Source organism: Harmonia axyridis, chromosome 5 (genome assembly GCF_914767665.1).
Source record: "Harmonia axyridis chromosome 5, icHarAxyr1.1, whole genome shotgun sequence".
NCBI lineage: Eukaryota > Metazoa > Arthropoda > Insecta > Coleoptera > Coccinellidae > Harmonia > Harmonia axyridis.
Genome location: NC_059505.1, coordinates 4,263,758 through 4,840,473, shown reverse-complemented (window position 1 = coordinate 4,840,473; position 576,716 = coordinate 4,263,758). Strand labels below are relative to the sequence as shown.

The following is a 576,716-nucleotide window of genomic DNA, read 5'->3' as shown; positions in this document are numbered from 1 at the left end:
TTTGTAATTGAAAATTGTATCGGTTTATGGATTTCTCAACAATCCCAAAGAAAATTTAAATATAATCCATGAAATATAAAATTTAGTTATCCAAACCTGGAATATCAGTTTCTCTTTGTTTTTTCCTGAAGTCACAGACTACTCCACACAGTTATAAATTGCGGTTTTTCCTCATTTAAAGTTCTTCCCCGATAACTCTTGAAGTATTCATTTTAGGTATAAGGTTTGCTTAAGTAACCCCCACTATTTTTGTACGTTGAATTGACTGAAATAATAAAAAATATAGGTTCTAATTTGAAAATCTTGAGTTTTGATGATTTTGAGTTATCCAACTTGATGATCTTCTTATGAGCACCCTGTAGATTTTTGGTCCAAACGACAAAGAGTCTTATAATACTTGCAGAATCGAAAAAAAAATTTTCTTTCAAAAAAAGCGTTTTCTGCAGAAATATTCGAAAAAATGTGAGTCCTCATCGCCAGCATTTTTTTCATAAGAATCCCATTAACTCATGAACCGTTGAGTTTTTACCCAAGAAATGGGACATTGCCGAAACTGTCATCAAAAAAGCTATATAATGATGCAATAATATATTGGGTGTGCTATTCGAAATAAGGAAGTAGTAGATCTGAAAATATTTTAGGGAGAAAGATCATTGTCTCACGTCCCAATATGCAAATTTTCAGCACAAAATTATGATTAGTTTTCCATAAACGTCTAATTGGCCATCGCGGTGGATCACCCGGTATACAACAATAATATTTCAATATTATTATGAATTTGTATGTTTGTGTGTACCTACCTGGCAATATTTATCGTAATTCCTTTCTTAACAGATTTGATTTAATACTAAAGCGATACAATATAAAGTTTTTAGTAATAAGCCAATATTAACATAGCAATAATGATATTAAGTTATAGGTACCAAAACTATTTTTAAAATTCATCTGAAAGTATTTGAGCTAAGCAGTCTTTCCAAGAAGAGTTCAGTAACCGGAGCGCTGTAAACCGATATAATGAAGCCAGGGGTTATTCTAACACCACGAAATAATATTCTCTATTTTTTCCGACCAAACAATCTTTTTTTTCGTATCCAGTACTATCACCAAGGCCACCACAAAGAAATAAATAATACACCAGTCTATGAGTCATTAAGGGGGTGTCATTCAAAACCTCTTCGGCTTTGCATACAGCCATATCGAATGACAGGACCATGGTGACGAAAACCATATTTAAAACTTGTCGGTATCCTTTTCATATTTAAAATATTATGTATTTGCGGTTCATCCCAGACAAGAATGATAAACACTCTTTCGATTTGAATATTCATGGATTTGAATACTTCAGATGCCTGTTTCCTGAAACTGATTCAGAGGGGAACAGCTGTTTTGGTATCGAGGTTTTTTGAGCTGATCCTATATCAATTTGATATCCTGAAACCAAATAACGTATTCATTTTTACCTGAGAGTTCAAATTTTTAAGATATACAATTTTAAAGAAATATTAGTTACATTATTTTAACTCAAATCCGTAGTGTAGTAAACAAAAGTAGATACGAAATTTTTATTTTAGTTTTACAAATTATAATATGATGTCGTACTCACAAAAAAAAAAAATTAAATACTCACTCAACTCTTCGAAAGCTTCTTTTTCGCGACATTCTTGAATGTTTTTTAACAGTCCCTTTTTAAACTGCAGCAGTAATCTACCATCATGTGAATGTCCCACTTCCTTGGTAGCGGTCCTCCATAACTTTAATATCATTGTGAAATCTTTCACCTTGTTCCTCACTCATGTCTCCTAAATTTTCTGGAAAACGGTTTAAGTAGCTTTGTAAATAGTGTATTTTAATACTCATATTGCACCATAAGGATTTGAAACTATTATGCATCTTGTTACCCATTTCAACATAGTTTTGTGCTTTATGTTTGCCTAGAAAATTTTCTACAACTGCAACAAATGATGTCCAAGCTTCTAGTTCAACTTGATTCATTGAATTGATGAAGGCAGGATCCTTAATTAGTTGTCTCATTTGTGAGCCGTCAAATATCCCTGCTTTGAGTTTTTCTGTGCTCAACTGATGCATTTCTACCCCTATATATGCAAAACAAAACCCATTCTTATCAAGAGCCTTTAGGAGGAAGTATGATTTTTTTCTCTTACTTACTCGAGTTAGGGGATTAAAAGGGTCAGTTCAGGTACCTGATAGGCAATGGTTCCACTATTCACCTGGAATTAACTTTAATTAATGAATATAATATAATAGTTTTTGAACTCTCATAAATGAATTTACTAAATGAAGCCCACATTGGTAGATAAGTGGATGTATCTTATAAAAGAGAGCTGATAAAGAAAAATGGATTGAAATATCAGCTCTAAAATCCCATGCTCCAAAAAAAAAAATTTTTTTTGCCCTGTGATATCTAATAATTTCGTGCCCAGGCATTGACAAAGTTAAAATTGTGGGTGTTGCTTGAAGTAACAATTTTAAACTCCGTGCAAAGTGATAACATCATCAGAACCATAGAGAATAAGAGAGTGAATGAATGAGCGCTCAAAAGCACTTTTGACTTCTTCTTTCACCTCGTTGGTTTCTTCATTTTTTCGTGATTTATTCCCGTAACAAAAGATCTCTCTTATAGTATAATCAATCTCAAAATAACGATTGAAAAAGTGTTCTTCATAATTCATAACGTTTTTTCCGAGCATCCAGAGTGTATTATTATGTTAATATACATTAACTTCCACCAGTATAAATCCATTAATTTACTACCATCGGATCATTATCAATTCGCAATTTTTATTTGTCACCATGAAACAATTGCTTTTCAATCCTTCGAAAAGCTGAACTGAAGCTGGATGGATAACAGATGTTCCATCTTGTGCCGTTACTTCTGAGAATATTGAAAATTATTAATGGCAGAAGACATACGTCAACCTATTGAGATCAAGAGAACCACTATTCAAACATAATATTCCAATTTATCTAGATTAATTCCGAATGAAATCATTAACACATTCTTCACTTCATGTAATAACGAGATGGAATCATCAGCATTTTGATCACGTAATTGATTTAATTTGATGTTCCAAATTCTCTAGTATTTTTGCCAATTATTCTTCTCATGTCACGAGTACTGGTATGTTGTTTTTGATCTTGAAGTAATTTCCAATGAGTTAAGTACGTAAGAAGTATACCGACATAATTTCTTCTTGTAGGAAAGAAGTGTGTGGATGCGATTGCTTCAATTTTTGAGCGATCGTTGTCTGAACAGATCGCTTTATCATTTCACCGTAATGACATTTATTTAGTAGCTATTCTGTGTTTCGGGTACGTCTGTGAATTCGATAATTATCGAATGAAACAACCTAGAACCTTAAAATTTTCAGGGTATATTTGGATGTTACACACATCAGGTAATATCGATCAGTGGTTGCGAAAATATGGACAATCGAAATTTTATTTTCCTGATATAATTGCAAAAATGCAGAGGCGCTCAAAATCGAATATACATATAGATGTTAACTAACAGTTTCAAACTTCATTCAAAATGTATTGAAGATCGTATCACCACAACAACAAAAAATATTGAAGAATTTCGAAAAAAAATTATCCACTATTTATATTTATTTATATTGGGCTAATTGAAAAGTCCTCGGTCTGATGCACAGATGACGGTGCTAGTATTAAATCTATATGATTTTCAGTTAGTACCAACCTACAAAAAAAATACGTGTCAAAATTTGACTGCAGTCCTACCATTAGTTTGTGAGATATTGCGTTGTCAGTGTAGCTACATTTGTTCTTTGAAAAAGATGGAAAAAAATATTTCGTGTGCTGATGAAATATCACTTTTTGAAGGAAAAAAAAATACAGTTGAAGCAAAATCTTGGCTTGATGAAGAGTTTTCGGGGTCTGCACCAGGAAAATCAACCATCATTGATTGGTATGCTAAGTTTAAACGTGGTGAAATGAGCATCGAAGACGGCGAACGCAGTGGACGCCCAAAAGAGGCTGTCATCGACGAAAAAATCAAAAAATTTCACAAAATAATTTTGAATGACCGTAAAGTGAAGTTGATCGAGATAGCAGACATTGTGAAGATATCATCTGAACGTGTATCTACGTCATATCATTCACGAAAATTTGTACATGAGAAAACTATGTGTGAAATGGGTCCGCGAGCTCACAATCGATTAAAAGCAACAACGTGTTAATGATTCTGAGCAGTGTTTGAAGCTGTTCAAGTGCAATAGACCTGAATTTTTGCGTCGATAAGTGACAATGGACAATGGACATGGCTCCATCATTTCACTCCGAAGTCCAATCGACCATCAGCTGAGTGAACTAGCACGATGAACCGAATCCAAAGCGAGGAAAAACACAACAGTCAGCTGGGAGGGTTTTGTTGTGACATCAGTATTCTGGGATGCGCAAGGTATAATATTCATTGATTACCTCCAAAAGGGCCAGACCATCAACAGCGATTATTATATAGCGTTATTGTATTGTTTAAAGGATGAAATCGTTAGAAAACGGCCTCATTTGAAGAAAGAAAGGTGCTGTTTCATCAAGACAATGCGCCGTGTCACAAATCAATGAAAACAATGGCAAAATGCATGATGAATTGGACTTCGAATTGCTTCTGCACCCCCGGATTCACCAGATCTGGTCCCCAGCGATTTTTTCCTGTTTTCAGACCTCAAAAGAATGCTCGCTGGAAAGAAATTTAGCGCCAATGAAGAAGTAATCGCTGAAACTTAGGCCTATTTTGAAGGGAAAGACAAATCGTACTTACTACAAAAATGGTATCGAAAAATTGGAAGATCGCCTTAATCGCCCCCGAAGGTAACTATGTTGAATAATAAAATCGAATTTTGCCTAAAAAATGTGTTTTCCTATAGTAGACCGAGGACTTTTCAATTGGCCTGTTGTAACAGTTGAGTGTTTGGGTGTGGATATAAAATTAAATTTTGAATCTGATGCAAAATGTCAAGGTGGTCAAAATGATGACAGATGACAGCTTACTTAGGTAATATTGTCGGGACAGTTCTGACCTACATAGGGTGTGTCATAATAAGAATAAAAGCACCTAAGGATTCACACCTCTAAGGACCTATTTCTGAAAAATCCTGTATATGCTTGGAATGGCAAAAATGTAGTCAGAAATTTTGACACGTTTTTCAGTAGATATTTGGATATTACAGGAGACAAAATGCCGTCATTTGGCTGATATCATTTTTCATGGTTAATGGCATACCATCCTCTTCAAGTTATGTATTGTGTGCACCATAATACTGTGTCCCTACGCCACTTACAACTGAGCTTTGTTTTAATGAAATATAAATTGTCGCGTTATTCAAAAAATCTGATGTATATCTACCAGCCTATTATATACAAATATGATTTCGAATTCAATAACCTTGCTCCCATTGCTTCAACCATGTATTTATTGGAGCGATACAGATAATCTTGACAATGAACTTGTTACATAAGAATCTCACCTTACTTTCGATGAATGAGTTCCTGCTACGCTTACACGAGGGAATTTCTCAGACTTATTTCGTAACAATGCTTGTATTCTAATTGTTTTGGATACTGTTTTTGCCGGTATTTGTTCTTTCATAATATTTATTAATTATCCGACGATTAGGTATACCGTGGGATGAAAACGGAAATGGAAGAAATTAGATCCAGCATATGAAATGTATCTTTGCCAATTTTTGATTTCAATATAAGGTCTTCCAATTTCTTTCAATAATCTAATTGATTATCACAGGGAACAGCAGTTTCAGTGCCGAAGTTTTTGAGCTGATCCTGTATCAATTTGATGTCCTGAATTCAAATAACGAATTCACTTTTAAGCTCAAATTTTTAAGATATACAATTTTAGAGAAATATGGGTTACATTATTTTAACTCAAATCCGTAAGTGTAGTAAACCAAAGTAGATATGAAAATGAAACTTTCATTTCAGTTATACAAAATTCAATATTATGTGGTACTAACAAACAAAAAAACATTGAAGAAATCAAATGGTCACGCAACACTTCGAAAGCTTCTTTTCCGAGACATTCTTGAATGATTTTTTAAACAGTCCCTTTTCAAACTGCAGCAGTGCTTGTCGCATCTTCATTGGTAGCGGTCCTGCATATCTTTTATATCTTGGTGAAATCTTTCACCTTGTTCCTCACTCATGTCTCCTAAATTTTGTGGAAAACGGTTGACGTAGCTGTGTGAATAGTCTATTTTAATACTCATATTGCACCCTAAGGATTTGAAACTATTAAGCATCTTGTTAACCATTTCAACATAGTTTTGAGCTTTATATTCGCCTAGAAAATTTTCTAGAACTGCAACGAATGATGTCCAAGCTTTTCGTTCAACTTGATCCATTGAAATTATGAAGACAAGATCCTTAATTAATTGTCTTATTTGTTGGCCTTCAAATATCCCTCCTTTGAGTTTTTCTGTGATCAATTGATGCATTTTTACCCCTATATGCGAAACATTACCCATTCTTATCAAAAGCCTTTAGAAATTGCTTTATTAAGCCCAACTTCATATGTAACGAAGGAAATATGATTCTTCCTCTTACTTATCCCAGTAAGGGGATTATAAGGGCCAGTTCAGGTACCTGATAGGTTCCACTATTTATAGATTAACCTGGAATTTACTCAATTACAGACTGACAATAAAACCATTGTACCTACATTAATGAATATACAGGGTGTTTCCTAAACATGCGGCAAAAATTCAGGGGGTTGTTCCTTGGACTATTTTAAGCATGTTTTGTCCTTGGATGATTTTTGAAAAACCTCTTTGTTTCGAAGATACAGGGCGAACAACATTTTTCATATTTTTAAAATTAATAATAGTTTAAATAAAAATGCGTACCGCACTGTGTTTACTAAGTAGGTACAATTTATTTTTAAATTTGTTTAACAACATTCCAATTACTAAAAACAGCCAGTTTTTTGACTAAAAATTGATAAGTGCAGATGGTAAAGGAATACAGATTAAACACGGTTTTCATTTGAATTCATTGCTGGGTGTAACTTAATAAGAAATGATCCTGGTGTTTTTGAAAGGGTTCGGCAGTCAATGAGGAGAAGATTGGATGCTTGTATGCTGGCTAGAGGTGGTCATTTTCAACAGTTTTTGTAGGTTGAGTTGAATTTTCATGTAATTTTTCATAATAAAATGTTATTATCTGAAATTTTGTTTCCCCTATATCTTCGAAACAAATAGGTTTTTCAAAAATCATCAAAGGACAAAATATTCTTAGAATAGTCCAAGGAACAACCCCCTGAATTTTTGCCGCATGTTTAGGAAACACCCTGTATAATCATTTTTGAACTCTCATAAATTAATATACTGAATGAAACCCACATTGGTAGATAAGTTGATGTATCTAAGAGAAAAACGGCTTACTCATAAGATGGTTTTTTGCGGTTGCTAAAAGCACAACTTTAATTTCTCAGTTGATTATAAAACTTGAAGGGTAATTAAAGATTGGTGCATTGCTTCGGAAATAATTTCTGTCGTCTGAACTGAAGTTTTAAACGATTCTTTCAAGGACCATCTCTTGTATTTTTTGAGACAATGGCGTAGCAACTCTTCAAAAAATGTCAATGAGGTTACACAGACAACTGACAATCTTCATATGATTTGTAATGAATTTAGTTTTCGTGTTCTTGCAAATATTCTGAGTTATTCAGAGCTCCCAGCAATTTTATATAACAGGCATCAGAAAATTTTCATAGTAGTGATTTTCTTGATGAAAAACCACTATCATGGCATTATATATATGTATAAGGAGTTTTCCAATAAGAGTATTCATTTTAAAAAGCCCGATCTGGGCAGCTATCACTTTTGGAGTTGTTATCTTTTGACATTTGACAAGTCAAACCTACCCCATTGGAACGATATACGCTTCAACAACGCATTTGAATTGTTAAAATTAACTACAAAAATATTGAAAATTTTAGTCACGGTTCTTAAAACTAAAGCACTCTTGGGACATCGTGAAGCACCCTCTCGACTGGCAAAAGTGAAACTGATGGCAAAATATGTGCTGTTGAGACAGCTGTAGTGTTGACAAAAACCAAGTCGATTAATGATTTCTCGTCGATCTTGGGACTTAGTTATGATTAATGATTTAGCCAGAATTGGAAGATATTGATGTGAACGATCTTTATTATCAACAAGACTGCGATACGTGTCACGTGCAATTAATGAAATAATCTCAATTTTGCAAGAAAAGTTTTCTGGTCATGTTTTTTCTCGAAACGATAATCACAATTGGCCACTGCGATCTTGTGTTTCAATACCTTCAGACTTTTTTTTATAGGCAGATTATTTATAGAAAGATTAAGTTGATGTAAATGCTCCACAATGGTTTCAAGGCCTCAATTTTCATTACGGAATTCTGAACATAATATAACATTTGATCCTTTTGAACTTGATATAAACAATCAATGAACATACATCCGAAAAGACTATAGGCTACCAGGATTCATAGCATCATCATCTCGTATTGAAAGTTTCAGTATTTATTTCGAACAAATTGAAAAAAAATTGGGACAGTTCAACAGGTAGATATCGTCTTTTCTTCGATTCCCTTATGGTTGCATTCTACGCCACTGGTCTCGAGATATAAAGAAGATTGCTTTTTATCCAGGGTTCATATATCTCTGAAGCTAATATGCGCCTATAATTATCATTATTCTGAAGAAAAAGAATTTCGCGGATTATACTTTTATGCAGTTTTCATAGTAAAAACCATATAAGCATTTCGAAAGCGCAAGTGCGTTCTGTATAATTATGAAAGTCAATCGACCTGGGACAACGTTGCTGCGATAATTCTGAACATTTACGACTTCATTCGAAAAATTACTACAGATTTCATCTGGTTTTAAAGCAGAAGCCAGAGCCGCATCAAGACGCATCAAGACACATCTTCGATTTTTTGGGTTTTGAGCGTAACATCTATATAACACAATAATTTATTTGGAAATCTCTGTTATAACTTCTTCTTCTTCTTCCTTTAGCTGGGGATTTCTCCCTGTTTGCTAGGCCTTGGCTTCTATTCAGTAGATGAGGAATACCATATTTGCATCTATTCGGTGGGCGTTCAGGTTTTCTTTTTCCAATGGGTTTTTCATGTTTGCAGATATATGCAATTCTATCTGACGCCATCCAATCAACGTGGTCTCTCCATTCCCTCTTTCTTTTCCTACTCCATTTGACAACATCCTGTATACCTAATATTCTCTTATTGACTTGCTGTTCTGTCTATCACTCAATGTTACTCTCGAAATTCTCCTCAAGATCGTTATTTCTGATGTTCTGAGCTTCTGAGTAAGTCAAAATTGGGCTTACCATTGCTTTATAAATTCTCACCTTATTTTCTTTGAGCATGTATTTGTTTTGCCTAATCATTGTGTTCAGATATGCAGTTACTTGATGTTGATGATTATCTTATCTTCTTTAGAGTATATCCCATTCATGTTCTATGCAATTCAAATCTGGTAAGTGCGGAGGTATTGGTAAATGTGGAATACCAAGCTCATCGCGCGCATTCTCAACTATGGCTGCACGGTGCGGTCTAGCGTTATCGTCTATAAATTGAAAAGTTTCACCAATAGCAGCGTGAAAATTTGGCACAACATTGTCAATGTCATGCTCCGTATAGTGTAGGGCGGTCATATTCCCAGGACAAATGTGTAGATCTGTGCGCCCGTTGAAACATATCCCGGCCCATACCATAACACTACCCCCTCGGAATGGATGGACTTCTTGGACATAGCGACAATTACGGGATATGCGTGGAATGGTCCATACCCTTATTCTTCGAGAATCTGAAAATTGTCCTAATCTGGATTCATCAGTGAAAAGGACACTACGCCAACGATCGTTCCAATTGATATGTTGCCTTGCCCATTCCAGTCTTTGACGCTTATGGTCATGTGTTATTGGAACTCCTCATCTAGACGTCTGGACGTCTAGAACCTAGATTCACTTCTCTCAAACGTCATCTTATGGTTTCGATGGAAACTTGGGCCCCATCTGCATTTTGAAGAGTATTCCATAGTATTCTACACGTAGATGTAGGGTTTCTTCTCGCCGAAACGGTGATGAAACGATCCTGAGCAGGTGTTGTTTTTCGTCGCCCACCAAGCCTTGGTCTTTCCAACACGGAACCTGTCTCCCTGAACCTATTCCAAAGTCGAGATATCACACTTTGGCTGACTTGGAGCCTTTCCGCTACAACAACCTGAGTAAGGCCACCCTGTAGCATTCCGATAGCCCTATTAGCCTCAGCGTTTGTTAATTTACGTCTTGGCATTTTCAGAAAACACGTTTCAAATCGGAGCCGTTGATAAACTGACTCCATTTCCAAATAAGAACATTCATGAAGCATATACAAAGAACCAAACTTCAGAAAAAAGGCGACCAGATTGACGAAATGTCTCATACTGATTTTTATTGGATCGATTCAAGTTGTCATTGAGTTTTAAATGATTTTAGAGTGATTTTCTCGAAGATAACATACTTTTCAAAACTATTGAATACGATATCCCCAACTCTTGTGGAGCAGTATATTTATCCTCCTCTAAATCCACCCCTGACCACAACAGCAGAAACTAAGTGTTATCTCAATGTTGGAAACTACGAAAGCACAAAGATACGCATTATTGATATCATTGATATAGTGGATATGGATAAATAATAATAATAATAATAATAATAATAATAAATCGCCTTTATTGTTACAAAAATTATAAATAAAATATCATAATTGGAGAAAAAAACTACTATGAAGTGGCGAAGTCTAGCTAAGCTATTCAAACTCAACCACATCAGAGCAGGAAAAAGGAAGAAAAAAAAAACATATATGTTGCACGAGATACCAAAAAAAAGTTAATATAAACAAAATCATGAATAATGAGCCCTCGAATATAGAGCAGGTATGTTGACTCTTTCAAACTACTACATTCGGTTCTGATCATTTAAAAGATACTGTTTGTATTTGACCCTGAATCTGTTAACGCTCAAATTACTGAGATCCTCTGGAAGGGAGTTAAGAAGTGATACAGCACAGTAAATAAAGGACCTACAAAACATGGCAGTCCGATGACGGGGAACAAGGAACCTGCCTCCGAATCTGGTACCCCTACCATGTCTCGACTCCACCGAGACAAAACCAGACAGAAGATGCTTTGGTGAATCCGGAGACCTCAACAACTTCAACGTGAAATCTGCAAGATGAAGTTTTCTCCTACCATCCATATTGAGCCAACCCGTTGAAATTAATGCACCGCTTATGTGATCGAATTTTCGTAATCCATATATCAAACGGCAACAGTTGTTTTGAACCCTCTGGATGCGATCCTTCTCCAATCTCCGCAAACAAGGACCATACAAGAAATCACAGTAGGTAAAGTGAGAAAGCACGAGTGATTCACAAAGCACCCTTTTCAAACTATGACTCAAAACATGTCTATTGGAATAAAGGAGCTTCAAATTTGTATAAGCTCTCCTCAACAAACTCCTGACATGCCCAAAGAATCTCAAATCGACATCAAGATGCAACCCCAGATTTCTGGCTGACTCACTCAAAGGTAACCTTGTATCGCCTACTGAAACATTCAAAGCATTCCTGAGCACTTGCCGAGTATTCATAGAGGAGAAGCATAAAAGCACCGTTTTCTTTGCGTTAAGGTTCAGTGCATGTTGTCTGGAGATTGAAGCGATATTAGCCATTTCCTCATTCAAACGATCATTAACTACTCCGACATCAGAAGGATCAAAATGCATATATAACTGCACATCATCAGCATATGCCTGCACCTTACAATGAGACACCGACCCAAGAATATCCGCAGTATAAATAATAAAAAGGAGTGGACCCAAAATCGATCCCTGTGGTACGCCAGTATGAACATCTCTAGGAGACGAATATATCCCGTTGCTGAATATTTTTTGGGAACGTCTCTGCAGGTACGAATGAAGCAAAGAAACAGCCGGGTCATCAAATCCATAATATATGAGCTTGGAAATGAGAAGACTATGATCGATGATATCAAAAGCCTTAGAATAATCTAATAAAATGAGTGCACTTGCCATACCCCTATCATGCGCCTCCATCAGATCATTCAACACAGTTGTCAGTGCCGTGGCAGTACTAAAGCCTTTTCTAAAACCACATTGACTCTCAGGTAAAATTTTTTTTTTCACAAATTTGTATATTTGGTTGTATAAAACTTTCTCAAAAATTTTAGAAATGGTTGGCAAAATACTTATAACTCTCAGGTCATCATAACTGTCAACATCATTCTTCTTAGGAATTGGTCGACCAATAGAAACCTTCCATGCATCAGGGTAGTAGCTCTCCTCAATAGAACTATTAATAATATTTACTATGACGTCATCAATGAATGGGCTGCAGTATTTCAACATAGTTGCATTAATATTATCTATACCCAAAGCATCAGACTTCAGATCATTCAAAATTGAATTCACCTCAGCCGCAGACGTCATAGAAATTGAAAAACTATCACCCGGATCGAATCTACCATTTGAATAAAAGTCGATAGTTTGGGGATCTACATCTGAACTATTTCTCGAAAAAGATGCGAAATGTTCACTTATATCTTCCGGGTGAGAGATGCTTGTTGGAATAACATTCACTCTCCCCGACCGAATGTTCATATTTCTTAAGGCTCGCCAGGTTTTACTCGAATTCTTTTCTACACAAATTGACCTTAGATAAGCAGACTTCTCGCCCCTAGTCGATTCCACAGCGAAGTTACGCAATTTTTTATAAGAAATCCAATCCTCCTCTGAACGCGAGCGCTTGAATTTTTGAAGAGCCCTGTCACGTAGTTTCATGATCATCTTTAGATTATCCGTTAACCAAGGAGCCCTCGGCTTGGAAACTCTCCTTTCAATTAGGGGGGCATGTTTATTGAATAGTTCTAAAATAAATCGGTTAAACGTTGAAATTTTTTCGTCAATATTTTTTTCTACGATCACATTCATCCATGGTAAATTATATAAGTCTTCAAGAAATTTATCATATTCAAAATAATTAAAACATCGAAACGTGATCAACCGTGGCCCGGGCCTCACAGCCCTCAACTTCAGCTCCGTGTACACCATCCTATGATCGGAGATACCATCACAAGGAATGGTCCCCACTGTGCTCATTAGTTCATCATTTGAAATAAATATTGGATCAATCAATGTTTGAGTATTGCATGTTATTCTAGTAGGTTCATTTAAAATCTGTGAAAGACCGTAAGACTCAAAGCAATCAGCGACAGGGTTCCTCATCTTAAAGAAATCAACATTCAAGTCACCCAAACAAATGATCTCACCCTGTGACAAACAGACATTTGACAAAATATTATCTAAATCCGCGACACAATTATTCAAGTTGCAATTTGGAGGTCGGTAAAAAACACCAATATTGATAGTGACACCTCCAAACCTAAATTTCATAAATAAATATTCTAAGTTGCTACCTAGATTTAAGTTCAAAGAAAGAGACTCACCGGAATATGTATCTCTATAATAAATACCAACTCCTCCACCTCTTGAAGTTCTAGGCCAATGAAAAAATTTGTAACCTTGAATTGCCACCGCACCAAGCTCCACGCCCCCAGACAGCCACGTCTCAGTCACCGCCACGATATCAAAATCCTCTTTCAAGACAATCTCAGAAAATTCATTAAAACCCGTAAATATTGAGCGTATATTAATATGTGCTATCTTCATTCTACTCTAATCTAAATCTGAGCAAATCACACATACCAAAAATTAATCACAACATGATTATGATAAATCTAAATACAAAATATTCATGAAATATGGAATATTAACCAATTAACCAATGTAATAAGCAAAAATACAACTAAAACTAAAAACACACAACTCTATATAATTTCAGAGGATAATATCAAATGAGAACAAAAATAACAAATTTAAATCTTAATTCTAGTGCAACAAATTATAACCCTATACTACAGTAGGTAAATATAGATCACGAATCAAGATTCGAAACCCACCCAACGTGAAAATCCCACATCCCCAAGATATACCACACAGATTTGCCCACAAATCATCAAAAATTCAAGTATATTTATTAATTGAATTATAATTGAATAATTATAATTGAATAAAAATAATATTATAATACACGGCCTAAACGGAAGACGTGATGAAATAACGGCTGAGGGCGTATCCAAGAATATCAGCACTCTGATAGGTGTGAATTTGAGCCCGGTGGATATTGGTGATGTTTATCCTCTTGGGAGAACAGAAAATTGCCCCATAAAAGTGGAATTCGTATCAAACTCAAAAAAAAGAACTGTGCTCCAAAATTGTAATAAATTGAAAGGAAAAAATATCTCGATCTCACAGGACCTTACCCCACTTCAGCGACGACAGCAAAAAATTTTGAGAAAACATCTTATTCTTGCTAGACAGGAGGGAAAGTACACAGATTGCTTTATAAGGGGGAATAAACTGATTGTGGATGGAACAACGTTTGAGGTGGAAGATTTAGAGGAGAAGGAAAATCTGGAGAATAAACTCTCTGGGAAGCCTGCGAGTGCACCGGATACTCCCGTTGCAGCTTCTGTTGCAGAGGTGTTTTCCGTTGCGGGGGTGCTTCCTGTGGGCACTCCGAAGCTCCCGGTAATAAAGAAGGCTAATCACTCGAATCACATTAGTAAACAAGTCCAGGATAGATCCGGGAACAGGCCGAAAACACGATCTCTTAGACAGTAACTGCTGGTTTGGTGACGGATGATATGGTGGATGGGCTTTCTCTTTGTGTCTTAGTCTTTTTCATTTGTTATTGCCCAGTTTCACCATGGACCAGTACATCCGAGATTTTACAGTTGATACTGTGGAGACCTTCACATTACACGATCATGAGGAATTGAGTGAGATCTTGAGGGTGAATAATGGACTCAATAATTTTAAAATACTCCATAATAACATACGGAGTATTAAGAAGAACTTTGATGAATTTAGGATGTTTTTAGGCAGTGTTGATGTTGATGTTGATTGCGTGGTCTTGACAGAAGCATGGATTGTGGATAGCCCTGAACTCTTTAACATTGCTGGCTATAACTCATTTTATAATGAAGGTACCATAAATCAAAACGATGGTGTTTTTGTTTACATTAAGTCTGAGTACAATTATACCTGCCAAATAATACCCATAGAAAATTTAAGGACTATCCAACTCACAATAGAACTGAATGTGGGTGTTACCATGCAGCTAACTGCGGTGTATAGACCTCCTTCAATGGATGTGTATGAGTTCAATAAGGGCCTACATGTGTTTCTTCAGAGTAATTATAGCGGTGATGACTACTCGATTCTCGTTGGAGACCTCAACGTAGATATATTGGGCGCCTCTGATTCCAGCAGTGAATATTTAAACATCCTAAATGAGTTTGGTTATATATCCATGATAAACGGGGTTACCAGGATACAGGGAAATGGAGGAACATGTCTAGATCATATTTTCGTCAAATCAAAGTGTGACATCATGGACCGTATAATGCCACTGATAGTTGAGACTAATATTACTGATCACTATACTACTGCGCTTCAGATCATTTTGGATAACAATCAGATTGGGCCACTCAGAAGTCGAGCAAGGATCCACCTCGACCATGACAAGTTAATAAATACAGTAAAAAATGTTTCATGGGAAGCTGTTACTTCACTGTCCGATCCCGATGATGCAACTAATGAGTTCGTGAATATTCTTACCTGCGCCTTAGAGAACTGTTCCTGTACTCTCCAGGTTAGGAGGAAGGAAACCAAGATAGCACCGTGGATGACTCGAGGTCTGGTGAAGTCCATACATATCAAGAACTGCCTATTCAGGAAATTGAAAGCTCAACCCGATAATACTGAGTTAAAATTACAGTATAAAGGCTATAGAAATAAACTGACAAACTTGATAAAAAAAAACTAAATATGAGTACTATCAAAATCAAATTAAAGAAAATTCATCAGACACAAAGAAATTATGGAAAATAGTGCAAGAAGTCACCAAGACAAAGAAAAGAAGCCGTGAAATAACTGTGGTGACCAGTGAGGATGGTGGGGTCCTGACCGATAAGAAGCAGATAGCTGATGAGTTTAACTCGGTGTACTCGCGGATGGGAAAGAAGATGGCCGACAATATAAAGAGGGACCCAAATTATGCACCGCAAAGACCAAGTACATGTGGATCGTTTGTTTTGCTACCAACCGATGAGAACGAGGTATGTGATCTAATCAGAGCACTGAAATCTGGAAAAACCGCAGGTGTGGACGAGATTCAGGTGGACACCCTAAAGGTCCTGTCACCATTTATTCAGAAACCCTTGACTTGTATTATAAATTTGTGCTTGGAGAAAGGTGTATGGCCGAGAGCCTTCAAGGAGGCTATAGTTGTGCCTATATACAAGGGGGGTAATGATAGAGAGGTGGCAAACTATAGACCAATCACTATAATAACACATCTTGCAAAAATAATGGAAAAGGTTCTCCAAAAAAGATTAGCAGCTTTTGTGAACAAATACAATATTTTGTCCGACAAACAGTTTGGTTTCAGAGAGGGGGTGTCCACGGAGGATGCTCTGATGGCTCTGACTTCGATGGTTTCCACGGCTTTGGATGAGGGCAGGCCCAGTCTGTGTATGTTTATTGATCTGTCCAAAGCGTTCGATACCGTTAGCCATGAATTACTGCTGCGGACGTTGAAGGATATCGGTGTGAGAGGCGGTCCCTTGGAATTGTTCAGGAGCTACCTAGCTGGTAGAACCCAGTCTGTGAGGGTCGGCGGCGAGATGAGCGATGGGAGGTCAGTCGAGTTCGGGATCCCCCAGGGCACAGTCCTGGGCCCAATACTATTCAGTATCTACGTCAATGGAATGTTTGCAGTGCGTTGTGGAGGGGAGATTCTGGGATTTGCTGATGATACTGCAGTTTTTTATGAGGCAAATACTTGGGAAGAGCTCAAGACCGTTGTGGAGTCGGGTATGCCACTGTTGAAGAATTGGCTTGAACATCACCTATTAACCGTTAACCTGAGGAAGACATCCTACCTGCCATTCAGTTGTAATAAATCTAGGACTCCTACATTCGACTCCATTGAGGTTCATACGATGGGGGAGCAGCATACTATACTACCAGAGAAAAAAGTTAAATATTTGGGTGTTATGATGGATTCTAACCTGAAATGGAGTGAACATATAAAATTTGTTTGTAAAAAATTGAGGACGATTCTTTATGTGTTCAAATATCTGAAGAGCATACTTTCATTCCGTCAGGCGAAGGTCCTATATCATACCCTGGTCGAGAGCCATTTGAGATATGCTGTTTCTGTTTGGGGTGGCGCATTGAAGACACACATTCGTCCACTTGAGGTTTTGCAGAGAAGATTTCTGAGGATTATGCTTTCCCGGGATTTGCTGTACCCGTCTGATGGCTTGTACTTGGAGGCGAGTGTTTTCGATGTCCGCCAACTTTACTATTTCAATGTCACCATAAAGTACCACTGTGGCGAAAAATTCTCATTCTTGCCTTCTCACTCTTATGGAACTCGGAGAAGACTATTCGCCCTGCCGAGAGTGCAGAAGAGTGTTGGACAGCGCTCATTCATGTACATTGCCCCGAGGCTGTACAATTCTATCCCTCGGGAGATTCAGCTTGTCACTGGGTTGCCACGGTTCCGAAAGCAGTTGAGGTCTTTTATTATGGGTCTGAATCGTGAAGCGGTTGCTGATCTGGTTCAAATGCGGAGCTGAGGTGTGACCAGGTGTGTGCGTGTGTGTAATCGGAAAAATCGGTTATTCTCGACGATGCTGCAGTTTTGGTGGACTGTGAACTGCTTTTGATGGTTGTGGGTCTTGTTGTTCCGGATTGTCATTGTTGTTATTAATTTTGGACTGATTACTTGCCATGCTTAATACATGTATCTATATTTTATATACTATATTTTATTTCCTTTTTCATTATCTCGAAACAAGTGTTTCTACACTTATCGAGACACTAATGTTTGTTCTTTGATATTGTTTGTGTATTGTTCATACTGTGGATTTCTGAATAAACATGATTATTATATAATAACCAAGAAAGTTGAATTCAGGTTTTTAATAGTCGATTGATTTGATCAACATTATTAATTGTTATGATTTTATTGTTTACTTTCAATTTTATACTACCTTTTATAGTCCAACAATTATTTTTAAATCTATCTCTTGCTAATTTAAAGAGCTTCAATTTACTTTTCACGAGCATTTCCACCAACATAACATCACTGCCCTTAAGCTTAGATTTTCTAGAGAAGACCTCATCACGCATCCACTGAGTTACGAACTCCACAACAATCGGACGGTGTTTCGGTATGTTTATGTTTACATTCGTGCTGTCATACTTTTTACCCATCCGATAAAGATTATTCAGCTGATCCTTATGTACACCAATATTCAAGCGATCTTTAAACAAATTTTGGACTGTATTGAAAAGTTCCTCTTCGTTATTTTCCTCAACACCATAAATTAGAATATTTTTCGAGAAATTTTTCTGCCCTATTTCGTCCTTAAGAATTTCCAACGAGTTAGTCACCTCCAATTTGAAATTTTCAAATTGTATTTTCAAGGATTCTATGGATTTGGCATCACTCATTTGTTGTCCAGAAGTCTCATGTTCTCTTATTTTATTCAATTTTTCTTCAAATCCTTTCATTTGAGTAAGAAAATGTTTTTCAAGGTCAGCCATTGTTTTACCCCTAGTGCCCATGATTATCCAAACACAAGTAGGCAACTCACTCAGACTATTTCGCTCACTTACTGATATATTTCAATAAGATTTCACACTTTTTAACAATTTGTTAGCCAATATAACTCGGAAATAACACAAAACTTGAGGAGCGAGGAAATACACGTCAATCACCAACGCATGTTCATACCTTAGATATCTTTCGCGATTATCAAGATCAAAATCCACCGATCAATATTCTAATGATCTTATCGCTGGACTAACCTTTGAAATGGTAAATATATCACTCGGTTCCATCTGCGTCAAAAGTGCTCATAAATTGTGTTAGTGGACTAGCTATGTGCGGTCTAATCACAGAAGACAGCTTTAATAGTATTCTTGATGTCTTTATATTCTTGTATAAGTACGAGTTTGTAGCCGATTATCTTAGAGTTGGTTAGTTATAGCTTCCGAGTCTACCTTAGAGGAATCATTATGATCACTTTTGGAATTAAAAAATGTGTGCTCTCCAATTTCAAATTTTCAATCGCAAAATGCATTTCTGATCATTCTGTGGTGGAATCCTTCTAATTTTTCATTAATTTATTATATTCTGCACGATAGATGTATCTTTGCTCACGCATCTCCCATTCATTTGTTCTTGTTTTCTTCTGGAAACGTAAAAATTCACCACCATAAATGAAAAAGAAACCAGAAAAAAGCAGAATAAGAATAAAATTTTCATGATGAAAAAATTAAGGAAATTTTTCTGTGATACCTTCCATAAATGGTACTAAATTTCCTATTACCTTAAGTAATTGAACATTATCAATAAAAACGAGTTTTCAAAAGAATAACAAGATTAGTCTTGTGTCACCACACATGGTTCACTTAAGAAATAATGAAAATAAATCAGCATGGCAGACCATGATTGTTTTAATTGTCTGATTATCAATCAAATACTAAAGACAGAGTGAGGCATCTAGGAAAATGGTACAGCAGATAATCAAAATGAACCCAGAGAAGAGCCTGTGTAGATAAATCTCAGTATTAGCAGGGGAATTGTGAATGGGACATCAAACATTTCAACGTATGATACAAGAGCACAGATAAAAATCCAAGCACAAATTCTGTTTGATTTGTCTATTTGTTAAGCTGACATAAGTCTCAAAATGAACCTCAAGGGGGCGCATATCTACATCCCCACGGACAGCCAAACCACGCTGAGATCCCTGGAATCGTGTTGCCAGGGGTCTCTGCTGACTTGGGAGTGACATAACACCATAAAGCAACTGGCCAGAGGCAATAAGGTGACTCTACTATGGGTACCAGGGCACTGTGGGGTTGAAGGAAATGAAAAAGCTGATGAACTTGCAAAAAGTTAACACCTGCTGGACCTGGGCCTTTCTGTGGGCTAGGAAAAGACCAATATAAAGCGTTCCACTATGGGAGTTGAACAACAGGATAATCCACTGGACTAACACTCCTAGACTTGTTCAGGCAAAGAAATTCGTGACGATTTCACCCACCTACGCCAAAAAGCTTTTGAAGCTGTCACGAGCCGAGCTTCGGGTAATGGTGGGACTGCTGACGGGGCACTGTAGGTACAAACATCATTTGTACCGTATGTGAAAGTCAGCAGACGAAATTTGGAGGCTCTGTGGATTAGAAGCAGAAACAGCCGAACACATGGTATGCAAGTGTCCGGAGCTGGCTGGCTTAAGAACCATTCACATGGGTAAGCCGGTCTTGGATACCAGAGAGGTAACGGCCAAGGCCCCTAAGGAGGTTGTCAGTTATATTACCGTCATTGACGACCCCCTTGGGTTTCTATGAATGAATAGGGTAGAGAACAAAAGATCTACATGGTCGCAGTTCCCGGAAGGCTCACCGAACCAAAACGACCCCAGTCCAAAATAATAATAATAATAAGCTGACATACTTATATCGAATGGCTTTTCCTTTCATCTAAACAAAATCTTTTCTATCTTTCCTTTCACGAAAAGTTGACGACGCATATATTATAATGAAACCTGAAAAAAAAGCTAGAAAGGAGTAATAATAATGAATGTTATAGTTTCCATCATATTGATTTAAAGTTAGCCACCCATTCTAAACAAGAATCTAAAACTGAATGGGTAGCTTGGAAACCACCATGAAATTTATAAATTGAACAACTATTCACCACGTGGTCTATGCTTTCTTCTACGCCACACCAACATAGTGGGCTTTCAATGGAATTGGAATGCCATTTGAAAAGCATGTTCTTGTAACGACCATGACCAGTCCTCAGGCGATTAAAAATAGACCAAATTCTCCTAGGAAATTGAAACCTGGAACTTTCTCTGAAGGATCAACGATTAGACTTTTGTTGAAGACATTACAAGAACTTCATTCCGAACGCCAAATTTCCTTGCCACTTTCATTAGATTGAAGGAAAGTATTGATCCATAAAGGTTTACGTGAATTCTATCTAGCAGTTCTAGTATCTGGAAGGTAAGATTCAATCGGAAATAAGTTCGGGTAGAAATTAAATACATCCTAAGATTTCTCTGCAATGGTCTGGATCGATTGTTGAGATCAGAACCTCATGAAAAATTTTCTAATTTTTTATCAATGTTATTCTCTGACTTTAAGTCGACACACAAATTTTCCAAGTGAACATTAAAAGAAGAATAACGTTTAACTCCAAGATATTAGGGAGTATAATTATGATTTAAGACAGAATTGTTGAAAGATAATGAAGATCACGAAATCTATAATCAGCAATACAGGAGTAAAAAAAATCACTATTTGCTCAAAGTACCAACCTATAATATATTCACCATATACGTAGCGCCACCTGCTCATCTTCGTTAATGAATACATGCTTCTTGTTAGTTGGCCAGACGTTTAAAATTTATCGTGTCCAGTTTTTTCATCATAAAGTAAGATCTTTATTGAGTACCATTATAAATAAGCTGTAGGTCCGGACTACGTCTAGAGGTGCGTAGTAATGCGTGTTCCCCTCTCAAGGATGATATACTGCAAATTGTATGGAAAATGTAACAATTGTGGTCATAATTAAGTTAAAATGCATACAGCTTGCTCACATGAACTATCTATTCAGAAAGAAGTGTTTTATTACCCTCCACATGGGCAGGTTGAGCTAGCTATTCTTGGAAAACGGGAAAAGAAGATTGGAACATCTTGGATTTTATATGTTTCGAGAGAGCTTGTTGTACAGAAGGTGGAAGATCTCTGACAATATAAAACCGCCCATAAATTCAACAATAATTGGTTATTCAAAAGTAAAATAACCCATTTCCAATCGTCGAGATTTGGCAAATCATATCTGTCACTGTTGTCAATTTCTGTATGACAATGTCAATGTCAATTCCTAGAACTATTTCTCTGAGTAATAAACATAGATAGAAGGAGCATATGTCATTTCCACTAAGCAAATTTTATCCACAACATGAACTATCAAATTTGACATGAAGCGCGCGAAAATGAAAACAGAATTCCACAAGTTTGTCTTGAATGTGGAACCATATGGCTTTATCATAGAAGAGAAAACAATTGACTAAACTGACCCTTTGTTAAAATCAAAATTGATCTCAGTGTAATGAACATAGCTAGAGGGAGCATATGTCATTTTTAGTGAGCAAAATTTGTCTCCAACATAAACTATCAAATTTGTCAAGAAGCACGCGAAAATGAAAACATATCAGTGATACAATATTTCACTCAATTCGTGCGTTTCTTCACAAGGTACGTACTTCCTATGTCCCATAGTGAATCAGCATTTCATATTAACTCAAATAAATAGCTAAGTATATCAGAAATTCAGAAAACCAACTTCAAGCGCGCTAAACGACGTGAAACAACCGATGACACTAGGAGAGCTAAAGTTGCCAAACCTTGGAAATCAGCAGGTAGATACTGAATATAATAAATATTCTACTTATTATAAATTTGACAATTCGAAAAATATCGGATTCCAAATATTCAAATTTGTATAATATTATATCGGGAATCACTCAAATAAATATATTTCATTCAATATAATATACATTGATAACGATATAGTAAAATAGTGGATTTGAAAATATATCACAATCCGACAACGTAATCTAACCATGTCGGAGACATGTAAAAATTGCGTATACTTCCTCTATCTTTGTTTATTACTCTATGGTTTTTTACCTTAAGTGATTAGACTATACTTTCTCGAATTCCTTGTCCTTCGGTCGTTTATTATTCTCTGAAATTGTAATTTCAATTGTGAATGATTTGCATATCCATTTCACAGAAGGGTAAGAGAGGATATCTATAACTAGCTGTTGATTATAGCACTACATGTTCTTGAATGCAAGATAATAGATTATGTCGTCTTTCTGAAATATATTTTTTTCTCAAATTTGATTTTCTTTCTTTCGTCTATACCTTTAAGTTCAAGAATTATCGTTTTTCCTTTAGAAGCATTTTAAAAAATCAAATTTTTATCCTTGAACGATTTCATTTCGATGTTGGGGACATGAAAAAATTGCGTATACTTGCTCTATCTATGTTTATCACTCTATGAAAAATTCTATAGGACGTATTTAATGTGTCATATTCTCGAAATATCGCAGTGTATTCCTCTCCCCAATCCATCAGAACTAGCATAAAATACTCTAACGCCTCTGTATAATTCTCTTCCTGGATGCCAACTTCATGTTCTGTCAAAATTCCACGGTTTTCTTCATGAAGTCGTTGACAACGAATTAATCGCGGCGAGATCCCTTTCAAAGCATACTCGGATTGATCCTATCTGGTCTGGTGTCATTCTTTAATTACCTGCAGATATAAATAAACCAGTTCCATTGCTACTTGTATCTAACTGTAGTCGATCGAGGAAGTATTTAAATCACGAAACAGTCCGATCGGTGGGAGATCTAGGAGATCCACTCCCAATTCGGTTAACTGTTCTTCATTTTCATGAATGAAATCTAACTCGATTAGAATCCGCATGGTTTGGTTTGGGAGTTTGTCATATTTTTATGTGCGCTAAGTGGGATCATATTAGGTGATTTGGATGTCGATATGCAGTGGTGTGTGGTGTCTTGGTTGTCATCGATCAGAACAGATTTGTGTCTTGATTCAGAAAAGATTCCCAAGCTTAAGTTTTATATTTTCAACGTTATTAATGAGCTTGTCCATGAAAATTTTATGAATTATATCCAAATGAAAAGTGATCTGAAAAGAATGAGTTGACAATTTGATAGGAAACAAAAACGTTGATTCATTCACAGATTTTTTCATTGATTTATTCAATTATTATACCAAAAAACAAAAATCAAATTGATCTATAGAAAAATTAGAAGGAGATACTTTTGTCGTCGTTTACTGCCATTGTAACAACACAACTATTATTTCTTGAAATATACTAACTGACAAAGAAACTGCAACACCCAGAAGGAGCTATTCAAATTTTGATTTTTTTTTGGTAAAACATAGATAGTATAGCAAGGAGTAAATGATTGAAATTTGGAGAAAAAAAGGGTTAACAATTTTTTTTAATGAATTCGTTAATGTGTTTGTCCACCACTATTATCTATACACTCCCCAACACGTCTCGGCATTGATGCAAAAAAATGGTCTACTTTTTCTTGAAGGGTACTATACCAAGCTACCTGTACTTTATGTCTCAGAGCCGCCAAAGTTCGTGAGGACTGGGATGCATTTCCAAACTTTCTACCCATGATGTCCCAAACATGCTCTATGGGCGAAAGATTGGGGGATCAGGGCGCCAATGGTTAAAGATTCACATGGGTCGCTTCAAAAAAGTTCAAACCAACTCTAGCAACACGATGTCGGGCATTTTCTTGCTTGAATGTTGTATTCTCGGGCCGGTCAAGGTAAGGGAGAACATATGGCTCTACTAATTGTTGAAGGTAACGCATCGCTGTCATGATTCCTCGAATAAAGACTAGAGGTGACCTAATTTCATGTGCAATAGCACCCTATACCATAACGCCTACTGTCCGGTGTATATGACGCTCAACATTAAACTGAGGTTCACGTCTTTCACCCCGACGTCTTCTTACCCTTCTTCGGCCATCATGTGCATCCAAGGAGAATCGAGATTCATCAGAAAAGACGACCTGATGCCATTCCACATTCCAATGTTGACGTTCTCTGCACCACTGTAATCGTTGCCGGCGATGCTCAACCGTCAGAGGTGACACAAGATGGGGTCGACAATGCTGCAGTCCAAAAGACCTTATCCGGCGGTAAACTGTTCGGACAGTTACAGGATGCCCACTTATCACCAAGATAACCAAAGATCGAGTTGTTGCTAATCGGTCTTTGATGGCGTCGATCTTGAACTTCCTCTGTGCCCCTTCGACGTCCGGTGCCTTCTCTTCTTCGATTTTGGGCATTATCAAACCATGCTTGACAACATCTCATAACAGTAGTAGGATTTCTGTCCGTACGGTTAGCGATTTCTCGAAATGACAACCCCGCCTCCCGTAGACCAATAATTCGAGCTCTTTCAAATTCACTTAGCTGACGATAAGTTTCGCGTACACGTGCTCTAGGCATTTTAACAACAACTACACATGGACTCCCCGAACAGCTGGTTTGTTGTAAAATTTAAAAAACTTGCAAGAAACGACTACAATATTTAAGTAACAGAAATTGTTTACGTGAAGAAAACCTTTACGATTTTTTTCTTCAAACTCCTCTATACTATCTATGTTTCACAAAAAAAAAAAATTAATTTAAACAGCTCTTTCTGGATGTTGCAGTTTTTTTGTCAGTTAATATATTCACCTCAAATCCAAAACATATTTTGTATAGATGGAAAAATGAAAGGAATTGAGGAATATTAAGCAATTTCATCCAAGGATCAGTTGAACCACTATTCATTTTCCATTTCATCGGAACGCCAGTCATAAAAATTGTATGATAAGTGGGTAGCATAGACCGGTCTCATAAATTCACGAGAGATTAACTAATAATGAAATATTATAATGTGGAAAATATATATAATATGCAATTAATATAATTATTCAATAATAAACACATGAGAACGGAAGTTCTGACCACTGTTATTATTTATAAACAGCCTCCACATACCGGTAGGGGGTTGAAATGAATATTTTTCGATAAAAATTCATGTAACATGTAAAGTTGTCTGTATATAGAGGTTGGTGACTGATATAAGTAACCATTTTTCAATAATATCGTGTCATTTAGAATATACAGGGATAGGGAAAATACATGTCACTCTGACAAAATGTTATTAGCCAATAAAAGCTAATTAAAAGCTACCAAAATACTTTTTTGAACATAGTAGATCTTCGCAGGAATCATTTTTTTTTCAAGATTCGAAAGCAAGGGTTTACATTTTTTTTTTGGGAGCAATGGTTTTTGTAACGTATAGAGCTTTTGACCAGTTGACTATTTAGAATTAAATTAGGAGAACCTTGTTCCTTCGAAAATCAACAACCGTTTGAAAGAAATCATTTGGATTATGTTAACAATTTTATTGCTTATTAGCTTTTACCCACAGCTTCACTACACCTCTGAAAAAAATGTTCAATTTTCAGTTCCAATGTCAAAATTCGAAAAGTAAAACCGTGGTGATGAAATAAAACGACAAAAAACTTCTTGGTTTCCTGATACCGATGTATGTCATGAACACTAAAGAGAAATGATCTTCAAAATGCAAATACTAAATCATTTTTCATCAAATTGGTTCATTGTCCCCCTGAATATACCCGAGAACTGATAATCCTAATTCCGAGAGTAATTCGGAAAATTTTAATTGCATTTTAGTAGCTTAGTTTGCTCGATAAATATCAAATGTAGATTAAGATAAATTATTCCAGGAGGATGAACTGTCTCACAGAGTGCAGTATAAATTTCAAATTAATTCCTCCACAAGGCTTTATGCAAAGTGCTTTAGCACCCCATTTAATTGACAGTGAAGTTTTACCCTGTGAGGTTTTAGAATCTAATCAATAGAGTTGAAAAGGAATTTCAGTTGAGTAGAATGAAAACCATCTGACACTGAGGTAATACTCGTTTTGAATTTTTTCAAAAGAATCTTGAAACCACGAATAAAACAAATTTTTATAACAGTTTACCGATGGACACTTTTATTTTAGAAATTTTCATCCTTAAATTCTTGATATTAAACAATATGTGAAGCAATTTCCACTTTCTAAGAAACAAACAATAATAAAATGAATAAATTCATTATTTATATTTTCCATTATGACAGGACACAAGCAAAATTAAAAACTTTTCAAATAGCAATAATCCCCGGGTAATATTGAAAATATATTGCAACGAATTTGCACGCTTCAATTCATGTTTCAAAGACGCGGTAATTTGTCAATTCATCGTATGCCATTGGTCGGGATGCGGATGCGCGTGTCTAGAGAAGGAAACAGGGAGAATTTTTTGAAAAATTTTCGATTATTATCGAGACTTCAGGAAAGATAGATTTAGAATTTAAGAGAGAATTGTGTCGGAATTCTCATTGGAATCGCATAAGAATTATACAAGTATAGGCTTTTACAATGATATGCGGACATACAGACGAAAACAAAAACAGAACTAAAGTGTGACTAGGATGATCTGAAATTCATTTTATCTATTGTAAATTTCTTTCATTCAAAGAGCGATCACTTCCACTCGGAAGCAATTAATGTGTAAATCTTTCTTACACTACATCAACATCTCATATTTAATCCTCAGCTTACAACTAATATGATAAATTCGTTTATATCTCAACAAAGTGAATTAAACACCAGGGTCGTAGTATATCAAAGCATCCACACCCTCATCTCCTATTTCAACCCTCTAAATAATCAAATATTACGTAGCACACGTTCCACGTACGAAAAGTGTCACTGAAGATCTATTTTCTGCCTTCTCCAGATTTATGTCTGCCTTATTTATAGAACATTAGATGCCCCCTTCGTCCTCCTTAGATAACAGGGACCTGGGGACCCTATGAAAGTAAATATCGATGAATCTTTCTAGGGGCATCTGAAAGTGAGTGGAGTTATTTCAACGGCTGGTTGTCTGCAGTTGATGTAACGATTTTCGTTCGTCCATTTCTGGATATGTCGTTGAAGGGATGACATACTGCACGTGGACCCTCAAGGCTTTCTTGGGGAGTGGTAAATCGACTAATTGACAGGTGCAGCTATCAATCTATCAATATTGTCTTAGTTGGGAGTTTATTGGCGGTAGGTCTTTCCTGGTTTTTCTTTGATTGAGTGAATTGTAGGGTATTAATGATGTTGACCTGATAACTTGGAAGGTTTTTTTTAAATTGAATTTATTTGATTTATTTTATATTTCTATTTCCTGAAATGTTGCTTTGATTTGTTACGGCCTTCTGTGACTCTTTGGACCTTCCTATCACAAATGTTTCATTGAATCTAGTTGATGACTAGTTTTCGCCATATAGACCTAACTATTCCAAATGAATTACATAAGCGTACAACTTTGCTTCCGCCGTTTTTTCCGAAATTCAGGCTTTATTGAAGAAACTGTTTATACATCTATGATTCAAAATATTGTTCATCGTTTGCCACTACTTTCTCCCATATTTCGGGCAGTCTATCAATCCCGCATTGGAAAAACTGGGCATCTTTTGAAGCGATTCAAGAATCGATCCAATTGTGCTGGTCAGCCAGGCCGTGCGCCATTGATCAAAACAAGTGGTAGTCCGAGGGAGCAACGTCTGGAGAATACGGTGGGTGGGTAGGTCTTCCCATTTCAACGTTTCCAAGTATGTCTTGACAACTTTAGCATCATGGGGTCGAGCATTGTCATGCTTTATCATGTTTCTCGTTGTATTGCGGCCGTTTGTCTTTGAATGCTCGGCTCGAACGCATTAATTGCGTTCGATAACGATCGCCTGTGATTGTTTCAGTTGGTTTTAAAAACTCATAATACACTACACCGAGCTGATGCCACCAAATACTGAGTATGACCTTAGAACCGTGAATATTCGGTTTGTCCGTCGACGTGGAAGCATAGCCGGGATAACTCCATGATTTTTTGAATTAATGAACCTGTTTTTCGGGTCCAGTCACAATGCGATGCAGAAATTCCTTTCGTCTTTGCCTTGCAAGCAGCTGTTCACAAGTAAACAAACGTCGTTCAACATCTTTCGGCTTCAACTCGTACGGCACCCAATTTCCTTATGTCTGAATCATTTTCATGACTTTCAGGTATTTTGAAATGGCTTGTAGAGTCACTCCCCCAATTCATGTTGCGTTTGACACGAGTCTTGTTCAATTAATGCCTTCAATTCTGCTTCTTCGAAAACCTTCACTCTTCCACCTCCATGCTGGTCTTCGATGTCAAAATCACCGTTCTCGAAGCGTTGAAATCACTCTTGGCACGTTCTTTCACTAATAACGGTCTCACCATAGGTATTTGAGTGCATTCGATGAGCCTCAGCCGCAGATTCTTTTATATTTAAGAAGAAAATTAAGACCTCCCGCAAATGACGAGAATTTGGCTCGTAAGCTGGCAGGTTTAATCGAGAAAAACTTATTGTATGACATCTACGTTATATTTATTTCGTCTACCACTTACCGCTACAGCCATCTATTGTAAAACGGCGGAAGCAAAGTTGTACACCTATAATTCAGCAAATCTATATTTCCGCTTCTCCTTTCTAAGCCAACACGAGGATTACAAAGAGAATCGCTCTATGTAGAATATATGGTACTCGTTAATTTATGCCAATTAGGCTCTTCCATAGAAACGTTTCATTCTAGCCGTAAATAAAGTACTTATCTATTAACACTGTCACCTCTATACCATCGACCCCATCGTTTACCATGCTTAAAGAATTAATTTCATTACCCTCGGCTAATTGTTAATCGCCAATTCCTTATGTTGTCGATATGCAGATCTTGATTTATAGATCTCTCTCGGGCTAATTTATTTTTCTGGTTAAGATCACATCTGGTATCAACACAATTGGCGGAAAATATTGTCTATGAAATTATCAGAAAATTAGGAATGATCATATTTTCATATGATATTGCATAGGTACTCAACGTTTTGTGCGCTCGTCGTATTATTTAGTTAAAATGTCTGTATCATGTTGTTTATCTCCAGATGAACACCAGTTCTCTGTTCTGGTGAAAATTACTTAAGATCTAGGTACGTACCAATGATTTTGCATATTTTATATAGGCGATTTCGCGTGAAATGGTTTATGTTGATGAAATAATGATATCGGTGAAAAAAATACTCATCTTTGGCAATAATCTGTATAAAAAGCTATTGGAATCGTGATAATACTACAAATTGAAAATTACATTCATTTGCTCAGTAAGCTAAGTTAAGCAAAGCATGAAGATCGATAAAAAATTTTTGAAATACAGTTTTAGATAACAGTTATTCAAATATTATAAAATATCTGAAGGATCTAGCGAAACAATTGTTATATTAAATAATTAAAAGTGGAAATAGAATAACTATCATTTCTATAATATTTGCAATAAAAAGTTATATTCAAGTTCTGATTTTATTCTTGTATCTCACTCGATCTAATTCTATTATCTGACATATTATATCAACTGAAATGAGAAAATTATTGAAGTCTCAATACCTCATATATTTCTGCTGAAATTTTCGTTCATTACCTGGTTGAAGGAGGGTGACAGAATTTCCATATTCCATTTTATGCTTTATGAATGGTGGACAAAAATATTCATTGCTTGGGGTGGGACATAAGCTGACCTTATAAGGAAACAATGGCATTTCAACATCGAAGAATATATACGTCAGAAATATTTCGCTTTAGACTCTTTAGCAGCTTGGTACTCGAAGTGGAAGGCAATTTTAACAGTGTTGGCTTTGTCTTTTTGTCTCCAAAATCAGTGAATTAATTTTTATTCAATTTATATTTGCCACAATGTGGTGTAACAATCAATCAAAGACCAATATCCGTGGATATTGTACGTCACTTCCCTAGAAACGAGAAATGGTTATTATTATTTCTAAGATTTATATGTGGTATTCATCATATAATTCTATAAAAAGTTTTCTAATAAGATGTTTCATTTTCAATAGCCCGCTATCTGCGTTTCTGTCATCTTATTATATTTAACAAGAAAAACAAAAAAGTAGTGGATTGTTGATAAAAACATAATAAGTATTGAGTATCTTCAAATAGTGATCGAACACCGAACATAATAATTATTTACTTACTACATTCACCACAACAAATATGCTATACGAGAGGTGATCAGTATTTTTCTAGAAGCATATATTGGATCAATTAATTCCAACTAAGGAAATTAATTATTTTTGAACAAAATATTTCGATACTCCATTTTTTTGTGGTCCTGATTTATGCGTTTCCTTAGACGGAAAAAAAATTATTCATGAAAAAGTTATAAAACGAAAGTGGAACTTTCCTGATTAGTTCTATCAACAAACATCCTCAATCCGTTCCTGCTGGCGTTGCAGCTCAGAAAAGAGAACGCTTGGGGTTTCCTCGATGATTGATTCACCCCGAATGACATTTTCCACAAGCGCACCAAAATCAACAGGGGAAGGAGTGGTGGTAAGATTGGAAAAAGGAACCATGCAAACAGAACCGCTGGTCCGTAATAAGTTGGGGAAAACGATTAGTTGTTTAGGGTGCTTTTCCGGGAAGAAATACAGAGAAAATCAATAAAGGTTCCATTGCATTTCGGGCATTATATGTAACTTCATCCACCTTAAAGACTCACCTCATCACCCTGAAATTCGTACTGGTTTTTCACCCCAAAAATCACACCTCTACAGTATTTCACCTCCTACAATCAAAGGAGCTGAAATTCATTATTCATTAACTCCAGCAGAAATGAATATAGTTCGAACAATTTCCAAGAGTTCATAATTTAACACTTCTACCATGAGCATCAAAAATTGTTGAAACTAAAGAATGAACAGAATGTTGAAGTAGAGAAGGAAAAATACTTTACTCAGAGCCAACATTGATACAAGAAAGATAAAACACTACTGCAGTCATGGAGGTAATGAATAAGATCATAGAAGCCATATGTAGGAAGGCTTTCGATACTTTAACTTAGTAAATTGCACACTTATGGTTTTTGGAGGTAAGATACTCACATTCCTGCAACCACATTTGAGCGGAAGAACTCTGAGAGCACATTCTTCCGCTGAGCAGGAAGTAAATCTAGGAGTACCTCAGGGAAATGTACAGGGACCTATACTTTCTGAATTCCCAGTTCGTAATGAAATTCCTCAATTTCTTTCAGATCTTTGTTGCTCCAGATATGATCCTCCAGAGTGTGATACATCGATTAGGCTGAAATCTCCCAAGCAAAATTTTTTATTATATTCGATTCATTTCAGTTCCATCTGTTCATATTTTCTGATCCATTTTTCTTGCTTTGATATCAAGTTTGCAAATCTCGAAATTTTGAACTCTCTCATGAAATGGATTGAACCATTCTCACAACAAATCTGCAGGAATTATCTGTATAACAACCATAGAATTATTCAATGGATGAATTTATAATTCCCTAGTTCTAGTAATCAACTGTATTTTGTGATTGTTTATAGCTATGTATAGAAATCTGTATTTGTTTCAACTGTTGTAAGTTTCAACACATAATTTTCACCCTTATATTATTCAGGGAATAATATCTAATTTTGTAAAGTATGTATGTAGATTTTTTATACTTATTTGACATTTCCTTTGAAATTTTCATGTTGATTAATGAATGTAAATTTGAATTCAAATAAAAAAATTCACATAATTTTGTGTCATTAAAATCTAGGTATAAGACAATCGAGCTGGTGAAAACTATAATAACTTCCAAAATGGTCAGAAAAGCCTTTCCCAGAATCATTTCTAAGGTTTATAATGGACTAAAATATCTAAACAGGTAACTATCTCACGCTATGTACCTTCATAAAGAGTTCGATATCGAATCTTCCTTGCAAACGAGTAGTTTATTAATAGAACTTGACGAATATATTTTTTTTTGATTGAAGGTCGTTTATAATAATTTCTATAATCGGTCGGAACGCGATAGAAACATTAGCGAAGGAACAAGTTGAAGAGCTCCTAGTGAAAAAAAAAACGAACTGTTATACTGACAGAATTATTCAATATTCCGCTATTTGATCTTCTTTGCAATAATCGCCAAATACTGGTTTTTCCATTCGTTCCTCTAATTCCAATCTAAATCTGAATGATTGAAATTTAATAGAAACGAATTATTTATAGTTTGGCGAAATTAGAAATTAATTTTTTTCGATACTTTAATCTACCGAATTGTGAGCAGATGTTGATGTTTTGAATTTCATATTATGGCTTTGCCTAAGAGATAACAGTTACAGTTAGTCACTATCAAAAATTTAAATTGGAAAAACAGTCTAGTTTGGACATGCAATCAAAAAGAAATTATGTACTATGGTTTGACCTATTCTCTGAACTCAAAATCACAATTGTAATTCAAGATCTATTTCTGGTAGAAACTAATTAACACTCGGATAAGTGGAGTTTGATTTAAAAGCTCAAAAAATGTTTACTTTGTTATTTTTTTTTCAATCTGAATTCGTTTTTACCCAAAAAATTGTAATACACTGTGAGCTCTAAGCTACAATAATTACAAATTTTTGATTCAACCTGAAATATTACTGTTAGTTCTTTACTGTTCGCCGAGATATTCTCTGTCTCTATTCATTCGACGATGAGAATTTAAAACTCATTGAAATTAAAAATTTTTAAATGAATATGAATGAAGAAATGAAAATATTCATTCAACTTTGTGAACAAATGTTTTTTATTGAAATAATATATTGAAGAAAGACTCACCATAAAAAAATAAACAGTTTGCAATTATTTTTCAGTGGGATCTTAAAGTTGAACAAATTATTTCTCTATGAAAAATTCATCAAACCATTTTTCCTCATAAATAGTTTATTGCGTAAAGAGCATTTCTTCATCTCTTCACTTTATAAGATTACGGGATTTAAAGAGAGTTCCATTAGTTTAACAGGATTACACCTAAAATAGACAAGTGGTGGTCAAATGGAATTATCAATAATTTAGTATAGGAGGGGAAATCTGGACCCCTCTTATCGATTGAATTTGTTCACTAGTCTGAAGGATAATATATGTTGATTGCAGGGGGAATATCCGATTTGTAGTGAAAAAATTTGTTGATGAAGTAAAAGCTAATGATGCAGTTGAAGTCTCAACTCACTAACATCTAGATGTTTTCTTTCGCCTACAATGAAAAAATCGCTTTTACTTAATTTTTTTTGTGCAAGAGGTTTTGGACGAATTTTGTATCTTCGTCTTAGGCCCTTTCTCAATGAACACATTTCAATGACGAATCCAATCAAAAATACTTTTTTCCAATCGACTCGAGTACTCGCCACGGTTTCTCTATTATACCTTCTTCCAATCGAAATGAGATGCCTCAAAGTGGTAATTTTGAAAGAGAGAACATCTGTAAATTTATTTTTCGAACTTGCATTTGAAAACACCGTAGGCCTACTGAAAGAAAAATGTTCGTTCAATGATCTTTGAACTCAAAAGTATAAACGAAAGAAAGAAAATCAAATTTGAAAAAAAAAAATTGTCAGAAAGACGACATAATCTATAATCCTGCATTCAAGAGCATGTAGTGTTTCTTTGTTTCTGGTAAGATTTATAGCGATAGCAAACACAACAGCTAGTTATAGATATTCTCTCATACTCTTCTGTGAACTGGATATGCAAATCATTCACAATTGAAATTATAATTTTAGAGAATAATAATAGACCAAAGGACAAGAAATTCGAGAAAGTAGTTTAATCACTTTAGGCATAAAAAGAAGAAACACCTACTGAGATTTTAGTACCAAATAAAAACATCTTGTTGCTGCTTGAAGTGTGCACAAATCTGGGGGTACCTGCTTGCCCTATTCTCGCTTTCCTTTCACAAAGTTGCCGATGTGTCATTCTGTTTGTAATTCAAATTAGACGTTTTCATTTAATTCTGTCAATAGGAATCATAGAGTAATAAACATAGATAGAGGAAGTATACGCAATTTTTACATTTCCCCAAAATGGTCATATTACGTTGTCGGATTGTGATATATTTTCAAATCCACAATTTTACTATATCGTTATGAATGTATATTATAATGAATGAAATATATTTATTTGAGTGCTTCCCGATTTAATATGCAAATTTGAATATTTGGAATCCGATATTTTTCCCAATTGTCGAATTTATAATAAGCAGAATATTTATTATTTTCCGTATCTACCTGCTGAAATCCAAGGTTTGGCAACTTTTGCTCTACTAGTGTCATCGGTTGTTTCACTTTTTTTAGCGCGCTTGAAGTTTGTTTTCTGAATTTCTGATTTATTCAGGTATTTATTTCAATATATTTTGAGTTGATATGAAACGTCGATTCACTATGAGACATGAGAAGTGCGTTCTTTGTGGAGAAACTCGCGAATTGAGTGGAATATCGTATTACTGATATGTTTTCATTTCGGCGCGCTTCTTGTCAAATTTGACTGTTCATGTTGGGGTCAAAATTTGCTTACTGAAAATTACATATGCTCCCTCTATCTATGTTTATTACTCTGAGATAGAAATCCATCAGTGTCCACTCAGTGTCAGCAGTCAGTTCGCACTGAGAATGAAATGCAATAAAACGAACCTCTAAATACATCAAATACAAGAGTGTGGGATGTAACGAACTTAAAAACTAAAGAAACAACTTCATCTCGAATATCATTCAAGAAAATATGAAAACAGAATATCAACTCTAATAAGCATTATCTGGAATGGTGTATAGAACGGCAGGTCACTAGTTCCTGCTGTTTTCTGACGAACAAACTTTCGTATTCAATGACAACGCTAGTACGTAGTCCACCTTTTTATAACGATAAACATATCTACTCCATAAATTACAAGTTATTTATCCCTTCAAGTAATAACAGTTTATTCCGCCATCCCAACCTAAGTCCATACGACCTTTAAAACAGTTGACATCACCAGCTCGACCTCCAGGTCCGGGACATTATCCAGAAAACAAAAAATCTGATCTGGCGATTCACCCGTGACATCATCGTCAGAACAGAAGTTAAAAAGGCATAATCATCATCATCATCGCGAAAATATTTCTTCGGCAACTCCGACATCTTCTGCGGATCCTCACGCAGCCGACTACGACGTCGTCAAAATGTTGTTTGTTGTTCTAAGCAGGAATTGATAAGGACAGGTACCGATGACCTAATGATCCTGGGGTATTAGTCATCATCGCAGCATCTAGCAGGTTCCATTTTGGAATCCCTCATGTGAGGATTGATTGAGCACGATCGTCTGCTTGCGGATGTATCCTGTTTCTGGGTAAATTAGGTTACATCAAATTTATTTATAAATATCTGTGGTTGAAAAACGATTTATAATTATAGTTGGTGATAATCATTTGGAGAAATTTTATTCACGATCTTCTGCGACTCTTCCAGTTCATGAGTATAGGCAAGGATGGGATATGCGAAATGGTGACTCGGTGACTCTCCACCTATCCAGCTGAAACAGGATGATTTTAAAGTTGAGGTAAATGCGAAAGTTCGTTGTTCTTCCATTTTTGAAATAACTGATCGATAAATGTCAGGAAAAATTCAATTCAAACTGTAAGACGCTTCGCCCAAAGTGAATGAAATATTCAAGAAAATCAATAACTTGCCTTTAAGACCTACCGAGTGTCATTCCTTTATGCGCCTATTGCGCCCTTAGAGGGCAAAAGTCTGATATCCTAAAAAAGTATATGATCTAATTTAGCATAACATCATTTTTCCTGTTAGTTTATCAAGATGAGGGGTTTTGTTGATATGATCCTAGTATTCGAGTGTATGTGTTGGTGTGAACCTTAAAAAGAGGAATGGAGAACGCCTTGTAACTGATGCATTTGTTTTGATGCCAACATTCGTAACTCCTTGTCTGACGGGACACTATAGCAGTAGCATAACATATTTTGATTAATTTCGAAATAATCAATTGATGCTCATAAATAGTTTACAATGTGATTTATTCATAAACATTTTTTCGTGTTTCGAAAGGGTCAATGTTTTTCTCAGTTTAATGATTTAGCTGTTGTGAAGTTATGAAAAAGGGATTTCTGATAGAGCATTCAACAATCAAAAGGATTCTTCACGCCTATGTCTCGCACACACAATCGGCAAGCTCGATTGTGATTGGCGACACTAAAATAAACCATCTCTCTTGCATTCGGGATCGAGCACAAATGTTTACTTTCCTTTCCTTCTATTTAAATTTCAAGGTGTGAACAGATCAGCATGATCATGTAATTGAGAAGACGTTAGTTATCACACAGGATTCAGGTTTTTACAAAACTCAAGTGATGATTTTGCATCATTCCTAAAAATTTAGTTCAAATTTTCAATATTATTGTGTGATACATTGTTGAATTCATAATGGAAAACCAATATGGAGTTCATAAGGAAAAAAAATTGACTATCGCGTCTCTGAAATAATGGAAAACAGAGAAAATCTGAAGACTCCATTAGAATATCTATATTGGGTAATGGCTTCAAACTTGATTTTTAGTTTTTTCGAGATATCTCGGGAACCATGAGAGATCTTTTCGATCTAACACAATCTTCCCTAAATAACGCAACTTTTTTGTGATTTATTTCGTGAATTTATCTCCAGAAACAAATGAGTTATACAAAAAAAAAGAAAATCTCGATTTTCAGTTTTTTCGAGATATCTCGAGAACCATTGGAGGTAATTTGGATCTGTGAACAATCGCTAAATAACGCTACTTTTTTGTGATGTAAGCCACCCTGTATCTCTAACGGTTTTCGATATCCCTGTAGTGGCCCTCTAAATAGTTCTAACCCTGTATAATTTTGTTCGCATATGCAACTCAGGATTTTATATTCATCATTGTTGCGCATACATGTGATGATCTTTTATTTTTGACAGAAGAAATGGTACGCCACTGAGATTTGTCAAACTGAAAATCATGGGAATAGCTCTTATAGTTTGATAATTTTTTTCTTTATTCATTTCTATCTATTCGAACCACGAATTATAAAATATTTTTAGAAGCATCAGAACTGAGAATAATAAACCAAAAAGGACTTTACTATACTAAAGCGGCAAGAAAATTGCTATCTTCTCCAAAATTTCTAAATACCTATCAAATATGAAATTATCCCAATCTGTTGCATCGACGTTTCATTAATTAAATGTTTCAGTAAATGAACTATCACGACACTGATCGATTTGCAATAGATCCCTCAAGTCTCGAAAATTATTCAATGGAGAAGTATCTTCATAATAGAGAATTTTCCTCACTTTCCATTTGAGAGGTAATTGCTTATTAATGATAATGAAATTTGAACAATGCATTGATAAAAAACATAAAGCAAAAATAACTCATTTCCAATGACGTATGAAAAACCTACACCATACATTTTTCTTGATATTTTTGAAGGATTTAATAATGTATTCAAAATTGGCAATAATCTAGCTGCTCCAAATTTCTAGTCACCCGCTGAAAAGGATATCTTCTGATTATTCACTATAAACATAAAAAAAATTACAGAGGTATTTATTTCGCGAAATAACATCTAACATGAATTCAATTTGATTAAGAATCAATTTTGAATTTTCATTCATTTTCTGGAGAATATGAAAAAAACAACCAATTATATTGTTCAATGTCCATCATAAACTTGAAAGTAGCGGGGTTGGAATAAATTTGATATAAGATATACCTTCAAAATTTAGGCATTTCCAATCAATGATTTTGAAACACTCATTGATATTCCCTGGAATTTATATGAGTTTACTTTTGAAGATGTGAGAAATCTGAAAGTAGGCTGAAATAAAATACTACACAAACTCTATATTTATTACATTAATATTTATTTTTGAAAATTCTGTACAATATTTTATAGTACATAAAAACATTACAAACATATATTGATGTAAATGAATAATTATATCTCAATATAAATTTCTTTCCCCAATGCTCCAATCTGCGGCAATGAGGTGAAAACCAGAAACCAACACATGTTAGAAAAATATCTCTTTCCTCCCACGATAGAGAAAGCTCATTATCGAAAACTGAAAAGCTTACTTCCCCTCAACAATGCGGAAACAACCCGAAAGACATTCAAATTTATGATGCTACACTAAAAAAGTGATGTCCGTTTCGTATATTTTACACAGTGCTTCATTCCGATGCTTTATTATTATGATAGACATTTCCGCCCATCAAAATGCAATGTGCGGCAAATTTCGGCCACACAAACGAATCCTCTGGTTTTAATTTGGTCCTCTGGTATATATTTAACCCATCGATAACTTCGGAAAGCAGGAACGGCACTTCTGTAGGATATTGAATGCGCATATTGTTGAAGAAGCTCCTTTTGGATGATATTCAAGATATTCGATATGTAAACGGAAATGTGATGAATTAATCTTCAGGAATCTGATTCTTGATAATTCTTTTGCATAATACAGTTTTTTGAATTACCTACGATAACAGGCCAATTGAAAAGTCCCCGGTCTACTAAAGAAAATAGTTATTTATGCAACAAGTGCAAAAAGTGAATGTTTATTCCAACTCGGCCTAACGGCCTCGTCGGACAATTTCACGTCGAGTGCAATAAACAATTTTGCACGAGTTGCATACAACATTTTTTCTACGTTCATGCAAAAAGCAAAAAATGATTTATTGAGGTGTGACACTAGGTGTAGGAAAATGAAAAGCGGAACTTCATACTTTATTATTAATATCGGATCAGTTTTTATTAAGAAGTTATTCTCGGGAAGGCATTTTTGCATGAATGTAGAAAAACACATTTTTTGGTGAAATTTCATTTTATTATTCAACATTGTTGCCTTCGAGGGCGATACAGCGATTATAGCGATCTTCCAACTTTTCGATACGTTTTCTGTAGTACGATTTGTCTTTCGCTTCAAAATAGGCCACAGTTTCGGCGATCACTTCTTCATTGGTGCTAAATTTCTTTCAGGGAGCATTCTTTTGAGGACTGAGAACGGAAAGAAGTCGCTGAAGCCAGATTTGGCGAATACGGTGGATGCAGAAGCAATTCGAAGCCCAGTTCATTCAATTCTGCCATTATTTTCATTGATTCGTGACACGGCGCATTGTCTTGATGAAACAGCACCTTTTTTTTCAAATGGGGCCGTTTTATAACGATTTCATCCTTTAAACAATCCAATAACTCATCGATCGCTGTTGATGGTCTGGCGCTTTTGGAGGAAATCAATGAATATTATACCATATTATGCCATAACCTTTTCAGCTGACTGTTGTGTTTTTCCTCGCTTTGGATTCGGTTCATCGTGTGCAGTCCACTCAGCTGACTGTCGATTGGACTTCGGAGTGAAATGATAGAGCCACGTTTCATCCTTTGTCACATATCGATGCAAAAATTCGGGTTTATTTCACTTAAACAGCTTCAGACACTGCTCAGAATCATTAAAACGTTGTTGCTTTTGATTGATTGTGAGCTCGCGTGGCACCCATTTTGCACACAGCTTTCTAAAGTTCAAATATTCGTGAATGATATGATGTACACGTTCAGATGATATCTTCACAATGTCTGCTATCTCGATCAACTTCACTTTATGGTCATTCAAAATTATTTTGTGAACTTTTTTTATTTTTTCGTCTGTGACAGCCTCTTTTGAGCGTCCACTGCGGTCGCCGTCTTCGGTGCTCATTTCACCACGTTTAAACTTAGCATACCAATCAATGATGGTTGATTTTCCTGGTGCAGACCCCGGAAACGCTTCATCAAGCCAAGATTTTGCTTCAACTTCATTTTCTCCTCAAAGAGCAATATTTTATCAGCACACTAAATTCTTTTGTTCCATCTTTTATCAAATAACAAAAGTAGCTACACTCACAACCCACATCTCACAAACTAATGGTCGGATTGCTGTCAAATTTTGACTCGTATCGTACGAAGGTTGGTACTAACTAAGAATCATATGGATTTAATACTAGCACCGGAGACTTTTCAATTGGCTTAATAGCTGCCCTGATAACAGACTATTCAAAATGCAACCTTTTATGAGAAAACTCTTTCCTAATATCGATGAGTTCTGATCTTGATAATTTGTAGATACCAGATTTGAATCAGTCAAATTTTTGTTTTGTATCATTGTTGTATCACGGTTTGGTCTTTATTTCCAGTATTATTTGATTCATGGTTATTATGATATTATTATACCCATTCTCTAATAAATTATCAAATTGATGAGGATTAAACTCTAGATATTGAACTCATCTGAAAAATTTGTCGTCAATCCATATTTATACTGATGTGGTATATCCAGTCACATAACAAACCTCAAAAAAACCTTCTTTTCATTGACCTTCTTCCTTTACGTCATAACACACCCTGAAAACTCTTCGAATGAAAGTGCCTCTACTCATAAAAACAAGTGAAATTCATTTGGTCCGTCACTGCAGGATCATCAGCACATGTTCCTTCTGACATAAAGACTAAAATAACACGATCAAAGAAAGAGATAACGGTTGGTTGCACAAAGATGTACCCCATACTCCTAGATGCTGATGAGTTCTTCTCTGAACATGTGTTACACTGTTTTTTTTAGCTCTTTTGTTGTTATCTGCATAGGAAGTAATGATCGCATTTGATTCGGTTATTAAAGATGAGCATCCATTAGGGCAGGAGGGGTTTTATCTTTGAGAGATTCCATTTGTTTTACGGTTGTGAAATATTTTTTCGCGTGGGATATCCATTTTGTCGAAGTGGCTCCGGAGGGGGACCCCCTAGAAAAGAAAATATAGTTGGAATTGATGAACCTGAAACGCATACGCGACATGAATAACTATTATTTTAGATCATCATTTTGTTCTGAAGCTTGTGGTTTCAATTGAATATCTTGAAAAAGAACACATTCAATTTCAGGACAAAAAACGCAGTTAAAAAAGAAAATATCTTATTCAAAAATGTTTTGAATGAAAACTTTTGGGTTTGGGGAGGGAAGTCCACTTAAGCTTCAACCTGTTTAATTTCCTTCACACTTGTTGGGGGCAAGGGTCGACTTTCGAATTTTAAATGGTTTTTCTACCAGATCTGTATTTTATTAGGTGTAAAACTTTGCTTCTGCCGTTTTGCAATAGATGGCTGCAGCGGTAAGTGGTATTCGAAATGAATAGATCGTAGATATCATACAAAAAGCTTAGATATTTGTAAATATAACGCCATCGAGAGTAGTCTCAACGCTTCAAGAACGATGATTTTGACGTCAAAGGCCAGCATGGCGATGAAAGAGAGAAGGTTTTCGAAGATGCAGAATTGGAGTCATTATTGATCAAGATTCGTTTCAAACGAAAAAAGAATCGGCAGGATCATTTAAAATAACGCAACAAGCCATTTCAGGAAAATGCCTGAAAGTCATGGGGATGATTCAGAAACAAGGAAATTGGGTGACATACAAGTTGAAGCCGAGAGATGTTGAAAGGCGTTTGTTTGGTCATGAACAGCCAAGGCAAAGACGGAAGGGATTTCTGCATCGCATTGTCACCGGAGACGAAAAATGGGTTCATTACGATAATCCCAAGAGCAGAAAATCATGGGGATATCCTGTCCATGCTTCCACATCGACGCTCAAACTGAATATTAATGGTTCCATGGTTATGCTCAGTATTTTGTGGGACCAGCTCGGCGTTGTCTATCATGAGTTGTTGAAACTGACTGAAAGAATCGCAGGCGATCGTTATCGAACGCAATTAAAGCAATTAAAGCGTTCGAACCGAGCACTGAAAGACAAACGGCTGCAATACAACGAGAGACATGATAAAGTAATATTACAGCATGGCAATGCTCGACCTCATGTTGCGAAAATGGCCAAGACAAACTTGGAAACGTTGAAACGGGAAGCCGTTTGAAAAGAATCGTGAAAAATTTTGCATACAAATGTATTTGTTGCTATAGAATACGAATCTGCAATAAAAACAAGATTTCTTTCCGAGATTTCAAAGTTGACTCATACATATATTATACAATTAAACCCTACATTATAAGAGGTGTTTTTTTTTGAGCTATAGAACTTTAAATTGCAATAAAACAACGATGAATTATTCGATTGACAACACGTCCAATTTTCGATGACTTTTTCCAAAATTTGTGGCCGTTTATCGGCAATAACATGGCGAATGTTTTCTTCCAAATGGTCAAGGGTTTCTGGCTTATCCGCATAGACCAATGACTTTACATAGCCCCACAGAAAGTAGTCTAGCGGTGTTAAATCACAAGATCTTGGAGGCCAATTCAGAGGTCCAAAACGTTAAATTAGGCGGTCACCAAACGTGTCTTTCAATAAATCGATTGTGGCACGAGCTGTGTGACATGTTGCGCCGTCTTGTTGGAACCACAGTTCCTGGACATCATGTTTGTTCAATTCAGGAATGAAAAAGTTAGTAATCATGGCTCTATACCGATCACCATTGACTGTAACGTTCTGGCTATCATCGTTTTTGAAGAAGTACGGACCAATGATTCCACCAGCCCATAAAGCGCACCAAACAGTCAGTTTTTCTGGATGTAACGGTGTTTCGACATACACTTGAGGATTAGCTTCACTCCAAATGCGGCAGTTTTGTTTGTTGACGTAGTCATTCAACCAGAAGTGGGCTTCAAATAAAATGGACGTAGTGCACGAACCATTATTTTCGAAATGAAATTGCACTATTTGCAAGCGTTGTTCAGGCGTGAGTCTATTCACGATGAATTGCCAAACCAAACTGAGAATAAATCACTTGACAGCTGTTGAATCGGTTGCCATCTTGAACAGTAATGCCATCTTGAAGTTATATACCTCGAAAAAAAAACACCAGTTGTCATTCAAAGTAAGAATTATTTCCACTTCAAACACCGATTTCACTTTTTAGGATCTTTTAAAATCCCAAAGGAATATTGGCCCATCCTGTATTTCCGTTGGACACCTCTATAAATTTCATCCTGGACTGACAATATCGAGTCGAATACACTCGTGGGACAATCTGATCGTAATGTACGTCTTCAAATTATTCCTGCAGCTTATGGCATGATTACATAAAGGGGAAATAAGAAAAATTATGAGCACATTCTCTATTGATCTCCACTTTCGATCAAAGCGTATCCGACGATAGTGGGCGACAATTTGAATAACAAAGCAGGGATTGGAATGAGAAGCAGACATTCTGAGCGTAGATAAGAGCCGGCAGGAGCATCACTTTCCTACACATTCACACTCGGATCTTTTAATCGATTCCATTCATTTGCATTCTAATTGTTCCCAATTACCCGATCAGCACGTGAGTTAACCACGTTGCGATGTACTTGCGTTACGAATGAGGAAAAAAGCACTTTCATTATAAATTCTTAGAATGTCAGGCAATTTCAGCGATGACAGTTTTATACAAATTTTTTGAATATTCTCGGATTCTTAGAAAACAAGTAATGAGAACTTTTTTTGCATATCAAGTGAAAAAGATGTTTTTTATTATAATGAAAATAAAGGGTTTTCCAATTAAGAGGTCTCATTTTATATTGAAAAAAACGTTATTTTATGTTAAGTAACTATTCTTTGGGTACCGGGGGGTCATATCTAGCCGTTTTGTGCAATAAGTTTCGTAAATCGTTTGGATAGAAAGTCATCCATATGGTTCACCGATGGATCGTCGGGGTATATGGATCTAAACTGAGGATCTCTAGAGCTCTGGGAAATAAGCCCTCTATTTTACAGGACGAGATACTGGCTCTTTACGTATGCGCTCAGAAGTGTCCTAAAATGAACCTCAAGGGGGCACCTCTCTACATCACCACGGACACACAGACCACGCTGAGATCACTGAGTACTGCCAGAGGTCTCTGTTGACCTGAGAGTGCCGTAACACCATAATTAAACTGGCCAGAGGCAATAAAGTGACTCTACTAAGAGTACCACGGCACTGTGGTGTGGAAGGAAATGAAAAAGCTGATGAACTTGCGAGAAGTGCATCAAGGTTAACACCTGCTGGACGCGAGTCTTTCTGTTGGCTAGGAAAAGACCAATATAAGGCAGCGGTCCAGTAATGGGAGTTGAATAACAGGATAACCCACTGGACAAACACTCCTGGACTTACTCAGGCCAAGAAATTCGTAATAATTTCACCTACCTACGCCAGAAAGCTCTTGAAAATGTTACGAGCCGAGCTTCGAGTGATGGTAGGACTGCTGACGGGACACTGTCGGTACAAACATCATTTGTACCGTATGGAAAAATCAGAAAATGAGATTTGCAGGCTCTGTGGATCAGAAGACGAAACAGCTGATCACAGTTCGAAATTTGGTGAGAAATTTTATGTTGATCGGATCACCAAAATTCAATTCAATTCAATTCAAATTTATTCATCATAACATAACATACAACATTCTAAAATACATAAGTATCCGATCAGAAATGTATGACCTAAGCAAAGCTTGTATTTCATACACTCCGATTAACAAAGATGAATACAAAGATATTCGCTACATTAAAAATCAACCGAATCCAAAATAACTGAACTATAATTTATAAATAAGAAAATAAGCCCTCTAGAGGCTGCCAATATAAACTTACACATATTCTCGAATACAGAGTAAAATATACCAGAGTTTTCCACAATGTAAGTTTTAAGCTTTCTTTTATCTTTTTTGTTCTTTACATTATTATTCAATTTCATCCCAACTGGAAGAAGGCAATATTGTTTTGGTCCATTATAAGATAAACTGTGCTGTAAATGTGTTCTATGAAATGTATATTGAATCCTAGAACTACTAGCTTTACTGGATCTTCTCTATTTGATTCCTCAGCTCGAAAAGTCTGTAGAATTATGCAAAGGTCAAAAATTAAAGTCTATTCAAACCACTTCATTGAGAATATTTGTCTTTGTTTTATTCGAAGAGAAAGACGAGAATAGGATTCGATAAATATTAAAAATAAGTATGTTCTAATTTCAGATGAGTTTTGCGATTATGAATAGGATGCTGAGTTTCAGGAATTCAGCAGAACGATTCTGTTTATTTGCTCAGCTGTGGCTTACTTTAGGCATCTTATCGAAATATTTCACTAGAACCCTAACACCAAAAAAAATTACGGTTTTTCCACTTCCTACACGAAAACACATTTGCATGAATCACGATCCTAAGAAAAAACACGGTCTTATCTCAATTCACTCCTCCCGTCAAATCGACTCACGAATCGAATGAATTACTCATTTTCCAGACTTATGATTCATTTATTCAAAGGGAATCTTATTCCCGAACAATACTGATTAGGTACCAGCTAGATTATCACGAAAATAAGTGAGGTTCACATCCGTCTCGATCGGGAATCTACGTAAGCACCATTGTGATCTCTCTGCAGATTCAACCGGATTCAATTAAACCGAATACGAGATACCGCAAATTAATATCCGACCAAAAATGAATACCTTCAGTCTCGGGCGGATTCACGAACTTGTGGCTTTCCGTTCATTACTAGGATTCACTAACGGAGAATAGAACGGTGGAGATAGACGTCCAATTATACATCTAATTCATCCAGACACTTTGGCAGGTTCATTGAAATTTCGGAACCACTGGAATTACTGGGATATATTCCGCTTGTCATTTCCGAATATTCGAGTAACGTTTGTAGTCACTGAGGGTGCAATTGGCTCATGAAATCAACGCAGGTGAGATTTTATGCGTAATTTCAAAAATACAAGAAGATTATTTGATATTTTTGTGATTATCACATGACATAACATACCATAACATAATATACCATAACATAACATGTCATAACATAATGAACCATAACATAACATACCATAATATATTGATTAATAACTTTGATCGGAATTTGCTTTGAGGCATCTTCAAATCCTAAAATGGTGCCTTGTCCTCTGGACGCCAGCAAGCTGATATTCTTTAGATGTATATGTTATATTGTTACAGTAATGTACCTGTGATATTCACAGATCCAACACAAATATATGAAAACTTAAAAAATATATATAACATAACATAGCATAACATAACATAACATAACATGATATAACATAACATGAAATCACTGAACGATATTAATAAAAATGATTCATTGATTTCAATGAATAATCACAGGGCAACAACAAAATTTATTTTGGTGCCTGGGACGCTTAATCTGTACATGCAATCCGTTTTCTCTATCAGCTCTACTTCCTTAGATCAATATCTACCAATGTGTCTTTCATTCCGTATTTTCATTTATCAGAGTTCTAAAATTTTTATATGTTCATTAATGTAGGTACAATGGTTTTATTGTCAGTCTGTAATTGAGTAAATTTCAGGTAAATCTATGAATAGTGGAACCATTGCCTATTAGGTACTGACCCTTTAAATCCCCTAACTCGGTCTAGTAAGAGAAAAAAATCATATTTCCTCCATTACATATGAAGTTAAACTTAATGAAGCAATTTTTAAACGCTCTTGATAAGAATGGGTCCTTTTTGCATATATAGGGAAAAAATGCATCAGTTGAGCACAGAAAAACTCGAAGCAGGGATATTTGAGGTCCCACAAATAAGACAAGGATTCTGATTCTGCCTTAGTGCCTTCGTAAATTCAATGAATCAAATCAAAAGAGATTCTGCAAATTCACATTCTACCAAAAATAAACATATTTCCACAGGACCTACGTGAGTTCAACTGGAATAAGTCGGTGAAAAAAGTGCTATCGAAATTCTTTTCATGTGGGCACTAGAGTTTTGAATGATTATACAGGGTGTTCTGATTTGTATCCGACAAACTGAAACGGGTGATAGATCACATCATTTCAAGCAAAAAAGTTCCTATGAACATGGGTCCGGAAATGCTTCGTTTCCGAGATACAGGGTGTTAAAGTTGAAAAAATAATTCGCGTTTTCTTAAATATCTCTCGACTGATTCCAACTAATTGCATGAAAGTTGGTACATAGGGTTTTTTTTGAGGTGAGAAATTCAAATTTGTGGTCGATTTGGTTGTATTTTCTAGAGGGCGCCATTGGCAATCATTTCGTCCCCTTTAAACCGTTGCTACTTTTCTGTGCTTCCCTGTACGTCATTCTGGACTTAAAAAATCAATTCCCCTGACTTTTCTAGTTAAAAAAGGTAAAACTCATTTAAGTTGCTAGGGGCAACCGTTTCAGAGAAAAACGCATTTAATGCCAAATCCATATTTTTGTAATCTCTAAAACATGTAGAAACAAATTTGTAATAATTTTAAATTAAATATTTTTTAGAAGTAACAATTTAGAACAAAACAAAATAACATAATAATTTTTAAAGAAGGTGTTCGGAATGTCCACCGTTCTGTTGAATGCACAAATGACATCTTCGAATGATTGATTGTTTTACATTCAAAAATTGTTGCGGCAATAGATATAAAATGGCTATACACAATGACAGATTTAAAGTGTGTTAGGTTCAGATGTCATTAATTATAATTATAGTTAACTAAGTTAATAGCTTATCAACAAATACAGGAATATGGTATTGGTTACCAAAGGCCCGAACGAAGCATACAAAGAAGAATTCATCTACAGAGAAATAGGATTTTACAGACCTTCGAAGAAAATAAAAACTCAGTATTCGTAAAGCATCCCAACAATGCAATATTTCAGGAAATAGAATATTCAGAACACTTAAAAACAACAATTACATAGCATACCACTACTTATTAGTGGGCAATAGAAAATCCGCATGCATTTCGCCTTAGAAATTTTCAAAATGAATTTAAATTTAATATTTGAATAGGAATAATTTCATGAAAGGATTTCGAAGCAGTCAAAACATATTAAAAAGAAAACGCGAATTATTTTTTCAACTTTAACACCCTGTATCTCGGAAACGAAGCATTTCCGGACCCATGTTCATAGGTACTTTTTTGCTTAAAATGATGTGATTTATCACCCATTTCAGTTTGTCGGAAACAAATCAGAACACCCTGTATGTAACTACAATGTTCTACAGCAATGATTGTTTGGAGTAGATCTAACAAAAAGTCCGCCATACCATATATCTACCTTTCATGATTAAGTCACAATTTGGCCTTTTATATGGAAATAATATACAATATTATAAGTTAATGTTCGTGCATCATTATGAGGTAAGCGTTTGAATCCTTACTAATAAAATTCACATCATCGTAAAGTTAATTTCATGAAGATGAAGTTTGTCCTTTGGAGTTTATCATTTCAACGCGTACTTTGGAAGATAATGTGAAATGAAGACATTACTATTACTTTTTTTTCTATTATTACGAATGAAATGGGTGTGGCGTGACCGCTGCTGAGTGTATAAATATCGAGCAAAGCTCCCCGATTCTCATTGTAGTCTAAGAGTCATTCGACGGTAGACTACACATAATTTAGGACAGCCGAAAATTTCCACAGTGAGTCTTTTGTACCTACAACCATGCCTCAGCTTCTGAAGTGGTCGCAGAAATTTTTCAAATAAAATGAAATTCAGATTGGCCAGGTTTTAGTTCATTAACTTTAGCGTCGGATGAAACAACTCTTTTCATTAAAAAAAAGTTAATATAAACACGTACATATCCTGACAAGATTTGTTTTAAAGATGCAGGTTTTGGAAAAAAATCAGTTTTTCACTTATAACTCTAGTAATATTACATTTATTGTTTTAAAGTCTAGATAATGTAATTTTCGAAGTAGGTGTCTCCGAACAACATGATCCAGTAGTGTAGTAGGATATGTTCAATTGAATGCCATTTGAAAGTGTCATAATACTCACGTGAATTTTTATACTTTAATTTATAACTAATGAGAAAATTCGAAAAATTAATTTTTGTAGATTTCAGTTGATAGTGTTTGTTTTGTACTCGATTTTCTCGAAATTGGTACATTCTTTGAAAGAATTTAAGGGGCCTTTTTTTAGAGAGGCACTGTTGATCTCAGAAATGAAATTATTTTCTCTAAAAAAGGAAGATGTAGATTTTCAATAGAAAAAGGATCATCGCACTCCTATATTTACGCCACTGGATAATTTTGGCAGAAAACATTCGCCTAATTCGAAGCATTACATTATATAGATTCAATACCCAAGAATTGAAATGATGAATGTAATATAAGTAGAATTATTAGTGAAAAAAATGATTTTTTTCTTCAAGCTTGAACACCCTATATCTCGAAAACGAAGCTTGTTAGGATATATGTTGATATGAATTTTTTTCATGAAAAGAGTTGTTCTCTCCGATGCCAAAGTTATTGAATTAAAGTCTGGACCACCCTGTATATAAATTTTTTCTATTTTCCTAACTTTCGGAGAGCAGCTTATACAGTTATACCTCTTCAACTTATCCAGATCCGGATGGAATATCTAAACTTGATCCAACTGAAGAAACCGATGTGAAAATATTTCATCCAATGAGTCGATTATAAAATATTTCGGAAGATAGCATCATCTCTGGTCAAAAAATGATGAGAACTCATTTACGTTACCTTCAAGTTCGTGAAATGATTAACTGAAATCAAGTTCTTTCTTTTCGGCATGAGATTCGCCGTTCGTAGTAATACGCAAATAATGACCAATTAAAGATGTTGAGGAATAGCTTTTTGGTGAGTAATTATAATTGCGATCTCTATAATGGATTCACTCCAAGGTCACGACCTTGTGGTGTAGGAAGATAAATATAAACATTGCGAGATGAAATCATGAAATTATAAGATGGTATGAAGATAAATATATTTTTTTGATATTCTTTCGGAATTCTATGGAATACTGTTATTCGATGAAGGAAACGATAAGGACAGTAATCTATGGAGAATTTACTTGAAGAGAAAAATTAATCAATAGAAAAAACTCAAATGAATATTACTTCGAGTTTCGAACTGATAAAGGTAAATCAGATACAATTAAATATTATCAGGAGGCAGGAGGAGCTCAAAGTCCTTCTCATGATCCCTTCAAAATTAATATCTCTAACTAAGCTGTTAATAGTCACAAAGATGTTTACGGTTAGGCCCCCTCAAAAATTAAATCAACACTTATTAGTGTTTAAGGAGTATAAAAATGAAATATCTCGACTTCACAGTGCCAGTATGAAAGTAAATTAAATATTATTATCCAAGGAATCTTTATTTGCTTGTCAGTTGTCAGTATTAGTTCCTTAAGATGATGTCGTTATCGTAAGGGCAGGGCATTACACACAAAATAGTATAGTTAATTCAAACTTAATAATGCATTATAAGTTAATTCAATCTATTTTGATACTCGTTAATACTGAACCTATTGCGATCTTCGACACCATAGAACAGTAGTAGATATACACTGTGTCCTTGAAGTATGGAACAAATTCGTTTTTAGCTAAACAGACCATTTCAAGAAATAATCCTGAAACACGTCGATTTTTTATTTCAATTTACCGTATTTTGAGATAATAATCTAATATACAGAGTGAATTACTTTCAAGTAATGACGTCACCGTGATTTTTTTGAATGAAACACCCCCATTTTGTCTCAATTTTCTGAATACTCTAGCTGAGCTGATTCCAAAAATGGATCACATGTTAATTCCAATCGTTACTGGCTGGACCAAAATACATACAATATGATAATACAATTAATTACAAGCATTAATAAAAACATTCACGAATACCAAAAATATTGTAATACTAAACTGTCATTGAACACCAATAAATTACTGAACAAATAATGATATTTCACAAAAAACTAAATGACTATGTTTTTTTTTAAATTGATAAGAAATAATTTCTTTCATATTCTGTCTGCTAGACCACAAGTACCAAATATGTTTGATAACAGCTCATTTTTATTAATCTAAAAATGTAACAAACTACAGGGTGTTACATTCAAACCAAGACGCTAGACAATAAGTAAAGGGGTTTTTTTTTTCGAGGTATATAACTTTAAGTTGGCATTACTGTTCAAGATGGCGACCGATTTAACAGCTGTCAAGTGATTTATTGCCAGTTTGGTTTGTCAATTCATCATGAATAGACTCACGCCTGAACAACGCTTGCGAATAGTGCAATTTTATTTCGAAAATAATGGTTCTGTGCGGAATACGTATCGCGCACTACGTCCATTTTATTTTGTTTAGCGATGAAGCGCACTTCTGGTTGAATGGCTACGTCAACAAACAAAACTGCCGCATTTGTAGTGAAGCTAATCCTCAAGTGTATGTCGAAACACCGTTACAACCAAAAAAACTGACTGTTTGGTGCGTTTTATGGGCTGGTGGAATCATTGGTCCGTACTTCTTCAAAAACGATGATGGCTAGAACGTTACAGTCAATGGTGATCGGTATAGAGCCATGATTATTAACTTTTTCATTCCTAAATTGAACAACCATGATGTCCAGGAGCTGTGGTTCCAACAAGACGGCGCAACATGTCACACAGCTCGTGCCACAATCGATTTATTGAAAGACACGTTTGGTGACCGCCTAATTTCACGTTTTGGGCCTGTGAATTGGCCTCCAAGATCTGGTGATTTAACACCGCTAGACTACTTTCTGTGGGGCTATGTAAAGTCATTGGTCTATGCGGATAAGCCACTAACCCTTGACCATTTGGAAGACAACATTCGCCGTGTTATTGCCGATATACGGCCACAATTGTTGGAAAAAGTAATCGAAAATTGGACGTCCAGATTGGACTACATCCGAGCCAGCCGTGGCGGTCATATGCCAGATATCATATTTAAAATGTAATGCCACAAGATTATCTTGCGGATAAATAAAATTCATGTCAATCGAATAATCCATCGTTGTTTTATTGCAATTTAAAGTTCTATAGCTCTAAAAAAAAAACCCTTTATAAACGTAGCTTAACAAGTCCGTTACCACCTTGGTATAGATATTCAAAAAGGATCGGTGATTAAACCATTCTATCACCGAATGTCATAATAAGATATTCGCATTCCAGAAGGATCACACATTCTAATCGTGTGAAAAATGACGATTCTCATTTAGAGCCACTCATATTCAAAAAGGTTTCCGTTGCGTTGTGAATAACGGCCATCGGAATTTCGAATTTGATCGCGCCCAATACATAAATATTCGCTAGATTTGTCGAATCCGCGGATGAGAAACAGAAAAGAACAAGCTCTTTGATATCTTCTTTCCCGAAATTCGCCATAATTCTGGCTGGATAATTTGCATTCAAATGGCAGTCCTTGGCCAGTTCATGTTTACGGTACTAACCGGTGGTTTTATCATTTTTATTATTTATTAGGGTCACATCTGTACTATCGCTATTAGTCAATTAGTTTCCTTGTCTTCGAGTGCTTTATGGAATGGTTGGCCATTCGAATGATTTGAATTGTGGGTACTTATAGGTATTTGAGGTGACTTGGTCGGCAATTATTGCACCTTCTAATTGAGTAGTTTTGTTCATAATTACTTCAATAGAGAATGTTGAGTATTTGAATGAACAGTAGCTGAGTTTTTATCCTTAGTAAATCATAATTTTTCAGCACCTTTGAAATTATTCCATTTCAATTTTTGAAATTTGATTTGATTCGATTCATTAAAAGTTTGAAAAAAATTAAGGAGATTCTAAAGAGCAGAAGCTTTTGAATGCAAATTCTATTCAAATTTAATTCATTAAATCGATCAAATGTTTATTATAACAATATAAATTTATTTTTCGAGTTGTACTTTGTATTAATATTGTATTACTTTTTATTGAGTTTTTTCGAAGTAGTTTATGTACGACTTCATACTTGTGAAGGGTGTTTTTTTTGAGCTATAGAACTTTAAATTGCAATAAAACAACAATGGATTCTTCGATTGACATGAATTTTATTTATCCGCAAGATAACTTTTTCCAACATTTGTGGCCGTATATCGGCAATATCAGGACGAATGTTATCTTCCAAATGGTCAAGGGTTTGCGGCTTATCCGCATAGACCAATGACATTACATAGCCCCACAGAAAGTAGTCTAGCGGTGTTGAATCACAAGATCTTGGAGGCCAATTCACAGCTCCAAAACGTGAAATTAGGCGGTCACCAAACGTGTCTTTCGATAAATCGATTGTGTCACGAGCTAAGTGATATGTTGCGCCGTCTTGTGGGAACCACAGCTCCTGGACATCATGGTTGTTCAATTCAGGAATGAAAAAGTTAGTAATCATGGCTCTATACCGATCACCATTGACTGTAACGTTCTGGCCATCATCGTTTTTGGAGAAGTACGGACCAATGATTCCACCAGCCCATAAAGCGCACCAAACAGTCAGTTTTTCTGGATGTAACGGTGTTTCGACATACACTTGAGGATTAGCTTCACTCCAAATGCGGCAGTTTTGTTTGTTGGCGTAACCATTCAACCAGAAGTGCGCTTCATCGCTATACAAAAAAAATGGACGTAGTGCGCGATACGTATTCCGCACAGAACCATTATTTTCGAAATAAAATTACACTATTTGCAAACGTTTTTCCGGCATGAGTCTATTTATGATGAATTGCCAAACCAAACAGAGAATAAATCACTTAACAGCTGTTAAATCGGTTGCTATCTTGAACAGTAATGCCACCTTTAAGTTCTATACCTCGAGAAAAAAAACCCGTTATATACATATAAAACATCATCGAACCAATCAATGTTGTTCTGTGCAACGAATTTGGGGATAATTCCATTTATAAGGATGATAGCGCCCCACCACACCACATACGAAGGGTTCAAAACATTCATCACGAGAATAATATCCAGAGAATAAACTGGCCAGAAAACTCACCAGACATGTATCCAATTTAGAACGTATTGGATAACTCAGATAGCGCTATATCCAATCGCCAAAACCAACCTTCATTTTTTCAGGAATTGAGTTTTGCCCTTCAGAAAGAATGGATACAAGCCCTAGGCTTAAATTAAGACGAAGAAGAAGAAGAGAAGAAAGAATGGAACGATATGCCTGAAAATTTCATCAATTACTTGATTCGTGGGATGCCTAGGTATATTAGGCAGTTGATTGAAAGAAGAGATGGTAATACAGGCTATTGAATTTGAATTCAGTTTTGGAATAACTATAATTGATAAAAAATAAATAATCGATAAATTTGGAGTTTTTCCCATTTTTTCTTTTGTGTCTCTTCCTGCATAAAGTTAAGAGTAACAAACAAAAATTTCCCTTCAAATATAATACAGTTGAAATAGAGGAAAATATTCTTCTCATTTCCAGAATATTGATTGTTTATTTCTTGAGAAAGCTGAAAGGGGGCAAGACTTTTGATGATGTGTGCAAGTTCAAAACTGCACGGTTACAAAATGTGATCCTCATATTATTGATAACATAGCAAGCATCTTCCGAATAGAAATGACTCAAACAGTACTATATGAAGAAAATAGCTTTATCCATTAAAAATTACAAATTTCTACTGTACAAATTCTCATGCGTTTCTATGAAGTAACAGATTCCTCACCTATGTACTGTTACATGATTCGTTTCACGAAATATTCATCAAAAATAGCTGAAACCTGCATGCAATCAACATTTTTCATTTACCTAATTCATCTTCATAATCTCCTCTTGAGATAATTACCTACCGGTATGTGACCCAAATATCTTCCTGTATTGGCTGAGTGCATCAATCCGTTGTCTTGGAGATATGAAAAATCAAGTAGGCACATGTATTAACGTAATTGATGGATTCGTATTCTGAAGTGACCAAGAGCTGAAAAATAGCAGCATTTTCTGCAATACAGAAACCAGTTAAAGCTACCTGTAAATGAGTAGGTATAGGTAATCATCTGGTCGGCTATAAAGAGTAACCAAAAATTCACTGTGTAATAATATATGCACCTGGGACCGACAGAAAAGCAGTTATCAAATGTTAATTGCTTGAGTATGAAGTATACGGTCTTTCCTACAACTCTTCTCTACGATTGATTATCTTATGGTCACATTTACAAGGTAGATGATTCATTAGGCATCAAGTTTAGGTTAAGTCTCAACTTCAAGTCGATAAAGTTTCTGAACCAATTTCAGACTTTGAACTTTGAGGTTCTGATGCGAAGAAATTGTCAGGAAATGTAGGGTGTTTTTTTTCGAGGTGTATAACTTTAAGTTGACATTACTGTTCAAGATCGCGACCGATTTACCAGCTGTCAAGTGATTTATTCTCAGTTTGGTTTGGCAATTCTTCGTGAATAGACTCACGCCTAAACAACGCTTGCAAATAGTGCAATTTTATTTCGAAAATAATGGTTCTGTGCGGAATACGTATCGCGCACTACGTCCATTAGCGATGAAGCGCACTTCTGATTGAATGGCTACGTCAACAAACAAAACTGCCGCATTTGGAGTGAAGCTAATCCTCAAGTGTATGTCAAAACACCGTTACATCCAGAAAAACTGACTGTTTGGTGTGCTTTATGGGCTGGTGGAATCATTGGTCCGTACTTTTTCAAAAACGATGATGGCCAGAACGTTACAGTCAATGGTGATCGGTATAGAGCCATGATTACTAATTTTTCCATTCCTGAATTGAACGACTATGATGTCCAGGAGCTGTGGTTCCAACAAGACGGTGTAACATGTCACACAGCTCGTGCCACAATCGATTTATTGAAAGACACGTTTGGTGTCCGCCTAATTTCACGTTTTAGACCTGTGAATTGGCCTCCAAGATCTAGTGATTTAACACCGCTAGACTACTTTCTGTGGAGCTATGTAAAGTCATTGGTCTATGCGGATAAGCCACAAACCCTTGACCATTTGGAAGACAACATTCGCCGTGTTTTTGCCGATATACGGCCACAAATGTTGAAAAAAGTCATCGAAAATTGGACGTTCAGATTGGACTACATCTGAGCCAGTCGTGGCGGTCATATGCCAAAAATCATATTTAAAATGTAATCATTCATCACTGAATATTGAAAATGTAATGCCACAAGATTATCTTGCGGATAAATGAAATTTATGTCAATCGAATAATCCATCGTTGTTTTATTGCAATTTAAAGTTTTATAGCTCTAAAAAAACACCCTTTACAAAAATTGAATTCGTAATGTTATGGTGTTCCATTCACTTCTCAGCTTTTCTCATGAATTGTAATTTTGGAAAATTATTTTTTTTTTGGTCGATACAATTATTTTTGTCATCAAAGAAACATGGAATGAAAACCGAAATAATCTGTGACTTTCATAGTGTGATGATACGTCTATGATCAAAGTGAGTGCTGCATCATGAGCTATAATATAAAGTTTAGGTTAGGTATGTCTCAACTTCTAAAGGGTTTTCCAATGAGGTTTAATTTTATATTGAAATAAAGAGAAGGAAAAATCAGTGAATGTCTACTTCATTGTAATGGGCAAAGTTTGTCATGATGGAAAATAATATCTGCTTTGGCCGCCAAAGCTAGGGTTGTGGAAACATATCCTTTTCATGAAATTTTCCATGACCAATTCGCACATTTGCAGCTGTATGTCCTCGATAACTTCACGAATTCCATGTTCAAGAAAAAAATAAGAAGTTCCTTCATGGGACTACTTTACCATTTTATTGATTGATTCGACTATGTAGATCACGCAAATGCTTGCACTGCAATGAATCGAATTAACCTCTGCATACAGGATTATTACGTATATTGAATATCTACCTCTGAGATACTCATTATAATATTATTCAAGATGGAATGCATGAATGAAGGGAGTTTATTTATGTCAACATCCAATAGTTACTAACGCAATAAAAGGCCCATGAATTATGTTTCCTATGAATATTTTAGAGGACCGAATGCATATCTACTCGACACTTCATTAGTTCGCTGAAAATAAAATTGGAGAAGTCATGTTATTTTTAATTTGGTTTGATCATCAATATGCATTTTTTTTTCATTCCTTTTGGTATTCTGTTAGACGAACATAATTCATCTCATTTCATTAATCGCATAGTCCGTGCATAAACCAAGCCCTATTGTCATCTTGATGCTATAGTGTTCCTTAAGATTTTGTTATTCTCTCGACCAAAGATAATAACTCTTCACTTACTTCTTTTCTAGAGGACATTGAGGCAGGTTCTTTTTTAATTTCAATACTTCTCACGTTGAATAGTTCCCCATAAATTGAAATTTTCTCGATTCAATTTGAATTAACTTTATTTGAGTATAATTTTCTGTTTAACAATTCAGTAGAAACTGATTGTTGCTCATAATGATTAGTTAAGCATCCCCATAAAAATGAGTCTTTGCAATTATTCGATGGAATTTTAACATTTTGCATTTTACGATGTACAGAATACAATAATCTAATAAGAAAAATATTTTATGAATTTTACAAATTTGCTGCGGTATTTAAACTCTTTCGAAAAATTCGAACGAAGTTTAAAATTTAAATTTGCTTTACCTACAACAGCTATGAAAAATAGCGTATTCTTCATAGCTTACTCAATTTCAAAACTATGTATTTCTCATACTGTGGGAAATATTATTTCTCACGGCACTTTGCCCACACCTCGCTTGGTAGACTAATGAAATTAGGCTTTTGAGTCGTTTCTATGGAAACGCAATAAATTAGCACATACTGTCAACGAAGGCCATTTTTATTTGAATCAAGTTCATTACTTGAATTATTGAAATTTGTGCAGTTGTAGGAAAAGTATAGTGTGCAACATGTGGAGAAAGTCCTTTTCTCGCTCGTGTGATTGAGGCACTCGCCTTTCAGGCTCGTGCCACAAACTTCCACACTCGCGAGAAAAGTTGGACTTTCCCCACTTGTTGCACAATATACTATTTTTCAATCAGTGGTGTGTTTGGTAAAATGATCATTCAAAAATAGGTCAGATAAAATCCAAGTTTAATGTCAGAAAATTGACATTAGTCTCTTGGCTTTCCTCAACTGTGATGACTCATGGATCTCACATTGATGAAAAGATTCCCAAATTGTGGTAGATAAGCATGTTTTTCGTTTAAAGTCAAAATTTGTGGGGAAAAGAGTGATTTTATTGATTGTTGATTTGAGAGGGTACTCCCCAAAGATGTTCTCGTCATTAGTCTTCTACAGTCTAGTCTACAGCTCGTCCTCCAGTTTCAGTATTCTAATGAACTCCAGAATCTGGGATAACTTCAAAGAGGTAACTTTCTCGCTTCTGCAAGTCTCCTGTCCAAAGTATTTTTAGAATTGTCTAGCGATGGTGAGGTATACTCCATCACCAGGAGATCCGAAGTTTCTTCCCCATCCAAATAGAATCTGTACTCGTCGTTTTCCGCTAGACTCATTCTTGAGTCTTGAGTTATTTGAGCACTTGAGGTGCTTTCTGAGGTGGCAATGCCCTGAAAGGAATATGGGAGGTCTTGCTTAGATCTAGATACTTCTTAGATCTCGCAGTATCAGAGTGTCGAAAAAACTGGAATGATCCAACCCAGGAAGATTCCGCCAGAGGTTTTCTCTTCTCCTGAAACTCTTCCTTGGAGATTCATTCACTTATACCACAGAATCGTTCTGGTCCTTTCCTAGGATTTATGTTGACCTCATCATTTTCATAAATTCCTTAACAGACCTTGGTATTATTTTCACTATAGATTGGTGGTGTAGGATCAGAGAAACAGGAAAATGATACTCTGTTAGTTCGCCGACGTTTCGGAAAAATTTATTTCCATCCTCAGGGCTCTACAAAATTTACGGAAAACATCATTTGCAACATTGATGAAGGTGTTTACAAAATAAAGGAAAGATGAGCATTACTAAAAGTTATTGACTAGAAAATATCATAGAAAGGATGGTCTGGTATAATTTATATATACAAAGAAGCATTATAAAATTCAAAACATTTTTAGTTTAAAATAAGAGTAAAAATAAAAAGTAATATAACACATATAGGTACAAACAAAGTACTTACAAGCTAGACAAATGTATCTTCCCAAAATCATCTTTTTAAAATTTAAATCAATTCTCCAATATTTTACGTGTAAAGAAATCATAATATGTATATTAAAAACCGGGGACAAACAATGCGACCGATGCATAGGTAGTATGCCGACAGACGGAGGTGAAATCAAAGGAACAGCGGACTCGAAACAATTAGGGTAAAAAACTTAGACGTATGTATGTGATGCGCTGAAGTAATGAAGTCGATAGGGACTAGAAATCTTTATTTTGTTTTATTATTATTCCGTAATTGGGTATTTGTTTTTAATAAGGAAAAATAGAATCGGCTAAGTTGTTGTATGTCAGCTCTAGAATTTACTGAGTCATGGATACTTATTTGTAACATCTCAAAAATTAGCCGATTGCTCAAGTATGGCTCCCTATTTAATATTTTGACGTCTTCAAAATTAAAGTTGTGACTTTCATTCAGGCAATGTTCGGCCAAGGCTGTTTTAGGGTTGGAGATCGAACTTTAATTTTGAAGACGTCAAAATATTAAATAGGGAGCCATACTTGAGCAATCGGCTAATTTTTGAGATGTTACAAATAAGTATCCATGACTCAGTAAATTCTAGAGCTGACATACAACAACTTAGCCGATTCTATTTTTCCTTATTAAAAACAAATACCCAATTACGGAATAATAATAAAACAAAATAAAGATTTCTAGTCCCTATCGACTTCATTACTTCAGCGCATCACATACATACGTCTAAGTTTTTTACCCTAATTGTTTCGAGTCCGCTGTTCCTTTGATTCCACCTCCGTCTGTCGGCATACTACCTATGCATCGGTCGCATTGTTTGTCCCGGTTTTTAATATACATATTATGATTTCTTTACACGTAAAATATTGGAGAATTGATTTAAATTTTAAAAAGATGATTTTGGGAAGGTACATTTGTCTAGCTTGTAAGTACTTTGTTTGTACCTATATGTGTTATATTACTTTTTATTTTTACTCTTATTTTAAACTAAAAATGTTTTGAATTTTATAATGCTTCTTTGTATATATAAATTATACCAGACCATCCTTTCTGTGATATTTTCTAGTCAATAACTTTTAGTAATGCTCATCTTTCCTTTATTTTGTAAACACCTTCATCAATGTTGCAAATGATGTTTTCCGTAAATTTTGTAGAGCCCTGAGGATGGAAATAAATTTTTCCGAAACGTCGGCGAACTAACAGAGTATCATTTTCCTGTTTCTCTGATCCTACACCACCAATCTATAGTGAAATTAAATTTTGGATCACCACTTCAGATCTTGGTATTATTGCCTATTCCGTTGAGTTTTCTTCGGCAGTCCAATACCATCTTAAAACAATGATATATGAGCTGAATGCTTTGATTGTAGCCTGAATGTATTGTTATATTGTATTTCTAATGGTTTCGCCAAAGGAGCATTTCTACACGTCTTTTGATTACAAGAATCTCTGCCTGAAATATACTTGGACTATAGCATAGCTATAACTCCATATTCTTTTGGAGAGCGGGGATTGTTGACTCCCTTTCTCAATCTTCTTTTTTTCTTAGAATCGTAGTGAAGGTTTTTTCAATGCTAGTTTTCAATATCATCTCATCACTGGGAAGGTCCGCTGATGGTATGTAATTAGTCATAAAGGACTAGGATTCTGAATCAAATGTATCGAACTCCTATTCATAATTTCACTGACGATTTCAATTTGCCGAAGGTTCGAACTTATGAAACAAAATTAGGTCTTTTGAAAGTAGCCAAAGTAGTCTAAGATAACTCCTTCTTATTGATAAAGTAAATTCTGAAGACGATCATGAAAAGTGTAATTTTTCTCCTTGAACTGTCCCTTCCTAATAAGTATCGGAGAAAGATGACGATCACTTCTTCAACTATGCCAACTCAAAGATTTTAAATTTGTCATTGAAGACGACTGTCTTCTCTTCCCTGACACAGTGTTATCGTTTGAGCATTCTTTATAGAATACTGAAGGCGATCAATAGTGGTTTGTAAAAATTCTTACGCATTTTTTATTTCAAGATATAATCAAATTTCCAGAGGAATCATTTTTGATCCGAGATGGAGTACCTTAATAACACTGTTCTAAAAGAGATGCAAACTCGATTATAATCATCCTCAAATACTTCTCTTTTTGCGTCTGCTCTCAATATCACTGTAGTAGTGATATTATAGGGCTTTGTCAACTGAAACCAGGTCGTATACTCGGAATCTTCGCAATTAGCTTCGAAGATCTTACATAGATATCCTGACCAACTAGCAATGGCTGTATAACAGCTAATATTATAGAACTTCTTCCGCTATCAGCACATAGAGAGATTAATAAGTCGATATACTTAAATGGAAGTAAATTATTGTAAATTGGACATATCGACCGCGTACATGAATAAATTTCGAAGAATGTACCAGACCGTTACGCCCAAAGGTAGCCAAAGGATTTGTGCTCGTTGTTGAAAATATCTACAGTGGCGCGTACATCATCAAATATATTATGGTTCAATCTCTGTATTTTTGAAAAAAAGGAGTTTTAACTCTATTCGTAGAGTTATAACCAAGGCTTTTAGGGAAATGATTAGGTAATTTAATTTGGTTGGGAAGAAATGCAAATACTTCATTATTACAGGCGCTTGATCCAGTGTGTAAGACCATGTATGTACTCCTAAGATGAATGCTAAGAGTTCGAGCCAGTTACAGAAAAGAAATTTTCTGGTTTCGGAAGACCTTCCAGCCATTGGCTGTTAGGTGAAAAACTAATAGTGCAGTGCCTCAAGTTGCGATGGGATATAGTAACAAATTCCGTACACAAATTCATAGAAAATAAATATAAATTCTTGGTAATTCTGATATGATGAATATTCATGTGAAGAATAGAGATTAAATCCTATTAGTTGAATAAAGGGTGTACACGTTGACCTGTTTCGAATTGAGTCAATCTGGTCATGGAAATTCTGAGTTAGCCTTTCATAGGAATAGGAAATGTAAACAAAATTCTACAATTTATGCACATTTCAGTATGAATAGACATTTCCAAATATTTGTAAAACTGGTATCAAATAATACTTTCCTTAAGAAGTCATGGCATTATCAAACCATCATCGTATAGAAATAAAAGAGTCACAGAGTGGAAGTGAAATATTTTTGTCATTCATAATTTTAAACATGCGATTAGATGAGAGATCTACAGTAGAATAATGGGTAGAATTATTAACGAATACCTGGAACGAGTGGAAATTAGCATTCAACAAGATAGTATTAACTTTCTCGAATGGGAAATATTCTGTGCTGAAGGGAACACTGTAAAGATAATGTGAAAAAATTGATTTTTTTTTTAAGAGAAAATTAATGTTTGAGAATAATGAATCAATAGTTGTCGTAATTATAATTTCTCTAACAAAATACAGCTTATAGCCTTATTGAAATAAATTCAATTCAATTTATTCATCAATAGGTATAAATACACATCAGACAAAAACTTCACTTGCAGAAATATACAGCCTAAGCAAGCTTGAATGCTGTCATTATCTGCTTCTACAACTGTTCAAACTCCTCCTCCATTCTGTCCTTAATCTTGAGCATTATTTTCTCAGTATTGATATCTAAATAGCAATCCAGTACTGCCACTACTGTTTCTTCAACGGTTCCTTTCAATTCTTCTATATTTCCTCTAGTTAAACCCATTTTTGAAGATTTCTATCGATTATTATTCGAATGCGGAAAACTAGTGAAACCAAAAGACGACAAAAGCCCTGATGTAAAGTCATGAGCTTTTTAGCGCTCGTCATTTATGCGCCAATTGAACCCTTGAATTGGCTCATGGATAACAAACGCTCAAAAGCTCCTCAGTTCTCGTCAGTGCATTAATCATTTTTGTTTTTCGAATTTAGCTCAAATTTTCTATGGTTCTTGTTCTTATAATGTTATCAGCTTGAAATTTTTCAGTAGGCTTGAATTGTTTTCTCACATCTTATCGCAACATTTTATTCCTATCGAATCTATAGTTTTGGAATCATCAGAAACATAAAATTTCGGAAAGTCATATTTACGGAACCCCTATTCGGATTTGGCTGACTAAAGAAATTATCCGCGACATTCGAGATATGAACCTACCTTGAAAGTCTCAAGTTCCTATGTATTTCCATTGGAGAGTTATCACTTAGGTACCAACAGACAGAATCAAATTTAAAGATGGATTCGTCATCAGTGACTCAAACCGGTTGATATCATTTCCCGCCAAAAATTCTAAAAATTCCAGACATTCGTATAGAGACATAGATATAGACTAAAAAATGAAGTCATAAATACCCATTGATGAATTTTGCAAATAGACCTCAAAGTAATGGGGAACCATTTGCTGAACGTGATATAAAGCATCCATTCCAGGAGAAAAATGAATGGATATATCGACTTTACACGCCACTGATGTGCGCAATTCCCAAAGACGCTGTGCAAACACATCTCGCTGCCAGTTGTTGATGTTATGTTAGTTTTCTGATGTTATTTCCATGTTAGACTCCTCGTTTATAATTCTACGGAAGAGATCCCCATGGGAACCGTTGGTTCACTGTTCACCTCGAGAAATGGAGGAGAGATTACGTAACAATTTATGAAGCCTCATTGAAACTTATCCCAGCAAATTGACTCTCTGGTCTGCCAACCTGTTCTCGAGATATATACACCCGCAGTACCACGCTTGGTGTCTTCCTAAATATTGTGATCTTTTTCAGTCAGGGTTAGCTTTGATAACCTCGGCGAGATTCATGATTCAGGAAATGGACCACCCGAGAGGTTGATGGCTGTCATAATATTTTTCACCATTTTACGCACACAATTAAGTGTTTATGAAGCAGTAACAAAATACCAACCCGAGTCGGTGAAAGTGCTTCTGAGATCTCATTCAGTAGTAAATACAAGATATCAAGTGATTTTATCGACGGAATTGTGTCAGATTATCTCCCTTATTGACTGAATATTTCTATCCGAAGTGTACATCATGAATACGAGTGTTGCCTTTTATAGGTCCTCTTCATCAGACTTGACGAATAACATAGTCATCACTGTAATCATCACAATTATAAATTTCCTCTAGTGTATTCCACTCGATTCAGTTTTATGTTGTTATCTTATGACATTCATGTCAATGTTAGGGTATTTGTACAATATTTAGCACTATTGTGCCTTGAAACAATCTCACCAGAAATTATTATATTAAGTGCCCATAGGGGGTCCGGCAGTAAGTGCTGGTTACAGTGACTCAATAAACCACAGTGGCGACACACGTGGTCTCGTTTTTGACTGGCTGAGCCTAAATATGCCGGCTTATTGTTTATATTATACGTTTACCTGATTTTTTGGATTTATTCAAAATGTAAGGCCCATTTTATTAAGTCACAGTTGAATAATTTTGTTCTATATACAATCAAATATTATCATGCCCATAGAGTAATAAACATAGATAGAAGGAGTATACACAATTTTTACATGTCCCCAACATGATTAGATTACGTTGTCGGCTTGTGATATATTTTCAAATCCACAATTGTACTATATCGTTTTGAAGGTATATTATATTGAATGAAATATATTTATTTCAGTAATTCATTATTAAATATGCAAATTTGAATGTTTGGAATCCCATATCTTTCCTAACTGTCGAATTTATAATAAGCAGAATATTTATTATTTTCTGTATCTACTTGCTGAAATCCAAGGTTTGGCAACTTTTGCTCTCCTAGTGTCATCGGTTGTTTCACGTCGTTTGGCGCGCTTGAAGTTTGTTTTCTGATATATTTAGGTATTTATTTCGATATATTTTGAGTTAATATGAAACCTTGATTTACTATGGGACATAAGAAGTGCGTTCTTTGTGGAGAAACTCGCGAATCAAGTGAAATATCGTATTACTGATGTTTTCATTTTCGCTCGCTTCTGACAAATTTGATAGTTTATGTTGGAGACAAATTTTTCTCACTAAAATGACACATGCTCCCTCTAGCTACGTTCATTACTCTGAGATCAGGCCCAATAATTTTGATTTTGACAAAGTGTCAGTTCAGTTCAGTCAATTGTATTCTCTTCTATGATAAAGCCATATGGTTCGCCATTTTTAGGCTCAATTTGAACGAATTGTCACCACTGTGTTTTATTAAGTCACTGTAGTGCTGGTCGATTTTGACCATTTTAGAAAATTATTGATTTCTTACATTTAGGAGCGTTATGATTGAATTATTGTTAAGGTATTACTGTTAAAGTAAATCTCAGACTCCTCCGTATGGTATACCGATGGAACGAAATGAGAAAGAGGCACAGGTATTGGGGTATATGGGCCTAAAACGAGGATCTCTAGGTCCCTTGGAAGGGAGCTCTCTATCCTGCAAACCGAGAAACTATCTGCCTATACGAGCTTGTACCCAAGAAAACATCAAAAGGGGCACATATTTACATCACTATGGATAGCCTGGCCACGCTTAGATTCCTGTAATCATATAGCCAGAGCTCTCTACTGACATGGGAGTGCCATAATACCATAAACAAACTGGCCAGAGAGAATAAAGTAAGTAACTCTACTATGGGTACCAGGGCATTGTGGTATTGAAGGAAATGAAAAGGCCGATGAACTTAACACCTGTTGGTCCTGTGGACTTGGAAAAAACTACTATAAGGCAGCGGTCCAACAATGGGAGTGTTACTGATGGAATACTTCAAGAAATGGAGATTCAAAGTGAACACATCGAAAACAGTTGCAATCTACTTCGGAGGAACAACAGTAAAGAAAGAGAAAGCAGGAAACGTCAAAATAGAAAACCAGACGATAGAATGGAAAAAAGAAGCAAAATATCTGGGAGTAATACTGGATGAAAGAATGAATTTTAACAAACAGATAGAAGAAAACAGAAAAAAGACAAGGCAATTGCACGGCAGACTGTACCCATTGCTCAACCCTAGAAGTAAACTTCCTTTAGAAAACAAGCTGAAGATAATAAAAATAGTGCCAATACCATTACGTATGCAGGAGTTACCTGGTACAATACGAAGTACAATAATAATGATCAGTTACAAAGTACGCTAAATTCAGTAATAAGAACAGCGGTTGGCGCCCCATGGTATATAACTAACCAACAAATCAGAGAAGAACTGAAAATTGAAACTATTGAAGAAATAGTCAATAAACAAAGAAAGAGAACAATAGAGACGCTGAAAGAGCACGAGAAAAAGGAATTAAGAAAGATAATACAAATCAAAATATGAAAGAACGATAAGAGGAAATACCTCTTTAAAAGAACTAAATAGAAGAAAAAAGTGACATGAAGTAGGGAGGAAAGCCTTCGGATCAGACAACAGCAGAAAATAGGAGAAATGAAATTAGAGGCGAAGGGAATGTAAATTCCGGACCTTAAACAAAGAGAAGATCTGAGTCAATGGGAGTGGGACAATAGATAAACCCTCTGGAGAAACACTCCGGGTCTTGCTCAGGCAAAGAAATATGTGGTACTCTCACCGACCTATACCAGGTAGCTTCTGAAGCTACTACGAACTGAGCATCGGGTAATGCTGGGACTGCTGACAGGACATTGTTGGTGCAAATACCTTTTGTATGTACAGTATGGGTTAGTTATCAGATGAGATATGTAGGCTCTGTGAAAAGGAAGTGGAAACAGCCGAACACATAATGTGCAAATGTCCAGGGCTGACTGACCTAAGAACCATTCACATGGAAATGTCAGTTCTGGATACTCACGAAGTAATCGCCAAGGCTCCTAAGGATGTCGTCGGTTTGTCAACGTTACGACGGCCTCCCTAGATTCAGTGAATAATAATAATAATAATCTACCTTACTAATTATAAACACTTTTTCTAAGCTCCAATTTTTATAAGCCATCACGATGCAATCGATATAGTTAATTGAACTGAACTGAAATGACAAATCATTGAATCTTTTCAAAGACAACTCAGTATTTTGAATTTTTTTTCAAATTTTTTAATACAGTTGAAATTTGTGCCGAATTTTTTTGAGACAAACGTAATTTGATGAATTTAACTTTATGATTTATGTCGAAGATAACCAACCACAAGAAGAGAATTCAACCTCATCCGAAATCAGTGCCGGTTCCATCTCTGACGTCATTCAGCTATTTTTCAATTACTTTCGGAATGTGTCCATTGAATGTGTCCATTAAATGTGTATTTCGAATCGAATAAATCCCACCTCGCCGCTTTGCAAATCTGGCACAGAATGCATAAATGCAATCTGCAAACGGGGACTCCGCAGCCGGTCACATGGATGGTACTTGGCTATAGTAACCTGATGGTGTGCTGCCCAGCGTATATTGAAAATTAAGTATATTTCTTTAATTCATCGGTTGTTCGGGTTTTTACTCGATTGGAAGTCGACTTGAAGAATGTTAAATTCTGGTTTTTGTTAATTTCCACTTATTGCAATTATTTGTACGATGATTGCTTTGTTGTGGTCATAACTTACCTACTTCTTCAGCTCATTGTTGAATTGGAGAAGTTGAATTTCTGAAATGATAAACACTTGAAACTTTGAGATGAAAAATAACGAAGATGAAATCAACTGAAATATTAAACCCAGAAATTGGACCTATGGTAATTGATATTTAGGACATTTATCCATATGAGGAATCACAAGATTCAGAAGAAGAAGAATATATGAATACGACCACAAGAACTCGCGTGCTTCTAAAATGTTCCTCCAAAATTCAGGGTTAGATATCTCCACAGACCGGATTCTATGCGTTTGAATATGCAAATGCATATTCAGCCAATTCTCACCGGTTATTGCATATTTTACCGTATATTCATGCTGCGTTTTTATGCTGTATTCACAATGGGGATATTACGGAGCTTCAATTCAGATATGTCGGAACTTCCGATTGAAATTACACTTCTAATTCCGATTTCGGTTACGACACTTTTGAATTGGAGGTTAAGAATGTTAAGATACTGAATTACTAATAAAGGCAGATTAATTCAGATCGAGTGGCAAAGCAGAAAAGCAGTGGAGTTCTTGCCCTATACTACATTATTTTGAAAAGATTACCCGAAATATGAGCGATAACAATACCTGTATTTAACACATAATTCAAAATTCAGAGAACTTTACTTCAAAAATGTTATTTGCATTAGTCATATATCAGGATCCTTGGTATAGAACAAAATTTTTCATCGGAGAGAACCGAGAAGAGGTTAAATCCAAATTGATCAGTTTAGTTGGTGATGTGAAAATGGGGCTGAAATTATTGACGCACCTGCAGCAAAACGAACAAGGTAATCTAAATGACTTCATAACAAGTTCTGGTATACAGTTGTACAATAAGCTATCGATTTCTACTTACTTAAAAGTGACTCTCATTGTTATGGTTTTGCCATTGTTAGGTTCAGATTAATTGTAAGTTCAGATTCAGATAACTAATAAGTTTTTTGGTTTTTATAGTCTTTCGTAATATAAAGGGTGTTTTTTTCGAGGTATATAACTTTAAGTTGGCATTACTGTTCGGGGTGGAGACCGATTTAACAGCTGTCAAGTGGTTTATTCTCAGTTTGGTTTGGCAATTCGACATTAATAGACTCACGCCTGAACAACGCTTGCAAATAGTGAAATTTCATTTCGAAAATAATGGTTCTGTGCGGAATACGTATCGCGCACTACGTCCATTTCATCTTTTATCACTTCTGGTTGAATGGCTACGTCAAGAAACAAAACTGCCGCATTTGGAGTGAAGCTAATCCTCAAGTGTATGTCGAAACACTGTTACATCCAGAAAAACTGACTGTTTGGTGAGCTTTATGAGCTGGTGGAATCATTGGTCCGTACTTCTTCAAAAACGATGATGACTAGAACGTTACAGTCTATGGTGATCGGTATAGAGCCATGATTACTAACTTTTTCATTCCTGAATTGAACAACCATGATGTCCAGGAGCTGTGCTTCCAACAAGACGATGCAACATGTCACACAGCTCGGGCCACAATCGATTTATTGGAAGACACGTTTGGTGACCGCCTAATTTCACGTTTTGGACCCGTGAAATGGCCTCCAAGATCTTGTGATTTAACACCGCTAGACTACTTTCTGTGGGGCTATGTGAAATCATTGGCCTATGCGGATAAGCCACAAACCCTTGACCATTTGGAAGACAACATTCGCCGTGTTATTGCCGATATACGGCCACAAATGTTGGAAAAAGTCATCGAAAATTGGACGTCCAGATTGGACTACATCCGAGCCAGACGTGGCGGTCATATGCCAGAAATCATATTTAAAATGTAATGCCACAAGATTATCTTGCGGATAAATAAAATTCATCTCAATCGAATAATCTATCGTTTTTTTATTGCAATTCAAAGTTCTATAGCTCTAAAAAAAACACCCTTTAAAATTGTTTCCAGTGCCCTGAAGATGGCCATGTGAATGGTCGAAAGCTAGGCCAAATTTAATAAAGAGCTTAATATGATCTTTAAGTGACTATAAACCATATATATTATTCCTCTGATCTATAAGAGAAATCCAAAATCTCAAGGTATTTAAAAAATTTCTCAAAGATCTCCTGTTTATATATACATATTTATGTATCTTTTTTTCTCTGCTGACTTTTTAAATATCATGTAAATGGTCTTAATGGAATAAAAATTTATTATTATTATTAATAAAATACTCAGTAATGTGTGACTGAGAATCTACAAGAAATTCATTATCGAAAATTTGGAAGAATTCATTGTAGTAAGTAATACGATTCAATCCAACAGATTGGTGTGGGAGTATTCTGCAAATAACGCTTTCAAAATACGCATCAGTGACCAGTTATGAGTGTTTCATTCTGCCCCTGACCTTTCGAACTCATTCGGTCACGATGCTAACGACCTCTCGGCTCTTCTGCTTACCATCCACTTGTGCATACTATCGCGAAGTCAATTTGTCCCACCGTTCCACAGATCTACCTTCTTCTTCTTCTTCCGGTAGGTCGAACGATGGCCCAGCCAGCGAGAATCTTCTCCTATATAAGGACAATTGGGTTGCAGTAAAATTACCCGATACAATGTCTAATGAGGCTGCTTCGTTTCGATATGCCGTGCATATTTTCCCATCAGATTAACGCTCCACTTGTTATGATAAGAAGTATCTGAGTTCGATAGGAATTAATTCCAAATTAGCTACGTATATGGATTTTAAGGACTGGAGTTTGTTGTTACCGTTTCTAATTATTTAGAAAAAGTTGGTTTTAATATCTTGAGAACTGTAGGTAAGACTCAATATGCGTCTTGAGGATAACTGCAAACCAAATTCATACCTAGTTTTAGTGTTCCTGAATTGAAGCTACAAAGGAATATGGAAGATTCCTTTGATAAAACATTTATAAACATGGGCCTGCAAACGCTGAGTTTTGGAAATACCTAGAAGGTGTTCCTTATCCTACTTTTTTGTGATGATTACACCAGTTTATCGAATCTTTATTAATCTTCGCTACAGATTGAGTAATTAAGTATTAAAACTCATATTTATTCATCATAGCTTATTAACTGGACCTTTATAATAACTTGGATTTTCCTGAGAATTACTAGAGAATCGGTAGCCGATACGATAGAACTTTTAGGTGTACAACTTTGCTTCCACCGTTTTCCAATACACGGTTGTAGCGGTAAGTGGTAGTCGAAATAAATAGATCGTAGATGTCATACAATATGTTCACATAACGCCATCGAAATATTAGTCGATTTGTGTCAGCATCATAAAATTTTTCTCGATAAAAATCTCAGCTCACGAGCCAAATTCTCGTCATTTGCGGGAAGTTTCAATTTTCTGCTTCAATGTGAAGAAATCTGCGACTGAGGCTCATCGAATGCTTTCAAATACCTATGATGAGGCCGCTATTAGTGAAAAACGTGGAGAGAGTGGTTTCAACGCTTCAAGAATAGTGATTTTTGAGGTCGAAGACTAGCATGGCGGTGGAAGAGAAAAGATTTCCGATGATGCAAAATTAGAGGCATTACTTGATTAAGACTTGTGTCAAATGCAACAAGAATTGGCAGTATCACTGAGAGTGACGCAACAAGCCATTTCGAAACGCCTGAAAAACAAGCAAATTGAGTGCTGTACGAGTTGAAGCCAAGAGATGTAGAACGACGTTTGTTTGCTCGCGAACAGCTGCTGGCAAGGCAATGACGAAAGGGATTTTACACCCTGTATCTCGAAAACAAAGCGTTTGCGAGTTCATGTTTATAGGACTTTTTTTCTTGATATGGTCTGAAAAATCTGTCAGTTACATTAATAACTTCAATTTAGGAACACTCTGTATAATAGTAATAAGAAGAAATAATGATCGATGAATTCAAATTATGAGTACTCACTGCACGCTGAAGACAACATCGCAAACTCTAGAAAACCTTGGACAATACGAGGGTTGATGTATTATTTTTCAAAATATCCTCCATGAAGATTAATATGATTTTAAAAGTGTTTTTACCACTTTTCCAAGAACTTTTCAGAACAAACGTCACAAGTGGCCAAATAATGATGTCAGAATTGAAAATTATGCATTGTCCTTCAAGCACCGTGCCGATATTTCCATGTTTTCTCAAGAAAGGCACTGACTGAGGAGCTTTCGAGTGCTCATTCATTCATGGGGACCACAGAACTGTTGGTTAGTTTGTGTAGATGATGTCATCCACATCAATATCTTCCAATTCTAACCATAAAAATTAGAGTAGAGCAATCCATTCACTGTCAGAGTCGCACCAGCTTCCTTTTCGAATAAGTTAGGTCTAATCACACCACCAACCCTAAAATCATGCACACAAAACAGTGGCACGTTGAGGACGGAGAAGTTTTCCAACAATCATTCTTGGTTTTTCCGAGACCTGAATGTGACAATTTTGCTTATCAATTCAGCCTTCGAGATGAAAACGGACCTCATCACCAAGATAATATTTCGATGAAAATTTAAATTATTTCAATGAATTTCAAGTAACAATCAGCAAAGAGATAACGTTGCTGAGTTCTTATGTTGACTAAACCTAAGTATTTATTGTCGTTTGGGGAATTCCCAAAGGAATCAGCAAATCTAGGTTTTTGTCAACACTCTGGCTACAGCAGCAATATTCTACTTGTTCTTGAGCGACGCGCATGGTTTCGATTAATCACATCACTAACTCGTCCCAACTGCACACATTTTTCCATCAGTTTCACCATTGCTGGCCGAGAAGGTGTCTCAAGACGACCCAAAATTTCTCAAGTTCTTCGAACTGTGATTGCAAAATTTTCACCATTTTTGTTGTGGATTTCATCATTTCATTTTCAGTATTGGCGTAATTTTAACTTGTCAAATGTCGAAAGATGACAGCTTCAAAAGTGTCAGTTGTCCCGATTCAACGTACCAGTTGGTACTCCTTTTACCTATACATTATGTTACTTATTTTATATGCAATAAGAGCATTGAAACTTTTCTACCAATGTGTTATTTCACCAGTTATACGAGGAGCAGAGAGAATAACTTCAATTCCATTTATTAGCCTGACATTTTCTCATCTGAGTGAATAACTCTGAATTCAAAAGGAGAATGCATTGCGATTCAAAAGCTCTTGTTAACTTGTTAGCAATATTGTTCATGCACCTTCAAATCAAATTCATTTTTCTTATTACCAATTGTTGAGTTCGACAGGTGTCATATACGATTTTCATTTTCGAAGTCATGAACAGATGATGGACTGTGATTGAACCCGCCGTATGGTAATTGATCTTAGTCTGCGCCACGACACAACTTAAACATTATTATTAAGGTGGGACTTAATATTTACTTTGTGTTCTGACGTCCATTTAATGACCGTCTTATACGAAAAAGGTGGCCGATTCATCTCGAACAACTGTAAATCCTCTTTCTTGGGCCTCACGGACCAATATTATGGGCACACATTACGTAACATACTAACTTAGTTTCCGAATTCAATTCTGTCAGGCAGTTACATTATTATTAATGTTTGGAAGGTGCATGGGAATACCCATCGAGGCAGGATATTTCCCAATTTACATGACACCCAAGCATTGATTCGGCTTGTGATATTGAGACGTGAGGTCAGTTGTAATGAGTTTTATTTGATTTTTTTTGCGTCTTCGTTTGGAAAACGACCTTATGTCGTTCAAAAACAATTTCTGAAAGGACCCCGCACGTTTTATATGGGAAATGGCTTTCCGTGAATTTGGCTGAATATTTGATAAGTTGTAGTTCTTGATAAACTGATCAGAAGTGTCTATAGCCACAAAGCTCAAAAATGGACAAATTCTATCCCAACCAGAAATGAGAGCAAAAAAAATGATTAGCAAAAACGCCGAAAATTGCAAAAAATCCATTTTCAAAGCTCCATACCTCGAAAACTGTCCATTTTTGAGCTTTGTGGCTATAGACACTTCGGATCAGTTTATCAAGAACTACAACATATCAAAAATTCAGCCAAATTCACGGAAAGCCATTTCCCATATAAAACGTGCGGAGTCCTTTGAACGTGAAGCATTCTTATCTTATTTCTCCACTGTTTCAGGGGGATTAACTGATAAACAGAGGTCACAATCAATTATGTCCAACGCCGTATACACGATAACTCTCGAACGGTATATGCAGAAGATTCGGAATATTCATTAACCATGAAAATACAGTATTTGGGAATTCATTTCTTAAAAATAATGTCATCCAAACTTCCACCTATTTCATTCATATGACATTACACAAAATTACAAAATTTGATTGGTAGTTAGAACTGTCAAAAAATTCTCAGTTATAATATCACAAGAGCATAGATAATATTAGATTATACACTGATTCACGAGGCGTAGTTCGCGAAACATCACGAGAGCGCAGCTCGAGTGGTGTTTCACGAACTACGTCGAGTGAAGTGGTTCGTATAATCGAAATATATTGCCTATGCTCGAGTGGTATTCGTCGTTACAATTATACACTGTGTCCGTAAAGTATGAAACAAATTCATTTCTAGCTAAACCGACCATTTTAAGAAATAATCATGAAACACGTCGATTTCTGATTTCAATTTACCGTATTTTAAAATAATAATCTAATATACAGGGTGAATTACTTTCGAGATATATTGTCTATGCTCGAGTGGTATTCGTTACAATTATACACTGTGTCCGTAAAGTATGAAACAAATTCATTTCTAGCTAAACCGACCATTTTAAGAAATAATCATGAAACACGTCGATTTCTGATTTCAATTTACCGTATTTTAAAATAATAATCTAATATACAGGGTGAATTACTTTCGAGATATATTGTCTATGCTCGAGTGGTATTCGTTACAATTATACACTGTGTCCGTAAAGTATGGAACAAATTCATTTTTAGCTAAACAGACCATTTCAAGAAATAATCCTGAAACACGTCGATTTCTGATTTCCATTTACCGTATTTTAAAATAATAATCTAATATACAGGGTGAATTACTTTCGAGTAATGACGTCACCGTCATTTTTTTTTAAATGGAACACCCCCATTTTGTCTCGATTTTACTCTAGCTGAGCTGATTCTTAAAATGTATCACATGTTGATTCCAATTGGTACAGGGTGGACAAAAATAATGAATGCAATTTAAGCAATAATCAAAACATTCACGAATACCAAAAATATTGTAGTACGAAACTGTCATTGAACACCAATAAATTACTAAACAAATAATGACATTTCACAAAAATCTAGACAACTATGTTTTTTCTAAATTGATAAGAAATAATTTCTTTCATATTCTGTCAGCTAGACCACAAGTACCAAACATGTTTGGAAACAGCTCATTTTTATTAATCAAAAAATGAAACAAACTACAGGGTGTTACATTCAAACCAATTGCCGCTAGACAATAAGTATTTTGGATAATATTGTTAATTTAACTAATGAAGAATGTTACGCGTTACTTTATGAGCACACACAAAACTATTGTATTTTTGTCGACTCTGTACCAATTATAATTAACATGTGATACATTTTTGGAATCAGCTCAGCTAGAGTAATCGGAAAATTGAGACAAAACGAGGGTGTTCCATTTAGAAAAATTACGGTGACGTCATTACTCGAAAGTAGTTCACGCTGTATATTAGATTTTAAATACGGTAAATTAAAATAAAAAATCGACGTGTTTCAGGATTATTTCTTAAAATGGTCTGTTTAGCTAAAAATGAATTTGTACCATACTTTACAGACACAGTATATAACGAATAATTTCAATAACTATCACCAAAGTACTGCATTTTGATAATTCAATGAATTTTACTGAGCTTGACTTTTATTGTTTTGGAGAACGTCCAAGAATGTTACTATGGAAATGACCACAATATGGCAGGAGGCGAAACACCAAAACGATTATACCACGTCGTCAAGTAGTATATTCACTTATTGTAACTATTATGAAATTCACGGATTCAAGTTAAGTCGTCAAGTAGTATATTTTGTGCAGAGTCAAGTCGTCAAGTAGTATATTCACTTACTGTAACTATTATGAAATTCACTATATGAAATTCACGGATTCGATTGGTTTGGTTCATCAGAACAAGAGTTGTATAATCAGTGTACCTAATGTTGACATGATTGGGTGAAATTGTCTCATATGACACAAAATGACAGAATTTTATTGGTTGTTAGAACTCCTTCAGGAAACAAAACTTGAAACGGTCATATTCATGAAACCAATAGTTGGCTTCTGCCCATTAACAACCGTAGCATTTGAGATCCGAAACGAAATGAAAATTTCAAGTTCTTAGGTTTTTCTTTCGAAAGTTATGGGCAGAACGAACGGAATTAGAGCACAAACTCACCATCACTCAATCGAAACTTATCGTTTAAGACCACACCCAGCTTTTGGTCACGCCAAAGAATAAATAATATAATGAGCCAGTGAAATTTGCAGTACTTTAATGAGTGTCTAATCTCTACTCAAATGTAATAATTCACTGCACTATAAGCATTAGTGTCGTTGAGACTATACAGTCAAGAGCCCTATAAAATTAGATCTGCAACAACGATGGCGGTAATTTAATTGGAGAGAAGGAGTTGTGTTTATGGAATTGGACATCAGGCTTGAAATTGTCATAACACGTCCTAATAAAGGGTGTTTTTTTTCGAGGTGTCTAACTTTGAGTTGGCATTTCTGTTCAAGATGGCGACCGATTTAACAGCTGTCAAATGATTTATTCTCAGTTTGGTTTGGCAATTCATCATGAATAGACTCAAGCCTGAACAACGCTTGCAAATAGAGCAATTTCATTTAAAAAATAATGGTTCTGTGCGGAATACGTATCGCGCACTACGTCCATTTTATATTGTTTAGCGATGAAGCGCACTTCTGGTTGAATGGCTACGTCAACAAACAAAACTGCCGCATTTGGAGTGAAGCTAATCCTCAAGTGTATGTCGAAACACCGTTATATCCAAAAAACTGACTGTTTGGTGCGCTTTATGGGCTGGTGGAATCATTGGTCCGTACTTCTTCGAAAACGATGATGCCCAGAACGTTACAGTCAATGGTGATCGGTATAAAGCCATGATTACTAACTTTCTCATTCCTGAATTGAACAAACATGATGTTCAGGAGCTGTGGTTCCAACAAGACGGCGCAACATGTCACACATCTCGTGCCACAATCGATTTATTGAAAGATACGTTTGGTGACCGCCTAATTTCACGTTTTGGACCTGTGAATTGGCCTCCAAGATCTTGTGATTTAACATCGCTAGACTACTTTCTGTGGGGCTATGTAAAGTCATTGGTCTATGCGGATAAGCCTCAAAACCTTGACCATTTGGAAGACAACATTCGCGGTGTTATTGCCGATATACGGCCACAAATGTTGGAAAAAGGCATCGAAAATTGGACGTCCAGATTGGACTACATCCGAGCCAGCCGTGGCGGTCATATGCTAGAATTCATATTTGAAATGTAATGCCACAAGATTATCTTGCGGATGAATAAAATTCATGTCAATCGAATAATCCATCGTTGTTTCATTGCAATTTAAAATTCTAAAGCTCTAAAAAAAACACTCTTTAGTTTAAGACGATTTCTGTTTCCTAGAAGAAGCGCTCGATTAGCCAAAATCAGTCGAGACCTACCCTGTACAAATGAATTCATCAGGTAACATTTCACTCGTGTCGTATATCGTTTGGACCACCTGTATCCAGACCACGTTGTTGAATTACGACAATAATCAGGAATAATCCATATATGCGTTCTTATAGTTGTAAGGCATTATGCGAGAGCTATATCTTATGACTAGATAATGCAAGGACGCTTTGTTTCTGTGTGGCAATATGGCGGGTATTGGTTTTGAAGTTGGCTGTGGTGATTTGGTGGCTTATTCTTCCTCTGACGAATCTCAAAAGAATGCAGCTTCAGCTGTTCCCACAATTCGATGCTGATTCAGGTGTTGAGGATTCACGGACTTTTGCAAGAATTCAGAAATGTCTAGTGGGCACTTGATTGCAGATGCTTAACAGAAATAAATTTATGGATTTATTGTTTGTGGGTAAATTTAGAATTCCCGTAGCGTGGATCTACTGCTGCATCTGTCTACTCTTTGTGTTTCGACGCGTATTCTATTTTTAGATCTTTGGCAACGCACTTTATGAATGAAAATCATGAATGCAAATTCAGCAGATGTTCGACCTTTTCAGAATTAATCTCTATAGAATAATCGCCCAGAGAGCTATAGTGTTGGGGTTTTTTGTTTTCTCGAGGATCGAAATTTCTGTGTTCTCATTTATGTTCATAATTACCGATAATAAACTGTTGGAATCAGTCAAAAAATACATTTCTCTAATTCTGTGGTTATTCCTTTCATACTTCCACATCTTGGGAGAATATATAGGAAACGCACAGTTTTCATGGTTATATTTTATTATTATATGTTGGTACTCCGAACATTCCGCGACGGCTTTATCTGTCAATTTATCAATTTGCCTTAAAGAAATCAGTTCTGCCAACCAACATTTTTCAATGCAAAAATCAATCCATGATATTTATGGATATATTTCATTAATTTCAATAAAAATGCAATGAATAAGAGAATAGTTATTTATAATACAAGTGCAGAAGGCATTGATATTCTTCCACGAGTTCAAAATTCAAAAACGAGCCACGAAGTTGCGAGTTTTGGAATGAACGAGTGGTAGAATGAGCCTTCTGTACGAGTATTATACATTATTTTCTCTAATTCATTGCATTTTCATTGAAATTAATGAAATATTTCCATAAATATAATTTAGTGATTTTTGCATTGAAAAATGTTGGTTGGCAGAATTGATTTCTTTAAGGCAAATTGATGAATTGACAGATAAAGCCAGGGCGGAAAGTTCGGAGTACCAACATAGAATAATAAAATATAACCATGAAAACTGTGCGTTTCTGATATATTCTCGCACGATTTTGTTCTACAAGATGTGGAAGAATGAACGGAATAACCACAGAATTAGAGAAAAGAATGTATAATACTCATACAGAAGGCTCATTCTACCACTCGTTCATTCAAAAACTCGCCACTTCGTGGCTCGTTCTTGAATTTTGAACTCGTGGAAGAATATCAATGCCTTCTGCACTTGTATTATAAATAACTATTTCAATCGCCCTTGAAATTTTCACAGTTCACGTTCAGGAATGTGTGATCTTAAATTCAATTGAGAAAGTCCGTCCATCGGCCATCCACAGTAATGAAAATTAATCCTGATATTAATTAATTAATCATGATATCCAAAACTGATGATACTGAAATAGTTATTTGTTTACTAGGCAGCAAAGTAGTAGATTGACTGCCGCGGCTGATAGTTCATTGCCTAGAGTAGGGAGGCTATAGGAATTTAACCAAGGCAGTTAAACTACTTTGCTGCCGAGTTGAACATAAAATTTTTTCTTCGATTTCTTGATAAGACAGTGGAAAAATTCGAAGAGATTGAATCTACTGATGTCTACGTGATCTACATCTCAAAATTTGACAGCAGTCCAACCATCAGTTTGTGAGATATTGCGTTGTGAGTGTAGCTACTTTTGTTATTGGAGAAAAGATGGAAAAAAAAATTGTTTACTGATAAAATATTGCTTTTTGAAGGAAAAATACAGTTGAATTTTGGCTTGATGTAGAGATTCTGGGGTCTGCACCATGAAAATCAATCATCATTGATTGGTATGCTGAGTTTAAACGTGGTAAAATGAGCACCGAAGACGGCGAACGCAGTGGATGCCCAAGGAAGGCTGCATCCGACGAAAAAATCAAAAAAGTTCACAAAATAATTTTGAATGACCGTTAAGTGAAGTTGATCGAGATAGCAGACATTGTGAAGATATCATCTGAACGTGTACATCATATCATTCACGAATATTTGTACATGAGAAAGCTGTGTGCAAAATGGGTACCGCTGTAGCTCACAATCGATCAAAAGCAACAACGTGTTAATGATTCTGAGCAGTGTTTGAAGCTGGTTAAGTGCAATAAACCTGAATTTTTGAGTCGATATGTGACAATGGATGAAACATGGCCCCATCATTTCACTTCGGAATCCAATCGACAGTCTGCTGAGTGGACTGCATATAATGAACCGAATCCAAAGCGAGGAAAAACACAACAGTCAGCTCGCAAGGTTATGGCTTCAGTATTTTAAGATGCGCGAGGTATAATATTCATTGATTACCTCCAAAAGGGCCAGACCATCAACAGCGATTATTATATAGCGTTATTGGATCGTTTGAAGGATGAAAACTTTAAAAAACGGCTCAATTTGAAGAAAAAAGTACTGTTTCATGAAGACAATGCGCCGTGTCACAAATCAATGAAAACAATGACAAAATTGCATGAATTGGGCTTCGAAATGCTTCTTCATCCACCGCGTTCACCAGATCTGGCCCCTAGCGTCTTTTTCTGTTCTCAGACCTTAAAAGAATGCTTGCTAGAAAAAAAATTAGCGCCATAAAGAAGTATTCGTCGAAACCGAGGCCTATTTTGAAGCGAAAGACAAATCGTACTACAAAAATGGTATCGAAAAGTTGTAAGATCGCTATAATCGCTTATCGCCGTCGAAGGCAACTATGTTGTATAACAAAATGGAATTTTGCCAAAAAAATCTATGGTAGACCGGAGCCTTTTCAATTGGCCTGTTAGAAGAATTCAGCAAACGAAATAAAACATTTCTCACACTTCAATGTGAATATGAAGCTTAATAAAAATCCAAATTTATAAATTTCAATGCTTTTCCTTTAAATTTCCTAATTTAGCTAGAACATATGGTTTTCCATCACTTTTACCATGCTTTTCTGGACCACAGGTGTATTTTGCATTAAACACTGATCGTTCTAGTCACTTCGAAGATATATGATCAAATTGATAGACGTTAACACATCTTAAATAGTACCAACATCGATAAATTTATCACCCTCTTGAGCCCACTCGATTCCAAAAGTAGAAATGTAGAATAACTGAAATCAACACCTTTGTCCATCTACCATCGTATTTCAATTTATTGGGTGCATCATCACCTCATAAACTCTTCATGAAATATGATCTATTAAATTTATTGTAAATCACACGTGCTTCTTTGGGAACAACGGTAAGAGAAGATCAATGGTATCATAGAAGAATAGAAGAGGTACAGTAAGGGCTATAATTGATCAGACGTTCTCAAAGATAATAACGGATATTTAATACCATTTACGAACTAAGTGGGACACTGATATAAGTCAGTGTGGCCTTTCTAAATTATAGCTGGTTTTTTTCCGTTTATTCGATTTGTGCAATAATTAGTTTCCTCTTGGGCATCTTGCATCTTCGGGCACGACGTACGAATTTCACATGAGCTGAAACAGGAAGGTTTACAGAGTGAGCAAAATGTAATGCTATAGGAGAATTATTTTCACAGATATGGAAAAAGATACCAACTCCATTTTTGGATTAGATTCAGATATCCTTTTTAGAGATTTAGTCTTGTTCTTCACATTCCAACCTTTTTTTTCAAATGTAAATTTTTATTTTGTCAAATCTCAAAATAATGTGGTAAATTAAATTAATCAATTTAACTAGAAGCAGTTAGAATAATACCTCAAAAATGAAAAAAAGATTAACGTGAAGTTGGAGTTTTTGCTCAGGAATAGTGACCCGACAAAAGCTCCATCAAGAACTTAGTTGAGTGATTCTTATGCATCCACTTTTTAGTCCGGACCTAGCACCAAGTGATTACTATGTGTTCCTTCATGGCGAACAATTTTGTTGGTGAAAAATCGCTTCAGGCTTGTGCACATGGACTGTCTAACTGTCACGATTAACCAACAGTAACCAGGGCTTTTATGAGAGAGGCATAACTATATTACCTCTAAAATAGAAATAAGTTATCGAACAAAACGACGTATATTTCACTTTAATCGGACCAATCTAACTATGGTGCTTTATGCACCACTTTGTTTTTCATGCAAAAATAACGGATTTCTTTTGAGTACACCTTAAACGATATTTCTATTAAAATTGACTTGAGCCATACCATTGTCCTAAGAGATCAATTAATATATAATTATCAATTAGGTGTACAACTGTGCTTCCGTCGTTTTTCGATAGATGGCTTCAGCGGTGAGTGGTAACCGAAACAATAATCTTAGGTATTTCTTAACATAACTCCATCGAAATATTCGTCGATTTGATATGCATCATAAAGTTATTCTAGATTAAACATGTCAGCTTACGAGCCAAATTCTCATCATTTGCGGGAGATTTTAATGTTCTGCTTCAATATCAAGAAATCTGTGGCTGAGGCTCATCGAATGCTCTCTAATTCCCATGGTTAGGCTGCTATTAGTGAAAGCACGTGCCGAGAGTGGTTTCAACGCATCAAGAATTGTGATTTTGACGTCGAGGACAAGCATGACGGTGAAACAGAGAAGGTTTTCGAAGATAAAGAACTGGAGGTATTACATGATCAAGACTCGTGTCAAACGCAACAAGGATTGGCAGGATCATTGGGAGTGGTGCAACAAGTCATTTCAGAACGCCTGAAAGTCATGCGAATGATTCAGAAACAAAGAAATTGGGTACGGACGAGATGAAGCCGAAAGATGTTGAACGGCGTTTGTTTGCTTGTGAACAGATGCTTGCAAGGCAAAGACGGAAGGGATTTCTGCATCGCATTGTGACTGGAGACGAAAAATATGTTCATAATGATAAACGTAGAAAATCATGAGGATATTCTGGCCATGTTTCACTTCGACGGCCAAACCGAATATTCATGGTAGGTACCAAAGTATGCTCAACAATATTTGGTAGGATCAGTTCGACGTAGTGTATCATGAGTTGTTGAAACCGACTGAAACAATCACAGGCGATTGTTATCGAACGCAATTAATGCGTTTGAGTTGAGCATTGAAAGACAAACTGCCGAAATACAACGAGAGACATAAAGTGATTTTACAGCATGACAATGCTCGACTCCATGTTGCGAAAATGGTCAAGACATACTTGGAAACGTTGAAATGGGAAGTCCTACCCCACTCGCCATATTTTCCAGACGTTGCTCCCTCGGACTATCACTTGTTTCGATCAATTGCAAACGACCTGGCTTACCATCACTTCCGGTCTTATGAAGTAGTAAAAAATTGGATCGATTCGTGGATCGCTTCAAAAGATGACCAGTTTTTTCTACGCAGGATTCATTAGCTGCCCGAAAGATGGGAGAAAGTAGTGGCCAGCGATGGACAATACTTTGAATCAAAAATATATAATTAGTTTTTTGCAATAAAGTCTCGAATTTCTGAAAAAACATCAAAAGCAAAGTTGTACGCCTATAATATGTAACTATGGTTATTAAAACTTTGTTTTTCATAAAAAAATAAGGGATTTCTTATACTTTTGATATTTCTGTTAACATTGATTTGAGCCAAAGACTTGTTGCAAGAGATCCATTATTAAATTATTATTATATTATTCTGAAAAATTACGTCAAAGGTGAATTCGTCAATATCACTCCAGAGTAAATCTTCTGAATAAGACATCAACAATAACCGAATCCGCTGAGCCGTGTCGAAGTCCTCCGATCCAGAATTCGTTTACCTTTGCCCCATCCATTTGTCACTAAGAAATCCACATTTCCCATTAACGAACAGTCGAGCCGCAAGCCATTTCCGTCAGACGGCATTTGTTCCCATTGCCATGACATACGACGATAATCTAACATTAATATATCTTCTTGAAAGACAGAGAGGGCTTGTTTACAAGCCGATAATATTATCGCTGTCCACCTTATTAGGATTCAATTACACACACACTCATATACATCGATTTATATCGGATTCATTACAGTTAAACACCGACATTTTTCTCTTTAATTGTTCTCGCGCATAAGAACAATGTACGCGCGAAATGAATTGCTCGATGCCGCCGGCGTTGTTGCATATCTAATTTTTTTTAGAGGTCTCGATCAGAGCCGTCGCTAGTCTGAATGCCGCTCTAGGCAGTGAAACAATTTGCCGCCCTTGGTAGAGACCCAATTTGCCCCCCTTACAGAAGTCAACTCAGCTGAATCACGGTCTTTTACCAAGAGATGAAAAAATTGAAGGCACCTCTTTGAATAATTTTGACAATAACATAAAGAAAATATCCACAAAGAACGCACTTCTTATGTCCCATAGTGAATCAATGTTTCATATTAAATCAAAATATATTGCAATAAATACCTGAATATATCAGAAATTCAGAAAACTAGCTTCAAGCGCGCCAAACGACATGAAACAACCGATGACATAAGGAGAGCAAAAGTTGCCAAACCTTGTATTTCAACAGGTAGATACAGAAAATAATAAATATTCTGCTTATTATAAATTCGACAATTGGGAAAAATATCGGATTCGAAATATTCAAATTTGCATATTCAATCGGGAATCACTCAAATAAATATATTTCATTCAATATAATATACATTGATAACGATATAGTAAAATTGTGGATTCGAAAATATATCACAATCCGACAACGTAATCTAACCATGTTGGGGACACGTAAAAATTGCGTATACTTCCTCTATCTATGTTCCTCTATGGAAAATATTCATTAACAAAAAACAGACAATTTCAAACCTGCATAAAATCATTTCAGGATTTCTTCTTCATCCACATAGGCTTCAAGCCTGTTCTCCATCAATGATGTCTCTATTCAGGGCGTAAATTATCATTTCATCTCTTCCTTGGACGGCCGATGCTCCTCCTCCCTAGAGGTGATATCTGGTTCCTTCACGATTCTACCCTGTCCCATTCTCTCTATGCGAGAGTGCCATTCTCAATTTTGTTGGTTATCCACTTCTGGATATTTTGCACTTCACACATTCTTCTAATGTCATCCCTCCTTTCTCTATCGTAGAAGTTTCTCTGGCAATTCTACTAAGAATTTTCATTTTCGTTGATTCCAACATACGCCTTGCCTCAGATGTGTCAGGTTTGGTCTCGGTCAAGTAGGTGCCCTTGTGAATTCTTGTCTTTGTCTTCATGTTCTCATGCTCATTCCTCCATATCCTAACGTTGAGGCAGCCTGCGATTCTTTTAGATGTTGATTTAGATTAAATTGAAGAGGACCGTTTCACTGTAACCTAACCTTCCATTGTTCCCCCATCAGAGCTATTCTCGCCATAACCTGCTTGCCTTCCAATTCCAGAGTTCTGCTGAACTCCAGCATCTGATATGGTTCAAGGAGGTTAATTCCTCACTTCTACAAGTTTCGTTGGCTAGTGATGGCGAGGCATTTCCCATTTCGTCACCAGGTGATACGGAGTTTCTTCCTCCTCTCCACATAATTTACACTCGTCATTTTCTGCTAGACCCATTCTCATGAGGTGTTTCCTAAGGCGACAATGCCCAATGTATATTCTTGCTAAGATACAGATACTTCCTGGATCTCGCAGTGTTAAAGTTTCGAATAAACTTTTTGTATTACAGTGGAACCTAACACTCATAAATATAGGTACTGCGACTTTCACTTGTTTATTACTATTCGTCTGGCGTTACTAAATGCCTCTAATTTCAGATTTTCAAGCTGAACTCAAACGGAAAGGTGCTAGTCGGTGATGACAAATTCATGGTTGAATACAATTATGTCCATGCGGCCGTAAACAATGCAACGAATGAAAAACCTTAGAAACTCAGAAAATGTCAGGTTAAGTTCGGAACTCGAATGTCGCAGTTGAATTTAATGGGCAGACTTCTTGGCATTGGCCGTTCGAAGTTTAGTTTTTTGATAATTATAAAACTACGAATATGATGCTTAGTCATACAGTTTTGCTCCCACCGTTTTTCCTCAAATTTGAGTCTTCATTGTAAAAAACTTGTTATACATTTATGATTCAAAGTATTGTCCATCGCTGGTCACTACTTTCCCCATCTTTCGGGCAGCGTACGAATCCCGAGTTGAGTCATATTTTGAATCGATCCACGAATCGATTCAATTTTTTACTTCTCCGTAAGACCGGAAGTGCTGGTCAGCCAGGCCGTGTGCCATTGATCGAAACAAGTTATAGTCCGAGGGATCAACGTCTGGAGATTACGAAGGGTGGAATTGGTTTCAACAACTCATAATACACTACGCCCAGCTGGTTCTACCATATACTAAGCATCAAATCAAATCCAATCAAATTTTATTCCTTAGAAATATAAATACAATTTCAATCATACAATCTGAAATTATATACCTCTCATGTGAGGATGGACGCACCTAAGTAGCAACTTGTGTTGTGCTCTCCATCTTCCATTCAGGGTGTTGAAGGATATTAGAAGAACTAAATATTGCAGGACCGAGATTAAACACACTTTTCTTACATCCAAGGCAAACATTTAGTCTGATGATCCTTTGAGCAAAATATAGTAACAAAAATAATGAAAACAAAATAATGACAGAAAGAGAGAGACAGAGAGAGAGAGAGAACCCAAGATGAAAAAAACACAAGCTGCCACTATCATAGCCACTCCCAATCAACCAAACAAGTTGAAAAGTTCTTTATTGAGCATGATGAAAGCTTTGATTGAGCTTTTGTACACATTGAAATTTGAAATATTTCTTATGGTAACTGGTAAGAGATTAAAGAGTTTTGGGTCGTGAAAGAAAACACACCTCTGTGTGTGACACTTTTTGAAGGATGGTAGAGTTAAGCATGAATTTGTCACGAATCGTGTAAGCTTCTCCTTCTCCTCCTGAAGAACAGATTTGTTCTTGAGCTTGGCCTTATAACCGTGAATATTCGGTTTGCCCGTCGACTTTCTGCGCTTGGGATTATCGTAATGAACCCATTATTCGTTTCCAGTCACAATGCGATGCAGAAATCCCTTCCGTTTTTGCCTTGCAAGCAGCTGTTCACAAGCAAACAAACGCCGTTTAACATCTCTCGGCATGAAATTGTACTGCTCCCAATTTCCTTGTTTCTGAATCATTCCAATGACTTTCAGGCATTTTGTAATGGCTCGTTGCGTCACTCCCAATGATCCTGCCATTTTTTCTTGCGTTTGACACCAGTCTTGATCAAGTAATGCCTCCAATTCTGCTTCTTCGAAAATCTCTCTTCCACTCATCTCTTCGAAGTCAAAATCACCGTTCTTGAAGCGTTGAAACCAATCTCGACCCATAGGTATTCGAGAGCATTCGATGAGCCTCAGCCGCGGATTTCTTCATATCAAAGCAGAATTAAAACCTCCCGCAAATGTATAGAATTTTGCTCGTAAGCTGACATGTTTAATCGAGAATAACTTTATGATGCAGACACAAATCGACTAATATTTCGATGACGTTATGTTTACAAATATCTAAGCTCATTGTATGATATCTACGAATTATTTATTTCAACTACCACTTACTGCTACACATTAGGTGGACTCATCGATGTAGAATTTGTGGTTAAATTCAGTTCTGCAACCCGTAACTTCGACCGTAACCACGATAAAACCGAAAAACTTAAAATTTCAGTGAGGTTTGAATAGTCGAATTCTTTTCGTTCTGTGTCTTCAGAGATAGACCTCCCCCTCCAATTTAGTTATCGAAACATCCTTTTCCTTAGTTCAAGTTTTTTCTCAATAAATCTCGTCACCGTCATTTATTTTTAAATGGGACACCCCCATTTTGTCTCAATTTTCCGAATCAAGCTGAGCTGATTCCAAAAATGTATCACATGTGGATTCCAATTGGTACAGGGTGAACAAAAATACAATGGTTTTGTGTGTGCTCATAAAGTAACGCGTAACATTCTTTATCAGTTAAATTAACAATATTATCAAAAATACTTATTGTCTTGCGGCAATTGCTTTGAATGTAACACCCTGTAGTTTGTTAAGTTTTTAGATTAATAAAAATGAGCTGTTTCCAAACATGTTTGGTACTTGTGATCTAGCAGACAGAATATGAATGAAATTATTTCTTATCAATTCAAAAAAACATAGTCGTCTAGTTTCTTGTGAAATGTCATTATTTGTTTAGTAATTTATTGGTGTTCAATGACAGTTTAGTACTACAATATTTTTTGTATTCGTGAATGTTTTAATTATTGCTTAGATTCAATTTATTATTTTTGTCCACCCTGTACCAATTGGAATCAACATCTGATACATTTTCGGAATCAGCTCAGCTAGAGTAATCGTAAAATTGAGACAAAATGGGGGGTTCCATCTAAAAAAACTTACGGTGACGTCATTACTCGAAAGTAATTCACCCTGTATATCAGATTATTATTTTAGAATACGGTAAATTAAAATAAAAAATCGACGTGTTTCAGGATTATTTCTTAAAATGGTCTGTTCAGCTAAAAATGAATTTGATCCATATTTTACGGACATAGTGTATACAGGGTGATTCACCGCACCGGGATGGCCTATTAGACGTTTATGGAAAACTAATCATAATTTTGAGCTGAAAATTTGCATATTGGGGTTTGAGACAATGATCTTTTTCTCTGAAATATTTTCAGATCTCTACAACTTCCGGTTATACCAGAAAAAGACTACTACTTCCTTATTTCAAATCGCACACCCAGTATATTATTGCATCATTAGATAGCTTTTTTGATGGCAATTTCGGCAATATGCCATACCTTGGGTAAAAATTCAACGGTTCATGAGTTATTGGGATTCTTATGAAAAAAAAGGTGGTGATGAGGACTCACATTTTTTTGAATATTTCAGCAGAAAAAGCTCTTTTCAAAAAATTTTTTTTTTGATTTCCCAAATACGTAGTATTATAAGACTGTTCGCGGTTTGGGCCAAAAATGTACAGGGTGTTTATGAGAGGATAAGGAAGTAGTAGTCTGTTTCTGGTATAACCGGAAGTTGTAGAGATCTGAAAATATTTTAGGGAGTAAGATCATTGTCTCAAACCCCAATATGCAAATTTTCAGCTGAAAATTATGATTAGTTTTCCATAAACGTCTAATAGGCCATCCCGGTGAATCACCCTATATATATACCTAATCTTCAAAAAATTGGGAAAACATAAATTAATTCAATATCCTTTGGACGAGCAGTTTGATTCTGAGTTACCCCACGTCCTCGTCCTGTTTGTCTAAATTAGGAAACAAACTATCGCAAAAAGTTCCTCGTGAAGCCATATTTTACTTTCTTTGAGCAGGATCAAAAACACCTTTATCCGCTAAGGCAAATATATACGGTAAGCCATATAAGTTGAAGCAGTCCAACTAATTAACTGATAAAGCCTTCAGCGACTACTTCTTTCGCTCGATTCATTGCAGAAAACCGATGTGCAGCTAGCAAACTTCAATACCATCGAAGTGAAACGATTGAAAATTCCCATAGCATACAGATTCATAATGATCGTAATATTGAACAAATTGAATACAAACATAGGTACAGTTAAAATCAGTGAGTTCAGTTTAATCGAGTATTGGGAAAATGTTAGAGCGATCAATTTATTCGCAGGGCAGTATTTGCTGGAATTGGTGTTTTAATTGGTATTGAATGAATTTTGGTTGCTAACATGTAACTAGCATCGAACAGAGAACTTGTGTCAATCTTCAGGTAATTCAAAAAAATGGTCTTCAAAACATTTTGCATTCGATTCTACCCTAGGTAGAGAAAGCTTTGTGGTCATTTTCCACTTGCAAAATGCATTTCATACAGTAATGAACAACTTGGATCCATCTGTCGGCCATTCGATCTATGTGTCCACAAGTCCACATATCGTTATCACAGCCTTAACTTACTACAATTTTTATCTGATTTCAATGAATAGTATTTTTTCTTGAAGAATTATTTATGCTGACTTAAAAAATGTATCATATATCATATGAAATTGGTATCCAGCTTTTAGGTTTAAAGTTGATCTCGTATTAAAATAGCAGCTGTCATCTATGCTTTATTGGTCTTGGAGTCAACATTATAAGACCATGAACACCAACTGTCGAATGATATAAGTACATCATACATCATAATGTGCATAATATTCTTTACTGCACTATTAACCAACCATATATCTTTCAATTCCATATAATTCATTTCAGGTCGAATAAAATCTGTAATCATTTGGCTATAGGTATGAAAATTGAGAGTTTGAGTGAGAAGTAATCTCCGAATCTGAGGCCTATTTTGAAGCGAAAGACAAATCGTACTACAAAAATTGTATCGATAAGTTGGAAGATCGCTATAATCGATGTATCGCCCTCGAAGACAACTATGTTGAATAATAAAATCGAATTTTGCCAAAAAAATGTGTTTTAATATGGTAGACCGAGGACTTTCGAATTGGCCTATTGTTTTTTATTTCTTGAGAAACCTAGGGGGGCCAAGACTTTTGACGATGTGTATGTACCGTAGAACTTTTTTCTCTTTTGCAGTCAGGCTATGAGCCTTCTACTGCTCCATCTCAATATAATTCACCTCTGGTGAGCTATTTTGATCTGCTCTAGCAGGTGGCAGTATGCCACTCCGAAGGTTTGTGTAATCATTACACAATCTATGTGCCAGTAAGGGTTTGGCTTCCTGCCTTGGACACGAAACTTATAGAAGTGAGGAATTAGCCTCCTTGAAGCCATCCCAGATATTTGGGTTCATCAGAACTCTGGAACTGGAAGGTGAGCTGTAGATCACGTTATGGAGAGAATAGCTCTGATGGGGGCCACAATAGACCATTAGCTCGCAGTGAAACGTAACCTTCTTGATTAAATCTAAATCTAATCTGAATCTAAGGGTTTGGCTTCAACACACACTTTCTGAGGAAGTGCCATCTTCAGTCGTTTGTGTTTCCTAGGAGCTTTTTTATCATAGTCGCAAGCCTTCCTTTTACTATTAAAAGGACGGCAAACCCTATGGTTTGCGTGATTTTCCATTTTGATGAAGGTCTTCAGGCTCAGATCTTTCAGAAGGTCGTCTAGGAATGGTAACGGGTGTTTTTTTTCGAGGTATATAACTTTAAGTTGGTATTACTGTTGAAGATGGCGACCGATTCAACAGCTGCCAAGTGATTTATTCTCAGTTTGGTTTGGCAATTCATCGTGAATAGATTCACGCCTGAACAACGCTTGCAAATAGTGCAATTTTATTTCGAAAATAATGGTTCTGTGCGGAATACGTATCGCGCACTACGTCCATTTTATTTTGTTTAGCGATGAAGCGCACTTCTGGTTGAATGGCTACGTCAACAAACAAAACTGCCGCATTTGGAGTGAAGCTAATCCTCAAATGTATGTCGAAACACCGTTACATCCAGAAAAACTGACTGTTTGGTGCGCTTTATGGGCTGGTGGAATCATTGGTACGTACTTCTTCAAAAACGATGATGGCCAGAACGTTACAGTCAATGGTGATCGGTATAGAGCCATGATTACTAACTTTTTCATTCCTGAATTGAACAACCATGATGTCCAGGAGCAGTGGTTCCAACAAGACGGCGCAACATGTCACACACCTCGTGCCACAATCGATTTATTGAAAGACACGTTTGGTGACCGCCTAATTTCACGTTTTGGACCTGTGAATTGGCCTCCAAGAGCTTGTGATTAAACACCGCTATACTACTTTCTGTGGGGCTATGTGAAGTCATTGGTCTATGCGGATAAGCCACAAACCCTTGACCATTTGGAAGACAACATTCGCCGTGTTATTGCCAATATACGGCCACAAATGTTGGAAAAAGTCATCGAAAATTGGACGTCCAGATTGGACTGCTTCTGAGCCAACCGTGGCGGTCATATGCCAGAAATCATATTTAAAATGTAATGCCACAAGATTATCTTACGGATGAATTAAATTCATGTCAATCGAATAATCCATCGTAGTTTTATTGCAATTTAAAATTCGTTAGCTCTAAAAAAAACACCCTTCATAACTCTATTTATTCAACGAAATATCTATATTGACATAATTTCAGAAAACGCCAAACGTTTCCTATTGGATCCGATCCTGAACAGATGTTCACCATCAATTCCTCACAATATCATATAGGTACGTCAGTAAATTTCATTATCAAAACATCAATTATGTCGTCGGGTCGCTGTTGTCATTACAGTCAACGGTGTTCGATAGATTTTTGCGCGGATTGACGTGCAATACTGCCATTATGATGACGCTATCCGCCTAGAAGTAGGAATGCCGCCGCGTCAGTAACCTGCGAAATATAGTAGAAGCCGAAAGAAACGCCTTCAGCCGGTTAACGTTGTGCTAGTCGTTGACGTTTAACCTCTTAATGAGAATGGTTATTGCTTCTGTTTGCATGTCATACGAATAATGCGAATGTCTGTCAACGCTTTGAGCTTGGATAGTATTCCGAAACGATGGTTTTGACGATAAACACTGTGCAACGGTGCTCTGGACGTATTTGCCGGGATCATGATAACAGGTGATGGAAGAATTCGTTACGTCCAATCCTTTGTCTATTCTCCAGTATGTACATTTGAATGTCGAAAAGATGACGGCTTTATTAACGTCATAAGTTTGATTTCGCAGATGTCATCCTTTCGTCCAGTCGTGAGCAATTCTGGCACAGGCCTATTACTTAAACAAAAAAATAAAAAGGAAGATCAAATTTGCGTAGCTAGACTCGACATTTTTGTAGAGTGTGATACATTATTCAATTCGTAATTTTTTCACCTCATAAGGAGAACCAATAGTGAATGGTGTTTTTTTTAGAGCTATATAAATTTAAATTGCAATAAAACAACGATGGATTATTCGATTGACATGAGTTTTATTTATCCGCAAGACAATCTTGTGGCATTACATTTTAAATATGATTTCTAACATATGACAGCCACGGCTGGCTCGGATGTAGTCCAATCTGGACGTCCAATTTTCGATGACTTTTTCCAACATTTGTGGCCGTATATCGGCAATAACACGGCGAATGTTGTCTTCCAAATGATCAAGGGTTTGTGGCTTATCCGCATAGACCAATGACTTTACATAGCCCCACAGAAAGTAGTCTAGTGGTGTTAAATCACAAGATCTTGGAGGCCAATTCACAGGTCCAAAACGTGAAATTAGGTGGTCACCAAACGTGTCTTTCAATAAATCGATTGTGGCACGAGCTGTGTGACATGTCGCGCCGTCTGGACATCATGGTTGTTCAATTCAGGAATGAAAAAGTTAGTAATCATGGCTCTTTACCGATCACCATTGACTGTAACGTTCTGGTCATCATCGTTTTTGAAGAAGTACGGACCAATGTTTCTATCAGCCCATAAAGCGCACCAAACAGTCAGTTTTTCTGGATGTAACGGTGTTTCGACATACACTTGAGGATTAGCTTCACTTCAAATGCGGCAGTTTTGTTTGTTGACGTAGCCGTTCAACAAGAAGTGCGCTTCATCGCTAAACGCGATACGTATTCCGCACAGAACCATTATTTTCGAAATAAAAATTGCACTATTTGCAAGCATTGTTCAGGCGTGAGTCTATTCATGATGAATTGCCAAACCAAACTGAAAATAAATCACTTGACAGCTGTTAACTCGGTCGCCTTCTAGAACAGTAATGCCAACTTAAAGTTTTATACCTCGAAAAAAAACACCCTATACATGAGGATGAAATAAAAATTCGAAATGAAATTGCATGTTATTTGATGATGAACAATTAGAATATTTAATTCGTCGACACTGGTTATCAGCCTTCAACAGTTGCAAATTCTGATTTCATTTTTAATGATTGAAAGAAAGGTACTTGTGTGTAAAACTCTGTATTTCCAAAAGCAAATCAAAACAATTTTTGGTATAATGATGACATTTTTCTGGAAGCAAATAAATTACCTATTGACGAATCGCCGTCTTGTAATTTTTCAACGTCAACACATGTACCCCAAAATATCCCACAAATATATGTTAACAAATGTTTATCTCATAGGTTCATTAACACCGCTCTTGAGATCCCACGATAAGGGCTGTTCCAAGGGGTTTGCTCTCGTGAGTAGACCACACTATATCCCCTTTATGTATACTCTTCGAGAACACAGCATCTCAATTCTCAGAAGGTCGAATTCTCAATGGCCTAATGAACATATGCATAATCTGGTGTCACTAATAAGTCCCCCTCTGGGTGGGTCGTAAATGAGTCCTTGATGGCCCAACAAAACTTCATTCGGGTAATATCAAGCGTGCTTCCGGTCCAGAGTGAGTCCTACCGAATTTGACGTGGGTAGAGTGTAAGACGCGGTTAACCTCAGAGTTTCGGTTTCGTTGAATTCGGTTTTTTATTTTCCAAAAAGCTTGGCGTTCTGACAGGTGATTTGAGGAGAGGGCGTTAAAATTCTGACGGATGTTATTTTAGTCTTGACAACTCGTTGTTGGTTAAGTCTGGCTTCTGGTCGCTTCGTCTGGATACAGATCATTGCTGCTTCTATAACTTTCCCATTATTTTTTATTTTTGAATGTCAAGTATTTATGGTTTCTTTTCTTTGATTCAAAGTTTTCTTATGTGAGATTCTATATTTCAGTATTACTTTGATATAATTTTATCTTATAATATGAAGGCTATCGCCTTTCACAAAAAAAAACAATAAAATATATTGAAATACACCAGTTTTGTAGTTGATAGTTCAGCAAGATGTCTAGGAACATTTTGTTGGCAAAATTGGCAAGCATTGTTTAGGCGTGAGTCTATTCATGATAAATTGCCAAACCAAACTGAGAATAAATTACTTGACAGCTGTCAAATTGGTAGCCATCTCGAACAGTAATGCCAACTTAAAGTTATATACCTCGAAAAAAACACCCGTTATAAACAAACAAATATCAACTCCTTAGGATCTGTAATCACAGAAACGGACATATTGAGTATTTCTTTTTACAATATTCTTCTTGAATTATTTATAATTGTTATGACGCACTCAACATGAAATAATATTAAATAAAGAATGAAATTGGTAGTTTATATTAACAAGCCTAAACTGTATCGGATCTGTTGTTGCTGAATTGTCACAACATTTCTTTCACCATTCTGTTTTAATTTTCTGTGGTTCTATTGAACCAATACAAAATTTTGCAGGAATTTTTTATGATTTTGATGATGTGATCAGTTTGAATTTCAACATGGAGCTTGAAATTACTATTTATCATCAACACCCAAAATATATCTTCCCCATCAGTATTGTAGATATGAAGATGAAGATATTTTGAATTTTTTTTCGATATGCTTCTTTAATTTTGTATAGTTCTGATTAAGCGATCACCTTAAAATTTCGCATGTTGTCATTCTACATCCAAATGCAAAGTTTCTCCTCGAACAAAGCTACAGTTTTCAAATTAACAGGAACACAAAAAATATGTCCAACTGTCATATTAACCCTTGGCTCTAAAAAGAGAATAACACATTGTGATGGAAGGATAAAAGGAAATTAGTTATTTCTTGTTAGGTTTTTTTTATAGATAAAAGGAAAGTTTCGAATAATGAACGCTGAAAAAATGAAAATCCATAAAATAGAATATTTCTGTGCCTAATGCCACTTTCTTACTTTGTGAATAGTTATTTTTGAATGAACGAGTGGTAGAATGAGCCTTCTGTACGGGTATTATACATTATTTTTTCTTATTCATTGCATTTTTATTGAAATTAATGAAACATTTCCATAAATATCATTTAGTGATTTTTGCATTGAAAAATGTTGGTTGGCCGAACTGATTTCTTCAAGGCAAATTGATGAATTGACAGATAAAGCCGTGGCGGAAAGTTCGGAGTACCAACATATAATAATAAAATATAACCATGAAAACTGTGCTTTTCTGATATATTCTCGCACGTTTTCGTTCTACAAGATGTGGAAGAAGGAACGGAATAACCACAGAATTAGAGAAAAGATATTTTCATAGCGATGGAAAGACATAAACTCCTAAAATCACTACGTATTTCGAAAATATTCTCACATTTCTCTTAGACCAAAAAAATCAGTTTTGTAATTATGAGATAAGAATGTGTTCATTGCCTTAATTATAAACATGATCAGAAAAATGGAGTAGGTGTCAATGAATATATTAATATTCAGAATATATATGAGGCATTGTATAGGTCTCTTTCTTCTGATATAATGAAAGTTATTCATATTGTATGTATACCTGACCAAAACGAGAGTACTTTCCATTGTCGGTGAATTTTGACTCACGCTTATTATGTCACTAGTTTTCACTTTCAATACAGATCGATATTTCCGTATAGTACATTTTTTCAGCGGAATTCTGTATGAAAATGTAATCAAAGACTTGTGTAAAAAAATGAGGAAAGCACTGACGTAAAATCAGCAACTTTTGAGTGCACATTCATTCATCCTACAAGTACGCCTTTGGAGAGAATACCTAGGACCTAGGCTCTTTTTTTATACGGGATAATCCAACGAGAACTTAACAGCTCGATTTTCCGTCTCTGAAATGAAAATGTGGAAAATCGCTTGGATTCTTCAATTTCTGACTCGAAAGGGAACGACTTTTCTTATTTTTTCATCCCTGTAACTTCAACCCCCAAACCAGGGTGGGTGAAACCCCTTGATTTTGTACAGGAATGAGGGGTGTTGCGAAACTAGTTTTGAAGACCGTATCGGGTACCATCTGACCCTAATTTTTCGCATCAAAGTATCCACGATAATGAAATAATAGCGAAAATAGTGAAAGAGGCAATGTGGAATTTATCTTGAGAATATTATTGGAATCCTACACATTTCAAAGGTATTTAGAAGTCAAGTACTTTGCCACTATTTAACCTGCCATTTCGTTATCGATGGAAATTTTGAAACGAAATCTGATAGTACTCGATAAGATCTTCAAAATGAGGTATCGCAACACCCCTCACCCCTATCCAAAATCGAGGGGTTGTACAGTGCATCCCATTTTGGGTGAGACAGCCAGGTTTCTCGCTTGTTATTTAAGATAGAGCCTTGCGGTTTTCACGTTCCTGTCCTACTTTTTCGTGAAACTCAAGTTGGTCTAATCAGATTTTACATAACTGTTTCCGTTCAAGAGATACAGGGCGATTTTGGAAATTGATACTTTTCGGACCCCTCCTTTATCTCCGAAGTTATTAGAAATGATGCTGAGGTAAAAACTACGTCTGAATCATAATTCAGCGTAGAATCCAGTGGCGTACTCAATATTTTTTTTCGGGGTATGGTTTTGAAGATTCAACACAAACCCATATTTTTTTCAATGGAACACCATGTATATCATTACTTCGTTGAATTCATTATTTTTTCCCTTCAAAATGATGTATGATAGTATGTAGGTAGGATGTTCAGAAATGATAAAAAAACACTAAAACATCAAATAATGATGATTTTTTGTAAATGGTCCATGAATTTCCTATGTTTCAATAAGAGGATTATTACTTTTGATTTTTAAAAGTAGTAGGTCATTGATGATACAAACATCCTTGTTGTTATTATGGGCACTATGCATTTGGGAGCATTGTTTTATCAAGTAGGCATTGGAGGGAGAATAACCAATCTGATCCAGCTGTCATGGCTATGAATTATTGTTATTATTATTGATTCTTTTTTTACATGGGAAATCCATTGCCCATTAACAAAAAATCATCACTATTTAATGTTTTAGTGTTTTTTTAACATTTTTGAACATCCCACCTACATAGTATCATACATCATTTTGAAGGAAAAAAAATAACGAATTCAACGAAGTTATGATGTACATGGTGTTCCATTGAAAAAATTTAGGTTTGTGTTGAATATTCAAAACCATACCCCGCAAAAAAATATTGAGTAAGCCACTGGATTCTACGCAGAATTCCGATTCAGACGTAGTTTTCAGCTCAGCATTATTTCTTATAACTTCGGAGATAAAGGAGGGGTTCGAAAAGTATCAATTTCCAAAATCACCGTGTATCTCTTGAACGGAAACAGTTATGCAAAATCTGATTAGACCAGCTTGAGTTTCACGAAAAAGTAGGACAGGAACGTGAAAACCGCAAGGCTCTATCTTAAATAACAAGCGAGAAACCTGGCTGTCTCACCCAAAATGGGATGCACTGTACTCACCCCCTTTAGGGGGTTGCAGTTACGGAAATGTGAAAAGCGGAAAAATTGTTCCCCCTTGAATCAGAAATTGACTGATCCGTGCGATTTTCCACATTTTCATTTCAAAGCCGGAAAATCGACGTGTGAATTTTCGTTGAACCACACTGTATATAATTTGTTATACTACGAGAATTTGTAAATATCCGTTCGAATATTCAAAATATTTCATTCAATTAAATTCATGTTTCCAATTATCATTTTCCATTTGAGAACATTAAAATTTCAATTCATCGGTTATTTTCAAACACATGTGTTCAACACCAGTAGATTAGTAAATAAGACACGCTCTTATCTGTTGTTCTTTTACCGTTTCCACCGAACAAAACAAAAAAGAGACGCATATATTCATCAACATTATTTGTTAATCAGGAAATCGTTCAATCACATTTAGAAAATACCGTGAATTTCCATGGTTACTCCCCTCTCTCTGAGAGTTCAAAAAGAGACTAGCTATCTGAATTATGCGTTGATTGATCAATGTCATATATTGAAGGTAATTACTAGATTCTGAGCACTATTTTAAGAAATTGTGTGAGTGATTTTCAAGTTTTTCGATTTTCTGCCCTCCTGTTATAATTCAGAAAATATCGAAACCGTTGTTTTATACTGTGACAAATACGTTTTAGTTAGTTTTCCAGTATAGTTAAAAGCATTTTTGACGTTTTTTAATTATATTTTATTACTCTCAAAGGTGGTATAGCTGACCGTGGTTTTCGACTCGAGAAGTGAATGACAGAAAGTGAGGCAAGATACTACAAGTTTGAGCAGAGAAATGCTAGGAGATTACAAAGTCGGTAAGGCACCTATTTATTTCTACGTTTCTGTTTTTTTCCATTACTATCGGCAAAGTATTTATGAGTAATATTGTTTGAGCTCGGATTTAGGATTTATTTATGGTAGGAATTGGAATATTTCTATATGGATGATATTTTTGTCGAACAATACGGCGTTACGTGCCACAGAAGCAAGGAAACAATCGCAATTTTGCCAAAAATGATTCCTGGTCGTAGTATTTTTCGAAGGGTTGATCCGAATTGGTCACCGGGATCTTGTGATTTAATACCTTTTTACTTCTTTCTATTGGACTACGTGAAAGCTGAGGTCTATGCCAATGGTACAAAATAGTGATGTGAAGAATCAAAACCGAGACAGAACGACATTCTCCTTCAATCGCTGATAGGGATTCACGGCTAGGCTATTTGATTTTTAGCAATTTTATTGTGTAGTGTCACATCAATAAAAAAATGATGAAATGAGGAGGAACCTTGCGAAACCACTTTTATTTATTGAACTTATTGTATAAAAGAACCGAAAATATCAACTTTTTCGAAATAGAAACATAAATTACATCACTATAAATCATAACAAAATTAAAAAAAAGTATCTCAATATTGAGAAACCTCCAGGCTTTATTTGATTTCATAATTTTCCATCGAGGATCTAAGACACATAAGGCATCTTATAGATTTATCGCCTAACTCAAAGCGGGTTTTTATTACTGTAAGAGCTCTGAAAAATTGTCTATCAACAGTAGCTGAAGATGCTGGCATTGATAAAGAATCCTTAGCTATTTTGGCCAAGTTTAGAAAGATATTTTCGAAACTACCACAATCTATCAATAGATTTCATAGAAATGTGAGGAAACTACTAATAAAGTCACACTGAAGAATGCTTCAGTCTCTCAGCGCTCGAGGAATCCCCTTATTTAGTTTAAGCGCACACGAGATTGCAGAAATTTATGCCGTGCGACACGTGGAAATCAAACACAAGTAATATCAAGTAGCTTGATATGAAGTCAAGCAATAAATAACCAAAATCAAGTCGAGTCAAGCTCAAGTATGTAATATTTCACGAGCTTGATTTTCAGGTCAAGTGAAAGGTGTTTTTTTTAGAGCTATAGAACTTTAAATTGCAATAAAACAACGATGGATTATTCGATTGACATGAATTTTATTTATCCGCAAGATAATCTTGTGGCATTACATTTTAATTATGATTTTCGGCATATGACCGCCACGGCTGGCTCGGATGCAGTCCAATCTGGACGTCCAATTTTCGATGACTTTTTCCAACATTTGTGGCCGTATATCGGCAATAACACGGCGAATGTTGTCTTCCCAATGGTCAAGGGTTTGTGGCTTATCCGCATAGACCAATGACTTTACATAGCCCCACAGAAAGTAGTTTAGCGGTGTTAAATCACAAGATCTTGGAGGCCAATTCACAGGTCCAAAACGTGAAATTAGGCGGTCACCAAACGTGTCTTTCAATAAATCGATTGTGGCACGAACTGTGTGACATGTTGCGCCGTCTTGTTGGAACCACAGCTCCTGAACATCATGGTTGTTCAATTCAGGAATGAAAAAGTTAGTAATCATGGCTCAATACCGATCGCCATTGACTGTTACGTTCTGGCCATCATCGTTTTTGAAGAAGTACGGACCAATGATTCCACCAGGGACCGTATTCTCGACAAGTGATCTTTCAAAACGTATACGATCTTTCAGTGTTAATTACACTGAATGAACGTATACGTTTTGAAAGATCACTTGTCAAGAATACGGTCCCAGCCTATAAAGCGCACCAAACCGTCAGTTTTTCTGGATGTAACGGTGTTTCGACATACACTTGAGGATTAGCTTCACTCCAAATGCGGCAGTTTTGTTTGTTGACGTAGCCATTCAACCAGAAGTGCGCTTCATCGCTAAACAAAATAAAATGGACGTAGTGCGCGATACGTATTCCTCACAGAACCATTATTTTCGAAATGAAATTACACTATTTGCAAACGTTGTTCAAGCGAGAGTCTATTCATGATGAATTGTCAAACCAAACTGAGAATAAATCACTTGACAGCTGTTGAATCGGTCGCCATTTTGAACAGTAATGCTTAGCTTAAGGTTATATACCTCGAAAAAAAACACCCGTTAGTTGGTTAAAATGTCAAGTTACTTGTCTCAATGAATCTCTAATCGCTGACTTCGTGCCATTGGTAAAATAAATAAACTGCATGAAATCAATTTCAATCAAATCAATCAATTATTCAAATGATACAACTTCAGGCAGAAACCTCCATCAATTGAGCCTTCAAATCTTATCAAGCCAACTAAACTCTGCTCTTAGATCAGTTGGCTACACCCAAGTTATCTTTCGATTAGAGGCGATCGCCAATCCTCTCTATCGTGCTACAAGCTTCGTGAATTTCCAGCCTGTCACATACACACGCGATATAAATAAGATTACTAGATTACACGATCTGAGCTAATTAAACCGCCTGCCAGATGAGGAGGCTGTGGAGAAATCCGCAGCCGTGGGCACAAAAGTGCGTCCTTGACACTGCTATGTAACGACCTTACACCATAAAATCCGCCGTTTACATAAAGAAAGAGAAATTGCCATAAAGAAGGCAGATCCACGGCACCAGTTCTAATTGCTAGTTTGCACTGCGAATCGGGAGCACGGCAATTGGGCAAGTCGTTCAAAAACGATCGTTATTTCGAGGTGTAATTACAAAAATGTTATTGATAATATCAATAAAAGATAATAATTCATAGCAGACGAGTTTAAACTCTTCTTATAACAGGCCAATTGAAATCAAGGACCATCATTTACTTTCGCTTCATACACAAAATTTCAAATGATTTTAATTTCGATCCAATAAAATTTAAATTTCTATGAAATATTACCAAATGCAGACAATAAACCACGAATTCTCATAGTAGTCAACCCTAGGAAATTTAACACAATTTAATCTTATTATAGAGGGCGAGTCAATAGTGTTCGATCGGTCGATAGCTCTTATAAATTTTGAGCTAGGACAATAAATTAACTTTTGACGGAATCGACAGTACTCAGCGCATAAGATCAAATTAATTTTGGCTCTATAGGAACCACGATACCACCTTGCTATTTTAAATGAGAATTTCAAATTTTCATAAATAATTATATATCTCCATGAAATTCTGATTTCGAAATATCGCACTTGACATCATTTTTCCGGATTCATGGAGACCACGTGAAATAACAGAAATCTGAATTCTCTTGAGGAGTTAGAAATGACTCCATATTTTCATCTGAAGAAGTCTCATCAATAGTTATCGCTCAGATGTCTGCAAAATTCTTTAATAGGTATACTTCAAATTGAAAAACAGTTCACAGACATCTGAGCAGATCGTATGAGCAATAAATATTGATGAAACTTTCTCAGCTAAGATATAGATAATGAATTTCATAATCAATATCTCAAACCATTCAGAATATATCAAATGACAAACGTCAAGAACACCTCGTAATAAATTTCAAGTATCTAGGACGTTTCGTTTCAAAGTTGGGTAACCTAAAAATTAGCAAAATCGTATCTAATTTGAGGACTAAACTAAAAATCAATCATGAATGCATTTTTACTACATTGGAGTACAAATAGGTATTTATGAGACTTGTCATTTTGTAGAGGTTGGTTGCATATTGGCGGAGGCGTCGGTATGTCTTTATTACGTAGATACTGTCATACAGGTGTTCCTGACTTGCAGGTACAAACGAATATGACAGATTCTGATGAACGCTGTTCATGTTTAATTTGTTTTTTTTTTCAGTTTTTTTCATCATAGCATCTTTCCTTCAAAAGATATTCAATTTGAATTTGGCATAGATATTTCAATTTGAATTGAATTTAAAATGAAAAATTCAACACCTGTTAGGGGGATGAAAAAAGCGGAAAAGTTGTTCCCCCCCTCAATCAGAAATTGACGGGTCCGAGTGAATTTGCATATTTTCATTTTAATGTTGGAGAATCGAGGTGTTAAGTTTTCGTTGTACCACCTAGTATTCTAAATTTGAAGGAAAATCTACAAGGTTTTTTTTGTGGGTCACTGGTAGTTTAGAAAAATGTAAAAAAAAAACTTTGGTTCAGTAATACATTTTTTGATTTTTTGTAGTTTCGTCATATCTGTTACCGATTTCAAATAATTGTTTAGTATGTCTCAAGAAAATCGAAAAAATTATTATAAAGAATTCAGTTAGTCAGCTGTAATGAATATATCAATCATAAGTTCTGGTAATTTTTTTTCCCAATCTGTAGCAGAGATCAATGAATATTCGAATATCTGGTATAATCACCACAGGAAAGTTGGACTATAATCATCAACTTGTATTTCAAACAAAGCGTTTGCTCTGTTTATAGACCTTTTTTAATTATCCAAGGAATCTCTCCTTTTTCCTTTTACCTCCAATTTAGGAACACCCTGTATACAATACAAAAAGTATCGAAGTGGATTCTGGCTTATGTTACTCGAATTAACCTCAGACTGAAAATAACAATAACGCATAATTCAAGTAATAACTCAAATTTATATTCCAAATACGTATTCTAATCAATTCTATACAACAACCACCATCTAAAATAAAATTAAGTGAGCTGAGTTCACTGCAGTTGCTCAAGAAACCTCAACTCTAATTAGTTTAGAGCTGTCATTTAAAAAAAATCTGAAATGCTTTTGAAAATGGTGACTATGTACATCAAAATTAAATGACCTCTGGAACATGGCTGCTCTGAATATATGTAAAATGAATATATCCATGTTTTATTGGAACTTCATGCACATTACCCAGTAATATTTATTTTTACCACAAATATGAAGGCTTAGATGAGGCAAGCATCCCATAAAAATTACTGAAATTTTCGATGAAATTTTGACGTAGGTGATGTAAGTAAATTGAAAAACTATTAAGTACCTCAGATTTCACGCATATTTTCATTATAACATATTCAATAAAATAACAATTGAGAATATCTAAACCTATTAAAAAAGAATCAGAACTGAGTTAAGGTTAACACAGAATATTTCATCAATGTGGCACATTCTGTATAGGGGAAGGTATACAAACAACCTGATTTTACATTTTCTCAATTATCCGCTCAAGATTTGCTCAATGATAGCTTCACAGAGTTTAAATATTTCAATGATCTGAAAAAATTGAAAATGTATAAGAATTCTTTAAAAAAATAGTTACCGTAAATGATCTCGTTTGACTATTGTGTCTACCCAACTTTTCATTTTGTCGAGTTGGTCTGCACCGAATGTTTCCACTTTACTTTGCGTTAATTAAAATTCTAGGCAACGCATAATTTAAGTTTTTCTCTGTATGGGGTATTAGGTTTCATCCCTGAAGCTCTTCCGTAGTGAATTCGTTCCCATGTTTCGAAGAAAACAGTAAATGATACCAGCATTTCTTCGGGAATTTTATGGTACAAAACATCTCTTTCACGCCCCTTCAGTGATCTCCAATCGGATATGGGTAATTTATCACTAATTTCACTGCAAATGTATGCCCAAAGCAATGATATTACAATGGTCATTACCTTGAACTTTACTCATATGCAGCGTAAATATTCAGCTCAATGATTATTAATGATTAGTCTACGTACAAGAAACTCAAATATTTAAGAATTAAATTGTGGATCTGTTGTTCTGATTCATTTAAAATTACTGATTCCATTCGAATTATCTTGAGGCTTGCTTTGTATGTAACTCGATCGAATAATCCAGAAGGATTTAAGTCGTCTGATACATTAATCGAATGAGAAACAAGAAACAATGAAATAAGTAGAGTTTTTTGACGAAGAAAATATTCAAGGAAATGAAAAGTGTTTCCAAATTGTTTCATTCACCCCGAAAAAAATTTGAGCTTTTTATTGTTTTCTTTCTATCAAATATCTTGGGATCTCTAAATCTTGAGAGCATTAATTAAAAATGAAATATCGTAAGTGATACCATCTATTTTTTTCGAAAAAGAATGACGGGGATTTTTGCATCTTGCACGAACGCTTTTTGTAAAAAAAAAATTACTTTGCATCGTGTTTTTTTCAAATTTTCTCACAGGAAAAATTAAATGCTCGAATGGTATTCGTCAAGACTATTTCATGAGACCATAATTACTTGTTCTCAAAGATATTTCAATCTTCCATGACAATAGCTGTGATGTTTTTCCGCGAATAAACTCGAAAAAACTGCTGACAGGTGCTATCATACAGTTTTTCCATCTAGAATCCATTTTTAATTCAAAATGAGCGTTTTTAATTGGTGGAAATTATAACCGAAGAAGTAGTCAATGTTATTTCCTTCATTTCATTATATTTGATTTGATGCGAATAAAAATATATGATATTTTTATTCAAAATTTATAGAAAGATTTTTGAGTATTCGTTCCCTGAACAAAGCACTATATCATTTCGTCACGATGTATATATGTTTTGAAATAATAATGATCAATTCACTGATAATGGATCTACAGCTGTTTATTCTAAATCTCCATATCTTTTGGAAATAAATGGTCAGTCTCTTTTATATGCTCTAACAATTATGTTTTTAAATTTGTCAATATGAAAGAGACTGACCATACATTTGATAAGGAAATGGAAAGGTGAATATTTCAATTGATACAGAAAGCGGTTCTGCCAACCAAAATTTTTTGATACAAAAATCACTAATCGATATTTATAAACCATATCAATATCTTCTGCATTTGTATTATTATTAACTATGTGAATACATTCAGCAAAATGGTGTACAACTTTGCTTCCGCCGTTTTGCAATAGATGGCTGTAGCAGAAAGTGGTATTCAAAATAAATAGATTTGCAAACATAACGCCATCGAAATATTATTCAATTTCTCTGCATCATAAAGTAAATCAAAATTCTCGTCATTTGCGAGAGGTTTTAATTATCTGCTTCAATATGTAGAAATCTGCAGCTGAGGCTCATCGAATGCTCTCAGATACCTATAGTCAGGCCGCTATTAGTGAAAGAACGTGCCGAAAGTGGTTTCAACGCTTCAAGAACAATGTTTTTGACGTTGAAGACCAGCATGGCGGTGGAAGAGAGAAGGTTTTCAAAGAATTGGAGGCATTAATTGATCAGGACGCAACAATAATTGGTAGGATCATTGGGAGTGACGTAACAAGCCATTTCAAAACTCCAGAAATTGGGTGCCGTACGAGTTGAAACCGAGAGATATTGAACGGCGTTTGTTTGCTTGTGAACAGCAGCTTTCAAGGCGAGGACGGAAGGGATTTCTGCATCGCATTGTGACTGGAGATAACAAATGAGTTCATTACGATAATCCCAAGCGCAGAAAATCCTGGGATATCCTGGCCATGCTTCCACGTCGACGGCCAAACCGAATATTCAAGCTTCCAAGGCCATGCTCACTATTTGGTGGGACCAGCTCGGCGTAGTGTATTATGAGTTGTTAAAACCGACTGAAACAATCACAGGCGATCGTTATCGAACGCAATTATTGCTTTTGAGCCGAGAGTTGAAATACAAACGGCCGCAATATAGCTAGAGACAAGTGATTTTACAGCATGACAATGCTCGACCCCATGTTGCGAAAGTGATCAAGACCTACTCGGAAACGCCTTATTCTCCAGATTTTTGTCGCTTCAAAAAATGACAAGTTTTTTCAACGCGGGATTCGTACGCTGCTCGAAAGATGGGAGAAAGTAGTGGCAAGCGATAGAAAATACTTTGAATCATAAATGTTCAACCAGTTTTTACAAAAAAACGGCGAAAGCTAAGTTGTACGTCTATGTACAAAACTCTCTCCTTCAGATCAAAATAAAAATAAAAAGTTTTCAATTCGCACAAGCATGTCATCAGCCACCTTTTTCAATTTTGAGCAATTGTAATTTAATGAAACGCAAATCGTGAAGTGTATGATACCCTTTGGGGACTCCACTACATAGTTGCATTCACATTTCTAAACGATAAATGGAAAATGATTTCACGCCAATTTGCGTCAACAATGTTGCTCACACCGGTGCAGACATATATAATTAAAATGTGCGATGAATAGTTCAACATGAATGTTAAACATCGAAGCTCCTCTTTGTCAGCTTGTTGACATCTTCGATGGGTTCTCCCACGATCGGATTTACGGCCTTGCACATGTTCGCAGTTATTTCAATTCGATTTGAAGACTCTTCTTCTTCTTCTTCGCACACCATAATGAGAAGAAATATTTCTCCTACACAAGTGATTATTCTCGTTTTGTTGTTATAACGTTCCTCAAGTGCTAGTGTTCACTGAACCCAGTGATTAATTATGTATAATTCTAGCGAATTTTAGGATTGCGGATGACTTTATTCATGAATAAAGAGATTTTACGATTGTGGCAAAGCAAATTCCACTTAGATAAAGGTTTTCAAATGGAAGATTTCATTTTGAATTTCCCACTATCTGGGAAACTATCAGTTTTGAAGATGACTGATTAATTGACATTTGACAAGTAATGGGTGTTATTTTTCGAGGTATATAACTTTAAGTTGGCATTACTGTTCAAGATGGCGACCGATTTAACATCTGTCAAGTGATTTATTCTCAGTTTGGTTTGGAAATTCATCATAAATAGACTCACGCCTGAACAACGCTTGCAAATAGTGCAATTTCATTTCGAAAATAATGGTTCTGTGCGGAATACGTATAGCGCACTACGTCCATTTTATTTGGTTTAACGATGAAGCGCACTTATGGTTGAATGGCTACGTCAACAAACAGAACTGCCGCATTTGGAGTGAAGCTAATCCTCAAGTGTATGTCGAAACACCGTTACATCCAGAAAAACTGACTGTTTGGTGCGCTTTATGGGCTGGTGGAATCATTGGTTCGTACTTCTTCGAAAACGATGATGGCCAGAACGTTATAGTCAATGGTGATCGGTATAGAGCCATGATTACTAACTTTTTCATTCCTGAATTGAACAACCATGATGTCCAGGAGCTGTGGTTCCAACAAGACGGCGCAACATGTCACACACCTCGTGCCACAATCGATTTATTGAAAGACACGTTTGTTGACCGCCTAATTTCACGTTTTGGACCTGTGAATTGGCCTCCAAGATCTTGTGATTTAACACCGCTAAACTACTTTTTGTGAGGCTATGTAAAGTCATTGGTCTGTTCGGATAAGCCACAAACCCTTCACCATTTGGAAGACAACATTCGTCTTGTTATTGCCGATATACGGCCACAAATGTTGGAAAAAGTCATCGAAAATTGGACGTCCAGATTGGACTACATCCGAGCCAGCCGTGGCGGTCATATGTCAGAAATCATATTTAAAATGTAATGCCACAAGATTATCTTGCGGATGAATAAAATTCATGTCAATCGAATAATCAATCGTTGTTTTATTGCAATTTAAAGTTCTATAGCTCTAAAAAACACCCTCTATAAACTACGCGATTACTAAACATGAAACGACAACTGGTAGAAAAATAAGAGCTGTTGGGACAAGTTAGTAATGTGAAGAAATGAAAACGTGTGCGTCGCTCAAGAACAACTGCGACTATTGCTGCTGTATAGCTCGTAGTGTTGACAAAACCCAGGTTTGCCTATTCCCCATCGATCTTGGGAATTAGGCATTAAGACAAACATTACTCCTAATTTTGGATGGAGACTTAGGTCTTAAGGATTTCAAAGTTCAGTCTACACCAGAACTAAAGTCGGTTGATCACCAGCAACGTCATATCCTAGCTGATTGGGTCCTTGAAATGCATCAAAATGATCCGAATTTTCATCGAAATATCATCTTCAGTGATAAGGCCCATTTTCACCTCGAAAGCTACGTTCATAAGCAAAATTCTATCATTTGTGGCTGGTAAAATACAAGAATGAGGTTTGAAAAGCATCTCTGTCCTCAAAGTTTCACTGTTTATGGCGGTTTTTAGGCTGGTGATGTGATTATACCTCCCTTATTTGAAAATGAGGCTGATGCAACTTTTACGGTGAATGGATTGCTCTAACAAGATATGGTGCTGCAATCGTAGCCGTGGTAGTCAATTGATTGATTTCTCTTGAGATATACTCTTTTCTTTAATAGGCAGTTTTGAACTCCTAGTCAGATTATGTCCATAACGAACTTTACTCTACATTCAAGATCCGAGCCTACATCGAAGTTTTTAGCTCTTTTAGTTCAAGATTTATCGTTTATGCAGACGGACGTAATCGAATTTGACCATTAGTTTGTAAGATATTGCGTTGTGAGTGTAGCTACTTTTGTTATTTGAAAAAAGAAGGTAAAAGAAGAATTTCGTGTGCTGATAAAATATTGCTTTTTGAAGGGAAAAACTACAGTAGATGGAAAATCTTGGCTTGATAAAGAGTTTCCAAGGTCTGCACCAGAAAAATCAACCATCATTGATTGGTATGCTAAGTTTAAACGTGGTGCAATGAGCACCGAAGACGGCGAACTCAGTAGACGCCCAGAAGAGGCTGTCACCGACGAAAAAATCAAAAAAGTTCACAAAATAATTCTGAATGACCGTAAAGTGAAGTTGATCGAGATAGCAGACATTGTGAAGATATCATCTGAACTTGTACATCATATCATTCACGAATATTTGCACATGAGAAAGCTGCGTGAAAATGGGAAACGCGCGAGCTCACAATCGATCGAAAGCAACGTGTTAATGACTCTAATCAGTGTTTGAGTACGATAAACCTGAATTTTTGCGTCGATATGTGACAATGGATGGAACAAGGCTCCATCATTTCACTCCGGAGTCCAATCGACAGTCAGCTGAGTGCCCTGCGTACAATGAACCGCATCCAAAGCGAGAAAAAACACAAGAGTCAGCTGGCAAGGTTATGGCATCAGTAAGAATACTGATGCGCATCCCAGAAGGGATGCGCAAGGTATAATATTCATTGATGGCCTCCAAAACCTCCAGACCATCCACAGTGATTATTATATACCGTTATCAGATCGTTTGAAGGATTGAATGGTTAAAAAAAAGCCCCATTTGAAAAAAAAGGTGCTGTTTCATCAAAACAATACGCCGTGTCACAAATCAATGAAAACAATAGTAAAATTGCATGAATTGGGCTTCGAATTGCTTCTGCATCCACTTCATTCGCCAGATCTGGTCCCCTAGAGACTTTTTCATGTTCTCAGATCTCAAAAGAATGCTCGCTGGAAAGAAATTTAGCGCCAATAAAAAAGTAATCGTCAAAACTGAGGCCTATTTCGAAGCGAAAGACAAACCGTACTACAAAAATGGTATCGAAAAGTTGGAAGATATCTTTAATCGCTGTATCGCCCTCGAAGGCAACTATGTTGAATAATTGAATCGAATTTTGCCAAAAAATATGTATTACTATGATACACCGGGGACTTTTCAATTGGCCGATTACTTAGATCCCAAAGTGACTTTCTACTCGATATATAATTCATTCAGATTTGATATAATATTTCCAGAATAATCTCTGTATCGAGAAAAAAATTCCTTTGATCACCCGCTACTTCCGTCTTCCACCAAAACCGAAAAACGTGATATGAAAGACCTTGAGTTAATCATCATCTTCCACAACACCCGCACATCGTCTTCGAGACACAAGATAGCCTTCGATTTGTCGTGGACCATGAGTACTATTGATTTTTCGTCATGATCGTCATTACTTCCATTGTATTATGGCTCATCATTCCGATTCGAGATAGTCTGGCCAGCAGAATCTCCCCCCTCCTGCGGAAATGGAAACTAATTTGTTTATAAAACTATGCAGAATCCGAGGCCAGTGCGATTGCTTCGCTCGAAGTTGAAATCGATGTTTTAGGGTTTTCGGAGTGAGCTCAGATGATTGGAAATTTCCAAACTGATACATAACATCATAAAGGGTGTTTTTTTTTAGAGCTATAGAACTTTAAATTGCAATAAAACAACGATGGATTATTCGATTGGCATGAATTTTATTTATCCGCAAGATAATCTTGTGGCATTACATTTTGAATATGATTTCTGGCATATGACCGCCACGGCTGGCTCGGATGTAGTCGAATCTGGACGTCCAATTTTCGATAACTTTTTCCAACATTTGTGGTCGTATATCGGCAATAACACGGCGAATGTTGTCTTCCAAATGGTCAAGGGTTTGTGGCTTATCCGCATAGACCAATGACTTCACATTGCCCCACAGAAAGTAGTCTAGCGGTGTTAAATCACAAGATCTTGGAGGCCAATTCACAGGTACAAAACGTGAAATTAGGGGGTCACCAAACGTGTCTTTCAATAAATCGATTGTGGCACGAGCTGTGTGACATGTTGCGTGGTCTTGTTGGAACCACAGCTCCTGGACATCATGGTTGTTCAATTCAGGAATGAAAAAGTTAGTAATCATGGCTCTATACCGATCACCATTGACTGTAACGTTCTGGCCATCATCGTTTTTGAAGAAGTACGGACCAATGATTCCACCAGCCCATAAAGCTCACCAAACAGTCAGTTTTTCTGGATGTAACGGTGTTTCGACATACACTCGAGGATTAGCTTCACTCCAAATGCGGCAGTTTTGTTTGTTGACGTAGCCATTCAACCAGAAGTTTGCTCAACAAAATAAAATGGACGTAGTGCGCGATACGTATTCCGCACAGAACCATTATATTCGAAATGAAATTGCACTATTTGCAAGCATTGTTCAGGCGTGAGTCTATTCATGATAAATTGCCAAACCAAATTGAGGATAAATCACTTGACAGCTGTTAAATCGGTCGCCATCTTGAACAGTAATGCCAATTTAAAGTTATATACTTCGAAAAAAAACACCCTATACATTCTCGAAAAGTAACAGTCCCGACGGATATTTCCGGAAGTCAGAGGTGTTCCCTCTGGGGAGCCATTGGAGCAGTCGCTCCAGGGTGAAACACTCAGGGGGTTGCCCGAGACAAACTTCAATAATAGAGAAAATAAATCGACGTTAAATATTATACGTCGATTCCTTTGAAATGAAGTGATAATGTTTATTGCCAATTAGGATATTTACGGCCGTTTCTCAAAGGCCAATCAACGTAAAAATCAACTTAACAGATGTCAATTCTATGGTTAAGTGTCATTTGGGTTGCTGAAAGTAAGGTTAACTCCATTTATTTGAGCATTTTTCTAGTTAACACAGAGTTTAAATATTACACGTGAATTGTACTTCAAGCGTCGTTTTGGGGTTCTGAAACAAATTTTAAGGCATACTGCATTGGTCGATTTGTTCTCTATCACGTTCACTATTTGAAGAAAAAATTATTGAGCATATACTCTATCAAATTTAATACGTAATATTTGTAATATTGAGCATATACCTTATCAAATGTTATATGTAAATATTATCGCCAACACTACTTATTCAGAAATTGTTAACGATATTACAAATACTTACTTTTCAACTAGATCCTCAGAGTGATAAAAATAGAAAGAGGGAGTATATTTCATTTGCAGTGAGCAAATTTTGTTCCCAACATGAACTCTAAAATTTGACATGAAGCGCGCGAAAATGATAACATATCAGTGATACGATATTTCACTCTATTCGCGAGTTTTTCCACAAAGAAAAAATAAAATCACATAGTGTATCAACGTTTCATATTAACTCAAAATGTATTGAAATGAATAACTAAATATATCAGAAATTCAGAAAACAAACTTCAAGCGCGCCAATCGAAGTGAAATAACGGATGACACTAGGAGAGCAATAGTTGACAAACCTTGGATTTCAGCAGGTAGATACAGAAAATAATAAATATTCTGCTTATTATAAATTCGACAATCAGGAAAAATATCGGGTATGGTAGATAGATAGATTAGTTAATTCTACAGTGAACAACATTTCAGAAGCTGAAAAGGATTTGACAACGGTTTCAAGTTGAATGCTGTTTTAGTTGAACAAAGATTTATTCAGTCTTTCAGAAACCGGGGATTAGTATATTACCCTGTATCTCGAAAATAAAGCGTTTGCGGGCCCATGTTTATGGGACTTCTTTCTTAGAATGATTCCAGTAACCTGTCATTTTCGTTTATACCTCCAATTTAGTAACACTTGTATAATGAAATATTAACAGAAATGCTCTGTGAAACCTATTAGACTTTCTACTAGAAGTACAGGAATATCTGAACCAATTGAAATCGTCATAACATAAGTTGAATAAAAGAATGTTTCAAACTTCCCATTTTGTTCGTCGTTCATCCTTCTCTTACCTACTCAAGATAAAATTGGCTATTCGACCCCACATCATACAATCTTGCTACCAAATACTCTCCGATGACTTCGACGCCAATTTCCACAACTGAAAACTGTTAAGAGTTACAATAAAAATTAACGGTGACAAATGTACAGTCTCGAAACTTGATACCACCTTGAAATACTAACACATATTAGCAACTAGTGTACGAAGTAGAACTAGGTAAGTCATCTAGAGTGATACAATCAAAACTAGCTGGTCAATTGAGTCAATCTGAACAACACCTGTAGCTTGTAACAAAGAAGTCTTAAAATCCTGTAGAACAATACCATGATAACAATTAATATTAATAGAAAAAAACACTAAAACAGGTATGTTCTAACAGTTACAAGTAATTAAGATATCTAGGAAGACTAGTGTGACCAATGTGATTAAATTTTATTCCAGATGTTAGAGCGAATTCAAAATTCTTGTTGTTTTCAGAGAATTAACATTTACATACTTACAGTTGAATATGTATGTTTACAATTGTTTCTGATTTAAAATCAGAACGATATTGCAGAAAATCGCCATGAAGTATCGAAAGAAACTATGTCAGAAGCAGCTGATCCTCAATCTTTCGCATTCGAAACAGATGAACTCTGGAAAGCTGAACTTTTCAAGGAAGCAGTACAGATTATTATTTATCATTTATATTCAAATATACTCATCAATAGTGGATTCTTAAAAATAACTCTCGATAACGATATTATACAAAAGTAAAACAACATTGTTGATTTAAGCCTCGTTTGCCTATCTTGGTCGTCTAGTTCCTCATCTACGACGTTCTTGACCTTCTCTGAACCAAGATTCATGATACTTTACTACAGAGAATTGTTTGAGGGAAGAAAATTGGCAATCTCACTGATTGAAAAACCACCTTCATGTAAGCTAATGCAACCAAAAGCAAAATCGACTAAATCTTTCCAGAAATATACCTGATAATTTCGATTGTAACAACAACTGAAACATGAAATTTTTCTACTAGATAATTTTGAATAATTTGTAAATAAATTAAAACCTTTAATTAGTTAAATATTTGAGCCAAGTTTGTTGAAAAAATTCCACAACCGTCTAAGTGTTGCATTTGTTATGCCAAAGTCGAGTAAATCATCATTATACTAGTGAAAACAATATGAATGCTAATACCGTCCTCAAGACTGCAAGTTCGATTTTATGAACTCCACATAAACTAGATCATATTAATCTAGTTAACTACTCACCATAGGAGGGCTTGAACTATTTCTCAATTTTATTACTCCTGAAAATAGAAAATTCCAAATAGGCATTCCTATTTTTACGACGTCCTAAATCACCCTAGCTCAAAAGTTATTGACCTGGCGCTGAGAGTTGTCTGAGCTGTAATATTATGCATTAAAAAAAATTGGTATTGCAAGTTGTGGATCATACAGTTATCGAAAATCAATGTCGTTACAAGTGATAGTATCTGTCAAGTGATAGTATCTTGAATAACTAAGCTATATTCTTCGAAGATATGTATAGATAAAGAATCAATTTATATATTTCAATTTATAATAGGAGGAATAATATTTGGAAAGTTTTTTCGGTACCTTGCAGCTAAAAGAACTATATTTTTCATTGAACGCTAAGGTTTTTTAATATTTCAAGGGTATTTATCAGGCCAAGTCATGAAATAGATGGAGACGAAATCGAAGATAGAGTTGAAGTGTGTTACTGGACATGTGAAAATAAAGAACAAATAATGAAAATAAAACATTGTATGTGCAAGCCAGCAGAACAGTTAAGATTTCAGACTAGTCATGTCACTCGTAAGTAAAGAAGATACATAGGCGTACCACTTTGCTTCCGCCTTTTTTTTCCGAAATTCGAGGCTTTATTGTAAAAAACTGGTTATACATTTATGTTTCAAAGTATTGTCCATCGCTGGCCACTACTTTCTCACATCTTTCGGGCAGGGTATGAACCACGCATTGAAAAAACTGGTCAACTTTTGAAGCGATCCACGAATCGATCCAATTTTTTACTTCTTCATAAGACCGGAAGTGATGATCACGACCAGGTCGTGTGCAATTGATCGAAACAAGTGATAGTCCGAGGGAGCAACTCCCGAAGGTTACGGCAAGTGGGGTAGGACTTCCCATTTCAACGGTTCCAAGTATGTCTTGACCACTTTCGCAACATGAGGTCGAGCATTGTCATGCTGTAAAACCACTTCATTAAGTCTCTCGTTGTATTGCGGCACTTTGTGTTTCAATGCCTCGGTCAAACGCATTAATTGTTCGATAACGATCGCCTGTGATTGTTTCAGTCGGTTTTAACAACACATAATACACTAGGCCGAGCTGGTCCCACCAAATAATTAGAATGACCTTGGGACCGTGAATATTCGGTTTGGCTGTCGCCGTGGAAGCATGGCTGGGATCTCCACATGATTTTCTGCGCTTAGAATTACCGTAATGAACCCATATTTCGTCTCCAGTTACAATGCGCTGCTGAAATCCCATTCGTCTTTGCCTTTCAAGCAGCTGTTCACAACTAAACAAACGCCGTTCAACATCTCCTGGCTTCAACTTGTACAGCACCCAATTTCTTTGTTTTTGTACCATTCCCATGACTTTCAAGCGTTTTGAAACGGCTTGTTGCGTCACTCCCAATGATCCTGCTAATTCTTGTTGCGTTTGACACGTGTCTTGATCAATTAATGCCTCCAATTTTGAATCTTCGAAAACCCTTTATTTTCCACCGCCATGTTGCTCTTCGACGTCAAAATCACCGTTCTTGAAGCGTTGAAAAAACTCTCGTCACGGCCACGAAAAGACGGCCACACTTTAGGTATTTGAGAGCATTCGATGAGCCTCAGTCGAAGCAGATTTTTTCATATTAAAGCCTTCCGCAAATGACGAGAATTTGGCTCATAAGCTGACATGTTTAATCGAGAATAACTTTATGGTGCAGACACAAATCGAATAATATTTCGATGGCGATATGTTTACAAACATCTAAGCTTATTGTATGACATCTACGATCTATTTATTTCGACTACCACTTACCGCTACAGCCATTTATTACAAAACGTCGGAAGCAAAGTTGTACACCTTATAAATTTATTTTGATTCCAAATACCTCTAAAAATTAAAAAACCTTAGCAATCCCTAAAGAATAGAATGGTCAATATGTAGAAGCAAATGAATGGAGCTATTGCGAATTTTAATATACCATTTTTTTATGACATTATTCAATGTTCCAAACTGAAGATAGACTAATAAGTCGAAATCAAAAGTTTCAGTTACCATTGCTCGTTTTGATACTTGAGTGGATTAAACTGGTTCCTAAATAACTATCTCAACTTGCAATTTTTGATTGGGTAATTTTCAATGCAACCTCCTCAATTTATTATTTCCATTTCGGCCAATAAATTCCTTATCTCATAACCCAGCACTATATGCGAACATCTCTAAAGAATCACGGAGCTGATTTGCAAGGTTTCCGTTCCGGCACATCCAAAAAAATTGAATTACCTGTTAATTGGCAGTAAAAAACAAAACTGCTCCTCGAAACCCGTGAATAAAAAATATATCACCATCAGAGATGGTCGGCCCGTTACGGAATACTGATTTGTGGAATTCGAAAACTAACGGAACATAATGATCCACCTTCTGGTGTCCGAATGTCTAATTGTCACTCTACGATATTTCGTACTTCCACAAAAACTTCATCATTACACTCCAGTGTACAAGAACAAAAGCGCTATCTGCCAGCAAGATCTTTTTTCACTACACCATAAACGTAATTATATATGCTGACATCTTCTCTCTCCAATTAGGTAGATCGTGGAATTATGGAATATTGTTTTGCATAACTGTATTATTCATCACAAAATTATTATTTTACCATGGGATTTTTACACCTGCAGAACACCTATTTCTTGCATTTCTTTCGATTGTGTACATATTCATCTTATTGATTCACAGGTTGTAGCAATCAAGGTGTGGTTTGTACTGGTGGCATGTAATGAGGATGTGTTGGTAACTCGTTGTTTGAAACTGTTCATCGCAGAGGAAATAATAGATGATTAGGCTCATGGAGGAAAGAATATCCTCACTTATATAAATAAATGGTGTATCAATAACAATGCAAGATTCAAACCTTCAATAAAATACGGTTACTTGTACCAAAGCATTGTAATGTTTATCGAATTATAACACTTCACTCGATAAATTCCGGGCCTAACCAGTAAAAACACATTATTTTTAAAACACTTTAGTCACCTTCAAGAGTGATATATTCACTCCAATTTCCTCTAACTTTTCAATATCTTTTCTGTAGAAAGATTTGCCTTTGTTTTCGAAATAGGCTTCAACCTCAGCAATCACTTCTTCATTAGCGCCTAATACCATTCCCTGGAACATTTTAGGAAGTATGCAAAACGCCATTAATATCTGGGGGCCAGATCTGAGCAGGCTGTTCAAGCAGAGTTGGAAGCGCAATTTTTTCTGCACTCAATCGCTCCAATAACATTATGTATTCACAGTTGATGGTTTCACCTTTGCCAATATAGCCAATGAAAAATATATCATGCACGTAAAGAAATACGGATGCCATAACCTTGCCAGATAAGTTTGGTCAGTTTGGACGACTTTCACCGATTGATTTCAACTCAGCTAACGCTTTCTTAGACTCAGGAGCATATAATAGTAATGAATCCATGTACATAGGCGTACAACATTGCTTCCTTTCAGAAAATCGAGGCCTTATTGTAGAAAACTGATCCTAGATTTATGATTCAAAGTATTGTCTATCGCTGGCCACTACTTCCTCCTATCTTTCGTATAGTGAACGAATCCCGCGTTGAAAAAAAGGGTCATCTTTTGAAGCGATACTCGAATCGATCCAATTTTTACTTCTTTATTAGACTGAACGTGATGGTCAGCCAGCCCTTGTGCCATTGATCGAAACGAGCGATAGTCCGAGGTAGCAACGTCTGGAGAATACGGCGGGTGGGGTAGAACTTCCCATTTCAACGTTTCCAAGTATGTCTTGACCAATTTAGCATCATGTAGTCGAGCATTGTCGCATGCGGTAAAATCACTTAATCATGTCACTCGTTGTATTGCGGCCGTTTGTCTTCAATGTTCGGCTCAAACGCATTAATCGCAAACAATAATGATCACCTTTGATTGTTTCAGTCAATTTTAACAACTCATAATTCACTACGCCGAGCTGATCCCACCAAATACTGAACAAGACCTTGGAACCGTCAATATTCGGTTTCGCCGTCGACTTTGAGCATGACCGATTCAACAGCTGTTAAGTGATTTATTCTCATTTTGTTTTGGCAATTCATCATGAATAGACTCACGTCTGAACAACTTAAAAATAGTGCAATTTTATTTCGAAAATAATGGTTCTGTGCGGAATACGTATCGCGCACTACGTCCATTAGCGAAGAAGCGCACTTCTGGTTGAATGGCTACGTCAACAAACAAAACTGCCGCATTTGGAGTGAAGCTAATTCTCAGGTGTATGTCGAAACACCGTTACATCCAGATAAACTGACTGTTTGGTGCGCTTTATGGGCTGGTGGAAACATTGGTCCGTACTTCTTCAAAAACGATGATGGCCAGAACGTTACAGTCAATGGTGATCGGTATAGAGCCATGATTACTAACTTTTTCATTCCTGAATTGAAAGACCATGACTTCCAGGAGCTGTGGTTCCAACAAGACGGTGCAACATGTCACACAGCTCGTGCCACAATCGATTTATTGAAAGACACGTTTGGTGACTGCCTAATTTCACGTTTTGGACCTGTGAATTGGCCCCCAAGATCTTGTGATTTGACACCGTTAGACTACGTTCTGTGGGGCTATGTAAAATCATTGGTCTATGCGGATAAGCCACAAACCCTTGACCATTTGGAAGACAACATTCGCAGTGTTATTGCCGATATACGGCCACAAATGTTGGAAAAAATCATCGAAAATTGCACGTCCAGATTGGACTACATCCGAGCCAGCCGTAGCGGTCATATGCCAGAAATCATATTTAAAATGTAATGCCACAAGATCATCTTGCGGATAAATAAAATTCATGTCAATCGAATAATCCATCGTTGTTTTATTGCAATTTAAAGTTCTATAGCTCTAAAAAAACACCCCTTATATAGGTGTGTCGTCAAGAAGTATTCTCAAGTTATGAAATTTTTTCGTCCCATTTCACAACAAAGATATCCAAATCGTAAAAATTCCCATTGTTCGAGCTCAGTCAAAAATGTTCCCATTTGTATTTTTCCTCCATGCCGAACAGGGTGGAGATTATCTTCTGTATTTGTAACATATAGCGATTTTGATAAGATCTCCATCGTTTACACGATCGTAAACCACTGGTCGGGCGAGAATAAATATGTCGTCGGACGTTTAACCACAACGAAGACTTGTAGGAGCTATCGACAAGATTCAACTGTTACAATTGCACATGGGAGTAGGTTCTTTACACCTAGAACCATCCTTATCTCGGAACATAGATAACCACGCGGGGGTGATTGAAAAAACTTATTTTATCGGTGTCAACTTGGGTGATCATGCTGGCGGACCTTGAAAAAGCGAAGATCACGTACTATTTTTCTGGTAACCCCGCATGGTGGAGGGATTGAATTTTATATCTGTTTTTATCGAGCTGTCTGAATCGAACGCTTCTTTATGAGTTTTATGGAATATACGTAGGTTATACCCAACAAGATCTATGGATTTGACCGACTCAGCGATCAAAAAATGTAGAGGATGATTTTGTTTGAAAAATATACTGACTGGCAAAGAAACTGCAACACTCAGAAGGAGCTGTTTGAATTCAATTTTTTTTTTTGGTATAACAAAGATATACTTTTTTCTAATTTGAATTTAAACAGCTCCTTCTGGGTGTTGCAGTTTCTTTATCAGTCAGTATATGTTCCAAACAAAATCATCTCCAACATATTTTGATAGTTGAAACTGTTAAATTCAAAGATCTTGCGGGGTATAACCTAAGTATATTGCATAAACCTTAGCCTTGAGTGAATTATAGAAATTTGGAGAAAAAACGAAGGGTTTACAATTTTTTTCAATTAATTTGTTAATAGTGTGTTTGTCCACTGTGATTATCTATACACTCCCCCACATTTCTCGGCATTGATGCAATAAGATGGTTTATTTTTTCTTGAGGAATACTATCCCAAGCTACCTGGACTGTCCGTGGGGTTGGGGTAAATTTCCAAGTCTTCTACCCATGATGTCACAAGCATGCTCTATAGGCAAAAGATCGGGTGATCTGGACAGCCATGGCAAAAGATTCACATAGGTTGCTTCGAAAAAATTGAAACTGACTCTGGCAACTTGAAGTCGGGTATTATCTTACTGAACTTTTGGATTCTCGAGCCTGTTGAGGTAAGGGAGAACATATGGCTCCAATATTTCTTGAAGGTAACGCAGCGCTGTCATGTTACCTCGAATAAAGACTAAAGGTGGCCAACTTGCATATGCAATAGCACCCCATACCATAACGCCTACTGTCCAGTGTACATGACGCTCAACATCAAACTGAGGTTCACGTCTTTCTCCCCGACGTTGTCTAACCCTTCTTCGGCCCTCATGTGCACCCAAGGAGAATTGAGATTCATCAGCAAAGAAGACCTAATGCCATTCCATATTCCAATGTTGACGTTCTCTACACCACTGTAATCGATGCTCAACCGTCAGAGGTAACACAAGGTGAAGTCGAAGAGTAGGTACCGGACATCGAAGAGGCACAAATGAAGTTCAAGATCACGTCTAAGAATAATGGCCATTAGAGACCGATTTGCAACAACTCGATCTTTAGCTGATGAGTGGATAGGAAAACAAGGCCATTCTGTAACTGTCCGAACGGTTTACTGTCGGATAAAGGCCTTTTGGACTGCAGCATTATCGACCCCATCTTGTGTTACCTCTGACGGTTGAGCATCGCCGGCAACGATTACAGTGGTGCAGAGAACGTCAATATTGGAATGTGGAATGGCATCAGGTCTTTTTTTCTGATGAATCTCGATACTCCATGGGTGCACATGATGGTCGAAGAAGGGTTAGACGACGTCGGGGAGAAAGACGTGTACCTCAGTTTGATGTTGAGCGTCATGTACACCAGGCAGTAGGCGTTATGGTATGAGGTGCTACTGCACATGCAAGTAGGTCACCTTTTGTCTTTATTCGATATTACATGACAGAGCTGCGTTACCTTCAAGAAATAGTGGAGACATATGTTCTCCCTTACCTTAACCGGTTTGAGAATCCAATATTTCAGCAGATAACGCCCGACTTAATGTTGCCAGAGTTAGTATAAACTTTTTCGAAGCAACCCCCCTGATCTTTCGCCCATAGAGCATGTTTGGGACTTCATAGGTAGAAGGCTTGGAAATTTATCCCAGCCCCCACGGATTTCGGCGGCTCTGAGACATGAAGTACAGGAAGCTCGGAAAAGTATCCCCCAAGAAGAAATAGACCATCTTATTGCATCAATGCCGAGAAGTGTTGGGGAGTGTATAGATAATCGCGGTGGCCAAACACGTTATTAACAAATTTAAAAAAAAAATTGTAAACCTTTCGTTTTTTCTTAAAAATTTCAATCATTTACTCCTTGCCATATTATCTATGTTTCAACAGAAAAAATTCAAAATTTAAACAGCTACTTTGGGTGTTGAAATGTCTTTGTCAGTTAGTATATTAGCGGTAAGTCATTAAATTCCATATCGATGTGGATGATATCCTGATGAAGTGTAGATTAGGCTAACAACGGGTTTCATGAAACTTCGATTGGCCGATCTACTGGTTGATTCTGCTTTTAAATACATAGAAGTATCAAAAATGAAACAAAATTGAACACATAAACGATTTGATCGAACAAATTACCACGATAAAAGTACATATCATGAAACCCACCATAGGTGTTCCTTATCTCTGTATGAAATATGTACAGTTTATCAAGATTCTCCTAGTAAATGGTGTTTTTTTTTTTCGAGGTATATAACTTTAAGTTGCATTACTGTTCGAGATGGCAACCGATTTAACAGCTGTTAAGTGATTTATTCTCAGTTTGGTTTGGCAATTCATCATGAATAGACTCACGCCTGAACAACGCTTGCAAATAGTGCAATTTCATTTTGAAAATAATGGTTCTGTGCGGAATACGTATCGCGCACTACATCCATTTTATTTTGATTAGCGATGAAGCGCACTTCTGGTTGAATAGCTACGTCAACAAACAAAACTGCCTCATTTGAAGTGAAGCTAATCCTCAAGTGTATGTCGAAACACCGTTACATCCAGAAAAACTGACTGTTTGGTGCGTTTTATGGGATGGTGGAATAATTGGTCCGTACTTCTGCAAAAACGATGATGGCCAGAACGTTACAGTCAATGGTGATCGGTATAGAGCCATGATTACTAATTTTTTCATTCCTGAATTAAACAACCATGATGTCTAGGAGCTGTGGTTCCAACAAGACGGCGCAACATCTCACACAGCTCGTGCCACAATCGATTTATTGAAAGACACGTTTGGTGGCCGCCTAATTTCAGGTTTTGGACCTGTGAATTGGCCTCCAAGATCTTGTTATTTAACACCGCTAAACTACTTTCTGTGGGGCTACCCCTTGACCATTTGGAAGACAACATTCGCCGTGTTATTGCCGATATACGGCCTCAAATGTTGAAAAAAGTCATCGAGAATTGGACGTCCAGAATGGACTACATCCGAGCCAGCCGTGGCGGTCATATGCCAGAAATCATATTTAAAATGTAATACCACAAGATTATCTTGCGGATAAATAAAATTCATGTCAATCGAATAATCCATCGTTGTTTTATTGCAGTTTAGAGTTCTATAGCTCTAAAGAAAAACACCCCTTATAACCCTTCATCTGAAATAATTTTCCAGTGAATCGCTCTGAGGAGCATAGAATGTTCTACAGGCAGGCTGATTCAGTAAATACCACTTAATATAATGATTAGATCTCTGAAGAATTAAAGAAAATAACCTACATTCATTCTAATACTGAGCAAGTTCTCAAACTGACCCATCCGTAATCAAATGTATATCACCAGGGTTTGAACTAAGTCACCTTACAGTATAATAATAAGGTCAAGACATAAAATAGGTTTTTTGTTGCTCTTAATTGTTCATGAAGGCGTTTAACTCGTATGAAAAACAGTTTACTAGACCATTCAAATTCATGTTCGACCGGTGAACTTCCCATAAAAAGAGCAAATACGACAAATAAATATAATTTTTATTCTCTTCTCGGTGCAGTTATAACGAAATTATACCTTCAATAGCAATAATAGTATATCACATTCTTATGGTAATTTTTTTCGACGAATTCGAGACCGTTAAAAGTGTGTGGAAAAGTCATGAGAAACAGGAAATCGATAAATAATTGGTGGGATTCTAATTGCTGCGTCTCTTTTTCTGGCAGTTAGGACCAACTTCGAAATTTTTTGGCTATACGATTGGTAATGCGATGCCTGTTTGGAAGTGCTACCTAACGTCCAAGAATTTACACAAAATACCGTTGCTTATCTCCTTCATTTCATCGAATCTGTCCCAGTGGCGTACCCGAGGGAAAGGATAAGGGAGATGTATAACCCCCCTCCAAAAAAAGGAATATCCATTATAAGTCAAAATGCTCAATAATTTAATCGTGCAAAAATTGAATCAACAAATTCATCAACCAACAGTTATATCAAAGGGTTCTATCTGATTCTACTTTCGTCGGCACAATCATTATTTACATACACTGTGTCCGTAAAGTATGGAACAAATTCATTTTTAGCTAAACAGACCATTAATATATCTGAAACACGTCGATTTTTCATTTTGATCTTCCGTATTTTAAAATAATAATCTAATATACAGGGTGAATTACTTTCGAGTAATGACGTCACCCTCATTTTTTTTAAATGGAACACCCCCCATTTTGTCTCAATTTTCCGATTGCTCTAGCTGAGCTGATTCCAAAAATGTATCACATGTTGATTCCAATTGGTACGGGGTGGACAAAAATACAATAGTTTTGTGTGTGCTCATAAAGTAACATGTAACATTCTTCATTAGTTAAATCAACAATATTATCAAAAATACTTAGTGTCTAGCAGCAATTGGTTTGAATGTAACACCCTGTAGTTTGTTACATTTTCAGATTGATAAAATGAGCTGTTTCTAAATATGTTTGGTACATGTGGTCTAGCAGACAGAATATGAAAGAAATTATTTCTTATCAATTTGAAAAAAAAATATAGTCTTCTAGTTTTTTGTGAAATGTCGTTATTTGTTTAGTAATTTACTGGTGTTCAATGACAGTTCAGTACTACAATACTTATAGTATTCGTGAATGTTTCAATTATTGCTTAGATTTAGTTTATAATTTTTGTCCAGCCTGTAGCAATTGGAATCAACATGTGATACATTTTGGGAATCAGCTCAGCTAGAGTAATCGGAAAATTGAGACAAAATGGGGGTGTTCCATTAAAAAAAAATGACGGTGACGTCATTATTTGAAAGTAATTCACCCTTTATATTAGATTATCATTTTGAAATACTGTAAATTAAAATAAAAACGTGTTTCAGGTTTATTTCTCAAAATGGTCGCAAAGAATCTCTCTGTCGGCTCTCTAGATTCCATTATTCACTGCGTTAACATTTTCACTCACAAAGATAGATCAGTAGTTTTAGTATATTTTGTTGATTAGTTTGAGGTGGATGACGTTAAATTTTTCTATTATATTCCCAAATAAAATAAAACAAAATAATTGCCACTAAATTATTTAGTTAGCAACAATTTTTTCGCCACACTGTGGCTTCATCAGGCTACATTTTTGACTGATAAGAGAACAGAGTTTTTCGGAAACTTATATAGGAATAAAAATTCAACATTGGCAGAAAATTATTCATTTTTTTCGTTAACTTATGTAAATCATATTTCCCAAAACATTGCTAAATACCTGAAGACCAAATTCAATTTTATAATATCAACAAGAAATAATTTAGAGACGTTATTGAAAAACAATAAAGATAAAACAGAGAAAGAAAAAAATCCGGTGTCTACAAGTTAACCTGTAATGATTGCCCTATGGTTTATATTGGACAGACAGAAAGATCTTTCAAGAAAAAGATAAACGATCACCAGAAGAGTTATACAGCTGATAGTTCGTTCTCAACTTATGCGAATCATTTAAGAAAATTAAATCACAACATTGAAATCCTGCATTCAGCAAATAAGAGCATAATAATAATAATAATAATAATAGGGTAGCGGTAGGTGAATCTCTAGCGATTCACCTATCAGGAGAGTTGAATCGACTCCTGCCCACCGCAGATTCCAGGAGCTCTCTGACCCGGGAAGCTGAAACCTGTCGAAGGGTCCCTGTCCAGGGTAACGGACGAAGCCGTGTGGAAAGCAGCTCAAGAATTCTCCCACCGTAGCTCTGCGGATCGTAAAAAGCGATCAAAGGCCGTCTCCCCCACGACACGGAGGAACCCATGAATGATGGTGAATTTAAGGAATAGGAATATAGAGCCGCTGCCTGAGGTTCGTCAGGGCGTGTCTGGAGCCGGCGCTGGACATGACAGTATGCGGGACGTCGGTGACAGAGTGCTAAGGAGACGGGCGTCTGTCGAACAAAATGCTACGCCTCCACAATCTCAACATTCTAGGAGAAGAATAACACGAGTTTCTCCGACCGCTGAAGGTGCTGCGCAGGATCCCCAACCAGCACTCACCCAAGCAGGTCTACCAAGAAGACGCATGAAATGGACAAGTTCGATAAATGAAACGATCATGCGCATATATTATGAAGTGACTAATATGGAAGAGGATAAAATAGGCTACCGTCAAAAATTATTTGCAGAATTCCACAGAAACTATCCCGAACTTCAAGTTTCTGAGCAAAGAGTAGCCGACCAATACCGGGTCATATTGAGAAATAAACTTGTACCCGATGAGAGACTTAACACCATAAAAAATGAAGTCCAACTGAGGCTACAGAATAGGAACCTCACTAACAACGAAACGACAATTGAAGAAAACTACGATTGTGCTGAAAACCAACACAACATCAATGCACAAATGAACTCTGAGGAACAAAACAACGCAGATGTGTTAGCAATAAGTGATGCTCAACGACGGAATATATATGCTGCACCCGTCGTAAATCCAGAAGAAGACCAAAGAGAACTACTGGAGCGATTATTTGCCACAATGAATAGATGCGTTATAGATTTTGAGGGCACAGATCCATTGAGACGACCGATTCTGCCAAGATTGAGGACATCTAAGAAACTATCTCATCTTCTGGTCATGACCAACAAGGAGATTATACCCAAGTATCTTTCTGACTACCATGATCTCGAATCATTACACCTCATCATATACTGTGCAGCATTTTCAATAGCAACAGTGCTAGGTGTGAAGCCAAAACCTAAAAGTCAGCAACCAGCCAGAGAAAAACAACAAAATAAACCACATTGGCAAAAAAGGCTAGAAGACAAAGTTCATAGCATCCGCCAAGAAATTGGGAGGCTCACCCAATTTGCAAAAGGTTCGCCGTCTAGTAGATTACAAAAAATGGTGAATATAATAATGGATCGTCACCGGCAACATACAACGTATGATCCAAACAATGAAAATGCTCAACAAATTTTAGACACACTGAAACAAAAACTTAGTGTGTACTCCGAAAGACTCAGAAGATACAATGAGAGCTATAGAAGAAAACAGGATAATATGATTTTTGAAAATTCCGAAAGAAAATTCTATAGAATGTTAAACAATAATATGTCAGCAACACCAGGAAGTTATCCAACTGTCGAGGATATTGAGAATTTTTGGACAGATCAACTAGCTACACCAACCCCCTACAACTCCCAGGCTGATTGGATAAGAAATGAAGAGAAATCCTGTGAGACAATGGAACAAATGCCGCATAACGCAGTTTCTATAGAAGAATTCCATGAAATATTGAAAAACACACACAATTGGAAATCACCCGGCCCAGATGGAATCCACAACTTTTGGTTGAAAAAATTTTGGTGTATACACGGCAGGCTAGTTGAAACCATAAATGATGTTATAAGTAATCCAACGGAAATGCCCAAATTTTTAACAACAGGGACCACTTACCTCTTACCGAAGGATATGCAACACACAGCGGATCCATCAAAATACAGACCAATTACATGTCTACCAACAATATATAAAATCGTCACATCATGCATAGCATCTCGTATCTACAAACATTGCGAGACAAATAATATAATGACAGCACAGCAGAAAGGATGTTCCAAGAATGCACTAGGATCGAAGGAACTGCTGATAATAGATTCCATCATATGCAACCAAGCCTTCAAAAAACACAGAAATCTTTTTATGACATATTTTGACTATAAGAAGGCCTTCGACTCTATTCCACATGGGTGGCTGACAAAAATTTTGGAAATATACAAGATCGATCCAATTACAATAAACTTTCTGAAGTATGCAATGTGCAACTGGAGAACGAATATCGAACTCTCTACAGCGAACATAACTACTAAAGATATTCCAATAAAAAGGGGAATTTTCCAAGGAGATTCGTTGAGTCCCTTATGGTTCTGCTTGGCGCTGAACCCCCTTTCTAAACAACTGAATGCTACTGAAAAAGGTTTCAATGTGAAAGGAAACAGAAATAATATTGCACTCAATCATTTGCTATACATGGATGACCTCAAACTTATAACAGGCAACAAAAACCACTTGCAAATTATGGTCAAACTGGTGGAAAATTTTTCGGAAGACGTGGGGATGAAATTCGGATTGGACAAGTGTCGTACTATTAGCGTAGTGCGTGGAAAAATCCAAGATGAACCGATAGCTCTCTCCAATGGACAGGAGATAGAAGCAATGAAATCGGACGATCTTTATAAATACCTAGGAATGAAAAAAAACCGACGAATAAACCATCAAAGAATGAAGGAAGACTTAACAACTGAGTTCATTAGGAGAATCAACAAAATTTTGAAAACAAACCTCAACAGCAAGAACATGACGAGAGCTATCAATACATATGCATGTTCAATTCTTACATACTCTTTCGGTATCATTCCATGGACCAAAACAGATATGGAAAACCTGCAACGCAAAATGAGAACCTTGATGACGAAAGCACACAAGCACCATCCGAAAAGTAGCATTGAGAGGACGACACTGCCGAGGAATAAAGGAGGCAGAGGTCTGCTAGACATCATGGAACTTGCCCATGGTCAAATTGAATGCCTACGAACATACTTCAAAGACAAATCAGGCACGTCAGAGATCTACAAAGTACTGTGTGAAGCAGACGAATCAACACCTTTGCAACTGCACAAGGAGCAATTGTCATACAACCACCAGACAATCCAAGAAAAACTGCAAAGATGGAGAGAAAAGCCCCTACATGGACGACATTTCAACGAGGTGAACCAGGATCATGTCGACATTGAAGCGTCGAACTATTGGCTCACATCAGGTGCGATGTATCCAGAAACGGAAGGATTTCTTTTAGCCATCCAAGATCAAGTGATCTCAACAAAAAATTACTGCAAACATATCATAAAGGATCGAACTATTACTGACGATCGATGCCGTTATGGTTGTCCAACGAACGAGACAATCCAACATATCACGGGAGGATGTCAAATGTTTGCAGGAAATGAATATAAAGAGAGACACGATGCAGTAGGAAAGATACTACACCAAGAAATGGCAACTAAATTAACACTTATTAATTCTGAAAAAGTGCCATACTACAAGTACCGACCGGAAACCATCCTGGAAAACGAACGCTATAAACTGTACTGGGATCGTACAGTTTTGACTGATAAAACAGTCCCTCACAACAGGCCAGATATATTGCTAGTTGATAAACAACAAAAGGCAGCAATACTCATCGACGTAGCAATACCTAATAACAACAACATGCGTCAAAAAGAGGTCGAAAAATTTTCAAAATATAGGGACCTCGAATTTCAGATAAAGCGCCAGTGGGGAATGATATCAACGAGAACTATTCCAATTATCATCTCAACAACAGGAATAGTACCCAAAAATCTCAAGAGAAATATCAAGCAACTAGGTCTTAGTGAGTATGTATGTAATATAATGCAAAAAGCTGTTCTTTTAGGTACTGCAAGGACGGTGAGAAAATTCCTAGGAAGCGAAGGACAGGTCCAAGGATCACGTGTGAGAGGACCAGAAGTTCGACGAGAACCAGGGGGACCACAACGACCGGACACGACCGAGCTCTGCCCTTCTGATATTTTAAATATCTGGGATTGAGTGAATGTTCCTCTTAGCGAGGAGTGAGAAGCCGACGGCGAGGAGAAATCCTACGCGTATAGGCAAAAGTCCGAATAATAATAATAATAATATATATATATATAATAATGTCCAAAATGTATCCTGATAAAGCCACAGTGTGGCGAAACAATTGTTGCTAACAATTATATAATCCAGTGAAAATGATTTTGTTTCATTTTATTTTTAATGAATTTCTGCCATGTAAGGACCGCATCCATTTTCTATTATATTCTGTGTTGAAATTTTAATGTGTGTTGTCTCAAGACAAAATCTTGTGAGCAGCAAGCACATTTCGTTGGAAACTTTCTTCAAAAGAAGGAATATTGAAGCAGTCAAATCTTCGTTTGAATAAAACAGCTGACACTTCTACAGGTGAAAATCAACCTCAAGAAGTATGAAAGGACATTGGAAACGAAGAACCAATTTTTTTCCATTTACAACTCTTTATCCCCCCAAGGCTTATGTCTGGGTACGCCACTGATCTGTCCCAGATTCGTCAAAGATGTTTAGTTCGGCAGTTAGTTATCCACAAGAATGACCATATTGCATAATGCCTTGACAGCGTCTTTCTTCCTGATTTGGATGTTTGGATTCGAATAGGCAAATCTCTAGGAATTAATCGAATTCCTCTCAGGTGCCTTTGACATCACGATTCTGTTCATTCGTGAGATAGCGCGGAAAAATGTCGAAACGGATGAAATTATACGATCGTCGTATTAATTACGTTTTTATGGGAATCGAAGTGGTGTCCTTTGAGACCGACACACGCGTTTTACGTGGTTTAACGTTCCTAAAACAGGTGGTTTTCGGGAAAAGTGTTATTCTTTGGAAATTCTTTGGTTGTATGGCGGAAATATAGATGTTTGGTCTGAGTACCATATGGCACAGCGTCGTTATTTAATGATTTTAAATTTAGACATAATTGACTGATGTATAAATTTTGCCTCCGTGTCTGCCGAAAGTAGAGGAAGCATTGACATCACTTTAGGCATGAAAAAGATTTTGGACTCCTATTTCAAAATTGGCTCTAGCAAAATGCATTTCGAACCATCCAAGAACATCTGTTATTTATTTATTAATTTATTTATTCATTTATCTTACGGGTGTATTTTTTCGAGTTATATAACTTTAAGTTGGCATAACTGTTCAAGATGGCGACCGATTTAACAGCTGTCAAGTGATTTATTCTCAGTTTGGTTCGGCAATTCATCATGAATATACTCACGCCTGAACAAGGCTTGCAAATAGTGCAATTTTATTTCGAAAATAATATTTCTGTGTGGAATACGTATCGCGCACTACGTCTATTTTATTTTGTTTAGAGATAAAGCGCACTTCTGGTTGAATGTCTACGTCAACAAACAAAACTGCCGCATTTGGAGTGAAGCTAATCCTCAAGTGTATGTCGAAACACCGTTACATACAGAAAAACTGACTGTTTGGTGCGCTTTATGGGCTGGTGGAATCATTGGTCCGTACTTCTTCAAAAACGATGATGGCCAGAACGTTACAGTCAATGGTGATCGGTATAGAGCCATGATTACTAACTTTTTCATTCCTGAATTGAACAACCATGATGTCCAGGAGCTGTGGTTCCAACAAGACGGCGCAACATGTCACACAGCTCGTGCCACAATCGATTTATTGAAAGACACGTTTGGTGACCCCCTAATTTCACGTTTTAGACCTGTGAATTGGCCTCCAAGATCTTGTGATTTAACACCGCTAGACTACTTTCTGTGGGGCTATAATATATAATAATAATAATAATAAGTTTATTCACCAAAAAAATGTTTTACATAGATAACAAAAGAACAGTTGAGATGTAAATAAACATTGAAATCCCACTAAAACTAAAGTTGCGCGTGGGTTTTGCACAGTTAAATTTACAATATTTCTTATATATTATGTATATGATATCTACAATACTTGACATTTAACCTATTTTAGATACAACTACGAGAAAAAAAATCTAACAACAAACAAAATTTTTAAATAATTTGTGGATTTACATAATCGAGTTGACATTTTATATATTGATCCATACGATAGAACAACAACATAAACATCGAAAAAAGTCTGTTAGTCGATCAGAGATCGAACTAGATCTCTATTCAAGTTAAGCACGTAGTTTTTTAATTTTTTTTTCAACATGTAACAAGAGTTTATATTTATTATATTTATTTTTTGTTCAGAGGGCAGAAAATTGAAAATTTTTGGAATGAGGTAAGATATATTTCGTTGTCCGATTTTTGTACTACTCAGAGATGTTTTTACGTGATGTTCTTTTTTTTGCCTAGTGAAATGTTCATGATCAATATTATTCAATAAATATTTGTTTTTGTGTATATGTGTAAGTATGTTATAAAGAAATGTTTGTCTTACATCGCTATGTAAAGTCATTGGTCTATTCGGATAAGCCACAAACCCTTGACCATTTGGAAGACAACATTCGCCGTGTTATTGCCGATATACGGCCACAAATGTTGGAAAAGGTCATCGACAATTGGACGTCCAGATTGGACTACATCCGAGTCAGCCGTGGCGGTCATATGCCAGAAATCATATTCAAAATGTAATGCCACAAGATTATCTTGCGGATAAATAAAATTCATGTCAATCGAATAATTCATCGTTGTTTTATTGCAATTTAAAGTTCTATAGCTCTAAAAAAAACACCCTTTATAATCAATCAAAATTAATCATGTTCATGTGCCACTGATTTACCCAATTATAGCGAATAAATTCGATGTGAATATATTTTTTAAGTTCACTTTTATGATTCACAAATTTTGCGTCCAAATATTGGAAACCTCCAATATTCCCATAGCTTCAGAATCGTCTAGGCCTTTAAGAATTACTTGGAATAGACAACTAATTATAATCGAACGGATATCCACCGAGCCTCGAAGAAACAGAATAGTAGCCTATTTGGAATCGATTCTCCCATTGACATCTTCTTATATGGCATAAATTAATTTCGAATAGTATGCTACCTAACTGTTTCTGCATGTTCATTTGAATCTGCAACTCCTCTCGGTATTTGTTTACAAATCGCATTTTGGTTTACAGTTAAGCGGATTGTGCGAGAGGAAATTGAGAGTTCGATGTTCTCTTCAGAATCTCGTTTTTCTCATGCTACTCTTCGAGTTTCGCGAACTGCGCCTGTTAATATGGTCAACACCCTAACTGCGTTATGATTATTGAGATGTATCTTGACGATGGCACTTTTTCGAATCAACAGGTCCATGTAATGAAAAGATACGAGGCCATAATTGGGAATCTGATTATTTTGATATCGTCAATTTAAAACATGTAGAAATGTGAAACGGCTTATGAAGTAGTTGAAAAAAATGTTGATTTCGTTAAAATTGGTCCTCAAGAGACTTTTATCGATGGCTGGAGCCTTACAGCCATTTTCACGCTGGGTATTTTATGAACATATAATATTAAGATAAAACTGATTATATGGATCCTTCGGTGGAAATTGACTAAAATGTTTTTTTTGTAACTAATAGCAAGTTCGTCATGATTGAAACATAAATATGGATAATATCAACAAATATACAATGCTGGCAAGTTGGTATCTAGAGATTTAATATCAAGGTATTAGACATACATAAAGAGATTCATCACGATGATGGCACTTTTTCGAATCAACAGGTCCATGTAATGAAAAGATACGAGGCCAAAATTGGGAAACTGATTATTTTGATATCGTGAAAGTAAAATATGTAAAAATGTGAAACGGCTTATGAAGTAGTTGAAAAAATGTTGATTTCGTTAAAATTGGTGCTCAAGAGACTTTTATCGATGGTTGGAGCTAAACTGTCATTTTCACGCTGGGTATTTTATGAACATATAAAATAAAGATAAAACTGATTATATGGATCCTTCGGTTGATATTAAGTAAATTGTTTTCGCCGTTACTAATAGCAAGTTCTTTATGATTGAAACATAAATATGGAGAAAGTTAATAAATATACAGTGCTGACAAGTCGGCATCTGAGGATTTAATATCAAGGTATTAGAAAAAAATAAAGAGAATGCGAAAAGTCAGCAAACAATGAAAGCCCAATTGGAAAAAAAAGAAGAATCATCGTAGGGATTCATCAAGCCAAGTAGCTTGATATTTCAACCAACTATTTGACTTGAAAATCAAGCTCGTGAAAAATTACATACTTGAGCACGACTTGATTTGATTTTAGATATTTAATGCTTGACTTGATATCAAGCTTCTTGATATAACTTGAGCTTGATATGCACGCACACGTATTTCTGCTATCTCGTGTGCGCTAAGACAAAATAAAGGGATTCCTCGAGCGCCGAGAGACTGAAGCATGCGCCAATGTGACTTCATCAATTGTTTTCTCACATTTCTATGGAATCTATTGGTAGATTTTGATAATTTCAGAAATATCTTCCCAAACTTGGCCAAAATGGCCCAAGGATTTTTGATTAACGCCAGCATCTTCAGCTCCTATTGAAAGAAAATTTTCCAGATCTGCTCTTACAGTTACAAAAACCCGCGATAAGGCGACAAATCTATAAGATGCCTCATGAGTCTTAGATCCTGGATGAAAAATTATGAAATCAAACAAAGCCTAGAGGTTTCTCAATATCAAGAAACATTTTTTCATTATTTTTCATTTGGTTATGATTCAATTTATGTTTTTATTTCAAAAAAGTTGATATTTTCGGTTCTTTTATACAATAAGTTTGAAAAGTGTTTTTCGCAAGATTCCATCTCATTTCATCATTTTTTTATTGAAGTGACACTACACAATAAAACTGCTAAGAATCAAGTACTTGACTTGATTAGGATTGAAAAACTACTTCTTGATTTGAAATCAAGTCAAGCTCAAGCATGTAGCTTGAAAATCAATCGTACTTTGCATAAAGACTTAGGTCTTGAGGCATTTAAAATTTGATTAACACAAGAACTCAAGCTGGTGTATCATTTCAGATTGGTTCCTTGAAAAGCATTAAAATAATCCGCATTCTCATTGAAAAATCATCTTCAGTGATGGAGCCCATGTTCACCTCGGAGGTACAATGCGTAAGTAATATATCTGATTCTCACATTCACAATCGATCACATACGATCGATGAAAGATTATACGCCAGTTCGTTGCTTGGTGCCGGTCGAATAGAGTGATAGTGAATGTTAATAAAACAGTTTGTATTCACTTCGGTATCAAAAATAATCCTGTTGACACTTTGGAAATTTATCATTCTAACTTCTTGATAAAATCTGCTGTGAGCTGTAAATTCTTGGGTGTATATATCGATAGGACCCTTAGCTGGTCCACGCATATTGATATGCTCTGTAAAAAACTCAATAGCTCATTTTTTGCCATCAGTAGAGTAAGGGATATGCTACCACTCAGCTCATTGATTCAGGTCTATTATAGCACTGTTTATAGTTTACTTTCCTACAACATCATACTCTGGGGTAACTGTGCCGACATCAATAGAGCTTTCATCGCTCAGAAACGCATCATTCGTCGAATTTTCAACTTATCTTCTCGTACATCCTGTAGGCCAACTTTGATCGCAAATAATATTTTATCTCTGCCATGTATTTACATATTTAAATGTTTGCTGTATGCAAGAGAAAATGAAAAAAGGTGGACCAGATTGTCAAATAACCATGAATATGGAACTAGGAACCAAGATATTTTACTTGTGCCTAAACACAGAACTCAAAAGTTTGAAAAGTCCCCAATGTATCAGTGCATAAAAATGTATAATTCTCTTCCTAAATTTCTGAAATCTCTCAACTTCTTAGCGTTTAAGAGCAAGGTGAGAATTACATTGTTATCTAAGTGTTATTACTCTGTACAGGAATTTCACCAGGATTGTCCCCATATAGTTGATGTAAATTGAAATGTATATATATATATATATATTTGTATTTGACTTGTCCCATACACTTAGGTGTCTTGAGGGACCAATAAAGATTATTATTATTATTATTATTATTATCACACCACAAGATACAAAGAGCGGTAAAGCATGCAGAGCTTCGAAAACTAAATGGGATTAAAAACATAGGTTCCGCTGAAAACATTTGGCATTTATCAGTAACTAGTTTCAGAATCGTAAGAATTTTCCATATGATGAATGTGTAAACAACTTCCACGTAATTCGAAGTATTGTTTTTCGTCTTTGTGAAATACATTCCATCCCTCATTCAATTAGGGTAATAGGCAATGCTGCTTATATTGGTTTGGCTGCCATGTGTTATTGCTTGAACAGGCGGCTTGGAGATTTTTATTTCAGGCAATGTTGATGAACGCAGCAGAGCGAACCAACCTCATGTTGTTTTTAAGATTCAAGACTATATTTTCAGAAATATGAAAGGGTGGTCACAAACTGGGCTAAATTGCCGCCCATCGAAAAGAGGCGCCTGAAACAGTCGTTTCACTGTTTCACCCCTAACGCCGGCCCTGAGCCTTATAGTTCTCGAGATGGTGTCAGTGAGCTTCGAATTTTGGACACCCTGTACAAGTCATTTTTGTGACACTTTTCGGCTCCAAAATTCGAAGATTACAGATATTCTGGCGAAATATGGTGCTCGTTCACGAAACGAGCACTCAAAAACAATATTTCAATAAAAATATTCAAAATTCTTCTCAATTTAGCGGCTGCATCCAGCGAACTCATCAATCTTAATGTTAGCAAATTTTCTTTTTTAATTTCCAATTATTCGTAATTTCTGATCGTAAAATATCAGCATATACGGAATAATGAAATTATATAAATTATGATTGTATGAGGAGGAAAACGATAAAAACGAATATATAATTGGTGAGTGTACCGCCAGAAAATTATATTGTTCGATGTGCCTTCCAGATCGAAATGTCGATTATACAAAATTGAAAACAAATCGATGATTTAATCACTGGGAGTTGTAATAGATCGAAACGCATAATGAGAAACGTTCCATCGTTTCCAAGAGAGCATGTCTTCTTGATGACCAGTTCAGAGTCACATCCCACGCTTATAAAAACTAAATGATATGCACGTGCATATCTGAACGCAGACCGATCCATTCTAGGCAGAAATAGCCATGGAAATCATGATTTTCAGCCCATTGCCATTTGTTGGAATAACACTGATTCGTTCGAATAGAGTACTGAATAATTTTATTGTTTATTTTATTCAAAATGAATTTCCATCGCAGCGGACTGAATCCATTAAATATTGATGGAAATAGATATTGAATAATTGAATATTTATGCGATATTCTCGTTTTATTGCAAGAATTGTCTTCAGGATAATTGTTCGGTATCCCTCGAAGAAGCCAGAGAACTCATTTAGAAATTCATTTATGTCCAAAAAAGGGAAATACATGTTTATTTCTATTGCAATTCTTTTGAGTAGATGAAGTGTCACTTCAACCAAAAGATAATGAAAATAATAATAATATTAATATGTTCAATTTGAAATGTTCAACCTAAAAATTCTTCGATATTATAACGTTCAAGTTCTAAGACATTTTTCTTGAATTATCTCAAATTTTGACTTAGTTTAGAAGACCTGAGTAATATATTGTAGAATTTTTACTACTGTATATAAAATGCTCCCTTTTCTGTCAGCGTTAATCTGTGCTTTGAGAAATTATAGTCCAGCGTTCTGGTCTTTCGAACTATTTGTGGAAGGTATGCTTCAAATGAATGTTCATTTTTGAAAACAAAGAATATATCGGGTGTCCCAAGGTGAGTGGCCTATTAGATTATTATGGAAACTATTGATGGTAAAGATTTCAAATTTTGTGGATAGATATTTGGCCATGTAAGGTACATTTTTAAAATAATCTCACATTTCCAGTGTTGCCGGATGTACGACAATTTGGCAACAACTTTGTTACTTTGAATAGGACATCCGGTATTTCTATTTTTTTTATGATACTCCATAAAATATTGAATCTATTCACTTTTACTTGTCCATCCCTATCTTCAACGGTTTTTGAGTTATTAATTATTTTTCGAAATTTTTGATCAAATTGGCGTATTACGAAAATGACTCTAGTTCGTTCAATATTTGAGATTTAAGTCAGAAATTTTGCAAGTCGTTAGATATTGATCTGATCTGTGTCACTGCTCTTGAATTATGGTTTTCAATAATACAGGACGGACCAAAAAAAATCATCATTTGCCAAGTTACAAAATTGTAAAAAAGTCTATTTTTTCAAATTAGACACCTAGTATATTTTTCAATTTTTGGAATCAGTACAACACATTCTACAATTTTTCTATTCACGTCCTTATACCTATCTCAACTGGATTTCCCCCCCCAGGAAAAGAAGGTGTTTCCTGGGTTTTTGTCAGGTGATTCACGGCTTGACTTGATCTTCAAGCTACTTGACTTGAGCTCGACTTGAAATCAACTCAAGTAGTAGTTTTTCAATGTCAATTCAAGTATTTATTTATCAAGTATTTAACTTGATATTGAAAAACTATTACTTGACTTGAACTTGAGTTGATTTCAAGTCAAGCCCAAGTCAAGTAGCTTGAATATCAAGTCAAGCCTTGAATCACTAGTCTTGTCCTGAACGCAGTATAATATAAGCAGAGGCGAACAGAATTTTTTTAACATTTCAAGGAGCAACAGGAAACAACATGACCAGTTAGTGCATCAGTCACCACACTCATTTGTTTCCTGTTGAAGACCTTCATTTGATGTTGAAATTTCAAACTGACGATCTAGTTCGAGGAAAATTATATGCTGAAAATTTCATTAACGTGAACCACAGAAGGCGAGTTCAACTCGCCAATTATCTTTACTCTTAGCATAATCCTAATTCAAACGCTCATCGTAAATTTTGTGCAAATTACATATCTCTTCCGCCTACCGCTTGAGGTGGATGACTGAAAGTGAAGTGATGCTATTTCTCACTACTTTTCTGCCGAGCTAATCGACGAATGTTACGAAGTTCACACCATTCATAATAATGAATGAAAATGAGTCGAATGCCATGACATTGAACCTGCAAAAGTCTGTGGAAGTCTCTCGACTGGAACTGAACTTTGTTTTCTTCTCTAAATGTACACATGAACGATTCGACGAGTTATTTTCAGTGCAGAATTCGCCCAAGTGTAATTACTACTTGCATTTCCTCTCGTAATATGGAAATTCCTGGAGATGAACGACTTCCAGTAGGTGTTACTCACGGTAATTGATGTCATGGACAACAATGCCACTTGGGAGGAAGAGGTGGAATACAAGTTCTTTGCTTCCGGATTTTGAATTCACACAAAGGTTCATTCTTTCCACATCGATTCGTTTTCGTTTTCTTATTAATATTTCATCAAGAATGGGTTCAAAAAACTTTATCCAAAAAAAAAGTTTTGACAACACTGGTATCAGATCAAAAGATTTGTATGATCGATCAGCAATTGTTGAATAGATTTTTATGAATATTTTGAAATAATATCACTGCTTTTATAATTCATGTTTGGATGAACCTATAGAATCCATAAATTTCCCATAGTAATGTCGTATTGATAAGTGGATATACTCTTGAAGTTGGGTATAATCAAAATGCAGTGCTTTGGTTATAACATTGAAATCAAACAATGCCTGGAGGTTTCTCAATATTTAAAAACTTCATTTTTGTATTATTTTTCATTTTGTTAAGTTTTATAGTGATTTAATTTATGTTTCTATTTCAAAGAAGTTGATATTTTCGGTTCTTTTTTACACTAAGTTCAATAAATAAAAGTGTATTCTGCAAGGTTTCTCCTCATTTTGTCCTTTTTCCATTTTCATTTTCATTACATATTGTGAAATGGCTACCCTTCAACTGAACTTATGATGCTTCGGATGACAGTTCTGTTTGACATATGTCATTGAAACAGGGCTATGCATAGAGTAATAAACATATGTTTTTTTACTATGAGGACTACAACATGGATAACCTAGTATTATTAACTCCTTTGGTCTGACTAATCTGATTTCGGATGAACTGAAATCCTCGCACCTTCACCTTATTTGTAAAGAAGTAAAAACTGTATTAACGGTTATGGTCCTAGGGATACAAGCAATGGCATCACACGAGTCGAAAAAGTAGACCATTCGTCCGTCTTTCAAAACTATTTTAATGAGACAATACATTTCATCATTTAAAAGAAACGACCTTTCCTCAGGTGATTTTTTTTTACCCATCCCGTTCCCAATTCCGCTCATTTTTATTAATGTACTCGTGAGTTGGGCTAACAGTCCAATTTTAATTATATTTGCTGTGTTATTCTTTGGATATACCGGAAGATTGAAGTACAGGATGCTCGACCTTCTAGGTATGATGAAACTCGTGCATAGGCGTAGACATGAACCGGAATAGGATCAAGGTGTAATAACAATGAAAATCAGACAGAATATTTCAAAGATACCATTTGTTTCTTGTGAAGTAATGAATTAATTTTATGTTCTCAAATTCAAGAAATAAATTGTTATACTATTAGATATGTGAAAAGAGCATCGATAATAATTAGACAATGATGCACAATATATGTTCCATTCTTCCAAATTTAGAGTTTGTATGACCTTCAAAATAGCCCATTTCGAAAATAATACTTCATTTCGTTACAACGTCTCGAATTTTTAAAATTTAAGCCAAACTATAATATTTGCCTGACTTATAATGAATAAGTGTTCAGATTCAATCCTATCTATCCGTTTGCTAAAAATGACATAATAATTCGACAGAAATCACTGTACAGCATAGTTGATCGATAAATCAATCGACCAAAATTATCAGGAATAATAATTGAAATGATTTTCAAAGAGTTTTCGAAAGACGGAGTTGTAATTGCTCGAAGAAATCTGGTGATTCAACAAATTTAGGCTTTTGCTTCGGAACCACATGAAAGATAAGGTCTATGCCAATGCTCCACAATCGTTTCAAGTCTTCAAGATGGACTTCGTGAAGTTATCGGCCACATAACAGGCCAATTGAAAACTCCCCGGTCTACAATAGTAAAACACATTTTTTTTGGCAAAATTAGATTTTATTATTCAACATAGTTGCCTTCGAGGGCGATAATAGCGATATTCCTACTTTTCGATACTATTTTTGTAGTACGATTTGTCTTTCGCATAAAAATAGGCCTCAGTTTCGGCGATTACTTCTTCATTGGCGCTAAATTTCTTTCCAGCGAGCATTCTTTAGAGGTCTGAGAACAGGAAGAAGTCGCTGGGGGCCAGATCAGGCGAATACGGTGGATGCAGAAGCAATTAGAAGTCCAATTCATGCAATTTTGCCATTGTTATCATTGATTTGTGACACGGCGCATTGTCTTGATGAAACAGCACCTTTTTTTTCTTGAAATGGGGCCGTTTTTTAACGATTTCTTCTTTAAAACGATCCAATAACGCTATATAATAATCGCTGTTGATGGTCTGGCCCTTTTGGAGGTCATCAATGAATATTATACTTTGCGCATCCCAGAATACTGATGCCATAACCTTGCCAGCTGACTGTTGTGTTTTCCTTGATTTGGATTCGGTCCATCGTGTGCATTCCACTCAGCTGACTGTCGATTGGACTTTGGAGTGAAATGATAGAGCCATGTTTCATCCATTGTCACATATCGACGCAAAAATTCAGGTTTATTGCACTTAAACAGCTTCAAACACTGCTCAGAATCATTCACACGTTGTTGCTTTTGATCGATTGTGAGCTCGCGCAGCACCCATTTTGCTCAAATCATTCTCGTGTACAAATATCCGTGAATGATGACATCTCCACAATGTCTGTTATCTCGATCAACTTCACTTTACGGTCATTCAAATTATTTAGTGAACTTTTTTTATTTTTTTGTCGGTGACAGCCTCTTTTGAGCGTCCCCACTGCGTTCGCCGTCTTTGGTGCTCATTGCAACCCCTTTAAACTCAGCATATCAATCAATAATGGTTGATTTTCCTGGTGCTGACCCCAGAAACTCTTCATCAAACCAAAATTTTGCTTCTACTAATATTTTATCAGCATACGAAATTCTTTTTTTTTCATCTTTTTTCAAATAACAAAACTAATGGTCGGTCTGCTGTCAAATTTTGACACGTATCATTTCAAGGTTGGTACTAACTACGAATCATATGGATTTAATACTAGCACCGCCATCTATGCATCAGACCGGGGACTGTTCAATTGGCCTAATATGTGCGAATCGGACATGGAATATTTCATGAAAAGGATATGATAGTGCAACTGAAGCAGTAGCTTCCATTTGGCTGATAGCGTCAATGCTATATCTTCCTCCCTACAATGAAATAAACATCCATTGATTTCTCTTGAAATTTACTTGATTTTTTTTAATTTCAAAATGGATCCTACTATGAGAAAACCCAATCCTAGGTTCAACCTAAAATTCACTCAGCCCTAAACGTAATCATTGGTATAAGTGGAATTACCCAAAATCAGCATGGAATGATGAAAGAAAATATTCATAATGAATGTCAAAATCTTCATTTATTTGAACGAAAATATCTTCATACTGTTGCGGTATTCTAGGTAAATATTTCCAACATAAAATAAAGCTAATATACTTGTCTTTGAATAAACATAATAAACTGCCCGGCTAGGCTTCAACTACGCCTATGGAATTTGAATTTCGGCTGTAGATGATAGTACCTAAGAGAATCTAGAATCCAATGGGTCAAACACCTAAGAGTACGGTACTTTCGGAATTACAAAGTTAAGGGAACCAGGGCTTACAAAAATCAGCGTGAAATATACCAATCTGCAAAATGCCTGGTTCGTTATGGAATCCACTGGTTAAGGCGATGATACGCTTTTTATCTAATCAAAGTTGAGAGTGTTAGCGGTTGCTTTGATTGAAATTACTCAACCAGCGATGGGCATATGTGACGATTTCAGGGTTTTACCGTTTTTTCAATCAGGAAATTCTCGTTTCCAACGACACAGTAGAAAACAGTAATTCTTCAAATGGCTGGTGCAGCTCTCACAGATAAATAATTTCAGTGTATCATTGGTTGGATGTTAGAGGCTTTCCTTGTTATATGAGCAGTCAATAGAAGTAGAAAGAGCGCTTGGATTGGTCATTGCAATTCTATTGAACTTTTTTCGCACAAGTAATCACTGAACGAAGAATCTGCTTTCCATAAAACTGAAAATGATACATAATTAGACAAAAAACTAGATTGAAGGAAATGAAACTCAAGTTTAATTTCACAAGAACCCCTGTGAAGGGTGTTTTTTTCAGAGCTACAGAACTTTAAATTGCAATAAAACAACGATGGATTATTCGATTGACATGAATTTCATTCGTCTGCAAAATAATCTTGTGGCATAACATTTTAAATATGATTTCAGACATATGATCGCCACGGCTGGCTCGGATGTAGTCCAATTTGGACGTCCAATTTTCGATGACTTTTTCCAACATTTGTGGCCGTATATCGGCAATAACAAGGCGAATGTTGTCTTCCAAATGGTCAAGGGTTTGTGGCTTATCCGCATAGACCAATGACTTTACATAGCCCTACAGGAAGTAGTCTAGCGGTGTTAAATCACAAGATCTTGGAGGCCAGTTCACAGGTCCAAAACGTGAAATTAGGCGGTCACCAAACGTGTCTTTCAATAACGACTGACCAAACGGTCAGTTTTTCTGGATGTAACGGTGTTTCGACATACACTTGGGGATAAGCTTCACTACAAATGCGGAAGTTTTGTTTGTTGACGTAGCCATGCGCTTCATCGCTAAACAAAATAAAATGGACGTAGTGCGCGATACGTATTCCGCACAGAACCATTATTTTCGAAATGAAATTGCACCATTTGCAAGCGTTGTTCAGGCGTGAGTCTATTCATGATGAATTGCCAAACCAAACTGAGAATAAATCACTTGACAGCTGTTAAATCGGTCGCCATCTTGAACAGAAATGCCAACTTAAAGTTATATACCTCGAAAAAAACACCCGTTAGTAGAAGTCTGAAAATATTTTAGGATGAAGATCATTGTTTCAAACTCCAACATGCAAGTGTTAGGCACAAAATAATGATTAGTTTTCTATAAATGTCTAATAGGTCATTGTGGTAAATCAGTAAATCACCCTGTATAACTATTATATGGTCTCCAATTAGCGCATAAATGATTGAGCGCTCCAGATGCTCCTGACTAGGGATTTACGGCTTGCCTTGATTTTTAAACTACTTGGCTTGAGCTTGACATGGTTTCAAGTCAAGCTCAAGTCAAGTAGTAGTTTTTCAATCTGAACTCAATTACTTGAATCATATCAAGCTACTTTATTTTTAGCGTTTTATTGTCTTGATATTGAGAAACCTCCAGGCTTTGCTTGATTTCATAATTTTCCATCCAGGATCTAAGACACATGAGGCATCTTATAGATTTGTCACCTAACCTATTGCTGGTTTTTGTAACTGTAAGAGCAACTTTGGAAATTTGTCTTTTAACAGGAGCTGAAGATGCTGGCGTTGATAAAAAATTTTTTGGCTAAGTTTGGAAATATATTTCTGAAACTACAAAAATCTACCAATAGATTCTACAGAAATGCGAAAAAACTACAAATAAAGTCACACTGGCGAATGCTTCAGTCTCTCGGCGCTCGAGGAATGCTCTTATTTAGTCTAAGCGCGCACGAGATTGCAGAAATAGCTCAAGTAATATCAAGTAGCTTGTGAAATCAAGTCAAGCAATAAATATCTAGAATCAAGTCAAGCTCAAGTATGTAATTTTTCACGAGTCAAGTAGTTGGTTGAAATGTCAAGCTACTTGGCTTGATGAATCCCTACTCCTGACACTTGAGTAACGGTTTCCCATTCCTCTGATCAATATTTATAATTTTTTTTTTACTTTTTGAAAATAAAGCTTATTCATATTCAATATAAGTTTACCATTTAGTAACTATCAAAAATAAAACAATATTAGAAATAACAAATTAGTTCCTTTCCATCAAACTTGAATGAACAAACAAATCAAGAATCAAGCTATTCTTGAAGTTGAAATAAATAAGAACCATTGATAGAAATTCTCCAGTTTCTTCTGCAATTACACATATTGAAAGAATGTTAAGCCATCCACGAAATGAAAAACCTTCCACTTGTGGTCTAAATCTACGTCCACTTCTTTCTCACTAAACGGATTATTTGGAAATCACCAGACAAGTTAATCGATTTTTTTTGGGAATTCTGTAAAAACATGAAATAGCAGTAGCAATAGCAGTATTTCTGCGATCATCTGTTCCAATGAGACTCAATGTCCTTGACCCTCACCGTCGATAATATTGAACTTGAAGTAACAGTTATTGCATATCATTCATATAATGCTCGTCTTTCGTACGATTGTTCTGTCTGTTACCGTTTGTTGAAAATTCCCATAAAAGATTAAACGAACTGTAACCAGAAGCAAGTTTGTCAAATGACTACAATTAAATACAGATATCTTGATTGTGAATGGGGAAAAGATATCTAACCATAAGGCGATAGTCGATCTTACCAGAGCATTTTAGGTTCCCAGGAAGTAAATTATATCCTCCAATAACGAATATAGAGGTAAAGCTCAAAGGAGAATCATGTTGAATCATAAAAACCAAAAGTTACATACATACAATGCCTATGTCTTCGATGTATCAGTAATTTATCATCAATGAAAACACTATTTCATTGCTCCATTATTACGCTATTATGTTGCCATTTTGATTCACTGGTGAAAACATAGGAATGAATATATCAGTTTTGCAACAAGAGCTGATTTTAATACAAATTTCTTTTGCTAATACCAAAAAATGGAACGAATAATTAGAGAAAAGCACCGAGAAAAGCACTGGCTTGACATCAGGAGCTTTTAAGCGCTCGTTCATGCCTACGTCGTTGGAGATCACATAACTCTATATAGATGTAACAGGACAATTGAAAAGTTCCCAGTCTTCCATAGTAAAACATATTTTTTGGCAAAATTATATTTTCTTATTCAACATAGTTACCTTCGAGGGCGATACAGCGATTATAGCGATCCTTCAACTTTTCGATACCATTTTTGTAGTACGATTTTTATTTCGCTTCAGAATAGGTCTCAGTTTCGGCGATTACTTCTTCATTGGAGCTGAATTTCTTTCTATCGAGCATTCTTTTAAGGTCTGAGAACAGGAAAAGTCGCTGGGGACCAGATCTGGCGAATGCGGTGGATGTAGAAGCAATTCGAAGCCCAATTCATGCAATTTTGCCATTGTTTCCATTGATTTTTGACAAGGCGCATTGTTTTGATGAAAGAACACCATTTTTTCTTCAAATGGGACCGTTTTTTAACGATTTCATCCTTTAAACGATTCAATAACGCTATATGATAATCGCTGTTGATGGTCTGGCCCTTTTGCAGGTAATCAATGAATATTATAACTTGCGCATCCCAGAAAACTGATGCCATAACCTTGCCAGCTGAATGTTGCATCTTTCCATGCATTGGAGTTGGTTCATCGTGTGCAGTCCACTTCATCCATTGTCACATATCGACCAGAAAATTAAGGTTTATTGCACTTAAACAGCTTCAAACACTGTTCAGAATCATTAACACGTTGTTGCTTTTGATCGATTGTGAGCTCGCGCGGAACCCATTTTGCACACAGCTTCCTCATGTACAAATATTCGTGAATGATATGATGTACTTCAGATGATATGTTCACAATGTCTGCTATCTCGATTAACTTCACTTTACGGTCATTCAAAATTATTTTGTGAATTTTTATATTATTTCGTCGGTGACAGCCTCTTTTGGGCGGCCAATGCGTTCGCCATCTTCGGTGCTCATTTCACCACGTTTAAATACTGTACAGTTATACAAATATTAATAATACCAATGACATATGTTGATTTTACATTTTAATCATATTTGATGCATCTACCGGGTTTTCACCATAATTTGCCCCCCCCTTTAACTTTGTTACTAAAAGAGGTACAAAAAAATGTTTCCTACAAAAGTTTCACGAAATCGACTATTTTTTTTTAAAATGATTTCACAAAACGAAATATATACAGACTGGGCCACATATTGATAGCAACTTCATTTTTTCAAATGGAACACCCTGCATATTTTTCTATATTTGAATAGCTCTTCTTCCCCTGATTTCAAATATATAACACATGTTTGGCTTATCTCTCTTATTCTGAGTACCACAGAGTTTCAAATTTTAAGAACCACCTGGCATGCAAGCTGGCAGTTTTCAAGTGGTAGGCTGCGATAACTCAAAATGATCTTTTTTGAGTTATCTCGTTGGCAATTTGACTATATGTCATATCGTTGCCAACGAGATAACTCAAAAAAGATCATTTTGAGTTATCGCAGCCTACCACTTGAAAACTGATTACTGAGCATGCTAGGTGATTCTTAAAATTTGAAACTCTGTGGTACTCAGAATAAGAGAGATAGGCCAAACATATGTTATATATTTGAAATCAGGGAAAAAAGAGCTATTCAAATATAGAAAAATATCCAGGGTGTTCCATTTGAAAAAATGAAGTTGCTATCAATTTGTGGCCCACTCTGTATATATTTCGTTTTGTGAAATCATTTTAAAAAACACTAGTCGATTTCGTGAAACTTTTGTAGAAAACATTTTTTTGTACCTCTTTTAGTAACAAAGTTAAAGGGGGGTCAAATTATGGTGAAAAACCCAGTACAATAGGTACATCATATCAAAAAATTAAAAGATCTTTCAAAATCAGTTTTCTTCAGTGTAAGCTCAACTCGCTTGAGCTTGAGGACAATATTCTCAGGATTCATGAAATTGGGATATTCAGATTTAAAAAAAAACTCCGTGTTCAAACACTACGCTTGATATTTATTGTTAGATTTTTTCATTGATGGAAGAAAAGATTAACCAAAAGGAATAATATATAATCCCAAATGATAAACAGTTATGTATGAAATTTATTGTCTTTTTTCATTAACATATCGTGTACAACTGTATGGAAGAAAACGCTGACTTTATCAAAAATATATTGTTGAATGCTGTCAGTCCTGAGAAAAGTTTTCCGCTAATATAAACTTAATTCTAGAATTACCTAACTATACTCCTACCCAAGTGGAAACAACAAGGGGAAATAATTTAAGTGGCCATTGTTTTTCGCACACTAATGGAGGCTTATGGGAGTCACATTAGGTATAATATATTTCTCTAAGAGACCACCAGATAAACGATCATTCTCAACAGTATTTATTACAACATTTTTGTGGTGTTCTCCTGGGTTATGTCTAGGGAAACGTTTATTTGATTACTTATAGTATTAATTATTATACAGGATGTAACTTCTTCTTCTTCTTTTTATTGGAGTGCTTTGTAAAGGGTGTTTTTTTAGAGCTATAGAACTTCAAATTGGAATGAAACAACGATGGATTATTCGATTGACATGAATTTTATTTATCCGCAATACAAGATAATCTTGTGGCATTACATTTTAAATATGATTTCTGGCATATGACAGCCACGGCTGGCTCGGATGTAGTCCAATCGGGACGTCCAATTTTCGATGACTTTTTCCAACATTTGTGGCCGTACATCAGCAATAACACGACGAATGTTGTCTTCCAAATGGTCAAGGGTTTGTCGCTTATCCGCATAGTTAAATCACTAGATCTTGGAGGCCAATTCACAGGTCCAAAACGTGAAATTAGGCGGTCACCAAACATGTCTTTCAATAAATCGATTGTGGCACGAGCTGTGTGACATGTTGCGCCGTCTTGTTGGAACCACAGCTTCTGGACATCATGGTTGTTCAATTCAGAAATGAAAAAGTTAGTAATCATGTTTCTATACCGATCACCATTGACTGTAACGTTCTGGCCATCATCGTTTTTGAAGAAGTACGGACCAATGATTCCAACAGCCCATAAAGCGCACCAAACAGTCAGTTTTTCTGGATGTAACGGTGTTTCGACATACACTTGGGGATTAGCTTCACTGCAAATGCGGCAGTTTTGTTTGTTGACGTAGCCATTCAACCAGAAGTGCGCTTCATCGCTAAACAAAATAAAATGGACGTAGTGCGCGATAGCCAAGATTGTGCTTCAACTGTATTTTTTCCGTTCAAATAGTAATATGTTATCAGCACATGAAATTCTTTTATTTCCATCTTTTTTCAAATAACAAAAGTAGCTACACTCACAACGCAATATCTCACAAACTAATGGTCAGACTGCTCTCAAATTTTGACACGTATCGTTTGTTGATAACTAACTAAAAATCATATGGATTTAGTATTAGCACCGCCATCTCTGCATCAGACCAGGGACTTTCAATTGGCCTAATAGAAAAGAAACCAAAATGTTCAGGATGGTCTGAAATTCATTTTATCGGTATAAATTTCGATATCGGAGACCAAAAGTTTTTTGTTCCCCAAAAGTGATCACAAGCTTCTTTTAGGTACGTTTGGTAGAAACAATTATCAGTTGAGGAAGAAATAGACAACCTGAATATAAATTCACACATATCGAAGAAATAGGACTCTTTAACACCAATCGAAAAAATAATATATGAAATATCAGAAAGATAATATGTATTATTATTTCATAGTAACCCTAAACATTCGATGCCGCTGTAAATATGAGACCACCATGGTAATCTCCGAGTTGAAAGATATTAATTTGTCTTCATTCGTTCAAACATCGGAGTTATCTTAACATTAAGCTAGGTATATTAAGAACATGTCATTATCTCTTTCACCTATTAGTCAGCCACCGATGCTGCTAAGTTATACTGATCCAAGTTTTCATTTTCCTCTAACTGTATCGCATTCATATCTTATATTCCAGATAATTATACAAACTTCCTCCTGTATGATATTAACATAGCTTACAAAATATGAGGCTATAAATGAATTCAGAAGAAATTGTTGTAAGTACTCAACTTGTGTTTTTGCTGTACGCTGAGAGTGACGATCATTATCAATCATGGGTTTATGATCATTGTGGCAATCTTGTAATTTGGATTTTGAGATGCTGCTCGAATGATGAAGGATCTAGCTCATGAGCGCACCAAAGATTATACGTCTCTAGCTAGAACCAACTATAATCCATGATTACGGTTCAAACTGTTTACTTTTTGTGAACGTCAACACATTACACAAAGTATGTGCCCAAATTTTTAGTACTTATGTACGGCATACAGAGTGAGTTTTAAGTTTTAAGTACTTATCTCAAATAACAATAACAGGCCAATTGAAAAGTCCCCGGTCTACCATAGTTAAAACACATTTGTTTGCCAAAATTCGATTTCATTATTCAACATAGTCGCCTTCAAGGGCGATACAGCGATTATAGCGATCTTCCAACTTTTCGATACCATTTTTGAGGTACGATTTGTCTTTCGCTTCAAAGTAGGCCTCAGTTTCGGCGATTACTTCTTCATTGATGCTAAATTTCTTTCCATCGTGCATTCTTTTGAGGTCTGAGAACAGGAAAAAGTCGCAGGGGGCCAGATATGGCGAATACGGTGGATGCAGAAGCAATTCGAAGCCCAATTCATGCAATTTTGTCATTGTTTTCATTGATTTGTGACACGACGCATTGTCTCGATGAAACAGCACCTTTTTTCTTCAAATGGGGCCGTTTTTTAACGAATTCATCCTTCAAACGATCCAATAACGCTATATAATAATCGCTGTTGATAGTCTGGTCGTTTTGGAGGTAATCAATGAATATTATACCTCACGCATCCCAGAATACTGAGGCCATAACCTTGCCAGCTGACTGTTGTGTTTTTCCTCGTTTTGGATTCGGTTCATCGTGAGCAGTCCACTCAGCTGACAGTCGATTGGACTCCGGAGTGAAATGATGGAGCCATGTTTCATCCATTGTCACATATCGACGCGAAAATTTAGGTTTACTGCGCTTAAACAGCTTCAAACACTGCTCAGAATCATTAACACGTTGATGCTTTTGATCGATCGTGGGCTCGCACAGCACCCATTTTGCACATAGCGTTCTCATGTACAAATATTCATTTTCATCGTTAATGTCACTCCTATCTCTTTCAATGAAATCAACATGCACGGATTCCTCTCAAAATATACTCTTTTTGTAAATATCAAAATGATACCTCCGATTAGAAAACCCTCTAGTTGAAGTCTGAAGTTTACGATAACTCATATATCATTTATATGTCTGCATACAAAACATCTGCGAACAAAAACTGTCAATATACCCACTCACATATAAAAACATATGGTAATGAATATAATTATGTCCGTTTTGTCATCGATATAAGTGCAATTAATTATCAAAAAAAACTTTCGGTCTAACCATTCACAGAGATTTAATTACCTGAAATGAGTTTCGCTTGGGGTTACATCAAGATCATCAGATTTCCAATTTGCCAGTGGTCATTAATTTACTGACTGTCTTTATTACTTCATTACGCTAATTGATTGGAGTTGATCGTTTGTTTTTCATAAATCATTGAAGGTAGATAGGTATCTAGGTACAGAACAACCGCAAAATATCCTTTTGAAAGAATCAATTGATGAAATTTTTGTAGATAATTTGTTTTTACTAATGTATTGAAGTACAGAAGCGGAGTTATAAGTCTTGTGACCAAAACCGTCGCTAGCCAAACTGCCGCCCTCAAACAAGACAACTCTGCAGAATGCGAAAAATTAATATTGGCCAATCAAGGTCTTCTACAGATAAATGAAAAAATTGAAGAAAACTACTGTTCTTCAATGTGTGTAATATATTTCAAACGAACAATGTGGTATTATATGTACCTAGGAATGTATGTACCTTGAATTTATAAATGTTTTGATGACGTTAAAGAAACAATACAATACAATAGGTACAATACTTGAAATTTTGATAGTAACACAATATTCATTAACAAAAAACCAACAATTTCAAACTTGTACGCAAAATTTTATTCATTTTAGGATTTGTATGAAAAAACTTCTGTTCTTTTCCTTCATATCATTCCTATTATCTTTTCTTTGTACTCCCATATTTTTGAGTGTCAAAGAAATTTTTTCTAGTTCGATGGCTATACCTTCTTCAGAATTACCTTCAGTGCGACATCTTTGATGGTTTTTATGTTAAATTTGTCTCTTTTTCTTCGTGTTGTTTCTGACTAAATTACATACATTTACATTCCGTACTTTGATTCTCCACAAATGGGATTTTTGTCGTTCAAGATTGAATTTTGGTGCCCTAACTTACCCTGCCCAACCTTTAAGGGTGTTCACTACCTTTCCACTAGGTTCTTCAGTGCAAATTCATTTTGATTGTATTCGAAAATTGCTTGATCGATCTTTCAATTTTCGAAAAAACCTACTTATGGCAGTTTAAAATGAACTCACTACTTTTTTTCCCAAAGAAATTCATAGTTTTTTCATATCACTTAGAAAATTGAAATTGTCCCTAATCCTATATCAATTAAATCAATGATGAATTTCAAAATTCTTAGAATTTTATATTCTGATGAAGAAATAATAAATCTATAAAGTTTAATAGTTTCTCCAAAAAAAATTTTTACGTTCTCGTGTATTTCAATTTGAAAATTTAGAATATCAATAAATGGAAATATTACCAAATGTGAAACCGACAAAATGACAATTGGCTTGAAAGAGTGTTTTAGAAAAAATTATAATTTATTGAATGAAAAAAAATTTAAATTCACCATTGAAATAATTGAGATACGATTGAACAAACTTTCAATTTTCAAAGTGATATAAAAAAAACTATATATACATTTTTGTTGTGAAAAAAAGCAGTGAGGTTATTCTAAACTGTCTGATGGGAGGCACAATAGACCATTAGGTCGCAGTGAAACAGAACCTCCTCAATTAAATCTAATCTATTCTCAACTATCATACAAAGGTGTCTTCCAAAAATTGAAAGAATCGATCAAGTGATTTACGCACAGAATCGAAATGAATCTGCACTTAAGAGACCTAGCCTAGAGAAACCTTTCTCTACAGTATACACCCAGTCAGACATCAAACATATACTATAGTTTCCATTCTCTTGATCTTTTCTCTCGAAAGATATAGTGTTTCTGGGAGGAAGGCAATTTTCAGAACCAACATGCAAATATGTAATCAATCTGTACATTCAAATCAATATTATGGGATAGCTAACTCATGGGAATTAGTTTATAGTTTCATGATTGAAAAAAAAAAGTTTAGTAGTATACCTACATTGATTCTCCGTCCTCTCATTATTCAAATCATTTCTCGAAAGCCAATAATTATTTCACAGCGCTGATAATCAGTGCATATCGATTAAATCCGAACATCAAAGAGAGCAGACGTAATAAATTTGCAGAGTTCTGTGGATCCACGCATAATCGAACAGTCCATAAATAAATGCCATATTAAATTCGTTTTTACTTCCATAATAATCAATGTCTGTGTCTGTGTGGTGTTCGGTAGCATTATAGCAGAGAGAGTTAGCTTAAAATGGCCGTTAATTTAATGGAAATGAGCAGAAATGTCATCTGGGATGACAGGTGAGACGTCAATTCGAAAAATAACTTTCGACATAAAAGCTGCAGGGGGTTGATTCAGATGGACGTGGAAACTGCCGACGTTGAGTGAGGCAAGTAAAATCATTTGGACACTGGATGTCTCAGATGTGAAGAGATTTCTATCAGAATTTATAGAAGTCACATGAGCATTTTTTGATGTAGTAATCGAGGTCTCAATAAATTTATTCTTTCAGCACTCCAATGTTGGGGTTTTCCCAATAAAATGTTTCGTTTTGATATAAAAAAAGGTATATTTCAAGAGAAATCATTGGATATGGATGTTTATTTCATTGTGAAGAAGAAGGAATGCCATTAATGATAACATTTATGGCTGTATGTCTCTATAATTTCACGAATTCCATCTTCAAGATTTTGAATAAATTGTGATGCATTAGTATAGACTTTATTATTCACGTGTTAAAGATGTTAAATCACAAGATTTCGCAGACCGATTGTGATCACCTCAGTCAGCTGGCAAGGTTATGGCATCAGTATTCTAGGATGCGCAAGGTATAATATTCATTGATTACTTCCAAAAGAGCCAGACCATCAACAACGATTATTATGTAGCGTTATTGTATCGTTTAAAGGATGACATCGTTAAAAAACGGCCCCATTTGAAGAAAAAAAGGTGCTTTCATCAAGACAATGCTCCGTGTCACAAATCAATGAAAACAATGGCAAAATTGCATGAATTGGGCTTCGAATTGCTTCTGCATCCACCGTATTCGCCAGATCTGGCCCCCAGCGACTTTTCCCTGTTCTCAGACCTCAAAATAATGCTCGCTGGAAAGAAATTAAGCGCCAATGAAGAAGTAATCGCCGAAACTGAGGCCTATTTTGAAGCGAAAGACAAATCTTTCTACAAAAATGGTAGTTCGAAGATCGCTATGATCGCTATATCGCCCTCGATGGTAACTATGTTGAATAATAAAATCGAATTTTGCCAAAAAAAAATTGTTTTACTATGATAGAACGGGGATTTTTCTATTGTCCTGTTATTGAAGACGAAGAGTCCTTATACACTTTTAGCTTTCGTTCATGAATTTCCTTTGCTTATAAACCTTCCAAAAATAAAAGTTAAATTACAGCACAATACTTGATTTTTCCATTGTAAAAAAGTAATATGATACGTCGATACCTAATGGTTGATAAAAAAAGAATAAAATGGCAAATTGAAATTAAACTCCATACACGAACATATAAAGAGTGTACCAACATAACAAAAACAGATTTAGGCTAGCAAAATTTGTTGAACAACACTAGTACGTAGTTAAGTTATTTTACAGGGGAAGGAAAAAATCAAGAATATGTAGCAATGTGTATTACATTGGTGTGTTTCAACTCAAATTTCATGGAACTTGGAGCACTGTTGAATGCATCTCATGTTGGTCTGATGGTCAGATGGTCTGATATTGATATTCCATAAAATTCTTTGTCTGCAACATATCCTCTTCTAATAAAAATAAAGGCCAAATTCTAGACGGAGTATTCAGCTAATTATAAATCATCAGTTGTGTCCAAAGGAAGAAGTCAAGAACAAAAGACAAATAATTGCGGTTGCGGCTTTGGGGTGAAAAAATTCGATTAGTATAATTCCAATGGACAAACGGACCGGTAGATGACCACAAACTTTCGGTTCGTCATCCTTCCAGAATTGTTAATTAATCGAACAACCTTCACAAGGACAAGAACATTCGAGTCGAAAAGCAAAACAAAACATAAAAACACTTCCTTCGTAAGAGATTTTCGATAAAACAAACTTAATTACAAAAAATATCTCAAGATGTTCCAATTAATTGACCGATGAGATCGAGTAAGTCTGGACTTTTTGCGATTTCCGTTGGTAATAAAATATGATGGTTAAGATCACCAAATGACGAAAAATCTTGTTATGAGGTTCATCGAAAGTGAGACATGAGATTCATAAAGGTATTGCGATTCAGTTCTTATGAGTCACACGTAGGATAGACAACTTGTTCTTTCAAATGAATTCCATCGTCCAAGGAAGTCATAAATTAGGATCAGGTATCCTCAAAATATGTAGGAAAAATACTGAAAATTCAACACAGTGATTGAATACTTCCTCTCAACTCATAGAATATTGGATTTTTTAGAAGTAATTTTTGAGTTTCTTGACTGCGAACTGAATTGAAAGGATCCTTGAACTAGGAAGATAAATCCGTAATAGAAAAAGGAAGTCCTTTATTTGATGGGCGAATCTTGTAGCTAAGAAAAAATGGATGATAAGGAATGGAGTGATTATTTACATCCATTATTCAAAGAAAATCAAACCGGAAATGTGTGTGAGAAATTCAAGAAAATGAATCACTTGGTGTCAGGTGATTTTGAGCACTCATTCGTTCATACGTCGTATCAGGCACTATAATTGTATATAAAAGGCCAATTGAAATGTGCCCGGTCTACAATAGTAAAATACATTTTTTTGGCAAAATTTGATTTTATTATTCGACATAGTTGCCTTCGAGGGCGATACAGCGATTATAGCGATCTTCCAACTTTTCGATACCATTTTTGTAGTACGATTCGCCTTTGGCTTCAAAATAGGCCTCAATTTCGGCGATTTTACTTCTTCATTGGCGCTAAATTTCTTTCCACCGAGCATTCTTTTGAGGTCTGAGAACAGGCGCTGGGGGTCAGATCTGGAAAATAAGATGGATGCAGAAGCAATTCGAAGCCCAATTCATGTAATTTTGCCATTGTTTTCATTGATTTGTGACATTGTCTTGATGGAACAGCATCTTTTTTTTATTCAAATGAGGTCTGGCCCTTTTGGAGGTAATAAATGAATATTTTGCCTTACGCATCCCAGAATACTGATCCCATAACCTTGCCAGCTGACTATTGTTTTTCCTTCGCTTTGGATTCGGCTCATCGTGTGCATTCCACCCAGCTGACTGTCGATTGGACTCCGGAGTGAGATGATGGAGCCATATTTCATCCATTGTTACATATCGACTCAAAAATTCGAGTTTATTGCACTTAAACAGCTTCAAAAACTTCTCAGAATCATTAACACGTTGTTACTTTTGATCGATTGTGAGCTCACGCGGCACCCATTTTGCACACAGCTTTCTCATGTACAAATATTAGTGAATGATATGATGTACACGTTCAGATGATATCTTCACAATGTCTGCTATCTTGATCGACTTCACTTAACGGTCATTCAAAATTATTTTGTGATCTTTTTTGATTTTTTCGTCGGTGACAGCCTCTGTTGGTTGTCCACTGCGTTCGCTGTCTTCGGTGCTCATTTCACCATGTTTGAACTTAGTATACCAATCAATTATGGTTGTTTTTCCTGGTACTGACCCCGGAAACTCTTCATCAAGCCAAGATTCTGCTTCAACTGTATTTTTTCCCTTCAAAAAATAATATTTTATCAGCTCACGAAATTCTTTTTCCCATCTTTTTTCAAATAACAAAAGTAGCTATCTGTTCAGTTAACGACAGCTCGAAAATAAAAGAATTTCTGTCAGGAGCTCTAACACTCTATTCAATTTAATAGTCGTTTGAAACCATTGTGAAAAAATACAAAGAATCAATCAACTTGTAACACCAAATGTTAGAACAAGAACATTCAAATTTATCTATTTCGGATGTGACTAAATGAGCAATATTGCGTTCTTGCTTTTTTCGCTATAATAAAATTACAATTTCAAGAATGAATTATCTGTTATCGTTTACAACTTCTTTTCAACGTCAAGCAAGATCATTTATCGATTGTTGAAAGATATCCGGTTCCATTAAAAAAATTCATCCTTGATAAAAACCAAAAAGGGAAGGTGTCGGAAATGGTCGTTTTTCTCAAATTGACATTACATTCCAATGGCTATGATTAACATAAATTAAGTGAAAAAAACAAATCATATATTTCGGTAGAGTAAGAACATCCTTTTCCTAAGGATTAAAAACAATATGCCAAAAATATTTAATGATAAAACAGAAAAAAATGGCGAAAACTTAATTGCTGGGCCATTATAATAATTATGAAACATAAATTGATCAAAACACTGTAAGAACCGAAGAAACAGGAATAATTCATTTTGCAAAAACTGCTTTTTTATTTTACCTATTGGTTTATTATTTCCTTCCATCAGATAGAACATGAAAATGTTGAAATGAAAATTAACTACTTAATTATTTGATTCGCTGATTGAAGATTGACTTATGAATGAATATTTTATTATTTATTCATTATTATCAATATTTTCAACAAACTTAAGGCCAGTTTCATGATAGAGAGTAAAATTTCCTTTAGAAATGTAGCGTGATCCAAAAACCAACTTCAAGGTTGAAGGTTAAAGAAGGCGTTAAAGAATAGAGTCTATTCTTTATGATGAAGAACACTCCAAAGCTTACTTTAAGCTTGAAATTGGTTTTTGGAACATGTTTCATATCTAAAGGAAACTTTACTGTCGATCATGAAACTGGCCCCTAATGCAATGGGAATAATAGTGCTAACTATGAAAATATGGTGTTTTATTTGTAATTTCAAATATTCATTTATTTTTGCCCACATGTTTCTTTGTCTGAAGGTTTTTTCTGCTCGTTTGTTGAGATATAATTATTTTTTCTTCATTTATTGATCATCACCTTTTTATTTACTGTTGTCTACTGTGCTAGAAGTTCATTTCACTGTTTCAAATGGTGCTAGAATATTTTTACGCCTGAAAATAAGAAATTTTGGCAGATATGAGAGTTTTTTTATTCGATTCCTTCTCATACTTTTCTCAATCGTGTCGATATTACGTTCACAAGGTGGAACAGCCGCAAATTTCTTGAACAATTCCATGTATTAGATCTCAGACGATTCTCATGGCAATTATTACATTGGGTGTAAATGTTTGCCTTCGTTATTTACTCAGTGGTCAAGTTGGCCAGTGTGCGTGTGATATGAAACAAAAGAGTGACAAGTTTCAGTGCAACAACCGGTCGATGTTCTGGAGTGAGGGAAATACACACTCGTAGGCAAATGTGCTAAACTATGTGAGATTCGATATTGTTGAAAATTCACACGATGTCTTCTATATGATTTGAAACTGCGGGAAGTTAGAATCATCTCAGTGTTGGTGACTATTTTGGTTTTTTTCATGTTATTCGATAATTATTTCTAGAATATGTGACGGAAAGAATTTATTCACTAGTTAATTGAATTTGAATCCACTCTCAGGAAATTACTAATTGAATACAATTTTTTCAATGGCATGTATGTTGAAAGGAACGTTGATTTCAAGTAGGAGTTTATGTATCCAATAACAATAACAATTCTGAATATTGACAGACATTTTTTATGAAAATTGAACTTGTATACCGTAATATATTTCACACTTTTCTCTACAGGGTATTCCTAAATTGGAGGTACGAAGAAAAATGAGAGATTCCTTGGATAATTTCAAGAAGAAAAGACTATAAACATGGGCCTGCAAACGATTTGATTTCAAGGTAGAGAGTTTTCCTTATAGTTCTTTTTTGTTTTTTCTTATTTGTACATAAGAAAGCTGTATGCAAAATGGGTGCCGCGCGAGCCCACAATCGATCAAAAGAAACAACTTGTTAATGATTCTGAGCATTGTTTGAAGCAGTTTAAGTGCAATAAACCTGCATTTTTGCGTCGATATGTGACGATGGGTGAAACATGGCTCCATCATTTTACTCCGGAGTCCAATCGACAGTCAGCTGAGTGGACTGCAAACAATGGCAAAATTGCATTAATTGGACTTCGAATTGCTTCTGCATCCACCGTAATCGCCAGAATACCTGGTACCTTATATTTTAGAGTCGAGGTACAATATGTAAAATCCATTCCAGCAATAAAAATGTTGGCGGTAAGAAAGATCATCAAAATCAGAATGGATAAGCTCCCATTTTCGAATACACAATATTCATCATAATGATAAACATTTACATTTTCTTGTACCAAAACAGTACAAAGATTGATGGTTGAACGACCTCACATATCCTGTTCCAGGTTGTTGTCCTTTCTTGAAGAAAAACAGCTATTGACAAAAACTGAAAGGAAGTAGAATTGGGATTTTTAAAGTTCTTTGAAAAAAACAGATGATACATGCCTGTTTAATGTGGTATGAAATGGTGAATAAAATAAAGAATTCAAGGAATAACAAGTCGTAAACATTTATCATTCATTTTCTCCCGATATCAAAATGTTTTTGTAGTAGCCGAATCGAGTATGGTTGTATTTTTTGTGGTTTCATTTTTCCAAGTATCTTCCCGCGCTGATTTATTTTGATGATTTTTAACTACTGGGAATTAATTCGGCTTTTATGAGCGCCTCTTTTGACTCTGAACCTCAATTAGCGAAAAATATGGTTGTGATTTTAATAACAGCATTTTGGCTGACGCCTCCTACCGTTAACTATAGTTTAGGAGGGCATCATTCGAATATTTCTTTATAGACGTCATAAATTCAAACCAGTTTCACAATTTCTCGACACAATTTATGACACATTTTTATAAACGTGAGAATTTTGTCGATTTTGGTTTGTTTTCTGATCGATATCTACAAATTTGAGAAAGAAAACTATTCAATTGATTTTGGTAAAAAGTTCACGGTACTACAGAATAAAGAGAAACATGTTTTTGTGAGTTTTGGAGAATTGCTAAAAAAAATAGACAAACAGATTATCTGATTCATCTTCCTACATAGGTCACTGTTTTCGGCGCGCAATCACATCTTTGCCGCTACAGTTGCTGATATTACCTTTATGAAACATGGTGAGAAATGGTGACTGGAAATCTAGCACTGTTGCAAAGAGTTATGTTGAAAATCCATTGACAATTTTGAAGATGTTTACTGAGAAGATTATTGAAGGGAAAACATTCGCAAAAATAAGAACAAGAGTAATCTTTGTTCTTGTATTAGCGGTGGTTACAATATTAATGTCATCATTAACTGAATAAAAAAAGGGGTTTTCCAATAAAAGGTTTATTTGGAGATTAAAAAAAACGAATATATTCTAAGAGTAATCAATGGGTGTTCACTTCATTGTGAAAAGAGAGGAAAACGATAAACTCCAATGAAATCTTTTTCAAGAAGTTTTCCATGACCATTTATGCCTTTGTGGCTGTATTTCCTCGATTTCCATCTTCAAGGATTTGAATCTTGAATTGACCTTATCTTTCAAGTGGCCCCAAAGAGAAAGGTCTAAAGGTGTTAAATCATAAGATCTCGGTGGCTAATTGTCACCTTTTCGAAAAATAATACGGCCAGGAATTATGCTTTGCAAAATTGTGATTGTTTCGTTGTTTGTGTGGGATGTAGGGCCATCTTGTTGAAAATAACGTCGTCCACAACAATCTTTTCAAATTCCGGCCATATAAAATTATTAATCATAGCTTGTTATAGCGTAGTCATTCGTGGTGCTAGCTTCATTTTCGAAAAAATATGGTCCAATTATACCAGCAGCCCAAAAACTGCACCAAATAATGAAACTTTGAAGATAGAGAGGTTTTTCAACAATCATTCTTGGATTTTTCGGCCTCCAGTGCTTCTGCTAATTAACGATGAATTCGAGGTGAAAATGCACCTCATCACTGAAGATGATTTTTCGATGAAAATCAGGATCATTTTAATACACTTCAAGGACCTAATCTGCGAGGATACGATGTTGCTGGTGATCTACCGGCTTGAGTTATTGTGTTAACTGAAGTTCAAAAGCCTTAAGACCTAAGTTCTTGAGCGACTCACAAGGTTTCCATCCTCCACACCACTAATTTGTTCAATAACAACTCTTATTTTTCCAACCAGTTTCACTATGGCCAGATAACCTGAAAACGCTTTAATTTTGCGTGTAGTGTAGTGAATCTCAAAAATTTCAATGCCTTGTTGAAGGGTGAATCGTTCCATTTTTAGTAATGGCGTAGTTTTTACTTGTTAAAGTCGAAAGTTGCAGCTGTCTAGATAGCGGTGTGTTCAAAATGAAACTTTTCATCTAAAAACCCTTCGTGATAAATTAATCTGAATTGAATAAGCTCTGCTTATTTACCTAAGGAAGCGAAGGACTCAGATTACTTCCACTTCTGAAGGAGTAAAATAGCTTATTATACCTTTATGAGTCATGCAAAAAAATCACTCTCAAGATGAATTATTCAAAGTGCCAATTTCGATTCATTGAAATGAGCTTGAATAGCACAAGAAAGAGAAGATGAATACAACATAGAGTACCAATAGGCAACAGGAGCTTAGATGCTGAATACCTTTTGAAATCAAGAAAAGCGTTATTCGTTTCGCAACTTCTGGCCAGCATGCTCTTTCTTAATCGGATTAAACTAGAAAATGGTGGACCTCAGTCCAGTTTTTAATCTGCCCAAAATCAAAACGTCGGTTTTCGCAACTCATCGACATCAGCGCTCTTTGTGGCCGATGTGACTGTCTGCAAGGCGAAAAAAGTTAATCACGATCAACCGTTGTACTTCAAAATGTACAATATGCTAGACATTTAATTAGAAATCTGCCTCGTAATTCAACCTACAGCGTAGCACGGTCTTCGTCGAGGGTTATTGTCCTCACTAAAAAGCCTGGAATTTTTTGGTTGTCCATACGAACAAAGAGATCGCATTTCACAGTTGGTATAACTGAAATTCCTCCAGTTTGATCTATGGTGTAATATCTTGTGAATGCGTCCTATCGGAATTTTTTGGTCGATATATTGGTGATTTCGGTATTGAAATTAATTTGGCAGTTCGAAACCCATTATACCTTTTATTGTTTTGTGGAAGAGAATTGTGATATTTGATTTTTCAATGATTACCTACACCATACACATCCAATATGGATGAAACATTGTTATCATAGTTTACGACTATTAATTTTTCATCAAAGATTTCGATGCTTGCGATAGAAATTCTATTGTGTTAACTGTCTGATTTAGATTAGGAAATTCCATCAGAGTAATAAACATAGATAGAGGGAGCATATGTCATTTTCAGTATGCAAATTTTGTCCCTGACATGAACTAGCAAATTTGACATGAAACGCGCGGAAATGACAACATATTAGTGCAGATACGATATTTCACTTAATTCGCGAGTTTCTCCACATAGAACGCACCATATTGAATCAACGTTTCATATTAACTCAAAATATATTGTTGAAATAAATACTTTAATATATCAGACATTCAGAAAAGAAACTTCAAGCGCGCCAAACGACTTGAAATAACCGATGACACTAGGAGAGCAAAAAATGCCAAACCTTGGATTTCAGCAAGTAGATACAGAAAATAATAAATATTCTGCTTATTATAAACTCGACAATTAGGAAAAATATTGGATTCCAAATATTTAAATTTGCATATTAAATCGGGAAGCACTCAAATAAATATATTTTATTCAATATAATATAACGGGTGTTTTTTTTCGAAGTATATAACTTTAAGTTGGCATTACTGTTCAAGATGGCGACCGATTCAACAGCTGTCAAGTGATTTATTCTCAGTTTGGTTTAGCAATTCATCATGAATAGACTCACGCCTGAACAACGCTTGCAAATAGTGCAATTTCATTTCGAAAATAATGGTTCTGTGCGGAATACGTATCGCGCACTACGTCTATTTTATTTTGTTTAGCAATGAAGCGCACTTCTGGTTGAATGGCTACGTTAACAAACAAAACTGCCGCATTTGGAGTGAAGCTAATCCTCAGTATGTAGAAACACCGTTACATCCAGAAAAACTGACTGTTTGGTGCGCTTTATGGACTGGTGGAATCATTGGTCCGTACTTCTTCAAAAACGATGATGGCCAGAACGTTACAGTCAATGGTGATCGGTATAGAGCCATGATTACTAACTTTTTCATTCCTGAATTGAACAACCATGATGTCCAGGAGCTGTGGTTCCAACAAGACGGCGCAACATGTCACACAGCTCGTTCCACAATCGATTTATTGAAAGACACGTTTGGTGACCGCCTTATTTCACGTTTTGGACCTGTGAATTGGCCTCCAAGATCTTGTGATTTAACAGCGCTAGACTACTTTCTGTGGGGCTATGTAAAGTCATTGGTCTATGCGGATAAGCCACAAACCCTTGACCATTTGGAAGACAACATTCGCCGTGTTATTGCCGATATACGGCCACAAATGTTGGAAAAAGTCATCGAAAATTGGATGTCCAGATTGGACTACATCCGAGCCAACCGTGGCTCTAAAAAAATCACCCTTCACAATATCAGTCTACAATTTTCACGTTATCGTACTTTAGGCATAATTGCATCCTTAAAACGCAGAGAAAACATAAAAAAAAAATAAATACAACTAAAACCAATATCAAAATCAATTTTAAAGAAATTTTGTTATCAGATAATTTTGATTGAAGCAATAAATTTTGCAAGGATAGATTATATTGAATGAAATTTTATAATCTTCAACTAGTTAAACATTTCTACCTGCTTGGTCGAAACATTTCAACGCTTTCTTGTGTGGTATGGCATTCTTTATGTCATAGAGTATAGTAATCTAATACTATTGCATCACAGCACCCACTATAGAATGGGATACGATCAAAATATAATCATTTTAAAATCTTGGTCCAAAATTTAGATTATTTTAAGTTATATAAAGTAACCTAATAGTATTCCTTCAAAGCACCCACCATAGAAGAACACGCAAACAAAATATAGCTATAAAATTATTCTCTACTTATTCCAAACATGCCCTAGGGTCATGTTAATACTGGCAATCCGCACAATGAGCATGAATAGATGATTAGTCCCGATAAGTCGCTTTAATTCCTTGTAATTGCTAGGTTTATGCGTGTGCACATCAGCCAGGTTCCCTCTGACTATCCTCTGGATGCATAAAGTGCTCAGTGTTAAATTATAAATTTAACGAGATAGTCGGCTTCATCGGAGTATGTGACAGGATCATTTATAATACACACTCGCTGACTCGCATGCGTACCTATTGCGATGCCCAATCGGGCGCCACTAAATAGATATAAATGTTTTAATGTTTATATATATGGTAGAAGGCGTGGGTCTTCGTTCTTGTATCGCAGAGATTGTGACAAGCAGAGACGTGGTTCGACTGAGTTCCTGGTTTCTCACGCGCCAATTGCCATTTTATTGAATTCGAGGAAGATTCCTTCGATAGGAGTCGACTGATCTTCGATGATGTTCACGTTCTATTTACTATTTATAAGTGCCTTTCCTAAGAGTGACTGCTTCTTTCCCTCGAGAATTGATTCGTTGAAGACTGGCAGATGTTCGATATTTCAAGAAATTCTCTTTAAAAAATGTTTTTGAGACACTTGATTCAGATGACTTATGTAACCAGGTGTTATAAGGAGTTTTCGAATAAGTCAGCTATCTTGGCAGCTGTCATCTTTTGACAATTGACAAGTGAAAACAGTTCGCAAAACTGAAGCACTTTTGGATCCTCGTGAAATACCTTCTGATTGAAAAATTCGAACTGTTTGAGTTTGTGTCGTCGAATTAGACATTCTACAAATGACATTACAGCGTCATTTGTATGAAGGCTTAGGTCTTGAGTATTAACTTTCAGTTAATACAAGAACTCAAGCCGGTCGACCAGCAGCAACGTCTCATCTTCGTCGATAGATTGATGAAATGCATCAAAATGGTTTTCTTCGAAAAATCATCTTCATTTTCCCCTCGGTGGCTACGTCTAAGAGCAGAATTGTGTTTGGAGCTCATCAAATCCTAGAATAATTGTTGAAAAGCCTCTCCAGCCTCCAGTTTTTGATTTTGTGTAGCGACTGGACTTTACCCCATTTGAAGAAAAAAGAGGAGCTGTTTCATCAAGACAATGCGCCGTGTCACAAATCAATGAAAACAATGGCAAAATTGCATGAATTAGGCTTCGAATTGCTTCTGCATCTACGTTATTCGCTAGATCTGGCCACCAGCAACTTTTTCCTGGTCTCAGACCTCAAAAGAATGCTCGCTGGAAAGAAATTTAGCGTCAATGATAAAATCATTAAAAAACGGACCCATTTGAAGAAAAAAAGGTGCTGTTTCATCAAAACAATGCGCCGTGTCACAAATCAATGAAAACAATGGCAAAATTGCATGAATTGCTCTTCGAATCGCTTCTGCATCCACCGTATTTGCCAGATCTGGCCCCCAGGGACTTTTTCCTGTTCTCAGACCTCAAAAGAATACTTGCTGAAAAGGACTTTAGCGCCAGTGAAGAAGTAATCGCCGAAACTGAGGGCTATTTTGAAGCGAAAGACAAATCGTACTACAAAAATGTTATCGAAAAGTTGGAAGTTCGCTATATCGCCCTCGAAGGCAACTATGTCGAATAAACAATCGAATTTTGCCAAACAAAAAGTGTTTAACTATTTCAGACCGGAGACTTTTCAATTGGCCTGTTACAATGAACAACTACTGATTCATCTTAAAATATACTTGTTTTTATTTTTAATATGGGAATTAAACCTCTTATTGGGAAACCCTTCATTTCCCTTGTCATCGGAATACATACGCAGGTCACTTCATTTACTCTTTTTATTGAATATAAAATATCTTCCAATATCCTCCCCTCAAGGAAAACCATTAGTCAAATTTTTTGGCCATTAGTTTCAATTATTGTTTTTTTTTATCACTAAACTTTCAATAACTGAGCTGTGTGGTTAAGTAACTCGTCAGATAAAATATTGTTCAACGAAATAATTGTATTAAAATTTTGAAGGAGTGAAAAATTTATAGAAGTTTTTATTGGTTTTTAACTACTTTTCCAAAGCACATATAGTAAGTGAAGTAATGAAGAATTTCATATTATTTGGAGAGCAGCTACTGGAGCATACGAAACCTCAAACCAATATGAAGTTCAAATCATTACTGCTGAGATATTTTGTAGTCAGCTTCGCTAAAGAGAGTATACTGAGAGTTCAAATAGCACTCACGCAGAAATGGCCTTCTGCAATGAATCAAAGGAAAGTTGTATTCTTACTGGACATAAAACTGAAACCTCTCATAATGTTATGACATGATCTTTATAGACACATTTTTTTTATCTTGTTGATTATGTATCTCTCAAATACGTACCTTTTTTTCTTTTTCACTCATTTGATTCATTCCATCGGGAAATACTTCAGAACCTGGTTATCATCATGAATTTTTAATAGCATGACATATAAAAGGGAATCTTCAGGAAACACAAGATTTTTTCAGATCATAGGATAACTCTAAATAGGATGGAAATTTCTTTCAGGAGAAAATAATAAATCGATATTTGCAAGTTAATTTTTATTAACATACAGTCAATTCCTGAGCAAAAACGAATGGCGACAATGTAATAGATAATCAATGTTTCAATCAACTCCTGGATACCAAACCAGGAGGCGAAATTCTAGGTTTTTTTAATTGAACAGTTGCCTCCAAAAATATCGATTAACTAACAAAAAAACAGTGGAGAATACAAAAAATAAACAATGAATGAACAGAGAAAAAAATCCAATTACTTAATTACTAAGTCAGTAAATCGCTAAGTACAAAATGATTGCATTTATACTAAGAAAAATTATATATTTATTGAGAAAAATAAATGTGTATAAAATAAAGCTATACAAATAAAAACTGGCGCAAATGCCCTTTGATTTTTGTAAAAGTTGTGCAAAGATGTCTCTTCCTAAGTCCGTTTCTAATCCTCGCTCAGGTGGCAACGGAAGATAACGTGAACTTGCTGTCAGTTTTTTTTTGATTGATTAAAAATATAAAATTACTTGAAAAGAGATTGAGAAGAGTATATCTCATTTTTACTTGGAACTTTTTTGAAAGATTAGAACTGATATCTGAAAAGAAAAAGTTAAATAAATAAAGGGAAATATAAAAAAATAAAATAACCCTGCAACATCAAAAGGCCAATATCACTCACCATTATCAGTTGACCTAAACTCTCCGGCAAATATCATGTTGATAAAATTCCCCCACAACTAAGGTTCATCCTAGTCCAGCCCACTTCATGAAATCCGACAATTCCCTAACTGGAACGTCGGTAGAATGAGCTTTCACCCTCAAATTTCTATCGTCTGTTAAAAGAACTACTTCTCTATATATTTGCCTTGGTTCACCTGTACAGAAAATACAACAATAGTTATTAGAAACTTCAGAAGATATATGGAATGGGTGCAAATATACTAAGGGAATGAACCTCGGAGTAATAAACATAGATAGAGGAAGCAAATGTCATTTTCAGTAAGCGAATTTTGTCCCCAACATGAACTATCAAATTTGACATGATATTTCACTCAATTCGCGAGTTTCTCAACAAAGAACGCACTTCTTATGTCACATAGTAAATCAACGTAACATATTAATTCAAAATGTATTCAAATAAATACCTAAATATATCAGAAATTCATAAAACAAACTTCAAGCGCGCCAAACGACGTGAAACAACCGATGACACTAGGAGAGCAAAAGTTGCCAAACCTTGGATTTCAGCAGGTAGATACAGAAAATAATGAATATTCTCCATATTATAAATTCGGCAATTGGAAAAATATCGGATTCCAAATATTCAAATTTGCATATTCATCGGGAATCACTCAAATAAATGTTTTTCATTCAATATAATATAATTTCATAACGATATAGTGAAATTGTGGATTTGAAAGTATATCACAATCCGACAACGTAATCTAGCCATGTTGGGGACATGAAAAAATTGCGTGTCCCTCTATCTATGTTTATTACTCTATGAAATGGACAAACGCAAATTCTAGAAAATATTTTACGTGCTGATTCAGTAATATTCGAATACAATTCAAATACTACAATTATTATAATATTTTCAGAAAACGAGGTATCAATTATGATGTTTTTCAATGTATGGTAGATGTCTAACTGGCAAAAATATGTTTCCTCTAATATTCGGAAAAAAAGGAAAATGAAGAATCGCCACTTGATTTTGATGTTTTTGTTAAGATTTGACCCGTGAAGATTGGAAATGACAAATTTTAATTTCAAAAAATTTGGAAAGCACTGTCGTGAAGTCAGGAACACTCGAGTGCTCGCCAATTGCACCCTTGAAGATCACAACGCTCTAAAGATATTCACATCACGACAGTGCTTTTTTATTTTTCTTCTATAATCTTCTTGAATTTTTTATGATTCTAATAATGCTATCAGTAAAAAATTGCGTCACTTGGCAATGTAAACAAATGCTAATACATATGTTCGTTTGGTGTTAAGCCGCATGTGTCTTAAAATACCGGTAGAAATGAAAAGATGAATAAAATAATAATGATCAAGCTCAATTTCAAATTGATCTATACAAAATCATAACCTACCTTCTTTACTCTCCATCTCTTTCATATGAGACTTGGATAAATTCAAACAGGTGGTCAAGATCTTATCGTCGTTTTTGGCCGAATTTGTCGACGCATCCTCTTCCGTTGTAAACGTGGTAGTGTTCAAAAATGCCCCCTTGGTGGTGACGCACTTGATGTTATGATGGCGCTTCTTGAGCAGCACCAGGGCCTTCCTGGCCGCCTCGCCTACCTTACGTATATGCTCTGGATCGTTCTTAGACAGCGTTCCGGAAGCTGGCGAGATCCCGCCACGTCCGAGACCTTCCAGTTCTGCGAGGACTGAAAAAAAAAATGGGACGTCAGGAACTGGAGTAAGTGGCAAACGCAACACTATCGTCTTACCTACTATCGGCACCATTATGGTGTAGGGGGCGTTGGGAACTTTGATGATGGTTTCTATTTCGTCCAGATAGTCTATGAAACAGTTCGTATCGGGTACCAAATATTTGGGAAGCACTTCGATGTGGACGCTAATGATCGACTGGGCCAAAATCTTCTGCAAAATTAGTAACAATGAAACTATATACTAAAGAGGAATCATAATCGAATTCAAGTATGAAACAATATGATAGAAGTAATAAGCATTTACATATAAATAAGTGAGAGAAATTTAAATTAGCAGAAAACAAGACTACATTTGTGCTAAGGGTCAATTTAAAGTGTTTTGCGATTTTTATATTCTCAGTTATAATAATTGTTTAAATTATTCATTATTCTCATCCTGAAACTCTGTAAATATTATGTATAAAAAAACAAGAAATTACTCAGATTTTGTATCAATTGGAAGAAAAACTGAACAAACAATCATTTTCATTTTCCCTTGACTAGCTCTGCAGACATTTTGCTTTTTCCAAAATTACTACTTCAAGGTCATCGTTAGACGTTGAAACTTTTTCATATGTGCATTATTGGCGTATTATGAATATGACAATATGTCATATTGCCGGTTTTTTTCAGATTGATTAATAAATCAATCTAGGAAAAGGTCATGGTAATCGCGAGAATCCAATGAGTGAAAAAAATCAAATACTTGGGATGCTGGATAACTGATAGTTCAGACAGGAATGAGGTCAAGAATAAAGTATGGGTTATCGGCATTTGAGCGAAATAAAAGACACATCCTTGGACATGAAACTACATCATCGAATGGATAAATGCTATATACATTCTGTTCTGTATAAGGTATGGAAGCCTGAACAGTCAAGTTAACAACTGTGATCCCTAGAGTTTTGATGATGACGGAGAGGCTTTTCAATAATCATTCTTGCAATTTATAGCCCCAAATGAGACAACTCTGCTTATTAACTTAGCCTCCAAAGTGAAAATGGGCGTCATCAATGACGATGATTTTTTCGATGGAAGTTCAGATCCTTTTGATTTTCAAGGACTCAATCAGCTGAAGACCGACTGGCTTGAGTTCTTTTGTAAACTGAACATCAAGAGCCTAAAGACTCGAATCGACAAAGCTGGGTTTTCTTCAATAACTCCGTGTACTGCAGCAGTATTCTCAGTTATGCTTGAACGATTTCGATTCTTCACATCATTTACTTGTCTCAGTTAGTTTTGCAAATTGAGACAATTTCAATGTTGAAAAACGCATCATTCCATTTTTGGTAATGGCGTAGTTTTTACTTGTCAAATGTCAAAAGATAACAGCTTTAAAAGTGACAGCTGTCCAAAAAGCGGGCTATTCAATTTGGAAAACTGTTTAAGGACATAAATCAATAAAATTTCCACCAATGAGTTTCTCTTGAAAATTGGCCTTCGGGCACCGATATCAGTTCTCGCCTATAAACACTGAGCAAAAAAATTAACGCACATTATGGAAATCCCAAATTTATCCTACAACTGAAGGTGTTCTCAATTATGATTATTTTTATCAGAATAATGCATGCATATGTTATCCACTTTCAACATTTTTCTTCAATACAGATGTTTTTTCCCAGCAGGAATAAAAAAAGATGAGATTATCAGATTTTGAATGTATTGGCTCCATTCTGAAATCAGTTGTTCTCGATCAATTCTAGTGATCAATAGTTTTTCTACACTCGATCGCTATGCAACGCGAAACGCGCAATTTGACCCAAGAGGAATGTGCCCAAGCGGTAGTTTTGCGGTGGACATACAGAAGAATTGCAGAAAGGTTTGGAATTTCCCATACGAGTGTGTCCAGAATGTTGCAGCGATTCAGGGAGACAGGTATGAATGTCCGAAGACCAGGACAGGGTAGACCACGGGTAACAACTGCCATTCAAGAACGTTACTTGAGAGTTTCTTCATTTTTATGGACGATAATGCCAGACCCCATCGTGCGCGCATCGTTCAGGAGTACCTTGAAGAGGTTGAAGTCTCTCGAATGGAATGGCCAGCAAGAAGTCCAGAACTCAATCCGATTGAGTAGGTTTGGTACAACCTCAATAGAAGGCTGAGAAGTTCAGAAAATCATCCAGCTACTCTTAATGACTTAGGAATCCAACTCAGAGAAATCTGGGAAGGATTAGATCAGAACATTTTAAGATCACTCATTTTGAGTATGAACCGTCGTTGCCGAGCTCTAATTAACGCAAGGGGTGGAAATACCAAGTATTAAATCACTTATCAGCATTCCAGTATTTAGAAAATTGTTTATTTCTCTTCTTTCACATAAGATTCGGTGAAATCCTGAATTTTTCTTCCATTTAATGTGTCTTGTTTCGTTCAAAACCTTCCCGAGAGAACATAAAAAATAAGTTATTAAGTCAATGTAGAGTTAACTCATTAAAATTGAGATTTTCAGAATGTGCGTTAATTTTTTTTGCGCAGCGTAGTATAGAAATAGGACTTCAAAAGTGTCCAATTTGGCCCACCCTGTACAAAATCAGAATAATCAAAGACAGCACATTACATGCAACAAGAACGAAGGTATCAACATTCTTATATTTCTTCAATGCCTGGATTATGATATAGTATTAATGGTAATCCTCGCGGGGTCTCGCCTAGCAATCTAAGTAGCACGCGAATATCGCGATTAAATCATTCTGCCATCGCTATTACCCCTTCAATTACAACATCTGAAATTAACTAACGGTCACATGGCCGTCGAACTGGTGCATGCGATGACATTCACCGCGTCAATGTCCCCGAAAAATCTGTATGGTGTCCTTGACCATATTATATTCGGAGCTCATGCACCTGATCTAGAACTGTCGCTGACCTCGTCCGGTTCGACGAATTGTGCAATCGAAATTGAGAACTTCCCGACGCATTTCGCACCGCGGTGGCGACGGCGCCACCGGTGTTATAAGTGGCGTGGATGTACCGTTGCCGAGTTGAGCGGTTTCCGTACGCGCTAGTGATTGATCGCGGTCGCCTTCGACGAAAACTAGAGGTTTCCGTTTCTTCCTGGATGTGTTGGTTCGTTAGAAGGACCAGTGGAGACTGTTGGATTGTGAATATTGAAATAAACTTTCTATCCTTGTATATACTTTTAATAAACTTTACTTACGGAACAAAACTCTTGCATTCAATATTAACCATTAGGAACAACTTTTTATTTATATCTATAACTAATTGTCAACTTGAGAAATCATAGTTTAACAGGTTATGGGCCCAGGGTTCGGTAAAAATTCACCAGCAAGTAACCGATTCAAAAACGATATGGATTCCGAAGAAGTAAAGTTTGCGAGGCTTGTTAAGAATCTAACAGAGATTTCGAACTGAGGTTTAGTGTATCCACCCCATGTCGCAGGATATTGCAACTGCTTTAAAAATAGTGCAGCACGATATCAGGGCCGCCGACAAAAAATTCTTTTTTTGTTGTGTTCATTACTGTTTTGGAATGGTTAATACAACCAAATATTTTCGAAAAAATCCTACAGAAAAGAAAAAAGTCTCTCCTTTTTCCTCCGACCGAGCGAACAATCATAGAGTATAATTTGACATTTCGAAGGATATATTGTAGATTGCCTGATAGAACGTGCAAAGCCGGGGCATGCAGCTAGTTATTAATAAAATAACTTCTCTGTCGATGCGGTACTAAACTCGAAAACCGAAGTAACCGCAACATGTAACTACGTTACTGTACAGCAACCTGTAGTTTACGACGATGACAACATATTTGGCGAAACGTGCGTCAAACGCCAATTAAAAAAAATATCCGTGGTCACTTCAGCTTCCTAGTGAGATTTTATGACTGGTCGTATGATCCAACAAAAAAAAATCATAACTGTGTGACACCATGGAAAGCGTTGCCGGTGTAGCTACCGTATGGCCCTTTCGTGTACCCGATTGGCGCACCGTGAGCATTATCGCCGTATCGGATGGGTTACTTCTTCGGGAATGCCATAGGCGTTAACATCGTCGCACCTAACGACTATCGATCACGTCTGTCGTCCATTTATCGGTGTGCTGAACCATGTCTAACGGTGCACGTCGCTGTGTCGCGAATGATGGCTAGCCGAAAGCGATAGGGGATTGTGGAAGACTCCTCTAGTTCGATAGTTTGGAACGGGGGCGAGACTTGGGAACGTATCTGATGAGGTGTTGAGTTCTACTTTTGTTGTTGGATTTTCAGTTGGCCGGATCACGTTTTGCATAGATATGCAGGAAATGATGAGAATTGTGTGAAATCAAAAATAATTTATGACCCAAAATCAAATGGAAAATTTAATGATTTATTAGAAGGTTTAGCGAGGCTTTCTAGGCCCAAACAACTTTTTTAGGAATTGTGTATAGCCCTTTAGGAAGAATGGAACGATATGCCTTAAAATTTCATTAATGACTTGATTCGTGAGATGCCTAGACGTATAGGGTAGTTCATGAAAAGAAGAGGTGGTAATACGGACTATTGAATTTGGATTCAGTTGTGGAATAACTATAATTAATCAAAAATAAATAATAGACAAACTTGGATTTTTTCTCATTTTTCCTATTTTATCCCATCCTCCAAAAAGCAAAGAGTAACAAAGATTTTCTATCAAATAAATTGCAGTTAAAATAGAGGAAAATAGTTATCTCATTTCCAGAACATAAATTGTTTTATACACTGCGCAAAAGAATTAACGCACATTATGAAAATCTCAAATTTATTCTACAACTGAAGGTGTTCTCAATGATAATTATTTTTATCAGAATTATGCATGCAGATGTTATCCACTTTCAACGTTTTTCTTCAATACAGATGTTTTTCCCAGCAGGAATAAAAAAAGATGAGATTATCAGATGTTGAATGTATTGGCTCCATTCTGAAATCACTTGTTCTCGATCAATTCTAGTGATCAATAGTTTTTCTTTCGTTTGATATTCTACACTCGATCGCTATGCAACGCTAAACACGCAATTTGACCCAAGAGGAATGTGCCCAAGCGGTAGTTTTACGAGAAGGAGGGTGGACATACACAAGAATTGCAGAAAGGTCCCATACAAGTGTGTCCAGAATGTTGCAGCGATTCAGGGAGACAGGTATGAATGTCCGAAGACCAGGACAGGGTAGACCACGGGTAACAACTGCCATTCAATAACGTTAGAGATGTAGTTTCAGCAATATGATGCAACAAGTCACATAACAGGATCGTTTTGACTTAATTGCAATAAAAATTCCAAGGGGGCATAATTTCTCATTTCGGCAATGTGAATTGGCCACCAAGATCACCAAGATGTTTTATCGCTTCTGAATTTTTTTTGTGGGGCTATGCAAAGGATCTTGTTTATGCCTATAATCCACATAAACGACCTGGAAACCAATACCCATCAAATTATTGGTCAGATATTGCTGAATATGTGGATTTGTGCGTTCCTAAAAAATATTCAGGTCACTGTCATACTGGTTACATCTCCTTCCAGAAGAGTTGCTGATCGATGTCATAGTATTAAAGAGTGCGTCTGTTAGTTGAGGATAACATAGGACACTATCTCCAAAAATGAATTCTCGAGAAAACTTGCAGGCATAACTTCTGAGTCTGGTTTTTCTTCACAGAAAATTGATAAGCAGTCAATGCAACATAAAGCTATGTTTCCATGTGGATAGTATCCACAACTTGTTGATAAAACTCATTAAATAGATATAAAAATTTTATTTAGATAATGCCAAAGCTCATAAATGTACTCTATAATGACATTGGCAACCAAGCAATAAAAGCAAAACAACAAACTGGTATGACATAAAAATAAAAAGAGAACACGATCGATGCAGCCACACGAAATACCACAACTGGGCACGAATCCACCTGTCACAAAGAGAGGTCGATAGTACCTACAAGTGTAAATCAATAATGAATAGCTTTCGCTCTCAAATATTTAAGCAGTTCCGGGTTTTCAGCCATAACGGCAATTTCAGTTTAATTATTTTCTTTGCTCAAACGCCGCGCAGTGCGGGTCTACACCTTATATTTCAGTCGATTTATGTCGCCGCACTCGTCTATTTGGATAATGAGATTTGTAGAGACCGTAAAATATTTCGTTCTACGGAGGATGTAACACGAGGAATACTCTTGCCATTGGTCGAAGGGTCATTCTGATGCGAGCCGTGATCTCGACAGATCTGAATATTATACGAGCTAACGTTTGTCGATTTTTTTTTCTTCAAACGATTCCATTTCGTTGATGGTCGGCTATAAATCAAAATAAATGGTCTTCATCTCGACATTAAATGGCAAACATCAAGTTCACTGATTTTCAGAAACTTTCCATTGTTGAATGGACCAACAACACAAATCACTCCGCTGTTAAAGCAATACGTTTTTCTCACCATGAATTTCGCAAAGAACTAAGACTACTAAACGTTTTTAAAATCACAAAGATATCTTTGTCTCTTTCTAGAAGATTAAAAACGAATTCAAATTGTTATAATGGATCTCACACTTGGCAACTGAGCATGCTCCGTTTAAAATACCATAAAAGCAACTGATTTTCATTCAATATTAATTAAATTATTAAGCGCAGAAAATCATGGGGATATTCCGGCCATGCTTCCACTTCGACGGCCAAACCGAATATTCACGGTGCCAAGGTCATGCTCAGTATTTGGTGGGACCAGCACGGCATTCTCCAGACGTTGCTCCCTCTAACTATCACTTGTTTGAACAATGGCACACGCCCTGGCTGACCAGCACTTCCGGTCTTATGAAGACGTAAAAAATTTGGATCAATTCGTGGATCGATTCAAAAAATGATTTATTAACTGCCCGAAATATGGAAGAAAGTAATGGCCAGTGAAGGACAACACTTTGAATCATGAATGTATAATCATTTTTTTACAATAAAGCCTCGAATTTCGGAAAAAACGGCGGAAGCAAAGTTGTAGGCCTATGTAATTTAATCAAGCAAAAAATGATTAAAACATTAAATTATCCAAAATAATTATAATACCCATGTCAATTTCAATAATAACATAACCTCTCCAAATCCACGTATCATATGAAACTATCGCTATTATTGGCTGCACGAATAAATCTTGCATTCTCATTGGCGCACCCGAAGATCATTCAAGGTCACAAACATCTGCAGCAATTGAAATATCGCTCAAGAGAGTTTGTGATAGCAAATATGAAAGACTATGTTTTAAGGCCAGTTTTCTATAGAGACAGCGTTGTCCTTTTCTTTGCCTTTTTCAATATTTATCAAAAAACAACACATCTCACCAACAACAAAACTCGAAAATGAAAATTATATAATAATATATTATGTGGACAAACATGAATGTCGCGCATGCTTGCTTTAGTTGCCAGATGAAGTTTGTCTAATTGTTAAATAATAAAGAAATAAAATCAAACCACTTACTTCAACTCTTTCCATATGTAACTGATGTCTCTTGTGCCATTTTTCAAGTTCTACTTTCCTAGTAAGAAGATCCCGAACTTCAGAAGAGGTGTCCTCACCTATACTCGAGATTTTGGACTCATTATCGCTGTAACTTTCCACCAAAACTTCCTGATCGTTCTAGTTAAAAAAAAAATGGAATATTATAATAACATAAAAATAAATTTGAATGAAATCAATTCAAGAACTTACCATCTCTTCCACAGATTGCGGAGAATCCCTACTGTTGGCATTGCTGACCACGCTAATATACTCTGTGAAATCATTGTCGATTTCCAACTTCAAGACAGGAGGTTCTAAGCCGCACAAGAACTCCGTACCGAAGAAGAGCAGTTTGTTGAGCCTCAACACGAACTGGCCCGATTCTAGGTCGTAGTTTTTGGGTACGTAAGTTGGTTCGTCAACTTTGAGCATGAGAGGAGTAAAACCGCTCAAAACATTGTCTTCTGGTAGTCTCAGGAGCTCGTAGCCTGCAACAAAGTAAGGTAAAATTAGATATTATATGTAGTCTTGTTAAACTAGCTACTAGCTGGCCAATGGAACAAGTGAATAGTCAGTCAGTTATCAGTTCCGAACCAGATCATAAAATTTAGCAACTCTCTTACTAGGAGTAGAGAAATCAAGTTCTATTTAGTTTTGCACTTGGTGCGCCATTTATGTGTGCTTCTATTTTTCAGATCAAAATCAGACAACCCAGAGAGACGACAAGAACCGATTTTATCCTAGCTCAATCCTGATATTTCGAATTATGAAGATATATGATAGTAAGATGGGGAAAAAGAGAAGAAGATATTGGAACGGACTTTCAGAGAAAAGAATAGAATAACATATGTAGTGAAGCATGGTAAACCATCAGATAGACGTCCCATATGAAGACCACCAAAAGGATGGAGAGACAGTTGGCTGTTTACTTCCCAGGAGAACCAGATTCAAACAAACCATTAGGTCTCTAGAAAGAAGAAGAATTATACATGCTCAAATAAGTGGAGTGTGGGAATATTCCGGAAACGAAAGCTGTAGGCTAATAATATTAATACCCTCCATTTTTCGAAAATTTAAAGAAAATCGATTGAGTTCCATTATATAAATAGGTAATCCTTGAAGTCCTCACAGTTTCCAAAAAATTCATCCAGGTAATCCAAAAATGAATTTGTCTTTTAATTAATTGATGCCGCAAAATCCAATGTTTTAGTTCTTCTTAATTATGTTATCTCAAAAGTCATTCTCCTCTGTCTGTTGAACGCGCTCAATGCCAGTGTTATGATCGGTTTTTTTCACCACAGACTATTCATCTGTCATAGCTATCAACTCTGTCATATCCCCGAAAACTAACCAGACACTTCAAGATTTTGGTTATCGAAGATGATACCTAGAGATTTGACTTCAATTTATGGAGGAAATACTCTATCTCTTGGAAATGGGATAAATACTCGAAATGTTGAATATACGGTAGATTTAACTGGAAACTTCCACTTTTAATACACTAATTGATAACAAGATTTTGGTTGATCTCCCATGGGCAACTCGTGCTGCTCCAATCATATTCGATAAAGCACCAGAGAAGACAAGGCCAACAAATATTCAAACATCGCTCCAAATGACAGCGACATAGAGTCCTGTCAAAATGATACTTTTCACGTTCGCAATACTGCTACCACCCTACACATCCTCGCAATTCGACCTACCCGGCAGAATGGCGGATTTGGTCCCTAGTGTATTTCGAATCGTCAAAGGTCAACCCTGTTCGGTGAGAGACCACCCCTACATGATATCCCTCCAGCTCGCGCCCGCCATGCGCCACTTCTGCGGAGGTACCCTCCTGTCCCCAGGTGCCGTGCTGACGGCTGCGCACTGCATCATCGACTTCGAGAACAACCCCGGCGACATCTGGGCCGTGGCCGGCTTGACTGAAGACGAGCCCTCCGATATCCAGATGAGGCGGGTGAGGAGCGTCCACATCCCCCGCAGCTACTCCACTGTCACGATGGTGGGGGACATCGGCATCCTGGTCGTCGACAGCGCCTTCGTCATGGACGATTTCGTCCACCCGGTGGCGATATACCCTTATAGAAGCACGGACGTGGTGAAGTTCTGCCCCCGAGGACAGATTATGGGGTGGGGATCCACGTCGAGCGAGACCAGAGGCGTCGAAGAACCTGTCTTGCGCTGCGCCGTGGTGCCGGTCTTGTCCCATTCGAAGTGTCAGCAGCACCTGCATCTGTTCATGGATAGGAGCAAGATATGCGCCTTGGGTCAAGGTGAAGATGCTTGTATTGGAGATTCGGGAGGGCCGATGATGTGCGGGGGAGTGCAGATTGGGATTATATCTAGCGGGCACGGTTGTGGAGCTAAGAACCACCCGGGTGTGTACACTAGGGTTGATTACTACTTCAAGTACATAACGAGGATTGTGAACGGTCAGAGCAAATGTTTTGATGGCAAGGTGGTTGTTTTTTCAGTTACGGCGTGTTTAGCATCTTTTATAATTGATTTTTGACCCGGTAGAAGTACCTTTTTGTTCTTAGATTACACAAAAATGTAAGATAGCAAAAATACAGAATAAGTAAGTAGATGACAGAGAAATATTCATTTATCTTGTGTATTGCTTCTACTCCAAGCCAGACAAAAGTGTTGGATTAAAAACTGACCTTTTTGTGGTTATTTGATCACCAATATGAGAACTGACGTTCTTCATTCAATCACTTCTTTTCAAAACATATATATTTCAATGAACGAAGTGAAGTATAGTTTCTTGTGAAAAGCATAATATAGCATACTGAAATTGTAGAGCGCACTATAACCCAAAGAACATTTACAAGTTTCATCACACGTTTCGGCAACGATATTGTCATCTTCAGATCTTTATCGTGTCTCTCGTTGTATTGCGGCCGTTTGTCTTTCAATGATCGGTACAAACGCATTAACAGCGTTCGATAACAACCGCCTGTAATTGTTTCAGTCGGTTTTAACAACTCATAATACACTAAGCTGAGCTGGTCTCACCAAATACTGAGCATGGCCAGAGCATCCCCAAGATCCCCTGCGCTTGGGATTATTGTCATGAACCCATTTTTCTTCTCCATTCACAATGCGATGCAGAAATCCCTTCCGCTGTTCACAAGCAAACAAACGCCGTTCAACATCTCTCGGCTTCAACTCGTAAAGTACCCAATTTCCTTGTTTCTGAATCATTCCAATGACTTTCAGGGGTTTTGAAATAGCTTGTTGTGTCACTCCCAATGAATTCATCCAACTTTCTCGATTTTCTCGAGCTCAGCAAATCTTTTCTAGGGTCTACTCTGACTCACAGACACTGACGATGCTGAGGCTAGTCATGCATTTCATTAGCTACAAACTCTGATGCGCAAAAACAACAGAACTATCATTTCTGGTATACATCCTTATTTTTGTAACAAGAAAAGAGAAGATAGCACATTTACATTTGAATTCAAAAACGAAAACTACCGCTGGATTGATGTTGAGGAAGACCAAATTGGTACCAGATGGTTTTTTTCCTACAACTGCTAGGGAATGTATCATATTCTTATAGCTTACTCCATTTCAAAACTATGTATTGCTCATACTGTGAGAATAGTTATTTATAATACAAGTGCAGAAGGCATTGATATTCTTCCACGAGTTCAAAATTCAAAAACGAGCCACGAAGTGGCGAGTTTTGGAATGAACGAGTGGTAGAATGAGCCTTCTGTACGAGCATTATACATTATTTTCTCTAATTCATTGCATTTTCATTGAAATTAATGAAATATTTCCATAAATATAATTTAGTGATTTTTGCATTGAAAAATGTTGGTTAGCAGAACTGATTTCTTTAAGGCAATTTGATGAATTGGCAGATGAAGCCGTAGCGGAAAGTTCGGAGTGCCAACATAGAATAATAAAATATAACCATGAAAACTGTGCGTTTCTGATATATTCTCGCACGATTTTGTTCTACAAGATGTGGAAGAATGAACGGAATAACCACAGAATTAGAGAAAAATAATTTCACACGGCACTTTGCCAAACACCTCGTTTGGTAGACCAATGAAATTGGGTTTTGAGAAGTAGTTTCCTTGAAAACGCAAGAAACGAACAGATACTGACAACGAAGGCCATTTTGAATTGAATTAGGTACTTATATTACTTGAATTATTCAAATTTGGGCAGTTATAGGAAATTAGTGTATTTTGCAACAAATGGGGAAAGTCCAACTTTTCTCACGAGTGTGGAGGCTTGTGTCTGAAAGGCCAGTGCGCGAGTGAGAAAAGGACTTTCCCACACTATACTTTTCCTACAACGGCACAAATTTAAACAATTCGAGTAAGGTACCTAATTCAATTCAAAATGGCCTCCGTTGACAGTATCAGTTCATTTCTTGCCTTACCATAAAAAAGACTTCCCAAAAGACCAATTTCATTGGCCTACCAAGCGAGGTGTGGGCAGAGTGCCGTGTGAGATAATATTTCTCACAGTATGAGCAATACATAGTTCTGAAATTGAGTAAGCAATGAAGAATACGCTACTTTACATAGCTATTGTAGGAAAAGTATAGTGTGCAACATGTGGAGAAAGCCCTTTTCTCACTCGTGAGAAGAGTTGGACTTTCCCCACTTGTTGCACAATATAATCTTGTGGCATACGGCTCAGTCCACACGGAAAAATACAACCACCTGCAGTGGTACAACGCGAAAAATTGCAAATAATCGATAGCAATATCGAATAGAATAGCACCAGTCGGTGACACTCCACGCACTTGACGACGTCTTCGTGCACACGTATGTCGGGTAGCTCTTCTTCGCGCCGTCCAGATAAAACGCCGACAGACAATCCTCCACTTTTTTTTTCTCCCCGATCATCGGAGTTACGTTAGCCGATCCTGTTTGATATGTGCGGACACATACGAGGCGCCGAACCTCACATCGGAGAACAGGTAAAGTCGGAACGGGCACGTAGCGCAAGAGAACATGTATGTAGTATAAATAGAAACGTGGATATTTTTAGCATAGTTGGTCAGTTATGTTTACGACAGATTACGGCGGAACGATTCACCTACGAGAAGCTCGGAGATCTATTTATAAAACGAATATATATTTTCATTCTCCGCGACCGCCCGCCCGTACGCGCCAAGATAATCGGCCTTATTAGCATAAATTAAATCAACAATAATAAATATTCCGCAAGAACGTGGCCTGGTCCTAAACGAGATGAAGAAGAAGAGGGCAGAAATATCATACGCCATTTCCTGAGGTGGAAGAACTGCCTTTAAGGTCGTTGATCGCCTGTCTTAATGATAGTAAAGGCAGAAACAGGAAAAGTGTTCATTGCGGAGCAGAGCGTGGTCATACAGAAGGAGAGTTCAATTAAACTCTTCTTCTGCGCTTTCGAAATGTTGAACTACAAACCATCATCGCAGATAACTAACCAAAATCGAAGATTGACATCAAATGGTTACATTTTAAATCAAACTTATAGATGAACCACAAATTTACTTTGTTTTCTTTTCGAAATTATATTCAATATTACCCAAAAGCAAAATCCTGCTTTAAGAATCTCGTACCTCTTACTCCTCATAATACTGGATATTTTAGATTTCAGATTCAATCTAAACAAAAAGAAGAAATGGAAAAAATGAGAGAACATCTAAAAACTAAAACGATGACACACAATATTGTAGATTTAAGATTGCACCAAGGCATAATGGTCTATTGTGTCCCCGGTAGAGATGTTTTCGCCATTGGTCGTGGTGGTCTACAGCTCGCCCTCCAGTTCCAGAAATCTAATGAACCCCAATATTTGGGATGACTCCAAGGAAGCTACTTCCTCACTTCTACAAAGTCTCTTGTCCAAAGTATTTTTTGCGTTGGCTAGCGATGGCGATACATTTCGTCACCAGGTGATAAGGAGTTTCTTCCTCCTTCAAACGCAATCTGCACTAGTCGTTTTCTGCTATACTCATTCTCATGAGGTGCTTCCCAAGGAGGCAATGCCCCCTCCCCCAAGGAATCCAGTAAGAAGGTGTAGCATATTCTTGCTAAGATATTTCTTAGATTTCGAAGTATCAAAGTTTGGAAGAAACTTTCTGGAATGATCCAAACCAGGTAAATTTCGTCAGAGTGTTTCTATTTCGCTTTTTTTATTTTCCTGAAACTCTTTCTTTTAGGTATATTGATGAACAACAAGGATCAAATCGATTACAAATAGTTATGAGACCACCAATTGAATAACCACCATTTTCTATTTCCCTGATAAAGTGGAGGTCTAGAAGATATACGCACCTCCTTGCAAGTTTCGAACAGAAAAAGCTGATCACCAACAATAAAAACTACTACATGTAGATAAAGAAGTTCCATGATAGATTCCAAGAGTTATATGATGTTCTCTTCTTGAGAGCCTCACTCACCAAGGGGGACTACATCAACTTGGAGAAGCTCGCAAGGTTAACGGTAGACACCCAAAAAAGGAGATGTCACTCAGAATGCACTGATCGAATGATGTAGTGTAGATAATAGGTGCAGCAATTCAATTTGACAAAAGGCTGGAGATGCAAAGTACTCCAATACCTAGAAAGATTGTATAACGATACTCCTAAGAAAAGTTACAAGGCAGATGGAGAAAAAATATATTCGATATTCATTTTTGTGGCAAAAATTCTGTAAATGAAAAAATAAAAGCTGTACCACTTATCAAAATGATTCTTTATGTTCACTTGAAGGCTTTTCAGCACTACATCTCTATCACCTGCCGAAGAGAAATAATACGTCGCTGAACTGATCAATCGAGCAATAGTAATTGTTTTGTCAGCAGGATGAAGATTCCTTCAGAATGAAGAAAAAAGAATTCTGATTATTCGAAAAGCATTTTATAGCAATAACATATTTTTTAAGGTGATCTATATTCACTCTGAGATGAAATCTAACAAATGAAATGTTAGACTTTAAACGAACCAATGAGGAAATGAGTTCCTCGCCTATTTGGGAAGTCAGAAACAGGTTTTCCAGTTGCTATTATTTTTATTGACATAAAACCTACAAGTTTCAACGAATTAAGATATCTCTGAAGATATCAAAACAAGCACCACAAAACTCAGCACATAATGTGCAATAGTCTTCCAATGGAAACACCAAATGGAAAACTCATGAGACCAATATTCTTTTCTAAAGCGAGGTAAAGTTTTGTTTTGATAGTCCCTGTACTACTTACTGGCTACGTTTACCACCGAGATACATAATTATCTAGAGCGAACGCCAAAACAACCTGATAACATCGCTCGATTACAAAATCGACCTTGCGCTCGCTAAAAATAACCAAGAGGAAGGAACAACCCCATCAAAAACACCGGTTCTGACGATGGTTATTCCCTCCTCGATAAACACCAGTCCGCTCTCGCTAATTACCTCTCCGAAATTCCACCATGAAGAGGCCATCCTACCGACCACGCGATAATGGCACCTCTAGGTACAGTCCGAAAACCTACCCTCGTCGGAGTCGCGCGACCAGAATTCAAATCGGCCCCAAATCTCACTCCGCCTCGATTGATATCCACATTCCAGCGCAGAATTTCGGCCGTCGAACCCCGGAGACCGCATATTTTTTGTTTTTTTTTAATTAATCGATCGAACGCGCGAAACGATGACCCCACCTGGCGCGTTTACCGCACCCTGCGGCACCCCAATCACGAGGGAGGAGGAGAGGGACGTATTAATTTAGGCGGAGGCGTTTATTTCTGCCGATAGAGGGCGCTCGTGTACCACGCACGTTTTTTCCAATCCGAAATCGTAGTAAGATGGGCATCAGAGGCTGAGCTTTTTTCGAACTTATAATTATTGACCAATTGGGACAATGGCTGCATACAGGGCTCATCGACCGATAACTTTATGCAGGAATTGCGCCTTGCGAGGATTCAGACGCGTGCAATGTTCTTCCATTCGGCTTGGTCCTTTTTTTTGAGCTGGAGGTGTTCACTTATGCTAATTTTGAAACAGAGATGAGTTCGGTCGGTCTCACGAACACTATTGGATTGAAACGTCTGTATACGGGCGAAATATTGAATAAGAAACGACGAATGATGGAATTTATTCTTAACTTTATCCTCTTTTCGCTTCTCTCCTTATTCCTTTTTCAACTGCTCTATTACACTCTCTCTTCTCACTCCATCTCTTTATTCACTCACACATTTCTTTATCTCATTTCTCACACCCTATTCTCTCACTGTCTCTTCTATCATTCCCTCTTCTCTCACACTCTCTTCTCTAACCCCCCCTTTTTCTCACTCTCTCTTCTCTAACTCCCTCTTTTGTCACACTCCCTTCTCTCACTCTCTTTTATCTCACTCCCTCTTTTTTAACTCCCTAACTCTCTTTTCTCTCACTCTCTTCCCTCACTTTCTCTTCTAAGATTCTCTCTTCTCTCACTCTTTTATATCTCAATCCCTCATCCCTAACTCCCTCTTCTCTCCCACCCTCTTCTCTCACTCCCTCTTCTCTCACTCTCTCTACTCACACTAATTCTTCTCACAACCTTTCTTCTCACTCTATATCTTTATTTCCTCACACACCCATTCTTTTCTCTCACTCTCTCATTTCTCACACTGTCTTCCCTCACTTCCTCTTCTAATATTCCCTCTTCTCACACTCATTCCTCTATCATTCCCTCATCCTGTCTCCTCTCACCTCTCACTTCCTCTTATCTCATCCTCTTCTCTCACTTTCTCTGAGCTCACTCTCTCTTATTCCTCTCTCTAATTCAGTCTCTCACAGTAACTTTGGTACCGATCGATGGTACCTTTATTCAGAAAACAAACTGATTCTACAGTCGATATTTTTAACATTTCCTACGAAAAAATACAAACCAAAGATCAGAATAAAACAAACAGAATAAAGCTCTGTAAACAAATTAAACGACAATTGACGCTTTATAGTGAGTTAGAAATGCAGAAGACTTTGAAAGGTTCATCAAATCATGTTAGATTTTTATAGCAGAATTCGTTCTATTCGAAAAAAATTCAAAAGTTTAATCAGGAAATGATGGAAAATGAGAAACACATCCGATGAAATCTTACCTTCAAGCTGCTCATTCGAGAATACGGACGACGCTGTCTGATCCAATTGTCTCAGCAGATTTATCAACATCGCCAATCTGGTCCAAGGGTCCACGGGAGCCCTGCAAAAAAAAAGAGAAAAAACACATTATCGATGTTAATCACGATAGTAATGATCTATTAGCCGAAAGATCCATAAACACAGCGAAAGATGATGATTAATGGAACTCCTCGTACGTTCTCGAATAATGCATATTTAGAACGTTATAACTTCATGATGTATGTTCGGGAGATGCTGCGAAGGATAAAAAAGAAATAATAATGAACGTAATTTATGAGGAGAATGATTGAAAAAGCAGTCTGTCGAGATAATGGCCGAGCTAGAAGAAACTGAATGATCCGAGTCTAATTTTGTGGTTAGATCGAAATCAGTCTACTTCTTCTTCGATTTCGTCCATCATTTCTGGCATTTTCAATTAAATTTCTAGGTAGCTTGTGATGTTATGATCGCTGAGAAACGGTTTTTGATCAATTTAGACGAAGAACGTATGGTTGCAGGTGTTGAAAAACGATGATTCCCTTCTAAAGAAGGGCTAGGTGGCAGACATAAAAAACATTGTTTTCCAAGGCGCCTAATTATTGCCTAAAAAAATTCATAACAGGCTATTGTTCGAACTTTTGAAGCATTATTAATATTCAAAGTGATGTCGAAAAGAAACATAAATTTCTTAGCAAAGAATGCCATGAAAACATGCCTTGATACTTCAACTAAGATGCATAGAAACCCTGGTGTGTCTACTTATTTATAACTGTAAAACTTTAAGACAAAACGGGAATTTTTTCAGATTTATGCCTACTTGATTTCAAGAGATCACTAGAGTTTCAGATGGGGCATACATCGTTTATATTTGACATTTCTCGAGACCTTTGCCTTCAGAATAATAGTTTATATTCTAATCTAGTGACAATCTTGTAGATGCAACCTCCACCAACGCCTTCAAGAATGGATATGACGGATGGATTACCCAACCTCGAGAATAATACGTCCTAATTTTTTTCTCATTGTAAACCATAATTTTTGTTTTGAGTTATATTTAGTTTCCGAATGTTATTTTTTTAAGTTTGAGTTTATAGATATTTGTACCTCTACTCTTATTGAAACAATAAAAATAATAATAATAATCTTCTATTCCCTGAATAGACTTATAGCTGTCATTATGTTTCAATAATTTCATTTATTTAATTCGATATGAACTGAATTGTAATTTTTGCGAAAGTTTGTCGAATCATTATTTCATTTTTGAGAGCCGATAGACAGATAGCAGGAGGCTTTGCGCAGAGGCAATATCGTAATCAATGAGGGTTTCCCGAGATGCGATTATTGCTAGTTGAAGATAGCAGGAATTCGAGCAATTCTTGATGGCGCCACCTTCCAGAACTTTGCTAAGTTCTAGCCAAAGCAACAGGTGGACTATCTCAAAAAGTCTGAAACAAAATCCAATCAGTGCACACACCAGAGTTTCTTTGCATCATAACTTCAATACAATACTATTCGTGAATTGTTTGGAACAATTTTCTTAGAGAAAGGTAAATTCATATGAAAATAAAAAAAACAGTTAGAAAAATTTGATTTTTTTCCAGATATATGCCAAATATATCTGCTCCAAACCATTGAAGGACACTGCAAATTTGTCTATTTCGAATGAAATCGTTTTTTCTACAATGTCTTCACGCAACTGCTACTCAAGCTCATAAATTACTTTTCTGAAAATAATAATCAGCTCCAAATTTTGGCACACCATGAAACATTTCAAAACCAGCCAAAATGATCCCATAGCATAGGTACAGAGCAGACGCGTGTCAGTTGAGCTGATATGATGCAGCATGCGTTGTTTGATATCAGAATACGTGCTAGTAGATATGAATCAACCTCGAATGTGCAAGAGATGATCTGAGTCTCCAGCATCATTCATCTTCGTGAGCAAAGAAGCACGTGAAAATCGCTATGAATTGTATACAATACTACAATAAGAAGTTTCATTTCGAATAGCCCGCTATCTGGGGAGCTGTGACTTTTGAAACTTTTGACTTTTGACAAGTAACTACTTTTTTTTAATATCAAAATGTACCTCTTATCAGGAAACCCTTCATATCATCAATTATATTAACTGACAAAGAAATTGCAACTCCCAGAAGGAGCTGTTTAAATTTTCAATTGTTTTAGGTAAAACATAGAGAGTATAGCAAGGAGTAAATGATTGGATTTAGAGAAAAAATCGTGAAGGTTATTTCATTTCAACAATTTTTGTTACTTTGAATTTTACAACAAACCAGCTGTTCGAGTAGATCCAAAGTCGATGTTTAGTTGTTGTTGAAATGCCTAGAGCACGTGTACGCGGAAATTATCGCCAGCTTAGTGAATTTGAAAGATGTCGAATTATTGATCTACGGGAGGCAGGGTTGTCATTTCGAGAAATCGCTAACCGTACGAACGGAAATCCAACTACTGTTATGAGATGTTGTCGAGCGTAATTTGATAATGCCCAAAATCGAAGAAAAGTAGGCACCGGGCATCGAAGGGGACAAATGAAGTTCAAGATCGACGTCTAAGACTTATGGCCATTAGAGACCGATTTGCGACAACTCGATCTTTGGCTAATGAGTGGTTAGGAGAACAAGGCCATCCTGTAGCTCAGCTCAGCATCTTGTCTTACCTCTGACGGTTGAGCATCGCCGGCAACGATTACAGTGGTGCAGAGAACGCCAACATTGGAATGTGGAATGGCATCAGGTCGTCTTTTCTGATGATTCTCGATTTTCCTTGGGTGCACATGATGGCCGAAGAAGGGTTAGTCGACGTCGGGGAGAAAGACGTGAACCTCTGTTTGATGTAAAGCGTCATGTACAACGGACATTAGGCGTTATGGTATGGGGTGCTATTGTACATGCGAGTAGGTCACCTTAAGTCTTCATTCGAGGTAACATGACAGCGCTGCGTTACCTTCAAGAAATAGTGGAGGCATATGTTCTCCCTTACCTTAACCTGCTCGAGAATCCAATATTTCAACAAGATAATTCCCGATCTCATGTTGCCGGAGTTAGTTTAACCTTTTTCGAAGCGACTCATGTGAATATTTTGCCATGGCCCAGATCCCTTGATATTTCGCCCATAGAGCATGTTTGGGACATCATGGGTAGAAGGCTTGGAAATTTACCTCAGTCCCCACGGACTTTAGCTGCTCTGAGGCATGAAGTACGAGTAGCTTGGGATAGTATCCCTCAAGAATGAATAGACCATCTTATTACATCAATGCCGAGACGTGTTGGGGAGTGTTAGATAATCGCGGTGGACAAATACATTATTAACAAAATTATTAAAAAAAAATAGTAAACCCATCGTTTTTTCTCCAAATTTCAATCATTTACTCCTTGCTACCCTATGTATGTTTTAACAAAAAAAAAAATTTAATTTAAACAGCTCATTCTGGGTGTTGCAGTTTCTTTGTCACTTAGTATACATAAAGCACAGAAAGGTTTCCCAAAAATAGACTGATCCAGTAGACACAACTGTGGACGGAAAAAAATCCACTTACCCTACTCTATAGTCTTGCGTTGACGGAGGAGGGTTCCATACGCTGCTATGGCACAGCATCCAGTCGCACCAAATCTTGATGGGAGGCAACAATACGTGGGTGTCCATCGAAACTTCGTTGAGTTTTTCAGGTTTCGAAGCCAGGTGTTCGTCTAGAAGGGATACGCACCTTTCCAGAATGAGATTGAACATTTGCAACGAAACAACAAGTGCGCATTCTTGAAATTCTGATCTGTAGCCGCTGAGTCTTTGTTCGGGATCTGAAAACAAAAAGAAAAAATGTTAAATACGGAACGATACAATCTTATACCATCATTGATTGGTATGCTAAGTTTAAACGTGAAGAAATGAGCACCGAAGACGGCGAACTCAGTTGACGCTCAAGATAGGCTGTCACCGACGAAAAACAAAAGTTTTCAAAATAATTTTGAATGACCGTAAAGTGAAGTCGCTCAAGATAGCAGACATTGTGAAGTTATCATCTGAACGTGTACATCATTTCATTCACGAATATTTGTACATGAGAAAGTTGCGTGCAAAATGGGTGCCGCGCGAGCTCACAATCGATCAAAAGCAACAACGTGTTAATGATTCTGAGCAGTGGTTGAAGCTGTTCAAGTGCAATAAACCTGAATTTTTGCGTCGATATATGACAATGGATGAAATATAGCTCCATCATTTCACTCCGGAGTCCAATTGACAGTCAGCTGAGTGGACTGCACACGATGAACAGAATCCAAAGTGAGGAAAAACACAACAGTCAGCTGTCAAGGTTATGGCATAAATATTCTGGGATGGACAAGGTATAATATTCATTGATTACCTCCAAAGCATCTACAGCGATTATTGTATAGCGTTTATTGGATCGTTTAAAGGATGAAATCGTTAAAAAACGGCCCCATTTGATGAAAAAAAGGTGTTGTTTCATCAAGACAATGCGCCGTGTCACAAATCAATGAAAACAATGACAAAATTGCATGAATTGTGTTTCGAATTGCTTCTGCATTCACCGTATTCGTCAGAACTGGCTCCTAGCGACTTTGTCCTGTTGTCAGACCTCAAAAGAAGGCTCACTGGAAAGAAATTTAGCGCCAATGAAGAAGTAATCGCCGAAACTGGGGCCTATTTGGAAGCGAAAGACAAATCGTACTACAAAAATGGTATCGAAAAGTTTTTAAGATCGCTATAGTCGCTGTATCGCCCTCGAAGGCAACTATGTTGAATAAGAATTTTACCAAAAAAAAATGTGTTTTACTATGGTAGACCGGGGACTTTTCAATTGGCCTGTTATGTGTGTTATGTGCAGGTTTCTTCAGTATTGAAATAGTTTATAAATTCCATTTTATTTTTGTAATTTTGAGTTTAGGGGCGGAAACCCCTACTTTTTCCTTTTGTGAATAATAAAAATAAAATATTAGGGAGGTCATTATCGTTGAACATGTTCTGTTGCACTGCGCTAAATACTAGAATATAAGAAATTAGCTGAATTTGCCCACAAATCTCCGAAAGTTCTCTACAGAAAATATCAAGGAACTGATGAAATATCTGAGAGTATCCAATTTACTTCATCAAATTTAGATTTTCTGCTTGTTTTTATTCGGGTTTTATTTTGTAATTATTTTACTTTTATAAAACTTTTATTTTCACAATTATTTTAACTTTTACATGTGATGTATACGTATTTCCATTTTGTTAACTGTATATGTATATGCTATAAACTAAACGACTAATGACCAAGCAGTCGATGCCGATATTTCAATTTCAATTTTATAAGATAAAATGAAAACTCTTTATTTTCCACAAAAATACAGTTACACTAAGTCGGCAACGCCTCGTACAAAATCGCGGAATACCATCGCGTTGTATACAATCATACGCGATCCGGCAAGGCATTCTTGATCTGCCGCGTCTGGCGCCAACCTGCCCGTCCGGACGCCGCGAGCCTCATTACCGCGCTCAATTTGCCATCGGGAGTACGCAGCCGAGGGCCCCGCGGGCCGTCTTCTCTCTCTCTGCCGCTCGGGCCTTTTTTTGCCGCGGCCCGCGAACACGCGAGTGTCGATTATCGTTAGAAAATTGAAATCCGGGGGCTCCTCCTAGACGTTTACGCGCAACCGGTCGCTCTCTCTGTCTCTCTCTCATCTGTTGCGTGACGACGACGACGATGTCGTGGGCAAAAATCGAGAGTGATGTCTTTCTCGGCTAAAAGTGGTAAAATTGATACTTCTTGGACGGCGACGGCGCTATCTCTGTCAAGAGAAGCGTCTCTGGCTTTGTGGATTTTATCTGTTTCGGGCCGCGCGAGATGTGCGTACTTCGCCGTAAACTTCGTTTGATGGGATCGTCTGCCGCATGGAGAACTTCATGGCTGCAAAAAAACGCGTTACTTATTTCTGCCAAATTTTTTATTTTTTTTTATACGATATCCATGGATATACACTGTAGAAGAATTGATATTTTCTATTTCTATCGACGGAAAATCCTTGGCATCTGTCAATGCTTGCTGTCCGAAAGTAGTGCTCGATTATGCTCCACTTTTCCTATTTTAACGATTTTTTCCAAAATACAAAGGCGTACAACTTTGCTTCCGGAGTAACATGAAGAGGATTTATTTTTGATTGATTATACCAGAAATATGATAATATATGTAGTAACGGGTGTTTTTTTTCGAGGTATATAACTTTAAGTTGGCATAACTGTTCAAGATGGCGACCGATTTAACAGCTGTCAAGTGATTTATTTTCAGTTTGGTTTAGCAATTAATCATGAATAGACTCACGCCTGAACAACGCTTGCAAATAGTGCAATTTTATTTCGAAAATAATGGTTCTGTGCGGAATACGTATGGCGCACTACGTCCATTTTATTTTGTTTAGCGATGAAGCGCACTTCTGGTTGAATGGCTACGTCAACAAACAAAACTGCCGCATTTGGAGTGAAGCTAATCCTCAAGTGTATGTCGAAACACCGTTACATCCAGAAAAACTTACTGTTTGGTGCACTTTATGGGCTGGTGGAATCATTGGTCCGTACTTCTTCAAAAACGAGGATGGCCAGAACGTTACAGTCAATGGTGATCGGTATAGAGCCATGATTACTAACTTTTTCATTCCTGAATTGAACAACCATAATGTCCAGGAGCTATTCTTCCAACAAGACGGCGCAATATGTCTCACAGCTCGTGCCACAATCGATTTATTGAAAGACACGTTTAGTGACCGCCTAATTTCACGTTTTGGACCTGTGAATTGGCCTCCAAGATCTTGTGATTTAACACCGCTAGACTACTTTCTGTGGGGCTATGTAAAGTCATTGGTCTATGCGGATAAGCCACAAACCCTTGACCATTTGGAAGACAACATTCGCCGTGTTATTGCCGATATACGGCCACAAATGTTGGAAAAAGTCATCGAAAATTGGACGTCCAGATTGGACTACATCCGAGCCAGCCGTGGCGGTCATATGCCAGAAATCATATTTAAAATGTAATGCCACAAGATTATCATGCGGATAGATGAAATTCATGTCAATCGAATAATCCATCGTTGTTTTATTGCAATTTAAAGTTCTATAGCTCTAAAAAAAACACCCTTTAAATAACCCGAAAAAAGTCCAAAAATGTTGGGGTTCTTCGGCCCTCGTCAAGTTTAATCAAGTTCGGAATTTTTTCCAGCAGACCCACCTTTTTTGTATTTGTCTACTGGACAATTTTTTGTCAAATTCATAATTTTATGACAAATTTCTCAACCTAGTATCTTGGTAAGATTAGCTTTCGAGCATTCGATTGTCATGAAATTATCTCGTATATTATCAATAATACTACTGATAATTCACTTGATGTTTCGTCAATACATCGATCGAATGCACAAGCCTCGCGACAAAAAGACGAATAAACGACTTAACCAACCAAGATAACCGAGCGGAAAGCCCCATAGCAACAGAAATTCGGTAATTAATTAATTAGTTGCAACCAGCAGCATCAGAAAAACTGGAACGACCAACTCGAACTTCCTGGAAAGCCCCCAATTACTCTCGCGCGCAACGACATCATTTGGGGGGACTTAGCCCGTTTCCCAGAACTTCAAACGACTTTTTGCTGGAAACTCTCGAGAAGCCCGTCTGTACGAATCGGCCGATAGAGGGGGCTTTTTCGGCAGTTTTAATATGCAGGTACACCTCGCCCCGCCGAGGTGCATCTTCGATATCCGAGCTAGCCCCCCCCCCCTCCCCACGTCCCTGCGTTTTCGGTACTGGCAGGTTGAACGAACGCAATCATTGGCGTTTTTCCCATCGTTACCGTTAATAACTCCGTAATGTTCATGGAAAAAGTTAATATCTCGCCAGGAGAACATTCTTTCGTGAACATTTCCATTGGACACGGTGGTGATTACGCCCTACGGTTTCAGGAATTGCGTTCATCGCAAGATTTGAAAGTAACGCGACTACTAGTACGAACTTTGAGAATTGCTCAACTTATACAACATACAAATCATACTTTTGAGGGTGTGAAACGTATAATCTGCAATTATTTTGGATGAAACTTAATATAGAGAAGTTCGCGAATTGCCAAACAACAATAACAGTTTTCATTATAAAAGTTTATTGAGTCTACTTGATGAAGGTAATTCAATATAAATATAAAAAAAATGACAACTTTGAGTCCATTCCCTTCAGAATAATAAAATCCAAATACATAAAAGTCCCCCGTCTGATGCACAGATGTCTGAGCTAGTATTAAATCCATATGACTTTTAGTTAGTACCAACCTTTATACTCTTGGTAAGGAGTCTTGACACCTTCAGATGATACTTGTCAAAATTTGACAGCAGTCTGACCATTAGTATGTGAGATATTGCGTTGTGAGTGTAGCTACTTTTGTTATTTGTGTTATTGAAAAAAAATAATTTCGTCTGCTGATAAAATATTGCTTTTTGAAGGGGAAAAATACATTACAAACAAAATCTTGATCTGATAAAGAGTTTGCGGGGATATGCACCAAGAAAATCAACAATCATTGATTGGTATGCTAAGTTTAAACGTGGTGAAATGAGTACCGAAGACGACGAACGCAGTGGACGCCCTAAAAAGACTTTCACCGACGAAAAAATCAAAAAGTTCACTAAATAATTTTGAATGACCGTGAAGTGAAGTTGATTGAGTTAGTAAACATTGTGAAGATATTATCTGAACCTGTACATCATATCATTCACGAATATTTGTACATGAAAAAGCTGTGTGCAAAGCGGGTACCGCACGAGCTCACAATCGATCAAAAGCAACAACGTGTTAACGATTCTGAGCAGTGTTTGAAGCTGTTTAAGTGCAATAAACCTGAATTTTTGCGTCGATATGTGACAATGGATGAAACATGACTCCATCATCTCATTCCAGAGTCCAATCGACAGTCGGCTGACTGGACTGCACACGATGAACCGAATCCAATACGAGGAAAAAACTCAGTCAGCTGACAAGGTAATGGCATCAGTATTCTTGGATGCGCAAAGTATAATATTCATTGATGACCTCCAAAAGGGCCAGACCATCAACAGCGATTATTATATTGCGTTATCGGATCGTTTAAAGGATGAAATCGGCAAAAAACGGCCCCATTTGAAGAAAAAGAGATGCCTTTTCAACAAGACAATTCCCCGTGTCACAAATCAATGAAAACAATGGCAAATTCGGCTTCGAATTGCTTCTGCATTCACCGTATTCGCCAGATCTGGCCCTCAGCGACTTTTTCCTATTCTCAGACCTCAAAAAAAAGCTAGTTGGGAAGAAATTCAGCGCCAATGAAGAAGTCATCGCCGAAACTGAGGCCTATTTTGAAGCGAAAGACAAATCGTACTATAAAAATGGTATCTACAAAAATGATATCGAAAAGTTGGAAGATCGCTATAATCGATGTATCGCCTTCGAAGGCAATGTTGAATAATAAAATCGAATTTTGCCAATAAAATGTGTTTGCTATGGTAGACCGGGGACTTCTCAATCGGCCTGTTAAACAGGTTAGTCAATCAATCGTCTAATTTACAATCTGCCGTCAAAGACGCACGTCAAAACATCCCAACACACATCACCACCACACGGATTTATATTTCATCCTCGTCGAAATACAAGAAAGTGAACAAGACAGCGATTTCCGTCACGGACCTCAAATAAGCCGATAAAAAGTATCCTGTGGGAATGTGTCTCTTCAAAGAGGCGATCCGCGACGTTTTCTTGTCGAACAGGAATTCTATTTGCTCGGCAAGCATCCTAACAAGCAATAATTCCGCTAATTGTGCAAATAGGATGTGCATTAGTTCGTATTTATGAGACAACGACGGATATGGCGAGGATAACATCGCAAAATCTGACACATCCACACTGCTCGATGCTACGAGTCGCCCTGAAAGTGAATTTCCATAAAGAAAATCTGCTCTTCGAAGCGAAGTATAATTTTGCAGAAGCCGGCACTGGTTTATGTCATAGCTGCATTCGTAGAACAGGATTTTCAAAAAATTCATTATGCAATATGAATCTAAGCGTATAATTGGTAACAAAATTACAAGCGATTGGATCTGCCTGATATCAGAAGACATCAAAAAAATGACACTCAACCGAAAATATTGGTTATGTAAGTGAAAGTGTTGGAAAAAATTCCTCAGAGTAATGAATATAGATAGAGGGAGCATATGTCATTTTCAGTAGGCAAATTTTGTCCCAAACATGAACTATTAAATTTGACATGAAGCGCGCGGAAATGAAAACATATCAGTGATACGATATTTCACTCAATTCGCGAGTGAATGAACGCACATCTTATGTCCCATAGTGAATCAAAGTTTCACATTAACTCAAAATATACTGAAATAAATACCTAAATATATCAGAAATTCAGAAAACAAACTTCAAACGCGCCAAACGTGAAACAACCAATGACACTAGGAGAGCGAAAGTTACCAAACCTTGGATTTCTGCAGGTAGATACAGAAAATAATAAATATTCGGCTTATTATGAATTCGACAATCAGGGAAAATAACGAATTCCAAATATTCAAATTTCCATATTTAATCGGGAATCACTCAAATAAATACATTTAATTCAATAAAATATACATTCATAACGATATAGTAAAATTGTGGATTTGAAAATATGTCACAATCCGACAACGTCATATAAACATGTTGGGGAACATGTCAAATTGCGTATACTCCCTCTATCTATGTTTATTACTCTATGGAAAAGATCCAAATGTATCCATTCCTTGGCGCGCACAACATTTGGGCCTCTCTTACAGCCCATCATGACGTTTTTGCATATGTTGCATCTGAAATCGCATCTTCATCTTAATAAGGTTCAGTTGACAGAAGAACTAAAGCCAGATAACAATGGAAAGGGTAGAACATATGCCGATTGTGTATTTGAACAACAAAGTTTGGATGACGCTTTTTGGCATCGAATTTTCTTCAGCAACGAAGCCCATTTTCACACTAAGTAAACAAGCCAAATTGTGGAATATGGAACTGTGAAAATCCTCATGTAACTGCTGAGAGAGCATTATATTCACTGTACTGTTCAAAGTCACTGTACTGTATGGTAAGCAATTCGATATGGTGCAGTGATTGGTCTGTACCTCTTAGAAGAAGAAGGTGTCACTCAAGTCGTCTATTCTTATCGCTATAGCCATTTTTTTTTTGCAGGATATTAATGATATACAATTGGAAGTGGTTCCAGCAATATGTTGCAACAATCCCCAGAACAAGGCTCGTTTTGGTTTCATGTCAAGAAAAATTACCAGGACGCGTAATTTCTCGCTTGGCCACCAAGATTTCGTGATTTATAACCTTCGGAGTTTTTTTATGGAATTATACGAATGATCGAGTACATGTCGATAATCCTCAGATTATTGACGATCTCAAAACTAACATCTGTCAAGTTATTGGTGAGAGATTACACGGAAGACATTTCAATGATGTTGTATTTCACACATAACGTCAAGGCCCAAGCAATTTTATATTGAAATAAAAATTTGATCGATATTCTGAATGAATGTGTGATTTATTTATGTTTACTTTCGGAATGCTTATACCCAAGAAACCTTCAAGACTAGAAATAGGAAAAGGCGACAAAATGTCCAACATTTTTGTCCATTCCAATATCAATTGGTGACATGGTGTCTTCAGCGGAATAAGACAGACTTGTCCAGGGACGTCGCGCCTACAATTACCCGTGGGATTCCTACGATACCTCATTGTATCACTCTCTAACGTACTGTCGTAGAGAACCAGCTCATGCAGAAGACACCGTGCACAATAATTACGCACATGCATTCACATAGCGTGTGGATTTATTTATTCAAACTCGTGACGTGCCTTCAATCGCCCTCTGATCTATGAGAAACGCAAACCGCTGGCGAAAAGATGGATTTTCAGCAAGGAAAAAACGGGAATTGAATTTCTGGTACATCGAGAGTGTACCATGAGAATAAAAATGACCCAAGAACGCTGCCTTGTGGGACGCCTCATCATGCAGAGTGGATTGAAGGGCTCTTCTTCCCAAATGAAGCTTTAGTCTCGTACGAGGGCTACCATTTATGTATTGAGAATTGGCAGTACTGATATTGCCAGGGGAAAACTGCTATTGACATCGAAAAATTTGACATTTTTTGTGTTATAAGTACTCATAGCGATTTGAAGTACTAGCACAATTTTTATTTTTACAGTAAATTGAAAATGTTATCTCTGCCAAAATATGGATTTAACTCATGGAACTATGAAAATTATGACTTTCGACGTGGTCTAACTTAAAAAAATGCATGTATCACCATTCAAAGCCATTGCTGGTACATTGAATTCAAACGTGGACGTAGTTCGCTCACGGACGAAATCGAAAAAGGTCATCCAAAATACGTCATTCTTCCGGAAAATATTGATGCTGTGCAAAAACTACTTGATGAAGATCGTCATGTGAGATATCAAGAAATCGAGAGATGTTTTAGCATCAGTATGACTAGCATACCTGATGATATGAAACCATTTGTCTGACTGAAGTTTCCAGTAAATTGAGAGAAACAAACCCATAATACGAATCATCTTGCATCATGACAATGCAACAAATGAGTATTTGGACAAACAAACAAAAAATTAATGGGTCATCCACCTTTTCAATCTTTAGTACTGTTTGATGAGATGGTGCAATACGAATATCATCTTTCCTGTATATAGGGTGCGCAATGAGCAAGAGTAAAGTGATATTCCTGTGAATTCTAAATCTCGCTTGAGACTAGTTCCAAAAAAAACTTAATATGTTTGTTGAAGCAATGGACATGAAAACACGCTTTAATGATGAACCTTCGAGTACCTTTGGGTACTCAAAATTAGATGTTTGTTTAACAACATGAGATCTACGTAGAGAGCCTCGGTTGATATGATTGTTTCGGCTATCTAACTGAAATCCATAAAAGTTTGATTTGAAAGCAAACATATTTTATTATCATTACTTTGAAGTCTCAAAGTTGAACCACCCATGATAAGAATTTCAATCTCACAACCGGAGAATTCGAACCTCACTAATATGGCCTATCAGAATACACATCACCGTTTAATTATATCTATAGATTAAGATCGAAGTGCATAAAACTATGTCCAGGAATGCAATATCGAGTGAATTATCTATCGGACGAACATAGTGGAATGCTGCAACAAGATCCCGACGTAGATATTTCACCGAAATCGTGATCGAATCGTACGAAACCCAAATATCTAATCGGGACAACAGTTCTCATCGTTCTGAGAGTCGTAAATTGCCATTATTATTACGAAAGATGCGATTAATACGCCAAGAGGACGTGACGCATCTCGGATGGTACCTTGCCGGTGTTTTGACACCGATCTAGTTGGCTAGAGAGTTGGTTCACCTCTCCGTCCGCCGGCAACCTTCACAAGGTTACCCCGGCTGTGTAGATTGGCCGAACGGATCGTTACCTATGATGGCAATTCACACAAACGCTATCAGGACCGAAGAGACTATCTCTTCTCACACGGGATGCTATAGAGAATCTTCACACGAATTTACGGGTACGTTTCAAGTGCAAGTTTCACGCGATCAGGTTGTTAACTCCCCGCTTTTGTCGCATGGTAGTGCACAATGGTATAGTGCTCTTCGAAGCAGTCGAAACTGTTGCGTGAATTCGCTAGAATCAAAAGAAGCTGCTTGAAGTAGTTTATGTATATCATCAGGGAAACCACTTTAGTGCACTGAACTGCAAACTAATATTTCATCAAATATTCATGCCATTGATGGTATCCGCTCACAGGCTGTCGATCTGAACTGTCGATTAGCAAATCTTAAGATTTCCACAGACTGCTCATCCTGTGGCTGAATGGATCAGATCTAATCGATAATCCTGCTCTCAAAACTTTTTGATTTTTAACTGTTGGACATGAGCCTAGGGATTCATCAAGTCAGGTAGCTTGATGTTTGACTTGATATTCAAGCTACTTGACTTGAGATTCAAGCTACTTGACTTGAGCTTGACTTGAAATCAACTAAAGTTCAAGTCAAGTAGTAGTTTTTCAATGTTAAGTCAAGTATTTATTTATATTATTAATTTAAGTACTTGACTTAACATAACATGGCTAAAATCACCAAATATCTTTTATCAACGCCAACATCTTCAGCTCCTGTTGAAAGACAACGTTTCAGAACTTTTATAGCTGTTACAAAAACCAGCAATAGATAAGGGGAAAAAATCCATAAGAGGCCTCATGTGTCTAGATTCTGGATGGAAAATTATATAATCAAATAGTGCTTGGAGGTTTCTCAATATGAAGAAAATAGTTTTTTATATTTATGTTTAATAGCGTTTTTTTGTGTTTCCGTTTTAAAATAGATGATATTTCTGGTTCTTCTGTATACAGTACTTGATAAATAAATACCGACTTGACATTGAAAAACTACTACTTGACTTGAAGTTGACTTGATTTCAAGTCAAGCCAAGTCAAGAAGCTTGAATATCAAGTCAAGCCGGGAATTTTTAAATGAGCCATACGTCGATTAAAAACATGAATGACAAAGTATCTTGTAAACCGATATTAGCGAAGAAAACAAGAGATTAAAAGCGAACAATGCAGAAGATTGAAGAAAAGTAAAGGAAATGAATTTATAAAACTAGCAAACTCGGAAGACAAAAGATCAACAAAATAGAAAAAGAAGTTTCAAAATAGACATTCGTGAATGTATGGATCAAAAACATACTCCGAATGGGCTTCGGATTATTTTTTAACATTCAGACTCCTTTGGTGCATCGGCCAAAGCCGATGCGGTTTTGGCTGATTCATTTTTCATCGTTAATGGCATACCTTCCTTCATCTCTACAATGAAATAAACATGCATTGATTTCTCGGATATACCATAAGAATAGAAATGACCCAAGAACACTGACTTGTGGAACGCCTTATCATGCAGAGTGGTTTTAAAGGCTCTTCCTCTCAAATGAAGCATTCACCAGAATCTGATTTCAACATTTCTGATCGCAAAATCCATTCGAGACCATTCTGAACAACTTTGATCAGATGGTACCATACGAATAACAGTTTGTCTGTATATACGTATATAGGGTTCGCAATGATGAAGAGTAAAATGATATTCCCAGGAAATCTAAATCTCCCTTCAGATTAGTCCGTAAGTGATTCCAAAGGAAATAAAATATGTTTGATGAAGCAATGGACCTTGAAATGGATGTTTCCTGTATCGAATTCAATCACGATTATAAAATACAGAAGAAGTCGTAGACCTATCCGATATATTTCGAGTTCATTCTCTTCCCCTGTAATGAGACAATAATGATACTATGTACAACGAAGCAGATTATGCGCTTATAAGAAGACAGAGCTGCAGCATCAACGGAAACACGAAGGAATCTATGATACATCATATCGTCCGACCGAGAACGCAGATGAAAACAAAATGACGTGTTACGACCTCGTACTGACGTCCGACGATTCGGACAACGTACGACCTTGTAGCAGCCTTGCGATGATGATGGCTGAACTGCGCAGGGGGCAGGAGGAGGGTGAGGCTCGCATCTTCATTCTTCTCCTTTCATTTCGCGCTACCGTTCTCGGCAAAAAGTTTATTAGACGTTGATTGTTGATCGGAGGGGGCGATGCCCAACAGGCGTCATCACATTCTGCTATCTACAAGTCTCGACTGTCTGAACTAGCGTCGGCTGTTTCGCAGTTTTCAACGTGATGGAAATGTCAGCATACATGATATCATTCGATTTGATCCTTGGTATCACCTTAACAAGAAATACTCTTTATCCACCTGCAGATTTCATAAAGGACGTTTAGATAAAAGCGATATCACAATATAGGAAACGCTTTCGAAAGATTTCGAGGTAGGTCACACAAACTGATTGATAATTATTTGTTGGAAAGAACATATATTGTGAAAATAATATAATATCAGTAAAAGAGTGCCTGTGGATTTGGGGTACCTCAAGGACCCGTATTAGGTTCAATTTTATTCATAATACATGTGAACAGCCTATTGTTCCTAGAAAAGAAATGAAATCATCAGTGTTGCAGATGATACTACCATACTTTATGAAGGTGATAATTGGAAAGAACTAAAATTGAAAGCAGAGGAGAATCTATTCAGACTGGCTTCAAATTGATGATCTATGGTTTTCTAGAACTGCTAGGTTGATCAGTTGGTCTTCTTCGTGTTCCTGTGTATCACGTGTTGACAGTTCTAAAGATATCTCAGAAGGGTATAAGAGGCACTATAATGGTTTCCAAACTTATTTTGATATTGATTCGTATTTTTTATCAACGCCAGCATCTTCAGCTCCTGTTGAAAGACAAATTTCCAGAGCTGCTCTGGCAGCTAAAAAACCCGCAATAGACTAAGCAACAAATTCATAATATGTCTTAGCTCCTGGATTCGGAATCCACTGCTCGACTTGATATTCAAGCTACTTGACATGAAATCAACTCAAGTTCAAGTCCAGTAATAGTTTTTCAACATCAAGTCCAGTATTTATTCATTAAGTACTTGACTCAACATTGAGAAACTACTACTCGACTTAATTTGAGTTGATTTCAAGTCAATCTCAAGTTAAGCTCATTAATAATGAGTGACTATAATATTTATAAATTTCAATTTTGGAATCTTAAGCGTGTGCAATTTTTGTTTTTTGGTTTTTGGCACTGGTGTCATCAGGGATGGACTAATGTAGTAGTATGTTTTTTTTGTGAGAGGGGTTTGAACTCGAATTTTTCTTCAATTGCCTTCAACCTCCTTTCTGCCTGGGTATTGTCAGAATGTAGATTAGATTAGATTTAATTAAGAAGGTTTCGTTTCACTGCGACCTAATGGACTATTGTGCCCCCCATCAGAGCTATTCTCTTCATAACGAGATCTACAGCTCGCCTTCCAGTTCCAGAGTTCTGATGAACTCCAATATCTGGGATGGCTTCAAGGAGACTGTTTCCTCACTTCTATAAGTTTCGTGTCCAAGGCAGGTTTTACGTTGGCTAGAGATGGCGAGGCATTCCGTCACCAGGTGATCCAGAGTTTCTTCTTCTTCCCCACAGAATCTGCACTCGTCGTTTTCCGCTAGACTCATTCTCATGAGGTGTTTCCTAAGGCGGCAATGCCCTGTGAGGAATCCAGTGAAGAGGTGTAGCATATTCTTACTAAGATCCAGATACTTCTTGAATCTTATAGAGTCAAAGTTTCGAAGAAACTTTTTGGGGTGATCCAAACCAGTAAGATTTCGCCAGAGTTTTTCTCTTGAGGTTACTTCCCTTTCTTGGAATTCTACAAGAAAGAGTTTCGGGAAAAGGAGATAACCGAAAGAGAAAAACTCTGGCGTAAATTGAATTGTTCTTATTTATGGCAAATAAATGTATTATCATTACTATTGAGTAGCTTGAATATCAAGTCAGGCCGCGGTCCACATCATCCTGAATGGAAAAAGTTGTCCACAAACGGTGCCTGTAGGTATCTCAATATTAACAAACTATTTTGTTTAATTTCTATTTTGTTGATATTTGTTGGTTTCTTTCATGAATGAGGTTAATAAATAAAAGTGTTCTTGCAAGGTTCTTTCTAATTTTTTTATTGATGTGCACACTGCATACAAAAACTGATAAAAATCAAGTAGCTTGATGGAATATACTTGATTTTTCAAGTACTTGATAAATAAATACTAGACTTGACATTGAAAAACTACTACTAGACTTGAACGTGAATATCTAACTCCCACAAAAAAAAAAGAATATCACATCCTCGAGTGGGTCCGTTAAAATGCTCTTTTTTTCCAATTTACGCGTGCTGTATCCTAGAATACGTCTGGAAAAGAACACAATTCGTTTTTTCTCCATCGGTAATATAATTAGGCATAGGACCATCTATCAGCATCAAGACTCCGAGCCAGTTGCTCTGCCGGAGTGTTTGTGGTTTTTCGGACGCCATAATTGGACGTACGTTCTACGAATTGGGAAATTAGTTTGACTCCATTCGGCAGATTGCACGCTTCTACCGTTTTTGCCACGGCGGGGCATTAACCAGCATGGCGTCCTTTTTGTTTTGATGTCATTTGGATTTATCATCCGGTTCTTCTGGGAAGCATTACTCTTCGGGCCGTGGGGAACTTTACGGCCGTTTTTGTCTAATCCACACATCGACTCTGTGCAGTTTCAAACATCGTGTGAGATATCGTAAATATAGTGTAACATTTTTTGTCCTTTTTACTCTCTTCCAGGATGAAATTACATTTCTCTTACAAACCACAACTGTATTCCAGTTCTCTGAACACCTTTTATAGGAGGAGGTCGATATTCTCAACAAATACAATTATAAGGGCCAATTGCACCAATCAAAAAATAAACGCTGTTTACGTAAACAATAGTACTAACCGATGATTATAATTCTACCGATTGCACCGTTTGATAATAAATTGGAAGAAACACAAAACATTCAGATATGAAGTAATTTAATTGATGCTTGAAACTTCCAAATGAATAATAATAAAAACAAATCAATACAAGATTTCGGAACATAAACGGTTTTACTTTCTGTCATAAAATTTTGTTATGCAACATTATGGCTTAGGAACGGTTTTGAAGAAATACGTATTCTTAGCCACTTCAAAGCCCTGACTTCTGAACAGACAATTCGAAACCACGTTGTTCGTTAGAACTGTAGCTACAGGAACATGTCCGCTTTCAGCTATATACTTCGCTATAACTCTCAGAATTAATTTCCCATAACCTCTGCCCTTGTATTCAACTTCCGTTTGTAACATATTGATATGTCCTAGGGTTCCCTGGAGCACCCAAGAAACCAACACATCTCCATCTTTCAAGAACACTCCGTTGCACCGTTTGATAATAATCGACATTTAGCTAAACAGGAGATATGTTTGGCAACATTGCAAAATATCCACAGTGATCATAGAGAAATCAGGAATTTCATTTTTCTAGTATAATGTACTCTGTTCTTGTGGTGACAAAGTCAACATGAATTATAAATTATTATTATAAATTGTCATTGAATGATAATTCACGATCTGACTCTGAATCCATATTTCAATTTCGATATCCCTCACAAAACCAAACACAAAAAACACACAATGTGACACAATCAGATTATGTCCATAAAGAAATAATGTTTATGGTTATGTAATAAGTCATATGTAGGAAAAGTGATTTTACAGCATTACAATGCTCGATCCCCTGTTGCGGAAAAGGTCAAGACCCACTTGTTTCGATCAATGGCACACGACCTGGCTAATTAGCACTTACGGTCTTATGAAGAAGTAGGAAATTGGATCGATTCGTGGATCGCTTCGAAAGATGACCAGTTTTTTCAACGCAGGATTCATACGCTGCCCGAAAGATGGGAGAAAGTAGTGGCCAGCGATTGGCAATAGTTTGAATCATAAATGTATAACCAGTTTCTTATAATAAAGCCACGAAATTCGGAAAAAAAAAGCCGGAAGAAAATTGTACTCCTATGTAATATAAAGGTGTTCTATTAGAAATATCGAAATTGTAGGTACTTTTGAATATGGGTCTGGACTGAAAATATTTCAGATCGACAGAGCAGTGGTTCCTATCCAAAAAATTAAATTTTCCATGAAATCGTATCTTCCGTTCTCCGTGAAAGTCCAGGGTACCATCGACCGTGGCTCACCTTGTATACGCAAAATCTCAAATCAATCAGATCAATATCTATTGCCTTTTTTTTCGATTTTCTGCTTGAATTTTCTACATTTCTGATTATATCAAAACAAAATTTTGCACGAAACTTGAAATCGTTGTTTTATAGGGTTTTCTAATAGAAATTATACCTACAATTCAAAATGTATTATTGTGTATTATTTTTTCACATTTCTTATATTTGTTTTCAGTAAGTTATAGGTAGCATTCAATAATGGAAAAATACATGCTTCAAGTTTAATTACAATTCATGGACGACATCATTCAGTTATCGACTCAATCGAAAAATTTGAAAGTGGTTTCATTTACACGATATAAGAGTCTAAGAACCAAGCGCTGGGCTGTACTTGCTATCATCTTCAAATTTGTCTACAATAAGAAGAATTCACTGTAATTTGTGTATTGTACAGATTTTATTTGTATTCATTTCATCATATTGGTATCATCACCTGTATTATTATTTTTGTGCAACTATTTGTTTAACGTAGTATTTATTACAAATGCATTTGTTACATTTGATACTGCACAACAAGAGTGAATACAATTGGTTTTTATAGATAGTGAAATATCAAAAGAGTCAATAGTCTCAAAAAAGTAAATAATAAAGTGTAATATTTCATAACACACACTGACTGACCAATATGAAGTAAGATTTAGTATTAGTCTCGAATCCTTGTTTTTTGAAGAGGTTGTTCGACGCAGAATTTCTCGTTAACACCGTAGCAACTGGAGTTTGTCCTTGTTCGGCCAAATATTTAGTGATCGTCATTAGCATAACGTTAGCGTATCCCCTCCTCGTGTATTTCTCTTCAGTTTGTAGCAAATTCATGTGTCCCCAAACGCCCTGCATCACCCAAGACACCAGCTGGTCGTTTTCTTTCAAAAACAGTCCGAAACCGACGTTTTTGGCCAACCATCCTCTCACAAAATTTATGGAACCCTCAAAGCGGTGAGGCCAAACTCTATCGATCTGTTCTGCGTGCTCTTCCTTCAATCTTCCCACGTGAACTTCTGGCGGACATTCGACCTTCAAGGACTTCGCTTTGTCTATGTTCATGGTGTAGAGAAAATTTTCATTATTCATCTCGATTTTCCTACCCATTTTCTGTATGACTTTCAGGATCACATCTATACTTCTATCCAATACGTTGAGAAAGTAGAACGACTTTCCGGGATCGATTCTTGTAGTTTTCAGAAGTCCATCACAGATTCTTTCGATCGTATCATCCAAGGAAAAGAGAAATATAGCGGCAACGCCGATGTCCATAAACACAACGATTGATCCGTCTTTCTTCCAAGCGTCACCAGGTGAGGTTATGATCAATTCGCTTCCTCCAAACCATGTTTCGGCAACGTCCAAGAATGGAAGCACAACACGGGCGTGTTCAACACCTCTGTATATTTCCTTGAGTTTGGCAATATCTTCTCTATTTAAATTAACGAAAATGTCATTTTCCGAAGTCATTTCATCTAGCTTGCACTGAACTGAACGACTGACAATTAGTATAGATTATATCAAATGATTGTATTGTATTGAATCAGTCAGAACTCGAAAGTTGTGAAGGACTTACTCATAGAGTATATCTCACTCTCTTTACAGCGTTGTCACGATGAAATAATCTTCCAAGCAAATCCTACAATAGGAATATTTGATATTTGAGCACTAGTTGCAGATCGGTTTATGATTTCTTCACAATGTCTTTATTTTTCACGTACCCAAATGACGATCAAATTTAATTGTCCGTCCTTAAATACGATAACTGGGGAAAGAAATAAGTAAGAAACTTGAAATAGTCATTGTGCGAATTATTGTTTTTCTTATAACGATAATTTGCCTTTGGGTGTAAAATGACAAAAACGAAAAGCATAAATAGATCGAGCTTTCATCGCCGAAATCAAGAAGAATACCGATAAAATTACTCAATAATTCCGTGAATATAAAACCGACAGAGATGTGAACACAGGGCAACAAAAAAAAAATTTTTTTTTGTGCCTGGGATTTCAAGCTTATTTCAAATATATTTGGGGCGCTTAATCTGTACAGGGTGGGCAAATTTCGATGTTTTAGCACTACAACTTTCAAACCAGATGAGATAGACAAAATCTGATACCCCATTCTCGGTCTCTTTTTCTGAGAAACTAAAAAGGGTAGTATTCATTTTTGGCCACCTTCTTTTGTTTTCGAGTTATAAGCGAAAATTGGAAAGATGGTGATATCGAAAAACATTTATATCTCCGCTAATACTGATGATAGAGCTCTGAAATTAAAACATTATACAGGCACTTTTTTACGTAGAATCCAGGCAATCTGATTATTTCTATGCTTTTCACTTATTTCTACAAAATTCGAATCTATATTTATTTTATACAAATAGTTTCGTATCTACTTTTGTTTACTACTACGTTATTTGAATTCAGGACATCAAATTGATATGGAATTAGCTCAAAAAACCTCGACGCCAAAACAGCTGTTCCCCTGTGCAATATTGGAAAAGAAATAGTCTATATTTCAGTGATTACAAATCCCATAAGGTTGAGATTTTGCATGTATATAAAGAATAGCCATTTCAAGCCTCGTGCCAAATGTTGTGTAGTTGTGTAGCTTTAGCAGAACCATTGAACAATTTCATAATTCCATTTTTAAAATTAATCGTTTGAGCTAAAACTTTCTTCAGCGAACGGCTGTTCATTATTTTCTAGTTCTATGAAAAAAATTTAGTCGATATTCAACATTCTGAAATGTGTAGAACATCCCCATCTTTCCAGAAAATTCCTACGTTATTTTCTATCCAGTTCGCCAGCTTTTTCTCTCAATTTCGAGCAATTCGTCTCTGGTTAATTCCACTAAAATATCTTAATCCGCAGAAATTATGAGATCCTTTGGGCGCATAAACAAACAAAACACTGGTTGTGAATACGATTACGCCAACTCAACAAAAATTCTCACAACTCCTAATCAGGAGCTAAATCCAAATGAATGAATAGAGCGTTGCTTATTTTAAAATCCAGTATCGATAGTAATGAAATGTATGGAATGTAGCGAATCATCATTTAAGTCGAATTTAGGCTAAAATTCAACAAGAGTACTTTCAGTGGGAAGCATTGTTTTCTTTAATCGCAACTGTTTCATGCATTCATGATATTCCGAAAAGGTTAAGGAAAATAATAAAACATAGTACTTATTGTCTTTTTTATGTTCTTTTAATCGATTTTCCATTAAATTTTAACAGTTCAGGGTAATTTTGCGATAATAATCGAAATGATAAGCGTACAAAAAATAGAATTTGATTCTGCTATTATGAAACCCATACCTAGCAGATGCAACCACATATTGGATAATGAATTGGAAGGAACAGAAAACATTCAAATATAAAGTAATTAAATTATTACTTGAATAATATGAATAAAAAAAAAGAATAATAATAATAAAAAAATCAATACGAAATTTCGGAATATAAACAGTTTTTCCTTTCTGTGATCAAATTGTGTTACGCAACATCTGCTTAGGAACGGTTTTGAAGAAATACGTATTCTTAGCCACTTCAAAGCCCTGACTTCTGAACAGACAATTCGAAACCACGTTGTTCGTTAGAACTGTAGCTACAGGAACATGTCCGCTTTCAGCTATATACTTCGCTATAACTCTCAGAATTAATTTCCCATAACCTCTGCCCTTGTATTCAACTTCCGTTTGTAACATATTGATATGTCCTAGGGTTCCCTGGAGCACCCAAGAAACCAACACATCTCCATCTTTCAAGAACACTCCGTATCCTACGTTGTTCTCTATCCAGTTGCCCACCTTTTTCTCTGAATTTTCGAAGCTATGGGGCCACACTTTGTTCATTTGTTGGGCGTATTCCCTGTCCAACTTCCTGATATACACTTCTTCCGGTAGTTCGATGTTCAATGTTTTGGCTTTTTCGATGCTCATCTTGTAGAAATTGTTCTCATCGTTACTGGTGACTTCCCGCCCTAGACTTTCAAATAAAGTCAAGAAGGCATTCATGTGTTCTTCAGCGATATTATGAAATTTCCAGGGTATGGCTGGGTCGATCCTGCTGGTTTTCGATAAGGCCTCGCAGATTTTTTCGCAGGACTTATCGAGGGAATATGCGAATACGGCAGGAAAATCTCTTTCGAAGAATACAACGACAGAACCATCTCTCCTCCATGAGTCACCTGGCGAAGTGATCGTCAATTCTTTATTCCCCCACCACCTCAACGCCGAGTCTATTAATGTATAAACGTAATATGCATCATCGAAACTACAATATTTCACTTTCAATTCGAGCAACTCATCTCTGGTTAATTCAACTAAAATATCTTGATCCGCAGACATTATCAGATGAGATTCTTTGGGCACATACACAAACAAAAAACTGGTCGTCGTTGTCAATAGGATTATGCCAACTCAATGAGGACAAAGTTCCCACCATGAGACACTCCTTATCAGGAGGTAAATTCAAATGAATGAATGCTGCGTTGCCTATGTTGAAACATTATCGTTAAAATCCAATATACATTTAGTCACGTACAGAAAATTATATATGTAATTATCTATGTGACTTGTTTTTGTTTATTTCAATGAGAATAAAAAAACATGGTAATCGAATGTAGCGAGTCATTAGTTCAGTTGAATTCATGTTATACTTCGTATTCACAGCTAAATATCGGATTGAAAATGTCAAATCTCATCAAAAATTAAATATTTTACGTTGAAATTCTGATAAGAAACGAATCCGTGTAAATTATTTCATTTCTTATTTGAAAGGTTAGGCACAGTTTCGGAAATACTGACAGGAAAAGGGGGATATTTGCGTTAATAAAATTCCATTTCAACTTTGAGAGGCGAAGAAGAGTATAGGAAATACGAACAAGAGAAGAAACAAATTCGCATAAAAAAAACATTTCAGGTTTGAGAGGTGAGGAAGTTTTAGAAATACTGAGAAGGAATGAATTTAGTAAAAAAAGTAGTAGAGGAGTTCAAGAAATACTGAGAAGAAAAGAAACGAATCAAAAAAGGAATTAATAAATATTAATAAAAAATCAATATCAGGTCGGAGGAGAGTTCGCGAAATACTGGCAACAAAAGAAACAAAATCGTGTAAAAAAAATTCAATTTCAGATTGGAGGTGTGGAGAAGATATTGAGAAATACGGACAAAAAAAATCCATTTCAAGTTTGAGAGTAAGGAAGAGTATGACAAATTTTATGTCAATGTGAATTTAATAAATAAAAATTAAACTTTGTAGCTTTTAGACTGACAAAAAAGAAGTTATTTTTGATATCATTACTGTCAGAAAAATATCAGTTGGAAAATGGACTGATTCCTTTCGAATTATTTACAATTATTTTTTCCATTTTTTCATGTTCAGTCCTGTAAGTTTTAAAAAGAATTAGAATACTGAATTGATCAAATCTCGCGTCAGTGTTTTTCACATTTGACATTCGCAATTAGCTTTGGAACTGACAATATGGATTTTTCTGTTGTTGCCGACGTCATCATACAGTAAAACGGGTTCTCAGATTTTAAACATTATGTTGAAGTATCGGTGTTCAAGACGCTTGACAGGGATGCGTACAAACAGGCTAGTGACTCATCGTTCGACTATTTTCTCACTTCCCTTTTTCTGCATATACAATTTTCATGAGAATTCTGTATGGCCCGAAGCGAAATCGCTAAACGGATGTGAGATTTTTCTGTAAAAATCACAAGCAACGACTCCTTGTGATTCACCTGACGACCGGTTTGATGTGAGAGTATGGGCCACAAGCTAGGACCATTTGAATGATGCTCCTCGAGTACCCTTAGGGTCAATATGCAATACAATTTGCTGTACGAAAGAAAACAGGCAATCATAACTACGAATGGAAAATACCTACTGTTTTTTAATGAATTTTCTTCTACCTCAAATCGGAAAATTGCAATTCATTTGAAGCCAATAAGAAAAATATAATAAGAGGCGTACAACTTTGCTTCCGCCGTTTTTTTTTTCGAAATTCGCGGCTTTATTGTAAAAAACTGGTTATACATTGCTGGCAGAATTACCCAGAATTGTTAACATTGAAAATATCATAAATTCATGAAACAGCTGCGATTAAATAAAACAATACTTCCCACTGAAAGTACTTTTGTTGAAGTATAGCATGAATTTGACTGAACTGATGATTCGCTACACAGGGCCGGCGCTAGTAATTTTGGCGTCTGAAGCAAAGAATTTTTCGGTTGAAAAAGCTGAAAACGTTTGACATTTAACAGTCACTAGTTTCAGATGCAAATTCGTAGGAATTTTCCATGAGTTGAATCATCAGCTTCCAGAGAATTCAAAAGGGAAGGTAGTATTGTTTTTCGTCTTTGTGAAATACATAATGATTTCATCCCTCTTTCAATGAGGGTTATAAGGAATTCTGTTTATAATATTTGGGCTGACATATGATATTTATTATATTATATTAGTACAGGTGGTTTGGAGATTTTTATCACAAGGAATGTTGAAAAAAACAGCGGAACGGGATAACCTGATGTTGTTTTTAAGAATCGAATCTTTTCCAATATTCTCACATCTGTGGGTTTTAGATTCACGGAAATATTGGGTAATTTTTTTCGATATTTTTCTTGATTTATCTATGCTTTTGTTTATGCGATAAACATGTAATTTTGCAAGAAGATTCAACTTGTCATTTTACATCCAAAGGCAAATTTTCATCATAAAAAATTCAATATTTCGAACAATGAAAATTTCAGGTAACTAACTTTTTTCGACAGTTTTCCTATTTACGAACGGACAATTGAATCTGATCGCGGATTCGTCATCTGTGAACGTGAAAAATTCAGACATTGTGAAGAAATGATAAACCGATCTGTAACTAGAGCTCAAAAATCAAATAGTCCTATTGCAGGATACGGTTGGAAGATTATTTAATCGTGACAACGCTGTAAAGCAAGTGAGAAGTTATGAAATGTCAGTCGTTCAGTTGAGTGCAAGCTGGTTGAAATGGCTTCGGAAAATGACATTTTCGTTGATTTAAATAGAGAAGATATTGCCAAACTGAAGGAAATATACAGAGGTGTTGAACACGCCCGTGTTGTGCTTCCATTCTTAGATGTTGCCGAAACATGGTTCGGAGGAAGCGAATTGACCATAACCTCACCTGGTGACGCTTGGAAGAAAGACGGATCAATCGTTGCGTTTATGGACTTCGGCGTTGCCGCTATGTTCCTCTTTTCCTTGGATGATACGTTCGAAAGAATCTGTGATGGACTTCTGAAAACCAAAAGAATAGATCCCGGAAAGCCATTTTACTTTCTCAACGTATTGGATAGAAGTATAGACGTTATCCTGGCAGTCATACAGAAAATGGGTAGGAAAATCGAGATCAATAATGAAAATTTTCTCTACACCATGAACATAGACAAAACGAAGTCCTTGAAGGTCGAATGTCCGCCAGAAGTTCACGTGGGAAGGCTGAAGGAAGAGCACGCAGAACAGATCGATAGAGTTTGGCCTCACCGCTTTGAGGGTTCCGTAAATTTGGTGAGAGCATGGTTGTCCAAAAACGTCGGTTTCGGACTGTTTTTGAAAGAAAACGACCAGCTGGTGTCTTGGGTGATGCAGGGCGTTTGGGGACACATGAATTTGCTACAAACTGAAGAGAAATACATGAGGAGGGGATACGCTAACGTTATGCTGATGACGATCACTAAATATTTGGCGGAACAAGGACAAACTCCAATTGCCACGGTGTTAACGAGAAATTCTGTTTCGAACAACCTCTTCAGAAAACAAGGATTTGAGACTAAGGCTAAATCTTACTTCATATTTGTCAGTCAGCGTGTGTTATGAAATATTACACTTTATTATTTACTTTTTTAGAGACTTTTGACTAATTCGGCATCTTTTGATATTTCACTATCTATAAAAACCAATTGTATTGACTCTTGTTATGCAGTATCAAATGTAACAAATGTATTTGTAATAAATACTTCGTTAAACAGATCTATTAGCGCAGTGCTATTTCGCTTCCTACAATGCAATTATCGCTGTAATTTTCGATAATTGCATTCCATTTACATAGAATTTTTGACAGGAGGGAAATATTCGTAAGTAATTGCACAAGTTCATCAAAATTACCGATAATTTTGCATGACAGCGTGTTGTCATAAAAACTGCATGAGTTCATTTTCATTTTTGGAGAAAGAGCCCGACACCGAAGGTGAAGGGCTCTTTCTCCAAAAATGAAAATGACCGAATGCAGTTTTTCAAAGAAAACACGCTGGAATGCGAAATTATCCGGTCATTTTGATGCACGAGTGTAATTCGGGGGAATATTTCCCGACTAAACTGTTACATTACTTGTCAAACTGATTTAGAATGGAATTGCCATAGATTCGAACTGTGTAAGATGCATAGAAACTATGCATCTATGAACAGAACAATTATCGCAGTGCAGTTTCGCTTCCTACAATGCAATTATCGCTGTAATTTTCGATAATTGTTCTCCATATACATAGAATTTTTTACAGGAGGGAAATATTCGCTGTAATTTTCGATGATTGCATTCCATTTACATAGAATTTTTGACAGGAGGGAAATATTCAGTTATATTTTTTCGTTTTGGGGTTGTCTGCACAGACTTCCGATAAATTAGTTTTGCCAAGTTTTAAAAATCGCATCGTAATGTGTCAATTTTCGTTACAGTCACACCAACTGCCAAGATACAATACAAAAGCCACTAGGATGTATAAGCTGAATTTTTTATTGAATTTCGACAATATTTCACAAAACTTGACTGAAATAGAGAAAATATCGTCTAATACTCGTTGCAGAAGGCAATTCCAACACTCATGCATTCGAAAACTAGCTTCTTCGTCGCTCGTTTTCGAATTTCGCATTCGTGTTGGAACAGGAGCCTATTCTGCAACTTCTTCAAGAATATACTATTACGATAATACGATAATACACAAAAAAAAACAATTTCACCGAACTGTAAATGCCTTTATACGTAAAAGGATCCAATGTCAATCGAATCGAACTCTATTCGATATTCTCAACATTACGAGGCCCATAAAGCTTCTTCCTCGACCAAAACACATTTACACTTGACATTACGGTCACTGGCAATCCATCTTTTCACGCAAATGGTATTTTTCACGCTCAATTAAATATACCGCGCGGTTCGTGTGTGGTCCCCAATGGAGTGGACCCGAAAAAAAAACACATTTCCACCGCAGCAAAGAACCGAGTGGCGTAATACATATTTGTGAATGAAAAACAATACGAGGTTTATTACGCAATAGTAGTAGTAGCGTTAGCTTTCTCGGCTTTACACAATAACAGTTATTTTCAATCTTCCTCGTGTCCGTCATAGAACAACGGTTGAATCGGCATTAGCCAGGCTGTGGAAAGGTTCGACACAAAAACATAAACTTATAACGATACCAGCAAAATATTGACGCTCCTATTCAACTACTGGATCCTAGATTTTTCTTATGTTATTTTCATATCCGTCCAAAAACCACAATCGGTTTTTTGGCTACCAATGAAATTGTTATATTTTAAAGAGTTTCTAGTCTAAAATCGTTTTAATGGCAACACTGTGTATTATGGTTTGACTTTGCTCATGTCATCGGTACTCTTGTATCGTGTAGAATAAATTAACTTAAAAATTTCTCTGCAATACGACGGCATCATTTCAGCAACAAGAATTTTGTTCCAGCTGAAAGGTTCGATATGATTACAATGAAAATCTAGAAAAGCACTGACAAGTTTGCTAAATTCTACAGCTGAAGAATACGATAATCAGTTATAATAAAGGGTGTTTTTTTTAGAGCTATAAAACTTTAAATTGCAATAAAACAACGATGGATTATTCGATTGACATGAAGTTCATTTATCCGCAAGATAATCTTGTGGCATTACATTTTAAATATGATTTCTGGCATATGACCGCCACGGCTGGCTCGGATGTAGTCCAATCTGGACGTCCAATTTTCGATGACTTTTTCCAACATTTGTGGCCGTATATCAGCAATTACACGGCGAATGTTGTCTTCCAAATGGTCAAGGGTTTGTGGCTTATCCGCATAGACCAATGACTTAACATAGCCCCACAGAAAGTATCATAGTCTAGCGGTTTTAAATCTCAAGATCTTGAAAGCCAATTCACAGGTCCAAAACGTGAAATTAGGCGGTCACCAAACGTGTCTTTCAATAAATCGATTGTGGCACGAGCTGTGTGACATGTTGCGCCGTCTTGTTGGAACCACAGCTCCTGGACATCATGGTTGTTTAATTCAGGCATGAAAAAATTAGTAATCATGGCTCTATACCGATCACCATTGACTGTAACGTTCTGGACATCATCGTTTTTGAAGAAGTACGGACCAATGATTCCACCAGCCCATAAAGCGCACCAAACAGTCAGTTTTTCTGGATGTAACGGTGTTTCGACATACACTTGAGGATTAGCTTCTCTCCAAATGCGGCAGTTTTGCTTGTTGACGTAGCCATTCAACCAGAAGTGCGCTTCATCGCTAAACAAAATAAAATGGACGTAGTGCGCGATAGGTATTCCGCACAGAACCGTTATTTTCGAAATAAAATTGCACTATTTGCAAGCGTTGTTCAGGCGTGAGTCTGTTCATGATGAATTGCCATACCAAAGTGAGAATAAATCACTTGACAGCTGTTAAATTGGTCGCCATCTCGAACAGTAATGCCAACTTAAAGTTATATACCTCGAAAAAAAACACCCTATATCACAAGAGCATAGACAATATTCGATTATACACCGATTCACGAGCCGTAGTTCGCGAAACTTCACGAGAGCCCAGCTCGAGTGGTGTCGAATTACGTCGAGGGAGGAGATTCAAATAATCGAGATATATTGTCTATGCTCGAGTTGGTATTCGTTACGATTATTTAACGAATAATTTCAATAACTATAACCAAAGCAGTGCACTTTGATAATTCAATGACATTTCACTGAGCTTGACTTCTATTATTTTGGTGAACGTTAAAAATTTTACTGTGGAAATGATCCCAATATTGCAGAAGGCAAAACTCCAAAACGATTATACCACGTAGTCAAGGGTATATCCACTTATCATTACGCCGTAACTATGGAAAATTTTCGGATTCTATTGGTTCATCAAAACAAGTTAAATAAAATTCCGATTAGAATAAATAACAGTATCAAATAATCCAAGAACTAATCATCAAAATTCTTGAATAACAGAAACTTTTTTTGAAAAAAAAGCTAACAAGAATGATATCACCAAAAAAAGAGCATAATGTAGAGCTGTAAAACAAACTGAAATGACATTTCACACGTTTAGAATAAGCAGTAAAGTTATTATATCCATTCTATAATCTAATTATTATGCACAGAGTGAGTTTTGAGTAAGGATTGAGAAAAATATTAAAACACTTTTACTTTAATATACTTTATCAATCAAAATGTTGTTAAACTAGTAAAATAAACAGAAAAAATAAACGAAAATAAACTTGAATTGGGTATTTATTTGCGTTCTCATGATTACTTCAAGAGATAACTATTTATTTGATTCATTGTTAGATAAAAGTAAATGAAGTGGCTATTTAATCTTATTGGATACGTAAAAACAAATATACAATCGTGATATAACGGTCGAAATTCACTCATATCGACTAATACGTGATCAGACAAATTTAATTGTGAAAGATGATGTAGCAACACTCTAGCACTTCTCTATCATTCTCGTAATTCATTCCGACATGTTCTCTCCAATACAGATAGTGAGCACAGCGACCCCTTGGTCCAAACAATGAAGTTCAATGCTAATCGACCTCTGATTGGATCGGATGCCGCGTGAGAAAAATAGCATCGAAAGATATAGGAGAGGTCGCCCATAAAAAAATAAGAAACGATCTTCGTGACACGAGCAATCGGAGATGGGTTTGTTGTTCTTTCGATTTTTCATACACGACATACATAACCGATGTTTGTATGCAGCCTTCGAAGAATTGAATGTAAACGCTAATTTACGTTGAAAATTCTTCGAACAAAGTCAAAATGTGTTTTAAGTGGTTGGGCCCGGAACCTATTGCCTGTCCCTTTACACTCGTATAAAAACAAACAAAAAATCAACACTTTACGTTAATTTAGCACAAAATCATACATATTCACACAACAAAAAACAGTTTGTCTAAGCTTGGTTCACAACGTTTCGGATATGTTAAAATCGATCAGCACCATAGAGTAATAAACATAGATAGAGGAAGCATACGCAATTTTTATATGTCGCCAACATGGTTAGATTGTGATATATTTTCAAATGAACAATTTAATAAATCATTATGAATGTTTATTATATTGAATGAAATATATTTATTTGAGTGATTCCCGATTAAATATGCAAATTTGAATATTTGGAATCCGATATTTTTCCTAATTACCGAATTCATAATAAGCAGAATATTTATTATTTTCTGTATCTACCTGCTGAAATCCAAGGTTTGGCAACTTTTGCTCTCTTAGTGTCATCGGTTGTTTCACGACGTTTAGCGCGCTTGAAGCTTGTTTTCTGATATATTCAGGTATTTATTGCAATATATTTCGAGCTATCAAACGTTGATTCACTATGAGACATAAAAAGTGCGTTTTTTGTGGAGGAACTCGCGAATTGAATGAAATATCCTATCAATGATATGTTTTAATTTTCGCGCGCTTCATGTCAAATTTGATAGTTCATGTTGGAAGCAAAATTTGCTTACTGAAAATGACATATGCTACCTCTAACTATGTTTATTACTCAGAGATCAGCTGGATCCATCTATCAACAAATTAATTATTATGGGTTTCATTCATCATTTTTACAAATTTCCTATTCAAATTCATTCTTCAAAAAGGGTTAAATCACTTCGTTACAGCTACACAAAGTGACAAGAATACCTCGTAGGATAGCTGTAAAGGGTTTCTTTTTTATATCAGCCAAATGATCGCCTCGGCTACGGTTACAGCACTGTAATTTGATTACCTGTGATTCTCAGAAGAACAAAAGTAAATAGCATATCCTTCAGTTATAACACCAACAAATCGATAGATGGTTGTTCATTTATGAGTAAAATAAACGAATTCCCAGATTTGTGTCGAGTAACGTCTAAACAATTTTTTTTTGTCATTCAAATAAACCCCTGCGACGCCTCTGGCGCCCGGCTAATTCATCACCACGTCTCCTTCTTCCGATAAAACACTAAATACTGTAATCGCATCATGCATAGAATCCGATCAATCGAATTGCATTCTTGAATATTGATGAGAATGATACGGCGAGATAAATCATCCGGTGTCACAATATTCCCGAAATCGGTGCCCGCTGCATAAATTGCAATAAATTTGATTAATTACACGGATAATCGAACGTTGAATTCGAATTACGGTATTTTCAGCCGGTCGACAATGAAGGGGCATGCACACGGCTCGGATCCGATGTCGATAAATCAGGACGCTTTTGGTATACGCAGCGAAATCCATTACATTGTTGTTATTGTCTCGATCCGCCTCGAGGGACCAGAACGCTCCGAACTAGATCGGATCACTTTTGCCTCGTAATTTCGATCATTAGGCCGGCCGGCCGGCTGGTCGATCGGACTCCGTTTACTGTTGGTTTTGTGTTTGATCTCGCGTCTCATTGGGAGGGAAATCAATATTATTGTCGGATAAGGGTATTTTTTTCTAAAATTTATTATCGTCTATGAACTTGTCGCATTGAAATAGTTTGAATTGTATATCTTTTGTGGAAAATTATGGAGAATCAACTTATATTCGGACCTGTATACAAGGATTGACAGCTTCTTTCCAGAATAATTGAATATTTCATGAAAAAATTTGGAAGCCAATTATACAAAAGAAAATGAGAAATTCCTTTGGGCCTGTATACGTTTTGTTTTCGAGATACATGGTGTTTATTGTATTTATCTTACTTTTTTGTGATGATTATACCAGTTTATCGAATATTTATTGATCTTAATCGCTACGGATTGAGTAAAGTAGTGCCAAAACTTACAATCGATTTATTCATCTTAGCTCATTAACTGGATCTTTATAATAATTTGGTCTTTCTTGAGGATTATTAGAGAATTGTTTGAAATTTTTCATCGAATACAGCAAATCTGCGAGAAACCAAAAAGTGTAGTACTTGACCAAAGTTTCTTACATTTTTCTAAACTACCAGTGGTGCACCAAATAGAAGTTCTGGAGAAAATAAGCGGGCACATAATCTGATGAAAACTTGGAATATCTATACCAAATTTGAGTTAAATATCTAGTGAAGGAAAGGTGCGATGAGAAAAAACTTGAAAATAATTCAATCTGTATCTCGACAAAAAGCGTTTGCGGGCCCATGTTTATAAGACTTTTCTTTTAATCAGCTCTAAAATCCTTAGAGTTGATTTTAACGATATTTGAGACGCTAAATATTTACATAATATCCGTTTTTCTCTATCAGCTCTACTATTTTAGATCAACTTATCTACCAATGTGGATTTCTTTGAGAGTTCTAAAATTATTATATATTTATTCATGTAACAATGGTTTTATTGTCATTGAATGAGTAAATTCCAGGTAAATCAATGAATAGTGGAACCATTGCTTATCAGGTACCTAAACTGACCCTTTTAATCCCCTAACTCGGGTAAGTAGGAGAAAAAATCCTACTTCCTCCGTTACATATAAAGTTGGACTTGATGAAGCAATTTGTAAAGGCTCTTGATAAGAATGGGTCATGTTTTGCATATATGGGGGTAAAAATGCATCAGTTGAACACAGAAAAACTCAAAGCAGGGATATTTGACGGACCACAAATAAGAAAATTAATTGAGGATCCTGCCTTCAAAAATTCAATGGATCAAGTTGAACGAGAGGCTTGGAAATCATTTGTTGCAATCGTAGAAAATTTTTTGGGCAAACATAAAGCTCAAAACTACATTGAAATGGTTAACAAGATGCTTAATAGTTTCAAATACTAAGGGTGCAATATAAGTATTAAAATACACTATTTACACAGCCACTTAGACCGTTTTCCAGAAAATTTAGGAGACATGAATGAGGAACAAGGTGAAAGATTTCACCAAGATATTGAAGTTATGGAGGACCGCTACCAATGAAGATGGGACATGCACATGATGGCAGATTACTGCTGAAGTTTAAAAAGGAACTGTTTGAAAAAAACATTCAAGAATGTCGTGGAAAAGAAACTTTCGAAGTGTTGAGTGACTATTTGATTTCATCAATGTTTTCTTTGTTTGTAAGTACGACATAAAGTTGTATTTTGTTTAACTAAAATAAAAATTTCGTACCAACTTTTGTTTACTATACTTACGGATTTGAGTTAAAATTATGTACCTAACTTATATTTCTCTAATAAGTATATCTTAAAAAATTTGAGCTCCTAGATAAAAATGAATACGTCATTTGAATTCAGGACATCAAATTGATATAGTAACAGCTCAAAAAACCTTGACACCAAAATTCCCCTGTGAATCCGAGTAATCTGTCATTTTCGTTTGTATCTCCAATTTTGGAACACCCTGTATATATGGCAGTGAAACTTCAACTCGGTCAAATCTGTTGATCCTGAATTAGATTTTTATGTATATATTTGAATATCGTTCTTTGGCTTCTCCGCTAGACTAACAACCTGAAAGTTCACAACAAAGTATCAGCGTTGTGTGTACAACTACGTTGGTCGGAAAACGCATAAAAAGTCCCCAAATGGTCCAGCCTGCGGCAACAAGCGTAAGCTTTCCCTCCGTTTCCCCCTCTCGCCTCGCACCGTCACAGTCGATGCACCTCGGCCTGAACGGATGCCATTGTTGAAATTGGAGGTACCCTCCAGTTTTTCACTTCGTTATCCGTTAATCGATAGACCTGACTAGAAAAAACGGGACGGTTGCGTAAATTTTCACGGTTAATCTAATCTGGGGAATTTCGATTGGTGGACGTTCGACGTCAATTATAGGAGAGCATCTGGGGAATTCTGTTCATGCAATCCGTTTTTCTCTATCAGCTCTACTTTTTTAGATACAGCAACTCATCTACCGATGTGAGTTTCATTCGGTATATTCATTGGTATGAGCTCTAAAATTTTTATAAGGGGGGTTTTTTTAGAGCTATAGAACTTTAAATTGCAATAAAACAACGATGGATTATTCGATTGACATGAAGTTCATTTATCCGCAAGATAATCTTGTGGCATTACATTTTAAATATGATTTCTGGCATATGACCGCCACGGCTGGCTCGGATGTAGTCCAATCTGGACGTCCAATTTTCGATGACTTTTTCCAACATTTGTGGCCGTATATCAGCAATTACACGGCGAATGTTGTCTTCCAAATGGTCAAGGGTTTGTGGCTTATCCGCATAGACCAATGACTTTACATAGCCCCACAGAAAGTAGTCTAGCGGTGTTAAATCACAAGATCTTGGAGGCCAATTCACAGGTCCAAAACGTGAAATTAGGCGGTCACCAAACGTGTCTTTCAATAAATCGATTGTGGCACGAGCTGTGTGACATGTTGCGCCTTCTTGATGGAACCACAGCTCCTGGACATCATGGTTGTTCAATTCAGGAATGAAAAAGTTAGTAATCATGGCTCTATACCAATCACCATTGACTGTAACGTTCTGGCCATCATCGTTTTTGAAGAAGTACGGACCAATGATTCCACCAGCCCATAAAGCGTACCAAACAGTCAGTTTTTCTGGATGTAACGGTGTTTCGACATACACTTGAGGATTAGCTCCAATCCAAATGCGGCAGTTTTGTTTGTTAACGTAGCCATTCAACCAGAAGTGCGCTTCATCGCTAAACAAAATAAAATGGACGTAGTGCGCGATACGTATTCCGCACAGAACCATTATTTTCGAACTAAAATTGCACTATTTGCAAGCGTTGTTACGCGTGAGTCTATTCATGATAAATCGCCAAACCAAACTGAGAATAAATCACTTGACAGCTGTTGAATCGGTCGCCATCTTGAACAGTAATGCCAACTTAAAGTTATATACCTTGAAAAAAAACACCCGTTAGAATAATTTCTAGGCAAACATAAAGCTCAAAACTATGTTGAAATGGTTAACAAGATGCTCAATAGTTTCAGATCCTTAGGGTGCAATATGACTATTAAAATACACTATTTACACAGCCATTTAGACCGTTCTTCAGAGAATTTAAGAGACATGAGTGAAAAACAAGGTGAAAGATTCCACCAAGATATTAAAGTTATGGAGGACTGCTACCAAGGAAGATGGGACATGCACATGATGGCAGATTACTGCTGGAGTCTGAAAAGGGACATTCAAGAATGTGGGAAATCTCTCGGATTCAGATAAAACATAAAAAAATAAGATGACAAGTTCCCATCATTTATTTTCCTAGAGGCCCTCCCTACGGAGATACGGCCTCCTAATGACGTCACTGGAAATCCATTTTAGTGGAATACATTTCAAACTATATGATTGATATAATTTAAAGAAAATTTTATATGATGAACAGGAGTAATCTTATGTCTGGTATTGACTGCTTCCTGATGCTAATTGTTAGCACCATATAAATGACTTCCTGGATGTCGTATTTGAACCTTCGGTACCAATAAGAACCACTGATCACTAAGCTCAAGTCCCATTTCGCTTCAAAGCAGATCAAATGGCATTCCAGATCACCAATAACTTTCGGTAGAAGTTGAGAGTAAATCGTAAATACCTCTTGGGTGGACATAATAAGGACATTCAACACGGAAGATAACACCGAATTTCCATTCCACGAACTTGACTTCTTCATATTTTAACAGCTCCACGTCTTATCGGTTATTAAAGGTAATAGCCCCCACAAAAGTATATTGCAGACAAACATCCAACGCACAAGCCTCTCTCTGATAATAGCTCTAACATCTTCCTTTCTATTAATGTCCCTCGATGTAAGTACCTCGTTAAACGTATTTCCGCATTGGCAGGACTGGAGAGTTCTGAATGCTACTCCTTTTCCCCGGAGCCTCACTTATTGTCCGTTTTCACTCCGGCCTGCAATAAACATTCGACAGTTTCGTTTGTTTCTCCGACAATGAGTATTCATCATGATAGTTATTGATGGCATCTTTAGAACGAAGAGCAAACAGTGAAGTTGAACCAATCTGGCATCACCGGGAGGAGACTGTGCTCGGACAGTTATCCTGCACCTGTACAGATGGAGACGCTCTTGCGATGATGATGATGATGAACGCCTTTATTGACGGGAATCTTCGTATTAAGTTTTCAGAATACAATCAGGTAACATATCACTCAATAAGTCACGGACCTAGCCTAACATAGTCGCCTCCAAGAGTGATGGATGCATCTACGAAAACGCTCCTCTGAATTTTCAATACTTTTTCTGTTTCTTCTCTTTCGAAAGAGGCTTCAACTTTGATAACCACACTTTCATTAGAGTCAAATTTCTTTCCTTGGATTGAGCAAAGCAACTAAATATGAGAGATTTGGAAAGGGTTGAGCAAATCAGCAAAGAAACTAGAATAGAGTATCAACAAAAAGTAGTTGAGAATGATTTTAGAGCCAGAAAAATGCCAGGTTCCACTGTGTACCAGAAGAAGGAAAGAAAAACAAAAAACCGAAAGACATAAGAGAAACACTCTGGAGGAATCTTCCTGGGTTGGATCATTTCAAAAAGTTTCTTCGAAACTCTAACACTGCGAGATCCAAGAAGTATTTGGATCTTAGCAAGAATTTACTACACCTCCTCGCTGGATTCCTCACAGGGCATTGCTGCCTTAGGAAACACCTCATGAGAATGGGTCAAGAAGAAAATGACGAGTGAAGATTCTGTGGGGAGGAGAAAGAAACTCCAGATCACCTGGTGACGGAATGTATCGCTATCACTAGCCAACGCAAAATCTGCTTGGGACAAGAAACCTGTAGAAGTGAGGAAATGGCCTCCTTGAAGCCATCCCAGATACTGGAGAACTCTGGAACTGGAAGGCGAGCTGTAGATCACGTTATGGCAAGAATAGCTCTGATGGGTGACACAATAGATTATTAGGTCGCAGTTATACGTTACCTCCTCAATTAAATCTAATCTAATCATTGAGGAGTCTACTGGGTGTTCAAAGTGAGAAGATTCATTGATGACGTTAATATCGGACTTATTCTCTGTATTCCTTTTTGTTTTCATTAGGTATCAAACTTAATTATCTCCGAAAAAGTTCTGCCAAATGAGATAATAAAAAGTAGAGAAATTGAAATCTCAGGGAAGAACTCCTTATATGTTGATTGTAGGGATTCACAGCTTGACCTTATATTTAAGCTACTTGGTTTGAGCTTGACTTGAAATCAATTCAAGTGCAAGTCAAGTAGTAGTTTTTCAATGTCGAGTCAAGTATTTATTTATTAAGTACTTGACTTAACATTGAAAAACTACTGTTGACTAGAACTTGCGTTGATTTCAAGTCAAGCTCAAGCCAAATAGCTTGAATATTAATCAAGCCTTGAATCCCTAGTTGTTTGCGTCAGGATATTTAAGAATATAAAGAGCTTATGAGCGTTCACTTCCTTTTTTCAATCATATATATTTATAGAATGAGTCTGTCCAAACAGTTCTAGCCAAATCTACTAAAATAATATTAGATATTCATAAGCCTCACTTGACCGTCATCGAAAATAGCTACCTTTAAAAAGCTGGGTCATCATAACTCCCTTTATCAGTTTTATGATCCACATCGTATTTTAGTCGTAGGAAATTAACTCATTATCCATCGGTAAAAAAAAAAGTTAAATAATATAATAAACGTCTTTATCTCATAGCAATCCAGCAATATGCAAGTTTGAAACAATGAGCATGAAGGAGTACGAGAAGAGCTCGAGGTGATAGGTAATATGGAAAAACAAATTTCGTAACTAATTGAAACAATAGTTGGCCCAAATGAGGCAGTATCTTCTCGAGTCCATTAACAAACAATTGATCGGGTCCAGTGAATCATAACGGCACTGTAAAATACGTGATCTCAAACGATGTAGTTACACTCACACACACGTTTGGAATCATGCCCAAAAATGGACGAGTTGAACTTGGTGAGATTTTATGGGAACAATAATAGTATCGTTCGAGATTTAGAACCATCGGTTGCAATGTTGGTCTCCAACATGGTTTTTTTATATGCGAGGATGTGATATTAGAAGATATCGGAATGTAAAACAGTTCCCAACATCAATTATAATAAATTATTAGAAACTTCAACTTCCTAGAACTCAGTGGTAAACATCCATACTTAAGAATTTCTTAAGACTTCGTTGCCATGGTAATATTATTACTGAATATTTCAGTGAAAGTCTAAAACTTGGACAAAAATAAGCGTTCGATAAAAGAAATGTAGAAAATGAAGAATTTTATAACAATATTATTATTTATATTATTGAACTGATGACATGATTCCATTAGTAATGGGAAACTGTACCAAATTACAACCAAATCGGTTGCAAAAAATTTATGATATTTTATAAATACCGTTTTTTTTTTCATTTCAAGAAATATATATACTGATGATCCCTAATAAGGGTGAAACCGCTATATCGCTATTCTCCCTCGATGACATGCATTCTCCTTCGGTTACTTTCGATTATGATTCCTACGTAATGGCGTGTAGACCTTCTGTCTGACAATGGTTATGTTGATGGCATTTCACTGATACATTAACCAGATAAATAATTAATATCGTATGATATTATTACACTATTGGAAATTGTACTTCTTTTTCTTTTCATCATTCATTTCCAAATATACGTTTCATTTATTATTTGCGTCTTTTAGTCTTCTTTGAAATTATGATAGATGGTTTCAGTAATAATCCTAATTTTTTTCACAAATTACCTGCTGTATCCGATGGAAATAATCGGTCCTGTTGAACAAGAATTATATATTTTGATTTCTCCGAAACCAGCCCGTGATTCATCCAGCAGTCGACGAGATCGCAAAACCACGGTTATCCCCATGGTTCTTTCTCCGAATCCGAGGGCTATCATGGCGAACACCCGAGCCAATTTTTTTTTTATTTCCATCGGGCGGGTGTTGCCTGAATCTGGTTTCCAGAAAAATACGGTCGTTGCTCGGAAGCGTTTCCGCGAATCTGCGCCGAGTTGTTTTGATCGAAATATGCCTTTCGAAATATTTTACCGTTCCTTAATTATACACCTCGCTCCTCGCTACTTACGGCGTAAGTTGTAATCCCTGTAAATTACGTATTAACGCACGGACGGTGATTGTGGGGATTGGAAATGACTTTTTTTAAGTGCCGCTACCGTATTCCTTGAGAGAAATCCATAAATCGTCTGTATTGGTTTATTATTTTCCTTATTGTGACCATGGACCATTTTTCAGAGCTCGTTTCCCGAACAGAGAGCTTTTATATTTCGTCATGACGTCTGTAATTTTCGAATCTTGAGCCAAATTAGATGTCTATTTGGATTCATTGCCGGTATGCACAAAACTAATTATTAGGCCAATTGGAAAAATCCCGGCCTGATGCACAGATGGCGGTGCTAGTATTAAATCCATATGATTTTTAGTTAATTTGTCAGATATTGCGTTGTGGGTGTAGCTACTTTTGTTATTTGAAAAAGATGGAAAAAAAAGGATTTCGTGTGCTGATGAAATATTGCTTTTTGAAGGGAAAAAATACAGTTGAAGCTAAATCTTGGCTTGATGAAGAGTTTCGGGTGTCTGTACCAGGAAAATCAACCATCATTGATTGGTGCGCTAAGTTTAAACGAGGTGGAATGAGCACCGAAGACGGCGAACGCAGTGGACGCCCAAAAGAGGCTGTCACCGACGAAAAAATCAAAAAAGTTCACAAAATAATTTTGAATGACCGTAAAGTAAAATTGATCGAGATAGCAGACATTGTGAAGATATCATCTGATCGTGTACATCATATAATTCACGAGTATGTGTACATGAGAAAGCTGTGTGCAAAATGGGTGCCTTGCGAGCTCACAATCCATCAAAAGCAACAACGTGTTAATGATTCTGAACAATGTTTGAAGCTGTTTAAGTGCAATAAACCTGAATTTTTGCGTCGATATGTGACAATGGATGAAACATGGCTCCATCATTTCGCTGCGGAGTCCAATCGACAGTCAGCTAAGTGGACTGCACACGATGAACCGAATCCAAAGCGAGGAAAAACACAACAGTCAGCTGGCAAGGTTAAGGCACCAGTATTCTGGTATGCGCAAGGTATAATATTCATTGATTACCTCCAAATGGGGCAGACAATCAACAGCGATTATTATATAGCGTTTTGATCGTTTAAAGGCTGAAATCTTTAAAAAACAGCCCCATTTGGAGAAAAATAAGGTGCTGTTTCATCGAGACAATGCGCCGTGTCACAAACCAATAAAAACAATAGCAAAATTGCATGAATTCGGCTTCGAATTGCTTCAGCATCCACCGTATTCGCCAGATCTGGCCCCCGGCGACTTTTTCCTGTTTGCAGACCTCAAAAGAATGCCCGCTGGAAACAAATTTAGCGTCAATGAATCGCCGAAACTGAGGCCTATTTTGAATCGAATTTTGAAAAAGAAATGTGTTTTACTATGGTAGACTGGGGACTTTTCAATTGGCCTGTCACGCGCCGAGAATGCTCAAAAGTGAAATTCCCGGGATTTTCATATCTCGCATTATATTGCAGATTATCAGATCAATGTTTTCCTTCAAACGTCTGAGATTCTACAGCCAAGTGACAGAACGTGTGATTTCCGCTGGACTGTTTTTTTTTTTTTGTTGCATATCATTGATTCGATGATGATTAAAAAATACTCTTATTTCAACTGTAAATTATGTAGGTAGAACCACCGTCTTAATGAATACGTCTTTTTCCAGCATCGTTAGCGATATTTAAATTTCGTCACCTACCACAGACCGTATGCACATTAGGTAGGTACCTACAGATCGAAAAACTCCAAGGAATGCGGAAGAAAAACAAAACAACGGACTTCAAATTTCGTGAGAGCAAATGGTAATGTGGCAATTAACGCAGCTACGGGCACGAGAGATAAACTTGCATTACTTTCAATTAATTAGACGTTTCCTACTAACTATACTATCTCACTAATCTGATGGGCGAAGCCACTGTTGCCAGATGAAAGTGCATAAAAATAATTATGTGCATCTGCAGTAATTACTACAATAACATCACTACAATAACCTGAGGACATGTAAATTACGATTATACTTAGTCTTGAGGACATGAATTTCTTTAGAAATTATCGCTGGAACTAAAGTATCTTTCAAAGTCATCAAAAACTTTGCAGTTCAGAAAAAATTCTATTATACGAGTAGTAAGGATTCACGGCTTGGCTTGATATTTAAGCTACTTGACTCAAGCTCAAGCTCTAGTAGCTTGAGTGTTGGGTTTACGTCACAACGTTACATTGAGTTCTAAGATAGTGGATTTTTATGGACTCAAGGGTTTTGTCTAAAAGGCAGATCAAGTGTTAATGCCCTTTATTTCTAAAACTAACAAGTATATATGTAGGATCCAGTTATTGTTCCCTGTAAATAATTTCGATGGTCAACCGGATGCTTGGAGACCTATTAGTTTCTTCTAGTGTCGAGGGCATGACAGTTTCGATTTTACAGGGAACGAATTGTTATTGTACATATAATGTAAAAAGGATGTGTTATTCTTCAAGGTGTCGAAGATATGTCATGGAGTTGTAAATCTTGAAGAGATTTACTGGAGGGTTGTGAAACTTCGAAGACAATACGATCGTACCAGATGTGTCGCATCTGTGTATCAGGTTCTAGTCCTTCGGGAATATTCGATTTCCAGGAATCCGCGAAGATCTTTGTGGGCAGTACGACAAAGCTCTCATTGGACTAGGGGATGGTACTTTCCCTAAGGGTGTGGTCAAGCCGAGAGAAGGGAGGTCGATATTCGAGACAGGGTAACTTCCAATCGGCAGAGAGCACAGTTAAAATTAAGCCGAAGACGGGTACAGTTCAAGGCAAGTCTAAGACGAGTCAAGTTCGGTCGGTCAACTTAAGACGTAAGACGAAAAGAGGGTTCGCGGACTAGATCAAGACGAGTCGCGAACAAGTTAAAGACGAGACGACCGAAAACTTGAATTAACGACGAAGACGTTTCGAGTAATCAACAAACGAGTTAAAGACGAAATTCAGTACCGTAGTGAGAAATTTGTAATTAAGACGTAATTAGGATCTTCTCAATACTGAGTTTGTACTGTATAAGTGTGGCTTTGTAAATAGATGTAAATAATTGAAAAGAGTTCAATTATTACAAATCCGACAAAGTAACGAAGAAGAAGACGAAAGGCCAGGTAATCGAATCATACCTCTAGACGATCGATTCACCAAGCCTACATATATAACATAGGTCTAGTGACGTCATGACCAACGTAAATATGATGACAATCGTTTTATGTTATATATACTTGTTAGTTTTAGAAAAAAGGGCATTAACGCATGATCTGCCTTTTAGTCACAACCCTTGAGTCCATAAAAATCCACTATCTTAGAACTCAAGGTAACGTTGTGACGTAAACCCAACATTGGTCCTTCGAGCCGGATTACAACCAACATTGGTCCTTCGAGCCTAACACAAAACCTACCAACGACACTGCTCCCCAGAACTACAAGTCATTGGATTTACGACCCATTGGCAATATTACCAGGGACTTTGAAACTTCACCACTGCAACCCAGAACTACCCAACATTGGCCCTTCGAGCCGGAAATTGGAGGTACACCGTGTATACATTGAAGTTTGAGGAAGGGTAAGAAAATACATTTTTCCTACAACTGCTATGAAAAGTAGCGTATTCTTCATAGCTTACTCAATTTCAAAAATATGTATTGTTCATACTGTGGGAAATATTATTTCTCACGACACTTTGCCCACACCTCGCTTGGTAGACCAATGAAATTGGGCTTTTGAGTCGTTTCTATGGAAACGCAATAAATTAGCACATACTGTCAACGAAGGCCATTTAGATTTGAATCAAGTCCACTACTTGAATTATTAAAATGTGTGCAGTTGTAGGAAAAGTATATTGTGCAACATGTGGAGAAAGTCCTTTTCTCGCTCGTGTGTTTGCAGCACTCGCCTTTCAGGCTCGTGCCACAAACTTCCACACTCGCGATAAAAGTCGGACTTTCCCCACTTGTTGCACAATATACCATTAAGCTTTTATTAGGAGGTTATTAGCAAGGTGATTTTCACTTGGTGTACTAGTTAGTTATAAGGGCTTCACGGCTTGGCTTGATATTCAAGCTTCTTGACTCAAGCTCAAGTAGCTTGAGCTTGACTTGAAATCAACTCAATACCAAGTCAAGTAGTAGTTTTTCAATGTTAAGTCAAGTGCTCAATAAATAAATACTTGACTTCTCACTAAGATCCAGATACTTCCTGGATATTGTAAAGTCAACTTTCGAAGAAACTTTTTGGAGTGATCCAAACCAGAAAGATTCCGCCAGAGTTCTTCTCTTTCGGTTACTTCGGTTAGGTGTTATAATAAACACAAATAGCCTTATTTGATACTCTGTGTTCCGCTAGATCCACGAGTTGATTTTACGAAAACAAAGTTCCGATTGAGACGTAAAATCGTCTTGTGTTCGTTTTTACAGCGTCGATTGCAGCATTGCCAATTGTGGGCATACCAACGAAAGTACATATTCATCTTTCTACCACCCGATAACAGCGTTCTCAAGCATAACGTTCAGCGGAGTGCCACTTACATCCCATAAACACACGATCGCTGCTTTATTTTCTTCTATTTATCATGCGTTAATTCACCGTGTTTAGCGTACGTTTTTTTCCCCTCTCGGTTCACCGTCTAATTTCCATGATTATTGGTAGAGGAAAACGCGGTGCTGAATAGATTAACGGTATGCGTTCTCGACTTTCGCGTGTTGCTAAGAGAATATATCTTGGTTGCAGTGGGAAAAAACCAATAGTCTTATTTACATAATAATGGAACGAAAGTAGGGATTTATTTCGAGTTTCATACATGACCACGGTTTATTGTTTCGGTCTCAGGCTACAATGTGTACATTTCTGCGTGTTTTATTTTCGCCTAACAGCTTGACGTCGATGGTTGGCAGGTTTTGGTTGATAGTGGTTCGGGCTGAAAATATTGTTATTAGTATTTCCCGAATACCATCAGCGAACCTTCCCAGTGACGGGATGATAAAGAATATTAGCATCGAAAAATAGTTATTTATAATACAAGTGCAGAAGGCATTCATATTCTTCCACGAGTTCAAAATTCAAAAACGAGCCACGAAGTGGCGAGTTTTTGAAAGAACGAGTGGTAGAATGAGCATTCTGTACGAGTATTATACATTATTTTCTCTAATTCTTTGCATTTTTATTGAAATCAATGAAATATTTCCATAAATATCATTTAGTGATTTTTGCATTGAAGAATGTTGGTTGGCAGAACTGATTTCTTTAAGGCAAATTGATGAATTAACAGATAAAGCCGTGGCGGAAAGTTCGGAGTACCAACATATAATAATAAAATATAACCATGAAAACTGTGCGTTTCTGATATATTCTCGCACGATTTTGTTCTGCAAAATGTGGAAGAATGAACGGAATAACCACAGAATTAGAGAAACATTCATTACGATACTAAGTAGAAAAAAGGATTGGGAAGGAGTCCACAATTTCAGTTCATAAAAATAATATCATCAAATGGTATACAGATGGTTCCAAAACCACGACGGGGACTGGTATTCGGGGCTGGTACCAAATGCTCAATATCGCTAGGCCACTGTCTTTCCGGCCCGGTCCACCATTGTACACAATGAAAAAGTAATCGCCGAAACTTAGGACTATTTTGAAGCGAAAGACTAATCGTACTACAAAAATGGTATCGAAAAGTTGGAAGATCGCTATAATTGCTGTATCGCCCTCGAAGGCAACTATGTTGAATAATAAAATAGAATTTTGTCGAAAAAATGTGTTTTACTATTTATTTACTACTCCTAAACTATTTGTAGCCATAAGTGTCACTTATGCGAGGCGGGATGAATATTCTGCGAACAATTCCACCGATTTCCTAAGAACGTTTTTGCGCCCATAATGCGTTCTATAAACACGTGGTGCTAATTACACTCAACGACCTGCCTCGAGAGAAAAACCTTTAACACCTCCATTCATCTATACGTACTTTTTTTTCTTTGTTCCCGCTACAAACAACGTAACGGACTTGGTAGGGGTATTAGGCGAAATTATTAGGTCCCTTCCGTAAACTGAAATTGAAATTAACTCAATAATTGTTGTATAATTACGGGTTCTAGTCGGACGCCGGTTAATTTATTACCCGCGTTAGCTATCAATTTCCGAAGATAATTTTTCATGGTTCTCAGCGATTTCGACGCAATGCGTTGACGACCACGGCTAAAGGTTCGTACACACTAGACGTTTCTTTTCTGGAATTTCCCAAGTAGGATCGGATACATCTAATAAAATAACAACATTTGTATTTGTTCAGTAAGCATTTAAATGATCTATTATTGAGAAATTGACGAATGATAATCAAATGAATATAACAGGTCAATTGAAAAGTCCCCGGTCTACCATAGTAAAACACATTCATTAGACAAAATTCTATTTTATTATTCAACATAGTTGCCTTCGAGGGCAATACAGCGATTATAGCGATCTTCCAACTTTTCTATTCCATTTTTGTAGTACGATTTGTCTTTCGCTTCATAATAGGCCTCAGTTTCGGCGATTACTTCTTCATTGGCGCTAAATTTCTTTTCAGCGAGCATTCTTTTGAGGCCTGAGAACAGGAAAAAGTCACTGTGGGCCAGATCTGGCGAATTCGCTGGATGCAGAAGCAATTCGAAGCCCAATTCATGCAATTTTGCCATTGTTTTCATTGATTTGTGACACGGAGCAATGTCTTGATGAAACAGCACCTTTTTTTTCTTCAAATGGGGCCGTTTTTTAACGATTTCATCCTTTAAACGATCCAATAACGCTATATAATAAATGCTGTTGATGGTCTGGCTCATTTGGAGGTAATCAATAAATATTATACCTTGCGCATCCCAGAATACTATTGCCATAACCTTGCCAGCTGACTCTTGTGTTTTTCCTCGCTTTGGATTCGGTTCATCGTGTGCAGTCCACACTTTAGACTTTTATCCTTGGGGCCACGTGAAAGAAAAAGTATATGCCAATACTCCATAATCGATTCAATATCTTACAATATGGAATTCGTGAAGTTCTGGGATACTATTAAAAATTGTGACTGCATTAAAAGTGGCAGTCTCTGAAACATGGCTGATCTGAATCTAGTCAACATTTATCTACTTTCATGTCTAACAGGAACATCAACCCAAAATATTAATTAATAATCCATATAGAGTCTGAGATGAGGCAAGTACCATACAAACGAATACTGCCATCTGACACTTGATTACTATCAAGCCTAAACCACCAAAGGTCATTAATTTTTGTGAGACCCTATAGTCCAAATACAAACCTACAGCACGAATTTTGAATTTTTTTAAGTCTGTATTCTGAAACAGAATCAAAAAAAGGGTAGTAAAGTGTGAGACCGTGATGCAACTACAAGACCAGGGTCTTGCAAAGGTACTTGCGAGAATGATTGTTTAAAACATGTTGACTCGGGTATAGGTATCGAAGAGCATGATATAACTTCTTTCTTCACAATTAAAGATAAGAGTTCGATAGACCTCAATATGCAATCGAATATTATACCTATCACTTATACAGTTTTACAGTTGCAAAATGTAATTGAAACACCTTCAACTTAAAGGATCAGCCTTATTTTAGACGAAATAAACGCTCAATTTCAAATTATGTTCATGCGAGTGTAGAATCAGTATGGATAAATCGTCTTTTACCATGTTGACTTGCTTCATGAATGCTGAGGTAAAAAAGCATATTTGGACATCATCTGCATAACAAATGCCACTACCTTTTACATATCCGTCACATAAATGAAAAAAACAATGATCCATATAGGCTAATCAACCTACAAATACGGCGTCCTAGAGAAAGAAATGGAAACTTTCCAATAGCATCCGTTTTTGGCTACACCCTAAAACTTACCTTTGAGTTGGTTGCTCTCTATAGCGAACATATTGAGCGCCAGGAGCTGAAGCAGCCTGTTAGTCGGCAACGGCAGAGGCGAGTGTTGCAGCAAGGCCCTGAACTCCTTCAGCATCTGCAAGGCGGCGTCTTGAAAACTGTCCATCCTGCAACAAAATAAGAGTGCGCGTGAGAATAACGCATAATTGCCCAGGTTAGACATTAAAGCCGAGAAGTATTCAAACAATGACCCCCTCGCAATATTTACAACTTCTCGAAATACGTGTGCAAGATAATTTACAGCGTAGTGGAATTGTGGTGGATAAACCGTTCCTTCGGAGTTTCCTAGAAGAATGCAGTAAAGAAGTCTAAAACCCGGAGTTTTCATTAGGATTGCTACATTGTTCCGGCTGATAATACGAAATCGTTCGCGCGAAGCTTACAAACGAACGTATTCGCGTTTACGATTTAACAAGCGATTAGCGCTAATGATTACACACCTCTATGACTACGACACTCACGCGTAGTGTGAATGGAATAAAATGTATGGGTCTCGACAGGTGGAAATGTTACTTTCTGGAAGTGAGAACCTTTGGGATTAGAATACGAACACTGGCTCATACAACGATGTAAACATTGGATTTTAGTGACGGCTCGCCGCTAGTAGCGTGGTGAGATATTTTTAATTGCATCGGTCGGCGAGCGAAGATTGTTCGAGTCAGTTTCATAATTTTCCTTTCTGGACTTGCAGGTTGTTAACATCTAGCCTGAGTTACTTTAACAATAAACTCCGCAAGTTTTTTATCACTATCACGAACGAATGTTGAGAGATTTTTGTTTATGGGGATTAATCACTAGAAATTTGTTTCCGAACGTTGGAAGGAGGTAGAAAATAGCTACTCTTTTGATATAGATCTCACCAGGAGATTCTGTCGACTGACATTTGTTTCTGTTGATGGAGACTTCCAATACTCCCCATGACGAATGTTGCTACGGAATTTGGTGGGAATATATACTAACTGACAAAGAAATTGCAACATCCAGAAAGAGCTATTTGAATTTCAAATTTTTTTTTGTGAAACATAGATAGTATAGCAAGGAGTAAATGATTTAAATTTGGAGAAAGAAAGGAAGGTTTTACTATTTGTTTTAATAAATAAGTAAATAATGTGTTTGTCTACCGCGATTATCTCTACACTCCCTAACACGTCTCGGCATTGATGAAATAAGATGGTCTATTTATTCTTGAGAGATGCTATCTAAAGCTACCTGTACTTCATGTCTCTGAGCCGCCAAAGTCCATGAGAGCTGGGTTAAATTTCCAAGCCTTCTACCCATGATGTCCCAAACATGCTCTATGGGCAAAAGATCGGGGGATCTGGGCGGCCATGGCAAAAGGTTCACATGGGTCGCTTCGAAAAAGTTCAAGCTAACTCTGGTAACATGAGGTCGGGCATTATCTTGCTGAAATATTGGATTTTCGAGCCGGTTAAGCTAAGGGAGAACATATGGCTCCACTGTTTCTTGAAGGTAATCAGCGCTGTCATGTTACCTCGAATAAAGACTAACCTACTTGCATGTGCAATAGCACCCCATTCCATAACACCTACTGTCCGGTGTACATGACGCTCAACATCAAATTGAGGTTCACGTCTTTCTCCCCGACGTCGTCTAACCCTTCTTCGGCCATCATATGCACCCAAGAAGAATCGAGATTCATCAGGAAAGACGACCTGATGCCATTCTACATTCCAATGTTGACATTCTCTATACCACTGTAATCGTTTCCGGCGATGCTCAACCGTCAGAGGTAACACAATATGGGGTCCATAATGCTGCAGTCCAAAAGACTGCTGAGCTGAGTTAGAGGATGTCCTTGTTCTCCTAACTACTCAACAGCAACTCAACAGAGTTGTCGCAAATCGGTCTCTAATGGCCATAAGCCTTAGACGTCGATCTTGAACTTCATTTGTGCCCCTTCGACGTGCGGTGCCTACTCTTTTTCGATTTTGCATTATCAATCCACGCTTGACAACATCTCATAACAGTAGTTGGATTTCTATTCGTATGGTTAGCGATTTCTCGAAATGACAACCCCGCCTCCCGTAGACCAATAATTCGACCTCTTTCAAATTCACTTAGCTGGCGATAAATTCCTCGTACATGTGCTTTAGGCATTTCAACAACAACTTGAACATCGGCTTTGAATCTCCTCGAACAGCTGGTTTGTTGTAAAATTTAAAAAACTTACTCCTTGCTATACCATATATGTTCTATCAAAAAAAATTTAAAATTTAAACTGCTCCTTCTGGGTGTTGCAGTTGCTTTGTCAGTTTTTTTTTTTTTATATTTGAACTGGGGTCGTTTTGCTTCGGTAAGCCTTCCGGGAACTGCGACCATGCAGATCTTTTAACAGTTAGTATAAGTGCTCATAATTTCCACGCGTTCAGCAGTAGATAAACGATCCATATTGTTGAATTGCTAACCTTCAACTAAATATATGACGCTTGGGATGACAGTTGTATTTGACATATGTCATTTAAACAGGGCTGTGATATCCCGATCACAACATTCATAACCTTGTAACTAAGGCACTAACTAACTAATGATTTTTCATGGCTACCTGCTACAGCGTTGAATGATCCTAGATAATTAGATCTACGGTATTGCCAAAATTCAAACGTAACTCGACACTCTTCATCATCACGTTCATCCCATAAATTTGCAACAGAACATCTAAACTAATTGCCACTAAAAAAAAAAAACTAGACATATTTTGCGGCATTACTGGACTGGCAATAAAATGACGGATGGGCAGCAAATCCTCCTGTGCCAAATTCCCGACAGCATATTGATGGCGGTTGTAAACGTGGGACGGATTTAAAAAAAATTTGTAACGCACACCTCTCGGTCAATTTAACAGCTTCAATTCAGATCGTCATAAATCGCCATTTTACTGTTACGCGGAGATTTATTGTTGGGATGTCCGCGATTAAAATCCTATTTTGAATAAAATTTTATCGGCGCTCGCATGAAATTACCAATAAAACAGCATTACCTGCCTCCACCCACACATATCGATCTTCGTAGTAATTGAATACGTTTTGAAACCGTTATTTTTTTTTATGGATTTTTCTATGACGCGAACCGATCCGTGTTTTTCGAAATGGTTTATTAGCTCGTGAGATCTCGTAAAAGTTAACTGCTTATTCGAAGCACTTCTTGAATTTCAGTTGTGGAACATGGTAATTGAAACAATACAATATTCTGTTCATGACACAGGTAATGTTGAATCTGCAATAGGATTTCATATAACTGCAAACGAATTCCATCTTTAAAGTCTTGAATCGATTGTGGGGCATTGGCATAGACCTCATATTTCAACTAGCCCCAAAGGAAAATAGTCTAAAGGTGTTAAATCACTAGGTCTCGGTGGCCAGTTGTGATCACCTCTTCGATAAATATCACATCCAGGAAAGTTTTCTTGCAAAAATGCGATTGTTGCTTGTGTGACCTGACACTTATCGTCGGTTTGTTAAAAATAAACGTCATCAATCATCAATATCTTCCAATTTCGGCCACAAAAAAATATTAATCATAGCTCGGTAGCGCAATCCATTCACCGTTACAGTTGCACAGCCTCATTTTCGAATAAGTAAGAACCAATCACACCACCATCTCAAAAACATCACCAAACAGGGACATGTTGGGGATGGAGAGGGTTTCAACAATCATTCTTGAATTTTCCGTGTCCCAAATGCGAAAATTCTGCTTATTAACTTAGCCTCCGAGTTGAAAATTGGCCTCATCTCTGAAGATGATTTTTCTATGAAAATCCGGATCATTTTGAGGCATTTCAAGGACGATACGTTTCTGCTGATCGACTGACTTGAGTTATTGTGTTTGTGTTAACTGAAATGTAAAAGCTTCAATACATCTAAGTGCTTATACAAAATACGGTTTAATATCGTTTGTGGAATGCCTAATACCTTATTAGATCGACGAGGAATCGACAAATATGGGTTTTTGTCAACACTACAGGCTACAGCAGCAATATTCTCAGTTATTCTTAAACAAAGCACATGGTTTACATTTTTGACATCACCAACTTGCTCCAAGAACTCAATTTTTTCCACCAGATTCACTATTGCCAGCCGAAGAAGTGCTTCACCATGACCCAGAAATGCTTTTAGTTTTCGCGAACTGTGACTGACAATAAAATCAACCATCATTGATCGGTATGCTAAGTTTAAACGTGGTGAAATGAGCACCAAAGACGGCGAACGCGTTGGACGCCTAAAAGAGGCAGTCACCGAAGAAAAAATCAAGAAAGTTCACAAAATAATTTTGAATGACCGTAAAGTGGAGTTGATCGAGATTGCAGACATTGTGAAGATATCATCTGAACGTGTACATCATATAATTCACGAATATTTGTACATGAGAAAGCTGTGTGTAAAATGGGTGCCGCGCGAGCTCACAATCGAATAAAAGCAACAACGTGTTAATGATTCAGTGTTTGAAGCTGTTTAAGTGCAATAAACCAGAATTTTTGCGTTGATATATTACAATGGATGAAACATGGCTCCATTATTTCACTCCGGAGTCCAATCGACAGTCAGCTGAGTGGACTGCACACGATGAACCGAATCCAAAACGAGGAAAAACACAACAGTCAGCTGGCAAGATTATGGCAATAGTATTCTGGGATGCGCAAGGTATAATATTCATTGATTACCTCCAAAAGGGCCAGACCATCAACAGCGATTATTACGTAGCTTTATTGGATCGTTTAAGGAATGAAATCGATAAAAAACGGCCGCATTTGACTTTTTCCTGTTCTCAGACCTCAACAGAATGCTCGCTGGAAAGAAATTTAGCGCCAATGAAGAAGTAATCGCCGAAACTGGGGCCTATTTTAAAGCGAAAGACAAATCGTACTACAAAAATAGTATCGAAAAGTTAGTATCGCTGTATCGCGAAGGCAACTATGTTGAATAATAAAATCGAATTTTGCCAAAAAATGTGTTTTACTGTGGTAGACCGGGGACTTTTCAATTGCCTATGAACTTCGCGAACAGTAAAGTAAAATTCAACAATTTGGGAGCGTTTTTTTGGCGTTAAACGATTCATGATTAATTTCCAAACCTTACCGAACAGAAATGTCAACACACTTTGACATTGTCAACTGTCAAATCATAGACAACAACCATCGAAACTTCCCATGCAGCTACAAAAAACGCCCGTTATTAGGTAATGTTGAATGTGTGCCAACATTGTTGTCGCGCGATATCGCGATCGCGTCCTTTCTTCCTGGTGTCGAGCTGCTCGGCCATCTTGACCGCCCGGATCACGATCGTAGCGCCCACGACGACGTGCACCTTCGGGATCGAGGTCGTATTATAATTATTTGCAATATTGAAACAGCGCCGACCGCGATCGAACGTAATATCGCTAATGGCGCGATCTGTTCGCGCGACCTGCGACCCCGCCGCGGGCGATTTTCAACGGGAACAATGGCCATTATTACCCGATGACGGTCCGTGCCATTTTAATGTCGTAAAAGTAATTATGAACAGCCGTGGCAGGGTACCCAGGTTGTTGCTGCTGCGGATTCTAGGCCAGAGATGTCGTCGACGTCGGCGGGAATCGTAAACCTTTGGCCCCCGTGGCCCGTTTTGCGTAAATGGAGGCCGCAACGGCCGCGAACAGAGCGTCGGTCGTCGCCGGTGCTGCTGCGGTCAACGCCAATTAACAGACCAAATGAAAAGTCCCCGGTCTACCATAGTAAACATAGGACCCGATACATTTAAAAATAACATTTGTATTTGTCGGAAAGAACTTTAAGGATATATTGTTAAGAAATTGACGAATGATACTCAAATGAATATAATAACCAGTGGAATTGTTCGCAGAATATTCTTCCCGCCTCGCATAAGTGACACTTATGGCTACAAATAGTTTTCGAGTTTCATAATTATTGATAGTATAACAGGCCAATTGAAAAGCCCCCGGTCTACCATAGTAAAACACATTTTTTTTGGCAAAATTCGATTTTATTATTCAACATAGTTGCCTTCGGGGGCGATACAGCGATTATAGCGATCTTACAACTTTTCGATACCATTTTTCTAGTACGAGTTGTCTTTCGCTGCAAGTTTCGTCGATTACTTCTTCATTAGCTTTAAATTTCCTTCCAGCGAGCATTCTTTTGAGGTCTGAGAACAGGAAAAAGTCGTTGGAGGCCAGATCTGGCTAATACAGTGGATGCAGAAGTAATTCAAAGCCCACTTCATGCAATTTTGCCTTTGTTTTCATTGATTTGTGACACGGCGCATTGTCTTGATGAAACAGCACTTTTTTTCTTCAAATGGGGCCGTTTTTCAACGATTTCATCCTTTAAACGGTCCAATAACGCTACATAATAATCGCTGTTGATGGTCTGGCCCTTTGGGAAGTAATCAATGAATATTATACCTTGCGCATCGCAGAATACTGATGCCATAACCTTGCCAGCTGACTGTTGTGTTTTTCCTCGCTCTGGACTCGGTTCATCGTGTGAAGTCCACTCAGCTGACTGTCGATTGGAGTGAAATAATAAAGCCATGTTTCATCCATTGTCACATATCGACGCGAAAATTCAGGTTTATTGCACTCAAACAGCTTCAACCACTGCTCAGAATCATTAACACGTTGTTGCTATGTTAATATGTATAAATATTGGCCAATATTCAAGCCACCGTTGACACTATACGACCAGGTATATTGAAACGAGAAGTGAGAAATTGGACCGTTCGAAGGGAAAAATTCACTTCATATATATTCCTGTCTTGTATTGTCATTTAAAGTTGAAAAAACACCCAATTTATCATTTAAAAATTCGAGAAAAGCTGCAATGATGGCTTGAGGTCGGGAGTTTATTAGCGTGCCTATTAATATTTTGGAGACCCCTCACTCAATAAGTTTCATAACACCTCACTCATTAATTCGAGGGCCTTTGGCGCAGATGACCATCGCCAGTACCATAACAATTTTTTGTATATACACATAATATAATAAAATTGACAAAAACTCACCCAATTTTAGTTATTAACTTCCCATGAACATGAAGATAACTTATCACAAATCGTTTGTTAACCTGAAATAAATATTATGGTTAAAAAAACAATAGTAGAAATTTACATACAAGTTTCTTGAACTATTTTTCATTATCATCGTCTAAAAAAAAAACAAAAATGAAACAAATTAAATAAATTTCCGCAACAAATTTCAAAATAACTGACTCCACAATTAAAATCATAGTTAAACAAAAAGTTGAAATCACAATTTCCTGAAAAATTCACACTAAAATTTTTCAATCTTTACATGATTGTTTTCAATAACACTTAATTCATAAAGCCATCTTCACCGACATTTCAAATCCCCCAAGGGAATGACCTACCTCGACGCTACTCAGCAGCAACAGATTTTCTTCTTCGGAATCTTCTTTCTGCACAGCTTGAGTCGTTCTATGAACTCTTTGCCCTCCATCTGGTCTAATCCACGTTTCCTTTCTGAGTGATTTTGGCTTGGAATTATGATCGCTTTCCTTTTCTTTCATGTATTGCCTAGCTCTTTCCAATTTTTCTTCGCGACGTTTTTTCTCTCCTTGTTCATACTATATCAAAAAAAAATTGTTACAATATTCAATATTACTTACTACTTAAAAAGAGGGGTTCTTCTAATATTCATTCATCAGGTTTCAGGAAACAATCAAAATATTTCGCAGGAAAAATCAAGATTAAAGAATATGCATTAGTGTATTTAAATTATCAGCTATTATCATAGAAGCATTTTATTATTACAATACGTACATTTATCTGTTGAAGATACTGCAGCGTTATAATAAAAAAAATCCTCATTAATGTTATGTTGACAATGATACAAAATGCTCATTTCAATAAAATTATGATTAATTTCAGTGTTTCTTTACCTTTCTACTATTTTCATAAAACAAATTGGTCAGCTTTTCCCTTGATGAGTATATTGGATTAGAAGACATCAAACTTCTTACATAATAATAAACGGCATCTAATTTTCTACGCTAAAAACGAAAACAGAATGAGCATTTTAAATTCCACGAAGCACAAGAACAAACAACTTACTGCACACACAGCTAAATGAGCCAATTGTTTATAAGGTCTACCATTTTTGGGATTTATTTCATGCGCTTTTATATACCACCTGAAAATTTAAGTTTGTTATTTAGTAACAAATAAGTAAAATGTATCAATACAAACGCATGGTATTAAAATGAACAATATTTCAACAATATAAAAGATATGATATGAATAGGTAAAAATACAAAATCCTTTATAGGTTAAGCGTAAATTTTAGCTTTTCAATAAAATGAGTATTTCAACAGAGTAAATATCTTCAAAGCGTTGTGAGGTAAGTAAATGACATGATTTTATTTTCTAGTAATATTCAGTTGGTAGCAAGAAAAATATGAAATTTCCCAACTTTTACATAAAAAACGTTCTTTTACTGCAAAAGGATAAAATGAATCAATACTAGATATTCTGTAGTAATTGTAGCCTCTAATATTTCATTTTCGATTAGTAGATGGCGCTAAATTTGATAGAAACTTCAATCTTATCGACATTTGTCAATATGCCAATGTCAAAAAAATATCCCTTGAAATTGAAAATTTATACCACAGGATGAATCCAGGGAATTGTCGACAAATGTAGAAGAATTACTTACCCCCGAAATGCTACAGAATATGAGGTACAAGTTTGAGCAAATTTTACACCATTGTATTAAAATTTGGGAGGCTCAATTTGAGCGTTTGTTAGATTCCCCCACCTATCTTGTCTCGTTGAAATTGGTTATCATTTTATGATCTAGATGAATTGAACATTAACGATTTTATGAGAAATCATGTGAAATATCACTGTCAACGTTATGAAATACTATTTGTCGAAAAACTGTCAATTCTTTTCATACCAGAACTCAAAAATAATAAATAATTTTTCAAACTAGCCACCTTCGGAAAAATATCGAACAAAGCAGAAAGTACTTGCAACTTTCAAATATATCTATCATACAAGTCGAGACCCAGTTTGCTCACCCTTCACAAAATGCATGCCCTAAAATCAATAAATAGCACAAAAAAAAATTACTTACTGCCTACATTTTCCGAAATTCATGGTCTCATTGATCTGTTCTTTGTATCTTGCCAAATCGCCCAAGAAAATGAGAATTTTCTGTGCCGAAATCAGGGCCAATCCAATGTACCCCAATCCTTTTTGTGGTATAGCCTGATTCGCGCCCAAAAAATCGCTCAATTGAAATTGATAAGTTTCCTCCAGAAATTTCAACAATCCCTCGAAATACTGTGTTCCTTCGTCGACCAAATACAACACAAACTGCTTATAATCCTCTTTGTTTTCTTCGTCCTCTTGACTAGCTTTTCTAATCCTTTCGATTATGTTGTAATACAACAACTTCCAGAAATGCTGTTCTATATTGCAGGTTTGGCTGAATTTGAGATCTTTACCCAAAAAGTACTGCAAGGACTCTTTCAAAAATTGTCTAAAAGTTTCAACGGCTGACCAATTCTTCAGGAAGATCCCCGAGTGGATGGCATATTGTATTTCTTGATCTGCTCTTTTCACATCTTTTATCATTTCGCGATAATGGGACATCTGATTTTCTTCGGAGTCTTCCATATACCAAGCGGGGCAAATATTTCCAAACATATCATAGACAGCTGGTGGAGGTATTATTTCTTTATTTTCGGGAATACCTGGGGCAACTCTTGAAGTGGATGACTTAACGATTATAGGTTTGTCAGGGTTGTTAGGGTCAAATAAGCTTCTAGTATGTGGAACGTTTTGCTTACTGGCATTAGCATATCGGGGATGATTCAAACTAGGAGGAGATGATGAAGTAACTGAAAAAGAAGTTAAGGAATATTAAGGAATTGAAATATCAAAATTATGATATCATTTCGCTAAAACCTTCACTGCAGTGCAGTGCAGGACTGATCGCATACTGCCGAATGGTTGGAGGGTAATAACTTGATTTTGAATAAATCCAAAACAAAAATAACCCTATTCTGTCCCACAAATTCTGGTATAGAAAGCCCAGGAAAAATATTGATAGGTAGTGAAGAGTCAAAACTATCATCATACTCTAAATTCTTAGGAGTCTGCATCAATGATGAACAAAACTAGAATTGTCACAAAAGTAAACCTAAAGCTAGGATCATCTTAACAATTACATCAAGATCTCTAAGTGTAAATGGATTGAAGACAGTGTACCATGCAATGATAGAATCTAAGCTTCGGTATGGATTGTGTTTTTAATATTCTGGGGATATTTCTTTGTTATTTATTTTACAAAAGAAAGCTGTGAGGATAACAATATCATATAATATGAAGTTCAATGGATAATGCAGAGGAATCTTCTGATGAAACAAAATCGCAATGATATATCCCATATACTGGTTATCCAAGACAATCCTCATAGTCCAGTGGAACAGTGCAACAATTAAAACATCTGTGTAATTTGATATAAAAAAAACCAGAATTCTATTTCAATGGCAAAGTGGGGATGGTCACACTTCGGCTTGATATCAGTTTGCTGAGAATGAAGTGAAACAAAACTTCAGCACGTTTTCATAATCTTAACATTCATCAGAAAATATTGATAGTTCAATGATAAATAAGAACTCACCAGCATCCTGTGAATGTTCTGGGGGAATAACAAGAACACCTGCTTTCTTTACATCAATATCAGAAAGATCACAACTTCTCCTCTTGGTCTGAGTATCTTCAGAATTCTGCCTGCTTCTTTGAAAGTCACTAGTACCAGAGTTGTTCCTATTTCTTTTTATATCCTTCTCTTTCTCCTGCTCTTGTCTCACTCGAATTTCTTCTCTCCAGTTCTCGCATTCACTTGTCGAAGATTTTCGCATCCTATCGAAGCTACCCTCCCTGCTACGAATCTTGGAACCTCTGCTGAATCTTTCAAAGCTACTATCTCTCGAAGGGCGTCTGCGTGCTGGCTCGGATGGTACCTTGAAGTTATCGAATGACTCGGATTCATTCGGTCTTTCTTTGCTCCTGTCTCTCATGTTACTACGACTTCTAGAAACGAATGATTGGTATAAAAAACTACTCATAGCAAGTTTTTTTATTGTTGTCTTACCTTCTCCTTCTCTTATCTCTTTTTCTATTTTTGCTGTAAAAAAAACATAGACACAAGGTATTAGAGGTAAACAGGACATGTATATGTATTAACTAGTTCTCCGAATTAGTAGGAACCATCGAGTTGACTTAAAACAAATATTTTAACATTGATTAGAATATTCAAATCAACAATCAGACATCAAACAACAAAAATAGTGAAGAACTTATCAATAATCTCCAAAAGTTTGGTTATTGATCAAGTGTACACAAGAGTTTCTTTCATTCTTACCTTTTAGATTTCCTCAAAGAGTTTCCATTAGTTTGTGAAGATACCTGATTGGCACTGTTGTCTACCAGACTGATTACTGATGAACTTCTCGATGGAACATCACTAAGTGCTTCTTGTTCCAACATAGAACTCTTTTCTACATCCTCACTCCAGTCCTGCAAAACAACATTACGATGAACATATGAAATAGACTTTGGTTTGCTAGCATTGTTATTGCTTCCATCTTTTGAAATTACATGATAGCGCACCAAAAAATTAAATGAAAGCAAATAATTTCCACAAATATTGATAAATCATTTATAGGTTAGGTTAATTCATTTCTAAATTATTTCCTATAATTTTTACGTCTCATTAAAATATCCTGAACTTACAAAAACAATTCCACCATCTTTTTCTGGTGTTGCACTAGTTTTTTCAACAGGTTTAGGAGTTGCAGGTTTTGAAGGTCTTTCAAAGGTTGGAACTTCTTCCCATGGCAAGGAAACTGCATTCCTTTCAGGAGATACATCTCTGCTCACTACAGCATCATTATTGTACCTATCATCATGAGAGTTTGGACCTCTATAATCGTCCCTCCTAAAATCACCTCGACCTCTACGATCTCTGTGTTCGTTCCGCCTCCTATTATTTCTAGTTTCACTTCGATTTTGCTGATAGGAATCGTCTTTGCTACGCATGTTATACCTATCATCGTTTCTTCTTGGCTGATAATAATCATCCGATTGACGATAATTGTCCTTGAAATTGGTTCTTCTATTTCTCTCTTGCGACGATTGTCGAGATGAAGGATGATAGTGATCTTCATTGTTCCTATTGTAGTCATTTCTTCTGTAATTCAGATCAGTATAAGTGAGTATCTACATGCTAGATATTATCTACATGCTAGATATTATTATTATCATTATTATAGATACATGAGTATATATAATCGTCAAAAAAAGAAAGAAAATACACAGGCAAGTAAATGAAACTACACATCAAAAAATAATCAACAACCAAATCATGAATTGAAGATAAAAATATCATATTCAATAAATCCTTCTTCTGTTACATTTTAAACTTGACAAGTTATTCATAATACAAGTACAGAAAGGAAAGATATTCTTCTACCAGTTCATAATTCAAAAAGAGTCACGAAGTGGCGAATTTTTCAATGATAGGTATGAATGAGCCTCTGTACAAGAATTATACATTTTTTTCTCTAATTCACTGAATTTTTATTGAAATTAATGGAATATTTCCATAAATATTCTTTAGTGTTTCTTGCATTGAAAAATGTTGATTGGCAGAACTGTCTTCTGTATCACACATTTGACAGATAATAGATAAATCTGTGACAAGAGTGTTCTAACTACCAACATATATAAATGAAATATAACCGTGAAATTTGTATGAAACTGAAATATTTCTGTTCGATTTTGTTCTAAAAGGTATGGCAGAATGAATGAATTTGCCACAGAATTATAAAATACAGTTTTCTAAAATTCAGAGGCAATATGTTATAAAATTCTAATGATAGGAAGTCAGGTACTCGCTGCGACCGCTTCAACCTACAATCCCTACATCTTTTTTGAGTATAAATCTTTATTTCATACGCGAAAAGGGATGGACGTGCAAGTACCTTCAGAGATCTGAACAAATCTCTACACCAATCCCAGTAGGCTAGATTATTAATTTTAGCTCTTCCCTATAATCTGAACAACTTTCCAAAACTGCTATAATTTCCCCATACTAGTATATCATACCTCAGATGCTATTCACATGAAGCAAAATATGCAGTTGTAAGTACATCTCGCGAAACCGAAGAGGACAAACTACCAAGCACCAATTAATTAATATCTGCAAGCTTCAAGCATACCGAATCAACATGCGAACCCCAAGTGAGCTTAGTAATCACTTATTTGTGTCATCAACAGAACTAACGTTCATTACATAAAATCTGCGAAGTAATTTATGAATATTAGAAATTGCACAGGTCCAATATATGAGCCTTGTGGCACTCCAATATTTTTTAAGACCAATTGTCATTCAAGAATGCAACCTGGAATCTATCTGACAACAATAATTCAATTGGTTCAAAACCAATCTCACAAAATCAGTATTTACTCAACTTTTCAAAAGAACTGTGAGCGGTCCGTAATCAAAGGCCTCAATTAGATCTATAAGAAGTGAGACTGAACACTATCCCAGTTCGAAATTTCAAAAATGTACTATTCAAATGTATATACAAGTTACAGACTCACCCTGTCGATAATTATTTGAGAGTTGAATAGTGAAATAAGAATGGCTTTCTGTAAAATTACCTGTTATAGGATGGAGTATGTGGTCTACTGGTAGGTCCTCCAAAGGCATCATCCCTATAATTTCCGCTGATAGACTGTGGAGTCGATGGTCTAGAATGACAAGGACTCCTCAGATCAACTGGGCGTCCAACAGAACCATAATCAAGTTGCTCATAATTGAAGCGACCTCTTCCTCTACTAGATTTGCTGGGTAAAGTAGAGAATCCATAATTTTGACCAGACATGTGGTTATGTTGAACATTATGGGAATTAGGAAGGGTGGCATAGGAGCCTGGTCCAGATTGATAATTATTATCTGAAGCATAGCTTGAATGTTGGCTGCTTGTGTCTACAACGAAAAAAAAGGAAAATTCATCTTAACTGATGCGAAAAATGAACAGGGATTTGTCTCCATACTTGGGAGTTTGTGGTTGGATTTCTGTCATATTTTCTACTACTCGGTTATCAGTTTCTTTTTGATCATAGTTTTATGATAACATATGATTATGCTTATGAATAGAAACCGGATTCTTAAATATAATATTCCACTTACTTTGGAAAGTTAGACTACTACCATCCCATCCTTCTTCTTGTAAATTCACATTTTTCAGTTTTCCTTCTTCCATCATTTTCTTCCGAAATCTTGGAGGTAATTCATTCATCTTCTCATGGCTCATGATGCTATTTCTCCTTCCGCTTGGTGGTTTTGAAGGAAACGGTTTATCACCATAATTAGAACTAGAACTAGGGGGTCCTGAATGTTCCATGCTTCTAGTATCTCTTGTTCTTGGCCAATTACTTTGATCCCTACTTAAATTATCTGTATTCCTTGGTTCGGATCCTTGTCTAACCTAAAAAACAGATCATCAAAAATCCTATGAAACTCTTGAAAATATCAGAAAATATTCAATAAAACAAAAATTACCTGTCTAGAGTGATTATTTCTTTCACCCCATTCATCATTAAATTCCCTCTGTTCACTACCTCGCCTCCTGTTGTTTGAATATCTCTTAGATTTATTGCTGTTAAATCTATCATTGAAATGGGGCTCAAATCTTTTATCATTTCCATTAGAATGGCTAAAAGAGTTTCTTTCATTATCCCCAATTATTTCTTTCTCTTGAGAGTAATCATCTCTTTTACGTGACCTTGAAGCACCATTTTCTTGATCAGGTTTTTTATTTTGAGCTACTATTCTAGGGATGTAAATTTCCATATCTGGTTTCCTACTCCTCTTAGAATTATCTTTAATTGACAAATCACTAAACTTATCCATCATGTTGTCAGTATTATGCAAAGCATTTCTTGGGGTATTTCCTTGAACAAGCATTTTAAACTTCAAATTACAAAAATCTGTGGCATTATCCTACCTTCACTTTTAAATTTAGTATCAACATAAGTTTGATTTCTATTCTCCTTGGAATTAACAACTAAATTTGTATCTGATTCGCTTTCTTCAATACCATAATTTGACTTGCGTAAAGAACCACTTCCAGGAGTATACAATTTTTGGTGTGGCCTACGTTTCATAGTCTTCCTTGCCAATTTTGTATTTTCTGAATATAACAATGCTTATGATTGGAAAATATAGAAATAACATGAAAAAAATAACTATACATATCTATTTCATCATCTAGCTACTTTAAAATGCTTAGTAAATCCACAAATAGAAAAGAAAAAACATTCAATGCAATAATAAAATATGAAATAAAGTACTCCTTTCCTTTTCATAGGAGGATTTCAAGAATATAACATTTTAAAATTTCCATAGTATTCATATCTAATCATATGGCCTTGTCATAAAGTAGACATATAAAATCGGGAAGTATGAGCAATACATACGTTACAGCTTCGGATTAAGTGCAAACAATATAATTCTGATAATTCACAGTAAAATCTGAAGAAAGCCTTGTTTGTAAACAATATTAAATTAAATTATTTTATAGGTTATAACTGCCATAATTTTCAAATCTGTATTTGGATGAACAGATGCCAAATATAATATGACATATGGGAAAATCGTCTTCATTAATCGATATGTATCCGGAATTACTTACGAATTCACCAAGTTTTTTATATATATTGCTATTATATAAAACCATTTATTTTTTCACAACATAGAAAAATGACAGAAACGTGAGTGGTTTAACACGAAATTAAGTAGTTCTTTTTTGCAACATGATCTACGTTGACAGCACCCCTCTATTAAAAATGTCAATTTTGAAATAGATTAAATTTTGAAGATGAACTATGTTTCAAATATCAAATTACAAGTTGTTGAAAAAGTTCAACATTGAATCATAAATTGGCTTATTATTCAAAATTATAACTTGTAAATAAATGGATCAACCTAAAAGGAAATCTCTTGCTGGTCCTATGCTCCTAGCTGCTGCCCAGCCCACCCACGAAGTTGCTGCAGGATTAAGTCCTTCGAAAAAAGCTGATCAAGAAACAGGAGAAGGAATAAAAGGTCCAGCTGAAACAGGGGGTTTCAAAAAAACCAAAGGACCTAAGGATACAACAACAATAGAAGGTAGAGCAATCATTACTGGAAGCGCGTAAGTGTTTTTATTTTTCCAATTGTATAATTTTGATTCTCAAAGTCTGTTTATCATATAATTCATGTCATCATTAATTTTTGTCCATTATTATTATTATTATCTCCATTCAAATATTATTATAGAGTATAACCACAGAACTTAAAATATCTTTAGACACAATGCGAATAAATCTGAAGACATTTATATTTCGAAATTTAATTTTGACAATAAATAGAACTATGAAACTTGAACAGAAAACAGCTGAAACAAATTGGGAGTTTCGGAAATTGTTATTCTGAAGACAGAATATAATCACAATCACAATATTTTTTCTATAACGCATTTCATTGGAGGTGACGAGGAATTTCAAATTCTAAGGAAAAATGTAAACATTCAAACAAAATCTTTATATACATAATATAAAAAACTATGGTCAGTTATAAAAGCAGCAATCAACCCATAAGTTACATTCTTCAACTAATTCAGGTATTCATATATAAATATGATACTGGATTTCTTTCCATTATTTTTATGAAATATGTATATCAGTATATATTTCAAAATAAGCCTAAGCCGCAAATTTGAATTCAAACAAGTACCTCGACTAACATAAAACAATAGAAACATAGTAAATAATATAAGATTATTAAAATATGAAAGAGCAGGATTCAAAGAATTGTAAATTTTTTTCATGTAATTGCTTAGTTATCAATTAAAAATATGTGTACAATATTGAACTTCAGAACTTTGTATTTACGATCATTGAAGGTAATATATTGTTTTGAGAAAATTACCAAATCATCAATCAAAAATGAGAGAGCTCTAAAAATAATGTATATTTTTCTGAAAATTAGAGGAAGAAAACTCAAGTTGAATTCATAATTTTGATCTATGGTAGCTAATAATTGTCAGTTGTCATTTCAATTTTTTTGCTAACCTCAATTAGTCAATTATCTTTTTACTGTTCATTGCTTCACTTCATTTGGAGTGAATGTAACATTTATATGAACACAATTACACTTAACGAGTATATGATAATAAAGTCTTATTTAAGGGTAATATTCAAATAAGAAAGAAAATACAAAGTCTTGCAATCTTATATCTACCATCAGCACTGGTGCTATTACCTTGATACAAGGTCGAATTATCAAATTATGGGATAGATTTGATAAGATAAGAAATAACACATGATCAATTTCTATTTATATTTGCTCGCTTTCACCCTTGTCCATAGTACTGTAGATGATAAAATGACAAAATTTTGTGCAAATTTAGCATTTCTTTTCACTGAGAGTACCTTACTTGAAAGGTATCAGTTAGCCAAAAATGCTGGCTTCAAATGTGTTGAAACTGGATTTCCTTTTGGTATATCTAAGGAAGAAATTGTTAAAGCTAAAAATACAGCTGGAATAGAACAAGTCTTAATCAATATCTATACCGGTGATGTGACAAAGGGTGAGTTGGGATTTGCTGCTATCCCTGGTAAAGAACAAGATTTCAAAGATAGCATTCAAAAAACCATTCAATATGCAAAAGAGTTGGGAGCTAGAAAAATTCATATTATGTCTGGTAGAGTTTTAGGACCAGTTTCTAAAGTTAATGATGAAGTTTATGTAAAAAATTTAAAATATGCTGTAGGTTTATTGGAGAAAGAAAATATTCTAGGTGTAATTGAGCCTATAAATAGTTATTCTGTTCCAAATTATTACATGAACAGTTATAACAAAGCTATAGATGTTGTTAAAACAATTGATAGTCCCAATTTGAAAATAATGTTGGACATTTTCCACTTACAACATATTCAAGGAAATATAACTAACACTATAAAAGATTTGAGGGAATATATTGGCCATGTACAGATTGCACAAGTGCCAAACAGAAATGAGCCAAATACTGATGGTGAACTGAACTATAGATATATTCTAGATCTTTTGAGAAGTGAAGGATATACTGACTGGATAGGACTTGAATACAAACCTAAAACTGATACTTCAAAGGGCTTGAGTTGGATAAAAGATATGGGATTTGATCTTTAAGACCCTTAAGTATATTTTGTAAATATGCTGTATATTTTTCAATAAAGATTACATAATGTTTTCTTCTGTTGTTTTCTTTTTGTAACAGTTTTAATAAATAGGTTGGAATCCTTTAGAATGCATTAAGGAAAATATCCTTTATTTATATTCTGTTATAATGTATTTCCATATAAGTCAGTATTATTTTCAGAAATGTTTTTTAAATGTTCAGAAAAATATAGTAACCCCAATAAAAATGACCTCATTCTAGAGAATGTACAGCAGATCAGCTCTGTTGTCAATATAATGAAGATTTCACCATGTATGCAGGTGGTGGAGTTGATGGCAATTTGAAAATTTTTGAAAGTGACTCGAATGAATTACTCATGACCTTGGCAGATAATGAAGTTCAAGGAAGAACTGCTTCAGTGACTTGTGTAAAGCACAGACCAGTAACAAAAAATTATCCAATTAATAACTGTTATACATGCACTTGTAAGTTCTATTTCTTTCTTTATTTTCTCATATATGTATAAGAATACCAAACCAGTTGTTTAGCTGAAATTCCAAGTGGATATTCATTCCACTGACATGCTCAAAGAAAAACATTTGATTTATAGAATATACAATGTTTTTAGAAACATCAAAGATGAAATGTAGATTTTTCATAATTTTAAGATGTTAATGGTTTGGTAAAATGTTGGAACTACAACTTCAAACAATGTATTTACACTATTCGGGAGAATCGGCAGACCTATGGTTTAGCATATCATCCAAGATTGCCAAAATTCATTACTTATGGTGATAATATGAAAATATATCTTTATGACGAAGAAACGAAAGTCCAAGAGCGTGTTTTGCAAGCAAGGTAGGTAGCGTTTTTACAATTGTGAAATGCTTTTTGAGAACAAAATAAAGCGAGCCATATGAAAATGAAAAAGTCGATAAACCACAAAAAAAGTGCAAAGGACAACCCTTATAAAGAGGCAGAGGAAACTACTTCAAATTTAGGATGATCACACAGTAGAGACCATAACGTCATAATAATGAAATATTTCATAATAACATATTATTACATGAACATTTGTTTGAAAAACAGCTATTCAAATTAACTCTTGATAATTTTTAGAACAAACATTAGAATTGATATTCTTCGAAATTATCACAGAATAAACAAGAAATAATGAAATATTGGTCTAGTGGGTAAGGCCCTGTACCTCCTAGACCAAAGGTTGGGAGTTCAAATCTCGGACTGACAAATATATTTTCTGATTACGTGAGACCGCCCAAGCATGCTGAAGTAGCAATGAAATGTATGAACAAAGCTTAAAAAACCGACACTTGATATAAGTACACATAGTACATACTGAACACAAATCACATAAGAAATGTCAAAAAATAATTCAAATTATAACCATTATATTAATTATAAATTGATTCAGATTCATATTAATCTTTATTTGGATGATAACCAAAATGACACTTTATACTCACGTACCTACGTTTCAGTGATAGAAAAGAATCTCATGACGGTCCAATATCTAGAGTTTTCGCTGGTCGATTCAATCCAAGATCAAATTATGAATTTTTAACTGGAGGTTGGGACGATTTGGTGCATCTTTGGGACCTACGAGCCCCCCATGCAGTCAAACATATTTCAGGAGTACATTTATGTGGAGAGGGTTTAGATATCAATAAAAGAGGAACAGAGGTGATCCCAAATAATACAAATCCAATGAAATGATCACGGAATATGTTGCCAAGATGAAAAACAAAATTTTTAAACTGAATATTTTTTATAGATCCTTACTTGTTCTTGGCGTAAGGAAGAGCAGCTTCAGCTATGGGATTACTCCTCGTTCAAAATTATTTCGACATTTTATCCTGACGTACATGCCTGCAAGGTAAACAATTTTTTTTTCTTTACATATCAAATACAAACTAGGTGTCTCAAAAATTTTCTTTTGAGACACTTTATATTATGATGACAAAACTGTACTGGAAATTGTTAAATGAAATACAAAATACAAGGCCTTAAAACTAGGCCTGGCCGAACTAAAGCACTGTACATAAACTAAATGACAGAGGACCCTCAACCAAAAAGGAAGAACAAAAATTAACAATACTCTTAAGTAAACTTTTTCTATGAAGTTTTGCCTCTATAATTCTATAATCAATTTATGTCATATTCATGATATAATGTATTTTTTCTGTGTTTAAATTCTTACAGCTTTACTGTGGACGTTTCATGAATTCAGACTTTTTGTGCTGTTGTGGGGGTGATCCAGCATTGCTCCGTGTTGTAGATCTCCAAACATCCTACGTATGTTTTTACTTAACCAAGTGTGAAAAAATTGTATATAAAATATTATTTCAGTCGGCTGTTATAATCCATAGTCTACCGTCTGCAGTATATCACCTGAATGTAGGGCCCCAAAAAGGATCGAAAGCTAACAAACCTCAGGTTGAAGAGGAAGTACGACAGAAGGCAGATATAAGTCGTGTACCTAAACTATGTTATACATGTGGTCGAAAATTGATACAATTAGATTTTGTTTAACTTTTGAGTTTTATTTTTTCTTTGGCAAAAAGTTCTCATCCAAGTTTGTGCAGATGCGCCCTTCTTCCTAAGGATTATGGTGAATCGTATACCGAGATCGCTGGTGGACTCTTCAGTTAGGCAATCTAGTGATCTCTGCCCTCTCACACCATCGTGGAGAGGTGACTCTGCTACAACTCAGCGATCCCTATAGAGCAGACATAGTCACTACACACTCCTTAAAATTAAATCCAGCGGATCAAGTCCTCCACACCCAAATTTTTGCTGCCCCCTCCTGCAATATTGCATGAGCAAAAAACAGAACAAGAATTTAACATTAACAAGATGGACCTGAAAATCTTGATCACCCTTAAAAAATCCTCGCCTCTTTTTGGCTACCTCTATTCTTGAAAACTGGAGTCACCACTGATTTAAATGAAAATTGGAATTGGAGCACTGCCCAGGGTGGTGTTCCCTTCAGGGTTCAATTTTTGGTTTTAGATTCACCATCGATTTAAAATTGCAATCATCGAGTGGATTAATCAAAGTTTTATGTGAACATTTCTGTGCAGGAGTGTATACTTCAAATTGAAAGTCATTGAATTGAATTATACTGAATTTTACCAAAAAAAAATTTTCAAAATTTCAGAAGTTTTACAGTTAAAGGGCAAATAAGTGAAATTAAAATGATTCAATCCGCTGAGGTTCCCACCAAACCCAGCCAAAAAGGGGCCGTTAAAAAAAAAGCTGAAATTTATAGCATTTTAAGAGATATTCCAAGCGTCGTCACATTAGAACGATTGGAGGAAGAGAAAAGACTTAGTATTGAAACAAAATCCAGAAAATCTCAAATAAGTAGGTTGTACAACGAACGTTTGGCTAGTTTTTCTGCGCAAGCCACTCCTCCCAAAAAAGTCATAAAGGATCCACAGGTGGATGGACCATGTTCTCTAAAAATATGTTGGTATGCTGTAGTCACCTACTCATTTACAAATGGAAACCTCTAACAAATATAATTTCAGTGATATAGGGATTGATCAGTTGTGTTGCCAGTATAATGAAGATTTTTCACTATTTGGTACTGGTGGTGCTGATGGCATTGTAAGATTATTTGATGCTGAAGATTTCAATTTTTTGAAAAGTATAGGTGGAGACAGGGACACGGAAGGAGTCACCTCTTGTGTAACATCTATTAAGCACAAGTCAATACTAAAATCCGAGAACATCGATCATCATTTCATGTTTTCTTGTGAGTGCCTTTTAATTGCAATTTCTATTAACTTTATTAAACAATATATAGTTGAACCATCTGAACTATTACCATAGTATAAGGACTATACTATGCTATTACCATTGTAAACGTCTTGCTGCTTCAATAATATATAGCCCAAGATTGACAAAGAAACTGCAACACCCAGAAGGAGCTGTTTAAATTTAATTTTTTTTGGTAGAACATAGAAAGTATAGCGAGGGTTTACAATTTTTGTAATAAATTTGTTAATAAATAATAAATCTATTTCTTCTTGAGGGATACTATCCCAAGCTAACTGTACTTCATGTCTCAGAGCCGCCAAAGTCCGTAGGAGCTGGGGTAAATTACCAAGCCTTCTACCCATGATGTTCCAAACGTGCTCTATGGGCGAAAGATCGGAGGATCTGGGCGGTCATGGCGAAAGATTCACATGAGTCGCTTCGAAAAAGTTAAAATTAACGCTGGCAACATGAAGTGGGGCATTATCTTGCTGAAATATTGGATTCTCGAGCCGGTTAAGGTAAGGGAGAAACATATATGGCTCCACTCTTTCTTGAAGGTAACGCAACGATGTCATGTTACCTCGAATAAAGACTGAAGGTGACCCACTTGCATGTCCAATATCACCCCATACCATAACACCTACTGTCCGGTGTACATGACGCTCAACATCAAACTGAGGTTCACGTCTTTCTCCCCGACGTCGTCTAACCCTTTCTCGGCCATCATGTGTACCCAAGGAGAATTGAGATTCATTAGAAAAGACGACCTGATGCCATTTCACATTCCAACGTTGACGTTCTCTGCACCACTGTAATCGTTGCCGGCGATGCTCAACCGTCAGAGGTAACACAATATGGGGTCGATAATGCTGCAGTCCAAAAGACCTTATCCGGCGGTAAACCGTTCTAGAGTTACATGATGGCCTTGTTCTCCTAACCACTCTTCAGCCAAAGATCGAGTTGACGCAAATCGGTCTCTAATGGCCATAAGTGTTAGACGTCGATCTTGAACTTCATTTGTGCCCCTTCGACGTCCGGTGCTTACTCTTCTTCGGTTTTGGGCATTATCAAACCACGCTTGACAACATCTCATAACAGTAGTTGAACTTCTGTTTGTACACGTGCTCTGGGCATTTCAACAACAACTAAACATCGACTTCATGTTAGCCAACATCCAAAATAGATAGGCACCAAAAGAAGAAGAAACATCGACTTTGGATTTTCCGACCAGCTGGTTTGTTGTGAAATTTAAAAGACTTGTAAAAAACGACTACAACAAAAATGTTTCAGATGAAATAACCTTCACGATTCTTTTCTCCAAATTCAATCATTTACTCCTTGCTATACACAAAAAAAAATTAAATTTAAACAGCTCGTTCTAGCTGTTGCAGTTTCTTTGTCAGTTATAGTACCTATATATAGATATCCCATATGGTCCTTGATGTCGATCTTCTGTATGCAGTTTTAATGTCCTAATGGAATATTTTCCTCTGTTCTTTACTAAAATCAACAAAGTTTTTTTGGAAAGAGATCTAAGTGGCTATGGAGCTCATGTTAGAATAGTGAAATTTTCTCGCTGTGGTCAATTCATCTATAATTTGACTTGTTGAAGTCCACTTACAGTTTTTGTCCGTATTTTACCAATAAAGATAATATATTCTAGAAAACTTTCCGCAGGTTCCTTCAAATAAGAATTTGTGATCCCCGTTCAATTTTGTAGATGTGAACGGAGTAGTGAAATGCTTTAATTACAACAATAGACAATGTGTTTTCACTATCAAGGAAAGAAGGCAAACCTACGGTCTGACGTTTCACCCTAGGCTCCAAAAGTTCATCACTTACGGCGATGACCTGAAGATTAACTTGTATGATTACGAAACGCAAACGAAAGAGAGGACCTTCAAGAGAAGGTAAATAGGATTCCGTTTATCGCAAACATTTCAAAATGCTATTATGTAGCGGCAGATTGAACGAGCACGATGGTCATACTTCGAGGATTTTTGCAGCTCGGTTCAATCCAGCATCCAATGCAGAATTCCTTTCCGGAGGATGGGATAACACAGTGCTCCTCTGGGACTTGAGGAAGCAGTTTGCGTGCAGATATCTTTCCGATGTCAGTTTATGTGGCGAAGGTTTAGACGTTGACAAAATGGGGAGACAGGTGAAGTTGATAGTAAATGGTTTTCCAATGAGAGGTTGCATTTTGAAGAGCTCGCTATTTGGGCAGCTGTCACTTTTGAAGCTGACAAGTAAATGGTTTGGTTGGTGGTTTGATTAGACCTCACTTATTAGAAAATGAGGTTGGCGCAACTGTTACGGTGAAAGCAGAGGCTACTTGTTAGTTTTTAGTGAAAGAATTAATGATTGGCTGGAATTAGAAGATATTGATGTTTATGTTCAACAAACGAAATTTCGCAAGGAAAGATTCCTGACCGTGTTATTTCTAGAAGAGGTAATCGCAAATTGGCCACCGAGATTTTGTGGTTTGACACCTTTGTATTTTTTCTTTGGGGCCACATGAAAGATTAGGTATATGCCAATGCTCCACAACCGATTCAGAACCTTATTAAAGATGGAATCCGTGAATTTATCAAGGATATACAGGCACAGCCGCAAATATGCGAATCGGTCATGGAAAATTTCATGAAAATGATATGGTGCTGCAACCGTAGCTGTGGTAGCTTTTTGGCTGATATCGTTTTCCATCCTTGATGCCAAATCTTCATTTTTTTACAATGAAAGAAATATGTATGGTTTCCTCCTACAATTTACTCGTTTTTTTTAATATCAACATGTAACCTCTCTTTGGAAAATCCTTTATAATTTTAGAGATATTGGGAAAATAAAATTTCGTTTCATTCTCCCAATACTTCCATAAACATTTTTTAGTAAATGAAAATAACTTGAGCTCATTCCGCAATGAAATTTTCCATTCTCAGAAACTATTTTTTTTTTTTGACACTGACAATAAATCGAATAGAATAATAGTATATTGTGCAACGAGTGGGGAAAGTCCAACTTTTCTTGCGAGTGTGGAAGTTTGTGGCACGAGCCTGAAAGGCGAGTGCCGCAAACACACGAGCGAGAAAAAGGACTTTCTCCACATGTTGCACACTATACTTTTCCTACAACTTCACAAATTTCAATAATTCAAGTAATGGATTTGATTCAAATCAAAATGGCCTTCGTTGACAGTATGTGCTAATTTATTGCGTTTCCATGAAACGACTCAAAAGCCCAATTTCATTGGTCTACCAAGCGAGGTGTGGGCAAAGTGTCGTGAGAAATATTTTCCACAGTATGAGCAATACATAGTTTTGAAATTAAGTAAGCTATGAAGAATACGCTACTTTTCATAGAAGTTGTATGAAATGGTATATTGTGCAACAAGTGGGGAAAGTCCAACTTTTCTCGCGACTGCCGCAAACACACGAGCGAGAAAAGGAATTTCTACACATGTTGCACACTATACTTTTCCTAGAACTGCACAAATTTCAATAATTCAAGTAATTGACTTGATTCAAATCAAAATGGCTTTCGTTGACAGTATGTGCTAATTTATTGCCATTTCCATAGAAACGACTCAAAAGCCCAATTTCATTGGTCTACCGAACGAGGTGTGGGCAAAGTGTCGTGAGAAATAATATTTCCCACACTATGAGCAATACATAGTTTTGAAATTGAGTAATCTATGAAGAATGCGCTACTTTCCATAGCAGTTGTAGGAAAAAATCATTTCGGTACGTTGGTATCTTAACGTTAACACAAAATAATTTTTAAGATCTTAACTTGTTCTTGGCGAAAAGAAGATCAACTACAACTGTGGGACTATTCCACGTTCAAGCTTATTTCTTCCATGACACCTGATTACCAGAACAGTAAAGTGAGTCGGGAGAATCCATTAACGTTTTAATATTAATATTCAGTTTTTTAGCTTTATTGTGGACGATTCCTCGGACCTGACTTTCTCGTGTGTGGTGGAAGTGACCCTGCTTTGTTAAGAGTGGTACACAGGAACTCTGAAAAGGTGAATTATACTCATACAGTCATATAACGTGATTCCGGAAATTGATGATCATTTAAAAAGCCCGGAGAATACAACAATACGGTTTCATAACAGGCCAATAGAAAAAAGAGCTTCAAACACTGCTCAGAATCATTAACACGTTATTGCTTTTGATCGATTGTGAGCTCGCGCGGCACCCATTTTGCACACAGCTTTCTCATGTACAAATATTCGTGAATGATATGATGTACACGTTCAGATGATATCTTCTTAACCCATTAAAGCCCATAATTCCCCCGTGAAGATTTTCAACTGAAACTTTGTCTGATGAGTTATTTAGACTCAAAAAGTGATATTGTGTTATAAAAATAATGATCGAACATGCAGGAGAGTTACTATGAAGCGGCAACTTAAGTTGCCACTGGGATAATTCATGAAGAAATTTTCCAAAGTACAATAAAACTAGCATATCAATCGTATACATCTATTGTGATTCAACCGTATAATATTTCCTATGAAATTACATAAAATATTATTATTTTACATCATGAAAAATTTTGAAACACTCATCAGGATGAACAGGAACTTCACACTTCTTGCATACAAAAATTGTACGCCTGCCACATACTTTACAACGGCGATACTTGGATTCACCTTTTTCGATGAAATGATCTGTTCGATCTTTTCTTATTTCTTCGAGAGCTGGTGTGAACTCTAGAGATGATCGAACTCCTGCTACCATTGGAGGACTGCCGTAAGACTTCAGAATGAAAATAGCACACTGACGTCTGAAATCCAATAGAGGAATATCATGCCCAAGGCGACGATACAGTAACCAACCTTGTGTGCTGCATACATCCACAGTCCAAGAGAAATAAGGCCACCACCATTTTTTCGACCTGATTCTGTTTCGGTAGGAAGCCAAAAATTGATCAGAAAGATCTACTCCACCCATGTTACTATTGTAACGAGCAATAGGACCTGGTACTTTGACAGAAATGACCTTCTTTTCAATTCTGGAGTATCGGTTTGACTTTGACATAGGATGTACATTATCACAATTAGTAAGTACAGTAACAACATTGTTGTCATTCCAACGGACTGCTAAAATATCTCCTGAAGAACTGGTGGATGTTTCACCTCTGGGTTTATTTTTCCACGTTTTTTTATCTGGAAGTTTCATTGAAACACTACAGCGATTCTCACGCAGAGTACCAGTTCCACCAAGTCCTCTAGAACTAAGCTCTTCCAACAACCCAACCGATGTAAAAAGATTGTCAAAGTAGAGTCGAATACCCTTTGACAATTTCATGTGGTCTACAAGTCCAATTACTACGTCACCTCCTTGACCGAGTCCAGTTTCTGGAAGACGAGTTGAACTTCCACAATAGGGTTCAACATGATGGATGTATCCAGATGGATCCGCGGCAACCCATAACTTGAACCCAAATCTGATAGGTTTTCCGCGAATAAACTGTTTGCACCCATGCCTTCCGTAATAAGGAATCATACTCTCGTCGATACTAATAGTGGGCCCAGGACTGATTTGTTTGAAAGAGTTGTTGAGGTGATCAAAAATAGGTCGGACCTTGTACATTTTATCACTTCCATCATTGTTTTCATTGTTGGCAAGGTGAATAAAACTTATCAGTTCATCGAATCGGTTTCGACGGATGGCATCGGAAACTAAGTGCGAATGAACATCTGGATCTTGTTTCCAGTAGAGTCTTCTATATGGAAGAGGGTGGTAACCTGACATCAACATAATTCCGACAAATGTAATCATTTCTTCAGCAGTGGCATTCAGGTTGTGAACGAGTTTCTGCATAGCATAACGATTAGTTTCGGTTACGATATGACTCAATAAATCTTCCGAGAAGTAAGCCCTAAAAGCCTCAATAGGGCTTTTTACCGTTTCTTTCAGAAGATCTTCTGCTACCGGTCGGTATTCGCATTCAAGTTCAGGAATACTTGAAGATAACCCATTCATTTTCGGCTTCCAAGTACGTTCTGTGGGACGCTTACGTTTGGTGCTTCTTACTCTTGTCTGCGAAGAAGTCGTCGGTCTAGGTTCTTCTGAATGGTTCTCATCTTGGACGACTGGATTGCCGTGATCATCATCGATTTCTGGATTCTGCATTTCCACCTGAGAGCGTAATATACGGGCAGGAAGGTGGTCAAAATCTCCAACTACCTCTTCATCCGATAAATCAGAGTCCTTATCTGTATCTGCACCAGGAAGTTCATCAGGTGGACATATGGCTATATTGGTGGCTGATATGTCCTCATCGTTCTCGATAAGGTCAATTAATTCATGAAGAAGTAATCCAGTGCCTGATCTTCCACGAGTATACCTGTCGAAATCATTCAGTAAGAAATGTAAATATTGCAGAAACCGTTGTCACGTGTTCCCGTTGGCCACTTTAGTTGCCATCAAACTTTGCCCGTATGGCAAAAGCAAAATATTGCATGAAAATATTACTGTGAAGAAGAAATATACTGCTGAATTCATATTGAATAAAACTGGTACAAAAATACAAATGTGCATGCATTATTGAAATAGAATACTTACAATCTCTCATCGACGGCCATTATGGTGAATGAAAAAGTTCAAGAGCTCTGAATAAATCGTTATACACTAACTCACTGTTTGACAATATCTGACTGACGTTTGTGCTATTCGAGACAGGACATATCACATGACCGGAATTTACCAATGGAACTTCAATATCTATGCGCGTGCGCATAGAATGTAGTCGAATGCGCCGTGGCAACTTAAGTTGCCACGGGGCTGTAATGGGTTAATGTCTGCTATCTCGATCAACTTTACTTTACGTCATTCAAAATTATTTTGTGAACTTCTTTGATTTTTTGTCGGTGACAGCCTCTTTTAGGCGACCACTGCGTTCGTCGTCTTCGGTGCTCATTTCACCTCGTATAAACTTAGCATACCAATCAATGATGGTTGATTTTCTTGGTTCAGACCCCGGAAACTCTTCAACAAGCCAATATTTTGCTTCAACTGTAATTTCTTCCCTTCAAAAAGCAATATCTTATCAGCATACGAAACTCCTTTTTTCCATCTTTTTTCAAATAACAAAAGTAGCTACACTCACAACGCAATATCTCACAAACTAATGGTCCTACTGCTGTCAAATTTTGACGCGCATCGTTTGAAGGTTGGTACTAACTAAAAATCATATGGATTTAATACTACCACCTCCATCTATGCATCAGGCCGGGGACTTTTCAATTGGCCTAATATATCTTTCTTTCATGATTTGCCGATAGATATTATAAATTTCAGAAGATATAATTTCAGAATCTCCCTCAATTTTAATACAAGAAACAACAATATTTCAACAAATTGTGGCTTTTTTATGGTTATTTTGGTTATTATTGGTTTCCAAAAATTCGGAAATAACGCAGGCTTCTTATAGATTGACCTGTCCTGAAAAGAATAATAATGAAAATAATAAATGATTTTATAAATGAGCGAAATGGTTGCTAGCAAAAATATTAAAAGGAGACTATATGTGTTGCTTGAAATCGGACAAGTTTTCGACATTCGATTGGAATGTTGAATTATTTTGATCCACAGATATTTGATTGTCGTAGGGTGTCATAATTTTCTTTTTCAGACGTGTGTGCTGATAAGAGGTTTACCTTACGATGTTTATCATTTGACTATCGGAAATAAAACTTCAAAAACATCTAAAGTAAAGATGAAGATCAAGTCCATGAAACAAACTGATGAGAATGAACCGGATATGAGCGAGGTTCCAAAGGTTCTATTTGCAGCAGGGGGAAGAATTTATCTTGTTGATTTCCAGCCTTGACCTATATTTTATACTGCACTACATGAATACTTTCTATATAGTTGAGTAAATTAATGCTCGTTGCTTATAATTGTATATTCGTTCAAACAAAAATAATACACAATTTCAATCTGATTTTTGTTCATATCAGCATATTTCTTTATTTTATCTGTGAATATGTAAATTCTTATTAATTTCCTTAACATTAGGATTTTTATCTGTGAATATGTGAATTCTTATTAATTTCCTTAACATTAGGATAAAAAATTCAAATAAATCAATTTTGAGCTTGAAAATACAAAGTATAAAGGATTCACACTAAAAGTTATTTATTTTAAATAAGAACAAAACTTTTTTCTTATTTAAAACTACCCTACTGAAAATTAATTTTATGTAGGTGGTAATTTTTCCGTAAATCATATAATGTTGTTATTCTAGGTGCTTTCCAGGGCACTATTGACCGCTATCTCTATCTGAGGGGCTGTATCTCATACAGCAATACTGAAGGGACATTTTTTTCGTGAAAGACTTATTTCATTTCTCAACGAGAAACAATCATCAATTTTTACAAATAGTTGCTCAATCTGAAGTCGATAATAGGTACCGGGCAAAGAATGCTCCAATAGTTTTCAAGTTTGTTTTAAATTTCTTTATCCCAAATTATCAGGTTCTTATAAATGAATCTGCAAGAACTCTCAGAAGCTCAGAGCTTCTGCGCCTCGATATACTTGTGTTCTGTGTAGGCTTCGATACTGCCGTCCCTCTTCATCTTTGGGTGTAATATTGTCGAAAGTTCAATCAGCAGTTGAATTAGGAAACAGATCTTCCAAATTGAATATCTGGTCTGACAGGGACATTTCAGTTATCAGCAGAAGTGTATCATGAGTAAACAGTTATAATCATTTGATTTTTGGATTGAATCTCATGAAATTAACTCACCAATAATAACAGAGTAATCCATCCAGTATTTGAATACCTCTTTAACAATACATGTAGTAAAAACTGGCAAAAGGAAAATATCTCTTTACTAAACAGTTGCTTTTATTCAAGTTAAAGTAAACAGATTTAAGCTATACAATTTTTCTTAAACTTATAGAAATAGGCTATTGTACAAAAGTCGCTATCACACAAATACACACAAAAGCAAGAAACGTCATATTAACTTTCTCCAACAACTTTATTATGGAATAAAATATTGCTATGTACATTCTACAGAACAATTTATAATTCTAATATCAGACACACTGAATGAATTTCAAATGCAAGTAGAGGTTTTCAGAGAACATAAAACAGTTTCTTCTTTAAGCTTCACATCAATTCACCTAAAGGTTTAATGTTGTTAAATATTCAAATATAGTAATCTCGAATTTTTTCCACTGAAACATTAAAAATATCATTCTATACATTCTTCACTCACAATTTGAAAGGAAAATACTCATACTAGACTAGATACTTGAACAGCCAAATCTGAAATAGCTAGTTATCACACCTAATGATGTATCGGAACAAAAAAATATTCACCCCTGTGCTCATTTGCATTTATTGTTTCATGGTCCACAGGTGGTAGCACTGGCAGTGGGAGAAAATAATTTCTGATAAGTACATTAGAAAATATAACATGATTTTGCCAAAACGCCACAACTTCTTTTAGAACTTGCCCATACACTTGAATATGCACATTTTAATTTTATGCTTTGATATACGAGACATACAAAATGATCTGAAGATAAGTCTTATTTTCCAATAATACTTTTTCATTTTTTTTTTGTATCGATCCCAATTCAATGATTCCTTTGTTAAATAAATATTCAAATAATGGAGTCCTTTACATTTCTAGAGTGTGAGAGGCGTTGAACAAAATGACACAAAAAAGATAATATATCTGATTACAAACTGAAATTGACTGGTTTGAATATTTGTTTATTGATATTCAAAAATCAAGTGAAATTTCATTACAAGTTTCGTTTGTTGTGTCGTATATATTGTAAATATTGCGATTTTCACAGGAATTCAATGTTTTATGTTTGTTATAACAGTTGTGAGTTTTATATTTTTTGGAATGCACTTACCAGATTTCATGCAAAAGAATTACCACCAATATATGCTTAATAAATCATTTCAACAATTTCCAAAAATATGTTTGCCTCTAATTTACAGACACTTAATTAATTTGCACTATACTCAGTTTTTTAAATCCTTTTTCAATCATCACTACATAGTTTTTCTTCTTTTCTTACCTGAACATTTCAATGTGCATGATTCACTATTGTCATGTATGTGAAAGTCAAGTTCAAAAAACTGAATAGAATTCTGAATATGACATAAATTGTTCATGCTTTCAATAAAATTCTTATAAAGTAATGAATGAGGTGTATAATTAATTCAAGTCTTTGAATTCATATGCTTTTTGTACAGTAAACTTCAATATATACATGAGCTTGAAGGATAAAGAATTTCTTTAAATTGATATAGAAAAACTAAGAAAAACACATTTTGTAAATAAAATTTATTAAAAATTCAAGAAAAGGCCAAATTTTACTAATAATTATAAAACTAACGGAAAATCCTGCATAAAAAGGAGAAATTAATGCAGTCACAGCCTGTATGAAGGGCAGTTTATTTTTGAAGGCATTTAAAATTAGTAGTGAAAGAAAAATATACCTAGAAATCAACAAAAAAGAAATGATGGTTGCAGAATTCAATTAGGTCTTTTCCAGTAATTAAACTTCTGGATTACCATACATCATAGTATCACAAGAACCCATAATGGGAAAAATATATAAATAATGAAAGAAGAAATATGTTAGTAATAATCACTTGATAAGAGGAAAAATCATGTCAATTTGCTTCAAATACGTTTGTTTCCAGCATTGCTGTCAAAGATTCAACGTCAGAATAAAAGGAGTTCATGAAAAGCTTCTATCTTCAAACCTTTTAACGAATTTTCTTGAAAAGACTAAGTTATAAATCTGTGACAACTATAACTTTCAATTTTCTTCATTTATTCATTAAAAATTCGAGAAAATAATTCACAAGGAAATAATGCCAAATTAGATTGTAAAAAACGCCCTCTCAAAACTCATCCCTCTAAAATGAGAGTAACTTGGTACGACCTCCAAAAATAAACTGGTCCTTAATAATCGGTCAACACCTTCTTTTGAGCATTACATAGTGTTGTAGACGGGATTATTGTGCCTTGGCTTGATATTCAACCTAGCCAGAGGGTGACTCTTTCCAAATTGCTGTTGCTTTTTGGCGGCAGTAGCAATAACAGTGGCAGCTACCATTTTCCTCACAACCGGTGGAACTGGTGGCCTCTTGAATTCGCCCTCAACGTTCTTCTTCATATTGGCTATCAGAGGAGTCTGAAAGGTGCAGAAAGGTGTGGACACCTCGATGCAAGAATACCTTGCTGTGCTTTTGTTGTGCGACGATTCTGACCGAGAAAATTTAGGTCGCTGGCAGACCAGAGGCGACTTCATCGGTTCCTGCTTGTTACTCTCGAATATTCCGATTAGGTTTTTCAAATTGAGATCTTCTGGAGGCTTAGCCCTATCAACATGAACGCTTGTAGGCGAAGATGGTAGACTACCACCTTTACTTTTCGCCTTCGACGTATCAAGGTATTCATTGTTACTATTCTCCGTGATTGTCACCGTCTTGGCTTCGAATTCACGTTTGAGACTTCTCACAATGCCCGAGATATTGGAGTTCTGAAGGGATTCATCGGGTTTTCTGATCTGCGCATTTTCCTTATGAAGATTTTCCAAAAAGGTCCTATGTTGCTTCACGGACGAAGGCTGGATTTTATTCACGGGGGAATCGTTGGAAGCGCACCTTGAGAGAGAGCATTCTTTTACGACTAGATTCATGGAGGACGGTTCAGGAGCGCTCAACGACAATCTATAGCTGTCCTTCTGTCTGATATCCGCGATCTTTTTCGGTATTTCGATACTTGTTGATATGGCACTCGATTTTCCGGGAACTTTGAGCGATTCCTTGGAGGACTCCGTGGTCTCGGTGGCGTCCGAGGAATCGGAATGGTCCATGGAGTCCGCGTTGTCGGGATGGACCGTTCCGGACTTCCTCTTGGCGGCGGAACCTTCCAGCTTCTGTTTCGTCCTTCTGACCGTCCCAGAATGCCACCAAGGTACGTCATCCCTGTCAGAACTTACAGTATCCTCGGCATTATGTACAACTTTCTCGCCTTTCTCGTTCGTGTAATGCACAGAGCCGCGCGGTCTGATGTCGTATGAACCCCACGAACTGTTCCGCGAAGGTAACGTGCGCGTGTCGCCCGATCCCCAAGAACTGTGCCTAGAGAGCTCGGTCTGACCGCCTATCACCACAGCGCTGTCGTAAGAACTCCAGGAGTTTTGCCGCGACGGACAATCCCTCTTCTCCTGTCCATCGTGAACGGGCAGAATTGGAATTACCGATACGCGCTGCTGCTTCTTCTCCTCTCTGTCGAACACGCGGTCCACCACGTTGGAGAACGGATCGCAGTCTTTTCGCTCACTCTTGTCTTTCTGAGATTCAGGAACTTTATTATTATTACCGATAGGTTGAGATTTCGACAGCGTCTTCAAGACGGTCGAAGAGGTCCACACGAGTTGATTCGCCGCACTAGGTTTTTTAGCGTTTACAGAATCACAGTTTTCACTTGAAATGTTCTTCCTATTCTTGCTCTCTTCAGAGTTGGCTTCGGTCTCTCCAGGATCCCAAGTGTCTGTATTCTGTATTTGCCTGGCGGTCACATCGGTAGTATCTTTTGACTCGTCTGTTTTATCTTGTAGCTATAAGAGAGAAGAAAGTTTGGTTGAAGAAGGAATTGCAAACATACTGATTATTTGACAATGCGTGAAATTAGTAATGATTAATATTAGGTGTACAACTTTGCCTCCGCCGTTTTTCCATAGATGGCTGTAGCGGTGAGTGGTAATCGAAATAAACAGATCGTAGAAGTCATACAATGAATTTAGGTATTTGTAAACATAAAGTTATCGAAATATTACTCGATTTGTGCCTGCATCATAAAGTTATTCTCGATTAAACATGTCTGCTTACGAGCCAAATTCTCGACATTTGCGGAACGTTTTAATTTGAAAAAAATTGCGGCTGAGGCTCATCGAATGATTTCAAATACCCATGGTGAGGCCGCTATATTGAAAGAACGTGCCGAGAGTGGTTATAACGCTTCAAGAACGGTGATTTTGACGTCGAAGACCAGTATGACGGTGGAAGAGAGAAGGTTTTCGAAGATACAGAATTGGAGGCATTACTTGATCAAGACTCGTGTCAAACGCAACAAGAATCGGCAAGATCATTGGGACTGACGCAACAAGCCATTTCAAAACGCCTGAAAGTCATGGCAATGATTCAGAAACAAGGAAATTGGGTGCCGTACGAGTTGAAGCCGAGAGATGTTGAACGGCGTTTGTTTGCTTGTGAACAGCGGCTTGCAAGTCGAAGACAGAAGGGATTTCTGCATCGCATTGTGGCTGGTGTCGAAAAATGGGTTCATTATGATAATCCAAAGCACAGAAAATCATAGGGATATTCCGGTCATGTTTCCACGTCGACGGCCATACCGAATATTCACGGTTCCGAGGTCATTCTTAGTATTTGGTGGGACCAGCTCGGCGTAGTGTATTACGAGTTGTTAAAACCGACTGAAACAATCACAGGCGATGGTTATCGAACGAAATTAACGCGTTTGAGTTGAGCATTGAAAGACAAATGGCCGCAATACAACGAGAAACATGATAATGAGATTTTACAGCATAACAATGCTCTACCCCATGTTGCGAAAGTGGTCAAGACATACTTGGAAACGTTGAAATGGAAAGTTCTACCCGCCGTATTCCCCAAACGCTTATCCCTAGGACTATAACTTGTTTCGATCAATGGCACACGGCCTGGCTGACCAGAATATCCGGTTTTATGAAGAAGTAAAAAATTGGATCGATTCGTGGATCGCTTCAAAAGATGACCAGTTTTTTTAACGCGGGATTCATACGCTGCCCGAAAGATGGGAGAAAGTAGTGGCCAACGATGGACAATACTTTGAATCATAAATGTATAACCAGTTTTTCACAGTTTCAGAAAAAAAAACGGCGGAAGCAAAGTTGTACGCCTATGTATTATGTATTACAGAACTTTATGGAGCATAAGTTAAGAATACCTTAGGCCTAAGTCGAAGCCTGCATGAAGTTATTTTTTAGAAATTGTTAACCACAATTGTAAACTTAACGCGTTCCCAAATTCGCCATTCTTACAAAGGACTTGCTGAAGAAAAAGTTTTCTTCAGACTTTAGGACCCATATATTTACCTACATGAAGGCGAATAAGAAATTATCAGATAAAAACCTTTAAAACGAAATAAAGATAATACCAAAGCTTGAACCTACCTCAGTAGCTATCGCATCGATCTGATTGGCCAAATTGAGAACCAGCTTCTTCCTGTCGATGGACCTCTGTTCGACGTTCGATTCCAGCTCGATTATCCTATCTTTGACGGACGCTATGACGCAGGTCTCAGCATGCTGTCCAGGCAAGTGAACAATCTGATTTGGCGACACGCTGTACGATTCTCCGTTATCACAGGGCATCAACATGTGTCGAGGTAGGAACGACCTTCTGTCGGGGGTGTGCTGTAGATTCCTGACAGACTCCCTCGACGACGACTTCTGACTGAGATCCTCCAGGGAGAGAAAGACCGGCGATGATTTGCTCACCGACGTCGATTCTTTGGTTGTGGCGCATTCTGGCGACCAGGACTTCGGTCGCAATCTGACGGAGATAATCGAGTTCGTTAGCTTTTTTGAAGTTCTCGATCTTAAAGAGCAGGGTATTCATCGATTTCAGGAACGTTGGAAAGGAGTTATATAGGGTATGGTCAGTATTCTTCTAGGTTACTTTAGTTAGTATTTTTATTATTTATTATTATTTGAACTGGGGTCGTTTTGGTTCGGTAAGCCTTCCGGGAACTGCGACCATGCAGATCTTTTGTTCTCTACCCTACTCATTCATTGAAACTCAGGGAGGTCGTCAATGATGTTAATAAAACTGACAACCTCCTTACGGGCCTTGGCTGTTACCTCTCTGGTATCCAGGACCGGCTTACACATGTGAATGGTTCTTAGGCCAGCCAGCTCCGGACACTTGCATACCAGGTGTTTAGCTGTTTCTGCTTCCGATCCACAGAGCCTGCAAATCTCGTCTGCTGACTTTCCCATACGGTACAAATGATGTTTGTACCGACAGTGCCCCGTCAGCAGTCCTACCATCACCCGAAGCTCGGCTCGCGACAGCTTCAGGAGCTTTTTGGCGTAGGTAGGTGAAATTTTTACGAATTTCTTTGCCTGAACAAGTCTAGGAGTGTTAGTACAGTGGATTGTTCTTTTCCTAGCCCACAGAAAGGCTCAGGTCCAGCAGGTGTTAACCTTGATGCACTTTATGCAAGTTCATCAGCTCTTTCATTTCCTTCAACCCAACAGTGCCCTGGTACCCATAGTAGAGTCACCTTATTTCCTCTGACCAGTTGTTTTATGGTGTTACGGCACTCCCAAGTCAGCAGAGACCCCTGGCAACACGATTCCAGGGATCTCAGCGTGGTTTGGCTGTCCGTGGTGATGTAGATATGCGCCCCTTGAGGTTCATTTTGAGACACTCCTGAGCGCATACATAAACAGCCATTATCTCGGTCTGTAGAATCGAGGGCTCACTTTCCAGTGCTTTACTACTTCTGTTAGTAAGTAAGAGGTCAGTGTATATGAAATTTCTGAAGAAGTTGTGGCTATTTCCTTGAACTTCGGAGAGTTATCTGTCACCAGAGAAACTGCACTTTTATTCTGGTGGAGTTCGGTAACCATTTCCACTCGTCTTGACATTTTGATTTTGGAATTATTGTTTATGAACATTTTTGGAAAGGAGAAAAAGGTATCAATCATAAAAATTCATGAGCAAGTGGCAAGCGGTCCGTATGTATGAAGAAGGATACCTGAAATATTGGAAACAGCTCTAATATTCTCGGCGATATACGGATTATATTCTTAGTGAAGAGTTTAACCTGAAACCTCTTAAGGTTTCATTTTGAATAGCCCGCAATCTAGCCATTGGTCGTTTTTTAAGCTGTCACCTTTAGACATTTGACTAGTAAGAAGTATGCCATTACTAAAAATGGAAGATACACGCCTCAATGACGCATTGAGATCGTTACAATTCACTACAAAAGTGGTTTAATTGTAGTCACTGTTCGAAAAACAGAAGCGCATTTGACCAACGAGATATTGTATTTTAACACCTTTAGATTTTTTTTTAGGTTGACGTGAAAGAAAAGGTCTATACCAATGTCCACAGCCGATTCAAGACTTTAAAGATAGATTTCGTGAAGTTATCGAGAACATAGAACCGCACACTTGCAATTTGGTCATGGAAAATTTCATGAAATGTTTATGGTGCTGCAACCGTCAATGTGGAGGCCATTTGGCTGATATCGTTTTCCATCGATAATGGCTTTACAATGAAATAAACATCCATTGATTCCTCTTGAAATACACTAGTTTTTTTTTCAAATATCAAATAACACCTCTTATCGGAAAACCCTTCATGTCTGATGATTGATTATTTATAAACTTTGTGTGAAGTATTGTTCGAAGAATGGGTAACTAGATAACACTCACCCCAAATTCCTTAATTCTATTCCGGACATCCCTTCAGTTGTGCGTTGGTCCATCGCTCGAATGATTGGCGTTGGCTCACTCCCAATCAAAACCTTTGGATTTTTATGGGTTGTTTCCTCGCTTTTCTTCAGGTTAGTTTCAGACTTTGATCTCTGCAGTTTCTCCTTATTTTGCATCGCATCTAATATACCTAAAATGAGGATTTTACATTAAATCAGAAATAGTAGCAGTTAATAATAATATTCTCTTTGCGTTTTATGTATGTTCAAATAAGTTATTATTGTTTTTAGAATATTAAGCATTTATCCCTTTCCATAAGGAAAACTTTTTTAGATAATAATGATGACTTAGGCCTGTAGTATCAAGAACCTCTCTTATTCTATATTTCAAACTTGAATAATTAGTAGCATATGTGATTTCTCATTATTCTACCAAACTCTCTTTCTCCATCTTCATCAAAAATTTTATTTCTTTGGCCAGATATTGGAAAACTTGTTTCATTCATTCATAAGGCCTGTCCAAGTAATTCAGGGCTTTTTTGACTTTTTGTTGTAAGAACATCATGACATAAGTGTCATTCTCTTCAATGAAATTTTGATGAGCAATTAATACTATGGGTATATGTTGTAAATTCTGCTCAGAAATACGTGACTGTTCTACAAATTTGAGACTTTTACGGTTAATAGATAGCCTGATTATATTAAAGCCTATTGTTTTCACCCTCAGTTCACTAAATGTCAGGCACAACAATAATACTTGCCTCTCAGTCAGATTATCTTAGTATTTACTAGTACTGTAGGTGAAAAAATAGCCAAATAAGTTATTCCAGCACAAATTGAAACAGCATGGGAAAACGTTCAGAAACGGATAATAGAATCAGGTCTGCGCATATGTAAAAGAGAACCAGAGAGGTCAGGTTTGATATATATAGATCACTTCAGTTCAGCGGATTCGGCACATACCTCTGTAAGTTTCTAGCTGAGCCAAGAAGGCGGTATTCGGCTTGATGCAGGTCCTCTTTCCCTTGACATGCTTCCACGCCGTCTTGAAGTCCCAGTTGTACGCCTTCATAGCGTAGGCTATCACAACAGAAGCCGACCTGCTGACTCCCATCTTGCAGTGTACCAGCACCTTCGAGCCCGCGTTTCTCGCTTTCGTGATATATTTGAAGGTGTCGTCCCAGTGCTTTAGCAGATCGGTTTTCTCGTCATCGTAAACCCGGACGTTCAGGTAGTCGAATGTACCAGGAAAGAAGTTATCGATCTCCTTGGTCACGTTGAGGATATGGCCAACCCTACAGGGAACAAGAGAGGAAAAGTCAGAAATGAAGAGCAGAAAATGTAATGCATGTTTTGTAGGTGAACAAACAGGAATTAGATCTTACCCGTTCTTCCTCAATTCCTCAAAGTTAGATGCATTCCACTCAGAACCCAGGTAGACATGCTCGAATATTTCAGTTGGGGCGTCCATCTGACCAAGAATCGTCAACATTTCTTGGTCAATGAAGGATTTATATTCACCTAAATCCACGTCCAACTCTTCTTCTAACCTGAAAGATGAACAATACATAAGTAAGTAGTGTGGATATAATGCTAATGAGTGTATGAGGCAATAACAAGTTTTAAGTAATGTTTCAACTAAGATGTCTTAATTGTGTGTTTTTTTTAGATTTGTTTAAGATAATTCTGGCGACTCAGCTCGGCATGGGTCTATTTTCCATTCTCTTCCTTAAGGTGGCGCTATACAAAGGATTAACCTAATCAACGACATCATTTCAAACTTTTCATTGGTTCTGACAAAAGTAGTTTATTATTGATTCAGCCTCAAGAGTAATTATTGATTTAGCTTCAAGAGTAAGTAAGCACACCAGTATTTTAGACATCTTAGTTTCAACGTTTGAACTCCTCATTGGCATCGAAGGAAGAAAGACCAGATATATTGTTCATGTAATGAGGAGTGCCAAATATGAGCTGCTGAGGTTTATAATTGAGGGTAAGATACAGGGCAGAAGATCGGTTGGTAGAAGACAATATTCTTAGCTGAAAGATTTGAGATGGTTCAGCTGTACTTTCATCGACATTTTCAGAGCAGCGACTTTAAGAATTATGATTGCCAGATGTATCGCCAAATTTCCTTAGAAGACAGCGTACTGAGAAGAAGAAGAAGACCTAGGCTTAAAATTATTCAGGAAATTCTTGATTAACATATCTGACACTTGTGAAACACAACTTTAATCGATTCATGAAACTGTCGTGAGACCTATAATGCAGTAATCCGGCCAGATATAGCAACAACTGAAGGGCCTTGAAGGTTGGAGAAATGAAGACCTTATAAAGAATCGCTGGAAAAACTTTACTAGGTAGAGGACGAAGTTAAAACATAAGACGAACATGTAAAGTGGTTAACATCAACGAGTAGGTATTAGATATCCTTTTCAGTATCACAGAAAGACCAGATACAAAGGACATGTGATGAGGGGTGCGAAATATGAGCTTCTTAGGTTGATGATAGAAGAAAAGATACAGGGCAGATGATCGGTGGGTAGAAGACAAAATTCTTGGCTGAAGGATTTGAGAAGATAGTTTGGTTGCACCTCCACCGACATTTTTAGGGCAGCTACATCTAGAGTTTTGGTTGCCAGATGGATCGCCAACCTTCGTTAGGAGACGGCGTACTAAGAAGAAGATGATATAGAAAGAAGGAGTGGAATGGATCAACAAAAAATGGTGAGAATAGCTCTTGATGAATAATTTTTTGGGAGAAGAAGTATAGGAAGTCCACGAAAAAGATGGAGTGATAAGCTCACCGTCAATCAGGATTAGGCAAGTTATGAAGAATAAACAGGCACTTGTGCCTATAATACAGATGGAAAATCTGTTAGATAAATTATGAATAGCTTATCCAGGACATTATCAGCAAGTGGTGAAACAGACCCTAATAGTACTTTATTGAGATAGCGTTCTGACGCATTGGGGGGTTCCTCTCACCTTGTACGAATGTACTTGCTGGTAACCTCGTCGAGATCGACGGACATCATGATCTCCTTCAGGGTGGCTCTGATCACCCTCTCGGTCTCCTCTCGTTCCGTCGGTTTCGTCCTGATGGAATCGGGAGACGGGGGCCGTCTGGACTCCAGACTGTCCATCGCGTGCCACTCGTTGAGACACGACCTGTCCGACTCGATCCTGGCTTCATAATAATCAACCCAGCCGTGGGTCAGACCGGCCTGGAAGTAGTTCTGCTCCCGAGCTTTCGAACTGGCCTTGTGTAGCGTCTGCAACGCCGACCTGCAACGAAAAATGTTCATATTAAAGCGATGGTCATCGAAATGAAAATATAATATTCAATAAAATCAACATTTTTTTAAAAATATTATATCATTGCGCATTTGAAAATATATTCGAGTTCGACAACGTCCAGATAACCATGTTGGGGACACTTGAGGATTGAGTATACTTCTTCTATTTATGTTTATTACTTCGAGGTTCGAGCAACAATCAAACAATAGCCAGAATTATCGTTAATAGTCTGTGAAGAAGTTTATTTTGGAGATCTAGGCAGAGTCTAAGTTGGAAAGGCTTTTTTTAAGATGAAAAGATCAAGCCCACAGGGACATGGATACGATAACATTTCGAAATAGTGTATTAATAGCCTCAGGAGCTAAGAGAATGTTCCAACTAGGGCATTGGAGAGCATTCTCTATCTGACATCTCTTCATCTTGTGATATATAGATTAGCCCATGAGGATCTTCTAAGGCTATCCAGGAAAGGTACCGGCAATGAGGGGAATTAGGAATCATAGAGCCTGGTCCTCTCTTACCAATTACATATCATTAGCGGGCCTTCACAATGACGAGATGATAAAACTAGCATTGAGAAAACCTTCACTTGCTAAATAAAAAAGAAGATTGGGAGAGGGAGTCCAATCTCAGCTTTTAAAAGAATAACATCAAATGGTAAACAGATGGTTCTGAAATCACGATGGGGACTGGCGCTGGAGTATTCGGGACTTGCACCAAATGCTCACCATCGTTAGGCCCCTGGCCAAGTCTTTTATAGGCAGAGATACTTGTAATCGAAAGACGTGTGCGAATGGAATATTAAATATCTATACATTCTGGCAGTTAGGTTGTAGTCTAAGCTTATATTGGATTGCCGAAGGAAACTCAATTGAATAGGCAAGAATAACAAGGTCTGTTTAGAATGAGATCCCAGTCAATCGGTAATTAAAGTAAATGAAGAAGCCAACATACTTGCCAGAAAAAGAGCACAATTTTTTTTTATAGGCCAAAAACAATTCTGTGGTATAGGGATTATACCTACAAGAGAGAATTTTAGGAGAAGGAAAAAACCAAAAGAGAAACACTCTGGGTCAAATCATTTGGAAAAGTTTCTCCGAAACTTTGATACTTCGACATCTAAGGGGTATCTGGATCTTAACGAGAATATGCTACACCTCCTCACTGGATTCCTCACAGGGCGTTGCCGCTTAAGGATGCACATCATGAGAATGAGTCTAGCTGAAAACGATGAGTGCAGATTCTATGGGGAAGAGGAAGAAACTCAGGATCTTCAAGATACTTATATAGTACTCCCAATTTAATGACAATAAAGAGGTAGGTCAAGTAGTTTACTGATTTTGAAACGTTTCAAAACAAAAAGTGTTACTCTATATGTGAAAATTAGAAAAAATACTGTAATAATTAAGGCCTTAAGATAAACGTCGAAATTCCAAGTCTGAGAGTCTATCCGATAACTGAAGAATCAGCACACCACTATAAGATTTCCCGAAGGTCAAGCACTGCAATTCGCCAAATTAAACAACCCACAAGAAGAGGCCGTCAACCACTCCTACTCCACTAAATCAAATATTGGCCTAATTATATCACAAAAGAAAACAAACCGACCGTCCCAGCGTGGCGTAGGTCGAAGTTGGCGAGCAACAGATGTTCAACGGATATCTGTCATCATCAAAAGAGACCCCGAAAGTTTCGCAATAACCGATCCAGGTGTCGCGCGGATGCGAGAACCTGTAACTTCGAGTTGACGGCGGAGGAGGTTATCGAATATGTCCTACCGTCTGTACAAATATTGACGGTCAATTAATAGAAAAGCGATTGTTTCCGTTGCATAACGAGGAAAAACAACAGACGTGGGAGCGTGTTTTATTCGATATAGGTATTGTTAATTGGTAATTGGCATTGTAACTGAAACTCGCTAAACGGCTTGTACGATTCCGTATAGAGCTGCATAGCGATCGAGAGAAATTACGATGATAATTGGGGATAAGTGTCGTTTGTGTAGCGGATTGAACACCCCCGCTCTGAACTTTGGCTTCAGATATGAAAATACTGCCAATTTTACACTATGGTTTATTATTTCCCCTTCCATTATATTGAGTCATTAAAAGCTATTGCTCTTGGAAAGTGTAATTTACAAACTTAGAACTTGTATATTCACTTCACTAACTTGCATTTGATGGCACCATAGGCAAACTGAAAGAAATGGTAGGATTTACTGACATAGCAATTTCAAAAGGTAGTCATACGAATTCTCACTCTTACTCTTCTGTGAAATGGGTATACCAATCAACATTTTCAATTTCACAGAAGAGTAAGAGAGAGAAAGAGAATATCTATGACTACCTGTTGAGATTGCTATCTCTATAAATCCTACCTCATATCTTTTCTGTGAAATAGATATACAGATCAACATCTACAACTGAAATAACAATTTCAGAGAATTTAATTTTCATTTGAATAGTAAGTTTTGATTTGTATACCCATTTCACAGAAGAGTAAGAGATTAAAGATCTATAACTACCTGTTGAGGTTGCTAACTTTGTAAATCCTACCTCCTATCCCTCTTTTGAAACAGATATACAAATCAACATTTACAAATCAAGTAAGAGAGAGATCTATGACTACTTGAGATTGCTATACCTGTAAATCCTACCAGAGAAACATTTCTTTCAGTTAGCCTACGGTGTCCTCGAATACAAGTTTGTGAATTCAGTTTTTTGAACTATTAGACACTGATGGAGATAAATTGTATTGAAAAAAATACAAAATTCAAAAAAAGCGCTTCTGTCTTCAGGTTGATCTAGTTATCCAATTCATTAACCATTTACTCAATTTGTACGGTTTGGGATGATTTAGTTTTCTTTTTGTTGGTTTCAATATTTTGTCAGTTGAAATTGTATATCAAGATATTGATCGTGGCATAATGATCCCATAATTTTGATATTTATATAAGATTGCCTTCAACGAGTAAACTCATTTGACGTTTATAAAAATCAATGAAATATTTCAATACAAAATATTTGAACGTTGATTTATTCAAAGCGTTCTATAATGTTTTGCAGAGTTGCAATTGCATGTCTTATTGTATTGCACTATGTTCCTAATTTCTCTATTACTCGAATGTGGACATACCTCTCACATAAAAAAGATAATTATTCAAATTGAACGAGTTTGTTCAATCATAGCCAAATAAATATATTATTTCAACTTCGGCGAATATAATGAAAATGCAGCTGGTATTAACATATTATGATATTATTCTATAGAAAACTTTACATGAAGAATATTGAGCACTTCTTTGGGATTTCAAGAGGCAAAAATATAGGGGATTTCAACACGCATCTTTTGAAGCTTGGTACTAATGAGAAAAGAGTGGTATGGGTTTGGCGGAGCCATCTGTGCGTTAGGCACAACTATCAATTTATAATTTACACACAACTCTTCTGGTTAATCTTAACTTCTGTCTCCTTCATTTCATTACAAATTTGGATTCAACATTCTCAAAAACGCGCACCAAGCAGATTCAAGAACCTTCCTCAATACAGGATGATCCATTCGAAATAACAAAGTGCCTTATTATTCTGGAACAAGGAAAGATCCGACATCAATTTAAATACAACCAATTCGATTCAACACTTTCAAAAACGTACATTCAAGATTATTATGTGGACATGCCTCTAACATGAGAAAGATAATTATTCAAATGAAACGAGTTTATTCAATCATAGCCAACTGAATTAATTATTTCGAGATAATGTAAATGTAGCTATAACTCCGAAATTATGGCATTTTGGATATAGAAAACATTACATGAAAAATATTTAGTATCACTAAGGAATTTAAAAGGCAGGATTTCGACACGGATCTTTTGAAGCTTGGTACTGACGAGGAAAAGTGGTATGACATTGGAGGTGCCACCTGTGCGTCAGGTACAACTATAAATGTATAATGTACACCCAACTTTTCTGGTTAATATCAACTTCTTTCTCCTTCTTCATTTTATTACAAATTTGGATTCAACACTTTCAAAAACGCGCACCCTACAGATTCGAAAAAACCTTCCATTACGATTCCATACGTTCGTTATCGAACATTCCATGCGTACCTGTCGAAATCCCAAGCGAACCAATCGCCCTCCGTATCGCAATGCGCGCGTATCCTGTTCACCACCATATTATCTCGCCGGAAACTCCTCAGTTCCTACGTCGAAACGCGAGATCCTGCACACACCACTCGTCACACAACAGGCTCACTGAGACGGGAACCGTTCGCCACAGCTACGAACGGCCTCAGGAAGACAGACAGACACACGGCAAACGGGGCGCCTCGCCACTCGCTCGACTCGACCAACACTGACTGACCGAAATCGGACCTGCTTGCCTCCCGAGTCATCGAAGAGACGCCGAACATGGACAGCGTCGGCCTCCTCGTCGCAAACGCCAACGCCGGGTCCGCTCGCAAGACCATATACACAGAAAGAGACGGGGGGGTCCTAAGGTTGCACCTATTTGGAATTTCGCGAAAGAGTCCTTCTACGCGCCCACCCTTTACTCGCGAGTATTCTTTCGCGCGAGGTCAACGGACAATCGGAAAGATGTTCCGATCTTCTAACTGACCCTCTTAACGTGCGTAACGATAACGATTGAAAACCGTCTGTGCGGACGGTTGTCGTACGGTTTAATGTCGATACGCGTCAAGGGGACGTAGGATATATAGGCGAGTTGAGCGCGTGCAAGCCGAGATCGAGAGAATACCTTTTATGGGCGCGAATGTAGCGGATAAGAGGGAAGTCGAGTTCCGTACATAGAGTTGGTGTTTTTTCCCGAGTTGTGTAGATAAGATAGGATGTGGAGTGGAGTGGGTAAGGAAATGTGTGCGACGCTGACTGGCTTTTGGAGGTGACTTGAATGCGTAATATTTTTCTCTCGATCGAATTGGACATCAAAGTTTCATCGGCTTCGCAGCAGAAATTAGCATATACAGTCATATCTTACTCTACTATTTCTACATGTTCGTCTACATGAAAAATGTCGAATCTGGTCTCAGGCCAGATCAAACTAGTAATCAAAGTTTCATCTATTTCGCAGAAAATACTTCATATTATACCTGACTCACCATTGAGCAGATATCTCTATAAGTTTTTTCTCATTGAAAAATGTAAAATCCCGTTAGACAGCGAAAAGAATTAGAAACGACTGGATATGTTAGTGATATCTTAAGGCGCGCATAACATTTGGGCCTCTCTTACGCCAAGTTCTGGCATAATTCGAATATAATTTCAATATCCATCCTTATAAGGTTCACTTGACTCAAGAAATAAAGCCAGCTGACCATGGAATGCTGATTGGGAGCTTGAAAAACAACGTTTGGATGACGATATTCCGCACAGAATTTTTTTCAGCGACTAAGCATGATTTTCGCTGGATAGCTATGTAAACAAGCAAAATTGTAGCATATATGGGACAATGAAAATCCTCATGTAACTGCTGAGAAACCATTACTTCCACAAAAAGTTACTGCATGGTGTGCAATTTGGTCTTTAAAAATGAAGAAGTCATCACACAAACCGTCAATTTCCATCGCTACAGCCAAATGATTATCGATTTTTCGCCAGAAATTAATTATATGGAATTGTAAAAGATGTGGTTTCAGCAAAATGGTGCAAAAAGCCAAAAATACGAACTGGCCACCAAAATCTTATGATTTATCGCCTTGGTTTTTTTTTTTTGATGTTATAAGTTGATGTGATAAGTTCATACCGATAATCCTCAGAATATTGACGACCTAAAAAACCAATATCCGTCAGTTTATAATGAGCTTTTGCCCGAAATGTACCGGCAAATCATCGAAAATTATCTCACAAGTATCGTGTTCTGTAAGAGATTAGCGGAAGACGTCCAAGAAAAGGGGAGCTCTTTCGTGGATTTCAATAACGCTATTGTATCAGCTTGTGAAGGTATTTTATTGATAAAGAATTTTATTTCGCCCTTCAATGCTTCCTGTCCGATGAGCTTGTTGAGATAAAGCTGTCTCCAAAGTTGTTATCAAATGAGGTCTTACCAATAAACTACGGATGCCACTGAACCAGGAGATGACACGAAGGAAGAACTGATACAAGACCAATCAACGTAGATAATGTATACCAAATACATTTTGGATGCATTGTTTCCTCATGATACGATTGTCTGAGCCCCAAATGCGGCAGCACTTTCTGTTAGCCAAATCATTGAGGTGCTGTCTCACCACCAAGAACAATTTTGTGCGAGAGCTAGACATGTACTTCTCGTAAGTAATATCATAAGGGCATCTAATTTTTCCGAAAAGAATCGAAAAAACACGTTGCTAAGTAATATTTTGACAAGAAGCATGAGTGTTGGTGGCAACAAAAATCCGAGTCGAAGACGAGGATTTTTGCACCTGCACGAATGCTTTTTGTCAAAAAATATTACTTTGCAATGTGTTTTTTCGATTTTTTTCACAGGAAAAATTAGATGCCCGAATGGTATTTGACAAGACTATTTCCTGAGTAACAGATTATTCTGCATGCATTACCTAGGTATTAATTTGAAAACTGAAAAACAGATACTCAATTTCATTTCATCCAAAATACTACAAATTCAATTATTTATGGTACAATTAAAATATAAATTGCAATTTTGGTACACGGTAGGGGTATTGTTTGAAACTTTTGTTGATTCATTGAAGATGTGGGGTGTAGGTATTTCTTGCATTTTTTTTGCAACGGTGTTCCACATTGTCTTCACAACTAGTTCTTTGTAATTGTCACCGTTTTCCTTCTTCATATTCCACGCCCAATCTTTCAGAATTAGGTTTAGTTGTTCTAAAGTTGTGTTTTCCATAAGCTCATAGTTCTTTGCTTTGCAGAATGTCATGAACTGTTTCCATATCGAAGTATGAGTTCTGAGGGTATTTTACGGTATACATTTCTCAATCGTCAGATCAATATTAGACAAAGAATCGCTTCCAAAGCGACTCATTTTCACGATATAAGCTGACTAACTAGCACTTGACAATAAAATCAGAAAAAATTGTTGAGCGTCGTTTTCTGGTGTTCTTGGAGATTATAATTACGTTTGTTTTCAAAGGTATTGTAATTTTTGGTGACAACAACTGTCAAGTTTTGCCGCGGGTAAACGTGAATAAACTGCTGACAGGTCCTGCCAAACAGTTTTTCCACCTAGAAACCATTTGTAATTCAAAATTGCGCGTTTCTGATTGGTGCAAATTACGACGAGGGAAATAGTCAATGTTATAGATTTGAAGGCGTTGAGCAATCTCATTAATCACCATATTTACTAACTCCCATTTTATGCTTATATAGGGTGTTTTTTTCGAGGTATATCACTTTAAGTTGGCATTGCTGTTCAAGATGGCGACCGATTAACAGCTGTCAAGTGATTTATTCTCAGTCATGCCAGCCGTGGCATTCATATCGAATAATCCATCGCTGTTTTATTGCAATTTAAAGTTCTATAGTTCTAAAAAAAAACACCCTTTAGATCTGCCATGGCATTATCAATGCGTCAACAAAATTGGCGCTCAATTTGAATCTAGCCTAACCGATCACTAGGAGCTGATTTCTTTCTCTTGAGAGTTTCTGCAGTAAATTACTTATCAGTGTTAAATCTTCATATAATTTCAGCTGCAGGACGTTTAATGGATAAGATATAGGCCACAGCACGAGATTAAGGACAAGCTGTCGTCGACGTAATCGAAAACCCCCACGGCAGACGGCCTTAAGCAGAATTAATAGTCAAGAGAGCAAATCCCGAACTGCTCCATCTTAGGCAGAGTTCCTAAAGGACACGGCGAAAGTGGATATCGCCTCCCAATCGCATTTCCGGTGACAGACAATAGAAGGAGGCGAGACTCCGATAAATCACCGACGCATCTTTTTTTTTAACGCCATACATATTTATCGATTGACGCCCAGCAGAGCCTCGAACACCTGGGTGAAATCACTGGTTATTTTTTTCTTCGCGGAGGTGTCTGAATTCAAGTGTGGTCGATAAAACTCCAAGACTTCATGCTCCAACGGTCGAGTAACACACATTACATACACCGAGACATACACTGTGTCCGTAAAGTATGGAACAAATTAATTTTTAGCTATAACCATTTTAAGAAATAATCTTGAAACACGTCGATTTTTCATTTTAATTTCCCGTATTTTAAAAGAATAATCTAATATACAGGGTGAATTACTTTCGAGTAATGACGTCACCTTCGTTTTTTTTAAATGGAACACCCCCATTTTGTCTCAGTTTCCGATTACTCTAGCTGAGCTGATTCCAAAAATGTATCACATGTTGATTCCAATTGGTACAGGGTGGACAAAAATACAATAGTTTTGTGTGTGCTCATAAAGTAACGCGTAACATTCTTTATAAGTTGAATCAACAATATTATCAAAAATATTTATTGTCCAGCGGCAATTGGTTTGAATGTAACACCCAGTCGTTTGTTACATTTTTAAATTAATAAAAATGTATAAAAATAAGAAATAATTTCTTTCATATTCTGTCTGCTAGACCAAAAGTACCATGTTCGGAAACAGGTCATTTTTATTAATCTAAAAATTTAACAAACTTCAGGGTGTTACATTCAAACCAATTGCCGCTAGACAATAAGTATTTTTGATAATATTGTTAATTTAACTAATAAAGAATGTTACGCGTTACTTTATGAGCACACACAAAACTATTGTATTTTTGTCCACCCTGTACCAATTGGGATCAACATGTGATACATTTTTGGAATCAGCTCAGCTAGAGTATTCCGAAAATTGAGACAAAATAGGGGTGTTCCATTTGAAAAAAATTACGGTGACGTCATTACTCGGAAGTAATTCACCCCGTATATTAGATTATTATTTTAAAATACGGTAAATTAAAATAAAAATCAACGTGTTTCAGGATTGTCATAATGGAGGAGCTGAGGCTCTCAACCTTAATTGAGCGGCAGGTTCAGCAGTGCGCGAGATTCGCCCAAAAACTTCTGAGTGGAAGGATTGACTGCCCATTTCTACTCTCTCGGGTAAACATTCACGTCCCAAGGATGGTAGCCTGATGTTCTGCAACATTTAGTCTAACCACGCCTCGGACCAACATTCTCCAGCGAGCACCTTTGTAATTGTGCTGACAAAGTTAATATTAGTCTATTGTAGTTGTATATTTTATGCTTTTTTCCTTCTTTATATCTACCTTTTTTTTAGTATTTGCCATTTCATTTAGTTTTTCAGGGGGTTCACATGTATTTTCTCTGAGTTGATGTAATTTGTTACCCTCTTACTGGGAACTTTCCTGTTCGTTAAATAAAGTTATTATTATTATTATTTCTTAAAATTGTATGTTTAGCTAAAAATGAATGTGTTCCATACTTTACGGACACAGTGTATAAAACATACGAAGTGTCGCATCAGCGGATACAATACCGCCATGTTCATTGAGTCTGCTCGATGGATATCATTATAATAATGATATTAATAGAAGCCCTGATAATTATATCGGATAAGTGAATCGACCCGGTTGAATGGAGCCATTCAATTCATGCCACACTAAAATATAATTTTATTCGATACCGTCACGGTTTGTAGACGCATCGTATCGGTATCAGATAATGACCTGAATATAGACGACGTTCGAAATTGGAAAAACGATCGGGTTTGATATAGACATTAATCTTATCAAGGTTTTCGAATTGCTTTCTACCTATTCTATTCCTGGAAATAAAATGATTGAAGTGAACTTTAAAAACTTCAATCGCGAAGAGGAATAATCCAAATTATACTCGTTCAGTTGGAAATAAGTGCAAATGTTACAAAAAAAAGTCCTTCACTAAATAATGTTCTCAGCAGATATTTCACATTCTTCAGAATAGCTGGTAAAATCGGAATTTATACAATGATAATTGTCTTCTTCTTCGGGTGCCTATTCGTTCCGAATATTGGCGATCATCCTGGATATGATAACTTTATTCACGGCCGCTCTGAATAACTCGGTAGTAGTGATAATTGTAACTGAACTTATTATATCTCTTGGAAAATTGTTCATACTAGAGGCTGACAAATCGATCCAAATCTGATTTCAACATTCACGTAACGTTTGATATAAAGGGTGTTTTTTTTTAGAGCTATAGAACTTTAAATTGCAATAAAACAACGATGGATTATTCGATTGACATGAATTTTATTTATCCGCAAGATAATCTTGTGGCATTACATTTTAAATATGATTTCTGGTATATGACCGCCACGGCTTGCTCGGATGTAGTCCAATCTGGACGTCCAATTTTCGATGACTTTTTCCAACATTTGTGGCCGTATATCGGCAATAACACGGCGAATGTTGCCTTCCAAATGGTCAAGGGTTTGTGGCTTATCCGCATAGACAAATGACTTTACATAGCCCCACAGAAAGTAGTCTAGCGGTGTTAAATCACAAGATCTTGGGGGCCAATTCACAGGTTCAAAACGTGAAATTAGACGGTCACCAAACGTGTCTTTCAATAAATCGATTGTGGCACGAGCTGTGTGACATGTTGCGCCGTCTTGTTGGAACCACAGCTCCTGGACATCATGGTTGTTCAATTCAGTAATGAAAAAGTTAGTAATCTTGGCTCTATACCGATCACCATTGACTGTAACGTTCTGGCCATCATCGTTTTTGAAGAAGTAGGGACCAATGATTCCACCAGGCCATAAAGCGCACCAAACAGTCAGTTTTTCTGGATTTTACGGTGTTTCGACATAAACTTGAAGATTAGCTTCACTCCAAATGCGGCAGTTTTGTTTGTTGACGTAGCCATTCAACCAGAAGTGCGCTTCATCGCTAAACAAAATTCGCTTATGAAAATCGGAAACAACGGCAATCTCATTTTGGGCCCATTCGACGAATCTACGCCTTACTTGATGATCGTATGGCTTCAATTCTTGCACTAGTTGGATTTTGTAAGCACTACTGTGTTTGATATTATAAACTCTGCGCCCTGGGTGATAGTATTATTACTTACATTAGAACCTATAGATAACATATAATATAATGATGTTCAGGGAGACTATACTGAATAATAAAGTGCATTTCAAAGTGTTTCTTTTCATCGAACCACAAGACTTATTGAACAACCTTGTAGACCTCTGCCATCTGTCCGATATTTTGGTAATTGCCTTCAATACTTCTCCAACTTACAGTAAAGAATGAGTGGATGTTTCAGCCTTTGTCTTTTCCAGCACGGAACCGATTCTTGAGGGTGAACGCACCCATTTCAACCGCCTCCGTTAAAAATGAAATTCATGCCCTCGGTACCTCCATAATTCATACATACGCTGCGCGTAAATGTCGATGGAAGAAAAAAAATCAGTCGTCTGGTTTTCGCAAAAGCGGTCTCTCGAACGGGCGACGAGGTCTGCCGCAGCAGCAGTTGCCAACATTATGGAAAGAACAACTTTCAAGGAGACCGCTGCCGCACGGGCCCCCCCGCGCGCCACCGTTGCAACGGGTGTCACTGAGCCGTATTACAGCCATATTTGGCCGGGTTCCGATGCGTTTTTCCGATTTTTTCCATATTTGAGAGAACCGGTCTCGCGTCTAGAGCTCACCTGACCGGTGAGTATGTCATGCGAATGCGTTCGCTTCGCACCTCTTTGGGTTAGTTGGCGTAGGATACTGCGGAAGTGGCGTACACACATCATCATAAGTTTTGGTCCCCCTAGGTTTCTCAAGAAATAAACGATCTATAATAAACAAGGATAATGGGAAGTAGGACAGCCAGTGAAACACAACTTTTTAACTGAGCGACGTTTCGTCTGTATATTCAGACTTCTTCACAGCTAGAATACAATAATAGACCACTACAGAATCTTTGAAAAACTTTAGGTGGTGACTCACCCTTAGTTAATTGTTGTCAGCTAACGATTTGATACATAAAACATTGAACACACAGTGTATACATAGAATTTTGTCAAGTATTCACACTTAAAATATTAAATTAAAACAGACATCACATTTGAAAATATAAAATAAAAAATTTACATGTCAAATGGCAATTTCATCTCATGAGCAGATGATCGTCTGCTCACTTATGAGCAGATGAGCCCAGTTAAAGAGTTGTCTTTCACTGGCTCTCCTTCTTCTCATTATCCTTGTTTATTATATACATTGCCAAGGACGGGAAATTGTTGATGTTCTCGGAATGAGATGAATATTTTCCTCTATTTCAACTGCGATATATTTGATAGAAAACCTTTGTGTGTTACTTTTTGCTTTATGCAGGATGAGACAAAAAAAGGAAAAATGAGAAAAAAATCTAAATTTATCGATTATTTATTTTTGCTGTCAAGACTTTTGACGATGTGTGTTACGCCAGATTTTTGTAATTTTCATTATCAATACAATCGAACAATAGGAAGTATTTGTCTATTAATTGAACAAATCGACCAAAAAAAATAGACAATAAAAAAAATTAACATAACACGAAAAAATAACATGTTTCAGCTTATTTTTTTTTAAATACAAAATGGCCTCTTTTGCGGTTCTCGAAGCAATATTGATCTCAGCTTGAAGCAACATTTACACTTTGCTATACTGAAATTGAAGTAAACTGTTATCCTCAAATGAATATTATACTTTCAAAGTAACTGAGGAACGTACGTTTTTCTGAATAAAGATATACGATAATACAACAATTTCATACTGAAATATAGTGTAAAAAGTATCTCAAGAATTATTATAAATTCGATAAAAGCCATATGCCCCTGATATGGTACCGCCGATCTACATTTTTCTCTTCTCAAAACTCAATTTAGTACTCCAGTGGATAAAAGTCGAGTCCGAAAAATACTTCTAGGTTTTTAACGAAATCACGCACATTCTCTGTATGAATTTAATAAAATTGTTTATGAAAAAAATGCAAAAGAACTATCATTCTAGTTCCCGAAAAGATGCAGTTTTAGAAGTGATATTTTAGGATAAACGTCACTCATATACGCGGTAGAAATTCTGGCACACAAACAATAAACATCCTGTGCCGAATTGATTACAAACCTTATATGTTTCATTGCCCATAAAACCGGAAACATCATCGTACCCTCCTTTTGCAAAAACGTCGAAATCGTACGGTGAAACTTTTTCACAGAGTGCCAATAAAAAAAATATAAAACTTTCACTCTTGTCCCATCGATATATTGACAATTTTTTCGGCGACGAATACATTCAATGAATTGGTCTGAAAAATGAAAGCCAAATGGTCATAATTCTGATTTCAAAGTTTCAAAAATAAATTATTTAGATGAACTTGATGTACAGGGTGGGCAAATTTCGATGTTTTAGCACTACAATTTTTAAACCATAGGAGATAGACAAAATCTGATACCCCCTTCTCGGTCTCTTTTTCTGAAAAACTAACAAGGGTAGTATTTATTTTTGGCCACCTTCTTTTGTTTTCGAGTTATAAGCGAAAATTGGAAAAATGGCGATATCGAAAACCATTTATATCTACGCTAATACTGATGATAGAGCTATGAATTAAAACATCATACAGGCACTTTTTTACGTAGAATCCAGTGGCGTAATCGTCTTTTCAAAAGGGTTTTTAATTACGAAGCTATGACCCAAAGTTGTGTTTTTTCAAATGAGAACACTAGTTTCTGTGCTATTTTTTGAAAGCTTAATTTTTCCTGATTTCAAAAATATATAACATCCTATACACCACTCGAGCTGCGCTCTCGTGATGAATATACTCATGTCTAGAATTACTTACAGAAAAAATTTTCAAGGATCCCCTTTTTTTTCGAAATGATCAGAAAATAGAAATCAGATCATAGTTATCTTGAATCTTCCTCCAGTTAAAGGGAGTTTTTAAATAATGACTGTTTCAAATATTTTGTTTTAAAATTTTTCGAATATCTCGAACAGAAACCAAGATATAGCGAAATATTTGAAACAGTTATTGTTCAGAAACGTCTCGTAACTCGAGAACGAATCAAAATTTCTGATATCTTCTTATTTCGAAATAAAAATCGGGGGTTCTTCAAGATTTTTTCTCTAAATCTTATAGTTCTCGAGATGTCAGCAGTGAGCATAGAATTTGGGACACATATTCCGGTACAAACCCAACAGGTTTAATTTCCCATAAAACGAACAATTCAAAAAATACCGAGCACCGGAAACATCCTCGCGTATTCTCCTTTCGCCAAAAAACGCCGAAACCGTTTTTCGCACCGGGCGCCAATAAAAAAAATACACACACAACTTTCACTCTCCGTCCCGCCGATATATTGACACTTTTTTTCCGCGACGAATCTAGCACAGCCGACTTTCTTCCCGCGTCATACCAGGCGGATTTGAATAATGATAGTTCCCGACGACGTGTTCCGCGAAAAAAAAACCTCGTTCTCTACGACAAGCGGAAGTTTCCGATCGAGACGGGCTGAGATCCGAACGCGGCGGACCAGCGTTAGGATAAATATCCCTTTTTGTCGTTCGGGGCGCTAACTGGGTCGCTTTCTAATCGGCATGCAGATTGGCCATATTAGATTGACAGACAGCCCGATGCTGATGCGGAGATGCAAACGGCTAAATTCGATTTTAACGACGTGCGAGCGCACATCGGCCCGTAATTTCAGAGGCGGCGACGGAAGGGAGAAAATGAAAATGCGCTTTCTGTGTTCGGGCGTCGAGTGGAAATGCGATGATGCGCTTCTCTGGAGTGGAATTGGTTGAGGGAAAAAAACGCTACAAAGTGAACACTAGATGCTCAATAGCATATTCTAGAACAAGTTGCAAAATGGGCTGATAAACCAACACGAATGCGAAATTCGTAAACGAGCGACGAAGGAGCGAGTTTTCGAAAGCATGTGTGTTGGAATTGCGTTCTGCAACGAGTATTAGACGATATTTTCTCTATTTCAGTCAAGTCTCCTCAAATATTGTCTTAGTGATTTTTGTATTGTATCTTGGCAGTTGGTGTGACTGTTACGAAAATTGACAGATTTCGGAATTTCAATTTGAATCGTACGTTTTGAATTTTGAAATATTTTATAATTACGCATTATATTCGTGAATTATGTCCTACGAAATCGATTTAACACAACCAGAATTAAAAGAAATTGCAAATCATTTCACAATATCCAAAATATATTTTATTGACAATTGACGTGTGTTGAAATTTGATAGAATCGTAAGTCAGTGTGGACACCCAGAAAACGAAAAATATAACTGAATATTTCCCTCCTGTCAAAACTTCTATGTAAATGGAATACAATTATCGAAAATTACAGCGATAATTGCATTGTAGGAAGCGAAATAGCACTGCGATAATTGTTCTGTTCATAGATGCATAGTTTCTATGAATCTTACACAGTTCGAATCTATGGCATCTATGGAATCTATGTCACTTTACTTGACAAGTTAACAGTTTATTCGGGAAATATTCCCCCGAATTACACTCGTGCATCAAAATGACCGGATAATTTCGCATTCCAGCGTGTTTTTTTTGAAAAACTGCATTCGGTCATTTTCATTTTTGGAGAAAGAGCCCTCCACCTTCGGTGTCGGGCTCTTTCTCCAAAAATGAAAATGAACTCATGCAGTTTTTATGACAACATGCTGTCATGCAAAATTATCGGTAATTTTGATGCACTTGTCAAAAAATGTCAAAAAATGACAGCTCCAAAAGTGACAGCTGTCCAGATAGCGGGCTATTCAAAATGAAACCTCCTATTGGAAAGCCCTTTATTCGGATAAGATTGTCTGAGAATGTCAAATCCGACGTAGCCCGTTAATGAATTCCTAGTTTGTGTCTAACATGTTGGCGCACAACGGGGGGCATCATGAGAAATCCTTTCTCGAATTAACAGATAGCGTTCCTATCGAAAAAAACACAGTCAGACAATTATAGTAATGTAGCTCTGTCCTTAAAGGAAACGCGTCGCTCGCTGCGTAAGCCTATCCAGGGGCAACTTGATAAATTATTCTAGTAATAAACACGCCACGTCCGTACCTTGGAACGGGTAAAACCGTGTATAACGAACCTAACATTGTGCTCGTTAAAATTACAACATTGTTACTGGACGGGGTAAAATTATAAAACGATCGGTTTTTTATTCCTATATCGAGAGGAGAAGCTGTACTTGTCTGCGAGCTTGTCTGCAGTGACCATAGACATAGAGGGACGGTTGCTGGCGTTCTAGGATAACTGTAGACGAAGCGACTGTTGGTCGTGGGAAATGGCCTTTAAGACGGAGCGTCATTATTTCTTGGTAACCAATTGTCGATAAGACATTTTTACATGACAGTGAGATGAAAATGAGGAGACCACCGATTTGATCAAGGAAGTTTTTGAACGCTCCTTTGTTTTCCTAAATTGTAGGTACCATAGAATAGAGTAATCAACATAGATAGAGGGAGTATACGCAATTTTTAAATGTCCCCAACATGGTTAGATTACGTTGTCGGATTGTAATAAATTTTCAAATCCACAATTTTACTATATCGTTATGAATGTATATTATATTGAATGAAATATATTTATTTGAGTGATTCCCGATTAAATATGCAAATTTGAATATTTGGAATCCGATATTTTTCCTAATTGTCGAATTCATAATGAGCAGAATATTTATTATTTTCTGTATCCACCTGCTGAAATCCAAGGTTTGGCAACTTTTGCTCTCCTAGTGTCATCCGTTGTCTCACGCCGTTTGGCGCGTTTGAGGTTTGTTTCCTGAATTTCTGATATATTTAGGTATTTATTTCAATATATTTTGAATTAATACGAAAGATTGATTCACTATGAGAAATAAGAAGTGCGTTCTTTGTGGAGAAACTCGCGAATTGAATGAAATATCGTATCACTGATATGTTTTCATTTCCGTGCGCTTCATGTCAAATTTGATAGTTCATGTTGGGGACAAATTTTGCTTACTGAGAAGGACATATGCTCCCTCTATCTATGTTTATTACTCTGAGCTAGGTACAAAGCAAAATGAGAGATTCCTTGGATAATTTTCTGAGGATAAGTAAAGAATTGTTTGGAACTTTTTCTCGAAATCGATAGCAGATAGGACAACTACAAGAAACCAAAAAGTGTAGTACTGAACCAGAGTTCACCAAAAAAAGTTCTGGAGGGCATTGTGTCAGAATAACAATCACCCTATCTATAGATTTGCATTCAAAATGGGCACATCACATGACGAAAACTTTGAATTGGAATATCTATGCCAAATATCTCCTGTGAAGGAAAGGTGTCATTAGAAAAAATCCCACTTTAACACCCTGTATCCCGAAAACGAAGCGTTTTCAAGGCACATGTTAATGGCATTTTTATTTGTACCTGCAATTAAGGAACACCCTGAATGGGTTTATGCGCAATTGGTGCATGAATGAATGAGCGATCAAAATCAACTTTTTTTTTTCAATATTCTGCCAAAAGCTTGTAAGGTTTGAAAATTTATGGATCGTATTCTTGACCTATGAGGATCAATGACGTACATCTATTAAATTTTCATATTAAATTTCATGAAAATAAACTAGTTATGTTTCACGAGAAAAGCTCTGGATTCTACACACGCTACATAAAACGTAAACTGTGTTAAGACTCATTATTGAAAACAATAAACCAAAACATCACCGTTGACTCATTGAACTGCCAGACTGCAGGACCGAGATGGATCTTTTGAATGGAGCCAAAACCGGTCAACAGTCGATAGTCGTTTGGAAACGTATTCTCTTCGAATGCAGGTGGTCAATCTGGATCTGATCTGAATTCATTTCCTTATATGGACAATAACCTTCGTTGACCGTGCTGGTGTCTCATTGTTCCGACAGAAGAACATCGGTGATTTGAAAGAATGGATCTTTATTGATATGGCTCGAATCTGGACTCTTATAAGTTGCTGTAAACGTTCTTATTTTCATTCAATTATTTTTTAGATGGAGTTTCTTTAGTAACGGGTGTTTTTTTTTCGAGGTATATAACTTTAAAATGGCATTACTGTTCAAGATGGCGACCGATTTGACAGCTGTCAAATGAATAGACTCACGCCTGAACAACGCTTACAAATAGTGCAATTTTATTTCGAAAATAATGGTTCTGTGCGGAATACGTATCGCGCACTACGTCCATTTTATTTTGTTTAGCGATGAAGCGCACTTCTGGTTGAATGGCTACGTCAACAAACAAAACTGCCGCATTTGGAGTGAAGCCAATCCTCAAGTGTATGTCGAAACACCGTTACATCCAGAAAAACTGACTGTTTGGGGCGCTTTATGGGCTGGTGGAATCATTGGTCCGTACTTCTTCAAAAACGATGATGGACAGAACGTTACAGTCAATGGTGATCGGTATAGAGCCATAATTACTAACTTTTTCATTCCTGAATTGAACAACCATGATGTCCAGGAGCTGTGCGCAACATGTCACGCAGCTCGTGCCACAATCGATTTATTGAAAGACACGTTTGGTGACCGCCTAATTTCACGTTTTGGACCTGTGAATTGGCCTCCAAGATCTTGTGATTTAACACCGCTAGACTACTTTCTGTGGGGCTATGTAAAGTCATTGGTCTATGCGGATAAGCCACAAACCCTTGACCATTTGGAAGACAACATTCACCGTGTTATTGCCGATATACGGCCACAAATGTTGGAAAAAGTCATCGAAAATTGGACGTCCAGATTGGACCACATCCGAGCCAGCCGTGGCGGTCATATGCCAGAAATCATAATTTAAAATGTAATGCCACAAGATTATCTTGCGGATAAATAAAATTCATGTCAATCGAATAATCCATCGTTGTTTTATTGCAATTTAAAGCTCTATAGCTCTAAAAAAAATACACCCTTCACTTGGACACAAGTAACAATTTGATAATTCAAAAAATTGTGGTCTTTGGTATCGAGTATTTTGAGAACGGGAAATACCACAATAACAAGAGGTAGAGCTTCAAGATTCGTCATCGATGAAGAATCTTGAATGCTAGATTCACTAGGAAATTAATTCAGTTGATTGCGTGGAATTCCAGAAAAATTAGATGCAAGAGGTTGGGATATCTCACCATCTAAATCACTACGTGTATAGAGCGCTAAAGAGTGTTATGATAACAATAATTATAGTTGTATAATAATTACATCAATTAACTCGAAAAATGCACCTTCATTCAAGAATGACTCATTATTGTTTCTTATTTGAATATATTCTCTATGTGTTTTAGTTTTTTGAGAGTCAGCATGATTTTAATATAAGGAAGATCATTTTGAAATGTGTGTTTTATTTTGTCAAAATGAAGAACAGCAATTAAAATGTTAATTTTGAAGAGAGGGAAGAATAAGAAAATATTCCCAATTTGAATTTGATTTATTTTCAATTTGAAATTGTTCAGTTTGAATTTGAAGTTGAAAAGGTATAAACCAAAATACTCGTGTAGTCCAAACCAATCTTTACGCTCAAAACTCGATACAAAAAGTTGAACGAACAACTTTTTCACTCCTCCTTTTCCGCATTCGAAAAAAAAAAACGTAAGGACTTCTTGAAAGAAACTCCGGCGCACGCGACGCGGTCGTGTCTCCTCCGTCGGTCTATTATGAGAGCGCCGCGACGTCGACAGAGGCGTCCTTATCCTGTCTCCCTCCTTCGTGTGCCGTTCGGGCGGACGTATTCGGACATTCGGAAGCTGAATGACCGACGCCATTTAAGGTATCGGCGACGTGCGTCGGTACGTCTACTACGTGGAGCGTCGATCTCTCTGCGGTGGAGGAACTTTGCGCCAGAAACGTTGACCTTTTCCTACGTCCTACATTTCGATTATTGCCAATAATAGATGGACCTTTGGGATCGTTCGATGGGGAAAGTTTTTTGGTGTTGACATTTGTATTGTTTTTTTTAGAATGATCTCATTTTGAATTAATGTATCCTATGTTTTTCTTTGACGCGGAATGAATTTCGGTAATCCGTTTGATTTGGCCTTTTACTTGGTATTTTCTGGTATTTCCTTGATAGAAAGTATGGTAGAGTATTTGAATTTTTTTCAGAATATTAGGCAATACAAATTCAAAAAAAATCTACAGGATGGTTCAGATTTTTTTGCAATAACTTTGGCGTCAGATAGAACAACTCTTTTCATGAATAAAAGTTTATATAAACATATATCCTAAAAAGCTTCGTTTTCGAGATACTGGGTGTTGAATTTTGAAAAAAAAAACAGTTTTTCACTTATAACTCTTGTAAAGGGGAGCTATAGAACTTTAAATTGCAATAAAACAACGATGGATTATTCGATTGACATGAATTTTATTTATCCGCAAGATAATCTTGTGGCATTACATTTTAAATATGATTTCTGGCATATGACCGCCACGGCTGGCTCGGATGTAGTCCAATCTGGACGTCCAATTTTCGATGACTTTTTCCAACATTTGTGGCCGTATATCGGCAATAACACGGCGAATGTTGTCTTCCAAATGGTCAAGGGTTTGTGGCTTTTCCGCATAGACCAATGACTTTACATAGCCCCACAGAAAGTAGTCTAGCGGTCTTAAATCACAAGATCTTGGAGGCCAATTCACAGGTCCAAAACGTGAAATTAGGCGGTCACCAAACGTGTCTTTCAATAAATCGATTGTGGCACGAGCTGTATGACATGTTGCGCCGTCTTGTTGGAACCACAGCTCCTGGACATCATGGTTGTTCAATTCAGGAATGAAAAAGTTAGTAATCATGGCTCTATACCGATCACTATTGACTGTAACGTTCCGGCCATCATCGTTTTTGAAGATGTACGGACCAATGATTCCACCAGCCCATAAAGCGCAACCAAACAGTCAGTTTTCTGGATGTAACGGTGTTTCGACATAGACTTGAGGATTGGCTTCATTCCAAAAGCGGCAGTTTTGTTTGTTGAGGTAGCCATTCAACCAGAAATGCGCTTCATCGCTAAACAAAATAAAATGGACGTAGTGCGCGATACGTATTCCGCACAGAACCATTATTTTCGAAATAAAATTGCACTATTTGCAAGCGTTGTTCAGGCGTGAGTCTATTCATGATGAATTGCCACACCAAACTGAGGATAAATCACTTGACAGCTGTTGAATCGGTCGCGATCTTGAACAGAAATGCCAACTTAAAGTTATATACCTCGAAAAAAAACACCCGTTGAAACCTGTGAAGATGCCGACCGTATAGACGTAGGCAAAACGCCAGTTGAAAAACCAACTAGTACACGACTAAAATCATAGAATTTTCTCTGTGGAACAACGGTGAGGCCGTGAAAGCAGTATATATAGTATTAGAAAGTAAGAAAATTCAACAGAAATTGAGAAAGCTCGTCTTTCAAATACATCTTTATTTTTCCACCAATGTTGAAAGAGAAAACAAGCTATGCCTACTTGCCCTATATTCTTTCAAAATCAAATCACTCCCAGTTTGCATAAAATCCAAATCCTCTCACCCAATACACCACCAAACGTCTAAAAGGCAACCAACACTGCACATTGCGTCGTAAAAACATTCAACGACAGTGGAACGAAAGTGAAATCATAACCGCGGTCGGTTATCTCACCATTGAAATGACATTCGGTCAACGTATTACAATTCACACTATTATAACATACGCACAACAACTACTAAGATATCCTATATTATGGCGGAAGGAAAAAAAATAATACGTAATATCCTCCGATGCGGTTATCGCTGAGGTGTACACTTACCACATGGCCTGGACGGAAACTGGCTTGAAAATGTGATGTTTACCGCATACGCTGACACTGAAACCCCTGCAAAAAGATATGGAGAGTTAATGGAGAAAACCTGTATAGTGTGAGACTTTTAGAAATGCTGTAAAATAAACTACAAAACGTGAAACACGGCAGGCTCGATCTGACGCGTGTTGACGGAAGGAAGTACAAATGGTAGAACTGTGTTACGATAAATGTTAGTACGGTTAATTGGTGTTACAAATTGGCAAAAATCATCTGGAACTCTTCCGGGAATAGTTGAATGATGTTTAAACAGCCCCATTTATATACCAAAGATAGATAAGGTAATCATAAAAAAGAGGATCTTAAAGTATATAGGCGTAAAACTTTGCTTCCGCCGTTGTTTTTCCGAAATTCGAGGCTTTATTGTAAAAAACTGGTTATACATTTATGATTCAAAGCATTCTCCATCACTTGGCCACTATTTTCTTCCATCTTATGGGCAGCGTTCGAATCCCGCGTTGAAAAAACTGGTCATCTTTTGAAGCGATCCAATTTTTCACTTCTCCATAAGGATTATTTTATTCTGTTTTTCGTTATATCACGACCGATTATCTTTTAATATTCGGCTCAAACGCATTAATTGCGTTCGATAACGATCGCCTGTGATTGTTTAAGTCGGTTTTATCCACTCATAATACACTACGTCAAGCTGATCCCTCCAAATACTGAGCATGACATTGGAACCGTGAATATTCGGTTTGGGCGTCGACGTGGAAGCAAAGCCGGGATATCCCCATGATTTTCTGCGCTTAGGATTATAGTAATGAACCCATTTTTTGTCTCCAGTCACAATGCGATTCAGAAATCTCTACTGTCTTTCCTTTCAAGCAGCTGTTCACAAGCAAACAAACGACGTTCAACATCTCTCGGCTTCAACTCGTAAGGCACCCAATTCCCTTGTTTCTGAATCATTCCCATGACTTTCAGGCGTTTGAGAATGGCTTGTGGCGTCACTCCCAATGTTCCTGCCAATTCTTTGTTGCCTTCAATTCATGCTGGTTTTCGACGTCCAAATCATCTTGCTTGAAGCGTTGAAACCACTTTGGGCACGTTCTTTCACTAATAGCGGCTTCACCATAGGCATGAGCCTCGGCCGCAGGTTTCTTCATAGTAGAGCAGAAAATTAAAACCTTCGAAAATGACGAGAATTTGGCTCGGAAGCTGACACGTTTAATCGAGAATAACCTTATGATGCAGATACAAATCGACTATTATTTCGATGGCGTTATGTTTACAAATACCCAGCTTATTGGATGACATCGAACCGCTGCAGCAATCTATTGCAAAACGGCGGAAGCAAAGTTATATACCTAATAAAATATATAGATCAAACTTACAAGAAATAAACTAAAAATTTTTAATAATTCCTGGAAACGAACCACCAAAAATGTGAAAGTTGAAAACAAAATTCATCTAGAGAATCGGAATTGACCTTGAAACCAAACTGAACTTTTTGTTTTGATTTCGACAATGAAAAATTTCGAGTTGAAGCAGAAGAATAGATGGTTTTGTATTAAAAAACTCAAATATATCTGCCACAATGCTGTAGGACTCTCAGAAATTATACAATACTCAGTATATGCCAAGTAAAAGTACTAGGCTAGAGTTGCTGATGGTCAATAACCCGTTCTACTGAAAGCAATCTTTGAGCAACTGTACAATCAAATATTATAACCGTTTCTTCAAGACCAAGATATTGTAGTTCTTCATTTAGATCTTCAAATGAAGGAAGCTGTAGAACTACCTGCTTTGTTTTGTAGACATGTAAAGACAAGTATGTTGGACTTACCCGTCACCATCCAATCGTATTGAAGTATCTGCCAATACCCTCAACACCAACCCTACTGTTGTCCTCTCGTTACAGTCTATACCAAGAAGACACGATTCTTCTCCTCTATTCCCCATTCTGGAGACGACTACCAAGTATCTCGTTCTACCAGTGTGCATGCTTTCCAATTTCACCGCCTGGAAAAAAAAACAAAGTCACTTATTTTTCATAGCAGAAAAAAAAATTATCGGGAACCATATAGAATCAAACTATACAGAGTTATATCAGAAACATTCCAGATTATAAGGGAAAAAAATATTCTAATCTGGAAGGATAGCGGTCCAGAGCGTATCAGAAGAACTATACCATATTAAGATATCTATCTTAGGCTTTTGCCTCTACAGGACTGCTTTACGCCCATAAGATCTATTGCTCACTAATGTTTAGGAGATTATTGCGAACTGTCAACTGCTGGATCAGAAGTTTCGGACTTACTCCTCAGTTTGTCATACCTATTTATACCGATGGCGCAGAGAACTGCTGAACTTGGATATCGAATGGAATATCACTATGATAGAGATTCAGTTTTGGCATACATGAAAGCCAAGGCAAGGATGAGAAGGCTATGTAGTGATAGGAAAATTCCACAATTTTCTTTCGAAAGACATGAGCACCACTCATGAGGACTATTGGAAGCATGCCACCATTTGTGTTCATCAGAGGCAACATTACCGCCGTGCTACATCCAGGATGTGAAAGAACGGCATGTTTTGCCTTAGATAAGACTTTTCCAACAAGATAATGCGCTACTACATTAAGCCAGAATAACCTTGGCCCATTTTGGAGGCAATCAAGTCGATTTATTGAACACTAGATATCCAAATCTTTCACCCATTGAACACATCTGGGATATTATAAGAAAAAGATTACATACTTTACCCCATCTTCTACACTCTCGCGCCGCTTAGGTAGGTGGTACAAATAGCCTGGGCTGAGATACTTCCAGAGAATATCGATCCAGACGTATGTATTTCAGCAGGCAAAATTTCAGCACGAAATTATGATTAGCTACCCGTAAACGTCTAATAGGCCATCGCGTTGAATCACCTTGTATAATACCAGAATGAAAACTTTTTACTAGTTACAGAAAAAAAATAATAACCCAGCGCTTTCACCATTTTGTCGCGTTCATTTTCTTTAATCGAATTGAGTCATTCCAAAGTTGTATTGATTAGCGACGAGAAAATTAATGAACCTATAAAAAATAATGGTGAAATTAAGGATATCATGATTCTCAATAACATTATCAAGCTTATTGCGTGACTTCACTAGGCTTACATTCTCATCTGATTCTGAGAGTTTGAATATTTTTTTTATATAGGTACTTAAAAATTGTTAGGATACATATACCATTGATTATATAACTCACGTTTTGATGAACCGATAGCTGCCATCTCGTGATGTTTCGCGTACTACGCCGAGTGAAGAGGTTCGTATAACCGAAATATATTGACTATGCTCTTGTGATATTATAACTGATAATAGTGGTGACAAGTGTTTTCGTGTGGTCTCGTCTTTTATAGAATGACATAATTAACTTCTTTCGTCGTTAAATATATAATGCAAGACACTTCCGACATATATACACAACTATTACGTATATTCCATCATACCAACGGGTATATTTCTTCATATACAAGTATATTAGCAGTTTCAAGCCCATTAAACGTTGCGCGTCGACCAAATCGACGTCCACCGCAATTAAAGAAACGCCAGCGTTTTTAAGACCACGTTTCCTCGGCTTCTTGGCAGTTTAAGCCACGGTGATAATAGTAGTGACAAGTGTTTTCGTGTGGTCTAGTCTTTTATAGAAGAACTTAATCAACTTCAACATAAATTTTGTTGGTAAAACATTTCAATCATTCGTCGTTAAATACATAATGCAAGTCACTTCCGACATATATACATAATAATTACGTATATTCCATCATACCAACTGGTATATTTCTTCATATACTCGTAAATTAGCAGTTTCAAGCCCATTAAACGTTACACGTCGAACAAATCGACGTCCACCGCAATGCAAGAAACTCGAGCGAGGCTGAGACCGCGTTTCCTCCGCTTCTCTGCCGGTAATTTTCAATACTTTCCCGCCGATATAATTTCGGATTCCTGCGGTGGGCGTGCACCAACGGGGTGGACGCGGAACGGTCGTCGGAATTGGCGCGAGGGAAACGAAAAAAAAATCGAAAACGATCTGTCGGTCGAGGCGCGCAGAAGAAACGCCGTAATGACACGCTGCGGCGGAATTGAAATCTTGCCGGTGCAATTGCGAGGAAGGCGCAACCGTGGAGCTATTACGTAATTAAATTCCGACATCGGCAACCAGGTCGAGCCTGGTTGCGATTGTAGAGGGGTTTTTCTTATTTTTTTTTGTTGCGGCCGTCAAGAAAATTACACTCATGCGATTTCGTGAAGTTCAGAACGAAGGCCGTGAGTTTAGGCGCAACTTGGTTTAATAAAGGTATACAGGGCGTTAAGTGAATGAGTGCCACAAACTTCAGAGGGTGCTTCTGCGTGAGAAGCGTGATTACAATTTACTACACAGGATATTCCTAAATTGGCGTGATTATTATACATACCAGTTTATCGAATCATTATTAATTTTCGCTACAAATTCGGTGAATAAAGACCAAAACTTATGATGAATTCATTCATCACAGCTCACTAACTGAATTTTCATAATTATTTGAATTTTCTTGTGAATTACTAGAGAATTGTTTGAAATTTGTTTCTCGATACAGGTAGCAGGTACTACAAAACTACAAGAAACCAAAAAGTTTAGTACTGGACCAAAGATTTTTATATTTTTCTAAACCATCAGTTGTTCACCAAAAAATGATCTGAATGAAAGAAGCGGGCACTGTTCCCGAAAATATCACCCTGTAGGTTTGCATTTAAAATTAGCATATCACACGATGATAAACTTAAAATTGGAATATCTTTGCCTAATTCAAGTTGATTTTCTTGTGAAGGAAAGGTGCTATGAGAGAAAAAAAAAACTTGAAAAAACTGAAACTTTAACACCGAGTATCTAGAAAACAAAGCTTTTGCGGGCCCATATTTATGGAACTTAATTTTTTTTAAATGATACGAGGAAACTGTCATTTTCGTTTTTGGATGTTTAATATTTGTTTACAAATGCTTCGTTTTCCAAGATATGGTATGTGTTTTGCAGTAACTCAGAAAAAAATTGAAATAAACAACAAGAAATATTTAAAAACATTATAAACTCACGAAACAACTGATAATAAATATGGGAAAATGTAGCGGGTCAAAGCAGGTAATTACAGAAAATAGCAATTTTTTTTTTAGGGGCAAATTCATAAGTGAAATCATAAACAAATTAAACAAAATGTTCATATTTAACCGAGAATCATTCAAGTTCGAAATTTCTATCAATATGTGTACTATACATTCTCGTTAATATCATTTGATTTCGAGAATATATTACAATCTGACAACTTCAATACAACCACTTCAGAGTAATGTATATGTACTTCATCTATCTATGTTTATTACTTTGAGGGCGGAACTAACGATTGGTTCGATTGGCATTGGGCGTTTTCCAGAATAAATTGGAGTAGAAGGCAATTGCTACCAAGAATGCATGGGGTGCGTCTAGTCAATGTTTACTAAAGAAATTTGAGGGAGCAGAGCTCATGAAATCCATCAGGACAAACAAATGAAGTTAAAAACTTAATGCTGACTAGTAAACGTTGCAGATCTACATTAGCAACAAGTCTATAATTGTATGAAGATTTTATGCAATACATTTTACATATTTTCGAAAATCTCTATGGAATGTATGTCAGCCAAATGGAATAAACTCATTACAACATTCAAGATTATCCCCATCGATAGACGTAACAAAACAACAACGCCGATCGAACGCAATACAAACAAAAATATCTGCAGGTTCATCGACTCCGTTCGCTTTCCCATCGAAACAAAGTTCATTTCTCCGCCGAGTTATCAAATAATAACAAAACGAAATAGATGACAGCTGTGCATTTCCGAGAGAGAAAGAAGCCGTTCATAGCCGCCTAATTATGTCACGTCGTGGAAAGTGTTCCGATTGGTCGGCGAATATGAATAAAAAAGGAATATGATCGTCGAACGAACATTACAATCATTATCGGATCGCGTGCGCGACGCATCCGTGAATCGATTATTTCGACCGGGCTCGGAACAATGGGAAATCACTTTCGAACGACGATCGATTGTGATGGCGCAATGGTATGCGTATGCAAATCGGGTCGAAAAGTGCAGTTTAAAAAGCGAAACGAACGGTTTTCCTGAGCGTAGGCTATAGCCAATTTCGTTCGTCAGATAGAAAAGAATAATAATAATTATAATTGGATTTATTTTCAGAGTTATCATAGAATAACAAAATGAAAACAAGTCAAAAAAAAATCAACATTCATCTAAAGGGTGTTTTTTTTTAGAGCTATAGAACTTTAAATTGCAATAAAACAACGATGGATTATTCGATTGACATGAATTTTATATATCGGCAAGATAATCTTGTGGCATTACATTTTAAGTATGATTTCTGGCATATGACCGCCACGGCTGGCTCGGATGTAGTCCAATCTGGACGTCCAATTTTGGATGACTTTTTCCAACATTTGTGGACGTATATCGGCAATGAAACGGCGAATGTTGTCTTCCAAATGGTCAAAGGTTTGTGGCTTATCCGCATAGACCAATGACTTTACATAGCCCCACAGAAAGTAGTCTAGCGGTGTTAAATCACAAGATCTTGGAGGTCGATTCACAGGTCCAAAACGTAAAATTAGGCGGTCACCAAACGTGTCTTTCAATAAATCGATAATAAAGATATGTTATTCTGTTTCTATTGAAGATTGAATATCAACTTTGGACATTTTTCAAGGTTTCATTCGTGAAAATACTTGTACATACCTTGTCGTTTCATTGATCAGCATAATTCAAGTTCATCTATAATATTATTTTGTGCATTGAAATGTCATAAAAACTTGACTGAAGTCGTTCAAGTGAACTCAAAAAGCAAATTCTTGCGTTGCACCCCAAAAACAGATCGATTCGTTAGTTTTAAATTCTACCGACGCCACTGGTCGTTTGGCTGCTGGAATGAATTCGGCTGCTGAAAAGTGGCTGCCAAATTCACGCCGGTAAAATTATTGGGCCTCATAGTATTTGATTGAATATCACAACTTCAGTGAGGGCCGAGAGAGTACTGAAGATGACCAACGTTCAGGTCGCCGTGTCACTGTTTCAATTCCGGAAACAGTGACCAAAATCAACCAAATTGTGCGTGCAGATCGTCGAATGAATATTATCAAAAATACTTATTGTCTAGCGGCAATTGATTTGATTGTAACACCCTGTAGTTTGTTACATTTTTAGATTAATAAAAATGAGCTGTTTCCAAGCATGTTTAGTACTTGTGATCTAGCAGACAGAATATGAAAGAAATTATTTCTTATTTTTATACATTTTTATTAATCTAAAAATGAAACAAACTACGAGGTGTTACATTCAAACCAATTGCCGCTAGGCAATAGGTATTATTGATAATATTGTTAATTTAACTAATAAAGAATGTTACGCGTTACTTAATGAGCACACACAAAACTATTGTATTTTTGTCCACCCTGTACCAATTGGAACCAACATGATACATTTTTGGAATCAGCTCAGCTAGAGTAATCGGAAAATTGACACAAAATGGGGGTGTTCCATTAAAAAAAAAATGACGGTGACGTCATTACTAGAAAGTATTTCACCCTGTAAATTAGATTAGTATTTTAAAATACGGTAAATTAAAATCAAAAATTGACGTGTTCCAGGATTATTTCTTAAAATGGTCTGTTCAACTAAAAATATTTGTTCCATAATTTACAGACACAGTATATATTGATAATAACACAAAACTTAACGATGTGAGACAATATAAAAACGTTCCAAATGCCACGATGATTCATAGCACGAAATAACTTATTCATATTATGTTCAATTAAGCCGAGAGAAATTAATTCATTACCGACATATCCTCGACGTTTACTTGAAGTGGTTGTAAATGGTCGCACCTGTTCGTTTCGCCGGTTGCGACATTGTGGTTAATCTGTGAGAACTGGTTCTCACATAGAAACCGGTGGTTAATCTTTCAGTTCGCCAGTCGGAGATGGATAGATACGCTATTTTTGTTCACGTTGTTTATGTAAATTCGAAAATTTCTATTTCGTAACCCTTCGCTGTTTGTGTTTGTTTGAAAGGAGGTCGACGATCTCCTGTTTTCTTCAATATATGAAAATACGACATGCTAGCACGCATATTATAGACAAAATTTTTATCGTTGCGCAAACTGCGCATTACTTCGACAAGGCTTGGCAAGACTCTCAGGGTATTAAACATAAATACATGGAGCACATGTTATTTTTCAATAAGCAAATTTTGACCATAACATGAACTATCAAATTTGACATGAAGCGCGCGAAAATGAAAATATATCAGTGATACGATATTTCACTCATTTCGGGAGTTTCTCCACGAAGAACGCACTTCTTATGTCCCTTAGTGAATCAACGTTTCACATCAACTCAAATTATATTAAAATAAATACCTAAATATATCAGAAATTCAGAAATCAAACTTCAAGCGCGCCAAACGTCGTGAAACAACCGATGACACTAGGAGAGCAAAAGTTGCCAAACCTTGGATTTCAGCAGGTAGATACAGAATGGTTATTTATAATACAAGTGCAGAAGGCATTGATATTCTTCCACGAGTTCAAAATTCAAAAACGAGCCACAAAGTGGCGAGTTTTTGAATGAACGAGTGGTAGAATGAGCCTTCTGTACGAGTATTATATATTATTTTCTCTAATTCATTGCATTTTTATTGAAATTTATGAAATATTTCCATAAATATCATTTAGTGATATTTGCATTGAAAAATGTTGGTTGGCAGAACTGATATATTTAGGGCAAATTGATGAATTGACAGATAAAGCCGTGGCGGAAAGTTCGGAGTACCAACATATAATAATAAAATATAACCATGAAAACAGTGCGTTTCTTATATATTCTCGCACTTGTTCTACAAGATGTGGAAGAATGAACGGAATAACCACTGAATTAGAGAAAATAATAAATATTGCTTATTATTAATTCGACAATTAGGAAAAATATCGGATTCCAAATATTCAAATCTGCATAGTAAATCGAGAATCTCTCAAATAAATATATTTCATTCAATATAATATACATTCATAACGATATAGTAAAATTGTGGATTTGAAAATATATCACAATCCGACAACGTAATCTCTATCTATGTTTATTTCTATGATAAAAATGCATAAAGCTCAAAAATGTTTTCTTCGTCTTCACCGAATTGTATGGCTCTTTTTTCAGTTTTTCTTATCATATTTTGTACCTCAATTCATATAAATACAGTAAAACTTCGTTCAGACGTTCCCATTCAAGACGCTTTCCCGCATAATAAGTTTTTCTTCGTCGGTACCTTGAATTTTCCTTAGCTACTACAGAAAAATAGTACTCGGTAAGACGTAGAGAGAAGAAAGTTACTCTTTGTAGAGATTTCCTTTACTTTACCTGGTAAGACTATTTTCCGATCAAGATAATCTTTTTTGCCGGTCCATTGTACTCTGCACCATTTGAGGAACCTTCAGTGTTCAAAGATAAACTTGAAATAAGTTCGAAACTGCTCGGTTATACCTGTAATCCTCAAATTGTCAATATTCCATATTATTGACAGTTCCAGTCGTGATCAACTATCAAATAGTATCGGCTGAACATCGGAGAGTTTCTGTGATTGTTTGTCTTTTGAAAGTTATGGTAACTATCAATAGTTACCATAACTTTCAAAAGACAAACAATCACAGAAACTCTCCGATGGTCTGGCATACTCCCAAACTAAACAGATAACCCAATCTGAAATCAAAACAAAACCTACGTACGTGACCAAGACATCTCCGAACTCCGATGCAACCTACGTAATCAAAAACTTTGCAACCCGATGCTGCATACACACCGAAACTACCTCCGGACAGTCCCAAGATACAGATCGTATTCTCGTATACAATAAATGATTTGATTACCTTCCGCACCTATCTCCATATAGAACCAGACGGAGACACCAAAACCACCTTTCTCCCCTTCTGACAGACCCAAGCCCCTTTCTTTACATAACACCTCTCTCGTTCTTTTGTCGATCTCCCGAAGGTTATCAGCCAATCGAGCATAAAGCATGCTCGTTATGCAAATATTTAATGAAAAACGATGCACTGTTTGTGTACGTTCGTTTTCCGATGTTTGAAATTCTCAACCTTGAAAGGGGAACAGGTAGATAGTTCTGACGGCACGTCTGCTCGAGAGCGTGTGGAATTCGTGATTTTTTTCTAGATTTAACAAGTTAATTCGTCGGTCTCAAGTTCGAATATGTTGATTTTTAACTCTGAGATTTGTGCTGCACTCCGCTGCAGTCTTGATGTGCGTAAAGATCATGGTAAACAGGATTGTTATCGATTATCTTCCTTATGGTTTGTTTGTGTTTGGCAGACTAGCTGTTGTGGTATGGAAAAACCGAAGACAAGACAACAAAGACCGTCCTCAACAGGTCAACATTTATCCTACTGAAGAGATAATAGTATTTATCTCTATTTTGCCTGAGGTGTTTGATAGTTTTGTCGACTTAGGTCGAGTTTGACAAACACTTTTTTGTAAACATTCTATAAGAGCGTTGATGCTGAATCAAAGGCTTTTGCGCAATTAATAGTTGACTACATTTCCAGAATTGTGGTCATTCTGTTGCAATTATGATATTTTTTAACTAACTCTGTGTAAGATGTACAAATTGATATTAAATGAGGTTGCATTAATTCCTAGAAAATATAAGGTGTACAACTTTGCTTCCGCCGTTTTGCAATAGATGGCTGTAGCATTAAGTGGTAGTGGATAATAAATAAATAAATAAATAATAAAAATGAATAGATCGTAGATGTCATACAATAAGCTTAGGTTTTGCAAATATAACGCCATCGAAATATTAGTCGATTTGTGCCTGCATCATAAAGTTATTCTTGATTGAACATGTTAACTTACGAGCCAAATTATCGTAATTTGCGGGAGGTTTTGATTTTCTGCTTTAATATGAAGAAAACATCGGCTGAGGCTCATCGAATGCTCTACAATACCTATGGTAAGGCCGCTATTACTGAAAGAACGTGCCGAGAGTGGTTCCAGCGCTTCAAGAACGGTGATTTTGACATCGAATATCAGCATGGTTGTGGAAGAGAGAAGGTTTTCGAAGATGAAGAATTGGAGGCATTACTTGATCAAGACTCGTGTCAAACGCAACAAGAATTGGCAAGATCATTGGGAGTGACGCAACAAGCCATTTCAAAATGTCTGAAAGTCATGGGAATGATTCAGAAACAAGGAAATTGGGTGCCGTACGAGTTGAAGCCGAGAGAAGTTGAACGGCGTTTGTTCGCTCATGAACAACTGCTTCCAAGGCAAAGACGGATGGGATTTCTGCATCGCATTGTTACTGGAGACAAGAAATCGTTTCATTACGATAATCTCAAGAGCTGAAAATCTTGGGGATATCGCGGCTATGCTTCCACGTCGATGGCCAAACCGAAAATTCACGATTCCAACGTCATGCTCAATATTTAGTGGGACCAGTTCGGCGTTGTGTATTATGAGTTGTTAAAACCGATTGAAACAATCAATCGAACGCAATTAATGCGTTTGAGCCAAGCATCGAAAGACAAACGGCCGCAATACAACATAAGATGTGATTTTACAGCATGACAATGCTGTAACCCCATGTTGCGAAAGTGGTCAAGACATATGTACTTGTAGACGTTGAAATGCCTCACCTTTTTTTGATCAATGACACACGGCTTGGCTGACCAGCACTTCCGGTCTTATGAAGAATAAGAAAATTGGATCAATTCGTGAATCGCTTCAAAAGATGACCACTTTTTTCAACGCGGGATTCGTAAGCTGCCCGAAAGATGGGAGAAAGTAGTGGCCAGCGATGGACAATACGTTGGACCATAAATATATAACCAGTCTTTTATAATGAAGTCCCGAATTTTGGAAAACAACGGCGGAAGCAAAGTTGTACACCTATGTATAATACCCTGTTTCGATGACATATCGAACAGAACTTTCATCCGAAACGTCACATGTTCATCAGTTGAAGGCTAGTCATTTAACTATGTGGATCGTTTATCTATTGTTGAAGGTGTGATAATTCTGAAAACTTACTATAAAAATAATTATTCTGTAGTAAGTACGTTCCGTGCATTACACGGGCAGATTATGGTCGACATGGTCATCCATAAACGTAGCACAAGATAGGGAGACATGGAAGCGGTTGAAAGAGACCTATGTCCAGGAGTGGACGAGTACAGGTTGAGGAAGAAGAAGAAGAAGGTCATCCATCTGAGCGTAATTGGTTAAGACTGTGAAATACAAAGATACTGAATCTGTTACTGTCTTGAGGCTCATACATCATCGAAATGCTCGATCGAACGAAAATATTGTTGCAGTAAGTGAAAGTGTAGGAAAAGATCCAATTTTATCCATTCCTCAGAGCGCAATTTGGGCCTCTCTTATGGCACGTATTTTGCATATGGATTTGCATCTCCATCCTTATAAGGTTCAGTTGAAACAAGAACTAAAGCCAGCTGACCACGGAATGCGTAGAACATATGCCAATTGGGTTCTTGATCAACAACGTTTGGATTACGTTTTTCGCATTTAGAATTTTCTTCAGCGACGAAGCACTTTTTTCACATGATGGCTATGTAAACAAGCATTGTCGCATATGGAAAAGTAAAAAACGTCATGGCCTGAAATTAATGAAATGGAATTGTAAGAGGTTTCATTTCAGTAAGATGGTGCAACAAGCCATGCAACACAACCTTTACTGCCTTTATTGCAAGAAAAATTCCCAAAACGCGTAATATTGTCCACCAAGATCTTGTGATTTATTGCCTAGATTTTTTTTGGTGGGGTTATGCGAAGAATTTTCCCAGATTATTGACGAGTATTGGTGAGATATTACCCAAAATGTACTGGCGAATCATCAAAAATTACCTCACAACACAATAATCGAGTCCTGTAAGAGATCACACGGAGGATATTCAAATAATAATAATAATAATAATAATCATGTTTATTCAGAAATCCACAGTATGAACAATACACAAACAATATCAAAGAACAAACATAAGTGTCTCGATAAGTGTAGAAACACTTGTTTCGAGATAATGAAAATGGTATTGTTTACCATAATCTTCAATATCCTTTCCCTAAGGCATATTGCCAATTTTATGAGCATTTAGCATATGTTCAGATATTCGCAACACGCCATTCGTTTCTCCCATGCTGCATGTGTGGTACAGAATCTCAGCGACCCGAGTTTCATAATACCAAACCGCACAAGACGATCAAATTTGGCGTTAAAACGCACTGCAGCAGACTCGGTGACCTCAACGTCTTCCTTATTCGCGTGCAGAGAGCCATATATCGACGAATCCTAGAAACCTACCATGGAAGATACATACGAGTTTAGCGATACCAACTGGTCCTGGGCACTTGAACATTACCAATTGGAGTCGCTTTAAGACCGCTGACATATTTAGAACTGAACTTTCTCCGTAATCCAACTAAGGCGTTCGCGATCGAACTATAATTCGAACTATAAATTTGATATAATATCGATCGATGCTGATGCACTTCTATTCATCCAGAATGATTGATAGGTCCACTGTTGATGAAGATATTGAGAAATAACCGACTTTCACACTTCGGATCTCTCGTTAGCGGATCAATGTCCGAGTTACGGCCCGGAGGGTACTAAATTTATGATGTACGCGATACCTAAATCAATATTTTCCACAGAAATTAATGGTGGTTTTGGAACCCGCATTGCTGACTGAATGGCAGGTAATAAGGAAAGCTGTGAAATCCCGCATATGGAACCATTTCTGATTGATGACTTTATTCGAGAGCGCCAAAGAGGGCGCTATATAATTTCGTCACGATATAGGAATTTTTCTAATTTTGAGCATGGTTTGGTCTCAAACTAGAAGGTTTTCGAAAAAGAGGTTCCATTTTTTGGTGTTGAAAAAAAGAATATATTGCAGGAGAAATCAAAGAATGTGTATTTAATTGTAAAGGGGGTGGTGAGCCATTAATGATGGACACAATTTTCATGGAATTTTCATCTACATTTCCCACATTTGCGGCTGTATGTCCTAGATAACTCCACGAATTCCATTTTCAAGGTCTTGAATCAATTGTGAAGAATTGGCATAGATCTATCTTTCACGTGGCCCCTCAGAATAAAGTCTAAAAGTGTTAAATAACAAGATTTTAGGTGGCCAATTGTGATCACCTCTTCACAAATAGCGCGTTCAAGGAAATTTCCTTGCAAAATTGCAATTGTTTCATAGCTTACATGGCACGTAGTGGCGTCTTGTTGAATATAAAAGTATTCTACATCAATATCTTTCAATTCGGATCCCAATAAATTGGGAATCATAGCTCAATAGCGCAATCCATTCACCGTAACAGTTTCACTAGCCCCATTTTCGTATAAGTAAGGTCTATTCGCACCACCAGCCCAAAAACTGTACCAAACAATGACACGTTGAGGATGGAGAGGCTTTTCAACTGTCATTCTTGGATTTTCCGGTCCCAAATGCGACTATTCTGTTTATTAACTTAGGCCCCGATGTGAAAAAAGGCCTCATCACTGAAGATGATTATTCGATGAAAATCCGGATCATTTTGATGCAGTTCAAGGACCCAATCAGCAAAGATATGGCATGGTGGTGATCGACCGGCTTGAAATCATGTGTTAATTGAACTTTAAAAGCCTTACGAGCTAAGTCCTTGAGCAAAATACGTAGTAATGTCGTTTGTGTAATGCCTAATTCCCAAGATCGACGAGGAATCGACAAACCTGGGTTTTCGTTAACACTATACGGGCTACTGCAGCGATATTGTCAGTTTTTCTTGAGTGACGCACACAGTTTCGATTCTTTACTCCACTAACTTGCCCCAACAGCGTGAATTGAAAAAAAAAACAATCAAAAACGCATGCAAACTGAAATTTCTCAATTTGTTACGAACAGGGAATATCAAAAAAGCAGTACTTCAAAATATGTTTTTTTTTCTATGTTGCCGAAGGTTCATCATAGTAACAATGAAGCATAAACTATGTCAGTGGTATAAACTTCACCGCGACGTTGGAAAACACTAGACGCTATCCGTAAATATTTCCCAAGAATTCATGAATACCAAAGACTTCCATAAAAACCAACGAAATACCTCACCATGCAAATTGCCCAACGACAAAGGCGGAGTTCCTTATTTTCGGGCGCCTCCAACGTAGAAGGCACGAAACCGGAAGTTTCCGCTTTCTTTATCGAGACCGGATCTCGTACCCAACACACGGAATGGTAGCGGAACGTTTTTAACTTAGAACTGCGACATAGCTACGCATATCTAGGTATATCGGTTTCGTTGGAAATTCATTCGATGGTCGAGACCATAGAGTGATAAACATAGATAAAGGGAGTATACGCAATTCTTACCTGTCCCCAACATGGTTAGATCACGTTGTCGGATTGTGATATATTTTCAAATCCACAATTTTACTATATCGTTATGAATGTATATTATATTGGATGAAATATATTTATTTCAGTGATTCCCGATTAAATATGCCAATTTGAATATTTGAAATCCGATATTTTTCCTAATTATCGAATTTATAATAAGCAGAATATTTATTATTTTCTGTATCTACCTGCTGAAATCCAAGGTTTGGCAACTATTGCTCTCCTAGTGTCATCGGTTGTTTCACGTCGTTTGGCGCCTTTGAAATTTGTTTTCTGAATTTATGATATATTAAGGTATTCATCTCAATTGAGTTGATATGAAACGTTGATTCACTAGGGGACATAAGAAGTGCGCTCTTTGTGGCGAAACTCGCGAATTGAGTGAAATATCGTATCACTGATATGTTTTCATTTCCGCGCGCTTCATGTCACATTTGATAGTTCATGTTGGGTAACAAAATTTGCTTACTGAAAATGACATATGCTTCCTATATCCATGTTTATTACTATGCGTTCAAAATAAAACCCCTTATTGGAAAACCGTCTTACCGCCGACATCTGCCACCAGAAACATTCTCATCTAATAAATCGAAGGAAAATGTTCGAAGGAAGATGTTCCCTAAATCTCATACCCGGGACAAATATTCTCATCTTGACTGAGAGCTTCATCTCAACCATCAATTTATCAACCTCAATTGATTACCACTGCACCTGTGTAGTTATTTCGAATTGAATTTCGACATACAAAATAATATAGCTTTGAGAAAAAAAAAATCAATACTATAGTGATTAGTTTCTAATAGGTACTGCTTTGTGAAAGTTCCTAAATTTTGCCAGCAGAACCCAATAACATTTCAGGTTATCTGACGGAGAGTCTGGATAGAATACACAGTTACACACGCAAAACGAGAGGAACGCACCATTGCGTAATACTAATCTCTGAATTTCCATCGAAAACCAGTTTGCTTTGCTTGGAATGCGCACCTGTCTACCGCTGATTTTGTTTTGGTTCAATTCAGAGAAGAATTAATTTCTACAAACGAAGAGTCATGGCCCATTATTAATTATTTATGAATAAAGAATTCCGACAGTGAACTGAAGAACTTCCGAGGATGGAGATCAATAACCATTAGATATTTGCTACTCTTTCGTATATATATATATATATATATATCACAGAACATAACAAGAAATGCTTGTGGTAAATATACAAAGTAAGTTTGATACTCAGAGTAATAAACCTAGGTAGAGGGAGCATATGTCATTTTCAGTAGGCAAATTTCGTCCCCAACATGAATTAACAAATTTGACATGAAATGAAAACATATCAGTGATACGATATTTCACTTAATTCGTGAGTTTCTCCTCAAAGAACGCACTTCTTATGTCCCAAAATGAATCAAACTTTCATATTAACTCAAAATAAATTGAGATGAATACCTAAATAAATCAGAAATTCAGAAAACAAACTTCAAGTGCGCCAAACGACGTGAAACGACCGATGACACTAGGAGAGAAAAGTTGCCAAACCTTGGATTTCAGCAGGTAGATGCAGAAAATAATAAATATTCTGCTTATTATAAATTCGACAATAAGGAAAAATATCGGATTCCAAATATTCAAATTTGCATATTTAATCGAGAATCACTCAAATAAATACATTTCATTCAATATAATATAAATTCATAACGATATAGTAGAATTGTGCATTTGAAAATATATCACAGTCCGACAACGTAACCTAACCATGTTGGGGACATGTAAACATTTCGTATACTCCCTCTATCTATGGTTTGATATGAATATATAATTACTCTTCTGATCGATCAATTGAATCTTATTTCTTTTTTTTTAAACCTCATATATCAAATTTATCGATTAGATGTCTTTACGGAAAACCCAATTAATCAAAAATGAAATATAGAATTTTTTAGCTAGAAAGATAAAAACTGGATATCCATCAGTATTTGATTTTCATTTCTTCAACACCCAAGTTGACGATACTCTTGAACTACAACATTTCATGACACACGCGACCTTTTCAACTAGCACTTCAAATCAAATAAAATTCAACTTTCACCTATACTCCGCTCATTTTGGAGTCCTTCCTAATGATATAGCGATAATGCAAATCAGCCCAGTTCCCATTTTTTTTCCGACAACGGAGAAAACACAATATAATTGATGAGACGAGATGTTCAACTTTCAGAAAAATCCCAATGGACGCTCTCCCGCTAGAATGATTGATGCGAGCAATTAGCGAGGCTCCGGCAGTCTGAGAGCCATCGGAGCTCAACATGCAAAATTGATTTCTAAACCTTTTTTTCTCCCTCCGTGACTCATCCTTTCCCTTGCACCAACGGCACCACGCGGACAAAAACAGATAAACAACTGCATCAGCGTAATCGTAGACACCGATCGCTCTTGTTGCAAGAGGAGCAAGATGGAGATGATAACCGCGCTGAAAGTCGTTCTGGGATAGCTAATTCGTGAAAAGTCGACACGTGACGACCATCAAGTTTTCTGATCAGGGCTTTGAAAAAAGGGGAGGATTGCATATCGCAGGCATGATCTCTGCTGATAAGCTTCCATTCTCTTTGCTCTCATGTGGAAATGCTGTGTAGATTACACGTTTGAAATGCCAGACAACGTTCGTTGTGGAAGAGGTCGAGGTAATGAAATGGAAGAGATGGTTTTGAATTTTACAGATGGCATGTATGCTCTTCGATTATTAAGGAAGAGAAAAAGTTTGGAAGGATTTTGGAGAAGAATTCGAAGGATATAATGGAAATATTTTATTGAGTTACTGCAGGAAAATAGGACCCTAAATGGAAGACGTAGAATAGAAGATCGAGGAGAGCAAGTAGACAAGGAGGAATTGGTAAATGAAAAGTGTTAAATATGATTAAGAGGCTGATTACACCTGAGCTGTTGAAATACATTGGAGAAGAAGATGAAAGAAATATTTCAAAGAGCATGGAATACAAAGAAAATTCTCAATAACTGAAAGAAGGCTATGATAGTGCCAATATATGAGAATGGAGATGAAAAGGTTGCGGTAACTATAGAGAGATTAATTTGTTGAGTCCAACACTGGAGATCAGACTTGAAAAATATATTGAAGACACAGTAATAAATCCAAGAGTAGATTCATGAAAAAGAGAAAGATGTATTCCAAATAACGTTTTCACTTTAAGCAAACAATTTATAGGGCTAAAGAAAGTGGAAGGAAAGCATATTATGTCTTCATACATCTGGTGAAGGCTTTTAATGGAGCGGAAAGGGGAAAATATGGGAAATATTGGATACAAGGGGAGTTGGAACTTATTTGACGGAAGCATATACATAAATAGAAAATTTGAATTGTACCATTTCGCCCATTTCCATGAAAATGAGATCAGAATGTATTCGATGAAAAGGTAGATTGAGACAGCTCAGCACGACACGGTTTCTGATATTTTCAAGATGACATAATCAAAGAATCGAAGATACGCACTGAGAAACTAGCAATTAGCTACAGAAATATGGTGAGATTTGAAATATCACTGTGTGCTTCTGTGGATGATACAAGAAGGGGGGGAAGAAATGTGAGGAATGAAGTATAATGTTTTATAGTCTGAAATTGAAAGAAAATAATTTAAAATGTCTAGGGGTGAACACCGAGAACAATGGAAACCAAGAGCAAGATATTGAGGGGAGAACAGAAAGAGCCAGCAAAAATTATCACGCGAACACAATTTAATACTCAATCCCAATAAATCAAAAATTATGTGTTTCGCCAGTAAAAGAATAAGAGAATTTTTGACCATGAATATGAATGTAGTCATCGACACCCAAAAGCTTTCTTTCGCAGATCAGGCCAGAAATCTGGGATATTAGATACAGATATCCGCTTCACGGAACATGTTAAAAATTTGCTTATCAAGGCTTACTCTAACCTAAAATTAATTTATCACAGCCGCCATCTCTTGGATACTAGAGCTAAAAGAACTTTGTGCGAGTCACTTATCCTGTCACAATTCACATACTGTGATTACATTTATGGTCCTTGCCTCATCAAACTGGACAAGGAGAGAATACAGAAGGTTCAAAAATCCTGTTTTCGTTTAATTCACGGTGTGAGAAAGTATGAACCTATTTCCCACAAGATTAAGGAGGACAAGTGTCTTAATATGGAATCTAGGCGGCTATATCACTTGGGTTCCTTTACTCATGGAATTGTCGTTAATCCCAGTAGTCCATATTTTTTGAGACGAAGGTTTGTTCGGCAAAGTGCTGTACACTTCAGAGCCACGCGATATAATGATAAATTCATATTACCACATCACAAAACAGCTATGTTTACGAGAGGTTACATTTACCAGTCCATTTCACTATATAATGCATTACCTTCTGTCTTCAAAATACTTAATATAAATAAGTTCAAATATAAACTTGAGGACTTTTTACTGAATAAGCAATGATTCACTTTGACCTTGTATCTCTATGTGAGTGTAATTATATATATGTTTTTTTTTCTTTCTTGATTGTTTTGTCCTTGCTGTGGTGGGGAGGGGGTGCTGGGTGCTCTCTGGTTCACATATCGCATATTACTTTTATTTCTGCCATCTCGTTATTTCAATTTTCATTAACCTTATGCATTATTAGTCTGGCTTCGTACATCATTGTGGGGTTGAGTTGAATAGCTTGCTAGACTTCGCCCTTGATGTCATGATTGCCAGGCATATTATAATCCTGCTTCTCTGAATAAAGACGTTATTTATTTATTTTTTATTTATTGTATTGCGTAATGAACAGAAAATTCAGTAAGAAAGCGAAAGGAAGTTAGCGAGAGGAGATAAAGAACTAACAAGATCAGATAGAAAGAGAAATGAAGAGATAAGGTATGAGATGGAGGTAGAATCATTGGAACAATTAATAGAAGAGGAGAAACTAGGAAAGTAGCGGTAGATGAGTCGAGATGAAGAAGCTTGGTAACTATTACCATAGATGTAGATATAGACATTGCACCGCGACCTTATTATGCCTCTCATCAGAGCTGTTTTCGCCACTAGTTGTCGTAGTTTACAGCTCGTCTTCCAGTTACAGAGTTCTAGTAGTCTCTCAGTATCTGAGATGGTTTCAAGTAGGTTACTGTTACTACCTTACTTTTACAAGTCTCTTGCACAGAGCATTTTTCGAATTGGTTAGCGATGGCGAGGCATTCCGTCACCAGGTGATCCGGAGTTTGTTCTTCCTCCCCGCAAAATCTTCAGTTGTCATTTTCTGCTAGACTCAATCTCCTGAGGCTGTAATGCCCTGTGAGGAGTCCAGTAACATAATCTTTTTAAGATCCAGATACTTCTTAGATCTCGCAGTATCTAAGTTTCGAAGATACTTTTTGGAATGATCCAACCCAGGAAGATTCCGCCAACTAACGATCATCGATGGCAACTTCAACAGTATGCTGCCAAGTTAGAAAATTCTATCTGGTGAATACTAGTGGTTTCATTTGTCTACAGCATCATGCATCACCCTCGAAATCCATCAGATTTATCTCGATCAAATTCCGATTTGGTTCTCAATTGAGTCACTGATTCTGAACATTAACAGTCAGAGTAAAACGTCTGAAAAGCCCAGCTCCTTCGTTTGAACAGTAGAGTGAAACCTGAGCCTTTATCACAGCATCCTTCAACTTCATTATGGACCAAATAAAAGACCCCAAAACGAATAGGAACCGTCAGAGCCAACGTCTCTTCTTTTCATATCGGACGAGAACGGACAAACGCCATCGAGCAGAACAAGGCAGATGAGGAGATGCTGGTCCACCATCCTCCGGTGGAATCGGAGAAAGGACGGTCCTTGTCGCGGACATTGTGGAGGAGATTGTGCCCATTGTGGGACGTTTTAATGTCAGGGGTTCAAGAGCCCGACGACGATGATGAAGAAGCGAGATATTGTCTGCCGCCGCGGTGGCGGTAATTAGATTCGAACGGGTGTGCGTTCCTTTCGATCGGTGACAGAGAGAGAAAGAGAGAGAAAACGGGATAGGATTCGATGGTCCGGTACACCTGCGGCCCCAAGGTTGAGTTATTGGAGAGATATCGGATTTCTCGTGAGGTGTACCTACGAGGAGGCTGCGAATGAATGGAGCGATGAGCTGTGAAGTTTCGAGAGGTTGGTTACGTGAAAGAGATCGAGGACATGCTGTCAATATGGGGAACGAGCTTGAGGGGATATGTGGATGACATTGGAACTGTAGTTCAAGTCTTCTTCAACAGAAATAAAAGATGATTTGATAAAAGGTTGAGGTTTTTAAACAGAAGAATAGAAGAAATGAGGAAAGCACTGAAGTGGAGCAAAGAGCATTTGCACCAATTGCGGATTCTGAGATCTCAGAACTGTGTCGAAAATTTGGATGTTTGGGTTAAAGACAATGATCTTTCTCCCTAAAATATTTTCAGATCTCTACAACTTTCGGTTATAACGGAAACAGACTACTACTTCCTTATTTCAAATGGCACACCTAGTATATTATTGCACCAGTAGATAGCTTTTTCAATGACAATTTCAGCAATATGCCATACCTTGGGTATAAACTTAACAGTTCATGAGTTAATGAGATTCTTATGAAGAAGATGATGGCGTCAAGGACTTTTTTGTCTTTCTTCGCAGAAAAAGTTTTTTCGGAAAAACCTTTTTTTTTTCGATTCTGCAAATACGTAGTTATATAAGACTGTTTGAGATTTGGACAAAAAAAGAACAGGGTGTTCATCAGCAAATCATAAACTTGGACAATTCAAATTCATCGAAACTCAAGATTTTTCATATTAGAACCAATATTTGTAATTATTTCAGTCAATTTTACGTATAAAAAGAGAGGGGGCTACTTAAACAAACCCTATACCTAAAATGAATACTTCAAAAGTTATGAAAGAACTTTAAATGAGTAAAACCTCAATTTATAACTGTGTGGAGTGTTGAAAATTCGATGTTCCAATAACTAAATTTGACATTTCATGAGTTGTTTTCAATTATTCGTAGTTGAAAATTTTATTGGTTTATGTATTTCTCAGCAATCCCAACAAACAATTAATTACCATTCATGAAATGTCCAATTCAGTTTTCGAAACATCGAATTTTAGTTTCTTTCTGTGTTTTCCGGAAGTCACAGACTACTCCACACAGTTATAATTTCTGGTGTTTCTTCATTTAAAATTCTTCCTCGATAACTACCAAACTATTCATTTTAGGTATAAAGTTTGCTTAAGTGACCCCTTCCCTTTTTATACGTAGAATAGACTGAAATTTAGGTCTAATTCAAAAATCTTGAGTTTTGATGAATTTGAATTGTCCAAGTAAATGATATTCTGATAAACACCCTGTACATTTTTGGTCCAAATCGCAAACGTTATATTTGCAGAATCCAAAATGAAAAAAGTTTATCCGAAAAAAAACTTTTTCTGCAGAAATATTCAAAAGAATGTGAGTCCTCGTCGCCATTATTTTTTCATAAGAATCCAATTAATTTATGCTGAAATTGTCATCAAAAAAGCTATCTAATGATACTGACTATTTATTTGTTGCTCTGAAACCGATCGAGTTATTTGAAAGAAATTTGGAGGGTTTCAAGAAGTAGCTATTGCTCAATTAAGGATTTTATATTCCTCATTCATCAATTTTTAATTCCTCGTTCAATCAATGAGACAAATCTCTCGAGCCTCTTTTTCATATAGGACGCCCTTTTATGCAAAAAAAAATCTTAAGACGTATTTTCTTTTCGTATCATCAACAAACCCATTAATTTATTTGTTTTGTTGGTGCAGAAACTAATTACTTACCATTTTGAGCGTTTCTTCCGGTCGCAATAAATAGAACATAGACTGTAAGTGCTTCTGTATACTGGTACCAGTGACAGAGGGACGCTGTCCACCGCTCTCCACCCCCCGTTGCGGCGACGTGGACGCCTCTGCGTCGGGGAGCACCAGAGCTGTGCCTTTGCCCGCGAAGTAGCATTCGCTGAGGCTGAAAAAAAAATTTAAAATTAGTATTCAATCAATAATAATGAAAATAATATGCTGACACAGTGTGCATAAACGGAGTGAATCGCTCTTCGAACAAATAATAATACAGGTCAACAGACATTTTGGTGCCTGCAATTTCTCAACTGTTCCTGGTTAGTATAATAATAATAACATAATCAACAGCATCAAAGAATTACATGCCAGGTCAAAGAACAAAAACACACATTCCAGTTGTTGAAGAATTCTTCTAAGGAATATACTGTATTTTCTGAGAGAATCTGCTTCACACCATTCTTAAACTTCTTCTGTGATAATTTTTGGGTGGAGAATCCAGAATATTTTTGAGATATGATACATTTAGCATTTTTATGTTCAACTTGTGTATATTTCACGTTATAACAATCAACATGGATTAGGTATTTATTCACAAACACACGTGGATTTAAATATATATTACACAATTTACATACATTAGCCACTCATCATTTAACAATTACCATTTATATGACTTTCTAGCATGGAGTTTAGTACGGTAATTTCGCTAAGGGCTGCAACAGTAGTCCTGCCATCATTTGGCATAAGGTTGATTCAGGTATAATTTCAGGTATGCATATGTCTAATTAGATTCTAATTTTGAACAGAAAATTTTCATTTTGGCTGTTGAAAATACATTTACTCCTTTATTTTTGGCTAGTATCAGAACTAAGATCATTTAATCTGTATCTAAAAAACTAAATATTCAAAATCAGTTGTTTTATTTCCGGTATAATGCTTTTTTTTTTCATTTTGTTGGTCTACGTAATCGGTTGTTCAATACGATCGGTAGGTTACATCTCTGAAAGAACTTTTTCTAATAGTTCCATTTACCACAGGCCAACTGATTGGTATAACCACAAGTTTCGTTTTCGGTGATTCTATAAAACACTTTAACTTTCAAGTGAAACTGACAAATATTCGAGGCAATGATGCGATTGAAAGATAAATATGTAAATGGTAGAGCGCGTAAAAAGGGAGTTTATTTACTTTACGGTAGACTTGAAGATTTGATAATGCAGAAAAATTTGAAATAGAAAGTGGTGGTTAGAGAAAAATATATGAAAGTACTGTATAGCTATAGTGTAAAGTAGCGCATCGAGCTTTGGCGTGATCGTATTGTTGACTGAATTTCACACTTCATTTCATAATAAATTTATGTTTTCAACATGCGGTAAATCATCTAGAATTTTCTGTACACATGTAGTACATCACTTCATCCTAATCGTCCAGTAAGATATCAACAAAAGCACCATTTCCAATAATTCAATTATTCTATGCAATCTGAAAAAACAGAGTGTTTCATTGAAAAAACCTGTTTGGTCATTTACACTTTTTTGGTATACCTACTCTTTGCATTTCCAAACAATATGAGAATGTAGCTCTTAGGGAACTTAATGATACTGTGTCGAAAAATCCGAAATTCAGCGATAAACCGTAATGATGGAACACTCTGTATACAGGGGTGAACAAAAAAAAATTACGGAAAATAAGGTTTTATTCAGAACACCCTGTGGAGCGATTCGTTGACAGACGAGATTGTTTATGAACACTCAGTGTTGCCTCATCTTTTCTGAATATTTCTTCTTTTTTTATTGCTTTCATCATCTCAATTGTAAAAGGAATCACGATTTTTTCATCAAAGAAAAACCTTCCGAAAGGTGTCATAGTATCTCTTCAAGAGTAACACTTCAATATAGTGTTTTGCCTTCAGTAATCTCCTAGTTACTTGAAACTGTAATAACTTAAACGTAACCATGTGTTTAATTTACAACGTTCACGAATTTATTGATGCTACACGCACTTGGAAATGGCCCAAAAATAAGGACCTTCATCAAATGCACAACGCAATGTTTTCATGCTTCCATTGTCACAAGAATTGACGTTTCATTTCCAGAAATAGAGAAGTCTTGAGATTACACTGAAGGACTAAAGTGTCATTCGATTGATGAAGCTTCTCATTTTTTTTGCAAGTTCTATCATTGGAATACAGGGTGATTTCATCGCAAAACTTTACCATATGAAAGATCATCTAATTTAAAAATATATTATGGGAACATATGTCCGATTTCAAGAATTCAATGAAATGAATGGCTTCAAAATTTTCATTCATGTCTATCGATATGATTTATTAATAACACACAAAAAGTATGCTTAAAAACAAGCATAAATAATTTGTCAATCCATTGTCAGTATGTATTCCAATTGTTGTGTTCTGTTGTAAAATTATAGCAAATTGCTACTTACAGCTTAAAATGTAACCTTATACCTTACAGCACGTAAGATATCATATTCATTTTGGTTTTTGCCTCAGAGTAACAAATATGGATAGAGGGAGCATATGTCATTTTCAGTAAGCAAATTTTGTCCCCAACATATATTATCAAATTTGACATGAAGCTCGCGGAAATGAAAACATATCAGTGATACATTTCACTCAATTCGCGAGTTTCTCCACAAAGAACGCACTTCTTATGTCCCATAGCGAATCAACGTTTCATATCAACTCAAAATATACTGAGATGAATACCTCAATATATCAGAAATTCAGAAAACCAACTTCAATCCCGCCAAACGACGTGAAACAACGGATAACACTAGGAGAGCAATAGTTGCCAAATCCTGGATTTCAGCAGGTAGATACAGAAAATAATAAATATTCTGCATACTATAATTTAGACAATTAGGAAAAATATCGGATTCCAAATATTCAAATTTGCATATTTAATTGGGAATCACTGAAATGAATATATTTCATTCAGTATAATATACCTTCCTAACGATATAGTAAAATTATGGATTTGAAAATATATCCCAATCCGACAACGTAATCAAAATATGTTGGAGACATGTAATAATTGCGTATACTTCCTCGATCTATGTTCATAACGCTTATTTCTGAGCGAATGAATGAATCTTCAAAGGCATAAATATGAAATCGATCATGTGTTCGCATAATTTTTTTTTTTTAAATTACATGATCTTTCATATAGCAAATTTTTTCGGTGAGCTAATAAATCACCCAGTATATAAACGACAATGACAATATTAATACCGAACAATTTAAGCACATCATAAATTGATCGTCCCAAAACCAGAGAAATAAATCAAATCCAATACCGACCAATCGCGGGATTAACAGATTAAAACACTGTCACTCGATGGTTTCAAGGTCCCGTAGGCGGATGCGATAGCGAGATCCAATCTTTCCATTTAAATATGTCCACGATTTTCACACGCCGCCAGTCGTCGTGTCTGAAACGACATTGTGGATAAAATTAGTTGTAAATCGTTTTCTGAATGTGTTCATCAAATATGTACGTTCCTAGCCTGAAGAAAACACCGCTAGCGTTTATAAATATCTGGTCGGAATACGTGATCGCGTCTAACGTAAGGTCTCAGCGCGATCGAATAAACTTCTGCGGTTAACGGAATCGAAATGATTCTGAATGAAGAAAAAAGTTTTACGATCGCTGAGGTTGCACAAAATGGTGAAACGATAATATTAACGAGCTAAATTGAACTGGTATGCCTTATATGCAGATTTCGAAATTGGAAAATGAATTTGCTTCAAATAATTATTCGTGAATAATCGACGAATGGTGAAGTTGTTCGTTAAGAAATGCAATGCTCATATTTGGTACGCTTTATGGTATCGATTTTAAGCGATGTTATTAGACGATAATCATTATCTACGATCTATTAATTTTTAAATGAGAAAGATTATAGAAATGTAATTCGATGCCTCGAAAATATTTGAGTACAGCGCTATGCCGAAGAGAACAAAAACTGAAAATGTCCTCACATTATTATTATTATTATTATTATTAGGTGTACAAATTTGCTTCCACGGTATTGCAATAGATGGCTGTAGCGGTAAGTGGTAGTCGAAATAAATAAATCGTAGATGTGATACAATAAGCTTAGGTATTAGTAAACATAACGCCATTGAAATATTAGTCGATTTGGGTCTGCATCATAAAGTTATTCTCGATTAAACATGACAGCTTACCAGCCAAATTCACGTCATTTGTGGAAGGTTTATATTATCTGCTTTAATATGAAAAAATCTTCGGCTGAGGCTAATCAAATGCTCTCAAATACATATGGTGAGGCCACTTTTAGTGAAAGAACGTGCCCAGAGTGGTTTCAACGTTTCAAGAACGTTGATTTTGACGACGAAGATCAGTATGGCGGTGGTGTAAGAGAGAAGGTTTTCGAAGATACAGAATTGGAGGCATTACTTGATCAAACGCAACAAGAATTGGCAGGATCATTGGTAGTGACGCTACAAGCCATTTCAAAAAGCCTGAAAGTCATGGGAATTATTCAGAAACAAGGAAGTTGGGTGCCGTAAGAGTTGAGGCCGAGATATGTTGAACGGCGTTTGTTTGTGAACAGCTGCTGCAAGACAAAGACTGAAGGGATTTCTGCATCGCATTGTGACTGGAGACGAAAAAATGGGTTCATTACAATAATTCCAAGCGCAGAAAATCATGGGGATATCCCGGCCATACCACGTCGACGTCCAAACCGAATATTCACGGTTCCAAGGTCATGCTCAGTATTTGGTGGAATTAGCTTGGCGTATTTTGTTATGAATATTGAGACTCCCGGTCATATGAAGAAGAAAAAAATGGATCGATTCGTGAATCGCTTCAAAAGATGATCAACTTTTTCAACGCGGGAATCGTACACCGCCCGAAAGATGGGAGAAAGTAGTGGACCGCGATGGACAATATTTTGAAACATGAATGTATAACCAGTTTGTTACAATGAAGCCTCGAATTTCGAAACATAAACGGCGAAAGCAAAAATTATTATTATTACAGAAAATGAGGACGGCATCTGAAAATTTATGACCCCAAGTAATCAAGTTACAATGAAAAAACAATAATTGTTAAAATCGGCCAAAGGGTTCGAGGAAAAATGAACTATAAATTTCGTTGCGATTTTGTTCGTTCATCTAATTTTGTTGGTGTATACAGAATTTCTGAAGTGGAAGTACAATATGGGAGATTCCTTGCAAAATTTTCAGAAAAAAATCCTATAAACATGGGCCCGCAAAACGCTTTGTTTCTGAAAAATAATGTGTTTCTTATAGTCCTACTTCTTTGTGATGATTATATCAGTTTGTCAAATCTTTTTTAATTTTCGCATCAGATTTGGTTAATGAGTATCCAAACTTATAATTAATTTATTCATCACACCATACTAAGATTTAGGATTTAATTAAGGGGATTCCGTTGCACTGCCACTTAATCGTCTATCATCAGAGCTATTCTCGCCATATCGTGATCTACAGCTCGCCTCCCAGTTCCAGAGTTCTAATCAACTCCAGTATCTGGGATGGCTTCAAGAAGCCACTTCCTTAGTTCTAAAGCTATAGAACTTTAAATTGCAATAAAACAACGATGGATTATTCGATTGACATGAATTTTATTTATCCGCAAGAATCTTGAATATGATTTCTGGCATATGACCGCCACGGCTGGCTCGGATGTAGTCCAATCTGGACGTCCAATTTTCGATGACTTCTTCCAACATTTGTGGCCGTATATCGGCAATAACACGGCGAATGTTGTCTTCCAAATGTCAAGGGTTTGTGGCTTATCCGCATAGACCAATGACTTTACATAGCCCCACAGAAAGTAGTCTAGCGGTGTTAAATCACAAGATCTTGGAGGCCAATTCACAGGTCCAAAACGTGAAATTAGGCGGTCACCAAACGTGTCTTTCAATAAATCGATTGTGGCACGATGTGTGACATGTTGCGCCGTCTTGTTGGAACCACAGCTCCTGGACATCATGATTGTTCAATTCAGGAATGAAAAAGTTAGTAATCATGGCTCTATACCGATCACCATTGACTGTAACGATCTGGCCATCATCGTTTTTGAAGAAGTATGGACCAATGATTCCACCAGCCCATAAAGCGCACCAAACAGTAAGTTTTTCTGGCTGTAACGGTGTTTCGACATACACTTGAGGATTAGCTTCACTCCAAATGCGACAGTTTTGTTTGTTGACGTAGCCATTCAACCAGAAGTGCGCTTCATCGCTAATGGACGTAGTGAGCGATACGTATTCCGCACAGAACCATTATTTTCGAAATAATTTTGCACTATTTGCAAGCGTTGTTCAGGCGTGAGTCTATTCATGATGAAGTGCCAAACCAAACTGAGAATAAATCACTTGACAGCTGTTAAATCGGTCGCCATCTTGAACAGTAATGCCAACTTAAAGTTATATATCTCGAAAAAAAAACACCAGTTAGTACTGGATCAAAGTTTCTGTTTACATTTTTCTAAACTACCGACTCCAGAATAAATATCACCCTGTAAATTTGCATTCAAAATTAGTATGTCACATGGTGATAACTCTTAATTGGAATGTTTGCCAAATTGAAAACAGCTCAAACTTCAATACCCTGTATCTCGAAAACAAAGCGTTTGCGAGCGCATGTTTATGGGATTTTATTCCTTAAAATAATACGAGGAATCTGTCCTACTCGTTTGTACATCCAATTTAGGAACATCCAAGAATCATTTCCAGAAGCCCATAAACTAAACGTAAACAAACATTCATAACGAGACGACGCTATCATCAAAAGGTTGCATCTTCAAACGCAAGCACCAGTTGATATCATAACATAACCCAGCCTGCATCTCCCTTACACCATCAACTTAGTCATCAACAGAAATATCCTTCAATGCACCTCAAATACTAATCCTTTGTATCGTCAAACGCCAAAACCGAACAATGAATCTGCAAATCACAACAATGCACAAATCTCCCTCACCTGCCGACATTGACGGCAAACTCCTCCGAATTTGCGACGAAATAGTTGGGAATCGTGAACACAATCTTGACGTACGATCTTGCTGCCGTTCGGTCAGAGAACAACCCACCGCACAATCTCACAACACAACGCAACTTTAACGAAACACCAATTCCGAGGTTTGATTTTTCGATTATCGACGATAATTGCGAGAGAATGAGATCGCGCACACATACATACGTTGGACGCACGCGACTGTCGCGGGTTAAAATTCAAAATCCAACTAACGAGCGCGAAATCAACGCTGGCCGCACGCCACAGTTTGGAGCTGCGGCGTTGCCGGATGTTGCCGGACGAATTCAGGTGTACCAGAGATATACGATATGAACTATAAAGGGTTATCCATTTTGTGGTTCCGAAAGTAAACGTGAATATAACACACTTTCCTCAAGAACTTCGAGCCAAAAAATTTCAAATTTTTATTTCGATATAATGCTTGGACCTTGCCATTTTGTATGGAACACAACATCATGTAAAAGTTCTCCCCGTGATCTTTTACAGGACACGATCCTTGTGAGGTGATTTTCGATGACTCACTAATAACTTGACGGGTGTTTGAGTGAAATATTCTAGTACGGACCAATCACTCCACTAGACCAAATTGCACACCATACAATGACTTTTTGTGGATGCAATGGTCTCTCAGCAGTTACACAAGGGTTTTCACTGTCCCATATGCGTCAATTCTGCTTGTTTAGTTTGCCACCGAGTGAAAAATGTGCTTCATCACTGGAGGAAATTTGATGCGAAAAATGGTTATCAAAACGTTGTGGTTCAATCAGCGAATCGACATATAAATCTACGCATTCCATGGTCAGCTGGCTCTGGTTCTTGTTTCAACTGAACCTCATAAGGATGGGGATGCAAATTCAGATGCAAAATACTCCATAGCGTGCCTTAAGAGAGGCCCAAATGTTGTGCGCGCCGAGAAATGGAGAAATTTGGATCTTCTACAATCATTTTCATATACAGCAGCATTTCGACAATGTATGAGCCTAAAAACATCAGTAACAGATACAGTCTCTTCGAATTTTTTATCGTCTTATCAATTCTACGCTCAGATGGACGATTAGGCTGACCACAATCTGCCTGTAATGCACGAAACGTTCTTACTACAGGATCATTATTCAGGTAGTAAGTTTTCACAATTTTCACACGTTATGTGAATCAAGTTAAGATAGTACTGGATTATCCATGTCGTGGTCCGGATTTCAAAACCCTGTTTCAATGACATATGAAAGGACTGTCATCTGAAGCGTCATATGATTAGTTGAAGGTTCGCCATTCAACAATATGGGATCTACTGCTGAGCGTTTAAAAATTGTGGAAACTTAACAGAAAAATAATGATTCTGTAGCTAGTACGTTTTTTACGATACGGCAGATTATGCTCCATATAATTATCAATCTTAGCGTACAATTGGTAATTCGGAGATTGGATCTGTTACTGCTGTCTTACGGCACATACATCATCGAAATGAACGCTCAAAAGAAAATATTGCTGCTGTGAGTGATACTGTTCCTAGAAGATCCAAATTCATCTGTTCCTAGGCGCGCACAACATTTGGGCCTCTCTTACAGCACGCTATGACGTATTTTGCATCTCGATCTTCATAAGGATCAGTTGACTAAATCCAGCTGATCATGGAATACTTAGAACATATCCATCGTTTGAATGAAAATTTTTCACATCCAATTTTCTTCAGCAACGAAGCACATTTTTCACTCGGTGGCTATTCAAACAAGCAAAATTCTCGCATATGGGGCAGTGAAAATCCCCATTAAACTACCGAGAGACTAAATCTACAAAAAGTCACTGTGTGGTTCCAATTTGGTCTGAGTTTAAAGATATGATAAACATCTCAAAAAATAATTTATGAACAAATAACTGTCTTTTTTCAAAAATGTGCTGAATAAAGATTCGTATGGTTTATAATAATACACAAAAAATAACTTTATTGGCAATGTTTGTTATCTACTGGAAGCATTCTTTCAATTTTTCAGGAAGAAATATATATGGAATTGAAAGTTATGTGGTTCTGGAATAATGGTGCAACAAACTACATAAAATGACCCGTTTTGGCTGTATTGGAAGAAGAATCCCCAAGACGCGTATTTGTCGTTTCGTCAATGTGAATTGGGCACCAAGATCTTGTGATTTATAGTCTTTGGATTTTTTGTGGGGTTATAAAAAGTATTGTATTTATGCCGATATTCCTCAAACTATTGACGTTCTGATTACCAACATCCGTCAAGTTATTGGTAAGATAGCCATTCTGAGCATCTATAATAACAATGTAAGGGTTATTTGGTTTCGTTCGGCCGTAAATTTTTTCACCACCAATGATGCTATGTTCTAGAAAATGTTCCACCAGCAATTCAAAATTATGGTAACGGCCCTAAATAAATAGAGAGGTGCTATAGTAATTGAGAGCCATAACTTTTGGGAAAATTGTTTTATTCTCGCATCACCAACCAAATGCTATTGAAATTGTTCAGTCGACACAAATTTCCCGTAAAACTACAAAATCGCATTTTAGCCTTCGTGTCTGCTGCATAAACGGATTTCGTCGAATCTCGCTTCCCAAATTGATGTAATCAGCAACTGCATCGAGTAGGCGACCCGAAAACTCCTCGTTTTAGGTGACCTACATCGACGATCTTCGCTCCTGGGAATTTCCAATTTCCCCCGTAATCGAAACAACCTACCGGGAAAACTGTCCTTAAATCTCGGTATTTGACGTTAGAACCGGCAACCTCGACCCGCTTAGCGCTAGAAATCTCGAAAATACGTCTAAACGGCGGGCTCGTCTTTCATGAAATGCAACAATACGGCGATGACGTCAAGTTATTAGAGTCGACCTCGCGGTTCTACCAGCGAGGTACGGACGTCATCTCCGGCTGAAACTGTGCCGCGGCCCTTCGAAGACGCTGTCCAGGTTGTAGGACGGCCGTTGATCGATGACGTCTATTGTTTAAAGGTCGCCGGAGCCATTGTTTATGGCTGCATCTTTGGCCTTTCACGTTTCGAAGTAGTTTTACGATGGTAGGAAGTGTCCGCCGTAGGCATCAGGTACGTAACGGGTGTTTTTTGGCTGTATGAGAAGTTCGATGGTCTATGGTTTGACAGTTGGAAATGTCAAACTGAGTTGACATTTCTGTGTGGTAGGGTTTGGCAATTCGTCATGAATAGTTTTACACCAGAACAACGGTTCTTAATTGTGGAAATTTAATTTGAGAAACATAAATCTGTTCACGAATATTATAGAGCATTTTTTCCGTTCAATATACCTAATCAGCCTAGTCAACCAGCAATTCGTGAAGTTATTGAACTAATTCTACTTTTCTCGATTCAAAACCATCAACAATACAAAGAAATGTGCGTATACCGAAGAGAATATTGCTAATGTAGGGCGAAGTGTTGAAGAAGACGTTGAAAGGTCGATACGTCGCCGTTCTCAACTTGTTGGCTTTTGTCCCTCAACTACGTGGAAAAATTTTACGTGAGGATCTTGGCTTGCGTGTCTATAAAATACAGTTCGTCCAAGAAGTAAGCCGACCATCGTTAACGTCGAATTTTTGCTGATTGGGCTAATTAAAAACTGACGGAAGATGAGCATTTTACCGAAGAATTGTGTTTAGTGAAGCTCATTTCTGGTTAAATGACTTCGTCAATAAGGGAAATTGCCGTACATGGAATAAATACAATCCTCAAGCTATTAACGAATCACCATTACATCCATTAAAATTGACTCTTTGGTGTGGTTAAGACGCTGGCGGCATAATCGTTTCTTATTTATTTCGAAATGAGGAAGGAGCTTCGATTACGGTGAATGGCTAGCGCTACCAAGCTATACTAACTGATTTTTCGTTTCCCAAAATCAATCTGCTGAGAACATCGACGACATTTGATTCCAACAAGACAGCACAACTCGACTCACAGCGAGCTTAAGCATCAATTTATTGCAAAATCAGTTTGGTGACAGATTTATTTCCAGAAGTAGTCATTTTAACTGGCCCTCTCGTTTGTGCGACTCAACGCCTCTCGATTATTTTTTATGAGGCTATGTTAAGTCATTGGTTCATATCGACAAGAGTTGCTGAATAGCATACGGTCAGATTTATTGGAAAAAGGAGTGAAAAACTGGACATATCGAAAGGACTATATTTAAAATATAAATGCCATGAAATTATCTATCAGATCATGATAATAAAATATTATAGTGTGCAATAAGTGGGGAAACTTTTCTCACGAGTGTGGAAGTTAGTGGCACACGAGTGAGAAACGGACTTTTCCTACAACTGCTATGAAAAGTAGCGTATTCTTCACAGCTTACTCAATTTCAAAACTATGTATTTGCTCATACTGTGGGAAACAACATTATTTCTCACGGCACTTTGCCCACACCTCGCTTGGTAGACCAATGAAATTGGGCTTTTGAGAAGTCGTTTCTATGGAAACGCAAGAAATGAACAGATATTGTCAATTAAGTCCATTTCGAATTGAATTAGGTACATCACTTGAATTATTGAAATTTGTGCAGTTGTAGGAAAAGTATAGTGTGTAACATGTGAAGAAAGTCCTTTTCTCACTAGTGTTATGCGACACTTGCCTTTCAGGCTCGAACCACAAACTTCCACACTCGTGAGAAAAGTTGGACTTCACCAATTGTTGCACAATTTACTATTCTCCACATGTTGCATACTTTACTTTTCTGCACAAATTTAAATAATTCAAGTGATGTATCTAATTCATTTCAAAATGGCCTTCGTTAACTGTACATATTCATTTCTTGCGTTTCCATAGAAACGACTCAAAAGCCCAATTTCATTGGTCTACCAAGCGAAGTGTGGGCAAAGTGCCGTGAGAAATAATATTTCTCACAGTATGAGCAATACATAGTTTTGAAATTGAGTAAACTATGAAAAATACGCTACTTCCATAGCACTTGCTGGAAAATTTCATTCAAACAATATTTCTTTTTGTATCATTAGTTGAAGTTCTCAAGATCTCAAAAAAAAAAAAATCCCATTATTTGATGGACGATCCTAGATAAATCATGAAGTGCAGCGTGATTAATAATCTGGCAGATGGTTTATTTTCGCGAAACTAATCGATCGGTTTCGTAATTGTGGAATCGGTTACAATGAATTAACGGAAAACGAGGCATTGCGGAAACGATTTGTCTTATGGATCTATTTACAGTTCTGTGCGAAAATTGCAAAATTACCCCGATTCGATTCACCGGAGTGATTTCATGAAATGGACTCAATCGCGACGATAATATCGGGGAGAACTAATTACCAACTCTGAAATCGTAATTGCTTTATCGAAGATTTATAATTTTAATCATTTCTCAACAGCGTATGAAGCGTATATCGATAAGAGAAAGATATTTGAATTGCGCGTCATTTAGGCCTTCATAATAATGCATTGATTGTGTTGTGACATATGAAGAGGTTTCCAAAAATAGGTTTCGTTTTGAATAGCCCGCTATCTGGGCAGCTGTCACATTAGATGCTTTCATTTTTCAACATTTGACGAGTAAAAACGACGCACAACTATGCACTTTTGGGACGTCCTGAAGCACCTTCCCGGTCGGCAATAGTAAAACTGGTGGAATAATTTGAACTAATGGAAGCTAGAGATGTGAAAAATCGAAACCGTGTGCGTCGCTGAAGAATAACTGAGAATATTGTTGTTGTAGCCCGTAGTGTTGACAAAAACCCAGGTTTGTCGATTCCTATTCGATCTTGGAAATTGAGCATTCTACAAACGACGTTACACCGTATTCTGCATAAATATTAAGATCTTAAGGCATTTAGAGTTCAGCAACGTCGCATTTTTGCTGATTGGGTCCTTGAAAAGCATCAAAATGATCCGGATTTTCATCGAAAAGTCATTTTCAGTGACAAGGCCCATTTTTACCTAGGATACTACATTACCAAACGAAATTGTCTCATTTGGGTCTCGGAAAATCTAAGAACGATTGTTGAAGAGCCTCTTCATCCTAAACGTGCCACTGTTTGGTGCAATTTGCGAGGTGTGATTGGACCTTTCGGAATTGGAAAATATTGATGTGGACGATGTTCACATTCGCAATTAAGCAAGGAATGTTTTTGGTTAATTTTTTTTCCGAAGAAAAAATTGTTCGTCATCACCTACGGACTAGTCATTGAATAACAAACTAATCAAAAAGATGACGTTATGCTGTATCCACTGAAGCCCACCGCATTCACTTCAATGAGTGAAATACGTACCAGCTTCTGTGGAAATATTGAAAATCTATGATAAACTCATCAAATCGCATCACAATTTCAAGTGAAATACAAAATTTCATATTGATTGCGTCACATAAAATACTCAATATTACAATAACAACCGATCCGACAGAATTGAAATCTTTTCTCCGATTGACAGCAAATTTTAATTTGCAGACACATATCGATCAGCAAAGCATTACTTTTTCTGCCCAGGCAGCAAAATGATTATGGAATCATGGATCAATGGGAATAAAACATTTCATAAGTTGTCAAACTATAATTATTATGGACATATACATTTCCAAACCAACAGACCATTCCAACAATTGCGATGTCTATCAAATTTTGTTTCAATTTATCTCTACGGGAAAAATGAGAAGATTGTGGTAATTGTAATGATTTGCAAATACAATATCCTACATATATCATTATAAATAATTGGAGAAAATAGTTATTTGTTTTACTAGGCAGCAAAGTAGTAGATTGACTGACGCGGCTGATAGTTCATGAGCGAGCGTAGCGAGGTTGGGAATTCAACCAAGGCAAAATTTTAGGTTTTTTGCACTTGAACAGTTTCAAACACTGGTCAGAATCATTAACACGTTGTTGCTTTTGATAGATTGTGAGCTCGTGCAGCACCCATTCTGCACAAAGCTTTCCCATGTACAAATATTCGTGAATAATATGATGTACACGTTAAGAAGATATCTTCACAATGTCTGCTATCTCGATCAACTTCACTTTACGGTCACTCAAAATTATTTTGTGAACTTTTTTATTTTTTCGTCGGTGACAGTCTCTTTTGGGAGTCCACTGCATTCGCCGTCTTCGGTGCTCATTTCACCACGTTTAAATTTAGCATACCAATCAATGATGGTTGATTTCCTTGGTGCAGACCCCGAAAACTCTTCATCAAGCTAAGATTTCGCTTCAACTGTATATTTTCTCTACAAAAAGCAATATTTTATCAGCAAGCGAAATTTGTTTCCATCTTTTTTCGAATAGCAAAAGTAGCTACACTCACAACGCAATATCTCATAAACTAATGGTCGGACTGCTGTCAAATTTCGACACGTATAGTTTGAAGGTTGGTACTAACTAAAAATTATATGTATTTAATACTAGCACCGCTATCTGTGCATCAGACCGGGGACTTTTCAATTGGCCTAATATGTAAAATAGTCTCAACTCTGATGTCCATATCGAATTTCATGGGATTTTCAAAGGCGCAATAGGTGAACGATTTTTTTCTCGAATTTTTGTTCAATGTACTGCGATATGGTTCGAAATAATGACCCATCGAAAAAAAATTTCAGATATTCTGAAATATAAAACGTACACATGTTCGTGTTTATCTACCAAAAGTAGCGATCGACATATACATAATTCGTCGATTTAATTCGAAAATAATTGGACCAAACCATCACCACTCTCCATCGTCTGGTCATTATTCTGAATTCTCGGTAATTGCCACAAAAAAAAAATATATACACCGCAGATCCGCCGCCGCCGCCGCCGCGGGATGATTACACACAGGTGGACACGAAATAACGCAACGACGTCCAGTCGCCCGGTCGGTTAGCCGCGTTAATCCGATTAAAATTGCGATTGTTGCGGTTTTTGCGTAACTAATTACAGTAAATCTCCTAGATCGAGTCTTCTGGTGGCAGGAGACGGAGTAGTCGTCTTGCGGCGACGAGTCCTTGTACGGACAATTGACAGGTTAGTGTACCTGTGGGGTGGGGGCTGTCGCGGGGTGAACATCCTTCGGTTTGCGCCATCGGAGGACATGAATGGGAAGAGAAGAAGCATCTGTCCACAATACAATAATTGTAGTCGATGGAATTGACTTAGGTCATACCATTCCAGATCTAGTAGAATAGAATTTCATTTCGAATTTGTATTTTAGATAGCTAGTAATATCACTCTTAAACCTTGCTTCTTTTCACTTGCGTTTAATTAGATTTAACAGACAGCGTTAACTTAGCCAACTTACTGTTCTACTATGATTCCGGTTGAAGTAAGTTATCACATAAATGTATAGTAAACCAAAACACTCCTAGGGCTATTGGTATGATCGAGGAGGGTAATATTACTCTTGGCCTAATCTTTCCAGTTGCGGTTAACTAGATTTAAAAGACAGTGTGAAATAACCTAACTTAGGGCCGGTATTATAAAGGATAACCGACGGTTGAACCGTCGGTTATCCTCCATAATACCGGCCCTTTCTGTTCTTCGGTATTAGGCCCGGTGCACACATCCGACTTTTGCAGTTACGACACCGTTGCTGTGTCGTACTTGCGGCCTGTGGTACAAAGAATCAAATGGGAGCATGCACACTACCCGCCGTGCAGTTGCGACGTCGTAACTGCCAGCATACGGTCGTTTTTTGGTAGCATGTCCCTCTAGGCCGCAACTGTGCCGCAGTCGTACATGCGATCTCTCAGTACTCTATTCCAAATTGGACTGCGCACACATACGACGTTTGTCGTGAGTTCGCACAATGGCCGAGAGGGAATTGGATATTGAGCTCTTCTTTGAAGTGAATTGATCCGGCTCCGCAACCATGACGGTGTCGTATGTAGTGTGCATTGAATAGGTACGACACCGCAACGGGTGTCGTAACTGCAAAAGTCGGATGTGTGCACCGGGCCTTATGGAGGATAACCGACGGTTTAACCGTCGCGTCGGTTATCCTTTATCCTTTAAACAGTAATTGTGACATTTTTTTTCAAAAGTGTTTGACATTGGGCGCTTTGAAATGTATTTAAAGAAAGTAGAGGAAAACGACCTATTCCGCAAAATAGAAGTTTTTTTTTCTCTCAGAAAAAAAGAAGAAAAAATTAACTGTTCAGTAGAAAAAATCGAATATCTTCTATATTTCGACCTCTACCCTTTACAATCTCGTCCTGAAGTACAAGTAAATTAACATTGAATCTAGTGCCATTCAGTACATAGGTATGCAGGTATATACGTAGGTTTGTTTATGTTTTATATCCCGACTCTCCTAACCCTCTGTGAGACCTCACAGCTTAGAGAGCTTCTACTACTTGGGAGAAGTAAGTGTGAGAAGTGTGTTAGGCACGGCACTCTTAATTTTTCTCCCCACAGCGAAAAATTGGGCGGTCTCCTGTAACAAGAAAATTTCTTTCCCAGTCCGAGGTTCGAACTCCTGACCATGGGCTCAGGGGTTAGCGGTTTTACCCACTGGACCAACCACCCAACTGTGAAGTAAATATTGAAAGAATGAATGAACTACGAATCATTATCCCTTTGAATACATGTGATATAAGAGGAAATAATCAATAATAATTGAGTAATAGTTATTTATAATACAAGTGCAGAAGGCATTGATATTCTTCCACGAGTTCAAAATTCAAAAACGAGCCACGAAGTGGCGAGTTTTGGAATGAACGAGTTTTAGAATGAGCCTTCTGTACGAGTATTATACATTATTTTCTCTAATTCATTACATTTTCATTGAAATTAATGAAATATTTCCATAAATATATTTAAGTGATTTTTGCATTGAAAAATGTTGGTTGGTAGAACTGATTTCTTTAAGGCAAATTGATGAATTGACAGATAAAGCCGTGGCGGAAAGTTCGGCGAACCAACATAGAATAATAAAATATATCCATGAAAACTGTGCGTCTCTGATATATTCTCGCACGATTTTGTTCTACAATATGTGGAAGAATGAACGGAATAAACACAGAATTAGAGAAATTTTGTTATTAACTCTACACATTCCAATGCTTGGATAATATGCTCGGTCAATTCCAAAGAAATAGATCTAGACAAATCAACTCAGGTGAATAACTCCAAATGAAAACGTCAGAGTCAACTCTTACATTAACAATTTTTTCATTCTATTATTGCGCGATAGACGCCGTATCGGTATAACAAATGGTGAGCCGGATCACTTTCGACAAAGTACCAGGCTTTCAGTCCGATAAACGCGCCATTATAATTCAGTTCTTATCTAGATCGGACAGTCATAATTCAAGCAGCCGTTTCGCGAGCGATACAGATCGCTGTAATTTCGTAGAAACCCCAGGCTATTATATTCGCGGTGTAGGGAACCTCTACGTATCTCTCGCCAAATAGGTCGTCTAGACGGAAGCAAAACACAGCCGGGTCTCAGAAATGAGGCACGACACAAAAAACTCGGGACTACGGAAAAAATTCGAGTTCAATTTTTCATTCATTCAATTTTGGCGTTTCTTTCCTGTGTGAGGTTCGTGTAGGATCGGCATAAGTGAAGTGCATCAAGTTCTTACTCTCTTACTGAAGCTGTCATATTCCGACATTTGAAAAGTAAAAACCAAGTCATTATAGAAAATACGTAAATAATGGGTACAACGTCTGTGAGTTAATAAAGGGTGTTTTTTTTTAGAGCTATAGAACTTCAAATTGCAATAAAACAACGATGGATTATTCGATTGACATGAATTTTATTTATCCGCAAGATAATCTTGTGGCATTACTTTTTCAATATGATTTCTGGCATATGACCGCCACGGCTGGCTCGGATGTAGTCCAATCTGGACGTCCAATTTTCGATGACTTTTTCCAATATTTGTGGCCGTATATCGGCAATAACACGGCGAATGTTGTCTTCCAAATGGTCAAGGGTTTGTGGCTCATCCGCATAGACCAATGACTTTACACAGCCCCACAGAAAGTAGTCTAGCGGTGTTAAATCACAAGATCTTGGAGGCCAATTCACAGGTCCAGAACGTGAAATTAGGCGGTCACCAAACGTGACTTTCAATAAATCGATTGTGGCACGAGCTCAGGAATGAAAAAGTTAGTAATCATGGCTCTATACCGATCACCAATGACTGTAGTCAATGATTCCACCAGCCCATAAAGCCGAGCATAAAGCGCACCAAACAGTCAGTTTTTCTGGATGTAACGGTGTTTGGACATACACTTGAGGATTAGCTTCACTCCAAATGCGGCAGTTTTGTTTGTTGACGTAGCCATTCAACTAGAAGTGCGCTTCATCGCTAAACAAAATTCGCTTATGAAAATCGGGAACGGCAATCTCATTTTGGGCCCATTCGACGAATCTACGCCTTACTTGATGATCGTTTGGCATCAATTCTTGCACGAGTTGGATTTTGTAAGCACGCAAATCAAGATCCTTCCGCAAAATCTTCCATAAAGTGGATGGACACAGATCCAATTCCTGTGCTCGATGGCGGATAGACTCATTCGGGTCTTCCTCAATGCTACTCTCTACAGCAGCAACAGCTTCTTCTGTATGCACCGTACGGCGTCTCTGGGGATGCGAGTTATTAATAAGAGTAAACGTGGTGCGATAACGTTCCATGGTTAATCGAATTAACTGCTGTGATGGACGATTTTGTCGACGATAAAATGGACGTAGTGCACAGAACCATTATTTTCGAAATGAAATTGCACTATTTGCAAGCGTTGTTCAGGCGTGAGTCTATTCATGATGAATTGCCAAACCAAGCTGAGAATAACTCACTTGACAGCTGTTAAATTGGTCGCTATCTTGAACAGTTACGCCAACTTATAGTTATATACCACGAGCACACACAAAACTATTGCATTCTTGTCCACCCTGTACCAATTGGAATCAACATGTGGTACATTTTTAGAATCAGCTCAGCTAGAGTAATCGGAAAATTGAGACAAAATGAGGGTGTGCCATTTGAAAAAAATTACGGTAAAGTCATTACTCGAAAGTAATTCACCCTGTATATTAGATTATTATTCAAAATACGGTAAATTAAAATAAAAAATCGACGTGTTTCAGGATTATTTCTTAAAATGATCTGTTTAGCTAAAAATGAATTTATTCCATACTTTACGGACACAGTGTATATAACATTCACTCAAAAGTAGCATAAAACATCGTTCAATTAATTCACATCAACGTTAAATACAACAACTTAGTGCGAGTCGCCCATTAGATTATTCAGCGATCATTTGTTTTTCCGTGAAAGTTACATGATAAATTCAAGACATTGTAACTACCGGATTGAATGGCCACTATCGCTGCTACCGCTAACATTATGCATTTTCATTAGCTCGTAATTAAATTCTTCGATAAGAATGATTAACCGATGCAAAAAAAAAAAATTAGGTTCGACGACCTTGTGTATCAGCTACGGCAGTTTGGAATATAAATGAGAACAAAAAGGTCGTGATAAGCTTTTAATTAATACCGAACAAAAACGAAAAGGAAAGTCTATGGACGTCGTGAGTTTTCTGTACACGACTATTGCATCCAAGTTTTGATTAATTTACAAGGGTATTGACATCTTCATTATAACCCATTTGAAGAATTTAGACAGCAAAATAACTGTTGAAATAGCTCAAAAGATCCAAATAATATCTCGTTTAGCCTCCTGTTAGATGCAAAATATATACTCTTAAAACTTATGTCCGGTATTGCAATATAAATATAATTTATAACAAAACTTCGTTTTCCATCTTTTAAGTCAAGTGTTAACAATTATATTTAGCATCATCCATAGAGTAATAAACATAGATAGAGGAAGTATACGCAATTTTTACATGTCCCCAACATGTTTAGATTATACGTGGTCTGATTGTGATTCAAATCCACAATTTTATTATATCCTTAAAAATGTATATTATATTGAATGAAATATATTTATTTGAGTGATTCCCGATTAAAAATGCAAATTTGAATATTTGGAATCCAATATTTTTCCTAATTGTCGAATTTATAATTAGCAGAATATTTATTATTTTCTGTATCTAGCTGCTGAAATCCAAGGTTTGGCAACTTTTGCTCTCCTAGTGTCATCGGTTGTTTCACGTCGTTTGGCGCGCTTGAAGTTTGTTTTCTGAATTGCTGATATATTCAGGTATTTATTTCAATATATTTTGGGTGAATATGAAACGTTGATTCACTAAGGGGCATAAGAAGTGCATTCTTTGTGGAGAAACTCGCGAATTGAGTGAAATATCGTATCACTGATAAATTTTCATTTCTGCGCACCTTATGTCAAATATGATAGTTCGTGTTGGGGTAAAATTTGCTTACTGAAAATGAGATATGTTCCCTCTATCTATGTTTATTACTCTGAGGCATATTCATACCTACACAATATGCACATTTTATCAAATGAAGTGTTAAAATAACACATTTAGATAGCTTTTGAATGAACTGAGCCTTCCACTACTTATATATGGAAAAACCTCTAACATGAAACAAACATTTAAATATTATTCAAATTGAACGAGTTCATTCAATCATAGCCATCTAAATGTATTATTTTAACTCCGAGGAAGATGATGTAAATGTAGCTATAGATCCGAAATTATGGTACATATTCAGGTATAGGAAACATAACATAAAAATATTTTGTATTCCTCAAGATTTTCTAAAGGCCAAAAATATACATGTGATCCATTTGAAATATCCGCCATATCACAAGAACTTAGCCTATCAAAATTTACTACAAAAATTTCCGAGATGAAAGGATTTGTTCTTGAAAAGCTCCAGAAATTGCAGCAACATCTACCTAGATATTAGCAACATCCAAATTTATAATAATAACATAATAATGAGATATACCTGACTTTCGTTAAATGGCATAATGGCGAATTGAAAACAAACCACTTCAAGAAATGTAGAGTCCTTAAAAATCGAGTTTAATAAAAAAAAATTAACAATTCATACTTTCCAGACCCCAACATCCATATAATGTCAGATCTCTTTAAAAGGTTATAATGCAAGTCCAGTGATTAACAGCCATCAGTTGAGTTTATCAGGTCAGCGATACGTTCCTACGAAAATTGTTTATTGTTACGACAGAAATTGAAAGTTTCATTACAGTATCGTCATTAACGCGAACATTTTGGTCGGCTAACGTAATAACATCGGCGTAGGTTAAGGAATAATGACGATAATAACGGAAATCTATATCTTGGATCGATGCTAGGCTAGGTGAAAGTGTAAAATCACAATGTGTACTGAGATATACGCGGAATATAATAATATCGGGCAATTATGTTTTGTCCGTTCGAAAAACCATTAGCATCGTGTCGAAAAAAACACTCGGTGTTATGTAACGACAAAACGAAGCCCCCAACCTAACCAGAAACTAATGAACTCTACGAGGGATATTCGAAAACAGAACAATGGCGTTAACGGCCTAACAGCAAACATTAAACAACAAATGGCTAATGTATGATAATAAAAGACAAGAGGAGACTCAAAACTCAATTATAAACATGAACGGAAAAGAGATAAAATTGCAGAATGTAGTCAAATATGCAGGAGTAAGATGAGATAAAGAGATTTGCTATAAAAAGTATAGGTTAACACCGAAAATGCACGACAGAGACCCTGAAAGTATACAATCAAGGAGTCAAAAGGTTGATAGGTAAACTTAAGAACATCAGGTTAGGTTTAATGGGTAAGGGCCGGTATTAGGACAACCGACGGTTGAACCATGAGTCAACGACCAAATTCCGTATTTCTAGTAAGGGGTTTGTAATTTAATCCTTCATGATACCGGCCCTAAGTCATGTTGAGTGGTTGACAAGAGAGAAAATAATAATGAAGTTCCAAGAAAAAATATTCAGTACCTAATATTCTTGAAAGAAACCGTCGGAAGCAGCAAATGAAATATTCGTCGAATTTTCTGACGCTTTTTTAATGAGATTAGTAATCTGTGTTAACGGAAAGCAAGGGAATATGACGAATGTTTGGGAAGCGTAGGATAAATATCTGCAAGCTATTTGGAACTTTACCAACGCAGAATTCAAGTTGTTGATAAGTTGTTGTCACATGTTTGAGCAACAGGTACCTAACACATCACAAGGCTGATGAAATCACTTTCGAAAACACTGCAAATTTAATGAATGGTCCATTTATACTCATACCAAAACATTTCGAACAGGTAATTCAAAGATGCAAGTCGATACTGTACAGAATATTTCAACAATAATTAATTTTTATGTTTAACCAGTCAAGCGTTTAAATTTTTGATATGATTAATGAGGCAACACCATGCACAAACATTGGAGTAATGGATAATTTTCCCTCTATTGCGAATTTGAATGCAAAATTATTGTCGAATGAATCAATAATTTTTTATGAAGAATATGTATATGGGGGTGATTTGAGCACTGTTGAAAAAACATGTCAAAAACCGTCTTCTTACCTTCTACTATAAAGTTTGTAGCTCGTAAGCGATTTTATTCGAAAATACAATATCAATACGATATTTTACCGATTTTCATGATCTTCAATTTTTATTATATTAGGTAGAGATTTTCAATTCAAAAGTGACAGCTACTCAGATAGCGGGATTTTCGTAAGTGATATCATAAGGGTATATGATTTTTCCGAAAAAAAATCGAAAAAACTCGATGCTAAGTAATGATTTAACAGAAATCCGAGCCGAAGAAGAGGATGTTTGCACCTGCACGAATGCTCTTTCCAACAATTTCAACTTTTCTCAACCCTTGCGAATTATATTCATACATATATAGTTCGTGAGATGTACTAACACTCGATTCTGGGATTAGTGGTTCCTCGATGGCTCAGTGGTTAGAGCGTCGAACTAGTTATTTGGAGGTTGCAGGTTCGAGTCCTGCTTGGTGAGGTACTTTTTTTTCCATGGTTCTCATTTCGCGATCTGAATGAAATTATGCATGAAACTAAAAGAAAATCTATACCGCCCCAGTTCAAAATTCGAATAATAGACATCGTGCCAAAATTATACAACGCTCTGTTCGGGAAGCGAGCGTTTCAAAAGGTCAAAGAATCACTGTCCCTTTCTGTGCTTGCCTCCCACAAACCCAATCAGAAAACCCGCCGATGCATCTGGCGGTGCGGTCCATTTGGCGCAAGGAAGCCCGTAACGAGCCGATCAAGGCATCCGCGATCGAAAAACCGCCGAGGCGTGGTCGATACAACTCGGCCGCAGCCTTAAGGCCGTAGCCCCCGGTGGTCATCAACCCGATCGAGGAACCGTTGTCCCCCCAGTTACATAACGCGGTGATATATTCTCATCAATAGGAGCCGATCGACGGACGCCGCTGCAGCAGAACTGTGAACTGATTGATGGATGGCATTTTCCAGAAGCGGTTTCCGCGACTCGGATGATCGTTCCGGACGGCCGGAAGTTCCGCTCTTTGATCTGGTTGGAACGATGCTTCTTTTCCAACGCTCGTCCTTGAACAGAGCCTTATTAGCATTTCGTCGCGATATATGTATATTAAATTATCTGAAGATATTTTAGTGTAAGAAATAATACTATCACCCAGGATGGAGAGTTTATAGTAACAAACACAGTTAAATTAACCTACTATGTATACAGGATCTAAGTCGAAGTGATACCAGTGAGCGTTGGATCGAAAGGTGCAGTTAGAGCGACAGTACCTTGGTACCGGCTCTGCAGATTGGGCTCGATCATATAGATTCATGCGCGTGATTGATTCTGACAATTATGGCATCAGCATGATGTGTTTAGGATTCTATTGTGTCATATGGGCTTAGTATTAAATTATGAGTTGCTAACATATATTTCTTTGAATTTGAGTGGGCTTAAACGATACATGTAGATTTAAGCGCCGAGATCTTATGGTCTATTGATTGCTATTATTGGATCGTTGTAGTTTTCAGCTCTCTCTCCAGTTCCAGAGTTCTGATGATCTCCAGTGTCTGGAAAGTCTTCCTCACTTCTAAACAAGTTTCTTGTACAAAGAATTTTTTGCGTTGTCTAGCGAGGCGAGGCATTCTGTCACCAGGTGATCCGGAGTTTCTTCCTCCTCCACGCAGAATCTGCACTCGTCGTTTTCTGCTCATTCTCATGAGGTGCTTTCTAATGCGGCAATATCCTATTAGGAATGCAGTAAAAAGCTGTAGCATATTTTTGCTATGAACCAGATAATTCTAAGATCTCGCAGTATCAAAGTTTCGAAGATTAAAACCAGGAAGATTCCGCCAGAGTGTTTCTCTTTCGGTTTTTTCCTTCTCCTGAAACTGTTTCTTGTAGCTACAATCATCTTAACGACAAAAAGGTCGAGCCGATCCATCACCAGGTGATCCGTAGTTTCTTCGTCCTCCCCTCAGAATCTGCACTCGTTGTTTTCTGTTAAGCTCATTCTCATGAGGTGCTTCCTGAGGCGGCAATGCCCTGTCAGGAGTCCAGTGAGAAGGTGTAACATATTCTTGCTAAGATACTTTTTAGATCTAGCAGTATCACAGTTTCAAGTAACTTTTTGGAATGATTTAACCCAGGAAAATTCCGCCAGAGTTTTTCTCTTTAGGTTTTTCCTTCTCCTGAAACTTTTTCTAGTAGGTGCATGTACCTATACAACAGAAAAGTTTTGGGCCAATGAAAGAAGGTTGTGCTAATGAGTGTTTGGCCTCTTCATTCCCTTTAATTCCCAAGTGACCGGGAACCCAGACTAAACAGACTTTCTTAGTCTTGTTGCCTGTTTTGTTGAGTTTTCTCCGGCACTCCAATACCATCAATTATATGTGAACTAAATCCTTTGATTGCAGCCTGACTGCCTGAATGTATTGCTGTGTATTACTAAAGGTTTGTTTCCACTTATCGTTCGATCACAAGTCACTATGCCTGAAAGACACTTGGACAGCGGCCTAACGATAGTGAGCATTTGGTACCAGCCTCGAATACCCCAGCACCAGTCCCCGTCGTGGTTTTAGAACCATCTATGTACCAAAGGGTAAGGTTCGACTCAAACACTGACGAGAAGTCGGGAGTTTATAGGCGTTCGTTCATTCATGCGGCAATTACACCTTTGGACACCGCATTACTTTATATAGGTATATACGTGGGGTCCAAAGGTGGATTGGATTTACGCTCAAAATCTGCATACTGCACGTCAGTACTTTTCTCTCTTTTTTTTCTTCAGATATGTCTGTTGGAGTGAAACGTAGCGAGCATGCAAAAGAAAGCGAATCTAACCAAGAAAACACAAATATTCCACATAATTGGACCACGCCAATTTGATTCTGTAAATACATTCGTCAAATCTATTTCACGGATTGTCAAGTCGTTAAAAAACCGATAGTTGGTCGACAGTCGTCGTAAGTGAAAGTCGATTGAGCCGTTTCGATGTCGATCCAAATCAAGATAGCTACGACCGCACCGAAATTAGACAATTAGGAACCCTAACGTCCGCGTTGTTGGCAATCATGGAACGTTTCGGTCGACCCCACATGCACCTCTGAATTGTGTAACATTTAATTCGGTACGGGGAGTGCTCGGTTGTGAACGTAGCATTACGAGATGAAACATTTCTTGAGTACAACCTAACCAAAGGTCAAAAGTTCGCCTTTGATTTTTATGGATTTAAATCATTAATTTTCGAAGATGCTTGCCACTATTTGGAATACTAAAGGATTTTTCAATTATGGAAATCAATGGATGCTTATTTCGTTGTATAGAGGGAAGTATGTATTTAAAAATGGAAAATAATATCAGCCAAATGACTGCCATTGCATAGATCTCGTCTTTCACGTAGCCCCATAGAAAAAATCTGAAGGAGTTAAATCACAAAATCTCGGTGGCCAATTCTTGTTATTTCAATATAACGGGTGTTTTTTTTTCGTAATGTAATGCCAACTTTAAGTTGGCATTACTGTTCAAGATGGCGACCGATTCAACAGCTGTCAAGTGATTTATTCTCAGTTGGGTTTGGCAATTCATCATGAATAGACTCACGCCTGAACAACGCTTGCAAATAGTGCAATTTTATTTCGAAAATAATGGTTCTGTGCGGAGTACGTATCGCGCACTACGTCCATTTTATTTTGTTTAGCGATGAAGCGCACTTCTGGTGGAATGGCTACTTCAACAAACAAAACTGCCGCATTTGGAGTGAAGCTAATCCTCAAGTGTATGTCGAAACACCGTTACATCCAGAAAACTGACAGTTTGGTGCACTTTATGGGCTGGTGGAATCATTGGTCCCTACTTCTTCAAAAACGATGATGGCCAGAACGTTACAGTCAATGGTGATCGGTATAGAGCCATGATTACTAACTTTTTCATTCCTGAATTGAACAACCATGATGTCCAGGAGCTGTGGTTCCAACAAGACGACGCAACATGTCACACAGATCGTGCCACAATCGATTTATTGAAAGACAAGTTTGGTGACCGCCTAATTTCACGTTTTGGACCTGTGAATTGACCTCCAAGATCTTGTGATTCAACACCGCTAGACTACTTTCTGTGAGGCTATATAAAGTCATTGGTCAATGCGGATAAGCCACAAACCCTTGACCATTTGGAAGACAACATTCGCCGTGTTATTGCGGATATACGGCCACAAATGTTGGAAAAAGTCATCGAAAATTGGACGTCCAGATTAGACTACATCCGAGCCAGCCGTGGCGGTCATATGCCAGAAATCATATTTAAAATGTAATGCCACAAGATTATCTTGCGGATAAATAAAATTCATGTCAATCGAATTATCCATCGTTGTTTTATTGCAATTTAAAGTTCTATAGCTCTAAAAAAACACCCTTTATAACACAGCCAGAGAGCTGTTCTTGCAAAATTGCGATTGTTTCGTTGCTTTTATGACGTAAAGCGCCGTCTCGTTGAAAATAACCGTAGTTCACATCAATATATTCGAATTTCGGCCATAAACAATCATTAATCATAGCTCGGTAACGCAATTCATTCCCAAGATTGACGAGGAATCGACAAACCTGGGTTTTCGCCAACACTGCGTTTCAGGTTTGTCGATTCCTCGGCGCTGGTGTAGTTACACCAGCGATATTTTCAATTGTTCTTAAGCGACGCACATGGTTTCGTTTCTCCACATCACCAACTTGTCCAAAAAGCTTTAATTTTTACACCAGTTTCGTTATTGCCGGACGAGAATGTGCTTCTCGACAACCCAAAAATGCTTTAGTTGCGCGAAATGTCATTGCAAAATTTTGGCCAGTGAATTTTCACGATTTCAATACGTTGTTGAAGCTTTTAATTTTCAGTAATGCCGTAGTTTTTACTTGTCCAATGTAAATTTTTGCCATTTGACATTGTCATCAGAAAACTCTGTTTATCAAACTGTAATTTTTTTCATGCAGAATCATCACCTGAAGTTAGTCGCACTTATTCACCAACACCCAGTATATATCTACGGATAATCTGCCAATCTTCGAAGAGTTGACAAATAGTTATTTGGAATATATAGGAATTCGAAAATTCAGCAACTTTTTTCCCGAAATAATCAGATAAACTACTGAATTATCAACAACAACAAAAATTGAAAGTGCGTGTGACACATATCAGTCCTAAACTCCAAAACTTTCTCTATGTACCTTGCACCTTTCATACACGAAACTGAAAATAGTTTCAAAACATAAAACGTGGAAAGAATTAATTAGATTTCATAAAATCCATTACCGACGTCTATCTAACGCAAGTAACCTTTATCACTGGGTACTCTCACTGCAATAACACATGTCGAGCCCGAAATGACAACAATAAATCTGATTCCATCGAACGTGGAAACAAAAATTTCAGTCAATCAGTATTCACAGCAGACACACGACACAAATACCCAACACATAAATGACACTTATGGAACCGATACGATTTTTGTATCGGTACGCAGCGCGACATATACGAGCACATTCAGAACAGCCCAGTTTCGTCCACGACCTTCGCCAACGTCTGAGACACTTCGACGCTAGTAACCCGAAGTAAACCCTGGCAGGCAGAGTTTACTTAAGTACTCAAAACAGAGCGTTCTCGCTGTTCAACCAATTGGCCCAATTCCGTCTAACGACCATATGCGCGAATATAGAATCGAGTCCATTAGGACGAAACGGGGAAGTGAAGAGGGTAATTGCCGTTGGAAGAACAACGCCAGTCCTTTTGTGCGCTCGATCATGCAAAGTTAAGCACCATAGTGTGTGTATCTTTGTGTGTGTGTCGAAACAGCTCTATGAATTGGGGTCGGTGCATCACTCGGATAGGCGGCAATTGAAGCCTACGCAAGTCTTTGAGTTAAGTAGACTGTATAATCGTCAATAATTAAGGGGAGTTCATTGGCACAGGTCCTGTGGGAGGGCTCGACCAAGATACACGGTTTGCAGTTTCATCCGGTTTGCGCACGCTGGTTCTGAGAATTGGGAAACTGTTTTTTTGCCCGAAGTAGGGCAATTTGAAAGTTTCAATCCGAAAATGGTCCAATATTCACGAATCCTTTTGCAACGATTTTGCACGCTTCGGTCCATGTTACGCTACTGGAATTTTCGAAGGCGCGGTAATTTGTCAGTTGATCGTGTACCATCGGTCGGAGCGCGGATGCGCGGATCTAGAGAGAATCTTCTGGGAGATTTTCAATAGCTGTCGAGACTTCAGCAAGGATACGTACCTAAGATTTAGATTTCAGTCATTATTAATTTAATCTGACATTTGGAATCTAAGGACCCCGCACGTTTAGTAGGGAAAATGGCTTTCCGTGAATTTGGCTGAATTTTTGATATGTTGTAGTTCTTGATGAACTGATCAGAAAAGTCCTCAGCCATAAAGCTCAAAAATGGACAGTTTTCGAGATATGGAGCTTTGAAAATGGATTTTTTGCAATTTTCGGGGTTTTTGCTCATCAATCAGGGAGCTCTCATTTCTGGTTTTTAAGGAATTTGGATGTTCAGCGGCCAGAACCCGACTGAGAAATGATCTTCCTTGGTTATATTAGGCACCGCCATCGATAATTTTTTATACACTGCTCCACATTCGCTATGAAATGAGATACAAAATCCAAGATCTTCCATACATCTTTCCATGCCACAAGATGACGCCAGAATAATTCACATGACCGAGAAACGACATATTGTGAGATTTTCTCAAGATTTTTTCAATAACTGAATCCTCATATATCTGATGTCCAATAATATCAAATATGTTAGCCGAAATGTTCATAACCAGGCATCGCGAGCTGTAATGGGGGAAAATGGGAAAATCATTATCATATATCCTCAGGGATAACAATTGTGATCACTATTGATGTCATTTACATATGATATGTGATTTGTTTCTAACAAATCTCGATAATCTGACAATGGGGTGCCAAGACATTTTCCTCAGAATGTCTCGAAATTGATGATAGCATCTCACAGACAAACGAATTCGTGAAAATGTCTGCAGTTTTGATACAATGTAGTACTATACGGGTAGAATATAGAAGTCCAAGTGTTGGAAGCAAACTGAATGGAACTTCCGATATTAACCCACGAATTCTTGAAATGAATGAATACTATTTAATAATATGATCGTTGGCAAAATGAACGAGTAGATCAATCAAAAACAATATAATAATGAGAGTAACATTCATAATAATAATAATAATAATGATAATAAAAAAAAACTTTTGAAACTATATTAGCAATCGCAAGAAATCATTTAGAATATTATGAATCGAATCGGGGGCAAAATTAATTCTTATTTTTGAGATGATTTGTGATTGTGTTACGTTCGTTGATATAGTTTTATATTATCAAATCATCAATTTTGCCCCCGATTCGATTCATAATATTCTAAATGATTTCTTGCGATTGCTAATATAATTTTAAAAGTTTTTTGTTTATTATCATTATTGTTATTATTATTATGAATGTTACTCTCATTATTATATTGTTTTTGATTGATCTACTCATTCATTTTGCCAACGATCATATTATTAGATAGTATTCATTTATATTTGTGAAGTTCAAAAAGTTCATAGAAAAAAAAAATATTTTCAAGAATTCGTGGGTTAATATCGGAAGTTCCATTCATAGTTTGCTTCCAACACTTGGATTTCTATATTCTACCAGGATAGTACTATATTGTATCAAAACTGCAGATATTTTCACGGATTCGTTTGTCTGTGAGATGCTATCATCAATTTCGAGACATTCTGAGGAAAATGTCTTGGTACCCCATTGTCAGATTATCGAGATTTGTTAGAAACAAATCACATATCATATGTAAATGACATCAATAGTGATCACAATTGTTATCCCTGAGGATATATGATAATGATTTTCCCATTTTCCCCCATTACAGCTCGCGATGCCTGGTTATGAACATTTCGGCTAACATATTTGATATTATTGGACATCAGATATATGAGGATTCAGTTATTAAAAAAATCTTAAGAAAATCTCACAATATGTCGTTTCTCGGTCATGTGAATTATTCTGGCGTCATCTTGTGGCATGGAAAGATGTATGGAAGATCTTGGATTTTGTATCTCATTTCATAGCCAATGTGGAGCAGTGTATAAAAAATTATCGATGGCGGTGCCTAATATAACCAAGGAAGATCATTTCTCAGTCGGGTTCTGGCCGCCGAACATCCAAATTCCTTAAAAACCAGAAATGAGAGCTCCCTGATTGATGAGCAAAAACCCCGAAAATTGCAAAAAATCCATTTTCAAAGCTCCATATCTCGAAAACTGTCCATTTTTGAGCTTTATAGCTGAGGACTTTTCTGATCAGTTCATCAAGAACTACAACATATCAAAAATTCAGCCAAATTCACGGAAAGCCATTTTCCCTACTAAACGTGCGGGGTCCTTTATCGGCGAGAATTGTGTCGGGATTCTCGCAACTCCCGTGGGATTGGAACAACAGAAACCTCTCTTGGGTTTGAAAAATATCAAGAAGTACTTCCTTGAGATACAGAATTTGGAATAGTACGTATGTTAAACCACTTTTGTTCCTGAATCTGAAAGAGTACCTGCGTAATACCTGGCATTATGACATCAACTTCGTTGAATGGGGATTGGAGTACTATAGCTTCCTGATAAGATCTGGTGTTCAGAAGGCTGAAAATAATTTACAGAAGAGGTTCCATCCTAATAGCAGAGCAACTCATTTAAAACCGATTTAAGTTAAGTTTCTATTTCATTATTTGTTTAGAGTGAAAAGGATCGATCATTGTATATTTTAATTTTATTAAATTTGTAAAAACCTGAGTAGGAGTTTTGTTGCCAAATAAGCCAAACCACCCCTAGAAATTAGTCTTTAGAGTCTCATGGGCAATTGTAATGTTACACTTTGTCGAATTTTGGAATCGCGAATCGAGGAAATGAAAACAACAAAATGAAAAATATGAACATCAGATATGGATCTATGCTGAAAGTTTACCACAGAAAACACGTCGTCAGCGAAGGTAAGAAAAGTTAGAACGGTTTACACTTTCTAAAGCTCATCAATGAGTACAGTGACGATCAAATGAAATAGTGGATATTGTATTGGAAGCTAAAGTTGGCATCAAGTAATACTGGGTTATCCATAGCGCGCACAACATTTGGGCCTCTCTTACGGTACACTATGGCGTATTTTGCATCTGAATTAGCATCTCCATCCTTCTAAGATAAAATTGACACAGAAACTAATTGCCGATTGGAAGCTTAACAACAACGTTTGAAAAACGATTTTTCAATTCTCATTTTCTTTAACAACGAAACACATTTTTTTCTCGATGGCAAAATTGTGGCATATGGGGTAGTGAAAATGTTCATGTAACTGCTGAGACTGAATCGCTTTCACAAAAAGTCATTGTATGGTATGCATTTTAGTCTGTGGAGTGATTCAAGTGATTGAAGAAGGTGTTACTCAAACCGTCAATTCTCATCGCTTTAACCAAATGATTACCGATTTTTTTTCTGCCTGAAATTAATGATATGCAAGTGAAAGAGTTGTGGTTCCAGCAAGATGGTGCAAGGAGACTCACAAAACGAGCAGTTTTGGCTTTATTACAAGAAAAATTCCCAAGACGCATAATTATCGTTTCGGCGATGTAAATTGACCACCAAGATCATGTGATTTATCGCCTTTTGATTTTTTTGGTGGAGTTATGTGAAGGATTGTGTTAATGCGTCTAATCCTCGGACTCCTCACCCTGAAGATATCCCGAAATAGAAAAGACTACTAGTATGAATTTCTACGAATTCGTTCAGGCATTTCCTATACAGTCATTATCTGTCGAAAGTCTGTCGGCTTTTGCAAAAGGCGATTTCTCTGAAGAGCCCGCATTTGTAGAAATGAATCGAACATCTACGGACTCAACGATTACGTCGAATAACGTTTCGAAGAAACTGCATATCGTGCGACGTACATGGACCGTGCGGTTTTTCCATTTTTGGGACTTAAACCCATAACGCGAGCGCTAGGAATAGGAGCTTGTCCATGTGCCTATTGGGCCATTCGAGACTACAACACCGTAATATAATATTACCAATAATAAATTAATTGATCCTATAGAATAGCGTGATAACAATTCGATGTCTAACAATAAAATATCCGATGTAGCAGCAGTTGGACAAAAATGGATTGGACTATTTTTCAAAGAAAAATAAAAAACGAACAATCAATGTCGATATTTACGTTCATTTTCGAGTTGAGATCTACACGAAATATTTGCATCAAGCTTGAAACTGTTATATTCTATCTGAACGAGGTTTTCCCATCTAAAAAAGTTCAGTCTGGTGTCACTGGAATATCGTTTTTTTTTACGTAAATAGTTTGAAATCATTTTTATAAATATCCACAAGATATTGGGTATTTCTTTTCCAATATTCTTCAATCCTAAGATTCTGATATGATCAGTTCAATATTTTGCACGAGGCTGAAAATTTTCAATATTTTTCCGATATTCTTCTTGAATATTGTGTACAACTCTGCCTCCGCCGTTTTGTAATAGATATAGCTGTAACAGTGAGTAGTAGTCTAAATAAATAGATCGGAGATGCCATACAATAAATAAGCTTAGGTATTTGTAAATAAATGTCATCGAAATATTAGTCGATTTGTGTCTGCATCATAAAGTTATTCTCGACTAAACATGACAGCTTACGAGCCAAATTCTCGTCATTTGCGGGAGGTTTTAATTTTCTGCTTCAATATGAAGAAATCTGCGGTTGGGGCTCATCGAATGCTCTCAAATACCTATGGTGAGGCCGCTATTAGTGAAAAAACGTGCCGAGAATGGTTTCAACGCTTCAAGAACGAAGACAAACATGACGGTGGAAGAGAGATGGTTTCTGAAGATGCTGAATTGGAGGCATTACTTGATCAAGACTCGTGTCAAATGCAACAAGAATTGGCAGTATCATTGGGAATGACGCAACAAGCAATTTCAAAACGCCTGAAAGTCATGGGAATGATTCAGGAATAAGAAAATTGCAAGCTATACGAGTTCAAGCCGAGATATGTTGAACGGCGTTTGTTTGCTTGTGAACAGATGCTTGCAATGTAAAGACGGAAGGGATTTCTGCAACGCATTGTAACTGGAAATGAAAAATGGGTTCATAACGATAATTCCAAGCCCAGAAAATCATGGGGATATTCCGACCATGCTTCCAGGTCGACGGCCAAACCGAATATTCACGGTTCCAAGGTCATGCTCAGTATTTGGTGGGACCAGCTCGGCGTAGTATATTATGAGTTGTTGAAACCGACTGAAACAATAACAGGCGATCGTTATCGAATGCAATTAAAGCGTTTGAGTCGAGCATTAAAATACAAACGGCCGCAATGAAACGAGAAACATAAGTATTGAAATTTTAAGGGTTGATTATCCTTGAAAGTTTCTTGCTTTATTCGATCGATAGTTATCGTATAGTGTGGGACAGAAATGTCAGCGTGTCGAAATGACATACGCTCAAAAATCGTTTCGACGATCAACATCAAACTCCAGATTAATGAGCTCTCGTGCCGATTTGTATGTTCATGTATAATAAAGCGCGCACACACGACGCGATCGATTCGGCCACGAGCGTATACTCGTTACGTAATCTCTTCGGAGTCGATTTCGGTAGCCGACATGGTACAACGATTGGGCGCAATCGGAGGTTGAACGTTTCCACATAATACGCGCGTTCGACCAATTGACCATTTATGAAATTCCGAAATGAAAAACTGGAAACGGTAATTTGTTTCGGGAAGTGGATTTCGACGGACCGTGACAACCGGTAGATACTTGGAAATGATTGAAACCGGGCTTTTATCTATTCGACGTGAGCGCACTAATCATCCCAGAGACATACAGGGTGTTCCTAGGAATTCATCGAGCCAAGTAGCTAGACATTTCAACCAACTAAGGGGTGTTTTTATCGAGGTATATAACTTTAAGTTGGCATTACTGTTCAAGATGGCGACCGATTTAACAGCTGTCAAGTGATTTATTCTCAGTTTGGCTTGACAATTCATCATGAATAGACTCACGCCTGAACAACGCTTGCAAATAGTGCAATTTTATTTCGAAAATAATGGTTCTGTGCGGAATACGTATCGCGCACTACGTCCATTTCATTTTGTTTAGCGATGAAGCGCACTTGGGGTTGAATGGCAACGTCAACAAACAAAACTGCCGCATTTGGAGTGAAGCTTATCCTCAAGTGTATGTTGAAACACCGTTACATCCGGAAAAACTGGTGCGCTTTATGGGCTGGTGGAATCATTGGTCCGTATTTCTTCAAAAACGATGATGGCCAGAACGTTACAGTCAATGGTGATCGGTATAGAGCAATGATTACTAACTTTTTCATTCCTGAATTGAACAACCATGATGTCCAGGAGCTGTGGTTCCAACAAGACGGCGCAACATGTTACACAGCTCGTGCCACAATCGATTTATTGAAAGACAAGTTTGGTGACCGTCTAATTTCACGTTTTGGACCTGTGAATTGGCCTCCAAGATCTTGTGATTTAACACCGCTAGACTACTTTCTGTGGGGTTATGTAAAGTCATGGTCTATGCGGATAAGCCACAAACCCTTGACCATTTGGAAGACAACATTCGCCGTGTTATTGCCGATATACGGCCACAAATGTTGGAAAAAGTCATCGAAAATTGGACGTCCAGATTGGACTACATCATATGCCAGAAATCACATTTAAAATGTAATGCCACAAGATTGTCTAGCGGATAAATAAAATTCATGTCAATCGAATAATCCATCGTTGTTTTATTGCAATTTAAAGTTCTATAGCCCAAAAAAAAAAAACACCCTTCATACCCTTTTTTGATATCATTTTTTTAAGTGGCAATGAAGAGTAAGAAAAAAACCATAAAAACTGATAAAAATGATTTAGAATAATCTTCAAATATAACCTTTAGGACATACTTATTTTCAAACAAATTTCCAATTGAACCGTCATTTTATTTCGTCAACCCTGACAGATGCTGCAGAAAAGGTTTCTTTCAAATGATTTCGCCAATACAAAGATACCCTTGAACTCAGGTAGATATAACGGTTTTGGTACCATCACAAATAAAATTCGGAACACAACAAACACAGCATCTTCAGGTACAGTTTGAAGTTTGAATTGCAAGTCGAAACCGGTCAACTACAAGATTAGATTTGTTTTTGCCAAAGCAACAAGCAGGTTTCAAATAACTTCTCTTTTGAACGCTTGTTTTCTTATAGCTTTACCGAACCAGGATTTTCCAAATGTGTTCCAACTGTGAATTATTACAATAAATCAACATATTCACCCGAATATCAATTCAGTTTCCTTGTTTAGAAAGATGGCAGACAACAAGCTTTATGATATATTAGGTGTAAACAGAAATGCAGGAGAAAATGAAATCAAAAAGCAATATAGAAAACTAGCAAAGGAATTCCACCCTGATAAAAATCCTGATGCTGGTGATAGATTCAAAGAAATTTCCTTTGCTTATGAAGTTCTTTCTGATCCTAAAAAAAGAGCAACATACGATAGGTATGGCCTCCAAGGAATGCAGGAAGGAGCACAAGATTTTGGTGGAGAGGATTTCTTGTCTCACATTTTTGGTGGAGGCCTCTTTGGAGGATTCAGCCCTTTTGGAGGTCCTATGGGAGGAATGAGACAACGAAGACAAAGAACTGAAGATACGGTTCATACTTTGAAAGTTTCTCTTGAAGATTTATATAATGGAAAAACCAGTAAACTGCAATTGAGTAAAAATGTTATTTGCAAAAAATGTAATGGCAAAGGTAGCAAAAACGGAAATGTTGTGAAATGTAATACCTGCAGAGGTTGTGGAATAAAGACCACTCTCCGTCATATTGGCCCAGGCTTTGCGCAACAGTCTCAATCAACATGTCCTGATTGCCATGGATCAGGTGAATACATTAAAGACAGTGATCGTTGCAGTTCCTGTAAAGGAAAGAAAGTGAACAGCGAGACAAAAATTCTTGAAGTCCACATTGATAAAGGTATGAAAGAAAATCAAAAGATTTTCTTCCGAGGAGAAGGTGACCAGATGCCAGATGTTGAAGCAGGTGATGTTGTTATTGTTCTCCAACAGAAACCTCATGAAAAATTTGTCAGGGATGGTGATAATCTAAGAATGGAACATACTGTCACTCTAACAGAAGCTTTATGCGGTTTCAGCTTTGTTGTTAAACATTTAGATGGCCGTGATCTAGTTGTCACACACCCTGTTGGTTCAGTATTAAAACCTGGAGATATTAAAACCGTGGAAAATGAGGGTATGCCTCAATACAAGAATCCATTCCAAAAGGGAAACCTAAACATAATGTTCAAAATTACATTCCCCGAGAACCACTTTGCTGATGAGCAGGGCTATGCTCTTCTAGAGAAATACCTGCCACCTAGGCCTGCCTACAACATGCCAATCGGGGATAATGTGGAAGAAGTAGATCTAAATGATTATGATCCCAACGAGCGCAGGAATAATAGTAATCATCGTGGGGAATCTTACGCTAGTGATGATGAAGAGGCACATGGTCCAGGTATACAATGTGCACAACAATAGATGGCTTAGATTATACAGAGTTGTCCTGCTACTTTCTAAATAAGGATCAAATGATTCAAATAACTCAAAAATTGATTGAATAATCGATTCAAAACTTTCTATTCTATCCGATGGGCGAATTTCCTCAGATGACAGCTGTAATAGGACGTGAACAAAAACACTGTTATGGAATTTAATGGTCAAACATAAAACGTTCAAGTTCGAAATTAAATATTAGAATTACTGACATTAAATCCTAAGATCAAAATAATGACTGACGAGCAGTCGGAAGCTTTCAGGAGCCACTTGGTCCAAATACTGACTGTGCCTTAGAATGACCTTGTTGCAGATGAAAAATAGAATTTATATGACATGTAATAAAAAAAAGAGAAAATCATGGGCGAAAAAATGACTCGTTTATTGCATTTTATATACATACCATTGCATATCCGAATTGTGGACAAGAAGCCTATGAACTAAAAACTTTCTCCCAAATAAAATAATCAACTTGCATCTCACGTAAGTTAAATGAATGACTGCGGTTATAAATGGCAAAAAAACGTGCACATAATCAAAAAAATATCGTCGATTTCGCGAAATAACTTAATGAACTGGCTGGTGGTGTGTTAACAAACTAAACCCAACTAAAATTTCAAGTCTTTTTCTTATCTTTCAAAAGCTATCGTGTTAACAACCGGCCTGACGAGAAACGTCAATTTTGACAAAGAATTTCGGACATTTGAGCAAGATAATGATGTCTTGTCTCCTAGACCAAGGTCGCCCTAAAGTAAAACGCTGAATTCAATAACCGTAGATTCGAATATATGAATACCTAAAAAAAAAATTGAATGACATAAATGCACTACTCTCAATGTTAATAAAAGCCTTCATCAGATGCATCATTTCATTTATATCGGCTTAGTGAATGATTTGAAATATTCAACAACAAAATGAAGAAGCTCATTCGTTTAATTCATTCTAATTACCCAAATTCAGAAGAAATACGAAAAATACGTTCATATCAGTGTTTTTTTGAAATATTGAAAAGAAACTTTATAGTTCTACTATTTCTATCTCGCAACCATTTGGAGGTTTTTGCCTAACAACAGACCGATGCAATTACAAACTGAACATATTCTGAGAATTTCGAGACTTAGGTTTAGGTACCATCTTTCGAAAGTTAACAGCATGTCGAATGAGCACAATTGATTTTGGCCAAGAATTCTTCGAATATTACAGACTTCCTGGCGCCCAGTTCTCTAGAATGAGCCAACAATGAGAACCTATCCGGAATTTCGAAATTGGAAGATGAATATGTCAGCACGATCAGTAAATGACAGTCATACCACAAGTGAAGAATGATACTAGTATTATTCCCGAGAAATAGACGTACTCTACAGAAGTTATTACATGTATTATTGCGCAAAGTAAACTCTACCTACTTTATCTACGGCTAATCTATCAATTTGAAATTTCTAATGAACGATGTCATTTGTCAATAACATTAAAATTAGTTGTGGTGCCATTAATATGCCGTCGTGAACAAGTTTGTATTTCAATTAATACGATATGCATGAAGAAATGTGTTCTCTTATTAAAATTTCACGCATAATTCAGATAAATAGGCCAGAAGTTCGAAAAATGAGTTTTATTATAAATGAATTTCTATGTTTTTAGTAACAAGTAGAAGTTGTTGCTCACGTTTCAACAATGCATTGAAATCGTTAAAATTCATTTCAAAACTGATGAAAATCACACTGAACTATGAAAATTTATAAGGTGGTTGAATAATTTTTTCGACGAAGGTTAATCATTGAATTAATACCAAAGCTAAACTTTGTCACTGACAGTTAGTTGTCACTTTTGATAAGTTGCTTTATGTTGCTTCCATGAATCCATGGATTCTGAGAAATTAAGCCAAAAATAGGTACATTCTTATCAAACTAGCGTGAATTCTATACGATAATTCCTGACATTGAATTATGTTGATTTCAATTTGCCCTGAATATCGTTCCTCACATCACCAGTCACCCTGTACAATACTATTAGGTAAACAATGAAACGTCTTCGATCGATACGTTATTTCATTGACCTCGGCTTTATCGATATCACTGAATACACACAAATGAACTCCATAATAATAGTGTACTAAAAAACTAGGGACTAAAGCGATACTTTGAATCAGTTAGGGATTGAAAAACACTTCATTCACGCGGTTTATACGATACTTTATGCAAAAATTTAAAATATTCTAATAAAAACACAAATTAATAATTATTGGAATATTTCAACTTCCTACTTGGACATTAAGAATCCAATGAATATTTAAAAGATCGTAACATTTGTATCTATTACAAGTTGAAAATAAAGCCTTCAATAACAAACAATTAATTTGTCAAAAGCGTGTCAGTTTATAGACACCTTGTAGGGGTATTGTATGTTCTAGTATATGGATGTCAGAAATAAGAAAACAAGTCGAATTGGTTGCAAAATTGTTTTCCTCTATTTCATTATCGTACCGAGCTCATTACAGTACTTAAAACAGTGCTGTAATGAATTCATTACAGAATTATTTTCAGTTATATTTTTCGTTTTGTGGTTGTCTATATTGACTTCCGATACTATCAAATCTCAACACAGGTCAATTGTCAATAAAACATAAGTTGGATATAGTGAAATGCTTTGCAACATTATTCGCAATTTCTCTTAATTCTGGTGGTGTTGAATCGATTTCGTCAGACATAATTCACGAATTTAATGCGTAATTATAAATTATTTTGAAATTCGAAACGTACGATTCGAATTCAAATTCCTTAATCAATTTTCGTAACAATCAAACCAACTGCCAAGATACAATACAAAAGTCACTAGGATATATAATCTGAATATATCATTGAATTACGACAATATTTCAAAAAACTTGAATGAAATAGAGAAAATATCGTCTAATACTCGTTGCAGAAGGCAATTCCAACACTCATTTCGCATTCGTGTTGGAATAGGAGCCCATTCTGCAACTTGTTTTAGAATACACTATTCCTGAACTCTAATTATTTGAAAACTTATTAACCATCCAACCAAGTGCCCTTTAGTATCAGAAATGGATATTGACAAAGCTGCAGAGGAAACTGTAAGCCAGCAAAATCAAGGCATTTGTTTGCAAAGCAATAGGCTGAATTCAAAACCACTTTTAATCCCAAGAGATTGAATTTACGAAACAATTGTAGAACCATTTTCAGCTAGAATAATTCGCGATTACAACAATTCCTTCAAATAAAAACCGGTAGACAACAAAATAAAGTGCACCCTACCTTCTATTCGGGCATTTCCAAAAATACTCCTCTAAACTATGGCACACCATCATCCACTACTTTAGGTTCGATCGAATATCGACATAAAAGGGTTAAAATGCGCGTAAATCACGAAACTCTGCACAAACTTCGACGGCATCGCCGACAGGCACTCACTCAACACGACGACCACTGACTATTGCCGGTCACCAGGTGACTTCGACAGGCGCACCGACGGGGTTTTCGAAAACGTAATCTTCGGCGTGCAGGTAGAGAGACCGTATTGTATATAGTTCGCCATTGACTGGATTTACGATGGGGAATGATGCGGAACAGACGTAACGTCACCCCTTGGATCAGCTGGTCCCTTTTGAGAACAGCTGATTTCGATTACGTCACGTGGTTCTCATCTTCCGTTAAAAATAAGAGATGAATATGATCCGTTTCGAATTTGTGCTTAATGAGGCTGGAAACCTAAGTTGCTACCAGTGACGGCTCGTGCCCTCGAGATGTGGGTCGGCCACACTCCGGAAAATTACGAACGTATATATCAAATTTATTAAAATTCATTAGTTCCAAAAAATGAAGTGATGAAATGTTATAATTAAATCCAGAATTTCACAAAAAAGCCGTTTCATTGAGGAATTATCCGTGAGCTGAATTTCGGAATCTATTTTACGTTTTCGACGTCTAGCACTCGGTGGCATTACTTCTGGGAGTTTTTCTACTTCTGAATATAAGCGAATGAAATACTCATCTTCTGTGCGAAATTTTTTCAGAGTCGATAATAAAGAAGTGATTCTGGCGTTGCAATAAGTTATATCTGATAACTTATGCTGGATTATAGAAAAAACGGGATCTGTGTATGTAAAATCAAATTGAAAGAGTGGAGAATGAACAAAAATTCGAAATCATTCAACATTTTCCTCAGACCGGTAGCTTCACGTATTGTAATATCATCCCATTCATCTAAATTGTCGCTGATATGATCAAAAACTTCAATTAATTCTTATCTCTTATCGAATATTGTTTTTACAGCGCGAGATTTGAAATTCCAATGAGTTTCCGAGCTAGAGGGTAATCTTTTTTTGCAAATTTCGTCTAGAATATTAGTGCGTTCACTTGATTCAGTGAAAAACGACGAAAATCCTGAAAGATTCGAAAAAAACACGCTATACTCATTGATTTTCTTGGTCGAATCTTGTAACACTAAATTCAATTTATGTGCATAACAGTGCGTGAATAGTACTTGAGGAGCAATTGTTTTTATTCGCGCTTGTAACCCATTAATTTCCCCCGCCATCACAGCTGCCCCGTCATATGTTTGACCTACTAATTTAGTCGCTAAATTGAAATCTTTAAAATTGTCCAACAAGGTATTGAAAATATCATTCGCGGTTCGACCTTTACTAACATCGAAAAAACCCCAAAATCGTTCGGATATTTTACCTTCTCGAACGAAGCGGAAAATTACTGACATCTGACAAAAACATTTAACATCCGTTGTTTCGTCTATTTCCCAAGAAAAGCACGCAGAATTATTTATTTCCTCGCGAATTTTCTCCCTCGAAATTACAGAACTTTTGAAATCAGGATGTTTTCGAAGTTAGGAATATATTAATTATATTTTCATGATCAGAAAATCAATACCTAACTACTATCGAACGGCATAAATAAGTTCTTTTCTGATTGAGACGTTATATCCCATAATTAACCATTCATTTGAATATATTAATTATATTTTCATGATCTGAAAATCAATAGCTACTATCGAACGGCATAAATGAGTTCTTTTCTGATTAAGACATAATGTCTCATAATTTAATAAAAATATAAATAAATACATAAATTAACCATTCATTTAATTATCAAATATTTGAAATAAACTGTGAAAAGTTGCTGCTTGACGCTCTGCAATACGATAACCGGCCAGCCGACCCTGTGTATTGGGAAGCGACCTTACATCGAGTTGTTGTGCCGTTCTATTGAGTGGTCGTATTCTGGGCGTATGTCGTAGTATCTTTTCCTTTACGTAGCGCTCTCGGTAGCGCTGGTTCCGCCATCGGCTCTTGGCCGACCTAACGTGATGAGATGCTTTCAGTGACATTCCAGGGGTTGCAATTGTATAATTGTAACATTTGTGTTACATTTCAGACCTAATGTTACGGTGTTACGTACAATTCTGGAATAACCTGTTTGGGGTGATGTTACGAAAAGTAACCATTTACGATTGTGGTTTGTTACAATTTATGAAAGGGAATAACAACGCTGGATGCTTTGGAAATCGAATATTAGGTGGGTCCGAAAGAAAATATTGGCCGGTATAAGCTATATTTTCCTGTTCTGAGTGGAAATATTCATTACCGAGGGAATTTGGATATCGAAATCGATAACTCCGATTGAGTTTGAATGAATTGAATATCTAGAATTATTTTCTATTTCCCAATAATTTTTGGGTCGGCCCGGCCGACCCTGCCGACCCTGACGAGCCGTCACTGGTTGCTACCTCTTCTTCACGAATTTTGTGGAAAAACAATTGAGAAAGTACTGACGTGAAGTCAGGAGTTTTTGAGCGCTCGTTCATTCAAGCATGTTCATTCTAGTTAGTAAATAAGTGCGACAAACTTGTCGTTGTGGTCTCCAAGAGTGGAATTGGTGCATGAATGATGAGAGCTCAAAAACTCCCGACTCCACGACAGTGCTTTCCTAATTTTTTCCTTTAATCTATACCTTTATCTTTTGATCTTCTAAAGTTTTGACTACGCAAATAACACAAATTTGATACAAAACTTAAAATTGTTATTCAATATGTATAAAGCGTGTTCCTAAAAATTGAAACAAACAAAAATGACAATCTCCTCTGGTTATTTTAAGTGAAAAAAAAACTTAGGAACATCGGATCGCAAACGATTTGTTTCCGCGATACAGGGTGTTGAAGTTCGATTATTTTTTTCGAATCTTTTTTATAGCACTTTCCTTTCACAAGATATTCAACTTAAATTTGGCATAGACAGACATTCCAATTTGAAGTTTTTACCATGTAATATGCTAATTTTGAAAGCAAACCTGCAGGGTGAAATTTTTTCTGGAACAGTGCCCGCTTCTTTCCTCCAGAAATTTTTTTTTTTAAATGAAACATTGGTGCAGTAATACACTTTTTGGTTTCTTGCATAGAGTAATAATCATAGATAGAGGAAATATACGCAATTTTTACATGTCCCCCAACTTGGTTAGATTACGTTGTCGGATTGTGATATATTTTCAAATCCACAATTTTACTATATCGTTATGAATGTATATTATATTGAATGAAATATATTCATTTGAGTGATTCCCGATCAAATATGCAAATTTGAATATTTGGAATCCGATATTTTTCTTAATTGTCGAATTTATAATAAGCAGAATATTTATTATTTTCTGTATCTATCTGCTGAAATCCAAGGTTTGGCAACTTTTGCTCTACTAGTGTCATCGGTTGTTTCACGTCGTTTGGCGCACTTGAAGTTTGTTTCCTGAATTTCTTATATATTTAAGTATTTATTTCGATATATTTTGAGTATATATGAAACGTTGATTCACTATGGGACATAAGAAGTGCGTTCTGTTTGGAGAAACTCGCGAATTGAGTGAAATATCGTATCACTGATATGTTTTCATTTCCGCGCGCTTCATGTCAAGTTTGAAAGTTCATTTTGGGGACAAAATTTGCCTACTGAAAATGATATATGCTCCCTCTATTTATGTTTATTACTCTGAGAATCACACGAAAGAATAATTATATTCAAAGGTATATTAGACTGCCTCGGTAGTGCAGTGGACAGAGATGTCGACTGTGGTGCCGTAGGTACCGGGTTCGAATCCTGGCTAGGTCATGGATGTTGTACATGTCCGGTGATGGTTAGGTTAGAGGCTAATGACCATAGCAGTCGATGCCTTCAATGAAAGAAAAAAAAAAAAAAAAAAGTATATTGATTATTAGATCTTCTTCGAACAATGACAAATATTTGAAATCAACAATACATTGACAAGTTTTATATTTGGCGGACAGCACTGAAATATATTCAGAATTTTATGCACGATTAAAATTTTTCAGAAATTTTTAATTCGGATGAATAATCCATAAAATGTTTTTCATTGATTAATCCCGTTTAACCTAGTATTAAATGATTCCAAAAGTATATTTATCGTTGAAAATAACATTTCACTCAAAAAGTCTCGGGCATAACCAGAAAAAACACTTTCTTTTTTAAATACGATTTCAATCGTCAACTTGATCACCTTCAAGAATGATACATGTAGACTCTCAAACGCTCTCCTAACTTTTCAAAAGCCGTAGGCATATTTGTTATTCGTTCGAAATAGACTTCAATCTGAATAACGCTTATCAAGTTTGTTCCAATCGAAAAACAGCATTTTATCAATACACTAAACTCGTTTCTACCCATTTTTCAAAAACAACAAATGTTACCCCACTTGACCTCAATTATCTTCTCCCAGACTTAATTAAACGTACCGAAATTTCAAAACGCACCTTTCGAAGCTTACTATTAACGAAAAAAAAAATTGATATGGCTCTGGCGGCGCCAGCTATGCTCCAAAACCGAGACTTATTGAGTGACAGTTTAATGAACCAAAACGACATCCACTAAAATCCGACAAAATTCTCCGAAATTCAATTTTACCAGATCGTAAACAACATTCCCTATCATTTCCAATGCCAACTCCGTTGTTAACGTGAATTTACGACCGCCAAAAACCACCCCTGGGACGTTTCGTAAGGGGTGGAAATAGTACGTAACTAGGAAGGGGGTGGGAGAACACGACGCAGGACATTGCCCCCTAATATCGACGCTGCACCGGTCGTCGTACCGAGGACAAATTTGGCGCGTCAAGTGAACGTCGATGGCGCCAACTTTCAATGCGCCACTTCAAGAATGTTGGACACGAAGGGGGTGTACGTGACACGTGGTATTGCCAGTGTCGGTTCAACGAACGCGTGGGGGAGGCTTCGAATTGACTGCGGACAGATAATTATCCGGTAGAAAATAATATGGTCGCATTTTGTAGGCTCTATCGATATTATAACGAGCGAAATAATATGCAAAAAAAAAAGCTTTTCAACAGGAAAAATTTCATTTTTTACAACAACTAGGCTGCTTATGAATTCCACAATATGAATTCCACAACAACAAACAATTTTGACCACCAATTGTTGATGGAAAAATCCACTCTAGCAACGATGCTAGAAAGCGTTTTATGGCGTCACTTCATTTTCAATGATTTTATTCTGACCCTAAGAAAATTGAAAAAAAAAATAAAGTTACTTCATGAGACTATTGTACCATTTTATTGATTGATTCTACTATGTAGATCACGAAAATGTTTACCGTTGGGCGATCAGTACATTATTTTAGAAATTATAGGTGAAAACATATGAAATTTTCTAGAAAAAAATTGATAATATTCCCGGGGCTGCAACTTCTCCTGGACGTGAGCTACGCCCTTGAAACCTCAGTATATTTTGGATCGGAACTGGATGTTTGAAAAACGTTCGTATTTGAGGGGTTTGTGACGAATAATTTAGGAGATATAACGATTTTTGGATGAAAATACATTTTTTTCCCAGATTTTGAGTTCGAATTTCCTCAAAACTATGAGGTCTACGCAAAAGCGGTGAGCGGTGCCAGAATTGGTGATCCCCAAAAAAGATACGGATGCTGCATTTTTATCCTGCCTACCAAATATTCTGTTGTAGGCTACCTATAGACATTTTTCACAAAAGCCGACAAAAAAACCTTGAGCTTCGCTCACACTAGGCGCAATTCTCTCGCGCAATTATTTCGTGAGGGAATTGTTGCTAATGTAGACCCCAATTATTTGGGAAACTTCATAGTTTAAAGTCAAAAAAAACCTACATTCCCAAATTGTATTATCCCCCAATTGCTAAGTGAAACACTACTTGACCTAGTTCAGTGTTCATTTCCAGGGCTTGTACCCTAATAATTATTGGTGAAAGAAGAAAACCTCAGTGTGAAATCCGGCATTCCATCAAATGCAGCATCAACCGATTTTAATACGTGAACAATGATTTAATTGAGCGTTTATATCTGATGGATCGATTCGAAGCGAATATGCAATTTCAGATGAACACAATTAAGGAATAATGAATATCGCAAGGAAAAAATCAGAGATTATCCGATTAATCTAATGAATGAGTTTCACAGAGCTCGAGAGTAGACCCGCGTTAGCGCTCTCATTGTTCTCAACAAACGGAAGATCAGTGATATCCGCATTTTGATCGGTGAATAGGTTAAAAAGTTTTTCTCTCAGTGGGCGTTCTTTCCACCTTGGATAGAAAATGAGAATACGCAAAAAGAACAACAATCCTATGAAGATTCGATTCAAGTAAACTATTTCTTGCTGTTCGGTTGGGAACGATAGATTATTTTTCTAGGTTAACCTGACGCATCCTTATAACGAATTTTTTGCATCTGAGGGTGCTATACGCTCTATTAGTGATGACGTCACACACCGCCATTTTAGTTCTCCTATCAGTGTTCGGAATCCAAACAAACAAATTGTCATCCAAATTAGTACGTTGAAATTGGCTTATTTTGAAAAATAAGATTATTTAAGGAACGATTTTACTATTAATTGATAGCAGAAGGAACGAGAGTAATGCCAGTAAGTTCGAACTTGAAGTTCAACTAATAAACACGGCTTTTTACAAAATCTGGGAAATGATACAGGATTCAAACTTACTGGTATTAACCTCGGTTCTTCCGTCTATCAATTAATACTGAAATTTTTCCTCAAATACTCTTATTTATGAAAATAAGCCAATTCCTTCAACGACACCGTACCAATTTGAATGACAATTTATTTGTTTGGATTCTGAACACTGACAGGAAAACCAAAAATGGCTGGGTGTGACGTCACTATTGGCGCATGAAGACGTCAGTGCTTTTCCGGATATTTTGTTTGAATTTTTATTTTTATAATTCTGATGAATTGTTACTTTATAATTATTTGTAGAATTTTTCGATATTCTGCTGGAGTTTTCTATGGTTCTGATAACGCTATCAACAATATTTTACTGATAACATATCTGACCAAGAGAATTTGCTAACATGAAAAGAATATCTTGTTGGTTAACAGAACCATAAAAAATGTGGGCGGACTATTGGAAAAAACAAAGATTTTAATTGTTTAGATCGAAGCGTTTCAAATAACAGCAGATGATGTTTCGTTTATTCAAAATAATTGAATTGAGGATAAGCAAATATGAAAGCTTAAATGGACATTCAAGCAACAAATTAAAAGAAACTGAAAATAATTAGCGAAATATACGATAAGATGAGAAGAGTACTTCAAAAGAAAAACTATAAAGAAAGAAACAACTTCAAAAGTAGCAATTGTAACAGAAAATCAGTGAGCTATTACTTAATGAAAAAAGTACTAAAAACAATCAAGACATAAAACCTAAGATGCGAACAGTAGGGAAAAAGTTTGGCACTCAAAATTGAAGAACATGTTGCAGTCTGAAATTCTTGAAGTTTCATACTTACTAATGATCTTTCCAAATTAGCTCACCTGAAAGAAAAAAAAACGATCAACTTTAAAAATTCAAATAGGTCTAATTTCAAAAACTTATGTAAAACTTAATCATGACAAGTCATGATTGAGATGTCATATTTTATTTAATTTAGTTATGAAATATCGACATTTGTATCGATTCCGGTTTGTAGTTTGTTAAAGTAATTAATTATTAATTATTGTAAATACTTCTTCCGTTTCAGTTATTAAAACTACATCGATACATGTTTGTTTGAATTTGGATATGATCTCCAAAGATAGACCCATATTGTAAGTGAATTCGAAACTTATATATTATATTGTAAAACAAGTTCGCTTCCTTTGAAAAAATTAACAATAACTCCCTATATATATTGTGACTAGCAGGAAGGTGAAAACTCGAAGAATTAAGTGATTCAACTTTTATGCAGATAACGATCTATTTCGCTTCTCATTTCACCTTTCTCATCAAAATGAAAACTTATAATGCAGGTGATTTGAAAAAAAGGCATTATTTCTAATAAATTTGTACGAGTTTTAAATTTCGGAGACAATACCAACATCGGACATCACTTTTTGCGTGGGATTAGCTACATGATGCAAATTAAAAAAATCCAAAAACAACCATATGCTCACGCTTAGCACAGAACATATTTATGAAGTGTAAATAGGATTGGTTCTGTTTTATTTCGAGTTGAAATGATTCGAGTGCTTGCTGCCAGAGCGTGAAACGCTTCACTGTTCAACAATGGATGGTTTTTCCATAGTAATGCGAAAATAAATGTAATATTACAAAAACTCTCATACAATTGCATATGTTATTATACAGTAAGAAACAACTGTAATTTATTGGTAGTTGCTTGCATTGTTTCCACAAATATTAATTGGAGCGCTGGAGGTAAAAACAAAACACTTGCCCAACTCACTTGACAATTCATTTTTTTTTTTTTAATAATTAGTAAAGAAAATCTTTCATGGGGTATGTCACCATTTCTCATTATAAATGAGTCAGCTTGCGTAGAGACGTTGCACAACTTTGTACTACATACATAGTATCTGTTCAGTTACAACATCTTATGAACAATGTTCTTTAAATTCGACATTTTGTGAGGTCTGATTTGAGAAGATCGGTTCAATAAATTCTTTGTCAAAATCAATGAACGTTGTCCGAACAATATTTCAATAATGATAATTTTCTTGTTGTAGATTAAAATGAGATAAATTGGATCACACGTTGCAGTAACCTTATATCAAGTTTCATATTCAAAGAGTCTACAGAGTCTTCCAATAAGAGGATTCATTTTGGATAGCCCGTTATGTTGGTAGATGTCATCTTTTGAAAATTGACAAGTTAAAACTACGCCATTACTAAAAATGGAACGAAACATGCTTCAATATTGAAATCGTTAAAATCCACTACCAAAATGATAAAAATTTTAGTCTCACTTCGCGAAACCAAAGCACTTTTGGATCGTCATGGAGGATCTTCTCGGCCGGCAATGGTGAGACTGTTGGAAAAATAATATGGAAACTAAATGGCTCCTCTGAGGAACTCCAGATGAAGCTTTTATTGGCGAAAAATTTAAATTTCTATTCTAATTATCTGACTTCGTTCTCTATAATAACTGATTAACCAGGACTGCATAGATCCACCAAATCCGAGAGATTTCAACTTTCACATATCGCCAAAAGTCTTGAGCCTGGTCAAGCCAGAGTAACATTATATCGCAAATTTTACTCGAAAGAATCGAACGGTATCTGAAACAGCCCTTCGAAGTAATTTTTTGGGGACCTATAGACCAGTAGTCTCAACCTGTACCATAATCAGACTCGCTGTATTCCTCAAATTTAAGGGCAATAAGACCTTTAAGAGTACCTCGGCCATCACCTGGACATAGAGCTATCCGTCGGCAATGGACAGAACACCATCAAGACTGGCTTTTACCACAATGGCGCAACGTTCTTTTTCGGACGAGTCACGATTTGGTTTACAAAGTGATAGTCGACGAGAAAGGGTTTTGAGAGGTTCAGGCAAACAAGAGCGACTCAATTTCGCCCGTGAATTCGGGGATAATTTCATTTAACAGGATGATAACGCCCCACCATACCGCACATGAAGTGTTCAAAACATTCTTCAAGAGAACAATATCCAGAGAACAGGCCAGCAAACTCACCAGACATGAATCCAATTGAGCACATATGGGATTACTTAGGTAGAGCAATATCCAAACGCCAAAACCCACCTTCAACTTTTCAAGAAATGAATTTAGCCCTTCAGGAATAATGCAACGATATGCCTGAAAATTTCATTAATGACTTGATTCGTGGGATGCCTAGGCATATTTGGCAGTTGAATGAGAGAAGAAGTGGTAACACAGGCTATTGAATTTGGATTCAGTTGTGGAATAACTAAAATTTATCTATAAATTTAGATTTTTTTCTCAGTTTTTCTATTTTGTCTATATTGCAGTTGAGGTAGAGTAGGGGAAAATATTAATCTCATTTCCAGAACAAAAATTGTTAATTTCTTGAGAAACCTAGAGGAACCTAGACTTTTGACGATGTGTATATGTGCAAAAACAGAATGACAAACTCAAACTCAAAGGCTTTCTGGAAGTCCATGAAGATGCAAACGAACTGTGAACCAATCTGCCACTTAGCAAGAACTTACTGAACAAAAGATACTTGCTCAATGGAGACCAGGATCGAACAAATCCATGTTGCATGAAATATCATCAATACACAGTAATTAGGCCTTCTTACAACAAAAACAGTTCTTCTGATTTTGAAACAAGCTCTGTGCTTTTGAAAGGTACCACAGAAGTGGAATATCAAAATTTTATCCTATCAAGATCAAAAGTCGTAAATAAGAAGAGGAACCCTCCAGGAATCAAACAGCAAATAGGTGTAAAAGTAGAACCCAAGCAGATGTTATTTAAAACAAGAACCCGCAACACAACTAATCGATAATAATTCTGCAGACGTTGACAAATACTCTACCATCGGCAACGGCGGTAATTAGAAATGAGATGAGGAAGAGAAACGTCGGCGGGGGAGAGCAGAAGCAGCATCACAGCATCCTGTTAGAGCCTCGACAACACAGAGTCGACCTCGTGTTGTAACGGTGCCTTCCGTGGATCTTTTCTGGTAGAGCAAGAACGGCTAAGAAATAATCGACTAGCCGTCGTCGCGATTATTATCGACCAGCAATCGGGAGATAAGCAGGAGTTGAATTTATGGGCTTCGATAACTATAGCGCCCAACGGAACATAGAATGCGTTCTGCGAAACAGGGCCGGAGACAAGTGGAGGGCTAGTGGGGCATATGCCCCAGGTTCCATGTCAACGAAAATTTATATTATTATTATTTGAAAAAAATACTAAAGTAATGGTTCTTCCATTAAAATGTTTCATTTTGAAGATCCCGGTATCTGGACAACTGTAATTTTTCAAGCAATTATCATTTATCAATAAAAGAATTTGATCCACATCGTATAAAAAGATTAATTTTTGATTAAGCTATATTTCGCAAATTAGCTGCAGACGATTAGCCATAAAAGAACTGAGCTTTCGGCAAGGTCTCTTGAAGACTTAACAAAATTTGGATGAAAACAATAAAGTTATTACAGGGTCGCAATACGCTTGACAAAAAAAATGAAGAGTAGCTTCTATAGGGTTTTACAATAAGAAGTTTTATTCAGATTAGGAGACTTTCTCGACAGTTGTCAAGTTGGAACGAGATGAGCTTCAACGAAACATTGAAATTGTTAAAATTCACTACATAAGTGCAGTCGCAGTTAGCCAAACTAGAGCACTTTTGAGTCGTCATGAAGCATCTTCTCGGCAAGCAAAAGTGAAGCTGGTGGAATAATTTGAGCTGTTGGGACAGGTTAGTGAAGTGAAGAATCGAAACCATATACGTTGCTCAAGAACAACTGAGAATATTGCTGCTGTTACCTGTAGTGATGACGAAAACCCAGGTTTGTCGATTCCTAGTCGATCTTGGGAATTAGGCATTTCACAAACGATATTAAACAGTATTTTGCAGCTTTTGAAGTTCAGTTAACACAAGAACTCAAGTCAGTTGATTACCTCTTTGCCAATTGAGACCTTGAAATGCATCAAAATGATAAGGGTTTTCATCTAAAAATCCTCTTCAGTTATAAGCCCCTTTTTCAACAAGGCAGCTACGTACATAAGCAAGCATTTGGGGTTCGTAAAATACAAGAATGATAGTAGAATAGAAAAGCCTTCTTTATCCCCAAAGTGTCACTGTTTGGTGCGGTTTTTGGAATGGTGGTATGATTGGACTTTACTTATACGAAAATGAGGCTGGTGCAACTGTTACGGCGAAAAAATTGTGCTACCGAGCTAAAATTAAAGATTTTTTGTGGCCGGAATTGGAAGATTAAAGTGGACGACATTTATTTTCAACAAATGCAATTTGCAATTTTGCAAGAAAAGTTTCCTTGTCGTTCTATTTCTCTAAAATAATTGGCCACCGAGTTCTTGTGATTCAACACGTTTAGACTTTTTTCTTTGGGTCACATGAAAGTTCTATGCCAATGCTCCATAATCGATTCAAGAATTTAGAGATGACATTCGTGAAGTTATCGAGGACATACAGCCGATAATATGCGAATTGGTAATGGAACATTTCATGAAAAGAATATGGTTTCTCCATAGGTAATAGGATACCTTCCTCTTCACAATGAAATAAATATCCATTGATATATCTCGTTTTTTTTCTCAATATCAAAATGAACTCTTATTGGAAAACTCTTCATATAAACATGCCTTCCTCATTTTCATTTTACCATAGGAGGTAGATCCTACTGAATTCATCATATAAAATCCTTCAATATAAGCCAAACTGAACCTTCAAAGTTGACCAAATACATACGAGTAAAAGACCCAAACTAAAATTTGTAATCGCCTTCCATGCCCATTGGCCTAGAAAATGACAACGTAAATGTGCATACCTCTCACGCCAAAGGCAAAGTTTTGGCCACTAATTACTCTCGTCCGACCACAGAGTTTTAATATAGAACCTTTTATGCCACGTCGGATACGCCCAATGGAAATGATGTACTAGAGAGGAGGTTACACAATAGAAGATAGAGTTCGAAAATAATGAAGCTAATTTCGGATGTCATTTATTGCAGCCTACCGGATGGCATTTTCTTCACAATTGTCGCGTTGCATAAGTTAAAACAGATGACGACACGAGAAGAGTTGAAATATTTTATACCTTGAACGAATTCTAAAGACTAATCCTTGAAAATGCAATCTTTCTTCGGACAAAATATTCGTCATGTATGAAAATTTAATTATTTAATAACTAATAATTTAGTGCAGAAAGCATCGATATTCTTCCACGAGTTAAACAATCAAAAACGAGCCACGAAGTGGCTAGTTTTTCAATGAACGAGTGGAAGAATGAACCTTCTGTACGAGTTTTATACATTATTATTAATTCATTGAATTTTTATTGAAATATTTGCATAAATATCATGTTGGTTGACAGAACTGTTTTCTGTATCATGAATTCGACAGATAATAGACGAATCTGATATGAGGGTTCCTAGTAGGTACCAACATATAATAATGAAATGTCACCATGAGATCTGTGTGAAACTGAGTTATGCCTACTTGATTTTGTTCTACAATGTATGGCAGAATGAACGGATTTTTCACAAAATTAGAGAAATCATAATTTCTAAATTGAGCATATGTGTTTTCGTTCGGTTCATCTCATCGATTGATTGAGGTATATTTTTATAATCTGCTGTGCATTCAATCACAAAATGAAATCTGATAGATTCTGAGAAAATTATACTTTTTCTTATCTTTCCAATGGTACAATTTTCATGACACTTCAAATCAACATTCGTTTTCGCTATTTTGTAACTGACTCCTAAATTTCAGTTGAAATTCAATTGAATGGCCATTTTTTCAATTATAGTGAGAACGCAAAATATCATATTTGTGTAATATCCAGAACCAAGCTATTTAAATTTTTGCATAATTGAGAGATATTTGGACCTTGGATCTACACGAAAAAAAGGATATCTTTATCACTCTCGGATTGAATTTCAAAAATTACAGGCATTTGATCAAAATGATAGGTCATTGCACCCCAGCAACAAAAGCGCAAAAATGGAAAAAAAAGTTTCGATGACCTAATTTAACGTTTTCCTTTAATATTTAAGTACTCCCTGAACCATGCTCAACATTTCAACGTCCTAGGAATATACTCCTAACGTAAAATTGAAGATATGATCAGAATTTCATTTCGGAGAATAATTCATAAAAAAATAATTGAAATCGAAAACCAATAAAGTTGTAACACATAAAAATAAAAATGAACTGCCAGCGAAGTGAAAAGATGAAATGTTTTATTTGAAGTACTTATCACAAGTGCTACTGATTTTTTGTAAAAAAACGGCAACGTCGCCTTTTCAAATTATTACGGATAGGTAGAACATTTTAGCAAATTTTAAAGAAAATACCACTTTCCGTTCTCCACAAACGTCTAATAAACTTTTATAAGCCCGTATTATCGTTCAACAACAAGAACTAGAACCTCGATTCATCGTTTCGCGTCCGTATATTTTGACGAAATGGAGTCCCCGACGTATTTCGGCACCCACGCACGGGCTCAACTTTCTCCTGTCGCTTTCGCCTCGCCCACGACCAGAGTCTTCTTTTCGCTTGCCGCGTTTGCCAAAAGCGAAAAGACGTGACGTCAGAGCGCTGCCTGGCCGTCTGGAAAATATCGACTGAACTTAATCTTTTTTTTTTCACAGTCCATCGATGATTCACCGGAGTTTTTACCGCCCGCATCTGCATATATTTGTATGTCTGTGTGTAGGTGTGGGTCGTATCAGGCAGTTTGAGATGAGGGAAGCGGAAAAGCTCTAAAATTCGCAGTCATGTGGAACGAATTGAAGGGGATAGCGCTTTATGACTCCCTGAATGTGTGTACGAAAACATCAAATATGTATATACCAATTGACAAAGAAACTGCAACACCCAGAAGGAGCTGTTTAAATACAAATTTTTTTTTGTAAAACAAAGATAGTATAGCAAGGAGTGAATGATTGAATTTTGGAAAAAAACGAAGGGTTTACATTTTTTTTTTTTTTTTTGTTAATAATGTGTTCGTCCACCGCTATTATCTATATTCTATACACTCCCCAACACGTGTCGGCATTGATGCAATAAGATGGATTTGTTGCACACTTCTGCTAAAACGAAGCTATGCTTTTAAACAGTGAATAGCATATTATTTCAAAAGGAGGAGAATTGTCAATTTCATTAGGGATTCATCAAACCGAACTAACTACTTGACTGGACTTGAAAATCAAGCTCTTGAAAAATTACAAACTTGAGCTTGGCTTGACTGGATCTTAGATATTTATTGCTTGACTTGATATCGAGCTACTTGATATTACTTGAGCTTGATATGCACGCGTCGCACGGCATATATTTCTGCAATCTCGTGCGCGCATAGACTAAATATGGAGATTCCTCGAGCGTCGAGAGACTGAAGCATTCGCCAGTGTGACTTCATTGGTAGTTTTTCTACATTTCTATGATATCTATTAGTAGATTTTTGTAATTTCAGAAATACCTTTCCAAGTTGGCCTAAATAGTCAAGGATTTTTTTATGAACGCCAGCATCTTCAGCTCCTGTTGAAAGACAATTTTCCACTGCTGTTACAGTTACAAAAACCCGCAATAGGTTAGGCGACAAATCTATAGGATGCCTCATATGTCTCAGATCCTGGATGGAAAATTATGAAATCAAACGAAGCCTTGAGGTTTTTCAATATTAAGAAACTTTATTTCTTCATTATTTTTTATCTTGTTATGATTTATAGTGATTCAATTTATGTTTCTATTTCGAAAAAGTTGATATTTTCGGTTCTTTCATACAATAAGTTAAATAAATAAAAGTGTTTTCTGCAAGGTTCCTTCTCATTTCATTACTGATGTGACACTACACAATGAAACTGCTAAAAATCAAGTAGCTTGATATGATTCAAGTAATAAATACTTGACTTGAGATTGAAAAATTACTTTTTGACTTTAGCTTGGCTTGAAATCAAGTCAAGCTCAAGCTCAATAGCTCGAAAATCAAGCTAAGCCGTGAATCTCTACTTTTCATGGCGAGCTTGTGTATACCCACCCAATATCTAATATTGAAAATCGTTATAATTGATCAATCGAAAATTTGCTCAGTTAATTTTGACAGACACGTATAATAGTTGATAGTTATCATTGCTAAGCCATACTTTTTCCGGAAAAGTAACTCATCGTTGACATAGCAACATTTTTCCCTCCGGTGAAGGAAAAGTAGAACTTTGTGATATTGTCAGTCATTATTGTAAATTTGGAAAAAAAATCTTCCTATGTTGAAATAGAATAGAATATGAATGAGAGGCATTCAGTACAACATGAAATGGAATGTTTTTGTTTTCGATAAAGAGCATTCTGGTGCATGCAAAGAATGCCGTTGAACTACACCAGAAACCAGATTACAGTAATCATTCAGAGTGATGTTGTTTTGGTTTTGATCTCTCGGAATCATCATTTCACTTCACACCGGATAATTTTCAGGGGCACCAGTATACATCTTTGAATCAAAACTCCTCGCTCGAAATTGAATATGCGCAACGGGTTACCCATAAAATTACCATATTACCCAATGGCAGCGTAACGCAACGGTAACGTGTGAGAACCTCACATACGTAATTGGCAATGTTATTCAGCAACGACGAAAACGAATAGCTAATAACCTTTTTGTTGGCGATTTCTCACAGTTGGAAGTTGTTATCGTTTCTTAATGACGTAAGTTGCGCAAATTTTCCTGTATTACGGATTGTAACGGGGAAGATTGCATATATATGTGGAGCGATTTTTCCGAACTCTGTGGCACGTAATTAATCAAACAAAAGACAGTTGACAGCGCCGGTGCATGCTCCAGGGAACATCGAGGATGTTCCTCTGAACGCCGAGCGGTGGGAGGTTATGAGATTTTAATGAACGCCACTTAGGTCATGTATGTTTCGCAATCGAGGGGTACCTTTTGTTGATTTATTTTGCTTAATGACTAAAATAAAGCAGGGAATTGGTTAGGTTTTATCCTTATTTATTGTATGCTCTTGAAATTTGGTTCCTTTCGAAAAAATACACAAAAGGGTTATCCATTTTGTAGTTCTGAAAGTAAACTTAAAACCCACTTTCATTTAAAATATCGATCAAATTTTCATTTCGATATGATATATACCAACTGAGAAAGAAACTGCAACATCCAGAAGGAGCTGTTTAAATTTTAATTTTTTTTTGGTAAAACATAGATAGTATATGATTGAAATTTGGAGAAGGTTTTTTCATGTACATAAACAATTTTTGTTAGTAGTAGTGGTTTTTTTTGCATGTTTTCTGAATTTTACAACAAACAAGCTGTTCGAGTAGATCCGCAAGTCGATGTTGTTGAAATGCCTACAGCACGTGTACGCGGAATTTATCGCCAGCTAAGTGAATTTGAAAAAGGTCGAATTATTGGTCTACGAGCGGCGGGGTTGTCATTTCGAGAAATCGCTAACTGTACGAACATCCAACTACTGTTATGAGATGTTGTCAAGCGTGGTTTGATAATACCCAAAATCGAAGAAGAGTAGGCACCGGACGTCGAAGGGGCACAAATGAAGTTCAAGATCGACGTCTAAGACTTCTGGCCATTAGAGACCGATTTGCGACAACTCGATCTTTGGCTGATGAGTGGTTAGGAAAACAAGGCCATCCTGTAACTGTCCGAACGGTTTACCGCAGGATAAGGTCTTTTATCCTGCAGCAAATTTTGCGGTAACAATTCGAAAAACTTTTGGGTCCTTGTGAAGCACCTTTTTGGCCGACAATAGTGAAACTGGTGGAATTAAAAGCACACATTATTCCACCAGTTCCGTTATTGTCAGTCCAAGAGGTGCTCCAAGACGACCCAGAAGTGCTTTAGTTTTGCAAACTTTTTTTCACCTTTTTTGTAGTGACTTTTAACATTTTCAATACGTTGTTTAAGCATTTCTCGATCCATGTCAAAAGATGACAGCTGTTCAAATAACAACCTATTCAAAATGTAACTTCTACTGGAAAATCCTTCATAAAAATGTAAAGTATCAATTTTCCAAGATAATTTGTTGGAAATCTACGTTAAGTATACCGTCGAGGTGTAGACGAACTCGTTAAATTGTAATTACTATCGTCTTTTTAACATAAATTATCATAATAATATTGCGCAAAATTTCAAGGACACCGAGACACAGTTCCCATGGCTGGTAACTTATCTGCAACAAGTTCTCGAAACGATCTAGATCTTCACTCAATCGAGTCGACCGCCGAATTTCTTACCCATGTAATTAATTCTTAATTAAAGATGTTTGCGTAAGACCAGTAATAATGGGCGTATAACAGAAGATAAGTACGTTTTGTTTGTAGCTGCGAATTTTAGATTCCCAGCTGCAAAATTGATTGCCACAATAGGGATGTTGTCTATATTTTGAAATGGACTAGTTTAGTGATGTTGATAATAATATATTTGACACGATAGAATTGAAATATAGAGCAAAACTGATAAATCAGTGAAAAAATTTTGAAAATCCATCAATAAATGACTGAGAAATAGATTCTTTAAATTTACGTATTTTAGCGCGGAACGTCTTTGGTCTGTGACGTCACGGCACTTGCCTGTGATCGCTACACCATAAATTACGTTTAAATACTTAGCCGCGCCAAGGCTCTCGCGCCGTTTGTAGTTGTACAGTGTAGTTTTAACTCGAGTTTTGTTTTTATGTCACCATAATGGAAGAAGGCTTCGTGAAAGGACAAAGTGACAATTTGCCTAAAATAGATATATTCGCAGTGATGGAGTTTTTTTCTTCAAATCCATCTTATGTCAGTGCTGAAATAAAAGGAGTTAAACTTTTCAAGCGGGTATCTACTTTTGAGTTTGCTTCATCATGGTTCAACTTATAACGATGATTTATTTAAAAAACGTTTCATAAACAGTTTGTAGTTGAGTACTGGTTGTTGAAGTCTATCAATGGCAAAACATATTTATGTGAGGAGTAAAAAGTAAAAAGAGAAAAGAGTAATTTATATGTATGTATATAGTAAGTTATTTCAGCCATCGTGTAACGAACAAAACACGACACGAACGGCACAAGTGATTGTACACCATACATTGAATTCGTAAGCACTCTGCGAATACCAGTCGTCTAGTGTGTGACGGCACGCCACTTACACGTACTATGAAATTATTCTTCCAAGCGCAACTTCAAAGTCCCATAACTTTTTCATTTCTAGAGATATTTCAATGATTCTTCCACATTTTTGTTTCATTTTACTTAAATTTTTAGAATAAATCCTTCACAGAAAAATGAAAACTAGTCCATTGCTTCTAATTTGTATATAAGCCCTATATAAACACGAAAATATATATTTTCATAGAAAAATATAGAAAGTACCAATGAAAAATACGTAAATAAAAAAAGTTTTCAAAATTCCCGCTGAAACGCTCCATTCTGTCACGGTATTATGGTGACGTCACTGCATAAAAGAGCCAACACCATAGACTAACTAGTTCATCTATAATCACCACGTGCAAACGGTCTGTCAAACGGAACTGATATCAACTGATATTGACAGTCAAGTCGGTTTGACTATATCATCTTACGTTCTAAACCATAGATAAACTAGTTCTAGATGAGATCAGTTTGTCTATATTCTAAACGTTTCAGTGCTATGACGTCAAATTACCCTGATTGGCCTTCGCAGTCACCTGCTAGTCGATAAGAATTAACACATTTTAAATCAATTTTATTGAATTGAATTCGAGAAATAAGATAATAAAAATGCTATTTTAGCATTTTAAAAAAGGCCTCAAATGTGGAAAACCCACATTCATTTGATTGTATTATATGACGCAACATCCCCATTTAAGAATCCCAGCTGCAAAATTGATTGCCGCAATTCTGGTTCCTTGAACGATGAATTCGACTATAAATCGGCGATTGTTTCATCAATTAATCTCTTGGGCCATATTTCTTTCGTGGAGTGCTTTGACAAACTCGAGTTTCATTCAAGGAACCTCCTTAATGTTTACAAACCGAACGGCAGAGAGGAAATATTTTGTTCATTTATCTTCGGGAGTTGACGTGTGACCCAGATAGGTATATCGAACAAACTTTCATTGAGATTGAAGTCAGACAGTACAGGGTGTCCCAAATTTGATGCTCACCATAAGGAAATAAACATAGATAGAGGGAGTATACGCAAATTTTACATGTCTCCAACATGGTTAGACTACGTTGTCGGATTGTGATATATTTGCAAATCCACAATTTTATTAATTAATTAATAATTAATTAATTTAATTAATTAATTCAATTAACCATTATTAATGTATATTATATTTAATGAAATATATTTATTTGAGTGATTCCCGATTAAATATGCAAATTTAAATATTTCGAATCCGATATTTTTCCTATTTGCCGAATTTATAGTAGGTAAGTAATATTTATTATTTTCTGTTTCTACCTGCTGAAATCCAGGGTTTGGCAAATTTTGCTCTCCTAGTGTCATCGGTTGTTTCACGTCGTTTGGCGCGCTTGAAGTTTGTTTTCTGAATTTCCGATATATTTAGGTATTTATTTCAATATATTTTGAGTTGATATGAAATGTTGATTCACTATGGGACATAAGAAGTGCTTCTTTGTGGAGAAACTCGCGAGTTGGGTGAAATATCGTATCACTGATATGTTTTCATTTCCGTACGCTTCATGTCAAATTTGATAGTCCATGTTGGGGACAAAATTTACTTATTGAAAATGACATATGTTCCCTCTATCTATGTTTATTACTCTCAGATGCTGAATGAAAGGATTTCGAGAACTATAATTTATATACTCTTTTTTCGAAATAATAAGATATCAGAAAGCAGATCATAGATATCTTGATACGTTCTCGAGTCACAAGGTTTCTGAAAAATTATTGCTTCAAATATTTTGCTATATCTGGTGAGAAAGGTAGTGTGCACCCTTAATGAGGGAAAAAGTGGTATGGTACAGGCAGTGCCATCTGTGCGCCAGGCACAGGATTTATTATTGAGTGAAGTGTTATAGTTCTTTGTTTATTGATATGAATAATTCAATACGCTATTATTTATCTATCAATTGAACTTTATTAATACATGTAAATTGTATGGAATCTAGTAAATTAATTATCTGAAGTTGGTCATTTGATATTCTATTACCAATACAACAATAATTATTCCGACACTCCTCCTATCTCGACAGTAGGAATTTATTCCAATCTAGCATTATTTCCATTTTTCATTCGATTGAATACTCGTAGCCTTCTCTTTGTTTCCTCCTTCCTGACATTTTGCCTTCGAAATTCAAATTCACTGCCCATGGGGAGAAAACCTCTCTTATTTTGGAGATGATACGAAATCTTTCAAAAATATATATATGGAATTTAATAAAATGTAAAATAAGTCAACAAGGAAGGTAGCCTTGACTTGAAATCAACTAAAGTTCAAGTCGAGTAGTAGTTTTTCAATATCATGTATTTATTAAATAAATACATGACTTGACATTGCAAAACTACTACTTGACTTGAACTTGAGCTGATTTCAAGTAAAGCTCAAGCTACTTGAGCAGGAGCTTGGGCTTGAGAAATCAAGCCAAGCCGTGAATCCCTATTTTACCCTCTTTCAATACAATTCTTTGACGAATAATCTGGATTTTTGGTTACAATACTGGTTACAGCAGAGAAATTCCTCGTTGTTCTTGAGCGACGCACATAGTTTCGATTTTTCACATCACTAACTTACCCGAACAGCTCACATTTTTACAAAAGATTCGCTATTTCCGTCCGAGAAGATGCTCTGCAAGTCTAGACTGCAAACTTCTCACAATTTTTATAGTGAATTTTGATAATTTCAATACGTAGTTGTTAAAGCGTTTATTGTTCCAATTTTATTACTGAAGTAGTCTTGCACAGAATACAAAGAGCTTAATCGTGATAGAGCGTTGCGTCAATGGTGGAACACCCTGTATACAAAAAAAATTATATATTGGAATTCGATAATTAGTTTAGAAGAAAAAAAATACAAACTTTGATAACAATTACCTCGAATGGAATCTATCAACTCCGCCAAGCCCGTTCATCAATCACTCGGTTATCATATCTTCAACGTAAAGTTTTTTTTTAACCTAATCATGCCACTTCATTAATATTCCACCAAAAATAACGATAAGGACGTCAACTACATGTTGCTCGTCATTTTTATCAGGCGATTGTGTCAGAAGCTCTCGCGGAATGTGTTTTACCTTTGTGTTTACCTACTTATTCAGTTATTAGTAATCAGAGTGAGTCACTTTTATTATTTATAATGATAAGTGATGAAGCATCCTCCGTTTTATTTCTGAAATTCGCTATGTTGCTCGCATTACGGGAATTCCAGCTTTTGTTCCTTTCACCTCGTCTAGGCTGAAGTTGATGATGAAATAAACTGTTCGAATGTTTGACAATGAAAAGCATATTATTATCGATGATGTTCATACCGACCCTTTCCAAGCCTGAGGGACTCCCTCAAGCCATATAAACTTTGTTTAATTTTGATTACTGGCTCATAAAGGATTTCCCTTCTAAGTATCATTTTATTGTGATGAACCCAATTCACATTGATTTCAAGGAACAATCACAGGAACCTAACTAATTATTAATCGAGAAACTAATAAATTTATAATCTGCTCTTAGATTAAGATCTAAGGGGGGTTCATTACACTACGACCTTATGGTTCATTGTGGTATCCATCAGAGCTCTCTCGTCATTAGTCCTCGTAGTCTACTGTTTTTTTTCTCTAGTTCCAGGGATCTAATAAACTTCAGTAGTTTGGATGGCCTCAAAGAGATTACTTCCTCAATTCTACGAGTCTCTTGTCCAGAGCATTTTTTGGGTTGGCTGGCGATGACGTGGTATTGTGTCACCACGTGATTTTTCCTCCTCCACTCTGCAGTCTGCAATCGTCATTTTCTGCTAAACTCGTTCTCATGAGGTGCTTCCTAAAGCGATAATTCCCTGTGAAGAATTCAGTGAGGAGGTGTAGCAGACTCTTGCAAAAATCCAGATACTCGCAGTATCAAAGTTTCGAAGAAACTTCTTGGAATGATCCAACTCAGGAAGATTTCACCAGACAGTTCGCCTTTCGGTTTTTCCTTCTCCTGAAACCCCTTCTTGTAGGTACATTTACCCATACCACAGAAAGGTTCTGGGCCAATAAGAGGAGTTTGTGCGTCTTGGAAAGATGTGTTAGCGTCTTCATTTCCTTTTATTCCCGAGTGACCGAAACCTAGACTAAATAGATCTTGTCATCTTTCCTATTTCATTTAGTTTCCTTTGGCATTCCAATACCATCTATTCCTGGATGACAGCGGCCTTACGATAGTGAGCATTTGGTTCAGCCATGAATACTACAGCGTCAATCCTCAACGAAGGTTTAGAATGATATGTGTACCTTAAATACGAATGCAAAATGTTCACTTGCAAAATGCATTTTAGACAATTCTTCAGGATTGTCCCAAATGCATCTTCAGAATTGTGCAAAATGCATTTGTTCACAACTTTGGTTTCGTATCCACCTATATGTCGATCTGCAAATTCATTTAACAGTTATCCATATCTTCATATCATTCTTCTCCGATTTTGATGAAAATTGGTATGGATACCATAAGCTTGCGCAAATACGAAATTCCTGGTCCTCAAAATATCGGTATCTACTTTTTCGATATCATTACAATTTGGTAAGGCAATTCGAATTAGTTCACTAGTGGTTTTGTAGAAATATCCCAATACATATATCGAGTTCTACTGGTACGTTTCTCATAAAATAAGAAATGAGAATTAGGGTTCAGAAGTTCAGAGAACAAGAAGCAAAAAGAAGCATTGGGTCATATCCATTTGCAGAGTTATAAATCGCATCAGGTTGATTTAACTCCAAAACAGTAGTTTCGACAGAATATTGCATCGACTCTTTGCAGAATATGATGGGAAGACGTATGCAAATTTATATTTGAATTGACGGTTCGAACAATTCCAACTGCTCAACAAAAGTAAAGTCAGAGAGAAATTATTGGACTGCAATTACAATCTTTTCCCTAGGTTCATTTCGTAGCAATTCGAATACTCAAGCATTTTATGCAGAAATAATCATTATAATCTATCGTATACTGATTTTACGAGTTCTAAGACTGAAAACAGCATGCAGCAGATAAAGTGGTCATTAATGACAATCGCATAGCATCACTATCTGCCATTTAATGGCGGTCATTTTCAGCTGTTATGTGCAACAATGTGGGAAATTGTTGAATTCAAAGAGTACTTCAATCTGCAAGCACTGGCACTGTTTTATTGCTCATTTTTTCAATCTCCAAAGATAATAGAGTGAACACATATTGACTCTTGAGGAGAATAATAATGACAAGAATACCATAGAAGTATTCCTCAGAGTAATGAACATAGATAGAGGGAGCATATGTCATTTTCAGTAAGCAAATTTTGTCCCCAACATGAACTATCAAATTTGACAGGAAGCAAGCGGAAATGAAAACATATCAGTGATACGTTATTTCACTCAATTCGTTAGTTTCTCCACAAAGAAAGCACTTCTTATGTTCCAAAATGAATCAACGTTTCATATTAACTCAAAATATATTGAACTAACTACCTCTATATATCAGAAATTCAGAAAACAAACTTCAAGCGCGCCAAACGACGTGAAACAACCGATGACACTAGGAGAGCAATAGTTGCCAAACCTTGGATTTCAGCAGGTAGATACAGAAAATAATGAATATTCTGCTTATTATAAATTCGACCATTAGGAAAAATATCGGATTCCAAATATTCAAATTTGCATATTCAACCGGGAATCACTCAAATAAATATATTTCATTCAAAGTAATATACATTCATAACGATATAGTAAAATTGTAGATTTGAAAATATATCACAATCCGACAACGTAATCTAACCATGTTGGGGACATCCTTCTATGTTATTACTCTATGAAGTATTCGAAAAGCATTCCTTCAGAATTATAATGACAGTTAAATCAACTGTATTTCGGTCTTTGTATGCACAAATAGGTTACATACTAAGCTGCGTACTAGGTGAAATTCCCTCGCGCAATTTTTTCGCGAGGGAATTGTGCTTAGAGTAGGAATGTTGGAATATTTTACTGTGAAGGATCTTAGATCCTCCCTAGAGCCAATTCCAATAAAATTAGTCACGAAATGCACCCTTCTCTCACGTCTGCTGACGTAAATTATCACATCGGACAGCTATCAGCTAAATTAACGCTGTCAGTGTTATTTAGAGCCGGGGATGAAAATAATGGGTATGAAATTTACATTTGAGATAGCAGAAAAGTCCAAAAGGGTTCCCTATTGAACTCTGTGGAGGTAAACGGCGAAGCGGGTAGATAGTAGACAATGTTTTGGTGCTTGAACTGTTGAAATGAAGAACCTAGTTCTTACGAGTGTTTTTTTTTTCGAGGTATATAACTTTAAGTTGGCATTTCTGTTCAAGATGGCGACCGATTCAACAGCTGTCAAGTGATTTATTCTCAGTTTGGTTTGGCAATTCATCATGAATAGACTCACGCCTGAACAACGCTTGCAAATAGTGCAATTTTATATCGAAAATAATGGTTCTGTGCTGAATACGTATCGCGCACTACGTCCATTTTATTTTGTTTAGCAATGAAGCGCACTTCTGGTTGAATGGCTACGTCAACAAACAAAACTGCCGCATTTGGAGTGAAGCTTATCCTCAAGTGTATGTCGACACACCGTTACATCCAGAAAAACTGACTGTTTGGTGCGCTTTATGGGCTGGTGGAATCATTGGTCCGTACTTCTTCAAAAACGATGATGGCCAGAACGTTACAGTCAAAGGTGATCGGTATAGAGCCATGATTACTAACTTTTTCATTCCTGAATTGAACAACCATGATGTTCAGGAGCTGTGGTTCCAACAAGACAGCGCAACATGTCACACAGTTCGTGCCACAATTGATTTATTGAAAGACACGTTGGGTGACCGCCTAATTTCTCGTTTTTGACCTGTGAATTGGCCTCCAAGATCTTGTGATTTACACCGCTAGACTACTTTCTGTGGGGCTATGTAAAGTCATTGGTCTATGCGGATAAGCCACAAACCCTTGACCATTTGGAAGACAACATTCGCCGTGATATTGCCTATATACGGCCACAAATGTTGGAAAAAGTCATCGAAAATTGGACGTCCAGATTGGACTACATCCGAGCCAGCCGTGTCGGTCATATGCCAGAAATCATATTTAAAATGTAATGCCACAAGATTATCTTGCGGATAAATAAAATTCATGTCAATCGAATAATCCATCGTTGTTTTATTGCAATTTAAAGTTCTATAGCTCTTAAAAAAACAAACATTGTCGTTGTCGAAAGTTCTTGAAATTGTCCTTTTCCAATTGATCTACAGGAGAGATGACACAAATTAGCCCCAATACAGTCCTTATTCAATCTAGTCTTTTATCTAGGATTTTTTCTGCTGAGTCATCTCAGATCCTTCCTAGAGGCAACTGAAATGAAATGTGTGTCACAAAATGAACACTTATCTCTCTCGCAAACTACGAGCTTCACAAAAGCCTCGTCGACAGTGTGTGTTTAGTTGTAAACATCCCCCTTGAAGAAAAGCAATATCGGCATCTCTGGAAGAAAAAACCCGAAATTACATCACGCGATAGGGGGAGGAGGCCCATTCGAGATAATTCAATCCTCCCCGTTTCTGGAGAACTAATTTATTCCACGCATGAGGCAAGGAAGAAAGTTCGGGACGCAGAGGAACCGCCGGGGTCGTAAAGAGAAGACATAAACGGGAAATTTATGTACGACTTTTGCGACCGGAGCGCCATAGGCCGCCTCGACGTCGTGACCTATTTAGGGTGTATGGAAGCGGAACGGCATAAAGAAAATGCATTTCTATACGCTTCGAAAAGAAATTTATTGTCGCGTTCGTACAACACGAAATTATTTACGACCGAGTTCGGTTCTTGTACGATGCAAGTAGTTGTAAACGTCACATCGGATAACAGGCCTTTATTATTGGTGAACGGCGCCGAAGCCTACTTCGAGAATGGATGTGCGTTTGTATTTTCGGATTGTCAGCATAAACGAGATGAGGATTTTTGAATGTGGGTCGAACAAGGGCGTAGAAATGGGGGTACTGGGGGTAATTACCCCCTAAGATTACACCTTTTTATGGAATTCATATTCAATCCATTGAGAGGGTACAAAATAAATTTTTAAAGTGGACATCATATAAATGGGGTTACTCTCACGATTCCATTAATTATGAAATTATTCGTAATAATTTGTCTCTCAATCTTCTCGAAACGAGGCGTCGTAATTTTGGTATTATGTTGATTTATAAAATTATACATAATTTCATCGATTGTCTCTATCTTTTGGTAAATATTCGAATAAATGTTCCCTCAGAGGAACTTGAGAACCTGGGATTTGTTCAAAATTAAGTTCAGTAGAACAAATTATTAAATGTACAACCCCCTTGAAAGAGCTCTACGTGCTGCTGGGTCGGTGGATATAGATTTGTTTCACGTTACAATTTTTCGACTAAAGCGTTTTTTTGAAGTGTTGCATTAGTTTGTAAGCTTTTTTGGTTTATGTTTTATTTCTGCTTGTTTATTTTTCAAAGAATTTCTGTTAATTTTTATTCTATACTTAATAATATTTGTAAAATGGCCAGTCCATTTATAGTTAAATAAATAAATATAGAATTTCAGAAAAAATCTTCCAAAAAATGAACCAATACTCTTTTTACTCTTCTTTGAAATCGACACGGCAGCAAAAAATTAGACCCTTTTACGGTTTATGGGTTTATTATCGTTTTCAAGATGATTACTTTTATTGCACGTATATGTCCGAGATTTATTATTTTCCTTTCTCTACCCGTTTTGTCATCGTCCCCCTTGTTTTGCCATCTGTGATGTTTGCATTCGTCGTAGATATACACTTACCCGTTATTTTCGGGGTTTCGTATAATTTTCCTCACGAAAAAAACAGTTATCAAAGAACTGAACTGAGTTATTCGCATCGAAAAATCGTCTGTGCTGTGTTTTACAATTTAATGTGTTTCATTCAAATTGCAATTAATTTGTAAAGACATCAGTTTTGAATTGACTATACAAGGTGTTCCTAAATTGAAGGTATAAACGAAAATGGCAGATTCCTCGGATCACTTTAATGAATAAAGTCCTATAAAATGGGTCCGGAAACAATTTGTTTTCGAAATACAAATGTCAAAGTTCAAGTTTTTTCTCATAGCACCTTTCCTTCATATATTTGGCAAAGATATTCCAATTCAAAGTTTTCATCATGTGATATGCTAATTTTGAATGAAAATCTACAGGGTGATATTTTTTCTGGATTGACCGCTTATCTTCACCAGAATTTTTTTTCTGGTGAACCACTAGTAGTTCAAAAAAATGTATAAAGAAACAGTAGTCCAGTACTACACTTTATAGTTTCTTGTCGGTTCTTGTCAAACAATCCAGATCCAGTGAGCTGTGATGAATACATAATTAATTATAAGTTTCGGTACTTATTTACCCAATATGTAGAGAAGATCAATAAAGATTCGATTAACTGGTAAAATCATCACTACAAGAAACATCCTGTATCTCGAAAACAAAGCATGTGCGGGCCCATGTATAGGACATTCTATTTTTAAAATGATTCAAAGAATTTTTCATTTCTCTTTGTACCTCCAATTTAGAAACAATCGAATGGTCTGAATAATCGAATAAAAACAAAAAATGCTATTTCGAGTGATCTTTGTTTCAAACTTCGTTATCGAACCTTTCTTTCTCATATTACAGATATAAGTAAAAGTTGTCTTAAAAAAAGTTTTTCGATTAACCACCACCCTCAAGAAAAAAAAAAGGTCTACGGCCTTGGGGCCGAGTGAAAAAACTTCTGGAGTGACCCGACCAGCTGCCGTAGCAGATGCTGAACCTCTTCGTGGATACTGATGGATGCTGGGCGTGTTGGGTTGATGAAAAAGCAGGTAATTTGGAAGGAATGCGAGTTAGAAAAATACTGTTGCTTATTATTTCCTCTTTCAACGCAAACTATCTCAACTGAAGATAAGAAACTATGAAAATAACAAGGAAAAAAATTATCAACGAACATTCAATGGACAGATTTGAACCCGGGATCCTTCGTTTCAAAATCTGAATAAAATTCTCTTCTCCCAACAAATCACTCATCAGAGTGTTATTAGTAAAACCTTCCTAATTTTTTTTCATCCACTGCTGTATATCAAAAAAAAAAAAAGTAAAAAGGGAAAGTTACGTTCCAAATGAATCAAGCTAATAATAATAAAAATTGTTGAAATCGGCCTAAGGGCTCAAATGGACTACAAATTTCGTTGAAGTCCGTTCTTCTAATTCTGCCGGTATGTATATCTCCACTGTAAAACTTCGGTTACAAGATTACTCATCTCATTGCAAAACCATAGTCGGCATTCAATAACTACAATGCAGTATTTTAAGGATCAAAGTTCCGCAAATAAATGATACGTGAAACATAATTGACCTTCAGGAATAAAAAGACTATTGTGAAATTTCTGATAAACATTTTTTCTTCATGACACAAAAGAGACTAGGAAAACTCTTTTCACATTGAAAATATTCCATGAATTTTTGACAAAAGGCAAGTAGTATAGATTTTCGATATTATTGAGCGTAATAACTCAAAGAATATAGCTAAATTATAGTTGTACAGAAGATGTTTAGGATTTTCCAGCAAAAGGTTTCATTTTGATATAAAAACAACAAGTATATTTTAAGATGATAGTGAGACGACTTTATTACCTGATTATTCTTCTTTTTCCTTGAAACTCCACAACATAAAAGCAAATAAATATTTATTCCATGATTTTATTTCTTCCCAATCCATCAACGAAAATGTGAAAACCTACAATGACGATAATTGCGGCAATAATAATTTTAAACAAGTTTATGTTATGTCTAGTCGTGCTGAAACGATAGCAAAATACTTTATAGCTCAATTCCTCGATAAACATCTACCGCAATCAGTATCTTTTCCTGATTTTGCTAGACTAAGTATTAAATTTTTTTCGAATTCACGGTCGAAGGAAAGTACCCATTTTATTTCGAGATGTAATCTCGACGACGTTCCTCGAACTGTCAAGGTGATCGGGCTTCGACAAGTCTGACGAAAGTACACTGGCGATATTGTCTTACGCAGTTCATTGATTTTTTTTAATTGTCGGTCAAGTCCGTTCATTCTTATAATGACGCTTAGAAATCGTGCAGAAAAGGTTAATTCAATTTCTAAATGATAGAAGAATTATATTCAAATTTCATTATTATTTCGAAAAAGAGGAAGATGTGACCAACAATGTACATATCACTACAATATCGGCCATATCGTCCTTGAACGCCAAAATATATAAAAATCGTGCAATAGGTTTTCAAGATAAATGCGGTGTTCCATTCTTTAAACACACTCTGTATGTTTCGAGCTTTTGACAATTGTTCAATTCATTTTTGAACAATAAAGTCATCTCAGTTACCTAAGGCACAATACGAAGTTAAGTTGGTCGGTGCATTACTGTGTCATTTTGTGTCATATGAAATAATTGTAAGGTGAAATTTGATTTCAGGGTTAATACTGAATATATTTATTGTTTATTATAGAATTGTCATATGAGGCAACGTTTCGGGCAATGCCCGAAACGCCCACGATGCAATGGTAATAGACCATCTATAGTAGAAAATACCAAAGAATCTAATTTTTAGTTAAATTCGAATTTTTATTAAAAAATTTTCCGCCGAAAATTCCTTGGGCATTGACAAATGCCTCAAAATTTTTTGACAGATTTCTGAAGATCGTATCTCGGCAAATTTTAAATTTTCGTCTTTGAAACCCAGTATTTTTGATTCTTGAGTATCAAAGGTTGAAAAAACAACTTGATATTTCCCAATAATGAGACGAAAACTAATGAAAAAGGCCATTATAGAAATGCGGTGTTGCCAAAATTGCGAATTATCTTTAGAAATCAAGAAATTCTATTGAAATGTATAAAAAATGTTATCAATTTCTTTCATATTTCAGGTGGACTTGAGCAATTATTCATAGCCATATTATGTTGACTTATGAGCGGCGATGCATACTAATATACACACTCTGTAAAAACATCGACTTCCACCCCGGGGGCTGAGAATACACCCCCCACCCCAAGAAAACACCCTTGGATCCTACCCCCACCATAAAAACAAACGAACCTCCCGAAAAAATCCCACTCGTCGAGCCGGCGGAGCGACGATCTACGGGGGTGCCCAAAAGTCGCATCCGCAAGCAGAGCTACAAAAGAAACACGACGAAGAGTTAATGGCCCACACGTCCGCATTCCGGCAGTGTCGCCAGACGTCCAAATGAAAAAAAAGAAAAAGAGAATTCCCGCCGCGACCAGAGAGGAGCGTACAGTCCGTGCGAAAAATAACGATTTCGTCACCTGAGAAAAATACGCGAGGGGGGCCATTGTTCGGAACGCGGGAAAACACGGTCGACTCGTCGAGACGGGTACCCCCCCCCTTCATTGTTATGTTAAGATCGGATGACTCACACAGTTCCGAGTACGGTGGCAAGTTATTACTTTTTATTTTTTTTGTGTTCGTTCTGACCAATATGACGCACCCTTCAAAAACACACTATGTAGTATTTATGTAACGGAGGGGACAACGTACGTCAAAATTAATGAAGGATAGCACTCTGTTGCTGAATCATTTTTTGATGCGATTGTGGCTTCTAGTCGAGGCCCTCCCTAAAATTCAATTGAATAAACACATTGTTAAATTACGAGTATAATTCCACATCATCCAACACATAATAGTTGTTTACCATAGAAGTGGTATAAAGGCATTATTACTATATGAGTGTGTTAGTTGCTAACGAGTGCGTAACACACGAATATATTAATGATGCATTATTCCACGCGTATAGTGCAACGTTTTATCTACTAGGACTGAATAAATTTTGAACTGAATTTTTTTTTTAACTTTCCATTAAAAATTAATAGTTATTTATGCAACTCGTGCAAAAATTGTTTATTGCACTCGACGTGAAATTGTCCGACGAGGCCGTTAGGCCGAGTTGGACAACACATTGAGTGCAATAAACAATTTTTGCACGAGTTGCATACAACATTTTTTCTACGTTCATGCAAAAAGCAAAAAAATGATTTATTGAGGTGCGGCACTAGGTGTAGGAAAATGAGAAGCGCAACTTGAATACTTTATTATTAATATCGATTTGCATTGAAACAGGAACTGATACATTACGAACAATTTAACTCGAACTTTATTTTTACCCTCAATGTTGAAAGTGAATGAACAATTGGTGCAATTTTCAAAATGAATATTTCGTAGTGAAGTACCTTTTAAATCCACTTCTTGATTTGTTACTGCTGTAAACGTACTAGTACTTGGTAACTGTGCATCGTTATTTCCTTCAGGCTGAAATAATTGTTTGTCATGATGACAGCACGTTGAAGTAGAATGACAGATGAGTGCAATAAAAACTTTATTGCACTAGTGCGATAAAGAACTTCTTTTTCCACTAAATATAGTTCAATAAAGTTTTGCTTTTTGCATAAATGTAGAAAAAAATATTGTAGTCGAAGAGACCAAGACCCATATCATCATCAGATTCTTCTTCCTTCTTTTTCTCTTCTTTGGCTGGGGCTGCTTCAGCGGCAGCAGCAGGAGCTGCAGCAGTTGCTTCACCAGCAGGGGAAGCACCTACGCCAGATCCCAATCTTGTTACCAAATCTTTGATGGATACACCTTCCAAAGCCTTAGCGAAAAGACCGGGCCAGTAAGGTTCTACCTCAACATTGGCAGCCTTAAGGGTGATTTGGATCTTTTCCCCAGTAATAGCGATATCATATCCTAGTTGATCTCAATTATTGCCTTGAGATCATCGAAATTTCGAGTTTGGTCGAAATGGGTGATTCAAAAAGACTTACATCCTTTATGGAAGAAGCAGTGCCGGTTATTGTTTAAGTTTGAGTTCTATTTCTTCTCCGAAAAAATTCGTTACGTAATGAAATTTGGGTTTTGTAATGAGTTTCAGTCGTAGATAAAAAGTGTTGAATCAATTCCAATGATCATTCTATGTATAAGTGAAATTGCACAAATCTTAGGGTGGAGGCAACGTCAAGTGATAACCGACTTAACGCCAGAATTTTTTGAATCATTGAAAGACTACAGCTTATGAAACTTTAATTGACAGATCAAATCATTGACATGACAATCATCATAATGGAACCAACAATCCATCAGCATTCATACCGAATAAGAACATTATATTATCATGAAGAAAATATCTTTCGAAATATGAACATTTGTCCCCCTTTGCCAGTTAAAGTTCTTGAGAGTGTTGCCACTTCCATTAAGGGGAGCACCCTACATCTTCGAATTAGCGATGAAAAGATACCCCCTTTGAATAAATACAGCTCTTCCCTATATTTCCGGAAAAACTCCTTCCATTGAGAACATTTCAGATGTTCTCTTCTATGTGCACCACCCCATAAACATCAACGTGATTTACTCCCAAGATATACAAACAATTCATCCAGTTTGACATTTTGGGCAGGAAATGTGTGTAATTCAGCACATTCAGTGTTTATACAGGGTGAGTCTTTGACTTGTACATATATTTCAACCGAAGATTTCTGAGGACGAAAAAACACTTTTTTTCCTTAACCTACTAGTTTTTTCAATTTAGATTTTTTCCTCAACTAATATAGCGGAGATTCTAAAGTTAACAGGTCTTTGATGGAATTTTATGTTTGGAAAGGATTCATCACATCAATTGACGTCAGGAATCTTGGGTTGAAATATATGTACAAATCAAAAACTAACCCTGTATTTTTTAATCTTTCCAAATTGTTCCTTATTTTCGCTTGTTGATCATCCATCCATGTAGGTGATAAATGTTTATTCCCAAATGAATCATCAATTCCATAAATAAATAGATTCCGCTACGAAGATATTCATTAGTGAACTAGTGAAACAGTCATATATCTTCATTTTATTTAGATCATCTGCATCATACTTGCAAAGGAAAAACGGTTTCATTCATAATCTTCCTATTAGTCCAGGACAAAATATTTAACCCATAAATCGTATATCAAAACAATGAGAACACAGACAATAAATATCATCGGCTGGCGATAATATAACAGATTATCGGTGATGTTGGACCACTATTACCGTTGCTACAGGAACATTCTGGATTATTGTTACGAGTTGATTGGAGTAACGTAATGCTTCGTTGCATTGACGTTAATCAAACTCGTTCACGGTTTTATTGCGCCCGACAGGGCGCGATTGTAAAATCTCATGTGGTAAGATAGATACCCAAGATCATTCGACTAGTGCTACAGATAGCACTACATTACAACAAGACCCAGAGTCTTGTTGTAATGTCCCAATCAAGTGCAGAGTTTGGAGCTCTGACAGTTCGAATACGCTTTGAAAGGTCACTTGTCCAGAATAGGCTCCCAGGTTGTTAACGAAACCTAATGTGTCGTGCAATCATGAAGTTTATTTTTGAAAGAAATTTTCCATTCAAAAGTTTTCGCTCTATTGCGGATTCAATTGAGCATCAAGAACATAAAATGGTTCGATACTGTGATGTCATGTTATTGGCCATTCATAAAATAATACACAATTGATTTGAGAACTAGCATGGAGAGACGATATCACAATGATTTCAACTATTAATTGAAAAGTTAAGAATCACGTGGAGTATTTTTAGTTATGCTACCTTCTCCTTCCTCTATAGCTAGTGAATTCTCCTTGTTTGCTAGGCCTTGGCTTCTATTCAGTAGATGAGGAACATCAACTTTGACCCCATCTCTTCGGTAGGCGTCCAGGTTTTCTTTTTCCATTGGGTCGTTGTTTGCATATGCAATTCTGACGCCATCCTATCAACATGGTCTCTCCATTTCCTCCTGAATCCTGTATACCTAACCTTTCTCTTATTGACTTGCTGGTCTGTCTATCTCTTAATGTTGCCCCCCAAATTCTCCTCAAGATCTTCATTTCTACCGTTCTGAGCTTTTGTTTGGTTCTCTCTATTTCCGAACGGGTTTTTATGACGTAGGTCATAATTGGGCATAACATTTATTATAAATTCTCACCTTACTTCCTTTGTATCTGTTTTGCCAAACCATTGTGTTCAGGTATCCAGTTAGTTGTGCTGTCTTTATAGCTTGTTGTTGGACTTCTGCATAGGAACAGAAAAAACTACGTCATTTTATGTGCGTTGCTCAAAATTAACTGAGAATACTGCTGCTGAACCGGGTATTGATGAAAGAAAACCCAGGTTTGTCGAATCCTCGTCGATCTTGGTAATTAGGCATTCCACAAACGACATTACACACCGCTTTCTGATACCTAACATGTGATCAAATATTGCTTACACTGCCCAATGAGATGCCGAAGGCTTATACTAAATTTCTTTCGTTGACTCGACGAATTTCCAATATGATATCATGTATTTTTTTACGATTTCTGGTGCTGCTGTTTTTGGACGACCTAGACGTGGATCGTCTTCAAGGCTTGTGCGACCATGTTTGAATTCAGCAACTCATCTTTCTGCTTTATTAATCGAAGACGAAGAGTCAGAAGTTTCAGATATCACATAGTTGATTGCTGTATTTTATATTGTTACTATATTGAAAATCTCATTGATATCAACTTTTGAATTCAAGCACATAGGTTTTTTATCTTCCCTTCATTATATATTATTCTCTAAGTCTAAGAGAATATTAGTTCTTGGACAATATCATCCAGTCTAACTGAAATGTAGTTTGAAAGTTCAACTGTTATTGCCTCAAGTATCATTATACCTAAACTAGAAGATTTGCCAATTTGTACCTGGAATGATTCGCACTAACTTGTAAAATTATTCATTTCTGTAGCGGATTCGATTCAGAACTTCTTGATCTTCGAGATTTCCCATACCCTATAATCCAACTTGAGGAGAAATCCCAATTGTTCGAAGGGACAATCAGGAACATCATTATCAACCCGGAAATCGGATTAGGCTCGACTAATTGAGGTTATCTAATTGAGGACGTAGGTTGAACGCCGTTTCAACAAACGAACAGCGCGGTTTATCGAACTAAGTGATTTTATCAGCATCATCACCACCAACCAACCAAACAACCTTTGAGGACGATTTCTAAGACCTAGATGCTAGAGCACATAATATCTGACGTGCCTATTGCGCGTCACACATCAATCCGAAACGGACGGCCGTTCCCATGAGCATCTCTATTTGCATCGACCTTGCTTCGTTCTCGGATCACGACTTGACATATTGAACAACCTTTAAGGCTCGTCTTCGTCACGAGATGTTGCGATAGGCGGAGGGGTTAGGTCGTTGCGGCGCGGCCGATTTGGCCTGGTTCCTAGCCTACGTTGGCTTTGGCGGGTCACGGATCGAATCCGGCGCGAAGGACCAGCAGAAAGTTGTCGGGAAGGGATGGCGCTTTCGGCGATTCTGACTGGGAAAAACGGCATTTTCTCTTCCCAAACATTGTGGAAGCTGTTGTTCCGAGTTCGTATATAAGATACAGGTGTTCGTATCCTACAATAAACAGGGTGTGGCATTTACTGAAGGACCTAAGAAGGTTCAAGAAAATAAACTACTATGCTTTCTCGACCATGACATGGAATAGACTGAAAACTTTAACTTCCCTGAACGAAACCATTCCAACCCCTTTGGAACTGCCCGTTCTCCCATCATCATTTTCTGGAATGTGAGAGTTGGCCGTAGAGCATGCCGTGAAGGGTTTTCCAATAAGAGGTTTCATTTAGATATTAAAAAAAAAAGAAAGGAATCAATGTTCATCATCAATGTTATTTTATCGTATGGAGAAAAGTTTGCCATTAATGATGGAAAACGATATAAGCCAACGCCACGGCTATGGTTGGACCACTATACCCTTTCAATGAAATTTTCTATGACCAATTTGCACATTTGCAGCTGTATGTCCTCGATAACAGTAAGAGTTTGGTAAAACAGTAAATTCTGAACATAATTGTAACATTTTGGACTAGCTGAAGGAAAAAATTCGTGAAAAAAGAACCAGTTTGCAGAAGAAAAGTTATCTTTTCCATCCGGATAATACACCATGCCATGAGAGCTTTTTGACAATGCCTAAAATCCATGGATTAAAATTCGAATTGTAAGACAATCCATCGTATTCCAAGATTTGGCCCCTAGCTACTTCCACATGTTTCCAAACCTAAAAAATTCATGTGTGGAAAGCGTTATCCATCAAATGATGAGGTCATAACAGCTGCAGAAGAGTATTTTGCAACCCTTTCAGATTCTCCGTTCAGGGATGGAATTCATAAATTGAAAACTCGTTGGAACAAGTGTATTGGTGTTCAGGGAGGCTATAATGAATAATGAAGTGTATTTCGAACCATAAAATTGTGTTTTCCTATCAAACTTATTGAACAACCCATTTCAACCCGGACAGTATCAGCTCGAAATCCGTTAAATACGCCCCTGCATCGATCTTCGCCCGAAAACGATGCTCCAGAAGACCGCGTGAGTCATCGCCGGCGAAAAAAAGTACAACAACAAAGAATGGAGGACCTGTCTTACGATTTGGGACATCCGCTACTCCGCGTTCGCGGCGTGTATCATTTCCTGCCAAAATATAACTTACGGTTATGGTACCGCATAATACTTTCGACGGGTGTCGTCCTGAATGGATCGCATCGCATCGCTTTGTTTTTATTGGGTTTCACGACCACCTACCTATTTTGGAAGCAACGGCGTACAAGGACGCATGAAATGAGATCGCGCGCCATTGTCCAATTTGGGTTGTTGAAGCTAACGAACAGAAGATCTTCTAGCAGTTGTATTAGAAAAAATAGAGAATAACATATACTCTCTGAATAGTTTGAAGCTTGGGCCATGAAAACCTAGGAAATTAAGTTTTCCCACAATCGTACAAAAATTCCAAAGACTTGTTTCAAAACAAGTATACATATTCTTCATTCGAAAATTTATATACCATCAAAACACCAAGTAGACAGAGCCAGTGACCCATACATCCAAGATATAATCAGAACAATAAGTTAATGGTGTAACAAGGATTTGTGAACACACAGATCGATTTTTTTAGAGCCATAGAACTTTGAATTGCAATAAAACAACGATGGATTATTCGATTGACATGAATTTTATTTATCCGCAAGATATTCTTGTGGCATTACATTTTAAATATGATTTCTGGCATATGACCACGGCTGGCTCGGATGTAGTCCAATGTGGACGTCCAATTTTCGATGACTTTTTCCAACATTTGTGGCCGTATATCGGCAATAACACGGCGAATGTTGTCTTCCAAATGGTCAAAGGTTTGTGGCTTATCCGCATAGACCAATGACTTTACATAGCCCCACAGAAATAAGTCTAGCGGTGTTAAATCACAAGATCTTGGAGGCCAATTAACAGGCCCAAAACGTGAAATTAGGCGGTCACCAAACGGGTCTTTCAATAAATCGATTGTGGCACGATCTGTGTGACATGTTGCGGCGCCTTGTTGAAACCACAGCTCCAGAACATCATGGTTGTTCAATTCAGGAATGAAAAAGTTAGTAATCATGGCTCTATACCGATGACCATTGACTGTAACGTTCTGGCCATCATCGTTTTTGAAGAAGTACGGACCAATGATTCCACCAGCCCATAAAGCGCACCAAACAGTCAGTTTTTCTGGATGTAACGGTGTTTCGACATAAACTTGAGGATCAGCTTCACTCCAAATGCGGCAGTTTTGTTTGTTGACGTAGCCATTCAACCAGAAATGCGCTTCATCGCTAATGAACGTAGTGCGCGATACGTATTCCGCACAGAACCATTATTTTCGAAATAAAATTGCACTATTTGCAAGTGTTGTTCAGGCGTGAGTCTATTCATGATGAATTGCCAAACCAAACTAAGAATAAATGACTTGACAGCTGTTAAATCGGTCGCCATCTTAAACAGTAATGCCAACTTATATATAAACAGCATTCAATTTCAGATTGAAAGGGTGTTTACGAAAAATTTCTTCATAATGGGTTGCAGTCTTAGACGTAAACTTGATAAAATAAAATATAGGAATAACTTTTAGGTAAACCACCCAATTAATTGATCAATATATCGAATGTCTTTGACCTAAATAATAATGTATGCTCTTTCCCCACACTAATCACGTTTTTTTTTTCCACAATCTAAATTACGATTGTTCTCGCCCTGCTTCAATTCAAATTAATATTTCCTCTGACCTGAAAACCAAGGTGCGAATAAATATGTACCATACCGATCCTTTCGATTTCCTGTCCTGAACATGCCATTGAAATGTTTATTGAGATGAAGATTTCAATGGGCACGTCACATTCGTTCGATTCGATACGATTCGTACAAACGAATTCAATCGTAACGGAAACCATTATAACCATTATATATTTCGTAAATCTGACGCCAAAGCAATAAATATTTACTATTATGACCTCAACTTCATCCGAGACGATTTTACTTACGCAATAATAAAGGTAGAGGCAGTCTCGGAAACGTGTGGTATTTACCTGTAACAAAAAAAGGAAGCTGTCAGAACATAATTCATTCCAAGTCTAAACAGATCGATAAAATAATTACAACAATATTTATCGAAGGAGCGTGTTACCCATTGAATTTTCACTATTTCATAAATATTCCAAACAATGGTTTCGCTTAACAATGGGTTAGTAGAACTCCACAAACTCCAGAAACAGTTCATAAATATTTCTCGGTATTCAAGAATGAAATTGATAGCATTTCATTCGTTTATCGAAGGTTTAATGATAAAGCGTTATTGACACAAAAATATTGGCTGTTGCTTCTCGAAAATGTCAAATAAACTATAATATCGAAGTCATTCGATATGAAGAAAAGTGTTGGGTGTCGGTTATGATGATGGAACTCATAAATAAATCATAAGGTTACTCAGGAAGCGTAGAGTGGCAGTTTTATTACCAAACCGTTTCATTTTAATTATGAAGTAATGAAGTAACTAAAAACAGATAAATAGAACGAATTAAACTCTCAACGTGTGAGGAATTGGAACAGTTGAAATCGCGAAAAAAGTAGTGACTACACTGACTCCAGGAGCCTTTGAACGCTGCTTTGTTCATGCGCCAATTTCACCCTTGGAGACCACAGAATTTTATAATGATTAATGAACGGGTACATCAAGGTCGTTCCTCAGAGTAATAACATAGATAGAGGAAGCATATGTCATTTTCAATAAGCAAATTTTTCGCCCATGGTGAATTTTAAAATTGGACATGAAGTGCGCAGAAATGAAAACATATCAGTGATACGATATTTCACTCAATTCGCGAGTTTCTCCACAAAGAACGCACTTCTTATGTCCCATAGTGAATCAACGTTTCATATTCACTCAAAAAATATTGAGATGAACACCTAAATATATCAGAAATTCAGCAAACAAACTTCAAGCACGCCAAAGGACGTGAAACAACCGATGACAATAGGAGAGCAAAAGTTGCCAAACATTGGATTTCAGCAGGTAGATACAGAAAAAAATAAATATTCTGCATACTATAAATTCGACAATTAGGAATTAAGATTCCATATATTCAAATTTGCATATTTAATCGGAAATCACTCAAATAAATATATTTCATTCAAAATAATATACATTCATAACGATATAGTAAAATTGTTGATTTGAAAATATATCACAATCCGACAACGTAATCTAAACATGTTGGAGACATGTAAAAATTGCGTATAGTCCCTCTATCTATGTTTATTACTCTATGGGTCGTTCAAACGGAAAATTCAAATTCGATTGCAGAACCATCTCTGACAAATCGTGAAAAATTGTTCGTAAAAACTTTTGTATTTTTTGTCGTAGAATCCGCAATGAAAAACTGGATTTCTTTATTCAAATTCCAAAGTCCGACCCATGAATTAATTTAAAAAATTAGACATTGTGCCGAAATGATACACCGATCGGTTCGAAGAACAAGCGCTCAAAAGCTCCATTTAAAATAATCAAAAAATAAGCAATGAATTCCGATCGAATAAAAATCAAACATACAGAGTAAATAACAGATAAAATTTTTCTCATCAAGTGATATAGTTCCAAGAAAATTCACTTCATGTCATAATGCTTATCATAGAAATGATCTTAATGTGATGAACAGATGCGACGTTGGAATTTCCCAATAGTACAAATATTTAATTTGCGGATACATACTCCGCGAAACTAATTACTAGAGTGTCCCGAAAACACATGCAACCTTGTTTTACAATCAGCATCGGAACGATCTTATTTGCTAACAGCAAATTTCGTAGTAATCTATAAACTCGTTACTTCATTGATAACATATTCAATGCAATAAAAGTTTCGAAATAGAGTGTATGCTGTTTATGATGAAATTTTACTTATCGATAGAAGAATTTGATTTAAATCCTATCAGAAAATTAAATAGTAATTAAATCAACATAGATTAAGCTACAATTACCAACTAAGCTGCAAACGATTCACCTAAAAGAGTTGAGATTTGGGCGACTTAATGTTCTCTTAAAGACTAAAAAAATCAGGATGAAAACACTAAAAGGGCAACGTGAAAAGTAGCTTATTCAGGATTTTACGAAAGGAGGTTCCATTTTCAATAGTCCGCTATCAGGAGAGTTGACACTTTGAAGCTGTTACCTTTTGACATTTGACGCTATAACTAGAACACTACACGCTTCAGCAACCCATTAAAATTGTTAAAATTCATGCTGAAACTTTTAGAGTCACAATTTACAAACTGAAGCTCTTTGGGTTTTGATGCACCTTCTCGGCCGGCAATAGTGAAACTGGTGAAAAAATTAGTGCTATTGTAGGGTTGCCATACGTCCCGGTACGCCGGGACATGTCCCGGTTTGGACCATTGAGTCCCCGTGTCCCGGTCAGTTATTAAATTGTCCCGGTCAATAATTTGACCGTTATGAAATTCAGATTTTTTTACTTTGAGTAGGTGAGAAAAAATTTCTTTTTATGGAATCTGAACGGATTCCAGTATCATAAAGCTGAGAAGCTGTTACTGTTGCTCAAACATAATTTTTCAGAAACTGAAGGATTGAAAATAAAATGAGACACATAGCCAAATAAATTGTCTTATACAATCGCTTTATTTTGTATTGAATTCTAAGAGGATCTTAATATTTCCATATAAAATATTTTCCGCTGTCAGCGCGGATAACACAAATACTTACTTTGAAGTAAAAAGGCGAGTTTTTTTTTAATTAAAAAAGATTTTTGTCCAAAGAAATCGAAGCTATCGGTTGTCCAGCGCACATACTTCAAAATACTGCTTCCACTTCCGCCGATATGGTGTCAATATCTGTGCAGTATCTTGGTCTTAAAATTTTCAAATATTTTTCGATATTTTCTGTAAGCGTCGAACGATGAAAGGTTTTCATGAGTATGCAGAAACAACTTACAGCAATGCACTTTCTTTTTCTAGAATTAGTTGGCTTTCACTCCTTCTAGCTATTGAACGCTTGCTGAAGCTATGGGTGCCATTGAAAAAAAATTTCATAGCTGAAAAAAGGGCCTTAAGAGCTATAACCGACTTTTTTATGACTCTTCAATAGAACTTTGTACTCCATTTCTACACAGTCAAGCATTTCTCATTGACAAACCATTTGAAAGGATTGAAAAATCATTAATTACTCAAACTAAAAATTAATTGAGAATATACTAAGAAAGAGTTCAATTGAAGATTATTAAATAAATATTTTGGGAACCAAACAAGTCAATTCTATAACAAACTAAAGAATTATGGTATAATGAATACAATGCAATAAGTTAAATTTGACAATGAAGATAGCGATTTTTCACAACATCCGATATCTCGAATATAGTGGACAATCACAAAATTCGATATCTTTTCATAAACGGTTTCGAATGATGTTCCTTAATGAAATGAAGTACAAGGAACTGTTGGATATTTGAATGAGAAATTTTTACGCTTGAAGATTCCGTTTATGAAGAATTTATGTACCTATTTCAATTCTTTTATTAACGCAGAAATGTCAGATGTGGGGCAAAATGTGCCAGTATATTTTCGCAATGATCATGTGTAACGGATGTTTCCTTTTCTATAAGATATTAGGAGTGGTAAGAACGAAAGGCATCAAGCGCAGTAAATGAAAAATACTTGAAAAAGCCACAAGTCCTGAAACTCTATGAATGGCTATAAATGGGCAAAGAAAAATGGCACCGAGGGTCAAGCCTCAAAAAAATAGGTTACCTACCTACTTGTTTATTGTTGCGATTTTATGTTGTTTTTATTGCTATTTGAAATTGTTTTTGTTCTTTATAAATTATTTCAGTGAATATGTCTGATTGGGGAATGTGTTATAATTCAAGAACCAAGTGAAAAAAGTAAATAATCGTAGAAACCACGGATTTTTATTAAATGAATACCTCTCAGATGCGGTTTGAATTTTTTAGTGGTATTTTAACCTATTTCTATGCCACTTGTGACTTGTCCCGGTCGATGTTCCAACATTTATGGCAACCCTATGCTATTGGGACAATTTAGTGATGTGAAGAATCGAAACCTTGTGCTTCGCTTGAGAACAACTGGGCATATTGCTGCTGCAGCTCCTAATGTTGACGAAAACTCAGTTTTGTCGATTTACCGTCGATCTTGAGAATTATGCATACCACAAACGACATTGCACCGTATTTTGCATAAAGACTTAGCCTTTTAAAGTTCCGTTGACGCAAGAACTCAAGCAGGTCGATTACCAGCAATTTTATGTCTTCCCTGATTGTTATGCATCAAAATGATGCATAATGAAAAATCATCTTAAGTGATAAGGACAATTTTCACCTCGGAGAATGTACTGAATTGTCAGAGCTCAAAAAATCCAAAAAAGATTGTTGATGAGCATCTCCATCCTGAGGATATCACTGTTTGGTGCAATTTTTAGTCTGATGGTCTGACCTCACTTATTCGAAAATGAGGCTAGTGCAACTGTTACGGTGAATGGATTGCGCTACCAAGCAATTATTAATGATTTTTTAAGGCCGAATTGGAATATGTCGATGTGGACGACGTTCATTTTTAGAAAGAGGTCGCCACACAAGCAACGAAACAAATTGACATCTTGTGAAGTTTTTCTTCAGGGTCACGTCAAAGATGATTCATAAAAATGGTTACATTCAGAAAACAAAACTGATGGTCAGCATCAGTTAGAACTTCTTTGAGTCGGCATTGGAAGAAGACTTGGATTGTTTTTGGACGCCAGTTGGTTGCATTAACACATTTATTGCTGATGCTACTACTGGCTTTTCTGTTTCAATTTGGTTGTCATCCTTAATTTGGATCATACAGTGCTGAATACAAATGAGCTCTGAAATGAGCAGAATCTTTATACCACTATTCATTTTGTAAAACTTCTTTTTGTTAGTCTGATCCAGAGTTGCTTCTTCAAGAGCAATTTCATCCCGAAATTCTCAAATTCCATTGATTCATTTTCGTTTTTGTTTTCAGAATTCCGCATAAGCTACGACCTAGAAACCTGTGAAGATGTCCGACATTACTTGTAGGTGAAAAACTGTCTAGACCACGGTTGAAAAGCTTTTCCAATTCAGAAGCTTTCAACTTAAAGGGTTATAAACAAACTGACATACAACTACCATTATTTCTAAGTTGAAAATCGTCTAGACCACGGTTGAATAGCTCCGAAAGTTTCCACTTCAAAAGCCTCAAGCGAAAAGGGTTACACAAACCCACATACTACTCAGGTGATGTAAGAAACTTCCCGCAATCTTTACAACCGCCTTCCCACAACCAACCACGAGGTTCGAATAGCTTCAGAAGGAGCTCCCCCGAGGCGACATCTGATACGGCCGTTGAATGATTCCCTCTCTTTGGGCGTATCTGGTAACCCTGGAAGAAACCACTTTCACGAACGCGTCTATTATTCAAGCCGGCGAAATTCAAACCATTTTAAAAATGGTTATACTCAGAAAACAAAACAGAAGGTCGACATCAGTTTGATCTTTTTTGAGTCGGCATTGGAAGAAGACTTGGATTGTTGTTGGCCGCCAGTTGGTTGCATTAACACATTTATACTGATGCTACTATTGGCTTTTACCGAAAGCCTCTGTTTTGATTTGGTTGTCATTCTTGATTTGGATCATGCTATGCTGAATACAGGTGATCTTTGAAAGAAACAGAATCGGTGTATCACTACTCATTTTGTAAAACTTCTTTTTATTAGTCTGATCCAGATTTGCTTCTTCAAGAGCATTTTTATCCCGAAAATTTCCAATTCCATTGACTCTTTGTCGTTTTTGTCTTCAGAATTCCGTATGAACTACGACCTAGAAACCTGTGAAGATGGCTGACATCACTTGTAGGTGAAAAACTGTCTAGACCACGGTTGAAAAGCTTTTCCAATTCAAAAGCCTTCAACTAAAAGGGTTATAAACAAACTGACATACAGCTACCATTATTTCCAAGTTGGAAATCGTCTAGACCACGGTTGAATAGCTCCGAAACTTTCCACTTCAAAAGCCTCAAGCGAAAAGGGTTATTCAAACCGACATACTACTCAGGTGATGTAAGAAACTTCCCGCAATCTTTACAACTTCGAGGTCCGAATAATAGCTTCAGAAGAAGCTCCCCCGAGGCGACATCTGAAACGGGTGCTGAATTATTCCCTCTCCTCGGGCGTATCGGGTAACCCTGGAAGAAACCACTTTCGCGTCATTCAAGCCGGCGAAACGATGTTTACCCAAGCGAGAGACTCGGGATTCGGGAGGATGACTGATGAAGATTTAGAGCCAACAACGCGGCTGGATATGCGATCCTCGCTTCCTACCTGAAAGGCCCTAATGGAGAAGGCGTCTTCGGACTCATGAAATATTCAATTAGAATTAGCTTTCGACGCTCCGGCGAGCGTTGGAGAGGTGGTCGATATTGGCCTTTCGAGTTGGAGTGGCGATCGTAGAATTTATAGCTTCTTTGAGTATACCCCTTCGAATTTATGGGAATAAGCGCAGGTTCAATAGAGAGATCTAATTGGTGATCCTTTAGAAGAAGTTCCATGTTTCAATCTTCTCATGAGAATTTGGTGTACTTCAAATCGATTTATCACTGGTCATGGTCTTCTTCCTTTTCTTTAACAGCCTCACTCCTGGTTATAGGCCTCCCCTCGAACTTTCCAATTGACTTGATCTTGAGCTAACTGGTGCCAACATCTTCCAAACTTGGCTCTGACATCATCGCACCAGCGATTTGGTAATCTTCCTTCGCTTTTGTTCTCGTGGTTTCCATTGCAGCGATATTCCTAACAAAGCCCTTTTTACAGATCTTTGAGTAGATCTCATTCAATTTGCTGAGTGGACTGTGATGGTCATCGTTTCCACCAACCAATACATATTATGTATTCTCCTCTTTATTTGTGTGATGTAAGAAGGAAATCCAATCCCGCAAAAATGGCATCCCTCTGAAATTCTGCGGAATCAAAATTGCGGGATTTTTCATGAGGGATCTGCGGGATTCAATATTAAAATTGCATATTAGAACACAAAAGTGCAAACGTCTTTCAAAACGCCACAGAAAGCAATGAACCACTCATAAGTAACGGACGAAGATGCAACTCTAGTTACTGCTGTAACTAAACTACGATTCATGATCAGTAAATTGGAAATTCATTATAACTCGACATTGATTAAAGAAATGCTTTATTTTCTAGGGTGACAGAGCGCCGTTCATCAATGACAAGTATGGTACGGTATTTAAAAAGCCCAGTCAAATATCTCGAAACTCTGGGATAACAGTCAATGTCTACAAATGGCCAAGAAGATACATTTGTACTTCATAGCAGTAAAACATTACGAAATGAAATTAAGACTTTGACTGACAGACTGCAAATAGAGAGACGTCTTCAGAAGACAAAACACAATTCCATACCGAAGACCATTTCACTTATGCTGTTGAGGATAAAGAACCTTTATCCAATCTAGCAACGAGACGTGAACCATCGCCTTTGAATTTAGAGGAGGAATCGCAGTTTTCGTACTGCGTGGGTACCAGAATCAAAAGATTCTTCTAAGGCTGCACGAGTACGAACAACTCTTACCACACTTCCAGTTATTAAAACATGAAATGACCCTTTTTGAATGCAGATGGAATAGGGGTACGAGAAAATACTTGAAAGCTGTTTACAACTCCGACCCTCGACTGAAAAAAATTTACAAATTTCCTGGCAAATTGAAACTAAGAATTGATTTATCGAATAATCTGAAAATTGAAAAATCATATCGAAATGTTCTGCCGTCAAGAAGCTACAAATTAAATTATTAATTTTCTCAGATCGTCCTCCCGTCTTCCATACATAAAATAGATTTTAAGACCGAACCGTTGCCGAGAACTGACCTCAACAACTCCTCAGCGAGGAGATCGCCTTATGGGCCCCTCTCCCAGCCCCCCATTAAGTAACTGGACTCGTTCAATTAAGCCCAATAAAAACAGCGACATTAAATAAGCATCAGTCCGACAAGACGTCTCCAGCGACTCAGCGTCCTTTTACCAATCGCGCGTTTATAACGATGATTAGAGCGTGGTTTTTTTTTTTGCAAATGAATTATAAAACGACGGGAGCGACCGAGGAAGCCGTTTTACGTGTCGCCCGCGGATACAGCTGTCGCGAGTTCGATTACCGACGGAAAAATCGGGTTTGTAAGGATTTAACATCACATCGAGCGGACAGGATCCTGTAGGAGTGGTCCCTTCTATCTCGGATCGATCATTAGACTCCGGTGGCGTCGACCAATGTTCAAATCATATGAAGAGTGTTTTTTTTTAGAGCTATAGAACTTTAAATTGCAATAAAACAACGATGGATTATTCGATTGACATGAATTTTATTTATCCTCAAGATAATCTTGTGGCATTACATTTTAAATATGATTTCTGGCATATGACCGCCACGGCTGGCTCGGATGTAGTCCAATCTGGACGTCCAATTTTCGATGACTTTTTCCAACATTTGTGGCCGTATATCGGCAATAACACGGCGAATGTTGTCTTCTAAATGGTCAAGGGTTTGTGGCTTATCCGCATAGACCAATGACTTTACATAGCCCCACAGAAAGTAGTCTAGCGGTGTTAAATCACAAGATCTTGGAGGCCAATTCACAGGTCCAAAACGTGAAATCAGGCGGTCATCAAACGTGTCTTTCAATAAATCGATTGTAGCACGAGCTGTGGGACATGTTGCGCCGTCTTGTTGGAATCACAGCTCCTGGACATCATGGTTGTTCAATTCAGGAATGAAAAAGTTACTTAATATTCAAAGTTTTAATAATATTTCTCTATTTCATTATCGTAATGAGTTCATTACAGTACTAAAACAGTGCTGTAATCAACTCATTTCAGCGTTGTTTTCACTTATATTCTTCGTTTTGTGGTTGTCTACACTGACTTCCGATTCTATCAAATTTCAACACAATTGTCAATATAATTTGGATATTGTGGAATTATTTGCAACATTATTCGCAATTTCTCTTAATTTTGGTAGTGTTAAATCGATTTCGTCAGACATGATTCACGATTCAAATTCAAATTCCGTAATCTATGACACCAACTGTCAAAATACAATACAAATGTTACTAGGATTTATAATCTGAATTTTTCATTGAATTTTCACAAAATTCAATGAAATTTTCACAAAAATTGACTGAAATAGACAAAATATCGTCTCCTGTCACGGATTTATCTCTTATTTCTCAATATTTGATACAGAAAACTGTTCTGCCAACCATTCAAAAACTCGTAAATTCTTGGCTCGTTTTTAAATTTTGAACTCGTGGAAGAATATCGTTTCTTTCTGCACTTGTATTATTAATAACACTCCAGAACTTTCAATGAATCCCCTGATTCATTCGTAAACTTAATTGCCGAAATAAATGAGAATATTTCGTTAATAATTCCGTTATCAAATTTCCAAGTAGCATTCAGGTTTCTTTCAATTGTTCAAAAGTCACATGATGCAATATCGATAAAAGACAAGTTATTTAATCGTGGGTTTACAGACACCTATAGTAGCAATCCAATTAATAAACGATTGCATTACCATTGTTGAAAATTTTTCGTTGAATCATTTCGTGGAAACTAGGTTAGTCCGGTTCGAATATAATTTGTAGACACGATTTCAGGATTGGAGCAATGATGTTGGTAAATGGGTTTCTTTCATTTCGACCGATGGAAATTAGGAAGATTCTCTCACGCGTTGCATAAACACACATATTTGAACATAATTAGTATTCATCAAGTTCTTTCCTGAAGTAATTTATTTTTTTTTATTTGTAATTGTTTTCATTCCCAAAACGTAAGCGTTTTTGAACTACGTTCGCTTCATCCTTTCGTTAAGATTTTTGAGCCGCAAATAGTCTAAAACTCTAAAACGATAAGATTCGACTACGCAATGATACAGCAGCAATATTTTCTTCGGTATATACATTTTTTCGTCTTGTTGGTGGTTTTGAATCGGGAAGAATAAAATAATGCGAAAACGATCAATAACTATAAAAATTGCTTGCTCTCTAGGCTGATTATGTTGACCATAAAACGGACGAAGTCCTCTGTGCATTTAACGAACAGTTTTATTTATTTATCTCTTTTTTTTTTCTTCAAAGTATATTCCTACAATTTTGGAAGCTTTGTTTTGGCGTTAAACGATTCATAATGAATTGGTAGACCTTGCTGAACATAAATGTCAATACTTTTTGACATACTCAACTGTCAAACCATAGATAACAACAATCGAAACTCTTCAAGCTGCTAAAAAACATGTGTTAGAATCCAATCGCTGAAATATTATTACAACTTCAAATTTTAAGCTACTAGAGATGATAAATTGCCAAACCTCACTGAACAGAAATATCGACACAGTTTGACTATCTCAACTGTCAAACCATAGACAACAACTGCTGTCCAGATCAATATTTACTGTGAGAAGAACTCAACAACTTGCCGGCAAGCAATCTGCAAGGGTAACATACTTCAGCTACTTTTAAAGTATAATCTCCTATGGCATCATCTTCTGGGGTGATAGTCCACATGTTGTGGAGATATTCATTAAGCAAAAACAGGCCATTAGAGCATTGTGCGGTGCAGGACGTTTGGATAGCTGCATAGGTTTGTTCGTTACTAGGGAGTCTTTACTAACGTTAACATCTCTCCTGATCCTGGCCTGTGTACTCTTTGTTCATAATAACCTAGATACCTTTCAGAAGAACAACTTTCATCATGACTACTCTACCATACACGCTAACAACCTTGCCCTTCAACATCATAGGGTAGGATCTTCTCAGCTGACCATCAATCATACAGCCCTGAAGGTTCATAATAAGTCACCCCGAGGTTTCAGGCAACTAACAAGAAGAACCCTGAGAAGCCATTTGAAGAAGTATCTACTGGCGAAGGCCTATTACTCCATGAATGAATATTTTATAGATCTGCGATTTATCTGTTTTTTGTTTGCTATTTATGTTATTGATGTTTCTGCCAGTGCCATTTTTTTTTATTGTTTCTACCTCAGATGTTGACTCCCCATGTACTTTTGATGGGTTAAAATAATCTTCCATGTGTTTATTAGGAGGATGAATAAATAAATAAATAAAAAACCATCGAATCTTCTCATGCAGCTCAAAACACCCGTTACAGCGTTACGTTATCATAATACATCATAATGTATGTCAACTCAATAATGCGATTCCAAATAATTGTAAATACCGCGAGTGAAAAGCAACAGAACAATTATTTACATATCATTCTTCGAATAACTTTTCCGCCGCTTATTTTCCCTTTCGATTCCTCGCTTTTCCAATCATCGTACGGCCGGCTGGCTTTCTCGTCCAGATTCCTCGGATTTCTGGAAATCACGGAGTGAAACCCAGACGGACGGGCGTCGCCGAATGTTTTGGCGATCGTCGGATAAAGGACGTTACACCCGGTGTCGCAGGTGCGTCGTCGATAGATTGCCCAATTAACTCGACTCGGCCGTGTTCGCGAAGGTCGCCCGGAGAATTTATACGGATATTATTTATGTACCTGCGGAATGCAGCGGCCGCACTGTTAGCGCACGCCGCGCGGAAAATTGGAGAATGTGGAAAAGTCGAGTCGTTGTTGCTTTGTTGCTTGATTTTCGCTCGGATGACGACAGACTATGCTGACTATCCTGGGCTTAGATGAGAAGGAGGTGTATATGTCGGACTGTATGTAACGCCTCGACGATTCTTTAGTGTTGTTGATGACTTTTGAGTGTAATAGACCAATTGAAAAGTCCCCGGTCTGATGCACAGATGGCGGTGCTAGTATTAAATTCATATGATATTTAGTTAGTACCAACCTTCAAAAGATGCGTGTCAAAATTTGACAGAAGTCCGACCATTAGTTTGTCAGTTATTGCGTTGTGAGTGTAGCTACTTTTGTAATTTGGAAAAATATAGATGAAAAAGAATTCGTGTGCTGATAAAATATTGCTTTTTGAATGGGAAAAATACAGTTGAAGCAAAATCTTTGCTTGAGGAAGTGTTTCCGGGGTCTGCACCAGGAAAATCAACCATCATTAATTGGTATGCTAAGTTTAAACGTGGTGGAATGAGCACTGAAGACGGCGAACGTAGTGGACGCCCAAAAAAAGCTGTCACCTACGAAAAGAATCAAAAACAGTTCATAAAATAATTTAGAATGACCGTGAAGTGAAGTTGAACGAGATAGCAGACATTGTGAAGATGTCATCTGAGCGTGTACTTCATATCATTCACGAATATTTGTACATGAGAAAGTTGTGTGCGAGCTCACAATCGATCAAAAGCAACAACGTGCTAATGATTCTGAGAAGTGTTTAAAGATGTTTAAGTGCAATACCTGAATTTTTGCATCGATATGTAACAATGGATGAAACATGGCTCCATCATTTCACTCCGAAGTCCAACCGAGAGTCAGCTGAGTGGACTGCACAGGATGAACCAAATCCAAATCGAGGAAAAACACAACAGTCAGCTGGTAAGGTTATGGTATCAGTATTCTGGGATGCGCAAGGTATAATATTCACTGGTTACCTTCAAATGGGTCAGACCATCAACAGCCATATTTATATAGCGTTATTGGATCGTTTGAAGTATGAAATCGTTAAAAAACACCCCATTTGAAGAAAAAAAGGTGCTGTTTCATCAAGACAATGCGCCGTGTCATAAATCAATTAACACAATGGCAAAATTGCATAAATTTAGCTTTAAATTCGCCAGATCTGACTCCCAGGGGACTTTTTCTTCTTCTCAAACCTCGAAAGAATGCTCGCTGGAAATAAATTTAGCGCCAATGAAGAAGCAATCGCCGAAACTGAGGCCTATTTTGAAGGGAAAGAAAAATCACACTACAAAAATGGTATCGAAAAGTTGGATAATGCGATTATAGCGATCTAACAATTTTTTCGATACCATTTTTGTAGTAAGATATTATATTTTGTTCTCGAAGACAAAACGAATATCCCGATTTTAATTTTCAGAATTTTTTAATAATGAATTGTTGAGAAGATAAAGCTGTATGTAATCCGCCCCTAAATATGTCGAATAGGGGAGAAAATTACATAATACAGAGGCAGGCGTAACGGGGTAGCGTCCCTATTGTATTTGGGGATCTCATTAGCGTATTCCCTGTAGAACGCACTAGAAATTGGGGGAGCTGAGAAACAGAGATGATCTACGACAGCCCCAACGCAAGCTTAACGAAATTCCTATATCCTATGTAGATGTGATTGAAATTTATTGAGATCTGTCACTCCAATTTTCTATTGAGGGGCCAGGGGCAGTTTTCCTTTCATAACAACCATAGAGTAATAAACATAGATAGAGGGAGTATACGCAATTTTTACATGTCGCCAACATGGTTAGATTACGTTGTCGGATTGTGATATATTTTCAAATCCACAATTTTACTATTTCGTTATGAATCTATATTATATTGAATGAAATATATTTATTTGAGTGATTCCCGATTAAATATGCAAATTTGAATATTTATAATCCGATATTTTTCCTGATTGTCGAATTTCTAATAAGCAGAATATTTAATATTTTCTGTATCCTCCTGCTGAAATCCAAGGTTTGGCAACTTTTGCTCTCCTAGTGTCATCGGTTGTTTCACGTCTTTTGGCGCGCTTGAAGTTTGTTTTCTGAGTTTCTGATGTATTTAGGTGTTTATTTCAATATATTTTGAATTAATATAAAACTTTGATTCACTATGCGACATAAGAACTGCATTCTTTGTGGAGGAACTCGCGAATTGAGTGAAAGATCGTATCACTGATGTTTCCATTTCCGCGCGCTTCGTATCAAATTTGATAGTTTTGGGGACAAAATTTGCTTAGTGAAAAAGACATTATGCTTCCTCTACCTATTTTTATTACTCTGAAAAAATAACCCTGTTTGACAACCCTGTCATGAATTATTGCCTTGCTGTTTAAGATATATCATGCTCCTATTAAAGGAATTGATGGAATATTTTCAACTATTCATTATTCGAAAATGGTTGAATTTCTCCCAAGAAGTGAAAAAACTCATTGCGAAACATTGTATTTTTCATTATTGATTACCAATTCAAAATAATAAAAACCAGTCTATATAGTTTATACCAAAATTAGAGGTGTGGAAGCTAGAATTTGTATACTGACCAGAGGTTTTGGAATGCGATAATGATGAACCTTGAAAGTTTCACAAAATATTGTGAAACCGAAATCAATGGTCTTCATCTACTTAGTTACTAGTTAGTTGAAGGAGATTTGTAGAGTTGATAATAAATAGCAGGATATTTCACGTTTCACAATTTTGTGAATATCTTTAAATGATGAAGAATCCTTGTTATGAATATGCATAAATTCCAACACTCTGATTCATCAAATTTTTTGTTGGAATTAATTTCTTTAAAAATAGCTTTATATTGTTGAGATGATGTTTTTGAGATGTTTTTGATCTGTTTCCTTTTTCGTGAGCTGCTGGTTGTACTTTCGTTTATTTTTGTGTATATGCGTATAACGTTTCTGTTGCTATTGTATTAGTCACTCTTCTGGACAATCTAGTGGGCGTAAAAAAATTTATTCTCGTATCAGCTTCGAAGTATTCATTTCTGCTTCTTTAGAAATTGCGAAATCGCGCTTTTTATCGGTTATTGTTTCTGGTGTACCAAACTGAGACATACTACCGTATTTCAACTTCAGGTTAAGGGCCCATGAGACCTCATACAACATAAACTCTAAAATTTTGTTCGCCAGAATACCAAGCCTGACTTGGGGGCACAAACTCTGAAAGTTAATATGTCATAATCCTCAAATGACGACAAATAAGCGGCTTAGTGTCCATTCATACGCGAACACTTGCAAGACGATAGGCCCATTAAAAACGACAAGTTTCACCGTTAAATTGATACCTCGAACGCCCGATTGGGGTTACCAGAAGTCAGAGCTTCCAAATCCAAATCCGATCATCTCGGTTAATGGACAGTTTAACGTTTCGTTTCAAGGATAGAAGAGGACATATGACACCGGTTGAAACAGTATCTTCCGAGACCATGTACATGTGACATAAGCGAGGGCAGAGATACGTGAGCTATTGTTCATTTTCCATTGTGGAATCCGCAAGAATTCCACCATTCCGCTGGTAGGTAGTCTCCTATTGCGTGAAATCCTGATGTGAGTCACCTCGACGGATAAGAATGCAGAAATCTGTTGGTATCTGTCTGCTCGTCAATCGGATCTGTGGCTTTGGAAGGCTTCGCAGTAACAGAAATGGATCTTACTGTAGTCCCGAAGAAGTATAAAATGCAATCAAAGAAAATTTTAGGTAAGGCCACTACAACAATAATATACACACCTCGTCAAAAGTCTTGGCCTCCCAACTTGTTGAATGTAACATGACAATTTTTTGTGAGTGGAATGTTCACTATCTCATCACTTAAAAGTAAACAACAAACCAGCAAAAAATGCTGACCAGTATCATACAGAAACGGTTGCATTTATCAAATTTAAGGGTAAGAAGGCCCTTAAGAGTACCTCGGCATCACCTGGACATAGTCTCCGTCGGCAATGGACAGAACACCACCAAGACGCAACGTACTTTTTTCGGAGTCACGATTCGGTTTATAAAGTGATAGTCGACGAGAAAGAGTTTTGAAAGGTCCAGTCAGATTAGAGCAACTCAATTTCGCCCGGGAAGTTGTGTCCTTTCAAGGCGGATCAATAATGTGCTGGGTCGCCGTACTCCTCTTATTTTTGTTAACTGATAACAGATACAGGGAAAGACTAGAGCACTCATGTTCATTAACCTATTCATGGGCTCAAGAGTGTCTTGAAACGAACCTCAAACATGCTCATATTTATATCACTACGTAAAGCCAGACTACGTTGAGGTCCCAGCATAGCCAAGGGTCTATGCTGACATGGAGGTGTAATACCTCAGAGCGTCTAGTCAGAGGCAATAAAGAAACTCTACTATGTGTACTAGGGATTTGTGGTATTGAAGGATATGAAAGAGCAATATGAATTTGCGAAAAGAGCATCAAGGTTAACACCTGTTGGTCCTGAACCCTTCTGTTGGCAATAACAGGCAGCGGTCCAGCGATGGGAGTTGGACAATAGAAAAACCCTCTGGAAGAACACACCTGGTAGAAATTTGTGGTGCTTTCACCGACCTATACCAGAAAACTTTTGAAGCTGTCACGAGCTGAGCTTCGGGTAATGGAGGTACTGCTGACAGAACACTGTCGGTGAAAATATCTTTTGTTCCGCATTGGTAAGTCAGCAGGTAAGATTTGCAGGCACTATAAAACAGAGGTAGAAAACGCTGAGCACATGGTGTGCTAATGTCCGGGATTCACTGGCTAAAGAATGCCTCAAATAGGAAAGTCCTGGATACTTACGCGGTAACACCCAAGACTCCAAAGGATGTCTTTGGTTTGGTTAACAGTATCGACTATCTCCTTGGTTTGTAAATAAACATTTCCCAACGACTGGAGTCCATCACTTAACATTCAAAACGGTATCTCAAAATCCCGAAGACCTTCACAAGTGTCTATCTACTCAATAATTTCGCACTCAATATAAACCCAATTTAACGTATTAGTTACCTCAACATCGAGGCGGAAACTCTTAATAAAACAAATTACTGTTGCGCAACTTTCGAAACCTTCAAATTAGCTGTAAAAAATCTCATACCGAGACAGAGACAATAGTTCTTCTCGACTGAGAAAGATCGTTAAACGGAATACCCCCTATGTGGCATTGACTCCTCTAAATCACTGTTCGGGGAGATACGCAAATAACTATAATCACCGAAACGAGATAGCGATCGTAAAATGGTAGAAGAAGAACCTTGTTTCTACATTGTGTGCGTAATTGAGCTAAGATTCAGACGCCGTGCGTTTCGAACAATCGATCCTAATTGAGATAATTAGCCTATGGTGGAAAATTACCAGAACAGGCTTCCTTCTCTTCGTTTATTTTGGTTATTTTCGATAGCCTCCAACTTCTTCATTGAAAGTTTGAGGGCGATCGAAAATGTCTTCCAAACCGGAAATACGGATCATACTTTGTGCGTTAATTCTGATTTGCCATTTTACCTGATTTCAATGAAGGCTTCAATTTTCAACGACCTAGTTGAACAGAAAAATTTAAGACTTTGTTAAAATTCAACTATACATTAGATTCGTTGCTGTTCTCTACAATAGAAGATCTTTTACCATTGCATCGTGGGCATATCGGGCTGATTAAAATACTTTATTTTTAAAAGGGTCAATCATAATGTTATAGTCATTTCAGTTCATTTTTGCAAGAGTTTGCAAATGTTCCACATTGTCTTCACCGTCGCTTCTTTATATTCGGTCACGTCTTGCTTTCTTATATTGACAGCTCAATCTTTTAGTATCAACATCAATTCTTCTAAGCTCCTATGTTCATTCAATTGAAATTTCCGTTTGCAGTAAAAATCCATAAATATTCCCTGAATATATTTATGACTGTATGTTGTATTTCTGGGAATATTTCTCTGCTTATCGCATTTATACTTTGTTATACATTGAACATACGCATTGCCAAAATGTGACGTTTTGAAATTTATCTGGAACGAACTTGTCAAGCTCAGTCGTGTTATCATAGTGATGAGCGATATTTCACTAACTGCGATTCAATCACTGATATCTCCAAATCACAGGTATTCACAGTTCCTCGCCTATAACGTACAGCGTGATCGTGATCACAGTTTGCAGATGTGATATCATATCCTAGTCGGTTAACTCTAGTACGCGAGACGTACGATCTAATGAGGGCGATTTTTCTGTATCACCGTAAGAATAATATGTGTGATTCGAGAATTGTCGCCTTATTGCATAGTCAGTAACGATCTAGCCTCAATACGCGTTTGGTATTAGATATTTCCCTTACTGAGCACTGTGATTAGTGAATTAGTTGTGATTCGTGATATTGTGATTGATAATATAAAAGACTAGTGACCATATACTCAGTTCTTCATTAAGATTGAGCGTTTTCGGAAATATGAATGGGCGCAAAACTAGCGAACTTCGGACTTTCTCTATACAGGTCAATGGAAATTATGCGATCTGTAATTTATGCAAAATTAAATTCTGCTTCCTATTTATCATTAGGGTATTTGTTCTACAACTTTCAAACTTTTTATTCATATGTTCATCATTGATACAAATATAAAAAAATAAAAAATTTCCTCGATTTTTCATCAATTCCCAAAATCAAAATCTCAGGTAGGTGTATCAAAAGTCATTTTGAAACCGTGATCACATCGCGGTTTAAAATCACTGCTATTGAAAAATCGCAGTCACGATTCACAACGTGATTTTCAAATCACGATATCGCTCATCACTAATAGTGATTGGTAACAATTGCACTGAATGCAATTATCAGTGTAATGTTGACATGATTGGGTGAAATTGTTTCATACGACACAAAATGACTAAATTTGATTGGTTGTTAGAACTGTCAAAAAAATTTTCACTGCATTTTTTTTTTTTTCGAAATTCTCCTCCAATTTTCAGTGGTTCCGGTTAGTCCAGTTTCAATACCCGATCAAGCCGAATGTTCGCATACACCGAACACGACATCCAGTCATTACCGTATCCTACTGACGCATCAAAATCCCCCATCATATACCTTTCCCAACAGTGGATCACCCACATCATCTACATCTAGTCGCCGTCCCCGATAGGAAACAAAAGAATTAATGCGGCTGTCCCTACAAAGTGGGCCGCGTGCGTTTGACGTGTGTCATTGGTCGTCAGCGCACATTGTCTCCATGCCACAGAGTGAAAATAGTTTTTTATACGTCGGTAGCGAGCGAAAAAACGGTCGGTTTCCGCAGAGAAGGAAAGCGGTCTAGATCAGTGGCGGATCCATAGAATAAATATACAATAATATATCGATCCTTCAGTCGATAACTTTTCTCTACTCAATATTAGAGGGTGTTTTTTTTAGAGCTATAGAACTTTGAATTGCAATAAAACAACGATGGATTATTCGATTGACATGAATTTTATTTATCCGCAAGATAATCTTGTGGCATTACATTTCAAATATGATTTCTGGCATATCACCGCCACGGCTGGCTCGGATGCAGTCCAATCTGGACGTCCACTTTTCGATGACTTTTTCCAACATTTGTGGCCGTATATCGGCAATAACACGGCGAATGTTGTCTTCCAAATGGTCAAGGGTTTGTGGCTTATCCGCATATAGACCAATGACTTTACATAGCCCCACAGAAAGTAGTCTAGCGGTGTTAAATCACAAGATCTTGGAGGCCAATTCACAGGTCCAAAACGTGAAATTAGGCGGTCACCAAACGTGTCTTTCAATAAATCGATTGTGGCACGAGCTGTGTGACATGTTGCGCCGTCTTGTTGGAACCACAGCTCCTGGACATCATGGTTGTTCAATTCAGGAATGAAAAAGTTAGTAATCATGGCTCTATACCGATCACCATTGACTGTAACCTTCTGGTCATCATCGTTTTCGAAGAAGTACGGACCAATGATTCCACCAGCCCATGAAGCGCACCAAACAGTCAGTTTTTCTGGATGTAATGGTGTTTCGACATACACTTGAGGATTAGCTTCACTCCAAAATGCGACAGTTTTGTTTGTTGACGTAGCCATTCAACCAGAAGTGTGCTTCATCGCTAAACAAAATAAAATGGACGTAGTGCGCGATACGTATTCCGCACAGAACCATTATTTTCGAAATAAAATTCGGCGACAAAATTTTCTCACTGAAAATGACATACGCTATCTCTACCTATGTTTATTACTCTGAGGGAGACACTGAGTTTTTATCGACCTGATATGTCGAAATGTATCCGCCACTGGCCTAGATGAAAGCGACGCGGTTTAGGGTTCACGGTATTTCGCAACGATGGGAACGTCGATGCGATGACATGCCCGACCTAATATCGTCCCGTGTACCGTGAAATTAGCTGCGGAACGCTAATTCTGGGAAAATGTCTCGAATAGTGCGTTTTCACTTTTATTGCGTTTCGGTGGGTGGACGTTGTTTGTTTTGATGACGGAGATGACAGAGTAATCAACCGTGAATTATTGCTGTTTGTTAAATTGCTGTGTCGTACTTTCTTATTCATTACTGGAACGATGTGGGTTTTTGCATTCTAGATTTACTGCAAATAGAAGGTTTTTAACGTATCGTTAGACAAGTTCCTTTTTTGTCCATCGCTCATGTTTTGACAAATAACAATAAGAAAGCGAAACTGATGATGAAACTTTTAGTGAAGGTTGTTTTTTTGAGAAGCTTGAAAACTTTAAATACCTAATACATAAAGACAGAAATATTGTTGGAACAATTTTTTTCATTACTGTGATCTGGTAGGTATGTCTGCCGTGGCTACGAGTTATAAATGTTATTCGATCAGTCCAAATTTTTACTACTTTTTCCAATAAATCTGGGCGAATGGCGTCAATGGTGGCTTCAATTTTGGTATCCAATGCTCCAAGAGTTGCTGGATCGTCGACCAAAACCATAGAGTAATAAACATAGATAGATGAAGTATACGCAATTTTTACATTACCACAACATGGTTAGATTACGTTGTAGGATTGTGATATATTTTCAAATCCACAATTTTACTATATCGTTATGAATGAACACTGCGCAAAAGAATTAACGCACATTATGGAAATCTCAAATTTATTCTACAACTGAAGGTGTTCTCAATGATAATTATTTTTATCAGAATTATGCATGCATATGTTATCCACTTTCAACGTTTTTCTTCAATACAGATGTTTTTTCCCAGCAGGAATAAAAACAGATGAGATTATCAGATTTTGAATGTATTGGCTCTATTCTGAAATCAGTTGTTCTCGATCAATTCTAGTGATCAATAGTTTTTTTTCGTTTGATTTTCTACACTCGATCGCTATGCAACGCGGAACACGCAATTTGACCCAAGAGGAATGTGCCAAAGCGGTAGTTTTGCGAGAAGAAGGGTGGACATACACAAGAATTGCAGAAAGGTTTGGAGTTTCCCATACAAGTGTGTTCAGAATGTTGCAGCGATTCAGGGAGACAGGTATGAATGTCCGAAGACCAGGACAGGGTTGACCACGGGTAACAACTACCATTCAAGAACGTTACTCGAGAGTTTCTTCGTTGAGACAACGGTTTGCAACCGCTCGCCTCCTTCAAAATCAGCTTGAACAAACTCGTGGGGTGCAAATTAGCACTCAGACAATAAGAAATCGCCTCAGAGAATATGATTTAAGGTTCGTGTCGCCGCAAGAGGCCCAGCTCTTACCCCAGCCCATCTAAGGGTGCGTATGGATTTTGCGAGAGAGCATATCCATTGGTTAGAGGCTGATTGGGAAAGGGTGCACTGAGCATATCTTTCATGTGGACGTCTGTATACAAAGGAACGTCGATCACAATGGTAGAGGCAGAATCTAGACTCATCTGTGAAGAGAACTCTTTCCCAATCAGCCTCTTCCCAATGGATATGCTCTCTCGCAAAATCCAAACGCGCCCTTCGATGGGCTGGGGTAAGAGCTGGGCCTCTTGCCGCGACACGAGGCCTTAAATAATATTCTCTGAGGTTTAAAGGGATAACTCTGCGCTGACTTCTGTCGATTCCGTAAACATTTGAATCATTCTCCTATCCCAAAATTCACAAGAGTTATCATCCGATCAAACACTTTTGACTGATGCTGTATATCAACATCGTTTTTCCTCATTCCAAAACTTATTTTTCGATACCTTTTCTTAATTCGTGTTGCACGACGTATCGCCCGACTTACGCAACTTTTCGGTTCAGATCCAAGTTGCCGTTGCACAACGTAGATTCCAAGTGGCCCTCCCGCCGGGCCACAACCACCCGTGACAGCCGGGGGCCCGCCGAGTAGCGGGCCGGGCACGCGAAACAGCCGAATTTCGCAACGATAATGGCGAGATGCTCCCTCCGACAATTAAAATTGAATACGCCTCTCTGGTATTCAGAACAGAACGCTGTTGCCTCCGATTGCCGTTATGCGGCAACAAACGGACACGACAATATAATCAGTTTAAACAATAAAATGTTGTTAGTTCTTACGGTTGCGCTATATTCGCTGTTGATGCGAAATCGGCCGATGAGAACCTGATGGTCGGATAATTATCGAATTTCTTTATAGGGTCAGTCTTCATTTCAATCGAATGGTGATATAATTGTGAGAGGTATGATTGGAATTTTGTCGAATTCAGCTTTAGTTAAAAATGGGCACACAAGTGACACTTATGGAATGCCTCTGCTCACTGCTGCGTTTTTGGATTTGTCAATCAAATATTGATGAATTTTTATGGGATCAGTCTTCATTTCAATTGAATGGTGATCTAATTGTAAGTGGTATGAATGGAATTGTGTCCAATTCAGCTTTAGGTAAAAATGGGCACACAAGTGACACTTATGGAACGCCTGCTGCATTATTGGATGTCACAATCAAACATTGATGAATTTTTTATCGGATCAGTGTTCATTTCAATTGAATGGTGATATAATTGTGTCGAATTCAGCTCTAGGTAAAAATGCAAACGATGAACCGAATCCAAAGCGAGGAAAAACACAACAGTCAGCTGGCAAGGTCATGGCATAAGTATTCTGGGATGCGCAAAGTATAATATTTATTGATTACCTCCAAAAGGGCCAGATCATCAACAACGATTATAATATAGCGTTATTGGATCGTTTAAAAGATTAAATCGTTAAAAAACGGCCCCATTTGAAGAAAAAAGGTTCTATTTCATCAAGACAATGCGCCGTGTCACAAATCAATGAAAACAATGGCAAAATTGCATGAATTTGGCTTCGAATTGTTTCATCATCCACCGTATTCATCAGATCTGGCCCCCAGTGACTTTTTCCTGTTCTCAGACCTCAAAAAAATGCTCGCTGGAAAGAAATTCAGCGCCAATGAAGAAGTAATCGCCGAAACTGAGGCATATTTTGAAGCGAAAGACAAATCGTACTACAAAAATGGTATCGAAAAGTTGGCAGATCGTTATAATCGCTGTATCGCCCTCGATGGCAACTATGTTGAATAATAAAATCGAATTTTCCAAAAAAAAAATGTGTTTTACTATGGTAGACCGGAGTTTTCTCAATTGGCTTGTTACATTATAAAATATTGGGAAATACACAAGATGTACCAAAAAGTATAAATGACAAAACATATGTTTTTTTCTTATGGAATCCCTATATTTATTGAATTGTCAGATTGCATGAAACAAATGAACCCAAATCTGTCCAAAGTTTCACGTACTTAAAACTTCTCGTTTTTGAGATATTCCGATCCTTCATAAATTGAAGGATATGCAAAAAACCAATAATGCGATTGGCTAAGTTTATTCCATGAATGAATAGAATGAGTAAATGACAAACCATGATGTTCAAGTTTTGTGTATAAGTTGTAGGTATAAGAGGAATGAGTACTAATGTTAATAATGAGAGCTTTGTTTTAGTTTATTATTTTTAATAATAAACCTATGGAATCGTTCCTCATCTCCATCATGGAAATATGTGAAATTCTTGATAACTTATTTGTATGTTACGAACACAGTACTCGTAATATTCAAGCACCGACATTTTTGGTCATGCTTCAGGAATCTCATTTCGTCATTTCCACGCTCTTCGCTGGATCTTTTTCGGAGCTGGCATATTTCATGGAAATCTCTCGCCGAATTATCATATAGCTTCTGCGGATTGCTTTGATCTGAAATGCATCAAACCCGTTCGCGGAGAAAGCTGCCGAAAATGTTAATGGGAGTCGCATTTATTCACACCACAAGAATGAAATATTACACATTCACCAGCTTCCTAATATGTATGTATGGATGAGCGGACTTCGATATATTACAAATTTAAATTCGATCTATATTCGATGAGGAAAGTGATAAATCGATTTCTCATTCCTTGGTAGTAGTCTCTATCTTTATGGAGGCATTTAATCATAACGTAGGTAGCTTTATAATTGCCGGTGACCACTTTTAGGATAAGAACATTTTTTTGGTCTCCTATCTCGAAAATTTCGCTGGCAAAATCATTCAAGATCTTCTATAGTGTTGGCAAATCTAACAACATCCTTAGAAGCCTTAGCTGTCACATCGTGGTGTTAACGAACTACCCTACTTGTCCTTTTGCAAGTCAATTTTGGACATTTGCACAGCACGTGCTAGGCTGTTTCATTCATCTGCCAACAGGCCCATTTGACACAAATGGTATCTCTACCGAGAGTGTCCTAACAAACGTCCCACAAAGACTATGAAGCTCAGCTTGTGGCAACTGAAGCTTTTTGGAGTAAGACGGCAAAAACTTCTTTAGAAGAAAGATTTCTTCACTCAAGGTGGCAATTTGCGTTTTTCGTTCATATTCTCACCAAGGTTTCTGACACTTGAAGAATAGGGAATCTTCACACCATTGAGAATGACCTGATGTTGAGGGGCCAATACACTTGCCAGAAAGAAGCACAAACACCCTTCATTGGCCCGGAAGCTTTCTGTGAATAAGGAAAATGTACATACAAGAAATAGTTTCAGGAGAAGGAGGAAGCCAAAGGGGCAACACTCTGGCGGAATCTTCCAGGGTTGGATCATTCCAAAAAGTATCTTTGAAACTTTGACCCTGCGGGATCTTAGCAAGAATATTGTACACCTGATAACTGGATTGCTTACAGGGTATTGCCTCCTTAGGAGACACCTCATGTGGTACCGAAGAAAGCTTAATGAAAGAGATAAGTTCAGTCTAGGTTCCCGGCCACTGGGAGATTAGAGTAAATAAAGTGGCCAACATACTTGCCAAAAAAGGAGCACAAAATCCTTTCATTGGCCCGGAAACTTTCTGTGGTATAGACAAAAGTACCTATTAGAGTTTCAGGAAAAAGAAAAAGACCGAAAAAGAAACACTCTGGTGGGATCTTTCTGGTTTGGAGCATTACAAAAAGTTTCTTCGAAACTTCGACACTGCGAGATCCAAGAATTATCTTAATCTTAGCAAGAATATACACAGGGCATTGTTGCCTTAGGAAACACCTTATGGGAATGGGTCTAGCAAAAAACTACGAGTACAGATTCTGTGGGGAGGAGGAAGAAACTCCCAAACACCTGGTGATAGAAGGCCTCGCCATCGCTAGCCAACGCAAAATCTGCTTGTGGGGATTCACGGCTTGGCTTGATATTCAAGCTAGTTGACTCAAGCTCAAGCAGTTTGAGCTTGACTTGAAATCAACTCAATTCTAATCCAAGTAGTAGTTTCTCAATATCAATTCAAGTATTTAGTTCTTGACTTGACAGTGAAAAACTACTACTTGACTTAAAATTGAGTTGATTTCAAGTCAAGCTCAATCTAATAAATACAAGTGACTGACACTTGGTAATGAATGAAGGAAAAAGGAAAAAAGGACGATTCCCAAGTATATATAAATATCAAAAGATATTACTTATGGGTTAATGTTTCGGCAAAAATGCCATCAACATAACCATTGTCAAACAGAAGATTTCCACGTTATTACGTAGCAATCAAAATCAATAAGGTGCCTGCTATTTCGTTTTTTCGTCATCTTGGGTTGAGTTATGCGGTACTGATGATCCCTAACAAGGGTGAAACCGGTATAACGCTACTCTCCTTCGATGGCGTGCATTCTACTTGGGTTACTTTCGATTTTGATTCCTACGTAATAACGTGGAAATCTTCTGTTTGACAATGGTTATGTGGATGGCATTTTTGCCGAAACATTAACCAGATAAGTAATATCTTTTGATATTCATATACACTTGGAAATCGTCCTTTTTTCCTTTTCCCTTCAAGCTAAAGCTATTTGAGCTTGAGTCAAGTAGCTTGAATATAAAGCCAAGCCTCCAAAGCCTTTAAGCCTCCAGATACTGGAGTTCATTAGAACTCCGGAACTGGAAGGCGCGCTGTAGATCACGCTATGTCAAGAATAGCTCTGATTTGGAAGGCTCAATAAACCATTAGGTCGCAGTGGATCGAAACCCTCTCAATTAAACCTTAAACCATAATCTTCATGACCTGATTTTCGCGCCTATCAGCTGGATTCAAGCTTCTTTTGGTCCCTAGGACGAATTATTGAGTTTATGTGGTATTAATAATGAGACCAATGCATGAAGTGGCAAAAGATATTGTAGAAAGATCATCGTTTGAGAGTTGCATACTCCGGAGAAATCTCCAATGGTCTAGTATGGGTATGGATCATCCCAATGTTCAATGTGGGCGTTTGTCAATAAAAACAATACCTTAAATCCAGACTATCCATTCAGAACAACCGAAATTAATGAATATATTTTCCAGAAGAAGCACTAAAAATTCGAAAAACCAAATATAGTGTTATTGCCTTCTGAATTTACCGAATATACTCTCTCAAGCCGACCCATATTAACCGAGTCCAAGACCAGTTTTTTGCCGACATCGTTTTCGAGGCCAATTGCACGCGCTCTTCCATCTAAGCCGATAATTTAAGGTTCTAACGGTGCCCCGTTGATAATTAACATAGTAAGGAGGCACATAAGAACGATCTACGTCAAGAATTTGCCCCTTTGGGCTTAGCCGTTTGGGAAAAGGAGGCGGCAGACAGAAATATGCTGATTGATGCGCTCTTATAGCGTAGGAACGGTATAATTATCTTGATGGCTTCATTCGTTTATTAATAATAAGCCCATTTTAAGGAGTTCGCCATAAGCGTTATTAGATTCGTGTGATTTCATTTGGATGTTCATATTTTGATTTTAGTTATTTTTAATTTTTTTTTTGTATCTTGATCGAACTTGAAATGGTGATAACCTATTAGTAGTAATATCTCAAGGACATTGATAATAGACTGGATAATTTTATGACAATCGAAAGCTCAGTCTTCAGCTTCGGGATGTTTCCAAGTAACAAACTTAAGAAATTTGTCATAAAATTATGAGGTATTTGTCAATGCCCGAGGGATAATTTTTTGACAAAAAAATGTATGACTTTATTGAATTTTTACTTAACATCAGATCCGTTGCTCATCTACTATAGATGATCTATTACCTTTGCATCGTGGGCATCTCGGGCTGGTTTAAATGCTATATTGTTAAACGGGTCAAAAATAACGTTATAGTCATTATAGTACTTTTTTGCAAGAGTTTGCACAAAACGTTCCACAATGTCTTCGCCGTTGCTTCTATATATTCGGTATCGTCTTCCTTTCTCATATTGACCACTTGATCTTTTAGTATCAACGTCAATTCTTCAAAGACTCAATTCATATTTTCGTTCGCACAAAAAATCCATAAATATTCGCCAAATATATTTGTGACTGTATGTTGCGTTTCTGATAATTTTTCTTTGATTTTCGCATTTATTTTGTTATACTTCAAACATAACCATTGCCAAAATTTGACGTTTTCAAAATTGTTTGGAATGAAGTTGCCAAACTTAATCATGTTATAGTGATTGATAATTGCAGTGAATGCAATTGTCCGTTTAATGTTAACATGATTGGGTGAAATTGTTTCATACTCAGAAAAAATTCAAAGATAGAGGGAGCATATGTCATTTTCAGTCAAATTTTGTCCCCAACATGAACTTTCAAATTTGACATGAAGCCCGCGGAAATGAAAACATATCAGTGATACGATATCTGACTCAATTCGCGAGTTTCTCCAAAGAGAACGCACTTCTTATGTCCCATATTGCATCAACGTTTCATATTAACTAAAAAGATATTGAAATAAATACCTTAATATAACAGAAATTCAGAAAACAAACTTCAATCGCGTCAAACGACGTGAAACAACCGGTGACACTAGGAGAGCAAAAGTTGCCAAACCTTGGATTTCAGCAAATAGATACAGAAAATAATAAATATTCTGCTTATTATAAATTCGACAATTAGGAAAAATATCGGATTCCAAATATTCAAATTTGCATATTTAATCGGGAATCACTCAAATAAATATATTTCATTCAATATAATATACATTCATAACGATATAGTAAAATTGTGGATTTGAAAATATATCACAATCCGACAACGTAAACTAACCATGTTGGGGACATGTAAAAATTGCGCATACTTCCTCTATCTATGTTTATTATTCTAAGGTGTCATACGACACAAAATGACAAAATTTGATTGGTTGTTAGAACTCTTAAAAAATTGTAATTATAACAGTCGCTACCGATAATGAAATATTTCTATTTTCTATGAAATACTTTAAAAGTCTGATCAATTTTTCCATCTGGCAACATAGCTGTCATGTTGACGTAGCAGATGCGAGGTTGAAACTTCCTCATACAACTCCCGTTTCTTTCTTCACGAATCATTCTTGAATCACATCCAAAGGGCACAAATGAAAAAAAAGTACACAATATGAACGACGTCGTCGCCGTCGTGTAGTTTCAGGAAACTCGAACGCCTTCTCGGCCCGAAAAGGAACACGCCCTGAAGGGCTCCCACACGCGGGCGCCTCCTCTGAGAATATCTAGACGATAAATCAACGTCCCCGAAGAACATCCAGGAAGACAGCCAGCTGGACCGAAAATAAATGACGGCTTTAGAGATTAACGTCATAGAGGGCGGGCGAATCATTTTACGCTATTCGCAAATGTGTTCGGGATTTGTGCGTTATACTCGCTAGTTCTGCAGTTCTCTGCTTCAAATTCATTCGAACACCCTGTTTTCTAACGGGTGTTTTTTTTCGAGGTAAATTTTGGCAATTCATCATGAATAGACTCACGCCTAAACAACGCTTGTAAATAGTGCAATTTTATTTCGAAAATAATGGTTCAGTGCGGAATACGTATCGCGCACTACGTCCATTTTATTTTGTTTAGCGATGAAGCGCATTTCTGGTTGAATGGCTACGTCAACAAACAAAACTGCCGCATTTGGAGTGAAGCTAATCCTCAAGTGTATGTCGAAACACCGTTACATCCAGAAAAACTGACTGTTTGGTGCGCTTTATGGGCTGGTGGAATCATTGGTCCGTACTTCTTCAAAAACGATGATGGCCAGAACGTTACAGTCAATGATAATCGGTATAGAGCCATGATTACTAACTTTTTCATTCCTGAATTGAACAACCATGATGTCCAGGAGCTGTGATTCCAACAAAACGGCGCAACATGTCACACAGCTCGTGCCACAATCGATTTATTGAAAGACACGTTTGGTGACAGCCTAATTTCACGTTTTGGACCTGTGAATTGGCCTCCAAGATCTTGTGATTTAACACCGCTAGACTACTTTCTGTGGGGCTATGTAAAGTCATTGGTCTATGCGGATAAGCCACAAACCCTTGACCATTTGGAAGACAACATTCGCCGTGTTATTGCCGATATACGGCCACAAATGTTGGAAGGAGTCATCGAAAATTGGACGTCCAGATTGGACTACATCCGAGCCAGCTGTGGCGGTCATATGCCAGAAATCGTATTTAAAATGTTATGCCACAAAATTATCTTGCGGATAAATAAAATTCATGTCAATCGAATAATCCATCGTTGTTTTATTGCAATTTAAAGTTCTATAGCTCTAAAAAAAAACCCTTTATTATACAGAATGGTCCAGATTTTAGTGCAATAGCTTAGGCATCGGATACAACAACAATTCTTCTCATGAAAATTCCTATAAACATATATCCAAGTTAAGTTTTCGAGATAGAGGGTGTTACAGTTTGAAAAAAAATCAGTGTTTTACTTTTAACTTTGCTATTATTACATCCATTGTTTCAATTTTTAGGTATTGAAGTTTTGATAATGTTCCGAATTAGGTAAGTGTCTCCTGCCAAAATTATCCAATGGCGTGAATAAAGGGATGCGATGATGCTTTTCTTATTGGAAATCAACCCCACTGTCTTTTTCACGGGAAAATTATTCCATTTTTGGAATCAACAGAGGTTCACTTAAAAAGGTCGCCCGTAGTATTTTCAAAGATTTCCAATAAGAAAAGTATCATCGCGCCCCTAGATCTACGCCACTGGATAATTTTGGCAGTAAACACTTACCTAATTCGAAACACTACATTATCAAGAATCAATCACTTAAAAATTGACCGGCGTGAACTTGGCAGCCACTTTTCAGCAGCCGAATTCATTCCAGCAGCCAAACGACCAGTGGCGTCGGTAGAATTTAAAACTAACGAATCGATCTGTTTTTGGGGTGTAACGCAAGAATTTGCTTTTTGAGTTTACTTGAACGACTTCAGTCAAGTTTTTATGACATTTCAATGCACAAAATAATATTATAGATGAACTTGAATTATGCTGATCAATGAAACGACGGGGTATATACAAGTATTTTCACGAATGAAATCTTGAAAAATGTTTAGCCAAGTTGATATTTGGAATACTTACTCTTCAACTGAAACAGAATAACATATCCGAAGCACATTGATTTGCAGGCCGTCTAAGGGGTAGTTTACACTTGTGAATTTTTGGAAAATTTCAAAAATGACCCTGTTAAAAATGTTTAGCCAAGTTGATATTTAGTATTATTACTCTTAAATAGCTACAGAATAACATATCCGAAGCACATTGATTTGCAGGCCGTCTAAGGGGTAGTTCACACTTGTGAATTTTTGGAAATTTTCAAAAATGACACTGTTAAAAATGTTTAGCCAAGTTCATATTTGGTATTCCTACTTTTGAATAGCTAAAGAATAACATATCCGAAGGATTTTGATTTGCAGGCCGTCTAAGGGGTAGTTTACACCTGTGAATTTTTGGAAATTTTCAAAAATGACCCTGTTAAAAATGTTTAGCCATATTGATATTTGGTATTATTACTCTTAAATAGCTACAGAATAACATATCCGAAGCACATTGATTTGCAGGCCGTCTAAGGGGTAGTTTACACTTGTGAATTTTTGGATATTTTCAAAAATGACCCTGTTAAAAATGTTTAGCCAAGTTCATATTCATTATTATTACTCTTAAATAGCTACAGAATAACATATCCGAAGGATTTTGATTTGCAGGCCGTCTAAGGGGTAATTTACACTTGTGAATTTTTGGAAATTTTCAAAAATGACCCTGTTAAAAATGTTTAGCCAAGTTGATATTTTGTATTGTTACTCTTAAATAGCTACAGAATAACATATCCGAAGCACATTGATTTGCAGGCCGTCTAAGGGGTAGTTTACACTTGTGAATTTTTGGATATTTTCAAAAATGACCCTGTTAAAAATGTTTAGCCAAGTTCATATTTGGTATTCCTACATTTGAACAGCTAAAGAATAACATATCCGAAGGATTTTGATTTGCAGGCCGTCTAAGGGGTAGTTCACACTTGTGAATTTTTCGAAATTTTCAAAAATGACCCTGTCAAAAATGTTAAGCCAAGTTCATATTCAGTATTATTACTCTTAAATAGCTACAGAATAACATATCCGAAGGATTTTGATTTGCAGGCCGTCTAAGGGGTAGTTTACACTTGTGAATTTTTGGAAATTTTCAAAAATGACCCTGTTAATAATGTTTAGCCAAGTTCATATTTGGTATTCCTACATTTGAACAGCTAAGGAATAACATATCCGAAGCACATTGATTTGCAGGCCGTCTAAAGGGTAGTTCACAATTGTGAATTTTTCGAAATTTTCAAATACGACCCTGTCAAAAATGTTTAGCCAAGTTCATATTTGGTATTCTTCCCCTTAAATAGCTACAGAATAACATATCCAAAGCACATTGATTTGCGGAAAAACTAGATCGTTTTTAGTCGAGAGGACTGAGCTCAAGAAGGCATATGAAAAATAAATTTATTCAATAAATAATCCACAATCCGCTGTTATGAAACTCTAGCTTAAAGAGACAAAGATAACTTGAAATATAGAAACGACCAACATCAATGAAATATTCGGTTCGACTATTAATTCAACTTCCTTATCATTGGTTCAAATCTCCATATTTAATATAGTCTGCAAAGATCACAAATCCCGTTCTTCATTTTTTCATTCACGGTACATCCACGTGCTATTTCATTCGTTGTCAAAATGCATTTTTGATGACACGATCGTTTACACAACCTGCAAATGAAATCATCTTCGCGTCTTGGGTGTGCACAAAAAATGCAAATGAAATTGACTGGTTCACTCCTTCTCAGTATTAACCAATTCAGAGATTTCCTATATACATCTATACTAACAGGTCCAAGAAGATGTTCATTTCTGCCTAATTTATTGAAAATTTCCAAAAATTCACAATTGTAAACTACCCCTTAGACGGCCTGCAAATCAAAATCCTTCGGATATGTTATTCTTTAGCTGTTCAAATGTAGGAATACCAAATATCAACTTGGCTAAACCTTTTTAACAGGGTCATTTTTGAAAATTTCCAAAAATTCACAAGTGTAAACTACCCCTTAGACGGCCTGCAAATCAAAATCCTTCGGATATGTTATTCTGTAGCTATTCAAGAGTAATAATACTGAATATGAACTTGGCTAAACATTTTTAACAGGGTCATTTTTGAAAATTTCCAAAAATTCACAGATGTAAACTACCCCTTAGACGGATTGCAAATCAATGAGCTTCGGATATGTTATTCTGTAGCTACTTAAGAGTAATAATACCAAATATCAACTTGGCTAAACATTTTTAACAGGGTCATTTTTGAAAATTTCCAAAAATTCACAAGTGTAAACTACCCCTTAGACGGCCTGCAAATCAAAATCCTTCGGATATGTTATTCTGTAGCTATTCAAGAGTAATAATACTGAATATGAACTTGGCTAAACATTTTTAACAGGGTCATTTTTGAAATTTTCCAAAAATTCACAAGTGTAAACTACCCCTTAGACGGCCTGCAAATCAATGTGCTTCGTATATGTTATTCTGTTTCAGTTGAAGAGTAAGTATTCCAAATATCAACTTGGCTAAACGTTTTTCAAGATTTCATTCGTGAAAATACTTGTTTATACCCCGTCGTTTCATTGATCAGCATAATTCAAGTTCATCTATAATATTATTTTGTGCATTGAAATGTCATAAAAACTTGACTGAAGTCGTTCAAGTAAACTCAAAAAGCAAATTCTTGCGTTGCACCCCAAAAACAGATCGATTCGTTAGTTTTAAATTCTACCGACGCCACTGGTCGTTTGGCTGCTGGAATGAATTCGGCTGCTGAAAAGTGGCTGCCAAGTTCACGCCGGTTAAAAATTGAAACAATGAAAGTAATAATACTAGAGTTATAATATGAAGGCTGTTTTTTTTTAGCTATAGATCTTTGAATTGCAATAAAACAACGATGGATTATTCGATTGACATGAATTTTATTTATCCGCAAGATAATATTGTGGCATTACATTTTAAATATGATTTCTGGCATATGACCGCCACGGCTGGCTCGGATGTAGTACAATCTGGACGTCCAATTTTCGATTACTTTTTCCAACATTTGTGGCCGTATATCGGCAATAACACGGCGAGTGTTGTCTTCCAAATGGTCAAGGGTTTGTGGCTTATCCGCATAGACCAATGACTTTACATAGCCCCACAGAAAGTAGTCTAGCGGTGTTAAATCACAAGATCTTGGAGGCCAATTCACAGGTCCAAAACGTGAAATTAGGCTGTCACCAAACGTGTCTTTCAATAAATTGATTGTGGCACGAGCTGTGTGACATGTTGCGCCGTCTTGTTGGAACCACAGCTCCTGTACATCATGGTTGTTCAATTCAGGAATGGAAAAGTTAGTAATCATGGCTCTATACCGATCACCATTGACTGTAACGTCCTGGCCATCATCGTTTTTGAAGAAGTACGGACCAATGATTCCACCAGCCCATAAAGCGCACCAAAGATTCATTTTTTTTGGATGTAACGGTGTTCCGACATACACTTGAGGATAAGCTCCAATCCAAATACGGCAGCTGTTGAATCGGTCGCCATCTTGAACAAATTTTTGACTGATTCGGTCACTGGGTAAACCATCATGGTATCTTTTTGTCCATCCCCCGTATCCCGAGTATCGCACAATAAAAAAATTCCTCACCAAACCCGATATCGAACCACGATCGAATGCAGCGATAGAATTGTTTGGTATTCCGGCTAAACATTTTTAACAGGGTCATTTTTGAAAATTTCCAAAAATTCACAAGTGTAAACTACCCCTTAGACGGCCTGCAAATCAAAATCCTTCGGATATGTTATTCTGTAGCTATTCAAGAGTAATAATACTGAATATGAACTTGGCTAAACATTTTTAACAGGGTCATTTTTGAAATTTTCCAAAAATTCACAAGTGTAAACTACCCCTTAGACGGCCTGCAAATCAATGTGCTTCGTATATGTTATTCTGTTTCAGTTGAAGAGTAAGTATTCCAAATATCAACTTGGCTAAACGTTTTTCAAGATTTCATTCGTGAAAATACTTGTTTATACCCCGTCGTTTCATTGATCAGCATAATTCAAGTTCATCTATAATATTATTTTGTGCATTGAAATGTCATAAAAACTTGACTGAAGTCGTTCAAGTAAACTCAAAAAGCAAATTCTTGCGTTGCACCCCAAAAACAGATCGATTCGTTAGTTTTAAATTCTACCGACGCCACTGGTCGTTTGGCTGCTGGAATGAATTCGGCTGCTGAAAAGTGGCTGCCAAGTTCACGCCGGTTAAAAATTGAAACAATGAAAGTAATAATACTAGAGTTATAATATGAAGGCTGTTTTTTTTTAGCTATAGATCTTTGAATTGCAATAAAACAACGATGGATTATTCGATTGACATGAATTTTATTTATCCGCAAGATAATATTGTGGCATTACATTTTAAATATGATTTCTGGCATATGACCGCCACGGCTGGCTCGGATGTAGTACAATCTGGACGTCCAATTTTCGATTACTTTTTCCAACATTTGTGGCCGTATATCGGCAATAACACGGCGAGTGTTGTCTTCCAAATGGTCAAGGGTTTGTGGCTTATCCGCATAGACCAATGACTTTACATAGCCCCACAGAAAGTAGTCTAGCGGTGTTAAATCACAAGATCTTGGAGGCCAATTCACAGGTCCAAAACGTGAAATTAGGCTGTCACCAAACGTGTCTTTCAATAAATTGATTGTGGCACGAGCTGTGTGACATGTTGCGCCGTCTTGTTGGAACCACAGCTCCTGTACATCATGGTTGTTCAATTCAGGAATGGAAAAGTTAGTAATCATGGCTCTATACCGATCACCATTGACTGTAACGTCCTGGCCATCATCGTTTTTGAAGAAGTACGGACCAATGATTCCACCAGCCCATAAAGCGCACCAAAGATTCATTTTTTTTGGATGTAACGGTGTTCCGACATACACTTGAGGATAAGCTCCAATCCAAATACGGCAGCTGTTGAATCGGTCGCCATCTTGAACAAATTTTTGACTGATTCGGTCACTGGGTAAACCATCATGGTATCTTTTTGTCCATCCCCCGTATCCCGAGTATCGCACAATAAAAAAATTCCTCACCAAACCCGATATCGAACCACGATCGAATGCAGCGATAGAATTGTTTGGTATTCCGTTAAGTTCACAATCTACCGATCTTTTTGGAATCGAACGTCGTGTATTGCATTAATGGCATTTTCTCGGAAAGCAGTACTTGTGTTTTATGATAATTAATCGTTTTGTTTACATGTCGACGATTCGCTCAGAACGATGATTTCCTTTGAAATACTTATATAGTATCTATTGTGTCCTTACCTTTTAGAACTCCTGCTCGGATCCATTTCATTTTGGCTGCTTAATCCATCCTGGAAAGAAAAAACAGAATAGATAATTTTTGAAATCATTCATTCAAGAAACGTATGATGTAATCAGTAGTTATATCCCGAGTGCTTGCCAAAGAATAATAATATATCCGATAATTTGGAAAGCACGAGGGGTACATGAAGAACTATTTCCCGAAACAAAATTAACTCAATTTTAATTTCTCGAATACTAACTATAATTTAAATGAATAAAATCATTTAGACAATCATCTCAAATGTTTTTCGATGGATTGGAAATACCCGAATATTTTCAAGCTGCAATGATTTTCAGTAGATATATACCGAGTGCTTGGCAAATTTTCGAATAGTCAATAATTTGGCAAAGCTATTTACCGAAAAAAATTTCATTCAATTTAAATTCTAACTAAATAATCTACACTGTGTCGCGTAAAGTATGGAACAAATTCATTTTTAGCTAAACAGACCATTTTAAGAAATAATCCTGAAACACGTCGATTTTTTATTTTAATCTATCGTATTTTAAAATAATAATCTGATATACAGAGTGAATTACTTTCAAGTAATGACGTCACCGTCTTTTTTTTCAATGGAACACCCCCCAAACATGTTTGGAAGCAGCTCATTTTTATTAATCTGAAAATGTAACAAACTACAGGGTGTTACATTCAAACCAATTGCCACTAGACAATAAGTATTTTTGATAATATTCTCAATTTAACTAATAAAGAATGTTACGCGTTACTTTATGAGCACACACAAAACTATTGTATTTTTGTCCACCCTGTACCAATTGGAATCAGCTCAGCTCAGCTAGAGTAATCGGAAAATTGAGACAAAATGGGTTGTTCCATTAAAAAAAAATGACGGTGACTTCATTACTCGAAAGTAATTCACCCTGTATATTAGATTATTATTTTAAAATACGGTAAATTAAAATAAAAAATCGACGTGTTTCAGGATTATTTCTTAAAATGGTCTGTTTAGCTAAAAATGAATTTTTTCCATACTCTACAGACAGTGTATAAAATAACTTTTCTAACAATTTTCAATATTTAAACAGCTTATTCTTATCGTTACAATGATATTCATAACTTTAAAGCTTCAAACACAAATTTCGAGCTCCAAAATGGGACGCAAGGAAATGTACTGAATGAACTATTTGTTTGAAAACAAAAAATCCAAATCTAACCTTAAATTTTCACACATCGTATCGGTTGTTCAAGGCATCGATAGTAACTGAGATAACAGTCGATCATGACCATAAAAGGTGAATTCGTGAACGAGATTATATTTATGTAATTGTGTTTGTTTATATCCGAGATAAATTCGATTTGTGAAAATATCACGACCTTCATAATATCATACTGCACTAATTTAAAGGAATCGCATCAATCATAAGTGAAATATGATATCTAACGATGCATTTCAATATCAGGCTACTATATACAGGGTGTTCCTAAAAGGTACAAAGGAAAATGGGTGATTTTTTTGATAATTTTAAGAAAAAAAAAGTGCTATAAATATGAGCTGACAAACGCTTTGTTTTCCAGATACAGTTTGTGTCTTGTAATTCTATTTTTTTGTGATGATTATAACAGTTCATCGAATCTTTATGAATCTTCACTACTGATCGAGTAAATCAATATCAAAACATAAAATTAATGAATTTATAACAATTTACTTAGTGGATTTTCATAATAATTTGGATTTTCGTGAGGATTACTAGAGAAATGTTTGAAAATTTCTTCTTGAAATCGGTAGCAAATACGACAAAGAAGTGTATTACCGGACCAAACTATTCTTCTACATTTTTCTAAACTACAAGTGCTCCACGAAACACAAGATCTGGAGTAAATAAGCGAGCATTGTTTTAGAAAAAATATCGCCCTGTAGATTTAAATTCAAAATTAACATCCTATGCCAAATTCAAGTGAATATCTTGTTAAGGTAATCCATCAAAATATCAAAGTTTATTATTATTCCGGAAAAAAGGAAGATCTGGCAACAATGTAAATGGCACCATAATATCGGCCATATCACAACAACCTTGCAAACCAAAATCTATAAAGATCGTGCGATCCGTCTCCGAGATGAATGAGGCTCTCCATACTTGAAACTCACTCTGTATATATTTCGAGCTTTTGACAATTGTTCAGTTCATTTTTGTAAAAAAAGTCATCTAGATATTTTTGCTTCTGGAAAATAGAAAGTGCAAAAAGAAAGGCGACATTTCTGCATAATGATAAGGAAACTAAAGAAAAAAGTTTCTCACAAAAATGCGCTGTTGCCAAGAATGCGAAATATCCGTAGAAATCAAGATATTCGAGAAATGTATGAAAAATGGTTTGAAACTGCCATGAAGCGATTTCGTTGAAAAAGGATGAACTTGGCTTCGTGCGTATGCAGCGTTTTTGGTTATGTTAACCAACATATTCGCCTCGTTCGAATGAGATAATAACGTGAGAGCACGCGAAATAACCTACAGAATTTTCTTCTCACCGTTGCAAGATGAGCCTGTTACCGATTCAGCGCATAGATAAGCATCAGGCCATTGTTAATTGTCGAATTCAGCATAATGAACTATGTAAAATGTAACAGATATCGAAGAATCCAAAATCGCATATCGATTCGATAATCGAATGCACCAACCTCGATCGGAGACCGTGCAATAACTAGAACAAACGTTAAATCATTACCATTTATCGAGCTTCACTTTCTTTCAATAACGAACATCGCTCTTGAATCGGCATCAGCCATATCGCAACCATATAAGGAATTATCGAACGCTATACTCTTTGCATCTGTGCACATTCACACCTCTCACTCCGAAAATATTTCTAGTTACATCCAGATCTGCAATAAACGTCTCAACTTTTAAGAATTTTCAGTATGTCTTTCTTAGATTTCAACTAGAGACAGAACTACAATGTATTTCAACGCGAGAGACAAGTTGGGAAACTCAGGATGAGAAAGAATTTTCCAAATTTGTAGGTTTTTGTTAGAATATTACTTCATCAGAACAAATTACGAGAGAGACAACATTACCCTACACTTGAAGTATTACTTCATATCGTCACGGCGGCGCTGCGAGTCTGCACGTGACGAGGCCATCGAGGGCTATCAATTGAAATAACATGAATCAATCTTCAATGATCGAGAGCAAACGACAGTGACATAACCTTAAAGATTCAGTACTTCTGCATCGAGCTTGCTTAAAGAGAGACTTACTAGATACTAGAGACTTTAAACGATTAAAATCATCATCTGTGTATTGATTATTTTCGGTTTGAAAGTAATATCATCAATTGAAAAACATCCACTAGAATACTGATAATGAATCCAAAAAATATTATCTACCAAATAATTCCAAGACACTTTTAAACCACAAAACCGACTAAGTTTATATGTATTGTCTTGCGACTGCATTAATTCACCATTCACGAATATATATCCATTTGACATTCACACCAACTCGTGAATTACTTAATAGGCACAAAGTACCGTGAAGGTTGCCATGATATTCAACGAGTTTCAATCTACAGCTTAACCTTCGCAGCGCCAAGACCTCTGGGAGCGGCGGAACTGTTCAACGGCCTTAAAACATAGACGAATCGATTTCGTTTTTGCACCATCGCATCTTAGCTAGTGTCCCGTTATGTGTTCTCTTGAACATCGATACCAGAAAGGCCGATTGACAGCTCTTCGGTTGATCTGTTGTCGCGCCAAAGCTTACGATTGCAAAGATCGAAAAATTCTAACCGCGCCATGCGGAACCCCTTCAGGTGAAAAAATAAACAATTGCAATTATGGGATTTTTTGTTGGAACGATATTAGAGTGAACTGAAGTGCATAACACAACAGGCCAATTGAAAAGCCCCCGGTCCACCATAGTAAAACACATTTTTTGGCAAAATTCGATTTTATTATTCAACATAAATGCCTTCGAGGCTCGCTTCGAGGGCTATACAGCGATTATAGCGATCTTCCAACTTTTCGATACAATTTTTGTAGTACGATTTGTCTTTCGCTTCAAAAAAGGCCTTAGTTTCAGCGATTACTCCTTCATTGGCGCTAGATTTCTTTCCAGCGAGCATTCTTTTGAGGTCTGAGAACAGGAAAAAGTCGCTGGGGGCCAGATCTGGCGAATACGGTGGATGCAGAAGTAATTCGAAGCCCAATTCATGCAATTTTGCCATTGTTTCCATTGATTTGTGACACGGCGCATTGTCTTGATGAAATATCACCTTCTTTTTCTTCAAATGGGGCCGTTTTTTAACGATTTCATCCTTTAAATGATCCAATAATGCTATATAATAATCGCTGTTGATGGTCTGGCCCTTTTGGAGGTAATCAATGAATATTATACCTTACGCATCCCAGAATACTGATGCCATAACCTTGCCAGCTGACTGTTGTGTTTTTCCTGGCTTTGAATTCGGTTCATCGTGTGCAATTCACTCAGCTGACTGTCAATTGGATTCAGGAGTGAAATGATGGAACCATGTTTCATCCATTGTCACACTTCGACGCAAAAATTCAAATATATTGCACTCAAACAGCTTCAAACACTGCACACAATCATTAACACGATTTGATCGATTTCTCATGTAGAAAGATTCGTGAATGATATGATGTACACGTTCAGATGATATCCTCACAATGTCTGCTTACTCGATCAACTTTACTTCATGGTCATTCAAAATTATTTTGTGAACTTTTTTGATTTCTTCATTAGAGACAGGCTCTTTTGGGCGTCCATTGCGTTCGCCGTCTTCGGTGCTCGTTTCACCACGTTTAAGCTTAGCATACCAATCAATAATGGTTGATTTTGCTGGTGCAGACCCCGAAAACTTTTCATCAAGCCAAGATTTTGCTCCAACTGTATTTTTTTCCTTCTAAAACCAATATTTTATCAGCACACTAAATTATTTTTTCCATCTCATTTCAAATAACAAAAGTAGCTACACCCACAACGCAATATCTCACAAACTAATGCTCGGACTACTGTCAAATTTTGACACGTATCGTTTGAAGGTTGGTACTAACTAAAAATCATATGGATTTAATACTAGCACCGCCATCTGTGCATCAGACCGGGGACTTTTCAATAGGCCTAATAATGTCCTCGATAACATCACGAATTCCTTTGTTAAGGGCTTGAACCGATTGTGCAGCATTGGCATGGACCTTATCTTCCACGTGGCTCCAAAAAAAAAAAGTCTGAAGGTGTTAAATCACAAGATCTCGGTGGCCAGTTGTATAATCAAATAACCCGACCAGGAAACTTTTCTTACAACATTTCAGGGGATAGGAGGAAACAATAAACCATATCGAAAAATTCGCAGTACAAACCAAAACGTAAACTGTAAAAATTTCAGGGTGGTTAAAAAAAATTCTCCTCGATCTAACCCAAACCTAATGTTAGAAATAATAAACCAAAAAAAAAAAATTACCATTTGACCTACATTGTGAATCGAATGTGCAGCAGCACCTCCTAACCTCAAAGCGATAATGTACGCCCGATGTAATTTGTGACAAATCATTGTTATAATGCACTCGTCGCTAAAGCGGTGGGTAGAAGAACAATATTAAGATAATGAGGAATAATAATTTTATTCAAGACGTCGCGTCGCCTTTGCAGACAATGACCCCTCAATAGCGGCAGTATCCGATTCGAATGAATAACGATTATAAATAACCGTGTTCGAATGTAGGCATGCAGAGCATTTGTCCGACAATTATTCCGAGCAAGCCCAGAAATTCAGACCTCCTCGAGAAATCACTTCTTCATTCTGAAGCACGACGTTTCAAAACCAATAAAACATAAATACACATGCAGCCTTAGCATTTGCAAGGATACCGGCAAGTAGATCTTTTAGAAACCTTCGTTTCTTGACGAAAAATTTGAAGTTACAAAAACTCCAAAGTTTTTAAATTATTTAAGCTGCATTAATATTGTAGTGACTTTGTCTACTCACAGATGGCGCTATGGGTTTGCGCGTCCCTTTACTTCGGCCCCGGCATATTTAAAGGGGTCGTTGCGTTGCAACAGAGTCACCTCTCCACGATGGTGTGAGAGGGTGCGTCTTGGACAGAGATCGCTGGATAGCCCAACTGATGAGTCCACCAGCGATCTCGGGACGAAACACCAAACCCCTGGGAGAGGGCGCACCTCGTAACTTGGCTCGAGAAAGACTCGCCAAAATATCTTGAAAAAATCGGGGATTCATAGCGAGGATCTGATGCTGCTATTAAAAAATTCATAATATAGGGATACATTCTGACAGTGAGGGCGAAATCAAAGCATTGAGCTCACATATTATCTATTCTAGATATCTAGATGAAGTAGCGAAGAAAAAAAAGATCTGTTTTGTCTAGAATTAAAGGAAATGAGGAGGCAAGGAGCACAAACTTCTTTCATTGTCCCAGAACCTTTTTGTCGTATAGGTGTATCTACAAAAAAGAGTTTCAGGAGAAGGAGAGAACCTGAAGAGAAATACTCTGGCGGAATCTTCCAGGTTTGGATTATTCCAAAACTTTTCTTCGAAACTTTGACACTGCAAGATCTAAGAAGTACCTGGATCTCAGTAAGAATATGTTACACCTCCTCACTGGATTCCTTACAGGGCTATGGCCCCTTAGGAAGCACCTCATGAGAATGAGTCTTTCAGAAAAAGACTAGTTCAGATTTTGTGGAGTGGAGGAAGAAACTCCGGATCACCTGGTGACGGAATGCAAAAAATGCTATGGAAAAGAGACTTGGCAGAAGTGAGGAAGTAATCTCCTTGAAGCTATCCCAGATACTGGAGTTCATTATCATCAACTCTGAAACTGGTGCAGCTCTGAAGGGGGCACAATAGACAATAAGGTTATGGTACCATGAAACCCTCTTAAATCTACAATCTACCTGTATCAATAACCCATTATTCATGTTGTCTAAACGGCGTTAAGTCAAATAGAAACTCCACGCACCTAGAACAATCCAAGGGTGCCTATTATCCAACATTAGGAACAGTGCTCAGAGTAATAAACACAGATAGAAGGAGCATATGTCATTTTCAGTGAGCAAATTTTGTCCCCAACATAAACTATCAAATTTGACATGAAGTGCGCGGAAATGAAAACATATCACTGATACGATATTTCACTCAATTCGCAAGTTTCTCCACAAAGAACGCACTTATTATGTCCCATAGTGAATCAACGTTTCATATTAACTCAAAATATATTGAAATAAATACCTCAATATATCAGAAATTCAGAAAACAAACTTCAAGCGCGCCAAACGACGTGAAACAACCGATGACACTAGGAGAGCAAAAGTTGCCAAACCTTGGATTTCAGCAGCTAGATACATATAAAAATAAATATTCTGCTTATTATAAATTCGACAATTAGGAAAGATATCGGATTCCAAATATTCAAATTTGCATATTTAATCGGGAATCACTCAAATAAATATATTTCACTCAATATAATAAACATTCATAAAGATATAGTAAAATTCTGGATTTGAAAATATATCACAATCCGACAACGTAATCTAACCATGTTGGGAACATGTAAAAACTGCTTATACTTCCTCTATCTACGTTCATTACTCTATGGATTCAGGAAGACCACAGACATAACAAGAAGGTACAAAAAGCATGTTTCGCACATGTGGGAGTGAGTCAGTTCACGTCGTCTCCAAGATACAAAGAAAAAACTGTAAAGTTCAACAGACGACGGTTTCAAGTCGGAATTAGAATGTTCCTAACCTAACGCTTTACGCACAGCCGCCTCGCTATGCGTTTGTTATTCCGTTTCTCGTCCATGGACCACTGCGATAACGAAGATGCACACACGGAATTTGTCCCCAGGTCAAAGATCCGTAACGTTTTTGTCTACCGTCAGTTCAACATTTTGACCTTCGTCAATTTCGCCATGGACGGTTTCAACGAACCAAATAAATTGACACTTTTTCATGAATTGATCTATTTCGTGTAAGCTAGCAGTGGCGTACCCAGATTTTTTTTTCTTCTTTTGAAGAAGTTTTCCAAAGAATTTTGCTTACTCATAATAAGATTGTGATATAAAGGGTGTTTTTTTAGAGCTATAGAACTTTAAATTACAATAAAACAACGATGGATTATTCGATTGACATGAATTTTATTTATCTGCAAGATAATTTTATGGCATTACATTTTAAATATGATTTCTGGCATATCACCGCCACGGCTGGCTCGGATGTAGTCCAATCTGGACGTCCAATTTTCGATGACTTTTTCCAACATTTGTGGCCGTATATCGGCAATAACACGGCGAATGTTGTCTTCCAAATGGTCAAGGGTTTGTGGCTTATCCGCATAGACCAATGACTTTACATAGCCCCACAGAAAGTAGTCTAGCGGTGTTAAATCACAAGGTCTTGGAGGCCAATTCACAGGTCCAAAACGTGAAATTAGGCGGTCACCAAACATGTCTTTCAATAATTCGATTGTGGCAAGAGCTGTGTGACATGTTGCTCCGTCTTGTTGGAACCACAGCTCCTGGACATCATGGTTGTTCAATTCAGGAATGAAAAAGTTAGTAATCATGGCTCTATACTGATCACCATGGCGGATAGTCTCATTCGGGTCTTCCTCAATGCTACGCTTTACAGCAGCAATAGCTTCTTCTGTACGCACCGTACGGCGTCTCTGGGGATGCGAGTTATCAATAAGAGTAAACGTGGCGCGAAAACGTTCCATGTTTAATCGAATTAACTGCTCTGATGGACGATTTTGTCGACGGTAAAATGGACGTAGTGCGCGATACGTATTCCGCACAGAACCATTATTTTCGAAATGAAATTGCACTATTTGCAAGCGTTGTTCAGGCGTGAGCTATTCATGATGAATTGCCAAACCAAACTGAGAATAAATCACTTGACAGCTGTTAAATCGGTCGTCATCTTGAACAGTAATGCCAACTTAAAGTTATATACCTCGAAAAAAAAACACCCCTTATAAGGTTGATTCATATAATGGATACTCCTTCTGGGGGGGATATATCCCCCTTATCCCTCCCTTGGGTACGCCACTCTAAGCTATGTATGTAGCTTCTGAGAGGTATTACAGAGACCTAGAAGATTGGAAGAGTCGGGATAGAGATTAACTTCCCTTAAATGTTTATATTAACCTAAATATTATGACCCGAAATCTTCAAAGCATTGAATACGAGATTGGATAAAATATATAAAATCAGGGGAAAACAGGATTGTATTAGGCCAATTGAAAAGTCCCTGGTCTGGTACACAGATGGCGGTGCTAGCATTAAATCATATGATTTTTAGTTAGTACCAACTTTCAAACGATACGTGTCAAAATTTGACAGCAGTCCGACTATTAGTTTGTGAGATATTGCGTTGTGAGTGTAACTACTTCTGTTCTTTGAAAAAAGATGGAAAAAAAGAATTTCGTGTGCTGATAAAATACTTATTGCTTTTTGAAGGGAAAAAATACAGTTGAGGTAAAATCTTGGCTTGATCATTGATTGGTATGCTAAGTTTAAACGTGGTGAAACGAGCATCGAAGCCGGCGAACCCAGTGGACGCCCAAAAGAGGCTGTCACCGACGAAAAACCAAAAAGCACAAAATAATTTTGAATGACCGTAAAGTGAAATTGATCGAGATAGCAGACATTGTGAAGATATCATCTGAACGTGTACATCATATCATTCACGAATATTTGTACTTGAGAAAGCTGTGTGCAAAATGGGTGCCGCGCGAGCTCACAATCGATCAAATGCAACAAGGTGTCAATGATTCTGAGCAGTGTTCGAAGCTGTTTAAGTGCAATAAACCTGAATTTTTGAGTAGATAATCGACAGTCAGCTGAGTGGACTGCACACGATGAACCGAATCCAAAGCGGGGAAAAACACAACAGTCATCTGGCAAGGTTATGGCACCAGTATTCTAGGATGCTCAAGGTATAATATTCATTGATTACCTCCAAAAGGGCCAGACCATAAACAGCGATTATTATACAGCGTTATTGGATCATTTAAAGAATGAAATCGTTAAAAAACGGCCCCATTTGATGAAAAAAGGGTGATGTTTCATCAAGACAATGCGCCGTGTCACAAATCAATGAAAGCAATTACAAAATTGCATGAATTGGGCTTCGAATTGCTTCTACATCCACCGTATTCGCCAGATCTATCCCCCAGCGACATTTTCCTGTTCTCAGACATCAAAGAATGCTCGCTGGAAAGAAATTCAGCGCGAATGAAGAAATAATCGCCGAAACTGAGGCCTATTTCGAAGCGAAAGACAAATCGTACCATAAAAATGGTATCGAAAAGTTGGAAGATCGCTATAAACGCTGTATCGCCCTCGGAGGAAACTATGTTGAAAAATAAAATTGATTTTTGCTAAAAAAAAATGTGTTTTACTATGGTAGACCGGGGACTTTTCAATTGGCCTGTTACAAAGGTAAATGATACAAGAATTGAGCAAGGTGTTGTCTAAGATAAGAGTCGATCTTTATTTTGTTCAGTTTATCAGTTATTAAAATAACATTATTTCGAAAATTCTCTTATAAAAGCATTGAAAATTGAGAACTCACTCGGGTATTATACATATATGTATTTAAAATAGCAATAAAATTCTATTGAGAATTGACATTAAGGCAAAAACTAGCAGGATGCTCAACTTGTAACCTTATTATTGAGTTTGAAAATGAAAAATAGAATGGACAACAAAACAAGATTCTGTTGATATATATCCTATATATCTTCTAGTACATTCCCTTCAGTATTGAATAATCACAAAAAATGTGAAAATTTTTGCTTACAGAGGGATTATAAGTGAGGTTGAAAATTTTTTGCTACAGGTAGAAATAACTGTATAAGCAGGATAACAACAATAACGAGTATTGGAACACAATATAAAACCGGTAATACAGCTGTGGATAAATAATTGAATTCTACATCTGTTAATCAATAATAGAGGGTTGTCCAATAGGAATTATACAATTTAACACTGTTATAAAGACAGCATTGTGTATTATTTTATGAAATTTCTTATATAAATTTGTGTTAGGGACAACTTTGATGAATTCAGTATTTGAATAAAAATAAATTGAGTTTTCCTTCCGTGAAAATCATTAGAAATGATGTTCCTTTTCGTTTTAAAGGCTGAAAATTTCTAATTCTATATTTAATTTTTTTGACAGCCTTTATACAGAATGAAAAGACGACAATGAAGTTGAAAATGAATTTTTCTTTGTTATTTACCTATATTGATTCTTCCATATAGGAATTTTACCAATGTGATTTCATTCACATTGTATAGTACGGGATATTCCATTTGATAGTTATAATAATTAATTATTATCCAGTATCTACGAGATTTGTTTATAACATATGCATATCTATATGGAGATAATTAATTAAATCTGCATAAATCTTTGTTCCCAGGTACCATTTGTGATGTAAATATTTCAGAAATAGATGAAAATAGGCTTACAACATTGTTCGTGAAATTTGTATAGATTTTCGTGAAAACTCAATAATAAAATAAGCATACCTAATAGGTTCTAAATGAAAATGTTAATCCCAGATGACACACTGTTTATGAAATGTTATTGAAAAAATGTCCATCCTGAATATTTTGGTTTCGCATATGTCTGTTTGTCAGTCTGTGTGTCCGTAAATATTTCAACCTCATCAACTTTTTCAATTCTTATCCGATTTTGATAGAATTTGCCGTGGGTATCCAGTTTGGGTTGTAGATTTCAGTCGAAACTTGGTACAAATATTCGAATTTGGGCGTGAGTGACCCCATGAATATTTTGGCTATTTCAGATTCAGATACAATGCACAAAAGTGGAATTGATGAAGTTTTTAAATGTTAAATGTTTCGTTCAACATATCAGATTTTAATAATAAGTGAATTCTGGTTGGGTCATAAAAGGTGTTTAGTTTTTTCTGAAAAGCAATGGAAAGACAAATCTGCTTGACAAGGTAGAATTGAGGACAATGTTGATCTACTGGTTCACGAGTTCCATCCCTGATAGGGAAATTACATAATGTAATGAGAATACTGTCCACTTCATAATCAACACTTACAACAATGTAATCTGAACTCACCCCTATTTTAGAAATGATAGATTTGGCAATCTTTGACAATCGCTTTCCGGCTTTCCTTTCAATTAGATTGACATTAGCAGAACTTTCCCTATTAGAGGCACTATCACTACTCACAGACCCGTACAAAATACTATCCCAGGGTGAAGGAGGACTGGGATTCCTAGGTGGTGGCAAAATATACAACATTTTAACCTCACTCTACAACAGTAACTACACTATTTCAATCAAAATTAACGCACATGACGTATTTCGATCCATAGGACCAACCAGTGTTGCATAACAGGTTGAATTACAAAAGTAATAACTATTTCCAAAGGAAAAATATCAACGAAATCGATGAACTTCCACAACTTTCAAGTCAAAACAAAGGCGGTCGTCCGAAATCCTACACCAACGCGCCTGAACAACAGTCCAAGAGAGACTGAGGAAGAAGAAGAAAATAAACGAACAGAAACAGCTGAACCGACTGTTATCCGAACGTAGCCGATAGAAAAGCTATCAACTCCTTCCAATAGTTAAATAATTGGAGTAGTCAAATCCCACTAGTGAATTTACCGTTAATATTATTTATAAGTTATGTAAACATTATCGAGGGTCTCATTCCACCAAAAAACTAACTAAAATTTGAACTGAGGGACAAATAGGTGTTCCACATTACGCTCTAAGACAATCAGTGTAACAAATTTGTTCTAAAGTAGAAATCACCAAGTTTCTCCCCAAAATTTTGAACTTGTTATCATCTTGGTGAGATACACTCTAGAATTAATATTAATAGGTAAATAATGAAAAAAATTGAATTGGAAAATTATATGTAACTCGGAAAAATTTCCTCACTTTCATCGACCTTTTTATTTATGTTTTTAATAGAATAATCTTGCATATAACGATTTATTAACTCACAATTATAGATGATGGTGAATCATTCGAACTTGGGCTCCTTTGCACAGTCACTAGAGCCATTTCAATGGACTCAAGATAAATGAGTTCCGATTAATTTGAGATTGTAAATAATTAAAAAACTGAGACGCTACATGATTTGACAACATTCAAACGTCACAGCACTGTCATAACATAACACTTCTTTCATTCAAAAACACTTTTGTTCAATTTTGCAAAACCATAGTTCACCTATCACCGATGACACTACTTGTCAAAATATTATGGACTTATGGAGTAAGAAAATAGGAATTTATGTTTTTCGCCATCTATTGCGAACTAGGTTAACCTCTGGTATCCATCTTACGGATGTTTTATTGAACTAATTGTAAAATAACAGTTTTTTATAAGATTCTAGGGAAACCTAATTGACAAAAAGAACATAAAATCTGCAGTCTACGATATTTTAGATCATTTTGGACTCTCAAAAACTGTACAAAATTTTGGAAGAGAATTTTATCATCATTAAAAAGTTTTTGTTCTGGCTGATTGACAAATCACGAAAAAGAAAGAAATTTCTTTACCTAACATTTTATCATTATTAAAAATTTCATAGAAATCAAAGCTTATGTTAAAAATACAATTTCCAAGGAGTCAGGTGAAAGAGATTGTGTGGAAAAAAATTAATCATTATTATTCTTATTATTGCTTCTTCACATCATAAGATAAGGGATATTTAGTATTCTGTGATAAGGGGTTTGTATTTATCTATGCTTCACATTGACAGGTAGTGTAATCTAACCTAACCTAATCGAAAAATTTTTACATATTTGTTCTTCAGATAGATTTATATATATACTGTAATACTTCTATTTCAAAATGTCCAAAATATTCACACCAACCAATCAAATTCGACTAACTAATGTAGCGGTTGTAAGAATAAAAAAAGCAGGTAAACGTTTCGAAATTGCATGTTACAAAAACAAAGTAGTGGCCTGGAGAACTGAGAAGTAAGTCGCAAATAAAATTTCAGCATATATGATTTAAAGTAAAACAACTTTATTTGGTAAATAATACTATGTAGTACCCAAGAGGTAATGGTTATTCTCATTGTAGTTATTGAACATTATTATTTCATTATAATCAAATATAATGAAAGTTCAACCATGGGAACCTACTCAGTGTAATATTAATATCAGTATGATATATATGAATGTCTTAAAGGACCAAATTCAAGATGTGGCCTTGTTCCTACTATTTCTGTATTGAAGGAAATCAATCTCAATTAGAATATTAGTGACAACACTCACCTGAAATTAAGTTGTTTCATTAAATGTTTTGTTACTATTTGTATCCCATATCCTTACTTTCATTATCTTGATACAATATTAAATTAAAATGATTTTGTTCTAGACATAATGTTAGGATATGTAGTAAATGAAATAATTGGGAAGTTATTCTACTTTTAATCAATATCAAGATATATTTGCGATAAGTAGAGACCAAAATAAATTAATAATCGAAATTTTTTTCAGAGAAAAAAATATTGATGAAGTCTTACAAACACATTCCATTTTTACCAATGTTTCAAAAGGACAAGTAGCAAAAAAAGAAGATCTTATCAAAGCTTTTGGGACTGACAATGCAACAGACATATGTAAACAAATACTGGCAAAAGGAGAACTCCAAGTATCAGATAAAGAAAGACAAAATCAGTTAGACGTAGTTTTCAAAGAAATTGTTTCTATAGTGTGTGATAAATGTTTGGATCCTAATTTGAAACGACCATATCCTTCAACAATGATCGAAAAGGCAATTAAAGATTTACATTATTCTGTGAAATTAACACAATCACCTAAACAGCAGGCCTTACAAGTCATAAAAATGTTGAAAGAAACAATACCAATCGAGAGAGCTAAAATGAGAATAAGTCTCACATTACAGGGCAAGACAGCAAAAAAATTAAGAGATCGTATTGTTAATATCGACTCTCTTGAGTTGGAAAAAGAAGAGAAAGATGGGGATGGTATCATCATCATTGCTGTTATAGATCCTGGACAACATAGAAAATTAGAAGAATTGTTAAATGCTGAAGCAAAAGGAACTCCTATTGTAATTTTGAACCATAAACAAATGGTTGGAGAGATTGATTATTAGTTATTTATTGTGAAATCAATTTTTCAATAAAATATTGTTGATTTAAGATTTCATAATGAATTATTCACAAATGCAAACCTTTAAATTTGAGGAAAAAAATATAATCCCCACACACAATACTGATTTTACATAGAACATTTTTCATTTGAATGAATCTTCCAAGCTAAAATAACAGTGATATTCTATTTCAATAACTGCAATATACAGGGTGTTTCCTAAACATGCGGCAAAAATTCAGGGGGTTGTTCCTTGGACTATTTTAAGCATGTTTTGTCCTTGGATGATTTTTGAAAAACCTCTTTGTTTCGAAGATACAGGGCGAACAACATTTTTCATATTTTTAAAATTAATAATAGTTTAAATAAAAATGCGTACCGCACTGTGTTTACTAAGTAGGTACAATTTATTTTTAAATTTGTTTAACAACATTCCAATTACTAAAAACGGCCAGTTTTTTGACTAAAAATTGATAAGTGCATTAGTTTATACCACTCCAGTAGAAAATGTGGAAGACTTGCGAAATCGGATCATTGCTGGGTGTAACTTAATAAGAAATGATCCTGGTGTTTTTGAAAGGGTTCGGCAGTCAATGAGGAGAAGATTGGATGCTTGTATGCTGGCTAGAGGTGGTCATTTTCAACAGTTTTTGTAGGTTGAGTTGAATTTTCATGTAATTTTTCATAATAAAATGTTATTATCTGAAATTTTGTTTCCCCTATATCTTCGAAACAAATAGGTTTTTCAAAAATCATCAAAGGACAAAATATTCTTAGAATAGTCCAAGGAACAACCCCCTGAATTTTTGCCGCATGTTTAGGAAACACCCTGTATATGTGTTCAAAATATGTGGGTCCCTGGTGGATAACAAGAAAAAAACTTGATTAATTGGTATATTTTATTGGGAGAACTCTACTCCTTAAAATGAAGTTTGAATTATGAATAATATGACAACTTAATTTAAAATAAAATGGGAAGCACTTTCTATGAGATTTTGGCGTTTTTGATATTCTGATGGAAATGTTTCTCGCATACCAACGATATGCTTCTGTTCAAATCATTATAATTTCAATAAAATTTATTTGAAACTTCTTAAGAAGTCCTTATATTTGAACCACTAATGTACAAATATATGACATGCAATTTTCCCCAATAATGCAAGGAATAGCACATAAATTTTGATCAACACAAAAGTCAATGTATTCTAGATAACTGACCTTAATAATACAAAAAAGTTATATAACAAGCATAAATACTGAATCATATGCTACACGTTTCTACATATATAAATCTATAACGCTTTTCAGTTAGAGAGTAACTATTGAGGCTGAACTGTTTCATCAGGTGTTGGAATATATATACTTTCAGTCCTTTGATCTCTCTTTGCTGCAATTCTGGATACTGTCAAAAGAAAATCTGATAATCGATTCAAGTACCTTAAAGTTTCCCCATCAAGTGAACCTTCTTGAACAAATGGAATCACTTTTCTTTCCGTTTTTCTACAGACAGACCTTGCAATATGGAGTGAAGCACTTGGCATTCCTCCACCCTAGAATGATAACAATGAAATCATCATTTTCCTGAACCTGCTTTTATAAGGCATACCGGGATTATATACTGTTCTAATGGTGCTAGTTCTTTAGAGTACTCTTGAATCCAATCTTCTAACTCTTGAGTATATATTTTTGGCATTTGTTTAACACCATTCTTGCCTGTAGTTCGAGATATTGCAGTACTTATATCTATAACTATGGTCTGAATTCTTTTCAATTTATCAGTGTAATCATGCTCATTTTCATAAGCATATTCTCTCGCCAAACTAGAATGTGAAATATTTAATGAAATATATAATTCAAATTTCATTGAATAACTAACCCCAGGTAGCTGAGCAATTCTTCAGTAGCCCCAATAGCATTGAAAATGGAATGATTTTTAGGTAAGACTTCACCAGTTATAGTTTTAGATGTACCATCATCCCCACATTTACTGAACGACTCCCAAACTTTACTTTCTTCATCATTAATGGCTTTTGTTCTAGAAAATTCGGATGATAATTTAAATAAAGTAAAACAGTGGCCACAATACCTACTCTTCCTTTCCTATCTCATTAGCTTCATTCTTTGAGTAATGTCTGATAGATCTCAAGGGGGCTAATCGAAAAGCACTACGGAAAGCCATTTTCGAAAGAGTAGGAAGAGTCACTGCCAAAAATTATAACAATCAAAACATTACTGTTTATGAAATTTTATCCATTAGAATTCAAACCTACTTAACAGGAATTTCTAATTTATAAAAATTGAATTTTTTGTGATCGATGATTATTTTTATTCTGTGAACTTTTAAAGATGAACCATAGACAAAGAAAGGATTTCTCTATGTGCTAAACACAAAAAAAAATTTATCACAGCATTAATAAATATTTTATAAAGTCGGATGTGTTCTCAGAGTAATAAACATATATTTAATATAATTATTATTCTGAGGTTGTGCCTAAAATCAAATAAATAATATCATTGATATTAAGTCTATCTCAGAGATTATACTATCTATGGTTTTTTTGGGGTTACATTTGTGATTGGAACATAGATTTTCGAAACTTATTATTTACATTTGGTCTATAATCGGAAATAGATAATTAATTAATCGCTCAAAATCGTAGACTTCTTATTTAAAATTTCGGTAATGTTAGTTACAGCGAGTATTTGTAGAAATTTTTCTTCGAGTCATTTGACACCCAAACAATTATTCAGATATCTTTTGAGACAGTGTGATAAATTACCCCAAGGACCGAAGGAGCATTATAAATTTCAGATCAAACAAGTGAGAGTTTTTTAAATTGAGTATAATTGAATATAAGAAATTATAGTATACCGAAATTACTTTTTAGAGTTTCAAACAGCATAGAACTGAAAGTGATCCTGAACGAATACAAGAAATTATGAAAAGATCTTATGAAGATGCTGAATGGGTTATGAAAAAGGTGAATTCCCAGTAATCAAATATTCCTTGGTTGCTCATTGATTGCTGTTTACTTTTGTTTGTAGTATTTCCCTGAAAAAATCTAATATGTTTCAAATTCCATTAGCAACTAGTGCTTCACTGATTTCAAGAGATGGATTTTGGAAATCTGTCTCGATTTATCACAATAGGCCACACATTGTTAATAGAAAGATAGCTGTTGCTGACCAAGTATTACTTTGTGAAGTTGACTTCAATGCTGAGAATAGACTCAACATAACAGATGTTTTAACAATTCATGCTTTGGCTTACGAAGTGCAAAGATTAGAAAAAGTAGATAAGGAATCGATTAGTCAAGATTTTTTGGCAAATTTGTTGAACACTTATGATAAAAGTGTAAAGTTATGTGAAAGAAATATAGATGTTCTAGATAATACAGATACTGGAGTTTACTTATCTGTTAGAATCATATTACCTAGGACACAAAAATGTAGTAGAAGTATAGAATTGATTATACTGGATAAAAATAATGACTATATAACTTTCTTATCTTGTTGTATCGATAAATGTAAATTGAACCCCTTACCACCTTTTCCATATCGAATAGAATTAACTAGAGAAAATTTTATGAGAATTACGTTGAATAACTTTGAAGATGCAGATACAAGTAGTGCTGAATGGTTGTTTGATTCTTTGTTCAAAAAACTAATTAATTGGACTGAACTAACTGATGGAGGCAATATTATTCAATCCTTGACAAGAGTACCACTTGAAGAATATTGTAATTTGTACAATAATTTGAAAGAAAAATATGGAGAACCATTGAGAAAAGTAAATATTAATTTTTATGGATATATCAATGATAACTTTTTCACTCTTTTTAGATTTGGTTTGAAAAAACTAAAACTGACCCTCAAAAATTCATCTTTGAAGATATTGCTATTGCTACCTACCTTATTTGTTTGTGGCTGGAGGAATATAAGACGAAAGCTAAGAGCTTTGTCAATTTTGTTGACTGTGGCTGTGGTAATGGTCTACTTGTGTATATTTTGAATAGAGAAGGTTTTGAAGGTTGTGGAATCGACTTGAGAAGAAGAAATATATGGGATTTATTTTTGAATAATGCGAACCTCGAGGTAGGAATAATAACATTTTTTCCTCATCTTATTTTTTTAAGAAACACATCAATTTTCACAGAGAAAATTTTTTTATAAAGTTGACTTAACATTTTAGGTTGGAATTGTTGGATCGGATTCTAAATTTCCAAACGCTACATGGTTAATTGGTAATCATTCAGACGAATTAACACCTTGGTTGCCCATAATAGCATCAAAAAGTTCGCCTCTGACAAACTATTTTGTATTACCTTGTTGTCCATTCGACTTCAGCGGTAAAAAATATATAAGAAAAAACACAAACTTGAGTCAGTATGCTGATTACTTAGAATATATCAAGCATATATCAGACACTTGTGGATTTGAAACAACAATTGATAAATTGAGGATACCATCAACAAAAAGAACATGTTTAATTGGTTTGAGAAAAAATGATGGTTCGAAAAATATTCAGGGAGTTTGTGAGCAAACTGAAGATTTTATTAAGTCAAAGTTTGACTCTAGTTATTGCAACTTCAAGACTAGATCATCTGTAGAGAAGGTAAGGAATTGCACCCAGATCGATAAAAGTGTTAGAGAAAAAATAGTTAGAGAGGTTGTCAACTGTTTACTTGCAAATGAAAGTTATATCATTAGAAATGATGGTACAAAGTGGAATAAAGGTGGATCAATTCCTTTGAATGAGTTGTCTAAATTACTTAAAGAAGAATTGAGTCACCTCAAGAATGAATGTGGAGGTTTGCAAACTCTTTTGAGAAATTATCGTTATGTCTTCAAACTTGAGGAAGCCAAGGTTAAATTAAGGGAACCTTGTAGATTAGAAGAAACTGCACGATATAAGGAGAAACCATGTTGGTTTTACAGATTTCATCCTGATAGTTGTCTGTATGAGAAAGAAATATGTGGATATTCTCATGTTGAATAAAATATTGAAAGGAAGTTTTTGGTTGTTTCATTTAAAAAGTAGAATTGTGTAGAAAATTTATTTTTGTTACTCAAAAGCATGATCAGAACATCTAAAGGAGTAGAGTAATAAAATAGTATTCTATTGCTCTGAGGATATTTTCAGACGCCCACCCAATGGTTTAATTACTTCATAAATTACAGAAATTTCATTCCGATTGAATGAATAGTTTTTAAATTGATTACGAAAATGCTTGCAGTTCAGCGATTAGTCCATTATTTCAGAATTTATAGGTCGTGAACTGAAATTTAAAAGAATAAATTTTGATGATATTTCCGAGGCTGCCAAATCTCTTTGAGACAAGATGCAGACTTGAAACCTCAACATGTTGTAGATCACAGCTTGATCTTTAAAAAAACGTTTGTGTTTGATAGGGCTGTGACCAATATTTTAGGAGATATTAACTATTATTCTGTAGAAATTCAATTTTTACGGTTTTTTTCCAAACTTCGAAGTCAAATTTCTCATCGGTGAGCGGTGTTACATTAAATGACCTCCAATTAGCCAAATTACAGACTTATCCGAAAACTTTGTCTCAAATTTTCCATACCTAACCCTTGAAAAAATTTTTTTTGTTGAAAGTTCTCACATGGGGGGGTTTTACTCCTAAAAATCTTTTAGAAACTACTTCAAACCCCGAGATGTGAATTTCAGTTTTTGCCCTAGATTCTTCAATTATCATTAGGGAGAAAAAATTTTAAACGACCATATTAACGGGACCTCTAGTCAGATTCCTGCCGGACCGAATTGAATTGAATCTGACCACGTATTTGTCATCAGTAAGTAGAATCTTATCATTTGAGATTTAAATTCGAAAAATACCTACTTCATGACGAATACGAGGTTAAATTCAATTCTTTCAGCTGTAAACACGCATAAAAGTACCCAACAATCTCGGAAGTAAGAACGTACCCATATTATCTACTTGCCGTTATAAGCAATTCTGTGATCATGTCAATTGTCATTATTTTATTGTTAATGTCAACTGCAACCTGTTAGGATTACAATTTTCATAACAATCAAGATTTAATTCTTGTGGGTGTGGTGATGACTGATGAGTGTCTCATCATTTTAATTGATTTTAAGAGAAGAATTTATTGTGAATAGGAATAATTAAAATGAACCTAATATCTGTCTTAATAGCAACAGGTTTTCTTAGTATAGGTGAGTTCAAATTCAATATCTTATGATAGATATTATTTATTTATAATTTTCTCCAGCTACCGCTTTGGAGTGTTATGTCTGTGAAAACCAAGAGGATAATAAAGGTAAATGCATTACTACGATAAAAATATGCGACTATGGAGAAGATACTTGTCTAACAGAAATAAAGTGGGGTAGTACTCCTTACTGGCAAGAAGGTGCCTTAAAACAGTATTATGTATCCAAAAGATGTTCAACGAAAAATAAGTGTCTTAAGTATAAAAATAGTAATATGGCATATTGTACTCATATATGGTGGCAAGATTGGAGGTGTTCAGAATGCTGTAAAGGCGATCGCTGCAATTATTACATCATTGTAAGTTGAATTCATTTAATACCGAATTTATTTAGTAGTTTTGATTTATCATCTTTTTTCCAGTCTGGCTCCAGTCGAAAATCAATACAAGTTCTCACTATATTTATCATACCAATTCTTTCATATTACTGGCTAATTTGATAAAGTGTTCTTGTTCACATCAACTTCCAATTTATTTGTGGATATTTCACAAGAACAAATTACACCCTGGAGAAATGTTTTTAACATTTAAATATTATCTACTAATTATTGAATGTGTTCTCAGGGATGCATAAAAAATATCACAATTTTTTCCAAACATAGTTGATTTCTCATGTTATTATGTAAATAGTTACCTCCTAGTAATCAACTACATAGTTCAATTTCAAGATGTATACTGTTTTTAATTTCTGTTCTAAGCATTTAATAAGAGAGGAAGGTTAAACTTAAATGTTAATTAATTTACAATTATTAGAATCCTCTAGAAAGACAAAGTAATTTTACTTTTATACATTGAATCCGTCCATTTTTTTTTATTTTATAGTTCTTTAATGTGTTATGGTATATAACTATATAAACATTGAACATTTTAATTAATTTTTTATCTTTTTACATATCGATCTGAAATATAAAATTGTTATTTATACTCGACATTGTTTTTAATGAAGTATATTTAAAGAAAGTAAAAATTTTTTATACGCGATTTATCTACCATGTATTTTTTTATCATGATGATTATCTGTCCGTCCAAATTAAATTATATGTAGAATTTTTATTAAACATTTTAATATATTAATGTGTTCTCTCTTCCCAAATATTTCATAAAAGAATCATGCCTTGAAATACAATGTGCCAAACAAATGCCACTAGTCTCAAAGAACTATTGAGAACAGTAATGTATGGATAATCCGAACTGAAAGTTACCAGGACCCGTTCCATTTATCAAATCATATGGCTTATAGGAATCGTATTGAATAATACTTATAATCCGAACTGTTCGGATTTCTAGAACGTGCAAACTCATTTTCATAAAAAATGCTGTACTTTAAATGAAAATATGTATTTCTACCCATCAAAGACATGAATTGAAGTGGACGCTTTCTGAACAGATTTATCAGAGCTTTCATTTTTCTCAGTGACATCAGCAATTATCTCATCATCTTCCTAAAACTCTGTCTCAATTTTCTTTGTCATCAACTCGTGTCCATTTTAATTTTCTGTTTCATCTATTGGATCATAGTATGGTTCACTTTGTTCACTAATTCCACTGAATCAAAACTTTGATCTAGTCCCTATCCTGATACTCTAAAGGGAATCAAATCTTCTGCATTTCATTCTTCCGTTTGGATTATACATATCATTTTACCAATTGGGTCGTTCGAATTATAGGGTACTTCAGATTATCCATACATTACTGTAGTCAACTATTTTGAAGCTAACTTATTTCTCTTAAAAGACCCCGCACGTTTTATATGGGAAATGGCTTTCCGTGAATTTGGCTGAATTTTTGATATGTTGTAGTTCTTGATAAACTGATCAGAAGTGTCCATAGCCAAAAAGCTCAAAAATGGACAGTTTTCGAGATATTGAGCTTTGAAAATGGATTTTTTGCGATTTTCGGGGTTTTTGCTCATCAATGGAGGAGCTCTCATTTCTGGTTGGGAGAAATTCACGAATTCTTGAAAATACTATTTTTTTTTAATGAACTTTCACTTCATACATACGAATGAATACTATCTAATAATATGATCGTTGGCAAAATGAATGAGTAGATCAATCAAAAACAATATAATGAGAGTAACATTCATAACAATAATAATAAAAATAATGATAATAAACAAAAAACAATTTAAAATAATATGATTATGATTTTCCCATTTTCTCCCATTACAGCTTGCGGTGCCTGGTTATGAACATTTTGGCTAACATATTTGATATTATTGGACATCAGATATATGAGGATTCAGTTATTATGGTCTCTCTTAAAAAAATCTCACAATAAGTCGTTTCTCGGTTATGTGAATTATTCTGGCGTTATCTTCTGGCATGAAAAGATGTATGGAAGATCTTGGATTTTGTATCTCATTTCATAGACAATGTGGAGCAGTGTATAAAAAATTATCGATGGCGGTGCCTAATATAACCAAGGAAAATCATTTCTTAGTCGGGTTCTGGCCGCCGAACATCCAAATTCCATCCCAACGCAGAAATGAGAGCTCCTTGATTGATGAGCAAAAACCCTGAAAATTGCAAAAAATCCATTTTCAAAGCTCCATATCTCGAAAACTGTCCATTTTTGAGCTTTTTGGCTATGGACACTTCTGATCAGTTTATCAAGAACTACAACATACCAAAAATTCAGCCAAATTCACTGAAAGCCATTTCCCATAAGAAACGTGCGGGGTCCTTTGTAGATTTTTTTTAATACTGAAGATTTTCATAGTCAGATTGTTCAGCGGAATTAAAAATGTCTTTATCAAGTTTAGAATGAATAATATCATTCTAAACCTAACCTAACCATCAGGTTTTTTCAGATTTAATAATTCATTTCTGATGTAAATCCACCACACTCACAAAATATTAGGATAAATAAATTATTGCTTCTGTTTCTGACACTCCTAATGCCTTCGAGTATGTTTAAGAATGACTGCAAAGAAACGATAAGAGTTGAATAGAATTCATTGGAAATGAAAAATGACACTCTAACGAAGCGACTGAAGGTAAATAAACCCCAAATGAAATTGCTTATTCCACTCATATAAGGTGGTTGGTAAAATAATTTATATGGCTTTTTTCCAAAAGAAAATATAGTAAGCTATAATTCTATTTCTTGAAAATACACTTTTTTCATATATTCGATGACTTATCAAAATTGCGTGATCTTCCTGAAATTTATTCATTGGGGAGATCCTATTATAATGCATTGTTATATCCCAAAGTGATCAAACTAATGGGTATGGAGTATAAAAATGTTCTACAAAAAGAAATATTTTATTCAACAACTAACTAAGCTCTCAACATTAAAAGACATTCCTTTGAAAGTTCACATTTGAAAAAAATTTTCTCTTTTTCTCCACATCCCATAGACATTTCATCAAATCAGTCTTTCACCTAAAATCTCAATTTTAATAACAAATATCTACAAATGAATACCATAGTTGTTCAATGAAAAATGGTGTAGAAAAAAATGACTGTATTGGAACAGAAGTTACATCAAGAGACAGTGTTTTTACATCAATAATAAGTTTTTTCATCATTGTCTGCGCTTCTTCTCAGATGCCTGTTCCTAAAACAGAAAATCAAGGATTAGCATTATATAAAACAAATATCGAAAGATTTTAGTTAATTGCAGAGGGCAAGGTTAGTTTACCTAAATAATCAAGTTCATCAGACATGATTCTCATGATTATAATTTATTCATAAATAAAATTAAAAAAAAAATATGTATTGTCCCGATTATTTATTAATTTGTTCATCCATTGTAAACTTTTCAATTGTGTTACAACTTGCTGTACAACATATATTTATCTGAAATTGCTTTAAGGTAATTAGTATTTCAACCTTGGAATTACGGCTTATCTATCAGGAAAATGCATGACAATTCAGTTTTCTGATAAAACAACAAAGGGATATTTAAAGTAGCAATTACACAAATATTTTAGATAATCCAAACAGAATTTGCAGATTCATAATGGGGAATTAGATTTTATACTAAATCTGTCATTTTCAAAATATAAGAGAAATTTTTTTTTCAGCTAAGAATATGTCAAGTTGTGCAATTCTTTTTTGTAATTAGCTCGATCTCGGTATTGTTCTTATAGAATTATTTTCACTTGATGGATAGGGAAATGGGATGGAGTTACCTAGAGTAAGTTACCTTCTGGGTTAAGATGATGAGCAGTCTTCTGAAGATTCCAATAAAATCAATGAAAAGATCCAAAGAGTGTGCCACGAAATCCTTGTTTCCTAATCTAAATTTTTCAATTATGATTTGAGTGTCATAAAGAACAAATCCGCACATAGCAAAAAGACCCAAATACAATTGTGCTTGGAACACCATAAAAGATCCGAAAAACAAATTGGCAAAAGAGAGAATAACTAAAGTTGACATTGCTGTCATGAGAGGTCCCCCCAAATACAGCCATTTTCCTCTTTCAGCCAGCAAGGCACACATTGTAAAGGAAACAAATACTACACTAGTTCCAATTAGCGCTGTTACAATTATCCTGGGATCTACAATTATCACATGTTCTAAGAGTGGACCCATTCCTACACCTAAAAAAAAATAATCCAGTAAAAACAATACTAAAACTCTCACGGTTGATAATATACCTGTGAGTGATGTGAAACCCATAAGATAACCAACTCTCCAGTGCATATCCTTTCCTCCATTATCGGATGTTGTCATAAGTAAAACAAAAAATATTAGTCCACCAATAGCTGATAAGAATCCAGCTTGTAAAATATCAGTGTAAATATGCAATGAAGCCCCAATTGCAGCTGCAATTGTAGACATGGCAAGACAAGCATAGACATTTTTTAGATGTTGTCTTACAGGTGGTTCCCTATAAAGAAAAAATATTGTCAATTTTTTTGTGATTCACATATTATTATTAGCTAGCTGTATGAGAGTAGATATCGTTATAGTTATGGAGCAACAGAATGACCTTCAAAATGAGATAAGCCAAAAGTCATTAAAAAAATAATTTCCACCAATTAAATTGACTTGACTTTTTATAGTGATGTTTAATAATCAAGTATTGCATATCTATAGTATACTTACAACTTGTTATTGAAGGAATTCAGAAAAGATTGTACTGAAGGCGTCATTTTGTGATTTTGTCGTAACTTCAAATTCACTGAACAAAACACCAAATCACTTATCACTTGATATGGGACGATACAATTCGATCAATGATCAACTTAACGTCTGTATTTCTTCGCTGTTTTTACTACACTTACAACATTCAAGGAAATTCTGGAATAATAACGTATCACCAAGTAAAAAGCTACACGTCAGAACATAAATAAATTCTAGAAGATATTCTCGATGTTTCTAGTTATTGGTGCATTTTCATCACGTGATGCAAATTCGCTGAATATTTCCACTTTGGAAAGCGTACTTTTGTGACAGACAATTTCAGTGTTTTCTTGCTAACAATAGATTGACGTCATGATATAATTCGAAATAAACGTCTGACAGATGTCAGAAGAGAAATAATTGATTTTTCAATAGAAAATGTTCATCTTTGGAATGTTTACGTATGAACAAAAAAAAAACACACCATATGCGGATTCAATCGAAAAATTATTTAAAAGTTGTGTTGCTGTGCTTGCAGTCGAAAGAAAATTTCTTAACGGCAATGAAAAATTAGGATGATTATAAAATAAATTAGTTTGGGACAATTGTTCTAAAGCATAAGTTAATTTAAGTACGAATAGAAATTGAAGATATAACTCAATGTCAACATTTAAATGAGTTAGAATTTGACCAGGATCCATAATATTATCATTGGATAAAGGATAGTATTTTCAGAAAAGAATATAATCTGAAATTATTATAATGGCAACATTATTTATTTGTATTTAGCTGTATTTTTGACATTTTTTATGTCATTTAATGTTATACTATTTCTTTGTTTCTGTTCCAGATATTCGAAAAGGTTTCTTTCAGTTATTTTCTTGTTTCATTATGATACTCGCGAAAATCACTCAACGTTTTAGAAATATGGAGAAATTTAGAACTCAGACACCCTGAAATAAGTTTCAAAATAGAACAGAAACCAAGATATATTTGAAACAGAAATTTTTTTCAGAAACGCCCTCTAACTCAAGAAGATATTGACGATCTGATTTCTTATTCAGAAAAAGAGATCAGGGATCCTTAAAGTAATTTTCCAAGTCATAATTCTCGAGTTGTTTTCAGTGAGCTTCGAATTTGGGTCACCCTGTACATATTAAGGTCATTATGAAATAAAAAAAATCAATGAAAGAAATTATTGTTTTCCCCTAAAATTTATTCATACAACATCATCGTATAAAACAAACATTCAGAGATCAAACAAACTTATATTATTCCAATTTTGTTGGCTACGTCTAAAGCATCATAATCTCTGGCCAATCTTACATAAGCCTTCTTCTTACCATCAGGTCTGATCAGAGTGTTGACTTTAGCAACATTGATGTCGTATAGTTTTTTGACAGACTGCTTGATGTGATTTTTATTTGCTTTAGTGTGAACTAAAAATACAAGGGTGTTATTGTCTTCAATTTTTTTCATTGCGGCTTCTGTGGTCAATGGATATTTAATGATGTTAAAGGCATCCATACGGCTCCTAGTTGGTACGGATTTCCTTGGGTATTTTGGATTCCTTGGTGGCCTGAATGTCTTAGGCCTGTGGAAGTGCACTGAGGTGCGGATTTTACGTACCCTAGTTCCACTTGATCCTTTAATAACCTGAAATAAAAACACGCTATTGAAAAACAAATAACAAAAAAATAATCAAATTATAATTTCAGATAATGTATCAGAACTTGATTAAATGATTTCATCCTTTGTCAAAGAGATTCTCACATAAAAAGTTTCATCATTTTAAATAAACAGGTGTGTTACTAAGATAGAAATAATGATAATACTTTCAAAAATTCATTAGTAATAAAAAAAATCATATTGATAGTGTATTATTATATGTACTAAATAAAGGATTATTATTAATTTTCATTTAAAAAATAGAATAAAACATAAACCAACATTAACGTCAAATCATAAGCCTTTGGTTCCGAGTGTTAACTCATTCATTATTTGGGCTTTCAACGGCCGAACTGTATATTACATGTATTTTATTATGGTGTCAATGTTGTTAGTTAATTTATTTAGATGAAGGGTTCAGATAATTCGATCCTCTAAAGATTTGCATTTGAGTGGTGATTCTACATAAACAGTTTAATTTCAACCTAGTCTTATATAATTAAGGTTTTTATATGTTGTTAAGGCAGATGCCGTCAGATACTTCATCATTTACCTTTTTTTGGGCACGTTCAGCCTTTTTAACTTCAGCAGCTTTGATTGCAGCCTTTTTCTGTTTATCCTGTTTAGGTTGCTGTTTGAGTCCTACATTCTTTTTAGGTTTAGTAAGAGCAGCTTTAGATGTAACCTTTTCCATGGACTTCTGTCCTTGGGTTTTTTTGGCTGCACCTTTGGCAACAGGTTTGGCTGCTGCTTTTGTTCCTGGAAAATACAATATTTATAATTCACCTTCAAAAATTAAAAATTTAGTCATGGTACAACAAGAAAGAATGTTGCAAAAACAAAAAACAAACCTTTAGCGGAAGCAGGCTTGGCAGAAGTTTTGGATGCTTTTGCAGCTGGTTTAGTTGCTGCTTTAGCAGAAGTAGCACTCGCGGAAGTTTTTGTGGCAGCCTTGGGTGCAGGTGCCGGGGTTTTGGAGGAACCAGCCGAAGCTGGTTTCTTTTTTTCCTCCTTCTTTGCCGCAGATGCTGAAAATAAAAGATTGATGAAAAAACAATTAAAACTACATTAATCCAACACAAGTGCTGAAATGTATCAGAAATGCACTAATGTTTTCATAAGAAATATCAAAGAGATTCTCACAAATGGTAATCATCATTAAAAACTATCCATTCTTAAAATTGAATATTGTTACTGAAAACGTGTTCATCCGCGTGGTCACTAGTAGTTCGAAATCTAAATGTGACATATTAATATTTAAAAAGAATGTAATAGATTGTATGTTTAGAGTAAATAATCAATACCAAGTTGAACAAAATTAAGATAATTATCTTACCGGGCTTTTCACTCGATTTTGGCTTTGATGGTGCCATCGTTGCTGTTTAACCAAAAAGAAGGAACCAGCTTTACGAAGATGGCGGATTTGACTACAGAAAGTACTCTCTATTTTTTTCTATGGAAACAAATTATCAGGTTTTCTTCTCAATAATTATGTGGTTTCCTTCTCAGACGAAGCAAATTATTTTTTGTCGTTTTTTTTTCAATGAACAATAAGAATATTAAGTTGTAATTAGAAATAAGATATATTTAAATGACAATATTTGCAATTAATTGTCATTAAAAATTTTTATTCCAACGTATTCGTCAATTACCCCGATAACACCTGCTTTTTCACGATAAACTTGCATACAAACAAATGCGTACTACCTATTTCATATTCAGTTATTTCAGTCCACCTACGTTCCTTTTCAATGCTAGGTATGTGATAAAAAAACAATAAAATATCCAGTGGATCATTAAAATCAGAAATATATTGGTCGTACCACTAGGATGCACAATGCAACTTCCAGCGCCAAAAGATAGAATTATTGATGATTTCGTGAAACCTTATGAAATGTGTTGCACCCCTTATTATAAACTGGATTTCAGTGAAATTACTAAGAAAATGTGCTATGACGGAAATTCGAAATATAAAATTTCAACCGATATGAAGGTTTGCAAAATCATAATAGTTGGTGATGTGTCTGTTGGAAAAACATCCATAGTTAACAGGTAAATATTGAAAATATTTCACTTACAAAAATACCAATAGTTTTATCAGATTTTGCAGGAAAATGTTTGATAGTTCTTACAAATCTACTATAGGAGTTGATTTCGAAATGGAAAGATTTTATATTTTAGGGATACCATACAATTTGCAGATGTGAGTAAAATTGAAATGATAAATATAAACTTTCTATGTATTTTTTTGGAGGGAGAAGAGGGGTTCAATGAATATTCCATTTAAAAAAAGCCGCAATGAAAATAATTGAAAATTTTTGTTTATAATTGCATACTTTATTTTCTTAGATTGAAATGGTGGATGCGCTTTAGACTTAATTTTTTTGAGATGTGGATTTCTCTTTTCTTGTAATTAATATTTTGAATTGTTTAGACAGAAGTCAAACGAATCATTTTAAATTTTTAAATCCTGATTGATAGGATTTTGATTATCAACAGGAATGAAATATTCAACAAATCAAATTATTTTTATTCCTATATTCAATAACACTCGTTATTATTATTATTATATCTTATAGATGGGATACGGCGGGCCAAGAACGATTCAAAAGCATAGCCCAGTCCTACTACAGAAATTCACATGGTAACTTATCCTTTTACCAAATCCTACCACATTTTTAATTGTTTTCTGTTTTTAGTTGTTATTGTTGTTTTTGATTTATCTAAGCCAGAAACTCTAACAAATACTCGAAGATGGTTTCTGGATGCAATGCAAACTTGTGGAGACATGCTGCCTTATGTGTTTTTAGTAGGAACGAAAAAAGACTTACTGGTATCAAACTTAAAACTTCAATTAACAATAAATAATGCGAAGATATTTTTAGGGTGGATTCGCTTATAAAAACTCTGAATTGAATGCAGTGAATATGGCGAAAGCTTTAAATGCGGAATATTGGCCAGTATCATCAAAAAGTGGCGAAAATATTGATAAATTATTTGCAAGGGTTGCAGTTCTTACTTTTGATGATGGTATTAAGAATGAACTTTCGAACCAAAAAAAAATAGTAGTTGCTTCTGACATTTTATGTAAGCAATTTCACTACTGATTTACCACCAAAAAAAATGAAAAATTGTCTGTTTTTTGAATAACAATTATTATTTAAATTTCAGCATTCAAGAATAATAAAAACCCTTCGAAACAACATTCCACGTGCACAAACTGTAAGAGTAATTGATCAATCCATATATTTTAGGTTTTATTTGAACATACAAATCTATGAAATGACAGAATATATTTTGGAAAAATGTAATATAAAAAAATGCTGACTAATGGATAATAAAGTGAATTTTTATTTTCCTTATTTTTTCATTTTACAGTAAGTATTTATCTTGAAATGGGTATACATATCTAATAAATGATATATAAATTTCAAACTGATTGACGATTTTCTATATAACAGTTGTTATATTTCGAAAATTCAGGTTTTATCATGATGAAAATTTGCATTTGAATTTAGAATGACTGAAGCCTCGTGAAAATTTTCATCGCTCAACCAGAACTATATAAAATTGAAGAATATCACAAATTCGGAACTATAGGAAATTCAAGAAAAACTTTGAGAAATAAATACCTATCCAATAATTCTGCAACAAAACAGATCACACAAGTTGATTTGTAAATATAAAATAACAATTTTAGAATTTAAGGGAATATTCATGTTGACCGCGCCATTACAGAAAATTCAAGAAAAATTTTGGAAAAGAAATAGGTATTTCATACCTAATAATTTCATGATTATAGATCCGATCTGGTTGAGATTTTGCATGTCAATATAGAATAATCGTGCAAGTAAATAATAATAAAATAATAATTTTAAGCTTCATGTGAATGTTTATTTCGCAGGTGCCATCTGTGGACACTGGTAAAACATCATATTAATCTGTGATACCATGATACTGTCAGAAACAACAACAACAACACTGGAGTTTGAAAATAAACGGCCTGATGTACATAAAACCAAAACTGATAGTTGTCTGTGATATAACTAGGATATAAAAGCAATGAATACGAACAAGATACGGTTTCGTTCATTGTTCATGTAGAATAGAATAGGTGTATGATCCTGAAACCCAATCTATAATTCCAATGCTCGAAGTCAAAAATTCACAACTAAAGGAAATCTCTCTCAACTTATTAAAAGAAGCAGCAACATATTACAGAAGTTCAGAATGTGAAAAAAAAAAAGATTTTTCAGTAAAGGGAACGGTTCCAAAAGTATGTTGACTGAAGCTCAGAATTACAACTTAGAAGGATTAGGTGTCATTCCTGAATGAATAATATCGACTCACAGCAGGTATTATTAGTGAGTATCAATATTATATTATCATATCTGTATGAGTATATCATAAGTTTTTCAAAATTAGATAAAATCATTTTCATTCATAAGTTTTTTCTACAGTGATTTAAAAATTACCATAAATCTTTAATTTTAAACATCACAATGTGGTCACGACTACTAAAAATATGTAATTGCTTAAATGTAGATTACGAATTATTCAAAGTGAGCCTGTAACTTCAGAACAAAATAATGCGGTGAATTGTTTATACTAGGATACTCAATGGAACTCATGTGATTTATCTAAGGAGTATGTCACAAAATAATTCCCCTTTTGGAGGATACTACAAGGTAGGAAGAAGTATATCTCAGTATTAATCCTTGATATTCCTTATTGTGAAAAATATTTCATTTTAATTATCATAAATCACCAATTCCAATGGATAATAAAATTTTGTTCAAGGACCTAGTTACGGATGAATTGTCTATTAAAAAAATAGCAAAAAAAGGACTGGGTATATATGTGTTGGTACAAACCTGGTTGCTTCAAATTCAGGATTTTAAGAATGGAACAAACTTAGTGTATTTTTTTCCAAGAATCAGTAGAATGTTGTCAATATGTCAATGAATAATGTCTGAAGAGGTCTGATGCTATGTCTGTGAAGTACTTTTTCAACATTGAAGTATAAAGAAAAACATAGTTTACATGTCTATTGTTACCGTAGATTAATTGAAAATTATTAATAAGAAGTATTTAACATTCAATTATTTTTTAAATAAAACAATGTTTCAAATAGTAGTCTTTTTTTTCAATTCGAAATTATATAGGAAAAATATGTAACATTTGATTTATATAGATAGGTTTAGGCCACATTATGTACACATTAATACCATATTAATTTGAGAACATTAATCGTAGATAAAATATATATTTTGTCGATATACTGTGCCAATATACAATTAATTTCGATTTTCCATAGCCGCCCGAGGGGTCAATAAATAATAATAATGAATAAAATGAAGTACAATGTATAATTAGATCTTGATCTGTCAGCTTGATGTATTTGATATTCTGTGCTCTACAGGTAGGCAAACAATCATACAGTGGAGTAGACATTTGACAGATAAGGACAATAAATTTTTTGGCTTTGTACTTACTAGAGACTGCACTTTACATTACACGTCATAATTATCTGCCTATATCTTATCTCTAGAGATACTTTTTGGAGTAAGATATACCGTAATAAAATAAAAGAATCAATGTGAGATTTTAGCCCTCTAATGAAATTCTTACTTTTACTAGTATATAACGATATAAATTAATTTTTTAATACATCAAATATTACTATATTTGACAACACAAATTTTTATCTGCATGCTTAGAAGTTTCTGTTCCGTTGAATCGATGTGCCAGTGTAGTTCTTGAATAATTTTTAAATTGGTACATAACTGAAATAATTTATTCATTCATATTTTGGAGAGGTAAGTAGTTGCAGTAATAAGAATACTCTAATTTTCAATGGTATTGCGATATGTTGGGAATTTTGGCGAAAATCGATTCAATTGTGAATAGATATAGGTTTAGATTATTTAATAACATCTTAAAATTTTTACTACTGTCTTAGTGCCCTTTTGATGGCTTTTGGTTTTTGCTCTCAGATCTATATTATTTCGAGGTTAGATACCTACATATGAAACACCTATCCAAGGCTTTGATTATCAATTTTGTATTAAATGAAAATGTAACACAACCCACAGCTCAGCATTAAGGTGAAGTTCCTGGTATTTGTGAAAGTCTATGATTTATATTAAAATATCAACATTGTTGATATATGTAGGAATATTAACATCACACAATGAATATATTTGAAGTACCTATATGCAGAGATATTTTCTTTAGAATTGATAATATCGTTTTTGGATAGTCATCTTTATAGGTACAATGATAGTACCTAGGTATATTATTACTTGATATTTTCTTGTTCCTGTTGCTCTTCTTTAGAAACACCTATATTAGTCTTTTATTTTATTCAATTAAGAAAATTATAACATATAAATACTCATGCTTCATTTATTTCCTAGAAGTTCGAAATATTTAGGCAAGGTTGAATAAAGTTACATGGCGAAAAAATCAGCACGATTATCTTTCATTTGTTCAAACAAACACCCATAAAAATGTTTGTCTATCTTTTAGCAGTGACGTACCCAGACATAAGCCTTGGGGGGGGATAAAGAAAAAAAATTTCAATTTTTCCTTCTTTTGAAGAAGTTTTCCAAAGAATTTTGCTTACTATTGTAATATATAAGGTTGTTACATATAATGGATATTCCTTCTGGGGGGGGATATATCCCCCTTACCCCTCCCCCCTCTTGGATACGCCACTGTCTTTTGTTATCGATGTCTGTGATTTTCGAATTTTGAACATGGAATGGTAAAACGATATGTTTCGACTGAAGACGAATCCGTGGTCGAATTAAATTCTGTCCGTCCGTAATGGCGATAACTCTCGAACAGAAAAACTAAGAAACTTTGAATGTAGGTTCGAATCTCTGATGATTGGTTAAAATCATTAATAGGCAAATTCTGACAAGGTGCTCTATAAAAATTGCCGGTTTGTTTTCCTAATAATTTCAAAACTGCGCATTCGATCCAGATGAAACTTCGCATTTAGATATAAAATAGCAATTTCAATCTTATTCGTTGATAACTTACATTATATAAGTCTAAGGTTGATAACTCTGATCTTTATCTTGTTCGAACATGGATGCTTCGAATTCATCGATGATCGAATGATCGAGTCTTGACGAAAATCTGGATCCTCCACATCGATAGCCGACGGTAGCCGTCAACCAGCGTCAATTTGATGTACTATGTACCCTTACAGGCTTCGAATATAGATAATAGATTATTAATGTTCTAAGCTTACAGGCAAATCAGTGGTCCAGATTAACCCCCCCCCCCCCAAGATTTCTAAAATATAAAATTTCAGATATCACGCAAAGACGAAAAATGAAAATTTCTCCATAAAATGAATCAATAATTATCATTTTAGTTTACTTTGAAGTCGACACGTTAGTAAAAAATCGAATCTATCCGCTTTCTCGGCATCACCCCTTATTTGCCATCTGTGTTTTTTGCATTCGTCATCGGTATGCATCGGTTGTTTTAGGTTTTTTGTATCATTATCGTCACAAAATGTCAATACTGTAGTTATCAAAGAACAGAACTATGTAATTCGCATAGAAAAATTGTCCGGGCTGTGTTGTACAATTTATTGTGTTTCATTCAGATTGGAATTTATTTGTGAAGATCTCAGTTTTGGATTGACTATATCTACAGGGTGTTCGTAAATTGACGGCACAAATGAAAATGACAGATTTCTCGGACCATCTCAAGAGAAGATGAGTCCTAAAACATGAATCCGCAATCGATTTGTTTACAATACAGGTGTTAAAGTTCAAGTTTTTCTCCCATAGCACCTTCCCTTCACAAGATATTTAACTTGGATTGGCATAGATATTCCAATTTAAAATTTTCATCATCTGATATCCTAATTTTGAATGCAAATCTACAGGGTGAATTTTTTCTGGAAGAGTGCCCTCTTCTTTCCTCCAGTGTTTTTTTTTTTGTGAACAACTGGTAGTTTAGAAAAATTCAAAAAGAAACTCTGGTTCAGTACTACACTTTTTGGTTTGTTGTAGTTTTGTCGTATCTGCAATCGATTTCGAGAAAAAAATTCAAACAGTTCTCTATAGTAATTCCCAGAAAAATCCAAATTATTATAAAGATCCATTTAGGTAGCTGTGATAAATTAATTATAGGTTTAAGTATTTGTTGACCAACTCTATGGCGAAGGTCCATAAAGATTCGATAAATTGGTTAAGCATCACAAAAAAGTAAGACATGATACACCCTGTATCTCGAAAACAAAGCTATTGTGGGTTGATGTTAATGGGCCATTTCATCTTTAAAATCATCCAAGGAATCTCTCATTTTCCTTCGTTACTCCAATTCGGGAACACCCAGTATAAGATAAGAACAATCGAATTGGTAATAAAAAAAATTATTTCGAGTAATTTGGTTCAAACTTCGTTATAAAACCTCTTTTTCTCACATTATAGATATGAGTAAATGATGTCGTCAAAAATTTTTTTTCGATTACATAGCATACCTTCCTGTTTACAATTAAATAAACATCCATTGATTTTTCTTGAAATGCACTCGTTTTTTATATCAAAATGAAATCAAAATCTCTTATTGGAAAAGCCTTCATTTGAAATTGATTTCTCGCTCAACACTCTAAAAACTCTTAAAGATCTAATCTTGTGAAATTAGAGCTTTAAACATTTATACATGTTAGACTTTTATAATGGGAATTTTGTCATAGCAGGTGAGGTATCCTTTGATCTACATTCTCCCTCGGTTTGACGTGGTCTTTGCGGGACCCTCTGTATAGGTAATTTTTATTAGATATAATTTTATCCAGTTAGTTCTTTAACAGTGCGCCGCTTATTTACATTTCTTGTGCTGAACTTTTTAATTGAGCCTTGAACCTTTCCGAATCTTAATTCATTGCGTAGATAGCTAATTAACAATCACCTAGCAGAGCAAGTGTTTATGAATCAATGAATAATTGATACCAGGGTATTTGCTAGGTGAAAAATGTCCCTTTGACTCCTTCGTTCAATCAGCTTACGTGTGCATGATACACTTTTCCTTGACTCCGGCACTATAATATGATGTTTAGTTGATGCGTTTAGTACGAGTTCAAATACGACGTACGTCAATAAAGGCAACTACACTACACGGGAAACTGTTGATTGTTCAAGGCTCAAGTACTAGGCACATGGAGATGCGCACCACCAGAAAGTTGTAGGTAGTCGGGCCATAGTAACGTGGTGATCTTCGCTTCGAGTGGTCAGTGTGGTGACGTGAAAAATTTTGGTACTTACCCATTCAAATTTGACAGGAAAAAATGATCCCCTTACTCTTCTCTTCCGCGAATTGGGTCTCCACTTCTTTTATGGTGAGTCGTCCGCTTAAAAAAATTACAATCATCTCGTGATGCAATGTTGGTTGAATTCCTCGAATATCTACAAGTTTGATTTTTCTACATTTTATTTATTCAATTTCGTTAGACGATAAGATCATGCCAAATCATTTTAGTAAGAGCAAGAGTTTTGAATAAGGTTGCGTATAGGAGTAATTTGAATGTATGACTCTCTTTGAAACTGAACTTATTCGATAATGATTTATATTGGATTGGTGGTTTCTTCCGATGATTTCTAATGATCGAAGCTTCTTCTTCCTTGGAGCGCACCCACCATATTTTATTTTTGAGAAATATACACTAGTGTCGAACTTTTCGAAAAGGATTTCTTATCAGAAAACTATTTTCTTCTAGTCAAGGAATCATTATAATTTTTATTTGTTTCTAAATATAAAAGCAATTTTCGGTTATGATTTCTTCATAATAATAATTTAGAGGATATTTGTTTCTTCGTTGAATGAAATTTTCATTCCTTTATTAGTCTTAGAAATTCGGTAACAATTTCTTCTGTTTATATTCACAATTGGTGATGTAGTGCATTGACAAAGTTCAATTGGGTTTAACTTTCATTTTTTATGTTGTATTTGTCTTGAATTGTGCTGAAAATGCATATTTAAGATGAATTCTTGCGATTCTTCAACTCTTACTTGTTATGGAATTCAATACCTTTTCTATTTTCAACAACTGTCAATGTGTTTAGTTACTCGATATGATGGAATTTTTAAAAAGTGAATCTTGCTACTTTGAAAATATCTTTAGGATACCCCGGACAATTTTTCACATTTTGATTATTGAAACATTAAAAATCATTTCTATCTGTTGTCTTTGGAAATTTCAAGACCTAAGGCCTCCAGCATATTTTAGAGTAAAGAGATTCTCACTTAGCTCTAAAATAATATACATTCTTGAATTCATTTTGGAAGAAGTGAGGTCATTAAATTCGAATAGTAAATTTACCTGAAATTTATTTCAATAATTCCACTGGGACTGTTTTATATTCCTCAGCTCAATGTCCACTATTATATGATTTTTTTTTGCGAATCTGAACATGAATTGAAGTTGAATTGAATGCACTCATTTTGCATAACCAATTATTTGAATTCAATACAAGAATGTCATTTTCATTTGTGGTATCATATCGCGCTTTGTTTGTTCAGTACCGATTGAAGCTTTTCCACATTATAAATCAATCAATAAATAAAATTCATACTGAGTTTATCATACTTCTTGTATCAAAAAAATTAGATTTGTTCAAGGTTTGTTAATGATTTAATTGAATCATAATAATAATGATTTTAAGAATCGATTTCTCGATTCCATGTTTTTAAATTTGATGCATCAAGGATGATCAATGTGTGATAATGAAAAATGAAGGTAGATAATAGTCAATATGAGTAAACTCATCACTACAATAATGCTCATATTTCGAACTAGTTGGTTCATACTCATTTTCTTTTAAATGTAAGAAAAGGAAAAAGTCATTATAAAGGGTATCTAGATCTTTCTCGATATTAGGTTTCTCCAAAAACCCTTCAATTTATGGAAAATCGAAATATCTCAAAAACTATTTTTTCATAGTATAGGAATGAAACCTCGAACAATAAAAAACAGGGTGTTCTAAAAAAATACCTTTGTTTTGCAATTGAAACTTTTTTGTTACCCTCTGTGTATTTCCAAACAATTTGAAAACGTAGCTTTAATGGAGCCTGCAGATAAAGGGTGTTTTTTAGAGCCATAGAACTTTAAATTGCAATAAAACAACGATGGATTATTCGATTGACATGAATTTTATTTATCCGCAAGATAATCTTGTGGCATTACATTTTAAATATGATTTCTGGCATATGACCGCCACGGCTGGCTCGGATGTAGTCCAATCTGGATGTCCAATTTTCGATGATTTTCTCCAACATTTGTGGTCGTATATCGGCAATAACACGGCGAATGTTGTCTTCTAAATGGTCAAGGGTTTGTGGCTTATCCGCATAGACCAATGACTTTACATAGCCCCACAGAAAGTAGTCTAGCGGTGTTAAATTAGAAGATCTTGGAGGCCAATTCACAGGTCCAAAACGTGAAATTAGGCGGTCACCAAACGTGTCTTTCAATAAATCGATTGTGGCACGAGCTGTGTGACATGTTGCTCCGTCTTGTTGGAACAACAGCTCCTGGACATCATGGTTGTTCAATTCAGGAATGAAAAAGTTAGTAATCATGGCTCTATACCGCCATTGACTGTTACGTTCTGGCATCGTTTTTGAAGAAGTATGGACCAATGATTCCACCAGCCCATAAAGCGCACCAAACAGTCAGTTTTTCTGGATGTAACGGTGTTTATACATACACTTGAGGATTAGCTTCACTCAAAATGCGGCAGTTTTGTTTGTTGACGTAGCCATTTAACCAGAAGTGCACTTCACCGCTAAACAAAATAAAATGGACGTAGTGCGCGATACGTATTCCGCACAGAACCATTATTTTCGAAATAAAATTGCACTATTTGCAAGCGTTGTTCAGGCGTGAGTCTATTCATGATGAATTGCCAAACCAAACTGAGAATAAATCACTCGACAGCTGTTGAATCGGTCGTCATCTTGAACAGCAATGCCAACTTAAAGTTATATAACTCGAAAAAAACACCCGATACTATGTCAAAAAAAAAAATCGAAAAACCAACGCTGCACGAGCGTCGCGTCAATTGTGGAACACACTGTATAGTATATTGAAGCAAAATTTATCCAACTTAATCGAAATCCGATGAATGTGAAGGTTATCGTTATTTAAAGATAGTTTGAGTCAAAAATATATCGAAAGAAGATCTATACGTATTTCTTCAAGGAAAAAAAACAAAACACTAGATCTGATTTGATATTCCGCGTAAATGTTAGTTATACTATTGTTTTCGAGTATACAATTTATTCGATGAGAATATTATCTGCATAAATAACATTTATTATGAAAATATACAAAAAATTAATATAGGATATCTAATAATTGGTTTTCCATACATTATCTGTATGTAGTTGTATCATTCTTTATGGAAATTTTTGGATCGTCTAAGTAATGATTCAACATGTTCGATTACCATTTGTTATGAACGATTGATGGAAAATTGGGACCCCTATATTCAAACTCGACTTCGATGGAATTTTCTTTGACGTACCTATTTGTTCGCAATGATTCAATCTTTTTTATTTGAATTGACCTAGTGAGCACCCCTATAAATGCCCCCTTACAATTAGATCTACAATTCAGACCTTTGTTCCGATTTCCGTCTGGACCTAGACCTACTTTTAAATGTTGTGCTAGTGTCTGTAGGTCTCTCATCGAGTTCCTCTTTGATAAAGATTTTTCGAGAACCGAAATGATTAGTTTTAAACATATTTGTCTATTGGCTGTTTTTACCTATGTAGTTAGCCAGAAATTATATCAATTTTTGGAGCGTGTAAGTACATAATAGATGACATTTCAATAATAATCACTAGTATTGTTTTTAACCTTGTGTTGAGATTCGCATGTCAAGGATTTATCATAATCATGTAACTTTATCTTTGTAATATAAGACTTGGAATTTTGTTTAAAATTACAGTTTAGTTTTAAATGATAAATAATTGGTACCTATTTTATTATTGTTTTTTGGCAAAATTATAGCGATCTTCCAACTTTTCGATACCATTTTTGTATTACGATTTGTCTTTCACTCGAAAATAGGCCTCAATTTAGGCGATTACTTCTTCATTGGCGCTAAATATCTTTCCAGCGAGCATTCTTCTGAGGTCTGAGAACAGGAAAAAGTCGCTGGGGGCCAGATCAGGCGAATACGGTGGATGCAGAAGCAATTCGAAGCCCATTTTATGCAATTTTGCCATTGTTTTCATTGATTTGTGACACGGGGCGTTTTCTTGATGAAACATCACCTTTTTTTCTTCAAATGGGGCCGTTTTTTATCGATTTCATCCTTTAAACGATCCAATAACGCTATTTAATAATCGTTGTTGATGGTCTGGCCCTTTTGGTAATAATCAATGAATATTATACCTTGACAGTATCTTGTTAGCGTCCACTGCGTTCGCCGTTTTTGGTGCTCATTTCACCACGTTTAAACTTAGCATACCAATCAATGATGGATGTTTTCCTGGTGCAGAACCCGGAAACTCTTCATCAAATCAAGATTTTGCTTCAACCGTATTTTTTCCCTTCAAAAATCAATATTTCATCAGCACACGAAATTCTTTTTTTCCATATTTTTTCAAATAACAAAAGTAGCTACACTCCCAACCAAATATCTCACAAACTAATGGTCCGACTGCTGTCAAATTTTGACACGTATCGTTTGAAGATTGGTATACTAACTAAAAATCATATGGATTTAATACTAGCACCGCCATCTTTGCATCAGACCGGGGACTTCTCAACTGGCCTTATATTCTATTATGCAATTTTGGTGGTACGTAACTTTTTCAAAAATTTTACTGACTAGGTAATTTTCACTTTACATATGTATTGATGATATTGAATTAAGTATTTTGAAGAAATTTTAGATCAAGCAGAAATTTGGTTGTAGATTTGTGAATTTGGTTGTAAAATAACGTTCAAAATTTCTTATCTACTCGCCACTGTGTTTCTTATTATTGAGAATAACCTATCATTACATTATCTTCAATTTGTCTATGTGACAATACCACAGTCCAATTTGAATTCAACAGGTTCTCTTTTTCTTTCAATTACAATAGAAATTTCAATCAATTTTTTTCCGCTTTCTATAAGGTCATCGAATCACCATATCAATTTTGAATTACTTCATTGTTTTGATGGTAATTGAAATATAAAATTGTGAGATTCGTAAAAACGTACTTATTTCATCATTTTCTGATGTCACTTGCATTAAGATTCAACGAAGATATGGCAGCATCGTAGGATGAATCAAATTTATATTCTTTGACTGGAAATTGTACAAGAAATTCGTTCGCAAATAATTCAGTTCATTACTTTTTATATGAAAGGTGATATACATTTTGGTAGACTGAATTCATCAATGCAATTTTGAGGGAAATAAGTATATTTGAACATTTGTCTACATTCCGTGGAAATATAGGGTGATCAAGTATTAGACCAATTGAAAAGTCCCCTGATGTCTGATGCACAGATGGCGGTGCTAGTATTAAATCCATATGATTTTTTGTTAGTACCAACCTTCAAACGATACGTGTCAAAACTTGACAGCAGTCCGACCATTAGTTTGTGAGATATTGGGTTGTGAGTGTAGCTACTTTTGTTATTTGAAAAAAGATGGAAAAAAAGAATTTCGTGTGGTGAATACAGTGTGGAAAAAATTCAGTTGAAGCAAAATCTTGGTTTAATGAAGAGTCCGGGGTCTGCACCAGGAACAATCATCATTGATTGATATGCTAATATTAAACGTGGTGAAATGAGCACCGAAGACGGCCAACGCAGTGGACGCCCAAAAGAAGCGGTCACCGAGGAAAAAATCAAAAAAATTCACAAAATAATTTTGAATGACCGTAAAGTGAAGATGATCGAGATAGCAGACATTGTGAAGATATCATCTGAACGTGTATATCATATCATTCACGAATATTTATACACGAGAAAAGTATGTGCAAAATGGGTACCTCGCGAGCTCACAATCGATCAAAAGCAACAACGTGTTAATGATTCTGAGCAGTGTTGAAGCTGTTTAAGTGCAATAAACCTGAATTTTTGCGTCGATATGTGACAATGTATGAAACATGGCTCCATCATTTCAATCCGGAGTCCAATCGACAATCAGCTGAGGAAACTGCACTCGATGAACCGAATCCAAAGCGAGGAAAAACGCAACACTCAGCTGGTAAGGTTATGGCATCAGTATTCTGATATGCGCAAGGTATTATATTCATTGATTACCTCCAAAAGAGCCAGACCATCAACAGCGATTATTATATAGCGTTATTGGACCATTTAAAGGATGAAATCGTTTAAAAACGGCACCATTTGAAGAAAAAAAGGTGCTGTTTCATCAAGGCAATGCGCCGTTTCACAAATCAATGAAAACAATGGCAAAATTGCATGAATTGGGTTTCGAATCGCTTCTGCATCCACCGTATTCGCTAGATCTGGCCTCCAGCGACTTTTTCCTGGCCTCAGACCTCAAAAGAATGCTCGCTTGAAAGAAATTTAGCGCCAATGAAGAAGTAATCGCTGAAACTGAGGCCTATTTTGAAGCGAAAGACAAATCGTACTACAAAAATGGTATCGAAAAGTTGAAAGATCGCTATAATCGCTGTATCGCCCTCGAAGGCAACTATGTTGAGTAATAAAATCGAATTTTGCCAAAGAAATGTGTTTTACTACGGAAGACCAGGGACTTTTCTATTGGCCTTTTAAGGATCGATGATGCTACTAGCGTCTAAACCACACCAAACAGTCAATTTTAATGGATGTTATGGTGATTCGTTAATGGCATGAGGATTGTCTTCACTGCAATTTTGTTTATTGACGCAGTCATTTAACCAGAAATGAGATTCACCACTGAACACAATTCTTTGGTAAAAATGCTCATCTTCAGCCAGTTTCAAATTAGCCGAATCAGCTAACATGCTGTATTTTATAGGCACGTAAGCAAGGATCCTTACGTAGAATTTCCTACGTAGTCGGAGGACAAAGGCCAACAAGTTGAGAACGGTGACGTATCGACATTTCGACGTCTTCTTCAACACTTTGCGCTACAGCTATAGCAGCAATATTCTCTTCGTTTGCACATTTCTTTATCCTTATCGTTTTAAATCGAGGAGAGTAAAATTAGTGCGAAAATGATCTATAACTGCATGAATTCCCACAATTTGGAACCGTTGTTCGGGTTCATGATGAATTGCCAAACCTTACTGAACAGAAATGTCAACACAGTTCGACATTCTCAACTAAAAACCCCCCATTACTTTTCGACTTCTTCTTCTCGCAAAATGTTCTCAAAAATTTTAGGCCCAAAACTCAAGAATTAGAGACATTTAACCAAAATGATAACATTGAAACCGTATTGCGTATTTTACGCAAAATTTGCGTCATTGTAAAAAGCAACAAAAATTGAATGAAGCCATCACGTATACATGTATACGTGCTCATGTGTACGTTGAATATTCTTCTTTTTAATATTCATTGAATTTCAATCATTCGGAAATCGACGTCAAAGTATTCAAATTTCAATGGAATTTTGAATCCGCTAATTTATTTCGAATTTGCAAACAATGAGGGAAACTACTCGTAGATAAGTCTAGATAAGTCCGCTGTATCCTTGGCTCTCACACGCATTCATTGATTTTGTAGTACCTGTGCCTGTCTGGCTGTCACAAAAATTGAGCAATTCATGCATTGAGCTACCTGAGTTAAGTTACAATTGATATTACAGGTGACAGACATGCCGGAAGCCGAAGCTGCAGCTGAACAACCACTTCCTGATGCTGGAATTGTTTTTTCTACTTTGGATATTGTGATATTAACGTTACTAGTTGGAAGTATCGGCTATTATTTCTTAAACAAGAGGAGACGCGAAAAAGATGAATCTACCAAAAGGACGTATTCGATACAGTGAGTATTTTTTAAATATTTTATTACGCGGTTCTCAATTCTCATCACCAAAGCTCTACTATATCCGGGGCAAGTATTCAAATTGTACCTTCAATTCAAACATAGATTCTTCTCGTTATGAAGGGTGTTTTTTTTAGAGCTATAGAACTTTAAATTGCAATAAAGCAACGATGGATTATTCGATTGACATGAATTTTATTTATCCGCAATGTGATCTTGTGGCATTACATTTTAAATATGATTTCTGGCATATGACCGCCACGGCTGGCTCGGATGGAGTCCAATCTGGACGTCCAATTTTCGATGACTTTTTCCAACATTTGTGGCCGTATATCGGCAATAACACGGCGAATGTTGTCTTCCAAATGATCAAGGGTTTGTGGCTTATCCGCATAGACCAATGACTTTACATAGCCCCACAGAAAGTAGTCTAGCGGTGTTAAATCACAAGATCTTGGAGGCCAATTCACAGGTCCAAACGTGAAATTAGGTGGTCACCAAACGTGTCTTTCAATAAATCGATTGTGGCACGAGCTGTGTGACATGTTGCGCCGTCTTGTTGGAACCACAGCTCCTGGACATCATGGTTGTTCAATTCAGGAATGAAAAAGTTAGTAATCATAGCTCTATACCGATCACCATTGACTGTAACGTTCTGGCCATCATCGTTTTTGAAGAAGTACGGACCAATGATTCCACCAGCCCATAAAGCGCACCAAACAGTCAGTTTTTCTGGATGTAACGGTGTTTCGACATACACTTGAGGATTGGCTTCACTCCAAATGCGGCAGTTTTGTTTGTTGACGTAGTCATTCAACCAGAAGTGCGCTTCATCGCTAAACAAAATAAAATGGACGTAGTGCGCGATACGTATTCCACACAGAACCATTATTTTCGAAATAAAATTGCACTATTTGCAAGCGTTGTTCAAGCCGTTGTCCTATTCATGATGTATTGCCAAACCAAACTGAGAATAAATCACTTGACAGTTGTTAAATCGGTCGCCATCTTGAAAACAGTAATGCCAACTTAAAGTTATATACCTCGAAAAAAACACCCGTTATAAAGCACTTTTTCATTTAAAATTTGTCCAGATTCGGCTCAGGTAAAAAGTTATAATCTTATAATTCTTTCATAATGGGCTGAATGCTCCCCTGTACTTTCGATGCTGACATATCTAGTTAACTCATAACTCGATCAATTAAAGTTCTATGAATTATGTTATTCATTTAGATAAAGGATATTGAAGTTAAATTTGCATTAGATCATATTTTGCATATTATAAGCTTAGACGAGGTGCACTTCCTCAAACAGCTGTGATCACGTGACAATCCAATGCTCCAGGTTATATCTTATCGTTTCTCCCAAAATAAATTATGATGACAACATTCATTTTCACTAAGGAATAGTAAGAGATACAATTCGAAATTGAAAAGTATTTTTCTTATAAATGCACTATCTTATGTTATGTTACAGATAGTATTTTATTCTCTTATGTTGGTTGGGGTATTTAAAAAAAATAATTTCATATCATATCAATTTATGGAATGCAATATTTTTGTAATGAGGTCTTACTGCATTATTGTTCCGTATCAAGTGGTACAGAGATAACATTACGAGAATCTTTAATTCTGGAAAAGTAGGATGTCCTTTATAAAGAAGTAAATTACTTATAAATAACTCTGATTATAATAAGAAAGCGCCTTCGTTCAGAAAATGTCGTTTAATATTATTTTTTTACAAAAAAATAAAAACGAAAGTAGAACATAATATCTCCGATTTAGAGTTCACATAAATATTTCATTCATTCGTCGAAAAAGACATTACAATTCCCGAAAGATAACAGTTGAATTATATTGACACTAGTGCAATTATTACGATAATATACAATGTACTATCAAATTATCGCTGCTACATTGACATTTCATGATTATATACAAATTCATTAAATACAAAGAATGTGCAGGAACAAACACAATTTTGTTCGTCCACAAGAATTTATAACAAATCGAGTATTCCATATTCAATATTAACTGAATTCTTCTCAAATTTCTTTTAGTTGTAAAATTTTGATAAAACAATTTCTAAACGTTGGTGAAGTGTGTATCTTTCCATCATTGAATGACATAACCTACTGAACAAAAATGACATAAGACATGTCAAAAAATAATACATAGTTTTGCCATTGAAACCATTGTAGAGCTGGCCTTTTAGGAACAAATTTCATTAATTTTTTCCTTCAAATTCAATTTTCAAGCTTCTATACCAAATGTCAGACAACAAGCTCTGAAATTCTTTTTCGAAATCTATGATAAAATAAGGATCAGCTTGTTTTAAATTTTATTTTCTGATTTTGTTCATTCCCAAACGTGTGAAAATTTTGTGAACGATTCTCTAAGTTTATAAATCGCAATATATATTTCACCAATCATTGACAACATTATAGAATATGTCTGATCATGATGATCTGTTCATTCATGATAATATATTTGGATATCATTTACCTACTAGAGAAATGTTAAGATAACTAGATTATAATTTAATCGATCTCTGTTATCTTAACACAATACGGATTATTAGTAATCACTGAAAAATGAAAATATAAAGACAACTCTAAATTTTGCACAATCATGATTTTATATCGTGGAAGCTGTTTGCATCATAGTATTTTCTTGTACATTCCAACAACATTCAATTGAATAATTGTTGCTTTACATTTTTGAAACATGACGTCAATATTTTTTTCCACGTACCTACCAAATAAATCAAACCAAAATAGAATAGGTTTGATTTGATAAACAGACAATGGAAATACCAAATCTTTTTTATAATTCATGAAATTTTTCGATAAAATGCCGTATCACATCATTTTATAATTTGAAAATTTATAAAAGAATACGTGTAGAGTTTACTAGGTTTGTAGGATGTTCGAAACTTTGAACTGATATAGTTGAAATGAGTGATGATTAGATTATTCTAAAACTAATATCAGACTTCTGAAGGCCATATGCACAAAAAAGTTTATCTGAATTTTAATGAAATAATTGATGAATATCTTTCTATATATTTATCATAACAATTTTCACATGTAAAAGAACCTTTCAATAGATTATTCTATTGTTATCAGTATATATTATAGCCTGAAAAGCAATATGTAGTACCTTACCTAAGATAACATGTGGCGTTATCTTGATGATCGTAAATACACATGAAGAACTTCATTGATTGTTTCATTAATGAGACCAATTATAACTTGTATTTAATCTACCTCCATGTGAATTTTTTAAATTAATACTATTCGAATTTTTCAATCCCGATTATCAGGAATGTTTGAATGGGAATTATTTATATTTAATGATACTTTGAACTTACTCCAGTTGAGGCAAAGTTTAAACCATTACATGTTTTTCAAAAATGTATTATCAGCGTGTTGTAATCAAATCGAAATTTTTCTAGATATTGAGGTATTTTTAAATTACGTAAATCAAATCTATTCCGTTTGAGAACAATCAATTTCAGAATGATTTCAAATAGAAAGATGAGAAAATGAATTCACATCTGAAGTGTTTCGGATGATTTTGTTCGGAAGTATTGAAATAGGGAAAGATTTATTGATAATATTTATTTTTGAATTACGACAAATAAATATGACAACGCTATTGAGCTCGACATTGTTGTCACAATAATTTCTCTTTTTTTTTAACAAAGTAATGAAAGATTCCGACGAAACTACAAAAAGCCAACAAGAATAGTACTTGACTGAAGTGTGTCTTTCAATAAATCGATTGTGGCACGAGCTGTGTGACATGTTGCGCCGTATTGTTGGAACCACAGCTCCTGGACATCATGGTTGTTCAATTCAGGAATGAAAAAGTTAGTAATCATGGCTCTTTACCGATCACCATTGACTGTAACGTTCTGGCCATCATCGTTTTTGAAGAAGTACGGACCAATGATTCCACCAGCCCATAAAGCGCACCAAACAGTCAGTTTTTCTGGATGTAACGGAGTTTCGACATACACTTGAGGATTAGCTTCACTCCAAATGCGGCAGTTTTGTTTGTTGACGTAGCCATTCAACCAGAAGTGCGCTTCATTGCTAAACAAAATTCACTTATGAAAATCAGGAACAACGGCAATCTCATTTTGGGCCCATTCGACGAATCTACGCCTTATTTGATGATCGTTTGGCTTCAATTCTTGCACGAGTTGGATTTTGTAAGCACGCAAACCAAGATCCTTCCGCAAAATCTTCCATAAAGTGGATGGACACAGATCCAATTCCTGTGTTCGATGGTGGATAGACTCATTCGGGTCTTCCTCAATGTTACGCTCTACAACAGCAATAGCTTCTTCTGTAGCACCGTACTGCGTCTCTGGGGATGCGAGTTATCAATAAGAGTAAACGTGGTGCGAAAACGTTCCATGGTTAATCGAATTAACTGCTCTGATGGAAAATTTTGTCGACGATAAAATGGACGTAGAGCGCAATACGTATTCCTTACAGAACCTTTATTTTCGAAATAAAATTACACTATTTGCAAGCGTTGTTCAGGTGTGAATCTATTCATGATGAATTGCCAAACCAAACTGAGAATAAATCACTTGACAGCTGTTAAATCGGTCGCCATCTTGAACAGTAATGCCAACTTAAAGTTATATACCTGGAAAAAAAACACCCTTCAAATTTACCTAGCTGAAATTTACTCAATTACAGGCTGACAATAAAACCATTGTCCCCACATTAAGGAATATATAATAATTTTAGAACTCTCATGAATGAATATTCTGAATGAAACCCACATTGGTAGATAAGTTGATGTATCTAAAAAAGTAGAACTTATAGATAAAAACGGATTGCATGTACAGATATAGCGTCCCAAATATAGTTGAAACAGCTCTAAAATCCCAGACATAAAAAAAAAAATTTTTGTTGTTGTTGCCCTGTGTAATTCTAGCATCAGATCAGCACTTCAGCTCTGCCTTTATTTACAGACCATCCGTTATGAACCTTCAGTCAACCACAGACGATTCATTCATCAAGAAACTAAATTCATCAGGAAGAAGTTTAGTGGTATTTTACGGAAGTCAGACAGGAACTGGAGAAGAATTCGCTGGAAGATTGGCAAAGGAAGGAGTTAGATATGGCATGAAAGGAATGGTAGCGGATCCTGAAGAGTGCGACATGGTAGGTAAACGAAACCCAGCACTGCGTCCTTCATATTTCAAACTGTTCCATCCGATATTCCAGTAACTTTAATACCTTTTTTTTTGGCGATTTTAGGAGGAACTCGTCAATTTGAAATCAATCCCCAAATCTTTGGCAGTTTTCTGCTTGGCGACGTATGGTGAAGGAGATCCAACTGACAATGCTACGACGTTCTTTGAGTGGTTGAAAAACGGTGATGCTGATCTAACTGGGCTCAACTATGCGGTAAGTGTAATAGAAATTAAGAGATACGTAAAAGATGAGTATATCCAGTGTCCTAAGAAGTGTTATAATCGCAAGAAAAAATTATTTCGGAAGATTTATCTGCGCTATATTGCCTACAAGGGCGCAATAGGCGTATGAACGAGTGAGCGCCCTAAAGCTTCTGCCGCCAAATCAGTATTCTCGTCGGATGAAATTCAATTTTTCGCCTCAAACTCGTTTTAGAAATTTTCGGCCTTTTTATAGCATAGTTTTGTAAATCTTCAGCAAATTTTGTCTCCAGCATGAACTATCAAATTTTACTTGAAGCGCGCGGAAATGAAAACATATTAGTGATACGATATTTCACTCAATTCGTGAGTTTCTCCACAAAGAACGCACTTCTTATGTTCCATAGTGAATCAAGATTTCATAATAACTCAAAATATATTGAAATGAATACCTAAATATATCAGAGATTCAGAAAACAAACTTCAAGCGCGTCAAACGACGTGAAACAACCGATGACACTAGGATAGCAAAAGTTGCCAAACCTTAGATTTCAGCAGGTAGATACAGAAAATATTAAATATTATGATTATGAATTCGACAATTAGGAAAAATATCGGATTCCAAATATTCAAATTTGCATATTTAATCGGGAATCACTGAGATAAATATATTTAATTCAATATAATATACATTCCTAATGATAAAGTAAAATAGTGGATTTGAAAATATATCACAATCCGACAACGTAATCTAACCATGTTGGGGACATGTAAAAGTTGTGTATACTTCCTCTATCTATGTTTATTACTCTATGGTATGTTCCAATCCGACACCCATACCAAATTTCATCAAAATTTACACGTGAACAAGTTCCACTGTATGTATATCCGACATAGCTGAAATTTTCATCGACATAAACACCGAAGAATTTGAGCTTGAGATTATGGAATTACCGGGAATTCATTTGGCAATATATAAAACCGTATAAGGGTTGAAGAATTGTAAAAATTAAAATACATAGACAGACATAAAATAAAACAAAATTGTTCAGGATGGCATGTATTTTGCTAGAGGAAATTTCTAAATAGTAGACCACATTTTTTTTTCATTCCAAAAGTGAATCACAATGCTTTTTTCACTATACCTTGGGTATTCTCTGAAGAATTATTTTCATTATTCGGAAATTTGAAGGATATACGAGTATGTAACATGATATGTGTTTTTATATCGTGTGGGATCATAAAACCAAAGGTAGGCGATACACTTAACAGAACGATTAAACCATTTGTCCAACTTTTTAGTTGTTGTGGGATTTTTATTATTTACAATAACAAAACTGTACCAGCAAAATGTTCAAAGCTTATCATTTATAAGTTTTCCAATGAGAGGTTTAAAATCGAAAATAAAATTTTCCATGACCAACTCGCACATTTGCGGCTGTATGTCCTCGATAACTTCACGATGTCCATCTTCAAGGTCTTGAATTTATTGTGGAGCATTGACATAGACCTTATCTTCCACGTGATCCCAAAGAAAAAAGTCTAAAAGGGTTAAATCACAAGATCTCGGTGGCAAATTGTGATTACCTCTTCGAGAACTTTTCTAGCAAAATAGCGATTGTTCAGTAATTTTTGTGGCACGTAGCACCGTCTTGTTGAAAATAAACGTCGGCCACATCTATATCTTCCAATTCCGGCTATAAAAATTAATCAATCAAAAATTTATCAGTGAAAGAATACAAGAGTGAATATGAAGTTGTTGAATTTGAACTCAACATTTCCAGGTCTTCGGTCTGGGAAACAAAACCTACGAGCACTACAATGAGGTAGCCATCTACGTTGATAAACGCATGGAAGAACTTGGGGCCACCAGAGTGTCCGAGCTTGGCCTTGGAGACGACGACGCAAAGTGAGTATCAATTTGTGAATTATTTCATCAAATATCTGGATAATTTTATTACTTGTCAGTCTATTATTTGCGAATCGGCTGGCTTTTAACAGTGGCATTCATTTTAAATCTTACGTCTTGCTTGATTTTTTTCCATTAATTTACGTTTCGACTTTTTAGAGGAAATTTTTTACAACCTCTGAAATGTTTATCGTTCCTGGTAGTGTAAAATCTGAAAAGTACATAGGCGTACTACTTTGCTTCCGTCGTTTTTTCCGAAATTCGAGGTTTTATTGTAAAAAATTATACATTATACATTTATGATTCAAAGTATTGTCCATCGCTGGCCACTGCTTTCTCACATCTTTCGGGCAGTGTACGAATCCCGCGTTGGAAAAACTGGTCATCTTTTGAAGCCATCCATGAATCGATCGAATTTTTTACTTCTTCATAAGACCGGAAGTCCTGTTATCGAAACAAGTGATAGTCCGAGGGAGCAAAGTCTGGAGAATACGGCGGGTAGGGTAGGACTTCCCATTCCAACGTTTCCAAGTATGTCTTGACCATTTTCGCAACATGGGGTCGAGCATGTGATGCTGTAAAATCACTTTATTCTGTCTCTCGTTTTATTGCGGCCGTTTGTCTTTCAATGCTCGGCTTAAACGCAATAATTGCGTTCGATAACGATCACCTGTGATTGTTTCAGTCAGAGTTTTATAACTCATTTTACACTTCGCCTTGCTGGTCCCACAAAATACTGAGCATGACCTTGGAACCGTGAATATTCGGTTTGGTTGTTGACGTGGAAGCATGGCCGGGATATCCCCATGATTTTCTGCGCTTGGGATTATCGTAATGAACCCATTTCTGGTCTTCGACGTCAAAATCACCGTTCTTGATGCGTTGAAACCACTTTCGGCACGTTCTTCCACTAATAGCGTCTTCTCCAATAGGTATTTGAGAGCATTCGATGAGCCTCAGCCGCAGATTCCTCCATATTGAAGCATAAAATGAAAACCTCCCACAAATTACGAGAATTTGGCTCATAAGCTGAGATGTTTAATCGAGAATCACTTTTCAGCGATTAGTTACAAGAAGCATTGTTTTAATGGAAGAGAATTCAGAATTCTCTTTCTGCATTTTAGCATTTTTTTTTCGTTATTTATGCTCTTAATCGACCCACTAACGTTGAATAATATTTACTGTTGATGGTTTTACCTTTGTTCAAATGGTTATTGAACAAAATACCATGCACGTGCTAAAATACGGATGCCATAACTTTGCCAGCGGTTGTTTGACCCTTTCTTTGACTCAGGAACAATCCTGAGTCTGAATAACACCTACCAAACCATTGCTTTACTCCAACACTATCTTCCCCTATCAAAAATCAGTAATTTTCAATACACGAAACTCGTTTTGATCCAATTTTCAAATAACAAATGTAGAGTTATTTAACCTTCAATACCTCGATTGAGATTCTTGGTTCGAAATTTAGACCTGCATCTTTTGAAACATTGAGACTTAGTTTCTTTCTCGGTTTCTTTTGAGAAGATTCATCATTTTGAAGTCGCTTATTATGTTGCTTTTGGACAAAAGGAATCTTCTCATTAAGATTGAAGTGTATTTGGATGATGGAATATTTTGTTTAATTATATGATAAAGGAACTGCCTCTATTTTGACTTATTTTATTCTAATTCGCCTATTATGTCTATGGTTTAACCTTCGTCAAGCAGTTGTTCCTAATAGACAAGAGAAACAATTGATTCAAAAACTTGCTTGACCTAGGCATTTTGAACCTAAAAAATATAATTTTGCCATGAGAGTTGGACTTTGTTTTTTCTGTAATGATTTAATGATAGAGACGTTCATTTCACTTTCATGTTTTTCCAATATTACTCTACAAGTAACTTTGTGTTACATTGTGAAATAGGTAAGAGGTTATTATATCGGAAGAATTCAGGAAATACATATATGAATTTCATTTTGATTGCGTCAACAAAATAAGAGAAAATTCCAGAAGTATATTGGAAAAGAAAATCAATATTTTAATGATAATCGATTTAAGATCATCAACGTCCTCAGAAAATTCAAATAAACAATTTTTCAATAATTCTGTTGAACAGATCCGTCCTATTTGCGATTTTGCAAGTAAATATGACATGAGAATTTTAGGCTTCATGCTAAATGTTGTGTCTATTGCTTTATAAAACGAGAAATTACGTGTCCTGTGATTTTTTTTTTTTGGGAATAACGCCGAAACTTGTTTTGCTGTGCGGCTTGTTCCACCATCTTGCTGGAACCACATCTCTTCCAAGTACATATCATAAATTTCAGACCAAAAGAAAATAGGTTATCATTTGGTTACAGCCAAATGAGACGACGGTTCGAATGACACCTTCTTGGTTTTCAAAGAAATACTGAACAATATGCTCACCATACAGTGTGCATTTTTGTGGATTTAATTGTCTCTCAGCAATGACATGATGCTTTTGACAGCCCCCTATGCAACAATTTTGCTCGTCATCCAAATAATGTTGTTCAAGCATCCAATTGGAATATATTCTACGCATTTCATTGTCACCTTGCAATAGTTCTTATGTCAACAGAATATTGTAAGGATGGAGATGTAAAATACGCCATTGCGTGCCGTGAGAGAGGCCCAAATATTGTGCGCGCCGAGGATACATTTGGATCTTCTTCATTAATTTCATTGACAGCAGCAATATTTTCTGTCGAGAGTGCCTTTGGATGATGTATGGGCCTTGAGACACCAGTAATTGAATTCTTTCACTGTCTTACCAATTATACGCACAGATGGACGATTATGTCGACCAAAATCTACCCATAATGCACAAAAAGTACTTGCAACAGAATCATTATTTTTGTAGTAAGTTTTCACAAGCAATAGAGGAACGATCCAAATTGTTATGGCTAACCTTCAACTAAACGTATGACTCTTCGGGTGAAGTTCTGTTTGACATATGTCATTGAAACTGGGATGATAATCTGAACCACGACATGGATAACTCAGAATATGGAAACTTATCATTCCAACGAATCATGTCGAATTTCTGAAAGATAATAGGTACTCAACAGTTCTGTGTTCTCTAAAAGGCGCATGAATGACTAGCGCCCAGAAGCTCGTGAACATTCTCGATCAAATGCATTAGAAAAGTTCATATTCAATTTGTATGTTGGTATATTCCACGAGAACGATGTTCCACTTTCTCGGGATTTTCATATCCTCATTTCAGACATTGCCCAATCTTTTGACATCAATAAGTCCATCTGAACTGATCATTGACCGTTAACTTTCACAGTTTCCGAGATATGTTTTGAGATTTGGGACTTCGTCCTCCGGTTCCTGTATCTTATTGCGACTTAATTAATTCAAAAAGCACGATCGAGTTTTGTGTTTACGCATTTTTCAGATTCCTTGCTCAATTTGAGTATGCATATACAGGGTGGTTCAGATATTGGTTCAATAACTTTGGCGTTAGATAGAACAACTTTTTTCATGAAAGAAGATCATATAAACATATATTCTAACAAGGTTCGTTTTCGAGATACAGGGTGTTAAAGTTTGGAAAAAAAATTTTTAACCTATAACTCTAGTATTATTACATTAATTCTTTCAATTTTTTCGCTAGATAAAGTTATGTTTCAAATTAGGTAAGTGTCTCCTGCCAAAATTATCCAGTGATTTTATATTATTTTGGGGTGAGATGATCCTTTTCCCATTGAAAATCTACAGTCATTTTTTCGAGAAAATTATTTCATTTCTAAAACGGAGTTTCTCTGAAAATATGGTTGTTCTATCTAACGCCAAAGTTGTTGAATTAAAATCTGGACCATCCTGTTCCTTTAAAAACATTCATATTTAAGAGGGCTATTCTTGGACCCATTTTAAGAAAAAACTTCATTTGAACAAATGTCGTGAACGTCGCAACTTTTGAGATACTAGTTGATAAAATTACGAGGAAAATTTTTTTTTTGAGGACTGTTATTATTGCAGATCTATATATGAAATTTGCAACACGCCTTCAGTGCATATATATAGGGTGTCCCAAATTCGTTGTCTAGTGAGGGAATCTCGAACCTCTTTGAGCTAGCAAAAAATGAATGGCAGATTTTCGGGCTCGTGAGAATTAATTTTGTGGAAACCGCAATTTCATAAGTTCAACTGTTTTCAAGCTATAAGAGAAAATAAGTTCTCATAACTTCATTATTACTGGTGATATAATATGAAACAAAAACATTCTGCGGGCACTTTTTTCAGTAGTATCAACTGGAGTAATCACTTGTTTTCTATTGCAATTAGTTCAAATTTTATATTACAAACTTGTGTTCTTGAAATGTTAACCAAACAAATTTCTATTATCTACAAATAAAATGTTTTTTTTTTCATTTTTCAAAAATATATAACATGGTATGTAAGTTTCTTATCAAACTATAAAAATCATCAAAAGTTTCAGTAAACTTCATATAATTAAAATATTTGGTGACCCCAAGGTCTCCGGATTTAACACCGTTAGATTTTTTCCTTAGGTCACATTTTAAGGACAACATTTATCAATTAGAAAATGATGAAAAAATCTAACGGTGTCAAATCTTGAGGTCTTGGTGGCAACCGAATATTTTAATTATCTGAAGTTCACAGATTATCATAGATGAACACTTGGTTGATTTGCCTTGTACAACTGAAACTTTAGGGGATTCTTATAGTTCATAGGATTAATATATTATGCTATATATTTTCGAAGAGGAAAATTTCTTATAAAAATTTATATGGTTTAAATTTGAAAAAACTCAAGGTTGCAATATTACTTCAAAACTAATTGCAATAAATGACAAATAATTACACCAATTTTCTCAAAAAGTGCATGTGGAATGTTTTTGTATCATGGTTATCATCAGTAATGAAGTTATGAGAACTTTCCATTTCACGCCATTTTCCAATTTTCTTCCTTAGATTGAAGACAGTTGATTTTATAAGAAAAAAATGGGCTGTTTCATCAAGACAATGCGCCGTGTCACAAATCAATGAAAACAATGGCAAAATTGCATGAATTGGGCTTCGAATTGCTTCTGCATCCACCGTATTCGCCAGATCTGGACTCCAGCGATTTTTTCTGACCTCAAAAAAATGCTCGCTGTAAAGAAATTTAGCGCCAATGAAGAAGTAATCGCCAAAACTGAGACAAATCGTACTACAAAAATGGTATCGAAAAGTTGAAAGATCGCTATAATCGCTGTATCGCCCTTGAAGGCAACTATGTTGAATAATAAAATCGAATTCTGTCAAAAAAATGTGTTTTACTATGGTAGATCAAGGACTTTTCAATTGGCCTGTTGAAATCAATTATATCCAGTCGGCTGCCGTGTACATGAAATATTGAAATGTGTTGAAAATTTAAGTGAATTCAGAGTCTGAATATCTATATTGAATGAGTTTATGGGCAAAATCTATTTTATGGTTCCAGGAATTGAAGATTCATTAGGATTTCTACAATAAGTGGTTAGCAAAAAAGATATAAGTATACAATATTCGTTCTCAAAAAAATTTTTTTTTCTTAAAATGGGTCCTAGAATCGCTTCCTCATATAATGGTATGTCTTTTAGGAACACCCTGTATTCTGTCTAGTGTAAACTAAGGGAATTCTCTGAATCAGAAACAATTTCGTTCATCATTTCATTCATAAAAAAAAGGAAAAACCTGCTGACTAATGAAGTCAGTTTTTTTTTTCGAATATTTCCTCAACACATTCAGCATATCGGTCTACAATACTTATTACCACATGTACATAGAGACCAAACAAGTTCCCCGTTCAAGTCTGATTCGATGATTTGAATAGCAGATTCCGTTTTTATTCATGACCTTGACTCTTTGTGTCTGAATGTTGATTCCTATTCGAAATTTCACTCTCATATTTCGTATTGCGTAATTATTTATGCAAGTTAATGTTGACGACGGCTATATTTCAACTATTAATTATGGTATTATAACCCTAGTATTGTTCAAATAGTTGTCATGTTCCGAAAAGTTCTAATTTGAAATGAAAAAATAACTTTTTGAAGTAATTCATCTTTATTGATTTGATTTATTTCTTCATCGTATGAACTTATCCTTCATATTGGAAGTTTTCTTTTTATACTCGTGTAGTTGTTTCAGGTCGATTGAATGGGTCTTTTCTATTTGAAAAATCAGGAAAGAAAATTCCTGGGACCATAAATTAGATTTTGCTCATAAACTCACTCAATATATATATTCAGACTTTGTATTAACTCCAAAAATTTTTAACATATTTCGTGATTTCAAGTACATGGCAGCTGACTGGATATAATTGATTTTAACAGGCCAATTGAAAAGTCTCCGGTCTACCATAGTAGAACACATTTTTTTTTGGCAAAATTCGATTTTATTATGCAACATTGTTGCCTTCGAGGGCGATACAGCGATTATAGCGATCTTCCAACTTTTTTACCATTTTTGTAGTACGATTTGTCTTTCGCTTCAAAATAGGCCTCAGTTTCGGCGATTACTTCTTCATTGGCGCTTAATTTCTTTTCAACGAGTATTCCTTCGAGGTCTGAGAACAGGAAAAAGTCGCTGCGGACCAGATCTGGCGAATACAGTGGATGCAGAAGGTATTCGAAGCCCAATTCATGCAATTTTGCCATTGTTTTCTTTGATTTGTGACACGGCGCATTGTCTTGAAAAAACAGCACCTTTTTTCTTCAAATGGGGCCGTTTTTTAACGATTTCATCCTTTAAACCATCCAATAACGCTATATAATAATCGCTGTTGATGGTCTCGCTCTTTTGGAGGTAATCAATGAATATTATACCTTCCGCATCCCAGAATACTGATGCCATAACCTTGCCAGATGACTGTTGTGCTTTACCCCGCTTCGGATTCGGTTCATCGTGTACAGTCCACTCAGCTGACTGTCGATTGGACACCGGAGTGAAATTATGGAGCCATGTTTCATCCATTGTCACATATCGACGCAAAAATTCAGGTTTATTGCACTTAAACAGCTCTAAACACTGCTCGGAATCATTAACACGTTGTTGTTCTCGCTCGATTGTGAGTTCGCGCGGCACTTATTTTGCAGACAGCTTTCTCATGTACAAATATTCATGAATGATATGATGTACACGTTCAGATGATATCTTCACAATGTTTGCTATATCGATCAACTTCACTTTACGGTCATTCAAAATATTTTCTGAACTTTTTCGATTTTTTAGTCGGTGACAGCCTCTTGTGGGCGTTCACTGCGTTCGCCGTCTTCGGTGCTCATTTCACCACGTTTAAACTTAGCACACCAATCAATGTCGTAGTTTTGACTTGTCAAGTGTCAAAATATGACAGCTTCAAAATTGACATCTATGTAGATAGCAGGCTATTCAAAATGAAACCTCTTATCGGAAAAACCTTTATATTCGACGCATGCTGTGGATTATGTTTATATTTAATCTTCGGTACCTACTTTTTTAGGAAACAAAATTTTATCTTTTAATTTTTTGTGAAGTAACAGATTCATTGAAGCTGACTAGAACAGATATTTTCAGTTATTACGCCTCCGTTTACTAGTTTCGAACGTAAGTGAACTATCTCGAGTTCGAAGACCTTAAATCTATCACCATGTTGCCTGCTTTGATGTTGGTTTGCCTTATCGTGAAAATAGCCACTGTCTTAATTATACTACAATGAAATGTGTGTGATGTTTGAACATAAGAACGCAATGTCCCTATTGAGGAACAAGAAGATGACAAACTAGTAAACGGAGGGGTAGCTCAAAGCGTCAAGAAAGGTGCTGCATATCTGAAGCTACATCTGATAAGATGTAGTCTAGAGTAAAAAGGTAGGACTACACCTTTTCTTATTGTAATTCAGAAAGCGTAGAATGTAATTGAGAAAAGCAAATTGAATTTCAGTAGATCCTAATTGTAATTCAGAATTGGAAGTTGTTATTCAGAATAGGGAATTTGAAATTCAGAAATATAACTTTGAATTTAGAAACGATAATTTGTATTTCAGAATACCAATGTTATGTAAGTCAGAAAAGGAAAAATTCATTTCAGAAAATATAAATTGGAATTGGGATTTGCTAATTTTGAATTCAGAAATACGTAATTGTACTTCAGAATTGGTAACATGTAGACTTCATAAAAAAATGAATAGTTATGTCTATGTAATACCTGTGTTGCATATTGTACTGGTACCTCACATTTGCTAGGTACTGTTCTGAAATACAATTTTCCTTTTTTGAAATATAATTTGCTGTTTCTGAAATTCAATTCACTATTCTGAATTGTAACTTTGTTCTTCTAAATTCCAAATTCTTAATCTGGATTTCAATTTCGTTTTCCTAAGATTAAATTAACTATTCTGAAATCCAACTTTTTTTTCTGAATTTTTCTTCTTATTCTCAAGTTCCTTTTTCGGAAATTGAACTTTGATTTTCTGAACTACAATTGGAAATGGTGTAGAGTAAGAGCCTGTGGACGTCAGTCTTTTACGTCAAAAGTGTAATGAACGTGTATAAAAAAACAGATTCAACTAGTTATGTCACATGTTTGCAAATTAGACGTGAATCTTGAAGGACGTGTTTTTATGACTCATTTACTGTCGTTTGAGCCATATCAAGTGACAACCAAAATTCAACAGTTTACGAGATATTTGAGTTCTTGTGATTTTTGAAAGATTTCTCACCTTACATCATTTTTCGTAAATTTTTTCTACGTTGACCAATTTTGATTGAAATTTCGGATTATTTTCGTGGCCAGCGAGTAGTCCGGATCTAACATTATTAGAATAGACGAAGCAGCGAGAAGATTGAGATAAATTCCAGGCGGAAAGTAACAACTGAAGATATAAGAAAGAGTGTACGTGCTTGTATAAGGAACGGTGGAAGTCATTTCAAACATATATTTATGAACAAATTTTTAACTGAAATTTTGAGTTCAATTGTAATAAAGAAAAATGTATAATTCATTACTTTCTTTTATTTGCTTATTTCCCATTTCAAATCAAAACCTTCTTCTTCTTCTTCGGGTGCCTATTCGTTCCGAATATTGGCGATCATCCTGGATATGATAACTTTATTCACGGCCGCTCTGAATAACTCGGTAGTAGTTTTCAGTAGTTCAAAACCTGCTGAAACAAAACTATTGTCTGCATTCTAACGAAAACTTTTTTAGGAAATGAAGAAGGAATTAGGCAAGTTTTTAAAATCATTTTGTCACATTTAAATTGAGGAATTCGGAAGTTGCAGGCAAATTCATATTAGAAATTTACTATGTATTCTTTTCTTCATATACCAACTTTCAAATCATACTAATTCTCATTCAATACCTAATATAGCCTAGTTTTGTTTTTTTAATACCTACATGTCGCATCCTTTTTTGATGAAAATAATCCAAAATGTGAATCAAACTTGATCAACGTAGTAAAAATTGACGAAAAATGAGGTGAGGTGACCATTTTTTTTTAAAACACAAGGAAACAGTTGATTTTCTGTTACCAATAAACATGGCTCAATCGACAGAAAATGAGTGATTCTAACATTTCCACAAGATTCACGTCTAATTTGGAAACACTCTGTATATAAAAGATGAAAAGCAGATTTTACTTGGGCATCTATCGCCTCTTAAAATCCGTTCTCCAAGGGAAAGTCTATGGTAGTAGAGGACCAGGAAGAAGACGTATATCATGGCTTAAAAATTTAAGGACATGGTTCTCGAAAACTACTACCGAGTTATTCAGAGCGGCCGTGAATAAAGTTATCATATCCAGGATGATCGCCAATATTCGGAACGAATAGGCACCCGAAGTTAAGTTATCTATCGAACTATGCTATCTTAATTTACAGTGTACACTTCCAAATCAAATAAATCATTTAAAATAGGTTATAAAATGCAAATAAATAATTTTAATATCTATCCACTTCTATTTTGTGGTTATAAAAACAAACATATAAATGATCATCTTATGCTAAAAGTAAACGATTATGTTATGCTAAAATCTAAAATTCTCTTCAAGCATCGAGGAAGATTTCATCACGTGGAAAGACAAGTTCTGGCCGGCAGTATGCGAATACTTTGGAATAGAATCTACCGGAGAAGAAGTGAACATGAGACAGTACAGACTCAAAGAATACAGTCCTGATGATCCTCCTAAGCGCCTCTTCGTTGGAGAGATGTCAAGATTGCTGTCTTTGAAGAACCAGAGGCCGTAAGTATAACATTTGAATAATTTAAAATATAAACGCACGCATGAAATAAATTCTCAAAAAGACCAACATTTAGTTCGATACAAGAAGTTACTAGCCTTCAACTCATAAGAGTCGGAAATGAAAGTAGTTTAGGCTCATGTTTCTTGGAAGTTTGTTTTCATATAAATTATCATCGGTTTGTTAGTCTGTCATAACTATCGTTTTCGGCTCAAATATTAACAGGGAATTGTTTTCAGAGCCTACGACGCTAAGAACCCATTCCTCTCAAGGGTTATGGTCAATAGAGATCTCCACAAGACAGGCGATCGTACCTGCATGCATATCGAATTCGACATTGAAGGTTCCAAGATGAGATACGATGCAGGCGATCACTTGGCGGTATATCCAGAGAACAAAACCGAATTGGTAGAAAAACTTGGTAGTTTACTCAGCAAGAATCTGGAAACCGTTTTCGAACTGGAAAACATGGATAAAGAATCTACCAAAAAACATCCTTTCCCATCACCATGTACCTACAGGACTGCTCTGACCCATTATCTGGATATAACCAGTAACCCCAGAACTTACGTTCTGAAGGAGTTGGTAGAGTATTGTACTGACCCGGCGGAGAAGGACAAATTGAAACTTATGTCAAGTAACACTGCCGAGGGTAAAGCCTTGTATCACAAGTGGATCAGCGAGGACAATAGGAATATTATTCATGTACTGGAAGACTTACCGTCCTGCAAGCCCGATCTTGACCACCTTTGCGAATTGTTACCCAGACTGCAACCACGTTACTACTCTATATCATCTTCGCCAAAACTCTACCCCAACTCCGTTCATATTACTGCAGTTGTGGTGCAGTATAAAACACCAACAGGAAGGGTGAACAAAGGAGTTGCTACAACATGGCTGAAAGAAAAGATACCCCAAGAAGGAGCGGAGCCTTATAAAGTACCAATCTTCATTAGGAAATCCCAGTTTAGGCTACCGTCAAAAACCAAAACTCCAATCATCATGATCGGACCCGGTACTGGATTTGCACCGTTCCGTGGGTTCATCCAAGAAAGGAATGAAGCTAGGGAGAGTGGAAAGCCGGTGGGAGATACGATCCTCTACTTTGGATGTAGGAAGAAGAGTGAAGATTACATATACCAAGAAGAACTGGAGGCATATGAGAAGAGCGGGTTACTCAAGTTGCATCTGGCTTTCTCTAGGGATCAACCGGAAAAGGTTTATGTATCGCATCTGTTGGAGAAGAATGCTGATGAACTTTGGAACGTTATCAAAGAGGAAAGTGGAGGAAATCTATACATTTGTGGGTAAGTTGAGAAAAATTTCTATGTTTTCTGCAAACGGTAAATTCAAAGAAAATTTGAACATAACAATTTGGACTATAAAATAAGATGTACGAACAAGTTTGGTTGCGAAATAAATTTAAAATATATATTTTCAATTTTCAACTGCTAGAATTAACATTATATTCTACATAAACTGCAAATTAATTGAAGATTGGCTACTTTTTCGAAGAACTCTTTGATTATAATTTGAAATTATATTATTCAAGATCAGATTTTCTACTACAGGACTCAACACTTCTTTTTTCAGTTAATTGTTTTCTCTTATTGTATTTCTATTTCCTTTAAGAGAGATTACCACTACGTGGGTTTTTTGCGTTTTGGTCAGACTTTGGTACCCATTCATTTCCCCTCTGGCGCTTCTGCGATGCAATCAATTTCAAAGAGCCACAAAACATTATTCGAAAAATTAACTTGAAAAAAAAATAATAAGCGAATATTTTAAATATCTATTTTACAATATATGTAAAAGGTGTTTTTTTAGAGCTAAAGAACTTTAAATTGCAATAAAACAACGATGGATTATTCGAATGACATGAATTTTATTTATCCGCAAGATAATCTTGTGGCATTACATTTTAAATATGATTTCTGGCATATGACCGCCACAGCTGGCTCGGATGTAGTCCAATCTGGACGTCCAATTTTCGATGACTTTTTTCAACATTTGTGGTCGTATATCGGCAATTACACGGCGAATGTTGTCTTCCAAATGGTAAAGGGTTTGTGGCTTATCCGCATAGACCAATGACTTTACATAGCCCCACAGAAAGTAGTCTATCGGTGTTAAATCACAAGATCTTGGAGGCCAATTCACAGGTCCAAAACGTGAAATTATGCGGTCACCAAACGTGTCTTTCAATAAATCGATTGTGGCACGAGCTGTGTGACATGTTGCGCCGTCTTGTTAGAACCACAGCTCTTGGACATCATGGTTGTTCAATTCAGAAATGAAAAAGTTAGTAATCATGGCTCTATACCGATCACCATTGACTGTAACGTTCTGGCCATCGTCGTTTTTGAAGAAGTACGGACCAATGATTCCACCAGCCCATAAAGCGCACCAAACAGTCAGTTTTTCTGGATGTAACGGTGTTTCGACATACACTTGAGGATTAGCTTCACCCCAAATGCGGCAGTTTTGTTTGTTGACGTAGCCATTCAACCAGAAGTACGCTTCATCAGATCCATTATTTTCGAAATAAAATTGCACTATTTGCAAGCGTCGTTCAGGCGTGAGTCTATTCATGATGAATTGCCAAACCAAACTGAGAGTAAGTCACTTGACAGCTGTTAAATCGGTCGCCATCTTGAACAGTAATGCCAACTTAAAGTTATATACCTTGAAAAAAACACCCGTTAGAATTGTCTGTATTTAATTTATGAATGATCTCAAACGTTATTATTCATTAAATGTGTATTTACAGAGATGCTAGAACCATGGCCGCCGACGTTAGGAATATCATCCTGAAAGTAATTCAAGAAAAAGGTTCTATGACGGAGCAACAGGCCTCATCTTTCATGAAGAAAATGGAAACGCAAAAACGATTATCGACAGACGTCTGGAGTTAATCAAAACGCAAATTTAGAAATGATTTTCACTAAGGATAATAGAAAATAAATATTTTTATGAAAGCGCAAATACCTTATCAGAGGAATTTGTTTATCAAGGAGAAAGTTTGATATAACAAACTTGAGATAACTATGTGATTCATTGGAAATTCTTCCATCAAATTTGTATGGGCATCGGTATAAATTGAAATCAAACTCACATTAACAATTTACAATGAAAAATATTATTTCGATAGATTTTATTAAATTATTTTTTCCATAAGTTTTTGGAAATAATTGGGTAAATTTGCCGAAAGTCTGCCATTTAGCATATTTACCGAATTAAATTTTACACCATTTTTTTTTCAGGTTCATATTTTGTCATTGTAAATTGGTTATATGCTCATTGTAAACAATGAGCCAAGGAATTGTTAATTGGTTCCTTGGAATCAATCTGTACATAAATACATTTTATTTAAATCAATTCATGATGGTAATAATTCCAAAAACCCAAAAGTCAGATACTCCTTATCCTAATATCGGTTAAGAATATGCCGAAATATTCAATAACGAAAAAGCAACAAAATGGTAAATTTATTTCTATGATGAACCATAGCAATTTTTAGTGATATTTTTGTAACCAGAAATGAAGCCGCAACTAGAAGTTCATGGCCTACTTCGATGTCAATAATTCCTGAATGGACTGTACATTTGCTCTGAAAAGGCGAAGATTAGCTAAAGCTACTCTTAAACTCTTAACCTTTTCAGTTTACAAGATAAAAAAAACAAAAATAACATTTTACAATTTCAATTGATTTGATTATCAGTAGAAGAGAAAAAAAAATAAATAATAGACATTTTTTGATTCGATTGTTCCTTAGTTGGAGGTACGAAGAAAAATGAAAAATGCCTTGAATAATTTTAAGAATAAAATGTCCTATACATAGGCCCGCAAATGCTATGTTTTCGAGATACAGGGTGTTTCTTGAGTCCTACTTTTTTGTGATGCAAATAACAGTTTATCGAATCTTTATTGATCTTCTCTACATATTGGATAAATAAGTACCGAAACTTATATTTAATTATTTATTCATCTTATAATAATTTGAATTTTCCTGAAGATTACTGAAAAATTGTTTGACAAGAACCGATAAAAAACCACAAAGTGTAGTACTGGACCAGAGTTTCTTTTTACATTTTTCTTAACTACCAGTGGTTCACCAAAATGAAGGTCTGGTGGAAAGAAGCGTGCACCCTTCCAGAAAAAATATCATCCTGTAGATTGGCATTAAAAAAAAATAAATATTTTGTGAAGGGAAGGTACTATATGGGAAAAAAACTTGAACTTTAACATTTGTATCTCGAAAACAAATCGTTTTCGGAGGACTTTATTTCTTAAAATGATCCGAGGAATCTGTCACTTTCGTTTGTACCTTCGATTCAGGAACATCCTGTATAGTCAAGTCCAAACTGATGTCTTTACAAATGAATTGAAATTTGAATGAAACACATTCAATTGTAAAATATAGTACAGACAATTTTTCGATTCGAAGTTCAGTTCTTTTATAAATGGAGAATTAATATTTTGTAACTAGAATAATACAAAAAACCGAAAACAACGGGTAAGTGTATACCGATAACGAATGCAAAAATCACAGATGGCAAAACAAGGGGGATGCCGACAATACGGGTAGATAAAGGAAAATAATAAACCTCTGACATAGACGTGCTCGTAGTGCAATAAAAATAATCATCTCAAAAGAGATAATAAACTCATAAAACGTAAAAGGGTCTGATTTTTTGCTAGCGTGTCGATTTTAAAGAAAAGTAAAAAGTATTGGTTCATTTTATGGAAAAGTTTTCGTTCTTTGTCTTTGAGAGAATTTTGAAATTTTATATTTTGGAAATCTTGGGTGGGGAGGTAATTACCTCCAGTGCCTCCCCCATTTCTACGCCCTTGTCATCGATAATTATTATTAGTAACACATCTTGAGTTGAAGACAAGCCTATCTTCTCTGAATCAGATTCTCACTATTTTATTTATAACGGACAATCCAATTATACAATTACAGAGAGAATATCCTAGATAAAGAAAAATAAGCATACATGCGTACACAAGACAGCAGTCATGGTGAAAAAAAAAAATAATAATGATAAATGAAACTAAAACACACGAAAATCATATCCAAAAACAAAAATTCCTATCAGGAACATACGATGGCTGAGGTGGTATCCGGGTCACAGATCCTCTCCAGGCAACCAATTATACTCGAAAGCGTTTTGTGTGCCGCCTATTCAATAGTTCCTGCTCCTGATATACCTTCTCGGTCTCATATGTTTATGTTACAAAATTCAAACACCAAATTCTCGATTCTTTGTTCGAATTTATTCATTTCACACACGAAAATAATATCCAAAATCAAAAATTCGTATCAGGAACATATGATGAATGAGGAGGTATCCGGGTAGCAGATCTTCTACAGGCAACCAATCATACACTAAGACGTTTTGTGTGTTGCCTATTCGATTGTACTCCTGCTCCTGATATACTTCCTCGGTCTCATATGTTCCTGTTACAAAATTTGTAAGTCAAATTCGTGTTGTTTCGTTCGAATTTACCCATTTCACACACGAAAATCAAATCCTTACACAAAAATTCGTATCAGGAGCATATGATGAATGAGGAGGTATCCGGGTAGCAGATCTTCTACAGGCAACCAATCATACACTAAGACGTTTTGTGTGTTGCCTATTCGATTGTACTCCTGCTCCTGATATACCTCCTCGGTCTCATATGTTCCTGTTACAAAATTCGTACGCCAAATTCTTGTTGTTTCGTTCGAATTCACCTATTTCACACACAAAAATCAAATCCTAACACAAAAATTCTTATCAGGAACATATGATGAATGAGAAAGTTATCCGGGTAGCAGATTTACTACAGGCAACCAATCATACACTAAGACGTTTTGTTTGTTGCCTATTCGATTGTACTCCTGCTCCTGATATACCTCCTCGGTCTCATATGTTCCTGTTACAAAATTCGTACGCCAAATTCTTGTTGTTTCGTTCGAATTTACCCATTTCACACACGAAAATCAAATACTAACACAAAAATTCGTATTAGGAACATATGATGAATGAGGAAGTTATCCGGGTAGCAGATCTTCTACAGGCAACCAATCATACACTAAGACGTTTTGTTTGTTGCCTATTCGATTGTACTCCTGCTACTGATATACCTCCTCGGTCTCATATGTTCCTGTTACAAAATTCGTACGCCAAATTCTTGTTGTTTCGTTCGAATTTACCCATTTCACACACGAAAATCAAATACTAACACAAAAATTCGTATCAGGAACATATGATGAATGAGGAGGTATCCGGGTCGCAGATCTTTTATATGCAACCAACTGTTTTTCTACAACTTGATGTCTCAGTCTGAATAATTTTATCGATTAACAATTTTTCCTTATCGGTGTCTTTTAGTTGATTTTAATACTTGTCAGTTGGAACTATATTTCTAGACAAAAAAAATTATTTATAGAAAAGAAATATCAGATGGTGAAGTTTTGGTAAAATGTTGTCATTATCGCGATATTTATATTAGATTGTTTTCATCAAGTTACTTTTGACCTTTAGTTTATTTCACACTGTGCCTTCATGAAATGTTGGCAATTAAATTCATCATTTAAAATTTCCATTAAATGAGGATTGATTCCAAAATATGTTCAGGATTATTAGGGGTTTGTAGACAATTCAAACACAAAAATTTGAGTAAAGTTTTATTATTTAATTTTAAGTCAAAAAATGTATATATATAATATATAAAAGAACTCCGTATTTACAATAGTCATCATAATAGTGAGAGAAAATATACTTAAGCAATACCCATATCAATTCCACGAAAATAATAATCTTATGCAGAAAAACTTAAATAATAGGACAACTGAATAAATTAACAGAATCATCTAAATCAACAACATAAAAAAAAACAAATACATGTATAAGTAAAAGCATTGATCAAAATTTTCCTAGCAAAAATATAATTCTTCAATAGGCCAAGTTTTGTCAGTTATGTTGTAGACTTAGATATCAGAGATATTTCCATTATGAAAAAACCCCAATACAATGTACATTGTACAGCTAACACTACTTTATTTTCATAACATATTAGGTACAATATTTACAAAGTTACATCAGTATACCCAAAATTAGGAATAAATTTTTCTGGAAGACTATATCAAGTCAATATGCGCTGTTGTTTGAGATAGGCATGAATAAGTAGCAAGGAGTTCAAATAAATTTGGGTACAAGCGAGTACCCAACGTTTCATCGTCTATTAATCTGTATTTATCAAAATTCAAAAAATATATATTTTTTTTTTTGGCAGTATCTCTATCATCTGAAGAGGACGATGATCATTTGAACAAAAGAAATTTCCACCAGTAAATTAATTACACGCAACAGAATGAACCGTTCACGAAAATCAAGTAACAAATATACATAGTGGCAAAATCAAAATAAATTATTCTGAACGAAGAATCGACACTTCCTCTAAAATAAGTTTTCGAAATGATAAGTAAATGCCAAGAGTTTTAGAATTATACAGTAAAAATTGACGAAACAATAAAATACGAAATAAATACTAGTAAAATTTACCGACACTTCTAACAAGCATCATACTACTAAAGATATTGCTCAATATACAAAAAAGAACTGTAGTTCAATTCATAAAATAAATCATTATGTAACGATGAAATCTAAAACTAAAAATCACAATATAAGATTGAGACCACGACTATATGTTCTCAATTGTTATTAATATTATTCACAAGAGCTAATATCGAATTACTTAACCTAAATATATGCAAATCAAATAAAAAAAAAAAAAAAACGAAACAGAAATCTAATAATCATTTAAAAATCGTTAACAACTTTCAACTTTAATTATCAGTCGATTACCTAAACTTAATATCAAATAATGTTTAAAAATTAATGAGAGTTTTATATACACAATGAACAACTGAAATATATCAGTTTAGTGAATCTGATAAAAATTGAGCTGTTAGATGATCTGAAGACTGCAGAAAATTTCGTTTTTTCAAGACCTGATGTTTAGAAAACATCTTTTCATACATTTTTTATACATTCAACACTCTACAGGTGTTCTGGTATCAACCTGTGTGGATGTGGATGGAATTTCTTCAACCTGTGTGGATGTGGATGGAATTTCTTCGATCCATGTGGCATATCCTTGTTTCACTAGTTCTAGATTTATCCATATTGCCTGAAAAATATTTAAATGATGTTTTGATCACCGTATTCAAGTAAATTTAATATACGTTTCAAATTGGCTACCATTTCGCAGTACAAAAAATAATATTGACAAAAAAATGTACAAAAAACTATAAAAACTCAAATCATTCTAAGCTATAATGATGATGTTAATTTTATGGAAAAACTAGGAAAAATTCAACAGTTTGGCAGCGATGCAAAAAAACAATTCAAAACCTCATAGAACTACAAAAATGAATCGAGTATAGATAATTCAAGAATTAGTTACCAAAGAAACCACTACAAATACAAAATAATTCGAATTGACCATATTGAAATGCTGCTGCGGTAATGATGGTAGTGTAGCGATAGTCGAATAAAAAAAAAATACCGAAAATGTGCCTCTATTGGGAAATCTTACCTGATTGTTACAAAAAACTTGGCAGTTGACTAAAGGAATGTTATCTTCTGTGAATGCCACAACATGTGTGTACAGCATAACTCCACGAGTTAAATTAGATACTAATGTGTGGGCTTCTTGACACCATTCACCTGGAAAAATAATATTTTGTTTAATGGATTTGGTTCATACTTGATGATATTTCGTTGTTTGGAATAAAAGTAAAATTGCTTCAAATTTTGATGATAGATTAAAAACTCGTGAATACAACATATAAACAAACTAATTAGAAAAAATGTGAAAAAATTTTTTTTTACAAATAAAATGAAGCTTTTTTCAAATTGATCATTTTATTTCGAAAGTCTTCCAAAACATAATTCAATATCAATAAAAGCTGCAAGGAGTATATGAAAAATAAAGAATAGTTATTTATAACACAAGTGCAGTAGTCATTGATATTCTTCCATGAGTTTTTGAATGGACTAGTGTTAGAATTAGCCTTTCATACAAGTATTAAACAATATATTCACCCTAATTCATTGAATTTTGATTGAAATTAATGGAATATTTCCATGGTTGGCAGAACTGTTCTCTATATCACAATTTTGACAGATAATAGATATATCTAAGATGCATAGAATCCCTGGTGTGTGTACTGATTCGATTTTGTTCAAGACTTTTTGAGATATCCTCCTGTTGCTTTGTTGTTCTACTTCACCAGAGTTCTGTAGGGTGGCGCTTTCAGAAATGTTCGATTTCCCGCTATATGATTTTAGACTTTAAAAACTTCCACAATTACAATTCAGTTCCTATTGAATATGATGACAGAGTATAGAAGATTGTTACGAGCACAGAATATAAAATATTATTGTTCTATATTCAAAGGTCACGAGAGCCAAGAATCGAGAGAAATGTCAAATATTAACGATGTATGCGCCATCTGAAACAGACGCGATCCCTCCAAAATCAAGTAGGTATAAATCTGAAAAATATCCCGTTTTGTCTGAAATTTTACAGGTATAAGTAAACACACCAGGTTTTCTATGCATCTTAGATATAATATGTATGACAGGAATGTTCCGAGTACCAAGATATAATGTTAAAATATAACCATGAAATTTGTGTGAAAAAGATATTCCAGCATGAATTTGTTCAACGAGATATTGTAGAATGAACGGATTTGCCGCAGAATTCAACAGAAAAAAATTCAGTTTTCCAGCAAAAGGTTTAAAATGAATAATTATTTCATAGATCACTTACCACCAACAGGTGCAATGTTTGCTAGGAAACATTCTGTGGCTTGGAAGGGCACACCCATCAAATCTGATCTTAGCTGTTTCAACTTCGAGAAAGGTACATGAGCATATCCACCGAAATCCAAGGGCTTAACAAAAGCGGTTTCATTCTCTTCATCTACTGACAGAATTATTGCTCTATTCCAACTTTGGAAGGTGTAGGCTATACACATATTATTCGCTGCAAATTAGAAAAGAAACAAAGCAATGTTAAATCGTACAGAACAATGAAAAATGTGACGGAAGTTGAATATCAAAAACTGGAAACAGTTAACTCACCTGTAATAGGCATTGGTAAAAGTGGTGCTTCATCACTGTCGTAGTCTTTATTCATAGTATTGTGTATGTGCATGAAATGAGGGTAAGTTGGGTGGAATTGTTGCTGAAGGAATAAGTGATTCGGTCTAACCATACAACTTATATATGTTTCCACATTTATCCCAGCAGGCAACATCAACTGTGGAGTATACTGAAATTAATTCTTTTTATTAGTATCTCGTCTTAAAATATCCCTAGCTATGAAAAAATCATCTAAAAGAATAAATTATATTAAGTATATCAAAAATAAAGAACTTTCTTGACATAATCAATTAAATATTCTCTACAATGAACCCAATGGGAATAATAACAAAAGAAAACTTAAAATGAAAAATTAAGCACAGAAATGTAATAGTAACCACAAATACCAACTGGTCTGTAATGAATGCCCTGCATTTTATGCAGACAGAGTGTCAGGTGCTCAGAGGGACGGAGCTTATGTGTAGATGGAGGATATTTGTGCAAGTTCAAAATAATTATCCATAATGCAAGTGCAAAAAACATTGATATTCTTCCACGAGTTCAAAATACAAGAACTATCCACGAACTAGCGAGTTTTTGAATGAACAAGCCTTCTGTACAAGTATTATAAATTATTTTTTTTAATACACTGAATTTTTATTGATAACTGGAATATTTCCATAAATATCGTTCAGTGATTTTTGTATTGAAAAATGTCGGTTGGCAGAACTGTTTTCTGTATCACAGACATTAGATAAATCTGAGACAGGAGAGTTTAGAATACCAACATATAGTAATGAAATATAACCATGAAATCACTACGGCTCTAACTTTTGAAGTTGTCGACTGATTTAGAGTATTTTTTTATTTCCCACTGAACATCAGTAGGTTAATTTTTGTGCGCATGTTCTACAATAACACACCCCCATTCATTGTTGTAATTTACGAATATCGAGAAAAAGAGCAAGTTCAGAGGAAAAAATTAGGTAGATAACGTGTAACAAACATAATCATAGTACTTACGCAATGTTCTGTTCGAGTAATATCGTGCGGTAAAAATTGCTCTAATTTTTCTTTCGGGAACCTGTGTCTGATCATTTTCAGAGCTTTCTTTATTGCTACTTCGGTACCATCCACAATACAAATTTTATTTTTCTTGTCTTGAGGATGGTCCTTTACAATAACATGAGCATTAGTTTTTGTATAAATCAAATTAACGAAACATCCTCTTTTTCCGATAAGTTTGCCCACTAGATCCTTGTTTAGTAAGAATTCATAGAAAGATTTAACGTTTCCTGCAGCTGCAGCTTCTGCTTCAGATTCAGGTTCTGGTCCAGATTCTGCTTCGGCCTTAGTGGACAGCTCTGGTTGTGGTGGAGGGGTGGTGATTTCATCACTGCAACCTTTTCCGCTATCATGAGAATTCTGAAACAAGAGGGGAACTGATTAATTGAATGAATAACAAAAATTGGCAATTTGAATTGGCAAAAGGTTCCCGTATTGAATAAATTTAAATGGATGGACCTAAGATAGCTGAAAAATCTTTATTACATTTTCAAGAATGAATGATTTCATGTTACTCACTAACTATCCAGAAACAAACTACCATTTTAAATAATTAACGTGAAAGATAACTAGAATAATAGTAGCATTTTTCATATCCTGATAAGAGAACTAGCAAAAATGAAAATTTAAAATAGATAAAAGCACAATTAGTTTAAATTGAAGTACCTAAAATTTAAAAGAGAAAAGAAATTATATTGAAATATTGCGGTTTTCAATATTGATAGGAATTCTGAAAATATATCTATATTTTTATATTTTTCTATATTTAATACATAACACATAATATACAGGGCTCATTTATAAATTTTTTTGTTAAAAAATTGTCTTCTATCAATTCAGTTGAACAAAGACATTACTTACCTCACTTTCATTTAAACTGCTTAGAGAAGAGCTAACAAAAAGCATCGCATCAGGACTTGGATTAGCAGATTGTCTTCTGCTGTTGTGGGGATGTGTATCTTCTCTTTCACATCCACTATCATTTCTGCTTTGTTTGTTTGTTTGTTCATTCTTTTTAGGTGCTTTGTTAGTGAATTTTTTCTGGTTTTCATTCATAAGTTTGGCTCCTACATAATTCAAATCACAATTGAGTTTTCTGAATTTCCTTTTTTTCTTCTGTTTGGGAATAGCACCTGTACTGGGACCAGGTACAGGTTCAGCAGAGTTCTGTCTTTCCTCAGCAGAGCTGGGTCTTTCTTCAGCTGAAGTAGGTCTGTCTTCAGCGGAACTGGGTCTTTCTTCACCTGAACTAGGTCCTTCTTCAGCGGAACTAGGTCCTTCTTCAGCGGAACTGGGCCTTTCTTCAGCGGAACTGGGCCTTTCTTCAGCGGAACTGGGCCTTTCTTCAGCGGAACTGGGCCTTTCTTCAGCAGAACTGGGCCTTTCTTCAGCAGAACTGGGTCTTTCTTCAGCAGAACTGGGCATGTCCTCATCAAAACTAGGTATATTACCCACAGCGTTAAGTTTTTCTTCAGTAAGAGTTTCATCTAAGTCATTTCCAGTCATGCAATCCTCAACAGTTTTTGCTTCTGCATTGTTAAGATTTATTTCGTCAACCTTTTCGGTACAGACTGAAGGAGACACTTGGGTAGAATTGGTGGTTACTTCTTGAACCTTTTCTGCATTACCAGAAATTATATTATTACTTGTAGAAGTCATTTTGTCAGTGTTAGAATCAGTTTGTATTATAGACTCTTCAATGTTCAAAGATTGGTTAATTTCGAGGATTGCAACAGGTGAAACTGTTCCTTGATGGGTATCTTTTTTAGCAATGATTTCTTCGACCTCTTTGTCGACTATCGTATCAATTGCCTCAATGCTTTCTAATTTTGAAAGTGCCTGTTCAACTATTTCTTCCACTATTTGGACAATTATTGTTTCAGGTTTTTCAAAGATGTCGCCGTTTGAAGATTCCTGTTCAATTAAATCTACTATCGTTTCGGCGTTTCCAGGTTTATCAAAGCTTACACTGTTTGAAATTCCTTGAACAACTTCCTGGTTGTCTACAGTTGATTCTTCTTCACAGGTAGCAACTGTTGTAGGTGTCAAAAGTTCCTTCAGCAAATCTTTCCCTTTAACAGGTGAAGTACTGACTGAAAGTTGTTGGCTGGGAGAAGAAAAAGAACTTCTTGGTTTTGAGGGGGATTGGCAATTTGTAATTTTTCCTTGATTAATAAGTTCGAAGGGATCTGTGTTGACCACTGAAGACTTGAGTTTTTCAATATGAAGGTCCAACTCTTCGTCAGAAATATTCAGGTTTCTGGTTGAACGAAGTTCTTTAGGCAGGACAATTGGAATTGGGGCAGAATAGGAACGGCTGAAGTTCCTACTTGGACTTCCTTCTACGCTCGAAAGTTTTGAAGGTGTGTCAGCTATAGCACAGGGTGCGGAGGGATATGGCTCTACTGAGATTCTTCTCGACGAGTTTTGCTCAATATCCAGAGGTATGGATAAACTTCTATTAGTGTCAATGGAAACGTCAGTTTTAGCTGCCGATTCCTGGTCACCAGGGTCACTTCGTGCGCCACTTCTCTTCTTTTTGTACCAGTAAATACACGCTATTGTTGGGATTAACAATATACTCGCAGCTAACAACTGTGATCTGGACGGAGCCATTGCTTGGACGATCCACGGTTAACTGCTTTTGTAGAAACCTCCTGCAAAACAAAAAGTTAGCATTAATTTTGAAGAATAACAGCAATATGACATATACAAGGATAACCAAATAAAAAACATCCATAAGAATTTTGTTGAATTTTTTCTCATTATTTAAATTGGTTTCATATTAACTTTATACATCCGCAAATTTATTTTACTTTTAACCAATATCAAGATCGAAGGTTCAATATTTATTACGAGGAACAAACATTCAGTCAGCCTCAGTTGGTTTTACACTAAGTGATTCGGATGGCACATTTTCAAGCTCTATCTGAACGGATAGTTTCAAATGAAGTATATGAATCATATGAAAAATATTTCATGATATTTTCTATAGCATTTTCAAATGTATGATTTACATTTGTTCACCAGATCACACTTCTATTTCATCAAATCCATTGAATTGTGAACTAAAACAATTGCATATGAAACTAGGATATCACAATTGAAATACCAATATTTTACAGGATTCATAGAGTAATTTGGCGGAAGAATCACCTAAAAACGTGACATACTCAAGGCTGAACTTTGAGATGACAAACCGTTCAGATGAAAAGAAAATTGATAAATTAGGAATCAATTATCACATTCAAAATATCCACAAACTGTTTTTAATGTTACGATTGATGACAAATTTCATATAGGTAGTTCATAGAAATTCATGAAAGCTTCGAAATGGTCCTAATTCAAAGAATTTCCGGCGTGCATATCCCTAAACTTTGTTTACAATTTCATAAAAAAAGTTAGTGATCTTAGAGGATGGAGAGCCTTCAGGAAGAATTATTTCATTCAATTAACATTGATTTCCAACAAGCAAAAAATATATATTATGTAATTTTTCATTCCAATATAGAATCGCTTCCATATGATTATCTATGTAGTTCATGCAGTAAGTTTTTGTTGGAAATTGTCATTTTAACCGGAAACTGAACTTATTTTTTCAAAGTAATATTAAAACTTCATCATCATCAACAGACGTTGGTAGTAGATCGAATTACGCTAGTTACAGCGTATACATTGATTGTTATTGTTATGGAACCAAGAAATGCAGACAATTTGAAAGAAAGAATTGTGATAATTGCAAAACTACATAAGTTTTTCGCCAATAAGCGTACTGATTATTGAATCAGGAATCAGAAGTATTTTGTGGTTCAATTTTAACATTAACCTAGTTTTTAAATTGAAATTTTTTCCATCCTGATCAGGATAATAGGAAATTAAATTATTGTATTGTAACCTTTCTGTCTATTGAATATACAAAGTATTAATTTGACTGAGGTGTTCAAGTAAGTAAAAATTAATTTCGAAAATTTCGTCAGTCTTAGATATACAGGTGATACTAATAAAAAATCGATAAAATAAAAATTCGATAAGCCGATTCATGAATTAAAAAAAAAAGAATCAATTTAAAAAAAATCAGGTTTCCGTGGCATGCGTTTTGACATACAAATCTTCAACAGAAATTCAAACTCTAACCACTGTAAAAGTCGTATGTATGTGTTTAGCTCGAGTGATTTTGAAGGGCAGAATTACGAGGTTTGATTCTACAGCGAATTTCTTAAATTGTTGTTGATTATGAGTTGGAACGAAACAACTTATCGAGTTTCTGTCGAGTTCCTTTATCTCTCAACGGAAAAGGGAATTGAAACTACTAGCTAGTTTTATAATCTCGATTTTCCGGACTAGTTTTTCCTCCAATGTAAACACATAGTTCAAATAAGTTCACGAAAGCAAATACGTTCGCAATTTCTGGAAGTGAGTCATATTTCGGTTTATTGTGAATGAATAAAATTAAACCAGAATAATTTAAAGTCGTTGCAAATTATTCACCCATCATTTAAACAAACCCGTAGATAGTCTAAGTAAAATCTTCAATACTAGAACAGTAATTACAAAATTTCATAGGTTATACAAAAAAAAAAAAAAATGCATATGGGGCAGTGACAATCCTAATGTAACTGTTGAGAGACCATTACATCCACAAAAAAAATCAATTCTCATCGCTATAGCTAAATGATAACCGATTAAATTGAAACCGTCATCAGTGTCATCCATGTGACATATGGACATTCAATAGGAGAAAGAAATACTATGATCTCCAAGAACTGTCACATATTATGTGACAATCTTATATCAAGAAGCCAGCTATGCTCCAAGGTCGTCTGGAAGATTTCAAGAGTTTTGTATGGAGACATTATAGACGCAAGTCATTAGCGAAAATTCTCAGTTTACCTTGAAATCTGAAATGATTTAGATTCCTAATGATCATGTAAATCGGAATGTGAAATTCTTCTACAAGACCGCGCACTATACAAAGGGGCAGCCAGTACCCCGAAGAAGTAGTTCAACCTAATGGTAGTCTTGTGAAAGCACTACACTCATTTCAAATCGAAACATAACAATATGTAAATATGGCTAAAAATCACCAAGGACGTTATTTTGCATATCGACGATATCTAGTATTGTAAACACTAAAAAAAAGACGTTTGACATTTCGATATCATTAGTAACGCAACCTTTCCGTTGACCCTACTACATTGAATGACCTAATGCGATAAAAAGTTGTTCAAAAGTTTCTGTAATTTAAACGAAGGTTCATGATAAATTCACCGTTCGCGAAATTTTTATCATCCTTATTGTAGAGTACCCTAGAGAGGTTAGAGGAGATGAATTTTACTGATATTTTGACGAAATTTCATAAGAATTTTCGAGTTTATCCACATATCGAAACTGAAAATGTGAAAGGGATTAAAATTTATCCTTCCACAAGGATTTCAAAGGCATCTTTATTGAAAATGATGAACTAAAAGAATTGAATCGGTTCCCATAACAGAACCATGAAGAATGCCATCAACTCAATTTTAGTAAGAATTTATCGTATTGGCACTACACATCAGAAGGTTACAAGTTCACAAGGTTAATATCGGTGTACTCGAAAGTTCATAGATTGACTAGGTAGTTCTTGGACGACTGGTAGAGTGTACAGCGCCAAGAGTTGAAGGTGGTATTATACTGGTATCAGTTTCCGATACAGTTACAGACCTTTGATACCCACAGAGATGATGAACTGGGACTTCCTTATTCGCAGATGTCCGAAAGTTTCGAAAAAAAAAAACTGTAGGCTAATGAGGATTTATGAGATGGATATCAAACAAAGAACTGTACACAATTCTTGGAAATTTTTAGAAAGAAAATGATGGATATTATATCAAATTAACGAATTTGCTGAGCAACTTGTTTTTTCGAACAACCACTGAATTACCCCGATATGGCCTCGCTCGAATTTTTCTCATTTGAATATCGAATTTGCCGCAAGTACCGCATAGATTCCGAAAAAAAAACATGTATTCATGATACAGGGTGATACGATTAATTTCACCACAATTTTTCATGAATATTACAGATGCCTTCAAAATTAATTTCAGGGAATTTAGAAATGCAATTTATATCTGAAGTTCCCAATGATCGAAACCCTAGTTAATTGAGCAGGTTGGTATATGATATAATCTTCACATCTTTATGGAACTAGCACCTGTACCCATTCATGGTTAGTGGTGTTCCTCAAGTATAATTCACGGTCTCTTCACAATTATACATTGAAGCTATTATGTATCAGTTCGTTCACATGCATTTAATTTTACTGCTATTTTGGAAGAAACAATTTAAAATCTTTGTTTTTAGCTATATCGTATTTTCTTTCCGTATTTCACATGTTATTACTAACAAGTTTTTTTTAAAATGATTGAAAATCAATACAACGAATGTAAATGACAAGAAAGAGGAAGGTAAAGTAAGATTTTGACTTATGATTATTTAGTTTGGCGTTAGTCACTACTTCAGTAAGGAATGACAAGTAAAATTTTAGAGTAACACCACTCGAATCTTATCAGAAAGACATGTAGCCACAAATATGCGAGTTGATCATGGAAAATCTCATGAGAAGGATATAGTGCTGCAACCATAGCCGTAGCGGCCATTTGGCTGAAATCGTTTTATAGGGTGCTTTTTTTCGAGGTATATAACTTCAAGTTGGCATTAGTGTTCAAGATGGCGACCGATATAACAGCTGTCAAGTGATTTATTCTTAGTTTGGTTTGGCAATTCATCATGAATAGACTCACGCCTGAACAACGCTTGCAAATAGTGCAATTTTATTACGAAAATAATGGTTCTGTGCGGAGTACGTATCGCGCACTACGTCCATTTTATTTTGTTTAGCGATGAAGCGCACTTCTGGTTGAATGACTACGTCAACAAACAAAACTGCCGCATTTGGAGTGAAGCTAATCCTCAAGTGTATGTCGAAACACCGTTACATCCAGAAAAACTGACTGTTTGGTGCGCTTTATGGGCTGGTGGAATCATTGGTCCGTACTACTTCAAAAACGATGATGGCCAGAACGTTACAGTCGATGGTGATCGGTATAGAACTTTTTCATTCCTGAATTGAACAACCATGATGTCCAGGAGCTGTGGTTCCAACAAGACGGCGCGACATGTCACACAGCTCGTGCCACAATCGATTTATTGAAAGACACGTTTGGTGACCGCCTTATTTCACGTTTTGGACCTGTGAATTGGCCTCCAAGATATTGTGATTTAACACCGCTAGACTACTTTCTGTGGGGCTATGTAAAGTCATTGGTCTATGCGGATAAGCCACAAACCCTTGACCATTTGGAAGACAACATTCGCCGTGTTATTGCCGATATTGGACGTCCAGAATGGACTACGTCCGAGCCAGCCGTGGCGGTCATATGCCATAAATCATATTTAAAATGTAATGCCGCAAGATTATCTTGCGGATAAATAAAATTCATGTCAATCGAATAATCATCGTCCTTTTATTGCCATTTAAAGTTCTATAACTCTAAAAGAAAACACCCTTTATTTTTAATATCAAAATGAAACCGTTTATTGAAAAACCTTTCACAACTCGAGAAGAAAATTAGGAAATCTATAATTCCACTGGAAAAGAAAGCGTCTCAGTGTCTGACCAAGACCCCTCCGAGATTCCATTGGCAGAATACAAATTTATGAATCGTGAAGGGCCTGAATGCCTCTGGAAAATCGATACGGGGGGAAAATTCAAGGTTACTAGGAACGTAGGGCTGAAGGTCGCAGACTCCGACCGGCAAAAAAAAAGGGGAAGGGTCTGAGCTTTCTGGAATGAACGATACGAGAAGATTCGGGAGCGGATTTGGCGGTTTGAGGCGGCGAAATTTTAACGAAACGTAGTTCGAAGATAATTTTATCGCCAAACGCGTCACGAGGAAAATTCAAAAATGTCGATATGAATTATACGAATAGTATGGGCCTTGAAAATGCGATGATAATTTTTTTCGGTTCAGGGGATATCCAGTGACCTCAATAATTTGGTTAAACAATTAATGTAGAATTTGCGTAAACGATATACATATATATCAGCGGATTGGTTTTATTCATTAATTTAGTATACTGTGCATCCAATCGGAAAAACTGTAAATTGATTCATATATGCGAAAATGTTAATTTGTTAATGAACAGAATGTTTTTAATAATCTACCAACATTCGATTTCAAAACTCACGAGTTTATTAAAAAAAAAATTATTTCATTTCACCACAATGTCTGTATTTTTCAAATTTTGGACCGTGGATGTTCCAAACTCAACGACGACGAGTTCCTGGTCAAATTCAAGAATGTTCGTCCAGCCGTAAACACGATAATACACCAACAGCTGGTCAAAAAAAGAGTTAAAAACTAGATAATTCGAATTTTTGTTTTGTTTCGGATTCGATAGAGATGAAAATTTATATTTGGATGTAGAATGAAAATTAGAAAGAAGCCTGCTGCAAAATTTCATCCATAGAGTTATAAACATAGATAGAGGGAGTATACGCAATGTTTACATGTCCCCAACATGGTTAGATTACGTTGTCGGATTGGGATATATTTTCAAATCCACAATTTTACTATATCAATATAAATGTATATTATATTGAATGAAATATATTTGAGTGATTCTCAATTAAATATGCTAATTTAAATATTTGGAATCCGATATTTTTCCCAATTGTCGAATTTATAATAAGCAGAATATTCATTAGTTTCCGTATCTACCTGATGAAATCTAAGGTTTGGCAACTTTTGCTCTTCTAGTGTCATCGGTTGTTTCACGTCGTTTGGCGCGCTTGAAGTTTGTTTCCTGAATTTCTGATATATTTAAGTATTTATTTCAATATACTTTGAGTTAATATGAAACGTTGATTCACTATGGTACATAAGAAGTACTTTCTTTGTGGAGAAACTAGCGAATTGAGTGAAATATCGTATGACTGATATGTTTTCATTTCCGCGCGCTTCATGTCAAATTTGATAGTTCATGTTGGGGATAAAATTTGTTTACTGAAAATGACATATGCTCCCTCTATCTATGTTTATTACTCTGAAATTTCATCGCGTAATCAGAACCATAGAAATCTCTACTTTTGTAACCACAAAGGAGTTGAGATTTTGGGTATTCATATATAAAATAAGAATTTCAAGTTGATCACATTGTAAGAAGCATAAAATAATGAAGGAGAATATTGGAAAACAAATATGCGTGTATATAAAATAGTAATTTCAAGCTTTGTGCAAAATTTCGTGTGAATGACGTAATAAGAACCAAGAAAATTCAAGCAGAACATCGGGAAAAAAAAGGGTGAAGCACTGACGTTCATACACTTCTATAAGCTTCTATAAAACATACATCCACAATAGAAATAAACAACCGATTAGAACAAAAAAAATCGACATTCTATTTTTACGTACTAGTGTAGAAAGTTGAACTTTATAGCACGCAAAGACGGAATTATATAATTCAGAACTCGCCAAAGATCAATTGAGCAAATTAGTTTCACTGCATGTTTAACCTTTCATTTGATACTCATTCAGAAAATAACTTAAAAATATGCAGCTTCCGCAGAATGAGTTTTTATATTATCATTGTTGGAAATGAAAAATCAAATCAATTTTCACAAATTCTCATTGGAATTTATTTCACAATAAAAATTCCGCTTTTTATATTTGCATCATCTGTTTGTATTCACGCGTTGATTTTACACTAGGTTTTTTTCTTACTAATCTTCTCGAAATGTCCAGGTGCTCCAAATAAAACTTGGGTTCAGAGAGGCACAACTACAATAACTGAATGTTGTAGACCAACTGGGCGAAAGACCGAAATCCCTCAGGCAAAATTCGTCCAAAGCCATCTGTTACCCGACATGCGAACTAATAGATTTTCGAAGAGCAATTTTTATTTTCAAAATTGCACCATCATTGTCATAATAACTTTACGAATATCTGTAATTGGTAATATACTTTACGGTATTTTTATATTTTCATTAGTCTAGTCACAACTGATTCATCATTGTACAGACAGTTTCAAATTAATTATGATGTGTCTGGGTTTCTTACAATCGATGGTAATGAATGTACTGGTTAATCGGAGAAAGCAGAAACATTTACGCCAATTAGATAGCTTTTAGAGTAGATCACAGATAACTACTGAGGCTTTCTTGCGTTATTCTCGAATCTCATCTATTTACGAACCTGGACATGGTACAAGCAAGCTGATTCTCGGGATAAATCTTACTAAAATAATAACAAATTGACTAACTTATCAAGAAGTATCAAGCTAATCGTATCCAAGGAACAGAATATTGTTTTCAGGGTCACTATTAAGAAAAAGTCTGATGATGTTAAATCAGGTAATCTTGGCGGCCATTAGACCTTTCGAAGTTTTAAAGAATTAGTAGTCAAATTAACAACAAAGAGTCGATTCTATGCGAGTAAGAATCAATCCCTCGAAACAAAAACTGAAGTTTGCAGCATTTCATTGAGTCCTGAAATAGACTTTCCAAAAATCATTTGGAAGTTTAAGCGTGGTACAGAGTGTTGAATGTATTTTTCGAGTTTTAAAAGGTTTCTGTTCAGATGATGCTGATCTTCACGATTATATCTGTGTTTTTCTAGTTGCTGGCAAAGCACCCCGTATATTTTCGAATCCCTAAAAGCACCAGCATCAGGTAGAAAAGGTTCGAATACGCCATTAGCACAAAGGCAGAAGGTAGAATCCTGAAACTGCAGCTGACTAGTAGCATATTGTCTAACTTATCGAAAAATATCAAGCTTAGGAACAGAATATTGTTTCTAGGGTCACTATTAAGAAAAAGTTTGATGATGTTAAATCAGGTAATCTTGGCGGCCATTAAACCTTTCGAGTTTTCAAAGAACTAGTGGTCAAATTAACGATAAAAAGTTGATTCTATGCGAGTAAAAATCAATCCCTCGAAACAAAAACTCATATTTGCAGCATTTTATCGAGTCCTGAAATAAACATGAAAATATGCGTGAAGATAAAGACGAAAAAGGACTAGTGTAATAAGGGCTTCAGGAATATATTTTCACTTTTTCGGAATTCCAAAACTCATTTTGCAAGCATAAGCGAGATAGAAAATGTTGAATGTATTTTTCGAGTTTTAAAATGAAGGTTTCTGCCAGATTATCCTAATCTACACGACTATATATGTGTTTTTCTAGTTGCTGGCAAAGCACCCCGTATATTTTCGAATCCCTAAAAGCACCAGCATCAGGTAGAAAAGGTTCGAATGCGTCATTAGCACAAAGGCAGAAGGTAGGAGCCTGAAACTGCAGCTGACTAGTAGCATAAAGCTGGCCTGATGGCAAACCAATTTTGTAGGCTCCAAAATGCAGCTGCACGTGCTTTAAAATAAATCCCGAAAAATCGATAAGCATTCAATGACCATGATTTTTCTTGTTTAAACTGTAAATGTGATGAGCTGAATCTAACTACAGAAATGATTGCACCCATGTGAATTCCAGGGAGTTAAGAAGTTAAGAAAGCAGTACAAATGATGAAATTGGTGTATCCACGATATTAGTTGTGAATTCTTACCATCATGGCAACAACAGATACAGGACCACCCTGTAAAGCAATAAGTGCTCAAAATCAGTAATATGTTTGCAATTGTCGCCGAAATTATAATATGTAAATAGAAATTCAAAGGCATCGACCGAATCGTCATTTTCGAATCCTCAAATATGCATGAACCTATATTTTAACCTCAAACACGAGGATATGATGATCATTTTGTATTACAGAATGGTCAGGCTTTTATGTTTGTATCTACAGGCATTTCCGGTCTGGTTTGGATACATCGGCAATTACGAATTTAATATAACTAAATTCCGATTACTTCCGCCGAAAAAAAATATTCGGGAAGCTGTATGAAATGATTGACTGTGAAATTTGGATTCATTCGACCTTGGTTTAATAATAAGCATTAGCTCAATCATCGTCACAAAAGGCGTAGTAGATTGCAAAGACCGAGTCATTTTGCGATGTAAGGGCTGTTGTTCACTTATCATAAATATTATTCATAATCTAAATTTGAATGCGCGAAATATTGAATGAAAGAAAATTTCATTTTGTCAATATGGCATTCAAAAACTTCCGATGTCAAGTCAGTATTCTTGTCGTTAAATGATGTAATCTCTAATAAATGTTTGTCATGGTATCGTGGTTTTGGTTCATTATATTCAGTAACGACGATCGAATAAATTAACAATAGTATAATTTCGATACTGGGAATTCATTTTACAAATTCATCAATATCTTCATCAACAAATTGGTAATTTATGAACTTGTCACCAAAGCTATAAACTTTCTCTTCATAAAAATAGTTATTTAGCATAGTATTTCCAGAAGGTATTGTGTACTCTTGCAATTCAGCTTTAACGACCGGTATCATTGTTAATTGATAGTTGTATTTGCTTGCAGATAAAATTAATGTTCAAGAACTAATTGGATTGACAACATATCCAATCAACTAGAAGACAATGTTGAAAACGGTTATCTTTTATCAATACGTATTATTATTGGGTGCCCTTTTATCAATTTTGGCAATTTAATATCTTGATGTTTATTCAGACTTTGAGATAATTCCCACAATTCGAATAATTTTTCTATTTTTGTGTGCTATGAAAGAACGTTTTATATTTCATTTTATTTCTTCGTCTCAATTTTTTCACGTTTAATGAAAATAATTCATTTCTTAGGATCTGATACATCTCTGTCATAATAATAATAATCAGAGAGCGTGGCGCAAAGAGTGATATATAAAGACAATTTTTAAATTCTATTTCGCTTTATGCCTATTGGGCCAATTGAAAAGACCCGGTCTGATGCACAGATGGCGGTATTTGAAGCTAAGTGCAATAAACCTGAATTTTTGCGTCGATATGTGACAATGGATGAAACATGGCTCCGTAATTTCACTCCGGAGTACAATCGACAGTCAGCTGAGTGGACTGCACACGATGAACCGAATCCAAAGCGAGGAAAAGCACAACAGTCAGCTGGCAAGGTTATGGCATCAGTATTCTGGGATGAGAAAGGTATAATATTCATTGATTACCTCCAAAAGAGCCAGACCATCAACAGTGATTATTATATAGCGTTATTAGATCGTTTAAAGGATGAAATCGTTAAAAAACGACCCCATTTGAGAAAAAAAGTGCTGTTTCATCAAGACAATGCGCCGTGTCACAAATCAATGAAAATAATGGCAAAATTGCATGAATAGGGCTTCGAATTGCTTCTGAATCCACCGTATTCGCCAGATCTGGCCTCAAGCGACTTTTTCCTGTTCTCAGACCTCAAAAGAATGCTCGCTGGAAAGAAATTTAGCGCCAATGAAGAAGTAATCGCCAAAACTGAGGCCTATTTTGAAGCGAAAGACAAATCTTACGACAAAAATGGTATCGAAAAGTTGGAAGATCACTAAAATCGCTGTATCGCCCTCGAAGGCAACTATGTTGAATAATAAAATCGAATTTTGCCAAAAAAAATGTGTCTTACTATGGTAGACCGGAGACTTTTCAATTGGCTTGTTACAGTATAAAAACCATGTCATACAATTATTTGAATGAATTCTATGCGATATACCTTCAAATCAATTTCGAAGATAAATATTTTTGTGGCATTATGTAGGTTGTTTACATATTGATAAGTAGTATCAATAGGAAATCCCATAAGTGGTACTTTCGACGATATCCTTGAAAGAAGATAGCCATCAGTATCAATGGAAGAGCTTCGAACTTTCAAAAATGGTCGGCTTGTTGACACTATACTTTAATAGATAATGGTGGAACACTTCTCAAGAGAACTTTTCTAGAAATTCGAAAACAAATCGATAAGACCGCAGTTATTTCGAATAAAGAATGTTTGATACTTTCATAAGTCTGCGGGGTTCAAGTCTGGGAGTGAAGCAGGCCATTTCCGAAAGTCATATAATTTGGAAGAAGTAGCGAAATATTCAAATTAAAAATATTGGTTGAAGTGTGAAGAATGTGCAAAAACTTGAAAAAATTGCGACGTATTTGTTTGTTTTGGAGGTACAAACAGGTGAATAACCGTATTCTTCGATTAACTCACAGAAATAGATCCTTACCGAGTCAAGCCACGTACGTCGATTAATTGTTTAATTAACGTCAGACCATTAGACAGTCGACTTGATATCATCTCAAGACTTCTTACCCACGAAGAAGACCTGTAAGATGAAGCGTAAATTGAGCAATATACCTACTTTTTAAAGACGATTCTATCGATCTTCCGTTACATGAAAACATGTACTATTATGTACGGGACAGTGTTACGGAAATCTGTTTCTATTCTTCTTTCTCGTAGGGTTAAATCGACAATAAGTATCTCGAAAAAAATTCTATACTTTAAAATAAGGATATCAATAGTTTCGGATTTCATCCTCATCCGCTACAGTATTGAAGGCATGAGCATCAATTTAATTTAAAAGCTTGTGAGGAAAAGACCTCTCCTCTAATTCTTGATTCAGCCATATTAGGCCAATTGAAAAGTCCTCGGTCTGATGCACAGATGGCGGTGCTAGTATTAAATCCATTTGATTTTTAGTTAGTACCAACCTTCAAACGATACGTTGCAAAATTTGACAGCAGTCCGATCATTACTTTGTGAGATATTGCGTTGTGAGTGTAGCTACTTATGTTATTTGAAAAAAGATGAAAAAAAAAAGAATTTCGTGTGTTGATAGTGCAATAAACCTGAATTTTTGGGTCGATATGTGACAATGGATGAAACTTGGCTCCATAATTTCACTCCGGAGTCCAATCGACAGTCAGCTGAGTGGACTGCACACGATGAACCGAAATCAAAGCGAGGAAATAATATTTAAATCGAATTTTGCCAAAAAAAAAAAAAAAATTTGTTTTACTATGGTAGACCGGGAACTTTTTAATTGACCTGTTACATTCAGAAAAGTGGCCTGTTTTTGAATTTTAAACTAGTGAAAGAATATCAATGCCTTCTGAACTTTTTTGCTGAATAACTATTTGAATTCTACATACTGGAAAGTTTTACGTATAAAAATTTATTTGTGTATCACGCTCTGTGACTCATCGTTATTATCTCGTGTTATTTTGCAATTCTTTTCATTTCCTTAATTCAACTACTCCGATTCAAAAACGCTCAATTAATTCTCACTGATTGAAATAATAAGGAATGGGCTGACGTGAAGCAGGGGCTTTTTCCATTATTTACTTCAATATTTCACCGATTTTTTTTATGATTCGCAATCAACACGAAAGTTTGCATAAATGAAGCTTGACATTATTATTTTATATCAACTTGCGTAATCTATCAATTTGAAATTTTGCAAGAATTCTGAAATTGCTGTTTTACATCCAAATGCAAATCTTCATTTAGATCGAATCTGAAAGACTGTACAGACAAATACAGCCTTTGTTACTAAATGGGAGATCTGTTCAGAGAACGAGCGCTCAAAAATAAGGCATCGAAATGTTCATCAATTTATAACATAAGAATAAAACGTTCATTCGTAAGTAAAATCATTGTCTGATCAATGTACCATGGAATTTTGTACGTCGAAGTATTTTGGTCGATTCTGACAGTGTTTGAAATTCCGACCACATCAACGCAGAAGTGTATAAGTTCTGAGAAAACAGTGGCGGAGGTAGGTTACAGAATCGAACGAAGAGTATATTTATTTCTGAAGATGTAGTTTTTCTTTGGGATCGACAAGTATAAGAAATCATTAATTGCGATAGTATATTAGTGCTTTACATGTCCCTTGACGAAAATCAAAATAATATCAATAAACTCTTTGAAAAAGAATAATGCCGATTCAAATCATTGTTACTAAGAATTTTTGTCGTTTCCACGATTTTTCTCTTACGAAGAATGCCATTACTTTGAAAGTGAATAAGCAATAAAAACGCAATAACAATGAACATAAAACATACTGAAAGCAGTTTAAGGTTGCTGATGTCAATATTCCAAATTTTGAAACAAAATTTTCAAATGTACCAGAACGAAATTATTGCAAAATCACGATTATTTCAATTTAATGAGAGTCGTTTGAGATTTAAGCGACTCTTTTATCCAGTAGATTGAACACCGCCATTTTATAGCGAAATTAATGATATTTTACGGCAGATTCAGAACAAAGCGCTGGTTTTGAAATGCTTCTGAGAGATTAAAGGCATAAATTCAATTTTTGCGCGCTATTTTCAACGGGCTAACATTTTGTTGGTGCTTCTAGAATATTCAGTCCATTTTCACGTTTGACGCAATCATGAAAAATTCTAGTAAAAAATAAAATTAATTCAAGTCAATCCGCCAAACACAGAATGTGCTAGACGTGAAACATAAATAGAGGGAGCATATGTTATTTTCAGTAAGCCAATTTTGTCCCCAACATGAACTATCAAATTTGACATAAAGCGCGCGGAAATGAAAACATATCAGTGATACGATATTCCACTCAATTCGCGAGTTTCTCCACAAAGAACGCACTTCTTATGTCCCATAGTGAATCAAAGTTTCATATCAACTCGAAATATATTGAGATAAATAACTAAATATATCAGAAATTCAGAAAACAAACTTCAAGCGCGCCAAACGACGTGAAACAACCGATGACACTAGGAGAGCAATAGTTGCCAAACCTTGGATTTCAGCAGGTAGATACAGAAAATAATAAATATTCTGCTTATTATAAATTCGATAATTAGGAAAAATATCGGATTATAAATAATCATATCTGCATATTTAATCGGGAATCACTAAATAAAAATACTTCATTCAATATATTATACAATCATAACGATATAGTAAAATTGTGGATTTGAAAATATATCACAATCCGACAACGTAATCTAACCATGATGGGGGCTTGTAAAAATTACTCCCTCTATCTATGTTTATCTCTCTGTCATGGCCCTAGCGTAGATAAGGCTATGTTGCCGCGCTTTTGTTTCAAATATAATCTAAGTCAGAGATAATCTTATTCGAAATAAGATTTTTTCGACGACAGCTACAGAATCGATGATTCTAAATTAGAAATTGATTGCAAAATATTAGTTTTCTGTCACTTCATATAGAAATAGTTATTTGTTTTACTAGGCAGCAAAGTAGTAGATTGACTGCCGCGGCTCATAGTTCATTCAGGAATTCAGCCAAGGTAGTCAATCTACTTTGCTGCCGAGTTTAACATAGAATTTTTTTTCGATTGTTTGTAATGATATATGTAGGATATTGTATTCAATATATTATATATTCAAATTATGAACAGTGATAGCAACTCGAAAGTACTTACTTCTTCAGAAATAAGGAAGGTGGCGAAAATATTGATTGTCAGAAATTGTCGAATGTTTGATTCGCATTGAGAATAATCAGTTTGCTGCCTAGGCAGGGAAATCAATACTTTGCTGATTGATATGTGTCTGCAAAATCAATATTTGCTGTCAATCGGACAAAAAATAAAATCTTCGAAAAAATTGACTAATGAAAAAAGTGTTTTATTTGACAAGATGTATTCAATCGAATTCAATGCACAACTAAACGACTCGCCCCGTATAGAGAACGTCATTTTGTCGCGAATTTCAGCGATACGTATCGCGAAACGAGAAAAATTTTCGCAATAAATCAGTGATGATAACAGGTCCCGGGCCCATTTCTCAAAATTACGATGGATTTATTCGATCACTTTCATAATAACCGGTATGGTAATGTCCGCTGACTCGCTCTATGGTTGCAGGCGTATCAAGACCCGGTCTCTTGCGGTAGAACTGGTTCACACGGAAAGAACCAGTGTTAGAAAAGTCAATGCTAAAGGAGCGAGTATAGGAGCTCGATGCATAGCTCAATTGTTACGCTAATGAAATATTTTCCCAGCTTAACGATTCGAACACTCCGGTCAGACGTAATGAATGAACACAGATCGGTTGCTCTGCGCTGGCCCGAATCGGAGAAAATAATAAGCTATCTTGGAGATGAAAAAAGCCGCTAATCAAAACAAATATAGATAATAATTCATTAAGTATCAAAATTGAGTTAGAGTAAAAATTTGGTTAAAGCAAACTTTTTGCATCTGAGTATGACAACATTGTTGTCGAAACGTTTGTTAAACGCTTATAAGGATACCGTGAATTCGAGAGTGATTGCTACAACTCAATAATATATGGGTGGAATTAATATATCTAGACTCGAAATAATTACCATATTGTCAGTAATTTAATCTACCGAAAAAAGAACAGAATTTTCAAGATATAACTATTCACGGATGCAGGAGAAAAAACTTGAAACTTCGTCATATTCTGCAGCGAGCATATACATGCAATAACGATTTTATAAGAACTCTATTTCTTGAATAAATAAAAAATCTCAAAATTGCGAATCGATCAGAAGCTATCAAATCAACCATTACAGAAAATTCATACCATATTGAACTGCTGAATAAAAACAAAACAATTCAAAGTTAATAGAAACTGTTGGTAATTCGAAAAAAAGGCACACAATCACAAACTTCAATCACTCAACTAATAACAACAAGCTATTAGCAAAGAATTGGCGAATAACAGTAAAACACGTGAATAACGAAGATATTTGTGAAAGGAGAGGGTACATGCGTACAGACAGCAAGATAATTGATAACGCAGAAGTCAACATAAATATCAGGGGGACGTAATCAAATGAAGATTAGGAATAATTGAAAAATTAACAAAAAGTTAGACAATAATTCTAGAATAGTTTGTAACAGTTCAGATTTGATGACATGACTCATTATAACTTAGTACTTATTGGAAATTAATAAATGACTCTCTAATATTGACTATTCATTTAGACATTATAAAAACAATGATACTCCATTTAGATTATCTTAACCCACAAAAAAATTTGAACGGGATTATTAAAAGTGACCAACAGGAAATTTCGTACAAAACTTGAAACCTATGCTAGCTGAGAAACATTTTTTTTCCAATATACTTCTTGAATATTTCTAGTATAGATCATTTTGGTGTGAGTAATAAATTTGTTATTATTCAATGGTATTTCATTGTAAACAGTAATTTGATTCATTACTTCTTACTATAGCAATATATTCGAGGTTAGAATTCAATGTTTTTATAAACGCCTACAATTTTCAATGGCCAATCTAAAGGGAAAGATCTTGCAAGTTCCTCTTTGTACCTGATACTTATTTACACGTAACTTTACCTAACTAGCAGGTAAGTTTTCGAGGGAAATAGCAATTTTTTTTTCGAGCGAAAAGATACTTTACTGAAAATAACGGTACAACGAATTGAATAATGAGGCTCAAAATTATTAACTGACAATTGTAACTTATTCAAAGTAGCATGGGAAAAAATCTTAAATGAATAATTATTATTTTCTAAAATTTTGAAAAACAAGTAGGAACTACTACCTGCGTGGTTGGGTGCCTAATCAAAAATTCTTCTTCGGAATTCCATTTTTTTTTTCTAATTGGTTGGTTAAAAAGTATCCCTAGTCATGGTTACCATATGCTTATTCCTGAAATATTTTGCGTAATGTTGTTATCCAACAAAACTTTTGGTACCCAGAAAAATTGCAAATATGTTCTTTCTATTGTACATAGAAAGGTACATAGATACAATTGTGTGTATTTCTGGGAATGCAAGATCCAAACCTAAAACTCTTGGTACTTTCGGTACCTAGAAAAATTGCAAATATGTTCTTTCTATTGTACATAGATACAACTGTGGGTATTTCTAGGAATTCAAACCTAAAACTCTATTGTGTCAGCGAAACCTCATTTGGGTCAAGTTTAAAGAGAGGGGTGGCACATCATAAAACCAAAATTCCTCAAGCAATAACCTTGGGTATTCTTGCAGGTAATAAGTCAAAAATTTATTCGACTTTCTTTTCTTTTCAGAAACTGCAAGTGTCATTGAGAAATTTTGGTTCAGCAACTGAAAAATAAATGTCGAATAAAAGGGGGTTCGATCTAAGAATAATTTAGGAAAAAAATCAAACATAGAATGAATGTCTGAATTTAATTGAAACATATAATGAGCCTTGTTCCAATACGGATCCAATCTACCTCAATTTCTACCTCTAAGATCTTTAAGAGCAAAATACAATTCCCTCTTTTCTGATATACAGGTGTTTTCTGAAATTTGTGAATATTTTATCAATTCATCACCTACGCACCTGCTTTTTGTCAAATTTTTTCATTGTTGTATTAATCAATAGATGTTGGTAATAAAACAAATCCATCTGTAATTGAAAATTATGCGAAAAAAAAACAGTGTTCAGAAAGCACCTTGTATATTGGAAACTTTGGAATCAGTTCGCCGACGCCACCCTGTATAATAATGTCCTAACTAGTATTACTTGTCAATATTAATAAATTCATAACATCCCGCGAATAAAATGAATGAAATTTCTTTCATTAAATTTTAGTAGCTCGAAAAACCTATCAATGATTGTAAAATCCAATAATATTCATCTCAGAAGGATCATCAGAAATACTGAGCGAGCTGGGGAGCAACTGTAAGAAGTTCCGACGATTTATTTTCGTGAATGATGAAACAAAAACGAACACATTTAGGATACATCTTCCTAAATATCGTATAGCAACATACCGCTAAATGATGTCAAGGTTCATTTCCGAGAACTTGATCACTCAAAACAGAACTATCAATTCATGACATATCGAGATTTTACCCAAAGAGTACATACAATTTTTTTTTCGCAAAATGTTACGCTAACCTTTCTGCACAGCTAGAATCCAGTTCCAGATTGAGGTCAGTACCTGAGAGAAGGTACAAAAGGGCGCTTTAGAATAAAAATGGCGGGAATGTCCAAGCTTCAAGTAAACCACGTGGTAATTGAGAAAAAATCAAAATTAACACTTAGGGTAAACGAACGTATTTAATTTGATGATTTCGACGTACAATACGAGTTTCGTTAATTGCTCAAATTATTGAGGCTCTTCGAAGCATGAGATGCTAGCTTGCCACGCTTCGAAGAAACCATAAGTATCATTAAAATCCCACTTTTTCGTTTAATTTTTGTTAATCCATTGTTTACACTGGAAGATACGTTATTCGGGAGATATTTTCAAGCACCATTCACACAAATCAAGAACATTTCACAAGATTTTCACTCAAGGTTTAATAATAAACGATCATTTTCAATGTACTCAAAAAAAAAGAATTTTTAAGATACATATAACCAATACTCATGCATGCAAAATCTGAACTATCGAACAAAAAACCTGAATAATCATCTTTAAATTCATAATATCATATTCAGCAGAGAAGATACACATGCAATAACAAAACGAAACTGTCAAAAAAATTTTAAAAATATTACCCGATTTAATACAGACATTACTTCTTGAATACATGCAATACTCGAAAACGTTAATCGATCATAACCTGTCAAACTAATCACTATGATAAATCAAAATTCCTACCATATTGAAGTGGTGAACAAAACAAATCCTATGGAAATTCTATCGGTACTGATCCTAATTGCACAGAATTTACAATCTAAACTCTTCTCCTTGTTGGAAACTGCGATACTTCAAAAAAAGGCACACTGTCACAAACTAATAGCACTCAACTAATAGCAACCTGCTCTCAGCAAAGACAACCGGCGAATAACTTCTGAAACACGTGGACAAGAAGACCAGAGAGTTGTGAAAGGAAGAGGAGCATGCGTACTGACAGCAAGGTCATTGATAACGGAGAAGTCCAGGTACCGAATTCAACATAAATGTTAAAAGGACGTACACAAATCGAGATAAGGAATAATTATTGAACAATTTACATAAAGTTGAACAATAGTTTTCCTCCAAAGTGGTTAGAATACTTTGGAAATGTTTAGAATTGGCGAATTTTCTTTCTATTCAGTGCGCTTTGGAAATGAATAGATGTCGCTATAATCGTGTCAATTCGTATTGACATCTGACAAGGGTAATAATATTTATGGAAATGAATGCGACTGTCTATATCGACATTCTCTTATTCATATTATCTCAATTGATATAAATAAAAAATTCACTAATATTATTTCTCTATAAATTTTGGTAGAAAGTTTCTTCAAAAAACTGTTTCTGGATTCAACAAAACAAACAAATTAAAGAGTAACATGAGAACAATACAGGGTGGTACTGATTCAAGTGCAATAACTTGGGTCGTACAACCTGATTAAAAATGCTACTTGCACCAAAACAGACTTGATTTCTTGCTAACTAGTTTTTTCGATTCTTTGGCAACGCAATTGTACAGCTTGCATCGACAACTAAATCTACAAACGCAAGAAAGTTACTGGATTGATTTTCAAAAAAGTTGAAAAACAATTTTTTTTTCTAGAAATTTTTTTATTCATAGTCCATATACAGGATGGTCCAGATTTCATTACAATACCTTTGGCGTCAGATAGAACAATTCTTTTCATGAAAAAAAATTCCTATGAACATATCCTGAAAAGTTTCGTTTTCGAGATACAGGGTGTTGAAGTTTGATAAAAAAAATCATTTTCATAACTCTATTATTATTACATTCATTGGTTTAATTTTTGGGTATTCAAGTCTTGATAATTTTTCGAATTAGATAAGTGTCTCCTCCCAAACCTATCCAGTGGCGTAGGTATAAGGGTGCGATAATCCTTTATCTAATTGAAATTCTACACCACTGTCTTTTCTTCAAAAAAAATGTTCCATTATTGAATTTGAGCTTCTTAAAAAAATCTCGACTTTTTTTCGAAGAATATACCATTTTCGAGATAATAGAGTACTAAGTAAAAAAACTTCAACACTTTGTATCTCGAAAAAGAAGAACTTGTAACGATATATGTTTATAGGAATCTTTTCATGGAAAGAGCTGTTCTATCTGACGCCAAAGGTATTGCAATGAAATCTGGACCACCTGTATATGGGCTATGAATAAAATAATTTCTAGAAAAAATTTTTTTTTCTAGTTTTTTGAAAATCAATCCAGTAACTTTCTTGCGTTTGTACATTTAGTTGTCGAAGCAAGTTGTACAATTGCGTTGCCGAAGAATCGAAAAAACTAGTAATTAAGCAATCAAGTCTGTTTTGGCGCAAGTAGCATTTTTAATCAGGTTGTACGACCCTTAGGGTGCGAAATGTGCTTTGCTGACGATAGGCTCGAGATTTTCGGCACAAAAATAAACCAAGACAACCGGACAGGTTAATTGGCCTGCATTAAAGCACATATCTATAGCGATTCTGTTCGATTGTCGGATAAGGGGGTTCATACACGAACGGATTCCACCGATTTAATACATACATTACTTGTTGAATACATGCAATACTCGAAAATGTTAATCGATCATAACCTGTCAAACTAATCACTTTGATAAATATAAATTCATACCATATTGAAGTGGTGAACAAAACAAATCCAATGCAAATTCAATAGGTACTGATCCTGATTGCACAGAATTTACAATCTAAACCCTTCTCCTTGTTGGAAACTGCGATACTTCAAAAAAAGGGCACACTGTCACAAACTTAAAGCACTCGACTACAAGCAACTTGCTCTTAGCAAAGACAACCGGCGAATAACTTTAAAAACACGTGGACAAGAAGACCAGAGAGTTGTGAAAGGAAGAGGAGCATGCGTACTGACAGCAAGGTCATTGATAACGGAGAAGCCCAGGTACCGAATTCAACATAAATGTTAAAAGGACGTACACAAATCGAGATAAGGAATTATTATTGAACAATTTACATAAAAAGGAACAATAGTTTTCCTCCAAAGTGGTTAGAATACTTTGGAAATGTTTAGAATTGGTGAATTTTCTTTCTATTTAGTACGCTTTGGAAATGAATAGATGTCCCTATAATCGTGACAATTCGTTTTGTCATTTGACAAGGGTAATAATATTTATGAATCGACTTTCTCCATTTCATTTTATCTCAACTGAAAACCTTTCTCCAAATCCCGAAAATTTAGGAAGAAAGTTTCTTCAAAAAAAGAAACTGATTCTAGATTTTACAAAATCTTACAAATTAAAGAGAAAAATACAGGGTGGTCCTGTTAATAACTGAACAACTTTTTCCCATAAATATAAAACCTAACAAGCTTCGTTTTCGCTATACACTAAAATCTGGACCACCCTGCATGAACTATCAAGATAAAATTTTCTAGAAAAGAATTTTTTTACTACTTTTTTTGAAAACCAATCCGCTAAATTTCCTTCGCTTGTACATTTGGATGTCGATGCAAGTTGTACAATTGCGTTGCCGAAGAATCGAAAAAACTAGTTAACAAGCAATCAAGTCTGTTTTGGCGCAAGTAGCATTTTTAATCAGGTTGAACGACCCTTAGAGTGCGAAAGGTGCTTTGCTGACGATAGGCTCGAGATTTTCGGCACAAAAATAAACCAAGACAACCGGACAGGTTAATTGGCCTGCATTAAAGCACATATCTATAGCGATTTTGTTCGATTATCGGATAAAGGGGTTCATACACGAACGGATTCCACCGAGTCTTATTTTTTCAAATTTGAATTAAAATCCTATACAGGGTGTGGCGTAATTATTATATTCTACAAAAATGTTAAATGTAAATAATTTATATACAGGGTGTCAAACTAGACTAGAAATTTTTGTGTATTTGAATATGATCTGAATTTTCAGCGCTGTAGCGATATCGCTAATATTGAAAAGTAGCACCAAATTTGATATTTTATTGATGTTAGATACGTAGAAAGCCAAACTTTCGGTAATTAGGGAAAAATACACAGATTAATATCAGTGTTAATATCTATTTAAGTGAAGACGCAGAAATAAACCAATAAAAATGAAAACAGTCTATCAAAATGTCTGGAAATTGGTTTTATCTGTCATGTGAACTGAACACATTTCAATTATGTACAAACTACATCAATTCTTTCAATTCTACTTTTCTAGAATGATTCAATGTATCATCTGAGATATTGTGTATACAGAGATAGCTTCCTACTGGAGTTAATCGTTTGCAGATGATAGTTGGCGATAATTTAAACCATAAATTCCAATGTGTCATTCTGTTAGGAATGGAAAATTTTCGGTAAGTACTTGTATTCATGAAGTGAACTGAGGAATTTTGCTATTATATGCAGTTCTTGGAATTAGCATAAAATCTTTCGTTTAATCTTAATCTTTGGAATACCGAAACCATCTTGAACGTTGTAAAATGTAAATGACAAAATCAATACTGAAACTGGTAGGCTCAGGTAGAATTTTGAAGGTTTTTCGAAATGCGTTTCAGTGGGGAAAAGGCACATGAAAAAACTTTCTAGAAAGCTCAGGTAGAAAAAAGGACAATTTGCAGTACTTATTTTCGAGGTTATACTTAAATCTTGTTCATGAATATTTGAGAGATAGACATCTGCGAAGCATATAACATTCAAGAGTTTTATGAAGTGTGCAGACTACACAAATTATTGAGAAATTTGAGGTTTATTTTCATTTTTAGAAGTATGTTTCATTGTAATTTCATTGTGTGAATTGAATTTATTGACGTCACTCTTACCGCAGAATTGTGAACTTGCTTTAAGAAATGAGGGAATTATTATTATTATTATGGTTTATGTAAAAATTCAATTATACAAGCAACAACCTATCAAGTGAAATTGCAGAAACAATTACTGATAACTTTGTAATTACTTCCAGTTATATCACGCCAAACTAATAAAACACTGCACATTTTACTATGGTTTATTATTGACTCTCAAAATTTCTCTAAAAATATCGTAAAAAATATGAAAATATAGAGGACAAATATTTTTCAACGAACTTTCAATTGCGGTATTCTAAACAGGATTCATACAAATTTCAGCAATACGAAACTATAAGAGCTAGTGTTTTATGGTTAAAAATTTCATAATTGCAATCATCTTTGAAATACGAGTTATCATGATTGGGTTTTGTCAAATTTCCGAGATGTTGTTTTGTTTCATTTTCTTTCCTTGATTTTTGGCTTTAAAATGATCGTGTTCATGGGTTGAGAGGACCAATACGATGTAGCAACTGATTATTTTACAAAATTTTGCACGAAAAACGTTTAGAGAAAAAAGTTGCATTGCAACGATTGCAATGATTGAAAATAGGTAAGAATTTTATTACATAAATAGGAGAAAACCTATCTAATTTTTATGGATCATATTTCTCACGTGGCTCCAAAGAAAAAAGTCTACGTTGTTGAAAGGTGTACTTCTGGTAATGGCGTAATATTTACTTGTCAAATGTCAAAAGTGACAGCTTTCCAGATGACGGGCTATTCAAGATGAAACCCCGTTTATATTGGTCCCATCGAAGATTGAGAGATCCTCGGATAGAACGCAACGTCCATGGAACAGTAGAAGTTAAATTTCTTGTATTACGGCATCTACAAACAGGTTTCCTTTCGCTGCCTGAGGATCGGGCGGGGTCCTTAGTTTTGACCGGCCATCGTTGACAAGAAGGATTCCACCGCAAAATATCGCGATGACGAAACAAGAATGGTGCCACCCAATACTGCTGGGTTTGTTTCGAAATCCATTGAACTGGAGTGACCAGAACAGGAAATCTAGAGCCGGATTTGATTAAGAACTCCGAGTGGTCCGATTAATCCATTAGCAAAAATGGAACGATATACGCTTCAACAACGCAATGAAATTGTTAAAATTCACTACAAGATGGTGAAAATTTAGCAGAATGAGTTCGTAGAACTAGAGCACTTTTGGGTAGTCGTAAAGTATCATCTCGGCCAGCAATAGTAAAAGTGGTGGAAAATATGAGCTGATGGGACAATTTGATGATGGGGAGAATCGAAACCGTGTGCGTCGCTTAAGAAGAACTGAGAATCATGCTGCTGTAGCCGGTAGTGTAGTAGTATTGATTTTTCTTTGAATATTCTCGTTTTTATTTAATATCAAGATAAAACCTCTTATTGGCAATATTGGTAGAATATTTCCATAAATATCGTCTAGGGATGTTTTTTCAAAATGTTATCTATATCAAAACTTTGATCAATAAACGATCCGTGACAGAAACATGCCGAGTACCAACTTATAATAACGAAATATAACCATTAAATCTGTGTGAAGCAGAGATATTCTACAAGGCATGGATGAAACATGGTTCCATCATTTCACACCGGAATCCAATCGACAGTCAGCTGAGTGGACTGCACACGATGAACTGAACCCAAAGCGAAAAAAACACAACATTCAGCTGGCAAGGTTATGGCATCAGTATTCTGGGATGCGCAAGGTCTAATATTCATTGATTACCTTCAAAAGGGCCAGACCATCAACAGCGATTATTATATAGCGTTATTGGATCGTTTAAAGGATGAAATCGTTAAAAAACAGCCCCATTTGAAAAAAAAGTGTTATTTCATCAATACAATGCGCCGTGTCACAAATCAATGAAGACAATGGCAAAATTGCATGAATTGGGATTCGAATTGCTTCTGCATCCACCAAATTTGCCAGATCTGGCCTCCAGCGACTTTTTCCTGTTCTTAGACCTCAAAAGAATGCTCGCTGGAAAGAAATTCAGCGCCAATGAAGAAGTAATCGCCGAAACTGAGGCCTATTTTGAAGCGACAAATCGTACTACAAAAATGGTATCGAAAAGTTGGAAGATCGCTATGATCGCTGTATCGCCCTCGAAGGTCACTATGTTGAATAATAAAATCGAATTTTGCCAAAAAAAAATGCGTTTTACTATGGTGGACCGGAGACTTTTCAATTGACCTGTTATAATATAGGAAGCTCTGAAGGACGTAATGCCGGACATTTTCAATTCGATAATTGGATTTTTCCGATAGGTTGAAATATTCCGTGAGGAAGAGAAAAGGTAGAAGCTCAGAAATAATAAGCCTTTGTATATAGAATTTGCATTGTCTACTTTGGTTCGGTCACGTTTTTAGCGGATTAATCACAAGAAGAATACATTTATTTCGCATTATATTTAGCAATTTTCAATAGCCCGTTAAGGGATCTGAACACAAATACCTCCATAAATATAAAAAGCTGTAATTTATTGCAAGATTGAATTGCAACATAAAACGATAAATGAGGTTATACTTTATTTTGAAAATATGCAGAGCAATATAAGTAGTCAAAGTGAAAATGATATATCCAGTATAAGCTTAAATTTCAAAATACATGCCTAAAAAAACTTCGATGACTGAACTCTCAAGCCGTTATTCAAAATTAATTCAAGATAAATCAATTTTGATTAATCAATAGGTTTGATAGAGACGTCAGAGTAATAAATATAGATAGAGGGAGCAGACGTCATTTTCAGTAAGCAAATTTTGTACCCAACATGAACTATCAAATTTGACATTAAGCGCGCGGAAATGAAAACATATTAGTGATACGATATTTTACTCAATTCGCGAGTTTCCCCACAAAGAACGCACTTCTTATGTTTCATAGTGAATACACGTTTTATATAAACTCAAAATATTTTGAAATAAATACCTTAATATATAAGAAATTCAGAAAACAAATTTTAAGCGCGCCAAACGATGTGAAACAACCGATGACACTAGGTGAGCAAAAGTTGCCAAACTTTGGATTTCAGTAGGTAGATACAGAAAATAAAAAACATTCTGCTTATTAAAAATTAGACAATTAGGAAAAATATCGGATTCCAAATATTCAAATTTGCACATTCAACCGGGAATCGCTCAAATAAATATATTTCATTCGATATAATATACATTCATAATGATATAGTAAAATTGTGGATTTGAAAATATATCACAATCTGACAACGTAGTCTAACCATGTTGGGGACATGTAGAAATTGGGTATACTTCCTCTATCTATGTTTATTACTCTATGATAAAGACTATCAAATTCTCTTCTGTAATTTCTCTAGAAAAAAGCTTATTTCGGCAAAAAATTAAAGTTTCAAAACAAATTATGCAACTTTTTTTTTTGTATATAATTTGAATAAATCGCGAAACCTCTCATAGGTATCATAGCGTCCGTTTATGACGTAACGGTTAAGTAAACTTTTCCATAACCATTAATTGTGTATTCTATGTCTATGTTGAACGAAGAATATCAAAAATATATATTGTATATTCAATCCCCATCATCGAAACACGGGCGAACAATTATTGAAGACCAATAGTTCTCTGATTCTTCAATACTAAGTATCATAAACACAAAATATATCTACACGTGAAGAAAAAAAATCAAAACAAAGTGAAAAAAATTCAATGAATAATCTTTGCCGAGGTTTGAACCTGGATTCATCAATTCCAAAATTCGAATGAAAATTGCAGTATTTTCTAGAATGCTTTTTTTCTTGAATGATTCTAAAGATTTACTACGAAAAAATGATGAACCAATAATTAAAATATTTCTACAAATACTAGATGTTTTTATTTCAATGTCAATATGTATATCAATCGAAAAATTTTCATGACCTGTCAACACTCCAAACAGATCTACCGCCTTGAAGAACCCCTCATTTGTTTTTTTGAAACAAAACAAGGTTTTATTTACGGAAATAGTTACGCATAATTCCTCTCGAAAATAGTTTATACGCCCGCATCTCTGAGGCGTTCTAAAAATAGCGAAACGTCGACGTTACCAACTAACTAAACGAATTTCGAGACAGACGTCTCGGACAGATTTTTCACGGATGAATTTTTATCAAAATAATAATAATATCGAAAGTAACCTGTTCTCAGCTCCACAAGGTCTACCAGGTTCACCCTAGACTAGACATTTCGTCAAGTTTCGAAAGCGTATACAAGGCGAATTCTAATCAGGATTGGATAGAATTAAATTCTTCTACCGGAAATGCCAGTTGATAAGAGACTGGTTGGAATCTTGTGAAAGATGACTAGATTTTAGAATGGCGAATTTATTATCTTCTAGACGTAGCAATGGTGAACCTCCAGCAATATTAATATCAACGATTTGATTGTTTTTCCCTATGAGTCGAAGATGACCTAGTGATCTTTTACACCGCTTGGGGGCTCTTTTTGTAGAAACGGTGGAACTAAAGGGTTTGGCAATAAGAGGTTTCATTGTGAAGAGCCTGCTGCTGAGCAGCTGTCACTTTTGAAGCTGACATATTCCGACATTTGACAAGTAAAAACTACGTCATCACTGAAAATGGCACTATACACGCTTCAACAACGCAATGAAATTGTTAAAATTCGATACAAAAATGGTGAAAATGTTGTAGACACAGTTCGCAATACTTGAGCACTTTTGTGGTATTGTTGGCCACCGAGATCATGTGATTCAACACTGGTTAATTCATTTCTTTGGAGCAACGTGAAAGGTAAGGTATGTGCTAGGGATTCATCAAGGCAAGTAGCTTGATATTTCAACCAACTACTTGACTTGAAAATCAAGCTATTGAAATTTCTTGAGCTTGACTTGACTTTAGATATTTATTGCTTGACTTGATATCAAGCTTCTTGATATTACTTGAGCTTGATATGCACGCGTCGCACGGCATATATTTCTGTAATCTCGTGCGCGCTTAGACTAAATATGGGGATTCCCCGAGCGCCGAGAGACTGAAGCATTCGCCAGTGTGACTTTATTAGTAGTTTTCTCATATTTCTATGAAATCTATTGGTAGATTATGGTAGTCTCAGAAATATCTTTCCAAACTTGGCCAAAATCGTCAAGGATTTTTTATCAACGCCAGCATCTTCAGCTCCTGTTGAAAGACAATTTTCCAGAGCTGCTCTTACAGTTACAAAAACCCGCAATAGGGTAGGCGACAAATCTATAAGATGCCTTATGTGTCTTAGATCCTGAATGGAAAATTATGAAATCAAACAAAGCCTGGAGGTTTCACAATATCAAAACACTTTATTGTTTTATCATTTCGTTATAATTAATAGTTATTTAATTTATGTTTCTATTTCGAAAATTTTGATATTATTGGTTTTTTTATACAATAAGTTTGATGAATAAAATAGTTTTTTGCAAGGTTTCTTCTCATTTCATCATTTTTTTTATTGATGTGACACTATACACAATGAAACTCCTAAAAATCAAGTAGCTTGATATGATTCAAGTAATTGATAAATTAATATTTGTCTTGACTTGAAATTAAAAAACTACTACTTGACTTGAGCTTGGCTTGAAATCAAGTAAAGCTCAAGCCAAGTAGCTCGAAAATCAAGCCAAGCCATAAATTCCTAGTCTATGTCAATGCTCCATAATCGATTCAAGACATTAAAGATGGAATTCGTTAAGTTATCGAGTTACCTACATTTGCAAATGTGCGAATTGGAAAATTTCATGGAAAAGATAAGGTTCTGTAACCGTAAACATCCATCCATTTCTCTCAAAATGAAATTATCTTATTAGAAAACCCTTCACATCGAATCGAGATCCGTTCAATAAATCAATATTTCCCTTTCAAGTCCCAAGCTGGAATCTTGTATACTGACACTTCCCGATATACCTACTCCACGTAATCCATTACATCAGAGACACCCGAACGACCTTGATCTGATAAAACGTACAAAAAACTCGAATTCTACCAATATTTTATCTTTTCCAATAAACAGTTATCCACGTTCAGATCCAATCATTTACACTTGCACCCTTTCAATAGTTTCATTTATGACATATTCATGAGGCCGGCATGTTGCAAATATGATACGAATTGAATAATAAAGTTGGCCACGCCTCGAAACTTTATTGCATAAATCTATCCTAGTCTTCAGAAAACACTGGGAGATACAACTGAAGCAATTAGCTGGCTTGCAGCAAGAACTTTTAATTGGTTTTGTGTTTATGCGCGCGAGATATTGTTTTTTACATCATTTGCGTCAATGTGAACTTGATTTTTGATTGGGTCGTTTATTGAAATATAAAAGCTGGCTGTGATAGTTTCTTCGATAAAATATTGCAGACTGAGAATTTCTTCAACAGTTGCAGTTAAGTACACAAAAAATGTTATTTTACGTAACATATTATATATGGAAAGATGCGCTGTTTGCATTTTTCAATAGTCAATTGGAGCTGAAAAAATATTAAAAAACTCAAACTATGATTTATTATTTTTTTATAATAAATACCTAGCGGATGGGTTAAAATTCTAGAAGGTTCCCTTCAAAATTTGAACCAAATTCTCAAAAATTCATGGCACCGAAACAATTGGTCCTACGTATACGTAAAAAAAATTGTGCTTATATACAGGGTTAAAACCACTACAGGGATATTGAAAACCGTTAGAAAGACAGGGTGGCTTAAAACACAAAAAAGGTGCTTTATTAAGGGATCTTGAAAAAACTGAAAATCCAGATTTTTTTTTTCTGTATAGCTCATTTGTTTCTGGAGATAACTTCACGAAATTTGGTTTATAGCCATTATCCAATAAAGAGATATTAATGGTGTCTTCAATTTTTTTTTTGTTTTCCATTGTTTCAGAAACGCGATAGTCAAGTGATGATTTCCCGTAACAACTCTTCAAATTTTCGTAACTATACTCGATATTTGTGTGTGAGTGAGATACATTGTTGAATTCGTAATTTTTGTCTTTATCAACTCATAAGGAAAACCAATATGGTGTCCATAAGAAAAAAAAATTGTCTATCGCGTTTCTGAAACAATGGAAAAAAGAAAAAAAATTGGACGGCCCCATTAGAATCTCTATATTGGATAATGACTACAAACCGAATTTCGTGAACTTATCGCCAGAAACAAATGAGTTACACAGAAAAAAAGAAAATCGTGATATTTAGTTTTATGTAGATATCTCGGGAACCATTGGAGATATTTTGGATCTGTTGACACCAACACACAACAAAAAAATTCCAAAATAACGCAACTTTTTTGTAAAATAAGCCACCCTGCAACTCTAACGGTTTTCGATATCCATGTTGTGCCCATCTGAAGAGTTCTAACCCTGTATAATTTTAGCTGTAATGTTTTCGATTTCAATATAGAATTCCTTTAAGCTAGCAAAAATAATTCCTGGATTTTTCAGCCTGAAATTCGTACCGAATTGAATCCATTTCAAGAAAAATTCTCTACACATCCAGAAAAATAAAATGTAAATATTGTAAACGGAATTTTAAGCATTGAAAATGAAAAACCACAACGAAATAAGAATATTCATGATCTGATATGCAAAATTTTGGCGAAAAAAAGAATCAATTATTGAATTATAAAAATCCCACGATCATCCAAATTCACACCGCCAAAATATTTAGGTTAAGTGCTCAAGGTCATCGAAGCCGAATATAACACCTACTTTTTCTATTTTCAAGTTTACTCCGATATAGATGTATTTATAAATTATAAACGATCGATGTATCAAGCAAAAGTCGTTTATTTTTGGTGTGTGTGTTGTTCATTGGTTGGAAAACGTCCAGAAAAAAATGAATAGGGAAAGGCAATTGAAAGTCGCAGGTCAGAAACCAAATCACGTGTTTAACCTCACTTATGACATCCGAATGGGTGTTGAACTTTTCCAAAATATAAATAAAACGGAGCAATTATTTCATATCTACCTAGGAATGTCACCTTTAATAAGCTATGGATACAGGTGTCCAACATTTTATATTTAGCCAACTTCAATTAGGGGTTTATTGGGTAATTATTAATTTTAGGGCTCTATATACAGATATCAACTACTTATGTGCTGAAATAAATTTCTTCATATCTCGCATGTTGATGAAATAATTACGTCATATACAGGGTGTTTCACCATTGACGCGACGTTCTATTACGGTTGAGCACTAAACTTTTCGATTTTTTTTTCGTCACAGTATTATCAGGCTCCATAAGAGCTATATTTTCAAATTGTTAGGAAATACACATGCTATACCAAAAAAGTGTAAATGTCCAAACATGTTTTTTCTTATGGAACTTCAATGAAAAACAGGGAGATCCTAAAGAAAAAACATGTTTGCCAATTCACACTTTTTTGGTATACCCTGTGTATTTCCAAACAATTTGAAAATGTAGCTCTAATGAAGCCTTAAGATATTGTATCGGAATAAAATTTGAAAATTTCAGCGTTTTACCGTAGTACAGCATCGTCAATGTGGTCATCGGTCGAATGTGGAACACCCTGTATATTCATGAAACCTTCTATGCGATAGTTTGAAATATTGCGGCAAAATTATCCTTCCAGAATTGTTATTAAGTGGGTGGAATTGGTAGCTTTGACAAACTTCACATTGTAAATAACTTAGTCCATATAATTGACAGATTGTCCCAAATTTCGGTGTCCTTTCATTGAATATTGATTATTAAGGATGACATCGAAACTAGGGGACAATCAAGTCCAGCGAAACCAAATCCTGATCGAAATCTGCATTACTTATTGAAAATATCCAATGATATTCGAAGAGTATCTAGTTACCATCAACATAAAATCAAGTACATTACCATATTGTAGCTAACGAGGAATACTGTTCCAAGGAAATATTTAAAATTCGAAAACTATGAGAGATATGATTTACCTTTAATTTCATCGTACTGTCACAAGTTTTGAATTTTTTATTGTGTATCGTAAAAATCTACTGGCAATATTTCTTAATTTTGCTCAAATTTGAGAAGAATTTCGAAGATATTGCAATAAAAATAATAAAAAAATTTAATCAAGAACACGAAATTTTTGAGAGAGACCAATAATGAAAAATTCATCAGGAAAAATGGCCGTAATAATCAGCTATGACTTATTTATAGTCTACATTTTGAATGCTCATTTCATTTGGGAAAATACCATATCTACAACGAATTCACGAAATCGTTTTCATTATTAATACGTAAAATTCATAATTGAAAAATAAATCAACAAATATACTTGGAGATTCTTCAATAAAACATAAGATATTTTCGTCAAAGTCTGGTTAGTTTTCAATCTCAATAAACCGAGAAGAATATTTCCTGAGAAATTTGGTTTCTCGTTTCAACATTATATAAACGACAAATAGTCGATATTATGGCATTTCATTCAAGACAAGGTATAGAAGGAATCTCCTAAAATACCGGGTGACCTTGAACTCATACGAAGAAACCGGGGAACGACATAAACAAATGCAAAGCCAAGACGATTACGATAATTGAGAATGATACACTCATTGAAAAGATTGACTGAAAATTATTATGCTGACAAAAAAGCTGTGTTAATTTCATTCAATGAATGATATGAAATTTATTTGACAAGTGCTGAAAGAAGAATAGCATTGATGAATAATTGAGGCATCAAGGGTTTTCCAATAGAAGGTTTCATTTATGTTCAAGTAAAAACTACGCTATTCCTAAAATTGGAACGATACACGCTTCAAAAAAGCAATGGAATTGTTGAAATTCACTACGAAAATTTTGGAAATGTTACACAACGAAACAATATTCGACAAAAATAGGATCCTAACCGTGTTATTTCATGAATAGGTGGCCACCGAAATCTTGCGACTTATCACCTTTAGATTTTTTACTTTATAACCGCGTTCAATATCAAAATGAAACCTGTTAGTGAAAACCCTTAACTTTTCTTCACATAACATCATTGAAAATATATACACAGTGAATTACTCACAATTTGGTAGCACTCCAGCTAATATGTGAAAAAACACAAACACCGAAAACAACCGAAAATCTATAAGGAAACTCAACCTGTCGAAATGAACGAAGCAAGTGAACTATACCAAAAATCTGATAAGGATTTTGGACAGTCAATTTTCTCCAAAAAGTGGGGGGTAGGAGTAATTTTTTCATCTCGACCAATCAGCAGCTTTCAAAGTTTGTCCGTTGCAAAGTTTTGAGAAAAAATAAAAACGCGAAAGGTTTAGGTGTAAGCCGACATAAGAACCGCCATAAAATGAAACCGTTAAGGTACTTAAGTATGTCATTTGAGGTGTTACCATAATGTAAACGTTGTCAAAATGCAGTTTCAATAAAAAAGCTTTATTGTATTTCTGTCCCATAAGCTGCCATAAGTCTTGGAAATTTTACCGCCGCCCTATTGAGCTAAATGAGGACTAGAATTTTAAAATTTTGTAACCGTCAAACTACTAGGCGTATAGTTTTGCCGTTGAGTTTTTTTGATCAAACTGTGGTATAAAATTGATTATATAAGTCATGTTTTGACGAATCCGTGAATTTCCCATAGTTTTGACGTATTGATAAGTGAATATACACTTTGACGACGTGGTATAATCGTTTTGTGTTTCGCCTCCTACCATATTGGGATCATTTTCATAGTAACATTCTAGAACGTTCGCCGAAAAAATAAAAGTCAAGCTCAGTGAAATATCATTGAATTATAAAAATGCAGTGCTTTGGTTATAGTTACTGAAATCATTCGTTACATAATCGTAACGAATACCAACTCGAGCATAGACAATATATTTCGATTATACGAACCTCTTGACTCGACGTAGTTCGCGAAACATCTCGAGAGCGCAGCTCGAGTGGTGTTTCGCGAACTACGTCTCGTGAATCGGTGTATAATCGAATATTGTCTATGCTCTTGTGATATTATAACTGAATAATACTAATGCTTTTTTTATCTGCGATTTTGGTTTAATGAAACGAGATATATGCAAACTTACTATCTATAATTCCCAAAACAAACAAGCTAATTTTAGACGAGGTGAAATTTTTTCATTGTAAGTATGTAGCTCTTTCGATTGAACACTATAGTCAGTTTTGGTGCTTAATACATGATTTTTATAAACATCTTATTGGCCCTTGAAAAGTACCGTTTTCCATCAATACCGGAAACTATTCTGTGATAACTAATTGACAATCATAAATTGTCTATTCAAATGTTGTAAACTCGCTTTTTACAATCCTGCGATGAGTTTATTAAAAACCTCTACAAGAATTTATGAAGACCTTGTATTTCTAGGTGTTAAAACGCCAAATGTTGATTATTTCTAAACACTCATTTGTTCTGAAATTCGAAATTAAATTAATCAGAAACTTTTGAAGATGGGATTTTGTAGAGAGTAAAATTTAGCGTTATTGTCCATCAATACATATTTGAAATCAGTTATCCAACTTCAAAATATCTGTGAATTGGTCATAAGAACTATACAGGGCGATTCACTAGGATGGCCAATTAGACGTTTATGAAAAACAAATCATAATTTTGAACTGAAAATTTGCATATTGGGGGTTGAAACAATGATCTTTCTCCCTAAAATATTTTCAGATCTCCACAACTTCCAGTTATAAGGGAAACGGACTACTACTTCCTTATTCAAAATGACACACCCAGTATATTATTGCATCATTAGATAGCTTTTTGACGACAATTTCGGCAATATACCATACCTTGGATAAAAAATCAACTGTCCATGAGTTAATGGGATTTTTATAAGAAAAATAGTTGGTGATCTTTTAAACACCCTCTTCATTTTTGGTCCAAATCTCAGAAAGTCTTATAAAAAAAAAAAAGAAAATTTTTTTCGAAAAAAGCTTTTTCTGTTAAAATATTCAAAAAATCTGAGTCCTCATCGCCACCATTTTATTTATAAGAATCCCATTAACTCATGAACCATTGAGTTTTTACATAGGGTATGGCATGTTGCCAACATATTCATCAAACAAGCTAGCTAATGATGCAACAATATACTGGGTGTGCCATTTGAAATAAGGAAATGGTAGTGTGTTTACAGTATAACCGGAAGTTGTAGAGATCTGAAAATATCTTAGGGAGAAAGATCAAGTCTAAAACTCCAATATTTGAATTTTCATTCCAAAATTATGATCAGTTTTCCATAAATGTCTAATAGGCCATCCCTGTGAATCACCCTGTATTTACACGAAAACGACAGATTCCTCGGATCATTTTAAGAAAAAAAAAGGTCTATAAAAATGGCCCGCAAATGCTTTGATTTCGAGATACAGGATGTTGAAATTTTCTTCAAGTTTTTTCTTATAACACCTTCCCTTCACAAGATATTCAACTTAAATTTGATATAGATATTCCAATTCAAACATTTCATCATGTGATATGCAAATTTTTAATCCAAATTAACAGGGTGATATATTTTTTGCCCTCTTCTTTCCTACAGAACTTTTTTTTTTGTGGACCACTGGTAGTTTAGAAGAACGTACGTATAAAAATTTTTGATGAAGTACTACAATTTTTTGGTTTCTTGTGGATTTGTCGTATTTGCTAACGATTTTCAGAAAAAAATTTCAAAGAATTCTCTAGTAATCCTCAGGAAAATCCAAATTATTATAATGATTCAGTTAATGAGATGTAATGTTTAAATTAATTTTGTTTAGGTACTTATTTACCCAATCTGTAGCGAATATTAATGAAAATTCGATAAACTAGTATAATCATGATAGGACTAACAGAAACACCCTGTATCTCGAAAACATAGCTTCTGCGGGCCCATGTTTATAGGACTTTTTTCTCGAAATTATTCAAGGAATCTCCCATTTTCCTTTCTACCTCCAATTTAGGAACAACCTGTATATTTTGTATGACAAGACATAGCCTTACATTTTCTAGTGGTTCTTGCTGAACAGTAAATTGAATGGCAATCTAGAGAAATGCCTTCAAGTTCACCTTTATCATGAGATTATTGAGCAGTAGTAACTCAGATATTTAATAATTTATTGACTTCGTTAATGATTTGAATTTAAAATGATACGAAATCTCGCTCTATCGCCATGAACAAGGATACCTACCATTTAAGCTTGGATGCGGCGTTGCCAGGTTATCTCTATAGACGACTGGACGGGAAGAATTGATAGTGACCTCGAATTCTTTATCAGTAAATCGAACCTCATCGTTTTAGGCTTTTCCAAAAATCACAGATATAAAAAAAACGCATAAATTCAACTATTTCAAACGATTCCAAATAAAAATTGTCGTTTTATTCAACCATTGGCTTACATAGTATGTAGCACCAATTCGAAGTTTGAAAAATTCAATTTTCGCCATTCTCATCATATTCCAGATGGGCAGCAGAAATAGCAAAATCATTTGCCAATACGATGAAGCTCTACAACGGGGATTAGCACGTTACGTTCAATTTACGTGTGTGCAAAGTGAGATAGGAACAAGGTGATTGAACTATCCCGGATCTGGATTACCTTAGGCATTTGGACCTGATCCAGACAACAAAATTGAGGACCAACACTACGGAGAGACCACGGGATGAGCAATTATCTGGATCAACGAAAACCATCTACACATGTTCGTTTGGATCATTTCGAATGAAAAATGGTTAGAATCTAGCCTGAAATTATCAAGTCTCTCAGCTTCCAGATCATAAAAACTTTTCAAATCACTCACTTTATACATCAAGAAGGAATTTTTTCTAATTTCTCTAAATATTGTATGAACATATTTTCTTGCCGTTATTTTCCTTGGCTACTTTGTTTCAATTGGATATTCATATATATTTTCTCGAGACAAAATAATAAGATGGTAATATCCAGGAAACCATTCAGCAGATTTTGTCTAAACCGGATATTCAGTGCTCAAACCAGATCTAAAAATTTTCTGTTGTTTATGTCCAGTTGATCGATCACTAATTCATTGGAAATCATTCAACTACATAAATTTGGGTTAAATCGATAATATTGAGCACAATATCGATAAAGTAACTTTATTAAGAGAATATTAACATTTTGAAATGTTAACAAACTGATATGAGTTAATTTGACAGTGCAAGAAATACAGAAATCTGAAAGAACTGATAGACTTATTTCAAAGTCAACAGAAAATTTGAAATTCATTATTTTGCTTTAGATAACAAGTTCGAAGAACCAGACTTATAGTTTATGATCGAAACATTTCAGTGTTTTTAAAGGTACTTGAATATACTCTCATATAAATTTCATATAAATTTTTCATTCAGCTATGTTATTTTAAATAATAGGACAATTCAATTATCAACCAATTGTTGAGGATATAAATTATGTTTTTTTTAGGAAACGTTTGATCTGTGACAATATTTATTGCAATATCCAAAATGAAAGTTCTCATTCTGAAGAAGAGTGCATGTCTCAATTATATATTTAGAAGAATTCAAATAATTTGACAGTTCAAGAAATACAGAAATCTGAAAGGATCTGATCGACTCATTTTAAAGACAACAGTTGAATAATTGAAATTCATTATTTTGCTTCAGATAACAAGTTCAAAGAACCAGACTTATGGTTTTTGATCGAAACATTTCAGTTTTTAAAAGTACTTACGAATATATTATGTAGGTACTTTCAATTCAAATCAATTTTTCATTCACCCATGTTATTTTAAATAGGACAATTCAATCATTAACAAATTGTTGAGGATTATTATTAATTATGTTTTTTTTTATAGGAAACGTTTGATCTGTGACAATATTTATTGCAATATCCAAAATGAAAGTGCACATTCTCATTCTGAAGAAGAGTGCATGTCTCAATTATATATTTAGAAGAATTCAAATAGTTTGACAGTCCAAGAAATACAGAAATCTGAAAAATTGAAATTCATTATTTTGCTTTAGATAGCAAGTTCAAAGAACCAGACTTGTGGTTTTTGATCGAAACATTTCAGTTTTTAAAAGTACTTACGAATATATTCACTTTCAATTCAAATCAATTTTTCATTCAGCCATGTTATTTTGAATAATAGGACAATTTAATCATTAACAAATTGTTGAGGATTATTATTAATTATGTTTTTTTTTATAGGAAACGTTTGATCTGTGACAATATTCATTGCAATATCCAAAATGAAAGTACACATTCTCATTCTGAAGAAGAGTGTATGTCTCAATGATATACCTATTGAGAAGAATTTAAATGAGGGGAATTCCTAGGTACTTTTTTCTAATTTGCCTTGGCTAAACCGTTGTAAATAGCCGTCAACGGTTGGTGACTACCAGGAACTGAGTTGTTAAAATTTTGACTTTCGTTAAAATTGCCTAGAGCAAAACCGAAGATTGTCAAAGAAATATGTAGGTACATGAATTTCTCACGCTTATTCCACCTCGTACATCCTACCAAGAAAAATGCAGCCAAGAATAAAATGTGGCATATTTATGGTTTCATATTGATCTTCTACACGACGTAGTGGTAAGTAAATTGTCTAGAAAAACACGAAATCCGTTGGTTCAGCAAAGATTAGATAAAGATGGACCAGTACGAAATTGTAACGAATCCACAGATAACATAAACTTCAATTATATCACTTGTTATCAATTACATGAATAAGAAGAATTAGGAAATTTTATTTTTTCGACACACTTAGATAGTCAACCAAATTTTTAAATTCTGCTAACATTCACGTCCATGAAAAATTAATTAATTCGAACTGAACCAACGATTTCGACAGTGAATATTTAAAATGACCTTTCAAATAAACGGAATGATTATTAGTTGAACTCAACCTAAACAAAACACATTCAGCCACTTTTTACCTATGGTTGACAAATTATTCAAAACATGTAGTTACAGCATTTTAGTTCCAAATAAAAACATGTTAGTAGCAACATTCAATTATTAATGCATATATGAATTTTACAGTTGATTTGATACTTGAAATGTTGCTATACTTTTCATTCATGAACTTCTTCGATTTCAACTGTTGTTAGAAAGCAATTTATTGGTAATTAACACTCAATATTTATTGACAGTTGTCAAATGATTTGAAACAAAAACATTTCAGTAATACATTGAATAATGTATGATAGCAGTGTTTTAAATCCATCTTATCTGTCAAATTGATGTTTTCTAACAGCAAAATATCTGATATGAACTTGTTCAACATCTGCCTTATGGATGCCGGCCACATTGCCTTTGAATAACTTAACCATATTAAATGAAAACTATATACTTACGCCTTGTTAGGTTTATATATTGGTGTATTTAATGAAATAAAAGTCTTAGTTGATTGTCTAGCACTTATTCTGCACAGAATTAAGCGGTTTCCTCATCAAATTTTCCAAATAACTAAGCACACTTTCCACGTGCTCACTAACGTTACCTAAAAACCTCACAACATGGCGACCGAACGTCGACGCAGGAACTCGTTCAGTGTCGCGTATGGGAACTAATTTGATGATGCGCTTACGATTCGGGATTGGTCTGAATTCGCCATTCAAACTAATGTGAAATGCGGTTTTAGGTTAGTAAACTATTATTGCATCTTTATTTATTAAATATGGGTCATTTTACCGATTATTATCTAGAATTATATGTATTTCTATGTTTGTTTTAGAAAATTGACGTTTTTAAACATTAATTAATTGCTGTTCTTATTAACGGTGTGATAAGTGTATTTGACCGATTTCATTCATAATTTTCAGTTAGGTATGAGTGGAATGTATCAAGCATTTCCTCACTACTGACTTCTTATTTTTTCACGATTTTATAATAATATTATATCGGATTGAAATGTTTTCAACAAATTTAAAAAATTGAATTGTTAACGTTTTATGTATTTTGGTTTGCCTATCTAGATTAGGTACACAATGAATGTAATGATATTTATTTGTGTGACTTGATGCAGTTCATTATATAGAAGTTCGAAAGAAGAATATACAACTAAAATGGAGTATATTCCTTCTCGAAAGACATTTTTCCATCAAGGATACGTGATTCACGTCTCAAGGATACGTTGATTCCATTAATTCTAATGTAAGATTCCTGTGGAGGAGGAGCCATCTGTCAGTTTCTTTTAAACTATCTACTTCTTTCTAAATTTGGAACGGTCATATTATCCTAGACTTATTATTATTATTTGACACGTTTATGGGTCATATATACAAAAGGCCTAGCTGAATTTTGTCCATCAATCAAATTGCACAAGGCATTCAATATTTACCTTGCAACAAGTTTTTAAGTCCTTTTGTCCTTTTGTTATTATGTCATCGAGTTTACGCACGGACGGACAGAAATGAGTTTGAATACGGATCTCTCATTAGTGAGTCGAATCTATCGTTGAAAACCATTCCCGGCCAAGAGTTTGAAACTTAGAGACATTGTGACGAAATCATAGAGCGACCAGTAAAAAAAAAATATCTAGAGGAAAATTGACTGTTAAATTATTATAGGTGAATGTGAGTTCTCTATTGCCATTGAACTGAAAGTATCTACAACTACAATTCCAAGAAATAACGAAAATATCAGTAACAGGAGTCAGGAATGATTATTGAAAAAGGAATATTCTATATCAGTTGTCATCCTTAATTTATATGGTACAAATTCAGACGCATTGGATTATGAAATAATTTTCCTCATACAGAGCCTGTATAATTTTGATTTGCGATTTTTGATATAGACATAATAACAATATTATTAAATCAAGGTGTATTACTATTTAATGTCTATAGGCGAGAATCGTTCGACAGTAGCGTCATCTAGTTTGAGAATCATTTCGCAAAACTACAATTTCACAACGTCTAGGAAGGAGTAGAAATATTATCAATAAATTCATCCATATAAAGTATCCTTTTGCGAAAATTTCAAGTAGTTGGAGAGAAATATTTCAGACTACATACTGCTCATTTTGTCTAGATGTCGCTGTAAAGCGAAATACAGTGCCCTGTCCTTGGACAACACTAACATCATCTGGTGAGTAATTTTCTGACTAAATCTCAACCTTACGTCAGCGCCATCTCTTGTCGCTGTGAAGTGTTGATGGGTTGCTATTTCAAATAGCTTCCTTCTTCAAATTATTATTTATCAGTATAAGAATATAATGGGAGATGACGCTGAAGTATTTTGATTTAAATAAATTTCATCCATTTTTTCGTTTTGAAACTTGGTTTGTAGCTGTCAGTTGATAATCTTTGCTATTTATTAGTATATTCGAAATAGGGGATAGACACAATCGCCAGATTATGAAGAAGGACAATAAATAATATCTTGAATAAGAAATATGATGAAATTGAAGAACTTCATTTCCAAAATTTCTTTTGATACTTTTCCTTCGATATTATGTTTTGAATTGAAATAAATAGGTATGAATTTTCTCAGAAAACCATACTTATTTTTGCTATGAAGCAAATATATCCACGGTTTTCATATTTTACAAGATGGGTTACGTCTTTTTTAAATTTAATATCTAGTTTCAAAAGAATTCACAGTTTCATCAAGCATACTCCTAATTGATATTTTAAGCAGCCTGCTACAACAATCATTAGGTGCTGAGGGTTCACAATGAAAAAAAAGTTGAACAGAAAGCTATAAAATCGGAAAAATTATCAGGTTACATAAAAAATTATCACAAAAGGAATAAAAAAAGGACCGTATTTCTAAAAAGTTACATAACACATTAATTTTTTAGTTTGCTACATCTTTGAAGAGAATGTGCCATTCAAAGTAAAAATTGAAATCATTAGAATGAATTATGTATTTTTCCATGCAAATAACTATATTTCTCTAAAAAATATAGATTTCGAAGTCTAAAGGAAAAAACGCAATAATCTGAGTACTGCCCTGAAAATATTGAAATTACATAAATCGTTTTGAAGGGCCGCAAGAAATGAATAAACTCACGAATGTTGAACAAAATCGGACTGCTGATTCCCAAGTTATAATAATAATAATAAAATTTATTTAGCACTTGGCCAATTTGCATGAATCACCTTGTATCTCCGAAACTAACAGTCTTAGGATACAAAGCAAGCTACTTTTCTGAAAGACCTGGATGACCTGCATTCACCACTAGGCTATGGCAAGTCACTCATTTTACACCCTTTGTATTCCATGTGACATACATAAATTTTCTTTTCTTCTTAGTTAAGTAATTTTATAAGAATATAAGGGATTAAATCGGTGCATACGTTTGTTATTTTTTTTTCTCAAATGGTCTAAATTATCAGAATTAACATACCTACAGGGTGATCTAATATTCACAAAGATAGAAAAAGTCTGATTTACTCGATTTCAGAATTATTGAAGTAAAATGTGAAAAATGGTGAAGGGTGACAAAATTTCAAAATTGAAATTATTCGGTTATTTGAAGATTTATTGAACTCAAAAAATCAAAATGAAATCCTCAAAAGGCAATATAAAGACGGTATATTCTCGAGATAAAAAGTTTGACAGCATCGCGATGCCTAATACCGTCTTTCTTGTTTTTGCCAACTTTTACGCGCATCATTAACATTTACTTGTACAAAAATTCATTTTCGATAAAATTGTGTTTACCAAGAGATAAGGAATCACTCTGTACAATAGACGCGATCGTAATGCGTAAATGTGAGTTTTACACACTGTTGTGCACAAAGAAAGGTATTGTGAAACCTGTCACCTGTCACACGTCTCACGCCATGTCATTAGTAGAATGAGACGTAATGTGTCAGTTGGGATTACGAATATCGATCAGGTAAAATACTTGCGCATGGATATTACCAACGTGATAAAAGAGAACTTCCTGGAATCAAAAATATTGCACCTTCCGAGAACTGCATTGTGGTCTATGTGTCTACTGAGGTTTTCCGATGAAATTTCATATCGGGATATCAGACACTGCGAAACCTGCACGTTGGGGAGTTTCAGTTGCGGGTAGTTTGCACAGTTCAAGGGTGCTTGATCGAAACGTCTCGTCTCGGTCAAGGCCCTTTTGCAAGTCTCTATACGTCGTTCGTTTCGAAATTTTCATCCAGACACAAAGCAAGAGCTTTCCGTCGATCTATTTATAAGGGATAATTGAATGCCAATATTTGAAGAGATTTACCTGATTTTCAACTCTTAATGTTCTAATGAATCGTGTTATAATTTTGATATTCAGGGATGTTTAATTTCATTTAGAAGAATTGAATTTTTTTTTCAGATATTGTCAAACATTTCTTAGTTTAGTTTCATCCTAAGAAATAATTGGAATGTTCTACACCAATAAAATACCACGATTTATCCAAATTATCCACACATACTCTATATCCGTAAAGTATAGAACAAATTCATTTTTAGCTAAATAGACCATTTTAAGAAATAATCCTGAAACACGTCGATTTTTTATTTTAATTTACCGTATTTTAAAATAATAATCTAATATACAGGGTAATTACTTTCGAGTAATGACGTCACCCTCATTTTTTTAAATGGAACAACCCCATTTTGTCTCAATTTTCCGATTACTCTAGCTGAGCTGATTCCAAAAATGTATCCCTGTTGATTCCAATTGGTTCAGGGTGGACAAAAATACAATAGTTTTGTGTGTGCTCATAAAGTAACGCGTAACTTTCTTTATTAGTTAAATTATCAATATTATCACAAATACTTATTGTCTAGCGGCAATTGGTTTAAATGTAACACTCTGTAGTTTGTTTCATTTTTAGATTAATGAAAATGAGCTGTTTCCAAACATGTTTGTTACTTTTGGTCTAGTTTATTTCTCGAAATGGCTTGTTTAGCTAAAAATGAATTTTTTCCATGCTTTACGGACACAATGTGTACAGAATTATAGAAAGGTTTTCTAATAGCGATTTAAAGATAAATAACATTTAATGAAATATCAATGAAACACAAATTTTTTCAAATATTCTTTTTGAAATGTTCAATTGAATGTCATCTGAAAGCGTTAGACGTCAATTTTTGTACTTTCATTTATCACTAATGGGAAAATTCGAAAAATTAATTTTTGTAAATTTTCGTGGATAGTGTTCGCTTTGTACTCGATTATCTATGAAAAAATTGAAAATACTTTTTTTTCAATGAAGCTCTGTCGATTTCAGAAATGAAACAATCTTTTCGAAAAAAAAGTTGTGTAAAATTTCAATAGGAAAAGGATCATCCCACCCCTATATTTACGCTACTGGATAATTTTGGCTGAAGACACTACCTAATTCGAAACATTACATTATCTAGATTTCAATACCTGAAAATTGAAACAATAAATGTAATAATACCAGAGTTATTAGGTGTACAACTTTGCTTCCGGTGTTTTGCAATAGAAGGCTGTTGCGGTAAGTGGTAGTCGAAATAAATAGATTGTTTATGTCATACAATAAGCTTAGGTATTTGTAAACAAAACGCCATCGAAATATTTGTCGATTTGTGTCTGCATCATAAAGTAATTCTCGATGTCAGCTTACGAGCCAAATTCTCATCATTTGCGGAAGGTTTTAATTTTCTCCTTTAATATGAAGAAATCTGCGGCTGAGGCTCATCGAATACTCACAAATAGAGATGAGCGATACCGTGATTTCCAGATCACGTTGTGAAACGTTCCTGTTCCTTTATGATATCAGTGAAATTAAACTGTGACGGTGATCACCGTTTAGGTATCGTATTCGGTTAGAGTCCGTTCCGTTCCCTGTTCCGCAGCACTGGGAGTGGGGTCACCCCACTACCAGTGCTGTACGGAACGTTCGCTAAACGAATCCGATACCTAAACGGTGATCACGTCACGCTTTAATTTCACTGATACTGATATCATAAAAGCGCTAAGCAAGCACGGACCGTGCTCGTTATTATTATGTGTATAGATCACCCGAACCTTAGCTCTTTTGTCTTTCTGTTAATTCTTTAGAGGTAACAGATTTGTAGAATATGGATATGAATAATTTTGGACATCGAAAAATAAATAATACCTACACATACAATAATTCACATGTGAATATATATTGATAATATTAAGTAGCTGATACTGCAATAAAATTAGAGAAAAACAGAAGAAGTAACAATCAGAAATGTACAAAAATATAGTAAAACCAGTTATTGAATAATTAAATTTTCTAAATATATTTGATATTTTCTATTAATTTTTGAGCTAATCAAAGAATTGTGAAATCTCTAAATGAAAAGGTATGATTTTTAGGACATGGAATAATAAATAATAAGCCATATGCATATATTCATATATTTATTTAATAATAATGATTCTTATTCATTCTCTACCAACGACAAATTGCTATTGAGGAAGAGAATCATTTGGGTTTTTTTATTATTAAGTCTGCTTCGACGTTCTGTCAATATATTTCCGGCTTTCGAAAATAATCTTTCGCACGGAACTGATGTTGCTAGAGTGCATAATTGATCTTGTGCGATTTTAGATAAATACGGTAACCTTTCTTTGTGATTTTTCCACCACAAGAGTGAATTCTGATGGCGAGATATAACACCCTCTTCAATGTATCCCTGTATTTCAATAATTGCACGAGAATTGTGTGTGTCTTTAGGTTGTACAGAAGCAATGGTTTTGTCGAAAGTACCCCAAATAGACATAGAATTCACATTCCCGATTTCTTCCATGGGTTTATCGTTTGATTCTTTTGCTGCGCTACTTGGATATAACTCACTTGACTCTTCGGAGATTTTTTCTACAATCATTTTCATTATATTTTCTTTCGTATTTTCAGCCATGGAAGGATTCGAAAATGCAAATTGTTTGAATTTGGGATCAAGAAAAGTACTCACTGCTAATGTGTTATTGTTTTCCACATTTCCTAAACGTTCCTGAAAACTGCCTCGAAGTCGTTGCACTACATTCCTCACAGTTTCCGATAACTTTTTCCTCAGTAACTCTTCCAAAATATTCTTCAATCCATTACAAATGGGGATCACTAACGAAGAGGTGCAATAATTTTCTCCACTCAGAGATTTTGTGGCTTCTTCAAAAGGTTTTAATATCAGACACAGTTCCTTTATAATGTTCCACTCTGTAGCTGTAAGTACAGGCAGTTCTTTTTCAATAATGGCTACAGTACTTTTCACAGCTTCTTCTAAAAATATAAACCTTTCTAGCATGCTAAACGTGGAATTCCATCGGGTCGGAACTTCCAATATTAATTTTAAGGGCGTTTTTCCCACGTTTTCTTGATATTTTATTAATTTTTGGGATGAAATGTTACTTTTTTTAAAATGCTTAACTATTCCCCGAACTTTATCAATAGTTTTTTGGATGTCCTCATTTTTGAGCCCATCTTTCACTAGCAAATTTATTGTGTGCGCTAGACAGCCAATATGTTTCCATCCTATGTCTTGAATTGCTTTTTGGATGTTCGCAGCATTATCTGATACTGCAAATATCACTTTCCTTTCAATACCCCATTCCCTAGTCACTCTTCGTAGTTCCGCAGATAAATTTTCGGAAGAATGACGTAAATCGCAAGCCGAACATTCAAGTAATATTGATTTTAAATAGAAATTTTCATCAATAAAATGCGCTGTAACTGCAACATAGCTAACATTGTTAATAGAGCTCCATGCATCGGTCGTGATGCAAAATGTTTTTCCACTATTAATTATTTCTCTAACACTATGAACGCACTCCTCGTATATTGCTGGCAATAAAGTTTTTGAAATAACAAATCTTGAAGGTAGTTGATAGTTGGGATTCAGAGCAGATATTAACTCTCTAAATCCCCTGTCTTCTACGAGGGAAAATGGCTGCAGGTCCTTAATAAACAACGAAAGTAATTTTCTATCGATGACATTTTTCGACTTGGTAGATATTTTAGAAAAAAAAGATTCAACTCGCGACTGTCGAAGGTTTGATGAAGATGGACCGGAACAGGTTGCGGGAGGCTCTTGTTCAGGTGTAGAAGTCGTGGCTAATTGGTTCGTTGGTTCAACTGTTGGGAGCTGTAAAAAATTCAAAGCAAAATTAATGAAAAATTATTATGAAAACATTCATTTTTCTTACATTTTCAACGGTTTTCGTTGTTCCAGCTTTGGTTTGGAACGTAACAGAAGGATGCCGATTTTTTAAATGTTTTCTTAAATTTGAAGTGGAGGTTTTAAAAGATAATTTTAACTTGCATAAATTGCAAGTAGCATAATTTCCATCCACTTCTGTGAAGAAAGCCCAAATATCGCTGGTCTTCCGCCTATTCATTTTCAAGAACTGGTTCACACAAATCGCACACACCAACTCTAATAGTGAAAATTCACGACTAACGAACGATAACGTTAACGAATATTAACTTTTATTATTAACAGAGAATCAATATCAGTATCAATTCTAACACTTCTAATATTCAGCAGCTCAAATATTGTAAAATGAACTGTGAAATAATATCAAATTCAAATCCACTAGCAGCTAGAAGAGGGGCATCAGGGGCTGCAGCCCCCCTCAAAGATACCGACGATTCGAAGAAAGTTTGTCAATAGAAAAACCATACCTAACGTCTCTAACGTGTTTTCATTTATTTTTTATAATACAGAATACAGTACCAATTATGTAGTAATTCAGTAGTTATTATTTCTTTGTAGCAAGTATTATAATTCAACAAGTCCTACAAAAATACTTCTCAAAGCCTGCGAAGTTGCCGACAAAGGTTCCGAAGCAATAAAAACATCAGGCGGGCTTCATAATTTACGATTGCCACGGACGTTGATACGCCCTGAAAATATCTGTGAAATGTTCAAACAGTGATCCCGTCACGCTCTGTATTCGTTTTGCGGAACTGTGACTACCTGTGACAGTCTGATATCAGTGATTAAATCACAGTTCGTGAAATATCGCTCATCTCTACTCACAAATAACTATGGTGAGGCTGCTTTTAGTGAAAGAACTTGCCGGGAGGGGTTTCATCGTTTCAAGAACGGTGATTTTCACGTCGAAGGCCAACTTGACGGTGGAAGACAGAAGGTTTTCGAAGATGCAGAGTTGGAGGCAGTACTTGATTAAGACTAGTATCAAACGCAACAAGAATTGGCAGGATCATTGAAAGTGACTCAACAAACCATTTCTAATAGTCTGAAAGTTATGGGAATCATTCAGAAACAAGGAAATTGGGAGCTTTACAAGTTGAAGCTGAGAGATGTTGAACGGCGTTTGTTTGCCTGTGAACAGCTGCTTGTAAGGCAAAGACGGAAGGAATGTCTGCATCGCAATGTGACCGGAGACGAAAAATGGGTTCATTACGATAATCCCAAGTGCAGAAAATCATAGGGATATCCCGGCCATGCTTCCACGTCGACGGCCAAACCGAATATTCACGGTTCCAAGATCATGCTTAGTATTTGGTGGGACTAGCTCGACGTAGTGTATTATGAGTTGTTAAAACCAACTGGCGATCGTTATCGAACGGAATTAATGCGTTTGAGCCGAGCATTGAAAGATAACAACGATTTTTTTCACAATAAAGTCTTGAATTTCTGAAAAAAACGGCAGAAGCAAAATTGTACGCCAATGTAATCCTTTTCATCATGCGAAAGCTTCTCTGAAGAAAACCAAGATTTTATCCCAATCCAATCAAATCGTGCGCAAACTTCAACCCCAGTCTCCCCATTATCCCCTTTCTTCATAACAGAGGGCATGTAAGAGGAGGGAACCTTAAGGATCAGGGATACAAATCTGCACTTTACCAGCGTAGTCATCTCTTTTCCTTCTTTCCACGAGCGCTGAAGCGGTAAAAATCAATAAAGCAAGGTATGGGCAATGTTTTCCTATTTTATTTATAGTCGGAAGTCACGCTGATATAGTGAACTCGTCATCCTTATTTAAAAATAGAACTCTATTTCGGATGTTCGTAAAAATGTCAGAAGAAGGAATAGTATATTGGGACAGATGGGATGATTCTTGTTTGTAGGGTAACGAGTATCGCGTTGAGACTGTTTTTTAAATAAACACACGTCTTTCGTTGAGGTTATTTAGAGCTTTCTAGTTATGTATTCTTTGATTCTGACCTACTGCTTCTTGACTGATTTGAAGATTAAGTCCATATACGCCATACACTGAGAGAAATCCATATTTTTTTATTAATAAAGTACAGTGCATCCCATTTTGGGTGAGACTGCCAGGTTTCTCGCTTGTTATTTAAGATAGAGCCTTGCGGTTTTCACGTTCCTGTCCTACTTTTTCGTGAAACTCAAGTTGGTCTAATCAGATTTTGCATAACTGTTTCCGTTCAAAAGATACAGGGCGATTTTGGAAATTGATACTTTTCGGACTCCTCCTTTATCTCCGAAGTTATTAGAAATAATGCTGGGGTAAAAACTACGTCTGAATCAGAATTCTGCGTAGAATCCAGTGGCGTACTCAATTTTTTTTTTGGGGTATGGTTTTGAAGATTCAACACAAATCTATATTTTTTTCAATGGAACACCCTATATATCATTACCTCGTTGGATTCGTTATTTTTTTCCCTTCAAAATGATGTATGATACTATATAGGTAGAATGGTCAGAAACGTTAAAAAAACACTAAAACATCAAATAATGATGATTTTTTGTTAATGAGCAATGGATTTCCCAAATAAAAAAAAGGTTCAATTGGATAATTTTAATTTGTGATTTCTATAAATAGTAGAGTAAGCAAACAAAGATAATACACTCATCACTAACATGAAAAACAAAACGTAGGTACCTACCTAAGAGGAACAAATAAATAATACAGAAATTCATAAACATTGCATGATATCTTACAGCTTGAACTATTCAAAAAACTGTCCATTTTCCTCTAATACATAATTGACAGAACTTTTCAATACGCCTGAGTGCATTTAATATTATAAAAGGGCGGTTTTGTAAATCCTGGAAAACTGCCTCTCTTGATGCACGAAGTTCTTCGAGACTGTTATGTCTTTTACTGTAGTATATTATATGTATTAGGGAAAATGGACAGCAATTTGAACAGTTTAATCTGTAAGATATTATGCAATGTTTATGAATTTTTTTATTATTCATTTGTTGCTATTAGGTAGGTACCTACGTTTTGTTTCTCATATTAGTGATGAGTGTATTATATTTGTTTGCTTACTCTACTATAAATAAAAATCACAAATGAAAATTATCCGATTAATCCTTTGTTTCATATGGAAAATCCATTGCTCATCAACAAAAAATCATCATTATTTGATGTTTTAGTGTTTTTTTTAACATTTCTGGCCATCCTACCTATATAGTATCATATATCATTTTGAAGGGAAAAAAATAACTAATTCAACGAGGTAATGATATATAGGGTGTTCCACTGAAAAAAATATAGGTTTGTGTTGAATCTTCAAAACCATACCCCGAAAAAAAAAATTGAGAACGCCACTGGATTCTACGCAAAATTCTGATTCAGACGTAGTTTTTACCTCAGCATTATTTCTAATAACTTCGGAGATAAAGGAGGGGTCCGAAAAGTATCAATTTCTAAAATCACCCTGTATCTCTTGAACGGAAACAGTTATGCAAAATCTGATTAGACCAACTTGAGTTTCACGAAAAAGTGAATAAGTTAAATAACAAGCGAGAAACCTGACAGTCTCACCCAAAATGGGATGCACTGTACTTATTTGGAGGTTATTTATTCACAACAATTAGAGCAGATTTATATTTGATATATTCATTAATAGTTAAATTATGCATTAAAAAAAGTTTATTAATAAAGAATAAAATATTTGTTTACGAGGTATTCGATAATATTTAATATATTTCGGTTATAAATAATTTATATGAACTTACGTTATCTCCACAAATAACATAAATTTATTATCAACAAATTTTCAACTGGTTGTCAACGAACATTTGCTATTTATAAATAAACTCTTACAAGAATTCAATAATTTATTCACTCAGAATCTATAATTCATTAATAATTAACAAACTAACATAATTCTAGCGATCCAATTTGTGGAATAGTAGGACACATCCCTCAAAGAGAAGCGCATCTCCTTGAATGATATGTCCTTGAACTTTTCCTTTGATTTGAATTTCCTTTTTAAACATAAAATCTGTGTTACTATGGACTTATTGAACGCCGCTTAGCACATCTGTACTGAATTTTGGGTTTATATCGTTTGTACTTGCATAGTTATAAGTGATGTTGGCAGAACAGTGGTATGAGTGAACAGATGCAATCAAGATGACTACGGTTCAAACCCGGATACCCTCAATATTAACTCTAAAAAATTACCTAGTGTAGCAAACGGTTCTTCTCAATCGGATAATAGAAACAACCAAAATATTTATCTAAGAAATACGTTAACCATTACTGAATTGAAATATTATTTTTATTCAGCATGGATATATATTATATATAAATAAGGTTTATTAATTATTACTCAATGATATATTAACCTCAACTATATTTATATCCTTCAAATGGATATTTCTTCAGCAATATTAATATAAGTTATGCGTAAATAAATGAGGTGTAATAATAAATGATGATTATTGGTGGGATTTCAAATAAATTATTTATTTCCATGAAACTAATATTTGTTTGCCCATATATCCAAAAAATGATTTATTAACCATAATGCATTTTCGATAATATCAAATAAACACTTCTCTCAGTGTACTAAAGGGTTTTCCATTAAGAGGGTTTATTTTGATGGAAAAAAAGCGTTTATTTCAACAGAAATCTATGCATATTTATTTCATTTCTCTTGAGCGAATATACTTGAGACACTGTTTCAGAGCCACCACAATACCCTCCGCATCTGCACGGAAAGCCTATATACAGCTATTCGTGAAACAACCTGTATAATAAGTTCATTTTTTTTTCAGAGGTTGAATAGAAATAGCTTTCACTCAGTACCTATACTCCGAATTATGAATGATAGCATTAATAAAAATCCTATCCCCAAAAAGGAATACTAAGAACTTCATCTCTGTAACAACTAATAAATTTACGAATGCTATTTACCTCAATTTAAACTATTGATTTTCTTCCTTGACCCTAAAAGCAAATAACGGCAAAATACAATTATTTCGAGAGCCACTAAATCAATTTTCTCCGAAACCCTGGAAGACCAGAATTACAAATTGTCAGCCATGAGCTTCTTTATTGGAGGTTGCCGCTCTCGCTTCTACGTATTCAAAACGGTGTGTCAGAGGGATCTATTCTGGGAACCCTTAATTACAAAATTTCGGAAGAAAATCCCTTCATGTTTCACTTCCCCTGCTAATTTACACCGTAAAGATGCGAATCTAACTTTCCCAACAAGTTCCTTCCGAGGAGGTTTCTCAATCGATCCATAACACAGCGTTTCCTCCGTATACAGAAAACCGTTGGGAACGGTCGTAAATTCAGACGACGCGCGCTCTACGCAGAAGCTTTTAATAGCCAGGCAGCAGGAGAACGTTGACTCCTGCAGAAGTTCAAGTTCAAGGACACAAAAGGATATTTGAGCGAGCCACAGGTATGATGGCGGTGTTTGTAATGCAGAAATGGGTCCAATCTTATCTCTCTGTTTGGTGTGCACATGTGGGCAAAGTGAGTAGGTGCGTTACCAAGTCAGACCGGAGGTACTTTCGTCGCATAACGATTTGGCGAAATAAACACGAAACTTGTATAATCGTTAACAATGTATTTTATTGCCTTGGGACGATGGGCGAGGACGAGTTTCAGTGGGAACGGAGCTTTAGGGGTTCATTTCCCTCTGGAAGGTTGGTCGTTTCCAGTTATTCGCTCAAATTGTGATTATTTACAAGAAGAACTACTAATCCGAATAAAACGTTTAAGTAACTTTGAAGAAGCTTAGTTACTTCAAAGTAAGTTAGTTTGAATCATCTCAGTTATTGTATGTTGGTTCTTTTTAATATATCAATTACATTTATAATAATTATCTTAGTTACATTCAACATGAACGGTATTTCGTAACTCAGAAAAGTTTCTTAGATAAGTAGAAAAGTATCTGTGATTGCTATCGAAATAGTTACTTATATTTTCCTTTAAAAGTAGCGTATTCTTCATAGCTTACTCAATTTCAAAACTATGTGTTGCTCATACTGTGAGAAATATTTGTCCTCACTGCACTTTGCCCATACCTCGCTTGGTAGACCAATGAAATTGGGCTTTTGAGAAGTCTTTTCTTTGGAAACGCAAGAAATGAATAGAATAATTTAAATTTATACAGATATAAGAAAAGTATAGTGTGCAACATGTGGAGCAATTTCTTTTCCCACTAGTGTGTTTACGGAATTCGCATTTCAGGCACGGGCCTCAAACTTCCACACTCGTGAGAAAAGTTGGATATTCCCAACTTGTTGTACAATATACTATTTCCTACAACTGTTATGAAAAGTAGCGTGTTATTCATAGCTTACTCAATTTCAAAACTATGTATTGCTCATATTGTGGGAAATATTATTTCTCACGGCACTTTGCCCACACCTAGCATGGTGGACCAATGAATTGGGCTTTTGAGTCGTTTCTATGGAAACGCAATAAATTAGCACATACTGTCAACGAAGGCCATTTTAATTTGAATCAAGTCCATTTCTTGAATTATTAAAATTTGTGCAGTTGTAGGAAAAGTATAGTGTGCAACATGTGAAGAAAGTCCTTTTCTTGCTCGTGTGTTTGCGGCACTCGCCTTTCAGGCTCGTGCCACAAACTTCCACACTCGCGAGAAAAGTTGGACTTTCCCCACTTGTTGCACAATATACTATTCTCCACATGTTGCATACTATACATTTTCTACAATTGCACAAATTTAAATGTAAATTGTAATGTACCTGATTCCATTCAAAATGGCCTACGTTGACTGTGTGCAGAGTGAAGTGTGGGCAAAGTACCGTGAGAAATAATATTTCTCACAGTATGAGAAATAGATTGTTTTGAAATTCAGTAAGCTATGAAGAATAAGCTACATTTCATAGGAGCTGTAGGAAAAATTATCTTAGCGAGAATTAAAAAATATAAACTGTTGATTCGCTACAGATTGGGAAATAAGTACCAAAACTTATAATTAATTTATTCATCACAGCTAACTAACTGGATCTTTATAACACTTTGGATTCTTCTGGGGATTAGGAGAGAATTGCTTGGCAATTTTTTCTCGAAATCGGTAGCAGATACAACAAAACCACAGGAAACCAAAAAGTGTAGTACTGGATCAAGGTTTCTTTCCACATTTTTCTAAACTAACAGTGGTTCACCAAAAGAGTTCTGGACGAAAGAAGCGGGCACTGTTCACAAAACATATCACCATGTGTATTTGCATTCAAATTCAGCATATCACATAATCAAAACTTTGAATTGGATTATCTATGCTAAATTTAAGTTTGATATCTTGTGAAAATGCTATGAGAAAAAAAAACTTGAAAAAATCAAACTTTAACACCTGGTATCTCGGAAACAAAGCGTTTGTTTGATGGAATTTTTTTCTTAAAATGATCTATCATTTTCGTTTGTACCTCCAATTTGGGAACACCCTGTATACCTACCTCATTCATTGCTCTTCAACATACTATGTGTTGAATTGATATGATGATGTAATCTGATTCTGAGATGAGAAGATAATATAGAAACCATTGTGTTAATCTTGTAATACCCTATTATTTCATTTCCTTCTATAGAATATAGAAATAAATTAAAAGGAGGATTACCTAAAGACCTAAAGACCTGAAACGAAAAAAATTGACCTGTCGAACGATTTTTTTACCTTGGAAGTTTAATAGCAGCTCAACAGAAAACCAAGAAAAAGAAACAACGGCAAGTCGAATATGTTAGAGAAGAAATCTGTAACGGGAAGGAATTTTTATTTGAGAATGAAGAAGTTAACAAAATCACAGACATTGAGACTAAATGATACAGCGATTGGTTCGGAGACGAGCTCTCAAAAATAGAGGGAAAATGACATTCAGAAAGTCAGAAAGTTTATTAGAATATCCATGTGGTTTATACTTTTTTTCAGCTATTTAATGATTTCTGATAATTATGAATTTATTTTGTTTTCTTGTTTTCAGTAAGAATTTTTTGGGTTTACATACCTAGAATTCTAAGTATGGAGAACGTGGAAAAATCAATGTGATTTTTCTGAGTATTTTTTCATTGAAGCTACTTATATCGAAAAGATAATATAAGACTAACACTACTGAGCATCCATTCTCTATCTATTATCTTCAAAAAACCATTTTAATTTTTGTAGAATAAATGAGAGATTAATAGTTTTGTCATAGAAGAATTGTACTGATCCATTAATTCCAAAGGCTGAAAATATCAACGTCAAATAACTGTGTGGAAAATTCACAAAAATCCAACTCCTCATCATTGCATAAGGAATATACCCCTTTCTACAATTTTTATATGTGAAGGAAACTGTACCTAATCGATACGAAATAACCTATAAAGGCAAAGTGACTACGCTTCTCTCCCTGTTCCAGATAATAATCTCCTCTCTTAATACCTGTACTCAACTTTCAACCGAAGAACACAAGGCAGAAACATTGTAACAAATTCCTGGCGTTCTACATTTGCACACTGAACCTGCGTTGCATTTAGCAACAAGATTCTATGAATAAATAGCTATATCGGCGAGGTGCAAAGCCCCCAAACAAAATAAGAATAAGATCCGTCAAGTGGACTGAGGATGAGATGCAGTTAAAATTATATGTGTAAGGTTCGCAAGCTTGATTCTAATGTTTCGCTTCGTTCTATGAAGGTTCAAGATGCATTCCTAGCGGCCAGTTACACTGGTATATTTGCTGCTCGAGTATATACAGGGAGACATAATCATAGGTGAAGGATAGGTTTTTCCTATGAGAGGTTTCATTTTAAATAGCATGCTATTTGGGCAGCTGTCACTTTTGGAGCTGTCATCTTTTGACATTTGACAAGTTAAAACCCTAGAGTAATAAACATAGATAGAGGGAGTATACGCAATTTTTACATGTGCCCAACATGGTAATATTACGGATATTACGGATTAATATTGTCGGATTGTGATATAATTTCAAATCCACAATTTTACTATATCGTTATGAATATAACGGGTGTTTTTTTTTTGAGATATATGACTTTAAGTTGGCATTACTGTTCGAGATGGCGACCGATTCAACAGCTGTCAAGTGATTTATTCTCAGTTTGGTTTGGCATTTCATCATGAATAGACTCACGCCTGAACAACGCTTACAAATAGTGCAAGTTTATTTCGAAAATAATGGTTCTGTGCGGAATACGTATGGCGCACTACGTCCATTTTATTTTGTTTAGCGATGAAGCGCACTTCTGGTTGAATGGCTACGTCAACAAACAAAACTGCCGCATTTGGAGAGAAGCTAATCCTCAAGTGTATGTCGAAACACCGTTACATCCAGAAAAACTGACTGTTTGGTGCGCTTTATGGGCTGGTGGAATCATTGGTCCGTACTTCTTCAAAAACGATGATGGCCAGAACGTTACAGTCAATGGTGATCGGTATAGAGCCATGATTACTAACTTTTTCATTCCTGAATTGAACAACCATGATGTCCAGGAGCTGTGGTTCCAACAAGACGGCGCAACATGTCACACAACTCGTGCCACAATCGATTTATTGAAAGACACGTTTGGTGACGGCCTAATTTCACGTTTTGGACCTGTGAATTGGCCTCCAAGATCTTGTGATTTAACACCGCTAGACTACTTTCTGTGGGGCTATGTAAAGTCATTGGTCTATGCGGATAAGCTACAAACCCTTGACCATTTGGAAGACAACATTCGCCGTGTTATTGCCGATATACGGCCACAAATGTTAGAAAAAGTCATCGAAAATTGGTCGTCCAGATTGGACTACATCCGAGCCAGCCGTGTCGGTCATATGCCAGAAATCATATTCAAAATGTAATGCCACAAGATTATCTTGTGGATAAATAAAATTCATGTCAATCGAATAATCCATCGTTATTTTATTGCAATTTAAAGTTCTATAGTCCTAAAAGAAACACCTTTTACAAGCAAATTTTCGTAGAAAAATAACGAATTCGAACAAGCGCGCCAAAGCTACATAAATCAGATCTTATATCCTAAAACGAACAAGAAGAGAAAACGTATATTTCAGTGGTAACTGGGAATTCATAAGTGTCACGGATGTGAAAAAAATTAATCCCAAATATCTGACTGAAAATTTTTTCATATTAACACATATTTCAGTGGCAATTCGAAATCCATAAGTGTCATGAATGTGAAAAAAAATATATCTCAACTATTTTCATTCTATCTTCTTTCAAAATTCAAAAATTCATCATATATTCCTGCATGCAATGTAGATACAAACGATAACCGTCCAGCAGAGTACTTGTTATTTTGAGACCGGCTGTATCTGGCAAGAATCTGAAGGCGAAATAGAAAATGCGATAGTTGAAGCATCTTGGAGGCTAGTTCTAATACTTCTAATGTCTCATTGCCAGGGTGTATTGTCCTGCGTTGTATGTCCTTGACCGTTCATTTGCTGTGCCAATGGCCTCAGGCGGTGCTGAAAAAGCAGGCCCGTTTGTGGTGCGAATCTTGGAGTTGAGCTTTGCGTCCGAGCGTGTCGAGCTTTTTCAATTATTTGCTGACAAAAAGGAGTACAATGTTTTCAGGAAATATCAGGGTTGCATTCTTATTATGATGGGACAACTATTGGCAGGGATTATAACAATAGGAATCGAAGATTTTAAAACTTTCTGTTGCTGAAAAAAATTTCCAGCAGGAATAATATACAGGATGTACCTTAATTCGAGGTACGAAGGAAAATAAGAGATTCTTTTTTTGTGATGATTATACCAGTTTATCGAATCTTTTTTAATCTTCCCTGCACCAAAAGTTATAATTAATTTATTCATCACAGCTTACTTACTTAATCTTCATATTGATTTGGATTTTCCTGAGAATTGTATGAATTTTTTTCTCTAAATAGGTAGACGACAAAACCACCATGATAAAGTCTTTAAATGAAGTTAAATAACTCGTGAAGGTAAGGTGCTATGTATTCCGAAAATAAAGCTTTTGCGTTGATTATTGGTCATTTTCTTAAAATTAACCGAGGAATTTGTCATTTTTTTTAAACCTCCAACAGGAGATAAAGATGCTGGCGCTGATAAAAATCATTGGCCAAGTTCGGAAAGATATTTCTGAAACTTCCAAAATCTACAAATAGATTTCATAGAAAAGTGAGAAAAATACGAATAAAGTCACACTGGCGAATGCTTCAGTCTCTCAGCGCTCGAGGAATTATTTAGTCTATATGCGCACGAAATTGCAGAAATAACGGGTGTTTTTTTTTTTGAGGTATATAACTTTAAGTTGGCATTACTGTTCAAGATGGCGACCGCAATTTCATTTCGAAAATAATGGTTCTGTGCGGAATGCGTATCGCGCACTACGTCCATTTTATTTTGTTCAGCGATGAAGCGCACTTCTGGTTGAATGGCTACGTCAACAAACAAAACTGCCGCATTTGGAGTGAAGCTAATCCTCAAGTGTATGTCGAAACACCGTTACATCCAGAAAAACTGACTGTTTGGTGCGCTTTATGGGCTGGTGGAATCATTGGTCCGTACTTCTTCAAAAACGATGATGGCCAGAACGTTACAGTCAATGGTGATCGGTATAGAGCCATGATTACTAAGTTTCTCATTCCTGAATTGAACAACCATGATGTCCAGGAGCTGTGGTTCCAACAAGACGGCGCAACATTTCACACAGCTCGTGCCACAATCGGTTTATTGAAAGACACGTTTGGTGACCGCCTAATTTCACGTTTTGGACCTGTGAATTGGCCTCCAAGATCTTGTGATTTAACACCGCTAGACTACTTTCTGTGTCATTGGTCTATGCGGATAAGCCACAAACCCTTGACCATTTGGAAGACAACATTCGCCGTGTTATTGCCGATATACGACCACAAATGTTGGAAAAAGCCATCGAAAATTGGACGTCCAGATTGGACTACATCCGAGCCGGCCGTGGCGGTCATATGCCAGAAATCATATTTAAAATGTAATGCCACAAGATTATCTTGCGTATAAATAAAATTCATGTCAATCGAATAATCCATCGTTGTTTTATTGCAAATTGAAGTTCTATAGCTCTAAAAAAATACCCTTTATATGCTGTGCGACGCGTGCATATCATGATCAAGTAATATCAAGTAGCTTGATATCAAGTCATCAATAAATATCTCAAATCAAGTCAAGTCAAGCTCAAGTATGTAATTTTTCACGAGCTCGATTTTCAAAGCGAGTAGTTGGTTAAAATATCAAGCTACTTGGCTTGATGAATCCCTATGAGCGATGCACATGGTGCAGATTCTTCATATCACTTACTTGTCACAAAAGCTCAAATGTTGTCACCAGTTTCATAATTGTCGGGCGGGAAGGAGCTTCACGACTACCTAAAAGTTTGGCTTTAGTTTTGCGAACTGTGAAGCTTCCATTTTTAGTAACGGCGTAGTTTTTACTTGTCAAATGTCAAAAGATGACAGCTCCAAAAGTGACAGCTGTTTAAAATGAAAGCTCTTATTGGAAAACCCTGTAGGTAATGTCATTATTGTCTCTTGAGCTATTAATAATTATTGGATTATCCATTGATAAATAAATGTATTTTGTCGAAGTTTTCTGTTATAAATGTCTTTATAATAGGTATTTTTTGAGTTTTGAGTGCTATGTTGTTTGAGTTCATGCTAGATATGAAATTTGCACAGTAGTTAGGAGGTATTTTCTCAAATGATTCTATGAAAATATAATTGGTGATCATGTGTAAAGGATATGTAGGGAATAATTCTAAAAACAAAAAAAAAGGACACCCCTCAAGGAAAAGTGCTAACCGAAACATGTGTTTCGGGCTTTTGCCCATCATCGGTATGGCGAAAAAGTGTTAGGTTAGGATGAAAAACACTTGGAGGAAAACAACAAACTAACTGTTTCATTGGATCATTATTGATATTTAACTAAAAACACTCAAAATAGAAAACATGAAAACTTTATGGAAATATTAAACAAACAAAGAAAAAACTAAAACAAACAGATAAAGCAAAACAATCAATTTCTCAAATCTAAAACAAACAGACATAGCAATCAATGCAGAATAATCAATATCTCTCTGTATATTCAAAAGAAAACATCACAAATCGATAGCCCGAAGGTTCACGCTTCTATTACCCGTGTACGTTGATATTTCTCTATGTTTCCCGTGTCTGAACGACTCAGACAGTATTTTCCAGACAGAGACAGATGATACTCATTTGCCAACCCCCCTTTGTTTTCGGTTTTCATGATCGTTATGCAACGGGGAAAGCGAACACGGGAGGAAATTGAAGTGGAAGAGGAACGAAAGCGATTAGCTCTTTCCAGACCCAGACTGACATAGAATGTCGATGCCCCAGTGTACGGGCGATGACCCAGTGTCGGTGCACCCCAGCGGCACAGACGAGCAATGTTGCCAACATTGGTGCACTGATATTTTCTGTGGGCGAATTCGACGAATATGCTTCGGAAAAATTCCAAATATTTGACGATTTAACGGTGAATGTTTCAATCAGAAATTAAATTGAATTAATAAAATTGATTTAGGAATTTTAAAATTAGAAACCAATTGGCGGATGCGCCGGAATTGCTATTCGATATAAAACTATGGGAAAAATATGAGAATGAACAGTGGACAACAAAATATTGAAAGAATAATTAATTCAAATTCATATTACAAATTTATGAAGCAATTTACAAGTTTGAAATAAAGTGGGAAGTGAAGTTCCCAAACCCAAACCGTTACACTAGCTGCCTTCACTTGCGCCTAAGAGCTGAGCTTCGGGTGATGGTGGGACTACTATTACTGTCGATGCAAATATCTTTTTTACCGCATGGGTAAGTCTGCAGATGAGATTTGCAGACTCTGTGACAAGGACAAGTAATCACAAAGTAATAACCAAGGCTCTTAAGGATGTCGTCGGTTTCGTTAACAGTATCGACGACCTCCCTGGGTTTGTATACCTAAATAGGTAGGGTTAAGGACAAAAGATCAATTTGGTCGCAGATTTCGGAAGGCTAACAGAGCCTCAATGATTCCAGTTTAGTGAATACTAATAGTAATACCCCGTTCTGAAGCAAGTAACAAATTCGAAATGAAAAGAATCAAGGAAACTTTTACGTCAACTTGTTTCTAATGTTTTTTGAACGATTTACAAAACAAGAAGTAGATAAGAAAAGAACCCCATAATCAGATAATTTTAAGCTCCACTAAATAGATCAAATTCAAATCACAATTGTACCAGTCTCATTTTAGAATAAGAAAGGTTCAATCACTATACCAGCCCAAAAACTGCACCAAACAGTGACACTTGAAGATGGAGAGGATTTTCAACAATTATTCTGATTTTCCGAGACCCAAATGAGACAATTTATTTTTCGATGGAAATTCTGATCATTTTGATTTTGTTTTTGGTGATTGACCGACTTGAGTTCTTTTGTAAACTTAACTTTTAAATCCTCGAGACTTAAGTCTTCATCCAAAATACGGCATAATGTTGGTTGCACAATGCTTAATTTCCAAGATCAACGAGGAATTGACACCCCTGAGTTTCCGTCACACACGGTTTCGATTATTCACATCATTAACTTGTCCCCCATCAGCTCTAATTTTTCCAATAGTTTCACTTTAGTTTTGCGAACTTTGCACAGTCATAATAAAATATTTTATCCTCAAGTCGTTGCCATAAAATATCTCAGTGATTGTGTGAATTTTTCAAAATCTGATTCGGAACAAAAATAAATATCCTTAGTTCGAAATCCGCTTCATAACATTTATTTAGAACTAAGGATATTTAGGAGCAAAAAAAAACAAAATGTATAAGATGCAGTTGTTCTTTAAATTCTAAGATATTATAGTATAAATCCCAAGAATTTAATGAAAAGGTATAAACTTTATACCTTTCGAAACGTAAACAATTAATATATATGGGTTTTCCACCGACATTCAAGTAGGTTACAACCTAATTGATTTCCCTTCAACATTCAATGTAGAATCCAACTCACCAAAAGACCTTTAACCTCAATTTAAACTTTAAACTATGTTTATAATTGAACCTTCAGGTAACATCCCAACTATCTAATCGATTTGGAATATCGTTTCTTCTATACAGGGTGTCCACCATTATGGACACAACGCTCTATTACGGTTAAGCGCTGAAATTTTCGATTATTTTTTCGACACAGTATTCAAATTCGACTACATTCTCAAATTGCTTAGAAATACATATGGTATACCAAAAAATGACTAAAAATATCTTTTTTCTTACAGAACACCCTGTTTTTATTGAATACACAGATTGCAATAAATGAATGAAATGAATAAATGAACATAAGTTTGTACAACATTGTTTCATATGCTTGAAACTTACCTTTTTTGGGATATTGGAGGGTCTTTGGAAAAACCTAATAACTTCGAAATGAATGAATTTATTTGAATGAGATTTTCATAGTGAATACTAGAAGAATGGAGGTAAGTACTGACTTTTTGATGAGCAATGGAAACTCTATTTAAATAATCCATGGGGCTTATTCCAAATGACGTTAATATCGATTAACGTTTGAATGAATCATCACTTATTTGTCACATTTTAAACACCAGCACCAGGGTAGTCCTACTTTTTTGTGATGATTATACCAGTTTATGGAATCTTTATTGATCTTCGCTACAGGTTAGGTAAATAAGTACCAAAGCTTTGTATTAATTTATTCATCACAGCTTACTGGATCTTTTTAATGATTTGGATTTTCCTGAGAATCACCAGAGAATTGTTTGAATGTTTTTTTCTCGAAATCGGTAGCAAACAATACACAAAAAAAGTAGCTACCAGGTGGTCCATAAAAAAGGTCTGGAAGAAAAAGGCAGGCACTGCTGCAGAAAAAATTTGATCTTTATCTATGCCAAATTTGAGTTAAATATCTTGTGAAAGGAAGGTGCCGTGAAAAAAAAAACTTTAAACACCTTGTACCTCGAAAACAAAGCGTTTGAGGTCCCAGACTTTTTTCTTAAAACGATCTGAGGAATCTGCCACTTTCGTTTATTCCTTCAATTTAGGAACACCCTATAGATCAATCAGATCTCTTGTTTCATCAGATTCATCGAACGAATTTTTCGTAATTTAGGATATCCCCTGCAAGATAGCAGAAACAAATGAATTTTTGTTGAAAATTTGTATTGCATTTTCTTCATTAAAAAAAACATCAGTCAGAAATGTAGCCAGATGAATTCAAAGTGTGGCGAAACAATTGTTGGCCACAATTAAATAATCCAGTGGAAATAATTTTATTTTATTTCTTGAAAAAAAACCTTTTTTTTTTCAATATTTTTTCGTTACGAAAAAAAAAATCTTTTTTTTCAGGACAACGGCCTTCTTCGACAACAGCGCGTCTCAAGTGCCAGTTGCAAGGGAGCGAGGGTTCCGACTATCCCTCTCCTATCCCTGCATTCCCCGAGTTTCAGCAGACAACCCTCCGCCGTCTGGCCCCATACCACCAGTTCGTTCAGGTGAACTCATTTCGCTGCCATTCCTGCTGAACATGGGAGGGTTGGTATTAATGCG

The 576,716-nt window shown here is 35.9% G+C and overlaps 20 protein-coding genes, 1 long non-coding RNA gene and 1 other non-coding gene across 42 annotated transcripts; 13 read left to right on the top strand and 9 right to left on the bottom strand.

Moving 5' to 3' along the window:
• Positions 1-166,340: 166,340 nt before the first annotated feature.
• LOC123681047 (telomerase-binding protein EST1A) lies at positions 166,341-250,129 on the bottom strand. Of its 4 annotated transcripts, none has more exons than XM_045619235.1 (23): positions 249,996-250,129; positions 249,309-249,494; positions 248,864-249,255; positions 248,492-248,789; positions 247,960-248,287; positions 246,028-246,484; positions 245,657-245,811; positions 245,387-245,419; positions 244,913-245,325; positions 243,359-244,127; positions 242,335-242,413; positions 242,163-242,273; positions 241,632-241,847; positions 241,267-241,328; positions 234,212-234,357; positions 188,849-189,107; positions 185,277-185,377; positions 176,408-176,685; positions 176,177-176,335; positions 168,764-168,917; positions 168,401-168,700; positions 166,984-167,179; positions 166,341-166,900 (listed from the first exon to the last, which is right to left on the bottom strand). In XM_045619235.1, exons 2-22 carry the CDS (start codon positions 249,466-249,468, stop codon positions 167,049-167,051), a joined length of 5,001 nt encoding a protein of 1,666 aa, XP_045475191.1. In that variant the 5' UTR covers positions 249,469-249,494; positions 249,996-250,129; the 3' UTR covers positions 166,341-166,900; positions 166,984-167,048. The 4 variants fall into 4 exon arrangements, with proteins under 4 accessions (XP_045475191.1, XP_045475192.1, XP_045475194.1 ...); XM_045619236.1 differs by lacking the exon at positions 249,996-250,129 and adding an exon at positions 249,781-249,936; XM_045619238.1 differs by lacking the exon at positions 245,387-245,419.
• LOC123681049 (trypsin-like) lies at positions 177,463-178,753 on the top strand. The gene has a single exon (XM_045619240.1). The coding sequence runs from the start codon at positions 177,840-177,842 to the stop codon at positions 178,710-178,712; it is 873 nt and encodes a 290-aa protein (XP_045475196.1). The 5' UTR covers positions 177,463-177,839; the 3' UTR covers positions 178,713-178,753.
• LOC123681378 lies at positions 186,583-186,740 on the top strand. Its single transcript, XR_006747690.1, has one exon. It is a non-coding gene; the product is annotated as a U4 spliceosomal RNA (small nuclear RNA).
• LOC123681050 lies at positions 203,796-209,501 on the bottom strand. 2 transcript variants are annotated; one of them, XM_045619243.1, is made up of 2 exons: positions 208,805-209,501; positions 203,796-204,188 (listed from the first exon to the last, which is right to left on the bottom strand). In XM_045619243.1, exons 1-2 carry the CDS (start codon positions 209,405-209,407, stop codon positions 203,946-203,948), a joined length of 846 nt encoding a protein of 281 aa, XP_045475199.1. In that variant the 5' UTR covers positions 209,408-209,501; the 3' UTR covers positions 203,796-203,945. The 2 variants fall into 2 exon arrangements, with proteins under 2 accessions (XP_045475199.1, XP_045475197.1); XM_045619241.1 differs by lacking the exon at positions 203,796-204,188 and having other exon boundaries at positions 208,245-209,500.
• On the bottom strand, positions 205,289-206,605 carry LOC123681051. The gene has a single exon (XM_045619244.1). The coding sequence runs from the start codon at positions 206,528-206,530 to the stop codon at positions 205,682-205,684; it is 849 nt and encodes a 282-aa protein (XP_045475200.1). The 5' UTR covers positions 206,531-206,605; the 3' UTR covers positions 205,289-205,681.
• LOC123681052 lies at positions 212,011-213,059 on the top strand. The gene has a single exon (XM_045619245.1). The coding sequence runs from the start codon at positions 212,064-212,066 to the stop codon at positions 212,910-212,912; it is 849 nt and encodes a 282-aa protein (XP_045475201.1). The 5' UTR covers positions 212,011-212,063; the 3' UTR covers positions 212,913-213,059.
• Positions 250,130-250,276: 147 nt separating the features above from the next.
• On the top strand, positions 250,277-255,060 carry LOC123681048. The gene is made up of 7 exons (XM_045619239.1): positions 250,277-250,496; positions 252,765-252,988; positions 253,172-253,361; positions 254,003-254,204; positions 254,296-254,397; positions 254,724-254,816; positions 254,871-255,060. Exons 1-7 carry the CDS (start codon positions 250,279-250,281, stop codon positions 255,051-255,053), a joined length of 1,212 nt encoding a protein of 403 aa, XP_045475195.1. The 5' UTR covers positions 250,277-250,278; the 3' UTR covers positions 255,054-255,060.
• On the top strand, positions 251,421-252,576 carry LOC123681053 (putative hydroxypyruvate isomerase). Its single transcript, XM_045619246.1, has one exon. It carries the CDS (start codon positions 251,666-251,668, stop codon positions 252,512-252,514), a length of 849 nt encoding a protein of 282 aa, XP_045475202.1. The 5' UTR covers positions 251,421-251,665; the 3' UTR covers positions 252,515-252,576.
• Positions 255,061-255,601: 541 nt separating the features above from the next.
• Positions 255,602-264,256, top strand: LOC123680399 (katanin p80 WD40 repeat-containing subunit B1-like). Of its 2 annotated transcripts, none has more exons than XM_045618282.1 (7): positions 255,602-255,996; positions 256,055-256,281; positions 258,007-258,196; positions 258,246-258,447; positions 260,068-260,169; positions 260,213-260,313; positions 263,934-264,071. In XM_045618282.1, the coding sequence occupies exons 1-6, from the start codon at positions 255,719-255,721 to the stop codon at positions 260,285-260,287; spliced, it is 1,074 nt and encodes a 357-aa protein (XP_045474238.1). In that variant the 5' UTR covers positions 255,602-255,718; the 3' UTR covers positions 260,288-260,313; positions 263,934-264,071. The 2 variants fall into 2 exon arrangements, with proteins under 2 accessions (XP_045474238.1, XP_045474237.1); XM_045618281.1 differs by having other exon boundaries at positions 255,603-255,996; positions 260,221-260,313; positions 263,934-264,256.
• Positions 260,763-263,098, bottom strand: LOC123680398 (piggyBac transposable element-derived protein 3-like). The gene is made up of 2 exons (XM_045618280.1): positions 262,865-263,098; positions 260,763-262,646 (listed from the first exon to the last, which is right to left on the bottom strand). Exons 1-2 carry the CDS (start codon positions 262,882-262,884, stop codon positions 260,828-260,830), a joined length of 1,839 nt encoding a protein of 612 aa, XP_045474236.1. The 5' UTR covers positions 262,885-263,098; the 3' UTR covers positions 260,763-260,827.
• Positions 264,257-266,597: 2,341 nt separating the features above from the next.
• On the bottom strand, positions 266,598-449,942 carry LOC123681078 (protein phosphatase Slingshot). Of its 7 annotated transcripts, none has more exons than XM_045619283.1 (13): positions 449,697-449,935; positions 436,652-436,701; positions 400,887-400,931; positions 369,103-369,127; positions 321,172-321,355; positions 299,659-299,834; positions 297,819-297,884; positions 275,782-276,081; positions 274,179-274,343; positions 273,757-274,088; positions 272,795-272,984; positions 270,521-270,902; positions 266,598-268,906 (listed from the first exon to the last, which is right to left on the bottom strand). In XM_045619283.1, exons 2-13 carry the CDS (start codon positions 436,680-436,682, stop codon positions 267,275-267,277), a joined length of 3,528 nt encoding a protein of 1,175 aa, XP_045475239.1. In that variant the 5' UTR covers positions 436,683-436,701; positions 449,697-449,935; the 3' UTR covers positions 266,598-267,274. The 7 variants fall into 7 exon arrangements, with proteins under 7 accessions (XP_045475239.1, XP_045475241.1, XP_045475238.1 ...); XM_045619285.1 differs by lacking the exon at positions 449,697-449,935 and adding an exon at positions 448,797-448,935; XM_045619282.1 differs by lacking the exons at positions 369,103-369,127; positions 400,887-400,931 and having other exon boundaries at positions 449,697-449,942.
• Positions 357,005-358,321, top strand: LOC123681079 (dnaJ homolog subfamily A member 2-like). Its single transcript, XM_045619289.1, has one exon. It carries the CDS (start codon positions 357,030-357,032, stop codon positions 358,260-358,262), a length of 1,233 nt encoding a protein of 410 aa, XP_045475245.1. The 5' UTR covers positions 357,005-357,029; the 3' UTR covers positions 358,263-358,321.
• Positions 449,943-450,454: 512 nt separating the features above from the next.
• LOC123679995 (ribosome maturation protein SBDS) lies at positions 450,455-451,875 on the top strand. Its single transcript, XM_045617616.1, has 2 exons — positions 450,455-450,682; positions 451,208-451,875. Exons 1-2 carry the CDS (start codon positions 450,552-450,554, stop codon positions 451,827-451,829), a joined length of 753 nt encoding a protein of 250 aa, XP_045473572.1. The 5' UTR covers positions 450,455-450,551; the 3' UTR covers positions 451,830-451,875.
• Positions 451,876-452,710: 835 nt separating this feature from the next.
• LOC123680185 (corrinoid adenosyltransferase-like) lies at positions 452,711-454,166 on the bottom strand. The gene is made up of 4 exons (XM_045617965.1): positions 453,916-454,166; positions 453,702-453,860; positions 453,432-453,645; positions 452,711-453,375 (listed from the first exon to the last, which is right to left on the bottom strand). The coding sequence occupies exons 1-4, from the start codon at positions 454,002-454,004 to the stop codon at positions 453,145-453,147; spliced, it is 693 nt and encodes a 230-aa protein (XP_045473921.1). The 5' UTR covers positions 454,005-454,166; the 3' UTR covers positions 452,711-453,144.
• Positions 454,167-454,508: 342 nt separating this feature from the next.
• On the top strand, positions 454,509-456,838 carry LOC123680184 (probable tRNA (uracil-O(2)-)-methyltransferase). 3 transcript variants are annotated; one of them, XM_045617962.1, is made up of 5 exons: positions 454,509-454,646; positions 454,693-454,806; positions 454,871-455,615; positions 455,669-455,920; positions 456,018-456,838. In XM_045617962.1, exons 3-5 carry the CDS (start codon positions 454,893-454,895, stop codon positions 456,822-456,824), a joined length of 1,782 nt encoding a protein of 593 aa, XP_045473918.1. In that variant the 5' UTR covers positions 454,509-454,646; positions 454,693-454,806; positions 454,871-454,892; the 3' UTR covers positions 456,825-456,838. The 3 variants fall into 3 exon arrangements, with proteins under 3 accessions (XP_045473918.1, XP_045473920.1, XP_045473919.1); XM_045617963.1 differs by having other exon boundaries at positions 454,598-454,646; positions 454,714-454,806; XM_045617964.1 differs by having other exon boundaries at positions 454,693-455,615.
• A 998-nt stretch (positions 456,839-457,836) lies between these two features.
• Positions 457,837-459,151, top strand: LOC123680006. The gene is made up of 3 exons (XM_045617633.1): positions 457,837-458,027; positions 458,084-458,382; positions 458,446-459,151. Exons 1-3 carry the CDS (start codon positions 457,982-457,984, stop codon positions 458,521-458,523), a joined length of 423 nt encoding a protein of 140 aa, XP_045473589.1. The 5' UTR covers positions 457,837-457,981; the 3' UTR covers positions 458,524-459,151.
• A 2,185-nt stretch (positions 459,152-461,336) lies between these two features.
• On the bottom strand, positions 461,337-463,536 carry LOC123681046 (bax inhibitor 1-like). 2 transcript variants are annotated; one of them, XM_045619234.1, is made up of 4 exons: positions 463,145-463,536; positions 462,694-462,926; positions 462,239-462,636; positions 461,337-461,647 (listed from the first exon to the last, which is right to left on the bottom strand). In XM_045619234.1, the coding sequence occupies exons 1-4, from the start codon at positions 463,189-463,191 to the stop codon at positions 461,615-461,617; spliced, it is 711 nt and encodes a 236-aa protein (XP_045475190.1). In that variant the 5' UTR covers positions 463,192-463,536; the 3' UTR covers positions 461,337-461,614. The 2 variants fall into 2 exon arrangements, with proteins under 2 accessions (XP_045475190.1, XP_045475188.1); XM_045619232.1 differs by having other exon boundaries at positions 462,225-462,636; positions 463,145-463,449.
• Positions 463,537-464,357: 821 nt separating this feature from the next.
• LOC123681044 (60S ribosomal protein L23a) lies at positions 464,358-466,327 on the bottom strand. Its single transcript, XM_045619230.1, has 4 exons — positions 466,167-466,327; positions 465,682-465,858; positions 465,384-465,589; positions 464,358-464,818 (listed from the first exon to the last, which is right to left on the bottom strand). The coding sequence occupies exons 1-4, from the start codon at positions 466,201-466,203 to the stop codon at positions 464,429-464,431; spliced, it is 810 nt and encodes a 269-aa protein (XP_045475186.1). The 5' UTR covers positions 466,204-466,327; the 3' UTR covers positions 464,358-464,428.
• Positions 466,328-466,359: 32 nt separating this feature from the next.
• LOC123681045 (ras-related protein Rab-36) lies at positions 466,360-468,188 on the top strand. Its single transcript, XM_045619231.1, has 6 exons — positions 466,360-466,882; positions 466,932-467,033; positions 467,410-467,474; positions 467,530-467,663; positions 467,716-467,917; positions 468,002-468,188. The coding sequence occupies exons 1-6, from the start codon at positions 466,668-466,670 to the stop codon at positions 468,064-468,066; spliced, it is 783 nt and encodes a 260-aa protein (XP_045475187.1). The 5' UTR covers positions 466,360-466,667; the 3' UTR covers positions 468,067-468,188.
• Positions 468,189-468,461: 273 nt separating this feature from the next.
• Positions 468,462-470,167, top strand: LOC123681042. Its single transcript, XR_006747594.1, has 3 exons — positions 468,462-469,194; positions 469,376-469,518; positions 469,631-470,167. It is a non-coding gene; the product is annotated as an uncharacterized LOC123681042 (long non-coding RNA).
• A 270-nt stretch (positions 470,168-470,437) lies between these two features.
• Positions 470,438-502,732, top strand: LOC123681041 (NADPH--cytochrome P450 reductase). Of its 2 annotated transcripts, none has more exons than XM_045619229.1 (8): positions 470,438-470,649; positions 481,624-481,802; positions 486,798-486,990; positions 487,087-487,236; positions 489,008-489,132; positions 499,165-499,356; positions 499,594-500,661; positions 502,125-502,732. In XM_045619229.1, exons 2-8 carry the CDS (start codon positions 481,633-481,635, stop codon positions 502,267-502,269), a joined length of 2,043 nt encoding a protein of 680 aa, XP_045475185.1. In that variant the 5' UTR covers positions 470,438-470,649; positions 481,624-481,632; the 3' UTR covers positions 502,270-502,732. The 2 variants fall into 2 exon arrangements, with proteins under 2 accessions (XP_045475185.1, XP_045475184.1); XM_045619228.1 differs by lacking the exon at positions 470,438-470,649 and adding an exon at positions 473,937-474,194.
• A 3,288-nt stretch (positions 502,733-506,020) lies between these two features.
• Positions 506,021-552,609, bottom strand: LOC123679953 (A-kinase anchor protein 1, mitochondrial-like). Of its 6 annotated transcripts, none has more exons than XM_045617547.1 (8): positions 552,402-552,609; positions 522,163-522,192; positions 511,426-513,221; positions 510,523-510,924; positions 509,500-509,689; positions 509,186-509,401; positions 507,947-508,077; positions 506,021-507,538 (listed from the first exon to the last, which is right to left on the bottom strand). In XM_045617547.1, exons 3-8 carry the CDS (start codon positions 513,178-513,180, stop codon positions 507,401-507,403), a joined length of 2,832 nt encoding a protein of 943 aa, XP_045473503.1. In that variant the 5' UTR covers positions 513,181-513,221; positions 522,163-522,192; positions 552,402-552,609; the 3' UTR covers positions 506,021-507,400. The 6 variants fall into 6 exon arrangements, with proteins under 6 accessions (XP_045473503.1, XP_045473506.1, XP_045473501.1 ...); XM_045617550.1 differs by lacking the exon at positions 552,402-552,609 and adding an exon at positions 532,064-532,255; XM_045617545.1 differs by lacking the exon at positions 522,163-522,192.
• Positions 552,610-576,716: the final 24,107 nt, after the last annotated feature.

What these genes read in the sequence shown, in the direction of transcription:
- LOC123681052 (XM_045619245.1), top strand. Translation starts at nt 212,064, where the DNA reads ATGGCTTCGGAAAATGACATTTTCGTTGATTTAAATAGAGAAGATATT.
- LOC123681078 (XM_045619281.1), bottom strand. Translation starts at nt 448,982, where the DNA reads ATGTTGTATATTTTGCCACCACCTAGGAATCCCAGTCCTCCTTCACCC. An exon ending in GTTTCCGTCCAGGCCATGTG is followed by an intron (nt 276,082 to 297,818) that starts GTAAGTGTACAC and finishes TTTTCGTTGCAG; the next exon opens with GTCGGCGTTGCAGACGCTAC. An exon ending in TCGATGCGATAGCTACTGAG is followed by an intron (nt 268,907 to 270,520) that starts GTAGGTTCAAGC and finishes TCTCTCTTATAG; the next exon opens with CTACAAGATAAAACAGACGA.
- LOC123679953 (XM_045617547.1), bottom strand. Translation starts at nt 513,180, where the DNA reads ATGGCTCCGTCCAGATCACAGTTGTTAGCTGCGAGTATATTGTTAATC. An exon ending in GCAGTTTAAATGAAAGTGAG is followed by an intron (nt 510,925 to 511,425) that starts GTAAGTAATGTC and finishes CTCTTGTTTCAG; the next exon opens with AATTCTCATGATAGCGGAAA. An exon ending in TTTACCAATGCCTATTACAG is followed by an intron (nt 509,402 to 509,499) that starts GTGAGTTAACTG and finishes TCTAATTTGCAG; the next exon opens with CGAATAATATGTGTATAGCC.
- LOC123679995 (XM_045617616.1), top strand. Translation starts at nt 450,552, where the DNA reads ATGTCCAAAATATTCACACCAACCAATCAAATTCGACTAACTAATGTA. An exon ending in GTGGCCTGGAGAACTGAGAA is followed by an intron (nt 450,683 to 451,207) that starts GTAAGTCGCAAA and finishes AATTTTTTTCAG; the next exon opens with AGAAAAAAATATTGATGAAG.
- LOC123680398 (XM_045618280.1), bottom strand. Translation starts at nt 262,884, where the DNA reads ATGGCCGTCGATGAGAGATT. An exon ending in ATGGCCGTCGATGAGAGATT is followed by an intron (nt 262,647 to 262,864) that starts GTAAGTATTCTA and finishes TGATTTCGACAG; the next exon opens with GTATACTCGTGGAAGATCAG.
- LOC123681044 (XM_045619230.1), bottom strand. Translation starts at nt 466,203, where the DNA reads ATGGCACCATCAAAGCCAAAATCGAGTGAAAAGCCCG. An exon ending in AAAATCGAGTGAAAAGCCCG is followed by an intron (nt 465,859 to 466,166) that starts GTAAGATAATTA and finishes TTTTATTTTCAG; the next exon opens with CATCTGCGGCAAAGAAGGAG. An exon ending in CAAGCCTGCTTCCGCTAAAG is followed by an intron (nt 465,590 to 465,681) that starts GTTTGTTTTTTG and finishes TGTATTTTCCAG; the next exon opens with GAACAAAAGCAGCAGCCAAA.
- LOC123680185 (XM_045617965.1), bottom strand. Translation starts at nt 454,004, where the DNA reads ATGGCTTTCCGTAGTGCTTTTCGATTAGCCCCCTTGAGATCTATCAGA. An exon ending in AATGAGATAGGAAAGGAAGA is followed by an intron (nt 453,861 to 453,915) that starts GTAGGTATTGTG and finishes CGAATTTTCTAG; the next exon opens with AACAAAAGCCATTAATGATG. An exon ending in TAGAACAGTATATAATCCCG is followed by an intron (nt 453,376 to 453,431) that starts GTATGCCTTATA and finishes TTATCATTCTAG; the next exon opens with GGTGGAGGAATGCCAAGTGC.
- LOC123681046 (XM_045619232.1), bottom strand. Translation starts at nt 463,191, where the DNA reads ATGACGCCTTCAGTACAATCTTTTCTGAATTCCTTCAATAACAAGTT. An exon ending in GGGTTTCACATCACTCACAG is followed by an intron (nt 462,637 to 462,693) that starts GTATATTATCAA and finishes ATTTTTTTTTAG; the next exon opens with GTGTAGGAATGGGTCCACTC. An exon ending in CAGAAGGTAACTTACTCTAG is followed by an intron (nt 461,648 to 462,224) that starts GTAACTCCATCC and finishes TTTCTGTTTTAG; the next exon opens with GAACAGGCATCTGAGAAGAA.
- LOC123681045 (XM_045619231.1), top strand. Translation starts at nt 466,668, where the DNA reads ATGCAACTTCCAGCGCCAAAAGATAGAATTATTGATGATTTCGTGAAA. An exon ending in ATACCATACAATTTGCAGAT is followed by an intron (nt 467,034 to 467,409) that starts GTGAGTAAAATT and finishes TATATCTTATAG; the next exon opens with ATGGGATACGGCGGGCCAAG. An exon ending in AGTTGCTTCTGACATTTTAT is followed by an intron (nt 467,918 to 468,001) that starts GTAAGCAATTTC and finishes TTTAAATTTCAG; the next exon opens with CATTCAAGAATAATAAAAAC.
- LOC123681050 (XM_045619241.1), bottom strand. Translation starts at nt 209,407, where the DNA reads ATGTCTGCGGATCAAGATATTTTAGTTGAATTAACCAGAGATGAGTTG.
- LOC123681079 (XM_045619289.1), top strand. Translation starts at nt 357,030, where the DNA reads ATGGCAGACAACAAGCTTTATGATATATTAGGTGTAAACAGAAATGCA.
- LOC123681041 (XM_045619228.1), top strand. Translation starts at nt 474,144, where the DNA reads ATGATCCCCTTACTCTTCTCTTCCGCGAATTGGGTCTCCACTTCTTTT. An exon ending in CTTGGAGACGACGACGCAAA is followed by an intron (nt 489,133 to 499,164) that starts GTGAGTATCAAT and finishes ATTCTCTTCAAG; the next exon opens with CATCGAGGAAGATTTCATCA. An exon ending in GGAAATCTATACATTTGTGG is followed by an intron (nt 500,662 to 502,124) that starts GTAAGTTGAGAA and finishes GTGTATTTACAG; the next exon opens with AGATGCTAGAACCATGGCCG.
- LOC123681053 (XM_045619246.1), top strand. Translation starts at nt 251,666, where the DNA reads ATGATCAATTTCTATTTATATTTGCTCGCTTTCACCCTTGTCCATAGT.
- LOC123681048 (XM_045619239.1), top strand. Translation starts at nt 250,279, where the DNA reads ATGGATCAACCTAAAAGGAAATCTCTTGCTGGTCCTATGCTCCTAGCT. An exon ending in TCAATAAAAGAGGAACAGAG is followed by an intron (nt 254,205 to 254,295) that starts GTGATCCCAAAT and finishes TATTTTTTATAG; the next exon opens with ATCCTTACTTGTTCTTGGCG. An exon ending in TAGATCTCCAAACATCCTAC is followed by an intron (nt 254,817 to 254,870) that starts GTATGTTTTTAC and finishes ATATTATTTCAG; the next exon opens with TCGGCTGTTATAATCCATAG.
- LOC123680184 (XM_045617962.1), top strand. Translation starts at nt 454,893, where the DNA reads ATGTTTCAAATTCCATTAGCAACTAGTGCTTCACTGATTTCAAGAGAT. An exon ending in ATGGAGAACCATTGAGAAAA is followed by an intron (nt 455,616 to 455,668) that starts GTAAATATTAAT and finishes CACTCTTTTTAG; the next exon opens with ATTTGGTTTGAAAAAACTAA. An exon ending in TGAATAATGCGAACCTCGAG is followed by an intron (nt 455,921 to 456,017) that starts GTAGGAATAATA and finishes TTAACATTTTAG; the next exon opens with GTTGGAATTGTTGGATCGGA.
- LOC123681051 (XM_045619244.1), bottom strand. Translation starts at nt 206,530, where the DNA reads ATGACTTCGGAAAATGACATTTTCGTTAATTTAAATAGAGAAGATATT.
- LOC123681047 (XM_045619235.1), bottom strand. Translation starts at nt 249,468, where the DNA reads ATGAAACGTAGGCCACACCAAAAATTGTATACTCCTGGAAGTGGTTCT. An exon ending in AGAGATAAGAGAAGGAGAAG is followed by an intron (nt 245,326 to 245,386) that starts GTAAGACAACAA and finishes ATTCGTTTCTAG; the next exon opens with AAGTCGTAGTAACATGAGAG. An exon ending in AATTTCGGAAAATGTAGGCA is followed by an intron (nt 242,414 to 243,358) that starts GTAAGTAATTTT and finishes TTAAATTTTCAG; the next exon opens with GTGGTATATAAAAGCGCATG.
- LOC123680399 (XM_045618281.1), top strand. Translation starts at nt 255,719, where the DNA reads ATGATTCAATCCGCTGAGGTTCCCACCAAACCCAGCCAAAAAGGGGCC. An exon ending in TGTTCTCTAAAAATATGTTG is followed by an intron (nt 255,997 to 256,054) that starts GTATGCTGTAGT and finishes ATATAATTTCAG; the next exon opens with TGATATAGGGATTGATCAGT. An exon ending in TTGACAAAATGGGGAGACAG is followed by an intron (nt 258,448 to 260,067) that starts GTGAAGTTGATA and finishes ATAATTTTTAAG; the next exon opens with ATCTTAACTTGTTCTTGGCG.
- LOC123681049 (XM_045619240.1), top strand. Translation starts at nt 177,840, where the DNA reads ATGATACTTTTCACGTTCGCAATACTGCTACCACCCTACACATCCTCG.
- LOC123680006 (XM_045617633.1), top strand. Translation starts at nt 457,982, where the DNA reads ATGAACCTAATATCTGTCTTAATAGCAACAGGTTTTCTTAGTATAG. An exon ending in AACAGGTTTTCTTAGTATAG is followed by an intron (nt 458,028 to 458,083) that starts GTGAGTTCAAAT and finishes AATTTTCTCCAG; the next exon opens with CTACCGCTTTGGAGTGTTAT. An exon ending in GCTGCAATTATTACATCATT is followed by an intron (nt 458,383 to 458,445) that starts GTAAGTTGAATT and finishes TCTTTTTTCCAG; the next exon opens with TCTGGCTCCAGTCGAAAATC.